This window comes from Gambusia affinis, linkage group LG07 (assembly GCF_019740435.1).
Source record: "Gambusia affinis linkage group LG07, SWU_Gaff_1.0, whole genome shotgun sequence".
Classification (NCBI taxonomy): domain Eukaryota; kingdom Metazoa; phylum Chordata; class Actinopteri; order Cyprinodontiformes; family Poeciliidae; genus Gambusia; species Gambusia affinis.
The window spans coordinates 23,801,658-24,278,638 of record NC_057874.1 but is presented as its reverse complement, the minus strand read 5'-3'; the positions used below and the strand labels follow the sequence as shown (position 1 = coordinate 24,278,638).

The 476,981-nt window shown below is 36.2% G+C and overlaps 12 protein-coding genes and 3 long non-coding RNA genes across 34 annotated transcripts in view; 5 read left to right on the top strand and 10 right to left on the bottom strand.

Moving 5' to 3' along the window:
- igsf21a (immunoglobin superfamily, member 21a) overlaps positions 1-62,083 on the bottom strand; it is a 181,802-nt gene extending 119,719 nt beyond the window's left edge. Inside the window, exons 1-3 of one of the 2 annotated variants that reach the window (XM_044121503.1) lie at positions 61,941-62,083; positions 59,015-59,208; positions 6,749-6,861 (exon numbers count right to left, since the gene is read on the bottom strand). In XM_044121503.1, the coding sequence (XP_043977438.1) occupies positions 6,749-6,861; positions 59,015-59,153 (252 nt within the window). In that variant the 5' untranslated portion in view covers positions 59,154-59,208; positions 61,941-62,083. Of the gene's footprint in view, positions 1-6,748; positions 6,862-59,014; positions 59,466-61,940 lie in introns of those variants that run through there. The other variant, XM_044121504.1, reaches the window with a different exon arrangement.
- A 20,390-nt stretch (positions 62,084-82,473) lies between these two features.
- LOC122834020 lies at positions 82,474-83,572 on the top strand. The gene is made up of 3 exons (XR_006371111.1): positions 82,474-82,563; positions 82,635-82,684; positions 83,283-83,572. It is a non-coding gene; the product is annotated as an uncharacterized LOC122834020 (long non-coding RNA).
- An 81,879-nt stretch (positions 83,573-165,451) lies between these two features.
- Positions 165,452-167,367, top strand: LOC122834002. The gene is made up of 3 exons (XR_006371104.1): positions 165,452-165,542; positions 165,604-165,666; positions 165,946-167,367. It is a non-coding gene; the product is annotated as an uncharacterized LOC122834002 (long non-coding RNA).
- A 40,538-nt stretch (positions 167,368-207,905) lies between these two features.
- On the bottom strand, positions 207,906-330,255 carry arhgef10la (Rho guanine nucleotide exchange factor (GEF) 10-like a). Of its 4 annotated transcripts, none has more exons than XM_044122199.1 (27): positions 329,805-330,255; positions 321,345-321,608; positions 318,135-318,162; positions 308,910-309,049; positions 305,587-305,664; positions 305,360-305,490; positions 304,112-304,207; positions 302,261-302,369; positions 301,156-301,256; positions 299,925-300,002; positions 298,950-299,129; positions 297,053-297,169; positions 289,924-290,016; positions 286,581-286,751; positions 283,584-283,729; positions 281,605-281,777; positions 277,579-277,694; positions 276,186-276,313; positions 261,479-261,579; positions 253,249-253,370; positions 234,346-234,432; positions 228,176-228,390; positions 227,222-227,379; positions 224,552-224,694; positions 215,963-216,134; positions 211,679-211,801; positions 207,906-211,147 (listed from the first exon to the last, which is right to left on the bottom strand). In XM_044122199.1, exons 2-27 carry the CDS (start codon positions 321,604-321,606, stop codon positions 210,597-210,599), a joined length of 3,819 nt encoding a protein of 1,272 aa, XP_043978134.1. In that variant the 5' UTR covers positions 321,607-321,608; positions 329,805-330,255; the 3' UTR covers positions 207,906-210,596. The 4 variants fall into 4 exon arrangements, with proteins under 4 accessions (XP_043978134.1, XP_043978135.1, XP_043978136.1 ...); XM_044122200.1 differs by having other exon boundaries at positions 305,360-305,487; XM_044122201.1 differs by lacking the exon at positions 304,112-304,207 and having other exon boundaries at positions 329,805-330,208.
- Positions 330,256-331,813: 1,558 nt separating this feature from the next.
- chd5 (chromodomain helicase DNA binding protein 5) lies at positions 331,814-377,744 on the bottom strand. 2 transcript variants are annotated; one of them, XM_044122629.1, is made up of 40 exons: positions 377,263-377,744; positions 365,958-366,109; positions 361,221-361,439; positions 359,689-359,807; positions 358,883-359,124; positions 358,577-358,689; positions 358,319-358,442; positions 357,809-357,975; positions 356,809-357,027; positions 355,053-355,259; positions 354,502-354,713; positions 354,046-354,177; positions 353,748-353,856; positions 352,373-352,564; positions 351,965-352,165; positions 351,710-351,847; positions 351,425-351,546; positions 350,570-350,743; positions 350,195-350,336; positions 349,601-349,732; positions 349,330-349,447; positions 349,106-349,230; positions 348,769-349,015; positions 347,414-347,586; positions 346,737-346,911; positions 345,493-345,579; positions 345,278-345,366; positions 344,824-344,957; positions 343,576-343,720; positions 341,596-341,755; positions 341,391-341,470; positions 341,020-341,218; positions 340,840-340,929; positions 340,540-340,683; positions 339,378-339,486; positions 339,045-339,177; positions 338,763-338,958; positions 337,363-337,526; positions 336,072-336,198; positions 331,814-335,705 (listed from the first exon to the last, which is right to left on the bottom strand). In XM_044122629.1, the coding sequence occupies exons 1-40, from the start codon at positions 377,327-377,329 to the stop codon at positions 335,578-335,580; spliced, it is 6,006 nt and encodes a 2,001-aa protein (XP_043978564.1). In that variant the 5' UTR covers positions 377,330-377,744; the 3' UTR covers positions 331,814-335,577. The 2 variants fall into 2 exon arrangements, with proteins under 2 accessions (XP_043978564.1, XP_043978565.1); XM_044122630.1 differs by having other exon boundaries at positions 345,493-345,558.
- Positions 338,850-344,890, top strand: LOC122834310. The gene is made up of 3 exons (XR_006371175.1): positions 338,850-338,907; positions 343,516-343,660; positions 344,853-344,890. It is a non-coding gene; the product is annotated as an uncharacterized LOC122834310 (long non-coding RNA).
- Positions 377,745-378,616: 872 nt separating the features above from the next.
- On the bottom strand, positions 378,617-381,670 carry LOC122834308 (60S ribosomal protein L22-like). Its single transcript, XM_044122628.1, has 4 exons — positions 381,563-381,670; positions 381,132-381,242; positions 380,754-380,878; positions 378,617-378,793 (listed from the first exon to the last, which is right to left on the bottom strand). The coding sequence occupies exons 1-4, from the start codon at positions 381,572-381,574 to the stop codon at positions 378,652-378,654; spliced, it is 390 nt and encodes a 129-aa protein (XP_043978563.1). The 5' UTR covers positions 381,575-381,670; the 3' UTR covers positions 378,617-378,651.
- A 96-nt stretch (positions 381,671-381,766) lies between these two features.
- On the top strand, positions 381,767-398,827 carry LOC122834305 (RING finger protein 207-like). 4 transcript variants are annotated; one of them, XM_044122622.1, is made up of 19 exons: positions 381,767-382,146; positions 382,508-382,698; positions 387,116-387,248; positions 387,479-387,623; positions 387,926-388,007; positions 388,126-388,201; positions 388,459-388,584; positions 389,510-389,556; positions 390,628-390,700; positions 391,010-391,078; positions 391,510-391,578; positions 393,014-393,120; positions 393,990-394,034; positions 395,469-395,646; positions 396,372-396,557; positions 397,074-397,125; positions 397,226-397,343; positions 397,639-397,731; positions 398,033-398,827. In XM_044122622.1, the coding sequence occupies exons 2-19, from the start codon at positions 382,508-382,510 to the stop codon at positions 398,181-398,183; spliced, it is 1,941 nt and encodes a 646-aa protein (XP_043978557.1). In that variant the 5' UTR covers positions 381,767-382,146; the 3' UTR covers positions 398,184-398,827. The 4 variants fall into 4 exon arrangements, with proteins under 4 accessions (XP_043978557.1, XP_043978558.1, XP_043978560.1 ...); XM_044122623.1 differs by having other exon boundaries at positions 381,767-382,197; XM_044122625.1 differs by lacking the exon at positions 393,990-394,034.
- Positions 384,854-386,622, bottom strand: zpr1 (ZPR1 zinc finger). Its single transcript, XM_044122627.1, has one exon. It carries the CDS (start codon positions 386,442-386,444, stop codon positions 385,113-385,115), a length of 1,332 nt encoding a protein of 443 aa, XP_043978562.1. The 5' UTR covers positions 386,445-386,622; the 3' UTR covers positions 384,854-385,112.
- Positions 398,828-400,709: 1,882 nt separating the features above from the next.
- On the bottom strand, positions 400,710-414,603 carry LOC122834303 (angiotensin II receptor-associated protein). The gene is made up of 5 exons (XM_044122618.1): positions 414,036-414,603; positions 413,402-413,436; positions 413,085-413,193; positions 410,913-411,108; positions 400,710-405,726 (listed from the first exon to the last, which is right to left on the bottom strand). The coding sequence occupies exons 1-5, from the start codon at positions 414,060-414,062 to the stop codon at positions 405,602-405,604; spliced, it is 492 nt and encodes a 163-aa protein (XP_043978553.1). The 5' UTR covers positions 414,063-414,603; the 3' UTR covers positions 400,710-405,601.
- A 4,616-nt stretch (positions 414,604-419,219) lies between these two features.
- draxina (dorsal inhibitory axon guidance protein a) lies at positions 419,220-436,805 on the bottom strand. Of its 7 annotated transcripts, none has more exons than XM_044122616.1 (7): positions 436,633-436,805; positions 425,359-425,882; positions 424,298-424,524; positions 421,338-421,452; positions 420,438-420,530; positions 420,146-420,235; positions 419,220-419,411 (listed from the first exon to the last, which is right to left on the bottom strand). In XM_044122616.1, exons 2-7 carry the CDS (start codon positions 425,855-425,857, stop codon positions 419,299-419,301), a joined length of 1,137 nt encoding a protein of 378 aa, XP_043978551.1. In that variant the 5' UTR covers positions 425,858-425,882; positions 436,633-436,805; the 3' UTR covers positions 419,220-419,298. The 7 variants fall into 7 exon arrangements, with proteins under 7 accessions (XP_043978551.1, XP_043978546.1, XP_043978548.1 ...); XM_044122611.1 differs by having other exon boundaries at positions 421,338-421,464; positions 425,359-425,879; positions 436,638-436,794; XM_044122613.1 differs by having other exon boundaries at positions 421,338-421,449; positions 425,359-425,879; positions 436,638-436,792.
- A 4,358-nt stretch (positions 436,806-441,163) lies between these two features.
- Positions 441,164-458,388, bottom strand: pank4 (pantothenate kinase 4 (inactive)). Of its 4 annotated transcripts, XM_044122610.1 has the most exons (20): positions 458,277-458,369; positions 455,744-455,834; positions 454,231-454,313; positions 453,925-454,133; positions 452,863-453,046; positions 451,528-451,620; positions 451,255-451,408; positions 449,751-449,932; positions 449,579-449,660; positions 448,954-449,054; positions 447,237-447,392; positions 446,496-446,608; positions 445,998-446,085; positions 445,590-445,741; positions 444,486-444,541; positions 443,450-443,499; positions 443,184-443,288; positions 442,993-443,093; positions 442,779-442,847; positions 441,164-442,667 (listed from the first exon to the last, which is right to left on the bottom strand). In XM_044122610.1, exons 5-20 carry the CDS (start codon positions 453,025-453,027, stop codon positions 442,445-442,447), a joined length of 1,890 nt encoding a protein of 629 aa, XP_043978545.1. In that variant the 5' UTR covers positions 453,028-453,046; positions 453,925-454,133; positions 454,231-454,313; positions 455,744-455,834; positions 458,277-458,369; the 3' UTR covers positions 441,164-442,444. The 4 variants fall into 4 exon arrangements, with proteins under 4 accessions (XP_043978545.1, XP_043978544.1, XP_043978542.1 ...); XM_044122609.1 differs by lacking the exon at positions 455,744-455,834 and having other exon boundaries at positions 458,277-458,388; XM_044122607.1 differs by lacking the exons at positions 455,744-455,834; positions 458,277-458,369 and adding an exon at positions 454,655-454,812.
- On the top strand, positions 457,834-462,209 carry LOC122834304 (transcription factor HES-5-like). 3 transcript variants are annotated; one of them, XM_044122619.1, is made up of 5 exons: positions 457,860-458,016; positions 458,162-458,318; positions 460,424-460,494; positions 460,684-461,116; positions 461,220-462,209. In XM_044122619.1, exons 4-5 carry the CDS (start codon positions 461,054-461,056, stop codon positions 461,640-461,642), a joined length of 486 nt encoding a protein of 161 aa, XP_043978554.1. In that variant the 5' UTR covers positions 457,860-458,016; positions 458,162-458,318; positions 460,424-460,494; positions 460,684-461,053; the 3' UTR covers positions 461,643-462,209. The 3 variants fall into 3 exon arrangements, with proteins under 3 accessions (XP_043978555.1, XP_043978554.1, XP_043978556.1); XM_044122621.1 differs by having other exon boundaries at positions 460,424-460,594; XM_044122620.1 differs by having other exon boundaries at positions 457,834-458,318.
- A 6,359-nt stretch (positions 462,210-468,568) lies between these two features.
- LOC122834298 (transcription factor HES-5-like) lies at positions 468,569-470,103 on the bottom strand. Its single transcript, XM_044122604.1, has 2 exons — positions 470,005-470,103; positions 468,569-469,895 (listed from the first exon to the last, which is right to left on the bottom strand). The coding sequence occupies exons 1-2, from the start codon at positions 470,065-470,067 to the stop codon at positions 469,470-469,472; spliced, it is 489 nt and encodes a 162-aa protein (XP_043978539.1). The 5' UTR covers positions 470,068-470,103; the 3' UTR covers positions 468,569-469,469.
- A 3,614-nt stretch (positions 470,104-473,717) lies between these two features.
- On the bottom strand, positions 473,718-475,392 carry LOC122834299 (transcription factor HES-5-like). Its single transcript, XM_044122605.1, has 2 exons — positions 475,294-475,392; positions 473,718-475,188 (listed from the first exon to the last, which is right to left on the bottom strand). Exons 1-2 carry the CDS (start codon positions 475,354-475,356, stop codon positions 474,865-474,867), a joined length of 387 nt encoding a protein of 128 aa, XP_043978540.1. The 5' UTR covers positions 475,357-475,392; the 3' UTR covers positions 473,718-474,864.
- Between the last annotated feature and the right edge of the window lie 1,589 nt (positions 475,393-476,981).

The window sequence follows — 476,981 nt, the reverse complement described above, 5'->3', positions numbered from 1 at the left end:
TGCATTCAACTACTCTGAGTGAACACTTTGTAGTTCATTCTAAATGCATTTAGAGTTAGAATGCAAGTGTTCTGAGGTATGTTTTTATCAGCTGTGAACATCTGGAGACCTACCAAAAAAGTTCAAGCTCTGCCATATTGGATAATGGTCATCTGGAAAAAGTGAAGTTTAAGTTTTGCCACAGATTCTGAATTGGATTTACATCTCAACTTTGACAGCAATTCTAACTCATGAATATGAAACATTCTATTGCCATTTTTGAGCTTTTAGATGTACTCCATAGGAAATGATTTAGTATTGAGAGCTCACTTTTGCAAATACTCTTAAGTTTACCAGAATAAATAAGGCTGAATATAAATGTCAGCCAGAGTAAGCAATATATCAGATCTTAGGAAATGTGCATGCAACTTGAAAGCTCACCAACTAAATAATAAAAAAGAAGAATACAAAATAAAAGGTTATTGAATGTAGTTCAAAAATTATTATAGGTCTAAATTGCATTCCTGAACCCATGGTGAAGCATTTAGATAGACAGGAAACCAGATTCACTGATAACCTGAATACACCTCTCTATAAATAAAATCCAGCCCCATATTTCATAATTCAAATTAAATAAGCTGTGAAAATCAAAGAAAACAAATACAACTTACTCAAATAATTTAGAAAAAATTATATATTTTTACAAAAGATAAATTATATATTGTTTTTTTTTTTTTTTCCCAGCAAATTTATATATACAGTTGTGGTACTCCGATAATACAACTCTGGGAGAGTTGTCAAAGCTATCAATTTGTGGAGGCAGATGGCTTCATTAAACCTTGAAAAGCATCCAGAGATTACATAGGCTGACAATTACAATTTATGGCTGTCTTTTCTTATTGCCCTTTCTGGATATTATACGCAATTGATTTTTGTAAAAGGCTGAACATAAATGTCAGCTTCGACATATGTGAAAAGATGTAAACCAACATCAAATATTCGTTCTCTATTACAAGAACTGAAAACATAAAACATAATAGCAGCATAGAGTCTAACATGCCAACTCTGATTAGCATGAAATGGTTGGAGAGATTTTCAGCAGCATGTAAAGAATCACTGTTGCTTGTGTCTCACATGCAGTTTGTGCTTGAAGCCACTGTTTTGTGCTACAACTTCAAATATTTATGACAATCAAGATATTGAAACTCACAGTAGGAAACATTCTAAACATGCTCTGATTCACTTCTCGGTGCATTGATGCCACAAAAACAATTGTCCTTCAAGAGACAGATAAACGATCCTCTGCAGTGAAAGAATGAAGGACTGAAATGTAGAAGTAAACAATTTAGGTAAGCAAGTGAATAAGTAGAGAATGTACACATTTATAATTCAAACAGACGCTGTAAAGACTGACACAACTAGAACATTTCTATGGCATCCACCTAGTTCCAAAACACTGATGAATTGCTGAGGGCGTTAATAGCAAGTTTCACTACAAACATCTGATACAGAGTGTCTACTCCATTTATTTTATATGAAAACAAAAAATATGTATGGAACAAAATTAAACATTTGCAAATTCAATTCTCATATAAAAACTGATACATAATCTTTTTGATTGAGTAGAACAAAAAGCTTATAGTGTGATAGGGCATATTTTTCTTTCTAGTGCTGCTGATATTAAATGCTACCATGTAAAGTCAATTATTAGACCTGACCTCATGAAATAATGAGAGACGTGTCTCGGAGCACAGGATAAAAATACAAGCATGTCAAAATAAATTAAATAAATTGGATAAATGGACAAAGCTAACTCAAGCAAATGCTTGCAGAAAATGGCTCAACTAGCAGGCAGGCTTTTGTTTAATTAGAAAATGTTTTAGGGAAGATACTTTTATTGGTGCAAAAAGGATCCCAGAGGGGTAAAGTCACAGATGAGAGAGATTCTATGGTGGACAGAGTTGAGGGTGGGTTGGGTGAGCAGGAGGGAAGAGCTGGGTAAGCCAGTGATTAAAATTAAACACAGCACATAGGAGCACTCAACAAGCAAGACACCACTTGCTCCTGTGCTGTCAGCTTAGCACACCTGGGTGCCCACTGGGAGAAGTTTCATATGCACGTATTAATTAAAATGACACAAATTAAAACAAGCATGAGATGATTGTGCTTGTCTTTTAGAGGCTGCATCTACCCATGCACTGCCTTTCTAAAACTCTTGTTCCAAAAAGCCATCACATTAGTATCCCACTATCAAATATGCATCATCACTATTTGCAATGACATTAAGCATAGAAGACAGCTTGTTGGCATTACATATCTGTGGTGCTTAATCTGCAGTTCACCAGTTCACCACTCGCTAAAACAGTCATGTGGCCTGTAGTGCAATATCATATAGAGTTGAAAGGTTCTCATTTATTTTCTCTTGAAACATTAGCTACTGAGCTATACCACATCCATTACTGTGGGCTGCTCTCATTCTCCCTCTCTTGTACTTTTCATCTCCATTTCTTATCTTGAGTGAAACAAAGTAAGAGCATCAACAGAGTTTCTATTCATATACTATTATGATCAGAAAGCTTGTAGAAGGCATAAAAAGATAAAAATCTGCTAATGTTATGTTTTTTTTTTTCTTAGTTGAAGCCACATGTGTTTTGTGTCTGTTAAAGTATTGGTGCTTTTACACACATTATATAATCCTACCTACATTAATAAAAAGTAGATTTGCAAATGATACTATTTGTTCACACTAACAACAAGAAAAATAAAGTCATTACATGTGGTACAAAAAAAAATGTCAATATATTAATTTAAATTAAAGTTGTCTTATTTGATATTTAATGTGTTTTTGATATCCAGTCATTAAAATCAGATATGTGTCAGCATGGACCAACTTAAAGCAGAGTACTGGGTGCTTACCAGCAAGGCCGGGAGCCACAGTGTAAGACTATTTACACTGCTATTCCAGCTGGTAAAAGGCTGCTGCAATGTTAGAATAGCATCTTTATGCAGTCAGCAGAAATTTTAACAGAATCTTTTAAACACAATAAATCTCACATCAAAGCATTTAAAATAAATTAAATTGATTACTCTTGGGTCCCAGCAGATGCAAATTTTATCAGACATACCACACCAAGAACTCTGCAACTGTTTTAGTGGAAGAAAAGTCTCCTATATCATCTCCCACATCTGTCATTCTTTGTCAAACATGCATTCCTATGAGTGAACATAGTTACAAACCTGAAAAGCTTGTGGAAATCATTAGCAAAATGTGTGAAAAGAGAGAGCTGTGAAGAAGTCAGGAGAGGGTAAAAGAGGTTGTGCAGTATAGACTGGGAGAAGCTTTCACCTCGACATTTACAAGTGTTTGGATTCTGTGTTTTACTGAGCTTTTTCTTTTGAGTTATTGAATTTTATATCCCCCTTGCATGCAGCTTTGGGGCAGCTGAATTCCTCAATGAAATTAATGTTGAAATAATAATTCCATACACATAATGTAATAAACAATAAAACCAACATACACACACTGGTTTTACAGAACACAAGCATATCATATAATTTTGTTTTTCTTCAACCTTTCTGACATAAACACAGTTTCTTTTTTCTACTTTACTTTTGAGGAAACGGCACATAGTCAGGAATCCAGGTGTTATTCTTTGTACAAAAAAGTATTTTAAAAAATTCAAACTACCTAAAAATGTTTTGTACTGTATTTAATCTGCTATGAGCTATAAAGCTGTGAATTTTCTAAATGTAATTAGTTCACACATTACAGCAAAATAGCACATATTCAGACCTCAATTCAAGATCATGTGGAAATCAAAGATTTGGGTTGTTGATTGTACCAAGTTAGCATGTTGCAGGTTTAACAGAGAATATTTTTAGAAAAAAATAAAACAGAAGATGAACTAAGAGCAAAAAAACCTAGCCAACCATATGATGGGTAAAGATAACAAGATTCTCTGATGTAAAATGCACAAGAACTATTAACCTGGGATTCACTTCAGCAGCTCAAGAGAAAAACATAAATCAATAGTCTTCAATATTTTCAGATAAGACAGAAGTGGAGTCTGAAGACATAGTAAGGTAAGTAAAACATCTGAACTTAAAGCTTGAACGATGAGAAACTGTTTAGCTACTGACTAACCAAAAGTGTAATTTTTTCAATAGACCCAAACTAGCATGGAGGGAAGTCACATTAAAATAAAAATATTCTTCATTAAAGGGATAATTTTTATGTGTGAAGTTTTGGACATACCTACAGAAATTTGAGCAGGTTTTGCTTGAGAAATTTTCAGCAATAATTATAGTTTTAACCTCAGTACATCTTCTGTCACATTAAGTCTGAAAGCTCTATCCTCAAAGAGAATATGTCACACACTTGCACGACAAATGATCATGTTGAAATATTCAGCTTATTCAGCCTTTAATGTGAATTGGTTGAATTTTAAAAACGCAAAGATTCCCCAGGTAAGATCACTCTGCAGTCCATTTGAACAGGATATAAAATGAGGAGTCAACAGTGTTTAGTCAAATAAAAGGCAGAGATTAAAGAAACTTTGGCAGCCAAGTGTGGGTAATTGATTTATAATTCATCAGCAGTTGTGCTGAGCAGCAGACTCCAGAGACATGGGGCAAATCTCTCTTACAACCTCCTTACTTTCCTCATGAGAATACTTAATACAGGAAGCTCAATTCTCAAAGTGGTTGCTTAAAGCACAAATATTCATGGACACTGCAGCAAGCTGACAGAATTTAAGCAAAACAATGCACTATGATGCAGACCCAGCTTGATTAAATGAAATTGTGCATTCCCCTTAACATCATAGATCACTTTCGCTGCTGTGACAAACTGCCATAAATCTCTTTATGTCCTACCTTGAAAGGTCAGCATTTGGAAAGATAAGTACAGATACACTGTTTTATATCACAATCATAAAATAGAGAAAGCAGAGGCAAGTCCAAAGACAAAATTCCTGGCTAAGCAATAACATTCTGCCCATTAGTGAATAGTTTTTTGTTGAGGTTGCAGGAGTGAAACCCTGGTAAATGTCACTGTAGTTTGATGCTGTGCTGTTCTGGCTATCAAACCTGGTGTGAAATAATTACTGGGTAAAGTGCAGAAATGTAAGCTGTAATGATTGCATGAAAGAATGTCAATAATTATACCATGGAAAAGTTTATGTAGGCCAACTGACTGTTTGAGGGATGGAAACATGAACGCAGTAAATGTTTCAACTGTCAAAAGTCAATTTATGTATACAAATAGCCAGTTTATAGAAGGTAATATTCCAATGAAATGTATGCTATAATAGATCGTATCCCTGACAAGCTACACCACAAAACAAATTATATAGTATGAGTATTGATTCTAACAAAACAAATTATATATACGAGTATGGATTTTAACTGCATAGCTTTGGCAAATTAAATTTAAAAGAAAAAAAATCTGTGTCATCATTACTTTATTTTATATTTGTGTCTGTCACCAACATTTGCTTGCCCTGGATATGTTAACATTTTGCAGAAGCCTGGACATCTGTGCATTTGCAGGGGACAGATAATAAATTTGAAAATGCAGTAAAGTGTCTGACATTTTGTACAAAGTCGTTGTAAAGAAATCAAATTTACAGCTTTTTTAAGATGCATTTTTTAAACTATACAATAGAGGAAAACCACCAAGTGGACCAAAGCAAACATACATGTTACAAAGATTGCAAAAATATAAAATAAAAATATAAAATTATGTGTCATTATTTTTTTTAAGAATTGTTAATTTATTAATTAGAATTTTTAGCAAATCACTTTGAGCTAACTGAGCTTTTACATTCAGTCAACTCTCATAAAATCAGCATCTGGAAGAAGTCTGAACCACCCTGTGCATTTAAAGCAGCAGGGATACAATAGTTCAAGAGGGATCAGCAAAGTCACCTTAGCAATACATGTGACTGAGCACTCGCTTGTTTGGGAAACTCATTAATCATTTGTGTGTGATTCAATGGAAAGCAAGATTGCATTTCATAAAAACAGACTGCATCAATGACATTTCAGTGTCTACAATTCATCTGCAATCACACACAATCACATTTATCAGTTTCACTGACAAAGTCTGGAGCAAATATGCATAGCTTTCAAAAATGATTTTAAAGTTTTCTTTTTGAGCCAAAACAAAAGGTTGTAGAAGAATGTGGCAGCAGAAGCATTCTCGACTTTCATATTCAAGAGCTTTTCACTGTCTTGAAGTTTAACAAATGTCCTTTTCCAGGAGTGTAATGTCCAGCAGATATTTTAGGAAATATGTGTTTTGGCACAAATTCACAGCATGCTTGTTTTCTTTTTTTAACAAACTTATATGCTCATAAAGTTTTGTTTCCTCATTCAACCCAAATTTAATTATTAGTGGCACTTGCACAATTGGGATTTAAATGATGGTTGAATCACCAGCTGCGGACAATTAGGAAATGACGGTGATGACCATCAGATGGTGAAATTAAATTCCCAAGGATCATTTTGCTGTGCATCTCTTACAGCTGGCCCAAATAACAGCTTGTTTCCTAAAAACTGTAGCATGACAGGACATGGCTGCTCCCTTAAAACATCCATAAACTCGTGATGTGGCTTCTGTTATTGACTGAATGATCATGCATCGCTGGTTTCCTAATGTCACAATAAGCATGCGAAATAGCTTTTGGTATTGACTGTATGGATGGAATAACAGATACGGATGTTGTAAAGATCATCTAGCGCTTAATGGCTTTGAAAGCATACTCACCCTGTACCAAACAATCTCTCGCAGCCTTCCATCGGTTTTGAAGTTACATTTGAGGGTTACAGTCTCACCGACAACGACAGGAGGCAGTGGCTCTATCGTAACTGTCAAATATCCTGAAAAATACACAAAAGGAATGAAAAAAATTATTAATAAAATTATGCTGCTAAAACATATTGCCAATGTCCTTTTTTAATTCAAAAGCTAATATTTGACTAAGAAAAAAGTATCATTTATAAAGCTGTCAAATTACTTTCAAAGATAAAATTCCTTTTATCTTTGAAATTAAATTCTATCTCATGGAATGTAATTTTCTATGGGAAAATTACATTCATCATCCTTGAGCGAATTGTCCATGCAATCAACACACTTTCCCACATATATCTCAAATTGCTTAGTAAATAGGACGTAAGAAACATTAACTCAAGAAATAAGGTTGTATTTTGCATGACTCCGTCATCATCGTGATTCCAACATCATGCTCAGCTATGCAAAGAAACACAATTATGTCTCATGAAATGTGCTCCAAAGCTTCACACATATTCATCACTCCCAGGCAGTGTATTTCTGTTTTCTTACACAAATATCATGTTCATCTGAATAAACATGGTTGCGTGAAATATTATTTGCTTTAAAGCCATGTTTCTGTTTAAAATGATTTTTTTTTTTTTACCATGGCAGTTCCTGTTTGCATTGTTATGCAATGTAAAATGTTTTCACAAAATTGTTATTGATTAGTTTAACAAATGCAAAATGCAAAATGTAAAAAAAAAAAAAAAGAAATCTCCCAAAATGATCTTGGGTTAAGTGCTTTTGGGTCCCGTTGATGGGAAAATGGGTACCAAATAAATATACTTTTTCTGATCTTAATTAAATTATTTAGGTTTTACATTGAAAGTTGTGGCTAGTTTCCATGAAAATGTTGTTGTAAAAGGTTTGTACAGAAAGCCTGGAGCTACAGAAAATTCCACATTATTTTTACACTAAGATTTTAAATTCCTTAAACTTTATATTCTTCGTGTTTTAATTTTTTTTTTTTTAATTGCATGTTGGAATGGTCACTAACCACTTATTTCACCCCTAACTCATCATAAATTGGCACTAAGCAACAAACCATCTGTTTACTCGTTATAGCAACACTTTTTGACCAGCAGGATACTTTCCATCGTATGATCTAAGAGCAGGTGGCCAGTTTGCCAACACAACCTTTGGAAAATATTTGAGCATTTTTCCACTGTGAAACAGAAGATTTTAATACTGTCCCAAATGTTTTCATACGTCTAACCAGCTTTCATTTTACCAAAACAAAAATAAAGCTAATAGTTTCACTGACTTTGTAAAAAATGCAGCTATTTTAAATGTTGTTGAGAATAATAACCACTAAAGAGTAACTGGCAAAAAGCTACGGGTTAGTTCCATAAATGCTAGAAAGCACTTCCTGGTCGTCAGTAAATAATTACTTATCAGTACTACGTGTTAGAAAAGTTTAACAACATGTTCTCATTTGGGTATATCTCATCTGCCATGCAGACAGTTGGGGGTCACCCAACCTTATTGTGCGAAAAGTAGGGAATGACAAGAAAAATGTTTTCATCAATATCCAAATTACAACTGAACAGGTAAGTAATGGAAATGATAATATAAAACAATCTAATGTATAACTCAAATATTGTTGAGAGAAAATGGACTGTTATAATTTAATCTGGTGCTAAACTAGACTAGACTGGTGTGATTATGGTTTTATGCAAAGACTGTTTTGAAGTACGCAATAAGCAATTGCATTGCATATTAACGAACCACATGTATGATTATCTCTACATATATTTTATTCCCTGCAGGATTGTGGGAGCTGGGTGCCTGGTAATATTCAGAGGGAAAAAGGAAGAGTTCCCCCTCTACATGAAATCACAGTTTGTTTGTTTGTTTGTTTAGGTGAATGGGTCTATCTGTGGTTGCACACACGTCTAACAAAAAATTCACATAAAAACAGTTCAGCTGAAATAGAAACACAACATTCTTGTTGTCAAGTGAAGTTTATTTGTAAAGTACATTTTAGCAACAAAACAGTATAAATTACACTGTATGTACAAAACATAATAAACATACCAAAATGAAACATTGCGATATTGGCAAAATAAAGAGCAGTAAAAAAAATCAATAATTATTAATCAAAGAAAACTCAGCTGGATTTTAGCCTTGATTTAAAGGAACTCAGTGTTTCAACAGTTTTGTAGTTCTCTGGATGTTTTTAGCTTTACCAACTACAGCTTTGTAACAAATCTTCATTAGTCACAGGTTCAAAAATACTTACTTTAGTTTTGTTTTTGTTCAGATAAAGAAAATGGTAGCATATCCGCACACTGCCTTGTTCTATGTACCTGCTTAATGTTAGAATGGGTGTGATGACTGAGGGGCAACAGTCCTAACCACTATACTGCTGTTCAGCTCTGTATAATCAATTATTTAAAAACCAAGCAGAAAAAAACTGAAAATAAATCTAATGGCCAATTCCTCGTGAAGGATACTTTACTGTTTGATCATCAGCAATTTTCAAAATAGCTTACACGTTGTCTGAAACCTGCAGATACGATGTTGTAACCCTAAATATATACAGTTACTATATCTGAAGAAACAGAAGATTAGATCTTGCAAACTGCAGCAGGGGAGTACAAAGGCAATTAACTTGGGATAATAGGTAGACCCGAGAGAAAACAAACATATCCTAAAAGGAATGCTGTCTGAGCAAAAACCTGGTTCAGAAATTTACAAAAACCTTGTTCCGTGTATTTAGTCACATCTGAGTGAGCGAGCATCTGAGCTAACATTTCTAAAGAAAAGCAATCCTTCACGACATGCTTGATACAATTTCACTATTAGATAATATTTTATGTAACAAAACAATTAACAATTTCACTTTTCAGAAAACATCTTCTGAGTAAAACCAAAAGCATGCCACAGAATCCAAGACCACTATATCAACTTCATTAATGTTGCTTTTCCCAAAATTGGCACTGTATGGAAAACACGAGACAATGTGTCATTCTCAAAATTACACACAAGCTGCACACACAGCAACTTGAATAAAACTTATTGTGAATATGTGTCAGCATTGCCAAAGATGAATACACCAGAGATTTTTAAATATGAGAAAATTATACTTTTGATATTGTTTAAGACAAGCAAATCTGGTTGCTCTAATCTAGCATTTAGTGTCAGTAAACTAATGAAAAGCTAGATCCACTTTGTGGTTAATAGGAACAAAAAAAAGAATAAAACTCTTATAGCTACGCAGTAACATTCACATTGATTTATCTATGTACATAAAAGGCAAACAAAAATACATTTATGATGTTTGAAGAAACCACCATTAATCTTGTGTCTTGTAAGATATACACTGTACTGTTTCTGCACCATAAAAATGACACTGGAGCTTAAACCCTACACCAAAATAAACAGCTGTTCACTCCTCTGAATACATCAGAATACAAACAAACCATTTCAGACCATTTTGCTATTTTCTCTCCTGTTCTGACTTTCCCATGAAGACCTTTGACAAGCATCCACTTTTGAAAAGTACTAGTCTCAACAACCAACCTCACTTCACTTTTTCTTTTTCACATTCATCGTTGTTTTTGTTGCACAGATCGATTCTTAATCATTTAAACAATAGATTTATTTACATAATGATTATATGAGCTTTACATTAATTAGCATAATTGCATAAATTAACTTTGTTGCAAATCCAAATTAAAATGAATAAATGTATACTTATACTCAATGTGCTTAAACGATGTAATGTCAGCTATCTAAAACCCGTTTGAGAAGATAATTATGTAATTTTCAGTAAGAATAACACTTTCAATTTTAGTAAAATTCTAATAAGTAATCAGGAGACTGGCTGGAAGCTGGAATTTTTTAAGATATGAGCAGCATCTTAAACAGGTTTGGGGTATCAGCATTAATAGCCAAGCCACAAATCAGCCTGTCTCTCGTGTCCACACACCTAGATATGCTTATTATAAAATCTTAATTTAATCAGACGGCTGAAGACTTCCTCTCTCCAAAGTCAAATTGAATGGATAAACCTTTTCAGAAAATGCATGTCATTAACACAGAGCTGATGTTCTCAGTGAAATCCTCACCACTTGTTATGAATCCAGAAAAGGAGCAGTCGGTTCGATGAATCTCTCTTTGGGAACTATACTGTCATAAGATACATTAGCAAGCCTATGACAAAAAAAGAGAGAAAAAAGGAAATGCCAACTACCCTCCAGGAACATGATTACTCATCAGTGCAAAACTCTGTTTTTGCCTCCAGAGATGGACACAAGTGTTTGGTTAAGTGGTAAAGCATTTATTGCACACTCCAGATGGTGGTTTTCTTCTGTGATTGCAGGAATTAATTTGGGGCAATTTGTTGACTATGTAGCACAGTGTAAAATTATGTATACACAATGACAGAAAAATGCTTCAGAGCCTGTGGTAAAGGAAGAGGATTTTTTGTGAATTACATGGGTTGTACACTTGTGCCAGGGTACTTCAAACCTAAAAGAATCCCTGTAATGAACGGGAACAGATACCGTTTGCACATACACAAACATGAGGATATAATTCACACACATCCAGTATCCATCGAGTACCATCCAAATGACTACATAAATTAGACACATTTTAACTGCCAGTTCTCTTTTGAAGATATTCCAACGAGCAATAAGTCTTGTTATGCTGCATACCCCTATTAAAACATTGGTTAATGTGGGCAATATTCAGGTAGTTCAGAAGTAAGCATAAATTTATGCCAAGTATAGGAAACAACAGTGTGCAAATGTTTTATATAAGTAGTAATTAACATGAGTCAGCTTCCATTCAGCCCTTCCCAAATGGCATCCAAAAAATAAACATTTAATGTACATTTAAGAGCTTTTCAGTTAAGTCGTAGCTATAATTCTTTTTAAATAACAAATATGTTCTTTTTTGTGTTTTCCACACCATAAAAAGCACTTCAAATAAATGTATTTACATAGCACCAATTCACAACAAATGGTCTCGATGCAATGTCCAAAATAATTAAATTCAAATAATGGAATTAAATGCAATGGAATACATTCCAGTTCAATCTTAGTTTTAAAACAATGTAGTCAAATTTAGTTCAGAGAAAGTTTTATTTGATTTATTTGTGGTTTTTTTTGTTTTGTTTTTTTAAATGAATGTGCCATAATACTTATTGTGAGTGCATTATTTAGCCAGGAATGGAAATACTTAAACATAAACCCTGTAAGTAAGCACCTGGGTATAAGCCTTCCCTGTGTGAATCAAACAATCTGCTCAACAAGTATATTATCTTGCCGTCTAAGTCTCACAAAGCACAGCATGACTCTTGCAGAGCAGGTTGAATCAACCATTTTGTGTAACAGTTTCTATGGCAAGGAGGATGAGTTGAGAAAAATGTTTAAGGTGTTGCATCCTTGATCTGTGATAGTTAGCTTCCAGAGAAACTATTTTAAGAGAATACGTCTTTTGTTCTATCAAGGCATGTGAAATCCACGTTCTGTCGAATTTTTCAAATGTATATTGTTAATAAGTACTTTTCTGAATTCTTGAACATCACTAAGTACCCATGCTAGTTTTGACCTGAGATTGTAGTGCATTTAATTGGCTCATATTAGCTAGTTGTGGAAGCAAACAAAGCCTCCAGCTTGTCTTAATCCATCAGAGGCTCTGCTGGAACAACATCTAATGAGGTCTGCAAACTATGCTTTTTGCCATTAATAACAGCAATTTGCCAAACTGCAATGAGAAAAACAAAACATACTCAATGATGGACTGGGTCAAAATTGCACCTGTTATTGTGCTTTGTGATTTATGTTAAAGGCCTACCTTGGCTAAGGTATTGGTGCGGCCTGGGGTATGAGAAAACTGTGCTCTGTGTTTCTCAGCTCTCCTTCTCAACAATGCCTCTAAGCAATGTAAACAAACAAAGCCAATTTTAGCACCCTAACACAAATCTGAACACTATCAGATTCAAAAACATAAAAGATTTGGGGGGATTTTTTTATTTGAAGAACTGAAAGAAAACAGATAGAATTAGCAGAATGTTATTGTTAAGTGAAATTTCAAATCCATAAGGGGACTGTTTCACTACATGAAGCTACTGAATTAAAAAAATATTATTTAGTATTCCATGTGAGACAAAGGCTTAACATGTAAAATCATGCTTTGATCCTAGTAGTGTCAGACATCTTGAAGCTTAAAATGCTTTGATATTGGAAACTTCTCTATTCATAGCATGAAAATTGAGTCAATGCTTTGTTGGTCCCTCATCAAAAAAGTGCAAGGCCAAAGCCAAAGGCTAGCGGTAGAATAGGTTAGCCAGGAATGGAGATACTTAAACATGAACTTGTTTAAGTTCAACAGTTTCACTTTCTTTGTGTCATAATCCTTTCACCTCTTCCACCACACATGAAGGCAACACAGAACAAGTGACTTTAAAAACTGTACTCTGTTTTTTAATCAAAAATAAAAAGGCTGAGAAGCCTTTAGCTACCTGGTATGTATTCAAAGAGGCACTTCCACTGGTCAAAAGGGGGGCCGAGCAAGTCCGTCAAGCATCCGATCAAATTATCAAGAAAAAAAACTAACAAAAAGGACACTTTCCTCAACTCACTTGGTCACAGCTATTTCTTGTAAAAATAAACTGGGAGGAAAAACCATTTTAAACCAGTCCTCCAGTTGGGACAGGCTTTTTTCCAAGAATTTTATCTCAAAAAGCTCTGCTTATATAATAACAGTTGGCAACTGCTACTGTCAGATTGTTGCAAGTTGTGCAGGGCATGATAGAATATTTTTTGTAGATTATAATATCTTTTCACTTTTGTTTGTTTGCCCAACACTCAGGTAATAAAGGTCTTCAGTCTTGTCCAACATAAAGTTGCAGCACCTTTGCAAGTTTATTGTGGAGTTTGACCGTTTTCATCAGTCAAGAGGTTTTTTTATGGTGTGTTTCATTGTTATTGTGTTAAAGAGCTTTTTGATCAGGAAAACACAAAAGAGTTGAGACAGGTGCACAATAAACTGAGAATTATGATGAATGGAAAGAAATCGACAGAAAGAAGATGATGGAATAAGCTGTATCAAAAAGAAAAACAAGCGGATTTTGGAAAAGTCTAAAAATGATTTTCTGCCCTGAACCAAACTTTCATGTTTGAGGCGACATAGGGTGGGTAAATGAGTTAAACCAATTCTTCAGCTTTGGACTCCTCCCCTCACACCAATCCAGTCATCACTGCTTCAACCCATCCTATCTTCAACCCCCACCTGCTTTTCATCCAACAGCTTCACACCTCTCAGCTCTCTGCCACCCCCACTTTCTCTGCATTAGAAGACTCCTTCCCATAATTTACACCTCCAAACACACAGCCTCTCTAATTCCACAACCCCGTCGCTCTCAATACTCCAGGTGAGAAACAAGCTGTGAAAGATCATTGTGTGAAACGCTGCAGGTCCGGATGGCATCAGACCCATGCTCCTGAGGTGCTGCACAGATCAACCGTGTGGTGATATTATATTCATACCCAACATGAGCCTGAAGAAGGGGATGGTACCACAGCTGTAGAAGACCTCCTTTGTGTTCCCGAAGAGTGCATACCCAAAGGGCCTCAGCAGCCACAAACTGGTGGCAGTGAACTCACAGCTGATGAATTCCAGCTCCATGAAACCCATGTGATGGAGAGGCTGGTCTTTAACCATTTTCACCTTCTTTGTTAGATCTGTCTCAGTTCGCCTACCAGCCTGGCATCAGAATAGAAGATGGCGTCATTGACCTCCTTCAAAGGGCTGTGATTTAGATGGAGCCTGGAAGCCTTCCGTTCTGAGATTTCTCCAGTGCTTTTAACACCATCCAAACGGGACTTCTAAAGAGACAGGGTGGAGCTGTCAGAGGTGGACCACCGTCTATCACAGTGGATACTGGAGTACATCACTGGTCTCCCATAATATGTTATAATAAAAGGCTGTGTTAGCAATACAGGGGATCCCAAGAGAACTGTGTGGAAACTGTTCTTCTTCACACAGTGAACTTCTGAATCATTCTCCTACAATGACTAAACACCCCAGGAACTGACACTTGTAAGTAACTTACATACTTGTAGCTTACAAGTATGTAAGTTACTTACATAAATGGACACATGTAGGTAAACGGGAATTCACCTAAAAGAAATACTAAAACACTGATGATCTTTACAGAAAGGGTCGGAATAGATTGAGATGCTCAGGAGTCTAAGCTCTTTTGAATGTGCAGGATTTTTTTTGACTCTGCGGTGGCATCAGCCATCTTGTTGTTTGTTGGAACAGCAGCTTATCTACAGTTGGGAAGAAGTGATTCGATAAGCTCATCAGGAAAACCAGCTCTGTCCTAGGATGTCCCCTCAAACCAGTGGAGGTGCAGGGAGACAGAAAAACACCAGTGAAACTAACATCACTTTCTGGCAGTGCACTCCGTCCTGCCATGCATGTTGCATAACTGGAAAGCTCATTGAGTGACAGACTGCTGCATCGTAGATGCACAAAACAGTTATTATAGATCCTTCCTCCCAGCAGCTGTAAGACTCTATAACCAGTAATGCTCCTCACAAATTCAAAATGTTTACATTGCTGCTATTGTTTGGCCCCTTTGCATATTTTTGTAATTTCTTTTTATATATTTTTTCATTATTTTAGCACAGATATAGAGAGCACAGTTTAAGAATAATAATGATCTTATTCAGTTAGCACATTTTGTTGGATCTGCATAAGCTATTTCTTTTTTTAAAATTTTACATTTGACTTTATTAAAAAAATCTTTCTTATTTCTTTCTTTTTCATTGATCTTTGTGTTCATATGCGGGTTTTCATTTGCCTGTCACTTTGGGGGTTTTAGGAAGAGGGACAAGAAAGCGTGTTTCTGTTCTATTGTTTTATTATTACCACATTTAAGGAGAGGAATTCAATACTCCATTGCCATTTGCTACTTTTCTTCTCGTCACAAAGCAGATTGCATTAAACACCTGCAGACACAAAATCTCCCATCAAATCCAGCATAAGACCTTCTATATGTCACATAGGCCTGTCGCAATAAACAATAAATCAATTAATAGTATGATAAATTAAAACTATCAACGTCATTTTAATTATTGGCTTTATTATCTCTTCCGGCCTTTTTCTCTTTCTGTTGATGACACTGAATAACAAAAAGTGCTCTCCACTGACCCTCCCTTCCTCATTTCCTTAGTGTAATGTCCAGCGCACACTACACCATCTTAGAGCTGTCGGCCCACTGTCGGCCCACTGTCGGCTCATTTTCAAAACCTGAGAGACCACACATTAGCCAACAAACATCCTTGGTATAACGGTTTGATCGGGTTTGATCCTGCCGTGTGGTGTCCAAGAATGGGCACCAAATAATGGCCACAAGTCCAGTTAACCAATTTTAAAACCAGGCATTAATCAATGCTTTACAACAATCTACCTGCAATGCATGTGGCTAGTGTCAGTCCTTACTGAATATAAATCATTATAACCTATTTATGTCACATTAACAAAAAACAGCTGAAAAGTTATCGGGTTTACAATGTTATATATTAGGAATCCGGAATGCTCTATAATCATGACATATCAATACATTATTTTAAACACAATTGAAATTAATTTATTTGATAGTAGAAGAAGAAGAAATACATGTTAAAGATATCAGGCATACATGAATAGAGGGTAATTTTAGTTCGCTGACCAGGATTTTGTTGTTTATAAATTATTTAAAAATTTATGAAGCACCTATTTTCTTGTTTCAATCTGCATAAGGGCCAACATTTTCTGAGAATGTCTTCTCAAGCTATTTTTAAATGTAGACAAACGCTGTAGGAAAAACGTGATGCTATTTTTTTGTGTGAAGCATTTTATTGAGCAAGTCTGTCATGTCTTATCATTTTAAAATTGGAATCATTCACTAATAACATTTAGTGCCAGCGTTGAGCCTTTGCCCCTGGATCCCAAAACAATAACATCAGAAAGCACATACCACACACCAAACATATAAAGAAACATTTTTGTCAATACATGTAATTATAAAAAGAAAATCCATGTAAGAAACTTAACTGAAAGCTTTTAGTTGGAAGTAAATGATTGATTTATACAATCACTCGATTAGTAATTAACATGCTCTCTGAGCTAGACATAATCAGTATTTCTCTGTGTATTAGCCTGATCTTGCATAAAATAAAAATAAAAATCATACTGATTACACCAAGTCATGGGTTAATGCAAAACATTCTCAATGTTAGTACACCTTCAGACACAAACTTAAAATGATATGTGGTGTCACAAAATGCTTAAAATAATATGAAAATGGATGAAAATGAATCTTCATTTGAGCTTCATATGAGCTTCACATTTACAAGATTTCAACAGACTTGAACACCTGTGGGAGATTTTGTGGTTGGTTTGTTACACAGTGCTCTCTACCAACAAATCCAAAACTCCAAATGTGGGAATATGCTTTGGAAGAATGGCTTCATGTCTTCTTAGCAGAGTTTGGAAGACTTGAGCAAACACTGACTAGGCATGTTCAAGCTGTTCTGGAGCACATGGCACCATAATACCAAGCAAAGACACACTGAATGCTGTACACTGTTGTTTTTAGGTTTGTCATCTGTGTCTAAAGCACTTTTAAACATGATAAAAACAAAGTATTTCTATGCCACATGCAGTTGAAACCAGATATTTACATACATTATAGAAAAATGCATAGCCGCTATTATCAAAGTCTTGCATGAAAACAAACTAAACACTTCTGCTTCAAGTTGATTAAGAAAAAAAACTAACTAAAAAAAATATTTCTAAGTATATGTCATACATATTCACTGTACATATATATATATATGTGTGTGTGTGTGTGTGGGTGTGGGTGCGGGTGTGCGTGGGTGTGCATGTGTGTGTTTATTTAAACTTGCTTTGACTGTTTAGAATATTGTTCCCCAAGTCAGGGGCAGTAGACCCAATTGTGTTCTACTCCCACTAAAAGAACTGATATACAGTAATGTAATATAGCTGACCTTTCTGTTCACCTCTGCCCACAAATTGTATACAGAACTGACTTCGGGGCCTTGTGACACTCTCCTGAAGAATAGGGGATTGGAGAACTGCTGTACTTCATAAGATAAAACCATGAAGAAGGAATGTTGTGTGGAAATTCCAAAACCCAGACTTTCTTATCCTTAGCCACTTTGATAATAGTTTGGCACCATGCTTTAGATTAGTGTCTAATGGAAAGACTAATTTGTGTCCAAGCTTCAACTTCCTGGTTGATATCTTGAGATGTTCCTTCATCTCAAGATTTCATTTCCTGATATCATTCTTTCTTCATCTTTATCTTATGAAGTACAGCAGTCTTTCTTGCAGTGACACACTCACACCCTTTCTTTTCACTTCAGATGTTTTCTCAGGTTAAAAGACTCCTGAACTCTTCATTTTCATTCAGATCTCGTCATTATGATCCCACACTTTAATTTCAATTTTATCGAAGCACAGAAAGAACCTCTTCAAAGAAAAAAATCTTATCTGTTTTTTTATGTTGCTTTTGAAGTAATGGCTTCTTCTTTACAGAGTAGCCTTTCAGTCCATACTGGAAGGACACATTTCACATATATAATGACACTCTCTGTCTAGCTTCAGCACGCATCTTCAGAAGATGTTTTGGTTTTGTTTGAAACCACACATCAAAACACATTTATCCCTGGCACACAAAACTCCACTTCCTCCTAAACGAGATGGAGGCTGGATGTTTCAGTGCTGATTATATTGATGTGTAGTTGTTTGAATAGATTAACCTGACACCTTCAGGCTTCTGGAAATTGAACCAAGGGATTAAGCAGACTTGTGGAGGACCAATCTTTGTTTTCTGATTTCTTTTGATTTTTTCCTGATGTCATACAAGGAAGCAATGTATTTGAAGCGTGTGTTGAAATACATTAACAGGTGTGTATCTATTTGACTCAGATGTTGTGAATCACAGGCTTGAACTCCATTTAGATCATAATCTGGAACTTTTAGTCAGACATCAAGGAATCAAAGGTTTATTTTAAGAGTACGTATGCAGTGTAAATTAATATTGGGTTTCAAATGTAACCTGTGTCAGGCTAGCAGCTCTGACAGAAAGTGACGACAAGGAAAAACTCTTAAACTCAGTTAACACATCTTGGGTGGTAATTTGTAAATATAAGCAGGGCTCAGGAAGAGTAACATGGCAGGAGCATCTAGATGACCTGCTGATAATTTATTCTGGCCAAGAACACAATCTGTGCCTGTAGAGAATGTCCTTCTTTGTAAACAGAAAGAAGCTGGTGTGTTTTTCAATCAGAGTGATTTACTGTTTAATGACATGCTTCAGCTTCAAGAGTGTCAGCAGTCGTCCTTTGTAATCCACCGCCCTCCCACATTCCAGTGCTGCTGTGGTGGATAGCAATCACAAGGAACCTTATCAGTGGGTCCTCATTTTAGAGGGCCTTAGGCATCTGGAATTATAATGTCAATGGTGAAGAGAGTTGGACCCAGAAAGGAAATGCAGCCAATCCTCCTACGCAGCTTAGTCAGACAGAGTTATATCTTGGATTTTTAGCTGGCCAACTATGACGGATATTCAGTTCTTTAAAATCTCCTTATCTTTTCTGCCTTTATATGGCCTAAATTAGCACAGGAATGTACAAATGCAACATAAAACTCACAGCTTTTCCTTTTTCATGTATATTGTTGCACAGATTTAGTGATTCTCTGGACCATTTTGGTATTTTAGGAAATAAACAGCAACAAGAAAACAGTTTTTTTCCACAGAAAAAAAAAAAAACATAAAAGGGATCTCTTGGGATTCAGTTGTTATTAGCTGAGACACATAAGGCTTGCATGATAAAGAAAGAAGACCACCATTGCTGAAGCCTGCAAGTGGTCCCTGGATAATAGTTTGAGCACCAAGTTTTATATGGCGATGACATCTGGAAAAATGATACATACAGGAAGGTCTGCTGCATATTATCCAGCCGGGGACGTGTATGTGCAGGGACAAATGTGTCATTAGCTTGTCTGCTTGAGGTGGACATTCTAAATCAATGTGCAAACTAAGTCAAGTAATTTGCTGTAAAGTAAAGAAAATGCTACTCTAACATTCATTGGCTTTAAAGCTGATTTTTATAATGAAATGTATGATATACAATATTTTCTATTTATTACAGTTCCTGTATTGGCATTTTTTTCTTTTTCTTTTTTATGACTGCAGTCACATTGCCATGCATCTTAAAAACATGTGAAAGATACTCAATGAGATGGTGAAAATGTGTGAAGATATGATAAGAAGATTTTAGAACAAGTTCATCCAGTCAATTTCTAAGCCATTTCTGGCCTTAGGCAAATTATTTGCCTTGGTTACAGAAAATAATACACTGATCAAGAAAATTTGCATCATCAGCCATGGTCTGCATTACCCAAAGTGTTTACACCAGAATGCAGTAAAAATTTTGAGGAACAGAAGTATGACGTGGCCTCTAAATCTGGAGTATTCTATGGTACACACAACAGTGAAATCAAAAGAAGATCAGGTTGTTAAACATGGTGTGGATGGACCCATTTTTTTCTTGAATGGTTAAAATCCAATGTAACATGTTGGTTCTCATGGCGACAGTATTTGTATGAATTCTGATTAAGTAAAACAAAAGTAATTAAACAGTGAAGAGTACCTTATTGTGGGAAAGAATGACACTCACAACATAGTTTTTCTGTCTTTGCCAGTTAGATATTTTTACACTGGAAACAATTACATGGACACAATAATAAAATGAGAAGGTCTCAACTGCTACTCCAACAGTTTAAGATGCTCTGGTCTTAGGACTGTGGGGTTTTTTTTATGATGGCAGCAAACAACCGATGGATTAATCAGACTTGTGGAGCTCCAATCTTTTGTTTCCTGATATCTTGCCTGATTTCTTTTTATTTGTCCCTGATGTCATACAAGGAACTGGCTTTTAGAGTCTCTGTCTGTAAATAGGTAAATTTCTGAATTTGCCTGTTAACAAATTTAAATAGTAAACATGCAGACATATAAATACATTGCAATTGGTAGACTGACATAAATATGGATAAATAAAAATATAATGATGGGTGATTGATGATGACTGTACATCACCAAATAAAATTGTCAATGAAATGACATTGGTGTGCAATAAAGTCATGCTCTACTCAAACGGTAACCAAAGGTTTTAAGGCCCCATTTGTTGATAATTTTGTTACCTCTGTGTCTCAGTATTAATCTGGCAAGAGGAGAAGGTGCAATCCAGGGCTTTGAGTTACATCAGAAGTCCTCAAAGGCAAAGTGTGGTTTGTTTATGACTTCAGAGCATAGAAAACTGGTAAAGGGGATAAAAACAGAACTTACATGAAGCTTTATCTGTGCTATGGTAAGGATTAGAGGACTGCCTGCCCACCCCCTGCCTGCACCGCAACCTACTGCTGGTGTGCTTTGTCTCAGCAGATTTTAAACCCCTTCTGTCACTCAAGATGTACTTCATCATTTCAGTAGAATTATGTATAACATTTAGCTGACCAAAATTGCTTTAAAATACACACAATAACATAACATATGCTACAGTTAGTACATCTAATAGGCTATTCATTGGGATAGGAATGTGTTTTATTGTTATTATTATTTTTATTGGAGCTTTTTTATTTGATATTCTGTTAGCAACAAATCAACCTTTACAGTCAGGCAAGAAAGAAATGGACGGGAAAAGACTGAGGCAATCTGACTTACCTGATTAAACAATGTATGTACAGCACAGCCGAAACAGAGCAAGTTGGCCTTTATGTGTAGAGCCTAATTGTTAAGTAAAAATAACAAATAAAGTAACTCCTTAAAGTAAGTTCTCCTGCCATCATCAGAATTATTTATTACAGGGCGGGGAGGATGACCAGACCTGTGCTATAAACTGCCAGAAGAGGAGCCAGCTGTCCCAGCCCACGTTCTTATGTGATCTCTGCTTAGGGAGCAGGCTGCTATTCCAAAGCCTCATCTGAAAACAAATTAAAGAGGATTAGAGGCTGCCACTGCAGCTCCTCTCCTCTCTGTTCTGGGGAATATAGTGCCATCCTGGCCAAAATAATGACCTTCACATTGACTTCCTGTTACACATATAGGTAAACCTCAGCAAACATTGAGGTAATGGCTATAGCATCAATAAAAATGCCAACACAAAAGGGTTTAGTTCCTTATATGCCCAGCTAAATAAATATCTGGCAATAAAGCATTCTTTCTGATCACATTAAATTATAATTTTAAGCACTGATAGGTCAGAGAGTAGTGCTTAAATAAGAATAATGAGACATCAAGATTGATTATATGAAAAGTAGTGCCTTGCTTGATATGCTGTCAGACCTGCCTTGTCTCTTTATACTTTACTAATAAAGATGTAAAGTTGTAAAGATGTCATCAGCACAATTTTATTTTCTATTTTTTTAATTGATCTCAGCTATATACGTGTCAGGCTGCAGGTTAGCATGTAGATGCTCATGTACATGCACTTATTTTTTTTATTTTTGTATAGTAATTTTTTTTCCCCACATTGTGTTTGTGAAAAGCAATTTATAAATAAACTTTACATACAAGACTTTAGCTTTAATTAATATTATCAATCTTAGACATATAAATACTATAAATGTATATAAATCCAGCTGTTAGCACAGCATGCACCAATTATGTGTTCAGTTTCAATAAACACTGTTTATCAAATCTATTTTTGGAACTATTGATTTCAGCCAATGAACTAAACTACCAACATCGTTATGTTACCATTTAGGAAAAATAACTGCCCATCCAAACTAGCATGTTGTTATCCTGATTCCAGTCTGGTGCAATAGACTGACTGTGCCAGCATGTTTGGAAGACTCCTTGCTGAAATAGCTTGTACAGACAGCAAAGGCTTGGTATAAAACAGTCAAGAGGAACAATTAAATGATTTTACAAAGACTGGCTCCACTCCACTCACATTTGTAAGCTGTTTTATTTTCTTTCTCCTTTCTTTACAGCAACATGCATATATATAATTCATAATGCTATAATTGTAGGTACCTATGTTTCCTTGCACTTCTGACTACTGATGGTAAGGACAATCAAATGATTTCCTCTTTTCAACCTGCAGCTATTTCCTTTCTGTAACTTTCTTGTCTTTTTGACAAAACCGGGCCATAAAGTCAGCTGTCAGGGCAGGAACTGTGAGATGAATTTCAGGATCCTCTCATTATAGAAACATTATACATTTTTATTGAGTAAAATAATAAAAGAAGAAGAAGTAATGTGATGTGAGTAAAACAATTTGTTACAATGACAGGCAGGGCTGTTTTATAGTGAGACCCATCAACAAAGATCTCTGATAGGTAATATAACCGATTCTTCAAAAGCGCTCTAGGTAACTTTTTTACTTGATGAAAGGCACTGCATGCTTTAAAGGTGCAGAAATAAACTGGAATGACTACTTTTTCAAAAGTCAACCCTTCCTGTTCTAATGCAAGGAGAGACACAAAGTTTCTCTGAAAGAGCACAAGAAAGAACAAGTTATTTCCCAGAATATAACAGTTTATCTAATCTCACTATCTCATTTATGAATTATTTATGTGTTGTCCTGCATTACATGTATTTGTTTCTTTCGTTTCCCATCTCCAACTTGAACACAATGTATTATACAGAAATAAAAAACCACAAACAAAAATATAGCTGCATTTATAAAAGAAAGTGAGTGAAACACGAGAAAGATCGATATCACTTGTCTTGAACGAGCGGAAGCACAAGGAATTGGTATTCATAGTTGTCCCTCCATTTTGGGTTGCATTTGTTACTTTGCTGCAGCCAACTGCAGCTCTTGCACATGCACATCCCCCCCTCGCTATGTTGTAAAAACGATACTGTGTTAATTGCATGTAGCTGTATTTGAGAAGGAAGGGGATATTAATGCAAGGCTGTATACAGGGATAGATGAATCACATCTGTCAGGTTTAAGCGATCAAAGAAGATGAAGAGTGCATTTATCTGGGTCATTTTAATTCCTGTGTACATAAGCTGAACTGGGTAACATGCTCCATTTAGTGAAATCTGAGGATCTGGGCAACCGTGAACAAACAAAAACATGACTATTTTCATTAAATCAATAGCTAAAATGTCAGGAATTTACATATTTTATAAATTTGATAACTTAATTTTTAGTAACCTGTGATTAATACACTTCCCTGTGGAAATGATAGTAGCAGGACATTATATTAATTTTGTTTGTTGCTGTTCATCCAGTCACATAATAAGTCCATAAAGCCCCAAAAGACCCCCAAACATGTTAAGCAATATTTTGAAATTAACATTAAACTATACCATCAAAATGAATTTTCAATTTATTTTCTTTATTAAACGACATAAATTTTCTTTTGACAAGGAGCAGCACCTTTGCACTAAAAACAAGCATAACAAAAAACATCCCCACTCACTTACATAAGGAAGATGAAGAGCCACTGCTGTTGAAATTTAGCCTTGCAGTGCAGTGCACCATATTACCCAAGATGTAACAAAGCATCCTTTGGGATTGGACAGATTTCAGAAGAAAATATTGCTTTCCCTAGAGACAAAATATAGAGGTGTGAAATACTATGTGTAACCTCTATAAAGGAAAGAAATGTCATTACTTATACACACTCATGCACTAATCTTTTTTTTTTGTTCTTGCAGATACTGAACTGTGTTTTAATTGGATGTTTTTTTCTGATATTTAACCTACTGATTCTGATTTATTTTACTAAGAACTATTAATATATAAAAGAATAGAAAACTGCATGATCTTTGATGAAGGGAATGATTTTGAATTTGTAAAGATTAAAATAAATCTTTTATCATAGCATGTGTCCATGAAAAAGACACACACTTTAAAGCACATGCTGGTAGTTATTTGGTTTCTCAACCAACAATAATAGCAGTCCTTAGTAGGAGATTCCTTTGAAAAAGAAAGACATAGTAATGGTAGTAAAACCTAGCTGTTTTAGACCCAATAATTGTGCAACGATGTGATAAAAAAATGAAGGATAGTCTGACAAGCTCAGACACAACTGCTCCATACCTGGTTGAATATAGCAGTAAAGTGGTTCATATCAAAATTGCTTAAAAGTTTCTAAACAACATCTTCAATAGACAATATTATTTTTGACAGCTCTTTTCACGCCTCTGAGAAGGCAATAATTGTGTGTAGTGAGTGCGATGAGTGAAATTCAACCACAAACGACAGGTAAATGTGTCAGACAGACGGTGGATGCTAAACGCTTGAATACTTCTTCGGTTTACTCTCATTATTTTATTTGACTTCTGTTTGTGCATGCAACTATGTATCTAATTTTTTTTCTGTGTCAAAAATAATTGAATTGGTTGCAAATTGATTGTATTTCAGCTCGGAGAAGATAAAGAGAAGCACTGACATGCACACAAGCAACCATGTTAATTAATAAGGTCAGGAAGGCAGTTTTTTATTTAGGATTTCTGTGTTCTTGTATCTGTCCCTCATTGCTACAACACAGATATCTTTAGCTCATTTTTTTTATATGAATGAATTTCCAAAAATACTTTATAAACATGACTGAAACAGCAGCTCTACTTCCCCTACTTTTTCCTTACATGTTTATTCTTGTTCTAACAATTTTATGGCTTACGCCTTGCAGAGCACACGATTGAGGGATCAGTTAATGTCTGTATCATACTGTGCATCTATGTTTTGTATATTTATTGCAACAGCATCCATGCTGTAAATCTTATACAGGTACTCATAGTAAATGTGGTTGTTTAATCAGAAGCCAGTACTTATGGGAAGAATAGGCTGTTGGGAAAGTGGTGTAGTAAAGGCATAAAGCTAAATGATGGAAATTCCTGCTGTCAACCATTATCCCAGCACCGTGCATCTGTCTCAGTTTTCTGCTTTAGCAAAGCGTTCTAAATAAGGAACATCAGGGACATCCTTGGCAAAACCCTGAACTGGCTCACAAGGTCAGCTATCTCACCTCCACCCAGGGTTATCATCATGGGGAGGTAGTGCAATCAGCTGTGAGCATCTGCACCTAGAAAACCTATGCTCCGGGGGCTCCCACCATCATGCTTCAAACAATTACAAGAACAGGGCCACACCTATGAGAAAGCAAATGTATTACAAAGAAACCCAAACACAAGTCCATGTATCTTTGGCTGCCACAGTGAAAACAGAGATAGTACTGATAAATTTGTATCAAGCATTACAAATTTATCCTAAATCATGTAGATCAAAATCATAATGGAGATGATTATTTTCTCCAGCACTAAGCTTTTCCGTCACATTTGAACATCTATACATTTTTATGTAGGCGTATGTTTACCTTTTATTTATCCACCATATTTAGACATTGCTTAGGAGTTTTTTCACCCTTTAACATAATGAGGTTATCTAAGTTACTGACCTACCAGTAGTCCTAACAAAACATCCTCAAACTGAAAGAAAATGTGATGTGTACATTATTATCTCTTTTAGACTATATGTTTTAAACATGTCAAGGATAAAATAGGGTATTCATTTATATAGATGGGTACAATAATGGTAATAATATCAATATGTCAAACACACAACTTGTTTTCTGCAAGTAAACACTTAAGTTGTTTTCCAGCATTGGCACATATCAGAAAAATATCCATTCAAAGATTTCAGCTTGAATTTTTCGTCATCCTTGAGCCTTGAGCCATAAATCATTCCACAAATACAATGGTCGCTGAAAACTAGGCAGCTGTTATTAACTACTGATTATTCCGTTTCAATGTCTTTTGTCTGAAATATCTAACTTTTTTAAAGGTATTTTTAAGGTACATATTTTACGTATTACTGAACTTATCTTTTCAAAAATTCTCATTATTCATTAATATTCTTTAATATTTTTATTCACTGCAGGTCCACTCTTCCTAGGACAGGTAGTCATTTGTCCCAAATATATATATATATATATATATTGTTGCTCACTGGGTGCAAGCACTTCTCAGTGACTAGTGAGGTTTAATAGATTATTTTGAGAGCTGTCAAGTCCAAGGCCTGTTATAATGTGACAACAGCTCATTGACTTTTAATGGGATGTAATTTAAACTGAAACTCAGTGTTTAGAGGAGCAAAGTGGAAGAAGACAGCAGAGTGATGCCCCCAATTCTGTTAGCTTGATATGTTTCCTTGGGTTTTAAATATGGCGGTCAGAGGTAAAGAACGGAAACACTCAATAGAGCTGTAAATCTCATGAGAACAAGAACAGGGACAACATAAAAAAAGTAGGAACTTGACTTTGTAAAGGAGGAGAGAGGCATCAAAGTCATTCAATACCAAGGAGACAGTTGCATTAAATATCAACTTTCAGCACATGATGACGGAACTGGCAAATACATGCATCAGTCAGCTATAGATATAGCTCATAAGTGTACATGTTGCAATATAGGTTTGTGACTTGTGGATGAGTTTTTTCTGCTTGAATGAGGAGGAAAATGATCAAATCAGTATTTGTGTTAAATAGAAAAGTGCATAGAGCTGCAGAGATGGTATTAAAAAAACAGGAGCGCATTGCCATTGCTTTTTCTGACATTCATAATGCCAAAAGGACACAGGAGCAACCAGTGTCCTCCTCCCCCTGTCGTTTTATGACAAGCTTAGACACGCCACAATCTGGTGGCGCCTAGGTACCATCACTCCAGTCATTATCTTGCAAAACCCATTTCATTTGACCTCTGCAGTTGATGCGCGTTATTCATGACAGGAAGAGCCTCCACCCCGGTGAAGGATACGGAAGAGCTAAAAAGAGCCCCAGTGAGTGAATGACAAACAGACGGTGGAAAACAGAAAGGTATAAAGAAATCAAAGACAGTCAAAGACATAAAAAACACTCAATTAAAGAGACAAAGTGATGAAGAGTTTAACAACTCAGAGGAGAAAGGTTACATGTAGTGAGGGGTACACCTTCATTAAAAAAACTGGTCACCTTCAAAGTAAAATAAAATGACCGCAGTGTGTCCCCACCCCATGGCTAACACCCCTCTTGCTTCCTCATTAGACTGTAAGTGAAGCTCTAATGAGCAGGAAAAAGCCTCAGAGTAGTGGGCATGATGAATAGATGCAAGAGGCCACTTTGCATCCCTATACTAATGCAGAGGCACAGTCTCCATCTTTGTGATCCTCTAAAAAGAGCTTTGTGGTAAGTCCTTCAGGACCAGAGGACCCCAAGAGACCATAATTATATCATTCAAGCAATTAGTTATAAAGATGTTGTCAGGGGTTGGCTATTTTGTTTGGGTGGAAGCTTCAATAGAGAATCATGAAGAAAAAGTATGGCGAGTGAGATATTTATATTCAAAAACAGCAAAAACTACAAGCTGGTTAAATTTCCTACAGTATCTGTATCTAAGAAGCTTTTGTAGATTTGGTTAATATTCTGGGGACTCCTTGCTGGGAGTAGTGAACAATGTAATCCAGCAAATAAATAAAAGATTGTAGTCTTGGAAGCTTATATTATTTAGATTTGCCAACATTTTTCTTTAACTAAGCTGCCAAAATAAAAAGCTTTGAGTTATAACAAGCTTTGCACAATCTACAGCAGGTGTCAAGCTTTTATACAAGAAACATATAGTTCAGAACAAGTTTGCTTTTAAGATTTTGCAGAAGTACAGCTTTTCTCTTTGTTCCATACTGCCCTTTCAGACATATTTTGATGTTATTATCTTCTCTCCAAAACCTCTCTTTAAAGCTACCAGTCAATTGCAGCTTAAACACCAATTCAGAGCCAACTTTTCTGTTGACACTTTTCTGTCAGTGTTTCAGTGCTCTGGCAACTTGATAAAGGTTGAGTGCTTAGCTATTTCAAAAATATAAATAAATATTGCGTTCAATCTGTGATGAAAGATGAACTCAATGAAAAGAGTATGTCTTGTATAGAAGAATTTATATTTGTCCAGCCATTTTATTTAGCCTCAAATCTCCAGAACTTACCTTCATGAATGCATTCAAGTTTTGATCTTGCATTCTGGCAGCGACTGAACTGGCGACACCTCACACGATGTTAACAGCGGCTGATGGCAAGATAACCACAGCTATCAAAATAGCAGCATTGAACACTCTTTGTATTTTTATCAGCTAAAGAAAAGTAAACAAGCATCTTACAGTACCATTTAAGTGATCTGCCACTTGCATACATCAAATAACTGAAACTTTACTTCAAGAAAGATTTATAAATAAGAATTGACTTTTTCACAAGGATTTGAATGCAGTTTGCAACCATGCACTACACAGATTACTGCTTATGTAAGACAATACTTTATCAATTAGTTCCAATTTATTGTTTATTATAAAACAAGTAAATGCAATACTGAGCTATAATGTTTTGTGTTGCATATATCGGTATGAAAGCAAGAAAGTTTTTAAACACATTTTATGGTACATTTTGGCTAACTTAAAAATGTAAATATATATTTTTTAAATCTCAATAAAATATTTTATAGTTGTACTTTCTAGTTTATTGAATGAATAAATATCACAATGATGATAACGGATAGAGTTTGTTTGGTAACCCTGCATTTTATTTCACTGTCTGCTGAAAGAATATTTTAAAGGATAACTGTCTAATAATAATTACACAATAGTATTACTATATTGAATCATTTTAAATTGATTGCTTTCTAGTGATTGTTTTGAAGACCTTGAACATCTGGAAATTCAGCTGATTGTGAACTGTGACTGCACCTAGAATAAATATTGTAGATTTACCAAGGCCTACAAAAACCAGGGGAACAGAGGTTGCTTGAACTCTGTGATGGATTAAGCTGCGTGGTGCTGCTCATGACTCATACAGAGTAATCATCATTTAGAGCAACAGTCCATAGCATATAACAATTGGAAGCTGAAAAATTACTAATAGAGCAAATAGCTGTAGTCAAACAAAGATTTATCAAACATTTCAGTATTACCATCTCATATTACAGATGAACTGATAGAAACCAGGTTGACATTATATTCATAACAGTCAAAGCAGTAATGTGTATTTTATGCTACTTGTCTCTTGTTCAAAGTGTCTGACTAAGTTCATAGAAAGACCATTTGGAACGGGTAAAAACTACCAGTTTCCCTTTCCCAACATTTGAAATGCTATCAAGCCTGCCCTGGCGTGCACTAAGTTTACATTAAATGAACAAATTAATGTAATGAAGGATAACAGATCATTGCAGCATAGCTTACCAACAGCTACTATCCAAAATAGCATATGCAGATCCCATGTTTGCAGATCAGTCAGTTGGAAACAATTATCCAGCCAGTCAGGATTCATTGAAAAACCAATGGCTTTTTCAACACATATCCAGAGGTCTATTACGATAACCTGTTTCTGATGGCACAGAACATAAAGTGAGCAATCTGTAATTCCGGGATACTGCTGGCAAAGCCTTATGTGCCCTCAGTGCATGCAAAGCTTTTCCTATATTTTCAATTCAAGCTGCATTTCAAGGTGTGAATATAAATGTAATGAGAAACAGCAGGGCAGCTATGATAAAACTACATACTTTAAATGCTGTCAATTTGCCACTAAAATTGATTAATTGAGTCATTTGACATGCCTGTTCACTTGCCAAAAAACTGCTTTTTCGTTGTGTCTCCAAGGAAATCACTCTTAAGTAAAGTTAATAGGCTGGAACACTGGAAGTTAGTGATGGGAGACCACACGTAAACGTAAGCAAATCAATCAGACTGTATCCTTTGTCAGAATTGGCTCAGTTCAAAATACATAGACACCGATGCGTTCCATTGTGACAGATGGACCTCAGAGTAGATGTGATAATTCCTATGGGTCAGCACAGTGGTCATATGCCTTATAACCATACTCAGCGACAATCTAGATTGGGTGGCAGTCACAGTGAAGACAGGATGCCAACACAAGCACAAATTCTGCCCTTGTGTGCACTTCATACCTATGTCAGCCGTGACAGCCTCTCCACGTATTTCCTCTAATGAGGAGCCTCAACACCAACGTGTCACACATGGTAGAAAAAGTGAGAACAGTGAAATGCATGGCCTTTTCTGACTTATTTCTTTGAAAACATCACATTTTCCAGTTTTGAAAGTGAGTTTTTGAAGGTTACATGTCAAAAAAAAGTCAGATGTTTTTGAGAAATGCTAAACAATATTTTTGTGTGATACACATAGATAAGACCAAGACAACAATAGATAAACATAATCAATTAAGACTAGGCAGATATTTTTAACAAACGACTGAAATTGTTGTTATTTAATACATGACAGTAGATCTTGTTTATAATATAGCTAATTTTTGTCTTATTTTGCTTCTTAATAATGTGAATTCCTTCGGTGAAACATAAAATGCAAACAGTTACAATCGTGTTTCCTGACAGATTAGCCCCCCACCCAACAGGCTGCCATTTTGGTTCTACTCACTCTAATTTTAGCATCTGCTAACACATTTCTCAAAAAATAGCATAACATTGCTACCAACACAGTAAACAGCAAATTTGTTACAAGAAAATAAACATTCTTACTTATGTAAAAGCACTTTACATAAGGAGGGATGCCTTTATTTATTTATTTTTTCTTTCCAATTTTACTGTTTGCTTTTTACAGTATAAACAGTACAAGTATGAAAAATACATAGGTCTTCTGTAAGCAACAGGAAAATACTATGAATATATGAATACTCACTTGGGGTGTATTTCCAAAGGGGAAAAACCTTGAGAATGAAGGAAATCTTTTTCAAAGGTGTTTCTGAGAAACCCCCTTTTCTTCAATTTGTCCATTTTAAAAGGGAGGGCAGGGAGGTGGTATTGTGGTATTTTCCAGGTACATAGTGCAATTTTATACCACAATCAAGTAACTACGTTACCTTCAGTTGCAATGCAAATGTCATATAGATCTAAAACAACTTAACTATAAATTTAACTTCGCATCATAGCTTTTTCTGACACCTTGAATTTGGCCTCTGTCTCTTTATGAACCTTTCTGACACTCATCCTTCAGCATATCATCACAGCAATGCTTCTCTTACCACTGTTATATATATATATATATATATCTATATATATATATATATATATATATATATATATATATATATATATATATATATATATATATATATATATATATATATACTACTTCAAGAAACCTATGGAGACACCACTTTTAAAACTTCTCATGGTCCAAGATACTCCAACGTTTCCTAACCCTGGTCTTTAAGGCACAACGTCCAGCATGTTTTAGAGGTTTCCATACCTTAACACACCTCATTCAGCTGATTACAATCCAACAAACACTTGTTAATTTGCCATCAATTGAAATCAGCTGGGCTGAAGCAGGGAAACACCTAAAATGTGCAGGACAGCGTACCTTGAGGTCCAGGATTGGGAAGCACTGGTTTAGAGAAAATCAAAGTACAGAAAAGGTGCAATTTCATTCTTAGAGAAACATTGGTCTTCTTGCATTACATGAGGAACAGGAACACTTAAGCCTCAGACTTAGTTCGACAGTTTTTCCACTCATTCTCATTTCATGAGCGAGCCAGAATATGTCATGTCCTGCACCAATTTAATCTGAACACCATGAAGACGACCAACATTTTGTCGACTGATTTTAAGATCATAAGAGTGTAGGGAGTGAAAAATACTTAAGGCTATAATATAACTGTAGCCTCAGCATAATTGAGAGCACAAATTATGCTGTCATCTCTAAATGAGATTGCTCTCAAACTGGTTGCCATCAAATTTTACACATTTGTTGGTGTTAAAAAGTCATCTGCATTATGGGATTGATGACATATTGAGGAAGAGTAGAGATATTTCATCTTATTGGCACCATCCTTCAGAAGAAAATTCTTCAGAAGAGTTATGCCAAATATGAACCGGACTGGTTAAACCTTCAAAGGCTGATTTGAAAAGCACATTTTTCTTTAGTGGCACATGTTCTGCTTCTCCACATGGTGATCTGGTCAACACAATCAAATGCATGCATGAAGTCCTTAAATGCAAGGACCTGTTGTCTCACCAGCTGACAAAGGGTGAAAATTTTATTTCAGCTACCCTGTTATGTTCAAAAACCATCTTCTTCCTCCCTGCTGGGTCTCTCTTTGTGTTTTTAGAGCCCTGATTGAATAATCTTTGAAAACATGATTTTGATGAAAGGAAGCAGGCTAAAGCCGTTGAATTTCTTAGGCTCTCCATTTTCATCTTTCTTGTAGATGACAATAATGATGGCCTTTTTCCATCTTAATGGTACATGCTGATTATTTAAAATTCATTTTTACATTCATCTGTGTTGCTTGTACTCAAAACAAACCATATTTCTAAATAGCTCTGTCACAGTATTGTGTTGTATACTGTAAATAATATAGGGGTATATCTCAGAAATTTATAGTATGACTTCTAATGAGGCTTTTTTGTCAGATTTAAAGTACCTTTAGAAATAAAAACATTAAGCAGGGCAGCTTACATCTAATGTAAAGGGCTCTGTGTTAAATGTGTATTTTCATACTGTAGCTTAATTTTTTGTTACCAGTGCTTATACATTTGCTACAAGTACTTAACAAGAATGGCTTCTGATTTGATTTGTTAAATCACACTCTGTACTTGGCTTGTAGACTTCTTGCTTATGAAATGAATACACCTTTTGACATAGCTGACCACTGGTCTTCATTATCTTACGTACAACATCGACTACCATCTCAGCCTGCATTTTCTAACTTTATTTTTAAAATTGGCTTGAGTTTATGGTTGCCTGCGGTAATCTTTTTAAAAGTCACATTTTTCGGAATTAAAGGCGAGTTTCAAACACGCAACTGATCTTTAATAGGGTGAGAAATTTAACCTTGCTTCAAAACAAACATTTTTGGCACAAGATTCCGATACGTTTGTTTAAAAAAATGTCTCACAGGAAAACTAAAATTCACCCAAATGTGCAGCACATGCCCAAGTTCAGGCACACACCTTCACTCTACAGCTTGCATTATAAATTATGTTTATGCCTTTAGCAATGGGTTCATAACACAGAGATCGTTCGTAGACTACATTGCAGACACTTAACTGTGTGTGTTTGTCTACTGAGGCAAAGGTCGGGATCATAAGCCATGTCTATTTCTATGCCAGATTTAGGGGAAAAAGCATATTTAAAGGTGAAAAGTTTATCATGGGAAATAACTTTTAGGTTTAGACTTATGAATGTGGCTTCTGGTTACTGGCTTCAGCAATTAAGGTTGCAAGTTTGTCTCAGACAATTTTATTCAAGTGGCAACAGCTAGCAAGACACTTCATATCAAATATGTGCTCTCCTTATTATTCTAATGATCACTGTCAATTTTGATGGATTAGTGTATGCATTATCGACCTGAAAATATGAGAGAGAGACAGTCTCAGCATGCTTCACTGAAGGAGCAGTTTGGTTTTATGGGCAAACCCATTAGGCACGTTAATCAGGATAAAAATGTCTATCTCATCTATTTTCAGTGGCTGACCGCAATAATGACTCATTAAACAATGTGTTTCAGAAAAATTCATCTCCATCTTGGCCCAAAGACATTCTGAGATCATTCTTATTATTTTTTGTTCTCCAACATACTGCAGAATCAGATGCAATTTTGAAGACATCTGCCAAGAAAGATGGAGAAAGATTAAACAAATGAAAAACATGTTTTAAAAGGTTAATCTGGAGGTAAGGCTTTGTACTCTATCTCCATACTAATTGTATTTTCTTGGGTATTCATACTGTATCAAGTCATGCACTGTCTCTATTTTAAACTTTGTTATATTTAATTATATTTTTAGACATCTGGTTCAACGGATGATGTGTTTACATGAAAAGAATCCCCCAGGCACATGGGTTGGTTTCACATATACAGTTTTTGTAAACATTTTTCCTTAACCCTTACTTTAATGCCTCATGATATAATGAGAGATTTCTTTTCACATTTTCACGGGGTCTCCTATAATTTTCTCAAGCTGTAGTTGTACCATGGCATCGGTTTTCAATATGAAATTAAGTTATGTGAAAATCAAATAAATATTGTACGAGACTGTAAAAGATTCTAGCAGTAAGATAGCCATAAGAAATAATGCTATGAAAGCACAAGTTTTCTATAAAAATGTAAAATAACATATGTTTGCATTTTTTTCCAAAATGAAATTATTCCTATTATTGTGAAAATAATTCAACATCTAGTTATTGCAATCATATTTAAGGTATCTGAATTATAAAATAAATATCTGCCAAATTTTGTTGTGGTTTTAAAGCAGAGGTCTCAAACTCCAGTCCTCAAGGGCCGCTGTCCTGCAGTTTTTAGATGTGACACAGGTATAAAACACTGGAATGAAATGGCTTAATTACCTCCTCCTTGTGTAGATCAGTTCTCCAGAGCCTTGCTAATGATCTAATTATTCTATTCAAGCATCTAAAAGTGCCTCTGCTGCACTTTTAGATGTGCAGCAGAGGCACATCTAAAAGTTGCAGGACAGCGGCTCTGGAGTTTGAGACCTCTGTTTTAAAGTAAACATGGTTTTTTATTGTGCAAAAACACTGTACATTATAAAAATAAGCTAAATTATGGAAAATCAGGACATATATTTTTAGTCAATTTATTGGCAGCACACAGACTTGAGGAGCATGCTTCCATAGAATGACAGCCACCGCAGTTAGCGAGAGGTTACGCAATTTAAGGTGAGGCTCACATCGCTGCTGCCTCAGCAGCTGCACTTCCAAGCATTTGAATGGGAAAATGCAAAAATTCAGAGATTTTAAAGTAAAAAATAATTAAAATTGATTAAGCTAAATGAAAAATAGGTAACCAAGAGTAATATAAATTACTTTATCATATTATTTTTCCATGATGACATGGAGGCCCTGCGACAGACTGGCGACCTGTCCAGGGTGACCCCGCCTCTCGCCCGGAACGTAGTTGGAGATAGGCACCAGCAACCCTCCCGACCCCTCTAAGGGACAAGGGTGAACAGAAAATGGATTGATGGACATGGAGGCCTCACCTGCCTCCCCTGACCGCATGTTACTGGTTACCATACAATTCTTAGGTGATTATCAGTACCTGTCACAGCCAAGTAGCAGGACATTTTGCCAAAACAATCAACAGGATTTCTGGGAAAGCGATGTCTCTCCATAAGCATGTTTCCGTAGAAACCAGTTTCCAAACCTCATGATGGGTCGTGCCAATTCACTACTATTAGCAATTGCATCCAGGTCAGTTTAAAATGCTTTATATCATAAAAACATCACACAGCCACCAATTATAAAACAAGTAAACTTTCTATTTTGTCAAATGCCACCATTAAAATCATCAAGCAAATACACATCATATATGTTGATCAATGTTCCATTTGATACTTACTAAATCAAGGCTATACATCAACCCTTGATTTAAAACCTTGAAATCAAGGTTTTGCAGTTTTCTGGAAGTTTACACCAGTTTGGAGGAGCATAGAAACTGAATGCTGAAGAATGCTAGCTATTATTATAATGTGTCAACCAATAGCTGGTCAGAAAAAAACTGATGATCTCCTGATTTTAATTTTGCCTTTACTTACAAAATTCAAATGGAAACAGGAAATAAAAAAAACTAAACAAACCACTTGTTTGTACATGTTGTGATTGTAATTGGAGCTGCAAATAATCTATCCTGTTGTTCATAAACATTACCAGGAAAGTTCATTTGTATGTCATATTGTACTGGTCAGCTCCTGTCCATGCCTGGCTAATGGCTGTATTGGCCAGACTCTGTCTCTTTGCACATCATATTACTTGCTCAGTCAGCTGGTTTCCTCTTCGGTAGCTGTATATGTAGGCTTTTTTACTTGATGACAAAGCAGCTATAAATTCACGTTAATCATTTAAGGTTATTCTCATTTTTGCTCAAAAGTGAAGCCAATCCATGAAACAAAATATAAAAATCAAAAAATATTTTTCTCAGAGGCAAGCCAGAGCTTGCACAACCCCATTTTTGAAAGAATAGAATACAAAATTAAAGAATTTTAGCTTTCTGTTTAGGAAAGCTGCAGAAAATTAACAGAGTCTGTCTGAAAAATCAATATAGTCGTTGTGACAGGCAAATTAAAAGCCACTTACATTAGATAATCTAAGATCGAAGATAAAGTTACATAAAAGTAAAAATTCTGGTTGTTGTAGACAATTTTGCATAAAAATAGGCACATATTTTAAACTAAGCAGATTTTATGTCACTACAGTATTTTTATGTAAAGCTTTAGTTTAAATGTAAAATTAGAAGTTTAAAATATAAAGTAATAAAACAACATCTATGAAAATATTAGGACAACACTAAATACTGCTAAATTTAAATCAGTATAAATAATCAGTGGCTAATGACCACAAAGGGCTAAAGGTTGAATCAATAGGTTTGATTCAAACCTATTGATTCTGTAAAGAGTATTGCAATATGATAGTCCCCATTTTCATAGATGTGAGCAAAAAGGAGAAAAGAACATCCAGCAGTATAAGTAAACCACCAGGAAAATGAATAAAGGGAAAAAAATCAAACAGATTCTGTGGTTCCTGCTCATTCACTGCATATCAAAGAGCGGTTGTCAAAAGGTTCTCATGCTTGAATAATGATAGACTTAGTTAATGTAAACTTGACATATAATTTGAAATGATGAGCTAAAAGATTATCAAAGCTACTGTGTTTCAGAGTTGATTGCAGGTCAAAATCTCCTTAGTAAAGAGAAGTTGTAATTAAGTAACAAGCAAAACTGTTCTTAGTAATGTACATGATGCAGAGCTGAGGTGAGAGGTAACACATCTTTCACTTTCAAGTTCTGAGATGGTTTTCTGGTCACAGATCTTTGCTGAAATGTACTGCAAAAGATAGTGTTGTTACATTACCAGTTATTTTATAAATGTATAGACCAAACAAAAAAGATCTGACCTTTGATTGTAGCTGTTTAAGACATTCTCTACAATGCCTGCCCCCTTAAAATAGTTCTGTCTGGTGTGTGAGATATTATACAAAATGTCTTAAAAGGGTTAAAGTGACACCTGCATTCAGGAATATCAAGGCATTTTCTAGCATATGCTTGCTTTTTTGAGAGCATGAAAGCACTGTGGTGCTCTATAAGTACCTTTATTATGTGCTCATTATGCAAAAGTGTGCTCTTCTCACCTTTAATGAATACCATCTTGGCAACAGAGATGGGGAGGACCCACCAATTGATTTTCATTCAGTAGGTGGAGCATACATCAGTTCTGATGGAAATGTCAGCACAATAGATGGTGATCAGTAGATAATTTTTCAAAAGGCACTGATGTCAAATGTTGCATCCATTTGTTTCTATTTTATGCATGGTACTGCCTAATATCTGCTGTACCTATATGTACAATGCAGTTAAACATTTAATTACAATTATGTGTTCATGACCACTAATTAACCTTACATGTTTCAATATACAGGTCCTTCAAACATCTAATGTTTAATTTAGCAACCTACTTCCTTTACTTTATGTTTCATTTACATAGGATAATACTAAATCACCATACAACAATTTAATTCAAACTTTGTTGTTTCAAAAGCAAGAAAAGTTCAAAAGGTTAAGAGTAGAATGATGGTCTATCATAAATCATTTCCTTTTGCCCTTTGACCATAGAACATAAATTAGTTCTATGGCCCTGATAAATAAGAGTTTCTCATGATCCTTTTATGTACAAATATGTTAAATAATTAAACATGGGAAGAGGTATTGATGTGTGTGACCTCATGACAGTTCCAAAACTAGGCTTTGATATTTGTACAGTTAAGGGACAGTAGAGATGTTATGCAAAGATGCTTTGGAAAAGTCCTGTAAATCTCTATTGATTATCCATTTCTCACTGTTGGCTGCAGAGCACTTGGCAAGAAGTTGAGTTTGTCTGGGTGCTGTTCAAAGCAGAAATACATCTTGTGATGGAAGAGAGTTTCAGCTGGGGCAAATCTAAAATGGCAATTTGCCGTGAGGACAGACTACAAATCCAAACAGGAGTGTTTTGGCAAGACAGCACACAGTTCAACCCACATAATTCCAAATAAAACTCGGGTCTTTTAACGCTTTCAACAATGTGAAAAATTAAAAATTAAAAGGTAGTCCATTATTAGATAGCACAATTGTTGATAATTTGAAAGATTTAGGCTCAAAATGTGCTTGGTATTCAAAACTGTTTGACAAGAGCTCTTGTTAACATTAAAATCCAATTAACATAGCCATATGGAAGTGCAGGCATCCCTTTCAGTACACTTCGATCAATAATTTTGATAATATTCAGTTAATTCAAACTCTATGTTCTGTTTTCTCTTTATACTGTCCCTCAGCGACTGAACTGCAAGGGCGTCTACTACTTGCTCAGGTCACTCTGAAGAAGTCCACTCTTCTGAATATCAAGTAGCCTGCCTCTTTGTCACATGCCCTTTTCTTTGTCAGTGACTTCATACATCACAGTGTTGTCTTGGCAGAGCTCTTAGAACATGATCCTTATGTGACCACAGTTTTACAGTCTCTAACTGTACTGTCAGGACAGTGCATGCAATTAAAACCAAACACCTAGATTATGGGTTTTTCAGTCCATTGGATTACAACATAAAAATCTGCTATTAAAATAATGGAATGCTTAATGAAATGTAAATGTAAGACTTTCACTTAAATGTACAAATAAATATAAAAATGTAATTTATGATTAATTTTTATTGAGTAAAAAAGGACGTTTTCTTTTGGGGTTTTTTTTTTACTCCCTAACTGACAACAGCAACACCTTTAAACTGGGAGAAAATAGTGTTTTGCAGTGTGACACCTTGTAAATTGTTTTATAGCCCAGAAATTAAGATAAATTTTTTGCAGCTTCAAATAAAATTTCTAAAAAATACAAATTGGTGTCAGTGGACAGTTAGCATTGCTACCTTGAAGCGGAAGTTTCTGGTTCAAATCTTACTTGGGAGTCTTTTTGAACAGAGTTTGCATGGTATTTCTGTGCATGCCTGTATTCTCGCCAAGTACTCCAACTTCTCTTCACAGTTCAAAACATGCATGTAAGATTATTGGGTCTTTTTAAAATGTCCTTTGGCATGAATGTGTGCTTGCGTGGTGGTGTCCTGTGATGGATTGACCTGTTTTGGGTGCACGCTCACTCTTAGTCAATGACAGCTGGAGACAGATAGATACCATAACCCCTGAAACAACAGATGGATGGATGTCAATTATGCCTGAATGAAAGATATCAGAACCTATGACTGTTCATGTAATTTTTTGTACATTTGACAATGATGCAACTTGTGTGTCATGTTCTGCTGAAACAACCACAGATCTCAGAGAAAAACACTTAATTATAATGTAATTATATACTCCCTACAAAAATATTTTAACAGTCTAATTTAGTTTTTTGACTAATTTCTGTATTTTTGACACATATTTTAAATATTTGGATTTGACATCAAAAGATGAATATTAGATCAACATTAGATTAACATTTTAGTTGTCATTTCCAAATGTTTGAGTCTAAAGCTGATGCAAGGTTCATAATATACTATAAAATAAATTAAACTATTGGAACATGTGACTGAGGTCGTTTTCCAGCAATGTCCTATTACAATAAATGCTAGTGGATGTTTACTACCAGTCAGATTTTACCTGTGCAGACTGCATTTACAGTTAAAAGTGTATCCAATATAAAAACAAAGAGCTGTGTTTTGGTTAAAAATCAATTATGAAGCTGAGAGTAGATGGACAATTAAATAGAAGTGCTGTACAAACACTACCCTTAGCCAGTATAACCATCTGATATGTCCTGAAAAGTAAAGCAAAAAATCTGGAGTACTAAGTAAGAGATAATAAGGCTGACTGAATTTACAGATTAAAAGCAATCAAGCATGGATTTACCTGTTGAAAATAAGATTGATGGTACAAAGTCATAAAAAACAAGCAACAACTAAAAAATTGTGTAGTAAAAGCCTGGAAAAGTATCTCAAAAAATATTTCAAAAGTTAAGTGATGTTCCTGGTTCACAGGGATGGTGAAGTCCTTACAATAATAATAATCAACTCCACACTCAATGGTTTGTATTCAACATTGTATCACAAGGGTGCATATGTAAAAAAAAAAAAGAAAAAAAAAAAGAAACATGCTTCATAGCCATTAGCAAAACACTGCCTAGTTATAGCTTTTTATTATGACTTTTTCATTTTAACTCATTCTTCCAGTCGAGTGTCATTCCTGTCATATACTGCCTTAATCTGTGGTGTTGCCACTCCATGCTGTTGGAATTCTATTATGCAGTTTTTCTTTAGCACTGAGCCCAGTTAATGGCATACATTAAGTGATGTTTCAATAAACTTTTATATCTAGGGTTTTTGTAGTGACCCTATTTCTCCATCCAAAAAAGTCAATGTTCAATGTCATCTTGACACACTGCTGGTGACGGCACTAGTGAAGATGAGCCACATTAAACTCTGTGCATTTTCTCAGTTAGCTCTCCATTGTTTGATGGTTTTTTATTCTTCCTAAAGTCATCACAAAAGCTGTATTTTTGCAAGTTTTCATTATTTACTTTGCAAATAAGTCCATTAAGTGCTTTACTGGATTTTTTTTTTACACTTTTTTTGAGCAAAGCTGTTTCTTTTGAAAAAAGTTTCCAAAACTGGTTTCAAAACAGCTTACTGAATTTGCTGTGACAAACCTAAGCAGTTATTGGTGCCTTGTGGTCTTCCTTCTTATTTCCAAGTTTTGCAGTATTCCATCATTCAAAGGATCCATTGTGGAGATGTGACAGGCCAAAAATGTGTTTGGGTCTTAAGGCATCCTGATGCTCCAGAGGGTTTATTTCAACTCCATGCCTTCCAATAATATTGCTCTACCAAAAATGTGGTTTTCCTTCACAAATACTGCTATTCTCAGAGTTGTGTGTCAGATCCAAATGTCAATAAATACTTAGTGTTGCTTTAAGTTTTTTATATATCTATCTTTTGATGTTAAGCAAATATGTTTAGAGACCATAACAAAGAAAAACAAATCTGACTCGCAATTCTGCAATACCTTTAAGAGGTTAGGGTATCTCCAGAAGTGCAGTGAATCTTTATACATTTAACAAATATTTCCTTTTAGACAATGGTACTTTGCTTTAAATGGCATTATAAATGTACCTTGGAAAGTATGCTGCACTGCTCTCTAATTTAAAATACTATCATTTTTTATTTGAGTTGGACACATTAAAATGCCATACATTTTTCAGGTATGGACACTACTGAGAATATAAAATAAACACTATAATAATTGAACTTGAAAATTTGCAATTTAGTTGGGAAAGTTTTTCCACGTATGCTACAGGAACATAGAAAATAACAATAAGAAAAACTTGAAGAAAAAAAAAAATTCTCAAGGGTAAAATAAAAAAAGTTGCATCAGAATTCACTCCACCCACTAAAGAATGTGGAGGAGGCAATATGGCTGCTGTTTAACAGATCATTTAGAAAGCAAGAGAATAATACATTTCTTTTATTAGAACTCATGTCTTAAGATCTATTAATAGTAATTTTGATGTTAAAAAAATCATTTAGTTTTTTGAAATAGGAATATTTCAATAAACTCTCTTGACAGTAAAAATAATGAATACACCGAACTGACCTATGGAGGCTACATTTGCATAATGAAACACATTTATCAAGTCTCATTCAACCTTAATACATGTGAGTATGGGAGGATGCACACTGCACTAATTACAAGTAAAGTAACATCACATGACAAGCTTAGTTTAGTGTTTTAAATGCTTCTTGACGGCCAATGAATATTGAATATTGGACATGCAGACACTGGGGAAAAATGTACACCCAAGTCATATTCAGACCATTAATGAGTGAGTTAACAGGTCAGAGGGCCCGTGGCAGTGCATGGCAGCCTCCCTCCTGTCACACTGCCCCAGGGCAACTGCGGCTACAATTCAGTAGCTTGCCACCATCAGGGTCTAAATACATGCATGATTGAATGAATGACTAAATGTAGTGTGATCAGGCCATTTACAAATAATCAAGTGTCATTATGTAGTACTATTGTAAATTAGAAATCGCAGTGCAAATTTACGATTTAAAAATGACATAGGGCAACAAAGAACTCACAAGTCTCTTGCTTTAAGAGTCAAGTCCTTTGAGGTCCCAACAGGAACTGGTTCTGGTCAGAATATGGTAGAAAACCAAAAACATTGTGAACTGAGGATCTGAGGGAATCTTGTCACATGTCTATAAATGGAATTTATAGACCTTTAACTTATGAGTTTTTCCATGACTGGTGAAACTCCAGCCACATATCTATAAGCTGCATGAGAATCTATAGAGCAAGGGTGCTCAAGTCCAGTCCTCGAGAGCTACCGTCCTGCAACTTTTAGATGCATCCTTAGTCCAACAGACCAGGATCATCTCTGAACAGACCTGCTAATGGTAGCTCTTGAGGACTGGACTTGAGCACCCCTGCTTTAGAGGCTGAAATTTGGTTGGATTTTTCAGGAGTTGGGCAGGCTTTACATTGTGTTTGGGTTGGAAACTGTCACTCAGATCTTTAGGGGAGCATGTTTTAACAAACACTTCCATTTTGGCTTCATCTTTGTTTTATAAATGCTGTCATGATATTATTTGTGCTGTGTGCTTGTGATTTTTTGAGATTGGGCATTAATAGCTTTAAAGTGTGGCAAGGACCTGATCACCTATAGCTTAAGACCTTTGCTTTTACAGAAGCGGTAGTTATTTTTATTATAACAATAGTGAAAAATAAGATTTATCTGATCTTAATAGAGTAACACATTACTTTTTATTAGATTTCAATTTGTAGGCTTCTTTCATTTATAACCAGATTATCATGTGAATAATATGTAAATTATGTTTTATGTTAAGTTTACACATTATTTTCTGCTTTTTGCTTCAATAGTAGGCCTTATTTCACTGCTTTTTGCTCTGTTTGAGTGTCCTTATTAACTAGTATTATTTTAACCCTCCATCCAATGACTGCTGAATGCAAAACAATGTATTTGTTGCTTCAGGCAGATCTTTTTTTGGCGCAGTATATTTTAATCTTTTTGTCAGCTGGTGCCTTCACTGATGGGTGGAGCTTAAGCAACAGGATTAATATTAACCGCTGTGCCACCACCACCGCTGTGCAGCCTCAGATGGCATTATTAAGGAATATGCATTATGAGGACCCAATACCCCCTATTGATGTGATTTATGTTACATTTTATTTTAGGATTATTACTCTGAACACGAGTAGTTTTGCATAAAGTCCCATCAGAATTAAAAGTAAGAGTAGAAAAGGAATGCAAAAAATAATGCCCAGAAGTCAGAGAGGAATGACAGATGTTGAGCTAAGAATACATTTTAATTCTAAAGTAAAGAATTAATCTTTTCATTGCCCAGAACCTATAAAAAAAGAGAACAATTATGTATAGAACTGCAAGCGGCTGTTTCTGTCTTAGCTGTGATGATGTTGGAAGAGGAATCAAAAGCATTTTAACATTAAACCCTTCGAGCTTGTCTAAAACATTGAGTTCTTCTATGAAAATGAAGATTGTAATAAATTAAATACAGGACATATTATAATTACAGTTATTTCTGACATCAAATACTTCTCATCCGATTACAAAGACATTTTTACAAATTTCTAATTCAGGGATGATGTGCTCAGCAATCCACACATCTTTCCATGCAGCTGCAAAATAAATGGACATTGTACAATTGCAGAGCTTTCTGACAATAACATTTTCAATCTCAGAATGTTACTATGGTATGACAAAACTTTCACTATCTTGTTCACTGTGGCCCTATATTCAGTAAGCTGTGATGACTAATCTTAACATTTCTTACATTCAACTCTCAAAGGAAGAAATCACAAGATATAAAAACTGAGCATATGATAAGGTACTGAAATATATCTGCTGAAATAATGCTAATGGGATTTCATTTAATATCCCCTATTTTGAAAAGGAGGTACCTAAATAAATTGTATGCTGTGAAATTATAATGTTATGTTAGTCAGAAAATGTATAAGGAAGCAATGTAGTTTCCTTTTCTATCACTAGCCCATTCTGCTAAACAGGTTTGATTAAGCACAATTCAGTGTGAATATTGCAGCACAAACTTGGCTGAGTGCTACCTTGACTTTTGCATGTCAGAAAGTAATTATTTTCCACAATCTTTTTCCCTGGATATTTTTAACTTTCATTACATGCCAGATACACAGATTCCCAGCATAATGGCAGACATAATAACAGAGGAGATAAATTAGTTTCTAAGTCTTCTGAGCTTTCTAAATATTGCCTGAAGTTAATCATCCCAAGTCATCACTGCTAAAAGGATTTCATCAAAACAACCTTTATCCAGAGGAAATAGAGCAATAGGATTTAATAAATTTTTCTAAAAGATGTCAAAAAACAAATATATTCTCATTTTTTACTATCGAGGCAAATAACCACCAAGGTATAAAATGCCAGTACAAGTGGAAATCATTTCCACTGTAATCAATAAATCAATAATTAAAACACTAAGAAATAAGTAGTATACAAACAATAAAATGAGTCAGATTATTAATCTATTGTTAAATATCATTGTACATAAATAAAATAGCAAATTTAACATATATGCCATTTGTAGGAAAAAGTATTCTGACTAGGTTACAGTCGGCATTATGTTGCATCACTGTTACTGCCCTGACATCAAGAGCAGCAGTTAGGCTAATGGTATGCCATTTTAGCAGTAAAGGTTGACACTGATGAAACACTTTTCTCTTATACTGCAGTTTCCTTCAGCGAGAGGACTCTGTTCACAGCAATTGTGAGCCTTTTCAACTTGTTCTGCAGACAATGAAGGTCACATTGAATCTGCAAGAAAGTGTGACAACTTTCTTGCTCACTTCAGCCATTTCTGGAAACCGGGGAAACAAATACAACCATATGCATAATGGGAACCTTCAAGTCAAAAAAGCCACATCATGCTTCTAAATAAATGTTGTATGGGTTGTAAAAAACTGTATAAAGCCTGAACAGGAGGCGCATTTTAGGCCAAAATAGCATGATTTTATTACGGTATTAAAAGAAGATGAGTCAAACTTGGTGAGCAGTCATTGAAGTCAATAGATGACATTAGTTGATTCATATATGGTGTCCACTGACCCCTATTGTAGCTTGATAATACTTGCAGACATGCACAGCGAATTTGTAATTCATAAATTGACAACATTTAGATTTTATAAAGTGATAGTTAAAAAAATAGAGTACTTGATTTGGCTTAGAATTTAAAAAAAGACATGTGTGCCAGGTAATACAGCTGGGATATACAAATAGAAATGAGATGATAGCAAAACTCGAAAATAAGAAATAGAAAAATCCATCTAAGTGTGATAAATGAGAGGAGACAGAAGTGTCAACCTCTAGTTAAAGGCCTGCCAGTGCGAGATCTGGAATGCATATGTAACATAACATTAATCAATATTGACATATAGCATCACACAACACAAATTCTGTACAAAATGTTTGGTTTGGACAAAATACTTAAAGTGATAAACAGAAATAAATTAGAAATTGGTAAACATTATAACTACATATAATTTTAACAGGAGGTCTTCCAGTTTAGCAAAAATATTATATCCACTCAGCTTTGTACAGGTAAAGATAAAGGAGAGTTGGGTCTTAAGCATGTCACTAGCTATTGAGCATGAGAAACTGAACAATGAAAGCTATGCAATAACTGGATAAAGGTGAGACATCAGTATTTGCAAATGGCTTGGAATTTCATGCTTACATGCTTCAAAAGACTGCAATCAGAAATGGAAAGACTCACACTTTGGCCTCACATTATGCACTTTTATACACATTAACACCTCCAAGAATAACAGCACCCCAAGAAACTGAAACTGACTAGTCATTACAGCTGCCCCCAGACTGTATTTTACTCCACCTTCCCTGAGAGCAGCAGAGAGTTACCAGGTAGCAGCCAAACGCCACAGTTAAACCAGAGTTAAATTAATGGTGACAGTTTTATAAAGCGAAAATAAATTAGATCATCACAATTCATTCTATATATAAAAAATCTCAACGAAGGAGCAAGCAGCCAAAACATGAGTGTAATCATCCTTAAAGATGAAGTGGCCCGACCATATTAAGCTGCATCTTGGGAAAAGACTGGATAAATAAACATGTAAATCTGTCTATGACACGAACTTCCTATCATTGTGTAGTTTGTGTCATGTTCAAGAGATTAATTCTCTGAGCTTTCATGATAAGTTTTAGGATCAAAGGCTGATAAATGTTATCAGAAACGACAGATGTTTTATGTGGAGGAAAATACTGAGTTCTACTATCTTTTACCCACTGTGAAATGTTACTAATACCTGCTTCAGTAATTTCAGACAGATGTCTTCATATATCTTTCCTCTTTTTTTGGCAAGAGAAAATGTAGGATACTGTCCTCGAGGGAAAAAGTCTCTGAGGCTCATGCAGAGGAATTCAAGATGCATAAAAGGAAATAATCTGTTGTTATAAGACACATAGCCCACACAATCCATCCTTACTCCCATCTGCATAGCATCAGCCCACCAATAGTGACGTCAATGAGCAGATTAGAGTGTGCACCCCCACCCCCTCAACCATCTCTTTCCTTTTTCACGCCTGATCAAGACTTTTCATGATGTTGCATTCACTGACTGAAAGGGTGCTTTGCTCTAGGTTTAACAAAAGAAACAAGTAAATGAGCAATTTGAGAATATTTACACATAAAACAGAATACACCCATATATTAATAAAATAGGGCTCTAAATATAAGTAGGATAAAAAGCTGTTTTTGTTTTTTTTTTTTACTTAAGGTGTCAGTATTGAAAAGATGTATAATGGTGGTGGCTTCCATATCTCTGATGATATTCTTGGTTTTAGTAGGTTCTAAAAATAAATTAAACTCTTTACAAGTAAATTCTGATCTAATGAAAACAAAATGTTATGACGGCATACAATCAACATATCAACCTTTCTATTCACCTATTCACTACATTCTGTTTTTTGCACTGTCATGTCAACTCCCCATATTCTGTACATTTTTCAGATGACCTTGATATACCTATCCTAACTGTGGTAGAAATGACAAACTAATTTTGTTTTCAGCTTGATGTTGCAGTGGCCAAGTAATTTTACTAATGTGCTAAAGCAATCCTGTAGCTATACCAAAAATAAAAATTTGTTAAAGTAATCTTCTATGCACATATAGGTTTAAGCCTTGATGCAATGAACCCTGTATGTCAGGATAAGAATGACATGTCATTTAAAAAAGGGTTCAAAATATTGGAAAAGGTGAAAAAAGACATGGTAATCATGCTTGAATATGATAAACAAAATCATAAGATAAGAATAAAATTCCATGAACTCGCTAGTTTTAGTGCTTCCTAAATTCAAATTTACCAAAGAGGTTATAAAAAGAAATAAATACTTTTGGTAGGGGAACATTTTTCACTACTTGTCAAAACCATTGGTCATAGAAGCTTACAAAAGTGACGGTTATGCTTCGTCTGTGCAGATGTATTGAGAGATGAGCACAGATTTTCTTGCCCCTATTTTTCAAAATCACCAGCTGCTGGTGGAAGTTAGTTACTTCAACCTCCCACAGAATCCAAATATATCAGAAAAGTATATGAAGGTGTACCAGTAGAGTTACTTATGCTGTTTATGCTTCTTTGTCCAAATATTTATTGTCCTCTTTTAATCACACATTTTATAATTTGATCAATTCATAGACTCACTACTTCAGAAAGTAGATTATTTTCAGTTTTATGGAAAAAGTTTTATTTTTTTTGCTATTTCCCTAATTTTACCCCTAAATGCTATAAATATTTTGGGGGTAATATTTAGGGCCTTAATGTGACAACATGAAAGTATGTTTGTCATGGTGGCTCTACTTCAGCGGTATTATTTGTATTGCAGTATATAATAACCGCTAAGCCCTGAAGCTACAAGGTAATAAGTTTTTTTTCCATAAAAACTGCATAGCTTAGCATACTAACTACAACAATTATGGCAGTGGATTTCTGCAATTGTGTCAAAAGAAAAACTACAGTTTAGCTGATACAAAATGTCAGGAATATTAATTTTTACCATCTCAAATAGAAACCAAATAACTGTCAAGCATCAAATTCTCTACATAATATCAGGAATACTTGATGATGTAACAATTCTTGACTGTCATGGTATTGGGACAAATACCTTTGATTTTATTAAAGGCCAACTTTTATTGAAGAAAAATGTATGAGGGTCACTGTAAAAATCATATGTTCATGCCACTAAAAATATAGCCTCATCAGTCAGGGCACTGACAACAATAAAAATAAATATATAAGACACACTTTTGCACTTACAGCTAATTAAAACAAAACACTTTAGATTTGAAAAACATCAATTAAAATAATAAATAAAAAATATTTATAAAATTTTTTATACAGAAATGCAGGCTCAATCAGTATTTTTAATACCTGCTCAAAGGCTGTTATTTTTAAAAGGTGCTTCAAATCCATAAGTCTCATTAGTACACAAAATGTATTGAATGTAATAGAGAGAGAAAGAGAGGGAAAGAGAAAACACACAAGAAAGCAGTATTCTCTGCACCACAATGCAAATAGTGGAGGCCATCTTAGTGTAATGATCAGATCTTTGTGTCCTGTCATGTAACGCAAACAAAAAAAATCATGTTTACATATAGTCACACCCATACCCCTTTTAGTGAGAGTCAGAAAATTTCCTGAATGAGTTGAACGAAACCGTGGAGACAATTTCAGGTTATTCGGATTTCTTTCTTGTCAAAGCTATTTTATTTTTATCATGATTTTCATTTTGCATGCACAACCCTGGCTAAAGTACTTTTACAAAAGCTGTCATTTCTGGGTCACTGACTTGCTCAAGTTTTAATCTGGGTCTTTTATTACATTAAATGGGATTTTAAGGTAAAAATGATCCAGACTAACAGGTGAGAAAAACAGAAGTCACACTTCAATGAAGGTATTGTAGCAGAAGACACATGCAAATAATATTTAGACTGGTTCAAGATTTAAAACATTTGTCCCCCCTTTGTAGGTATTAGGATGCATACAAGTCCTCGTTTAATTGAATAAATATTCAAATTTCTGTCACAGTACATTCAACATGTGTGGGACATCAATCTGAAATAGTGACCTTTACTATCCTGCTTTGGTTCTTTTTCTGTAAATGCAGAATTGTCTGGATAAATGACAAGGTTTAGATACAATTGATACTTCCTCCTGTAAAGCATTCCCCAAATGTGAGAAAATGCACAAGTGAAAAAGAATGAGGAGAAATCAATAAATAAATCAGTTATATCGCACTTGGGGGTTTTAGTATACTTTAGCATAGTCGACCACATGCTTGTCGTATAAGAGCAATATACAAGGATGTATAAGATTACTTATGCAGCCACAATATCTGACCAAAGACACAATAGAAGACTTGAAAAAATGGGTTCTAAATCTGTGGATAATCACTTTATGTAACTCCTGAAAGCTGCAGTGTAATGCAAAGCTTGGTTATTGTTAGATCGTGGCCTAACTACAACCCACACCACAGCGAGTGTCTCTTCCAACATCCGGTGAGTCAGGACCAGTCATCAATAGCAGATTTTCACACTCCACCGGAGGTCAAACGTAGATCCAGGGCTTCTTTAATCTGTCAACATTGTCACGATAAACCATCTGCAAACCAACCTACAGCTCTGCCACGTGAAGCAAGACCTTTTCCTGCATTCCTTAACAGATGGGTTTTAAATAAACTTGCTCTCAAAAATACACAATGTACAAAGAAGAGAAAGCAACTTAAGTGTATATCACATGTGATCTTATCTAAATGCAACAACCAAAAACTTAAAATGAAATTATTCATTCAGATTTCTTTCTTAAAAATGTTATTTGTGGTGCACAGATTGCCGGCTGAATAACAAATGAATCATTCTGTATTTTTAATAAAACAAAGTAGATAAGAGTTTCAAATGTTTGCCTTTATAAAAGAAATGTATACAGTTTCCTAAGTTTTTGGGTCGAACGTTTTCAATTTTGGTCATCTCAAAATAGATTTTAGTCTATTTCCAGCCGTTATGAAAACCTTGCTTACTAGGATAATAAAAAAATGGAAATGAAAAAAAAAAAACATGGCCAATGGAAAAAAAATACTTAACCAAAATCTACGCATGAGATAGATATTAGTTAAATAGAAAGCCGGCTTAATTTTTAAAGAGAAAACTTTCAAAAAGCAGCAATTTTATATCATTTCTTTTCATTTTTGAACACTGCAAATTAAATTTTTGTCTTTAGGAGAATTTTCTAAGGCTCTGTGCAGCAATTTTACTAAATAGAACATCTTATATGCCAGTAATACCATGTTGTAGCAATATAAAACCTGTGTGTGCATATATATATATATATATATATATATATATATATATATATATATATATATATATATATATATATATATAAACACATTTAAAAAAAAATATGACCTTGAACGTTATTGATTGTACAAAGGCATTAGTAAACATGGAGAGGATGATCAGATTGGCATGTTCTGCTTTCACAATTGATTGGCTGCACTTTCAGAAACAGTTCAAATATTTTAAAATCACTGAAACCCCCTTAGCCAAATGTAAGCAGTACAGTCTACTGCATTAAGATAAGTTATGTATATTTTGATCTTTTATAAATAATAATAAAAGTAGGTCTGAGATGCTAATTATTTTTTGCACTCACTATATGAAATGATTAACATCATCTTTTTCACTGGAATACAAAATAATTTCATATGGATATAGTAATTTCACAGTTGAAAACTACATTCATCTTGAATAAAGAATTTTAGCTTGACCACACTACTTCAAATATATTTTTAGACATATTTTTCTTTTGTGCAGAAACTATCTGTCTAAAAAGAAGCAGAAACTCAGGCAAAAAACACTGTTGCGGAGGTAGGTAGCGATAATGATGAAAATACCAACCCCCTCACAAAATACTGACAGCATGTTTTTTGGGGGGATATTGTTCACTATTTCAGTACAAGATCAAAATTTGGCTGAGGACAAATCTTGCCCAAAGAATCAAAACAGTCAAAAAGCCCCATTGTTATTCTGGCTTCTAGAATACAAGGCAATTATGGAGACCCCAAAAAAACGAGCTTCTCTCTCAATATTTCTGGGAATATTTTTTAGTTTCTCAACTGTACACAAATATTTTTTTTTTATTTTAGACAACCACATCTTAAGCACCGACATGCTTAAGATGCATGTAGTCCACACAAATCTTTAAATGTGTCATATATTTCAGCACAGAGGTAACTTCGATGACGAACTAACTGACTGATTAAAAAAGATGTCTTTTATGAAATGTTCATACTACAATTATAGTATTTAATAGAAATGCTTAATAAATAAAAATGTTAGAAAAATCTGGTTGAAAATAGGCTCTCCTACAGCTTACGCAATGCCGAACAGTCAACCTGCTGTCACATGATTTAAGGACGTTCTGGCATACATCATGCTGGTAAGCATATAGGTACCAAAACGGTCAAGGAGAAAACTTCACAGCTTTCTGCAGACAGCCTTCACTGTGGACAACTTTGAAACTTTAAAGTTCCATCCTGGAGCTTTTAGCCATCTCACAATCTTTGTAAGTATTTTGTGAAGGATCATACAAGTGTACCTAAATCCTCATTGTGTATGACAAATGTCACTCAAAAGTATTAGTGTTGCAGAACCAGGATTAGGGAGAAAAATAGTTGAGGCAAAATATCAGTATTGCCATCTAAGCACATTTTTGCATAAAATACACCCACAAACTACGGACCTACCAACCACACATAGCTTTGTGCGAAATAGTTTCACCCACATTAGAATTCAATTTAATTCCGTTTTCAATGGTAAGAGACTGAACATCTTGGCATGGCAAAATGTGCTCAGTTTAATTTGCAATGGTTTCTAAATACATCAGATTTTAATTATTTTGTCCACAGTCTTCTTAAACTGACCCTAAAGATTTTCTGTCAGATTAAGTTGTGGACTCCAGCTAGACCTTTCCAATTTGAATTTATGCTTGGGCTCACTCACTCTGAAGAATGGAATTCCTCTTAATTGTTAGTGTTCTACCTTTCACCTCAAGGTTGAGAGGTCAAAGTGAATGCTACAAGGGACAGTTCATTATTTCCTCCATCATGACAAAACCTCTAATGCCATGCAAGTAAACAGACATCCAGTTGTGAAACTACAGTAAAACATGATGGTGGCAATTTCATAAATTGGTGGTTTCTTTGCATGGAACAAGTGGTTTTGTCATGAAGGAGGAAATACCATATTTTTTTCATTAATACCCTTTGTTGTTTTTGTGCCAGAAATACTTTTACAATTGTGTCCATAAAGTTTACGTTTGGTTTCATTAGACCATAAAACATTCTGCCACAGATATTACTTACAAATCCAACATACACATCACATGGTGTTCTTCAAATGTTTTTTTCTGGGTTAAAAGATCTTCTGTTCAGAAAAATTTATTTGGCACATAAGAATAACAAACAATAACCTTGGATTTAATATAGTGTATTAAAAACCTGCTTATCACATTACACTTTAGAGGGAAAAGGCCCAATCTGTATTCCCACTGAATTTGAGGTCGGGGTATAAGTGGTCACATAAATTTTTAATAGAAGTTTCCTTAGAATATGTGCTGAACATGAAAATGCTAAATGGTAGAGGTGAAACCTATAGTGTCCTAAATGTATGCTATTTTCACTCTGAAAAAAGTCTTCTTGAAATAAGTCTTCTTCTTCCATGTGACATCCAACAAGTGAAAACACCTGAAGGTTTAAATTTGTGTGAATTTTTTGACACGCTGCAAAAATTCTACTTAACCACTTGTTTTGACTCTATTAATATATCTTTTGTAAACAACAAAAACCCAGTGTTTTACTGTTTTCTATTATGATGTTACGTCTAACATATTGTTAACATAGTATAGCTGCATTTTTTGAGGCCAAAACCAATAAATTATTTTCTTAAGGCTTTGTATGAGCGTGAAGTTGCCAGGCAACTACAGACATCAACATGATTTTGTTGTCTTTTGTGAGAGCCAGACAAGCTGTCTTATCCCAATTTTGAAATACAACAAGACACTGGACTGCTATAAATATGTAAAATACTAAACAAGATATAGCAAGAAATCTATTTCAAAGAGACGTGGAAGAGCATGTTAAGCAATATAACTGGCTATGTATGGGAAGACTATTGCAAGTGTGCAAGAGAAGAATTTTATCAGCACAAAGTTACAGATAAACTCAACAAATCAGTCATTACTGTAGTCATTTAAAAATGCAGTGTAAAGACTGCATTATATGATGACAGAGATTTACCCTGAGAAACCAAAGAAAGACTGAGGCGTTAGCTAGCTAGATATCACAAAATAAGTTTTTCTCAATAGACACATGAGAAAGGGTCAATAGACTTTTGATTTAAACAAAATCAAAAGTCGCTGGCCAATCATGTGGGTGGAACTAAATGACACAGAGTTAGGTTGACACACACAGCACAGCAGTAGCAGGCAGAAATGGATAATGACTGTGCAGCTGTTGCCTCTTACTTTAGGCAACAGGTAGACAAGACAGCACAGCGAACATTATTGTTAAGGACCAAAAAAAGGTAGCCATGTGGTTGTATTTTGGCTATTTAAAGTCAGACATAAAAAGTAGTATACACTGCAAATTATGTTGAGCACATGTTCAAAATAAGTTCCATCTGTTTTACCACCTGAACCAGTGGCACCTGCTAGATCACGCACAATGTAAAGCTTTACAATCTGAGACGAGAGCAAGTGCTAAACCACCGCCCCCCCACACCCCCACCCCCCCGTGCCGAAAACAACGTCTGTACAGCATAAAATCTGACCCAGGTCAACGCACAGATTGGCAGCACTGAGACAGCACTCTCCTAATTGGATTTTTTTTTTTTTGAGCTAACATAATGTCTATTTTATTTATTTGATTTTTGTCTTTGAAAGTTGCTGGAGTCTGCACAGAGGATAGAAACAACTCAAGTTTTTTTTTTCCTTTCTCAATATAGACAATTACTATTTTATTGTTTAGAATTTTTCCCTGAAAGCTGCTTTACAATGATTTATTTCAATATGGGTGCACATCACAAACAATATTCTTTACAACGTTTTTAACAAAATCAGAATCTATATTTTGTTTAAATGAACCTTCAAAATGAAATAGGTTTTTAATTTTTTTAAATATCAAAAAATAAAGAAAAAGTGTTTATTAAAACACCATTATTTATTTTTCCTCTGCAGAGAACAAGACCTAGAGCTAATCTCCAACACTATTCTTTACAACACCACAATTTAATTTTACATGACCTTAAATATCAAGCAAATTAGTGTTCTAGGCTATCTGATCCTTATGACAAAAAAAAATAAAATAATACATATTGCACTATTTCAAAGTTTGTTATCCATATTATGATATAACTTTCTAATGGCTGATACTTCTTTTTCTTCTGCCTTCTGCTTAAGAAAAGCTTTAAAGAAAAAACCCTAAAACATTAATATATAAATGAGCAGTAGACTGGTCTCTGCGACTTTGTTTATTACAGAATCAGTGCCAAACGGCATGAGAATTTCTTTTTCAGCTTCAGGATCTGCTTCAGACACTAAATCTCATTTTAAAAAAGGTCAGGAGTCTCAGCATCAATCTTCAGTTCTCTGATCAATTCAGGTCAATTGTGATGGGTTAGGGTTACCTGAATCATCAAGTATCCAAGGCCACATTTCCTAAAATGCTGTTCCAGACAATATTCTTCATTATTGATCCTAATACTATTCACTCAACAAGTAATTCTACATGTCCGCTCAGGACTTGGGGGCACACAAAGTAGGGCTCAGAGAATTTGATCCCTACTCTGACTGTAGGACTCAAATACGGATATGGGGCATTGTACCATAAAAATGTAGAAATTATGCAATATTATGTTAAAGGCACCACACAATTCACTGACTTGATTGAACCCAGCCATTTTATCGTGCTCATCAGTTATTACTAATTGTAAGCTTGTTCTTGTGAAAAAGTTGCCAATATTTGCATAATTAGCTGTATCTGTTTCCAGAGCCTTCTTCTTTTCCTTTTCCTTTACCACACCAATTTTGCGCTTTTTACTTTACATCTTTAAAACAGGACTGAATAAGAACATTGGCATGTGCCAGTGACTTTATGCTCTACGTTGCTTCAGCATGGCCATGGGTTACATTTCTGTTGATGTGGCAAGATTACGTAACCCAGAGCCAGGACTGTACATAAAAAAATATATATATAAAAAAAAGATACAATCGTCACTTGTGGCCCTAACTTCAGACTAGCCCACTGGGAATGTTACCGGTCCACCTGATTAGTTAGCCTCAACATAAATATTTGCTTCTTAAATTTATTCTTTCATTGCTTATTCTTAAAAAAAGCTATATTTAAAAATAGCTATAGAAAGTAGAACTTTTGAGAATTTATTTTCCAAACCTATTTTTTTTATTTCACATCAGCAAAAAAATTGTCAATTTTTGTTCTCCTGTAATGCTTGAAGTTTTTAGTTTCAAATATGCCTGTTTTATTTGCCCAAATAAATTTTGATGACAAGTTCAACTTTTATAAATTATTGTTTAAAATCAAAAATAACCTTCAGATGTCTTCAATTCTCACTCATGTCAATGTTCTACATGACATGAAGTTCTACATGACATATTTCTTAAAAAGAAATATGGAGCAGTATCATCCAACTTTTTAAAATACTGACCCCACCCCTGTAATCATCCAAACTCCAAACAAAAGTTGTCCTCTCCAGATTTGTCTATGTTTTACTAAAATTCTAGAAAAAGAAGTGGATTTGTAAATAACCACAGACTCCTATTAACTAAGAAATATATGAATATTCTGCCTGTCTGATAGACAGTACATGTGTACATCTGTAGCATGACCCCCTCACCATAGAAACATGGCAGTTATTTTACAAAATACAAAGCAAAGCAGAAGTAGCTGCACATTAGCACTGTTACTTTGCAGCAAGAAGGTCCCAGTTTTGAATCAGCCTTTCTGCATAGAGTTATCATGTTCTCTCAGTTTCATGTTCTCCCTCAGGGTACTCCAACTTACTCCCATAGTACAAAAGTATGACTGTTCATTGGTCTCTTTAAACATCTCTAAGATAACTTAGGGAAGTAAGTTAACTTAGTTCCCTAAGTTAAAGTAACTTTAATGACTGATACTCCTTTTTCCCTAAAAACATACACTTAGGGAACTTTATGTGTGTGTGTGGTTGTTGGTCCTGTATGGATTTGTGTTGCGTTGGGACAGATCGGCAAACTGTCCAGGGTGTACCCTGCCTCCCTCCCAATGACTGCTGGAAACAGGCACTTATCACGTATAAACAATAGATGGATAGATGGAAAAAAGTCCAAAGATGAAAAAACGGTAACTGCAAGTAAGATGATAAAACAAATATCAGGGAATTATGAATAATATTTTTTTGATAGATTCATGAGATTAATTAAACATGTATGGCAGTTCAGATAAAGTTGAAGGCGAAGACATTGACCTTGGTTTGATTGAATATTGTTCCAATGTGAAATATTCATACACGAACAGATACTGATTTTAACGTCCATAAAACACAACCCATATAAGAAAACTTTGTGTAAAAACTGCTTTCAATCACATATCATATTAGGAACAAAATAGGCAAAAAAGGAAAAAATCCTAGGTGAAATATTAGGGTGCTTCTGTTGTTAAACAATATGTTGTTATTCCAGACATTATAATACTGCCTCAGTGTTGTCTTATAGTTACACCTGCACATAAATGTCACAGTCACTTAACAGTTTAAGCTGTTTGAAATCACTGTGATTGCATTGTTGAGGTGCACTAATCCTGAATACAGGCATTACACCGCACCTGTGAGCACTTCATTATTCTCTCAGCAAAGAGTCTGATATGTTTGATTTTCAACATTGTATAAAGATCAACTGAACGATTTCCAATACGGATCAGAAGCATCATAAAAACTTCAAAACAAGTGCACACCAACAACAGGTTAACAAATGCTGGCTGCTCTGGTGGTGCTTTTTTTGTAGACAAGAGTGAACTCTCCTCTGAAGTCCTTCAAAGAACACACTGCATTTACACAGCACACTGTATCTGAACTCCACTTGAATTAGAGGAACCCTGACTTTCTTTTTCCTTTTTTTTTTTTTTTAAAAAAAAAGGACAAAGTGCTTCTGAATGCTTGCAGATAAAGCGTCCTCTAAGATGAGTATCGGAATGCAAGGGGCAAGGCGCTTCTGTCAAAAGCCAAAACAGAGCAAACAATTTAAGGGACATGTTTAAATTTCTGACCGCACAGGAAGAAGCTTAGAGCGTTTCATTCTCCTGTCAAAATTAGAGTTTTTATTACTCTGAAAACTATGGCTATTATTTACTACTTTATACCAATTAAAATATAAACGTCGTTTTCCCTCTGATAAAACATACCATCGGCGGTTATGCACACGCGACACAGAAGTACCACTACTCAGCGCACATCGAGCTGAAGGCAGATGCTCATAATGCAGCACTTTAAATGCATTTCAATACAATTACTTTCAAATCTGTTGAGCTAAATCTGGTGTTTACAAGACACATCACTGAGTGTGCTTCTGCATTTATTTCTTTAGTTGCACCATTTTCAAAAGTAGGTGCTGTCATGCGTGCTGGTTGTGATAGTCAGTGCAGATGTATCAAGTCTTGAACATATAATCAGGCCTGCAGCCGCTGCTTTACTTGCGTTTTCTTCAGGCTCATCGACCTCGCTCAACTACAGCCTGAGCTGAATCCGACCATTATTCATTGATTGCGCTCTTTCAACACTCGCTTGGCGCTGATGGCGGGGAAAGTTGGCATGAGGAAAAACGTGGCACCGATCGCCTCCATCCGGCTGTCCGGTTCATAGCCAGTTAGAAGCCATGTTTCACTTGCACATATGAATACCCTCAACTCTTTAGACAGTTTTGCTATTGTTAAAAGCCCAAGCACAGATAGGAGGGACGCAAGAGGCTCCCGCTGTGAGAGAGAGAAAAAGATATGACAGACTTACCGACGGCTAAATCCAGCAGATCTGCGCACAGGAGCAAGCACAACGAGAAGACGGTCATCTTTCCCTTATTTTGCAATAAATCCCAAACTCCATCTGCGTTTACATGCTCTCCTGGTTTCGGCCGTGTAATCCCGAGCATTCCAGAGGTATATGATGGAAAGATGTCCCCAAACTATTCATGATGCAGCTCAAGTCTAAGTGAAGAAATCGGAGAAGTTGATAAAGGATGCAGCATTCAGAGCCAAGAACACCGAACATCAGATTTTAAAAAAATGTCTCACTGCATCCGTTTATAAATAAGCGGAGCGGGGATTTTTTTTCCCCTGTCTGTTCTAAGAGACTAAACAATAGGGAACTGAGCAGAGCCACAAAGCGATAGGCTGTGGAAAAACAGGGGTTTGGATGAAAACGTGTGCCTCTCTCCTCTCCCTCTCTCACTTTCTCTCCTCTCCTCCCGCCCTCCAGACAGGCGCACAGTCATTCCTGATCACTCGTTCTTCTATTTCACACAATTTTCCTTAATCCTCCCCTGGATTCAGACCCTTCTAATTCTGCCCATTAAGCCGATTTATTTCCGTTGGAGGTTTTTCCCCAATAAAAACAACAAATACTAGCCTTATATACTGGTAAACCGCAGCCCTATAGCTGAAATTATAATGACACAGTTGCACACGTAAAGAAGTCCCCAGTTGTGCCCTTGTCATCCCTTGAAAACATTTTCAACGGTTGTTTTATTAATATATTCAAAGAATGTCAAAGGAAAAGCTAAGGTTGAAATATAAAAGGTGATTTAAAACAGGATCACTTGGCTTTATTGCTCTTCGTAAGAGCTATTAAATCGAGTTACCTCAATTTGATCTGCAGTCTCATGTTAAGGTAACCAGTAAGTCACAATAACACAAACCAGAGAGATAAAACAAGCCCCGGGAATGTCTTGTTGAAAGAATATTATGGCTATTAAAACTTATTTAAACTTCATAATTAGCCTATATGTTTAATGGCCCAAATGAGGCTAATGAAGCCTAGTCATCCAGTTTAAATTGGCTGCAGTAATTCCTTTGATTAAAGAAGACCATCCTCAAGCAACAAGGGTGGAGTCCAAGAATTCAATTTCATTCTTAATTTTTAATCTCTTGATATTTTTGCAATATGTTGTAATGCTGTTTATGTCCAGTATTTAAAAAAGATGAAAAGCCTCACCTACACTTTTTAAAATTCAAACATGGTGTGGGTCTACTGTGTTTTCTGGATTATAAAATCAGTGCAGCCATCTTTCCTGAAAGCTTAGAGTTCACATTTTTACCTGCCAGACTTGGCAGGAAATGTGCCTAGACGTGTTTTATTGATCATGGCATCACTTGATTGCCCAACAAACTCATCTGACCTAAACCACATAAACTATGAGGTATTCAAAAAGCACATTTTCCAAGCTTCCACATTACAGAGCATCCAGGCCCTGCGAACTCCCCACTCAATTCCCTCAGATTAACCAGTAGCAATTAGCAAACACCTAGTGAAACTGCACATCTGTGCAATCTACTTCTCAGTGCAATGCTGGTAAAAATGTTGCCAAAAGCAGGATTTTCTTTAAGGAACACAAGTTCTAATTCAAGCCGTTAAATTATGAAGTCAAATTTCTTTAAAAGGGATCCACAATTAGTTGAACATGTTGGCCTAAATATAATTGCCCTAGAAATTAAAACAATGCTGTTTGTAGTACGTAAAAAAAAAATGTAAAATGTAAATGTAAAATGTAATGTAAATGTAAATGTAAAATGTAAAAAAAATAAAATAAAATTTAGATTCTTTGTTATACTTTTCATCCATGGAAGTTGCCACTCTTTCACTTATGCAGTGAATGCTGGGTTGATGACACAGTTGCGTCCGTTCTGTTCTGGAATTTACAGAGTAAGGCTGTAACAATTCCTTGAATGGTTCGATTTTTAAAATTTCTTGAGGAAAACTACCTGCCACGAAACTTCATTAAATTATGTTTTATTATTTTCTGAACTGTGCTCTGGGTGAGTGATTATTTGTGTTGCGCAATACTCTTACTTCGGCGTATGAGTTGTTGATGAACGCGAAGTGCTAGCAGCATAATGTCCAATTTTCAAGTTTGATCCGGTGAATATGGGTGTATTGTATTGAAGTGACAGACTGGCGACGTGTCCAGGATGTACCCCACCTCTCGCCCAGAACGTTGTTGGAGATAGGCACCAGCAACCCTCCCGACCCCTTTATGGGACATGGGTGAACAGAAAATTGATGGATGGATGTATTGAAGTGTGATAATGGCCGGGTTTTTATTCTTTTTCTGGGGATCAATAAGCATCATTAAATTGGCTGGCACGATGCATGGAATATGGCAGCCTTTCACATCCTAAAGCTACCGATTAGTGACTGGTTCAGAGCAAACGGCGGGGAAGAGCGCGGTGGGTGTATGTATACATAAAAGCTATGAATGGTTGTGCAAAGTGAAAGTTCACCTGTTCAATTGACTAAAAATGCAAACAAACTAATCTTCTTATGAAATTGAATATAATTTGAGATTTCTGTATAATCTTTGTCCAGGTTAATTTAAAAAGTTAGCTATTACTGTTACAGGTTAATTTTATAAACGCTAGAAAAGTTATCGTTAGAGATGTTCAAATATAAAAAAAATGGGATGATGTTGATATCCAATAGTAATACTGCTGTTATGGCATTATTTATCAGTATTTTATTTTATCATTTTTTTTATTTGAGTATTATTTTAGTAACATTCGATTACTACCCCGCCCTCGGCTAGTGAGTGAAAAATGCTGGAAGAAACGTCAGACGGGCAACGCTGGAATCTCTTACTGCCGCCGGTAGCGATTGTGAAATCACGGACCTTTAACAGGTTTACTGAAGACTGGGTCAAACACAGAGCACGCCAACTACTTACCGGGTGTCACAGTCCGAGCAGAGGTATGTGTCATTCATTGTTTCATTTATGAAGCAGACGGTGGCAGCACTGCAGCAGCATAAATATCTTCAGTCAACTCTTTCCTCTTCCTCCCTTTGATCCTACTCATCGTCATTACCCCTTGAGATAGCTACATTCCCTTCAATTTCAGGGCGCTCCGGTTCAAATTGAAAAGGTTTAACGTTACTTATCGTCGTTTTCGCTAGACGGAGCATACAAGCGTACATTATTTACCCAGAATGCATTGCAGCATAAACAACATGGCAACGTCTTTGTGACAGTATTTTATTTAAATTTATAAAAACGAAATAGCCTGCAGTATTTTTACTGTATTGTTTTTACATCTAAAATAAATGTTTCTTTAGAAAATTGTTACAACTAATTGTAGAACCCTTTAAGCCATATTTGATATAGCATTTTTATGACAACAGAAGGTAACATAGTACTTTGAGTGTCCTATAAAATGATACCAGATAGCTGGAAAACACATAATACTGTTAAGATTAAATACTCCAATAAAATATGCACATGTATTTTTTTTCTGTCTTTCAGTCATATCTAGTGATTTTGAAGAAAGGGGACTAAAAGTATATTAAAGCCTCTGAGAGCTATCAAAGTTTGACAGGTGCTTCAGGCTATTTCATACTAATAAGCATGACCTTAACAAGGCCAGCCTTTGTATGCGACAGTATTTTTCTCACAATGATGTTGTAGCATCATGAGTCCTTCATGACAGGTTAACAAAAAGCTGTCAAAAGTCTAGGCAATACGTTTTCAAGATGCCAGCCACCAACACATTTTGTCTCTTTTCAAAATACATAAATGCTGATGAATAAAGTCATCAGTTTCCCATTTCCTGGAATGCTGACTCAATATATCAAACTATATTCTTGTATTGATTTGTGCAGCACTGAACTAGGAAGACCTTTACTAATACAGATACTCCAGGAATGTTGTTTCTTTGAATTTAGAGGTATGGTGGTGGTCCAAAGAATTTCTTTTTAAGCCTTAACTGTACAGATCAACATCATGATTTGAATTAAGAGTTTCTCATAAAACAACAAAACAGTGAAATCCCCTCCTAATGTATAAATTTAAGCTCCTGCAGACCGTAAATGTTGTGTTCTCCCGCAATCCTTATCACCACTGATAAGGTATAGAGGATGCTTTCATGGTTAGGGTCTGCAGTGCTAATCTAGCATCACAAATCTCAAGAGGGCACTGTCAACAACAATTTATTAGGGTAACAGAGCTGAACATGTTGCTGCCCATATGGCATCTAACCCTCTAACACAAGGGGATCTGTTTTGCAACAATCCACCCTAACTCGTCATGAATGTACTTTCCTCTTTGCACCATAGGTACAAATCAATAAGTCTTTAACTGTTTTAAGCTTATTTAGAGTCCAAGGAATTCAGAAGAAGAAAACTGACAGTTAACCAAACTGTGAGAGTTAATCGAGCTCCTCTCTTTGTACATTTACTTTTCATTAGGAAGTTGCTGCTTTTGATTATTTTGATACAAAAGCAGGATCTTCCACTCTTCCAAACGTTCATTTATGTGGCCGTTTGTTTAAAATGACCAGGGCACATTAAATTACACCAGTACCCAATTCCATCATGTAATCCATTTTTCTTTGTATTTTAAAGATAAATTTGAAAGACAGAAACACACACACACCCACACATGCCCACACACCCATCCCCACATATATATATATATATATATATATATATATAGAGGTATATATATATATATATATATATATAGAGGTATATATATACCTCTATATATATATCTATATATATATATATATATATATATATATGTGGGGGTGTGTGTGTGTGTATAATCCTAGCTTCAAAGACAGAATAATGCCACAAGAGTGAAGCTCCACTTGAAATAAAAGGCAACAGAACAGATAGGCTTTTAAGAGTTTTTTTATGTCCAATTTCTGAGCAGTCTTCATATGCATCATTAAGTTGTTCCACAGAATGGGTCCTGCCACTGCAAAGGCATGGTCATCCTGTTTTTTTCAGTGACATGCAATGACATCTCAGGTCAAGTAGGCAGCATGGAGTTCTTTTTATAGGATAAAACAAACAAACAAACAAACAAAAAAACTCAACCAAAGAATCATACTTGGAGAATTAGGCACATACTCGACATATTGTTTTCTCATATTGATTTGCCCACATACATCAATTTCAATTAACAGCATCAAACAATATAAAAATGAATGTTGATCCCTAACACTGATTATTAACCGCTGCCACATCTCTTGGAAAAAAGAACAAAAAAGCACAGAGAGAAGGATGGATCCAATATCCAGTCAATAGAAATATAGTCAGTAGACTTGTATGTAAATGTACAATACCTCTTACTCTTATCTGATGCCATTCACATATTTATCTTCTTGATATCAGCTATTGTATACAAATAATCAAAACTAGTACAGTAAGCCGAATCCCAGGCCAACTCTTAGTATGCAAAAATTGGGGCTATTTTAAAGATTGTCATGATATTAAGACAGCACTTCTTACTGTGTTTATAAGAAAAGAACATAAATATGTCAGCCTGATTTTCAACAAATGAAGATTGAGAAAATAATTATAAAATAAGAAGGTGGTGTGAGTAATCAATGTAACAATTTCCTTCAAAATTATCTTTTTTAGGTTTTTGGTTTTTTTAAAGTTCTGAGTTCAAATACTGTTGTGGACTGGGACTGGTGAAGGACATGGTGTCAGGTTTCATCTTTCTAACACCTTCCATGTTGACCCTTCTCTCTAGCAATTCATACTTTGTGAAATGGTATCGTTTGGGATAGAACTTGTGACTCACCTGTCCTAATGGTCCCATTAGTGACCTAATGCCCCTTTTAGTGTGATTGTTCAGAGTATAATTTATAAGCTTTTACCTCCATGCATGTTATAAACCAAAGAAGCCTTTTGGATGGTAGGTTGATCATCTACAAGGAACAAACGAAGTCTACTTTTTGCACTTAGGTTTGCCATGTCTTGTATTACTTAATGTACTGCAATTTCTGACAAACATTTTGTGTGTTTTCAAAGATATTTTTGATGATCAATATTTTCAGCTAAATTTGAGGTCAGAAGGTTTCCTCAACATAACTGTAATTTTTAGCTACCTCCACAGATTTTATATCTAACTTAAGTGGAACTAAACCAACCTAATCTCTCCCTGTCTCCAGCGGGGAGGTGGGGACCTGTCAAGACAAGACTGTCACTTAACATTCAGACTACTTTGACTTTTGTCAAAAGAGTAGTGACAAATCCAGTGGCTTTTTTCTGTTATTGGAGACTTTGGAAACAACATATCAAAGCACCAAATGTTCTACAGTAACTATCCTCAGTGAGCAGCAAGTGTTGTAAGCTCTTCCTTCTTCCTAAGCACTGTAGTCAGTCTCACAGTTGTCCTGCAGCAAACTGCACCTGGAGGAGGACCATTACACCATTTTAAGTCAAATACTGCAGAACTGAACAATATTTATATAAAAATGTCACAATCTGCACAGTAGAATAGAGATAGCACGCTTAATGGCCAATTTATACACTTTAACTGCAAACCAAAGAAGATTTGGAGTTTAGTTAATTTTTAAGGTTGTTACCCTGGTTGGGGCACTTCAAGAAGTATAGATACTACTTATTATCTGAAGAAACCCTTTGTAAGAAATGAAAAGAACACAAGCTAAGAAATGGGTTACTCAGGTAACTTACTAATTTACTAACTGTAATTTTACAAATGACAAGATCTATGGCAAGAATCACTTATGAAGGGATTGCAATTGATATTGCTATCATTTTCTGGAAAACCAAAGGCAAATCAGCAACTGTTGTCTGCCTAGCTATGATTAGTGGCTTATTTTTTTTTTTAAGTTTTGCAATATGAGGTCAGTTGACTAGATATTGATTTAATTAGATACTTGTTGTAGATAAAACACTTGTGAATCCCGCTGATTCACTTGTTCACAAAGTTTGATATATATTAAAGTGAACATATGTTAAATTTAGTAAACCTCAGGCTAATGCAAGATTGGCTGTATTGAAAGTTCATTTGCAATATTAACAGACATATTTTGAAGTAAACTATTAAGCCCTAAAATGATTTAAAACAGAGCTCCAATGATTTGTATAGAAGATTATTTTATACCAGGAATATTGTTCTAAACATCTTTGAAAATTGCAAAGTTGTGTGGATTCAAAGTGGCTCAATTGCTTCCATCTCTTCATTCGGCAGTAATGTTTGTTCTGAGGAGGTGTATACAAGGCTTAAATTGGTCTGTCACTGGGACCATCTAACAAGATGACATGAATCAATTGTGCATGTTGAGCACACAAAACATTGATGTGACCTTTGTGTTTGTTTCTCCTCCAGACAACTGCAAGTAGCAGTGGTGCAATCATGTACGAATTTATGAGGATCTGAAGCTAGACAAGGCTACCTAATCTTAAAGCATTAAGCTGCCAAAAAGATGTTATATGTGAAATTGCAGAAGGAAACAAATAAACAAAGATAGAAACCAAAAGAAAATTCACTTAAGCACCATCCTAAAAGTCAAATTTCCTATCGCACAAGGATTTTTCATATGACTGTTATTTGACAAAATTCTAGACACAAACTTTGCATATTGCACATTGGATGTATGCTTATTTTGTATAAATACTGTAAGTTCTTAAAAATTGCATATCCTATCTTATTTAAACATTTAAAGTAAAGTTAGTTATTGTTAATTTTAATTTTAAATGTCTTTATTTAGCAGACACCTAGGTGCATAATAAATCAGAATATAATTGAAAAGTTAATTTTTTTCAGTACAAAAAGGGGACTTCATTTATTGATGTATTGTTACACCTGTGATGGACTGCTGACCTCTTGAGTGTGTGGATGAATGGATGGATGGACAGATGGACAGACGGATGGATGGATTTATTACAAACATGAGAAATAAATTAGCTGATATGTTTTTAAGGGTATCAGTCTTTAGCTATTGTGTTACTAATAATTTGCAAAAACATTTCATTATCTATGCCCTGCGACAGACTGACGACCTGTCCAGGGTGACCCCGCCTCTCGCCCGGAACGTAGCCGGAGATAGGCAGCAGCGACCCTCCCGACCCCCTTAGGGACAAGGGTGAACAGAAAATGGATGGATGGATGGATGGATGGATTTCATTATCTACTGAAATCTAAAGCCATTTCTTTTGTACAAGTTCCATTAGACTCAATGTACTTTTATAATAAAATGTAATAGTTAATTTAACATTAAGCAAAAATCATTTGTTTAAAAGGTCCTTCAACTTTTTTCCTTTTCAGACTTGCACAAAGCATAATACTTGTATTTCCAATGCACAAAGTAACTCACAAAACTTGCAATAGCAGCAAGTTATTTTCCAATAACTGAAGTTACTGCACAATATGAGTATTTAAAGAAGAAAATATCAATCTCTTCATCCATGCATAAAGGCCTGACTTAAGGCAGATTCTTTTTTGCACTGTATTTTTTGTCTGTCACTTTTTCTTTCAGACTTCTGAGACTCAGCTTTCAGGCTCTTACATGTTGCAAATGCTTATTTTCAAAGAGATTACAACACATATCTGACAGAAGAAGAGTTCCATGGCTATTATACATGGGAAAAATTCCAAAGCCAGCCAGTAGAGAGCACATTGGAGAGTGTCTAAACCATCAGCAGAGATTAGGGTGACTTTTTAAAATGGGACAAAAGTTGGCTTGCGGGGTGACCAGGTTGGAGCCAGCAGTAAACGTGCTTTAGCTGCACAATTTCTCCTCATGTGCAGCACATGTATATAGAAAAAAACTAAAGCATTCATGTCAGTTAACAGTTTTTCCTCAAGCGACTGACCTCACATGACTCACTGAAATGAGAGATACCCTGTAGCAGCTTGTGGCTTTTAATACAGTAATGCCACAGATTACATACAAAGCAGGGTGCACATTATAAAGAAGAGTGGAAAGAGAAGGGTCATGTACAAAATGGTTACTACATTATTACATCTTTTTTTCTCCATTGGCAACTACCCCAATCTATTGTTTTTTTTTTTATTCTTTCTGAGTGGTGTAAAATAAATATAATGTGTAATAAAAACACAAGAGATTTCTTGCTCTCTTTAAATAATGTTTTAAAGAGAGCAAGAGAATGTTTTCTCTTTAAATAAAATGTAGTAGTTTGCTGAGTATAACCTGATAACAAAGTTGTGCCTAAAAAAATAATCTAATTTAATTGAATTAAATTGTATTGCGCCTAAATTTATGAGTTTTATAAACACAAAGTAAGTCAACAAGTTAAAGCATGTTAAAAAAAAAATTGGTTGGCAGCCCAAGACTTCACCAAAATCTGATCAGCAAACCCTGGGGCTACAGCCTTGTGAGGCAAATAAAAAGAGACAACAAGGAATAAATTGATCTTTATTGATTGAGGAAAATATTTATTACAAAAAATTTATTACAACATTTTAGACATTTACAAAGATTGAAAATGTTCTGACAAACTATACTGTTTATCAACAAATCCAAAAATTAATCGTGTGGTTGATAATGGTAGAATAGGTATTATTAAATTACAGTAAACTATGAAAGCCAAAACATCTACAGATTGTTTATATTTTTAAATATCATAAAACACTTATTTGTTTGGTTATATTTCTATTATCCTTTTTATCGCAGCAATTAGGGGTGAGAAAAATTACTCAATATTTTATAAATTGGTATAGGTATGCATAAATATACAGAATGATGTACATTGTTTTAGTCTTGCATATCTAATTCATAATTACTCACTCTCTTTTGAGTTTTTGTTGTGATCTTCAAGAGTCTTTTTACTTATTCAGCACAATTCACAGTCCTTTCTGAACACATCCCACCCATTCTAGTTTGTGGGTAAAGAATAGAATAGACATAACCTTTATTGTCCCTCAGTGGGAGAATTGATGTGTGCAGATTTACAAAAAAGTAAAAACAGAAAAACAGCTGCTTGGAGGAAGGATCTTCAATAACATTCCATTATGTACCAGTCTGATGATGCAGCAGTCAGTCACTAAAGTAACCATACAGTTCTACAAACGGTTCATGCATGGGGTTCTCAGTGTACATGGAATATTGAAACGTGCCTTATTAAGGCAGTTTACTGTTTTAATACTTTAGTGGGAAAACAAGCAAATGATAAAAACATTAGAACATTTTCTGGGATTGGTGTCACTTTAAATTCTTTATCTGGTGCCTTGCAAAAATATTCATACATCATGATCTTTTCCATTTTTTTGCATTGCAACCCCAAACCTGAAAATATTTTATCAGATTTTTTTGCGAAGGATCACACAAACATAACTTGTAGGAAGAAAATTAAGATAAATTGCAAACCCAGCTGCCCACAACACTCAACCAAGTAAAACCAAAATGTTACCATACTATGGTAAGTTTGTTGAGAGAAATTTATCAGGTGATATGTGATACCCTACCAGAATAAGTGCTTCCATTGGCTTTGTGTTGCATTGAATTGCAACTTGTACACTGAACTGTCTCTTTTCAAAGTTAAGTCTGATGTCTTTCATCTTCTGCTTGACAGTAACCATGGATTCCCCTTAAGTGCAGGTCAGCCAGGTTTCCTGGCCAATCAAGTACAGTATCACCATGGTCACTGAACTGCTTTTGATATCTTTGTATGTTTGAGCAGGTGCCAAGTCTGGCTGGAAAATTAAATCTGCATCTCAATCTGTTAGCTGTAGGAAGCCTGATGTGCTCTGAAATATCCTGGTAGAAGACTATTTTGATATAGGACTTCTGGGAACACAGTGATCCAGCTCCAGTAGTTGATGTGACAGAAAAAAATCACTGACTCAAATTATCACTGACTTTGGAAGTGTAACACTGGATTTTAAGCAACATAGAGTCTGTGCCTCTTGCTTGCAGATTCTGGGAACCTTGACTTGCAATGTGACTCCTAAGTGAAACCACTTCAAAATGCAAAATTTACCTTAATCTGAAAAGAAGTTATTGGATGACTAAGCCACAGTCCAATTCTTTTTCTCCACACAGGTAAGACGCTTCCACTGCATTAGCAGGATTCATCTGTGAATAGTAGCTCTTGAGGCACTGACAGTAGCCTGAGTCCACTTCTTGTAAAACTATCTAAAATTCTTGAATGGATTTTGTTTGACAATCGCATTAAGGCTGTAGTTATTCCTAATCTTGGTGCACATTTCTCCACCAATCTTTTGTCTCCACTACTCAACTTTTCAATAATTATGTTTAAATGGGGCTGAACAGTAACACAGTAGGCAGCACTGTTGCCTTGCAGCAGGTCCTGGGTTCAATTCCCAGCCTGGGATTTCGCTGTATGGAGTTTGCATGTTCTCCCTGTGCATGCGTGGGTTCTCTACAGGTCCTCCGGCTTCCTCCCACAGTCCAAAAACATGAATTGGTCATTCTAAATTCTCCTTAAGTGTGAGCGGGTGTCCATGGTTGTTTGTCTTGTCTCTCTCTGTGTCGCTCTGTGATAGACTGGTGAACTGTCCAGGGTGTACCCCACCTCTCGCCTGAAATGTCTCGCTGGAGATAGGCACCAGCACACCTCCCAACCCCACTGGGGACAAGGGTGTAAGAATGAATGGATGTTTAAATGGAGCACTCTCTGAACAAGCAGCTTCTTCAGTAATGAACCTTTGCAGGTTACCCTCCTTGTGAAGGATATAAATGACAATTTTTTTGGACATCTGTCAAGTCAGCAGTTTTCTCCACAATTGTGTACCATATTTATACAGACTGGGAGATCTTTTAGAGGTTTGACAAGCATTTTGAGCTAATTAGCTGATTAGGGTGTCATCACTTCCAAAATATGATCCTCTCACAATATTCTACTTTCCTGAGTCAAAGAAGTTTGGATTGTATGACAGTCATCATTTTCTGAAATTTGTTTTGAGACATACCTATGTATCTATATATGTGTGTGCACTAACGGGATCTTGAATATAATGAATGGGTAATTACCAGGCCTCTTCAAAGCTGAATGACTTGTTGAGAGAATCCATCTATTTGATTCAGGTGTGTTGGAGTAGGGGCGCCTCTAAAAGTTGCAGGACAGTAGCTCTTGAGAATCAAGAGTTGGTCACCCTTGCTCTATATTGTATGCTCTTTGGCTTTTGAGTTTGAGACATTTCAATTTAAAGAGCACTGACCACAGCTGTAGGAGAAGACGCATCACTTCCCAGGGAAGATGGATTGCTTCTTCCTTGGGAACTAATTAGTCAGTGTCTTCTATGGCCCATGTTTAAATGCCAAACCTTGCAGTTTCATGACTGAAGGGGAGATGGCCAAAGAAGGATTACCAAGAACATGCAGATAAATTAGATAATAGTAATGATCTATTATGAAAGCTCTTTGGAGATAACTTGAGTTATCTGTTTTAGGCTATTGGTGGACATCAAATTAATAATCTTACTTTTAGTCATTACTCATTTAAGAGTGTAAGAAAGTAAAGTGAATTTTTGGTCCATTTTTAGACTTCTAAACAGAACATATTGGCATAATAGACAATGCGAATTGCATGCTCACCCATTTTAAGCATTTTAGATACATTTTATGATGTAATCTCTTGCAATGGTCAATAACAAAAGATAGGTATGGTTGAGGCATGCGTAAAGAACATGTTTGAGCTGTAAAGAAGATACTTAAAATTTAATGCACTAGCTACAAGATTTTGATATTGTTTTATATTTTCCCTTTTACATGACAAAGCCCCAGATTTGATGATATATGCACCATAAATGACTTTGTGGCATAGTTAGGTAGGCTGCAGCAATTAATGATAGTGTTTTTCTGACATTCTCCTATTTGATTTCTTTCTAGTGAGTATAAATTTCACACTGTGAGATACAATGGCTAATTGTCTCTATCTTGACATTAAAGGCATTTTATTGCACATTTAGTACATTTTCAATGACATTCAATGTAACACTAAAATAATTCAATTGAAGGCAGAAAAGGGAACGGAACTGCAGAGACAAGAATGGCCATCAAGCTTGAAAATTCACTCATATGCCCTCTTTGAAAACTGTCACTGTGAGTTTACGCATAACTTTCAACAAAATCATACAAATCTACTTGTGGAAGGTTTCTAGTAATGCACCCATTCAAAGACCATTTTTCACTGTGCACCATGGGAGCACAGGGGTAAGCCTTGAGCACTACAGCAATAGAAACCCAGATCTACTTCACCAGGCAAAACCTGAGGTGCAAACTTTGCAAAGAGGCCTTATAAACAATCCAGTTTCAAGCAGTGTTTCCATTAACCATATAAGTGTGCAAATTGAAATGACGAAAATAAATTTGATTAATGGACACAGGCCAATTTTGAAAAAACTCACATTTATCAATAAATTTTTTTTTTGCACTAGCATGTGGTCATTTTTCAGCCATGACAATATAGATGTAGTTTGCAAAACTGTAATGGAACCATGTTTTCGCATGACAAGTAGCGTGATCAACAGTCGGATCTTACTCTTGGTGAAAACAACAAAGAACATGGCAGGAATTGGTAGGAGGATGATAGGTTGTTGTTTTTTCTTGGGAAATATGCAGCTGGCTCCACCAATGAACTTTTATATCCTCCTTGTGGAGGCTATAAATGACAATTTATATCATTTATATCCTGATATAAATGATATATCAGGATATATATCTTTAACTGTGAGACTTACAGTGTCTCACAGTTCATAAAAAGTTGTGTGCCATTCGAAGATGTCAAATTGTGAATGTAGCACTAAAAGTCGAATGTTATTACTGGCAACATCCGATCCAGTTACCAGTAGAAATCATCTGAATAAGATGATTACTACCATCTTATTCAAATAATGCCATCATCTCCATCAGAAGATGATGGATGACCTATGATAAGCTATAATGCCTGGCTGAATTATGAACATATCGCATGTAACTGTTTACATCTGTTGCTACCATGATTTTTATTGACTTATTGCATGAAAAAGGTATTCACATGTGATTTTAAATTAAATTCTTATGTAATGGAAACATTGCAATTGTGAAAATGTATTTCTTTGACATCAGCAGAACATAGACAAGGATTTGCAAATTTGCAGTTTTAGCAAATACTTAAAAAAACATATAATTTTTATAAAAAATTACATACTGCAGCTTTAATGTAGAAACTTGGATTTAATGAAAATATTCTTAATACTCAAATGAGCCTTATTGGAACCCATACTCTAATTTATTGACTATAGACTATGTACATTATACAAGAAGAGAAAGGAGGAGAAAAAAACGTTTATTGTCCCACAGCGAGGAAAGTACTGTGCAACAGCAGCAAGTAACACCTACGGTAATTGAAGCATGTAGATATAAGCATATATATACACTGTTAGACTTTTTATTGTAATTTTACAGTAACTTACTGGCAACACTGTTGCCAGTAAAATTTACTATGAATAATGATACAGTAACTTACTGGCAACAGTGTTGCCAGTAAGTTGCCAACAAAATACTGTAATTACCATTCTACAGTACCTTACTGGCAACAGTGTTGCCAGTAAGGTACTGTAATCACCATTCTACAGTAACTTACTGGCGACTTACTGGCAAACAGTGTTGCCAGTAAGTTACTAATCACCATTCTACAGTAACTTACTGGCAACTTACTGGCAACAGTGTTGCCTGTAAGTTACTGTAATTGACATTCTACAGTACCTTACTGGCAACAGTGTTGCCAGTAGGTTACTGTAATTACCATTCCACAGTACCTTTACTGTCATGATATTTCACAGTTAATGTTTACTGTGAGTGTGCTTTGCAGTTATAACTGCTTTACTGTAAATGCAGTTTATAGCATAAAACTGTAAATGTATTTTATAGTAAAGCTGGTCTACTGTAAACCTGTTTCACAACATAATGTCAGTTTTACTGTAAATTAAAGTTTACATTTTTTAATACAAGAATATTTTACCATAAACCGAAAAGTTTCACAAAAGAAATTTTAGTCCAAGTACTGTGAATAAAAACAGGTATTTATTTTCAGCAGATTTGTTGAAATAAAATCCATTTATATATTCGCAATGTCATAAAGAACAATGTCACAATACAATATAATGTGCTATAAAACAACAAAACCATAGAACACACTACAGGTCATGTCAATATTTTTATGGCACATGTATGTAACATGAACATGTGTGCATCAAGTACCAGCCATAAACTATTAAAGACTGACTTTTAAAAATATATAGAATATACTTCATTTAAAAAACCAGCAGAGGCTGCATTGTCAGAAAACAGTAGCTTAAATGTGCTCTGTTACACAATACATCACAATAACAGTGCAAGTGCGATAATGTACTATATGGTAGGCATTCATATCAATAAATATTGTTATATCAGATGCATTTCCTACATCAGAAGAACTTTTATTCCATTTGTCAAACAAAATCAGTGGGATCCATCTTGTGGAAGCTGAACTGTAAAGAATAAGACAGACGATGTGGGAGGTCATGAGATGGTCAGGAAGTTATCTACATTTTCAAATCGACAGGAAGGCTGACAAATTAAGCTGACTGACAATGTCCAAATGCATAAAATCATTGGCATAAAGCAGCATTAAGTTGATAATTTCTTTAAAAAAAAAATCAATTACACTGAAGTGATAATAGAAGCTGCATAAAGAATGAGCAGGACTGGCTTCACTTCAGGTTTTTGGATTGTTTATGGCAAAAGCAGTCAGTCAGTCTTCACTAATTCAAACGATTGCGTACTGTATTGAGACCCTGCAAATGTCCCCAAGGAGACGATGAAATACAACATGTCATAACAATCTTTTCAGTCATTTTGTTGGTGCTGACGGATTACTGCAAAGGTGTGCTTAATAAACTGAAAACTGCATAATATAAAAAAAAACACCTCAATTAAACGACTACACACTTATACATTTCTGTGATTTAGTAAGAGATGCAGCGACATCCACTTTTTACCACGGACACAGAAAAGATGCAGGCTACTCTAAAGGACTATTGTGTAGGAATCACATGCCATTTATAAATAATCATTAAAATCATATTAAAAAGCCTAAAGTAAAGTCAGAACATGCAAGATAGGAGGAAAAGACAATAAAATAATAAACATTTGGTAAAATGCTTACCTAGTTGGAAGTCCTCCATTCAAATTCAGCGAGTCGTTTGAGGAAGGTGTTGATCCGGGAGTTGACACTGACTACTTTCCTCTTGACAAGACTTCCCGTCTTGCAGATTGTACTGACTTTGGCTGTGCATTTGGTACCAACATCTGGATTGATCCTCACAAAAAATCTTTTAACAGAAATAAAATATATTAATTGTATTTTTTAAAATGAAGACATACAATACAGCAATCAGCTATGGTTCTTCATCATCAGTCAAACTGTCATTAAATTTAATTCATAAATGGCTTGGTGTAAAGTACTTACCGTTGTATCATCTCCAGCGTGGTGGATGCTGACTCCTGATACTCCAGATTGAAGTCATAATATAACCCAAAGAAGACAGCAAGGACGCTGGCAAAGTCATGTAGTTGCTCAGGCTTGAAAAATACCTTCTCCTCCATACTGACCATCCACCGGGTTGCAGACATCAAGCTATTTCCTAAAATAGACAAACCCTTGTCAGGCTAACGCTAGTGAGTAAAAGTACAGACTACCATAACTATTACATACATTGCTACAAAAAATTATAGTGATAGAAAATATTCCTCTTACCAAGCATGATTACCCTTGGTGTTGTAGGTAAGGTCATTTCCATCTCAACAGACATCTTGGTGGAAGATACCTTTGAAACATAAAAGGAAAACTCTTAAATATGAATTACTGGTAGTAATTTATATTTAAAGGCCAGTTCACCCAGATTACAACAGGTTTTGAGAACCTCACCCCAGAGACTAGACTAGACTTTACCCCTACATCCTGCTACCACTCTGAAACAACGGATGTGAATGACAGTTTGTGAGGCTAAATGATTTTTAAAGCATTACATTCCACAAATACAGTATCTGAATGGCTAAGTACAATATGGGTTAACAAAATGTTTGTAATTTGGGTGAATTGATCCCTTTAACAAATTAATTGAACAATTCTGATTTAAGATGTGTGTTTTAAGTTAAGAGTCGATATAAAATTACATCAACCAAGATGAAGATTGAGTCCTCTTTTCTTCTAAATGTTTTATTTTTCTCTGACGGAAGTAGGACATTGCTCTATTCCACAAACCGATAATTAGCTGTGTGTTGATGTTTCTTCACATGAGTACAAAATTCTCTAAATTCTGAAGTACAAATGCTGCAGAATTTACACCTGTACATAGTTGCACCTGTTAGTACTGACTTAACTTTAAATTTGCAAGAGCATGGTTTAAACAGGTGAACAGTCCTTATGGAACCAGGGTTGGAAATTAACTTTTTTGTCCACCTGCCACTGTGGCTGAACCAACTCAAAAAATAACAGAAACCACTTGAATGTTTTCCACCTTTGTCCTCATTTACAGACTCTTATACACTATGTTGGAGATGTAATGGTACTTTAGCAGGCTAACTAGCTGTAGCAAGCTCAAAGTTATAGATTAGGTTAGCTGCTCCTCTACATTTCCAGACTATTTTGTGGCTTCAAATATGTTTGAAGAGCTGTCTTTTTACCTGTTGTCTTGTCTTTTCAAGAGTTGAAACTATGTTAGCACTCAGCAGGACAAAACTGCACAGCCACTTGGAGGGAAAAAGCTTGGGAGTTAAAAAAATCATCTGACAAAAAGAAAAAAAAAGAACAACGTTAGAATTCATCCTTGTTGACCTAGCTAATCTGCACTCTTAACATTTGCAAGGTCATGGTTTAAACAAATGAACAGTTAGATGTATTTTTAAAAAAAGGGGGGGATCAATTATCAGTTAACGTTATATTGTTCGACAAAGGATGTAACAACAATGCTAACAGACACTCAGCACTGAGCTTATCTCAACCCAAAGCTAGTCGCTCGAGGAAGATTTAGCGGCAAAAGCCAAGCTAAAACCTTCGGTAAAATTAGCACCTTAGCTAACGTTAATTCCGAACCAGCTCAAAAAATAACACCATCATATTTTTCTATCTTTCACCTCATGCTAAGTTATAGCATTATAGCATGATGCTATAAGTTACGTTAGCTCCATCTAAAATATACACTGGCTTCAGTTCAAACAGTTTTCTAAGTGTTTTTTTTACCTGTCTTGCGAAGAGCTGAAGCAGTGTGAGCCCACAGCGACAGAGCTGCACTTGCACTTGGACGGAAAAAGCTTCGGAGTTTAAAACAAACGTCATCAGAAAAACGTTGGGCGAAGCCACCCTTGATGACGTAGCTAGATAAACTGCATATTAATGTTAGCTAGGATGTGAAAAAAACAAAAATACATGCTCTCTTTCTGCCTTAAAATATGTTAACCACTAAAGGAGTAAAAATACAGAAACAGAGAACCACGATGAAACATCTATGATGACCGTTGGAAATCAAATAGAATTCTTACATGGCCAGCGCAAAGACATTATTAGTACAGTACCACTACTGTGTAAACAGTAAATTACAACTTCAAAACATACAGTAAGTTACTGTAATGCTATGTACTATACCCATAATGCAATGCAAATTACAGTAACTAATTGTAAAGATGTTTTATGTTAGTTTACTGGGCATTTTGCGGTATTTAGCTGTAAAAAATACAGTAAAGGCTAACAGTGCAAGATATTATAAATACAGTACCACTACTGCAATGTGTAAACAGTAAATTACTGCAACTTCAAAACATACAGTAAGTTACTGTAATACTATGTCCTTTACCCATAATGCAATGCAAATTACAGTAACTAATTGTAAAGATGTTTTATGTTAGTTTTACTGGGCATTTTGCGGTATTTAGCTGTAGAAAATACAGCAAAGGCTAACAGTGTATATATATATATATATATATATATATATTTATATATATATATATATATATATATATATATATATATATACCGTACATATGTATACATACATTCCGCATGTACAACACTTATCTTTTTCATTTAGCTTTTGCGATCCATATTGGTTTATATGTACATATAAGTTATATGTGTGCCAATGTGGGTGGTATACATATAAAATGAAAGAAATGCTTTAATCATCCCCAACTTGCTATCTTGCTATTTGAATAGAATATATGTTCAAAAAGTGAGATGAAACATAACCTTGAGTATTTACTCGGTGCCACTTAGCTTCCTTGCACTCTTCCAGTCTGTTCCTCTCATCTATCTTGCCCTGAGGCCATGCTGATGCTGAAGGTAGCGTATAGAGCCCCAGAGACAGTCATGCTACTTTTTCATTCATTTGTGTTTTATGAACAGATTTCTATAGCCCCCTGCTCACACATTAAGTGGCTGTATGCTGAGCATTCTTCTAAATAGTGTACAGTGTATATGAGGTATGTTACTACTTCTAATCAGAAAATGTTTTTTAAGGAAATACATTTTTATTTAAATGGGGCTTGAGTTTTCTGAAAATGGAAACAGAAGAATTATTTTAATATTGAAATAAAAACATTAATAAAGGCTTCATATGTTCATAACAATTGAAATCACTGTTGAAAATTATTATCATTATGCTAAGCTAGAATTTGTTTCAAGAACAGTTTTTATTTTTTTCTGGCTTTATCATGATGCAGTGATTATTACTGTTAATTCGCAGTCTGAGGGTCCTGGATACAAACCTTGCTTGAGATCTTTTCTAAATCAATCTGGATGTTTTCCCTGTGGTGTGTTTTTTCTCCATGGACTCCTTCCTTGTAGTAAGAACTCATGCATGTGTGGTTCATTAAATTAAAATTTTCTATTGCTTGTGTTAGCATGTCTGTGACTGGATGTTTAAAACATCTCTGCATTGACCATGCAATGGACTAGAGAGGATGTTCTCTACCTCACTATTACTAACTGGAAAAAGGCACCAGTTCCCCCAAGGGCCTTAACAGGACTATCAGGGTAGAACATAGATGAATATGTTTTGTATCTCAAAACAGAATAGCTACTGAAGATCTTTTTTTTCCCTTGCAGGAAAAAACTTTCTTTGCAGATAAACTAACCATTGAAATAGCTTTGAGGAAGTTGTTACATAAGAGAACTGGCATTTGTAGTGTGTGGGTGTGCATGAGCGATTTCATGAAAGTGTGGCATATGCAGGTGTGAAAGCACCCATTTGTGCGTTTAACTGCATATATGCAGACACTCTTTGCAAAAGTATGTGGGTGTGGTATGGATTAGTTCAAGTGAATGCTGCTGTGCACAGTGTAGCTAAATCCTCAAATTGGATTACTTCAAGGTGGGCTCTGAAAAATGAAAGATATCATTTACTTTGTGTTTGTGTACCACCAAGCTTTGCTGTCTTTGATATTCTTCTCTGTTAAAAGTGATACATATATGTACATACAAGAGCAATTGTAATAAAAATAAGTCAGAACACCCTCTTTCAGCATAGGACAAAGTTAAATGTAATCTGATCATTATCAAAGGTTAAAAGCAGAAAAGTTGTTCTCACTAATATAACAAAAATTATGTCAAACTAAAAAAAAAAAAGAATTCAGCAGTAAAGCATGAGCAGATACATACACAGAAAGGAAAAGCTTATCTTCCAATCACAGCAATATCAGTTTGGAAAATCAATAAGCTTCCATCAAGGAGTAAACATTAGAGCTACTCAGTGCATGGCCCAATTACAGCAAAGTTCTGCCTTCTTAAACAGTTTGAACCTCAAAAATATGCAGCAGATAGCTATTCAGAGTATTCTTTAAACATTACATTTTCCAACACAGTGTTGCAGTGGGTTGCACAGCAATCATCTGATGCAAAAGTGACAAAGAATAGGTATTTTTGCAACAAAACATTTACTTTATGCTGCTGTTATGTCTGACAAGTTGGATTCTATTTTAGAAAAATGTATTTTAAATAAGCACAGCTCAAAGAAGCTAATGGATGGATATCACCAATATAATTTCGGCCAGATTATTCAAACTGGGACCACCTTGCTATTATCCTATTGTCTACTGAAGCTGGTGCTACTAATCAAATTCACTTAATCACCAGATTACTAGATGTGTGAGTGCTTCAATTAAGAAATTTTTTTTGACAATTGGCTGGTCTGCAGCATTTGTGTGTGTGTACAACAGTTGCTAAGATACCACCTCCTACGAGGAGATAACAGCATGCTTTATAGCTGAAAAACCCATAAGACTTCTGACCAGGTCTAATGGAGAAATTAGACAAATCACAGCACTGCAAATAAAGTAAAAGAAAACAGAAAATAATTAAAACCTTGCAACACAAAACAGCTATTAATATATTAATATTAATAGCTTAATTAACACATATTAATATATGTTGGTGGAAAGGACATGATTGCCCCAATTTAGGAGGCAATGGTCTTCAGGACTTTGTAATCAGGGAGTCTACAAAGTCCTGAAAATCCTCCATATACCTAATGATTTGAGGGTCAGATGTGTGGCCATATGTCCAACAGCTGAAATATGGCTATAATTGGGTCATGTACGGTGGCCCTGAGGTGCAAACTCTACAGCATTAACAAAGCATAATTACAAATTACAAAAGCACTACAACATTAAGGAAAGCACTACAACATTAACAAAACCACTACAACATTAAGGAAAGCACTACAACATTAACAAAACGTAAAGGGTATGTCCCAGTTGGAGACCTGGGAGATCACTGATTGGACGACAGTGCTTTTGAACCGTAAGTTATCCCTTGAGCAGGTCGGCTCGTTGTTACAATACGTTATAGCGTCTGCCATATTGAAAGTGTCTTATCTACCAGCAAGCTAGTGCAAGTAAATGGACTGAACTTTGGAAAGTGCCGTTATGCAAAGTATTTCAAGTTAATGAATGCCATTGACACAATCTCTTACACATTATTATGTATAGAAATGAAAAAAAACAAAACAAAAGCAAAGGACAATGTTTCAAACTTTTTGATGTGATTATTAAATTTTTTTGGGGCACAATAATTACATCAAAAGCACTGTCGTCTAATCAGCGATCTCTCAGGTCTCCAACTGGGACATACCCTTTCCATTTTGTTAATGTAGTAGTGCTTTCCTTAATGTTGTAGTGGTTCCGTTAATGTTGTAGTGCTTTCGTTAATGTTGTAGTGCTTTTTTAATTTGTAATAGTGCTTCGTTAATGTTGTAGTGCTTTCATTAATGTTGTAATGCTTCCGTTAATGTTGTAGTGGTTGGCACCTCAGGGTCACCGTAATAATGCAATAGAAACAGCAATACCTAAACCACAATGGTTGAATAGAAATGAAATTAAGGTGTTGCAAGGATCCAGTTATAGCTGAAAGAAGTATTCAACCTTTAAAACTCAGTCTGATAATTGGATGCTTCAACTAACTAGAGTTAGCTGAAGTGTGGGTGTAGCCATTTACAATTCGATTAATCCCAGTGGCATGTTGTCAGCATAAATGCGGATATTGGTATGGTCTGTGGAGAAGGACGAGTTCATTATTCTTCCTTTACTTATTTATTTATTTAAAGGCTTGTGAGTCAGCTGTAATGTTCAAAGTAGCAGAGATTATGTTTCAATAATGTCTTACAAAATGGAGTCAATTAGAGCTTTAACTGCCTTCCTCCAGAATCTTGAAGTAGGATGTGACATTTGTCATTTACTCATACTCTAAAAAACAGACTACTGATAAGCAGCTATAGATCAAATTGCAAGCATTTCTTTTATGAAAGAGATATTTTAGTGACTAAACAGCACTGCAAGTTCCTTCAAAGACAAAAAGCCCTCACCAAATAGTAGAATAGAGTTGCGCTTTGATCATATGAGAAGAGCTTAAAATACAAAGGTCTAACTGACCTGAATGTGGAACAATTTTGATAAAGGTGATAAATAAAATGCCTTTGCTTAAAGAGGATTCTGAATCCTGACAACAGTTATGTAAGAACTAACCATGTGATGTGTATATATGAGCAGCATGATTGAGAGCATTCTAGTTGCAGAGCAGAGTAGTTCATGGCCACTGCAAGAACACTTGGAACATTCCCATTACAGACAGATAAACTGTTAGCAATAGTCTCTTGGCTAGTATACCGTAATCTAAAGACGTCCTTTGTCTGTGTTTTTAATGTTTTATTTATCTGTAGGCAGACTATATGATGGTCTATATTATTCTATATTGAAATTAAAAATTATAAATAAATAAATTTCATGTCTTATTCTACAATAAAATTTAAAAAGTAAAAAAGTGAAAAATAAGTTCATAAGTATGTGTAAAAAGTGCTACAAAAATTGTAAAAACTGTGCAATACGCCTTTAATGATAGTATTGTTTGACGGCTTGAACAACCAATAGCTGGCACAGTCTGAATTTACATCAGCCAATAAGCTTGATTATCCCGCCCCTTCCACTGCGGCGCTGACATTTTGTTCTGATTGCGTCAGACACGCTTGAAAGTTCAGAGCTGATGTTTGCTCCTGCTGTTAGCTCGGAAGATCTTGTAAAATTCCATGAAGAATCTTGAAATCGGTAAGAGAAACAAAAACAGCTCTTTTAAAAATCTAATTCAAAATAGTCAATTCGTTTTTATTAAATCCCAGAAAACCTCCGTTGTGGGTGACAGAAGTCTGGAAATCTCTGCATGGCGTCGGTGAGCGATTTACATATGCTCTCTTAGCATTTAGCTCAGTAAATTAACTGAAAAGTGGCGAAAATCCTTAGTAACTGATCAAATTTAATAAAACTAAAGTACAATTGTAAGGTTTTGTATTATTATTGTGTATATTGTATTTTTTAAATGTATTTGCACAATTTTTTTTATTGGTATGTGTTTTAATATTTTACTGATGCTAATTCAGTTCATGGTGCCGTTATTGATGTACTGTGCTTTTCTGTTAGCATTGCTTAGAAACGTTCTTGCTGTTCTGAGTAGGTCAGAGCTAATATGTGCTTCCAATTCAAATTCTGATGTTGGATCATTCTAGTGTTGTACATGTACTTCATTAGCACTTTTAAATTGAATATATATATTACCACATGTAAGCTAATTGTTTTATTTTCACTGTTCTGTTGGAAATATGGAACTGTGATAACTTGAATAATATTGTTATACAACATGGCAAAACTTAAGAAATGATAAAGGATCCCTTTAAATTTTAGTTTTAACCTAATGAATACTAGTATTCTGTATTTTAAGATGCTTTATTCCAGGTCAGGGTTTTTGTTATGGTGCACTCTTTGGCCTGTAGTGCCGCAGAGACCACAAGATCACCCATCCCAGAAGTTGGATGGCGAGCCCCAGCCCAGAGGACCGAGTGAACTGGTAGATGGTGACCCGACTGGTCACTAACAGTGAGACATTGAATGAAGATTTGACTGACACATTGAAAAGATTGAACAAACATTTGACAGATACAATGAAAAGACTAAAAAAATACTGGGTTATTTTATATTTTTATTTTTTTAAAATCTTGCAAATTTTGTTGTAAACCTGGGTCCATAATGTTCCCTGTATTAAATTCTGCTCTTTCCTCATTGACACGGTGTACTTCTCTGTTGTTCACACAGGCTCCCATGAATTCAGAATCTTCTGATCAGGCCCAACATCCCTTGAAAGTGTGTAGTATTGGTATTAGTCATTGAAGTAACTTAACTCACCTGCAGTCTACTATCCAAGATATTTGATAGTTGGTAGCATGTATTGGTTCTCTCCCTGGTTTTACACACCTGGATCAAATGATGGCTAAACTAAAACATACAGGATGCTGGCCCTCAAAGACAAACTTTGGAAAAACCTTACATACTTAGGTATGTAAGATATAGCTGGATTATGACATATTGCTGTAACGTATAGTGAATTTGTCCTCTCTTAATGTTATGAGTTGTGAACACAAAGATTGTGTATTTATTATTTAACCCTCCTTGGTGGATGAGATTTGGACCAAGAATCTAAAGGCTCTTAACATAGCAGGTTGTCAGTGTTGAATCACCTCTTTAATGTTGTAGTAAGGATTGGGACAGTCTGTGCAGAGTGATACTGAGCAACAAGAAAGGGGAACAGAAAATATGCTCCTGCTCCCTTAAATCCAGACCTCAAGGGTTGGTGTTCTGTAACTTCTGGATGTGTCTGCTTCAACACATCTGAGTCCAATAATGAGCTCATTAGTAAGAATCATTTGATTCAGGTGTGTTGGACCAGGGACATGTAAAAGTAGCAGAACACTAATTGTCAAGCTCTGGATTTCAAGTTTGCTGCTCCAGGTTAGTGATTCTCAGTCCTGGTACATGACGATCACTGTCCTTTATGTTTTATTTGCATCCTTGCTCCAGTACACCTGATTCAAATGATTACATTACCTCCTTAGCATGCTGTCTAGTGCATCAGAAGCCTGTTAGTCATGCATTAATTTAAATCGGAAATATGTGAGGAAAAAAAATCTAAAACCTCTGTAGTTGCCAAAATCAAGATTTAGAACCGCTGCTAGGATGTTGGAGGGTTTACTAATTGCTCCTCCTCAGATTCAGGAGGAGCAGTGTGGCTTTTGTCCTGGTTACTGAAGAATGGAGCAGATATATACCTTTAAGAAGATCTTAATAGAAAGATTGATCATTTGTTTATATGTGTTTTGTTAAGACTTAGCGCCGTGTCTCCTGAGACCTTTGGTGGCTTTGCCTCCTACATTTATGCCTGCACCATTTTAGGTATCCTGGCCTCTGTTGGTCAAGTTATTTGGAAATTGTCATTACTGATTACTGAAGAAAGTAATCGAGGTTTTTTACGCAGTTACTTTTCACAGAATGATGCACAACCTGATTATGCAAGAAAACATACCTTTCAGTTTATTCTGTCTATATATTCTGTCATATAAAATTTAATCAAATGAAATGGTTTCTTTTTAAGATGTGATTTGTTTTACTATTAACTTTTAGCACAATGCATCACCAAAAATATAACAAAATGCAACACCTTTTTGAAGAATTTTGTTAAATATGTTAACCTATTCTGTGTAGCCACAATATTTAAAAAATCTCAGTCTTTGTTCTGACTGTATTAATTTGATATGTGTTTTACATATTTGAATATATGTAAAACACAGATAAAATAATTTTAATTAAAATCTCTCATGACTGTACTCCGAATTATTAACATTTTCATCTTTTAACAGTTGGTGAAGCTTAGAGAGGAGAATAATGAGTTTAAAAAATATTTTCACCTGGTTAGCAGGACAGGGACTGTCTGAGGTTTGTCCAGTGGAATTAGATGTGGTAGCTAAATCAGTGAAATTAGTGGGCAGAATCCAGTGGTTTCTGCAGCTTGCTAGGTGCTTGCTCAGATTTTAAGGGGAGTATTTCACTGGAGATAAGTTTTCTTCTCACAAGTGGATGCTTATGTTTTTGTCACAGACAGATACAGCGAGTCAAGCTAATGTCGGTACTTCCAAGCATTAAAAGCTGCATGATCTTGCTGCACTCTTCCACGCTCAGTGTTGTCTGTTACTGCTGACGAAGCAGCATTCATACGTGATTATTGTGAGACACTCGCATATGAAGTCAGTTTTGTAATTCAATTTCTTTGCGGTGAAGTTGTTTGGATACTACCGTGGGACTGTGGGGGTAGGCGGAGATGTGCAACATACGGTAATTACTATAACACAGGAAATATACTGGAAAAGGTGGGAAAGAGGTAAAATACGGTAGTTTCCCAGCCAAAATGGGAGACGTGACAAGTATGAGTTCTCTATTTCAGATAGGGAAAACCAATGCACAAGTATTAAAATATTACTGTAAGGTGGAAAATAAAAAAACTTTAAATTGTCCTGAGATTAAGCATTTAGATATTCCTTAGTGTGCCACTTGCATATCTAAAATGATCTAAAAATATCAAAGGCAGACACGTTTGACATTGAAAAATCTTTTCCAATGTCATCTCTAAAGTTCAACGTGTCATAAATTAGGCTCTAATTATTTTACACAAAGAGAAGTAAAATATTCAAAGTTCCTTCCTCCAAATTTACTTTAAGTAAACATATTTTTCAATGACTTTGTAATTATTCCTTTAGAAAATACTAAATTTTCATAAGCAAATTGCAAATGTTGTCATTATCTCTTTTGTCAGTCTAGTAATGTTTCATACAGCAGAAGGGCATTAACATTGTGGCTCTGCACCATGCAAGCAAAAAGGCTTTGCAAGCATTTAGTTGACAAAAAACTGGAAGCCAATGCTAATGACTGGTGTTATCCAAAAAATGACAATGTATGCATTTGTCAATTAATGTGCCTTTTTTCAGAAGTGGACACTAGTGTGTTGGAGCTACAGCAGAGTTTGAACAGCTGTACCTCATCACAGTCATTAAGTTTTTCCAATATCAGACTGCCAAGCAATGCCTTCTGTATACTGTTGTATTAATGTTGTTTTTCTACTTCTTTTTAAGCACCTACTTCAGTTCCTTCAACTCAGTTTATGCTCCAGTTATTGAAGCTTAGCTTAGCTATTCTGTCCTTCAGATTTTAAACCTACTCCCATCTTCTAATTGTTATTTGCTGTTTGACAGTCTGTAATTCAGGAGGATTTAATTTTAAGGTCTAAAAAAACTAAACACAAACATTCACAGCCAACAAAGCAGCAAATGCCTAAGTACAACTTGATTTGCAAGAGACTTGCACAATAATAGCATAGAGTTCGTTAGCAGAAAATGTGACAGTGTTATAAAAATAACTCAATTAATGGGTCACAAGTGGATTTTACCACTGTGCAAAAGCATGTTAAAAGTTAGCAACAACAGCTTTAAGAAAACTGAAATAACATTTAGTTCATTAAATGTACTCAATTTGACCTTTTATATGCAAGACTAATGCAAAATTGACAAAACTGTGATATTTGTTATTCAGAACACATTGTATTTCTAAGCTGTAAACACAAGAATTTTTCCACTGAGGGACAATACATTTTACTTTTATTCCATTTCTGTTCTAAAACATTGTGTCAATGTTTATTATTCTTCTCACTAGAATTTATTGGGGAAAAAAGTATGAGAGTTGGACTAGTTTCAGTCAATACCAGGAAATTATACTAAGATTGTCTAGATGTGAAGAATACCATTCTGGCATCTGTCACCATTTTAATAAATATGAGATTAAATGTGATCAGTTCATCTGGGGAAAAAATACAACTTTCTTAAAGGGACTTTTTTGGTGACAAATCTGGGATAATCTTTGTAGTATATGTAATAAGTATGCTACAGGAATAATCAAAGTTTTTGAAAAAAGGGAAACAGGTAGCTGTCATCTAATTACATGAAAAAAATAAAACTCAATGCAAATGCTGCAGCGTGGGAAGGTGTGAAAGTGATTCTTCTCAGTTCAGATCCAGCAGACCTTTCTTCGTCATGCATAATTGGGCTCGTTTAGTGATTCTGTTGACTGCAAAATTCAGACACAATAAGACTGATGCAAATGTAAATTATGAAGGGGATTTTAAGAAATGCTTTTTTTCAACTGACTTTCAAAGCAATATGTGCACCCCACTTTGCAAAAATATGTAATTTTGTAATCAAAATAGGAAACTAAGGAACACAACAATAATGAAACTATAATGAAATGATCAAAACAACTCAAGGTCCTAACACTCATAAAAAGATCAAATTTACAGAACAATCATTACAGCCAAAATAAAGAGAAATATAGTAACTTAAGAGATGAAAAAGTGAATGGGGAAAATGGTATTTCAAAAAAAAAAAATGTTTTAATGTGGTGTAAACCCATAATTCAGGCATCCCATGCTTCTGTATGTAAATTTAGACTTCTGTTAATATATTTTTCATAATAAAAAATGTAAGCTGCTCTTTCTTTTCTTTAATTATGAAAATGAATGTAATTTTTTTTAAAAGACAAAAGCACACAATTTTTGCAAATTTCTATTTTTAATGTGAATGAGCATTGTGGAATAAAATGTTTAAGTATTTAATTCAATTCAGGCTTGCAGATGACTTTTCGTCTGCAAGCCTCACAAAGAATCATTAGTCTTGTGCATATTTTGTTCATATTTTCTGGTTTGCCCTTGAACAATTGTTTTGTGTTTGATTGCAGAAGTTGGCCTTTCTGTTTGTAGTTGTATGTCTGCGTGTTGGCCCGATGCCAAAGTGACAACCTGTCCAGGGGAGTATCGTGTCTCTTGTCAGCTGAAATCTGGAGTTATCTTCAATATTACAGCTAAAAAATATTTTAAAATTGAAAAGCTACAACATAATGACAATTTCTTGGCTTGTTTAAGGCCTTAAACAGTTTTGCATATCTGCTCATTGTTTTGCACAAAGAGGAGGGGCAGAATGCACTGACTCAATAGAAGACGTGCCGTGGTTGTTTTTTATTTAAGGTCACCATTTAAAGTAGCTGGTATCTCCATCCATATCATAATTTCTTTTCAGTTAAATGCCTCCCTATTCACTCTGAAATCTGATAGGGTATCTCAAACAGTTCCTGTGTTATAAATTATGAAGATAATTAATGGAAAATACTTGTCAAAGAGCAGCAGGAACCCAGCGTCCACAGTAGTTGACACAGCACCTGCAGCACAAGTCACATAGAAGTAAATATTTACCTCCCATTGCATTTAATTAGCAAGCTTGACAAGCACTGTGCAATTTAAATACTTCACAGGATCAGTTTGAAGGTAAAGTAAGAAAGGAAGGAAGAAAGAAAGGAAAGCAACATTGATCATGACTGTAATTTACTGAAAGCATTTGTGCACTATTTGTTAATTTCAACAAGTTGGTTTTAAGACATGCAAGAAAACTCAAAATCACAATGAATAATTATTAAATCACACTTAGAACTAAAACTCAATCAACTTCTACAGTTGAAATTTTAAACACTTTATGGGGAAACTCTGCTAGATGTATGTAGTGATAATAAATACATGCAAACATTTATTGGTTTGGGATCAGCATCCAATGTTCTCTGATGTGATGTTTGAACTTAGAAGTTAGGATGCAGGGAATTCCTTCTTCATGTAGTGTCACGACGTAAAACAGCAGATAATGTCAGTGCTGCAGAGATTAATCTGCCTCAGCTAAGGGCAGAGATTAAGGCCATCCATGAAAGTGGGACACCGTAGCATCAGAGCTCAGCTAAATGGGACTGAGTTTCACCAGCTGTACTTGAACAGCGCCACATTGTGTGTTAAAGAAAAACTGTACAGTCTGATTTATTTATTTTTTTTTAAGACAATTTATTGCCTTTTGACCATCCTGTTTTCTGTGTGTCAGCAGAAGCTTTGAGTAAGCACTTCTTAAGAACTATCTCATATCCAAAGTGCAGTAATACTTTAGTCATATAAATTCAAAACATGGATTATCATGTGTTCTAAATGGAAATTTTAATAATATTGTTGAGCTTTCTTAATCCATATTAGTTTAGGATGGTGTACATGTTCAGCAAAATTCATCTTCATTTCTACCACTGTTTCCAGTGACTCAAAACTTGTACTACATTTCAGATAATTGCTATAAGGATCATAATCAAGATGCATGTATTAGGAGTGGTTAATGACCAGAGAGCTGGTAAATAATCTGAGCAAAACAAACACTTATACTTCTCATGCTGACTGAAGACACAGGCTTTCATTACACCCTCACATGGAGGAACTAGCAGCCCCTGTGCTGATGTTGTTGGAAAGCACGCAAAGATCAGCCTGTTAATTACAGCGCTAACTGAGGTTAAATCGGCAGCAACTGTCATTAAAGGAGTCAAGCTGCATACCAAACAATTCAAGTGACACAATTATTAAGTCTGGCTGACAAACTGGAAACAGAAATGACTTCAAGCGTTCAGTAAGCTCTTTAATCTTCTCCGTTAGATATTTTAGACTCCAGTCATATGACTTACAGTTAGCTCAATTATAACAAATTCCTTCTAATATTCAAAATTCTCTATTTTCAGTCATAATCAATGCATACTGATTAAGATTGTGTGGTAATTATAGCTTTAAAATTATTCAAATAAATAATTTTCTCTTGAGACCTAAATAGTCTCGAGAACCGTTGCTGAATGTAATGGTCGATATGATATCCCAATATCAATCCGTTACAGATTTTTTTTTTTTCTACACACCCTATTTTGGAACAAATATGTAGTAAGTCTCACTACAAGGGTGTAAATCCCATCTCATTATTGGGGGGGGGACAAAAAACAGGAAAATTTTTTAAGAGCAATTTTGGAGGGATTGGCGAAGTTACAGTGAAATGTAACGTAAGAGATGGCTTAAAAGGTTTTTAAACCACATTCAAGCTGCATGACTAAAAATTACTAGTAATGCACGTCAAACGTGTGTTTTTCTCAGTAAACAAACTAGAGAAGTACAACTAAAATTCAAATGTTTCTATGCAAATTTTGTTCAATCTGACTGATCTCATCTCTGCTACACCTTTACAAACAATTAAGGTTCTAAATAAAAAAGCTTTAATGAGTAACTGCTCTTAATAAAATTCCTCATTAACAGTGATTTATTGAAATGGCTCCCAATACAAGTTACGGGCTATTTAAATAATAACTTAAGTTGCTTTATTTTAAGCCTTTTTTAGTTTTGTCATGTCCTGGGAAACTGAGAACAAGTAGATAGAAATGAATATCTGGGGAACTTAAACATAACATTTAAAGCACCAGGGTTTATATAGAAAAATATTCAGATTTTTATTTTGTGGTTTTAAAGGCCTGTACGTTGGAGACAGTGAGAAATAAAGCCATATCTTTCTTTTTTCTATCTGTTCTCTCTTGTCTTCTCAGCTCTCACACAGAGCTGTCGGCCACTTGCTCAGCCCCTACCTCCCGTTTCAAACTCTTGTAATTAACTTAAAGAATCTCGATATGAATGTTTGCTGCCTCTAACAAAAAAGCTTAAGTCTATGAACGCAGTGTAGCAGGAACCTAAAAATTCATTCTTATTTTTTTCTGAGATAAATGGCAGATTTATATTGCTTTTTGTTTCTTTTATCTTTTCATATTGATATTGTTTAAATGCAAATGTTTCTTCAATGATTTTTTTTTGGGGGGGGGGACAATTCTAGACTTTTCCAAGATTGAGGGGGATCCGGACACCCCTGCCCCCGGGATTTGCGGCGATGTCTCACTACTTCACGTGAGTATAAAAAGTAAGGTCAAGGAGAAAAAGCCAAAGCAACAGCCCCAATAAATGGATGTTCTTGTTTTGAAGAAAACCTATTCAACCAGTGTCAATTAAAAACAAGGTTTATTGACTATGTACAGTCTCTGTTGGATGGAAATGAACAGTCTTCCCCCTTATTTTCTCTCCTCCCTTTGCATTTCAGAAATTAAAACAACCCAACAAAATGATATAACGTGACTGATTTTCAAGGTCAAAAGTAAAAACAAATGAAGAATTAGTTTAAAAAAATTTCATCTTCACTTACAACTCAAATTATAAACCAGAAAAACAGTTGATAAAAAGAGATCATTTTGAAAAAATATAAAATGTGTTTTAAGAAGTTATTGGTGCCCTAAATTCCCTGATTTGCATAAAAAGATTTTTTTTGACACCAATGATAATTTTCTTATTCAATATGTCAGACATAGTATTGTTCAAGATATAATTGTATTTATCCAGTTATTAGCATCTTAAATTATTTAGAATAAAGATACATTGTTCTTATTTATAAAATATATTATACACATTGCTAATTTGACATAATGTTGTGTTGTTAAAACAAATACACAGACAAAATAGGGACTCGGGGCTGACAGTTGTTTGTCCAGGTGGCCCACAATGGTTATAATCCTCATAAATATGTGTGTGCACTGTTATTAAGATGATAAGCATTTAACAAAAAATGCTGAGTTTTATAACTCTTCATGTACTGTTCTAAAGAAATAAAAAACTTGCAATTCAAGAAACAGAACATAAATAGTTCATTTTTCATAAAAACCTTCAAGAAAATTCAAATATATAAAAATTTACTGTTTCAGTTTTAACAAATGGTAATTAGTGTGCTATTATAATTCCTGGTGCTACTCTGTCACTGATCAATTCTGATACTAAATGCCAGACAGAAACTTTACAGTAATCATGTTTTTATTTTTGTTAATTACAAGGTATTGTTGGCATACAATGTACTTAATTTGAGGCATAGTTTATGTCTCTGTTATATGATGGTGTATGATGGATTTGCATCAGGTCTATTTAATCTTTTTTCCTCAGCAGGCTAATGGATGCATGCATAAATTTTAGCAATGTAATGATGTGGCAGTCAATTTGCAACACCCAACTGTAAATGACAACAAAGTTGGGAAAAAACACATTTTGACTAAGTAGTAATGATGACAAAAACATTTGGACCTTATTGATATCACACAGTCACTGCCTCCCTCACTGTTAATGTCTGTCAACTACTCGTTCTTCATACTGTCTGCTTTCACTCTCTCTTTTCTTCCTCCACTCCATATTGATGTTTAACATCTGTTGATGCTATCGAAGTTGAAACAGCCGCAAATATGTAATTTTTGTCCCCACGTTTAGCAGCATTGTCAGCAATTTTCCTTTTTCTCAAACCATTTCTCTTTTGAATTTCTACGTTATATCCTCAGTCTTTAGGCATATTTGGCCTTTGTCTAGCAGTTGACAATGGAGAATTCATCCTCTTGGAATTCATACTACTATTGTTTGAGGTGCAGTTAAACTGCTGTAGTTTTTATTTTAAACAGGCAGTATTAAAGTCAAAAAATAAACTTTTTGAGTTTTACATCATGTTATAATGTTATTCCCTCATCAATAATATACCTGGGGTTCTGCGGTGATTTATTTATTTTTTATTTTTTCATGCATTTTTGAGAAATCCTTTGATCTCCCATGGCAACCAATCACCAGTGCAAACCGTAAAGTTGGACCTAGCTCCACATTTGAGTCGCAGCTCCTCCTCAGAGCTGCAGCCTCAAAGAACAGTCCTCACCTATAGCTGCCCCAGTCAGCTCCTTCAGATTTGCCAGCAGCAAACACCTCGTGGAACTGCAAGAGCTACTTCTCAGTGCAACACTGCTAAATTCAAAATTTTATTAAAAGGTTAATAGAGAAATGCTTTTGTGACTTTCTGAAGGCAGAGTTTCAGAAAGAGCATGAGTTTTTAAAGACACAGAAACCCAATTTCCAGGTGTGAAATCAAGACGAAATTTTTTTATTAGTCACATTTGATAAATACAGTATTTTGATAACTGAAGGTAACATAGTAATTTTATTATGTTATAAAATGGCACCATGTGCTCCATGCTGCCCCTTTAAACAGTAGATGGTACATCATGGAAAATTGACCTGTTTTCAGAAGAAGAGCTGTCCTGAAAGAGTTTTACCTACAAAGATTAGCACATAACCATGGTCGCTGACGGGGTGGGATGATATCTTGGGCCCAAGGTAGAGGGGCTATATACCGTATTTTTCGGACTATAAGCCGCTACTTTTTCCTTACGCTTTGAACCATGTGGCTTATAGCCTGGTGCGGCTTTTCTGTGGATTTTTCTTCAACTCTTTAGTTCCTGCTCTTTAGCAGGAAGTGAATCATTGAAGTCAAAATTGGAATTCAAAGAAGAAAGTGCTGATTTTCATTTAGAACAAGCACATGTTAGCACTAGGCACAACGGAGAAATTTCTTTAAACTCGTAAACCCTCAAACTTTTAAGTTGAGGGCTATTGATTCAAGAATACAGGAAGGAGATAGAGCCACTGCACGTGAGCTTGGTGTGAACGAAACCAAGGTTTGGCATTGCAGACGTAAGGCTGTGCCTTAATAAATCTAGCAGATTTATTAGAACGCTGCCCTCTGCTGCAGAAAACCGAGAGCGGCAGAGATACCAGTGGCTTATAGCCCGGTGCGGCTTATATATGTACGTTTCCAGGTTTTTTGTTTTGTTTTGTTTTTTCAAAAAAATTGTAGGTGCGGCTTATAGTATGGTGTGCTCTGTAGTCCGGAAAATACGGTATGTGGTTTGATTTCTTTGCATGCATGGACTGGATAGGGTTTCTGGTGAGAATTTTATGTTAGCTGTACCTTTTTAGAAATATATTTATGTTGCACACTTTAATGATTAGACAGTGTGTTTTTCGCAGGTTCTTTATTTTCTTTACACTGTTAACACAGACAAGAGCGACAGTGAGCGCCTCCGCTGACCAGCCGTTACTGCACTAAATTGCCGTTGGCTCGCTGAGTCAGGAGTGCTCACCGTGCTCCATGTGCCAACTGGTGGCGAACTGCTGTAACTGCATCCCAGCTCAAGCAGGGGAAGTGCAGCCCAAAGGCACGGTCAAAAGAAGTCTTTAAATAAAGTAAAGTAAAAAAAGGGAGGGGGGTGTAATACTTCTAATGTCCATTCTGTCACATTTACTTAAAATTTTCTGTGGTGTAAAATACTTATTTTACTGGCTGACTATAAATTTAACTGTTTTATCTTAGAAACAGCAAGTACTTAAAAATATGTGCTGGTTTATCAAAACTGTGCTTGCTTGGTTGCTTCGAGAGAGGGAGAGAGACGGAGAGAACCCACAAGCTAGATTTAAACAAGTCATGCTTTCTGCTGAAAAGTCACACTGGTGACTTTATACAATTGAATGACAAGGAAAAGGAGATCATTAAGCACACCAGTGACCAGAGGAGAACAGGCAGAGAGATCTATACCACATCTTGGAGCAGAAACTGTGTCTGTGTAAAAAGATATAAAATTCCTGCAGTGTTATATGCTGGACTGTCTGGCACTTCAGTTATTTGTAGTCATTGCACAACGCAGTCATGCCACACACTAAAAATATGATTAAAAATAATCATATTTCTTTACAGTAAGCCATACGTACAGAAACATTTTAATGGAAAGAGACAAAAAAATTTGAAATAGTTCTTAAATTGTAATGTACCAGTATTTGCTTTCATTGTATGCGAGAATGTTAAATGGTGCATCTTAGATGATTTAACAGAAAACAATTTTTCTGCAGCTTAGTTATAAATATTCTAACACTGCTAGGTGTTGTGCGCATGGTTGCATATCTGTTCAACTGTTACTCTGTTGATTTACAGAATTTGCACATAAATGAGTTAGCTATAGGAGTCCTTGGAAATCTTTTCTGTTTAGAGCATGTTTGCACATTAAGTATTTCTTGTTTTAAGGCAAGATGGGCAATGCATTTTCAATAAGTGTAAAAGCAAAAACAGAACACAGTTGTCTGACTGTGCTTGACAAAATAAGTAATCGCTAATGAGGACATTATCGCAACATGACTATACTTCATGTATTTCCAAAATGGTAGGATCAATCGTTGCTCTTCAATGGCATTTTTTTAAACATCAGTTTAGAAAATGTGCAAAAATAGTGAAAAAAGAAATGCCAAATGTGTGCGTGTGTGTGTAGTCACTGATGTCTCAGAACATGTTTTAACAATGACATGGGGATTTTTATTATTTTGCTAACATGTGCATTTTGCATATTGAGAATTGTGCACCCTGAAAAGTAAGAAGCTATATGACCCCATTTTCATCATTATAAAAGGGATCTGATCTGATTACACGAGAGATTTGCCTCGATATTAGAGTTGTTAGGATTTAGAGTTTGTAGTCCTGAAACGGAGGAATCATGCCCAGGTTCTTTCAGCGTCTTACATTTATGACAGGCAACAAGGATCTTATGACTGGTTACTGATAGATTTGTCTGGTGTTTTTTTGCCCTCCTGTCATTGAATTCCTTGGTTTATTGGCATATTTCACACTTCTACACCTTGCAGTACACAGGTTTTCTGCTCTAGTGGCAACTGTCATGTAAGATTCTAGTGTTTTGACACTGACTCTACTTCTTTTCTCACAGGATATTTATGAACTCCAATGTTGCCATGGTCACTACCCACAGCCCCAACTATCATTATGCTGGTTTAGATACAGGTCAAAGGAAGCAGTCTCAATGTCTAACCTTTAGCACACTATTCAGATGTTGTTTTCTGACAAAGGCAAATGCTAAGCCTTAACATGAGTTAACTAATACATATTCAGTAAGTTAAAAAGTCCAAGCTTATCTTATAATCTTGCATCATGTTACATCCTAGATAATGTTTTATGATTCAAAATGTATGCAAAAACATATAAACATAAGATGCAAATTAAACAAACATACACACACATGTGCACAAGATTGCATCTTATTTTCCTGTCATGTTTTGATGAAACTGACTTGCCTAAACTTTACTCTGTTACAGGTTCACAAAATCACTGTCGGCATCACAGAAAATATTAGTGAAGCCAAGATGAGAAAGCAGCAACTTTGCTGAACCATATTTTCTTTTAGCTTATAAAATATCCCTCTTAAGGAGGAAATTGGTGCTATCTTTTCCAGTATTGTCACAGCTGTAGCAAGTTCAGAAATGACTGTCTGATCTGTTTTTGTCCATTTGAGGTCTTTGCTACAACAATAGTTTAATCTAATCCACAAACATCTCTTTCAGACTGTGCCAAACTGACAAAAAGGGGGAAAAAGCAACAGTTGCTCAAATAACTGTTTGTTACAATGAAAGTATGTAAGATATCACAATTGAGTCGGATAGACTGCAGCAGCATAAGCCCAATCCTTTGAGCTAAGTTCAGAAAACTGACTATAATAGGCTTGTCAAAATTGATCAGCAACAGATTGGAAAGATGTTTCATGACCATATAGACTCTCAGTTTTACCTGTAGCATTTAGATAAGAAATTCAGAACTTGGGGTAAACCGCATAAACGTATGAATCTATCCTGATTTGGTGTGGGAAAGATTTTTTTTCAAAATACCAACTAAGTTTAAAGACGATGAATATAAGTCCATTATTGCATGCCATGTGAGTGCAATGCTTATGGGGCAAAAATACAGCAGATCTGACCCAACACAAGGCACAGCGTGCGCAATCTGCTGGCCCACACACACACACATGCACCCCTACCTATATAGCCTATTTGTTACAAATTAGACTAGATAAATCTGTCTGGAGTTGCTTTTGAACCATAATAAATAAAATACTGACCAACATTTTGATGAGAAATGATGGCACTTGGCAAAATGTAATTTTTACTCATTTCCTCAAATGTTGACTGAGGTGTCTTCTGTGACTCTGTATTTTTGTGTTATGATGTAAAAAACTTTGAATTGCCTTGTTGCTGAAATATGCTATGCAAATAAACTTGATTGATTAACTAAATAATAAAAAATAAAATAAAGCTGACCTATTTGAAGTAAACTCTCCTCCAGCCAGTTTCAAGGCTCAGATCCCGTGTCTGTGACATCCAGTGGAAGAGTAGGTGAAGTGACAGTATTTCATTTCTGTTCTTTTTGGAAAAGACTTTGAGGAGATTTACCTTTTTAAAAGTCAGTTTATACATTTTTAGTTGGTTTCACTGCACAGCCACATTTAGTTAATGAAAAACTAACCACATTTTTGATTAGTATGTGCGTGCACCCACCCCCCAAAATACACACAAATGTACATACAGGATGGTTGACACAAAAATCAAATAATATATATTTTCTGACTCAAAAGAAGACCTAACTTGAACATTTATAGCTTATAAACTGCATTTCTATGAGCACTTTTTAACACAAGACAGGCTTAGAGGCCTGCATTTATATTAAAGAGAATTTATTCTATGTATCTAAAAGAAATCTGTCTTCCAAGTTAGTGGGTGTGACTGGATTCAGGTGCACTAAGTGGTCTGGAAATTAGTGGCCTATAAGTGATGATTTAAACACACAGCAAATAAATATTCATGTATAATTTAAAAAACAACCAAAGGTAATTCAAGCCTAATGTTGGTGTTGACAAAGGTGTTAATTTATAAGCTCTTATGTTAGTAGAGTTTTTCCCAGGATATGGAGTATTTGTTTGGTAGAAACTCATTCAGTTGCTTCCAACTGGAACAGTTAAAGACCTAATTTTAAAACGGTATAGAAAGTAGTATGCCTCCAACATTTAATTTAATAGTAAAGAAAATCCATATGTTTATGCAGTATATTGATCTAAGTTCATATGAACTATCACAGAAACAAAGAAATTAAGAACTCCCCCTCTTTGTGAGTATTTAAGACATGATCCACAACAGTATGATCCATTTTCTGTCTCAAGTGAGCACTACATGTATTTTTTCCTTTGAAGCAGGAGTTTTTAGTTTTTTTTACTTTGCAGTGTATCGCCTCTGTATTGCCTAGCCAGACTTTTATGAGTAATGACCTGTTACATCGGTGATCCCCCTGCAGCTCCAATCACTCAAGAGATGATACAAAGGGAATGTGGTGGGATAAACTAGCCTTGAGCTGTAATTACTCAGGTCTAGTGTCCTGACTGAGCTGATGGGCTCTGCTCACTCCATCCAGAAAACAATGAAACAGAATGGAAAGGACTCCCACTCAAGCAATCAGATCCTGTCATAGTCTGGAATAAAACATTTAAAAGCAAAAGAAAATCAATGAATAACTAATGCTTGACATTCGTCAGAATCTTTTATTAGTTTGTAGCAGTAATATTTGTTTTTGTCAGACATTTCTAAAACAAGAACAATCAATTAGACTGTAACAGTCAACAACATTGTAACTTTTAGAGATCATCAGAATTTATCAAATGATGCATAAGGAAACAGTCACATCTGTTGGTTTTATTGCATTCAATTTCAATTAAGCATAAAAGCATCTTGTTGCAATACACTACAATACAATTATTATGTAACACTTCATGATTTGGTTTTCACATAAAAGTTTAAAACCCAAGTAACATCTTTAGAGACAAGATATCTGCCCACAAGATAAAACACCTTGATATGGTAGTGATATAAAATAAATGTAATAATAATGGTTGTGCTTCTTCTTATTTTTCATTGTTTTTTTTTCAACATAATACGAGTTATCTGAGATCCAGTGACATTTGTGGTACTAACATTAGCACATGGAAATGCTTTGATAAATATAAAAATAATGAATACTTAACATTTTGGTTAAACTCATAAGATGTTGTTTTCCTCTCTTTTTTTAGGAAAAAAACAGATGTTTATCTGTATCTTTTTCAGTGCATAATGCATTTTTTATTTACCACCAGCAAAAATGTATATATTTATTTACTGCTGTGAAAAGTAGAGCAATGAAATTGCAGCATGACTTTATAAATTTTAACACAAACGCTTTGTATTTGCCTTACTGCTGATTACTTTGATTTTCTTCTTTTGTCATTATGCCTATTCTTTTTGTTCTCCATAGACATATTTTTACTGAGAAGACTTTTGTTTGTTATTGCTATTGTGGCATAAAATGTCTAGTTTGCTGAAAATGCACATAACATTGAACTTTCAATAAGTGAAAAGAGCAGTAGAAAGCACTTTTTTATTCTTAGCTCCTTTGTTTGGCATAATCATAGTTTTTTTGTTTTGTCTCTTTGTCAATCATAATTATAACCAAGATAAGGAGCTTCTTTAACAATCAAACTGATGTTTACATTATCTTACCTCTTTCACTGAATAAACTACCAACCACAATTATTACAAATTCAAATGGCATAATTGATTCAGCCACAATGTCACTGAGGTTGTTTAGCATGATGAATAAGAATAACTGAAACTTAATAGTTATATGAAAAATTGTTTGAAAGGTCAAGAAATGAGTTGTAATATCACCTTTTAACTTTCATTGCAGCAACACAAATTAAGAAACTATGAAACTTTGAGATTTAACTGGCTGAAAACACAATAAGGAATAATTTAACTCTCACCTGACTGTAGGTTCCGTACATTGATTTCTTCTTTTCAGTCAGTTCTGTCTCAAAGCCTCTGATAAAATGGGCAGCTTTGGGTCTACTTAGTTTGTAGATGTAGGGTTTTAATGAAAGGAAAAAAATACAGTTTAATATGCAGTACTTGACATGTATACCGATCAATACCGAACAATGTTTATTGTTGACCTTTTCGCATTCTTTAAGCAACATACATGTGTTTGCTTTTGAATTGATTAATCCATCAGCTGAGCTGTGTTACACCTGTAGAGAAATGTGAGACCCACTGTAGACATGACAGAGATATGATGCCCATGATCTGACAGCTTACACACTGTGCCCATCATTCATGTCATTGTTTACTGGTTGTGCTGCTGTCTGTTACACTGCCTGGTGGACAACGTCCTCAAATCAAAGTCACTTTTCCAGTGCAGGTTATTACCTTGAAAGACTATGAAAACTATACAGGATTTATTTTGTACTTGATCTTTCTTTTTATTAAAAAAGTAACTCCCTATTTTTTTATATATATATATTTTTTTTTTTGGAAGGGAGATTTATGACTCCACAGAAATAACACATTTTACGTTCAGTCTAGACTACTTCTAAAATAATACTGGTTCAAAAGCAAGGAGCTCATTGGAGACATCATAATGTCTTTGAAAACAATAGAAGCTGCCAATAGCTCTCCTACTCCCTACTTGAAATGTGAAAACTGATTCTTTTCTTTCAAAATCTTGCTCAACCATCACAGCCAAAGACAAACCTATGTAATGATATGGTTTCATAAAGGCCCATGTGAAGACAAACCACATTTTGTAAACCACAGCCAGTTTATTTCTGTTTTGGATGCTAATAAAACTTATTATATTCTCATTTAAAAATGTTAATATTCATGTAGACACAATCACAAGTAAGATAGCAACCAATATTGGTAATATTTAGTTTATCACTGTTATTCATCTGTTTGCCAGAATATTCTATTTGTGCTCAGCCTTCTGTAGTTGAAGTTAGTGTCATGGGACTGTTTTTTCAAGCTTTGATCAACTTTACTTCAAATTTAATGAGAATTTTGCAGACAGCAAGAGGTTCACAATCAAGGCCAGCGCCCTGTTTAATAGAAATAAAATTTCATGGGTCCTTTCCTTGCCAACAGACATCATTTCCACAAACTCATAGAGAGTTGATGTGGTTCCTATGCTGATGCCTTACATCCAATCATGCAAGTATCTTCAATTCACAGCACAGTTTCCTCTATCTTTAAGCATTGTAAAACAGCAGAGTATTTCAGCTTTGCTGTTGTGGTTTTTTTAGCAATATTACTGCAAATATAATGCATATGAAATGAGCTTGACCTTTACTGAGGTAAACTTATATAATATATACACAGATTAGAAACTTCCTTTTTCGAATGTCATTTGTTTTCTCCTGAGGTTCCTTAAAGTTTATTAAATGACATTCACTGAGGTGTGTCATTATCTCTTTAGAGTCTAGTCTATAAACATTGGATGTTTTATGGTCAGTAATTTAAAAAGGTGGCATTCTCACCTTGAAAAACGGTCATTTTAGTTTGTGTTCCAAAATAATAAAATTTTTTCTTTTGTTTAACAAAGATAGAAAAAAACTGATTCAATTTGCTAATAACATGCAAGATAATGCAAAGCAAAGAAAAAAATGCTTCAGATTCAAAAGCTGATCTCTTTAGCTAATAATTTAGTTTTTAAGGGGCCATCACAAAATCTCAAACTAGGTCCGACAGAAAATTTGGAAGAACATCCAAGAAAGGTGTGTGAGTACAAAGTGGCCTACAAACATAACTTAGTTGAACTAGTACTGCCACATATTGTTAGTTTGGGGGACAAAACCCATGTCATATGGTTTAAGAGTGAACTTTGCTTAATAATACTTTAAAAATACTGTTGCTAGTTTATAAATCACTGAACGGTTTAGCACCACAATACATTAAAGATCTGCTGCTGTTGTATCAACTTTCCAGAACTCTCAGGTCTTCTGGTTCTGGTCTGCTCTGCATCCCCAGAACCAGAACCAAACGAAGAGAAGCGGCATTTAGCATCTATGCACCACAAATCTGGAACAAACTTCCAGAAAACTGTAAAACAGCCGAAACGCTGACTTATTTTAAATCTCGACTAAAAACCCAATTGTTTAGAGTTGTATTTGAAACGTAATCAATTGCAAGTTTGTTGATGGAGTCTGACTTGGTGTTCTGCTTTGATTGTTGATTCTATGTTGCATTGGGTTTGATTTGATGTAAAGCACTTTGAAATGCCTTGCTGCTGAAATGTGCTATACAAATAAAATTTGATTGATTGATTGATAATAATAAGAGGAAAGGAGTAAGTTTCTAATTTAAAAAAATTAAAAACATTCCAACCAGCCACCTTATGTTATATCTGTACCTGCTTATCCATGCAAAGTCATGAGATGTGGTGCATATCTGCAGTGGTCAATGGGCAAAATGTGGGTACATCCTGGACAGAATGCCAGTCCATCATAGGGCAGCACAGAGACCAACATGACAAACATTCATTCTTACAAATACTCACCCCCAAAGACAATTTAAGAAGGTCAATTAAAGTAGCATGTATATTTGTGGATTCTGGGAAGAACACGCGCATGGACCTGGAGAACATGCGTTTGATATTGATATACATATTCACATTTGACCACTGTGGAAAAGCTTTAAAATATTAGTTGTACAGATGGCATGCAAGGCCTCTTGTGAGTCCCATTTGATTTACACTTACAATATCTTTAAGCCATTAATGCCAAATGCAAACATCTTGTGAACGCATCAGCACATTATGATTTATATATGACATTATAATCAATTATATACAAATGGGAATGCATTACCCCAGGATGATTTGTGTCAGTATTTATATGCCAAGAGTAAGGATCAATTTTATCATGTGAAGTAGAAGTCTACAAACTCAGTAGTTCAACTGAAAAAGGATTCTCATAGCTGGGACAACATTAGGAACAGTCCTTTGGCTGAAAAGGAAAAAGTCCATTACTACATTGTTGTTGCTAGTAAATCTGAAGCTTATTTAATATGCAAATCATTTAAATGTTCTCAAAATGTACTTCTAAAACTGAAAATCATAGTATTAAGTTTAGAGGAAAAAAAATTCATAGCACGAATGGAAGTTGATCTTAGGTGGCATAAAGGTTTCCATTTCAATCCTTAGGAGGTTAGCAGATAACCTTCTGTGTGGAGTTTATATGTTCTCCTTAAGCATGTCTTGGTTTTCCCTGGGTACACTATTTTTCTCCAACAATACAAAAACTTGCATATTGAGCTAATTAGGGAAATTCACATCTGAATTTAGGTGTGCGCATGCATGGATGTCTCTCTTGTTTTGCCTGTTTGGCATATGAAGGCCTGGCAACCTGCTCCACACGTATTGACTTCTGGGTTAGACTCCATCCTCTTTCAACCTCTGTGACCACAAAGATGATTAAGCAATATGGAACAGTCTGAGTCTCAAGGCTTCCCAACATTCTTCAATCGGATACTAAAATATGGAGTGTAGTTTCATTCATGAGATTGGTTTTTCCTGGATGCTACTTAGGAGTAAGCCCATCTTGAAAAATGCCAAAGCAATAGAAAACAATAAAAATAATTTACTTGATTTTATTTGTAATCCTTTGAGACTTGTCTGATATTAATGTTCCCCTTAATTAACAAGGTTATTGCACAGCTTGTATGAATCATACTGATGTTGTATTTATAAAACTATAATATAAAAACTGAAGTATTAAAAAACAAAATGCTCTTCTTTTTTTTAAGATTTGCTTCTGTCTATAATTCCAGGAACTCCCCCATGTTTGGGAAAAGTGTTTGGTGTCACAAAACGGCATTTGTAAAAAAAAAAAAAAAAAAATCTCGATTTTTAATAAAGCGTACGGGTTATTGGCAGCTGCCCTTGTCACTCTTCTTCCATATGATGCATAGACTAATCTGGCATACCCTTTCCTACCTGCAAATGTGTTTAGTGAAGGACAGATAAGACCTGTCATATATGAAATCTGTTTTTTCCCTCTACCTCACCCCCACTGGTAATGTACTGACTGATGTTATAGCCACAGCTGATGGTGAGGAATAAATGGGGGGAGGAGGGTAATGGAACATTCAAACCTCACTGCATACCTTGAACTGATTGTGAATTGTACCAAGCATATCTGCAAAAGCATTTTACTCAAGGCTTTTCTGATTTTTACTGCATATTTGGACAATTGGGTGACGTTGTGATAAATGAATACACCATTTTAAAAGGTGCTTAAGTTTAATTGGCTTTGCAAGTCACTAACACAGAATGCATTGCTCTACCTTGTACATTATGGTCTAAACATAACTTATTTCACCATCCATTAACAACTTGCAGCAACTGTTTGATTTTGTTTAAATGATGTTTTGCAAAAACTAAAAACAATAAATCGTAATTTGTTATGGGCTGCTATAAGTTAAAGTGAAAGAAAACCATGTGGAAGGAACTGAAAGAGGAAATATCTATACACTGATACAGTGTAGCTAATTAGGAAATTTTACATCTGATGTAAATTTCAGACGTGAAATACCTAGGAAAGGTAGAAGCATATTTGTAAACCTCTGCTCATTCTGGGGTAATATGTTGAAGAAAATTAATGGAAACTAAAAGTAAGAATAATTTATATTTATTAAGTAATCGATGACAACATTTTTTATCATTGATTTTGTTTCTATATGTATAAATGCAAGTAACAATATTAACAAACTAAGTTCTCCTTTGAAAGCTTTTTTTCCTTTTTTTTTTTCTCAGATATTGACCCATGCAGTCAACAACAGGGTTGTAGAAGGACACTTGGAACTGTAATAATAAACAAACACAAAATACATTTCTCATGAAAGCAATTATTTGAGGAATATATCTCTACTAATTTATATTACTAAAAGTAAACTATACAGAACACAAAGGCAAAGAACAAAAAGCTCTTAAATATTTACCATAACTTGAAAATTTTGTAGCCACTGTGGAACCATGTGGAAGATGTTTGAAATATCAATCATGTTAATGTGTTTCTTGTTTTCTAGTAACTTAGACACAATATTGTGTTTCTTCTGATAAATTAAGGTAGCATTAAACAGACAGCCCTAAGTGGACAAGAAATAATTCTTATTCTTTTATACGTTTAACGCATATTCTTGTAAGGTTTGAAAACCTTACAATACTTACTGATCTATTATTAGTATGAAGCAATTTTTATATCTGAATTCATTCAACAAAGCTATAATTACAAGGCCATATTATTTTATCTTCATGGCCATTGGTCCTATGGTATTTAAAAGAAAGTACAAAACTTCCCAGTGTTCTCAGGTGGCACCAAGAAATGAAATATTTCCTGCTATAGTAGATTTGCCAAATGTCCTTGAGGCAACCAATAGAAGTCATGTTCAACTCATCCTCTGATCTGAAGCTAAACATGTGGTCTAGCAAGAAGGAAGACAGAGTGACAACAAAACCCAGGAGACATTGTCTTGTTTACCTGGAAGAAGGGTGAAAGTATTGATACTTACAAAATAGGTTATTCTTATTTTTATTACAAGGCATAAAAGTTATGATATATCTAAAATCAACTCAAAGATGAACACTTATATTAAAAATGTTAAAATAATTTATGAATATGATTAATATTAAGTATTTTCTTTACCATTATCATTTCATACGGTTGACTTAAAACAAAGAAACAAAACAAAAGCAGCAAAACTAATATCTACAAAATAAATGGAACAACGATTAAATTTTAAGAAAGAATTAATCATCAAAAAAAATATTAAAACTTGAAATAATAAAAGTGATCAATCCAAAAAAAGTCTAATTTTATTTGTATAGCACATTTCAGCAATAAGGCATTTCAAAGTGCTTTACATCATACCAAACAAAAACACAAAGTTATGCAACATAGAATCAACAATCAAAACATTACCTTAAGTCAAGTACCATCGTTAAATTTGTTATTGATTATGTTTCAAATAGAATCCAAAACAAGTGGGTTTTAGTCAAAATTTAAAAGAAATCACTGTTTCAGCTGTTTTACAGTTTTCTGGAAGTTTGTTCCAGATTTGTGGTGCATATAAACTGAATGCTGCTTCTCCTCGTTTGGTTCTGGGGATGCAGAGCAGACCAGAACCAGAACCTGTGGGGTCTGGAAGGTTGATACAACAGCAGCAGATCTTTAATGTATTGTGGTGCTAAGCCGTTCAGTGATTTATAAACTAACAGTATTTTAAAGTCTATTCTTTGAGCTACAGGAAGCCAATGTAGGGAGGTTAGAACTGGGTTTATGTGCTCTATCTTCCTGGTTTTAGTCAGAACGTGAGCAGTGTTCTGGATCAGCAGCAGCTGTATGATTGATTTGTTGGGCAGACCTGTGAAGACGCTGTTGCAGTACTGTAATCATGATAATAAAATTTAGGTGAACCTCATTGGTTTACAGAATCCAGAAAAACAACAACTTTGTTGCCTAAATCTGATTTCTAATATTTAAGTTTGAAGTAGTTTGAAAAGGTGGATAACAGGAATGAAACTTAGATTCTAGTGGATATCTTCACAATGAGCCAATCTGCACTAGAGAGAAGTCCTTTAGAAGTGTAGGAGTGGTGTGCATGATGTCTAGCTCAATGCTGTTTCAACCTTTATGCAAGTGATTGGTAGTTCTGACATCCTTCTCTTGGCTCAACTGACCGTTTAGTCTTAATACAAACAGCTTTCCATGCCTGATGGTTGCTAATCAAGTGATCTTTATGTTCACTTGATTAAGCCTTCATTGCAACGGCTATTATTTTCCTAGATTACTTCTTTGATATGTGAATATGCTACAAACTAATTTCTCATTGGGAACAATAAACGTACCATTACCATTAATCCCTTACTTGTAGAACAAGTTACGTAGTCAGGTAGGTGTCGATTGACCCGTTAGGTGCAGTTTTCAAAATTATTCCTGTTAGGAGATCAGAAAAACTATTTTAGTATCCACAAATACTAAAAGTATTTGTGATTAATATACTTTGTCACTTTATAATGACTGATGCTAGATAATGTTGTCACACTCTCACAAAAACCATTAAATCACTGTTTAACACAAACAATAATAGTGAAGATATTTGCTAAAGCTTCTATCTGAGCCATGTCTGCTTCAATATACGTTTGGAACAACATCATTTTTCTTTGGTGTGTAACTGTTAATATTTGCAGCCCTTATAATACATAAATTCTCATATTTATTTGATGTAAATATGTTTATAAAAGAGACAATAGATTTAATGCTAAAGTACTTTTAAAGCTTGGGGACATTAAGGTTTTCAGTATGGAACAGTAACATTAAAGTAGAAGTGTACTTTGCACAGTTGCAAATATTCACCATTAAAAAGTAAACTTACTGTCTAAAATAAAACAAATAAAATGTTGAAACTTTAAAGCTTTTAAATTTGGTCTCTTCCGGAATTTTTTCTCCAACTGTTCAGTCAGACTCTTTATAACAGCCCTGCAGTCCAAACTGTTGACGTAACAAAAGTAAATTATTGATTATAAACTATTTTTCTTTTTCATGGAACACAGTAGGGAAGAGAGTATTTAGTTTTTAAACCAGGCCCCTCAGCAAGTCAGGATTGTTTTTAATGAAATGCTTTGAAACTAACTTGTAGCACCCCACTCTACATAACTGTCTCGCAGTTACAGCAAACTGCTCCACTCAAATGTTCACATCAAGTGGATCACAAAGGCTTAAATTATACAACGAAAAGAACTACAGTTTCTAAAGTCATTATCCTTCAATTAGGTGACTTAAAAATGAAAGAGATCAGGTCATACTGAAAATATTTCTATTTCACAAAAAAAGTACCTGACTTCTGTAATTAAATAATTAATTGTATGCTGGGGCCAAAACGATTTAAAATTTTGTGTTTCCACATTTACCCTTGCACTTAATTTATGTTTCTAATTGTAAATTTACTCAGCAAGAGCAGGACATTTATTGCATGCACGTGTATTTCACACTGAGATGAGACATTCAGAGCTATTGCTTCTGGACTTCATCATTCCAAACATAAATTTTTACTGGAATTCTGGTGTCTTTATATCTTGCTTGCTTTGGTTGCAGTACATGAACAGATCCTACAGTATAAATTCTTCTTCATGAATTCACTTAGAGTGCAGTGTTTCATTTCATGAGAAATATTTAAAACAATGTTTAATTCATGAGGTTTACGATGTGGAATTCAGAATATGCTCATGAAATCAGATTTCAGCTGGCTTCAGTCCAACAGAAGGGCGTGTGTATCGTATGAGCATTGCTAAACTGCTTGGCAGCTGCATATGTGTATTCACACCGCCAACCTTTCAGCTGTGGCACTGCTGCTGCAGTTGGTTGTTTTTGTCTCTATACATATTAATGCTCTTGTTAATGACCATAACAAGACACCATTTTCCAAATTCTTAGCTGATACGATTAAAACTGCAGAGTTAAAAGTTGGGATAAATATAGAATACTTCTATTGTAGTAAAAAAAAAAAAAAAGAACAAAGACATAATTCCTAATAGCAATAGAAGTTAAAATATGATTTATTTCTCATGTAAACATTTTGGCTCTTAACTTATACATACACAAGAAAAATAAAATAAAACGTGATAAAACTCTTCTAAAATGCACACTCCATGATACTAGTTCTTTTTAGTAGCTTTTTGAATTGTTCTGCACAATTTGGTCTTTCCTCTGGTCTACAGAAAACCACAACCACAATTACAAGGACAATGAGAGAGTGAATACTGTGAAAAGGTGCAAGAAAGGAGAAAACAGTCAACAATGCTTCAAAGGGAAAATTCTAGTCATCGGTTAACTGTAGCTGACTCAAAATGTTTTTATCATCTGTAGAATATGGCTATTTTTAGCAAGCATACAACACAAAGCTGCAATGATTGGCTGCATGTAGAGAGCAGGGTTTGTGTTTGAAAAATGTTAAATACTCCAGCCTAACCTCTCCTTGCTATTGCAAAATGTATGCATTATCAATCCAACTAAAAGGTCACATGCATTGAAAAAGAGCAACAATAAAAGATTTGACACTTTTTCCTTTTTTCCTTGTGATCATTTTAGGTCATCCTTAAAAAAGTGATATTAACTAACTTAGATGGCATGTCTTTTTTTCTGTAATTGATTTTATTTTGAATTATTTTATAACATGAATATTCTGCTAGATAAACTCCTGTAACAATTGTCACAGTAGATGTCAGTAATTTGGTAATGTATTTTACAATGTTGTACTTATTTGTTGACTTAAGTGTTCTACTTATGACAACCCTGAATTGAACAAAAACAGATCCCACTGTATATTTTAGCTTTGACAAACAGAGCACTTCTAAGCTCTAAATTGAAGAGCTAATTTTGCAATTGAATAAATCTAATGATGGATCTGTTTTTAACTAAGCTCTAGGTCTGTACCATCAGCACATGGAGCAACCTTAAAGATATGACCTTTTTACTGTTATTGGCTCTCACTTTGCCGTTGTGGCACATAAATTTCTCCATTGAAGGACAGTAAATATTTATGTTCTATACTCTGTTTTATTTTCTAAAATTAAATAACTTTTTGACAACCAGTATTCGTTTAGGTTGACAAGAGTACAAATGATGCTTTTATTGTTATTACTAGGTGTAATGGTGTGTCAGGAGGTAGCAGTCTGTCCTGTAACCTGAGGGTTGTTGATTCAAATCCCCATCTACGTCCATCTGCTTGTGGTGTTGATTGTATGGCAGATGTATAGTATGTCCCCAGCGCACCTGTGGTTACAATGTAGTTTACCACCATCAATGTGTGAATATGGAAATGACTGAATGTAATGTAAAGTGTCATTGGACTAGATAAAATGCTATAGCATTTATAAATCATTTTCTTGTGAGTGTTTGCTTGTTTTAATGGTAGTTCAACTTTGAGAAGTTTTTGTTATACACATTAATCCAGTCTTCTTTTTACCGATCAATGACTTCTTTGTCAATGGATGCGAGACAAGCCCAGTATTGAACAGATAATTTCCTTGTCTTTGTTGACTACTGCAGGCTGTCTTCTATAACTACCCATCTCCTATGTTCATTCTAACATTAATCCATGGGATTTCAATTGAACTATCTGGGAGGGAAAATGCGACTTTTAAAGACTGATATACCCAAAGATTTCATACTGGAATTACCACAAACAGCTTTTTCCTAACAGCTGTGTATGCTTCACTCATCTACAACAAGTACAATAAGTTCTCTTGAAATCAAAACGACTTCAGAATGATTTAAACACATTTTATTCCCCAATACTGGCACAATAAAATTATTTTAAAAATTCAAATATCAGCAGTAACTGTTTTTAAGTCTATATTGTTGTATAATCCCACTATATTTCTCAAAAATAAAAAGATTCAAATGTTTTGGTGTGGCAAATTCATCACTTTTGAAACCCTTATTGTAGATCTAGAACCCATGTAGCTTTTAATGTAGTTCTTATATTTTAGTTCTATATTAAATAATAGTTTCTTTAAAAAACAATTGTCTAAACTTATGTTTGAGTTGGCCTATTTAAATTTACAGCTATAATTTAACATTACACATTAAGTGAAAGACTGCATCACGGCACTTTGCAACGTTCTTAAAGCTTTAATTCCTTTCAAAGCATTAATAATTTTGACTAACGGCATATTTTCACCCCATGAACCTTTTTTCAGGAATCATAGTTGTTTTGTGGGGCCAATATTACCCTATGGCATTTCTCACACATTTACCAAGGCAAAATTAAATTACAAGGTTAGAAAAGGAAAGAAGATTTTCTCTTTTCATTTACCAAAATGTTTGGACAGAGTTTTATGGAGACGGAGCTCTAAGCATTTCATTTCAGATTGGCCAAATACTTTTCGTTTCATACTTCAGTATTATCAGTTTAACATCTTACATTTTAAGTAAGAGGAAATAAATGAAAATACACACAACCTTAAGATCCTTAACAGGGATTCTTAAGAGACAAAAAGCTCCCACAGCTGTGTGTGTGGGCGTGTGCTTGTGTGGTTTAAACAGCATGGTTCATTAATTATCCGTGAATGTTTAAAACCTGCCATGATTTTGAAATGATTATAATTCAGTTCACATTTTAATACTGACATTATCAAAAGGTTTAAGGCTAAAATTCTTGGCTTTGTTCCGCACCAGAGATGTCTCAGAAGAAATAGGAAGGAAAAAAAATACAGCCAATGTAAATTAAAGCTAGAGTAAAATAGATTACGTGAAAGAATGTTTTGGGTGTCTTTGTGGAAATGCGGTTAGTTAATTTACAAGCCAGACCTATGCAGTGTATGGCAGAATCTTTTCATGCTCCAACTTTGTGCTGAATTGCTTGCTTAGAGGTAATAACCCATAGGCTTTGCACTGTCCATTTTCAAAAGTCCTGCCACAACTAAGAAGATTAATTTTATTAAAAACATTGGCATTCATTTCATCCCTAAAAAAGCAATTATAATCCATATTTGTTATAAAGCAGCTTGGTTTTCTCATGTTTTCATTTAAGTGAGGATTGAAGCTAAATACAAGAATACTATCAAATACAGACTGACAGGTGCCTCCACAAGTTCAGTTAGCATAAAATGGAGGTTATTAAGTTAGATAGTGAAATGTTACGTCCTGCAAGTTTGACTACGTGTCTAAACTTTTCTCAATGTACGAATAATCCACCTAACAGCATAAAAGCTAAATTCCAATTGAAACTAATGCTGCTTTAAAATGCTGCTTTAAAATGCAAACAGTGACATAAAAAATGGGGTTATATATAATATTTCCTTTTGTCTGTTGTAAAGATCAATATTTCCCCACAAAAATATGGTAGTGGATGCATGCTTAAGCTTGAAAGACACATACAAGTAGAAAAGTGTGAAATGATAACCACCCACCACAACAATGTAATTATAGTCCAACTGGGGAGGAGCTGATTGAGTGTGTGCTGTGTTAAAGTAAAAACCAGGGCACCAAGATCATATCTGCAGACTGTATGTAACAAACAGCCCTGGTTGCTGACATCAACTCTGAGGTTCAATCACTCAGAGGTGGTTGGCATGTGCTGTTAAGTCAATCATGGGTTGTGGTGAGCATATTGATTTTCTTGTGGGGACTCACGTATATTAAATCAATCCTCCATTCCACCTTTTTTCATTCATTCTCGAACTCTGCTACTGAGGGCTGCAAATATCAAAGGAATATAGAACTCATTTCTGTTTTATGCAATTCAATATGACCTACATGGGAAAAAACAGTTAGTTCACATTTACAAAAAGAAAAATAAACAATCAATCAATTGAGAGACATAAAACGTCAATATAATTCTCAACATAAGTGCAAATATGTAATAAAGAAAAATAAGCATCAGATAAACTCTTTCTATTTGTCCAAAAAAACAGCAAAGACAGCAAACAGTGATAAGGTATCAAACCAAACCAAACAAGCTCACTCAAAGTGAGCTTTTTTTTTTCTTCTGACCAGGTAAGGTGTCTAAATTTGTAACAGGGTATGACCTTCTGTAACAGCTTCATATGAGACTGCACAGGAACCACAACACAGAGAAACGAAATCGATGAAACCAAAGCCAACAGCTCTTCTGAGGATCAACAAATTGTTGTCAAAGTATACTGTCAGCCTACAATCCATAGGCCGATTTGCTGTATGAGAAAGTCATTACCATCAGAATCTCAGCAGTAACAGCAACTGTATTGTGGAGGGCATGCAAAAAATTCACCTTTTTCCTGCTCAGTGCCTGTAGCAATTGAACCAATCTGAAAGAAACCCCCCACAAATTTGTCAAACAAGTGGAAAACCCACTCTGAGGCATTCATTTGTTTCTTTTCACAACTTTAGCTGTAATTTGAAGTCATTAACTTTAATTGTTGAAGAGGGACATTGTGGATTGGTGATTTCCATTGTTTGTTCTCCTGCCAGGAGTTACAGGCTGGATGACCTAAAATGAATAAGGTTAAAAAAAAAGACAAACAAACAAGAGAAGAAACGACATGAGATACATTGTGTTGTTCTGAGGCCTTTATACTTTTGTGTAGTGCTTCTAATAAATTATTTGAAACAAAATGTATCATGTAGTATATGCAAAATTTCAGACTAATAGTCAGATTCCATATTTATGCTGTGATACACAATATCATGATTTTATATATCAACCATACATCCCCTGAAAGCATCTACTTACACATTTAGAACTGTCTGTGAATGCATGTGTCTCCAACATGTAGCAAACATACACCATACAGAAAGAAGAAATCTTATATTAAACATTATAACATGAGCTGTCATTTGTCAGTATCAAATATTGCATAGTGTTCCATCTGTGATTTTTGCATTTTCAAGCATGGCCAAAATAAAACAAGGTAATATCCCAGGGCATTAGTCAACATATAAAATTTCATATCTTTGTCACAGTTTTGATATATAATATTGTCAAGTCCACCACCGGCAAACCAGGGGGAACAACAAATGCTTAAATCAAAATATTGAATTCTAACGTTTTTTTTCTTTCCAGGTGCTCCTCATGTGGCAAAAAGTGTGTTTTGTTCATCCACTATTGTCTTGCACTCATCCAAGATTAGGTCATAGGTTAAAGGTTTCAGATCAGATGTGTGCCACCTCAAATGACTCCGGTACTTTGAACTCACCCTGAATGAAGGAACCCCTCACCCTATCTGTAAGGCCCCATTTACACAAAGTTGCTCTTCAGGTAACCAATAATATTTTTGTTGCGATCCAGCTGCTTGTTTACCAGTGACTGAAGTCCCTCACGCTAGCACTTTTTGAAACCTGGTTTTACCCCCATGTAGGGGTGTGAAGTACTTTGCAAGTGTGAAACCACACATGTACAGAACACAATGCTGCAGTGTTTATCCTTTGCATTCATGGGCAGATAACAGCAGATTGCTAATAGCATTATACTGTGTTGTGCTACTTAACCTGTTCAGTTAAAGATAATTTCTAAAAAGGAATACATGCATTACATGAGCACTTTGTTCATGGGAGTCAGAGATGGGTTACCGTTTTTCTATGAAGTGGAAGCTTACCTTCCCTTAGTGAAAGCTAAGGGCCAAAATGCATGTGTGTTCAATTACTTACTTGCAATTACAGCACCATATACTCGCCTGGCATGTCAGCTACAGCTGACTCAAGGTGTCTTGGTGTTGCTGTCTAAATGTGGAACTTTATCCCAATCGACATCAGAAAATATCTGGAGTTTTGAGTCCAACCATCAGAAGTTAATTTCATCAAATTGTATGATTTTTTTTTTTTCAATCATGATCTATATACCGGTACTATGACTACAGCATAGGTGAGTGTCTGAAGTAAGACAGACTGAGAAATCAAAAACTTTATTTGGCTTAGTTCTTTCTACATCTTAACAGACTGGAGCACCACCCACAGTACAGCAGTACAGAAGTTCAGTCTGCCTGTCCATCTCAAGTTCCATCCTGCTATCACAAGTCACCTTGATACTTACAGTAATTCCATCTTTTTTTCCTGGTGAGAATCAAGGTCTTACACTTAAAAGAGCAAAGTCTCATCCCAGCTGCTTCACACTCAGCTGTGAACAACTCCAGTGCAGATTGAAGTTTGTGGCCTGAAAAAGCCAGACACATCATGTGTGAAAAAACAAAGATGAAATCCTGAGGTAACAAAGGGTAGACTTGGTGGAGTCCGATGTGCACAGGGAACAAGACTGACACTATGCCAAGAAACACATACAGCTCTTACTTTAGGTGCACAAGGATCAATTAGACACTAAAAGCCACCAAAATACCCTGTTCTCTCACATCACCCCTCACAAAATACATCTCTGGACATAGTCATAAGTCTTTTCAAAGACCATAAACAATTTTAGATTGGCAAAGTGTGAGGTGTCCCTGTCACTTTTGTGAATAAGCACCTGATTAATTGTTGTGCTTTCTCCTTGCAGTTGATTGGCTGGAAGGGGTTTAAAAGGATCAAGCCCCACCCACCAGGACAGAGGGAGTTTGGATGAGCACCTAGATAAAAATAACCAAGCCAAATCAGTGGAAATGGCTCAGGAAATCTAAGGCTACTAATGCAAACTTAAGAGCCAGATGCTAATTAACAGTCTAAAAAGAGGTGTTTGGTAGTAAAATGGTTCAAAATCAGGTTATACCTTGATGAAGTTGTATTTATTTTATGTCCAATCTGTCTGGCAGTGTGAAATAAATTCAGGAGCAGTATTTTGTTATAACTGGAAACTTTTTCATTTTAATGAGATGCAGAAAAAGAAACATTCCTGTTTTAACAAGAAGTGGAATGACAAACGTTCTTGTTCTAACAAAATACTGTTTCCAAATGTATTTTCTATCTGTGATATTCAAATTTTTCCTTTACTGGAAATCATTTCTTGAGACTGAGAATCTCACGAAACATTATTTTTTTCTTTTGAGAACATTGCAGTCCGATACTGAAAACAAATATTCCCCTGCAACTCCATTAGGAGGGGCAAGTTGTTTTTTTTTTTCTTTTTTTTTGGGTACCTGGAGCCAAAGGCGTTTACTTTTGCATCAATTAATCACCAGGCTTAAGACACTGCAACAGTTGGAGCTCAATTTTCTTCCAGCTACATCTTGACATTCACTAATCTGCATGTGGTGCCAGCACCTGAGCTCACCCAACCATCTGCTCATAAACACGTTCTCCCCTGGAAGCTCCAGGATCACAACTAAGGCTGCAAAATAAACAGCAAAATTAAATGATTTTCAGTTATGAGCCATCACTGCATATTTTACACATCCTTAAATTAAATATGCATTATGTTGGTGCTGTTTATAATATTTATTTATTCATTCTGAAAATCTCTATTGAAGATAGAGAATATCAATACATTAACAAAATCTGGAGTGTAATTATAATTTAGAATTTTCTCAAAGTCCTGAATTCTTCCTGTGTATAATTTTACCTATTCTATCTCTTGTTGTATCAATTTTATTGTATTCCTCTCCAAACTATGGCCTGTTATACATTTTGTTGCTTCAAATCTGCATAAATTTACTCAAATAATGTAAGATTCCAACAAGTTATTTTCCAAACATTTATATTAAGAAATTCTGTATTGTTACACCTGCTAATGAACAATTGTATGAACCTAATTTTATTGGTTTTAAATATTTAGTCCTTTAATTCCTTAACTGTCACCCTCAAAACACTTACATTTGATCCGATTGGTCCATGAGGACATTGGTGTCCTCATGACAGTTAAGTGGTTTTAAAGTGGATCAATACAACCAAGAGATTGACTGTATTGAATATAAACCACCATTCTGAGGCCAGCGCCGGCCTTATTTTTCCTTAAATCATTTCTTACCTGTCCTCTGTATAAGTGAAGAATATTTAATGGTTCTTAAGAGTACATAGATTTTGTAGAGTATGACACAGCTCAGTGGTAACAAATAAATTCTTACTTTTTGCTGCATACATTTTTATGGGTAAAGTAAGACTGGAGCACACTATTGGATACATGTTACTCTGGGTTGCAACCACATACAGAGCTAAAATGAATGTAAAATGAATAGATGCATTAGATTTTTTTTCAATATACAGCAGCACACATTTGCATTGAAAACATCCAACTACCGTACATGCATTTTCCAATATGATAAAGTAAATTGTGCATTTCTGACATGAAAAAGAAATTCTTAAAACTGCTGTATTTCTTAATTCAAAATCCAGATATCTGTAAATTTAAGAGTGTCATTCTTGTCATTGTTTTGATGATTAAGGAATTCTGCTAATCAACTCTATACCAACACTTAAAACCTCAGTTTAACGTGATAATCTAATTTTCAGAAAAAAACTGATTTTTGGGTTTAATTTACCTGTGAAATATAATCATCAAATATTTTTCCCTGTGTAATTAAGTCCCTTTCTGAGATGTACTGGTATATTTTCTTATCTGAAAACTGTATTTCTTCTTAAAATCTCAATAAAATACATTGAAGTTTATGGTTGTAAAGTAAAAAAGTACAAGGGATATGAATATTACATTACTACATTTTAAAACGAGCTCTTGTACAAGACAGTCCAGTTTTGATATAACTTCTCTAGCTATAGTGAATTCTGTCTCAAAAATCACCTCTGTGGAACTTGTAAACAAACAAAAAAGCGTGTAGAGACTTTTAAACCCTGACAGTCTACTAAGTATCTTGCATCTCAACTGTCAAACAAATTGCAGTTATTACAGGGTGCCAGCTTTGTTTGTGTGAGGCATGTTGCACATTTCAAGCTCTGCTGGACAAAGGCCCATGACTAGAAAACATGATAGGACATTTTAAGGACCCATTTCTTCTGAAAGCATTGTGACATTGTATAGCTTTCTCCAATTTTAATGCTTATATTTCTTTTTACCGTGCAAGTACTTGATTAGTAAAAAGATGCCTTGTTATAATGCAACTTATTGAAATAAATCTAATATCTAAGCAAACAGACAACAAACACTCCAGACAAATAGACAGATCATGCATTTCATGTAAAAAGTAATCTTTAGTAAACTCTTTATTTAACTTAGCAAAATGAAATAAAATGACATTATGCTTACATAGTACTTTCTTAGAACATTCGAAGACCCTTTACTATGGAATCAGTCATTTCTATTCATGCAAACATTCACACGTTTATGACAGCAAACTACTGGATTGTAGCCACAGCTGCCCAGGTCAGACAGAACCAAGCTGCTAAACAGGCACCATTGACCCCTCTGATCACTACCAGAGGCAAGGTGGTTGAAGAGTCATGCCCAAGGACATAACGACAGAGACAGATGGGGCAAGTAATCTAACTGACAATCCTTCACTTGTAAGACTAACTCCTACCTTCCTCGCCCCCTTTGGCCAACAAACATTTAATTATTACCTGCTACCTAAATATACTTTGATTGTTTAGTTTAAAGAGGGTGTTGAATATTTTCTTTCCTTTTTATTCTATTTGTCCTGTTTAGGTCATCATGGTTAACGTATTACAAACACATAAAAACATTGGATTTTGGCTCTTCAGATTAAAGTCAAATAGAACCTAATTCAATATAAAATATAACCGAAATCAATCCATTACAATCTCATTTTTAGCATTAGCAAAATCTCATTTTGTAAAAAAGTTGTTCACATAAGTTTGGTACTTTGTCTCGAACATGCATGTGGTAATAAAGATGATAGAGATGAGGCAGATGGGACAAACAAGATTTGCTGTTGCTAGTATGTTACTTTCAGAATTATCCTTTGGATTCTAGTCTAATGTTGGAGAAATATAAAACACTGATGCCAGTTCATGCTCTTATCCTATTTATGAAAAGTAAAAAATCATAGCTGCTCAGTGGTGACTTGCTGCTATGTGAAACCTTTGTATTGCTGTCCTTGCAGGTGTCCTTTCTCCACAGTAGCAGGAAAGCTACTGTGTAGAAAGTAGCTGTCCTTTCTGTAGTAGCAGGACAGACATGACCCTGTGGACTTCTCAACTAAATGCTTACAATGAACATCTACCATTTGAAGCAGACTCATGATATTTCAATTTGTCTTTGTACAGTATACACTTTACATCCAGATATGAGGGAAAAATAACAATTTAGCAGGTGTTGACTAAAAGCTTTTTTAAATCAATATTTTGACAAATTTCATTATTATTCCAAGTTAGTACCTTGTTTAACATTAGGGCTTGTTTAAAAGTAAAAACAAGACAGATGAGTTTTCAAATTTGGATTCTATACCTTGCCATTATATGCACAGCATTATTTTCGTTGTCTTATGGTTTGTGTGCTCATGTATTAAGGTAGGCCACTTTCATGATCAAATTCTGGTCCTGTACATCTGGAACAAACCTTGTCATGAAGCCACACAACCTCAAAATGCATGTTAACCACATTTTCAACGTAAAAGCTTTATTTCCCAGGCATATAGTGACAGTTTAAAGCACAGTCAGGATACCTTCACTTGTTATAAAAATGCTGTGTATCTCCAAAATAACTTAAGAAATTTGACTTCACAGTTTAACACCTTTGTCTTTTTAAGAAGCTCCTGCTCTGTCTGACATTCTGCCTTCGGGACATTACCACAACAATACTATTTTATTATGCTGTTTACAACTGTTCTTATGAGCATTAAACTAATAGTTCATATGATTTTCAAACTGTTTAATGGTCAGAAGACTTGCATTTCCACCAGGTGTTTGCAAATTGCTGCTGCCGCTAGTCTAGCAGAGCTGTGTTGGGAAGAGATGGGGGAGGGGTGCATTGTGAAGCGGAAGCACGGTTGGTGATTGCAGCTCCAACGTGGAACTTTGTGGACATAGGCATCCTTTAAGGCTGTCTTTACCTAAATTTTAATCACTGATCTTCTAAAGTGATGGCACTTTTACAACTTGTACAGTGTTATTACATTTTTAAATAAATTTTTTTAAATATAGGCAATTGAACCATTGCATTAAAACAAGGCTGCAAAAGTACAATATCAAAAATACAACATATTTGTCAGTTGTGTTGAGAATAAGTTTTCCATTGCTTTTCCAAATGTGCTATGTCTTTGCTGTCAGTCACACAGTGGTCACATGGGGTGAGGGAGAAGTTTTGCTGTGGTGTATTTTATCTTTTCCTCTGGTGGATGTGACTGGGCTACACTCAAGCTAAAAATGTGAAGAAATGATGTCTTCACTAAATGAAACCTGTTCTCTGGGATATTTCTGCCAAGGAAGCAGAAATGAAATGGATGAAATAGAGTGTGTAAGGGATTGCATGAGGAGGACCACCACTGGCCAATACCATCACAATTTATTAAGGCAACATTTAAATAAACATATAAAGTGAAATTAATATGGTTTTAAAATGAAAAATACAAAAAATATAATCATGTGTATTATGCCTTAAGTGTAGATTGTGTACTTACAGATTGCAGCATCACTATTTAAAAGTGCTCACATAAAATAGATTGCATTGCCAGAACTTTTTGTTCACCCTCCAATCCAAAAAGTCCTAATCCATCTAAGCATTAGACTGTATGTGCACACGTCTGTCATGATATTTCACACTAAGCTGTCAGTAGCAAATCTATTAATCTACTTAATTGTGGAGTGATGTCTGCAGCGTTGACACTTGTTTGTCTAACACATCAATGAACTGCCTAACTCGATTAAGGTAATCATGCAGAAATAAACTGATTTTCTTAAATAAATTTGCAACTATTCTTGTACTGTTCTGCCAAAAGAAACCACCACATTGTATATGTGTATAAAAGAAACTGATTAATGCCTTTTGTCAGTTCATAATAACTCAAAATGACTGATGTGACTAAATGGTTCAAGGGTAAAATCCCAGGAAGCCTCCTCCATTCTGAGCATAGCTCCACCACTTCCTGTTCACCTTGCAGCTTAATTAATTATCACTTTCGTCCTTTGAATAGCCAAAACGCAAACTATATATTTTGAAAGTCTGCTTTTCTATCAGCAACTTTGATTATCAAAGCGATCATGAGACCAGAAATAAAATAACTCTGATTAATAATGAATGCCAAGAGATGCATGCACTCAGAAGAAGAGTCTTCCTAAACTGTGACAGGCTCTGCAGATGCTACTTAACTTCAGAAACAAACTTTCAACATATACTGAAGGTGTGCAGGGAGTGTTTAAAAATGTAGAATCTGCTGCAAAATTCAACAACGGTAGATTTTTCCTTTGTGTTTGAATGAATGGTGTTGAGCAACAAATTTAGCAAATCGTTCTTCTCTTTGATTAAAGAGTCATGGCCTAAAAATCAACCACAAAAGCATTACGCAGCCATTTTTGTCGAGATTGTCAATGACCTATTAATGACCTGTGTGGCTCAGTTGCAACAGCGGTAAAAAAAGTAACATGCTCAAGAGCACGGTGTGCAATTAAAGTTATTTTTTGACTCTATGCCTTTATTTGTGATCCATGACTAAGGTGACAAAATGTTCAATATTCAAAAGCCAATTGACAAAGATAGTATTATATGCATACACAGCTTTTTGGAAAAATACAAGTGTTAGAAATGGATCCCAAGTAGTCCACCTTGCTCTGCAGTTTTAATGAAAGTATCTTCTACAATATCTCAAGACCAGTGTTGTGCATGAACAGGGTTCAAATGTGCAAGTCTGAGTCGAGCTCAGCTTTTCAAGAACTTTGACCAGAACAATGCTACTTTTGTAGTGGAGAATATGAAGATTCCACTGTTCATTTTCAGGTCACTTAATGGTGCTCTGTTGGGGCTGCTTATTTTAAGTGAAAGAACTACCACAATTTCCTCATTGCATATGTTCAGTCTCTTCTGAGTGTGTGAGTTCAGCTTTGTGGGGGCATTTATTGGTAATTTAGGCTTATGTGTCTCCTTATCACTTTAAACTACTTATCAGTTCAGGATATTATTTGAAGGCTCAAGCTCCAATCCTTAAAACTATCTGATTATACTGAGAGTATTTTTTTTTACGCTTTCTTTATGGAAATTTTTGTTATGAATGACAGCTGGAGCAAAGATTTATAGAAAAGCTGGACCTTTGAACTCCTCTCTTCGGTTGTCCTGTGGGCTAGTAACTTAAACAAGAGAGATATGTTAAATTTACATGATGGAAGGTGTTTTCAGTTAATGTACTTATACACAATAAGGCTTTTCTTATAGAGCAACATTGTGGTGAGTTAAGTCCTTATACCCAAATTATGTAGAGACGACATGAATTTATTCAGATTTTCTGGCTGAGGAGTTCATACAGTTTTGTCCAAGGCAACTTCAACTTTAAATATTTTTGCAGTTATAGAATATTAATGTGGGTTTTTAATTGCACAATAATGGCTTAGAGGGCAATAAACCCAAACAAAAATAATGCCAAGTCTTATATACATTGACTTCATTCTTGAAATATGCATAGTAATTTTATTGAATTTAAACATCAGTTTAAAAATGTTGGAACAAGGACAAGATTTTGAGTGAACCCTTTTTGCTACTGATACACCTAAATTTTCCCTTTATGGGACAATAAAAGCTATTTCTTCTATTCTAAAGAGGCCCTGTATTTGGAATAAAACATTTTCCCCCTCACCATCCGGTAAAGTATATCCCACTTGTTAAGTAAATTTCAACTTTTCAACTATTGCACAACATGATTCATTATAAGAAACATTCCAGCAAGTGGTGGTTCAAAAATAAAAAAGGTGAAAGGTTTCATTTGTTTATTTTATTTTTGTCAAGATTTCCAGAAAACAGATTAAGTTTAATTCATGCAAGGATAACTACACTGATTTATTTACATTTCTTATAGTATCCTAATTTGTTTTAAAAGAGGGCTGTCTAATTTTCTCTGCAGGGATTAATCTTAAAAGTCTAGGATAATTTTTTTAAACATAAGCTTTTCAAATATTGACATCCCTTTTTTTTACATTTTGCATGGTGACATTGCTTCTTTACATGCTCATGTGTCACTGTCAAAATCCATTTGGATGTACTGACACTGACAGCACGTCTAGTCTCCCCTGCTGACTTGAGTGCTTTATTGAGCTATGCTCAGTATGGGTCTTGGATCTAAAATGTGAGGCAAGTGTGCACACTAAGCCAACCATGAGTGGCGTAAGCTGTCTTCCTCCAGGATCTCTGTCTCCCTTTATTTCTGCCTCCCTCCCCCCCCTTCTCTCACACTCTTTCTCTCACATTATTTCTCTCTCTCATTTTCTGTTGTTGTGATGAGCCACTGCAGTGGAAAAAGGACTTTGATCCACTGGCTTGACAGCAGCCTGCCAAATTCCTTCTCCCCACGCAAAAATGCACAGATCCTGCCTTCCAGCAGCAAGTCCCACTTATTTGTAATCCCACAGATTACTGTCCCCAGGCTTAAGTGTAATGAGGCACATACATCCAGAAAAAGCATGATATTTCTTTGCTGTAACTTGAAGGTATAGCACAGAGAGTACAGTCTGGTTAGGATTCCATTCACTTGCAAAGTAAAAGTGAAGTGATCCTTTGAACAGTCACTAAAAAGAAATGCAAATCACTTTTCCATTTGCTAGTTTAAAGTGAATAAAGTAGGCTGGATGGTGTCACAAGAGGTTGATGGCAAATCATTTGTCCTAATTTAAAAAATATAACAGAACTAAAAGAAAATGCAAGTCTGTTTCCTGTTATTATAAATGGTTTAAAACAATAATTTTCTAAAAGGCAAAAATACTGTATACTGTTAGCCAGCTCCTTTCCCAAACCAGAGTGCTATTTTAGGGCTTATTTTGTGCTAACCTTAATCAATAGATTAACTTAATGTCAGAAACGAAAAATAATTATAAAATTTGTCACTTTTTGTTTCACTTTCAGCATCCACCTTAGCACCGATTACGATATATAGAAAATCAAAATCAGGTTCTGGCTGAAACATATGAGGTTCTACCTCTGAAGCTGGAAGACTTTTTGGTCTGGTCTCTCATGTTCCTGAGAAAGAGAACATTTTCAGACGGGATGAAAATGTTCCCACATGAGAATCAGAAGTTGTTCGTCCAGTATAAGGTTTACCAAAACCAATAAATCTCCTTATACATATTTCTTTGTGTTGATATCCATTTGCATCCACTCAAGAAAAACCACTAAAAACAGTATTTTTTTAGCATACTTTTTAGAAAGCACAAATATTTTTGATAAAATTCACTTTGGAAATATTTCCTCTTTTTAAATCCTGCTTTTATTTATTTATTCAATATTATTGTACATATTTTGACAAGGAAATGCACCTGTGATCAAGTACGGTACTTTAAAGAAAATAAAAATAATAGTAATAAAAAATATATCAACTTTAAAGAAGGCTTTCATTAACTTGGCATATTGGTACTAAAACAGTTACTGATCTTTAAGATATTATGGATTTTATTTTCTTATGCAAAAATACTTCCTTTTCTTTTGTCAGTAAAATTGAATACAATAAGCTGTGGGAGCCCCATTACAGAATCAATTTCTTTTTTGAGACCTTAAATTATACAGGCCACTGCAAACAATTAAAACGGCTTTCTCAAATGAAGTTGCTGTACATTTAATTAAAAGTGCTTTAATCAAAACAATTAAGTACAAGGTCTTTGACAGCACAACAAAGAAAACACTAAGATGGAGCAAAGAAAGCTCACATTCACTAGAGACTGCTGGAGGTAGATATGGAAATCACATTGAGGGTGACATTTTACAGAAATACAAATTAAAATTCAAATAGCTGGGGACATGTAACACTCTTTTGATGCAGAGAGAAAGGATTAATGTCTAGATAAGAAAAACTGGCATGCATATTAATTTTCCTAAAAACAGGCAAAGATGAACCATTAAAGAAAAAATATAGTTTTCTCCTCCATACATTCTATCTTTCTATCTATCTATCTATCTATCTATCTATCTATCTATCTATCTATCTATCTATCTATCTATCTATCTATCTATCTATCTATCTATCTATCTATCTATCTATCTATCTATCTATCTATCTATCTATCTATCTATCTATCTATCTATCTATCTATCTATCTATCTATCTATCTATCTATCTATCTATCTATCTATCTATCTATCTATCTATCTATCTATCTATCTATCTATCTATCTATCTATCTATCTATCTATCTATCTATCTATCTATCTATCTATCTATCTATCTATCTATCTATCTATCTATCTATCTATCTATCTATCTATCTATCTATCTATCTATCTATCTATCTATCTATCTATCTATCTATCTATCTATCTAATCATTTTTTTCTTATTCTATTTTCTGACTCATTTTTATACATATAAAAAGGCAGGCAAGGAATGGCTGTTCTCTGAAAGCCAAATTCCCTATTTACTTGTACTCTTTTTGTTCTTGACTGGTTTGTACCAACAGTGTGAACTAACTGCAAACAATAACAGCTTTTCATTTGTGGAACTGCATGATCACCTCTTTCAAATTTCTTTTCATGTTTCTAAGCAAGTGCAAAAAGCAGCCTCTCATTCTTTTCTTAAGAGTACAATATTAATCATGTCAGCATGACTTTTGGAGACTGTAGGGAAGTCAGAACTAGTGCCTTTTTTTGTGGAATGTCATGACTGAATAGTAAGACAATTCTTTTCTGTAAAAGTAAAAATGTTCTTTGGGATGCATCTACTTGTCAGAAAGAGCAGATAAAAGGAGCTTAATAAGATTTAGCCTGTATGTCAAACATTCACATGACAGTCAGAAGTTGTTGCCTGTAAATAAAAGTACAAAAAAATAAATAGTCAGTTAGCATTGAACAATTTCTGAGAAAAAAAAAAAAAAAGCATGGGTAGATTTTGGATTAGATGTGGGAAAAAATTTACAAAGCAACACAAGGAACTCCGATCACTCCCTCATCCCCTTTTATTTTATTTTTTACATCCATCTTGTAGGAGAAACCTTTGATTAAAAGAACACATCTCTACCAAAGAAATGTGTTCTTTTTGTTTGCCCCTATATTTGCCCCTACATTTGCTCTCCAAATGCAGGGGCAAATATGCTCACCCAGCAATCTCCACCCCATTACAAATAATGAATTATCACAATAATGTGCACTTTTACGTATTTCTGTTGCTCCATAGTGATATTGTTGTTCTCTTTCAGTAAGAAAATGACATTTTATGCTGACGTCTGTTGCAGGCAAAACATGTCAAAGCGTCTCTTACATTTGAGTCATTTCAAAAGCCAGGAATAATCATAGAAACTCTACAGCAGGATCAAGCAACGTATTAAATATGACTCATGGTGCATTTTGTGATCTAAAAGGTAATTTCTACATTCTGATAGTTCCAAAAACTCAGCGTATTTTGTAGAAGAGTTTGGAAGCATGAAACACTTGAATTTGAGGGGATAGGCAACAAAAGCAAGATTCTTTAATAAAAACTTTCAAAAATGCCTTTTTGTCAATAGCTAATCCATGAGTGCATAACACTATAAGCCTAAAAACAGACTACAAGACTAGAGACCATGTTGAATGCCTTCTGCCACACACGATGCTACTTTGAGTAAAAGAACACATTTCCCCTTTTTTGCTGCCAATGGATTTTTGCATCATATCACAAAACTTAAATCATTCCAGATGTTTTCAACACAACAATATGTACTCCAATTGTCAACCCAGCCACAAAGATTTATGTCCAATAGAGCCCATTTGAGAAGTGGTGGAACAGAAAGCTCCTCATGAATGTTTAGGAGAGAAACACATCCATGCATATACTTGCTATGGTGTTGTTGGTATACAGGAGAACAGCTACAAAATAAATATTAAAGCAACTTTCTTTTCATTTTTCAGCACATGCTGCAATACTGAGACCTGGACAGAAAATCTCATGCAGCCTGAATTTAGAGCGATGTATTAACACACAGGTAAAATGATTGCCATTTAAAGATGTGGAAAGATCCAGCAGTGTGTGTAACGTGTTCATTGGGATTTTTTATTTGTTTTTGCACTTCTTGACCCTCAACCTGTAAGGAGCTGTGATGAAGCTCACGTGATTGATCAACCATCAGGTTTTTTGGTAAAAGAAAAAAATTTCCATCACATTATGATGACCCCAGGCCCCGGGTTTGGTAAATAGGACTGACATTAATAGATACCTTGCTTCAGTATTAGAGCTTTACCGCAGTAACCCATCAGTCAGCTCTCAATCCCGATCTGGATGTGCCCACCGCTTACACCCCATCACACCCATGTGACTGGTGATTTGTTCAGTCCTGTCCATGCAGAGCTGTAGTTATGAAAGCTTCGTCATTTTCTGGCCTGTAGTGAAAGCTAGCTTCTGACCGCTATTAGAACCCCATGCTTTCCATGACCTTATGTCGCCTCTGGAAAATTCAGCTCTCCAAGCTGAGAAGTAGGACTGGACTTTAACCTTGTGAGTTGCAAAAGTTGGCCAGAACAAATTTAAAACTTGCTGAACACTGGCACAAAGAGCAGTTTCACAAAATAAACCACAAACACACCATTACAAATTGCTATACAAGCAGTAGGCTTCAGAAATAAGAGTCTTATTCTTCTTACATAATTGAATAGATGGATTTCTTTTATTTTATTTCACCAAAATCTTCAGCATAAATATAGAGAAGATTTTTTTCTCAATCATGAAAAATTGCTAGGGGCTCATTTTAAATCCTAATATTACACTCTATTGCAATACTACCTGCAGATAAAACCACTAAGGAATCAAACACATTTTTTTAGATGCATTATGTAATTTTTACATGGCAGAATATAGTATATCTCATTATTCTGGGTCAATCTTTAGCTACAATCTTATTTGCACCATTGTTTTTTTTAATGCATAAATATTCTAATGTGCAGAATAAGCAGCCCATGAGTCACAGCGAACATTTTAGTTCACTTGGCTAAGGCGCAGCCTATTAAGAAAGGTGAGGGACAGGCTGTATTAGCAGGAAGCATGATGAGTGTGACCCATCCTCCAGCAGAGACACCAAGCGACAACAAGTACTTGGCAGCAGCCACACACAGATTGACTTGTCTCTGTGGTGGGTGAGATAAGTCTCTGTCACCATTTGACTCACAGTGCCAACACTGGACCATCAAGGTTGTTTTTTTTGTTCTTTTTTTTTTTTACCCCTCACAACATTCACACTGGTTAAAATGCAATCTGTGTGACTTATTATGGTCACTTGCGCAATAACGCAGTATGACCACTAAGTTTTCAGGCCATTTATTTCATGGTGAAATTGCCACAAGGTCGCAGAAATACTAAACTTCTATGTTAGAGCCTTGAGTATACAAGGCCAAGCACTTTAAATCATCTTCTGAAATTGAATTGATTTAACTATTTATTTGACAAGTAAATTTATGAATGGGTACATCAAGGGGTGACTTTGGCTTTTTGGTAGAGTAGTCGTCTTGCGATCGGAAGATTGTAGGTTCGATTCTAGCTTCCTCCTGACACATGTCGATGTGCCTGTGGGCAAGGCACTTAACCCCAAATTGCCTATTGGTCTGCGTATCGGTGTATAAATATGTGTGTGTTTGTGAGTGCGACTGGGTGAATGTGACTCTAGTGTAAAGCCCTTTGGAAAAGCGCTATATAAGTTCAGTCCATTCCATTTATTACCATCAAATTTCATGGGAGTGTCGTTGACCTCAAGAATTTACAAAAGAATCCTTGAAGTGATATCCATATCTTTGACATAACTGGTTCCCTGGTTCAATTTCTCCACCATTTGGATATTGGTAATCTATAAGGCATGACTTAGATATTAAGGTTTTATTTACCATTTGGTTGGAATTAAAAGTTTTTAAAGCACCTAAAATATAACTATTTGACTTATAAAAGACAAACTAGATATAACAAATTATGGCTGAAACCAGAATTTTCCATACACAGAATAAAAAGATACTTTTTTCTCTCTGTCTGAAGTTAAATCAGACTAAACAAGGAGTTAAATTGTAGTCATATTTGATAAATATTTTTACAACTGAAGTTAACAAATTTACTTGATTGTGCTATAAAAATGACACTATGTGTAAAATACAAAATACATAATTCTGCCCCTTTAACTTCAGACAGTGAGAACAAAGAGGTATATGTCTTTTTATTCAATGTATGTTGACGTCTGGTTGCAACTGTGACTGAAAATACAATTAAAGAATATTATACAGATTCACTCATCATTTATTGATTTCTGATAAAAAACAACATTTCTTTTTCCTTACACAAATCATTAGACTTTTCTAAAACTTGACTTTTTATGACAGATAATCTCTGATTTAGCCTTACACAGCGTTAATGAACCCCAGCGTTTTATAACTGTTTCTTCTAAATTGCTATTCAGTTTAAAAACAATATCACCACTGAGAGGTTTAAAAGCATGTTTGATTCCAACATTCATAACCATTAGCATTGAACAGCCAACATATTTAATGGGTTCAGGAGTTTTAATAATGTAAATTTAACCCAAATCAGGTTAAAAGCTTAGTTGCTTTGCTTGTAACGGTAAATGTGCCCCATTTCAATATTTATTTCTGACATCTAATTGAGATCATTTTTGAGGATAGATAGTATTTGCTTTGCAATTTGTTTCATGATTTTTTAAAAATTATTATTTTCTTTGTATATAAATTTTTGGATATTGCTCACAAAAACCAGGACTCAACAAGGACATTCATTTTTATATTCCCCAAGAAACACAAATAATGTGCACAGAGAATGGCAAATGTATTAAAAGTGAACTTTATTTATAAAAATAGCCTTAGGTTCTTCATGCACTGCACCCCGTGTTTGCTTTTCTTTCAGCTGAATTGCAAGACAGAACGATTGCTCAGTAGTTGTATTAATGGAGTCTCCTTACTGCGTGTACTGAGACTGAATTGGAAACCTAATTCAACAAGAAATTAGAACACTTTTAAAATATTCTATCATAGCATAAAAAGATTAAAATAAACAAAATAGTGGAACAAATGCGAGAGTTTTTTTTTTTTTGATGGGTTCTTATGAAAAAAATGCATACTTCACTCTGTTCTTAGAAATTGATGAGTCTGATTTCAATGCTGCAACACTGCAGACTATTTCAAACCATTGTGCAATATAACAGAAATTCTTTCATCATAATGTCTGATTTAGTTTTTTGTCATTTCCTTCAGACGTTCTTGGTGCAGCACCACCACTGGCGAGCGGGTAAACATGTTTTTCAGAGTTTGGATTGTTTGAATTATAAGATTATATGTGAAAGATACACTTATTCAAGTTGTGCTCACTTATTCAAGTTATCTTTTTATACATTTTTATTCACCAATTAGTCCATACAAAACACACAGTGTGAATAACCGAACAGAGATAAAGTTTACAAAAATAACCAAGTAAAGCAACGGCAAACAACAGCAAAAACATTAGAAAAGCCAAGTGATCTGAAAAAATTACAACGGAAATAGATCCAACCACAACTGAATTGCAAATTTTCAAACATTTGAGTGTGGGTTGGGTTGCCATGTTTATTTATTTATTTATTTATTTTTTCTTTTTAGTTATTTCTTGATTACTTTCGTCAAGTTGCCTTTTCATGCTACTTCACAGGGAAATGGTCGGCAAAGGAACAATAACTCCAATGTTAACTCCAGTGTTAAAATTTATCTCCTGTAACTTTTCAGTAACATACTCTTTAATATTTCTGCTACTGCAGTGCTTTACACATATCATGTGTAAAGCACTGCAGTCTCTCAATCCCCATGTGGATTGAGAGACTGTACCTGCAATTTGGTAAAATATTGAAATTGTAGGATGGACAAAAACCTGCTGAACTGTGTTGGACACATCTTTTTCTATTACTGTGATTCAAACTGGAAAAAAAGTTAAAATCATCCGATCTATATCGGATGATTTTACTATAATTAGTAAAATGATTCTACTATAATTAGTAGCCACTGACAACCCTCTCTGCCCTCTTTATTGTTTTTATTGGTTTCTGTGTAGTGTTCCTAATTGTCCAAAACATTTTGTGTTCTAAATTGCTTTTCTGTGGTCTGATTGGCACTCAATAAAAGTTATTTGATGTGTTTCTTGACAATAATTTTGATCAATTCAATTGAAGTGCCAACTTACAACATTTATCAAGGCTCTGGCAAATGAAGTCAATTCAATCCAAAATCATACACACATTCCAATCAATCCAATTGATAGATCCAAATAATGCTTTTACTTAACAAAGGAGGGCTTCAAATCTGCTCCTCATAAGTTACACTTTCCCATCCTATTCAGTTTTGCATTGAGGCAGAAACAAGGGTACAGCTTAATGCACTCAGGAGAAAAAGTCTAAGGAAAGGTGAAAAAAGTGTGCATGAAGATGTTATCAGAGGTGTATCTGAAGGACTGTGTTTGAATTTTGAGTTGGGAAAAAAAATAAAAAATAAAAAAATACACTCATCAAGATATCAGGAAGCGTCTTTCCAAAAGTTAATGGTCCAATTAAAATGTCCATCCCAGTGAGAAATTCCTTTGAAGCCAGGCACTGAACTCCAAATCACAGAGGCTCCTCTACGAGAGAGTGCACTTCAGCATTCATGCCCAGTGTTAAACGATCTCATCTGTTGGGAGTTCCAGTGATGAATGGTAAAAGTAAAGCAGGGATGAGAGGGGAGTTGGGGCTGAATAGCTGTCTTGCATCAATGTAGACCAAAGAGAGAAGAGAGAGTGAGGCCATTACATTTTCTGACATGGTGAGATTGATGTCAGCCTTATTTGCCATCAGATTAGGGGAAGCTAGGCGACGTGTAGCTCACAGCCAGTACATCACATGGGCATAATTAAAAGAAAGAAAACACTGAAAGCTCTTTTGTGGCCAGCTTTACAGCCTAAACAAAAAAGACTTGTAGCAGCTACAACAATGTGAACTGATGTATCTCCTTATGTGACAATGGACACAAATTAGAAATCAAACTAGGCAAAAACGGTACAGACAAAAGGTATTTGTGACATGTGCTTGTACCCCATTACAGTACAGAGCACTCATAAAACTACATGATAAATAACATTAATCAAAATGCCCAACAATGTAGAGTGAAATTAAATATCATATCCCAGATTTATTGAGGTGCTGTTGTGATGCAGGGGTAAAGCACATCTCATATCAGTTAGTCCTTTACGCAGACGTCATTTAATTTAATTTATTTAAAGCTACTTTTGTCACATAAGAAATTCAACCATAAGAAGTATCAACATTTTTGCATTTTCCATTGGTATTTTAAATAATTGTTAAAGAAATAGGCTCCAAGTCTTTTAGGCTAGAAAGTCTCCATGCCATCAACCTAATATTTAGCTTTCTTCAAAGATTCTCTTTCAGGTTTAGCTCAGGAGTCTGGATAGACCACTCTGTAGAGGGTTTCTGCAGGTTTCACAAATGTAGAATTTTCAAATATATTACAAATTAAATTTAAGACCTGTAACACCACACAGACGTGCAAGAGAAATATATATAATATTGAGACATCAATTGTATTACAACAGACATTTTCCCTTTTTCTTTTTGCTACTTCTTTCAAATTGCCCATCTTCAGCCTTGTTACACAGCGTGTCACATTACCACTTCATGTACAGTTTTCTTTTTTCCAAAACTATCCCTACACCAGAGGGACTTTTCTGTTTCTGTAAAAGATTTTTTTACATGTAACAGTTTATTAGGTTCAGCATGTGCAAATTAAAGCTATGGGGGGGGGTTCATAAATTTTGAAAGAGTCAGACCGACTCTTTACATTTCATGGTGACAGCCACTGTTCCAGCTGAATTTGTCTCACTGGGTGGCTGATTAGGCATTCGGGAGGCCAGGGTGAAGGCATATAGACCTATGCTCCCTCTTGGTTTTCTTCTTACTCCACATATTGGAAAGTACAGAATGGCAGTTTTCATTTTACCACAATGAGAGGTTCCTTGCACCCTTCTAATCGTATATACTTCAGATTATGCCTGCCAGCAAAGTCCGGTCTTCACTACTAAACTCTGGTCATCTCAGTTCCTAGCTACTAGGTCCTATTTTTTGTGACAAAGCATTGTATTTTAGTTTTTGATTTAGATATTACACTTATAAAGCAGAAAATGGAAAATAAATCTTGGATTGTTCAAACCAGAATAGTCTTCTCTAAATACAGAAGGACATTACACATGTCTTAGCTGAATAACTAGATATTCTCAATTCATGCAGCTTCCATTTAACCCTTAAATTCCTGTAAGCTTTTAAATACAGCTTCCTCCATTTTATTACTGCAGTCAGTTTACACACTATGCTGACAATCTTTAAAGGCAAGAAAAGCTCTGGCTATAAAATATCTAAGAGAAATTGACTAAACATCCTTTGTTTACTCTTCAGAATATCTTATCATGAAAAGGTAAACACTTGATTTTTGTTTCAAACAAATATTGATACAAGGAAGCCCATTTTAAAGTACGATGCTCATTAAGTTTCATCAGATCCATCTTCAGTCTAATTCAATTCAAATTTATCTTCAACTTGTCCCTGTTTTATCAAGAACTTTGCTGTTTAAAATTATGTTCTACTGAGATGTATTTAGAGGGCTAATCATAAAAACATCGCATGATTGTTTTTATTTTTTGTTTAGGATAACCAAACAATTACAATCTGAGAAAAAGATGAGTTGTGTTTGAATTCAGTTTGTCCACAAAATAAATCTGAAATGTTTTGGGAGAATTGGGAAACTCACAACAGATTAACATTCTAGGCCTAATTGGCTAATTTTGCAATTTGTTATTGGTTTTGGCCAATAACAGTTACGTTTGAAAGAAACACTGCAAAATATAAATTGTCCTGCATGTACTTAGACATGATTTAATTAGACAAAAAATTCAAGGTTCACAGATGACTCCATAACAAAAGCTTATTAGACAGAAGCTCATTTTCTCATTGGAAAATGGAGCAAGAGCTGAGAAATTCAAATACATATTTCTAGCTAAATAAGCCAGAACAAAGCTCACTTTTGTCTACACACATTTCCAGTCATATGTGTTGACAGTTAATGATAGGGATTGGGTTATTGCAGACTAATGTACATGAATAGCCTTTGTTAACATCGTCAGATAGCTGATCAGGTTTGGGAACGATTCTTTTGAAACTGTGAGGCCTGTCTTCTGTCTAATCTTGCACTTTTGAGTGCCAACATTCAAATGGCCATATCTCTTTCTTTTGTGTTTGTGTTTGACAAACACAAAAGAAAGCTTAGAATCTACACTTTTGGAATCTGTAGAGAGGTTTTGTTGTACTACTTGTCACAATTTGATTATCTAAAACAGACAAGTGTTAGAATAAAAAAAAAGAAAATCAGGAGAAGTCTGCAAGGGAACAAATACTTTCTCTGTAGATACAGGTCCCTAAGTGTGCTTTTCCATTTTTTGCAGTTTGCCTTTAATATTAATCCTGATTAATAATTCAAATCAAATAAAATGTATGCTTAAGTGTACCTTTGTTAAATGTTCAATCATAGTTTCTTTTAAGTAATGTCAATTTACCACTTATTTTTGGGTTAGTTTCCCAGAAAGATACTCAACATTATCAATTAGTATGAAGCCAAAACTGATTATTTAAACACTGGTGGAAGTAGAGCAAAGACAGCAGGTGGTTAATGGAAGCTTTCAGATAAATCAATCAGGTCAAGCAGGTTCTGAATGTGATGTCAACACAGCAGAGAAAAGCTACAAATTAGTAAACCTGCAACGTCTAAGAAATTTACTAGTAATGTTAAAGGAACTAAGTAGGTGCTGAATGTTTCAAGAAATCTGAGCAAACACATCAGCAAACATAAGAACATATCACATTAATAGTTTCAGAAAATTAGACCGAAGGAAGAGCAGTGGTGGCAAACAAAATACTGACAGAAGAGAGGAAAAGTTTGCCTTGATTTAAAAGATAAGGTTTCCCTCACTCAACCTTTGCCAAATCCCTCCAATGCTGCTCTTGCAATAAATTATTAACCTCATAGCTTTTTGAAAGCCACAGAGATTTTTGTCGCAACTGTTGCTTGGATTTGTCATCTTTCCAAGGTTGCTCTAGGAATGGACACATTTATTATTCCACTGCCAGTAAATTGGCAAAATTTACTGATTCACAAAGAATGTAAAGCTATCACCTCAGAAACCTGAGTCAAAGCTAGCTGTGTCTTCATGTAAGATAGCTCACTGGAATGTCAAATAAAAAGTCAAATGCTTTGAAGGCATCTTAAAATTTACCAAGGAAGCTGTGGAGGGAAATGTTAAGCACACATCTTTGATGTAATGATTTACTTTATATTGGCTACAGAGTTCTCCACTGAATCAACTGAAGTGACATGATCAATGGGGGGGAAAAAATGTAACTTATTTCAAAATATTGTGCTATTTTCAGTTGTCTTTTGAACAAACTTGCACACACGAGGAGATGGTGAAATGGTGAAATTTCAAGGCTTTGTGGTTTTTGTAGGGCATCCCTGGAACAATGGTCAGTGACCTGCAGTCAGGGGAGGCAACTGAGGCATCACCTGTCATAATGGAAAAATATGATAAAATAATTTATATTGCTATTTTCACCCTGTGGTTTGTACTGTATTTTTTTTTTTATTTAGCCTAACCAATTTTGACTCTTTTTTCTTCAAAATTGCTAAATTTTCTAATTACCTCAAGCGAAGCATGAGGTACTGATTTGACAGTTCTCTTGCCTCATGGCAGGGTGCGCTCATGATCCCAGACATTGTGACTCCACAACCAGTCTCCAACCAGATCAACCAGATCCAGAAGAGCCCTCCTGCTTTTCCTGTAAGGTTCTCCTGGCCAACAAAAAGCAGATGAAAGGCGAGTTGATGGAGCTGAGGAAGAAATTTAAACTACAATTAAAAAAGTCTTAACAAGCCAAATGGAGAATCAAGACATTAGAGGAGGTATGTAAAATTGTTTTCTGCATTCAATTACACTGAACAAAGTAAGTAATTTCCCCATTGAGACATATTATATATTTTTCGACATTGTAAAACAAAATGACATCCTTAAAAGGAACAATTTAGCATTCTTCAGATTATAACACCTTGAAGTAATTTGTATATTCATCATGTTATTAGACAACACTTGGCTCTGTTTTCTGCTAGCTTCTTGCAGGTGCACCTCAATAAATTATGTTCTTGTTAAGTTGAGGTTTTTCAGTGACTCAATTCACAAAGTGAAACTCATTGTATAGATAGATTATCCACAAACAGATGTTTTCTAGCCTTTCTTTCTGTTTGTATGGTTATTTTCTACTTGGGGCTAATAAACATACAACCTTAAAGATTAAAATACTATATTTGACTAAAAAAAAAAACCCTTTTTTTGTAATTTACTTACAATTTATTATTTCTGCTTTCAAAATGTATCCAAATTATCAAATTTATCTAAAATTATATTTTGTGTTGCTATATTAATATTACAATTATTACTACTATTTATAAATGAGTTCTGGGACATCAAATTTTTAAGCAGCTATGCACTTTCAGTTTCCGACACATAACTAACGTGTTATCACATAGCATTCATAAAAGACAAAACAAATTGAAGACAGTTTTTAACTGACAGTATGTGTTTATGTGGATTAGACTAGTCACATTTCCATTTAGCAATATTAAATATAAAAATGTCACATAGATATATAACACAATCTGTTTGTGAAATTTGATATTAAATAAATCAAATTCAGCTAACAAGCAGATTTTTAACCACTCCATTTGGAAAATAGTGCTTTTAGCTAACAGGTTATAAAATGAATTTGAAAACAGATATGCTTATATTAAGATTTGATGACCCAGGATCTTCCAGGATTGACCACTATACACAGCAGAATACTAGTGCAGTTATGTTAAATATCCTATTTAAATGCATAGCCTGCAGTCAATAGAAACTGTATGTTGTTAAAATGAGGTAGGTATGAATACAGAGGCTCTTGGGTGAGCTAAGAAGGTGTATATATGTTTGACTTATGGATAACTTTATCTTTGGTAACTTAATTTACAATGACAATTGCTCTTTCTTTTAACACTTAATAGGTATTTCAACAGAGACAACTGCTCTTCCCCCAATGAAAAGTATCCTTTGGGAGAAGAAGACCAAGGAATATTTGTTATTACAATATGAAAACAGAATGTTTACAGCACTGCAAGAAAGGATGATTACCAGTGATGTCAATTGTAATTAGATTCATTAGATTGATGTACTGTCTGCTGGCAAAATCACTAATGTGTGCATTAATTAAATTCTCACTTATACAGTCTTTGCACAAACATGTTACTTGGCTATGACTGCAGACCGTTTTAACTTTTATAATCACATAGTGTTAGCTACACTCAATGGGGGTCAATAAGTTTAAGAACTACTAATTAAACCTATAAAGTATAGCTAAAGTTTTTCTTTACACCACTGCTTCTCTGTGTGACTTTTGTAAACATATGGTAGACCTACTTATCTGAAAGATTTGTACTGATTTATTTGCCTTTTTGCTGTTAATGTTTTAGTCAACCAAACGTACATCATGTCACAATATAACAAACAATAATTTTATAAACTGATAGAATATATTCAAGTATTAGTTTACCTAAATTCACAGCTGTATCCAATTACCTCCCATATATAAGCTTGTTTTTGGACTAAGGGACTTCTTCTCCTTCAGCACTGAAAAGGTCATAAAGCACTTACAATAGCAACTCTGTCCCTGTGCAGTGACAGAACAACTTCATTGTTGAAGTATTTTGGTATTCATGAATATATTATGCTTACCCACTCTAGCAATACATTCATAATTACATATGTCTAATCCTCACTATCTTTTGCTGAAAGTCTCAGTTCCTGAATTCTTTTGAATAAATTCTTTGAATATGACAGAATGCATGAACAAGGGGGGCTTGGGAAGCAGGTGTTTTGTGATGATGCATGTAAGATTCACATTTGCATTTCAGCTTCTTCAAACATCAGAATGCACTGAAGAGCTGGGATCAGGAAGGCTGCTCTTAACCACCTGCTTGAATGAATTAACTACATCACTTTCTTGGAATAAGATGTGCAATGTCAGCAGAGGCAACATTTCTCAGGCATGAATACTATTTTGTGTTTGAAAATACTTAACTTTGAAAGCAGTACAGTTCTGCCGCTTTTGTACTTAATTTCTTTGCTCATTCTAGTCAAGATGAGTTATTCATAATTTAGCTGTAAGTGCTACTAAACCAGATGTGCATGATAAGACCATTGAGCCTTAATAATACTTTCCTGCTGCTTAATGTACCTCATTTGTGCTAATAGAATGGAAGAATCTGCTTTTATTTACTAAATGAAAACATTTTGGCATTCTCCCCTGCCAAAATTAGAAGCAGCACAAGTGTTTGTCTTGTTGAACAATTTCCTGAAAATTTATTTTTACTAAAACTGACCATGAATAATTTTTTTAAAAAAAGAGATGATTTATGTTTTAACAGCATTAGTATTTAGTTATCCATTTCATGACTATACTTCAAATGCTAGAGGGCCAACTTAATTGAAACAATTGCAACAAAGCAGCCATAGAAATGTCAGGGCCTTAAAAATGTCAAGATATAAAGATTCAATTGAAATGATTATTAGATTACCTATCCATGACTATAACACAACATAATATGGTATTATTTATTGATTTTTGTTTTTATTTTAATATGTTACCAATTACCATTATTAAATATTTATCATTACACATATAAACTTGCTAAAGTGGATTTTAAAATACTGTCAAAACACTAATATATATATATATCTATATATATATATATATATATATATATATATATATATATATATATATATATTCATATATATATATATATATACGTGTGTGTGTGTGTATTTGTTTATTTTTCGTGATGTGTGCCCCCCAAAATTGCTAAAGGGATAATCATTCCAACAAGGTCGAGATCTTTATGTCAGGTTTACTTTACTAACCTATTGGATCAAGGCCTGTGGAGAAGGGTGTAAAGGGCGTTGTACCCTGGGTTAAAGAAGACTTCTGATTTAGGCTTCCTGATGAGTTTGTGTCTCTGCCTCCTATCCTGACTCCATAACAGATGTTCATCATTTGTTTTAGTCAAGTGCCTCTGTTGGAGAAGGTCAGGGAGAGTGAGTGTATCTTGCTTTGCACAAAGTGTGTATCCACTGTGTTACATTTTCCACTGTAGAGACTAATTTCTGCTACCAAACACAGCTTGTCATGTCTGCTTTGCCTCGTTTAGCCACTCCTCACATACATTGTATTAGATCTGTTGCAGTGGTAATGTGACAGTGAGTGCTGGGGACTTTAACCTAACTTGGAATTTAATGAGTTTCTTGACATCCCCTGGGGAAAGAGGGACTTATCAAATGTCTGTAATGAGTTCCTTAATTGAGGAGCACTTGTATCATTCACTGAAAGGAACATGGACAAACGTGTCAGTGCTCCAGCGTAATTTGATAAAAGGATAGGCTAGCACAGTTGAAGGGGCTCAAAACAAGCTTCTAAAAACAAAAACAAATCCAATTCAATGTCCATTGTAGGAGATACATGAGAAAATGGCAGAAGGGAAAATACAATATACTGTAGAGCAGGGGTGTCAAAGTCCAGTCCTCAAGGGCCAGTGTCCTGCAACTTTTAGATGTGCCTCTGCTGCACCACAGCTGAATAGAATAATTAGGACATTAGCAAGGCTTTGGAAAACTTATCTACACAAGGAGGAGGTAATTAAGCCATTTCATTCCAGTGTTTTGTACCTATGGCACATCTAAAAACTGCAGGATTAGGCCCTTGAGGACTGGACTTTGACACCTGTGCTGTAGAGTAATAAGAGTAATAACTATTAGTGACATAAAAACCATGTCACTGAAAAGAAAATGTACGCAGCAGAAACAAACTATTTAAGCCAGTAAGTTTTAAAACGTTGCAACCTTAAGTAGGAAGTGCCAATTTTGGAGGAAGAACTCAGAAAACATCATATCCAAAAAAATCCTTCTCCAAGCTGAACAATAATTTTGTGAGATTTATTGATGGCCAACCAAGCCAGAAGAGATCATTAGATGAAAAACATTGCTGACAAAACAGAAAGAGAAGCCAATTTTTTATTGGTGGATTTAGGGTTGTAAGTCTAAGCTGTAATATGTTCATACAAAATATGCAGAGAAATGTCCATATGTGGATGTGTGTTTATACATCCAGTCCATCTGCATCTTTTACATCTGCATTTTCCACGGATACTGTTGATCATGGTAGAACTACAACTTAAAAATAGAATTGTAACAATGTAAAAAAGAAAATCAGATTTAAAAAAATAACATGGTTGCCCTGTCCTGTCTCTTCATCAAGAGACATGAGAGAGAATATAAGGTTATGCAAGCAAATGACAATAGCAGGGTGGCGGACTGCTTATGCAAGCAAAATACATACAATAGTAAATGTGAAGCCAATCTGTGAAGAACATCCTCATTTTTGATGTAACTATTTTGCAGTTGGCTGCCATCAAACACATGCATCAATCACTTATGACACAGATGTGGACTGTGATGAATAGAGCCCCGAGGAAGATGTGGCGATGGAAATAAGCTTGAGAAACGGCTTGAATGATTGTGACAGCTGAAATGGAAAAAGAGAGAAAAGATAAAGATTTTTTTTCTAGCTGCACTTTCCTTCCTTAAACTTTATTTCACATTTAGCACATTCAATTTTTGGCTGGGAAAAACTCTAAGCTCATATGCAGCAGTGCTACTCACCAATCAGTGTTGCTTTTTTGTCTTAATAGTCGTCATCATTTGCATAATGTCATTTGGATTTAAGATTATTTTATACTGAAAAAGCAATTTCAATGGCTCAGTCATTCTGCTCACTTATGTAGTCATAATGGTCATCCAACTGTGTAATTGGTTCATTTTAAACTGTTAAGGAAGTTAGTTACATGCAACAGAGTAGAGGGGACTATGCTTTAAATATGAACGACATTTGAATACCAAAGAAATATGGCCATCAGTATCCACAACTTCTCTGGGCTGTACACTTAAAATCTGTGCCTAATCCAGATTATGTCAAAATGTCTGTTAAATACGGCACTGAATTCTGGATAATATTTCTGACATAAGCCTGAAATGTTCAGAAATGAACCACAATGACTGTCAAGTGACCTAAATATGAATTTGTTCTAAATTATTCCTCGAGATTTCCTTTCCCTCGTCTTTTATATATTTTATCTCTGTGTCCTTTTAGAATATCTGCTTAGGAGATTAGCAGCCCAGAATCAGTTAGAGTTAACTATGACATGAGAATGACAGTTCATTTAGATGGTGAAAATTGCAAGTGGGATTTCCACAGGAGTGCCACCAAGCTGGGTTAATGCTGTTTGCGATATCCACTGACAGGACGCCTTTTGGGAAAACGCATTTGGGATTTTGACCTTTCATTATGGCAGAGGTCACGGTTCATTTTTTAACGTCAATACTTAAACTTTCAGTATGGCTGCCTTGACGCTTCGAGCTTTTCAAAGCCCCAAAGGGAGGAACAACCATTTATTCCTTCAAGAATGTCCTTCAAGAATGTCTTCTTGAAGGACCATTATTCCATGGTAACCCAAAGTGATGAGTGACGTGAATGACCTTATATTTACTTGAGAATATTATACATTAGGACTATTAATAGGAATTTGATGGCAGGCGTAGTGAAGGGCATGATCAGCCATATGTGGGTTTTTTCAGTGAGAAACTTTTTCTTTTCACAGGTTCACAGCATTGTGACTTTTATGTATCCCCACAAAACTCGATAGTCTTAAAAGTATGTTGCATGCCGAAGGTGCATGTTCTCCATGATTCAGTTGTTTAGCATCCTGGAAGAATGGACAGGTGGCTAAAATGAATCTCACTTACAGACGTGCCGTAATGTTCAAATGTTTTAAACAATCACTTTTGAATCCCTCTGACTTTGACCTTTGTTCTAGGGCAGACACATTTTTTGTAAACTTTCATAGCGTTTTAAGCAAGTTGTTTCAAAGCTTTTTGGAACATTCTTGCTGTCTGATCTGACTACAAGTCTGGATCAATACCGTATATTTCGAAGCATGTAAAACAGATTTGAAAAGTAGAAAAAGGGAAGACATTGCTCAAGAAATTCAGTTCTAAGTTCATTCATGTTTTTAGTTTACCAGCTAAAAATTAGGACCTGAACTTACAATCCCAACATGAATTGTTTATTTTATATCAGTGAGGTAAAATATTCTGAAACAAATTAAATGCTTGACAAGCGCAATATTTGTCATTTGGCATCATCACATATTATCTGCTGTCTTTTCTAAATAGGGTTTCTGGTACTATTTAGTTTTCTCTTATCTGCCCATGTACTTCACTTTAACAGGGCTGAATTCAGAAAAAAAACAGTGTTCCCACTCTCTACCCTCTGTGAATACTTTCTAGTTACACAATATTCAGACAGAGTTTGGCCCCCTTTTACTTCAGGATGGCTTCAATTCTTTATGGCATGCGTTCAACAAGGTGTCGAAAGTACTTTTGTCCATAATGACAGACTCATTTATAGCCTGCATATTAATGAAATAGAACTACTTCCAACTTTATGCCTTGTTCAAGAAGACGGCTTGACGTGATTTGAGCTCTGTGGTACAATGCATTAGGAGATGGGTACACTGTGTTCAAAAGGAATGGTCATCAGAAAAACCCAGGAGGGCATTAGTATTTGAACAAAGCTCAAGTGGTACTAAAAGTCCTAGGAAATGTCCCCCAGACCATTACACAACCACAACACATCTGACACATTGATATAAGTAAGAAGGAATCCATACTTTCATGTGTTTGCCAGAGAAACTGACCATTTGTTACTTCTTATATCTCCTGGATCAGGCAGGATTTTTCAACTATGTTGTCCAATATTGTTAAGGTTGATCTTTTGCTTCTTGTTACCAGCTGACAGTAGTGGCCGTAGAGTAGTATTTTTAAGATGTAGCCTATCTGCCTCAAAAGTCAATATGCTGTGTATTCAAAGATATTAAAATCTATGTCCCTTAGTTGTAACTGGTGGTTAACTGAAAAGCTTTTGGTTTTCTATGAACTCAAACTAGGCTGCCTTTTGTATTCTGATGTCTCAATTCAATTAAAATACTTTGTCACAGAGAGAAATTAAATTAGTCATAATTCATGTTCAAGTATCTCCAAAGAGCCATTGGAGATGGTATTGCTGTAGGAAGGACTGCTGACAGCAGTCAGTCTTGCATCAAATGTGAAGGAGCCTCTGACTTAAGACTTTGTTGCTACTGTATATGGCAATGGCTTTGCTAACATGACACTTTTGCTAACTTTACTGACTAAATATACATAGTTTTTTGTTATTTTAGAATACTTTATGATAAAAGACACCGACATACTTATGTCATAATATTGTTTGATTTGAAACCATCAAAATTACATGTTCAGAGTTTAGAGTTAAAATGCATTTCAAAATAGAAAAAATAATTACGCACGTTAACCATAAAGTTTGGCTTTGTGGCAAAGAAAAAAATAATGCATGTGCAGTGCTAAAACCATCTGCCATTGAAAATATAATACGTTAGAAAAAGAAATTTCACTTGATTGTGGTCCCAACTTGTGTTTCCATTTGCCTGAAAAGTATGTTCATAATTATATATATATTTTAAATAGTTCAAGTCTTTCCATTTAAATAAAATAAAGGAGGAAAATATGAATCAAACTTTTGCTGAGTCTTAACAGAGCAGCTGGTCTGGCAGATATTACCTCTTTTTGTGAGCTGACCACTTCACCACGGCAGATAATAAAACTCAGAAAATTGGATATGGTCACTGAGGGACAAGCGGACTGAGGAAGTCAGAATAACTCATTTGTATGTCATTTACATTTTTCTGTTTCTCCTTAAGGGGCTGGAATTGGCCCCAATAAGAAGATTAAGAGCAAGTGTATTTTGACAAACCATCGGCTTGGGTGGAAGTTATTCACTTTCACGTCAGCTTTAAGACTATGACTTTATCATCAAGCCTAGTGGCTTCGGCTGCAGACTAGGGGATTTAAGGGTATTTTAGACCCAGGATCTTTTAACAGACTAAGTTCTGTGTAATTTCAAGCCTGTGCAAAGACGTGAGCTATGGGTTGGAACAAGTTAGATTACACAGGTTATGAACTACTCATATTTATGTGTAGAACTAAATACATATTTATAATCCTGAAATTATTCATTCCTCTTTCAGATTTAGGCTTGATGAAGTATTTTACCTTAACTAACATGTTTGTAACTGGTAATAGTCCTGACTTGAATCTTATAAGGAATCTCTGTACAGCAAACTAAAGAGTGATGGAAAAAAGTCCTGCCAACAAAAAAAAAAGACAAGAGAGAACAAGAAAAGATCCAAACAAACAAAACAGATTTATTATTATTATTATTATTATTATTATTATTATTGGAATTGATACAGTACAGAGGAAAATCATCACATCAAGGTTGTGAAGAACTACCCGTTCTCCATGCTAAGTTCTTGATGTATGAGGTTGAGGAAGAGTCAGTGAGTTGAATTCATGAATTATATCTATTAATACCAAAATACTCTGGTCCATTTCTCCTGATAGCTCCTAAAGGTAACAGGAGAAAATGGCATTTAAGAACAGTTTGTGATCTCCTTTGTTAGCATCTATCTACGCTATGCCCTAAAGAGGCCTAGAGCGTCATATCCTTTAACGTTAGCATGGAGAGCATTTCCTAACACTTCATTTCCTTTAGCTTTAAATAAAACAAAAAAAAACTGAATTGTTTATTCTCAACATGGTTTTGTCATGAGAAAATTCTCAAAGCATGCAGAACTTTTTCACATTCAATTAAACAACCATGCAGGCAGACTGGAGGAGATTCATCTTTTCGGGAGCAAATGTGCTACTTTTTTATATTCATTTTTTTCTATTAATATGCATTATGTAGTTTTACTTAAATATGTTAGAATTAATTTTAATTATTTTTCTTGACCCTGATTTATTTTAGTGCCCCCCAGCCACTTGGTGGACTACAAGCAGTGTGTGATTCTTGTGAATCACACACGGCGGCACATCTTTCAAATGAGTATAAAATTGAAGTAGTGGATATCAGAACAGACAACATATTTGATTACAACGGAAAAAAAAAAAATCATCAGTCTAGTTGTTAAGCACAAAAAAAGGTGTCAATGTTTGCAGATGTTCGCACAATCATAGAATCAACTACAAATTCTTCTGAATATTAGAAAGTGAGAAAAATGAGAGACTATCTGTAAAAATCCACGCATCCATGAGCATTTTACCAGTACACTGTCATCACATTTAGACATCCTTTTGAACGTGACAAAAATATCACAATAGTGCTGTGCAACTGCAGACAAAAGCCAGAAAAGTTTAGAATGCTTACACCACAATATTACCTGGCAGGGGAGATTTTGCAGCTGAGTTATGTGCCCAGGAGCAGTCAAGGACTGGTCAAACCTGTCATTTGGTTGACAACTGACCCAGGTCCATCATATCCCCTGTGGTCTCTGCAAAGACAATTTTAAGCCACAGGCTTCCTGTCTCTTACCTGGTTTGCAGAATTTCACTATTTTGACAAATACCAGAACTGACTGGTATAGTCCTGACTATACCAGTAATTTGAAAAATTAAGTGGCAGGTGAGAAAAAGATGTACCAATTTACAAGAAAAGTGTATTTGTGAAGTGGAGTAACTATTTAGAGAAAACTATTTAAGCAATTGCAATATGTATTTTTCTTTTTGTTCATGTTTCAGTGTGTTCCTTCTGCTACTTGTTTTTCAAAAGTGCCAATTGACAAAAAGAAAACATTGATTGAAGTTAATTATGTCAGAATAAAGAAACAAATGTGTGATTACTATTGTAGGATGTATATTGATTGGGCTCTTGCAGGTCAACGGAATACCACTGGTTTCATTCGCTATGCAACAGGTGGATCTGGTGGGTTTCCCTCAGTGCACCTACTGTAAGTTGAGGAATACAGACATTTCTTTAGAGTTAATTTATTGAATTTTGTTGTTTTTAGAAATCAAAATTTCACTATAAGATTCATATTCTGTATATTTAGCGATCCAAAGTCTCTTGGGTCACAACTTTGAAAACTGTTTTGAAATTGAGAATTTATTTGCCTATAGCAGGCATACCTCACAAAAAGAGGGGAGAAATTCACCTTCCATGTCATATCTGACTTGCTTTTTTGGTTTTAAATTCTTGGAGTGCATATTATTTTTTTATTGAAATAGTTATATTTTCTTTGATCCTGTATTACATTTGTCACCAACTTTCAGCAGATGGTATTTTATGCATAATACCTATAGTTCTGGTTGTCACATCTATATAAACATTTTTTGCTCTGGCTTTAAACCATTTAAAATATACAGCATACAGGAGACAGAAGACATTCCCCTAAATCTATTAATTAGATTTAGGGGAATTAATGAATCTATTAAGAATTAGTCATGTAAATTAAGGCAGACTGTGTTGATGCGGTGAGCCATAATTTGCTTAAAGAGCCTTTGTGTCTACTCATAATTTAGATGATGTGTAAACTCTGGTGTGCACACATTTAGGATCCAAATTTCCCTCATGAATTTGCCATAATCTGAAGTACTCCTTTTACAAACAGAAAACAAATAACATTTTCAAAACGTCTTGGATGAAATACCAACTAAATATACTGTAGTCAAAAGATAAGTTCAGAGACTGATGAAAACCTCTAAGGGTTCTGTTAAAGTGAATAAATCAAAAATAAAGTTTACCGATCTCTCAAGGTAAATCTGCCTGTTCCTTTTAGTCTATCCCTTGTCATGATGGCGAAGCTCTGATAATCTTTGGAAATCTACTCCACAGTCTGATTTTCTTTCATGTATCATGCATCAAAAAGAAAGCTGTATAATCAGTTTTTCACTTCCTTGTGCATGGAAAATATATCAGCATACACTTGGAGAATGCATAGCTGCTTGTATTAAGAGCTATGCTTTAACTTTCAGAAAAAAGACAAAATCTCATTAATATGATGAGGTTTATGTTTCATCTGTCATCCCCAACAAGGATTAAATGGTCATACATCAGAGGGACAATGATCCTTAGCAAAAGTTGCTTCAGAAGATTATAAGTTCTGTGCTTGGTAGCCTGCAGATGTAATTGGGTGCTTAAAAGTTAATAACTTTTAAATAAAAGTGCTTGTCAGCTTTTTAAAACATCACATGTAATCTGGGACCAGGGCTCCAGACGCTTGCATGCTGATGTGAACTATAGGGATTTAATTAAATGATTTCCCTCCCCTTTCAGTGTATTTAACTTCGGATTTCACATGCATTCCAACTTAATTTCTCAGACGGTATGATTTGAATAGCAACTTTGCATAAACCACTTTGAATTTAATTAAGAAGCGTGATTGTCTGCCAAAATCAACAGATCCTCCAACTCAGAGTTAAACATGTGCTTTGCCAGAAACAAACAAACAAAAAACAAGTTAAAAAAGCCAGACTCGCGGATTACAAAGATTCTTGCTAGTATGTAGGGACGCTAATGAAACATGAATCTTGTAACCTTTGGCATTATGATTTTGTCCTATGTAGTAAATACATAATTACATATTTTAGTACTTGGTACAATGGATATCAGATGCTTTGTAGTGGACCGTGCTGCCAAGGGAGAGGTGCACGTTATGATGACAGAATGCCTTTAGGTTAGCTTTCAGGGAAGAATTATTGATTAATTAAAACCCTGAACAGATTTGAAAACACAGAAACAGGATTATTTTCTTTCTTTTTTTTTTTTTCATTTTCCAAGCATTGCTGTGGGAGCAGAAAAATCACATCCAGGCATTCTCAATCTATGTAAACAGTATTTTTAGAAAGCTGTTCTTAAGTAAAAATATTTACTACTACAAAAATCAAGTATGAATGAAATATGATGAAGATAGAAATTCAGAGTACAAGACAAGAGACTTTAGTAATGCAGGTAAAAAAGATATTTTTTTATATAAGGAGTGCTGGATATCATTTCACTTTGAGCTCTGTGCACATTGGAAGACTTTGCCCCAGAAGACTTGTTAATATACACTTTATAGTGTTCCTCGTTAACCTCTGTGACAAAACCAGGAACAGGCTCAAAAAACAGAACAATGCTGCTCCTAAACAAAACAAGACTGTGCTTTGTTCTGCATTCATCAGCCTGATAAACAGTAATAATCACAGTAATGATGTCTGTTCAAGGGCACTTGAGAGCCAGGGAGGTGGATAAGGGGCACAGGCAGGGGGTTGGAGGACTAGTGTTGTTAATCTGAGACACTATGTGGTGTTAAGAGGAATAGGGACAGCCGTCATGACTGTTCATGCTGTGATAAGACTGCCTTCCTGCTACTGGTTACCCCAGTCTGAGCCCCTGCCCAGCTAGTCTAGGCAAGCTACTCCCCAACAAGGTGAGGGCTTTTGCTTATATGTGATAAGATGCTCATGAGCATCACAGAGTAGCACAGGTATTAGCCTTCCCAAATCATAACAAAGGAATTCAGTGGAAGGGTATGAGGGGATGGAGAGGATAAAGCTAGACTGAAGCCTGCCACTATTCTGGGTGAAAAGATAAGTGGAGCTCAGGCAAGGTGTTTGGAATATGGATTGGATGGCCAGTGGCACTCCTGCTAGACCTGATAAAGAAAATCTCACCATGCAGTCCCATCATTAACCACCCCAAAACACTGGATTACTGGCTGTGTTCATTTGCTGACCTACGAAAAGCATATCTCTCATACTTTTCATAGTATAGATAGTTCACCTATCTATCCACTTTCTAAACCCGCTTATTCATCCAGAGTTGCAGGGATGGAGGGGAGTTTAGGAGGGGCTAAATAAGCTAAATATGTTTTCACTTTCCTGAGATAACTAGGTCTAATTAAGCTAGCTGAATGATTTAGCATTTATGTTTTTATTTTTGTTTATTACTTTGGACTGAGATTGTTATATTAAAAGACCAACAATCAATACAATTTCTAATTTTAAATAGTAAATTAAAACTGTATAATAGATCTATAAAATTTATGACTGTGGTTTTCAAATTATACTTTTGTTGTTGTTTTTGTCTCTTGTTTTTTAATGATCCTTCTCCTTAATTATCTCCTTCTCGTTAAGCATGAATGAGATAAGAAGATACCTGAACAAGCAACACTTGACAAGAGTCAGATTTTTGTGTTGATCTTACATCAGTTCCAACTAAATGAAGAATCATTCACCCATCTGAATGTTACTGTAAATGTCACACATACAGGAAAAATTAAACTACCTTATCAACAAATAAAAAGTAACTATATACAGCAGGGTATTTTAAATCTATTTTAAATGAGCTGCCGCCTAAGTCAGGTTTTTATTTGGGTAACTATACCTAGAAGAGGAAATAGTAATGTCAGTTTTTCCTCCTTATGCAATGAGCATGTTATGTAGTATAGTTAATATTATAATCCAAATGTCATGTCATCAAATTGGTGCACAGAGCTACACATTACTGCAAAAAAGGAACAGTATCAGTCCTGTTATAGTTCCTGAGCTTGTAAAATATATCTTTAAAGTCCATGTTTTAGGTTAGACAAAGTACTTGGTTAAGTTTTGGAAAAGGTTAAAAATGCAGTTTACATAAAACATTAACTTTTTCAATTTTTTTCCCTCTTGACAGAAAGCAGAAAGACATTTTGCCATATTACCTAACATTGAAAGATGTACTGTATTACATCATTATGCACATAAATACTCAATTTGTTTTTTAACATTTTTTCATGGTTTTACAAACGACATATCCTATACGTAGAGATTGCTTTCATTGAAATCCTTAGCACCACAAGAAACATCTGACTGTAAAAGAAATGAACAGATTTCTTTTACTGTTCATTTCTTTTAAAAGAATAAACAGATGTCCTAAACTGATCTGCAGAGTCTAATTACAATGTGCACAGTGGCAAAGATGAACCTGTGTTTGAAGCAAACAGTTTGTGATTGTCGGTACATTAGGTTTTTCTCACTAGACACTTTGTGTTTAAATAAAAGCTGTGAAAGTTTCACCCAGAAAAAAATATGAAAGGAAGGAGATTCTATTCTGTGTGACAGTAAACACCTCTTAAACTTTGAGTTTTAGATGTTGCCTCAGGGTTCTGGCCTCAAACACCTAGTTCATCTAAACTAATAGATGCAAATGTAGCTCTATACATTAACTATAATATTAAATTTATTTGAACACTTTTTTACATAAAGCTCCACCTCAGTTCTTTGCACTATAGTTCAGCTACAAGCCAAATGTAAACAAAATAATGATTCATTAAATATCCTACTTTGTGATGATGATTTCTGTAAGTGCCCCAGTAAACAACTGCCTCGGCCTGCATTGCTGAAACAAGGAAGAAAGTTCTGTTTTGAACTGTGATACTTTGTTCTGTTTTGGCACAAAATGTGAAATTTAAAAGAATATATAATCAAAACTTGTTGCATTGTGCCAGAATATGTCAGTGTTTGAGTGTGCAAATTATAAAATAGGAAAAGATATCAGATTACATGATTTATCGCTAAAGTTGATTTAAATCAGAAAGGTCTGATAGAAATACCAATTTAATAATAGAGACAGTGGGTGTTAAACCTCTCAGTTTACTATTAGAGCTAAACATTAAAAGGGTGGAGTGGGATTGAGGAAAAGAAGACAGGTGTGGTGCAAAAACGACAAAATTTTATCAACAACAGTTACATTGCAGTTATTTTCCCCAGAAAAAAAAATAGACACTACTTCATATTTCACTCTGGTCATATTTGGTCTTAAGAGACCTCGGTGGTGAATGCATCCATCAAGGTCATGAACAGAGTTTCTTATGATTGCTTTATGATAAAAGATTTTGTCCAAGACACGTTTGGAGTGTAATTGTAGCTTCAGGTTTACCTCAGTCATGTTTATGTCAATAATAAAAGGACACACAAACCATAAGCCAAATGTTTGCATTTCCATGTGTCTTGTCTTATTTCTCGCAACCTTGCATTTGGCTTTACCCTCACACTGGCTCCTGTAGATTAATTGTATCAGGTGATTTGCATCTTCTAAACTCCTCTCCCTGCGGATATAGTCCTGTAGATGTTTTGTTGCTGTCAGTGATACAGTTAAGTTCTGGTCTGGTCCCTTTTGGCATATAGTTTTGCACTTTTATTCCCCTTCCTGATTCAGTAGCACATTTGTTTTGTGTTCTGCCGGAGATGGGAGTTAAAGCTCCGTCTCACAGGGTATTCTGCCAGATGTTCCCAGCAGACCCTCACAACAAGTTTGGGCCTGCCAGGTCTGACTGGCTTCCTCTCCCACCAGGTAGTGGTCAGTGGACAGCTCCGCATCTCTCTTCACCTGAGTGTCTAAGACATACTTGGAGAAGGCGGTCAACTATGTTCCTTGGGAGCCCTGTGGGGGGTCCTCAGGGAGTATGGGGTACCGTGCCCTTTGATACGGGCTGTCAGGTCCCTCTATGACCAGTGTCACAGTTTGGTCCGCATTGCCGGCAGTAAGGGAGTCAGGTGAGGGTTGGACTCCACCAGGGCTGCCCTTTGTCACTGATTCTGTTCATTACTTTTATGGACAGAATTTCTAGGCGCAGCCAAGGTGTTGAGGGGATCCGTTTTGGTGGCCTTAGGATTGCATCGCTGCTTTTTGCGGATGATGTGGTCCTATTGGCTCTTCATCAGCCCCTGATTTGAGGCTCTTGATGGAGCGGTTTGCAGAAGAGTGTGAAGCGGTTGGGATGAGGATCAGTGCCTCCAAATCCAAGGCCATGGTCCTGAGCCGGAAAAGGGTAGAGTGCCTTCTCCGGGTCAGGGGGGGTCCTGCCCCAAGTGGAGGAGTTCAAGCGTCTTGGGATCTTGTTCACGAATGAGGGAAGAAGGGAGCAGGAGGTCGAGAGGCGGATTGGCACAGTGTCTGCCATCAAGCAGGTGCTGTACCCGTCCGTCGTGGTGAAGAGAGAGCTAAGCCAAAAAGTGAAGCTCTTGATTTACCAGTGGATCTACGTTCCCACCCTCATCTATGGTCATGAGCTTTGGGTCATGATCAAAATAACGAGATCGCAGATACAAGCGGCCGAAGTGGGTTTTCTCCGTAGGGTTTCTGGACTCTCCCTTAGAGATAGGATTAGAAGCTCAGTCATCCGGGAGGGACTCAGAGTAGAGCCGCTGCTCCTTTACGTCGAGAGGAGCCAGTTGAGGTGGCTCGGGCATCTGGTCAGGATGCCTCCCTGTTGAGGTGTTACAGACATATCCCACTGGGAGGAGCCCCCTTGGGAAGACCCAGGACACGCTGGAGGGATTATGCCTCTCGGCTGGCCTGGGAATGCTTCGGGATTCCCCTGGAGGAGCTGGAAAAAGTGACTGGGGAGAGGGAAGTCTAGGCCTCCCTTCTGAAGCTGCTACCCCCGCGACCCGACCCCGGATAAGTGGAAGAAGATTGATGAATGGATTTGTTTTGTGCATTGTTTCAAAAATCAATTTCTCTTCCCGCAGCATCGTAAGATTTCTTTACCTTTGGTTTCTCCCGATGGCAAATGTTTTGACTGACAAAAAATTCTGCTGGAGAAGAACTTGTGTCAGAATATTGAGTTAAGATGTTTAAATTCAATTACCTCATCAGTCCACTAAGAAATGGAGAATGCTACCAGAAATGTAATTACCTATCAATGTAAAAGCACATAACTTTATTTTTAAAACTTTGTAGAGTACACAAAAATAATTTAAAAACTATATATATATATATATATATACACACACATTATGTTTTTAATTGAGCTTTTGGAAGCAAGATTTATTAAAATATGTAGAAAAAGCTAAAAAGAAGAGGATGTTATGCACATCCATTATTCTCTAAACTGAGCTTTTTTCAGTTTCAGGTTTATTTAAAAGACTTCAGTCTGGGATGTAGTCCACTACTAAAATTAAAGTACTAATAAAAATGTTCTTTAGCAGTCTTCCAAGACAGACGCATTCTGGGAAAATGTATTCTGACTAATTAAGAATTGGCAAGCAATGATGACAAAAATGTCACATAGACACCCAACGGGTTTCACAACACATTTATGAGTTACACACTCACTTATCAAATTAATAATCACTGGTGACTGTCATTTCCAAAGTCTTCACAAAAACTAATTGTTGTCAAAAACATGTTAAAGGAAAACACTTAAATGCGTTCAAAAAAGTTAGAAAATGACAAACCTGTAAAAGTATCATGTAAGGGGAATTGATTCCCCTTTAATTATTTTTCTCAAGATCACACTAAATGTTTTTCATTTAGTTTTCTGTCATGTGTTTCTGTCAGTTTAGAACTGACAGAACTGACAGAAACAGTTTCCCTCATTTGTGAACAAGCCTTTCTTTCTTTTAACTTATTCAGATATCATCAATACGTTGATGTAGAAATGAATGAACAGAACTGAAATTATTATAGATCATATACCTATATTGTGCAGCTGATGATTACTGAGGAATTTATTGCAGTGGCCAAAAATACTTCCCATTCTTTAACACATAATTTACAAACCAACACAATAAAAGAAAGTGGTCAACACAGCAATTTAGTTTATGTGTATGAATGTAGCTCAGTGAACATACAGTTAAGTTGTATGTCTTCTGACTATTTTTACAATTCAGTCTAATTAACTTACAGTATATACAGACTCACAAAAGATAGACAAATCCACATATGATTTTATGCTATGCTGCCCTTCTTGGATAAATAGCAGTCAAGACACACACCAACACCCACACACAGTCCTCTGGACCACCACAGTACTCCAATCTGAACTACCAACTTTAAAGAATCTTGAATGATCACAGATCAATAGTTTCAAGTATACTCAGGGCTCCCTAGAACTACTGTTCAGTCAGCACTTGGCTCTGCTGGATAATGGCTGTAGTAACTCAGCTGACAAAAAGAGTATATACTCAAAATAGACTCCAACACTGAGTGATATACACACTGCAATTCCAAATTAAATCATGTTTATAGAAATTTACAATACAGTCAAGCAAATATGACTTAATACATGTACTAAAAATTATTTTAAAATACAGAATTGAATAGGACTTTGGTATGAGGAAATGAGCATTAAAATGCAGCATGCACGCGAGTACGAAAGTACATAATTATGTTTAAGTGTGTTCTGCTGTCATTTATTTTAGATGCTTGAGTACAGGCAATGTATCCAAATAATATAAACTATTCTGTCAGGCATGCTACACACATGCTCACAAGCATGCTACACACACGCTCACAAGCATGCTACACACACGCTCACAAGCATGCTACACACACGCTCACAAGCATGCTACACACACGCTCACAAGCATGCTACACACACGCTCACAAGCATGCTACATGCCATAGACAATACCAAGAGAAGAATCCATGCCAGCCATGACTCAAACTTAAATACTATAGGAAACAGGTGAGGGGAATAACTGATTAGGAGACGCAGATGACACACATGAGCTAAATTAACAGATGGGACAGAGCTGGAAAATGACTTAGATCAAAATAAAATCTGACATCTGACAGAAAACTAAACACATGAAAAGAAAGAAACCCCACAACACATCTCAAAACGCTGACGCCATGGCATATTCACTGAGAGTGCCTTTTCTCTAATCACAAAATTTTATTAAAGGCTATTTCAAATGCAAGGATGTTTGAGTGCAAGGTTAGAAAATATGCTTTGATATGATAAACACAACTGTATATTAATGACATAAAAAGAAACCATATTTGAACAAGAAAAGCATATGTGTTCAGTACGTTTATTAAATTATTGGTATGTGATTCTGTATACCACTGCTATGCTGTATATACCCAGTTATTCATTACATTAGTTGATACAGGTAATGCCTTTCATGTAGCTGTTAGTGAGATGGAAAGTTTCAGAATCCTTTGGATAAATGCAGACTTTTTAGCTCTTTATTCTATGAGTAAAGATTTGGAAAACCCTGTTACGGCACAGGCAGAGTCACTACTTACTGCTAGCCTGCTGAGATCTATGCTGGCTACATAGAATACTGAGAGAAGGAGACACAATGTATTTAGAGCTTTGGTATCCTATGGTTCTGCCCCGCACCCCTTAAAAAACGGTTAATGGATATCCAAGTAGGGCCAAAAACAATATTATCTCATTCATAGCTTTGTTATCCCATTCTGTTAACTCTAAGAGAGTGACAATCAGATTAAAATTATTTCAGGACAACAAGAAATCTAATAACAACAGATAAGAAGAAGGCGAATGCTTTGTCTGAGTGTTTTATCTTTCCACTTTAATCCATATCGGTGTCTGACTGCAGACAAGTTATCCCAGATTGCCCCCACCTGGGGGTGGCACCCTGCTGAGTTACTTCTCTGGTATTGCTGGGGAACTCCAGGGGGTTCTTTATCACTGTCTCTGCTGTAATAGGGTAAGCAGGATCAGAAAAGAGCAGGGACCCGTTAGGGAGCTGGTTCCTGGAAGGCTTCATGGAAGGCCTGAACCATGAAGCCTTCCATGGTTCAGGCCTTCCATGAAGCCTTCCAGGAACCAGCTCCCTAACTTGCTTTGTTAGAACCTAACCTACAACCCTAATTTAATGCATTTGAGACACATGGGCTTTTGGGGGTGTACTCTGCCCCTGGTGTAGGGCAGTTATGTTACTGGCCTGAGCTTGTGCAGGCACCTAGAGTTGGGGGACATGGTTGGCCAAGTTGGGTGGGAGGGGTTTATGTGCTTTGTATTTCTCCTTGTGCCTCTTTGGGCTGTGGGCCAACCAAGCACAAGTGTGCTCAGCTTGCTCTGGGTGATGTCTAGGGATTGTCTACTAAGAACAACTGCAGCTTTCAAAAGCTGAGGCTACTGTAACCCTGGTGTTCTTGTGTGCTGAAAGATTTTGCCATTCTCAACATTACAATTTCCTCTCATTTTCAGATGACAATGTACTGTACAAACACACACACACATGGTCACATACAAATAATGATGATTAGTACATGTAGACATCTAGCTTTTTCATATGGCATGCCTGGAATGTTAAGCCAGGAAATGTAAATATATATATATATATATATATATATATGTATATATATATATATATATATATATATATATATATATATATATATATATATATATATATATATATATATATATATATATAATATCAGTATTAAAACATGTGGCTGTATTAATAAATTTATTTGTTTTGTGTTAGTCATTACTATCCTTTCAAATTTAAACAATCCTTAAAACAAAACTTTTCATTTTTCATAAGAAATATAAGCCATTTGTGACTAATATTACATGCTAGAAAATAATTTTCTCTCGCTCACTCCAGCTTTGTCTCATGTACCAATAGATCTGGTGAGTTTTTTATTAACTGTGATACATTTGTAGCCTCCTATTTTTGGTGTTATACATATTGTTCATAAGAAAAGGCTTTCGCCAAAGCACCACACATTCTCAAGAAACAACAAGTTTTCAGTCAAGGGATAATATGAAGGACTATATTGCAAGAGGCATTTCCCACAGAGTAGGGAGAGCCAGACATTGCTTGGACTCTAAGGCTTCAATAAGAGCAAGTTTGCATCAGTTAGGAAGTAACATATAGTTGGTGCTGACAGTAGCTACAGGAGGTTGTAGAATTGTTGTTGTACAACAGAATACATTGGAGTGAGTGTTTATTGGTGTAGACTTGAAGATTCTTGCTGCTTATTACATCATACAGATTGCACATGTCAGCAGGCCCCTGAAGGCAGGTCATGCTGTGTGTCTAGAAATAAATTTTCTTACCAGTTATGGAATGACATATCTGCCTTACTATAACTGTGGTCATAACTTTAATGGTGAATAAGGGGAATAACCATCCATATTTTTTTCGGTGTTGTATGCAACATGCCCTGAAGTTTTTAGTATGACCTCCTGAAGGAGGCTTTATTGGATTAGATTGCCATACCATGGGAATGATGCGTGATCAAACACCTATTCTCCTCTGCTATCTTTATTACACAGTCTTTGGGGTGGGGTGGGGGGGGGGGGGGGGTTGTGAATCATAAAGAGCTGTTATGAATCACTTACAAATGGATGTTAAGCCTGCAGTTAGAAATGGACGGTACAATTTGAGTTGGCTGCATCTAATTTGAGTCGTTATGTGGCTATTGTGCTATTACCAGGTCTCTTTCATCAGGTTGTGAACCATTAGTATGATACCGAAAGCTATTGTCTTCATGCAATCTCTAAATGAAGGATTAGATGAACCCTGTGGACTACTTAGCGGGAACTCCGGGGGGCTAATGAACTCACCATCAATGATGCATAAATTAACCAGGCCTCATTCCATGACTCCACATACAGTGCTTGAAATCTTTAAAGGTTGTTTAGAATGCTGTGTTAAACACATCATCTTTTATTTTCAAGACAAGAAGACATCAACTAAATCTGATTAGATAACTTTGTTGTGTTCCAAAGTGCATGCTAATTATTAATGAATAATTATTAGCTTCAGCTTCTGCAGGCTTAAAAAATTAATAGTTCAGTTTAGTTACATTCATCAGCTGGCAACAAACAATTCTACATATATTCTCCATTTAGAAATCACAACCTGTTTCATTTTGTTCAGATTAGCAGGAGAACAGAATCAAGTCACAGACCATTGCAAACCTTTCTGGTCTCTGATGGTGTTGCTACAAACCACACTGTGAGGCAACAGGTCAGGACACACAGGAATGCCTCCATAAATACAAATATAATATATTAAGGCTTCATCATGAAAGAATTATAGTAAAAGAGAATCACATATATTATTTTAGACATTGTGTAAATTTATGGGTTTTTAAGGAACATTTATGTAAGATGTATATAGATGTTGGTATATCATGATTATTTTATTTATCTTAGTGAAATATTAATATCACAGTTTGCATTGTCCTCATGAATAACTCCTCTCCATTTGGTTGTCAGCTTCTGTATTTTGTATTTCTGTGATGGCATTGCAATGACCAGCCGAACTACAAACTGAATGATGTGCTACTTGTTGTACCCTGGTGGGATAATGACAGTTACTTGTTTATCATACATGATTTAAAATGTGGACTTGGGTGTAATGGTGATAATGTCTTCAGGAATTATCCAACTGCTGTAAACATCGTCTAAAGATCTCAAGAGTTCCAGAAATGCTTGGGAATTTTCTAGAGGCTTCTCAGCAGGAAATCAATTTTTCACTGTCTCCACAGGGGAATTTTCTTTGTTAAAGCAGCAATGTAAATACAAACAATGCTGAATTTACTGTTAACATTACGAGTCTTGCGTAAAGGGCATGTACCAAACTGATGGCATTTGTTTCATGCAGCAGTGCATTTTATTTTTAGTTGTAGCTCTCCCCTGACCCAGGGATCTTTCTGGTAATTGGGCAGAGCTACTTTCAAAGAATAAATCCTTGCAAACTAGCAGCTAGAGTTACTAGTGCTACAGCCAATTGTTTGGAGGCTACATGGAACTGGTCTAGGTTTCTTTCACATTGAATGTGGTGGTTTTATTGTCTGTGGCAAGAGTTTATAGTTCCTGCTCTGAAATGGAAGGTAGACCTGATTGTTGATCTTTAAATAGAAGGAAGAGCTGCTTTTATTGTTGATTTTAACTTTAATGCTGATTTGGTGCACAACTATTGTGGTTGACATTTTGTCCATTTTCAAAGATTTTTAATGGCTATTTTAATGGTGACTTTTAGGTCTTGATAGCAGAATTTCTCCATTTATCCACACAATATGTTACAGCAATACGTCAGGATGAAGTGAGAATCCCTACGAGGTCATCTGTTGGAACCTGTCAAACAAGCATGGGTAATCATTTCAGCTCATGTTTTGACAACAGCGTTCTTAATTTGAATTAGAGTTTAAGAACAGTTATTCAAATCCAATGGTCAAGCGTAGCACTTGGGGCACCTAAGTAAAAATAGACAACTTGTTGCTTAATTTGTAAATTTATGCTGTCTGAGGCAATAGACAGAAATGTTATGGTTTTTTTCAGAGTTTAATAGAATATAGGTGTCCCTAAACTATTGTTTGATGTCTGATCAGCCAAATCTGAAAAATTTTATCAATGGAACTAAACTCTGGTGCTCGAGGACCAGTGTCTTGCATAAATGAGATGTTTCCCTGCTTCAACACTCATGGATAAAATGAATGGCTCATTAAACAAGTCTCTGTAGAAATTGTTGACATGATGAGAAGATAATTAAACCATTTGAGTAAGGTGTACTGGAGCAGGGACGTATCTAGAAATTGCACTGCATTAGCCTATAAGTATCAGAATGTGGGACTACTATCTAGCTCTACAATGCAATGTATTTTGTGCCAAGCTGTGCAATGGTCTTTGCACTTCTGTTGTGGCGTGGAAGCTTTAAAAATGATGCAGAAAGACATACTTCCAAAAATGTTTGCATAAAAGCACATACTTGCCCCTTATACCATTATACCAAGTTTTTCTTATACGAGGTGGTTGATTATGTATATATGAATAGTGTCCAAAGTCAGTTCTCAAGAGCGTTATCCTGCATGTTTTAGTTTTTTTCCCCGATTCTTCACACCCTAATCAAGATAGCAGGTCTCTGCAGAAATTCTACATTATGATAAGGTACTAGGACCATTTAAATCAACTGTGTTGGAGCAGAGAAATCTAATACTGGCCTTGGACATTGACCCTTGAGAACTGGAGCTGGAACCCAAGCTCTACTTTCCCTAAAGGCAGGGTACAAATGGCAGGTGTGTCCTCACAGATGAAACTCTGGATGTGTTTAAGAGCAGTAGATTCCCATGAGACAGATGCTAGATGGTAATCAGGCTGTCACTAGTTATTTCCTGCATTCTTTATGGCCCTTACACATTGTTCTCCACCTTTTAAAAAATCTGTACTGCCAGTACTCTCACACCTGCCTGTCTCTAGCCCTCCACCATTGTTGCTATATATCAGGGGTCTCAAACTCAATTTCCCTGGGGGCCGATGGAGGTAGAGTCTGGGTGAGGCTGGGCCGCATCGGGTTTTCCACAAGAAAAGTTCTTACAAAAACATTCCAATGTTATCAAATGTCTTTATTTTTATTTTTTAAACACAAAATAAGATGAAAAAATAAATAAATTAACAATTCATAAGAAAAAAAAATTAATCAGTAATAAATAAATAAAATATAATAATAACACAGCAGCTATAGAAGACTAGATAAACGTAATTATTATAATTCAGATTCAAATGGCTGTATTAACAGTTCTTTAACCTTTAACTTTCTGAACATGAATGGAACATTGAACATAAACTGTTATGAATATAACAGTTTATAAACTGTTTCTTCTGCCTACTTCTAACTGCTAGAGGTCTGGCAGCGCTTCCTCATTTGGCTCCCTAAGTAGAGCTTGAAGATGCTCGTCAGTAAGTCTGGACCTGTACTTGGACTTATTGATGTTCAAGGTAGAGAAGAGCTCAAGTATGTGCTCCCAAAAAGACACATGGTCCGCTTGAACATTCTCTCAAAATTGCCCAAGCTTGTCTGCTTTTCCACTCACCTCCCTGAACTTGGCTTTGAGTTCAGAGTGGCACTGCGGTCAATGAGCTCCATTTGAAGCACTGTAATTGGTAAGTTAGTTCAGCTCCACACACTGAAAAGTGCCAATCATATCAAACTACAGGCAGTGTTGGCATAGTTACTTTGAAAAGTAACTACTCCTTGAAAAAGTAACTTAGTTAGATTACTGACTACTTGATTTGAAAGTAACTAAGTTACACTAAAAGTAACTTTTAGTTACTTTCAGCAGGTGCTGACAACACTCCGCCTCCTGTGAAAATCACATTGAGCTTTGCCAATACTTTTTGTAAGCTATTTTATAATGGTAACATCAACAATGTGTCTCCACTGATAAGGTTGAACTGAAGAGGAGATTGTAGAAAAATAAAAACGTGAGTAGTTTGTGTGGTCCACTGTTGTCTGGAAAACTCTAAGAAGGATTTTAAAGCCCCTGCAGCCTCCTCCTGCAGCTCACAGCTCAGATGGCTGCACAGATTTGCGACACTTATCTTAGTATTAATAATTAGAATTAAGTTGCCATTATAATTATTGGAAACTACGGACACGTTCATTCGTGGCTGTTTTCACGTTTATTGCGTTGTTCATATTGGTCTCGATGTTTGCAGTTTTCTGGGCGGTAATATATTAACTTGACATTAACAAAGACACAGCGGGACGGATCATCCTGGAAATGATGAACAGGAGAGACTGAGTAAAACTACCTTAATGACGGACAAATTCTGGGATTTATTATGAGTCTCTGCTTATTTCCAAGCCCAAATGAGTAACTTCACGTTCAAAAACGAGCCCAAAAAGCGCAATCCGCCACTCATTAAATCGTGCGACTTTAAAAATGAAGCCCAAAGCTTATAATAATCGGACTTGGCGACAGAATCTCAAAATAGTTCAGTTTTCCACCAACAAAATCGCATCTCCTCCATTGTTTACATTTCTGTCGCATAGAGTCGGTCACTCGACAAGACGCAGTAGGAAATACTGATTAAATAACAAAAGAAGATAGTAGCAAAAATGATTTTGATAAGTAACTGTAGTCTGACTACTGGATTTGAAATAGCAACGCGTTAGATTACTCGTTGACGGAAAAAGTGGTCCGGCGTCAGTAACGCATTACAAATTAACGCGTTACTGACATCATTATTCATGAGCCACACTAACATTAAACTTTCATATTAAGGTGGGGGCCACATACTATGGTCCCGAGGGCCGCAGTTGGCCCGCGGGCCGCGAGTCTGAGACCCCTGCTATATATATATATAATTTTTTTTTATTTTTTATAAATTATGGTAAGACAATTATTGCTGTCAAAATAATGATTTTTGGTAGCAAATGGATGGTTATTCCCCTAACAATTAAAGCAAATTATTGTAGCTCCTTTTTTAGTGTATGACCTTTATATCTGACATATTGAGTACAGCAGCCATGAGGTTCAATGCCTCTTGTGACTCTCTCACCAAACAGCCAGATGAACCAGGAAACGGCGTACTTGTTTGAGAATCTATTGTGAAGTCTACCTGTCGCCTCACACAAGCCAAATTTGTTTTGTGGCCCTGGTTGCAGATTCGGAAGAATAGAGTTGAAAGAAAAGCTTTGTGTGTTTGTGTGTCTAGCAAAGCTTCCCCAAATCAGCACATATGTGAATCACAGACTCTTTGTAATAGCTTGCCTCTGTCAAGAAAGAGGATGTACCTGTCAAATCATTTAAATTACTACAGCCATTGTTGAGATGGAAATGCTTGTATCAGCGCTTTGACGTTGTGGAACTTCTAAAGCCTTGAAAATATGCCTCACTGCGTTTTGGTGTCTCTGCAAAGCAGAATTATACTGTGTGAAATGTCTCTGTCCAAACCTGTAGAACTGAATCAAAATCAACACCCTTACGTTGAGCTTGGGTGTGCTTCACAAACCACCCCCTGACTCAAGTGAACACACAAACATTAGCCTACTTCGCATTTTTGTCTGAAAGCAAAATATAGTTGTTTTACATACTAAACACAAAAACACATTGAGCATAGCTTGAGTGTTTCTCTATCTGGAATTACACTCTGAGTGCCTGTTATGTATGTCACATTAATTATTAAATATGGACAAATGTAATCACTTATGTACAAGCAACTCAAAGATAAATTTTCATTATGTGAAAACAGAAGTAAACACTAAATCTTCCTCAATAGTCTGTGTACATTTTTAATAGCCTCTTTCACACACTTGACTGGCGATACCCAATGTTCTTGCGATACAACTCAAGTACTGCTAAATTAATGACCCAACTGGTTAGAGAGTAGAGAGATGCAAACTGGAAAACATTGGCCTTTTGTACTTTCTTGTTGTCATTTACAATCAGGTTTGCATATAATTCCATTTGATTGTTGCATTTTTGTGTTTCTTTCAACATAACTCACATATTGAATCATTGTTAAACCTAATTTAAAAAATTGACTTAAAGAGAAATGCAAATATTTGTCCCCAGTCTTTCCCCTATGGCTGAAATCATCCATTTGTAGTAGATATTATGTGTAAAGTGAAAATTATTTTGCTCACAAATTGTAAATTGACTGAGTTGTTGTGGTATAGTTTTTTTTAGCTATATGGCTAGTTCTCTGCACTAAACTAACAACTAATTGCATTCACTAACTCACACACTAATTCCCAAAGAAGATATTGATATTGCTGTATCGTCTTCTGTGTGGGTTGCCTTTTTAAAGTAAAAATATGACTTTTTTAAAAATAACTGATTGTAAGTAAATTTCTGTTACAAGCCTGTTTGATAGAAATGTTAAAATGTTCTTTAAAAATATGTAAACTATAAAAAATAAATTACGCCCCAACTTTAAAGGGCAAAGTGGAAGGGGGATTATATGCAAAATAAAATTACATTGTTTTACAATGTAATTCCCAGTTTGTTTTTTTCCCAGACTGTTGCTGTGACCTATTTGTGCATATTTGAGAAATCCTTGAATCTCCCATTGTAGCCAGTAGAGGCTCAACTAAACATACAATGATCTGCCTATTTTCACAAAACTCCACCTTAGAGCTTCAGTCCCCAGCCTAACTTTCACCCCACAGTGCACCACTCCCCTGAACCTCCACCACACAGTCATCCAGACTAGTGTTAGCAAGAATGACAAGTATGTGTCTGCTGAACTTTTTATACAATCCACAACACACCTAAGTTGTAAATGTCATTAATCAGTGCAATAAAGGAGTATTGTTGTGTTGTTGTGATGATGTGCTGAATATGGGCGTGTCAGAAAGGGTAGGAGGTTTTTAAAGAGACAGACCACTTTCAAAGTGCCAGAAATGGCTGTGATGCAAAGTTAAATTTCATTTAAATTTTTTTTGTCTTATATATACAGAATTTTATAAAAACTGAAAGCAATATACTTAATTGTGCTAAAAAATGTCACTGTGTATCTGCACACAGGGATAATATGATGCAAATATTCAATTTGCATTTAAACTAAAATCTGTTTTAAAAAGGTGATGTGGGAAAATTGGAGCAGTGGCAGTTTTAGTTTTAGAAACATTAAACATTAAACATGTAATTAAAGTTGCTTTTCTTATTAAGAGCTTTCCTTGTAATCTGATACAATTTCATCATATTTCTTTCAACATATTGCACTCCTAGCAGTTTCACAAATATGCCATGCTGTTATAGCTTTTAAAAAAGGCTGCAGAGGTGCTTGACCATGTTTTTTCAGGAAGTGGTTACTTGAGCTCAAGAGGAACTCCACTACTCAAACCCATCTAATCCATTTGAAGTCATGGAGAGCAGTTAGCAGTTAATGGGTAAAAGCTGTGGTACACAGGATGTGACTAGAAAACACAGAGAGAGACAGGACAAGAAACCATCCAACCTAAAAACAATTACGACAGGCCAGTTAACATAATGTACATGTTTTGGAGGGCACAAAGAAGAAAAAGTATCAATGGTAACTTATTAAACATGTACAGCCTAAATTCACATCCATTCAGGCTTTGGAACCCAGAAATTTGGATTTGGGGTTTCATCAAGGTAATGCCTTTGTTTTGCTTAGTAATGGAATATCAATTGACAAAAAGAATAGCATCACCTAACTGATCCTGTTTGAAGTGTTGCGCTATTCTGTACACATAAAGTACTTTCTGAAAGAGTCCCTGCAGGAGAAACGTATTGCACCATTTTAAAGAAGTGCTGGTGCCAACACTGGGAAAGAGATGTATGAGGCTGTGGACGTTCAATTGATTTTCAGTCAACACATCGCTCACATAGTCTTTTATGTGTTAAATTATTTAAGAACAGCAGCTTCAGGGAAGTGAATTTATATCCTCCCCAAGGAGCAGACAACTTACCTGTGTCACTGAGTATTTTGCATCAGGTATTTCACACATATTCAACTGTATTAGTTAAATGGCTTTTCCCAATTCTCCTTTGCATCCAGGGGTTGATAAAGGGTTTAAAATGGAGCCTCGGGGCACAACATATTATTCACACTGAGAAGGTCTCTATCATTACCACCATGTATTAGTAAATGGTTCATTTCAGCTTCCCACTCCAAGCATCTTCATCAAGGATTAGTGTCATAATCGATTTTGTTTGAGTGCTCTGCAATTCACACTGTGTTTTTAATCCAATCCCCAAGAGATTCTGAACTTTGTCACATCTAATTAGGTCACACGAGTCAGCTAGTCTGAGGCAGCTTTTACAACTTCTTCATTACATGCTAGATAATTGGTGGCCCATTCCTGGATTGAACTATGTCCATACATTTCCAGCACTGGCACAAAGATAGAGCAAAGGCATCCAATGTGTACTTATTGGCATGCTCAGCCTGCAACACATCCAACGTGCTTTGCAGCTGTGAGTAAAACATGCACTGTTAAGACTTTGAATGTTTTTGATTTAATTATGACCCACTTTGCAACTCGAAAAAGATTAGTGTTCTGCCTTTTGATTTCCTTCCCTCTGAGGCTGCCCTGTGTCTCTCCTGGTCCTCTGATGATGACCACCCTGTTCTCCATTTGCAGCTGTAAGATGGACCTGTGGTGCATGTGACATCTGTATCTGCCAATGGATGTGCTAAGCTTGTCAGCTCTGTGGCACTCACCCTGTCAGTCAGACTTGGCTCAAACAGCCTGGGACCACAGCTGTCATAATGATCCAACAATAGAAAAGAACAATCTGCTGATCCTCTCTTTGCCTGACTGAAACTGCTGGTACCTTTCAGACAGTCGTCAGTAGTCTAGACTAGATACAGATGTAACCCTGGTTAAAATAGCCCTCACTATATATAAGCCTTTTAATAAATATAGCTGGATAAATAGTCAATAAATAAATAAAAATACAAAAACTCAATTACAGACATTAGGAATTCTATATTTTATGTTGTGATGTTTTATTTGGTTTAAAAACGTGCAAACCGGAGTTTTATTTTGTCAGCAGTTAAATTGTTAAGTGTGGATAAAATCTCTTATTTTGAAGGGTCACATTGCTGTGTAGCCCATGTGACTAGCTCCAGCTAAGGAATGTTCTCTGGCGCCTTAAGCAGAAGAAAACAAAGAAGAAGCCTACAGAGTTGTACTGTGAAAGAGTTGAAAAGTAAGAAAAATCGACTATCAAAGAGTCTACCCTCTGTCTAAAACCCTTTTTTCCATTTCAGATGAGTTGTTTTTTCAACCTCACTGCGTTCGGGACAGTGTTACATGTTACAGAACTGGACTTGGTGAGTTAAAAAGTGTATTTTTCTTCTAGTAAAGAATGCTATTTGTAAGATATTTTTATTTCATTGAAACGGAAAGGTAAAGTATGTTCTGGTAAAAAAACAAAACAAAAAAACAAAAACAAAACAAAACAAAAAAACTGTGGATGTAACTGAGAAGCGTGCCTTCTCACCCCCCTACCCCCCACATGTTCAGCTGCCAAATCTGCGAGTATATTATTTTATTCATCAGAAACAAAGCTAAATGAACTTTTGTTTTGCTTTGTTGGTTGTTATACCAAGCCTTTAAGGTTCTGCTGGAAAGTTGGACCCGGAAAATCTGAGTCGATTGCTGAATTGGATTTCGTGAGTGAGAAACAAAATGGCGAGCTGTAACCCATGGAGCCCTTTAATTGCGGTCTAGCAGGAGCTACAACCTCTGCTGGGTCTTCTGAACCGGTATGACCTGCCCATGATTTTCTGCTGAAATAGCAGTGGATTCAGAAAAACGAGATTAACCCCTCAGGATCATCAGAGATAAAACACATTAATTTATGAGGTTATTCAGTCTTTTCTGAATTGTTTTACTATTGTATTTTATTGTTTATTTCCCCCCTCAAACCACATTCAATATTCATTGTTGCAGTGTGTAAAATGTGAAAATTTCTGTTGGGTTTAAAATAGAAACAATGAATGGTTAAAACAGGAAATAAAAAACTTACCCTTTTGAAAAAAGTACTAAGTATGTGCATAACGGGCTGCTTATCTGGGCAACAAACGAAGAGCAATAAAACGCAACCTGCAAGTATAATATAAAGCAACAGCCTTTTTAAAAGGTTAGATATAAAATTAAATTAATACAGTTTAAGTTTGATTTCTGTGCAAATGGGAAGCATCTCAGTACAATGGTAAAACATAGCAGCATCCTCTTCTCTTTTGAAATGCAACTATCCTCGGACCTGAGCAACAAAACACAATAATATCGCTAAGTTTCATTCTAAATATATACTGACAAAATTCACTAATCAATTTATAAAAACAACTCCTTTGTTACTAAATATATGTGCCTATGGCATGATTGTGTTTTTACGTGGTTAATGAGATTTCTGTTATTAGTGGACAGCTTCTCAACATTGGGCTTGTAAGATGTAACTTGATGATACCTAACATTAGGTTTAAATTTCAAAACAGGTATTAAATCAAATATTCTGAAAGTAAAGGAAACTACTTTGGATTGAATTCTCTTTTAAATGCAGATTATCTGTTTGTAATATTGCTGTTTCTTTTCTTTCAACAAATAATAAGCTGGCATTTTAAACTTATTTTCTGGTCTGTGGTCATTAATACACCTACACATTTCACTACTCCCATAGCTGAACCTAGCACTGGTCTTATTGTGTGTTCTATAATGTAATATTACCAGATCAATATTTCTAAATTGGGTTGGTAGGCCAGCATTTATTTATTATGAGGTGTGCCTGTTTGTGAAAAGTACTTGTTAGCATATTATTTATGCCATAGTTACATATTAATAACTTAATATGTTATGTTAACATACCATTTACGTTCTCAGTTTGTTTTTTATGTGTCATGTAACGTTAGCATACCGTACAATTGTTCAGCCTGTTGTTGCCTCTATTCTATCTGTATTTTAAATTGCCTTTCAAGATGACATGTCTGTTCTGATGACAGGTGTTGGATTTTATCAAAAAATTTCCCCCAAAAATGCGACTTATACTCCAGTGTGACTTATATGTCTTTTCCTTCTTTATTATGCCTTTTATGGCTGGTGCGACTTGTACTCCGAAGCGACTTATAATCCAGAAAATACGGTAACAATTTTTTTAGTAGTGCAAGTTTCTTAGTTTTAAAATGTAAAACATGTCACAAATTTTAAGATCTATTTTGCAGTTTGAGTCCTAAATGTTCTCTATACAATTTCAGAAGAGACTTTGCAATAGGCTTTGTTCGTTATATAAAATTGACCTCTGTAGTTGATTTTTTTTCTGTCTTTGTTTGATCTTTTGGCATTCAGAAACAACTATAAAAAGGCTCCGTCCATGGCATTCCAGGAGGGTATTTGATATTTAAGAGAGCATATGAATAGCAGAACCTATGATTACAGCTTACAAGAATATCCAATTATATTTAACAAAGGTTGCTCAAGGCTACTGATGTTCTACTGATGTACATACATCCATAGCTTGGAATCTGAGGGGATGAGCTAGATCTGCATAGTATTATATAAAAAAAACTTGACATGAGTATCTATATGAGACACATTTTGTCTGTTTTCAATACAATTACACAACAAAATATGTTCTCATATTTTATTTATGTTCATAGTCTATTGTTTAATTCCACCATAAATTACATCTACTGATGGTTGTATAAGACTTAACTAGTTAATAAATAGTCAACTTAATTAAAGCAAAATGGTCTTTAATTACCAGTAACATAGTGTGTAGTTTATGTACAGAGATTGCTATTTATACTCTCACTGCAGTGGCGGATGTTTTCATTGACTGAGTGGATGTTAAATATACATCCACATTTCATATGAGTCCACATATAAATATATGCATTCTTCTAAACGACAGTGAGATTATGCTATTCATTTTTATCATGTTAGTATTGAGTAAATACAGCAACAACTATAACAATGCTATGTATGTGTTGTTTCATCCTGGTACCAAACGTAGAGTTTAAACAAGGGCATTGTGACGGCAGTGCTGTCATTTGGCAGTGTGGATACAATGCTGTTTGCATTCACAGTGCAGTCTCACTCTCCTTTCTCAATGAATAATGCAAAGCTAGCACGCTAGGTGATAAACTCTCAAGTGTAAATCTACAGACCACATCAGTTCGGTGGTTGTTTTTTGACACTAGATTGTCAGATCGAGACAGTTCATACAAGTCTACAGAGAGACGAAACAGAAAATACTTTATTGTTAATGACTACACAGTAGGTTGTCAATTCTGAGGGGACAAAAAAAGTTTATTCCCTGATTCCAACCTTCTCCTAATGAGTTTATTAAAACAGAGCATTTTTGTTTCCTCTAACAATTTTAGAATAAGAACAAAATATTATTTGTACAACTTTGAAAGATAAACTTTTATAAGTTTGTACCAGTGATTTCAGAAGGTATCATAAAGCACACCACCAGTTGGCAGTTACCTGCACTTCAAAACACTAAATCTTACAGAGCATTTGTGCCTAGTTGATACTGCAAATATCTTAGTAAACTTGAAATTAAACAAAACTAACTTTTCAGTAAGTTATATTAGCTTGTTTTTAGTCAATAATCTCTCTGGAAGAGCGTAAATCTGAACTCATGACATGACCTTCTTACATTGCTCAATCTTAATTGCTCCCTTTCAAATTTCTGGTTAACCTCACTGATTAGTGGCTTTCTTATGACTACACAACTGTTCCGTCCCAGTTACTTACGTGAAAATGCTCTTACGTGGAAAGTAAAAGCATTTCCACGTGCACATTATGCATGTGGAAAAGCTCTTACTGTCACTATTAAACATTCCCCTGAGTTCTACTCTTGTTTTTCTTCAATTTACTGTCACTAAATGTTTACGTGATCACCAATCAAAGACATTCAGGGTTTTATTTCAACCACATTTCTTACTCAAAGACAATGGTTCCCCACTATCCTTCCAGTTTTTAATAATGTGTTGCACTGTTCTCAACCCAATTTTGTCTTTCTGCAATCTCTTTAGATGTTTTCTCTCCCTGATGCATTCCAATGATCTGACCCTCCTTAAACTGACAAACATCTTTTCCAGGAACACAGGATGTCTTTCCATTTCTTGTTTAAGACATAAGAAGCTACTCATTGCATCAACCAGGGTTAAATAGCTTGTTGCCAGCTGGACGGCAGTAGTCCATGCAGTAATGATCCAGGAAGCTCATATCTATTTGCTCAGTTAAATTTTTCTTTGGCTTGCCAGTGCATTTAAAAGCAGAACACATCATTACCTTTTTTCTGATCTAATGGTTGAACATATTCAGTTTAAATAACACATTGTACCTGTTGGGGCACATTCTGCCTTAGTTCATTTGGTCCATATACAGAAAATCTCAAAAACTGATTTCAGTTGTCAGATTCTAATCGAGCTATATTTTGAAGCTGATCATTGGAAAGATAAAAGCAGAGCAAACTAGAACATTACTGTTAAATTACAAAAAATATTTACCATACATAGAGGTGTTTCCTCATTTTTTAATGCTCATTCCCTTAAACTAGTATTACTGCAAACAATGCAAGTGTTGACAGTAATTTGACTTGAAATGTTCCAAACCAGTGCACACTCAACTGATTTCCAACTATCATCACAGCAACACAGAAAGTGGTGAGTTAACTGCAGTGCATTGGTTTCTCATTAAGTCCTGGAGACAGAGAAGGGCTTTACGTGCTGTCTTGTCGAAAGAACAATTAAGCCCTTATGCCACTGCCTACTGTACTCTGTTCCACTAGTTTACATCATTAGAGCTCAAAGGTGCTTCACAGTGCCCATGGGAACTAGCTCACAGGTCCTTACAGCCATCCCACTTATCAAAAGGATTTGAATGTGCTTTGATTGTGCTAAAGCCTATAGAGTACAGTAATTTGAAAAAAAAAGCTCACATTATGCCTTGAAACTTTAAATCATTTGATTGTAAAAAAAAAAAAAAAAAGAAAAGAAAAAGATGCTGGTAGACATTTTAATTTCACTTGATTTGTCTAAATTCTCATGGAAAATACAACGAAAAACCTGCTGTGTATATTTTAAGGCTGTAATTAGTCACAAAAACATCATCATTATATACATTATATGCATTTAATTTACTTAATATACCACATTATGTTATATTATGGCAATTGCTGAACTGACAGTTACATTTAATATTTTACAGTTTGTGGTTTCAGTATTTAAATTTCACTGCATCATAGTTGTTTATCAACATAAAAGTAGTTGTCAATATTCACAATCTTTAGGAAATATTATTTCCTATTCAAATTTAACATAACCCTAGAACACATTTTAAATAAGAAAAACCAATACATTTTGACAACCATTTTATGAAAATATAAAATATTTTATAAGGAAGATAATGAAGGTTAAATTCCCTTGTTGTCAGGCCAGAATCCAGGACTGGATCTAAATTATGTCCCTTTAAACTCTTGGAAACAATTTTCCCTTTTTCCTGTTACCTACCTTCTTTTTAATGTCATTGTTGCTTACATTATTCTTGTTTAAATATATTTTATTTTGAGGATACAATCCCTACATGCTTATTCAAGCTCAATGAAATGTTAAAATGAGATTCAGCAGCAACAACTTGTGCTTTGTCTACGTTTGTTCTCCTCTTGGAGAAAAATACAGGGACAAATCAATTACTTTTGCAAATGCAATACAAATTTGGCTTCATTCAAACCCCTAGTTTTCACAAAACAAACTGACCTTCGTATTAATTGTTCAATAAGTGACGAGCAATACCATCAAACAGCCCGAGTACCGTACTCAAATCAGTTTAAAGTGGGCCCCGGTAGAAATTTTACCGGGTCAATCAGCGAAGAGAAGGAGAAGCTGTGAACAATGACATTGGTTTTCTAAGCTGTTTTAGAATTGTAGTCTGCCTGTAGATTTAGCAACGGCAGCATTGAAAATGATCAAAGCCACTCAGTCTGTGTTAATCACGCTTCCAAATATTGAATTAGTAGCTTGGCACTTCTGTCTTCGCAGTGCAGTGTTTACAGTGCAGGCATTTTCCAGTAAGCTTCATAGCATAGAACTGACGCATTACATACGTCATGGCCAAACATTGGCATTTACATTTAAAACTTAAGCAGAGTACACACCTCAAACAAGCAATTGTTTTTCAATAGCCAAGAGCTCAGAGCCTCTTTACCAATCAAAGCGTAGTATTAGGGGCTGGTTATTACCAGGCCTGTGGTCTTCAGTTCTGCATTCGGGTCCTGAGGAACTCACAAACATGACATTATGATTGCTTATTGACATTGAGTGTGAGTCTATTTAGAGGCCAAGGTAACATTGCGATGGTGTTTTGTGTTTATTAGCTGATTAGGGTGTAGCTTCATGGATTTTAAATATTTAACTTTTTTTTTACAATATTCTAAATTTCTAAGGTCTTCAATTTTGGGTTTTCATTATATGTAACCATAATCACCAAAATAACAAGAAAAAAAGGCTTGATATATTTCACCCTGTGTACTAAATCTGTATTTTTTGAGTTTCACTCTCAAAACTGATTGACAAAAATAGAACTTTTTGACAATTTAATAAATTTTAAAATGTTCCTATATTCTGTTCTACTTGCTTTGTCCTTGTCCACAAAGACCTCGTCTTGAATAAAATAATGTCCCGAGTCCCATCCATCAAAGCTGATCACATTTTTTGCACTCTGGTTTTGTCGTAACTGCAGCAGTCTGCTGCAGGCAGAAAGTTTCTAGGAGGATTTCTGGGTTGAATTAAGATGAGCAAAGTTAAAGAGAAAAAAAATGTTAACACAAAAATGTTAGCTAGACTTAAAAGGTGAGAGTGTTATATGGTAAATGATCCATCCATCCATCCATCCATCCATCCATCCATCCATCCATTTTCTGTTCACCCTTGTCTCTAATGGGGTTAGGAGGGTTGCTGGTGCCTATCTCCAGCTACTTTCCAGGCGAGAGGCAGGGTACACCCTGGACAGGTCGCCAGTCTTTCGCAGGGCAACACAGAGACATACAGGACAAACAACCATTCACACACACACACTCACACCTTGGGAGAATTTAGAGAGACCAATTAACCTGACAGTCATGTTTTTGGACTGTGGGAGGAAGCCGGAGAACCCGGAGAGAACCCATCATGCTCAGTGAGAACATGGAATGGTAAATGATATCATGACATAAATTTCCATCCATCCATTTTCTGAACACCCTTCGTCCCTAATAGGGTCGGGGGGGTTGCTGGTGCCCATTTCCAGCTGCGTCCCGGGCGAGAGGTGGGGTTGTTTGTTACTACGCAATAGCCAGCCTCGCCCTCTCCTCTCAACTCCTCGGGGCTGACTACTGACCAGTTCTCTGTCTAACAGGTCCGGAAAATCTCTTAAGACCAGGGTCTTACCCTGAACAAGATCTTTGAGATAATCTGTTTAAACTGGTGGCGAAAGAAATTCGTCCAGCTCTCACTACCTTCGTCCAGAAGTTATGGCCTTCTTAAGTTAGGAAACGGTCAGCCGAGTAGCCCTCACAACTGCATAGTTTCAATAACCACTTCTGTTAACGGCAGTATTCTTTCTAAAATGTAACGAGTACTTGTTAACGGCTGGATAATCTTTAGTGACTAGGATTAAAATCAAGTCCCAAGGCCATCATCTTAAACTCACCAAAGGAAAGTCTGAAGCCACCACATTACTAGAATCGTGTATACTGGTTTTACTATAAATAGAAGAACTTTGATTCAAATGACTCAATTAATTTCAAGGTCCACAACCTGATTAGAATTTTATATTATATGCGTTTATTAAGCAAGCTTTAGCAGGGTAAATGACAGGCATACAGAATTCACTTGAGATTAACATACAAAGAAAATCAATAAAATTTAGATCAATTTAACTATTTCCTAATAATCTCCCTACACTGTCATCTTTCTATCAAATAAGGCTTTGGGGTGCAGCAAACTCATACTCCTACCCAGATGGAATTGGATCTCGGCAACAGAAGTCCTTGGTTAGAATCCTTCCACTTGTGACCGTGAAAAATTAATCCTTTTTTGGAAATGAAACAAAATGAACTGTCTGTTATATCCAACTAAACAGCCCTTGATCGAATCTTTATCTTTAAAAAGTAAATCCTTCCTCGGAATTGAAATAAGGTGAACTGTCTGTTATATCCAACCGAACAGCTCTTGATCGATCCTGTGACTTTTGTTCAATTCCCCAAGTCTGTGCGATGTATTTTGAGATCGCTGGGTCGAGTGCAGTAGTAAATCAATGAGGAACCAAGGCAGTGGGTCGGTGGATCTTCGCCTTGTTAATCCAGAGTGAGGTGAGTCTCGCTTTCCTTGGTTCCATCGGCGTAATCCTCTGCTGGTCTTCTTGCCGCTCTTGTGTTGAGCCTCAGCTCCGGAGACGAAGAACCTCGTGTTTCTTCAGACTCGTGGCTTTATACCTTTCTTTCTCTCTCTCCATGGGTGTACCAAGACAAGGAACCTCTGCAACCCTTGGTCCCATCCAGGCCCCAACTCTCCACGTGTCTCTTTTTTCCACGTGGGCGGTTGAACTAATGCACTTGTGACACCTGCAACCCGAGATCTGCCATTCACACCTTCACGCCCTTCCTCTGATCTTTCACAGGCAGCTGCATCCTTCCACCATTTCAAGTTCAGAGTACAAATCACATTTATAACTTATTCTACCTCTCCAATTCATCATCTACCAATTCATTATAATATCCATAATTCATCAGTTGTAACTTAACGTGAGCTTACTACAAGTTTTCTGAAAAGAAACTAGGAATAATCCATAATTCTAATTACTTGACATCAAAGTTACAGTTTTAATACATGAGTAAATGTTTACTATAAGCAAACCAACATCAACAAAAGCGTTGCTCTTTAAATCTTATTCAATTACTCACAATATTTAGATAGTCTTTCTTATCTGCAGGCTGGAAACAGAATATTTATTTTTTTAACCTTTAAGTTTACTGTTGAGTATAAATTCCTCTTAAATGATTCATTTTAAAGATAACTTTGTTTATTGTTAATTAAAATCTCCAGCATCTTGACTTGAACTTTTTCTTCTTGACAAATGACATTTCGTTTCTATTTAAAAACTGGAGAATCAGCGGCAGCAAGCACCTTCGCTGACTTCCTGTTGCTGCTCCCTGTTGCAACTGACAGGGACTCAGAGCGCACACGCTCTGACTTCTAACCACTTCCTGTCGCTGCAAAGGGTTATTTCTCCTCCTGTGTAAAACCTCAATTCATTACATTTTAACAACCATAGATTATTTGATTTTAGTTCATCATTATAACTTTTCCTTTCTCTTTATCAATAGAGGGACTACATATCAAGTAAATATAGGGAATACACATTTGATAAACAGCATTAATCAACCTACAAAGCTGCAACAATCTCTTCAGGCCTTTTTATGCTCTGTTTTTCTGCAATGAGCCTGGACAGATCTCATACACACATATCAGATTTCTTGACACCCCCTCCATGAGATCAGACAGTGCTCAGCAGAAATCACACCGTCTTACTCAAAGAAATCAAGACCGTCATCACGGCAAAGAAATAGAATATACTCTTCATGCCAGGATGCAGGAGAAATAGATGGTGTCCTCGCATCCACAAAGTCGTACTCCGTCAAATTCGATGGGTCGTTCGCGCGTCGTTTTCTGGAAAGAATAGAGGTTCTTCTGGGATGTGAAGTTGCAGATTCTTCACCCTCAGTTGTCACAAAGGGCTCAGTGTAGCCATCAAAACTCCACTACTTTTGACACCCCCTCCTTGGAGTTTTAATTTCCCTCATTAGGTGATGAATGTCGAAGAGAACTTGGATCGCTCTGATTCTTTCACCGGAATCTTTGCTAGATGACTGTCGTTTCTTCAGGATGTTGGAAGGAAGGAGGCCTCAAAAAAAAAAATCTCGAATATTCAGTAGAGCAAAGCAAAAAGAATAAGCAGCAATCAGTAGAGCTAAAAGCGGCAGCAAACTTCTGCAACAAAGGGATTTGTCCATGTTCGTAGTCGTTATCCGTAGCGAGGGTCCTTCAGAGGTTTCCGAGTCGTCGTCGTTGTCATCAGAGTCTTCGGGATCTGATGTGTCAGCAGGCAGATTTGGTATTGTAGGCATTCTTTTCAGGCGGACTTCTTCCATTCTGGTTTTGTCGCTCGATGAGTCAGTTGTTCTCCAGGGTCTGCCTCACTTGGTTTTTCGCAGATCTTCTTGAGAGCCTGGTTGGAGGGGGCCAGGTTCCCGCCCTCTCCAAACCGGAGGTTCTGATGGGGCGAAGTAATGCATGCTGTGCCATGGTCTCGACATCTTTACATCGCCATCTCCTACTTTTCCAAAATATTTTTTCCCGTCTAGTCCTCTATTTTTCTGCTGACCTTTGGTCTTGACGACTCGTTCTCCTCTTGCCTGTGTATCCGTTATTTCTGACTTTTCTTCTTCCATGGTAATGTGGAGGTGAGCATCTGCCAGGTACTGGTTTTAATTTTCTTATGAGGTGGCTCCGGTCCAGCACATGACACGGTGGCATAAACCTGCTCATCCGGCACCGTCTTGATTGTTGCTCCAACCGAGTAGATCCCCTTATAAGGGATAACAACCATCCGCACCGACAGTTGAACTTGACGGGTGGTGCTTAAGTCGGAGGGCGTTCTCGCCCTGTGAGCCACACCCCCAGGAACCTGCAGTACTCCATCGCGAAAATTAGACTCTGCCGTTACCCAGAAAAGGGAGGACTTCTCCTTGGGTCTCCCAGCACTACTGCCCCATCCGTCGAGTTCGGTAGTGTAGTAGTATAAGTTCGAAGTGCGAACTCCACTCTCCTTTGGCACGTTTGGTAGGTCTGTTGCTGGGATGGTACAGTCATTGATGACTTCCAGAATCAGATGTGCCCAGGTAGTCAGCTCCCAAGGGCCTGTCCAGCCCCCGTTGACAGCCTGCACTTTGGTGTCATCCGGGAGTAGATTTAACTCTTCGGCAAGGTGACTCAACGGATGCCGGTATACCCGGAAGATCACTGGGGTATGTTGGGTGCCTATTGGTGGGGACGGTACGTGCGTCCGGGAGGGGTCATATGGCCAGGCAGCATAGACAGACGCCCACAAGTCGTCATGGGGCCCCTCTGCTCTTCTCCACACCCCTTCGTCTGTCCCCATTGGCCCTTCTGGGGCGGATGGTCCAGAGAACCAATGGACTGATGGTATGGGGCTCTCATAATTCGATAGTGCATCCTCACCTGCTCTGTAAAAGCGTAGGGAGCTGTAGTATCTCTTTACCTGCCAGCCTTCAGCCTGTCCCGTTGGTGTTACGTTTCCACTCTCAATCTGATCATCACAGACGGAGCAGTAGCACAGTTCTTTTCCGTCCCACATACAATGACATCCTTTTAGTTCCTCCTCCCGCCATCCCCATTGGGCCACTATTGTAAGTCGGGGCAGGTAGCCTATCCTGCAATTCCCGCAGATCATGTTGTTCAAAATGGTGACGGAGATACAGGGAGGAATCCAGTACTCTTGCTGTTGCCTCCTGTCTCCTGGGTTTATCACGGCCCGGTCCTTCCCAGATGGTGGGGAGCCGATCGGCCATTAAACAAACAGGGCAGCAGTTCTTAGCTTCACTCCACGTCAGCATTTCTTTCTCCATTGACAGGATTCCATTTTTGGCCCAATCCAATTTCTTCAGGGCTCTTCCTGCCCAAATCCCTGAAGCTGTTCTTCTGATTACAACCACCCCCTCTACGGTGGCCAGTCCGAGATAGGGTGGAGTGATACATGATTCACTGGCCATTTCACCGGCTTCTGTTTCTCTTTAGTCAGGAACTGGAGGGAGCTGCTCCTTGGATCCAATACTTCTCCAGCATCACTCTGTTCCTATCCATTACTTTCTTGACTATGTCTGTTGTTTCAAACTTGGGTTTCACTGCTGCATTCACAGGCTGATCTCTTCCTCTGACCCACACGCGCTGTCCCACTCGGAATGGCACCGTGGGCGTCAGCCTCTCCTTTTTGTCGCTGGAGCTCCGCCCCACTTCCTTCGTGATGAAGGGCCGTTGGTTGAGCTCCATCGCTGGGGCTGGTCTCTCGGCTCTGCTGCTGTCATCCAGGGCCTGCCCCATTTCCACTGCTTTGGTGATCCAGCTGTTGGTGTTAGCATTCTTAGCTATCCAACATCTCACTAATCCTATGGTGCGTTCCACCACCCGTTGGCCTGGGGGTTATATGGTGGTGAATAAACTCGCCCACCCATATGTCTGGCACCATTGATCAACCTGTGCATTACGGAAACGCTTCCCATTATCCGTCGCAGCTCTTCGGGATTCCCAGGGCACTGCACACGTGCTCCAGCATGCCGACAACACTATTGCCGTTTGCTCTCCGGGCTGCCTTTACAGTCACAAATCCCGACATAGAATCCACCAGCACTAAGAGGAACGTCTCACCTCTTCTTCCTGTGCTCCTGATGGTCAACCCGTCCAATCGCTGCCCTCGGCGACCTGCGTTGTATTGACTAGACACTTCGCAGTCCCTCAGCACGCGTTAGACCTTCTTTACTGGGATCCAAAGCTCTTGCTCCTCCAGCTCCCCACGGGTAGATCGCACGCCTGCATGTTCTGAGGCCTCATGCCCGCTCCGCACGACCTCATCCCCGTACTTCTCTGGGACTCTCCAACCTTTGGGAGTGCTGTCCCACCTCTCGATACCGACAAAGTCCATCTTTCACTATTGGACTTAACAGTCCACTTCTTCATTCCCACGCCAATAAGCTTCCTCTTGCTTATGCGCTCGTTGATGCTCAACTTCGAGTTCCAGCTGCAGCTTTAACTCGGCAATCTTTTTCCACAAGTCCTTATGTGCCACTGGCTTGCCTTTAGCTGTTTCTTTAAAGGCTTGAGCGCAGTAATAGCTGTCTGTTACTAATCCGGCACGTTTAATTCTTCTTTTCACCAACTCCAACAGTCCTTCCAATATTGCTGTCACTTCTCCTACTGGGGTGCTGTCAGGGGCTCTTCCCTCCTGTCGGCTTGTTCTTTTGCGTCTTTGTTCAGGATAAACCCCCAGTAGGCTGTCTTTTCGGACCCTTCCCTTGATCCGTAGATGTAGAGTATCCACTCTGGTTGTTCTGGTTTCTCATGTGTTTCTTGTAGTCGTTTCTTAGTGGGTAGTGCAGGCCCAATTTCCATCTCTGGGTCTAGCAAGATGTCTTCCCCTCTTCCCCACCGTACATTTTGTTGCTGTCGTACTTTCAACAGTCTTAGGTGTCAGTCTCACAGCTGCTTGGATCGCCTTTCTCAAATCTTCCAGGTTCTGTTGATTAGCTTCTGTCCAAACCCATAGTCTCTTTTCTCCTTTCTCTTCATCTTCATTTTCCTTCAGACACTTATACAATGGTCTAGCGTACTTTTGGTAGTTGGGGACATGGTCTCTGACATAGTTACATAATCCTAATATTTTCTGCAATTCATTTTCTGATTGAGGGGGTTGAATATTCATCAGTTTTTCTCTGTATCCCTCTGATAGTCCTAAGTCTGACGTGACCTGGAAACCCAGATAATTCACCTGGAACTGTCCGAATTGGCATTTCTTGAGGTTTAATTTCGGACCTGCCTTAGTGAGGTTTTCGACCACAGTTTGCAGCTTTGCTAAGTGTTCTTCTTCGGTGTCATCAGCAATGAAAACCTCGTCTATGTAGACTGTTGCCCCCACGTCCCCCAGTACCTCCATTACGGCCGACTGGAAAACATTTGGAGAGTTCTTGTATCCCTGGGGCAACCTCTGCCAGACGTAGCTCTTGCCTTTATGAGTAAATGCTGTCTCTTCTACTTTTCCATTGGCAAAATGAACCTTTAGGTGTCCTGCTGTTTCTAGGTCTTTGCGGGTCATAGACACCTCTGCTCCAGTGTCCACTAGATAGGGCACTCCATCCACTTTAGCGTAGATTTCATCCCCCTTCCAGTAGGCATTCTCTAGAATGACCCGCGACCTGGACTCCATTATTTCGTTGGCCTCCCGGTCCCGGCCTTACAGGACTCACGGAGGGCCATTTTCTGTTCTGGGCTCAATTTCTTATAATCCTCATATGACATGAACGGGCCTTTCCTCGGCTGGCTTGAAGGTGTTGGTTGGATGATGTTAGAGAATTTTCGGTATTATCATTTTGTTATTACTTTAGTTCAAATTCAGTCTGTTTAAAGTGTTCTTTTGAATGTCTGTTTATCTTCTGACCTGGAGGACAGGAATGTCTGTTTATCTTCTGACCTGGAGGTCAGGAATGTCTGTTGTTCTTTGCTGATTGATTAGGTTACATGTTTTACGACCTCTGCCCCTTGGCTGTTTTTCTTTGACAATAAAACAGGAGCTCGGGTGGAAGGAGATCAGAACTCTCTCTGAACGGCTTGGAGAAGCTGTTTCGGAGACTTCTCCTTTTGCAAAAGCTTTGTCATAAAATTCATATATACGTTGTCTGTGGTTCTTTATTTAGGTTCAAGGAAAAGTACCTATCATTTTGGTGCCGAAACCCGGGATCTCTCCCTCCCCCGCTGCCAGGCAGAGGAAGACGCGCTGAATCCGTGCACGGCCAGAGTCAACTGGACCTGGAAAGAAAGACCCAGGAAGCAAATTCTTCGCTGGGCCAGCGACGCATGTCCGACTTTGTCTGTCAACGGCGGAGAGACGAGATCCGACTGGACAACCAGACAACTACAGAAACGTAGGTGAATTTTAAAACAAAAGGACGGCGGAGTCCTGCGAGACACAGTCGCTTAAGTTCCGTAACAAAAGGATGTCGGAGTCCTGCTAGAAGCTTAAATTCCGTAATAGGTTTGAGTCCTTGTCAAATATCAGTTTGACTAAATGAAGGTTTGAGTCCTTGTCAAATATCAGTTTGACTAAATGAAGGTTTGAGTCCTTGTCAAATACCAGCTTGACTAAATGAAGGTTTGAGTCCTTGTCAAATACCAGCTTGACTAAATGAAGGTTTGAGTCCTTGTCAAATATCAGTTTGACTAAATGAAGGTTTGAGTCCTTGTCAAATATCGTTTTGACTAAAGAAGTTATAAAAAGGGTTAGAGTCCCAGTTGACTGAGTTTCAACTAAAGGCAAAAGGAACGGCTTTTAGAGCCGCCTTATTTACAGGACGCTCCTTAAGAGTAAGTCCTCACGTAAGATAGGAAGTTTGTAATACTGTTTTGTTATTGCTGTGTTGATATTGGTGTTTTTGTCTGCTGCTTTGTTGATGTGTGTGTATGAAGGAGTGAATGGTGCTTCTCTCTCTGGGAGTAAACCTCTCTGCCTTCGGAATTAGGATCCAAAGTGAAAAACCGCTTGGAAGCTAGGCTCCAAGTAGAAGCCTGTTTTTCAGAAGGCACTGAGCGCTGATTTACAGCACTTTCTCTGAGGAAGCACAAAATACCAAAAATTTTCAAGCTAAAATTGCAAGTGATTTAAATAATGGGAAACACAAATTCTTGTAATTCCTCACTCGCTGAGGGCCTCAACGGAGATGAGAAATACATGCTGTCCAGATTTCATGGTAGCATTGTACACATAAAAAATGGAAAAAAAAAATATAAAATAGATGGGAAGCTGAAAATTGAAATGGCAAACAATTGTGGGAATTCTGGAGAGTAGTGTAGCAAGAAAAAAGGGGATAAAAAAGGCTAAAAAGGAGGATGAGCTAAGGTGTGCTAAACTATGGTTAAAAGCAGCCATAGACCGTAAAGAACAAATTAAAAAGGAGTTCAAAGTTCACAGTGGGATCACTTATGATGGAGGACCAGAAAGCGTATATCAACAACAATTAAAAAACGCTTTAATGTCTAGTTTCCGCCCTGAAATTGAGGGCTGGATTAAAAAACAACATTGGAAAATTCCTGAAGCTTCAGTAAAATTTGATAAACAATTGGAGTAAAGAAAATGATGAGGACTGACTGAAAATTGGTGACTGATGAAATTTTGACTGACCACAAATCTGACTAATTGTTTTGTGTTTTGTGTCTCTGTTTGTGTTACAATTCATGTTGCTGTGAAAGATTGTGTGAAAGAGTTAGAACAAATTTTCGTAAAAGGGCAAATTATAGTCATCTGTCAGGAATTAAACAAAAAATTGGGGAAGATGTGGACAACTTTCGTCTACGATTTGAAAAGGAGTTATGACTTTCCTAAAGAGGGAAGTTTAAGTAAATGAATTTTGACAGGTGCAAAAACAACTTGATGAGAAATTAAATGAAACAATAAAAAAAAGGAAAAAACATTTCTTCTCAGAGAACAATGTTTTATACTGCATAGATTACTGGGTAGCATAATTACAAAAGGTTAAAACACCAACATGGTGCTATGATCCTTTGGCTGTATGTCTGGAGGGGTCAGCGATCAGAGTATGGTACCGACCTGGACTTTATCCAGCCTCATATCTCACTTAAATTCCAAAATGAGAGGAGGGCTGCTCGCTGGCTTCACAGCTTCAGCATTAAGGATCAACAAACTTAAGTAATTCACTGGTCTCTGATAAGATGTTCACTCGACCTAAGTTAATTAAATTAACTTACAGTCTACATTTTAAAATCTAACATGGCAAAGAATATAAAGAGATTACAAGTTTAACATGTTTCATGTTTATATGTGTTCTAAATGATTTAGAATTATAAAATATAAATAATGTTGGGTAATAAGTGGCTAAAACTATAAAATCAAAAGAGAGAAAAGATATACATGAGATATTTAGAAATAAAAAAACACAAAAAGAAAGATAAACCCTCATTGACTCCTATTTGCATCTTTCTTTTTCCTCTGTCTGAGCCTCGCTGCGGTGCATCTGACCTCTGACCTCAACTCGAAGCTGTCCTGCAATGGATCAGATGAAGTCCCTCCCTCATCACCAGCTTCTGACACCGATCAAGAAGACAAAGAAGAGTTCCATCACATCCAGACACTAAAATGCAACTGAACTCTTACAATCTCCGCTGATCTACTCCCTGATATCAGCGTGGAGAAGGAAAAGATAATGTGCTTCAGAGACGAAGACAACAAACTGAACTATTTGATGCTTGTTTCATTTGTGAAATGTTTGGACATTGACAGAGGGACAGTCTGGACAACTCAAGATCCAACACCAGAAACTGCAGAGCGAGTTGAAGGGGGAGAGAGGATTGCACCCCAGCGACGCCAGAACCAAGAGGAGGAGGGAGAAATGGGACAGAAAGGAGACATCAAAAGATAAGTGTATCACACATACTATTGTTATACACTGTTATTGCAATGAAGACTTGCTTTCTTACTAACCCTTTTCACATATTATCTAGCCAGAAAAGAAAGTCTTAGAGGCTTTTATGTTCAATATTAGACAAATTATTTCAGTTTGTCCCAGTAAACTCTGAGTCCTGTACAGCAGGACCACTGCTAAGGATCCTCGTAGGGTCCACGAGCCATAGGTTGGGAAACCTAAAGGGAAAGCAGATACAAAAAGCGAGAAAAGAGACAATTTCTGAAGCACCTAAACCAGAAACTAAGAAGCAAATGATGTCTTTTCTTGGACTTTGTAATTACTGCAGAGCCTGGATTCCACACTATGCTGAAAAAAAAATTCAGGTTTTTCAGGATTTGATTCATAGCACCCCAATGGCTATGACTGACAAAATAACTTGGAATCCAGAAGCTGAAAAAAAGATTTGTTGAATTAAAACAAGCACTAATGCAAGCAACAACTTTGATTCTTCCAAACTATAAAAAAACCTTTGTTCAAACTGTAGACTGCAAGAACGGATTTATGACCTCTGTGTTACTACAAAATCATGGTGATAAGCTGAAACCGTTAGCTTTCTACTCAAAAAGGTAAGATCCAGTAGCACAGTCTTTACCAGATTGTGTGCAAGCAGTCTGTGCGGCAGCGTTAGCAGTAAACATGTCGGCTGACATAGTTTTGTTTCACAAAATGGAGCTGTTAGTTCCACACGCTGTAGATGTTCTACTTTTGCAGAGCAAAATGAATTTGCTCTCACCAGCACGACACCTTTCTTACACGGCGACACTTTTGTCACAACCACACATTATAATAAAACGGTGTACGATTCTGAATCCAGCTACTTTGCTTCCATTACCATGTGATGGAATGCCACACAGCTGCCTAGAAGCTACAGAGCACTTGCAGCTTCCTAGGCCAGATCTACAGGACACCCCATTAGAAATAGGAGAAGTCTGGTTTGTTGATGGGTCATGTTCAAAGGACCCTATGGGTAAAAACCAGACAGGTTATTCTGTTGCTGCTTTGCCGAACGAAATAATAGAAGCAGAAAGAATTTCCAGCACTCACTCTGCACAAGCAGCAGAAGTGATTGCTTTGACAAGGGCATGCGAACTGGCTGAGGACAAGCACCTAACAGTGTACACAGATAGCCAGTATGTTTTCTCTACACTGTTTTATTTTGCTAAACAATGGGAGCGTAGAGGAATGACAACATCTATTGGGAGACCAATAACGCATGCATCTTTGCTTAAAGATCTTTTACAAGCAATACAACTGCCAACTAAACTAGCTGTATGTCAATGCGCAGCTCACACAACAACAAAAGATGAAATTTCAAGTGGGAACAGGCTAGCTAATAAAATTGCTAAAGAAGCTGCAGCAGGGAAGCATGGGAAAGGAGCTTTCTCAGCACAGACTGAAGGAGAACAACAAATGATAGACAAAGCAGTGCTAAAAGACATGCAGGATAACGCACCAAAGGTTGAAATACAAATGTGGATAACTAAGGGTGCGAAAATTAATGATGATAAAATTTTTCAAGTCAATAACAAACCAGTCCTTCCTAAATCTTTATTAAAAGCAGCAGCAATTGTGACACACGGGCAATGCCATGTGTCAACAGGGGGGAATGGAAACTATAATACAACAGCATTTCACAACATATGGTTTAAAATTCATTAAAAAAAAATTCCAGACAATGGGCCTTATGAATTGTTTGGTAATGATTGATGCATTTTCTAAATGGGTTGAAACAGTCTCAGCAAAGCATGTGGATGCTTTAACAGTAGCTAAGGCTATTTGTAAAACTATTATTCCAACACATGGCATCCCACAAACTGTTTATAGTGACAATGGACCACATTTTTAAACAAGGTTATACAAAATATGGCTACTCATTTAGGAATGACATTAAAAAATCATTGTTCGTACCGACCACAAAGTGCCGGCCTCATTGAAAGAGCCAATGGAACTGTAAAAAGCAGATTACGAAAATGCATGGCAGATACTGGCCGGGCCTGGCCTGAATGCTTAGATTTGGTGAAGCTTTATATGAGGATCACCCCGACAGCTGATGGACTAACACCATTTGAAATAATTCATGGAAGACCATATAGATTACTGATGTTTTCTTCAGATTTACAGAAAGCAGATGAGGAGCAAACATTAGCAGATTATGATCAGGACTCTAAGACAGAAAGAGGTGTCAAATGCAAATTTACTGCCCTCTGACTCTGCTCTCCCACAGGAAACCCCTCCCATCAAGCCAGGAGACTGGGTTTATGTCAAAGTCATAAAAAGAAAGAACTGGGCCAGTCCACGGTGGGAGGGACCATTCCAAGTGCTGATCACTGATCACCACACCAATAGCTGTAAAGATTGCTGAAAGACCCAGCTGGATACATCTCAGTCACTGTAAGCTGCAGAGAGTGTTTGATCCCTAAAGTCGGAGTAGAGAGGAAGGAGAGCTTTTTAAAGCTCCCGGGGTAAGCAGGGGGGCTACATTATAGTTGTAGTTCGTCTGGAACCCGGTGAAGAAACGCTAAGATTCTCACTCCTTTAGTTTGGGGGTTCTGACATCCCTGCACGCCGAGCAGCAATGGGGTCTTCACATGCCAGGTGGATCCTCTACTGTGTTGTGACTGCAGCATGTCAACTGTTTTGCAGAGGGAGTGGTCTCACTCTCAACAGGATAAGGAGAGAAGCAGACACATCCTCCCTCCAGTTTCATCCGCATGACTGTGGTGGAAACTGATGAATAGAACCGCTTATGAGGGACATGCTGTGAACTGATACGTGTGTGCGCAGCTGCCGGTTCCATACATAACTCAGGTATACGACCAGGTAACATTGACGACAAACAGATGTGTCTCTATGTTCTAAGCACCATACCACGGCGTATCTCACCCCTAAGAGGAGACAGACCACATGAGGAGGACTATTCAGTTGACCTCCGGATGGGAGAGGCTGTGCAAAGCCTATTTCAATCTTTAAATTGTTCACTCGCAGATGATGTACTTCCTTTTTCATCTTCTCAACAAACTGTATGGAAAATACCAGAGATCATTTCGTTGGCAGGAGCCAAACCAGGATCTCTAGGGAACTGTGTTTATAATAATGGACATGTTGTTCTAGGGACGGTGCCCTGGAACTTGTGTAACACAGTTTACACCTACTGCGAACCGACACAGGATTTCATCACCTGCACAGCCTGCAGGGGTCAAGAGACGACTCCACGCTGCAAAGTCTGGAAGGACAACCCAGACTGTGACAACCTGCTTCAGGAGAGGAGTTTCAACATCACGCATAAGACAAAGAGGAGACAGGAGACAACACTGTGTAGCGACATAGTGCCAGGAGATTATGGCTCCCGGATGTTGGCAGACTGGTACTTCATATGCGGAAATGAAGCGTACATGTTCCTGCCGAAAAATTGGGGAGGACTGTGTGCTGTGGTTCCTTTGATCAACCCGATTGCGTTCATCAGGAAAGCACAGAATGATCTATACACCCGCTCTAAACGAACAGTTACGTCAGAGGTCAAAAGATGGGGAGGCCTCACAACACATACTGGAGTTCCATGGGAATTCCGGATTTGGAGCGGGAGAAAAGAAAAAAAAAAAAAATTCATGCAAAGCCTTTTTCCGTGGGTTGGTCTAGGAGAGATTCGGGACCACGTTGAGATAAACAGGTACGGATTACTGCGACTAATCAACATCACATACCAACTGGCCAATGGCACTATGAAAGAAATGGCTGAACTGAGAAACATGGTTATGCAAAATCGTGTTGTCCTGGACTTCCTCACTGCCCCTCAGGGAGGGGTCTGTAAGATCATTGGCCCAACGTGCTGTATTTATGTGCCTGACGAAACAGGAACTAGAGGAACTATTTCTGACGCTCTATATGAGCTGGAAGATTTAAAACAGTCTTATGAGTCGACTGAAGATGACTTGTTCCAAGTTTCTGACGATTTTCTGAACAATGATGAATTTCTGTAATCAATAAACAGATGACTTCATTTGCTGCATGACTCCTACACCGAAACTGTGAAAACAAGTGGTGTTCTGGATGAAAAAAAAAAAAAAAAAACTGCATTTGATTTTTGCTGTTTCTTTTATTTTTCATTTATTACATTATATTCCATTTATTCATTGTATTTTCTGTTTAGGTTAGAAAAAAAAAAAAAAAATCTTGCATTTATTGGTCTTTTTCTTCTTTTTCTTTTTTCTTTTCTATGCTTAGCTTTTGCATAAAGTTTATACACATAGTAAAATGATAAAAAGGGGGGAATGTTAGAGAATTTTCGGTATTATCATTTTGTTATTACTTTAGTTAAAATTCAGTCTGTTTAAAGTGTTCTTTTGAATGTCTGTTTATCTTCTGACCTGGAGGACAGGAATGTCTGTTTATCTTCTGACCTGGAGGTCAGGAATGTCTGTTGTTCTTTGCTGATTGATTAGGTTACATGTTTTACGACCTCTGACCCTTGGCTGTTTTTCTTTGACAATAAAACAGGAGCTCGGGTGGAAGGAGATCAGAACTCTCTCTGAACGGCTTGGAGAAGCTGTTTCTGAGACTTCTCCTTTTGCAAAAGCTTTGTCATAAAATTCATATATACGTTGTCTGTGGTTCTTTATTTAGGTTCAAGGAAAAGTACCTATCAGATGACTGGTTTTCCCTGTGGTTCTGGTGTTCCTTTTTGGAATGGTCTATTCTGGAAGCTAGCTGGTGGTCTCACACTTGCCTTGTTAGGTGGTTTTGCAGGCTGGCCAGACCCTTTCTTCCGTCTTTCCTCGTAGTACTGCTGCTCCAGGTCAAATCCTTGCACTGCTGTGTCCATCTGGGCGACCGTGGTGCTTCTCACAGGCAGCTTCATGAAGACCAACTCGCCTCTCCGTCCTTTAGTCACCTTACGTAGCACCTTCACCTATCTCGCCGGGGAAACGGTTTGTTTAAGTGTGCGCCAAAGGGGCTCCAACCGGCTTCCCTCGTTGAGTTGTCCTCTGGCTCTCCTGATTTGGGATTTTTCATCATCCATGTCTTCTAACACCAACCTCTCATAGTGGTTCTGTGCAGACTCCGATCCAGTCATCGGTTCCGTAGTCACACTGGTAATCCACAGCTTCTTGGCTCCCTCGTATTTAGTAGCGGACACTACTGTAGGCCAGACATCCTTCAGATATCCTTCGAAGGGTCTTTTGACATCAACCATCTCCGCCTCTTTCTTCTTCCCCCAACGTTGTTCTCCTCGGAGCGGCTTATTTCCAGGTGAAGGTGGCCTCGGGTCGGTGAAGACGCTCTCGTGGTCGCTCTCTTCTTTCTCCACCGCTGGATGATCTTCCTTCCGCTGCTCCTCTCGTTCATCCGAGTCGCTGACGTCCTCAGATTGCGGCTGTCGAAGAGGTTCTCTCTGGCGGGAGTTCAGTGGCTGGATCTTGACTGGTCTCATCAGTCCGTCGTCCTTGTCAGCTTGCCGTTCGTTCTTCATTCTGTATACGTTGAGTTCTTCCAGTCCACTATGTCTTATTTCAAACGTGAACTCTTTGATGTACTTTGCTGCTTGGGGCTCTGCTCCATCCGATGAGGCCCTCCGCTCTAACTTGATAAGCTCCACCATTGTCTCTTTACCCGCCTGAAAAGTACTTGGAGGCGGGTTTGGTTGGATTGCCAGTGGGTATTTCTTAGCCTCTGGCGGGGAGTGCTCGACACGGCGTTGTTCCTCTTTTTCAGCCACCATCTGCACCCCTTGTTCCATCTGGAGTCGGTGCAGACGAGGGTTGACCACCACCACCAATTCCTTGAACCCGAAACGATAACTGTTGGTCTTGGCTATGGTCACCACCCCATTCTCCGCAACTGACTGGGCGGTGTCCCCTGGCAGATGTGGTGGCCTTAGTCCCTGCACGCTCACCACAACTCGTCTCATTCCTTCATTATTGCCAGCCACTAATCCCCGCTCGAGGCCGCGCCAAATCTTCTTCCGGTAGTCTTCAAGATTATCCCCTTTCTTGTACGCTTCGATCGGGACTAGTATCACTGCACCATAGGGAAGATTATATCCATTTACAACGAATACGTTCCCCTTAGTCACAGTGGTTCTGGCAGCTTCCAGCTGCAGTGAGTTTTGATGGTAACTTTCTCCAGCTTTTTGTCTGAGTTCCTCTCGGAACTTCCGGTTGTGAATCTTATACTTGTAGTCGGTGAACACGATCAGTCCATCACCCTCGACATCCCACGGGCTCCCGATGATCTGAAGCACCTTGAGACCGGTCTGCATCCTGACACAGATGGCCTCCGGCGGCAGTGGGGCCAGACTCTGTGACATCCTCCAGATGTCCGACTTCTGGGTCTTTTTCCTTGGTCTGTAGGCTCCCCATTGTTCCTCGTCCGTGTTGTCCCCCGCGTCGTCGGAGCTGCTCTCCTCCTGATGTCGTGGTGGCGCCGATGGTTTCCTCTCCGTGCTGTGAAGCGTCGGGCGAAACTCGGACCGCTGGACTCGACGCGACGACCAGTCGATCGCAGCCGTCTCCATCCCCTCCTCCTCAACCTTCCGCTGGGATGCTCCTTCCGCTTCTTCCAGGCGTGCTGATCGAGGACGTCCTTGGGTTGGTGACGGAGCCGGTCTAGATGGTCCTTCTTCCTCGTCGGCGGTCAGGTCGATGATCAGGTCGATTAAGTCCATGTCCGCTGATCCCAGCTCTCCGACGGGGGTCCCTGTCCTAGTCGGGAAACGGGATGGAGCCTCAGCGACGTCGGAATCCTCCTTCCTCGCAGCCGGGGCTGATGCTGGTCCTCGTTCCTTCTCCTTCTTGTAGGCGTCCAGCCGCTCCAGTTCCTCACGGCATTCAGTATAGTAATTAACTCCTTCAGCACTGGGGTTCACCAGTATCCCGTCTACCCCAGCAGCCAGGGTTGCTGTCTTGACCACGCTGTCGTACTTCTCAGAAGGGCTGTAGATCGTTCTTATGTCGTTGTCCTTTTTCTCCTCAAGCAGGTCAGCAATCCATCTCAGCCAGGCTTTGACCTCACCCTTTTTGCTGACCTTGACCGGACACGAAACTACACTCAACCGAGTGCCATGGTCCCGTTTGGAACAGCTGTAGATGCCTTGGGTGCCCACCAGGAGTTTCATCAACCCCAGTAGATTGTCCCGCTCGAGTGCGTAGTGATGATCATACGCTGGTTTACTTTGGTCCATGTATCGAATCCATCACCAAGCAGCAGCAGCTTCACTGAAGTTCTCTGCAGTTGGGATTCAGAGAGCATAAATTGCTCCCCTCCTCTACTCCATTCGCCTCCCTCGTGGCCAGAGCCACGTCCTTGTCGATTTCCTGGCATCGGTTTAACTCTCGAGCATCCATCTTCTTCTTCAGTATCCATTCTTGTTCTTTGTCTTCGAGTTGCCTATCCTCCAAAGCCTCTCTGAGCGCTATCGAGCAGGGATGGAGCTAGGCTGGGTTGGCTACTGGCTTCACTGTCTGGATCTAGTCATCTATCCTCAGTAGAAGCTTTCCCTCACCTGTACGCCATACAGTTACTGCAAGGGTTGTGACTGACGGCCGATGCCAGTCACCGCTAACTCTTCTCCCTAAGAGCTAGCCACTAAGCGAGCTATTCAGAATCACACATCTGTTTTCACTGACTTAGTACCTGGGGCTCTCCTACTCCGTTGGACTTGAGCCCACCCAGGGACGCCATGTTTGTTACTACGCAATAGCCAGCCTCGCCCTCTCCTCTCAACTCCTCGGGGCTGACTACTGACCAGTTCTCTGTCTAACAGGTCCGGAAATCTCTTAAGACCAGGGTCTTACCCTGAACAAGATCTTTGAGATAATCTGTTTAAACTGGTGGCGAAAGAAATTGATCCAGCTCTCACTACCTTCGTCCAGAAGTTATGGCCTTCTTAAGTTAGGAAACGGTCAGCCGAGTAGCCCTCACAACTGCATAGTTTCAATAACCACTTCTGTTAACGGCAGTATTCTTTCTAAAATGTAACGAGTACTTGTTAACGGCTGGATAATCTTTAGTGACTAGGATTAAAATCAAGTCCCAAGGCCATCATCTTAAACTCACCAAAGGAAAGTCTGAAGCCACCACATTACTAGAATCGTGTATACTGGTTTTACTATAAATAGAAGAACTTTGATTCAAATGACTCAATTAATTTCAAGGTCCACAACCTGATTAGAATTTTATATTATATGCGTTTATTAAGCAAGCTTTAGCAGGGTAAATGACAGGCATACAGAATTCACTTGAGATTAACATACAAAGAAAATCAATAAAATTTAGATCAATTTAACTATTTCCTAATAATCTCCCTACACTGTCATCTTTCTATCAAATAAGGCTTTAGGGTGCAGCAAACTCATACTCCTACCCAGATGGAATTGGATCTCGGCAACAGAAGTCCTTGGTTAGAATCCTTCCACTTGTGACCGTGAAAAATAATCCTTTTTTGGAAATGAAACAAAATGAACTGTCTGTTATATCCAACTGAACAGCTCTTGATCGGAATCTTTATCTTTAAAAAAGTAAATCCTTCCTCGGAATGGAAATAAGGTGAACTGTCTGTTATATCCGAACAGCTCTTGATCGATCCTGTGACTTTTGTTCAATTCCCCAAGTCTGTGCGATGTATTTTGAAATCGCTGGGTCGAGTGCAGAGTAGGTAAATCCAATGAGGAACCGAGGCAGTGGGTCAGTGGATCTTCGCCTTGTTAATCCAGAGTGAGGTGAGTCTCGCTTTCCTTGGTTCCATCGGCGTAATCCTCTGCTGGTCTTTTTGCCGCTCTTGTGTTGAGCCTCAGCTCCGGAGACGAAGAACCTCGTGTTTCTTCAGACTCGTGGCTTTATACCTTTCTTTTCTCTCTCTCCATGGGAGTGTACCAAGACAAGGAACCTCTGCGCACGCAACCCATGGTCCCATCCAGGCCCCAACTCTCCACGTGTCTCTTTTTCCACGTGGGCGGTTGAACTAATGCACTTGTGACACCTGCAACCCGAGATCTGCTCCATTCACACCTCACACCCTTCCTCTGATCTTTCACAGGCAGCTGCATCCTTCCACCATTTCAAGTTCAGAGTACAAATCACATTTAACTTATTCTACCTCTCCAATTCATCATCTACCAATTCATTATAATATCCATAATTCATCAGTTGTAACTTAACGTGAGCTTACTACAAGTTTTCTGAAAAGAAACTAGGAATAATCCATAATTCTAATTACTTGACATCAAAGTTACAGTTTTAATACATGAGTAAATGTTTACTATAAGCAAACCAACATTAACAAAAGCGTTGCTCTTTAAATCTTATTCAATTACTCACAATATTTAGATAGTCTTTCTTATCTGCAGGCTGGAAACAGAATATTAATTTTTTTAACCTTTAAGTTTACTGTTGAGTATAAATTCCTCTTAAATGATTCATTTTAAAGCTAACTTTGTTTATTGTTAACTAAAATCTCCAGCATCTTCTTGACTTAGACTTTTTCTTGACAAATGACATTTCGTTTCTATTTAAAAACTGGAGAATCAGCGGCAGCAAGCACCTTCGCTGACTTCCTGTTGCTGCTCCCTGTTGCAACTGACAGGGACTCAGAGCGCACACGCTCTGACTTCTAACCACTTCCTGTCGCTGCAAAGGGTTATTTCTCCTCCTGTGTAAAACCTCAATTCATTACATTTTAACAACCATAGATTATTTGATTTTAGTTCATCATTATAACTTTTCCTTTCTCTTTATCAATAGAGGGACTACATATCAAGTAAATATAGGGAATACACATTTGATAAACAGCATTAATCAACCTACAAAGCTGCAACAATCTCTTCAGGCCTTTTTATGCTCTGTTTTTCTGCAATGAGCCTGGACAGATCTCATACACACATATCAGATTTCTTGACAGGGTACACCCTGTACAGGTCGCCAGTCTGTCGCAGGACATAAATTTGTTTAAGCTTATTTATCATTTTTTTAAATATCAAGAACTCACTTTGAAATGGTGAACTTGAAATAAGTTTTACCTTTATAAACTGAACTTAGAGCTAGTTTTTTAGAGTCATCTTTCACAATGTTATCTTAGTTACATTCTTAGTTTCCTCAGTAGTTGGGATCAAGACAGTGCTGAAGCTGAAAATGTTAAGTGAACATCAGAGCTTTAAATAAGTCGACTAATGGGAAGTAATTTAAGTTCATTGGTTTTTTTCTGGCCTCATCATCTCCACTACTGTTTGAAATCAGTTTAGAGAATAACAGTGTAAGTGTAACAAAAACAATACATGTACTCTGAAAATAATAAGGAAATGAATTATACAATTCTGTTTTTGTTGTTTTTATGTAAAATACAGGATTGTTTTCACTCATCAATGTGAAAAAAAGTTCCACAATTCTAAACATTAATCAGTGAAAGTGTTTAAAACAGCCCAGTCTGGTCAGTCTTATATGAGGATAACATGTATTGGAAGATTACTTCACTTCAGGATTTACAACATAAGGTAATCATATCAAAGAGTTTAAAGAACATGAAAGAATACTTTTGTACACTGCAAACCTCTTCACCTTATAAGTAAATAAATAATGTTACTCTAATTTGATTAAGTGTTCGTCACCATTTAAAAAACAAATGGCTCCAAAGACTGTTCCTTCAAAACACAGCCCAAAATCAAATTCATATAGATAAGGGACAAGGATTGTGTACTTTACATAAAAATAAATAAATAAATAAATAAATAAATAAATAAATAAATAAATAAATAAATAAATAAATAAATAAAAATCAACTTCTTTAAATTAGGTGATTTGTGTGCCACCTTTTACCTGGTAGGAACTGAGTAAAACCCCACTGCAAAATTTGGAGAGTTGTGTGTGATGCACTTAGCACCGCATTTGCATAAACATGTCATTTCATTAGATGCTCAACAATTTTTACAGCATTGTTCAAAAATACATTATACTGTCTTGGAAACACAAGTTCATGGAATAATCGCTGCACATAAATGGATGTTACAATATGGGGAAAACATGTTTTATATTTCAGTGAAAATTAGAATGGCACTTACATGGAATAGGTAGAACTATGTAGATGTTTTTTTCTGACTGGTCCATTATCTTTTACAGATTATTTTTTTCTACAGATACAAAGACAACTTAAAATATAGAGCGATCACCATCGTAAGGTATGGTTAGTGTGTAATCAAGTAGAGAACTGTCCATAATGGGTTTATATCGAGCAAAATGAGGAACTGATGGAGAAGATTGTAGAGTATCAACATAATTCCTGGAGCTGGAAAAGAGTGATAGTGTGCACAAGGTTTAGTCGACAGGCACCCTACCATAAGCGCAAGTACAAAATGGCGTTTTTTGCAATTATGATTTTTATGGATAGGGCAGGACAGAAATGAAACTCCCGGCAGGACAAGGAGTCTTGAGTTAGTGAGGCTTTTCTACCAGAATGCATTGAATAAATGAGGCAAATTTATTATCAGGACTGAAGATTGCACCTTTCTGAAGTGTTTAGTTTTATTTCCATAATTAAAACAGATCAATGATCTTGAGAAAAATAATAATGATAACAGTGCAGGAAGAGAAAAGAAATGTGAGTTATAAAACCTCCACCCAAATACCAAAGAAAAAATACAAATAATCCAATAGGAACATGTTTTTCAGTTGATCAAAAATTTAGAAAATACTTTCAGAAAAAACTTAAAAACATAAACAACTTCAGAAATATGAATGGGAATTTGGGTAGAATATATACCAATGACAAAGTCACAATCATATTGCATCAGTTAAGTAATTTTAAACTAAATTTGATTTAAAATAATGGATAAAATGCATTGATATAGTCTTCTGAGATTCAAAATCTTGTAAGCAAAAATACAAATTTGAAAAATGTTTAAGGACCTGCAAATTGAGCCTTCTGCTAGAAGCAGAAGTAAAATGATAATCTTATCGAGATGCAGTTAGAAACAAGGTGCTCTTGAAGAATCTATTTTTTATTAGCGTATTGCAATCAGATAGATATATCTATAGTAAAGTGGAAGTAAATATTCTGCTTTGATAAAAAAGACTAATCCTCTTTATTACACTGATATATTTATGCATTTTTCTGCAAATCCAATTCGTATGATGTTTCCACCTTAAGTTTTCATCAACAATAACTCCAAGATATATTGTTGATACATGTGATATTGTATCAGCATTTGATAAAAAATAGTTTCAATAATATTTTTTTGAAACTTGTTCAGAATACAACTTCAAGATACAACTTTTACTAATGAAAATGATGAAATTAGATTTTTAGAATTTAAGATGATTTTTTTAAGCAAATTTTAAGCTCAACCATTGACACCAAAATTAGCATGCTTCAAAGTGGAATCAAAATTTGAATAGGACATGAGCAGAATTGTATCATCAGCAAACATGGTGGGGGAAAGAATATTGGAAACTTTTGATAAATCATTTATATGAATCAGAAATAACTGACAGGGCTCTATCTAGATAATTTATGATGTTTAGTCGAGTTCTTTGTTAGCCGTGTTTCCGATACAGGACTGACAGAAAAACTGAGCTTCAAAAAAAATTATAAACTAATAACATTTGCAATATAAACTTCATCTATTTCAATGAAAAGAGGAAAATATATTAGAATCTACAGGAGCAACCAGTGTCAGCCGACATTTTTATATGCACTATGTAAATGACTATTTTTGCTTGTATTCACTATATGAATGAGAATGTTTGCCAGTCTCACGAAGAAAGCGTTTATTAATATAATATGATCATATTTAAAATTTCAGAAAAAAATGTCAATAATGTGAAAAACAAAATAAGGTGGATTTTTCTGCTATCATCATTTTTGCGTAACTATAATCTTCCTTTGTTTAATGTAGAGTGATAATAGATTAAACATGCTACTGTAATTCAGTTTAAATACTTGTCGAGTATGGATAGAAATGTCACACTGTTTGAGCCGTAAATGTTTAAGGTCTCTAGCCTCTCACTATACTAGTTGTCTAGTAAATCATTGGTCTTGGACCATTTGGACTCTGAAATCTATTTAAGATAATTGCCTATTTCATTTTTCATTGGGTTGAGATACCTATGAATAGGAAGCAGCAAAGCTGTAACTTTCAGAAATTGTCATATTGTATAGAAAGTATTAAATCAGTGGCACCTAAAATAATAAAGAGTTCCCCCAAAAGACAGAAGATAATTTAGTCTGTCTTAAAGAGCTATAGCTGGTAACAACAGGTAACAACCCTCTTGCTAAACTTTGTACAATGTATGATGTAGTTTGACCTTTACATACTATTTGTGCATCTACTCACAACAAGATTTCCCTCTGTTACTTGTGTTGTAGATAGAACAAAAGGCCCCAAGCTTAAATAGACTGAATTGTTTTGCAAACTGATGTCTTAGCTTGGATGTCTGTGGCAGAGTACAAATTATCAGAAAGTAGCACAATGAATGCTTCATTTAAAGTTAATCTAAATACCAAATTGGCAATACTGTAGCAGACATGTGACAAAAACATCCCACAGACTTTGGCAAATACAAGAACACTTCAAGCTGTGACAGCAACATAATCACTTTGTTAACTGTAGCTTTGTGTTTCTGCACCCACATTCGGATGTAGTTTGAGACAGTTTCTGAAAATGATGAGGCAAATAACACCGCAAGTAATTTGTTGTTCCAATGCAAGCATTTCAATGCATTTCTTAGGTAGGATTACTGTTTGCATATTGTGTTAATGTTTTCAAACAAGAGCAAGTAAAACATGTATTTAGTAAATAACTGGGATGAAACTGATGCTGCTTTCATACCTGCCCTGAAGTGCTCAAATGAATTTGTTTTTTGGAACTGATATCCCAGGCGTTTTTGCGTCCTTTGGCAATGTGATCTATGACTTCTTCCATGAATCCATTCAGCTGAACTCGGGCAACACATAGACAACAGACAGAAACAGTCAGCAGTTGAAACTCAGAAACACTTTCCACAAAATAAGCAAAAACACAGCTTGTTCACCATAAATTAAACTTTTTTAATGTACAGTATTTTGTTTTAATTCTCAATTCTCAGTTGTGCAGCTTGTCATTTTGATTGGTTGCAAACTGTAAGATCCTGTTATGCAAATGAATTGCGTGTGAAAATAAATGTCAAATGAAAAAGAATAAAGTACAACAGAGAAGAGTTATCATCTCTTTAAAGATGATTTAAAAGAAAAATGTTTTTTGCTTAACATTACCATGCAGTCAATTAGCAGAAGCAGATTTCAAAGCAAAGCATGTTTCCTTAAAGAACAAATTTTCTTTAGATTCAACTCTTCACAAAAAAATGACTGTCAAGGAAATAAGGCAACATTTTCATTCACATGTGGTGCGTCACCTAAAAATATGAGAATGAGGGGCGTGCTCCCGTGGCGTAGAGGTTAGCGCGCCCCACATTTAGAGGCCTTCAGTCCTCGACGCGGCCGTCACGGGTTCGATTCCCGGACCCGATGACATTTGCCGCATGTCTTCCCCCTTTCCTGTCAGCCTACTATGATAAAAGGGACCCTAGAGCCCACAAAAAGGACCCCCTGGTGGGAAAAAAATAAAAATAAAAATAAATAAATAAATAAATAAAAAATATGAGAATGAAAAAGATCTTATATTGGTGAAACCTTAATGTATTTGTAAAGAGATGGAAAGAGATGGAAAGAGAGAAATCTTGAGATTTTTATTCATGTCAAAACATGAAACAGAAATGACAACAGATAAAAAACAGGAGCAGAAGCACAATTCTATTGTTTTTTTTATTTGTTTTTTTGTACTCTGCTAAGGCAGGTCTAAAAATTAAGGTATACTCGTAAATCAAGTTGCATTCATTTCTGTTACATTATTTCATTTGCGATATTCTGTTTGGTAGGCGTTTAAAATATTTTTCATAAAACATTTTTTATATTATGTATTCAAACTTTGAAAGAAACCTTTGTTCTGAAGTAAAAACACAAAAATCTAGCTTCTGTTAATGGGTATTGCAATCTACCACAAGGCCAAAACAGACACAAAATAAAGACGCATATACACATTTTCTCCTGTCATCAGTTTAGAAACACCAAAATGTGTGTTTTGTGCAAACACAGAAGAATGCCATTAAAGTGACAGAGTTGTGTTTATTTTTCTCTTAGATTCTGTGTTTGCCTTTAACTTTACAAAGCAGATGCTCTGAGTAGACCTACTTGGACTAGTGATACTCAAGACTTTTGGTTTCTGCACAGGCTGTATTAGTTAGGTTGCTCAACTCTGAGTAAAGTCCTGAATTACGTGAATAAAACAGAAATCCTCGTTAATGAAAGGTAGACAATATAATTAACCATGGCAACACAAGGGAATGAGAAGCCTCAAAGTGTGCCTTTCTAACTAATACAATTAGAAATCTTAATGACAACATAAGAAGAATTTTTAAATGTTTAACAAATAGAAGGTAGTGTTAAGTGTGAGGAACATAATTTATATTTTATTTATTACAAATAAAACTCTGAAAAGTGTGGTGTGGATTTATACTGGACTAACCTCGGCAAATACTTAGTAAGTCCTGTTAAAGAGAACAGTTTTCTCCAATTTTTCTACAGCCTCAAGACTGATAGCTATCAAAACTATTATTTTTAATTTTATCACTTTACAAGGGGGATCAAACCATTTTAAATCACTCCGTTTGAGATTTTTTATATATGTCTTCAATTTATTTATATCACAAGAATAAAAGGAAACACAAATGAAAGTTAGTAAACATAGGAAAACTATCAGTTCAGTCATTTGCTCTGTAAAAGCACTAAACCCTGCAACACTACAGAGACAGAAACTTCTATGACACACAATAATCTAGCAAAGAAATGCTCTGCACATTTCTTACACACACGCACGTTACTAGGCAACACACCGATGGCTGACTCCATTGAACAAAGACTTGCATGTAAGTATGTTGTATTACCTGTTTTGATACCTTCCTGTGAGACCTATGCTACATTAAGCCCACCATTATCTGCCTCACCTTTAAACTAAAAGTGATATTTCTTGGAGCCTAAAAAATAAGCAGACAAATGTGAAAGTAAAGTGGAAACAGAAAAAGCTGACAGAACACAGCTAGTTTTCTAAATTGCCAAATAAGTAATAACTACATTCTTTTGAGACTGAAGAATATTTCTCTGATAGTTTTCTTACAGACCTATTATCCACACTTTCTTTCTGTCACAATTATTTCTTAGCTACTTTGCTAATATAAGGAAGAAGCCTTTGGGGAAAAATAGTATGATTGTCAGAAAGGTAATGAATTAAATCTTGGGATTTAAATGCAGACCTAGTTAAAGTATAAAGCTGTTAGCAATAAAGGGCCATTTTAATGGCATTTGGGCCAAAAATAATAAAAGCACAACAGCAAACAACAGGTTCAACAACCGAGGGAAGTGACATTGTCAGATTTTGTTATTTTTTTCTTTTCCCACTTTTCTGACCTGATCTTAATCAGATTGAATTGGTTATTAAAAAAGAAATATTTCATTGATTATTAATACTCATAATTATTGTATGACATATTTTTCTCCTAGTATATTTTTATGAAAGTAAAATAGAAAAATTAAGAATGGCAGTACTTGCTTCTCACTTCAAAATCCTCCTCTACTGATAGTTAAAAACAGTTCCTCCACAGCAATACTACCTCAACATTTGATGAAAGTTATCACCAAGGTTGACACAAAAAGGTTTGAGTCCGGGAGCAGTTACCAACAGAAGACATCTATGTGTGTTGGTGGGACGAGGGAGGACATTTTTACAGCACTGTATCAGGGAAAATCTGACTATTAAGTTTAAAGCCTTCTAAAATAGCATTAAAAGCACAATTAGAAACAATTGTCTGTCACTGCAAAACTCCAAAAATTATTGACACGTCAGCTTTGCATCTGCATTGTTACCAAAAGCCAATAATTACTGTCATTTGCCAGTAAAGACAGTAATTATTTACTGGCAAATCAAATAAAACCACCTTCTTCATACCAACAAAGTAGAATGCTTGATATCAGTAAGTATTACTTAAGATCATATCTATAACTTTGTATTCCAGGACCCATGATTTAAAATATAACATATATGAAGCTTCAATTGCATCATGAGAAATATAGACTGTGAAAATCTGACCATTGACATATTGCTTCCAATACAAATATAAACATTATCCTAACACATTATTTGAGATAAGCCTTCTTTTCTGGTTAGGCAACCAGCAGCTACTATGTCAGAGTGTAAAAGCAGTGTCTGTGTCAGAGAAATGAGAAGATAAAAATAGAGACTGTCAACAGTGGTTACTGTGAATGTCCATTTTATAAAAACTGACAGCTACCTGAGAAAAATGTTCCTCTTTCTTTTGACAAAGCAGCACATTCATTTTTGATACGTACCTGCAAATCATAATGGAGAATTGGTTGGAGTCCATCTGAGCATGTCTTGATAACAGGTATTGCTTTTAGACAAATTTATTAGGTAAATAATGCCACTCTTGTTTATGTATCACAGTACAATTGAAATTAGGTTTATTATTCTTTATATGCTATGTCAAGTAATATAGAGACTACTTCTGCACATTTCTCCCCTCAGAAAAAGTAAAGCAGAACCAAGGAAAGACTGGGAAATGCAGGAGTGTAAAAGTGTGAAAGTGAAAATAACTTCCCCTTCCACAAATCTTATCTGCTATAAGAAAAAGTGCTGAAAAGCTGCTTGCATATATCACCAAATCTAAAAAATAATTACAAAAGTTGTTTGACAAACCCGTAAGTCGTTGGACGAAGATGATGCTGTATTCCAAAGAAGTATCACACAGACAGAGACTCAAAGATGAGATATTGTTTCTGGTGCTGACAATTCAAGCCATATTCTTTACTTCTGGTGAAATGCAACCAGGGTCCTGCTACATTCAGTATATTTTGTTTACCTCTGAAGAGTTCTCTGGCAGGGAACAAAATTCAGCAGGGATCCAAAAATGAGGAAGCCTGGACTTGAATGCAGACACTCTCATTTTTTTTGAATAGTCAGAGAAATGTTAGCATGAAAATGACTTGATTCACTGCAAGACATAAAATGAAATGTTATCCTCTACACAGAGGTCTCACTGGGATAGTCGCAGAAAGTTATAACAGTGTATATATGAACCGAAGGTCTTCCCCTCAGCGCCCCTAATGTTCATAGGAAATAAATTAGAACAAGACAAAAGGGTGTATAGGACAAGTGAAAGTGTATTTTTAAAATAAGACTGTAAATGATGGCATTTTAATTTTGGCCCTGCAAGGTTACATAAATGCATTTATGAAAAACTGCCTATCCATTTTCTAATTACACTTCATCAAGTAAACTGCTTAGTATGGAGTTTGGATCCAGCTTTAAACTGTTGTCTGATATCTTGCCCTAATGCTGAATGAATCATGTCTATGCCATGTCCTGCTGGTGAAAAATGTGGAATGTATTTGATGGGCTGCTGTTCTAAATATTTCAGGATCATTATTTTCATGTTCCAGGATCAACTGACCATCTGGGAATGACACTACAATGCTATAAGAGTCCTCCCAAGTGGTCAGATAATTATTTTCTGAATTAACCAGATGGTGTGATGACATAATAACAATTTCAGTTCACATTATCCAAGATCCCACGATGAGTGAACCAGCTACATGACATAGTGTGAGACTGATGTTATTATCGGGTCCCTGCTTGGATATTTGAGTCACGGCTGTGACAGGACATGGTGCATATGTGCTATATACATGTAAGTGAGGCACTAACACCACTGGCAAATCCAAAAATCAACAGAGGGAATATGTATTCCTTCTTTCCCTGAGAACATCTGGGAATGGCCAAGAATAAGCTGCAGAATGTTGCTGGAAAGAGAAATGTATGGGTTTCAATCCTAGTCCTGTTTCCAACACAATTATTAAATAATTGAAAGAACTTCACCCATTTTGATCCTACAAAATTAAAATAATTTCCCTAAAAAGGAAGTTAGAAAAACTCTTGGGCATCACAGAAATGCCACTGTTTCAAATTAAAATATTTAAAGGCACTTGTACGAACAGAAGACCCTTGAAAAACTGTGTAGAATAATAACTATAAAAACAGACAGTAGGTCATGATCTTGTGCCAACCTCTTACCTTGGGGACAATCTGAATAATGTACAGTGATCAAAGTTTTATCAAACTGTTTCATGATTAAGAACTTTTAAATAAACCAGAAGTATGAGCAACAGCAGGGGCATTGGCAGAGAAAGGCGTGTTTAGAAGAGACCGAAAAAAGTATGCAGCTAAGCTCTGATAAGGCAATAACAAAGCATGTTTCCAAAAAGACTATATACTACACAACAGTGTCCACCGTTTGTAGTTCATTTGAGACCACCTTGATAAGGTGGCCCAAAAAATAAATGTGCTCCAGGGCTTCATAAAGGGTGCGTGCAACAGATGCAATGTGCATTGACGGAGGGTGGTAATGAGACCTGAATCAATCATGTGTGTGCTTTATCTGCATATTCTAGGAATGAAAATATGTTTCTACGTCCTCCTTTGTAAAGCAAGGTTTGTACAGTGCGCTGTTCTTCCTTTATCAATCCAACTGTCATGCCTGTGAAAATGAAAAGCAAAGCAAATATGCCTGCCTTCCAGGAGTTGGCAGATAAAGCAGGGAGACCTTCAAACTGCAACGCTTCAGCCGCTTCAGTTTAGCCTCTACTGAGGCATGCAAATTATACCTGAAATGTAGAGAGAGTGACGCCACAAGCTGCACAGGCACAAAGCTGGGATTTTTGATAATGAAATTGTGCCCAACTCAGGGTTAATTGGCAAGGAATATCTATAGGAAGATTTATGTAATGGAAGTTGTGAAGACCCACAGCTAAAAAACACACATACTTTTACTCTATTGATATGCAAGTCTTGATAGTGGGAACCTTGAGCAGCATTTTGACCTCTCAATTCAACATTTTGCTTCTGGGCAAAGAAGTGCACTGTGGCTGACCCAGGAATAAGGAGCATCTGAGGACAATGTTATTGACAAACCGTCACACTCTCAAACTTTGCTGGAGTATAATGGACCCTTTTAGGAATTGTGTTGTCCTTTTTGTTGGATGTTTTTTTTGCGTATTGGAGACCCATATCATACGTTCTTTGAGCCAAGAGTCTGAGTAAATTAGTGCCTGTGGCAACAGTGCCAGGAAAGTACGCCATGCTTATATTGTACACATCCACAGAGAATGAGAAAAATATCCCAGTGCCAGAAAATGTATTTTTTTTTCTTGATGCCCGTCATTACAACCAAAGAGAAAAAAATCTAATTGAAAAGATGGATATCCAAAAAAAAAGAAATAACATGCCCTTTTCTAAACAAATATGTACTTAACTAGTAAATCAAATGATCTAAATGATGTAATAAAGTATACTCTTCTTATCTTTGTTTTTCCTACTGCTATCAATATTGCAGTGCTATTACACATGTTGACAGAACTGCCAACATTTGTACAAATGTAATTTTAAATTCTGTTTACCATGTCTAACACTACCAACATTTTATGCAATAAAAAGCCAGACTTGTTTTTCTTTTAATTATGGTTCCCTTTGGATATTGTTGAATTTTCTCTGCATATGTATTTTTGGTGTGCACATATAGCACAATCATGAAACCCAGGCAGTGCACATCAGTTGATGCAGGGACCAGGATCATTATATATCTCAATCTATCTTGAGATATTTATACTAACATAAAAAGTTAACAAGAGAGTAAGTTAAATAGACTGCTCTACATGTGAAACAATGTTTCAGGTTTTGACTGTCTACAGGAAGTTGTCCCAAAATTAATGTTTTTATTTAGGAAATCCTTCATATCTCACATTTCCTGGGCAAGCTATATGGTCATTCAGCATTGGGTAGGTCACTTTGGAAGTACAGCTGATTGCAAATAAAAGTTACTCCATTTAAGTTGTAACGTGTGACTATTTAAATTACCTTATCAAACCAACGGTAAATAATTAAATGTTATTTCCAATATATTTGGATCTGTGACAGTGAACGCAGCTCTAAAGGCATGCAGGCAAGTAAAATGAACCAAGTAGACATGCTGGTGATGCTGTCATTTTTTCATCTTTCAAGTGAAAAGTATCTTTCACTTGAAAGGAGCCATTCAAAAGATTATTTAGAAAAAAAGATTATTTAGAATTTAGGGTTTTGCTTTCTAGTTAAAAAAATACTGTATATTGTTTTTTTATTTTGTTTTTAGATGTAAATTTATATTCTATATTTTTAGAAGTCTATTTGCTCTTCTTGCCTGTGACTTTGCTGCTGAATATTTTTATTCTATTCTATAAGTTTATAATTTGTTCAGGTTTGAGATATGATTTTAAAATTAGAAAATATATATGTTGTTGAATACCTGTCTGGAAGGTCTTTGCTTACATGTATGTAGGGGATTGAGGTGTTTTTCTCATACAGCTCCACTTGGAGCCTCTAAATGGTCACGTTGGAAAATGTCTGGACCTATCCAAAATATTTCTCTCCAGAATTGTCATTGAACTATTAAACTTGTAGACATCTATAGCCTTTATTTGATTTCAGAGTCCACATCATTAGTTCAAAAAGATCCAGAAGACGGAGAAAGTGTTACATTTTTGTGTGTTTTAACAACAATGACTACAAACTACTTAGAATTGCAATACAGTTGACTGCTCAGGATAAATAAGTGTCAAAAAGGATGAGGAACTGCGTTTAATTTATTTCCGTTATGTATTTTACTGCTATTTCTATGTGTTTCGGGGGAAAATGTTAAGAGGATTAAAACAGGAACAGTAACTTGTAGAATTTGTTGACATGGACATGAGTTAGTTAATTTTCTGTAAAATATTATCCCTCACTGTTTATGTTCACCAGGAAAAGAACATCTTGAAATTCGTACATTTTCTTTGATTTAATCTAGTCATTTTTCCTTTTTAAATCAGCAGCTTTATATTTCACTGTTTTATAATTTGCAAAAAAACATTTTTTAAACATAAAAAAAAGGTTTCTGCCACATGACTATATATTTATGAGTGATAATACTTTCTCAACACTTTTGGACTAACATCCTCACATAAATCGAACTGCAAATGTTAGTATGCACTTCAAGGTGTACTACCCTTGAATATAAAAGTAGAACAGTTTAGAAAGGGTATTTTAGCCTGTAAACATCTACTCCCCATGAATTTTTAAATTCTAGAACATTCAGATGTGATCTTTTAATCCTGTGAGACTCACACTACTTTGTTCAGCAGAGTTTAATCATAAAACACCATCTCTAAATGTTGCAGTGCAGCTGCCTATTTCCCGATGCTTGATGGACGCGCCCTGTCAGTTGCCAGTCAAGCACACGAGGAGGGGTCCTGGATGCATATGTAACTTACATAGCATTCCATGACGGATTCAGCTGCATTTGGAAATCTATCATTTACCTCTGTCAGCACTGATGTAGATGGCAAAACGGAAATAAATCCAATGTGTTAGCAAAGTTTGCAGTTTCCCTTTTTTTTTAATTTTTTTATTAAGAGAGACTGTCTACAGATTGTCATTTGGGATTGGCCAAGTTGTTTTATTTATTTATTTTTATTTTTTTGGTAGGCAAGACGTTAAAATAACAAAAATACTTTTTAAAGCAACTTTTCCAGCATAGTTTATTTACATGAAGCTACATTATGTTTAAAAGCCTCAGCTGTCTACAATGAGTTCTGTCTGTAATAAACTAAATGTTGCTTAAAACACCTCACCCTCCGTCTGACTCTTCATGTTTAGCCCATAATTTATGGTTTATTTAAGCGTTGACCTTTCATGCTAATTTTCTGTTTGCTTCTGCTGCTGCTTATTTAAACCTATATGTAGTTTCCCCATCCAAAGCCCGTCAAAATGTTTAGGGGTTAGTAGAAAATAGACTTTTAAAATACTGAGAGGTTATGTAGTGCATATTAACATACTGCCTAGCTTTACACAGTACTGTGTGTGGTTGATCTGAGTTGTATGGAGACATCATTGTCACAGTTATAAAGGCAAATGTATAGACAAGATGACCCAAATATGTGGGTTGCATAAGACTACAAAAAACATAAAGACTGTGACAACAAAAAAAAAACCTCAGTAACTTATTTTATAAAAGAAGCAAAAACAATGTTTCCACTAAAACTGAACTTTACATATTTCCAACTAAATGTTACAAATATATGGCAAATATACAATTTTCACCCAGTTTGTTCACTGAGGTCTATTAATTCTAATGTTTCATTATTTACTGTCCAAACGGTTGTGTAAATCTACATAGAAAATTTGAGGTATATTGTCAGTTTACTGTTTGGTCACTTCAGTTTGTAAATGTCTTAATAAGTTTAGCAAATACTTGCACTGGTGTGTACTAAATTAATATATTGTAGAAATGTAATTTCAGTTATAGGTTTTAGAAATTTAGTAATTTTCGAAAAACACTTGTCTAATGAAAAAAGTGTAATATCAATACAAAATTTAAGTTACATCTATCCATTTCTCATTCATGAAAATTTCATAAACAAAATACGCCTCTCTTCCCACTCTTTTGCAGTCTCCAACAGGTTATCTTCTAGGATTGGATAGAATTTAGCTCCATTTATCTTCCAAAACACTCTGAACAGTTTTCTGTTTCCTGCATCCACATGATGCAGCCACCAGTGCATTTCACTGTGGGAATGGTGGATTTAGAGTGCAGAGTAGTGTTAAGGCCTAATCTGGCCAAAGCAACTTCTTTCCCTTGCTTACTATGCTCCCCTTATTGTTGAGGTAAATCCCATAGTACTTTTCCATGCTTATTCTTTTAATTTTTCTTCTTTCTATTTTTCTATAAAGGGCAAATTTGCAAAACGTACAATGAGTATTCTCTACAGGAGCAGTGTGCCTCTGCAGCTCCCCCACAGTAACTATAGCCTCTTGTTGGCTTCTGGCTAGTGCTCCCTTTGTAAAAATTTGTCTGTTTAGGTGGAGGCTATGAGTTTGTGTCTTTCCGTTTTTAGATGATGGATTGAACTGTGCTTTGAGATCTCTAAAGTATGGAATATTGTTTTATAGCCTTTAAACAAGATTCTGCATTGTATCACATATACAGTGATACTGCACTGTATATGTTTAACTTCTCTGCAACTTCCTGATCTGTCTGGTGTGTTCTTTGGTGTTTATGGTGGTGTTTGTTTGCTCACATTATCTAGAAAACCTCAAAGACCCTTTCAGAACTGTTATATTTGGGTGGAATTAAATTGACATAAGGTAACATTGCTCTGCCACCTGAGTGTAACATGACTGTAATGATTAGGAATTTTTGTGTCATCAGCCAAAATTATGGCAAAAAAGGCAGACAAAAAAGAAATTCAAATGAGCCACACATCAGGTCCATGAAGTTATGGGAAACCAGTGAGAAATTGATATTAAAGCCCAAGTTTATGCAGCCAGAGGAATACTGACGAGGGGTACAAAAAGTGTTGTGCCTCCAGCCATTAAGGACTGGACTTCAGGAGGCTGGTATGAGAATGTTAATCTTGCAATGAACTACACTAATATATTTTCACTCAGCAGGAAGAGGAGTGTCACTGTGTGAAAATGTGACATAATATAACATATTGCAAAATGAAAACTGTGAATACATTTGTGAGAGACCAGTGGATGTTCTCCTCCTTTTAATAGTAAAAAAATCTTCCCTTTCAATCATATTTACCGCTGGATTTGTTGACTAGTTTGCCAAACATTTTGCCTTTGTTGCAAAACTGCAATGTGAGAGAATTCACAAACTGTTCAGGGTCAGTAAAGGGGATTAAGTTCAGTTTTTCACCAAGAAAGGTGAGATACTGCATTGTATATGTTTAAGTTTCTTTACTCCAGTTAATAGAAACAAAAGCTATGTTTACCTTCCTCTTGCTTCAGCTGTGTGGAGTGTTTGTGCACAGGGTTTTTGAAGTTGCACACTCAATGTTTTTTGTTTTTTTCTAAATTCCACAGCAAAGCATGAAGAACCACAGAAATTTAAACTTATAGAATTAATGATTGCTTAATCAAGAGGACTGAACAGAGGTGCAACTGGTAACACTGTTGCCTTGCAGCAAGAAGGTCCTGGGTTTGATTCCTGGCCCAGGGTCTTTCTGCATGGAGTTTGCATTTTCATACGACAAATGTTACTACTGTAGGCTTAGAAAACATGTGAAACAGGCAACATGAGACAGATGTTTAACTCCCAGGTTAAATTCACCATTTAATATTTGTATTGACGCTTCACTGCACAAGAAAAATGTGCATCTACATGGGTGACTGATTGTAGCATGTATGGCAATCTCAAACTCTGAACTGTGATGAATGCTTGCTAGTTTTATTATTTTACCTGCCATCTTCAACAGAAACCTTTGCCAAAGGATAAATATCAGTTTAACTTACTAAAGTTAATGATGCCAACAACTAATTAATACAAGAGCATAAAGTTTGCCGGTACAACATGAAATCAGTTCTGTGCTTTACAAAATCAAATATAAGTTTATTTAGTACGATAGCCTGTCCATCTAATAGTACAGTATGTTTGTTCTTATTTCAGTATTCAGTACATAAATATCAACTGTAAGTAAATGCAAATGATATAAATGAGTCAGTTTCCATCAAAATCAAGACCATGGAAAATCCAGTGCAGGGGTAAAAATACTTTAGCACTCAAAATATCAAGAACTATGTCATCAGATGACTCCACCAAGAACATACATTCATCTTTAAAATGTAGGAATATAATCAAAGTACCTTGATAACCAAATGTTAACAGTGCATACCACATAATTATAAAGTTGTATTAGGATTGCTCCTAATATCTCCCGCTCTTCTTCCCAAACAAAAAAAATAAAGCTTGATATAAGCAGTCCCTATGGTGTCAGTAGGCTGAATCCTACATAATCTGGCAATACACATCAACATTGCAGGGAGGTTAGAATTATCTTTCCTTTTAAAGGATTCTGCTTAACTGGGTGTTTAATGTATACAATAGTTATGCAATTAAGGGACAATGTCAAAAAATCTCAATATGACATACATTTAATCTTTCTTCTACATATTTCTTGCTGTTAGTATATAGTATTTTGTTGGAATTTATTTCCAGCTATGAGGGACTTGTTAAATTTATTTACAAATCAAATTTACCTTAGGTGTGGAAGTAAATAAGCCTCTCCTGACTAAAAAAAAAGGAGGGAAAAAAGTCCTATGATGAATTAAGTTGGCAAAGAAAATTGCAATCATCACCATTTCTTAGTTTAATCAAATTTGTTTATAGTTTAATATCTAAGTGCCAGAAAACTTTAAAAACACATTTGAAAGTATGTACCTTCTGCTTCATTCTTAATCAAGGGTTAATATCATGCTACTAGTCTGACAATTCTAACACAATTTACAAGCAAGACTTTTTGAAGGAAAACCTTTTAAAACTTACGCTGTACCACTGAGTTCTTCTCATACCACTTTTGATTCAACATTCTTGCAGTTGTTGGGAGAATACAAGGTCCTTGTATAAGTTCAATAGAGAACCAACAGTACCTTTTATATTTACATTCCTTTTAAAATTATTAATTGCTGTTCTTTAAAAAGGTTTTTAAAATTCTTAACATGTTAACAATAGATTACATAATATTTTAAGTGATCTTAAAACATGAAGGCCGACAAACTACAAAATAGGGAGGTTGTTTTATGTTAGCATAAACATTTATTTAAATAAAAAAAATGATTAGTGGTTGGATTAAATTTGCTTTTGGACCTCTTTATATACTATGTTTCATAACAAACGCAATAGACATGATGCCTATTTGCTAGATGTAAAATTTCACCATATAAATTCACACCAAATCCTCCTTATGATAATAAAAACAGTCGTTGCTTTCTCTCTGTTTTTCAGCTGTCCACAATGTTTCATTCAAGTCTTGTATTGACTTGTAACTTGTGTTTGATATGCAACCTTTGTTTTGGGAAATTAACTGGTTTGTGTGCATATTCGTACTGATTTTCTGGACAGTGAACAAAGAAGCAGAAAAAAAGGCTGTTAATACTAAAGGATGATAATTTGCAAAACTTGGTCATGAATCTTTAAATTCTAGAACAGAAAGGTTTATCAGAGAACTCTATTAAAGAGTAACTTAGCTCCAAAATCAATTGTTGTGAAGTTTGTACTGACATGTCAGACCCAAACAAAAAGATTGACCAGCTGTTCAGAGCAAAACACTTACCATTTCTAAATACTTCACCAATAGAAATTTCATTTTTTTAAAGAAATGCACAGATGATTTTTTCCATACATATTTGGAGGTGTTATTTGTTCACATTGTATGGGATGAAAAAAACTGCAGGCAAGACTAATAAAGTGATGCTAATGTGCTTTGTGATGCAATGTTTGCCTTCAGCTTCCAGCTCTAAGACCGATGGGATCTCTCCCACAGGATCACATATATAACACATCCGCTTCTAACATGGTGGATTCAACAAAGGCTTCCACTCAAAGGCATGCTGTCCATGGACAATCTTATTTGAAGTCCTCTGCAGAAAATAAATGTGGCAGAGCACATGCGGCTTTGATGAGGTTAAAGTGAGGCATATCAGTCTTAACTAAGGCAGGAGGAGAAACCAGATCAGTATGACAGCATGGAACTAATCTGTGGTGACCTCTGCCACCGCTGGTAAGATGACGATATACAATCCTGAACACTTAAAGCATCGTTTTAGACTGATAGTGCCTGTCACAAACAGCATGTCTTGGCTTCCTTTTTACTCAGGGTGATGACAGAATGTCAAGCTCTGTGACAGAGGCAGCGTTTCCTCATACATTCAAATCTGCTAAATTTGTATAGCAGGTGATTCGAGGCAAAGTAGCAGGTGTTGACAAAGACAAATCCTGTTGTGGTTTTTTTCCATATTACACTGTCAGTGGGAGTTGCCATACCATAAGAGTATTTTCTAAAGAGTCTCCACTTGTCCTAGAACCTGTCCCTACTCCTTCCTTCAGTCTACGAAAACCTTTTCCTCCTGATATGACTGCAGCAGATATCACCCTGTCCCTACGCACTGCATCCTTTTCACATGGACGTCCTCGAACCCACATTTCCGGGTCATCGCTGAGTTCGTAGATAGATCCATCCTCCACACTGTGCTCCAAAGACTCTAGGGACGAGTCAGAGGCCTCGTCCCCGTGAGCAGTCAGCGGCCGTCCCGGTAGTCCTGATGTGGAACGCAGCCTGTACTGTAGCAGAACACCCCGTCCTTTTCCTTTCTCTTCTGCTTTGTAGCAACTGGAGGGTTGCAAGGATTCCTGTGAGGAGGAGTCACTTCGGTCTTCACCTCCACAGGCAGAGTCTGGTCCATCCACAACAGAATCTCTCTTGAGTAGATCAGGAGACAAAGTGCTGGTGGTTGCCACAAGAAAGTCCACAGGTCCACAATGAGCATTTAGAGAGATCATTCCCTTTCCTGTGAAAATGAATGCACATTTAGGTTTCATCCATAAAAAAAAACAAAACACTGGGACAATGTGGGCGTCAATCACATGCTCAATAAGAATGTTATGTAAGCTGCATAATGTAGAATAAAAAATGACTTGAACCTCACTTTCCATCATGCCATTAACAGTTTACTAAAATTATTTTTCATAATTTTGTGACTGTTGAAGCAATAACTCTACCCATAGCTTGTGGGGCATTTACATATTATTCAATAAACTCACTTGCAATAAGGTGGCTGGGAAGTGAAGGCTCTGCAAGTGGGGAAGTAACCACCTTATTCACTTGATATGACAAACAAAACACTGCAAAGCAGTTTTTAAATATTCTGCATGCAGAATGATTTGTAGGTCAGCTGCCTGAGAATATTTGCACTGATTCCCACTATCAAATAACAAAAATGTGAAGTGTGACCTCTATAATGGACAGTGCAGAGTAATTTTCCATCAAAAACAGTTTCTTCCCGTCTCTTTTGACCTCAGAAGATGATGTTCAGCCATACCTGTTATTTTGGGGATGCCCTCCAGTTTAGGAACTGGAAGAGTGATGATTAAACCTTGGGCTGTTCCCACCCATAACAACCCTTGGCAAATTAGAAGACTTGTCACTCGCATGTTCTTTTGACCTGTAATGCAGAAAACATAGACAGAAAATTGATTTTTCCTTGTCAGCTATTGTAAGAAATAACACAGCCAAAATTACAGTATGTTCTAGTAAAAGTATGAGAAAAAATACTTATTATTGCCGAGTACGTATATCTAATCTATGAAGTAGTTCCCAAAAAACTTGGAATTATTTTCTTGTTGCCAATCCAGATTCAATCCAACATTCTTGGCGAGACCACAGACATTGCAGACATTTTTTGTTTGAGAACTGTGCAGATCTGAATGGGAGTTTTGTGGTTTCACACACTGCTCTACAGATGTTTGTGTCTGGAAACGTGTCAAACAGGACATGACATGACTGGTAGTGTTGCTCACAGGAGCCAACTGGTCCCGCTGTTGTTCCTCCACTTCTTGCACCATTGATATTACAAAACCCATTGTACTCTGTTTTGTTTGATCATGTTGTCTGCTGAAAATAAACACAAATCATTTTTGTAAAGATAATGAGAATTTTAAGTTGATTAAAAACAATCAGAGAAAGTGGTAGCATTATTAGTAAAAATTGCAATGACAATATCAGTTGCAATATAACTGATATGAAAAAAACATTAAAACTGATTTTCTGAATCATCCAGAAATAGAAATCCTATGGTTCCATGCACTATTCAGATGTGAAACAATTTATTGAATAGAACTAATAAGAGAGATTGCATTCTCATTAGGAAGTTGTCTGTGTGGCAAAAAAGTACTTCAGAAATTGAACCAAACTGGTTCTTTCTTGTGATTTAAGAAATTTATAAACATTAAATTATTATTATTATTATTACATTATTTTATTTTTTTATTTTATTTTTTTTTTTTTATATTTGTATTTGTTCGAATAAACATTCTAAAATTTTCTCATATCCTGAGCTGGACTCAGAAGCTTATACTGATGTTCTCTGTTAACATGACAAATGTTGTAACTCAGAGATATGTTTTTCAAAGTTAACTTTCTTGATTTTGTTATATAGCATTTTAAAAGGAGCAGGATCTATCTTAGCTTCATTTAGTTTTACAGTTCTATATTAATGCCAGCGGAGGAGAAGTGCATTCTTTTCATACAAGAACATTCTTTGTTTCCAGCTAACGCAAGGCAAAAGCAGCCTTGTTAAATGTGGGTCTTATTTTTGAATTCATTCTGTGATTCCAAATGTTTTTATCTACCTCTGTGGCCTAGTTATCATAAGGCCACTTGTCATAACATCCATGGCAACCTTAATTGAATTACACCAACATTTATTTTGACACAACCAAGAGAATGCTCATTTGCATGTGTTCTGTGCTATGCTTCAAATTTGATGCTTTGTACAAAAGGCTCAGTGGTGTCATTAATTAATTTATTATAATGGACAAAGATAAATCATCCAATGCCAAAAACAGATGCTGCATGTGTAAAATAAAACAGAACCCTACCATTAAATATTTAATAGTATTTAGGTTGAGTTTTGTTGTAGGAACAGAGCACAAGGGGAAAAGAAAATCCTTTATTTTAATTTGTCTCCCACCTGCTAGCATTGCTGTATAGTCAACTGGAGCTTAAGGGAGCAAACAATCCTCATGAACACCCACTCTAAAGGTTACCATGAAGTCTGAAGTTAAGTCAGGGGATGTGGGGACTATGCTTTGTCTTTGCAAGAGTGATAAAAAGGGATAATGTAAAATCAGTTGAGATTAAAGAGCTACAGCCAACCTTCCAGCAATGGCCATCCTCCAGTGCTTATAACAATGTACACACTGCAATATCATGAGGGAGTTGGCATTTTTCCTGAAAAGATGCTTGAAAAGATACATGTCTTTCATAGTATGTCATTTAAAATATTTTGGATTTTCTTTCCACCCTAAGAATTGAATTATTAAAAGCATTGGTACATAAAAGATCAGCAGTTTCCTTAGCCTCTGAAAGTTCTCTCTTGTTTACTGCAGCTGGAATTCCCTATTGAGTAGAAATCACATTAGAGTAGAAAGGATTAGGGGGTATATCATTACTGCATGTCCTAGCATAAGTCAAGGAGAAACCTAGGGGAGCTGAGACCCAGTGATGAGGGAAAACTATCAAAATTTCATGTTCCGTTTCTGTGGTTGCAGAGTGTCGAGGGAGCTACTTTTCTCCTGTGAGCTCAACAAATCACAACTTAAGTCAAAGATCCTCCTCTCTTTGTGGACCCTGTAGACATGAGCCTTTTTTTTTTTTTTTTTTGCACCCTGCAACTTCCCCCAGGGCCAAACCTTAAGGCAACCACATTTCCTTACACATACTGCATATTTTAAGGGAGAGGAGTGGAAAATGACCTTTGGGCCAGTCGTTTTTTTCTGGATACCATGATCGTGGAAGTCTGTCCTCCTTTAAATCTCTACTCCAGCACTTAAAAGAAGCACAAAACTTTGAACCAAATGAGAAGATGGTTTTCTTTGAAATACATCCCTGTTGTTGTGCTTTGTTTTTTCAGGCAAAAATCCTCAGTGTGTTGGAGTATCGGATGAAATCCAATATGAAAGGCAAGATGTTGTTATGTTTCGTCCTTAAAAAGGTAAAATGGTTTTCTCATGTGAGACGTAGTTTTTTTTAATGAGTAAAGAACCCAATACCGAAGGGATTGTACCAAAACTTCAGGACTTGAGATTAAAGAGCTCGGTGTATGAACAGGTGGTGATATGTTTATCATAGTTCCTCCATCAAAAAGCAAGTAAAACAGGCATTCGCGCTTGCTGATAAATATTTCATCCACCAGTAAGTAATGAACATTGTGTGTGCACCATCTGAGGAATTCTAAATGGACTGATTGAAACAGCAATGACATGTAAAATGAAGGTGAGAGGATTTGATGGCAGATCAGATAAAGAAACTGGGACAGAAATAGAGTAAAATGAAAACTGTAAAACTGTGGGGTTTCTGGTGGTAGTACACACAGGAAAATTTGATGCAATACCAAAAGAAACAAAACTCAAGAAATATTTATTTCCATTGTAATATAATATTTGAAAAAATAACTTGAGGTAACCCTTCTAGCATGGTCTGTCTCAGTCAAATGTAAACTTTAAGTTCAAATGTAAACTTTTCTCCAGGTTTTGTCAAGGTCTAGTCAAAACAAACTTTTTAACCCCAAAGGTGGCGTTTCACAATCTCCAAAGTATGAGAATAATATGACCTGGCAAACATTTTATGCTTATAAAAATTATTTTCTGGCTGCCTGTTGATACATATCATCCATTGTGTGAATGATAAAATAAATAATTCAGAAAACTTTTAAATATTGACATAACCTATCCTTTTTTTTATATTAACGTTCAATATCAATTGTTGTTGGTAGAAAACGTAAACATGAGCTTATCTGTTATTCAGTAGAACATCACATGTTTTCTTTCAAACAATAGTCATTTGGAAAACAGCCTCAGTTATGAGAGAGTTATATGTAAAACATGCTGATAATTTGTATCAGTGTAACATTCAACAAAGTGTTGAAGAAATTTTTGAAATAGCTTTTTATTGACAGTATATTGTCTCAAGTCTGCTTCAGATTGCTTGATCAGTGTTTCTTGATGTTTGAAATTCACATAAACCAAATTACTTCTCCTTTTTGTTTCTTATTGGATTGTATACTGTGTTATTCTGTTGCTATCTAAAGTTATACCCAACCTATCCTATCTCTCTCCAGAAAACAAGTGGAGGTGGGTGATGGGGTAACATAAACAGATAAAAAGCTGGTTCTTTGAAAGTTTACATCTGACCAACTGAATCGCTTTGTTCTTTTCTGTTTTAATTTTACGACAAATTTAATTCTGGTATTTGAAGCTGACGGAGCAAGGCTGTTTCTGGCTCTTAGTTTCATCTGAATTTTTACATTTGTTGCTTAAATTAAAGTAGGTATAGAACAATACTGGAAATGATCAGAGTAATAATCTCTTTGTCCTGTTGATACATTTTTGCATCCATATACAAACAAAAATAACCCCCCAAAAATGGAAAAAAAAGCAACAAAATTACTAATGTTGGTACTAAGTAAAATAGTTTTAGAACAAAGTATAACATATCAGTAAGAAAACTGTTCATAGCAGAAACCATTGTGTAAGATTTTATGCAACAATGCAATAAATAAATGCCTGAATGCATATAAAGTCGCTGATGCGTGTTGTCTGTTTACCAGTGTTCTGCAGCATTGAACGTGTTGAAATGTTGATTTCCTGCAGAAGCTCCAGTGTTTCTGTATGAAAGAGACGAATGGAGGAGCCCTCTGAGAAGGCCATCCACACTCCTCCACCAGCACAGGCCATATGTGTAACGCTGATCATTGGGTCTGGATGGACTTCAAATTTCTGTAAGAAAAAAATGTATGGATTAACAATTAAAGCGTAAATAATACCCCTGTGAAAGCACAAACTTAACCCTGACAAATTTTAAAAAATTCCAACAAAGTGGGCGGAGCCAAGAGACACTGAAGGACACAGCCAAGTGTGGGGATGAGTGGAGGGGGTTAAGCAGGGCTGTGGTCAGGATGAAAGAATCTGTTGCCAACTTGACACTTCTTCACTATATTTAGCAACTCTCTGAACTCCTCCTTTTTTTCAAAGTAACTACTGACAAATCTTGCAACTTTTTTTGTTATTGGAGACTTTTATGCTGACAATGTATGCAGGCACCAGTCGTTCTGCAGCTCTGCTGCAGCCCTGCTGTGTCCTGAGCGAATGTGAGTCCCTCGCGCTTCCTCAGCACAGCAGTCAGTCATACACAGTCATCCGTTCTCCAGCATACCACCAGTAGTCTGAGCAGAGAAGACCCATTCCACTTCATGCTCACATAGAGAATATATCACACGTGTGGAAAGCTGAAACAATAGTGATCAATGCAGTTCCAACTCCTGATTTGCAACCACAGATGTGTCTGTGTGAGATGTTTTTATGCCCAAATGCGGTACTGTGTGACGTAATGCTTGTGACCAACGGGAAAATTCAACTGCAGTAGTGACCACTGAGATAACTGTAGGTAAGATATTACAGAATTAAACAAATTTACATTGAGTTGTAAAAATTTGCACAGAAGCATTAAGTAAGTACCATTAGGAACAAATTTAGATACTTTATATACAAAAAAAAGTTTATTTAGTTGATTAGTTACTCTTTAAGATGCTTGGTAATCTTTCTTATTGATGCTGAGCTGGGATTTTGAGTAATGCACATTCTTCATCAACAATAGCCAATTTCTACCATTTTAGTCTTTGTAAAACTTAGGAGTCCTGTTAGTTGTATGTCAAGAATTTGTCATACATCAACAAACTTCAATGTTCTTACGGGGGATGACTGCATTTTAATATGAAGTAGAAGCAAAATGACTATATATTAGTTTTGAAAACTGCACAGATTCCATTTATGGAGGATGGACTGAACTCTTTAAGATTGTCAAAGCTTTGAATATTGCTTTAGAATTTACCTCTGCTTCACTGTTTTCCACAACTTTATCCCTTTACGATGCCGTTTTCTCACCAATGTTTTCTTACAAAACTCTGAATTTTTTTTTGTTGAATTTATGTTTTGGTTAAATTGCATATAAATGACTGTATGTTCTAATAAATGGACTTTAGAAGACTTTTTTTCACAAAGGGTTATCACAATAAAATAGGCTAAATACATATGCAAGTCAGACTTTTGCAAATATTTAATTAAAACGAGAAATTCAAAGCCACTTAGATTCCTGCTTTGTTGTTTCTTTATGGTTAGCATATTAAATCCTAGGGAAATACACTAAAGTTTGACAAAAAATTAGAATAGAAAAATGTTCAGAAGAATAATTTTACAATCTACTCTGTACATTCACACAAGAGGAAATATTGATTTCTGCAGACTTAGCTAATGAGTTTAAATATTTCAATCATTATTCTAAATAAACCATTTAAACCCCCTATTTTTAACAGTTTAAAGCATCATTTGTTTATCGGTTGTTAATGTTAACTGATGAGGTCAGCAGAGATCCCCAAATCACATCCATTTGTTGCCATAAACTTGCTTTTGCAAATTAGATCTAAATGTCCTTCCTAATTTTGTAATTTTCAGAGTGCAAGTTCCACAGAGAATGTTTTTTGCACCATTTGTGCAGCTTCTATCTTTTAAAGAGCACAATGTAGCAAGAGTTTTAGGCACACAGTCTTAATGAGTTGTTTGAAATAAATGCAATGAGCCTTATCGTGGCAACACATGCAGCCCCTGCGGTCTTTGGCGTGACAAGGGGTGGTTTGGGCATAATCTTGGAACTCATATCACCGTCAATACACAAGTTGCATAAAACTGGGCAATTACTCAGTTTTGGGGTGGGGGTGACTGAGTGAGGATGAGAATTTACCACCCACCCCAACCCAAGTGCACTGGCAGACAGGGATTACCACCTGTTTGTGAGTCCTTGCCAGTAGGCCTTCCTTTGTTTGAAATTAGGGAAAAGAAGCCTTTGATGTTTTTTCTCTTTTAATTGATGCTCCAGCAGCGGGTGCCTTATATAGCTGGAAAACTATATATAATACATTTCAGTGTTTTTGCAGTGATCAAAAAGTTAAATATTTATAATTAGAAGGTAAATTTTACCCTCAGTAACCCACTTTTAATCAAACAGGACAAGCTTGCACAAAAACAGTGTTCAGAGTTTCATCTTTCTATACATTGCATAGCATAATTATCACATTAATCATTATTAAGCATGGTGTAGCTAACAGCGACTTTCAGCTCATCAATTTCTGACATACTGTGGTTGCAGATTGCCATCTTGCCAACCATATGTCTGAAACCACCTGGAGGGCATTCTGTTAAGTGAAGAACAGTATATCACAGGAGACCAAAGGAGTCCAGAAAAGTAGATCACATAAGAGGCTTTTTTTAAGGCATGTCTTTAATATTTATAGTAAAGTAATATATGCATTTAATCTAGCTTTACACTAAATAGCTGAATTTCCTAAACATTTTATGATATATAGTCACTGTGGACCAAATGTGCTGAATGCCTGCTGATCTGTGTCATATACAGGGATAAGTACAAGTCACAATGTTGCCCCCAACCAACAATCTGGTATTATTCTACTGAATCCAGCAAGATGAGGTAGTCAGTGAAGCTTGACAGTAGTAATGTGCCCTTTTCCACTCAGCTCGGCAGTGTCACTCTAAAGGCAACATCCCTCCTATAGTCCACCTCCAGCGGCGGAAAATAACAGCAGAGCCAGAGTTGCAAACACTACAGCTGGTCTGAACAGCTCATTAGTCCTTCATTACACCAGGCGACAAGGTGTCTTTGTCCTTTTGCCATGAGCAGAATCCACATCTTCACTGTGAGGGCAAGGGAGTGGACAGGGCAGCTGAGTGATAGGTTAAACCAAGAGGAGCAGAAAATAACATAGTGAAGAAAAGAACAAGGGGATGCCAGTAAGTACTGATCAGAGCCTGTAAGCACCATGCATGTCCTTTTACGTTAAGGCATGGTAGAATCCGAGTGAAAGAGACCTCTGCAATGGCCTTTAACACAAAGAGCGGGCTATAAAAAGCAAAAGCGTCAGAGCTATCAGCAGATTCAATCAACCCCTACTGTCTGACTAAATTGTAGATAAAATTTTACTTGATTGGTTAAGATTTTCTTAATTTTCTCTCCAATTAAGCTGTTTCAAAATCCGATTGTCATTCTCAATTCCTGCTCTGATTAAATGTAAATTGGGTTTATAGCTTCTTTTTTTTTTTTTTTTTGCTAATTTACTTACACTTTACAGACTTCTGTTAGAAGTAAAATGGTTTTAAAAAAAACTATTTAAAACTAAGTCAGTTTTATAAGACATGGACCTTGGTAGAGAGAGCGGTTCAGAACATGGCTATAATAGGTTTTGCAAAAAGAAACAAAAAATAATGAGCCAATGCCACAGACAGCTCAGCAACAGAATAGCCCACTGAGACATCATTTTAATATCTCTCTGCCACTTAACTTTCAGCGTTCACCTATGTTCTCTACGAAATATGCAGAAGGGTATAAATCCAGTCACTTTGATTGTGAAAAGAAAAGTGGATGGATTCAGATTTTGTAGTCTTCAAAGGATAATACTGGCCCACAATAGGGGATAGGAAAGAGTTTAAGACATTTAAAAATATTGAAAATGGTCTTACAGCCAAATAAACAGAATTTTGTAGACAAATTTCATTCATTTATATTTTTGTAAAGCTTTGGCCCACCAATGTGAACTTTAGCTGTATGCAAATTTACTTTAGTTATTATAACATAAGAAGTAGGGTTCAAAAACGACATGGGTACTAAGACATAAATATTTTATACTGCGGAAACATGGTTCTTTGAAATTAAGAGCAAAAAACATGGTTAATTAAAATCTGACAATATTTTCACTTTGGACATTATGGAACAATTCAGCCCTCATTGAGAAAGCTATATAATTTAAAATTGCCATTTCCCAGTTAGGTAAAACAGTAAATAAGACAACACTTCATATAAGTGATAATACTCTTTAAAGAAGTATGTACCTTTGATCCAGAAATAATTTTATTATGATTGTGTATCTTAGTGCAACACTTAGACTTATCCTGTATTTTCACATAACAAATACCATTGAATACAGTAACAGATGTGCTGTGTTTCTTTGACTTGTCTTTAAAGCCAAGTATTCAAAAATCTAATTCGGTCCGAAGTGAAATATATTGAAATGTTACTTAAATTACCAGGAAGCTTTAAATTATTTTGGATAACCGGATGAATGACCAAGGGTATTTGCTGACCCTTTTATCGCTAATTAACATGTTGGCTTTTTCTCCGTTAAAATAAAAAGATTTCCCAGATTTGGTCTGAAAGGACGAACTTGTTTATAATCCAGCTGCTTTGGGACTTAATTTATTTCTGTGTACTATAGTATAAATTGATCCTCTTATACATAATTTTCACTTAACCCTGTAACGGGTAGAAAATGTAATGAAATAATGAAGGCTAAAACAAATTTATTAGTGCTATCAAACTTTCTTAGAGTTCTGCTGGTGCCAATTTAGAAACCATAGGAAACTGTCTTGTTCTCCCAGAAACAGTAAAGATTATTTTTAAATAACAACAGATTTAGAATTCAAGACTAGTAACAAGATGCTTGACTGCAGGGTCAGTTGCAGAAAATGAAACAGGGCAGTGGTGTCCACTAGAAAAACAATTGAAAAACAATTTAAAAGTGTAGCAAATTTTACAAAACAATGACAATCCATGTAGAAAAACAACACAACCAAGAATGTGACTGTTTAAACCTGTACTATCTTCTTGGAGGAGCAAACATAATTCTTGTTCAGGTTTTTTACATGCACAGCGGCTCCTGTGCAGCTCATACCCTTGGGTCCACATTAAGGAGTAAGACAAGGTTAGCAAAGAGGTAACTAGAGCTGACCTGCGAAGCTCTCTGGGAGACAACCTGAACCAGAACTGTGCTTTCATTGCGTGGCCAATCAGCTGCTTAAGCATGAGTCTCTAGAGGACAGGGGAAGGGAAGAAGAGGTGATGAACAAAAGGAGACATTTCAAGCTCAGCTCTTTCCTGATTATGTGGATCCTAGAGCAGACTTGGTAAGCAGCTGTCCTTTTAGTGAAAGTCCAGATTTGTCAACTGCTTCTCCTCATTTGCTGCAGCTTACAGCCATGATAATGAGTAATTACACCATATTAGAAAATAAAGGATTGGAAATCAGGACATATTAAAAAAAGTCATGGCTGGTGCTAAAATTAGGCAATTGCGACCTCAGATAAGCAAACATATGGTGTATTTCACTATGTCATTAATTATATAACTAGAACTTTGTTGGGAAAAAACAGAGTAGGAATTACATTCCAATGAACTTAAGGACAACCATTTACAAGCAACAATCTAAATTAATGGCCTTCTGTGAGTTGGTATTAGTACGTATTACCTGTGTTTAGGAATTGTGTCCAATACACTCCATTGAAACACTTTGACCAATCTTATTCCCTATTTAAGCTTCCAGTCTTGGAATGCAAGGACTCTAGACTCCAGATGCTAAATTCAGCGTTATGAATTGTTGCTCTTTGACAAACCTTTTTAAAAGCGTAGGAAGGGAATAACTTTTGCAATTTCTCTGAGTAGCAAGATCACATAAAGTGGTGCATCAAACTTTTGGAAGAATTGCCTTGAATACCTCTGTATTGCCTTGAACATTCTCCATTTGTTAAAGATTCTTCTCATGATGGAAGAATGGACAGTTGATTGGTTGGAAAAAGCTGTGTAAACCTATCTGGTTATTGGACAATAACAAAACTTTTATGATCTTGCTCATCCCAAATCCACATAACATCTTGTCAGGACAAACTTAAATATTCCAAACTAATATCCTATGTAACCCTGCCTTAACTGTTTTTATCATGCTGCTCATTCATTTTTCTTCTTTGGTTTTATTTAACTGATCTTGCAAGAAATACTGAATTTTTATCCTCTAATTCATAAAATTTATAAAACCTTAGAGTTCATACAGAATCGTAAAATAAAATAGGATGCAACAACTCAATTAGAAGGGCTCAACAGAAACCAGACAACCATATAAAGCACTGCATTTAAGAAAGAGGGGGTGTTTTCGTGACCACATGGCAAATACAACACACTGCACACTAACAAATGTCACTCAAAACTTCAGAAATTCTCACAAATCCTGTCTAAATCAAACGTAAGTTATGAGTAAACAAACATGGCCAATGGGTCAGGTAAATAAAAAAAAACAAAATAAAAAAACATCTGCATAATTATTTTGCCATGTCAACCAGGCACTAGAAAGAGATTTTGTAAAATTAACAGTCAAGTTTGACTTAAATAAAATGAGAAATAGTTGTTTTATTTTAGCACATGAAATCTTTTGAAAACTGCATTGTGTACTTAACTCAGGTTATTATTGATTTAACATATGTTTCATAAAACAAAAAAGAAATACAAAAATTTGCAGTGATTTTTACCACACTGAGTAAGTAAGAATGCTTATTACATTTAATTTCCTACTGTGCATTGCTGCATGTTGACAAATACCCAGTTTTAATTTGCACAAGGACACACAGTAAAACATAACCAGACAAACATTTGTTTGGTTGTTGAAGGAAGTTCTCCAAGAATATGCCTCAGATTGTTTGAGATAAGAATTTGAAATGTACATGCTAAAAGATGCTGAGAAAGTGGTCTTTGTTCAAAACAATTTAAAAAATCACATCATTTGGACACATGCAGAAAAACTGCTAGTGATGCAAATGGAGGTTGGTGGGCTTTGCAGGGAGTTCAATTTCACAGAGATGAATCAGCAACTGGACAACTAGACACATTACATGTTAAAAAGAAGATTGTATCTGATCTAGATTATATTCTCCTAAAAATGGACTCAGGATAAAACTGAAAATGAAGTGAAGCTACTGCTTTTTTTTTTTTTTTTGCTTGTTTGATAAATGTTATCAATCCTATCAGTAAAATGTAAATTTATTCAGCCTGCATATACTTAGTACACACGCTGTTTTTTTCTCCAACATAAAACTCAATCTATGTATTCAACTATGTCCAATCACCTGAGACATATAATTAAATGGTAATGGGTTTCAGTTTGGTCTCTCAGTATCATGTTTACCCTGCCCAGAATAATTTGGTTTTATGTCATTCATTATCATAGACCACAGCCAGAAAACTCACACTGCTCTACACTCTTAATGACGTATCAAAAATAGAGAACACCTCGGAGGATAACTGCACAAAAATTGAAATAATGACAGACACAACCGCCAGTTTGACTTTTGGAAAATGATAGTGCAGGGCACTGTATCATCACTCACAGTTCCTGCAATATAACTTATTTGTGTAGGGCTTCTACACATTTTTTTATGCATCTACAAGAGGCCCTGCCTCATTGTCCATGTAGTGGCTCCAGTGGCAGTAAATCTTGATGACATTGCAGATTAGATTGCTGGCTCTCAAAGGTTGTATTCATAAATCTTCCCTGAAATGAAAGAATATTACCTCAAATGTTGCACACAAAAAATGTAAAGATAACATGATGTCTTGTAGGTTCTCGAAAGCTTTAGCAATGTTTTAATTAAAATAATTACAGAATTCTGTTGATAGAATATGTCAGGATTAAGAGAATAATCCATTTCTATTATTTTTGTTTTCAACGTAGTATTTCTGAATTGTTTTTACTTTAAAGGATGTTTTTGCAGTTTAGCAATAAAATGACATTTGAAATAAAAAGTGTACTTTTTGGGAAATTTAATTTCAGAGCAGCTAAAATGCCTTTGCATAGAAAGTGATGGTTACCTTGAAAAGGCAACTTGATTTCTGATTACTCTGTAAAAATGTATCTTAGTTACTTTACTGATTACTGGATAGCAAGTTACTTTATTCCTTGCATTCAACAGCTGCTAACAGCCCCAACAGCCTCAACATAACAATGACGACCTGGGTGAGTAAATCTTCTTTAAGGGCAGCATTTCAGTAATCATATCCGAGTGTGGCTGGTGAAATTGAACTTCATTTTCTAAGAAATTTAAGAAATAAAACTTAATTTGTTATTGATTTTAAAAAATAAGAAGGGTTAAGAGTTGTGTGTGTGTGGGATGGCAGGTAAGAGTTCAAGTTATACAACACTAAGTTCTTTAAGTTCTTTAGGTATTGTGATGTATTTCTCTGTTGAAAATGAGATTTTGTTATGGAAATTTTAACCCACAAACAAGAGTTTTGGAATAATACAGGGGTTTACCTGAGTTGTAAGGGTAGATATTTGTATGACTGTGACAGAGTTCCCACAGCTTGCCCACACAGATTCATCCAGCACCAGCAAAGTCCGAATTGGCTCCGCTCCCAGGCTAACACATATTGGAGATTCAGGGTCCCAGAGGTCATCTGCAAGAACACATAAACCTTTTCATCTGAAAGATTAACAGAAAAGTCGAAAAATTACAGGCTCTTTTTCCAAGGTAGCTAATAAACTACAGAAACAGGCCCTCAGCATTTACACTAACAGTGTCATATGTGAGGCAACTGTGCTTAACTTAAACCACCAGTTTCAGTGAGGTAACTTATCAATGGAAAACAATTAGAACATCAATGAAGAGGGTTCAGTAAAGGTCTTTTTTTATGTTTCTGTAAAATAAGTGATGTGACAGAATATTTGCAGTGGGTTGAACAGAACCATGGTCTTCTATTTGAATTTTCAAAAAGTGACACTGTAAATCATCTCACACTGTGCAGAACAACATTTACTTCTTCACCACCCACATACTAATAAGTAAACTTTAATGTACTCTCCCACTGTGTTATCACCAGCTTCTGTCCCTGTTTGAAAGGAACTTCAGTTCTCAATGTCTCATCAGATCATTTTGCCTTATTGGTGTGAAAGTGAAGCAGACCTTTTTCTTGGAGTCCTAATCACAAGGCCATACCTTGCAGGTAACACAAAAGCCCATTTTAAAGGGGATTACACAAGCCTTTCCATTTCCTGTGCCTTAATGAAGGGAAATTAAAGAGGGGGGTGCATTCAGCCATTTAATTAACATTTTCAGTTGTTTATTTTCCCCTTTCATAGAAGAATAGCTTTACAATACCTTCTGACTTCCACAGGTTAATTGTTTGGCATGTTCTAAAGGTCATTTTCCCACCTTTTCAAAATTCACACTTGCAAATGCGCCTCTGATCCTCTGTTAACCGAAACCTTGACAGCATTTCTCCATCTTGAAGGCCACATTTACACAGTGCCGATTTTCAGTGAAACTGTAGCATTGTTGTTGCGATTCAGATGTGCACTTACATGTCTCCGGTGAACAGAATCTCTGACATTGGCACTTTTTGAAACCAGATCTCAGAGTGGAACTTTTTGTTAACCCCTTCCCCCCCATGGAGGTGTGAAGTACTCCGCAGGTGTGAAAGCAAACATGAGCAGAACACTAGGCTGCAGGGTTTGTTCTACGCATGATAACAACAAAAACAATGGCGGATTGCATTGTGCCACTTAAACCTGTTCAGTTAAATATAACTTCTGACACAGAATATGTATGTGTCACATGAGCACTTGGTTTATCAGAGAGGGGTTACTGCTTTCTAAATGGGGAGGAAGCAAGTGAGATAAAAGCCAAAGATAACAACAACAGATTCAAGGTGTCTTCGCAGTCTCATCTAAATGTGGAACTTTTGACCAATACACATCCAATAATATCAGAGGTTTTCAGACATCGGTCTTGTGTTGATGTACATAAAGACAGTGGATGAGCTTGTCACATAGAGTCAAATTTCTCACCACATTTTTAGTGAAATTTAAAGAAAACTAGCCTACTGTTTGATGGCCATGTCTTGAGAAACTAAAGCTAAAGCAAACCTAAAACAAAGCAGCTATGTTTTAATGTCAAAAACATTTTTTGGTGCAAGTGTCAGGTAACTGTATTTTCTGGTTGTTGCAGACGGTATCATGCTTGACAAGGGCATGAATCTTTAACAGATGTGCCAAATCCACAAACATTCTCTGACACCCTCGGGAGCTCTTCTCCTGTCCTTTATTGTTATATATATCTATAAAGCATGAATAGTAATATTTAATCAGCATGCAGCAGCTTGGTGTAATTAATCATTCTCTCAGCTTGGGAGAAGTGGGGAGCGCAGTAGGCAGACAGGCACGCTGACATACTTTGGCCAGGTAAAAGGAACCCACTGATAGAGCTATTGTGCTCCTGCTGGCTGTGAAGACTGCAAACCTCTGCTGAGATGGTGTTAAGCCCCATTGGCCTTGTGCAACGCCTGACTAAACATGGCATACCATCTACCACATGGTGAAGTGTTACGTTCATATTTGTAGTGGGTGTGAAAAATCCCTCTGAAGGAAAGGGAAAAACATAATGACAAAAGGTAATTTAAAGGCAGCTGTTTTGGCAGCTCAAAAATAATGATTACTTTCTGTGATTTTATTTCCCAAACACCAATATTTATAGGGTAATTAAATAACAAGTTTCCTTGAATATAATAGTTTTTGTGATAGCTATGTGAAGTGTGAAAACTATTATAATAATTATTTCAAGGTTTGAAGAAGATAGCTAAATGGCCCAATCATTAAAACATAAGACACCCAAATCATCTGATGATTCAATATGAATAAATAAACTAGCATAAAAAAAAAATTAAACTAACTTTAAAAATATATATATTGCTTACTTTTTGTATGGTTTTCCAGGGTTGTAAATGTAAGCATTAAAATAAGTTAATATAATCTTTCCAAGATGCCTTTGTTGTTTTTATTGAATTGTTTTGAAATTTTTTACCATTACTAAAAGAATGTTTTTACCTTCAGAGGGACTACACTTAAGATAAGATATTCCCCATAACAGAAAAAAATAAAATAAAACCATTAGTACAGAGAGAGAGAGGGACTAACCAAGAACCTTACCATTGTTATTTCTTCCATAAACCATCACTGTACCATTCCGCAAACCCGCAAACAGGAAGCGAGCAGAGTGCTTCAGGCACAGCACAGGGCAGCCCTCCGGGTTGTGGAGGGTCAATAGGCATTGGGCTGCAGTGTCCGCGCTCCCATAGACCAGAATGCTGAAAGCACAACAGTAGCACAAGCAAACATGATAAATGAGTGTCATTTGAAATGACAGAGTAGCTCGTTTTCATGCAGTTTGATTTAACAGTGCACGAAGCATTTCACATGTGGAACCACTCTGTCTTTTGCTTGCTTTAAATGCCACCTGAACTTTACAGCATCTTATTCTACTCACGATGAAAACTGCATATTGCTGTTTATTTATCTCTGGCAAAATAAAAATCCGCAGCATTGGAGCTGACAGTCTTATGAGACTTGAAATTGTTAATTTGTTTTTCTTTTTAATTTCTTTTTGCATAGATAGATGAGTTTTTTCCCTAGATAGGTTACATTAACTCAAGGATAATGAGTCAGCACAAGTAAACTACCCTGGTTTGTTTTTTTCAGTCACATCTGTGACTAAAAGCACTCCACAATCCCTACTGTTAATTAAAGATACATACAATGGTAACAATGTGTTATCTGGAGGTGAGTGTGCTTTCTGTGAGAAAATCAAAAATCTATTCACTGTTGCTGTGACTGGAGACTGAGATTAAATCTATCCTCTAAACCTTTGATCTCCTCAGTGAGGGCATCAAAAGCTTTATTGGATTTAAAAATGAAACTGATCTTTGCACAAGTGGCAGTATTGATACTTTGCAGGGATATCAACTCTGACTTCTTGTTTTGATGAAATATTGACAAGCAAATCTTTACAATTGAAAATCACATAGGGGCCTGGCAAATGATAGTATCTGATTTTATTTTTTACTGAAAGGCATTTTGTTACATTTTTAAGAATAAAGTGCTTACCGGCCATCATCTAATCCAACACATATGTTGGTACCGGTCCCTGCGGTGGCCTTATGAATGCCCACGTCTTCCTCCTCTGTTGGTGAAGGCGCCTGCACATACTCCAAGCATCGAATCGCAGAATTGATCTGTAGGCTCTTCACAGCCCGTGGGGTAGGCCTGTTGAGGGAAAAAATCTCTATGTGGCCCTGAAAACCTTCGTCTGCACCAGCCACCTGTATGGAACAAAATAAAATCTCATTGAAAAAGGACAAAGACTTAAGCAGGAAATACTGTTTATAAATTTTAATCTTTCATCTCTGTAATATCCTGAAAACTTCAGCTGATCAGATGGATTTGATAAATTACAGAAAACATTTTCTTTGTTTAGCGTTTAGAATGACTCCATTTAATAAGATGATTATATTGAAATTATCGGAATATTTATATTATTTATATTGGTTATAGGAAAAGCCTTGCGGTGCGTTGTTTCTATGTAAACATGGCGTCTTCCACTTTCACTGATTCTCTGCAGTGTATTTCTGACTCGATTAGTGCATCATTTCTACCGGATTTTCACAATATACAATGGACAGAGGAACTAAGAAGTTCATGTCATCTTTTTTGAGATCAAGGTGTTTGAGCCACGCGATGCCTCCAACATTGTGCACGTCACAGTAAAATGCTTTCACTCGATGAGGAAAACGGCAGATCCACACACCCTCTACATCAATATAGCTGTTTACAAAATCACTAATGCCTATTGTTCTTGCAAGGCTGCGTAAGTTGGGCATTCATCGTTTTGTAGGCTACTTTTGAAATCAGTGGGTGATTCCTGTGGTGTAGAAGTTGTATCAGTGCTGCTATTATGCTGTACTTAGTTAACGGGAAGCGTGTGTCTGTGAGACGGCCACACATGTGGTAGCCGTGCTAGAAATAGAATGGGCATCAGCCAATGAAACACGGCCCCTGTGGTAAGATCCATTCAGTTCCCCCTCGCCCCTCTACAAGGGGTGAGAAATGAGAAATTTCTCACCCACTCCTTGACTCCTCACTCATGTGAGGAGTCTTGAAGCTATTTCTGCCAAGAAGCTGTTGTGTGGCTTTTGTCCATCAAAGTAGCTGGATCCGACCAGTCAAGATGCTTGATCGACCTTTAGAGACTGGTGTTATAAATGTTTATTTTGTATTGTGCAACATGGTAAGCTGTCTATTTGTCTAATAATGTTTTTATTTGTTTCCATGTCGTGGACATATTTATGGCTTTTGAGAGCATGACTGTTCCATTGACTTCATGGTTCCAAAGTGAGGAACCTGCAGAATATTCCAAAATCCAGTGGTGAGAAATCAATCAAGAGAAACCAACTCATTTCTGAAAAGAGGTGAAAAAATAACAGATTCTGAGAGCTGCTGGATTACAGTGGTGAAATAAGACTTTGGTATTTCTTAATCTCTTAATTTTTTTCCCCATTTCTAACCATCCCTCCTAATTTAAAACAGATTTTAAAATAATGTATTATTATGAATAAAATGGTAATTTCTTTATCAGATGTGACTCTTTTTCCTTTAAAACATTAGTAAAGTTTTTTTTTTTTTATAATCGGTAAAATTTGTTACTCAGTAGAAAGGTGTAATCAATATTTCAAATACATTTTGTCTGACTGATTGACTAAAGACAATTTTGAAAGTTGATCACCAATGACTGGTTTATTGACATTCATGTATTTTGAAGTTAGAGATATCTTTGTCATTCAGCTATGCAAATATACTTGATGGTATACTTATTACAAAGATTATTCTATTGAAACTGAGAAAATTCAGAAAGCAGTTGTCCTCAGATCATTGTTAAACTGTTTTACATATCTTTAAATTGTGAAGGTCAGAGGAGAACTTGTCTTAGTTTGCAAGTTTCTCAGAAGTCAACAATGGAGGTTTAAAAAAATGTGTGGATCATTGATCCTTTCAGACCTTGTCATCTTTTTATCCCCACACTCTTTCTCATAGCACATTGCATAATATCATCCCAAGAGATCAAACAATCATCTAAACGTCTGCAGTCTTTTTATCACTGAAGAACAGAGAGGGTCTCATAAGTTTCTGAAGAGCTTTGAGTTGCCTGACAATGAGTTTTTTTTTGTTTTTTTTTTGCTGCCTAGATCAAATGTGAGATATATTGCTACAGTCAAGCCAAGATAGAATAAAAATAAAATCATTTTCAATTAACTCAACTGACTTCTTATAAGAAATTATATGAGGTCACGCCATACACTTTCAGATCCTGTTTTCAGGACCAATGAAATTTAATATCAACATAGAGCAGCTGAGAGTCTATGGTGTTTGGTCGCACTTTGGAAAATAATTCACTCATACAGCATCCAAAGATGTCTTTGAGACTTCCAAGAGGAAGAGGGAAGTAAAAATGATACCATACTAAGGAAGACAGCAAGATATTCCCATGAAACTACACCAGTCATAATGAGTGCAAGAGGATCCAACATGTCAGAGTTAGTGGAAATCTAACAAGCCGAGATTTAATTGGGGCTTGACTTCGTATGAACCACTGTTGTATTGGTTTTTACGTTTCCTTTTAATTCCCAGTGCTGAAATAAAATAGGAAAACAGAAGTCATCCAACCTCTCTCTGATTAAATTTCAGTTAAGGTGGCATTGTTGTCATTGCCAAACAATCCCTGTGTTTTGGTTCTAATGTGATTTAAATTGTTATGCCTGTAGGAGGTCAGACAAATATGACTTTCATAGAAAAGAATCCCACCTGCTTGCTGTAAAGACAGCAAGGAATTATTTTCTCTGTATAAATCATAACATGTGAGTGAGACATGGGCTAAATATAGTATTTAGCTTTTCTCTGCAACACTCATCCTTATTTGCATGCAATCATTTGTTTGATTTGTATCAGCACACAGAATCTGGACAGGAGCAATCCTTTGGGCTCTTGAAAATGAGCCAGAACAAATAATGGTCTGTTGCACAGGGTGAAAAGAAGATTGGGAGCACTCATCTTGCAGCAAAGGCTCCCCCCTCCAAAACAGAACAGTTTCAAGTCACTGAAGAACAACAGCCAGAAGCAGTCCAGACTCAGCCAGGCATTTTAACATTCTTTTCTCATATTCATCTAATTTAAGTTGTAAGTATCTGTTGAAAATACTGTGTTCTAGTGACATCATTGGCATTTATATAAAATATCAAACAACTGGAGTTGTGTCCTGCACAACAGTTGTGAAATACAGTTGTGTTCTGCTTTAATCACAAACCTAAATCAGTTAAATGCTCTAGTATCATTGAGCAGACTGTTGCTATGAAACCAGTGAAAAGCAGACAGAATAAAGTGGCTGTGTCTGAATCACTTAATATAAAGTAAAAAACTGAAGGCTAAAAGTTCATTTATTAACCCTGACATGGATGCATCTACGCTTTTCTCTACAGCAAATGTATTCTGGTTGTACACAATAGGAAGCAAAAGGGCAGCATTTGAGGAGATTTTGTTCCCAAGCATGAGAACTACGAGGGTAGAAAAAGTGGGATGGGGAAGGTGAAGGCATTCAGGCAAACATTGCAGTATCAGGCTGATTAGACACAATGTCATTACTCTGATCAAAGCGTGCAGAAATCCCCATAGCCCATCTCACTTTAACATGATTAGTGTCATCCCTTATTTGACAAGGCTGCCAGGGAGGTAGAACCAACTGGGGGCGTGAACATTCAGCCACTAATTATTCATACTGGAACCGCAGGCCTTCACTATTATTATGATTATAATTATTAGAATTATTGCCATTAATATTTTATTTTTGAGGAAAGTGCTTTGTTTATGTTTTGTAACATATTGTTTTAAATAGCTTCTCATGATAGCAAATGCAAAAGAGTCACGTTTAGAAGTCAAAGAGCTGACTAAATGGCTTGAATCATTTCTTTCCAGAACTTCAAACATTACAGATTACTCTAAAGTTTTTTATTCAAAACAAGATCTCTTTTTTTATTTTAAACTTCATTTTCAAAATCTTTTTTAGAAAGATGCTGAACAACTGGGGTGAACATAAAAATTTTCCAGTTTCCAGTTTCCAGTCATCCAACTGCCCTCAGAATGTAGTTATGCTTCTATAACGAAAAAAAGTATCATTATTTATCTCACAGTACTCAATTTTAGTAGGTTTTTGATGTTTTTTTCAAACACCAAAAACATCAAGCCAAACAGGTAAAGATTTCTCTTTCTGTCCTCAGATAAACATGACTTTAGTACATTTCAGAAAACCAAAACATATGTGAATATTTCCCTCTGAAATGACAATATGACAAAGTTCATGCAGGTACCATCTCAAACATTTTTTAAATTATGTGTCAGTAAGTGGAAAATATCAAAATTCTATTGGAGAGGAAAAAATGCTTTGCAAAGGATTATGGAATCAAAATAAAAGTTTTCTAAAAACCTTTATTGAAATGATGCAGTGCCCAATATTTGAATAGTGCTCTGCTTATTTTGAAGTATATTATTACCAGATTTGTGATGAAATCTAGTTGTAGGACATATCAAGATAGTGAAATGCTTAAATATTTCTTGTCAATGTGAAATTTATCTCTCAAAACTAATTTTGGTTAATGCCAGTAATTGACTTTGTTTAGTGAGTTTTATTATGAGCTTCAGATATAAGGTGAGTGCTTTAAGCTTGAGACCCACTTGTATATGTTTTACATTTTGAAACTAGACTTAGCATTTTTATGAAGAAACCATATGCATTGGGTTGATTTAAAATTTAATGGACAGAGAGACAGAAAAGAAAGAAGGAGACACAAGTACACGGATGAAAGATGGATAGAGAGAATACCAGAAAACAACAAAAATCTGCTCCTACACCCACAGAAAGAGAGGAAAAAACAGAATAAAAAATGTTGCGACAACATATGTAACTGTAACTAAAAAAGTGAACACCTTCTATACTATCAGATTTAAAAAGGTGGGGTATCAACATTAGCTTTGCAGACAGATGTCTTTCTGTGTAATGAAACAGCTTTATTTTCAGACATAATCAATCTGTCTTGCAGGTGGATCATTCTGGGTTATTATGACCACACCTGAATCCAAATCTAAGTAAGAAAAGTTTAAAATGATGAGCTCTCATGATGTGGTAAAGATCTGACTTTTCAAGAGTGATCTGTTTAAACTGTAATGGCAAGTAAAATATAATTTGTTGCAAACTAATGTTATTATCATATAAGTAACAAAGCATTTTATCATGTACCTTGTGCGATACCAAATGAATGTTTCTAAAAGAGCATTTACAGAGCTAAAAACAAGCCCAAAATCTTTTTAAGGTTACTCAACTGATTGTAAAGGGTAAGTGGGTATATGCAGATAAGCAGGGTCTGATGAAGCAAAGATCTGATGGTGGGCACAGTAGAAGAAAGCATGGTTTCATCTCATTACTTGATGATTTGAGGGCGTATTCAATGGATTAGTTGTTTACCAAAATATAAAATTGCTGCATATCTACATTATGTAGGACTAAGGTTATACAATATACTTAAAAACGTAGTGTGCAAAGAGCTGCAAAGTCAAAAGGGAAACACAGCTTTGTTATACATTTATGTGGTGGTAAATACTAGAGAATTAAAATGCTGAAAATAAAACAATTTCAGGCAGCAATCAGGAATGGGGCCAAGAATGCTAATGATGTCATTTCCTCATCTGAGTGAATGTCGAATCTCCTTTAGAATGGCACCTCAAATGCAATTAAGTCTGAGACGCAGGGCCTCACTCTCACTCTTGGAGGGCCAACACTTGATTGAACCACCTTTTAGGTCAAAAGAGGTATACCTGATAAATTAACCAGCCTTTCCACTGTGGCCAGGGACAAAAATGGAAACTTTTGAAGAGAAAAAAAGATGTTCTGCTTTGTTTTTTCCACTCTGAAATCTTTTCTTATCCTAGATTGTGTTAAATTCCTGAAAGGTCATGTGTAGTGAAGAGGTAGTGTTTGAGAATGATTTGTCCCACTCATCATAAAATTGTGTGCTGCAGTTGTTTACTACTCACAGCAATATTAAAATCATTTGCAATAGTTTCCAGGGGACAGTTTTTTTTTATTCCCATTTACAGCAATAATATTTAAATAGTAACTGCTGTGAATGGTATGTGCAAGAGTCTGCATTTCTTCATGTGTCACTATCATAACTTACCCAGAGGTAGCCTTGAGGTAAAGAGGTACTTGCTGCAGAAAAGCCCAACAATGCACAGTTAACAGGGTTGTGAAGAGCAGTTTCCAGCTAAAAGAAGAGAAAAAAATATTGTTGTTATGCATGTCTTCAGACAGTAATTCCATTGTCTTTTCAATATATTATTGTAATCCTAGTTACCATGGGGTAAGCTGGTTTGAGAAATTCTGCAACAAAATTATGTATGGGAATCTGTAACTTTTAAGTGTATATGAGATTTTTTTGTTAATTTTTTTCAGAGCAGCCTATAAATAAAAGGACTGAGAGACAGAAAAACCACGCACTATTTGAAGGAGTGCGATTGAATAGCAAGGAGCACATTCAATTGAATTCTATAGAATTTCAAAAGAATTCTATAGAATTTCAAAAGAATTCTATAGAATTTCAAAAGAATTCTATAGAATTTCAATAGAATTTGAAATTCTATTTTCAAATTACTGGGTAGGCTTGTAGCCTACCATCACTGAGTAGGCTTGTAGCCCACTTTCACCATCTCAGGGGATAAAGTAAATGATGTAGACAGATTTTTAGTTTGGATCGTACAGGACCTTTTATCAGCATAAACAAAAAAAGCCAAGGCTGAGGAGCTTAGTTCAAGTCAGTGACTTTTGAAATCTACAGTAGCTTTGTATTTCAGAAGAATATTCATGCTTTTTGAATGAGAGTTAAAAGACAAAATGATTTAGAAGGATAATGTTTTTCAATGGCTACGCGTTTTGGAGGCCAAGTAAATTATGCTAAAATAATTCTACTCATACTAAGAGGACTAAAGCACCTGTTTCCACTTTGTCAAAATCAATGATCTGTCAAATAGATAAAATAAATATACATTGCTTATTTATATTGCACAAATGTTTGCCTGAAATGGAGTGACTGAGGTTGACATTTACAAAATGAAGTGCATGTGTGATAGTACACCAACAACCTCTAACCAGGAGCTCTCTATTTGGGAATGATGATTACTTTGGAATATGACCGCTAAAGGTAGGCCATGTAGCCGATAGAACAAATAATTGTGTGTTGTTGGGGTAATGGAGGCCAGAAGTGGGTGAGTTGCTGAATTCTAGAAGAGGAAGAGAGTAAGTGAGAGAATGAGAATGTGGAGAGCATTGGCGACGAGAGCTCCATGTCTTTAACTGTCGTCCTCTATGGCAGTATGCATCAATCACAGGTAATTTATAGCTGCCCATGGCAAAGACCCTCCCTCTTTTCTCTCCATTTGGGGTTGTTTGTAAACACTAGACAAAAAAAGACACTGGCCAGATCACTGCTCTCCTTACATGCTCTGCAAAGCATTCCTCGTCTTTTTCTGTCTGTGCCCATCCATTCAAATTCATTCCAGAGATGCACAGCTCATCCTCTATCAATCTATCAGTCCTGTGTTCCCAATTCTCCTTCCCATCATTCACACTTTTTTATGCCTGCCCTCTTTCTTTTATCTTTGTCTTTTGTCTCCTGATGCCTCTTTTCCTTTTCAAAAGCTGTGAAATGTTTTTTGATAGGTAATTAAGCAATAACCATAAATGGTGTCCATTTGGAAAAGCCCTGTGGTGAAAGAAAGAGAGCTCTGTAATGGACCAGAGGGACTGAAACTCTATAGCGCATAGTGCTAGCGGTTCACTACTGAATGGATTTTATCAGTCACCTGAGACTGGCAAGCATCGTAGGCCAATCTTCATAGACTTTGATAGCATTGTGTCTGAGTACATTGTACCATTAGTGTTAGAATACTAGAAACGTGTCCATGGTAAATCTGCCCTCTACTGCTTTGTATGGTATTCAAAAGCAGTAATGTAGGATTTCGAGTGAAAAGAGTAAATCTCAGTTTATTTATATTAGAGTACTAATTAGCAGCTTGCAAATGACCCCGTACTTAAGTGTGCATTAAAAGAGGCAAACCATTTTCCACAATGGATGCTTAAATGTAAAGGTGCACAATTATTGAATATATCACCGAGCTACTCAGTCTGTGCGAATGACAAACCTTAAATATTACATGAAAATCTTTTGATTAAAAAATTGGTCGCAATGAATGAAGTATACTATGACCCCACTGCATTAAAAAAGTAGTAATGTCTATAATCAATACAGTGAACTAGTGGTCCACTTACTGGACCTCTTAAAACAACCAATGGAGAGAGCAGGGTGAGCATAACAACAAAGCCTGTAAAATAGTTTCTATCTGTGAATGTGCTAATTATATTGACACTGGCACACGGAAAATGTGGCCCTAAAGCAACGTCCATATTACAGGCACTCCCAAAGCTAATATGGTATCAGTGAGGCCCCATTTAAAAATCAATGACATCCAAGCTTTCTCAAAGTCTTCAGTGGATGTCGGACACACAGCCTGTGTGTCCGTCTGGAAGGCTGTAGGAGTGGAATAGAGAGAGTAAAGAAATCCTCTTGTGTGGGTGCATAATGAGAAGGAAGGGTGATCTTGTAAGCCAGTTGAGGAGATTTGAAGAAGGATTGCAGGGAACATGAGGAAGGAAAGGGAGGAAATCGGCAGGTGAGCCAATTAAAGAAGGATTTGTTAATGTGATGGGAGGGCAAATTTCTAGCTGTTTGTCACCAATGACTCCAAAGAGCATTACTCCCACCTATCATCTCAAGAAGTTGTATTCCATTTACTGGTTTAAGGATATCAGCGCAGAAACATTTACTGTTTGTCTACAAGTTACATTTCAAGTGTAAAGCTTAATCTCCTTCCTGTAGGATGAGAACATTTATTGTCAACATTCCTTATAGATTATGAAGACTTTTTGCCAAGAGATACTGTGGTACACCCCTTGGCACATTATGTCAGCAGAAGCAAGTAGCAATAGTTATTGGTTGTAGTCTAACATGACAGGAAAGAGTTTTAATGATTCATGCTTTTGGCTGTCAGACTGTCAGAGCAGTGCTCCCTTGGTAAATATGGCTTCTCCAAATCCAATTAAGGTTGTTTCAATTCCCAAGGCTACTAAGTTGCACTGTTTTTCCTTAAAGCAATTTCCCCCTGTAAGCACTGTGAAATCTTTTTCTTCTCAATGTGTGGAAGACAGAGATTTGTGACAACTGCTTTCCAAAATACAACAGTGCATTATATTAACTGGAGACTTTTAATGTTATTAATGATGATATGTACGACAACAATTGCATTGTTGGTCTCCACAATTTCTATGTAATAGATATACTTTATTGGAAATAGTGCTCTACAGCCGCTTTGTAAAATATTGCCTTATGTGAAAGTCCTGACCACACACTTTTCTAGGCAATTGTAAAAAAAAAAAAAGTGTATGAGCAAATGCTTCTCACGGCACAGTATAGCCTGATGAAAATCTAATAAAAAAATAATATCTCAATAAACAGTCAGTGAACTACGTGTCGTATACAGGACCCAGGGAAAGAAATTATGCCCGTACTTTTTTCTAATTCCAAAGTCACAGGACCTTCTCCCAATTCCACATACCAACAATCTTTTACACGCACTAAGAAGCACTAATAGAAAACTTCCACTGTTTATTAACTGGTAATTGACTGGTGCAGGAACTCCCTCTCGACTGCAACTCCACCGCCTAAGGCTAGAGGTAGGACAGCCACAAAGTGAACAGCCAGTCAACCTGAAATTATACCCAGACCACTGTTACAGGTAATGGAAACTAAAGAAGCTGAAACAGAAAAAATTGGGCAAAGTTGATCTGCAGGTAATCAAGATGGAAATCTATAATGGACAGTGATGTAGGTTCATTGTTAAAACTGAATGGGTGGTTTCAAAGCTCTAGCAATTACAGGATAAGGGTAAAAAAAAAAAAACAATTAACTGGAATTATTTTTTGAGCAATATACTACTTATTAATGATGCAATGAGACCTAATTATGCAAGACATTTAGCTAAACATGTTCAGAAGAACAAATCACACACATAGAAAAGAAATCTGAATGATTGTAACTGTATTTTTTTCTTAAAGATGTGCTAGATTCACTTTCTTGGCAATGGAGAGTGCTATCTAATATTGACTATATTGATTGCATAGGTGATCAACAGATGACATGAGGGTAAAACTCATTACTAGGATTAATATTATTACTATGCTGACAAAGCTTTCTGTGGCTTCATATGCTTTAGAAGATTGAGACAGATTCTACATGAAAATACAGACTCCCATCATAGTATTGTCATAAGATATCACTCAGAGCAAATTGATATTGATTGAGCCTTCACTGTAAAAGGTTTCTGATTGGTATTTTCTGACTACTATGATACAAAAAAATACCACTCACAACTGTAATAGAAATTCTGGAGGGGTCAAAATTTCAGGTTTTTGTTTAATTTGTCACTTGTCTGTTTTTTTTTTTTTTTTTCCATAAGCAGATGGCTATTTAAAAGAGTGAACCATCTGGGAAGCCTTTGTTAAAAACAGTTTGGAAAAGGGCATGCACTTTCAAACATATTTGGCAGGTAAGTGGATGAGCCATCTGTCTGTCACCATATATTCCAAGCTAGATCCAACCAGTCCGATCAACAGTATGGAGCCTGTTGGTACAATCAAACTCCCGCTGAAGTCAGTAGGGAAAAACTGCATAAACATCTGTTATGTTGAGAAAAGCCATAAGTGTAGTCCTTTTTCAGTTTTCTGTGGGTTAGCTCTGAGATAGTTGACAAAATAAGCATGTATGGGGCTGTTTGTTGACTCACCATATCCAAAATACATGAGTGATTCCGTGGTAATATATTGATAGGACTGGCACATATAAACTAAATACACTCCTAAAACAGTATGATTTAAAAAAAAATCTTTTAAAATGTTAGCAAAGACAAGATATCAAGAAACCACTGTGGGTGTGTAATGGTTTATTTTTATCTCATTTTATTACACTGTACAGCTTGTCACTCTCTGCTTGAAACAACAAATCTTTGCTCTTTTCTCCTTAAGTTTTACCTCTCCCTGACCTTTTCTGCCCTGATTGATCAAGTGATTTGTCAGAAATGGCAGAGTTCCAGACAGCTGCTCTTTGAGGCGCACAGATCTTCCCTTTAGGCAGTTGATATGCAGAAGTATCTCATGTTGCTGTGACTGGCGAAACCAAGGAAAGAGATGTATATATCTATAGATACATACACTGGAATTGTGTCAAGTAACAGACAATATGGAAAAGGAAAAAACAGAGCTTTTGTTGAAAATAAATGGATTTATCACATTAAGGCATTATTTGAGACATACAGGTTGTAGAAACTCCCCTGACCAATCTGAAATTTGACCTAATAGAACAATAGAGGCTCAAATGTTATCAAAAATTAGGACTTTTATAATTTTCCAGTTTAAAGGTCAGGAGCATACTGCCCACTCACAAGAAGAATTGCACTTGCTAAGGATGAAGCCAACTGTGAGAAAGCAAATATGCCCTCAAAGATTGTATTTCTTCAGGAGTGACCTCCTCAAGGTGATACTGGTTTACCATTAACAGGAACTAGTTATAACATAACCCCTGCAAGGTAAAAACAATCTATTCATGTTCATTATTCATTTTCTAAATACGTTAAGTAAAACTGAAAAACAAACTGATCCATTAAACTACAAGAGGACGAGGCGCTCTGTATCCACGTTCATCACAGAAATTTTATAATACATCTTGTTTACCATGATTGCAATACCCAAATTTGGACAAATCGACTCTTATGAAATTTAAAAGATAACACATCTGATCAAATCTAAATAACTCTGGGCAACTTCCTGCCAGTAGATATCATTAACTGCATATGTGACCATATTTCATTACAAGAGAAAATGGGTAGATTATAGATAATTGCGTGCAAACCACAGTTGCCAAAGTGGGTACAAGTCCTCCACATGATGAATATGGATTGTTGCATTGTTGATGAAAAACCTCCCAGAAAAAAGTTATCAAAATGACCATGCTGCAAATGTGACAAATTCTGAAGGTGGAGCTTTCATCTTTTTATGAAACATTCTAATTTCTGACATCAACAATGTCAAAAATGATCAGTCTGTTATAATTTTTGTCAAAAGTTATAAAGTAAATAAAGACAGCATGGAGTAAAATGTCTTAAGTACTTTTGACAGGAATACTGTTTCAAAATCTGAGACTTTAATAAGTAGAAATAATAAAATATTACTTGTCATTCTCAGACCTTTACTCAGCTATTGATATATGTACAGAAGGATCCAAATAATAGGGTCATATTCAATAACTTAAAATATGCATCCCCGCTCATTTGAACCTTTTGAAAATTGACAACCTTTAAGCAGGCATTCAATATACTTTACAATAAGGCTACATTTCTATATTAAAGATTTTTGTTGGTCTGATGTTATGTTCTAGCTTTAAATGTTGTGTTTTCATTTACTATAGGAGAAAATGCACCATAAGTAACAGAAATAGAGGCTTTCAAACAACCATCTGTGGGTAATCTACAGTAATATGGTTTATTTAATGATGACGTTTCTGAAATAAATTGACATTTCAGTGATATTCAAATTTTCTGAATGGGTCTGCAGAGAGCAAGTTGATTATTTGGTCCTTAAACCTATTACCTTTAGTTCTAAAATAGAAGAAAGAGGTATTCCAAGCGTTAAAATTTTTATGAGCTCACTTCTATATTTAGGGTCAATGATAACATGTATACAATTCACCCCCAACCCAATCTCCTTTTTTCAGAGAAGACAAACAGTTAAAGTGATGAGAAATGTTTTAAACTGGCGATACCATCACTAAAGAGAGGCAGTAGTCTCTAGTATCAACTGTCAGCCAAATATAATGTAGTGTTGACTTCCTTTTCCAGGTGGTTTAACAACTGGCTCTTTGATTCATGAGTTCCCAGCTTCTCACAAAATGGCTGCGGCAGACAATTTACCTAAACAAAGACTGGAAGGCTTAATGACATATGAAATCGCAATCAGCTTTAAAATGATTAATGACCACACTGTATAATCCCTTTAAGTATCTAGAGAGTAAGAACAAAAGCTACTTTAGGAATACCAGCAAAAAAGTTAATCTTTAAAAATTCAAAGTACTCTGATTACAAATTAGTTATTTGAGCAATCGTAACAAGTGTGCAATCGTAACCTGGCCATATGGTGACACCAAAATGTTGTTTGCTCATTATCTGTTTTCTAATAAATCTGACTCTCAAATTAACCTAATTTTAAAAGACAACACGATCAAAGTCAAAACTTGCAGTTCATGTAATTTCATGTGCTTCATGACACCCCTTGATTTAAATTCCCTTAGTACCCACAAGCAGAGATCAAAGGGCCAACCACCTGCTGTGCATGCAGGCCTGTATTAAACACAGAGTATTCAAAGTCATTTGAAGACAATAAGATTAAACCATCTGCAAGTAGATGTGTTGATTTTTAACTGTTCTTAGCTCTGGCAAAGGTCCTTTGGAGGTAGTTTGGGCACAAGGCAAAACCATGTGGTTCTCAGCTTAATATTGAAACTAACTCAGGATATCTCTCAGAATTTAATAAGCACTGTCTGAACAGTAACGATTCCCCGTCTCCCCTAGCTATGCCACAGATTATATCAGCAATAAGTTGAATGACGTTGGAGAGTGGTTTTGCATATCTCTGTTCAGAGCCCCAGCTTGACATTGGTAGGACATTATAAACTCATATTCATGACTCGACTGAGATTTCTTCCCCGTGTCCTTCACTGCTGCAAGACTGCCAACAAATGTGATGCAAATTTACTCTGTTACTGTCCCCCATGTTCACACACCCATACACATGCACTTCAAACCCCCACCCTTCGCCCTCTCGACTCCTTTGACCATGTCCATTTGGACTTTGGATGAAAGTGTCCTACCCCTCCATTAATGGTCTGAAAAAGGACTACAGGCCAAAACTTCCCTGTGTAGTTTATCACTTCCAACATCTTCACTTGTATTTTTCCAGAGGCATCTGCACCAAGCAAAGACAAGCATTGTACAAGAGATTTTCGCCATCCTCAAAGACAGAGGCTGACACAATGGTTTGTCATCATGAACACCCATAAAATAAAACCCTGGGCTTGAGATCAAAACCTATCTTCTGTAATCCCTAATATCTGGGCTGTCATGCCAGCTCAATCCCAACCATGCGGTGCTGGAGCTGCTTTTGCCAAAGACGCTGTGCAGATTAAGGAGCACTTCTTGTATTTGAATCTGTCTCTTCTTGGAAACTTGCTTTCTATTTGGCATCAGATTAGAGAATCCCATATCACAAATGTTTCAAAAATGCTAATGGACTTGCTGAAGCATCACATTGGCCAGTTGAGCTCAGTTCTATATTTAGATTTAAATAGATGTTTTTTTTTTTTTTTCATATTTCCAAAAGATGTTAAATTAAATAAAAACAAAACAGAAAACAAAAAGATTTTCCTACATGTCAAACATTTGCAAACATTTTGTTCAAATTTAATCCTACATTCACAAATGATGTAAACAGATTACAAGGCTGATCATACTAAACATTAAATGAAACTGTAAATATAAAATTAAATTTTCTGCAACACTCAAATTATTCAGATACACACACACATATATATGAACAATTTTAGTCACAATGTAACCGTGTAAAGCCAAGATTCAAATGGTTATTAATCAGACTGATATTCTGCAATAATAAAACATACATTTTTAAGGTTAGAGTCCAGTCATCATATGTCTCCATCTTTATCTCTACTAGCAGCTTATCTTTGATGTAAGAGGTGCCTCATGATTATTTTATTGCAATTGTTGTGAAGGAATTATATCTTAAGCTTTGCAGAAAAAAGCTTTGCTGTTGGCTCCCCAGATTTCACATTGTGCATTGAAACCAAGCCACCAGAAAAAGTTATATATTTATTCTCACCCTTAAAGAATATGAGAGTTCAGAGTATTAACTTTCAATTTCAGACTAATTAAAAAGCAGATTTTGGTTTAAATAATAAAAAGAAACTTTTCATAAACTCCAACTAACTTCAGCTCATATTAATTTCAAACAGAGATAATGGAAGTATGCACTGTTCTTTTTTCTGCTGTTTTCTTAGCAAGAAGGAGTAATGGAAAAAACTGGTGTACCATTGATATGTACAAATTTCTAAGAACGCATTCCTGTTGCTTTCTGAAAGATGACCATTACAAAAACATTTTTATTTAATTTATTACACTACAAGTTGATATTTTTAAATAAACACTTGTCAAGTGAGAACAATTTACTATCACTGCAGAATGGAACACGATAGGGTGTCATTGCAACATTACTGCACAATCTGTCATATACTAACTCTTTTTTTATATTAAACAACATAAAATTTGCTTAGCCTTTTTACAACTAACTGTGCTGTAAACCATTGGTTTGCTATGTAGAAGTGAACACAACGGTCCTACTAGCAGGCAGACCAAAACAACTGTACCAAGACCGTTTGGAGGAGGTGGTTTTGTTAGTTTCCAATAAACTCTAAAGCGGTTCATTTATAGTGTGAATCCTAAGTCGATTTGATACAGCTACCAAGTACACGCTGCAGGTTAGAACCATAGTGTAGTAAGTAAGAATTATAGCAAACATAGGCTGCACGTCTGTCTTGCAAAGCATAAAGCTTTATGCAACTTTCAATAAGTCTTCTCCAAATCCATTCTAAGATAATTTCACATTGTGCATTGAAACCAAGCCACCAGAAAAAGTTATATATTAACAAATTCATCAAATGATTTGGAACAAAGTACACAAACAACAAGTGTAAAAATGCCATTAGATTTATTTGGCTGTTTTCTTTAATGGGCCAAAAAGAACAAATATGAGGTGGATTTTAACTGCTACTATGGTATGCCATGTAATTATCCTAAAGCAGATGTAGTAACAAAACATATGTCTATGTTCTTGCAAATTAATTTGATTGCACTGCTGTTTGTAAGACCATCTTTGTCTTCACATGCTAAGGGAAAGTGAAGCCAAGAGCCTTTTGAGAGAGAAGTCCACAAGGGGAGAAAGAGAGATTTGAGTAACTAATCATCTCCCTAACCCTCAAACCTTCTCTCTGCCCCTAAATTTGCTCGCTCCAAAGAATTCTGTTGTAATAAGGGTTAAAAGGCAGCTTTGAGTAAAATCCAAGAATTTGACCATGTGTTTGTGTCTTGTTTTCATTATTTTCCTTCTTTAATCCCTTTGACATTGACCTACTACAACAAAACTAAGCAGCATCTACTGTTGGGGTTGCCAGATGCTTAAAAGTATTAAGAGGAAAAGCTAATTAACAAAGCAAAGACTAAAGAGAGATAACAGCAACAAACTCTCTGATGTGGCACAATTAGAAATAAAAAAAGGATGCAGGGTTTTCTTCCCCTTTTTTTAAACATAAGTAGTTTTTGCCCATCTTCTTCCCCACATGGATGCATAATCACAGGGAAAGAATGTGACCAAATTAGCACATTTAGCAGATCTGCTGGATTTCCCTTTTGGGTAGTTAATTTGTTCCTGCATGCTATCTTGACAAGTACAGAACGAGCAGAAACCCTTGGCAAGAGAAACAGAACTCCACTCTGAGGCATGGTTTCTGTGTCTATGATTCCCTGTAATTAGTATGTTAACTGTCACAGCAACAGATTGGGCCCTTTGCAAATGACCTCACTGCCAGGCAGTGGGTGTGGCTTTTCTTTAAAATTAAAAGATAAGGAAATGTACTGCCCTCTGTTGGAAAGGACAGGAAAAAGAAAAACATTATGAAAGCAAGGACTTATAAATCCAAGATACAAAAGTAACAAAACAAAGGTCATAAGTGCCACTTCCTTACTGTTTTAGTTGCAACAGTAAAACTGGACAAGTGTAGGGATTTGTTCTCAATTTCTAACAGTAGCCACAATAGTATACAAAACAAAAACTAACAGCAAGAACATTTATATTTCTGTTCTGTTCTTTCCATTATTATATAAATAGGTTGTTTGGTTGATTTAAAAATAAGACAATCTCCACATTTGTGCTATAGCACACTTTTAGGCAGTTGCACTACTTATTTCAGCACCCTCATAATTATGCCAATGTCTGCAACTTTTCTACAGTCTTTCAGCAGTATTTAGGCCCATATGGGGAGAAGTCAGCATTCACTTATGATGTCCATATGTCATGATGCTGGTGGTTTCACACTTTGAAGAAAAGAAAAATAAACAAACTGATCAAACAATGATCCAATAGAGATCAGAGTTTTTAGTTAAGTATTTTCTGAATTGTTCTTTTATTCTATTTTCTCAGAAGCAATGGAACTAAATGAAAAGTTTTCCATGGAATCCCTGCAGTTTGTACCATTTAACACGCCAGAATTTACAAAGTAGTGTTCACTGAAATTTCCCCTTCTGAGTTTTTTTATATCTTTTTTCTTTTGTTGCTGCTGACAGAACACCTCACTTTTTGCGAGTGGAGGTGCACAGCCAGCACTTTTCCGCTTCATTCTTCAAAGTACCCATTGACTATCATTTGAGTTCAATAAACCTGGCTACAAATTCTGCTTAGCACTGGCAAAGTACAAAACAAAAGGATTGACCCCTGCACACTTCTAGCACATTAGCTGAGATTTTGGAAACTGTCACAACTGCCTCAGAGTTGTTCTTATCGAATAACAAAGGTTGACTTGTGACCTGACCTCAGCACAGGGTCCTCTTTGATTGGGAATATTAAGCAGTTGGATGCTGTGTGCTGTCACAATCCTCTGTAATTCTGACAGTGACAAGTTTAGTGTGCCAGGAGTTAGGCTTTGCAGAACAGAGCCACTCTTACCAAAAGAGCCCAGTCAGACCAGCCACACAGACAAGTCTGCCCTGATCCAGTTTCATAATCAGAAATATGACTGACCCTTTGTTAAGCATTTCTTATATTCCATGTCCCTCCTTTGAACTCATGGGTTGAGCAGCAGGGATTTGGTATTGTGAAGGGAGAATTATACTTATATTTTCAATAATTCAAGAGCCTTCTTAGAATTTATAAAATATAGGGGCTAACTGATGCTCCTAAATCAGACAAAAACAAGATCTCACAGTGAGATCCATATTGAATGTGTCTTTGCAAATTAAAACTTTAAAAAAAAAAAATTACTTCAGTAGATTAACAAAACATTTAGTGTATTTGTAATTCTATAGTTGCTTCTTTGGCAATATATATCAGCCTCACCTACTTTATAAACATAGTAGCATGGCATCTAAAGTGGCTTGGGCTCTGCAGCCAACCTTTAGGTCAAAAACATGCATTATAAAAATAATTTATGTTCCCACAAAATAAAAAATTAAAAAGAAAACTAACTTTAAGGAATGTCTAATTATCAATACAACATCCAAGGTCTTTGACATGAGATTTTGTTACTGGTGTACAAACAATATTGTATATTTACCTTGTCATCATTGCTAGCAATCACAACACTCAAGTGAAAGCATTTGCTATGTAAATATCCTGAACTCCACTAACTTATGTGAAATGAAAAGAAACCTGATTTCAGAAAAAAGTTACTTGCAGTTCTACATTGTGCTGCTTGTTTCTTCAGTTTGCCAAAACGATATTATGATGGAGTCAGAGAGAGGACTGCTATGCTTGCGTGGAGAGAATGAGCTTTTAATCCATGCTGTGGCATCTATTCTGAACAAATGCACAAAATGGTGATATCTGTTGCTCTGAAAGGTAGCAAACAACCTTCAGGAAGAACAAAGCAAGCAGCATTGCATAAGGTGTCAACCTGATGCCTGTGGCTTAAATAATTAGAATAAAAAACAGTCTTGGGAAGAGGAAATAAATCATCAGAAAGATCTTGCCTGAGGCAAAGGCCACCTTTTCACACTGTCCTTCTCCTTTTTAATCCATATTTCATGACATAGTGTCTCATCTGTGATATGATACGCACACAGCCTTCACACACAGCTCTTTCATTCAGTCTGGATGCAAGAGCTTTAAGACATTATGTGAGTAAATTAGTTATTCCCCAGACAATGCCATAAACGAAGGCATGAGAACAAAATATGTTTCCTAGTGCAAAAAGATGCCACTCAACAAGCTCATTTTCTGTGCATGCAACCACTTTCATGTGATAGTCGAGTGCTCAGTGCCTCTAGCTTATCACTCCATCAGTGGGGAAGATGGATGACACAGCGAGTAAGAAGAGCATAGACAACATTCTCCTGAAGTACCAGCTAGCCAAGTAAACAAGTGCAGATCCCAGTGACCTCGCAGAAAGCAATTTTAACAGATGCTGAGAAAAGTTACAGCTTGTATCAGGATTAATGGATTTCCAAGCTTAATTGCACATTTTTGTTTAAAGAAAAGGAACAAGATGTAAGCATGAAAGATGATGATAATCTGTGGGATCTATCCGGACTAGTGATGTGCATCAGAGTTAGGATGTGATACTCGGAAAACAGACACAATCCTTTCAGAAGGAAAAAAAAATCTAAAATGGATGCAGCACATAATCCTTCCCAGCAGATGAAATTCTGTACTTAAAATTTTACATGTGGAAATTCTCAAATTGCATGAGTTCTGGCCTATCAGCTATTTCTAACCCCATCCTGCATTAATACTTTTTAAACAAACAGCATTTACCAGAGTTAAAGTCTTGCTTTTGGACATAAAATAACCTTTTTAAGACTACAGAAGAAGCTCAGCGTTCTGGTGTGAATTATGTGGCCAAGAGACTCCCGTTCCCTCAGCATAAAATACTGCAAATATAAAGGGTTCATGTTAGTGTGCAAGGAAGCTTGAAACAGGACAGCAACAAAGCACTGATCTTCTTCAGCGCTTTGCTGAATAAGCTGTTTAACAGAAATACTGTGCACAAGAAAATATGTGTGTCCCAGATAAAGACAGGTATGTAATTTAAGCCCCTTAGTTCCCAACGCATTTGGTGATGCCAGTTGGTAAACAGCTTGCTGTGCTGTCAGATTACTGGCTTGCGTAAATACGCCCTGTATTGGTGTGGAGACTTTGAACTAAGAACTTAACATTTTCAGAGTAATGTCTTTCAGCATCTCAAGTATCTGGAGTAAACGACTGATAAAGTCTTTGTAGGGTATTTCATTTAAAAGTTCATCTGATTTTTCACTGATATTTGCTCCCCTTATCTATATCAACCTAAAGAGCCTGTCTGGGTAGAATGTACTTCAAGCATTAATGTACTAAAACTACAGAATCTGGCATTAATTGTTCCACTTAAAAGTGAATTCTCCTGTGTAAAACTCTGTTACCTTTTTGGCTTTAGTATCTTATATTAATCCCTTAACCCAACCACCTCACAGCTCCCAATGGGCAAACTGCCAAACCTGCTCAGTTTCATATTTCAAAAATGGCAGAAAGGCCACTGAAAGAGAGCGTGCCATGACTCCTTAAACATCACAACGTGGTTTGTCTATTAACTAAGATAGAGTTGGATTTTCTGCATGTTTGCGAGTGCTTGTGTTTGTGTGTTAGAGAAAAGGCGGGGGGAGGAAGAGAATGAAAGTGATAAATTGAGAGGAGCCAGTCCTCCCCCGCTGTTCTCACTTCGCAGACTTGTGATAAGGTTTATCTCCGGAGCCTAACGAGTTCGCCCTGTAGCCCTCTCAAGATCCCACTGAGTGGACCTCGGTATACAGAACTGCATGCAGCTAGCAGTGGACTTAGCTCCCTTAGGTGACCTGTGTGTGTGCGCTGTTTCTACTTTGCTTCAGAACTAAATTTTTGCAGGAAATGGCTTCGGCCCCTTTGGCCACATCTCTTTTAATCTGGGATTTCTTTTATGCTTCCTTTTCTTCAACCTTTCTTCTCACTGTAACTCAGACTGCCAAGAGAAGCTGCAAGAGCTGGAGAAAGAGCTGTGGAGTTTTGGCACACAGAGGCATGTGTGTGTCTCAGAGGCAATGGCTGAGGCAAAGATGGAGACACGGAGAGAGAGAGGGGACTGCTGCTGAGTTAAGCCCCTAATCACACTCTGCTCTGCATGAAGGACTTAAAGTCACTCAATTTAATTCTACCTTCTCTTTAGTCAGAAAAGGGAAAGAAAAATGCCTACCTCTTCAGCTTTCTGATAACTAGACTTTATTTGACATGGCCATTCTGTTTATGTATGAAATAGCAAAGTTACAAAGAGCACTCACGCAAATATGGTCTAAAATGTAGGTTCCTTGTCAACATCAAGTTTATGTCCATAGCACATTTAAAAACAACAGTGTTGACCAAAGTGCTTCACAAAGACTAAACTAAAAAAACTGTACAGACACTGCAGCACGAATATCAAGAGGCATCTTGTTCCAGAGTCTGGTGGTTGCAACCGGAAAAGCTTGATCCCCCCCTGTGCTTAAATTTGGCCATCGGCTACACTAACAGCACCTGGCTAGAAGATCTAAAAACTGTTTTTGACTGTAAAAGATAAGGAGAACAGTTAAATTATTAGGTTGCAAACCATTTAAAAATTTAAAAAGTAAGAGAATCTTAACATCAATACGGCAATGGAAAGGCAGCCAGTACAAATCTGCTAAGACTGGATTTGGCAATGCCTTTTAGTACCTGTTAAAAGACAAGCAGACGATACACTAACTGCAGACAATAACTGCTTGCCACTCAAGAAAGGAAAAAGCAACACAAAAGCACCAAGATGCATTAAAATGGTTTTAATTTTTAATTTGCCAAGCTCTTCAGTGGTATGCTCAGGTGCTTCATTTATTTACTATTAGAGCTGGGAATTTCAGAAGATCATCAGAGACTATGATGTCCCCCCGGCTTGAAAGATATTAATTGATTTGGCTCTGCATTCAGTCACATGTAACACCCTTTTGGAAGAACATTTCTGGTTGCCAGTATCTTGTGGGAAAACCCTCTCTACCATGTCAAAACTTGACTTTTTGCTTTTCCAGCTGTGGTTTCACCTGACTTTGCTCAGTTCTCCATATGGCTAGCAGAGTACAGGTTAATGCATAAGTTTTAATCAATGATGGAACATTGATTAACACATTGTGGTTCAGCTGCCATTAAGATAATTGCATTATCACTTTATAACATTCTCCCAAGTAGAAATGGTACTTCAACTTCCCCTTTGAAACTCCATGCCTACAAAAGAGGTCCAAATATTCTCTTTTAGCTCTAAAAATATGTTTAAAATTAACTTTACTGACTCCTACAACCCTTTAAGTATATCCCTTGCTTGCTCTGACCATTTAATCTATTGGAAGCTTTTATGTCTTAACAGTTTGTATTGATCGAAATTCTTCAGGTAGCAACTTGAAGAAATGTTCTTGTGTGACCTTGTAACTCCAATAGTCTATGCATTTTTGAGTGAGACCATCAGTGAGATGGTGCATTTTAGTGGGTTTTGATTGCATTCAATAGGAAGTGAGTGTGTAAAATGGCACTCTATAATCTCTTTTGATGCAATCTCTCACTATAAGAAAAAGAAATCTGTCATAACTGTGGACTAATGGCTTGTTCAGAAGTAGAGCTCATGTCAGTGAAAGTCAAATTGCTTTGACAGATTTATCCAATGTAATCCAATTTGAGGCTCTTTGCCTCATAAACTCTGACAGTTTAGCAATACCAGCGAATCAAAATATGCACATCTACAACACATTTAAACATCTAAGAAACAAGCAGTGATTTGAAATCATTATTTCAATTCATAAACACAGCAAAAATAATCCAGGTGAGAGCTTAATTTGGTTTATCTTTTGTTACATAGATTTATTGGCATCATTGTTGCTCACTTCATTACATTGCTGGTTTCCAGTTAGAGGATTTAATTAGAGTCTCCTAATCTTTCAGTCATCCAGAATATATAAAATGGTTTTCCTTCATAATAAAATAGATTTGTTAGGAAGGTAGAGAGATATTGCCTATGTGTTTGTTCTAACACATAGGCAATATCCATGTGTTAGTATATAGGCATACAACAAAAATAATAAAATGGTGAATTCATCAAGTTACATTAGAGAAGGAAATAATCATCTTGCTTTTACATTTCTGTAACAGCTGTTACTATAGCAAGTTTTGTACTAAGATGCCACATGCAAACACAATGTGTATGTACCAGGACATATAAAACAGAATAATATTTTTTTTTTATTTTTAGTGGCCCTAATCCTCTTCTGTGTAATACCGAGTGGCTAAAAACTGAAAATAAATCTCCATTAGATTACAGCTGTGTGGACACATGCAAGGTTGGTGTCAAAAATCAGAGAACAATAGGCAGACTGGTAAAAGATAACTGAATCGCAAAAGGATCTCAACTTATTGCAATGTAGGTATGCAAAATACATTCTCTGAATGCAATGCATCAAACCTTGACGTAGACTGGCTACATCAGGAAACAACCACCCAACCTGTCACTCCCAATATCTGATGACAGGAAAAAAAAGGCTAAATTTCACACATACTCACCAAAATTTGGATTGCAACAAACTGGAAAAGGTTTCCTGATCAAATAATTCTTCATTTCAGCTGCAACCTTCAAATTTTAGGGTCATAATTTAATGGAAACTGCATTAGAGCTGGGTGTATTGATCTAAATATTGACACTATCAATACCAAGGTGAGTACTGGCATTAAATTGATACTAATATGATGAGATTAATAGCTTTGAATGCAGTTTCTTCCCCACATGTCCAGTAAATTTCTGGAATTTACTCATGCCAGCACATATGCAGGAATGACAATGCCACATATCCAGAGGTTACACTTTTAATTTGAGAGCATAATTTTATACCTTTTTAATGTATTAATATGGCAGAATATGATAATGCTTTTTTGCTGACTAAAGAGGAGAAAGTAGGATTCCTATTTAGGTTACAAGCAGATTACAGTCAAAGACTTAGGTAAAAAGGGAATTATTTTATTTATTTTTTGCTACATTTTGTAACATTGTAGTTGATTAATAAAAAATTAAAAAAAACATGTATTTTACTAAAATCTTTGCCCTGTATTTTATAATCAACTAAGTGAAGTCAGGTCATCAAACTATTCAATGATAATTACATTTCAAGAAAAAAAAAAAAAAAAAAAAAAAAACCTGCACCAAACTCAGACCTAGGAACTTGTAACTATATATTTACATATTTTTTTTCTCTAGAACAATTTACCAAAACAAACTCACACTCGCCCCATCTTAATTTTAGCTGTTGAACTAATCTTGATCAAATTTAAATCAGCATTTTCACAATTTTAAGATTACAATTAACAGACTCTCAGCATGCAATGATTAAAGAAACAGGGGCTTAAATCTACACAACCTGAAGTCTAAAAAATTAAATCCACCACCTGAGATCTAAAGAGCTTCAGGCTTCCAGTGGGTGGCTATTTTTCCCTTTACCCAACAATGAAAAGATAGCTCAGTATGACTCCATGGACAAAAGCCAAGAAAAAAATATTAACAAGCCACAGAAAAGGAAGGTCTTCTTTCACAAAGCGTTTCACAGGTGAACATAAAATGTACCTGGCAAATATTTTATAAATGGACAAAAATTTTGTTGTTTGGAGGTCAAAAGTGTTAGAACTTTGCTTTGGTGAACATGGTAACAAAAGAGACAAAAAATATTTTGAAAATATTTATTCATTCTAAATCTAGCTGAGACATTAGATCTCTAATCCTGGAAATGTTCTTAATGTGATAGAAGGTACTTTGTACCCGTCTTTCTGTGGCTCTGAAATCTGCACCCAGATTTCGGGCCTGATTGCTGGTTTTTAGTAGTAAAATCTGAAGCTGTGCTTTGACTCTAGTTTCTTTATGTCCAAAGATATAACTTCAGTTGATAACTTATACTACAATATAATTTTTAATTACGTATGTTCATTTTGTCATTGCATTGATTTATACAATCTCACTCATTTCAATCAATGGTGATATTTTGCACAAGTTTCATGTGAATTGCAAAAAAGAGAATGAATCAGTGAGTGAGTGCAAATTTACCTTTCTTTCTGTTGACTTGGTAGCAAAGACAGGCATGTGACAGGCAAGCAGTGGACAGGAAAATGGTACTATAGTTTTCCCTTCATCTTCTCCATATAACCAACCTCGGGAATTTTCCTCTCCTGAAACAAGCAAACGAACAAATTCAAGTTTTTTTCCTCTCATCACAAAGACTATGTGTTTATTTCACCAATTCACATTGGCCATATTAGCCAAAAACCTTCTATCGCTGTCATAAGCCAAATAAATAGTCAACCATTTTCAGATGTATGTCAACTATGTTGTTAGTATTTGAAAATAATCACATCACTTTCTCGTTGCTGGACATGTTAACCTGCATTTTATCCACACTGAAAGAATGTCCCAATTTTTGTTTGATAATTCAACCTATCTCAGACTGGATGTCTGCTCACTACAAAGTTTCAACCTCACATATACTTTGCCGCTCAACACGCATTTCACAGAAGCCCCTCTTCAGTGCACATTTATCATCGTATAATTAACTCTTTTTATTTATTCATTCCAAGTCCTGCAAATGACATGAAAATATATTTTGCATGCGAGTCAGAAAATTACCTGGAAGCAGGAAAATTTTGATTTACAGCAATTCTAAGCCATGTAGTTAAATAAATGTTAAATAAATTATTTTTAAGTACAGATGAGATGTTCCAACAGTCTCTGAGAAACCATCCACCAAGACACAAAAAGATTTGAGGTCACATATACAAAAGGTTAGTGAATTAAGTCCTAAAACATTCTCTAGACATGTGGGCGGTCATAATCATATGCCACACAGGGTCTACATGGGTTAATTGAGGGCAAACTGCAGCCGAAGTGACACCAAGGCCTGTAGATTCTTTTACCGCAGAGTAATTATCAACTTTCTTCATTAGCTTTAATAAACTTCTGTTCAGATGTACTGGCTATGTGTGTTGAATCTGTCAGAGTACACACAAAGAGAAGCTTTGAAATAAACTCCAAATGAATATAAATTAATATTCATCTTTACTGTACTGCAAGGAGAAAGGGAAAAGTGAAATAAATAATAAACACAGACTTTAACTGCAAAATAATACAGTTGAATATGGACACCACCCACTATTTCGCAAGTGTAGGCAAGGATTTGCAAATTCATTTCTATTATTTATATGTATAAACATAATAAATCAATCAAATACTGCTGCTAGATATATTTCTCTAAGAAGTGTTTATCTTTAGGTGTATCTGTTTCATAAAATTGCATTGTTCCACACTTGCAGGTTTAAGGTTAATGTTTTCTGACAGCTAATTTTCCATCAATTGAACAGATACTTCATTTATTAATTTTACTTGTTGTAATAGCTGAGTTACAATACTGTAACTCATGTTTATTGTTGGATTAATCACTGATATAGTGCGTGTGCTTGTGTATGTATAATGCAGTTGGCAGATATGTTATTATCCAAGCAGCCAGCCAACTTTAATCACTCTAATTGCACAAGTCTAACTAAAAATAAACACAGTGAGTTTTATTCCTTGAATGCAGATCGTCTAGTAGGTCATTCTCAAATATCAACCATTAAAGAAAATATGCAAAATGTAAAAAAATACAATTAATTGCAATAAAAGTTGAAGTCAGTGCAAAAATGTTGAAATTTTCTATTTACATATGGCACGTATTTCAAACATCTTTAATACATTTAAAACGCCGATATCAAGAAAGATTTGAGGCTGGTAACAAGGTGCAAACAAAAAAGACAAAAATGTTAAACTGAATGAAAGGTTGTATAGAAAGGGAAGCCTAGATACTCTTCACTCCTCACTTATAACTGAAAAAGAATGTAACTCTGATCTTCGTTAAAGAAATGAACCAACAAGAAGGAAGCAATAAATCCATGCCTACAGTAGTCACATCAAATGCGATGAAAGAAGGTCTGCATCTTTTTTGTGTTTTGTAGACTTCTGTACAAAATGTGAAATTTAAAATTGGTGTTTACATTATTCTGGTCAATTAGAGTAAATATGTTTCATAAATCATGATAAATGTTTGTTCTAGAAACTAAAGCGTTAGATCTACAGAATCCCAGCATATCTTAAAAAGGTGGTGGGAATGAACACTTACAGGGAAGACTTAGTCTCTCAGTTTTGTTATTCCAATCATGCCTTTGTTTCAAGTCTTTTGCTGATTAATTTGATTAATTTGCAGGGCATGGTGCTATATCAGCCCTGGTGACACAAAGGGCAAAGATATAGCCTAATTAAATACAGCAGCGCAATTGATATTTCTCATGGATTAATGCAAGTGTGGGATCTGTTAATTAAATCTGAGATAATGTTTACTCATCATAAACATTTTGCATGTTTGAGCACAGCGAGATACGGAGATAATCTTTGCAGTCTGACAGATTAATTTCAGAGCTAACAGAAATAATTCCAGTGGAGGAGTTTAGAGCTGACTTTCTTCTATATTTGGAATATAGGTGTTCAAACGAACATATTTTACGTTCCTAATAACGTAGACAAAATAAATAGACAAAGTTAACACATTAGGTGTGGCTCGTTTTATTTAATAGAGACAGAATGTAAATATGTGTGCTGATAAATTAAATCTACTTGATCACCCATGCAGCAGGTCATCTTTTATTCCTTTTCTTCATCTCCTGTCCAGTCAACATCGGCATGGCATAGGCTCACAGTGGATCAAGAAGGTGTGCCCAAATGTGTGTTAGTTCCTCTAAACCACACTCCACTCATACTGATACACAAGAAAAGAAAAAAAAAAAAAACTGTTCTTCACTCTTAGCAATGTAACCGCAGGCAACGGCCTCCTGCTCGGTCTTTCTACCCTACAGCGGGACTGAGGGACTGATTGCTTGTCTCAATCATCCTTTTAGTCCTACTCCCCCTGTCACCAACCACCTCTTCCTACTCTCCACATGTTCACGCAGACACACAAAACACATAATCATGCACACCCTCAACATCCCCCTCTCCTTGCCCTCGTTCATTCTTCTCATTCTGTCTCCTGCGCCTCAGCAACAATCTCTCATGATTTGACGGGCTCTTCTTCTTGTGAGAGCCATCAAAGTGTGATGCTTTAACCCTTTCTGAAAGAGCTGAGTCTGAATGGTAGAAAACAATTAATTCTGCACTGAGAAAGCCCATTAATTAGGCAATGCTTTTGGCCATTTCATAAAAACCCTTCAGAAACAGCAGGGCCACTCAGATAGACTTAAAGAATGCAGTAGCACACCAGGTTTCTAATAGGCCCAGCGGGTCCTGGCAAAGAAGCACTATGGTGTAATTCTCACTTTCTATTTCAAGGCTTTATAACTACTGTGCAGGCCTTCATAAAGTGACACATGTTGTTTACGGGAGAAGCATAACATTAGCCTTGCCTTCTATATCACATTGCGTAAATCCTCCATCCACTAACAAGGCCTGTTATAGGCCTAACTAATAATCCAGAATGCATAAATGCCATTAAAAGCTAACGATATTCACAGATGTGGTAGAGAGAACTCTTCCAAATCTGGATGAGCGTTGTAGGCTATGTTCCCTCTAATTGGAGGTAACAGGATAAACACTAGTGTGGAGATGGGTCAGGAGAAAATTAGTTTTGCGATATTTAATTACTCACTAAATCATGCATGATAACATTTGCCGCTTGTGTTGTCCAATATTCAGGGACATTCCAGAGCAAGACAGCCATTTCAGACTAAACAACACCATGGTTCGGTGAGTTTAAAATGCTGATTCAACTGTCGGTCTCCCTTTGAACAGAGGACAGACCTGCCTGTGACTCCAACAACGAGGGAGCCCCTGTGACGCTACACCATCCGTGAAATTAAATCAACAACTCCTTCACTGTAATTACCTTTGGTAGATTGGGATGGCAAAGTGTTGGTGTAAAACAATTAAGATGTAATTGTCATCCTGACCAGGTTGGTGGTGATATCGATTCCCAAGAAAGTTAATAAAACCCACGTCGCCACCCACTTCTATTTGATTTGTTTTTTCTAAGTGATTGATAAAGCAGTAGTTCCTCTAAGAGCCAAAATGGCGGTTTATTCATAAACAACTGTGTGATTAAGGCCTACTCATTCTGAATTTTCTACTACATTAAATTAGTTTTCTCACAATTTTTTCCAAACTAGAATAATGCAATTTTAATTGCACCTGTAAAGCATTAATTACATAATAAAAATAACATTGTAAGTCATAATTATTATGTTACTTTGTAAAGTGAACTGATCAAAAGCTGGGAATTAATATACATCAAAATATCTGATATATCAAAAGAACCAGAACATTTGTGTGTAAATGTCAAATTAAAAGGCAATTAGAATGTATTTAAAATCAATGTCAGAGTTTATTTGAGACTCAGATATATAAACATTGTTAAGTGTCTCCCTAAGCCTAAAGCACATGATGTTTTAAGAATTTAAAATTTAGATTTTAAGTGCTAGTATCTATTAAGACCTACAAGGGAGAAAATAACAACCTCAAAAGGGAAAGATAAGAAAGCTGAGATGATCAGCTTCCAGCACCAAACCGTCATGACACAATTGAAAATGAGTGCCTTAGTCTGTTGGTGAGAAATTGTTGGGTTTTGACTCTAACAGAACTCGTCTTTGCCAAAGGTCATTCTGATCAAGTACAAATTCATGACTGACTGAGCAAAAACTGAACTGATATTTTAAAACACAATAATATTAACAGTGCAAACATTTTAAAGAACGGACTTTGTACAATTAGGTAATTTTATCTAAATATTTGAACCCTTTCTTACCCAAAGACAAAACTGTGTTTTCTGCTGCCTGATTTATGCTCAGGAAATTTTGGTAAATAATTCCAGTAGCCTGTGTGTTATATAATTCTGCATAATAATTACTTATATATTTGAATAAATATATAAATAATGTTTATTCATATTTAAGCAGGTGGGCAATCTAAATGATATTCAATGGACACTTGAATATTACAGAATTGAATGTGTAATGTTGTTCTTATACAATCAATATAAAGAATTACTTAGCACTGAAAAGTTTTTATTTTCAGTGGCATGGCTGCTTAGCAATAATATGCAAGTAAGTTCTACTTTTCAAAAAAGGAAAAAAAAAAAAAAGAGAAGAGGGAGTTTGCAATAATGTGCCCAGCATCTGAGAAGTAGAACAACCAAGTCTCATGAGTCATGCAAAACAAAAAATATTCCAAGTACAGTTCTTTATAAATAAATAATGTTACTCTGACATGGAAACATGAATTTAGCTAAACTCTCAGACATAAAGGGAACAATCCTTTAAAACAATGGCACAAATTTAGAGACATGCTGTCAATCACTGAGAGAAAAGATGAATTCCATCCCAGGCTCTCTGTGATTTCCTTGATTTCCTTGCCATAACTCTACAATGTTGGTGCATTTTACTGTACTATGCTAATGCATTTTTAATGAAATCTTGTATTTATTGTTGTAGTAGAGAATCAGATTCACTTGCTCTGTCTAAATGTGTCAACCTCATATGTGTCAGTGGAAAACACACACATGCAAAAATATATATATATATATATATATGTATATATATATATATATATATATATATATATATATATATATATATATATATATATATATATATATATATATAAATAAATGGTAGCAAAAGTTATCAGAAAGCTCTCAAATACATTGAGGGCCATGTTGGGAAACCACTTGTGTAAAACAAGCACTGGAAGAACACAAGCAATAGGATTTCATGACAAATGCAGACAGCCGCTTAAGTAAATAAATACAATAGCAAAGAGCTGCATTTAGCAATTTTATCTAATGTGCTGACTGCCAGTGTGTTTTCCACAACCAAAAAAATGCAATAAAGAAATAAAATTCAATCCATGTTTGTTATTCTCTGTTGAAGTGAACACCAAATAAACCTTGCTTACTGAATTAATTCAGACTCACTGAGTTGAAAGGCAAATTTTACATCATACCTTTCTTTCTTTCTTACCATGCAAATTTGTATTTACCAAATTTGTATTTTTTAGCCCAAAAAAATATTGATATAACACATATGTTTCTTCTTAGAGATAAATACGGATAATTTTCTGTATCTTGCCTTGAATATCACTAGTGTCCACACAGCTGCCAAATGGGGGGAAGCTGCATGCAGTAACTATGCAGCTTTCCTCATCAGTACGCCTGCTGTGTTGCTGATAAAGGTGTGAGGAACAGGGAAAGGCTGGCGATGCTGCGCTTCACTGCAGCCCCAGCCTCCTCTGCTCCTCAACTGACGTCTTTGATGTCACTCTGTCAAGCGCAATTGGAGTGTCTACAGATACGCCACATGCCCCATACACCTCTATACCCCAAACTGTGACAGGTGGGCCTGCAGTACAGTCAAGGAATCTGGTGTGTGTGTTATATATTTATTGTTACATAGACCTTTCAAATACTCTTAAAACAAACCACCAGGAAAATCTCTGCTAAACACAACACCTTTTAGACTTACGGTTGACCTGTTATCCCAACTTGTTTGACTCAATCATTGAGAAGACTATAAAGTACCTTGTTTATGAATGTAGCATGTTACTTCTTTTAAAAAAAATGTTTCAAGCTAATTAAATGGAAAAGACACACACCAGGAGAATTAAATTAGATTATATGCTGCTTTATCATATATTTTATTCCGAGATTACTAGCATGTCCAACAATTATACTCAAGAGCAGTATTTATCCAATGTATTGTTATTCTTGTAGTAGTAAGACTAAACAAAAGCCATTCAAGTAGTGAGTAACTGTTTGATCATAACACCTGATTTCATTCAAATGAATTATTTGAGAACACAATGTAATCAAACAGATAAAAATATAAAGCTTTCTTTTAATTGTGATACTTTAGAGATTGAGAAAAAAATTAAAAACTAATATCATTACAAAAAACAACTAATTCAGATCGAAGAACTCACTACCCACCTCTGCTTCTACTACCAACTGAACCAGAGTCTAGAAAGTAAACAAAGTCATGTAAAAAGGAAAACAAATCTAAGGAATAACACTATAAACTACATACAAAAAGTAGATATTCAGAATAAATACAGGCATCTTTCAATTGACATACACAGGAACTGTTTTGTGTTTTTAGCAGCAAAGCTACATCCAATTTCAATATACACAACCTACTAATAATCCAAGTAACCTGTTTGGTATTAAATCCTATAAGAAAGTATGCATATAATTAGTCTAAGATAATTAGCTGTTCTTCCATGCAAAAATGCTTTCATATAGCCACTCACAACAAACAGAAGCCCTTTAAAACTGAGGCAATGTAGAGAACCTGAGCTGCATGGTTAATTTATTCATTGGTGAACAAGAGAATCAAATGAGCAGAAATAAGTTTGGGAGAACTTAAATATGCATTGCATAAAGCATAGTTGACATAGAAGTATGTGAAGAAGGAACTGAGATGCTGAGTAGATTAAATATGCATGCAGCAATAGACAAACATACATAAATGCAGTGCTGTCTATATTACCTGTACTATCTGTTTGTAATAACTGGATCACAGTAAACATTACTGAACTCCTGATGAGCACATTGTGAACTGCATGGTCAGACTTGTTTCAGCAAGGTAAGGGTTAGAGGACAGAGGTTAGGAAGAGATAAAAAATGAAACAGGTCTTATGCTCCCTGCTGAGACAGGTCTGGGGATTTGCTTGTTGTTATTTTGCCAGTGGTGAAGGTTGACCGCTGACAGGTCTCCATAACAAAATGTTCAGAAAGGAATTTCAAAACAGGGCTCACCAGTGAATGTGAAGAAATGCAGAAGTGCAAGAACTTTTACAATACAACTTTTTCAGTAATTTCAAGTCCTTTTGTTCTTTGGTGGAATTTGGCTTCATAATAAGTATGTTTTTTTTATTTTTTTTTTATTTAAAAAAATCCACATGGAGCTTTGGAAAATAAATAATTAATAATGTTATCTATTTTTTAGTTTTCCTCAGCACATAACCTTTCAGTGACCTAGTTAGGGTTTTTATTTTATCCCTGATTACATAAATTGCAACAGAAGTTGTGCATTTCACTAACATAGCGTGAAGAAAACAGTGATAATGTATCCAAGCATTTGGTGAACACACTGTCGGTGCTTTCATTGCATTGCATCATCCTATTTAAGAAGAAATGACACAGTGATCTTCTTAGTGAGTGTGTTGATGTGGATGTGTGTGTGAGTCTGTAAGTATGTCGTGTGCTTACTTAGTGCAATCTTGGCCAAGTGCAGTCGGTTGACCCAGGAGATCTTACTAAGAGGGTTGGGGGTGTTGAAGACCACCATGAAACTAACTGGTCGGCCAGACCTAAAGAAAAGACACACATGCACAGACAAACACAGACTCAGACCGAGATGCATGCACAAATAGATCAATATACAACTAGAGTTACAATGGGTCAACTTATGTTGAGTTCTATGTATGCTTTATTTCAAGGTTTATCTCTACCAAAACCAGAAAAGTACAGAATTAGATTTTGATGCGACTTTAATAAACTAAATCCAAAGACATCGGATTAGAGAAAGGAAGACTTGAATAGAGTACATAGTGTTTCATTTCATGGATTTCAAGATTTTATGCCAGAGCAGCTTTTTCCTTGAAGAACTACAGTCATTCACCTCAGTGTACAGCCACTCTATGCTTTCAGCCTCCACATAAATATTCAAAGCATGCTCTGATGATCGCATAGCCTGGTCACAGTAAATCGCTTATAGGTGGGCACAAGCACTCAAAGAAGAAAAAAAAAAGCCACTAATGTGTGGGCTTTGCTGGCACAACCAGTGGAAGGCTCTGATCAGTTACAGCCTTTTGGAGCCAAATCAAGCTTTGGCACAGTTGGAGACCAGAGCTCAGATGTGTGAAAGAAAGAACAAAAGCAGAACTAAAGAATTTCAAAATGATAGAGACTCCACAACTAATGAAGTCTTTGAAATGAACCTCACCAAAGCACATTTACACACATTTACAATTAAATGTGATTGTTATACCTAGAAAGTCATTTTGCTCAAATCTTTTGAATTAGAATTTTTCTTAAGCAAAAGTTATTTTTAACCTTACAGAGACTTTCAGAGACAAGACAAGAGCATAGACACTGAAAACATAATTAGAAGTGAATGAGTTTATGGTTTTGTGATATGATACATGAATAAATAAACATTTACTGTGAAACTGGGTCACTATTTGAATCCATTACAAATTTTCTTGATTAAAAATAACTGCATTTTCCAACCCTCACAAGAGGTCAAAGCAAGGAATTGAGGAGACCGTCTCTTAATAAAACATGTAGGGTTCAATATTTTTCAACTCAAGGTCAACATGCCCTTGAGGATGAATCAAAACATCCCTAGTATGCATAGTCAAATAATTAGTGAGTTGTCCATAACTAAAAATTATTTAAAGGGTACAGATTACAATTATATGAAAGATGGACAATTTAATGCTTTAGGAGAAGAACAAACATTATATAATGCTTTAAAACATGCAACAAAAAACTCAGATGAGGGTGTAGGTGATATGTTAGTGTATCCCATTTACCATATTTTGATTAAGGTGCCTTTCAAACTGTAGGCAGCAAGAATTTGATACTCAGAACACATTGTTTAAAGGAATGAATACATACCATCTTGATAAATCTTGATCTAATATAGTCGTTGATTTTATGTGAGTAAAACTTTTAAATTTACTTAAGAAATTCATATTGTGTCATACACAACTGCTAATTTATTTATTTTTTATTGTTCACAGCCATTTACCATTGTTAAAAATTTTAAAATAGCCCTTTGTTTTTACATAACTTTAAATTTGTTTGCTCACGGCCTTTTAGCATACCAAAATCTTACATTAGTAAAATTATTTGAATTTTGCCTCAGTCACTGTAAGGTAATTTAGATGTGAAATATGTGGTAAACAAATACATTTATTTTCTTAAAAAAGGGATGATAATATGGTTTTGCTTTGCAGCTACAAAACAAAAGAAATGATCAAATGAAGACAAATGAGCCATAGAAAAACCACAGGCTATTCATATCTGTATCTGAACAAGATGTCAAACAATGACTTACAACTCAAACTACCCAACAAAAGCAGCAGAGAGCAGGTGAAGGTTGTTCTTCACAGCTCCACTCTGAAGTCTAGCTATCCATTGGCTCTCAGCAAGAAAATGCAATAATATCAGTAGGAAAATGGCAGGAAAATTACTGTTTAGGTGGTGTTAATGTCTTCAAATAAGATATTAAAGTCTTAATATTTTCAAATGTCCTGCCAACTACATTTTCTAACTCCAAAACATAGTAGGCCACTGGATCTCTGCCCTAGTGCTCCAATACCCTGACTTTACAAGTCTTCTGGGAGAAAACACAGTTTTGAATGTCAGCATATTATGTTGATTCTAAGAAAAGTGAGTAAGTAAATAAAAATATCTACAAACTTTACTTTTTTATCTATGCATATTACTCACACAAATAACAGAAAGGATGTTGACACAACTTTGTGTGCCTTGGGAGATGGCATGGTTGAAGAGTCTTACAACTGCTGGTTGGAAGGAAGATTATGATGCTCCTTTGTGCTTTTAAAATGCAACAGGTCACCCGTTCTGCAAAAGTGTAATGCATGGGGTGAGCGACAATGTCCAAGAAGGATGCTATTTTTGCAAGAGTTCTCCTTACTCCCACTACCTGTGATAGATTTAGGGGGTATACTATGGCAGATTGACACCCAAATTCTTATAAGACTTTTATCATCATGTCAGGTCCCTGGAGGCTCAACAGTGTCAGTATAGTGAGTCACCAGTTACTACTAGCTTCTTAATTTTTACTAGATTGATCTGGAGGTGGTTCTGCTGGTACCAGTTCACCTAGTCCTGTGTCCACTCTGCACTGTAAATCATCCTCACTATGAACTATGGCAGAATCATCTGAAGATGGTGAGTCTGTACTATTGGGGGTAGAACTCTACGAGTACCCACTCTGCAAACCAACATGTTGAACACACCGTTTTGCATCCTCGTACTTTGGGACACCAGTGAGGCAGTTTAGTATCCACTGACAGATTATGTTCCACTCCTTAGGAAAATGTACCTGTTTTCAGTGCAGGAGAGGCATCCTCCAATCTGAAGTCAGACTGGCAGACAAATTGGTGGATGTTTTTGCTATCATACTACAAAGAAGGTCTTTCATAGCTCCAGGCTCATATTAAACTTGTGTTCCATAATGCCACAAAGTTGATATGTACAGCACCTCAGGACACTATGCAGATGCCATCTGGACCTGCAGCTTCTCACACCTTGATCTTTACAGCTTGTACCTCTTATTTAGAGCTGTGAAGGAGCGGTTGTGGAGTGGGGCTCTGTGTTTTGGAGATGTAGCATTGTGGGTGACTAAGAGCTGAGAGGTGTGAAAGGTTAAAGCAGACAGATGCTGAAAAGGCAGGGGCTGCAGCAGGGATGGCTGGGCTGGAGAATGGGAAGTTTTCTGATTAGACCTTTTAAAGAACTGATTCAGATCATTCACTCATCTTTCATAACACATGGACATGAAATCAATTTCTGGCTCATTCATTGCTTCATCCTAACAACTACTAGCATAGTCCCCTTACCAGTGAATCCTTGGTAGCTAAGTGTCAAGAGTTTCCCCATCTATCTTACACAGCAAAAGCTCCTCTTCTTGTCACTCTCTGTCATTCTGTTGACCCAAAGAAATGAAAACATCCATAGTTAAGAGTCTCTCTGTTATTAGTATGGTTCACCACATTTCAGTCAGAATCCAGCTGATTTCCCGGCAGTTCCTCTGATGACAGGTAAGCGTCACTAGATCAACCAGCTTGTTTTACACTTCCCATGACGAACAAAATAACAGGCCTGAACCTTATTCTCCCGCTGAAACACCCAGAGTCAGCATGGGTCCTGTGTCTCTTTATCTTCAGCTCATGGGTAACATCGAAGGCTTGTGGGGAATCGGCACAGCTGCGGCACAGAAAGCTAACAGCTGATCCCTGGTATAAACATTGTAGCTGTTCTTGTGGCTCCCTGAACACAAGTGCAGCTGAGAGAAAAATGAAACATGAGATTGTCCAAAAAACCATCAGCTCCGTTGTGGGTCCAAACAAAGGTGGAGAAAAACAAAACACACATACACATAAAAGCTCAGGTCTAATATGGGAGCTGTTTTAGAGACTGCCGGCTCTAACTACACCATAATGAAATTTTTAAAAAGATCCAAACAAGTCTGTGACTGGAATTGGAGACACATACAAATATGTCTAAATACAACAGAATGCCATTATAATTATTTTTTTTAAAAAGAAATTAACTTTCAGAGCATTAATGTTATTTAATTTCTATGTTATGGCCTGCATTTACATATGGACTTCAGAAGCAAGCTCTGTATTACTGGCCTATAGCTGCCAAGATCTGTTGACAATTTCTCACTAAAGGAGAGTAAGCCACAAAAAACATACATTAATGAAGCTTCCTGTTGAGTTGAGTCTCGGGAATAAAATACATATTTTCAGCAATGGTCCACAAATAACAGACATAGCTTAAGATCAATACAAAGCAAACCCCATTAAAGAGTTTGGGAGATATTAACAAGAAGTGACCTGAAGTAAACTTTTCAAAGTTAAATTATAGATGTTTTCTTTCTTTTTCAAAATTCCTTTTGGTGATATTCCTGTTATGTGAGTTGGGGATAGGAGGTGTCAGATAATACAATTTTTTTATGGGAAGGGACTGCAAGAGTGGACCACAGCAATCACCCAGAACAAGAGTCTACGCATAATAATGACAATGATTTGAGACAGCATAGCTTCCTGACTGCTCTCCATGAACACCTAGCAGCACAAATTAATTTACTGCTAAATGATGGAACCCACAAAAAGCTATGTATCCCAGGCAAACAGTCTGATCATGAAGCACCCTCCAAAAAAAGAGCAATGGTATCCAACTAAGGGTGAATCACTTCCTTCTGTGCAACATAGAAATTACTGTCAGACATCAAAGCAGCCAGGTTGAGTGGGCACATGGCTCATTACCTGACTGGAACCCATAACGGAATTGGCAGGAACACCAGAGGTGTCCATCACCTCCAGGGCAGTCACTCAACATTATAAGAACAGAGATTCTACCAAATACATGTGTCCACTTTGACACTTGGCTGTCTTAGTCACCTGCTTAGTCCATTTTTTTTTAGCTTGTATTGTCTTTATCTTTAGTTTTTTCTTTCCCCCATTTCTGCTGACCTAAAATAAGATTCTACTGTAAGTCTAGAGGGAGATTAGAATTACAACCCCCAAATTAGGAGGAACTCAAAGCCTAGACATTCAGAAAAGCTTGTTTTGTCTTAATTTATCCAGCTTTCTCATAACTAGAAGTATTTTCCCTGATCGAGGTTGTGCTGTCCTTTTTAAAGCATTGAGCAGCTATCAAAAGAAATAGCCTTTTCCTAGTTACCTGTGAATTCTACACCAATTCTGCTGTTATTAGAAGAGGAAGAAAAGAAAAGGAAGACGAGAATGTGTGAAAAAGGTGGATGCAGGGACAGACGCACACCAGGAAAGCCAATTTCTCTCTTAAGCATTATTAAGAGGTAATTGAGTAGAGTAGTGAACAAAATCAGAAATTCTGTTTCTGCCATACCTAGTAGTGCTTTGTCCAAACCATTTAAAAAATGCATATAGCGAGAAGGAAAGGGACATATGCAAAATGGGAACAAAGCAAAGACATATCTGACATGTTGAAAAAGTTGAATTTTCTCACTGAGGTGTTACTCAGTTACTCATTCTTAAACATAGCATGTGCAATTTGCCAAAGAAAGAGGGAGAGACAAGGTGTGAAAAGTTTTATTCTTTTCACTTATCTTGATTCTTTAGGTAGTACTTCATGCACACACAACATCAAACATGCCATACTGAGAGCAGTTTCCATTTCTCTCCACTGCCCAGTGACTGACAGCCGCAGTGCAGGTGTGCTGCGCGTCCAGAATAGAGAACGAGCTCACGCGTGTCGGCAGAGGGGACACCAGGAGAACTGGGGGTGTAAGGAGAGTCAAAAGGGGAATAGGACTGAGCGAAAGCAGAGCAAAGTGAGGAGCAAAGGGAGAAGATGACCCAGTGATTTAAGGGGGCAGGTCAGCTGTGACAGTAATGCACAAGAACGGGACAAATGCAGATGTGAGTGTTAGTGGCACTTCACCTTCATCCTCCTGAAACCCAATATGTCGGATAGAAACTCGGATTTGCAGTTGAGAAAACTTAAGGGACACTACATTTATTTCTAAATTTGTAAAATGCTAAAACTGTTGCAACCTCTGTCACTATTTTGTTAGTCTTAACTCATTGTATTATGTCTAACCAAAATCATTGCATGCAGAAAAAAGACAAAGTGAGACAATATTTTGCTTTTGCTATTTACAAAGGTTTATCAATTTTCAGTCAGACAAAAAAGCCTGTACCAGTATATTTACAGGGCAAGGTTCCATCTGAATTAATTCTAAAAGGCTGCAGAAATTAATACAATATTAATACTCAAGCACATTAATTAATACAATATTAATACTCAAGCACAGTTATTTTGGGGTTCATCTCCATGATTGGGAATACAACAAAGCCCGTATTTGAAAGTAACTAATTGGATCTGCTATGATGACTTTGGCTTAAAATAATAAACATGAAAAAACAAATCATGATTTGTTGTATTAATTAGCATTTTTCAACCTGAAGCACAATATGTTTTGTATCCCAACTGTCTCACTGCATACTTGAAAAGATATTTGGAAAAGGTAAAATGAATCTAAGAAAATAATTTCAGTGTATTATTAAAAACAATTACCTGTTGTCGCTGTCCTGTAACAGCCAGATAACCTTCAACCAACACAATAAACAAACCCTTACAAGCTAATAAAGCAATATATAGAACAACAAAAATATATTTTCAATTGAAAAATAGCCTCCAACAAAATAATTTCAAATGAAATCTTATTGATGATGTTACTGTGCATTCCTGACTAAGGTAATAATGACCATCTCCCAACATCGCTGGTACTTTCCTTGTGCATGCCAGTGTAAGATGATGATTATTCTAAGAAATACTCTCTGGCCACAGAAGCTTAACTTAGGACCGGGAAGAAGGATTTTCCCATAACCCTTACAAATCTCACAAGCATACAGCAAGTCCATAAGGCAAAACTCTCTAGAATAAATTTAGGTGAGAATAATATCTTTCCCATGGTGTCTATATTTATAATAAAAACTAGTTAAGAATAAAAATGCAGAAATCTACATCAAATATATTTGAAGAGTGAAGAAAATAAATGATACATCTTTGGACGAGGTTATCAAAGCCAAGCACTTAAAACAGGCATCTCTGATGATTTTGAGTAAGGAAGCCACAATGACAAGATAAAAGTCGTCATATCTTGAAGGAGCACAAAATTTTGACAAGATTATGTCATGCTTATGTTTGTACTTAAATGGTAAGGTTTTACATTTTTTGAGAAAAGTTAAAGATCACAATTTTTACATAGCAACCCCCAATAATTATTTAATTATTTACAGCACTTTACTCTCATTTTCATAATTAATGTAGCATTAGAACAATTAATAAACATATAACACTGATCAAATGTTACCAGAAGAGAAACAGAATTGTGACTAAAAAATACATTTCAGGAATTGAATTTGAGTGCCAAGCTAGTACCATCAAAAATGGTTGGAATGATGCTGAGTAAAGACAATGTGTAACCACAGTTACACATTGTTGTTCGCCTCCAAGTGTGATTGCGTCAACATGTAGGAATGTGAAAAGAAAAAAAAAATAGAAGAAGAAAACAAATTATCAAGCTGTCCCTGGACAAACAAAGATTAGTGGAGGATGCGGGGTGGAGGGTAGTGGAATCAAATTCTACATTTACCACCCCCCAAAAAACATAAAAAGAAAAAATCTTGTATAGAATGACAAATAGAAAACAGAATGTGTTTAATATGCCCATTATGCATTATTTTGTAGGATGTTACAGATGTTGTGGAAAAAGCCTTATAAAGTAATACAATATATGTTAGTATTTCCAGTTTACAAACAGTGAACTGGAAATACTAAGTCAAGCTTTGGTTTCATACACAGCTATTGTTATTGTTTTTATTTTGCTATGCCATATATTTTTGATGAACTCTGCCTGCTGTTTAATTCAAAGGGTGAACTTCTGCGAGCCACATGCACAAAGTCAAACATCCCCTTCTTGCTTTTGGAGGAGGGCAATTACATATTTATATTTGAATGAATAGTAAGTAATTTTTTGTTTACTGTGATTAGCTGCAGATATTTTCTTCACTTTGATAGGCAATCACATCTACATGTTTGACTAAGTGTTCCTTTTTTGCCTTGATTAGCCCTGATTGGTATTAAATGTGAACACCTTTGACAATTACCTTTATGCAATTATTCACTCCTCTGTTCGTTATGTGTAAATTGCACTCAGACTAACACTGTTTCAGTTCAAGCTCAGATATTTTTTCAAACCATGCAAAGCATTGTGGGATGATTTGGGCTCGATGTATCAGATTCAGGATTACAAACATACACTGGCTCGAAAATAGCTGTAGCTCCCACTGACAGGCACTCTCCTTGGTGCTGAAATGTAAAATCTGTATTGCCTAGCAGTCACAATTGTAAGAAGATTCCCTCTAGGCAAATCTAACAGCCAATTGTGTATTATTATGTATGGGAGGGTGAAGCCAACAGCCTTTAAGATGTGATTCATAATCTTTACATTACCACACTAATTAATTTATTCATTTGAAGTAGCAAAATTAACACCCAGGCTCTAATATTTTGGTGTTTTAACAATCTTAGTCAAAAACACTGTAAATAGCAATATTATGAGCCACAAGGATTGCTGCGGTTGACTCCATCAGCAGAAAACAGCTATGTTTTCAATACTTTAGCATTTTGCTTATAATCAGAGGCAGACACAATGGACATAAGAAAAGGGAGCAGCCAGGTAACCTGAGAAGATTGAGTACACTATTAGTGTGTAGAACTGCACAGGATTCCATTAACCTAAGCAGGTTACATAGCTTACTCAAGACCAAGACCCTGAGTACTGAAAAACAAAACATTTTGTCCCCACCAGTGTCCACCAAACATCTCTCTGTGTGTATACTCATCTTTCCACTTTGCTAATCTCACTCGTTTACATACACAACCAACATAAGTGATTGAAGCAAGCATCACTTCTAAAATAACTCCACAAAACTTGATACCCCTGCAAAACAGATTCTCTGAGCATCTGTTCCTATCTCTGCATGGCTACAAACAAACACTCAAATTTGTTTGCTGTCAAAGAACATCGCTTATTTTTTATTTTTTTTTTGTCATTATAAAACAAGCACAACCAAAATGATTTTAACTACCACCCAAGCTTATAAAAATACCCTGCTATTTTATTAACCATATTGCCACGTTTAATAAATTGTACAATTTGGTACAATTTATTAAACATTTTCTGATTGGCTGAAACGTCCGAGAATACAGCTTCTGTATTGCTATATGGTCCTTTGCTTCATATAAAAACAAAATATTCTGCAATCTTTAGTTTGCAGAATCTTTAGTTTATTTTTCTATCTACTAATGTTCTGACAATTGGATGCATTTTATGTGTTTACTACACACTATTGCAGGTAATGTAAAATTACAATTAAAGTTATTCAATTTAGATTTTTACTCAAACACCCTAAATTAATTTTGGTTGTGTTTATATTTATCCAGACAACACAATATTAAAAAGTATTTTGCATTTACTTTTTTTAAAACTGGTAAACGTTAATGTGTCCTACTTCAAATAAAATCTATCCATAAGCATCACACATTCAATGGGGTCAGAATCAACCATGTTCTGTTGTGAAAATGTACACTGTTTGTACAGTTACAGTTCAAAGCAAGCTCTTTCAAAATGGCAATTAAACCACGGAAGAACTCTATTATCCGTAGATTATCCATAGTTTTCTATCTGTGTATAATCTTTGTGCAGTTTTGACAGTTCTACAGATCTTATCAAGAGAAAGCAATTTAACTGTAACTGATGACTGATCAATGCAACATCTTTATACTCTTTCACACAAATATGAATGTTTGAAATATATATATATATATATATATATATATATATATATATATATATATATATATATATATATATATATATATATATATGTGTGTGTATTATAACTGCTTTTGCCTCAGAAATGCTACATAAACTTGTGTATTTTCCTTAGAATCAACAAACTACTCTCACATGCAAATGGTTTGTAAGGAGTCAGAGTGAGACTTGTCTATCTGGATGAGTCAGGCAGTAAGAATGACTTGGGTAAGTATCAGTCTTCTAAGTATGAACGGATTTGTTGCCCTTGCAATGGTAAGTCATCTGCAAATAATACACTCTTTTTAAGCAAAAATGAAAGGTTCCCTTATGAACAGTCTGTTCTTGGAGATGGTTGGCAAAGAAATAAGAAAATCAACAAACATTTAGTTTAACTATAAAATTTGAACTCTATATCTGCTGCATGCCACAGCATGGTCCCCATATCAGGGCCTTTGGTTGCTCCTGCATATGCACCTAAAGTGGATGTTAATGAACTGCTGTCACACGTAGGAGGGTGCCTTTGAGGCACCAGTCAGGATTCTCTCCACGTACTCGTCTGTTTGCAGTGTGGAGGCTGTGATGTGCTGCCTGACTGCAGAGACTCGCTCCTGGGCAGACAGGAGGGGACCAACTCAGTACAGGGGGTTCCTGCTGTGGTACCACTCTCTCACCAGCAGAGAAAAGGCACAACACCAAATGAAGCATGTGGATGTATGTTTCTTAATGTGTGCTACTTTTATTGAAACATATGCTTGCTTAAGTGCATTTGCATTTGTCACCAGGAAACTTGTGTGAAGATGTGTAACTCGCAAACACAGATGCTGGAAGTAATGTTGCACAAAGCTGATTAATTGTCAAATTAGTAGCAAAAGGAAGCAGGAAGAGAAAAAAAGTCTAACTTTTTCATAAACATGTTTATGAATGTGTTGGTGCATTTGTGTTTGTGGAAGAATCTCAGCAGACAGAGTCTGGCCAGTACTGTTCCCTGCAATCTGCCACTATTGCACCCTGGGTAGTGTCAAAATGATTTGAGCACCCGCTGTGCCACCTGTCACCCTGTGCCCCTAGGCTCATGGTGGTCCAACCGTCCAACACCGAGGCCCAACCTCAATTAGATTGCTATCACACAACCAAAATTTTACCCCTTTTGCCTTCAGGATATTCATCTCTCTTGCTCCCCAAATCCCAGGACCATTTCCTTGCATGATTTAAGCCCAGGTCTTGGTCTACATTAGTGTTTTTAATTCCCTGCATGTTTTAGGTGTTCCCCTTCTACTGCACCCAACTTGAATAAGTGGGTGATTAAAAGGCTTCTACAGCACTTGATGACATGCAGGAGCTAGTGGAATCATTTGAATCAGGTGTACTGGAGCAGAGACATGTCTAAAACATGCAGGAGAGTGGACCCTGAGGACCGGAATTGAGAAACCCTGGTCTACATCATCTAAATCTTAAAGACAAATATATAGCAGGCACCTATGCATGAGGTAGGAAATCTCTTTGACAATGTATTTTCTGACAACATTATCGCAAGAGTTCAGCATATAGGTTACCTCTTTAAGGGGAATTTGGGGGCTCTGTTGTAAGCATGACATCTGGCTCCACCAAACATCTGAGTAAGCAGATTGGCCCTGCAGGCCTGGGGTGACAGCCGATGAGGAAACTGGGAGATGTGGGAGAACTGATCTGAGCTGCTACTCTGCTCAAGCTGTCACTTTAACTTGGCTTGGCACAGTTTGATTCTCCCTGGCTCTGAAGCATTAGGCCCTCTACTTTGACTGCCACTGCCCTGCCGGCACCAAGCCAAGTCTTTCATGGAGGGGGTCGCTCATCACTTTCACTCTCTTTCTTCCTCTCCTCGTTCTGCTTATTCTGTCTCTGCGGGGCTTCAGTTTCTTTATCACAATCTTTCTCTTTCTGTCCCCCCCTGCCTGTTTCTTATCCAATTCCCAACAGAAGCCACAAAATTGGATCCATTATAATCTGCCATTATTTGCTATTCCCAGCAGCTCCTGTGTAACACTCTAAGCTACTCATACACTCTCTTCTTGCCATCTTTGTTGTTCTCTAAGTAGGTGTTCAGTCCTTCAGTAATCATGCCACCCACATAAATTCACCTCCATATTTTAAACTTCATGTATGACAGTGAAGCCACTTCAAGAGTCTGTTTGATTACACATGTGAAAGTGAGATAAATGAATACTGCTTCTCTGATTAAACCCATGATCCTCCCTACCGCCAACATTTAAATTCTAAATGCAGAATGACTTTGGTTGTATCAGCGATACTGACAAGGTCAAAGGGAAAAATGTTGTACATTTGCCATTGTTGCTGTACCCACAAGCTTTCAATCCACAAGGTATTTCTGTTTTTACTTCATTGCATTTTGGTTAATTATACAGCTTTCATGGAGTTTGAGGCATAGAGAAAACTACATTTTATAGAGGATATAAAAAAATGTATTTCCACAAAAATGCAGAGACTGTAAAAAAAGAACACAAAGAGAGGTTTAACGCTAAATGACAGAAACACTGTTCTGCAAAATACAGCAGTATATTACAAAACAGTGCAAAAAGAATAAAATAGAAATGTGTTGGTTTACTTTCCCTTCGACATTTAGTATTTACTATCTCTGGATCTGTATGGTTGGATGAATCACTGCACAGGTCACAATACTCCAGTTTACAGTTAATGGAGATTGAAACTAAAGTATATAATGAAATTACTGATTCAGTCACAAACCAAAATTTAACTAACTTAAAAGAAAACCATGCATATCCCTTAACAGAGCTTTTGATTCTTTGACCATCTAAGCCTTAATCTCCCAAAAAAGCAGACAGTAAAGCCCTTATGAACTCTTTCTTTATTAGTGGCTATATAAACTCCCTCACACATTTTAAAGTGTAAACTTAAACTGGGAAACCCTGAGACTGAGAGATCAGTTCCTAACCAGAAAATGTATCATAGATTTTCATCATGAATTGTAGGTAGTCCAAGCTATGCAAAAAGTTCTAGTGAAGCAGAGTGAATCCAATAAATTATACAAACAGAACATTTTGTGACTTTTTTTTATTTATTTATGCACACATTTAAAAAATATATATTCTAGTTAAGCAATTATCCCCTCAAGACAGAGCAAACCGTTCTCATATTTAATTTGCAGAAATGCAAAGGTGTTCCAATGATCCTCGGTAATAGGAGATACCATATGTCACCTCAGTTCCTTTAATGGAAAGTGAGAAAATGATTTTACACAAGCTGTCCTTCTGAATCCAGAAAAAAAAAAAATGTTGTAGAATCCCAAAAAAAAATTAAGCAGCGTTTTTTCTTTCTATAATAGTTAAACATCCAATTCTAAAATATGCAAATACAACATTTTTCTGTTCTACTTCATATTTTATTCAACCTTCATTTTAAAATAATCATCAATAAAGAGACTAAAATTAAAGAAAAATTTAAGTTTCATATTAGGTTACAAAAATTTTAAAAAATAATGATCTGGAGAAAGACCCGGTGTCTCTCCCGTCGACTACTAGAGATAGGCATCAGCACCTCTGGTAATCCCACAAGGAATAAGTGTGTTGAAGAATGAGTGAATGAATGAATGAATGAATGAATGAATGAATGAATGAATGAATGAATGAATGAATGAATGGATGGATGGATGGATGGATGGATGGATGGATGGATGGATGGATGGATGGAAGTTTAACTTGCAGGTTCTAACAGGTTGCCAACTTCCTTTGATTCACTGCTGCATGTTTCTTAATGTTTGTTGTTTTTATTTTCTTGGAAACTATCATTGACTGTTATGAAAGGCACTTCTAAGTAAAATGTGTAATTGTTTTTAAAGTTATGCTCTAACTTAGTAGGACTGTTTTCCCATCATCTATGACCATCCTCCAAAAAGACTGCATAGTGTTGTCACCACTATATTTCACAATGAAGATGGTGGTTACAATGAAGGGTGATTTGGAGGTGTATGTAGGACAAAAAGTGCAATTTTAGCCTCATCTGGCCTAATTCCTTTATTTTTGTACTGCTTTGTGATGGGCCATCACATACAATTCCAATAAAACACACTAAGGTTTGTACTGAAGAAGTCAGAATAGTTTTGGAAGACCCTGTAGTAAGTCAGTATCAACATAGTTATGGATTGAGTGAAATAGTTGAGAGTACTTGAAAACACACACACAAACACACAAAAACTTGCTGAAATGCTTTTTAAGAACACTTGTTTATTTGAATTGGCCTCCAACCTGTGTCATCCACAGAAACAACACAGAGAAAAGGAACAAATATTTAAAGAACCACTGTGCAATTTTGTATGTCAAACTAAATATCATATCTAACTTAAGATCTGTGTTTCACAGACACACCTCTAAGATTGCCCTGAATAATAAACTTTTTTGTGCCTTTGCTGTACTAGATGTGTCGGAATACTGTACATATTAAAAAATTATTAAACTATATTATATTTTATATTCCATGAGATTCTATTTTAAATCTGTGCTATATAAACACAGATTCTTATTTTCACCATTCATTATCATAATGTAATTTTAATGTATTATCTGAAATAAAATAAAACTGGACTATTCCTTTGTTAGTCTGGTATAAATGCCATTAAAATAATATCAAAATGAAAAACCTTCTAGCAAACTACCACAACGGGGACACCATTTTGTGTTGTCTCAAAATTTATTGTCATGTTTTCTTATTCCCAAGCATGCCATTAGCTGCACGTTTCAATTAGAGCTTTACCTTATGTGAAATTCTACTCACTTGTCTGGCCTGCCAGGCACCTGCAGGCGTAAGCGACACTTGTTAGCACACTGGATTTGTTCTTCTTTGATGCGGATAAGCCTCTGCAGAGCCAGACACCAGTCCTGGGACACGGTGGTGTTTAGGTTCTTTGAAAGAAAGACACACATATTTAAAACTGGCTGATTCTAATCTATGGCATGCACGGGTCATCAAGCACACAGCACAAATCATGCACATAAAAACCAAAGGTCCATCCTATAGCAGCTCACAGTCCTAAGGTATGTTTTTTCTTTTCTTTTTTTTTTTTGATAAACCTGCAGTGCATTATTTGAACCAATTTTCTTCAGATAATAAACTGTGCAATCTTGTTCATTCACTCAAATATAACTCTGAATTTATTTCAGTTCTGACATCCATTTTATAGTAAAGCCTGGACCCTCAAGTCAAACAGAATGAAATCAATTTTCTGCAGCAAATGAGCTGTGTAGAAGTATTTTGTCTATTTAATTTTTTTCAACAGACAGTAATATAACTAGGTGGAAAGGAATACCAGCCATTAAGTGCCATACCAGCATCACTTCTCCTGAGAACATTGTGCTCATTAAGCCCGGAGAAGCAAAGGTACAACCATTAGCCAGTGAAACTCGGGTGATTACTGGAGTCTACCTCCCTGGTTGTGTTACTGTATGTAGCATGTAGTGCCCTAAATGTGCTACCAGAAAATTATAAGGAAGGCTACTGATTTGTATAGTAGAGGACGGTGTTGATGGTTTCTTTTGTATCAGAGAGAACATCTCATTCCCACCCTTGTGGTACTATTCTAGTGCAGGGGAGAAAGATGGAAGATTATGTGCTTCTGCAAATTAATCATTTGAAAAAGTAGTTTTATTTTAATAACATCTTAAAAATATTTTCTTTATTTTTTTTCAGGTGAAAAAGCTGAAAAATGTTTCCCTCTCTTTGTAGAATTCCTACCTCTTGGATGTTCAACCTTTAACTGTTTAAGTATCATAATGGGTTCTCTGTTTTTCCTCTTCTAGTTTTGAGAAGTTCCAAAGGTTTTGTAATTCTATGAATCAAACATTTTTAATTTATCATCTTTTGAAACTTGATCACAAATAACATGATGTTAAAAGCACTCTTGGCATAGGTTAAATTAATTCTTCAGCACCAGTCTCTCTGTGAGCGTTTTTCTCAAAGACCAAAAATAGTAGCATACACGTTCTGAACAACCTAGCCTGTGCAGTGATGTGATGCATGTGAACAGAACAAACTATGTTTTGGTGATCTCAACAGTTTCAGCTTAAGCAAAAAACACAATACATCTGAGACTTTTCCATTTGGCTTTCTTTTTTTTCTTTTTGGGAGGAGGGGGGAGAGATTAACTGCAATATGTAGGTTCAAGACGCACCTGGTATATTCCCTGTAGTGTGCCCACAAGCAGAGTAACCTCTTCCACAACTGAAAGGTCATGTTGAAGTTCCTGCAGCTCCTGGTACAACCGTGGAGGGCCCAAGAGAGCTTTACCTGGGAGATGGGCACAACAAAGTTAGGGTATAAGCATCAGATTGCATAATGCAGCACATGCTGAGAGTCACAGTCTCAGTACACAGTAATAAAATGCAACTATTTAGTCAGTTTTATTGAGCCAATAACGACTTCAACTCACAAACAGGTAAATGTTGTTATTCTTATGCTGTAGAGTTCATTTACGTTACGCTTCAAGTTTGATATCAGTTGATTTGCACTAATATTCATTTGTCTAATCAAGTATACCAGTACTTTATAAAGCTTTTCTACTCCAAATTGTTAGTTAATTTGTTCTTTTAAGTTCCAGTATTTAATAGTTTTTGTTAAATATACTTGTCTTGAGCAGATGTCATGTTACTATTATAATAGTGCACAGACACCAAATTAGAGCATGTCTATCAGTTTGCATTTAATGCTATTTTATGAGTAAAGCCACTAAATATACAGCTTGGTCAAAATTGTTGCTGTTTTCTACATTGTGCTGACATGCAGAACACTTGTTAGCAATTATATTAATCATTTGAATGTTGTGATTACAGATGAAGGTTTTGCCTCTGATTACAGAGAAAGGGGATTAATCATTCATAAAAATTTGCATTTTTGTTGGGATTTGAGAATAGCTCAAAAGGTATTGAAAAAAATTATAATTCTCATTGAAGCACAACTTAGGAGACACACCCTGTCACATCAATTAAAAACTTTTGGCACTCTAAAAAGTAGAAATATATGATCCCTTTCTGGTCGCAGTTTCATTAGTTTAAAATATGGAAAAAATATATATGATTAGGAATTACTTGTCAAATATTGTCTGCATTTAAAATGAATCCCTTTGAATAAAGAAACTTGTACATTTATTTTTTTTAAAGAGAGGCACTGTGCATTTTCCAGGCAATTTATAGCACAGTCAAGTAGCTATGTTACTGTTAGTTAATGTAAAAATGCTGTATATCTACATATAATTTAAAAGAAATTTGACTTCCCATTTTGATGTCTTAAAATTGGCGTCGGTCTCTTAAAGGAGCTAATATTCTTTCAGACACTCCACTTTAGCACATCATCATAAACAATGTTTGTCCATTATGCCGTTTACAACCATTCTTAGTAGTGTTGTAAAGCAGCGTTGAGAAGTACTTTGTATGATAAGCTCAACAAATGCACAGTTCCACCACGTGTTTTCTAGTTACTGCTGCCCCTAGTCTGAAGGAGCTGCACCTCTGTGAGGCAGAAGCTCTGATATGCAATAAAGAATTAAGTTATTCATACCACTGAAAATGTTATATCATTTTCACCAATATATGTTTGTCCTCTTAAGACAAAGACATAAATATTAGTATTATACCATTACATATCCACACATTTTACTTGTCCATCCAGTTGTATTTGAATTTTTATTCATTTGTAAGATTAGACCCTACAAGGCCATTTTTACTAGTCTCCAATTTTTCTTTGCATGTAGATTAAAAAGTAAAAGCTCAAGGTCAAATTGTTCCATCAACAGGAAAAGGAAGGCATTGTCTGACAGAACAAATACAGGTGCAGGAGGTGAAGTTGCTTTGGTTCAAAGTCTAGTGGGCACTAATAAAAGAGTTTCAGTGCATAGAAGAATCGATCACCATTATTTGTTGAACTACAGAGAGTGAATTTATGAGTAAAGAAAAAAAAATAGATGGAGAAACTGTTATTTGGGGCTATGATGCCCTTTGCTGGCCAAAGAGAATGCAGGTGCCTCATTAGACGCAAAATTCAGCATCGATTTGAGGTCCGCAGGCTTCAAAGTCTTTCTCTCCCAGTACCAGGAATCAATACCCACGTCTCCTCCTGTCTGCCGTCCCCCGTCCCAGCTCCCCTGGCCCACATTTCTCCGGCAGCAAGCTCTGTGAGAGTTGCCTAATTAAATTCTGCAGGTAGATTTTGCTCCAAAGCAGCCCTTGCACTGTCTCCGCTGCCACATAATAAAGTAGCAGGAGAGGCAAGTAGATTGGCGAGTTTAGTGAGGCGTGCTCATCCGAGGGGACCTGCAGCTGTTTTGCTATTCGCGTGCATAAACGGAGTGAGAGCAGAGCCATAAGAGAGACTATGGGAGAGGGAAATGGGGAAGGGTGGGCTGGTGTTATTCATCTAAAGAGTGCCATTGTAGCTTTGGGGGTTTAATAGGATCTTTGACACTGGCACACAGTGACATCTGTCATCTACGCAAGCAAATCAATAGGTGAGACATCTGAATATAAAGGGGTAGTGCTGTGTGCTGAAAGAACAATGTCAGAGCATTGTCTTCTTCAAAGGGATTGCCTGGACCTTTGTGCAGGTTCCCCTGGTCTTTCCGGGCCTGTTTTTGGCTACAGCCCAAGAGGTGAATGTGCTGAGTTGTAATCCAACATAATCCAGTTGGTGAGGCAGGATATGGTTTATACACTAAGACATGACTATCCTCGCTGGCCATAAGGCACATCATTCACTGGTGTGGAAGGCCTGAGCCCAGAGGAGTCTGTCCTCACACTCATCCACTGTGCCATTGCTGCTAGCTAGTGGCTTTAAAGACAAAGCAGCTTCAATGCTTATGTCAAAAACCTTGTCTGATCTCCAGCCAAACCCTCAGTTACACCACTGATGGAAAAGAAAAAACAGCATTTCTGACAGGGGGTCATACAGGAAGCAGGAATAAAAGCTGTGAAAGGGGGTAAGTCAGTGTAAGAGAATAAACACCTGGAACAACTGGCTTTCAGGGAAAACACATTAACATTGTTTGGCTCTCCATGTGTTGGGGGATACAGACAAGAAGCCCAACAGCAGAATAAAGACACAGGATGATGGAAGGTTTGAGGGAGAAAGACAAACCCGCCTGCAGTCTATTTATTTATTTTTTCTAGAAAGATATGTCTGTGGGGTGGAAGGTGAAAAATGATTTTCACCTTCCATGATTAAGTTACGCTAAGACATGTCAACAAGACACTATGCTGAATTACATCACATGGTATGTAAATACATGGTATTGCACATCCAATTGAAAATTTGGCAACTGGTGAAAATGGCTTTGGGACAGACACAACCCCAAAAGGGTTATAAAAAAGAAAAAAGGAAAAAAGAAGGATTCCAACACCATCCAATATTTTAGAGTTAGAGAAACTTGCAGAAGGCTGCACTGAGAGCTAATCCTAAATGATCCTAAAACCTAGCAGAAAAGCTGTGAGGATATGAGTATAAACTACCTGAACAAAAGACAAGAAAAACTAAATCCAGAGAGAATATAAACCAGCTCTCAAAAGAGTAGGTGCTTACTGAGTGTGACACAAGGAGCACTGAAGAAGGCACCATTAATATTTAAGTCATGGAGCGGCAACTTTACAAAGTGTGCTGCATTACATCCCTATAAGGCTTTGTATCTTCCTTTTCCCATGGCACATTTATCAGCGATCTTGTCAAGCTTGGTACACATCGGAGTATTGTGAGAAGTGGTGGGAGAACTACTGTTTCAACCACAGATTCGTATCTGCCGCTACCGGCTCTCTAATTGGTCCTAGAAAGGCAAGGAATAATCTCGACGGATTGATGACTCCTCTTCAGACATGTTTGTGGTTTATCAGAGACTGAAATGAGACCGTGAGGATGATGCAGCTTGGGGCTCCCTTCCCCAGTATCACTCTCCAAGATAAAACACCGCAGACACACAGGAACAAGTGACCATCATCACTATCCCCCTCACAAACACATCCTCAATCAGAGAGACAAGCAGCATGACTGCATCTCCACCCCTCCATCTCCTCTCTCCACTTGAGAACAGGAACAGATTAGCCTTGCTGACTCAGAGAAAGAGGCTGAGACTAACAGTCAGTTTAAAGTGATGAGATTAACCAGAGGGTGAAGCATAGGGAAATATTGCAGCGGCACAAGTTCACATATTTGTTTTTACCTGAATTACAGGCCCCACTTGGCCTCTTAGTCCCACTCTGCTGAAACAAGGTGTCTTTGCTTTGAGAGTTCTCCTGGCCAACCTCTACTACTTGCACATGCTGAAGGGGGGCGCTCCACTTCATGGTATACTTGGGGCCAACAGGAACAAGGCTGCTAATATCCGGAGGTCCTCTGTAGGAAATAATTACAAAATTAGTTTAAACAGTCAGGAAATTTTAAAACAAAGTGAGGCAACTACCAGAATGACTACTAGGATATTCAGATAAGAAATAAAAAAGGGATTTACACACAATTGATACCAGAAATGTACACACACTGGTAAAAAGAAATAAAAAGACTATTTTCTTTTTTTTTCTGATATAAAATCAGACTAAAAAAATTCTGGTTTTGGTCAGTTAGGATTTTTGAGTTTTTATGTGATGATGGCTTTACAAGCTTCAAATAGGTTAATTCACATTTCATTTGAACTGAGGCACACCTGTGGCCCAGAGATAAAATGCTTGTGGTTTGAAATCTGAGTGTCAACCCCTCAACAACAGAAAAGGGTTTATGAAAAAGTGCTAAAATTGAAAGGACAGTGCCATTATCCTAACAAAGGCCACTTAGCACAGTGGAAGCTTTTACTCAGAAAGTACCATAAAAATTCAGATAAAAGTTTGCAAAAACAATCTTTTATTTTGGATACATGTTGTCTGATGGATGAGACTAATATTGAAGTATATAGTCATTTTGAAAATCATTACACAACAAAGGAGGAGGTTTGTAAGGCCAAGGACACCAACTTGATTGTGAAGTCCAAAGGTGGCAACATTGTGTTTTGTGGATGTTTTTTACTTTGTTGAGTCAGGTATACTGCACAGAATGGAATTCATCATAAGGAAAGAACATTATGTATAAATACCAAAGAAATCAGCAAGTAGGTCAAAACCTAGTCACAAATGGGTCTTTCAAATGAAAGGTTCTATGCATACCGCCAGATTAATTATGAAATAACTTAAGGTCAATGCTTATGACTATCAAAAAGTCTCATTCTCATTAAAAAAAAGTCATTTATGGCAGATCCGTAAAGAAAGGGGCTGAATTCCAACAAATTGTTAGAAGCTTGGGGAAGAGTACCCAAACAACTTAAGTACTGCTTAAAAGCAAGTCAAACAAATACTAACCATCTGACTTTGAAGAAGATGATATTAAATATTTGATTCTATCATTATCATGTCATTATATTTATTCTTTGACTTAGATTGCAGGAAAAATATATTGATATACAGCATTACGCAGTGAATATAAACATCTAGTTAACTTTATATTATCACTTATTGTTTTTTTAAATAGTACCTTTAGTGGAATTCATTTTTATTTGTTATTTACTCTGGATGTGAATTAACATTGCTATCATTTTTGTGAAGTTTCTAATGGGCATACTTTGTAAGCCTCTGCATACTGGTGTTGAAATAAAACATAAAATAATAATATCCTTTGGGGGCTGCACAAGATGGCTTTAAGTAACATCCTTGACAGGGACTTCGCTAAAATAAAAAAATAAAGAAAAAACTTTCCTTGTTTACTACTTGCGTAAGAGACAGGAAGAGAGAGATATGATCAATGGTGCTGACAAGAAAGATAAATTGGAAATAAACTAAAAACGTTTTATGTCAGTAATCTGGGACTCCTCAAGCTGTTGTTAGGGATTCTACCATTTGTTTAATGCTGATAAAGCTCCTGCAACTTCAGATAGTGTTCAAAAGCCCTTGCAGTCTTTTCTCTTTACTGTGTAGTTCGCCAAATTATCTTTGCAAAACCTCAGGCATCACATAGGAGCCCTTTTTAATCAAATATGTATTTCTCCAAAATGTGTACTTTCCTAAGCTCAACTTTAAAAAAATGTTCATCTAATTCTAGATGAACATTTCTAGACATTACCTCACATTAGCAAACTATTTCTGAATTTATTCAATATGCTCAATAACAAGGACTTACTTGACATTTATGTTGGCACAGATGAGCACATCATCAAAAAGGAAGACCTTCCTCTCCTTCGACTTCAGTACTTGTCCCCGCTCACCATACACAGTCTCAATAAGTGTTTCACAAAGGACCAGTGACCTCTGCTCTGAGTTCAGTTGCTGAAAGGGACACAACAATCAGATCAAAGGCAGATGAGACAGTATCACAAAGCTCCAATCCTCTGGAGCACAGTGCCTAGAGGACAGAAAAGTCAAAAGAAACCATATCTCATCTGGGATTAGAAACACATTCATTGTGCTGAAGGTCACAGAACATGCATGCATGCATATGCACAGTTACATGTCAACAGCACTGTTCATTCAGTAAACCTTGTTTAAAAAAAGATTGCACGTTTCCCTTGAAAGACTTTCCCGTAATGTATTTGCACAGTAGTTTAGAAAAAACCTAAGACAAATTTACATCTTATGAGCTTCTCAATTTGTTTGAAATGCTTGCAATTTTCTAAATAAGTGCTTACAAAACACCCTTTGGAACATTTTTAAAAATTATTTTGTATATGGCATTTTGTCAACTTAAGTACAAACACAGTCAGAAATCACATTGGCTTATGAGCACTGGGACACAATCCTTTCTGCCACAATAACAGAACTACTACAAAAACATATAAATACAGGCAAAGTTTGTTGCATGAGTAAATTCATTCATAAATTTACTTAGAACATTTTATAACAGATGCAGTTATTGAAAACTGCACATACTATTTACGTCACCCACACATATGTTAAGCAAAGAAGAACAGCTAAAGGCTTTTTTAATCACTTTGGTTCAACTTTGCTTTGAAGTTGAACCAAAGCAAAGGTTTGGTCAGATCAGATTAGAGGGATGAAGTTATAAAAGCCATTCACACTTAAGATAACTCAAGGTGTCTTAGGAGAAAACAAAAGGTATGGAAGTTTAAAAGATGCTTAACAATAATTACTATGATTTTAGTAAAAAACCAAGAGATGTTTAAAAAATGATGGAAAAATGCTAAAACAACATTTTACAGTTTAGTTGCAGTAAACAAAGCAGGGATTTAAAAGTTCCAGCAGTTTCACCGGGTCTCAGGCATGAGGAAAAATAAATCCTGCTTTACCTTTTAAAGTTCTTGTCCTGAAAGTAATAACAACCGGATAAATCTACATGATATATACATTACAAGGAACTCTATCCACTGCATAATGAACTAATAAGATTTTAAAATCTAACGTTTTACAAACCTCTGACTGAACCTAACCTCATCACTTCAAAACCAAGCAGCAGATTCCGCAGCGACAATTTTTTTATCCAAGATAAAATCAGAACACTATGTGTGAAAAGGTAAAGCACACCGCAGGTCTTAAAAGCTTCAGTACCAATACCTCACAGTACTTTGAGAATTACATGCAACTGTAACTGTCTTTCAATTAGTGTGCAAGAATTTACTGAAACATTATTTCAGTTTATTGAATTTAGTTAATTCTACATAGCTCGCTTGAGGTCTCTCTCAGCATTTTAATCAGATTGTGGTCACAATGTGGTTTTTTTAACATTAAAGTTCCATGACTTGTTAATCAAGTTTTTTTGAGCAGTAACGCTCATCTACAGCTTTATCTCTGAAGTCCTATGGAAGCAGAAAGAGGGGATTTTGAGTTTCCGTGTCACAGCTTTACCAATTTGGCTTTTTTTGGATGACTTTTTGGAGTCTGTTGTGTGCTTTTGTGCACCTGAGGTTGATTTAAATAATCTGGCAAAGACCAGTGTACTGCTCACACATATGGCTTCCTACAACCCTGGGGGCTAAGCACAGTCTTTCTCTCATCATATCCCATTTTTATTCAAGACACAATATCAGGCTCATCAAGTTTTATTTAAAAATGGAAGCCAGATTCTGATAATTTGTTTCACAAAATATTTCTGCCAAATTAAACTGATTTTATCTCACAGAAATTACAAAATAATTTATTAGTTAAGATAAGGTGATCTGTCATATCATTAAAACTCTATCCAGCTTCTCTAACAGATGGAATATGCTGCTATGATTTTTATTTTTGGTCTTCTCAGTATCAGTAGCCTCAAATGACACTGAATGGCTGTTTGTATTATGATGTGACTGCATGTGTTACTGGGTGAAAATGAATTCTGTGTCTCTGCTTAGGCAGCTGCCTCTGGGACCCGACCCCAGATAAGCAGAAGATAATTGATGGATGGATGTGATTTCTTACTTAAATATTTATGCTTCCTACTCTGGTACACCAGATCCTTTGCGACAAAAGGAAACATTTTTCATTGAAGGTTTACAGGAACAACTTAGAGTACTATCTTTATATTGGAATTCTGCCATGTCAATGCTGTAAATGCAAGGAGAGGAGACTGGGTGAATCAACTCATATACAAGTCCTGAAAAGCAATGGATGATACAGAAATATGAAATAAGAAAGGAAGAGAAGAAGGGTTTAAAAAAGAAAAAAATGGAAAGAGGACAGCATCGTAACACTCAAGGAGAAGAACAGAAGTGTATACTAAGTGGAGTAAACGAGTAAACAGAGAGTTGGGGGAATGCAGAGCAAAGAGTGAGACCGACAGGGTGAAAAAGATAGCTCTCTTACAGTTTCCAATTAAATGTCTCATTTACCCGCTAATTCTTCTTATTCACAGCAGCATTTGTTCAGATTTGCAGCAGCAGGACTGCAATTTTAGTGTGTAATGGAGAAGCAATGCCTCTACCTTTGCATGTGGTACTGTTTAGGGATGATAATGGCCACCGTTTCTGTGAGATGATTTCTCTAAATATAAATGCCACCAAAAATTAATGCTTTGGAAAGCGATACAAGTAATGTGCTATATATTAGTTAAATGTCCAGGTGTTTGGCTTCCAGTGATAACAAAACAGATGAGCTGTAGGGCTCAGAGGCTGGCTCGCAGCTGATTACATTGGAGAAAATGTGTGTGAGTGTTCACGTGCACGTTCAGGTGTGTGCATCCAGTCACCTTACTGAGCAGGCGATCACTGATGCTGCGGGCGAGTTGTTGAGTCTCTGCAATCTGGTCAGCTACTCGTTTCTGTTCATTCAGCTTCTCAGCCAACGTTTCCAGCTCTGTCAGTGCGAGCTGCAGGGGAAGACGATCCACGTGGCCCTTTGGTGTATTCTTAAGCATGTCCTAAAAAAGTCAGAGAGGAAAGCAGCTGTTCAGTTCCACTTATGCTCAGATACTTTTATACTTTCTCCATTTTTAGTTAGCTTTGCAAGAAATACGCAGTTCCAGAAAGTCCAATTAAGTACATTTTAAGGATTTGTTCCATGGAATGTTTTATATTAAAACTGTTGATGAACTTTTTTTATTATTTTTATTCTGAACTGCAGTTGTACATAAATGTCCGGGCATCATCTTCAGGGGATTGGATGTTAAAAAAAAAAAAAAAAAAATCCATCCACTTTATTTGTTTAACAACAAAAATGCAACATGACAACTTAAGAATCATGTAAATCAGAGATGCCCAAAGTCAGTCCAACAACCTTTTCAGCATGTCAATGTTCTTTTAAGGCCTTCTAACAAGCCAGGTGTGTTAAACCAGGGAGAGAACTAAAACATGCAGCATTTGGCCCTTCAGGACCGACATTGGGCACCCCTGATGTAAATGTACCAGATTTAGCCAGAGAGGCCAATTTCCATCTGTGGTCCATTACAAGTTGGTAACATAAAGCAAGTTTAAAATGTTAAATTGGATGATTAGATCAGTTACAGAATATCGTATAAAAAGTTATACGAGTGAAAATTCAAAACATGTTCAATATGGAACAGGTACTAATTTCCATAACGCTTACCGATTTAATGGGTAATGACTCATGAACTTCTGTTTCAGCATTATATTCCAAGACTGAGCTGCCATGCAAATACTAGTTTTACGCACTTGTAAAATTTAAGTTTGACCTTTGGTATAATATTACAAAGCTTGCTCAGAGAGTTCTTCTGTTTTTGTCGTGAAGTCCTCCCTGGTTGTGTTCAAATGTTCACACCGTAGTTCATGTTAAACTGAACCATGACATTCATATATTTCAGGGAAGCCTCATTAGTGAAATAATTTATGTTCTAAAATGTATACATTTTTAAAATGCTTTTTAGAAGCATTTTTTTCTTTTTTTAAAGCTGTGGGGATCTGTGTTACAACTGAATACTGATGATCTTGAACAGACTTTGTTTTCTCTGCCACCATGTCATCTGAATCTCAACGTGTATTCACAGACATTGAAAAAAGTCATGAATACGGTTTACTGAAAAGCAAACATGTGCTCCACAACCAGCCACAGATCTTAATCATTACAGCTGACAGTTCTGCTGCAGCCCGCTCCTTATTTGTTGCAAGCAATTACACAAAGTCATCATCAGCATGTAGCAAATAACCTGAGGTGGACAAACATCAGAAAGGGCTTTAAAAATTACAAACTAAAAAGCTGTCTGCATTGCATACAAGGTGGTAGTAACTGTTTTATGAGTCACACCTGGTGTCATTTTCACCTTATTTCTGGTGGCTCTTCAGTAGGGTTGGTTAAATTAGCTCCTCCTGCTGTGTTTGTGGCAGCTGCAGTAAAGTGGTTTGTTTTGGTACCTAATCATATGTAGTGAGCTATATTTTTTGAAGTAATCTGTTTACAGTTTAGCCTAATTTCTTCTTTTTCGTTTTACAATAATCCTGAACGTTGAGCATTTTTCAACATTTCCAGACATGACTGCTTGTTGCATTGTTTGCAGCTACACCTTTAATTAGATGAAGAATAACCTGTGACCTCAGCTGTAATCAATCTATTGTTTTGCCATCAATAAGGAATCAAGATGAATGTAGCATAATTTAATTGGCACTGAGAGCCCAGGTGTGCTCTTTTTACATTTAAACTAGATTATCTGAAGCACACAAAAGAAGAAATTCTTCCCATACTTAGTGCTCTGTCTACAACATGCCACCTTGCCTTTTGAAAAGGATTATCATTTCTACTGAAAGCTCATTGGGAATGACTTTATAAATAACTAGTCACCAAATTAAATCCTTCAATGATTTGTAATATTTAGTGTAGTCCCAATATTTCTCACCCTGCCTGAAGGCTCAACTCACAACAGAAAACTACCACTTAAGTCTTTAAGAGGACATTTGTTTCTTGTTTGACAATTTTTAGACAATAGAGACACATCAGTTGTAGATTAACCCTTTGGATACAATGACTGGAGTCTTGTTCCTCTGCACCAGTTTCTTCATTTATGCTTTTACAAACTTGTAAATCGACCTTACCATTTATGTGGATGCAGGTTTCTGATGAGCTAAATAAAAAAAGGAAATCAAACTCTTGAACTGGATGGGAATGCATAAAACTGAACCCAGTGATTTGAGAAAAACAGTAGATATTCTTATAAATACAAGCATATCTTTATGCTTATCTCTATCTATGATTTTAGTTTAATGAATGTGCCTGAATGGGCAAAATTGTTTTAAGTAATGCTGTCATTTTATACAAAGTCCTTCTGTCCATCTTTTTATATGCATCTGTATTCTACAGGACACTTCACTTCTGGTAACAGAATAGGCAACAGTATTCTGCCTGGTGATAATTTCTTTACAAAATTGTAATATTTAGGTCAAATGCACTCCCAGTTTCTGACTATGGATGTCAAACTTTCCAAAAGAGTTTCTTAACCAACTCATAATCACTCTCAGCATCAGAGGATTTAGGTATTGTGGGAAGTTTTGAAGAGATCAGAGCATATTCATATGGTGAATAAAAACTGAATGTTTTATGACTTGCATATCTCTATTTGTCCTGCAACTATGACCCGATGAAAAGCTTGTTCTTTTCTTGATAAGCAGCTCAGATGTACCTTGTTGCCTTCAGATTTACTTCTGTGTAATGTATGATTAAATAGATACACTTCATCTTTGGAGTATTGAGTTTCAGCTGGAAGAAAATGCCTGATTCGTATTCATAACTTATCTTTTGAATTCATAGATAATCAATGCCTACTGAGGGATGAAATGAGCTGCTGCAGATACAGCAAGTCAAGCTCAAATCCAAATCTTGCCTCAAAATAGAAAAAGGAAAGTCAGCATATAAATCCACGAGAGGGATGATGGTGGTTGCCTGCTACCTTTAAAGCTCCACCTCTGTGGATGTTGTAAAAAAGGAACTGATATACAACTTGTTGTCTACTTAAGTAAAATACTATAATCAATTCACTACCGTTGCAGATTTCAATTTTGACCATATCTCCCACTACCCACCATAAAAACAGAACTCCAGTGGGATTTATTGTATCAAAAAAAAAAAGAATGAAAAATGTCTTCTACCTGCAAGAGGAGAATGAACTGGGGGAATCGCTGAATGGGCTTCACCATCAGTCCATACAGAGTTATCCGGTCCACACTGGAGGCCTGTTTCCTCTGAAACCAAAAGAAAAGAAAAAAAATGAGAAAATGCAACAGGTAGTTAGAAACACATAATATTAAAGGAAGATTTAAAAGAAAATGTTCAAAGAGTAGTTTGTTTTATTTTTCCTCCATAGACCTTGTGTAGGTGTACAAGTGGATGAAATAAGTACAAAGGTCAGGGGCTGTGTCATATGTGGGAGTTCAAAAGATTACTTTTGTTTTGAGTTACTTATATTTCATAGATTACTGTAAGGCAAGGAGTTGTAGACAGAGCACTAAGTATGGGAATAATTTCCTCTTTTGTGTGCTTCAGATAAACTAGTTTAAATGTAAAAAGCATGCAAGGTACATGTAAGGTAATAATTTTAATGTACAGATATGGCAGCACAATAGACCTTGTGTAGGTGACAAGGACAGAAGATAATAATAACGATCTCATGCTTATACAAATATCTGACATTCAAATTAAGTATACTGACTTATTTTTAAGTGGTTGTAATTATGTATTGTGTTATACATGAGTTATCTATAATAGAAAAAAACATTTACCCTTGGACCTGGTATCTAGATATGGCAAGGTTCTAAAAAAGTATGGTTTCAAAACTAATGTAAGGGTCTTACTGCGGTCAGAGAACATGCTGATGTTTTCACACACTGCTTGGCTTACAGGATGAAATGGCACTGGCCTTCCAACAAGCTGTCAAGGTCTTTGTGACTTTAGGTTTGTATTTAACTTTATTTTGGAAGTTCATATTGATTTATATTCTGCTCTCTTGTTTCCTTTTCTCCAGTTTCCACAGTTCAACAGCAGTTACTCGTCTTCCCTCACAGCTGCACCTGGTTTTTAATTAATCACCTGCTCCATGTTCAGTGAACAACTCTCCAGCTGAAAAGTCTTTCAATTAAAAGGTTCTTGGTCAAATCACCCTGCTAATGCCACCTGCCTGTTTCCTTATGTTCGTCTTGTGTATCATTTGGGATTCCTTATCGACCTCCATTTTTGTATTTTTTATTTTTATTTACTTTATTTCAGCCTCCTCCCCTCTACATTTGGGTCATTCTCTTTTCCTCATTATTTGAGATAAGTGTTATGTTAGTCCTGCTTTCCCTAAACCATATAAAGGATGTAGCCCTTACCAGCACAGTTCTAGTCTTAGAGGTAACAAAAGATAAATATTTAGTCCAGGTAATAAAATAATGTTATAATGTACTTTCAACCATCAGCAGAAATAATGGCTTCTTCCTGTTAAACATTTCCGTTTAAAAAATTTCTTCCAATGATATATCTTCTACAGCTTATCTGAGACCTGGTCATTGGGGCAACAGCTTAAGTAGAGTCTCCCTGACCTCCTTCCCTCTCATTACCTTTTTGATCCCATCTGGGGAGGATTCAGAGTTGTTCCCAAGACGGCAAAGAGATTTAATCTCTGCCGCAAGGTCTAGTTCTAACCTGAGACCTACTAGCAGTGAGACATGCCCTAAACACTTTCCTAGGAAGTTATCCAGAATGCATGCTTACCAACAAAGGCATGGTCATAGCCCTACAGGATAGGATGTGTTAAATGTATTTATTTTGTAAAAAGAAGAGTTGACAAGAATAGGATTTATCACTATTGTCTCACAGTTTGATTCTGAGCTGAGGTCTCCCTCCAGATATGGTCTCCTCCCACAATTCAAGAACATTAGATAAAGCTGTGAGTACATGGCTGTTTGCCAGCTTATTGGCCCTGTGATACACAGGCAATCTGTCTGGGATGTACTTTACCTCTTGGAACAATTATTTCTATTATTTAAAAAATAAAATAGAACATTATTTATAATAATATTCTAATATGTTTTATGTACACTTTGGAACATGTACATACTTACAAAGAAATATAAATATTGAATACATTTCTACTAATCTTAATGGCAGTTTTCAAGTTCCAGTATAGTTGAACATCACTATCTTTTTGGAGATCTGTTTTTTATAAAGTAGCATGAGAGTATCAAGCTAATTTAGTACGTTATTAATTAATAAACTGTGGTAGAAAGCCTGGAGGTCACTAATAAGACCACTTATAGCTTTCTAATTTTAGTTTTAAACAGTATTAACTTAAGGTAAGGGTTCTTCAATTTCTATACTATGACTGTCTATATGTTTCATGTTGAGAAATATTTCCAAACTGCTAAATTTGTCTATTATTTTGAGTGAAGGAAAGAAAATAGAAGTCCATCTTCAGCTAGCTGGCCAACAATGTGCAGCAACAGGTGGAAGAGGGAAAGCCTTGTGTTTCTTAACTTAAGGCAGTGGTTCTAAGTTAATACTATTTTAACATTATTAGAAATTATTGGAATAGGTAGTTGACTGATAAATGATGAATCAATCAATCAATCAATCTAATCAAACAATGCTTTTGATTCAGGCATGCATTTCAGTTTGGCCTGGTTATTACTAATTTCAGTATAGTAAATGAGAAAAAAAATCATCCAAGGTTGTAAAATATGATATCCATCCATTCATCCATTATCTATTCACCCTTTGTCCCTAATGGGGTCAGGAGGGTTGCTGGTGCCTATCCCCAGCTAACGTTCCGGGCGAGAGGCAGGGTTCACCCTGGACAGGTCGCCAGTCTGTCGCAGTAAAATATGATATGGACAGGTTTAATAATCATTGTTGGCTGTTCAATGTTCAAATTCACAATTAATAGAAAGGCATTATTCTCAGTTCCCATTAGGTTATTTTTTAACAAACCTTCCCTCTACTGCCAGGGCGAGGCCAAAGTTGCACCATGTTCCTCTTTAGAACTTGATTAACTGTCTAAAACAAAGTGCAAATAACTGCTTGAGGACAGTGCAAGTAACAGGCATTCCCAGTGGTCAAAAGCTATCCAATCAAGAAATCACAGGTCATACTATGAAGACAGAAATTGCAAAAGTTTCATCAGATTGAGCTAATGTTCGGTGACTGAGCACACAAACTGTTTTTCCCAGGTAACCTCGTAAGCAAAGATGGCCTCTGAGTGGACTCAGTGAAACATTGCAGGAGCACTGAGTAAAAACGTTTTCTCTATGGCTTTCCATCTTTTTAGATGAAAAACATTGGAGTGGTGTCAAGAAGAGATATTGACCATCACTATCTGTTCTTTAGAGGGCATTTATGTATTGCACAGTCAAGCTTTCCTAACGGAGACAGAATCTAAAATCCAGGCTGGTGCCTCACATGAAAACAAGAGCAGAATGAACTTACCAGATAACTTGAAATATCATCTAAATTTTGTTAGTCATTACTAAACCCTTACTGCGCAATAAGTAAGAGCAAAATGGCTAGAGTAACCTGGCAGTGTAAGTCTTTAATGAATGCTTTTAAAACGAATGAACGATCGAAAGTGCTACATAACAGTTCGATGACTCTTGGAAAGACGTTTTATTTTTAAACATGGCTACTGAGCAAAAGAACTAAAAGAAAAGGAGCACTGAGCTAACCTTGACACTTTCTTTTCAGAGTCTAAGTAACTAGTATAAAATGTCTGTTTTTGCAATTTTGAAGTAAAGAAAAGAAACAGATTCAGAGGAAATACATATATCTGAATGCTTTATGTTAATTAGCTTGGTATAGCTTTACAATTGGTGACACACAAAAGTCCCACAAAGAGGTTTTCTTATGGTCCTTGAATTACTCAAGGATAAATATAAACAAAAATGTCTGTCTGGCTCAAAAAGGTTGTGTCTGTTTTGGATTTGAAAGACGAAAACAACTTTTGTATAGAGAATAAAATAGTCAATTTAAAATAGTGAAATAGTTAAAGCATTGCAAGCTATCCAAAAGACAAGTACTAACTCATATTTACAGAAGAGGATTAGAGCCACCGGGGAAAAAAATAAAAAATCTGACTTTCTGACTTTATTCTCAGAATTCTTTTTTTTTTTTTTTTCGGTGTCCCTAATCCTCTTCCGCACATAAACAAAGAATATGAACACTTCTTTTTACCAAGTCCTCAAAAAACTGAATAGCATAAGCTACAAATAAAATGTAAGTGGCCCCATCCTAACAGAATGTGGTAACATCACCTAAAAGGTATGTAGAAATCCCTTTTACACATAGAGTTTTACGACTGGAATATGTGACATTTGCATGGCACTTTATTTCTCCATAATGTAAACTGCCATAGTTTTTTATAGCTTCAACTAGGCAAAAAGACATTGGTGGCTGCCAGGAAAGGCTCTTGAGTCAGCGCTGGGGAAACTCTGAGAAAGTTCAAAGTAGAGGTCTTCGGGGGAATGGAGCATAAAGTGAAGAGATTACACTGAATATGATTATAACCCAGTCAAAGTGGGTCATAATCATATTCACTGTGGCTGGATCACAGAGCCCTTCTGCAATGTAACAAATCTTGGACTTGCGTGACAGTATGTTTGATACCAGTTCTGTCGCAAAATGATATCCATCCTCTACAGTGAGCCACTGAGAGAATAACTGTTGTGTCTCATACACTAGGAAGTGATCTAAAAAAGTTTAATTGTTTTTTTAATCAGAGTAAAGTAGCAACTCTTTGACCTCAATATTTTAAAAATAATCAGTTTGAGAAATATTTTTTATTGTTTGGGCAGGATATGGATATAACAATTTTGTTGCATTTCATCATTTGTTTTAAACAGCAGCATTCAGCTTCTACACATCACAAATCTGGAACAAACTCCCAGAAAACTGCAAAACAGCCAAAACACTGAGTGTCTTTTATATCTCAACTACATACTCACTTGTTTAGAGTTGCTTTTGAAAGATAGTCAATGAAATATTAATCAACATTTTGATATGTAGCGATGGCACTTGACAATTGTTGACTGTGTGTTCTACAATTTTGTATTTGTGTGTATGTTTTTATGATGTAAAGCACTTTGAACTGCCTTGTTGCTGAAATGTGCTTTACAAATTTGACTGACTGACTGACAGACAGACATATCTGTGGTCATACTGTGTTTTGTAAGGAAAAAAAAAAACTGGCACCAAAAATATAGAAAATTATTAGAAAATGCCTTTATAGCCACATCCACTTTCCTCTTAAATTCTTAAAGTGAATCAGATTAAGCTCCATTAGCTGAGTTTTTGTAACAATACACACAATCTGTATCAAAAATAAGTTTTTCCAATGACAGTAAATGTATGTATTGTAAAGGTGTTTGAATTCCTATATAATGGATGGCAGAATTAGTTAACATCTATGAAAATAAATAATAATTAAAACTGAAATAATAAGTTTCTACCCACAAAGCAAAATGCTAGCCATGATACATTGTACAAATGTAAAATGCTTATAAAATGGATTTCTGATCATGTCATTGACCTTACGGAATAAATTTACATTTGTTACCAGGCAACCTGAGAGTACTACAAGAAGCGTTGGCATTTACCCGCAAAATATTCCACTGATGGCATGTCCCTTAAATGCTAATTTGAGGTTAAAAAAAAAGACAACACCTATAGTACCAGTTATGCTTTTGGGCACCTCAACCCACTGAACCCAGAGAATTTAAAATGGGTAAGATGTCAATAGTGGAAAAAAAAAACAGTAAAACACCAGCAAATTCTTTCAATTCTATATGATGGGTAGTGACTGTTTAAATTAATGTGATTTGAAAAGTTTGATCTATTACAGTATATCTCAATAGAACAATACAATGGCACTCTTGTTCATACCTTAAGTCAGTTTTTAAATCAGTCTGCATTTATCGTGCATGTCATATACAGTACAAAACTGTCCCAAGAAACTTTTTTTCATGTTTTAATAAAGTAAAATTGCCTTTTGCTTTGGAAATTTTTTTGATAGATTAATGCTGTACATTCACAAAAATATTGCTTAGCTTTCATGGGTTAATTTTAAGCTATTTTTAAGACTATGACACAACAACAACAAAAGCATCAATATATTTTTTGCTTTCCATATTGTGATTCTATTTTTATTCATTTAAGATGTTTGTAGGTTAAAATGACCCGATAACTAACATTTCATTTCTCTAATAGAAAGTGAAATCTAAAGGTCTTTTAACATTTTGTTTATCGTGTCTGTAGTCTGTGACTATACATATTACAAGTAATACACATATAAGGTAACTGTTATTGTCAGCATGCTTTAAAAGACATCTGAATTCCATGTTTTCAAGGCAAACCTGGGTAAATATAGACCTTTTCACAAGAAGAAAATAACAGTTATACATGACCATATTTTGATTTTCATTTCCAAAAGAAACTAGAATAAGTCAGTTTTTATAAAGCGAATACTTTCAGGCATTTTGGATGAAAGCTTAATGCCAGATTTTAAATTCCTTCCGACAGGGCTGTCAGATGCCCAGCATTATCAGCTGTGTAGTTCTGTCAAAACACAAAACAACTAATTTCTTTTTTGCTCAGAAATAAACCTAGTGCAAATCAAAGAAACACAGTGATAAAATACTTTTAATAAGAAGTTAGGTTCAATATTGGTTAAAAACAAATTGTGGGAAAACACAGTAATCCTAAAGATCACACTGCTAAAGTAGTTGCTCTATTGAAATGTGCAAAATTGTAGCTTTTAGCACAATGCCACTTACTGGACTGAATGTGGATCTTAATTTAAAATGTTTTCATCCAAAAGAAAGTCTTTATGACACTGACAAGTGGACACTTGGGTAATGTTTATACTAAAATTCTCACAATGATCTCAAAGTTTAAAATGGTCTTCTGAGTGTATCCTGTGCCTATAGCTCTATGGTAATTCCTTGGTATAAATAACATGGCCTACATATGTTTGATCATGGTTGGATGAATGCCATTAGGGAGAAATGTAAACTTTTTCATGTGACTCTTCATTAAGCTTGTATAAATGGGATTTTCCTGAATTTTATAGATGTATCACCTATCTGTTAAACTTAACATTGAGCTGTAGGCTACTGCTTGAAAAGCTTAGATCTTGATATTGATTCTCTAACTCTGGGGCTTGAAAAAAAGCTAAACAGAAACTAAAAATATAAACTGGATATTTGACAAAAATTATGTAGAAATTCAATATAGTGCAACAAGAAATATATTCACCTTCAGAAATTCCAAGAATGCCGGTTTGGACATGCATGCCTTTTTGATGAGAGCCATTGCATTGGTGAAGTTGTTCACATAATCACTGTACACATCCAGCACCATGGACTTGGAAAACTGTAAAAGAAAAGAGAATATGATTAATAAAAATATATATAGTAAATATCTTACGGCACCAGAATCATTGTTTAGATTGGCAACATGTATAGTTTTCTAATAACATGCAGAGTCATATAATTTCCTCTGACTTGTATATCCTTGGCAAAAACAGGCCATAAGATGAAAATAAATTATTTGTTTTTCATCCTATTTGTTGAAACGGTAAACAAATATCCCTCCCGATCCATTTAGTATGGTGCACAAAGAAGAATGAGGTGGAAGATTGTGTGGGCGTGCAGCTGCGTGTGACTGTTCTGTGGTAAATATCTATTCTCCTTCCACAATTACACCTACGCCAGGCGGCTGATAGCGACAATATGAGGAGTAATGGGAAATTGGCAAATCAGATGATGGAATTAACCCTCTTTTCTCTAAGTTTCCCTTAGGACCTTGCTGGCTCAGATATTACTGCAGACTCTGCAGGTAGAAGTAAAAAAAGAAGGAGCCCAAGCTGGGCTGTATACTGTCCTAGCACTTCCACTGTCAACTGGGTTTCATTAGATAAACAGTAGGTCTTAGAATATCAATGGAACAACACAATAACACCCAGCAAAGAAAATAATAAAACAACTCCTTCTAATAGACAAATAATGAGCAAACCATATGGATGAACACACACTGCAGAGGCTTGAGCACTGCAAAAAATTGTGACAACATATATCCCTGAGACCATTTGATGCAGTGGAGATATTTATCATGCTTGTAATTGATTTTGTTTGGGGTAAACTATGTCTGTTTGCTCATCATTACTGAGCTAACAGAGACGTAGCAATGAGACCCAATAGAATACAATAGGGGAACTATGACAGATTCTCCCCAGAATAAAGACTGATGTAATTTACAGCCAAATATCCAAAGGCCTTTATCGACATTTACAGCTGTTATTTTTTCCCCTGAGTGTCTTGCAATAAATTAGGCTAAATTAATCCTCTGTTTGGTCACTTAGCATAACCAAAATTATTTGCTATAAACCAGAATGATGAGCAACATAAGGGTATGTGACTTTGGTCAGATACCTTGGTTTTAGGTATTTTTCCACAATTTTTATTGTTATTAAAATTTTTCTTACAATAGTTCAGCTGCTATTTTGGCCCAATCCTTCTGACATAGCTCTTTTAAATGACTCAGATTTCTAGGTCACCTTCTGTCCACACACCTTTTCAGCTCTGCAAGCAAATTTCCTTTGATACCACCTACAAAGCAATGACTTTGTTGTTCTTGAGCCACCTTGTAACTAATCTGATTTGATACCAAGGTTCACAGTTCACTTAAAAGACCCTTTTATGATCAAGCTATAACTTTCTGACAGATGTCTTGAGATGTTTCTTCAGTGTTTACACATATTATTCTTTCATCCTAAGGCCATCGTGATGTATCAGTCCAAACTGCAGCAAAGCTCCCACATTAAAAATATAATATATTTTCTATCAGATGTAACGGTGGTCTTTATGTCCAAATACATTTTATTTTATCAAACCACAGAAAGTGTTTCTAAAAAAATAAGGTCTTTTTCTTCTTGGACACTTATAAACTAAAATCTTGCTTCTTATGGGTTTTTTGGAGAAAAGGCTTTTTCCTTGCTGGGTGTCCTTTTAGCCCTTCTCTACTTTGATGTCAGATTGTGAAAGAAAAAATTGTGTCTTTTTTTGCACAGTATATGTACATATTTGGCATCATCTGTACCAACGCATTGGTCAAGATGTGAAGGAACAGTGTGGTTTCTGTAATGTACACTGACCGAGGCAACAAACAAGTCCCCGATTTTCTCACTGCTGTCCCACTCTGCCACACGGGAAGCCAGCGCAATCTGGAACATGGAGTGACACTGTGTGATCTCTCTGATTCGGTGGAAAATGGGCCGGATCTTCCTTGGACTCAGTATGCGCGGCTCTGCCTCCATCAATGGTCTGTGGTACTCCTGGTGAGAATGAGGAAGAAAATTGTAATCATAGATTGATAGGCATAAGCATTTTTGGCCAGCCACTTCTTCAAAATTTAGAGCCAGAATAGTAATGGAAGCAAAAACATCGGTTGACAGTCTTTCACAGAAGGGAAAAGTGTTGATCTCCTCATGAAATTTCTTTAACTATAATTTAAAAGCAGACACAAGGAACATCAGAAAGCAGCACCAGAAACCATTCAATTATATTGTGGTGTTGTACAGTAGTGAACATTTCAAATTGTTCAAGATGTCTTTTGTATCCAAATCATATCATGTGTCTGGGAACAGTGCATTTTCATTACTACTTGGCTGCTCTATTTGAATCACACAGAAAAAAGTTTTAAAAGCAATGAACTTCACAAAAGAACATGAACATTAATGCCAACCCCTAACAAAGGCAGGACATTCTATCTTGACAATGAAAGGTTTTATTGCACACAAAGCAACCATTGATTGTAGTTAATTCTATTTCACTAGGCTTTTTTTATTTTTTAGTGATGATGAGATAAGAGGTCTCCTTTTCCTTTTTATCAAGGGAGATTAAAGAGGAGCGACTGCACCCCCATCGTGCAAACCTGACAGGCTCTCTTTCTCTGCATCAGCATGAAGCCCCCTCCAAAAAAGGATAGGCATTTTATCAAGATTATTTATGCACAGACACCTTCATAATTTGATGAATATCTCTGCTTCTCTTTTCAATGTAATTCACAGTGGCTAAACTGTGAAGATATTGCATGTGGCAGGAGAGGACAGGAGGACTAAACAGCTCACCTGCAAGATCCTCCTGAGAGATTCCAGGTAGCTCCGCTCGCTCTGAATGATGGAGCCAAGGATATGGCGCCTGACAACCTGCGTGGACAACAGATCAGTCAGGAGCTCAGATTCTAACAGGACATGATTGGGCTGCGGTGTGTGGCATGCTTTCAGTTAAGCACGGCACCGGTTGATGGATTACACCATAATCATGCGTTAGTCACAGGAGAAAAAGAATCGGAGGAGTCGGTCTGTTTGAACAAACTGAATCACTGGAGGTGCTGTGACATGAAAGCAGCTGTACTAGTTGTGTTAAAACACACTGCTTTTACAAACAAGATCAGGAGTTTAAAGCAAACAGATATTAAAAATACTGAATAACAAATGACTTCTTTAAAAGCCTGAAGCATAATCCTAAGGCTACTGAGTACTGAATTGGTTTACAGGCGTGCATACACCATTAAAAGCTATTGTCATAGAGCACATTTTGATGAGTCTCTCAACTCTTGTGCTTGTGTGTTACAAGCGTGTGTAGAAAGAACTGTCATATTAACCTCTACCTGGGAGTCCCACTTTTCATCTGGGTTTTTTTTGTGCTTTAATTGTACAGAATGTTCCTTATGGTGTTTTTAAGCAAACATATAATAACTAGTACAGAGTTTGTGGAGTTTATGGGTGGAGACTCAATTTTTGGATGAGTATGAGAGATAGAAAGTCCTGATCAAGACTGCCTCTATGATTCAATTTATCTTTGGAAGAACAATAATGTGTATCAAATACAGTAAACATGTAGACTATACAACAAGACATTGTTAAAAAGACAATGTTAAGAAAAATGGACAGGACACTTCATGTAAGTAGCATCAGAACAATAAATTGATTTTCTTCATCCTTTTTTTTTTTGTTTTGAACAAGCAATCATGTGAGCAGGTTGTATACTCTTTCTGGAAACCGATTAAGCTGAACAAAATAAAGAGAGGTTTGAGTCTAGTTTGTTTTTAGACTTGGCTTTGTACCAACACTACTTGTGTTTGGGTGCAAATAAACCCTTTCACTACTTTCACCACATGTTGGAAAGTCCTATTTTCAATTTACCAAAGTGACAAGCCTCGCCCGAACAATACACTCTACGAAACATTGCACATTTTACTATTCTTTAGCTTTTCTAGTCGAAGTACTAGCTTCTAAGCTGTTAACAAGTGTAGCTGTTATAGATTTTTATGGATGATGGGGTTGCTGTCAGCTGCACCTGGTGGTTGGTCAACCCTTCTGGCATGGGGCTCAGCTGCGGGGGAGGATGCTTCACTTCTGACACAGCCACATCCAGGTATCCAGCATCATCCTCCTCCTCTGCAGATTTCAGAAATGAAAAAAAAAATTTCAGATTGTTGCTGTGTCTGAGTAATGTGTGCATGGGCGTGTTTGTGTGTAACGGAGAATGTGACAAGGACGAAGAATAACAGAAAGGCAGCCTTCAGATCTTAGAGCAGCTGGAGACACGGTGACACGCTAAGTTTATTACTTCTAAAATATGAAGAAACTTCTGAACTCTCTGAAGAATAAAAAGGGAGAGAGTAGAAAAAATGTGAGATAGAGAGAGAAAGAGCGAAGTAAAGAACAGGCAAAGGAAGAAAATTCAGGGCAATACTGTATGTAGGAGTAAAACAGGCACAAAAGCAATCCAACACATTCTTATCTCTGCAATGGCACAACGGCATACAACAGTGAAAATCCTCAATTCACCCATAGCCATTAAGATACAGCAGAAGGTTTCATTTGTCCTTTAAAATTATAACAGAGGATTTTTGGATGAAACATACAAAGCGATTAAGATTTCAGGCGATCAATACCTAAAAATAGCAGCACTGTCCTTCCTATCCTTTGTGTGATGACTTAAAGATGTGTTCCTGGCATGAGTCTGCCATCTATCTTAATGATGCTGCTATCCATTCATTGATGCGGATCTATCTGTACTGTAAGGTTCCTGAAACACAAGCTCCATAATACCACATGGGATGTTTTCTCTCTTGCACACCCAAAACTTTTCTCACCCACACCCCCACCCCATCTTACTTGAAATTGCAAAAGCTTGTCTTTTTCATTTATTTTAAATATAATCAGTAAGATCTCTTCTTCCACAGTACTTTCATGTTTGCCTCAAGGGATTTCTACCCCAACCATCTTAGATACTCCTATTCGGCTTGGCGAAGCTGGATTTTTACCCAAGTAAACTGTCTTTTATGTTATAAAAGCTCCAATGAATTTTAAAGCATCTACAGATTCCTTTATAAATTACACAACATTCTATAGTCATAACTCAAGAGCAGCAAAGTTTTAAAAATTTCCTCAATTACCCATTTGATCTTTTCTCTGCAGGAATGACACTTTTCTCATGACGGCTATTTTGGTCCTCTCAAGTCCATCCTTCGTTCCGGTTCTTGCTGCCCTCATGAGCTGCTGAACCTGGTTGCGTGGAGCACACAGAGACAACAAAGGAGCATCAGAGCTGGAGGGAAGTGCCATGTTGCGGTGGCTTGATAACCTACGGTGCTCCTCCAGAGAGAGACAGAGAGAAGTGGCGCTCAGCAGGCTCATCATGAGCCTCACCATCTGCGACTCCCCCGTGAGTCGCTGTACGGCTTTCTAATCAGAGAGCCTGTGAGCATATCATGGAAAGATTATGGTAAGAGAGGGAGATCCACATCAGCTGCCTTGCTCAGTGTGGGAAAAATTCAGCTGACCACAAACTCCACCCTGAGCATCGCAAAGGCCATGCAACCAGACTCCACAGACCAAGAATACACTCAGGGGAGTAGTATTTTTAAATGATACTAGTTCGAGAAAGTAGGTCAGAAAGTGGCAGTAAGTTGCACTGATGTTTATGGAGGCAAACACGCAGACTATTATTAAATAATTAATGAGTTTCATGAATTTGTCTCGATATTAAACAAGGCAGGGAAACATAAAAAGGGAGCCTAACAGGCCAATCAATAGTCTCAAAGCAAAGTCACAGAGCAGAGGAAGAGCTAAGAAGGATGGCACAGCGAGCCAATTAAGTCATTGTGTCAGCTGAGCATAACAGATTGCATTTATCAGCTCTGGGTGATCATCAATCCTGTAGTTAAACACGTAGCAGAGGGAGTTGAGTTCCGCTATAAAATTATGCGACACAAAGTGGGCTTCGAAAGTGTACACACCCCAATTAAAATTACAGCCTTTTGAGACTTAAAAAAAAGAAATGTAATCCACATTTGGTGTGACATATGTTGTGTATAATTAAAACAAGAAAATCTAATAAATGGGTTATTTGAGAAACTATATGAAAAGAAGAGCTGCAACCTGCTGTCATAAATGTTTACACCTTAAAACTAACAACCTTGGAAAATTCTCCAAAACTACCAGACTGAAACATGTCTTCTTCCAAGTCTTCATCTAAACATCCACAAAATTTCAGTTCAAACCTGTTCTGTTCTCAGGAATTGGAAAGCTTTACATTTTCTCTCGTGAAATCATTCTTTTGCTAACTTGGGTATATGTCTGGACTCTAATAGATATCTGAAGGTCTTAGGTAAAAAAAAAAAATTACTGACATTTTTCACTATTCAGAATTTTATGCAATTTAACAAATAACAAATTTCCACTCCTAAGAATAATGATGCTACCACCACTACACACAATGTTCCATTTGTAATGAGCAGTCCTGTTTCTGTGCCAAACATACCAAACCTTTGTTTCTTTCAGACAAACTGTCCTGTGGAGATTTTAGCCAGATCAAGATGTCCCCTTTGATATATAAGCATTCTGTTTTAATAAAGTCCTTCTTTGTTCAGATGTATGAAGAACACATGAGATTGTTGTCACTTGCAGAACAGTCTGAATATCTGCTGTTTTTTTCACTGTTGCTTTTTCTTCACTGAAACTGATGAAAGGTCTTTTCACAGAAAGAAAGAATGCTGAACTGAGTTTCAGAGTACTTGCAATTTTGCAGTCAGATTATTTAACCTAGTTTAATTATTACTGTTCAGTATATTTTCCCCTTATAGATTTACTTGTTTTTCATTTGCGTTGTATAGAACATGTATCACACTGAAGGTAAAAAAATCTTGGTAATTGTTCAGGGCAGTGTCAGTATTTTTAACTCTCAAAAACCTGGTATGCATTTTTTAGGCCCATTGTAACTCTTCCGTTGCTGCTTGGGGTTATACCTTGATGTCATAGTTGTGCTTTCCAGACAGCCTCATAGCCAGTTCACGTTTGGTCCTGGCGCACCGTTCCCTCAGCCGATGCACTTCAGGTGAGAGCTACAGGAGGTTTGGATGGGGACAGGTGGGGCACAGGTGCATGGAGTGTTAAGCCACAAAAGCCAAAGGGAAGAGGAAAGCAAGAAAAAGAAACCAGAAGAGGAAATGGATGCAAAGTGATCAAGGGGAATGAAAAGCTGAGAAACACTGGGAATTAATCACAAGTGCAGAGAGTGAAAGCTCGGAGCACTGCTTTGGTCAAAGGCGTCGTGTCTAATGGTTGCTGATTTATGTAGGGTTCAGAGTGGCTGCAAGCAGTTTGGAGCAAATATTAACTAAACAAACTTTACTGCAGCTCTCCCAGGTTTCTTAAACAAGAACTTCAGCTTCACCGGGTGAAAAATTAATTGGGCGAAACTAATTAAAAACAATGTGTTTCTGATGAAGGCTGCTGGACTCTAATAGTTGAACTTTTTTTCATTAATTGTAAAATCCAGCACACCTGAATTCTTCCTTTTGTTCAGCGGTCTGAGACAAACCTGCCAACAGCACGGTGAGGGGATTTTTCACACCACACCTCACTGTAATTACCAAGCAACTCATTTTCCCCGTCCCACATCAAGAAGAATTTTTGTTACCTCTGGCCTCATTTGTTTTTCAAATTATAAGTTCAACTCTGTATCCTCTTAGATTACAGTAGAGTATTATCCATGCACAAACACCTTCAATGTTCAGGTTTGAAAAGCAAGTATAAATTTATACATTAGTAATGACTCAACTACAGATTTTCCATATGCCTGCAGTGATGAAGCCACATTTAAAGCTTCTGGAGCATAAAGAAAATGCAGCACAATGTCAATGTGCACACAGTGCCATCATGTGGAAGCGGCACACTGTGGAGCATCACAGTGATTACCAGCAGTCTTGGCAGAAAAGAGGCAAGGGAATCTGTGGCTTTTCAAACAGAAATGCCTCATGTTTACTTTCATCTCACAATGCTCGCATAAAACTTGACAGCCTTTTATGCATTTTTCATGTCCTTTACCGCTTCCTTCCACTTCTATACATTAATAAAGAGCACTGCAAAAGAGAGGCAGCAAATGAAATATTCTCCTTGATATTGTTTTAAGTGCTGAAAAACCAACCTAAACAACCTGGCCTGTCTAGATGTCATATACACAGATATCAGGAATGATGTGACATGGGGTATACCTTGCTCCTTGCTGGCAGCTTGGCGTCGTTATCAGATTGCTCATCATAGCTCTCAAACTCACTGGAGCTCCACCCGTTGTTTGCCTCCAAAGGACCACTCTCTCTTTGGACATCTTCATAGATCATGTCTGCTGAACACACAAACACACACAGCAGGTCAGGGGCTGCAGGTTGGAGGTCATGAGAGAGCAAACATTTGAGACAAACACAATTCTGCAGCCGCCGACCTTCATCAGGGGAGAGAGGTTCCTCGCTGGGAACGTCATCATAGATCACCTCTAACGAAGCCTCTGGTGCACCTGCTTCTGTATCAGCCGCACAGACAGACAAAAAAACAGAAGAAAAAAAGTTTCATCAAGTTGCACAAACACATGAGTTTTGCTTTTTAGCTTCAATCGTTTTGCAGTGGCATTCTAGGGCTTTCTGTTGATAGATCAAAATGTTATTGCTCTCAAGAGGAAAAACATAAAGACATTCACATGCAGTTTTTCTCTTGTGTGAATATTTTGAAGCAGAACAAAATATATTTGCTTTTGCTAGAAAAAAACTTAGACCTATGAATGCACTCACTGGCCACTTAGATACACCTTGCTAGTACCCGCTTTCATTTTTAGCGGTATAGATTTAATAAGCTGTCAGAAATATTCCTCAGAGATCATCTATGCAGTTGCTGCAGATTTGTCAGGTCAGCTACACATCCACGATTCAAGGCTCCCATTTCACCACGTTCCAAAACTGCTTTATTTAACTGATAGCTGGTGATTGTGGAGCCCACTGGAGTACAGTGTGGAACATATTTTATTGTTTTGTTCAAGTTCAAGATCTTATGAGCTTCATAAGAGTGTTATATGGTTATAACGAGACAGACATCCACAGGTAGGCTGCAGTGTTTAAGCAGTGCAACCTAAAGCTACGGAGCCTATAGTGTCCCAGGAAGCAATTACCAACAGCATTATTGCAACAACAGCAGCTCGAGTCACTGATTCAATGCAGAGTGGATTTATTCATTCATGTTGTTTACATCCAATTCTGAGCTTTCCAAACTGAATGTTGCAGCTAGACTCAACTGACGAGGCAGATTTTTTCCAGTCTGTTTTGCCCAATTTTGGTGAATCCATTCAAACCGTAGCTTCAATTTCCTGCTTTCAAATTAAAGGAGTGGCAGCTACTATGATTTGTTGCTTTCTGCGCCTAGGTTTAAACTGAATGAGGTTAAACTCAGTTTAAATTTAAACGTATGCATTTAAATGCATTCTGTTGTGACCCTAGTTAAAATACAACACAGTCAACTTCAGTTTATAATATATTAAAATATTTTTAAGGAATTCCAACTGATTGCATTGAGTCATTGACGTTGCGCTAAGATCCAGTATAGAGAAGGGATGTAGAAAAAGCAAAGTCTGGTTTCAGGTACTGAAGGTAGGTAGCTATTTTGTTCAAGCTACTGCCGCCTTATTATCATCTCAAAGCAATCTGCACATTCTGCTCTGAAAATTTACACGAACAAAGCATTTTTCATCTGTATAATGGCCACACAATGGACATTTTATCTTTCCTGGACCATTTCTGTAAGCCAAAGAGATAGATATGCCTGGAATTCCCAGTAGATCAGATGTTTAAGAAAAATATGATTAAAATCTGTCAAGTCCCAAAATCACACATCATTCAAAGTCACTTAAATCACTTTTTTCCCCCATTCTGATTCTGTGTACTTCAACTTGTCATCCCCACGTCTAGAGGCCTAAATGTGTTGAGTTGTTGCAACATGATTGGCTGATTTACTATTTGTTTTAACAAGCATTTGAATAGGTGTACCTAATTAAGTGGCCAGTCGCTTTATTTAAAGGTTCTTGTCCTTAGGGAGATCAAGCACATCTCTTGTGGATGCTGCTCTAACGACTTTGTCCACGTGACTTAACACGATTGTATCCAGCTTGTTTGAGCTATTGACCCATTCCATCTCCATGCCTGGCAGGATTTGTCATTAACTGCTTTGAGAGTGTTTCAGCCTAATTTACCTCAGTGAGCTTTATTGATTTGGTTTTAAACCCTGATTTGTCTACACACTCTTCTAAGCTCTGAACAGCAACAATCACCGTTTTTAATTAATCTTACTGGAGACGTGCTTTCTTATTGTGGATTATTCAGACTAAAATTCTAAAGGACCTTGAAGAAACCCTTGGGGAAGAAAAATGTATATTAATACTGTTTTTGTTTTTTCATAATTGAAAAAAATATATTTCTTTTCATACACTTCTGCCTAGTTGTGCAATCAGAAAGGTGTCAGCAGAAAGAGGAAAGCAACTGAATCTAGGAGGCCCAGAAATCCTACTGGTCCCTTGAGGAACATCGCTTGTTCCTTCAAGTTTTGTGAGGAGAAAGTTCTTTGCTGTGCTTGCATAGTTTATTCAGCTTTATATGGCAGCACAGTAACACTAGGTTGACATACTCCATCATTATAAATATAATGAATTGTTCTAAATATAAAAGAGAGAAGCATTTACAAATCAATGTCAGAACATCCCAATCTCGTGTCGTGACCACATTAAAGGACTGAAGGCAAATGATTGCTTCTTCAAACAGGAATCACTTCATTATTCATAATGAACCATATAAAGTATATTTGATCAATGTGAAAAACTCTGACAGCATGTAGAACCAATTTGCACAAGCTGGCAAGTTATTATTATGCAAAATGCATTCTGGACTCTGATGTTTAAAGACTAAAATTACAAAGCTGCAAGTATAAAAACATTAATACAAGAGAAATATTTCTCATTAGATTTTACCCTGTGTTAAGTTAGTTTGCTTTTCCCTTTTTTTGCTTCATAAATATAGATGTCAGAAAGAAAAGTTTTATATAATTCTGAATTTTCAACTACTTTGTATGAGAAGTCCTGTGTATGAAAATCATCAGAGGAGGACGACATTAAAAAATGTTGCGCAGTATTGCTCCTTTGCATCTCTCATTTCTAAGCCGCTTTCAAATAACAGCAGCCCTGCTGACTGAGTCAAAATCCAAAAGCAATTTTCCCCATGGAAATGGATCTCTATTGATCCTCAACCTGAATTAATTGGATTCATGTCATGTCTGCACAGAAATCAAATCCCAACAGAACACAGTCGTGTTTGAGTCATTGTTTGCTTTGCTGATGAGTATTCCTTTACATCAGAGTATATGATATTCATGTTTTTTGTTTTTTTTTCATTGGAGCAATCAATAAGTTACACACTAACCCAGGATGTATAATGTGGTATTGTTGCCACCTTTGATCAAAGTTGGACCATGCAATGTGTATTGCCAACTGGTGCACAATTTTCCCTGCCAGATTCTATATGGTGTGGCCACAGTATTGTTTACGCATCTCTGGAGGTCCAATTGGTTTTCCATCAAATCTGTCCACAGTGTGAACACTATAATACATGAGTGGAATGAGCCTGAATCCCAGGGCAAGCTTACAGTAGGCTTAATCTTTCTGGCCTGATATTAAACCCTTTAACTGCAATATAAGGTACATCAGTTCAGTGTCAGTATAATTTTGTTTGGTACCTTCAGAGATGTCCCTCGAGTCAGAGCTTTCCTGAACGGTTTCTTTGCTGCGATCTCCTGAATCAGACGGCGGCATCACAGGAAGCTCCTCTCCCAAACAACGATCTGATGCGCTGAGCTCGGCTGCTGCTGCTGAGATCCTGGAAGGTACCCAAACATTAGCACAGTTAAACCAACACTGAGTGCTGCGTGCCTCATTACAAGTTAATTTCACAGAGAGGAAGGGGAGGCTAAGTGCTTGTTGATGGGGGTCAAATAGTTGTTTGCAATCCAAGCATGTAAAAGCATACTCCCTAAAGTCTTACGGAACCCGTATTGCTACTTGCAAATGATAAAGATGTCTTTAAGAGGATCTATTTTTGTTCAGTGGAAATAAGACCATATTTCTAACCCTTTGTTGGAAACTGGCCATTTTTTTCTCCACAACAGCCTTTCTGCTTTGTTCCTTTTATCTTTTAGTATTGTAGAAGGAAATAAAACATGACATCTGGCAAAAAATACAAACATGGCCACTGCAGCTTTTGGCACCAGTTCATGATGTGCAGTTTTAACATTATAGTACGCAAGTTATCTACTATATATAAAACTGAATGTTTCTGGACTATATAATCCCATAAATATTGAGGTGTTTATTTTAACTCCACAAAAAAATAAAAAAATAAATCAGATCAAGCGTTAAAATGCTTATTTTTTTTTCCTATTTTTCTCTCAGTTATCATGGGGTTTCATTTGAAAGGCAGTAATTTCCATTTGGGAGTTTTATAAACACTTTTAGGGAAAATACCATTCTATGTGCCAAACTCTGTTATCTTTTGTGTTTTTCATAGATTTGATCAGAAAAGTTGAAATAAGCTGTACTTTAGCAACACTGCCAGTACAGATGTTCTTAAACAAAAAAAGAAGTACTTTGCAAACTTCTTAAATAACTGAACAATATACATCAGTAAACCAGGTTAACAATTAAAAAGGAGAAAAAGAAAATCCTTGAAAACAATGAGATACTGACCAAAGACAATGACCAAAAGACTATTGAAATACTAGTACTAAGAATAGCCCAAGAGATGGTGTGTAAATAGTCTCATGGAAAGGTTACACTTAAATTAACTTGTTCCGGTTGCTGTCAAATAATTATCTGTCATGGCAGCAGTTTGCTTTTTAACTGCTGTTATTTTGAATGAAGCAGACTGCATAACATCACAGGGGAAAATCTTGTTGACACAGCAATCACTGTGCCTGTGTTTGCACTGCCAGTGAGTTTTCATCCTCCCCCACATGACTGATAATATGACAACATCCAGCGTATGGAAGAGACCCGTCTAAACTAATTAATTCTGCCCCTCTTTGCAACATCAGAACAACACCTGCAGCAGCAGAATTGGAAAACAAAGATAAAGACTTATGAGGTAAACATCTACTTAGAAGTGCCATAATTTGGAACACAGCAAAAAACTTTGCATACTTTTCATTTTGGGATCAGAACAAAAAGCATACCTCAAACTGATAGAAAAAAAGAATATGCACAAGAATTAATTATAAAATCTGTTTTGTTTTTCTCTTTGTTTTTTGGCCAAACTCTGGTCATTTTAAAAATAAGCTTTAATTTCATAGATATATATTATAATGTAGATTAGAGCTCTGGAAGAACACAAAATGTGTAGTTTTTCTGATTTCACATTTAGCATCTGTTTCTATGTACAACACAAACAACATTTTTTCAATTATCCAAGAAAAAAAAAATTATATCATTTTATGCTAATCTTGGTTTAAACTCTATATTCTATGTTGTCGCATGTGTGGGAAGATGATAATGCCATTGGCACAAAAGCGAGATGCATTTTCATTCATTGATTTCATGTGTACAGCATGCTGTCCACCAGTGTCAGAGTTCAAAAGATCACCTAATCAGTACTTTATTAAACAGACTGATGTGTTCTTATGTTTGGATTCAACAAGCGCTGTCAAATGGAACAGCAATGATGCATGCAGAGACACTGATTAACAAAAATTTCTTAATGTTTTCAGAAGTTCTACAGTACAACATTGACATCTTTATACATTAAAGCAATTCTCACTATGCGTTTACCATCTCCTCATACCTAAATATAGATGTAATGCTCTGCCAGCAAATCACATGAGAGGCAGTGATAGCAGTCATTTAATGTTGCAGTGGTGTCAAGCTTCCATAGAGAGCTCAGTATTACCCTGGTGCAGAAAAATTCATCTCCATCTAAATGATAAGACTCATCTCCGCCATTGCAAAAAACAAAAAAGAACCATTTGCCAGCACAAGTCTGGCGATAAACTGATCTCCTGTCATTAAAATTGCCTGTGTGGAAAAAGAGAACAATGCTGATACACAAATCCTCTGGTTGACTGCACACATTCACATCAGGTTTGAGTGATTTTAGCAGCTTCGCCATCGATCCGGGTGTATATTTGCGCACGCCTTCCCAACTTATCTGAGCCTACAACTTGTAGTGAGTCATGTAGCTCAAGGAGAGGAGGGAGGGGAAATCATTTTTTAATGCAAATGACACAGCCCAGGGAAGAGCACAGCCTTCAGTGGGAGCTGTTTGAATGCAAATCTCACACTTCCATCTGTTTCCATTCCCTTCATGAAGAACACCGGGGCTTTACCTGTTTTAGCGCCCCCTCCTGGGAATAGCTGTTTCTGTAAAAGTGCACAAGCAATGTGCTGACCGTATTAGAGCTCTGTTTGTTCTCGGGTCATAAATCTGCTCCATAAACATCTGCCGCCCCTTCTTATTGAACCGTTTCCACAATGCACACAGCTCCACTGCTAAACATCGTCAAGACATGACAAATTCCATTTACTTAGCACCCGGGATATTTATTTTTGCTGCACCTTATCATACTCCTAAAGCATTTGCAGTTTTGCTTATACATTTTAGCTTTAAAAGTTCTACTAACTAAGGCAGCAAGGTTAAATGTTAAATAAAGGAGCTGTGAAAAAAGATTTCTGTGAAGCACTAAAGATGAGTTTGCTTGCAAAAAGAAATTATTTTTGTGAAAAAATAAAGCTTGAATAAAAACCTATAACTTCTGCTCTACAAGGTCAAACAAGTGAAAGACAGCTGCAGTGGTGGAATATTTTTATGGTTTCTTTAGTCTTCATCTCACAGCTGGGTTCAGTGTGTTTATTGAAAACAAAATAAAAACAATATAAAAAGCGACGCCAAAGGAATCAGACATTGGCACATATACAAATCTCACAGTTGGATAAAGCTTCCTTGAGCCAATAAGTAACTAAGTTGCTACCTTTGCAAATTCAAAAGAAAATCCCATATTTCTGTAATGGGGGGAAAAAAATATCCCAAAAGAAATTTTGGCAGTATTGTTCTAAAACTGCTGACAGATCTTGGGAGTGTGCTGACAGACTTAACACCTAGATTGTGGAAAGTGCTATTGATAGGTCTCCTTTAAAAGGCCACTCTATTGAAAAACCAAAGTGGAAATGTGCACTCAGCAGAAATCTCCCTGTGTGAGGAATTACCAAGACCTCATGGTGGCTTTATTACATGCACAAGCACACATTTGAGCACACACATATCCAGCCATTCAGAGATTTGAATATACACTCAGCAGAAATATCCACACACATCGACAGGTTAACACCTGCATAAAAATACAGTCCTTTCAGCACAGGAAAGACCAAAAACACAAACCCTGAAGTCAGCTATGAGTAGAGGTTTCTGAGCACACTTCCTCTGAGCATAGTCAGGGAGTGGGGCGGGGGAGGCATAATCAAAATAATGTAATTTAGGGCCCCTGCATGTTTTCATCAAATTGCCCCTAAAAACTGCAGAGCAATAAATTTAATAAGATTTATGCTGTGAGGCTTTTTTTTCTTGATCTCTTAGCTTGATCAAAATAAGTAAACATACATAGCATATAAAGCACAGTGTAAAAAGAGAGTCTTCATGACTAGAATTTATTTATTTATTTTAAGTTTGTTTATATTGTTTTACGTGGGCTGATATGATTCAGTTTGCTTGGGGCAATCAAATATAAAAGCTCCTTAAGTTCAAGACAAAATGTTCTTTAGAAAGAGAGCATCAGTCAGTCAGCTCCAGGGCTGCTGTTCTTTAGGTGACTTTGACTGCTGACCCCTTTGTCTCCTCCCCCCACAGAGCCAGGAAGGTAAGAAGCCTGTTCCCTTTTAAGAATCAATAAACTATCACATGATCATTTACTGCGCTTCTATGGCTGGAAGCTAACAACCTTTTATAACAGTTTTTGCTTCGTTTTTTTCATAACAAGGTGATATGAAGTAATGTTATATGTGAGGTAATTTTAGAGCAGTTATACATCTTTTTAGCCAGTAGACCAGGGGTGCCCAAAGTCGGTCCTCGAGGGCCAGCATCCTGCATGTTTTAGTTCTTTCTCTGGTGGTAGTAACAATCTTTTCAGCATGTCAGTGTTCTTCTTAGGCTGTCCAATTTGCCATCACTGGATCCAGGTGCGTTAAACCAGGGAGAGAACTAAAACATACAGCATGCCGGCCCGCTAGGACTGACTTTGGGCACCCCTGCAGTAGACAGACAGATTTAATTCTTTGGAGAAAATCTATTTTTAATTGGGAAAAAAGTTCAAACGGTCTATTTTCTTTCTAAATAAAAAAAAAAAAAAGTATTTGGATAGGGAATGACAAAGATAGCACTTTGTTCAGGACACCACTGAGACTTACAAAATAATATGTGTTATAACGGTAATGCTGTGTATACATTCCTAAAGTTTAATATTTCAACTGTGTATTTCAAAATTATTCAGACCACTCTGAAATATTTCTCACATCTTCTCTTAAAAACCATTAATGGTTTTGTTTTTGAGAGACCAGAAAAATATGTTTATACTTCGTTTAATATTTTCTTTAACTTGTTTTCATTTGTACCCACTACACTCTGGTTAGTATAACTGAAGTAATATTTCAGGAAAGACTTAAATTTAATGTACATTCAGTCTAATTTTGAACTATTTTCCAAACAGCAATGGCTAAAAATATCAATCTGACGATGTCAAGTCAGATCAGAAAACATTTAACTATTAATTTTTGTTAAAAGTCGCTTGTTTACATCCACCCAGTCTGTGTACAGTCTAGGAAGGGACAGACAAGCTGAAACATTAAATACAGTACAGACCATTTATAGTTCATTTCCAACTATAAATGGAAATGAAGCATAAGGTGCCAGCAACAGTTAAAACCAAGCCTCAACATTGTGGTGTACGAAGCATACATTTACAACAAAGAAATATGAATTAAGGAAATACACCAAACAGCAACTCAGAGTTGGTTACTACTAGCTTTCAAAAGTTCATCTGCAGATGTGAAACTCTAAAAGACCTGAGGCTGGTATTGCAGCAATAGCTGGTAATGAGTAGTATCGGCTCAATGAGGCTTAACGTGTGCAGACTTCCCTACCCAGATTTATGTGTAAAAAGACTTTGAAAAACAATTATTGCTTTCCTTTCCACTTCACAATTGTGCTCTGCTACAAAAAATAAAATCCTAATCAATTGTCTTGGCATTTTGGTTATAGCATGACAAAATTTTAATAAGTCTAAAAGGCATGTTAGAGTATGTGTGAATGCATCTGCGTGTGGGATATGGATAAGACAGATGCTGAATATGGACACAAGAGTAAGGTGATACTCCCACAAATATTTAGATATAAAAACAGTGAGTAAGAGTTGAAATAATGTAATATTTTAGATGTTGCATAAGACTGACAGAATGTTTACTGCTATTATTACACCTTTCTGAGTATCTTGGCAAGATTGGATTTGACATCACAAATAAATGCTTAACTTATCAGTATTGTATGCATCATACCTAAATCATCAGAAAATCTGTTCTCAGAGCTACAGATTACTGCAGTTACGTTATGCTTTATGGCACTGTATTTTGACACATCTGCTTCTTAATCGTACTGCCGGTGTTTTCAGCTTAAAGGGTTGATTAGCCCTTCTCTCAGTTTGCAGGCAGCCAGAAATGTGCTTTGAATTACACAACAAAACACACCTTGCAGCGGTGCTCATAGGAGGCTGATGGAGCCGTCACTCATACTGTCAAAAACGCAGCCATGAAAGGATTTCTAATCAGCCAAAGACCCTGTTTTGAACCTGTGAGGTTTGCACTTTGTGTGGGCTTTTAAGCGATCTTTAACGACCTAAATATGATAAAGACTGATGGAATTTTATTCATACAGCTCAAAGCACTGACGAGTAGAACTCTAAAAAGAAAACTGTTCCTTCTAGACAGAATGTCCCAGTTTATAACCTGCTTGCACATCACTGTCAAGATTTCAGTATGCAGTGGTATTAAAATGTACCCACTGCACAGAATGACATGCAAAATGGATGTATTAACATAAATGTCCAAATGCATTTAATTTAGTTTTCAACTGAGTGTGTACTGTATTACTTTGGGGGGAAAAATTCTCTGGACATTTTTACTATATTTCTCCCAAATTGTAAAATTGTCATCTATTTAAGCAGATAAATCCATGAAACTTCTGATGTGAAAGACCTTTAAAATATATATAAATAAAACATGGACTGCAGAACTAGTATAGGTATAGGGCCCATGAGCAGCCTAACAATGAGCACCATTCACACAGAAAATAAAGAGACAGTAGACTGTCAACAGCTACGTTTTGTCCTAAAGAGCCAAGTTGCTTCAATGTAGCCAATCAAAAGGACCAAATAAGTCTAGAGATGCAACAAGCAGGGTTTTCTTGATCCATGACAATTTAAAATTTTCTTTGAGGTGTGACCTGCTAATTCAGATCTTGAATTAACAGGCCATACTATGCAGGGCTGGATTTAGGAGGGCTTGAGCCACGGTGTGGGCCCTACCCTTTTATTTTTATTTCAATAACTAAAGCACATACGAGAGAAAACTGTCTTGCAGGTTGTGGTAGTTAACAAAGTGTAATAAAATTACACATTAAAACATTTGTCCAAATCATACAATGTTTTTTTTCTCTCTCTCTTTGCTTTTCTAGTCATATTTAAATGTTTCAGATCAAACAGACTTCAATTTCAGTCAAAGACAACTGGCATAAAAGGTAATATTTGGAAGTTATGTTTGCTATAGAGGAGAAATAGCTATTTAAACCAACCTACCTGTGTGGAAATATAATGCTTGTATTGCTAAGTAAATTATTGATTTACTTAGAATAACTAATTGTTTTGGCTCAGTTTCACCAGCAACACCCAGAACCTGTCAACATTGAGGTTAAAACAAATTATCCTCCAATCAAAAGAAATGAATATGACAGGTCATAAATTAAGTCATTAACAATAATCAGTCTAGAAAAAAAGGTTGTAGAACCATTTATAAAGACCTTTTAACTACCAAAGAGGATTATGTAGAAATGACAATAACATGGAACAGCAGTGAACTTTCCGAGTAATGACCAGCCTACAAAAATGATTTCAAAAAGGAAACAACAACACACTTATTCATTCTGCTGTCAACTAGAAAATCCTGAAGGAGAATGTACAACCATCAGTTTGTGACTTCATCCTCAAGGACACTTGGGTTACGTAGATGGATACTGATCTAAAGCAGAGCAAATCCACCAATGGCTTAAAAGCAGTAATAAAAAAAAGTCTTCGAGTGACCTTGTCATAGTCTGACTTAAGTCTGACTCTTACAACAGATCTAATATGCATTAAAAATCCTTTATTGTGACTAAATTCATAGTTACATATGAAGTAAGACAAGTTTTTTAAAAAACCGTCTTACACAATTGTACTGACTTGCATTTACGGGTACTGTATACAGGGCCAGATTTAGGAGGGTGTGGATCCCTGGGCTTGAGCCATGGTATATATATATATATATATATATATATATATATATATATATATTATATATATGTATATATATATATATATATATATATATATATGGGAATTTGGTGGGGTTTCAACAACGCCACCAAAATCCTCTTCGCCATTGATAAAAGTAAGGCATTCTGACCTTATTCATTCATAAAAAGTCTTTCAGGACCTTCAAAACACTGGGGCCCTGGGCTGGAGCCTCGGTAAGCCTGTGCTAAAGTCCAGGCTTGACTGTATGTTTGTTTAAATGCACTTTGAAGTCAGAGCTTTCCTTTGCACATTAACATTGTGCATTAGTGTGTTTTAAATTTGATTGACTGCAGTCTTGTCCCCATTTCTAAGACAGATTTCTTCCATGGGAGACAAATCAATTATCTCATCTTATCTTATCATGATCAGTGAAGGCCTCTTTCCCAAGCAGTTTAACATTACTGCTTACAATTTTCCTTACAAGTAAACTTTTTTAAAAAGAAGAAAATGTAGAAAATGACAAATACTCCCTGTATAGTATTGATGATGCAGTATGTACAGCCTCCAACTAAATTCAATCAGTAGGCAGTGGACTACTTAATCTTACTGCTGCTGCCTTATTATCAGCAGACACTGGCTACTCTGTGCACTTTGTAGTTTTCTGTGCTTTTCAGAAGGGCTTTGACCTTAATAGTTTATATGGACAGCTGTTTATGTTGGTAAGATGCAACTCGGACTGTTGTGGTCACAGGGTCATCAGCACCATCACCAATAAATGCAACACCGGCAAAAAATAAGGCTACATCCAGACATGCACTGAATGTTAAACTTGTTTGTTACTGAACCAAAAAGTGTTTCTGCTTGGCTTGTCTTCTAGAAAAAACTAAAATAAGATTTTAGAGTGACACTAGATGTTTTTGGAATTCATTTGATAATAATGAAGAGCAGTGGTGTATTGTTTTATAAACTCTTGACTAACCTTAATGTTTTAATTATGTGTCATCTGTTGTATTGCATCTTTGTCAATTTTATTTTCTGTGGCCAATGAATTAAAACACAGTTGAACTGATTAACCTTCACGCTTCATAAACATAAGTAAAGCTGATCTTTAATACTGCATGCAATATCACACAATCCTGTGATTTCCCCCAAAAATTCCATTACAGCATCAGTCACTTTGTACATGACATACTATCTGGCAGTTAAATACTGTAGCATAACATCATAGTGTCTCCCACCCACTGTGGGCTGTTTAGAAAGAGGGGGAGCATGACATTATCTCTGGAATACTGACATAAGAGTGTTGTGCTGCCGTATCAAGTTACGTTTATGCACCACCCTTTAGTTGTTTTCTCCATGATGCAATAAAAGTCAAATGCAACTTACTCGTTTGGTGACTCAGCGGCTGGAACATCTACAATAAAAAAAAAAGAAAGAAACATCAGCAACCATGAGACAAACTATAACCAATAAATGAATCATAGGGCAAGCTTTTTGTAAATATATATATTTTTAATATCAAAACATTGTAGGTCCAAATATGTGATTAATCTTGAACTAATATTATGATAAGAGAAAAAAAATCTGTTTTGGGAGTTATCCAAGTATGAAGTTGATTTACAGCTTTTGCATTAGAGCCCTGACTTTGTCTGGTTGTTGAGCACTCCCGCTGCAAATGTTGAACATAAAAGGTTTTGTTCAACAAATGCTCTCATCGATTTCTGTTGGATCCAATCAAGTAAACTCATGTCATCTGATGAGGTGGTGATCGGAATTCCAGCCACTCTCACTCCTAGGTTGTATAACAGGCCTCCGAAACACATTATTATCATCGCACAGAACTCCCCCATGCATCTCAGCAGCCCACTTAACGGATTACCACACATAGATGTGGTAGAAAAGCATTTTAATTAAGCCCTAATCGCTTCACTTTGTCCAACAGAACCTCTTCAAGACCTAAATCCCCTGCTTTATCTGGCCGTGTAATTAGCAGCACCTGTTTGGCACCATTTTCCATGTGGTAAATATATCATACTTACACATAACTTCATCCAATTAAGGGGAAAGTTAGCTCTTCCCTCTAATGCTGACTGCCTCAGGCAGCAATCAAATCCAATTAAGTGGAGCTTAAAACCACATAAAATGCATTCATTACTACAGAAAATCAATCATGTTACATAAAAATTATTAGTTCTACATTTCTAAGCAAATTTATCCAACATGATCTACAGCACTGATGCAATGTATGTGCTTATTTATCCTGTTCATAAACAGTTAAATGGCACGGTAGAAGTTAAATGGATGGACTTGTGGGTTTTGGCTAATTACAACTATAACTTTCTTGTCTCAAAATGATTTACACTTCTGAAGACTAGACAATGTTTAATTAACTGTGGAACTCCTTCTCAAGTGGAGGGAAATTATATAGTGGATTTTTTTCCACCTTTATGCATAATTGAGTCGCATTTTTCCCCTCCACTTCACATTTATTTTTAATCCTCTTTTGCAGCTAACAGAGGTGGAGGTCATCTTTGATAACTTAAGGACCCTGAAAAAACTCTTTGTCCACCAATACAGATTTTTTTTATGAACTCTCCTGAGTTAATCTCCAGTGAAAATTCTTCATATTTCTATTTGGTAGCTATTTATTTTTCCTGACCCATGATCAATTTCCAGCCTTAATCAAAAATTAAGTTGTGTGAAAACTTGATTTCAGAATATATCAAATGATTATTATGCAACATTTTTGATTCTTAATGAGGTCATAATAAATAAATAATGTGTCATTATCATTATCAGTACCATTACTGCTAGTGTACTAAACACTAGCAATACTGATTCCTAAGGAAGTGAATACATAATGTACACATATAATCTTAATGTAAAACTCTTAGATTGGAAATCAGTCAAGTTTCAGAAGTTTTGAGTTGTATTATTACTGAGGTCACAGAACACACTTCAGCTTAAGTTTATGTTACTATGTCATTACTAGATCAACAGTTAAATAATATTATGCTCAATGTAATAAACATGTTTTTAAAACATCCCAATTTACTTCTGCAAAAAATAAACAATGAAGAATTTCTTTACAAATATGATAGAATGTTGTAAATGTCTCAGACGTAAATATTAATGACTATTTAAAATCATAAATTCTTAATTAAAAGAAACAATCAGAATTAATAAGTATATTTTAACCCATTTTGAAAGTGAAAAAATACTTTGAGAATAGTGCAGCGATTCAAAGTTTTCAACTTCTAACCCACAAGACATGTATAAGTGTACATTCAGCACTTAAAGGGCCAATGGAAAAGACAGAAAAGTCCAAAAAGCTCATTATACTACTATACTACATTATACTCATATACTATAGATGTAATTTTGACAGTTTATGTTACTAAAATGATGGAATTAATATGTTAATACCCATCCTGTAATTTAAAGATATTTCTAAAGATTTTCTCAAAGCTCCATATTTAGTGCAGCATGACTCTTGCAGAGTCCCCAAGCCAATGGGAACCATGACTGTGGTGTAAAGTTCATACACACGTTAATACATAAATTATTGTAATGTAATTTGCATTTTCAGAAAATTAATCCTTACATTGAGACAAATTTGGCAAACACAAAATCTTTAATGGGGATCCAAGGTGCTGATTGAGACATTTCTAATTAGCTCACAGAAGCTTATTTTGTCTGACATGGGCTGTATCAGATGGTACAATAAAATCATTTGTGCAGTTCTTTTCTATTGTCTTTTTTTTGTTGTTATTTTCAAGCTCCACTATTATATTTTATTTGCAACCATCATCTTAGTAATGTAAAGCTAAACATTAGAAACATTAAATGAGGTGCCTTTTTTTAGTGTGTAAATGAAATTTGAAGAGAACATGTTGGTATGCATTTTCTGTCTTCTTTTATTATTTAGTCTTGGCACCGTTTGTTTACCTTGGTTAGTATAGCTGAATCTGAGGTAAACAGATTTACTGACAAGGAATGAAAATGGGGCCGACACATCAATGCTGAACAACAAGCTAAGAAAAAACATAACAAAATGGATACACTCTGCAACATCACATGTAATTTCTATCTGCAAATGTAATTATGTCTTTTTTAATTTTTGTCTTTTACTTTTTACAAACAATAGATGCATGTTGTGTAAAATTCAAAACCCAAAGGAGATTAAGTAATAGCTTTGCAGTGCAGATTAATTCAATAGTTTTTTTAACTATTTTAAGTACAATGAACCAAACTCGGAAACTTCTTCATGAGGTGATAAAATAACTTCTGTCATGTAAAAATTGTATTTTATTTTGCAAAGTTAGATTTAAATGTTAATTACCTTCTTTGGTGACTGTAAATCCTACGAGACCTGATAAAGACTTGTCGTATTGTGTGTGTAAAAGACCTTATCATTGAGACTAGCATGCACCATCAGCTACTTGTGCAGGTTCAGCAACTAACTTTTAAGATGAACCATACTGAAAAAGATTTATAATCCACTGCTACAGCAGACTAAGCATTTAATCATCTCTAAGAATGAGTAGTGAAGATTTATTTAACTTCAGTTTAAATAGAAGTCTAAAAATGAGTTACCAGTGACGGGAATTGAAGCCACAATGCTCTCTGGTCCAGCAGGAGGTGGATGTTTAAAAAGCTCTGTGCAGTCTGCAGCTACAGCACCTGATGCCTCGTTGTCATTTTTTGGCACACATACAGGTGTAATACATTCCGAGGTGACGTCTTCCTGAGGTTTTTCCTCATCTGTGCTGTCATCAAACATAAATTCTTCCCCTTGCTCTTCATCATCCTCCTCTTCACCATCTTTAGTTGGTTGGTGAGATATCGTAGACGACATTACTGCAGAGAGAGTCAATATCAAGTATGTTAAAAATTAGTTAGCAGTTAAATTAGTTAACATTAGATCTTTTTTCTTTTTAACCCCTCCAGGGGGTCTTTCGTGGGCTCTAGTTTCCCTCATGACTGTAGGCTGACAAGAAAGGGGGGGAGAAAGGGGTGAAACGTTGGGAGATGTTGCTTTATTTATGAAGTAAAGTGTGACAAGCACTAATAAAAGAAAAAAAAAAGTTGCAATTTGATGAAGGAGTTTTAAACAAAGCAGAAAATTAAGGGAATTATTCTAGGATGTGAAATCATTTCTGCTGAGCTTACAGCTCAAAATAAAGTGCAAAGAATGAATATTTATGTGCAAAATGTGTATATCAAATATATCGGCATGAATTTCAGTCATAAATATTTGGTACTTTAAAATCCGAATTAGCTGTGATTTGAATTTTGTAAACTTAAAAACAAAATGGTTCAGACTTGTATTTTTGTGCATCCATAAGGAGCATATTTATACAATATCAACCTATTTTGGAAGAAGAAAAAGTATTTTCTGTACATACAAACATTTATATACTGCTCTTTCAGTTGTTTCTTTTTTTAAATATCTCATAAAATTTATATTTAATGTCTGTAAGCTGTTAGCATGTGAAACCTAAGTCAAATTCCTTGCTTGCGTATACAGACATGGCCAATAAATCTGATTTCTCAAGGAGAAAAAAATATTAAGACCTCATTATAACCTGCAACCTGCAGATTCACCTAATGTGAATTAACATGGAGACATAAATCATGTGACCATAGCTCACATTTGTGTTATTTAAGGCACAGTAAAAAGGTAAATAGTCTGGAAGACTGGAATGTGCTCTTATCTCTGTAAACATGCCAAAGCTGCTTAACTAAATAGCCACATAAAAAATAGAGATAAAAAAAAAATCTCTGTACAGAAGAGCACTGAACCGAAATGTACTTTTAGCACTATTATCTACTATTAATAAAAGCTCCTTCAGTTCATGCAGAACTGACTGTTAAAAAAAAACTTTTCAAAGAGAATATATAAACGACTTATTATTAAAAAGTAGTAAAAGCAATTTATATTTCAAGCAAATGCAGAGAAATAAGTTATGAATTGAAATTCAAGCACAGTAGTAACATATAGACATTTGAGAAACTGGGTGCTTAATTACAAAGTCAAGAAAAAGCACTGCTATAGATTAATTAAGATATTCCCAACAACCAGCACAAGTTCTCCAAAGTTGTAGACCCCAATTACCTTGGAGGGAGATTTTATCTTATCAGTGAAAACATGCCCCAAAACTTCCTTGATGTTTTGGTAATTCAGTTTAGCTATGATGAAGATGTATTAACCAAGATTCAACATCAAGTTGTTTATGTTCTCGGATGTAGGATGGCATTTTTGGGCTATTTAAGCCTGGGTTATTTAATGAGATATCTGATTGTACAATTTCTTTTAGCACCAGAGCCACATCACAAACATTCAACGGAGTCACTCCCAAAGTGGGGAGCCAGCACTGCCTCTGACTGTTATTTTAATTAAGAGGGACAGAAGAATTAAAGAAAAACAAAGTAACTAAAACAAAATCATTATTTGGGGTGAGGAATGCTTTTGTTAATAGTATTAATAGACAGTTATGTCTGCAGAATAGATCCATGTAAAAACTGAAGGGCCCCATCTGTGAACATTTTTTGTTTTATCTACACATTTATTTTTGGAATACCTATTTGGAGACAATTTGAAAATTAATATCTAATGTTAATTTGTTGTCCTTCTGATTATCTAAAAAAAAGAACTCAAAAGTTTTATGATAGTAATAAGCAATATTTGAAAAAAAAATAAATAGAAAAATGGAAATCTTGCTTGAGAAAAAGACAATAGGGGGACACTGCATTAACAAGTGGGGTTGCTCGACCGAAGTCTACACACTTAAGTGATTCTTTTGTGGGGCCATTTTACATTTTTCCACTTTTTCATATTTTGCATATTCTTTTTCAGTTCTCTTTTCTCAGTCCTAACATGCTGCTACTAGTATAAACTTAGACCCTGAGGGATGAACAGAGGCAACACTGATTCAGATGTACTGGGTTTTAGCAGCAAAACAAGTTTTCCCTAACCCAGCTGCTGGAAGCCAGGATCGTAACTCAAAATTTGAAATTCCAGTTTAATAAACTGCACTATACCACTTTAAAAACAGTCATTTCAAAACAATCCATGTTTTGCCAACATTTCCTTTTCAAAGATAGAGAATTCATATGAGAAAGTAACTTCTGCGCTGAAATAGAAACATAAGCGAGAAAATGCCTTTTGTTTGTTTTATGGGTGGAGGTGGCATTTTTAAGATGAGCAATTCATTGAGAAATCACTCATTTGTGTACAACTCCAGGAGACCACTACAGCCTTTGGACCATTTTTCTTCCTCTGCACCACAAACAAAGCTATGTTGTTTATCCCCACTCACTGGTCAAAATAACAATGATCCTTTTGTGGCTGGAAAACTTCTATTCTGTTCTCAGAATTCATTGTTTCCGCATTTATCAGAGCAGTACAGATTAGCAACAGGTCATTTTGGGTGGCCATTGAGTGTTATGGCTAATGCAGAAAGTAACTTTTGGTCGGAAAGTCTTACTTTTTTATTCAAAAACCAGCAATGCGAAGTTTAATTCAATTCAAAGCTACTATCCTCAGATTAAAGCTATGCCGACTGAGCAACCATTCTCAATTGAGATGGAGTGAGCAAAACAAACGGACAATCTCGGGGTTGTAAAAAGCTGGTATCTTGAATTAAAGTTCTACCGGCTAATAGAAATCTGCAACCTTGAAGTTTTGCTTCCAGTAAGTAAAAACGACAGGTATCTTTTCTTTTTTTTTTTCTTTTAAGCATATAAGTATTTGGACAGCACATCAAAAAGATTGCTGCTTAGAAAAATAAAGAGCCCCAAGAGTGGAGTTGTGTGAAAGCTATTCTTATAGGGAAAATAAGACACATCACAGCATAGAGATGAAACTACTCATACACACCCTGTCTCTGACCTACATAGAACAAAGAAAATTCCCTCAATGTGTTTTCAGTAATGAGTGGGGAGATGTCAATTATATGCATTGGTATAGATATTGCTTATATTTACATGGGTAATGTATGGCCCTCTAGGACATTCGTATGCAGTGTAATTCAATACCATCTTGCTTTCTGTAAGATATTTCTCTGATTTGCATACAAAAGTACTTGGTACTCCTCCACCTTCTTTCCATCCAGCCTTTGATAACAGTGGTGCATCTGTTCAGTACTTGGCAGCTGATTTATGTTGTCCAAGTCCTTCTCAGCTCCCTGTTGTATTCAACTCTATTTTAACAAGTAGCAATCCTAGGAAATCTTTTTTATTATTATAAGCTTTACAACACAAACAACTTATAAAAAGTAAGTTCTATTTGAAGCCCCGAATGATTTGCAAATTTGCTGTGCTCTTTTGTAGCTCTTACAACAGTTTCACAAAGAAAGTTTAACCAATAGAAAACATTTCCAAGAAGGACTAGTATGAAACAGACGGGTATATGGATAGACAACTGCAGACAACAGCAGGTGGTAAGGACTAAAAAAACAGCATTGCAAAACCTAACAGAAAGTTACTGCAAGAAGAACGCTTTAAGGTATTCCTTTTGAGAAAGTGGCACACAAACACTCCATGACAGACCACTGACAACAAAATGTACCAGGAAGAAGCAATTGTGCCTCCGGCTCTACTTCCTTCTTCAGCATCCCTGCAGACTTCCTATCAAGAGATTCTGATGTTACTTGGCCAATTTACAAACTGCAAACAGCTACTTGAGAACAGATGGAATGTCTTTTTTTCGCTGTCAAAAAGCATGACAATCTAAGTGGGAGGCTGTTCACAGGCATTTGTGGATTTCATGGATTCGTTTCAACACAAAGCTACCCTAGTGATAATTTTTTTGAACACAAAGATCTATAACTCTATGGAATAGATCTTACAGATGGTGCAGTTATTTTATGCTTAACATTAATTAAATTTCAGATTGCCAGCTGACATTTTAAATGCCGTAATGATCTGCACACACTGCGTTATGGGGTTATTGACATGCCTTGGAGACCCTTTACTCTTTTTTTTTCTCAGGTTTACTTTCATTTTGACAACTTTCAAGACATGTAAGAATATATTATGCATTCAGGAGTCAGTTTGGCCTTCATTTGCCCTCTGCTGAAGAGAGTAGCGTCAGTCCACAACAGCAGTGTGATGCTGAAGAAATCCCATTAATCAAGGACACAGTGAGAATAACCTCTACCTCCTATCTGCCAGCTGTTCTCATCTCACAACGGTGAACTGAACGTATTTTTGAGCTGTACTGTTCACATACTGAACAGAGACAAGAACACACCTCTGTCAACCAAATTATTTTATTCATCATGGAATGCACAAAAGGCTGAAAGTTTAAAAAAATAAATAAATAAATAAAAAACAATTGTGGTGCAGGATCCTTAAATTTGCTTGTATATGTGGAGGTTCTAAATCCAAAACAGATGTTAGATGACAAGATTTATGGATTTAGGAAAATAGTCTTATTCCTGTTTTGTATCTACATTTTAAATGGCATTTTGTTAAACTGGCACTCAAACAATAATTCATTTTAAATATGTCTATAATAATAATTAAAAAAAAACAACAAGAATTACTCTCTCAACAAGTCTATAAACTTAACCTCTCAAATCAAGTCTCAATATGAAAAAGTATCATCATTCCACAATGTCTTGTGTTGGATAATCTCCAAAAATTATTCTACCGTGAATACACTATGCAAAGGTTAAGATGCTAAGGTGAAATCTTGTGTTTCGTCTGCATATTTGTCTGAGCTGACATCACTTATTATATTAGCAAATCCATCAACATGTATTTTAGATACTGCACAAACCGAAGTGCTTATGGATGATTCCCTTTATTGATTTCCACAATGTTTTATCCCTAAGGAAGTTGTAATTAAACCACTGTTTAAAGGCCTCGACTGCATCTTAATATTCTTACCATTATCCTTTTTCCAAACTCCCATTTATACAAAAAACAGTAGATATGTTCTTATTTACAGGATTAAAGGTTTTGGAAAGCATTATGATAATTCAAGCTTCACAGAACAGACACAGCTAAATAAAAAGCTCACCAAAGAGCTACTGACTGCATAAGAGAAAGGTCTCAGATCATTCAACAATATTGAACAAAAATGTTTCTGCAAGTTTATCTGAGACTACTGATATTTTGGGAATAGCTCTTAAGTGATTTATTTTCTTATTAAGGAGATAAGTCTTTTCAAGTTTTTTTTTACAAATGTTACTCATGGAGTTCCTCGGGGTTCATTTAGGGTTACTTTAATGGTCAGGTGATGACACACTGCTTTATATGTCTAAGTTCATCTAACTTTTGTCATTTGCTAAAATACAAGCTTGTGCAAAGGAGATGAAAACCTGAATGTTCTATTTAGAAAATTCTAAATATATATATTTTTATGTTTTATAAAATTCTGAAACAAAACAGAAAGAAAATTGACAGCTCTATAAGTGTTCATTTGGGTTTACATTGGAATACAGTGACAATCATTTTGAAAAAAAAAGATTATAAAATGTGTCTTAAATTATTGCTTTCTCTCATGAGAAATATGTTTATCAGCTTACTTAGCATGTGAAGTAGAGTTGGTTCCCGAGCCAGTTTCTGCTTGGCTATGTTCCAGAATAAATTTTACTGGAAGGCCTGTGACTTTACGCAGACTGGCAACAGTTGTGACTTGCATATAGCTAAATAAGAACAATTAAAAAGAAAATCTTATAAAAAATATTAAGAGCAGTTAGTTTATACCTAATCTTTGATAGTGCCTTTATTATAATTTTAGGTATTGGGTTATCTTTACACGTTTGAGCTTAGGGTAACAAAAATATAATTCATAGTGTCAGCACAAAATAATTACACATTTTTACTCCCTAAAACTTTAGCTACAGCCAGTTTTTTTTATTTTTCCCTTTACCAGATGTGGTGGTAACTTGGAAGTGCGTACAAATCCAAAAACCACCTGTTACCACCAACGGCCTTTGTTGAAAATTTTGATTTTTAGAACATAGAAGGCCACGACACCAGACTGAAGCTGACATTTTGAGCAGAAACAAGTAGGAACCCTGTGCAAACAAATCCTGCTGCTGTGGGTGACCACCAAATAGTTGATCGCCAAATAAAAATGCCAAAATTACCAGAAAGACAGAAATTGTACAGGATTGCTGCTGAATACATTTGCATGGACCACATTATTGTTTACAATATATTTGTATGTACAAGATCCATGTTTCCAGTCAGATTTATTTATAAATCACATTTAGAAACAAGAAATAATTACTAGATTTCAAACAGTTTATTTTTTGTATGGAAACATCTTTTATTTGTCCTTTAGTAGTAAACTTTGTTTGTATCAACAGCAGGCTGAGCGACAAATGGAAGCACACAGTGGCTGGCAGACTAAAGATAAGCAATTATAATAGAATAAAAATAATTACAGGACTGAATCAAGAGGTATGTACTTCAACGAAAGGCATTAATAATTATATTAATTGCTATGTTGTTCATTGTTTTCCCAATCAGAAAAGTTACACACTTTTCTAAACAAAGGCTGAATAGTCTTCTACTTATTGTATTTGCCTGAATCAAGAAAGTTACAATATTATCATCTTGCAATAAAGTTGTATTTTCTTTGCCCTCTTAAATAAAAAGAACAATGTAGCTTCAAAAAATCTTGAGGTATCAAAAATGCCATTGAGAATCAAGTATTTTTCTAGATTTTTCAGTTAATGGAAAACAAGGTAAACTGCTTTTTTTTTTTTAAAGCCCCAGTCAAATCAGATAATATGTATAAAACAATATGCCAGTGAAAAAAAGGCTGTTGATCTTCAGAAGAGTTCATGCATCAATGCAACAACAAAAAATCTTCCTCCAATTGTGTGGAAATCTAGAATGGAAACTAACAGAGCACAACTATAGGTAATGTGTGCTGCATCTGACTGGATCTTGGATTGTGTTATTTGAAGAGATTACAGGAAAAACTGATTTGTGCTTGAATGAAGTGGTGTGAGCTTAACAGGAAATTACTTTAGATAAACATCAAGAAGCATCCTTAAATTCCCTCCACAAGGTTAATGATCAGACATTCTCAGATGACTGTTATGGGCTTGTTGTACATTACACCACTGAACATGTGGAAGGCGTGTCACCACTATCAAATGACTCATTGTGCAGTTGGGCATCAAGGCCTTGTAAATGATGGCGTGAGAGCAAGTTTTATCTATTGAAAGAACATGGCTGTCATGTGACAGAAGTCTTTGTAATAATTACAACCTATGTATGCTTGGATTGTGGCTGTTTGTTGGGAGTCATGGACTGTTACTAAGGGAGAAAAGTCCTGAGAGTTTCTTACATCCGGAAAAGAAGGCTGGAACAGTGCTTTAGCCTCAAAATGCAAATTTCTTTGGTCTGAACACACAGACTGTGTCAGAGGTCCCTTCGCTCCCTCCCTCTCACCCCTCAGCTCCCTGAATCCCCCCACTCTTATTCTACTGAACGGCAGCATGAAATCCATCCTGGGAGGGGCTTTTGTACTCCGGGAAGCAACCGTCAAAACTGGAATGGTGTAGGCCGGACCACGGCCAGAGGATCTCTTTTTACGGCTTGAGGGACAAGAAGAGCTGTGTGGTGAAGCTGAAAAACAGCCGGCCATAGGTGTGGATTTTAGATGAGCTCAAAATCCCTCACTCATCCTGCCTGGAGTCTGTCACAGAAATTGTGGCTATCATAACAAGGCCTCCTGCTCTGTATCCCTGCCGGCTCTCTGAGGCAGGCCTAAGGTTTAATTGTCCATGATGTTGTGTACTTTGCTAAAGGGCTTCAGTTTATCGGCCATTCCCATCCTCTGCTCTCCTCCTCCACATTTTCTTGTGCTCTCAGCTGCCCGTATAGCTGTCAGGCTGCAACACAGACAGGCACAAACCAGCACACCCACCCCCAACTCCACTCCATCAATAGCCCCATTTGGACAAAGCTGCTGTCTTTGCAACATGCTAAACGAGCTGACAGAGGAAGGAAAGCCAGAGGAAGGACAGAATGAGGTACATAAACAGGCAGTGTTTCAAGGAAATAAGTAAATACACATCTCACCTTCTTGACAGCAACAGTAGACTATGTCTTCCAAGAAGCTTCAGGCACTCCTTGGTGACCCTTTAATCCTGAAAACATCCCATAAACAGTCAGCTGTTACCACAACACACTCATCTTTACAGTGTCCTTTGAGGGCTGTGAGTGGCTGAACACAGATTTGAATTCTCCTGTGCTGTTTACTTTCCCACAACTTCTCCCCGGCACCGTGTGCACAAGCTGCTCTAGATGAGGTAACCTTCTTAGCTCCCACCCCTTTCTGCCGCTTCCTCTTTCGCCTGTCTGGTTCTGTTCTACACTAAATCTGTCCTCTCTCAGACTTATTTTTTTTTTACAAACCCCCCACCCTATGCCCCTTAGTCCATGTAGTTCCAATCTGTCCTTTCTTCAGTTGTTTCCCTCCTCCCACTTCACAAACCCCTGCTGCTATCCACAGAGCAGCACAAAGAAGGGCAAGGGATCTCAGTCACAGCTAGCCAATAGGAGACATGCAAGGCCATGCAACTGGCCAGTAAGAATGCAAAAGCAAGGAGTTTGAACCAATTGCGAGATAAAGTGGGATGGACATATGGAATTAGAGGCAATGCTGTTTTTCAGAACTTCCTGTGTAGGGTAAATGTGCTCATTGACAATGCTAGAGTAAGTTATTTTAATTTCCAGCTAATGATTGAGATTTTTCTCCATTGGTTTTGTGTGAGTAAATCTTTGATGAGAGAATTAAATGTGCTTTATTTAGCTAGAAAGTACAAAGTAGAAAAGCTTTTATTTCTTTATTATCCCCAAGAGACAATTTGATTTACAGCTGGCAATAATATGAGCATTAAAAAAACATAAACAACTAAATTCCAACTGCTCATAGGTTATAAGTTTCAGGGGTTATCACTGGAATAACGTCCCTTTTAACATTGAACACCTTGGCAGGATATTTTTAATTCTAATTGAAAAAACTCAAACTTCCTCTTCAATTAATAGTATAAGTCAGCCATCTGATTTATTTTTTCCAGTCTTTTTGGAAATTCCCAAGCAGTGACATCAGATGACAGAAAATGCAAAAACAAGTTCAAGAAATCAAGATTAATTAGGGTTTTGTAAAAATTATATTAACATTTAAATTACAAATCTGGACACAAGAATGCTTGTGGTACTGATATTTTTGATGTTTGCTTAGCATAATTATTTATATGGAGAATTTTTTTTTCTGTCCTATAGAAAGTACACCTAGCTCCATGCTCCCATGTTTAATTGTGTCTATTTCCTCACAAAAGTGTGGCTGCTGTTCAGTGTTCCAATAACAGCTATGAACTTTTTGTTTTACTTTGCCATTAAAGATTAGATGTGTGTGTGTGTGTGTTTTTGAAACAGAAAACACACTCACAAGCTCAGTTATACATGTTTCGAGATCAAGACTTCGCCTCTGGTCACAATCTTCTTCCTATTAAAGGCAGATATTCTTCTCCCCTGTTGCTACATGTTTGCTAAAGAGGAGGAATTGCTTAAACAACGACAAATGCAATTGGTTGAGTTAAATAGATAATGTTTTACTATTTGTATTTAATATTAATCTAATGGCATATTTAATTGGTTTGGAATGAATGTACTGTTTTTTGTCTGAATTTGGACAGATTTGAATTCTATATACTCTATTGAAAAAAACTTTAATCTTAACTGATTTATATTTGATGTATAATGGTGCAAAATATATCAATTTCATCCTATGAAATACTAGGGAACTGTTGGAGGAGCAGCAGAAAACCAGTATTCCTGAAAGTAAGCTTCAAATATGTGTATGTGTGTGGATTTTAAGATGTTTTGTTTCTCAACTGTATTTCTGCTGTGAAGAATAATTGCAGCCCTACAAGGCTTAAAGCAATAGATAAAACCACCAGGGAAACAAGGTAATGTGTGAAGTTTAGTCTGAATTTTTTATTGCTTTAATTAAATGAAAAGTCCTTCTCAGTTCAAGCTCAATTATTTATGTACATGCCTTTACATTTGTCTGCCGGAAAAACTCTAAAGCAAGAAATGATCACACACTGAGCCGTCTTGTCCAGAGTATTTACTAAAACACATTGAACAAATACACAGAATACAAATAAAAAGATGACAATTTCACTTTTTGATTCAATTGCCATACAGCACAATTATCCATAACCATAACACTGCTTGGAGCTCATTGTCTGTAAAGACATGCTGCCACCCCTGGAAAGTGAACCGTCAGACGCTTCACATGCTGTGCATTTACTGCAACAAAGGTGCCTTTTATCAAGGTCTTTTATTAGCTTTTAAAGCCATCATAATAAGGAATACATACATTGTTTGTTAACATCTTTATATTAGACTGAAGCCTTTTAAACGGACAGTACATTCATACTGACTTCAGTTTGATTGCATTTCATTGAAATATTGTGTTTGATGTCACCACTCCAGAGGAAAAAGACTTAAATTTGATTGAGGAGCACATGTCGTGCACATAACAGTTCTATGGCAACACAATTCAGTGGACATTCATGTTTTTTTTCTTCATTTTTTTTTTACAAATAGAAAAAGAAATCTATATGATACGAGCTTCATTCTGAAAAATCGTTCAAGTATTTACAAGTTCTGAGGTCCTATCTGTTAATAGCCTAATACATGTCATGGTCAAGTATTTGATGGAATGAGCAAAAACACAAATGACAACAATAAGCACTTAGAAACATTCCACAGAAACTGATTTGATGCATTTCCAGATACATCCTATGACGGTGTCAAAATTATAATGTCTGCAAAATTAATTGAGTTTCCAGCCAAAGCAAATTGAGAGACATTTGGGTAAGGATGCTGAAGGTATACAATCTGACTGAAGAAAGAAAACCAAACATCCTCAGGCAATTATGAAATTTACCAATCGAGGATTAAAAATACTTGGGATCAAGTTCATATAACAATGTTTTTACTGGTAGAAAACCATTTAAGTTAAGAATTAGTGACAGAAATAAAGATATACACTGCACATTGGAAAAGGAGAAAAAAAGACAAACACAATGTTGTATAAAAGTATTTGCCCTCATACAGCTTTCTTCAATGTTAGGGTTTTTCAAATTTGTAAGACTGGAATTCAGCAACACAAAAAAATCACCATACATATTTTTTATACTTACAAATTTTGAGCTTAAACTGCAGAGAAGACTTTTTGGAGGTTAGTGATTTCATCATCTATGGAGCAAAATGGTACAAAACAACAAACACATAGGTTTGAAGTGCCACCAAAACAAGGCCAAAGAACAGCAATATGGCTGAAATATTTTTCTTTAATTCTACAATGTAAAGACAAAATTGATATGCAATTGAAAAACAAAAATATCAATCAATTCATTTCACATCTAGCTTAAAATGTAATTTTAAACATCAAAGATGCTTCCTGCAGTCTTGAGAGTAGAAGAAGATTCATTATCACCCATTTTATAACAGCATGGCTTCAGACTCCAAGATTTTGTGTCCTAAAGTGGCCTGCATGAATCCAGCCTTAGATGAAGTCTGATCACTTTCAATTATGAAACTACAGCAAACAAGAATCTTCATTAAAAATGCTCTAACAGTGTTGGCAAAAGAAACTTTCATGAAGTGGTTTTGTAATATCAGTCAGACCAATGTTTCTTTGGTTCAACAGTGGTGCCCCCAGATGGTGGCCACAGGGGCCTTGGCCACCCTGGAAAATTTCTTGCCACCCCACTGACAGTTTAATAAGTTATACTCAAGTCAAAAAAGGGCAAACAGACATCTTCTTCTATCAATGCATAAATGTAAAATGCAATAAATAAATACATAAATGAGTTAAATAAATCTAGGCAAATATTTTGGGGGCGCCACTGTGGTTCAACCAGGGTAGTTCCAATTTATTTGGGGTTCATTTCTGGATTTTTTGGCTGGATTTTTTAGCCCACCGTCTTTAACAGTACCACAGATTTTCTGTTACAGTATTCATTCTTAATTTTATTTTAGGCCACACTGCAGAGTACAGGGCAAGTTCAATGTTGTATTCACAAGCAACCACAGAAAAAAGCCAACTATTCTGTAATCTAGTTACAATTAAACATATACCCAGCTCAGACAAATTCAGCAGATAATTTATGGAAGTGTTGAAACTATGAAGGTGTCTTTCTTGTTATGTATTTAATTGGTGCAAAATATCCAATATGAATTCAGATTTTTCTTGGTTTCTCAGGTAAGCAAGGGTCCCTAAGCAGCTGCAAGGGCTAATATATTCAGTTTAGAATAAAATCAGTAACAAAAATCACTGTCTTCTGTTAAATCCAATGCTCCAAACACATTTTATGAGTCAAATAAAAGGATAGCAACACAAACAGAACAAACAGTAAAAACAAACAAACAAAAAGCTGCACAGAGTAACAATGTGCAACCCTGGTCCTTTAAAATTGAAATGAGAACACATGTAACTTTAGACTGTGGCACCATCTCTTTTACAATCTGTGCCTCAGCAGAGAAAAGACACTGCATCAAAGAGTGGGTTATTCCCTTGTAATGGCATCAAGTAAGTTTATGCATCTGTTTTTATTACAACTTAAATAGAGGCATACAAAAACTCAGATCCTAACGTGAGCTGAATGTGACAATGAGACATAAGCAGGTATTTTTGTTAAAAAGGGAAGAAGGAAAGTTCTTGGACATAAAAGAGAAAATGAAACTTGTTAGTTCTTACTCTCACATGGTCTGAAGAGAGAGGCCTAGCAAAAAAGTTCCAGTTTATGGTACCACTGTGGTTTATGTGGGTGTAGCGCTACAAGCAACACTAACATTCAAACAAAAAGTCACAAACTGTTTCCAGTACAAAACAATTTAAAATTAAAAATCTTCTGTAACTTACATTTTTTGGCTGGATTTTTATGAATAATGCTTAGACCTGAACATCTGTTTTAGCAGTTGTTGTTATTTTCACTTTCATCAGACCTTTGTGATGTAAAATAAATTCCAGTCTCCTAATATGTACAGCAGAAGATGCCACCCTTGAAAGGTGATGCAGCTAGATGTAGCGACATGTTCAGCAAGAACTACTTTCTCAACGTTACCAGCAGGTGGCAGTCTTCATAGGATTCAGATAAACCGTTTTGCAAAAGCATACAGTACATGGTAAAGGTTTTGATTTCCTCAATCACCAATATTCTATAACATAAAGGATAGAAACACATGTTTGTGTACAGTAACTTTGAAGATACTGATGTTCGAAAACTATCGACTCAAACGACAACTGAATTTCACTCCTCTTCACATAGAACAAGCTTCAGAGCAGCACAGTCACAGTGTAAAGGGGTTGGCAAATCCAGAAAAGCAAGGGGTTGCAAGCAGATTTACAAAGTCACAGCTTGCAAAAATTAAATAAATAAAACTTACATTAAAAGATAAAGACGAGCTCCAATAAAGAGCATCTGACTCTTGACTTGATTGAGTTTTACTTTATAGTGCAGACCTTCCAAAGTCTTCTTCTATAAAAACTGCTTAATCTTCCCTCCTGATTCTCAGTTTTTCTACAAATAAAGCAAACACCTACTGAAACACCTCTATAGGATCCTTGAAAGATAAAAGTGCAACTTTTTTGATAGATACATGTATACGGATGAAAAAGTTAATTGCCTTATCCGCTCATAGCCGAGCTTCAGTTAGCAGATTATGAGATAGAAGGGAAAAAATGAAGGATGTAGCATAAGACAAGGGCAGCAGTCATCCATTCAGATTCCATCCCTGGGAGTTTCTGACCTCAGGTCAATTGTACAGAACTGGTCTAGTCCTCAATACAGATGACATCACTTGCTTTGCCTGACTTGAGTTCAGGCGTGGCCCCGTCTCTGAATGAGTCAAGTGATTTCTTGTCCAAATGGCTTGTAGGAGGTGGGGGGCCATTAGATGACACTGGGGAAGGAAATACTTCAATCTTTAGTTACTTGCATTTAGAATTTAAAAAGACATCTTCAGCACAAAGAGTACAAAAATAGCTTGGTTGCATTTATCCATTGGATTTCTTGTTTAAACTGTAGAAACTTCTGGGCACAAAAGTCAGACCCAGCAATATATCAGATGGACAAAAATGCCAATACAATATAGATACTGAGAAGTGAGAAACAGTAATGTTTTGCATTTATGACACTTTTCTACTCTGTTAAAATGATTGCTTTCAACATCTGTTTCTCTATATTTCACAGTGAATTAGTCTGCATTGCTTGTTGCAACAGCTATTGCACTATGTCACTATGAGTTACAGCGAGTGTTGCCTGTTACCGCTGACGTAAGGTCCAAGGGGCATCTGGCTGTAGTTGACCATAGGCTGTCCGCCTGGTCCTCTGAATCCCCCACCAAAACCGCTGCTGTACATCTGGGAGCAGCCAAAGCCTCCCTGGCTAAAAGGCTGAAAAAACAAAACAAAAGAAAAATGGATTATCTCGCTGTAAGCTGCAAGGTTATATGAATGATTTATCAGAGAAAAACAAGAGGTCAATCATCTTTGCATGTTGAAGCTGCAAGTACACAGTATGAATAACTGCATCTCATCAATGTTACCAAAACTGTATTTTTCTTCCAGATAAATTGACTTTCTGAAGGAGGAATGCACATTAATAAAAACTGCTAATAAGGTGTGTCAAAACAACGAAGAGAAAAATGGCAACAAAACAGCAATGTCAGACAAAACAAGCTTTTAGTCCTACTTTACAAAATAACCCGTTAAACAACAGTGAATCAAAACAAACACTTAAACTCTATTAATCCTGAGGGAGAAAAATGTTGAGCTTGGTGATGAAAGAAAACCATATGAGTGGATTTTTTAAATTCCCTTTTTGTCATAAGATGAAGGATGTGCTCAAACTTTGGTTTTGTTCAACACTTTAGTTTTTTGTGTTGGTTTGAGCTCTGATTTGAGTTGTAGTTCCTGTCATATTTTGGTAACATGGTTTCTGTATTGCACTGTGTTCTATTAACTTCTTGTTTTCTCCATAACATGTGTTCTTGAGTGATAGTGATTTTTGACATTGGACCATAAAGCCACCTCAGAGGAAACTCTTCAGCAGCTGTTCCATATTCATTTAGCAATTGCACTTATTCTCACTCAACACCCCATGCTCCTGTTTTTACCCTGTCTGGTACTGATTCACTTTGTATAAGCTTTGGAGTCTTTATTCCTTAAAACTAATTAATTAATTTGAATTAATTAATCATGTCAATTTTAACACATTAAAATGTTAAAATTAAATAGCTTTTTTGTTCGATTTTTTTTTTACATAATGCTATTTTTGTTTACGTATAATTTTTAGGTTCTCTAGTAATGGCTCTGATTAACCTTTAGTATTGTTGCTGGCTTGTTTTTATTTTTATTTTTTTAATGGCTGGGATTTAGAAAATACATGTTAGTATTATTTTTATTTATGAAGCTGCTTTGACACTGTTGTTTCTATTCTATCTATTTGGAGTATATTAGAGTATTTAATTATTAAGGGAGGCCAAGAAAGGTTGACAATAGGAAGCAGTATCCTTTTTCAAAGTAATCGGACTATTTTCTTTCAAATCATCATCTCACCTGCTGTGGTGGAGGATCGCTGCCTCTGCTGGTGAGGCGGCTCAGGATGCTCCTTTCCGACATTTGCAAACGTGCCGACACTGGTGGGATTCTGGACAGCATGTTGGGAAGTCGTGTCACATCTGCTTTCATGTCACTCAGAAGTTCCTCTAGCTGGTTCAGCACTGCAGCAGCATGAAAATACATAGTAAGCTTTTTTGTAATTGAGCCCCTTCTTACTTATCTCTCTGATATTTAAGTCCACAGAGGAAAGGTTCAGTTCAGAACTGATGTCACCTAGTCCAAAATCTGAACCTAAATCCTGTGGTGACAGAGCATTCTATGAAGCAGGCACTAGAATCTTGAATAGTCTGCCGTTAAATATTAAATCTGCACAAAAACTGGAAATTTTTAAATCTCTACTGAAAGCGCATGTTTGGCTTTTACAAATGTTCACCTAGACATTTTAATTTTTAGTTACTCTTTTTATTCTCCTATTGTTTTTTATTATTATTGTAAAATGTACTTCATTTCCACTATAGTCAGGCATTTGTGTCATGGTGTGTAAAGCACTCTGTAAGTGAGTGAGTTGTTTTTAAAGTCCAAATAAGTAAACTTGACCTTGCCTTTGGCCAGTGGGAAGTGTGGTTATTTAAGTAGATGAAAAAAAGTCAGGCAGAAAGATGAATACTAAATCTTAGAAAAACATTATTCAATCTTTAGGTCCATAAAAAAACAATTAATTGTTTTACACAAACTTTTAAACCATAAACCACCAAGAACTGAAAGTTCCATAAAACAGGCACATCCAATCAGCACCATGCAAGTATATTATTTTTCTGTCAGATAAACCCATTAGTGCCATAGACACATAATTTTCAAACAAAAATGCTTTAATGCCTCACTTTGATTAAGTGTTTGGCCTCTCCCTAAAATTTCATCCCATTAATCACTGTGAGCCTTTTTCTATGCTGAGTCAAAGTAACATGAAGTGAAACCACTGTGTGAAACAGGATCTTTGCTGCCCGCCTGTTTGGGCTTTTTTTTTAGAGAACAGAGATATGGAAACATCTGTGTGGACTTCCTTTGCCAGCCTATTTTTCTGTCTGTCTGGATGGAAAAAATTAACCTTTGTTATTAGTGTGAAATCAGCTCATTTTGAGTATTTTAATCCACTGTCCACATTTTTACACAAAAACAATGACAAAAACAGTTTCAAATGGACTCAAAATGCGTTTCACTTGTTGTCAATAAGTAGGTGGTTCAATTGTTAAATGATTAGGCTTTCAAATCTAAGAAAGATAAACATATTTTTATGTAATTCTGCCTCCCAAAAAATATACAGCACTTGTTTACTTCATCAGTTTTCTAAAGAGCTCCTGAGTCACCAGTGTTGCTCTTTTTGGAGTGGAACCACACACCTTTGTGAAGCACAGCATTGGCGGGCTTGTTCCCAGCCAGAGACTCTTTGGAGAGGTGTTGGTGGGACTCGGCCAAACATTCCACCTCAGCAAAGCGCGTGTTGAGAGCCATGGCAGGGTGACTAGGGTCCTGGGTCATGTTGAGGTAAGCTGCCCGTCGCAATTGCTCCTCTATCACCAATGCCTGTTCCAAAAGCTGCAGAGAGAAAAACGGAGCACATAAAGACAAGAAAAACCTTTGAAAAGTTTAGATTCTCTTTTTAAATAAAGGCTGTAAACTGCCTTAAAGCGTCGTGCCAGGAACTTGTTCTTCATCTCCAAGTAGTTCCCCTTGTGCATCTCTGTTTTGAATGGCTCATTCAGAATAGCATAACGGGGGTCATTCTGAATGTCTTGCCAGCGAGCATAGCCATGTCTGATAGAAAGTCCCAGTCAAGAAAAATACACAGGAACATTTCAAATAAAAACAAGTTCATGGCTGAGTAGAAAAACCTGCATATCACTCATAACAATCTGAAAATATCAGCCTTCTTCCAAGGCAGCTCCTTCCTGTCATAGGTAATTATGTTACTTTGCAAGATGCAGAGCTTTCGGCTCTGACATGCGAAAGGATACGTTACGATGCCAGCAAGCAGCCAGTAGTCATGGCGACGATGCCAGATGTCATGCATTTTTCCAGACGAAAGAGCCGCTCGCTCCTCGGTTTGCCACAGGGTGTGCAACTCTGACAGCATGCCAGTAAAAACAGACATTTTCTTTCAGACAAAAACAAACAAAGATTCAAACTGCTCACATCACTGGAAAAAAATCTAGACTTAAAAGAGGATTAATATGAAACCAATGTTTCTTCAGCATATCATTAAAATGAAAACCTCAGTTGAACATTAAGATGTAAAACTGGGGCATGTAGAGAAAATCAGGAAATATTTAGTCAAAGAAAGTGATGTAAATTGTCTTGACTTTCAAAAGCAACATAACATAATGGGAGAGATTTTTAATGTGTAGCATAGAAAAAAAAAGACTTTTAACACATCAATATTGAACACCAATAGTTCACTAGCTCCCTAATAAATCCTCCAACCTCCGAACCTAATAAGTGCCGTCAGTGTTATTCAAAACAATGTAATTGTAAAATAAAGAATTATCCTTGTATTTTGCATTACCTACCACCTGATGCATTGTTCTGCTGTTGAGTGTAAAACATACTAAGCTTCGTACGTTCTCCCATCTATTAAAATGTCCTTGTTTAAGCATGGTCAGTACAAAAGTGACACAAACTGCAAACGTAAGAGATGGCCAGCATTTAGCAAATGTAGAGTCAGTTTTATTGTGGAAAGACGTTTGATTCAGAAAACCAAATGAGCGCTAAGATTTGCTAGCTGGTGGTTTCTGCACCACAAATTTATCCAGCCATTTTAAATATACATTCAGATTTATTTCCTACTATAGAAGGAGTGACAGGTATATTAATAGTTGCATATGATGTTTTAGTAAAAATTTGGGCAAACTTGTTAAATAAAGAAATCCTATTTATTGTTAGTTGTGACTGTTATTTTTTTTACTTATATAAAAATTACCAAATTATTTGACAGTGTAATCAATATTTTATTAGATTGTTGAAGTAAAATGTACTGTTGGAGTTGTGTTTATTTTTATAAATAAAATCCAACATTTAAATATATAGTTTTTTTAGGGGAAGATTCAACACAGTCAAGAAAACCCAAATCTGCAGACATTTTTTACATCATGCTTGACACAGTCTCATTCAATTTCTTACCCGTAAAACCTCCATCTGCGATATTAAACATGAACTTGGCTTTGAATCCATTTTTGTCCTCTCTTCTGCTCTCATCCAGCTCATCCAGAGTGTCTTTGTCTCCGTTCAATCGACCCTCTAATGCATCGTCACTCTTCACATCATCTGTGACAGTTATATAAAAGACAGAATGTTTTCATAAGAGATATCCATATAATGTGACTACATGCACTACAAACAGACAGTTGTTTCCTAGAGGAGCCCTGCTTTTGTGTCTTTTGTACTTGCTTTATTTGAGAATTCATCTCACACACTGTGTACCTGGCTTATTTTCTTTGTCTTCAGTTTTTTCCCGAGGAGAACCAGCCTCTCCTTTTTCAGAGGACTTCTCGGCTTCTTTGCAGGGGTCCGCTGAGGATATAAGAAACAAAAGATTAAACATACAAAGCACAGCCTTGGCAGATGAATAATTTCGCAGTGCATGAATCATGCACCACTCACTCTTAGGTGAGGTATGACTAGATGGCAGCTCTGCTGGCTTGAAAGCAGACTCTTTTGGGTAGGCAGGTGGCTCGGCCTTTGTCATGGGGGATTTGGTTGTGTTCCTCTCATCTCCTGTTTTCTCTTCTGAGGTTGCCTTCGTCTCGTCACTGTCAACAGCCTTCTCAGGTACAGATGCTAGCTCTGCACAGGGAGCTTGCTGTGGGGGCAATAGATGCAACAGAAGGGGAATAAGGACAGTTGGCAGAGGGCAGACACAACTTCAAAGGTGCTTTGGAGTGAAAGAACAAGGTCCATAGGATGTTAAGAATTGTGATGACTTTTAAGAATATAGACAATATAGCAGAAGAGTGGGCAAAAAGAAGACTTACTTCCTGCTCAGATAGTTTCTTTCCATCTGTCTCTGTAGTCTCCTTGTCTTCAACATTTCGTACCAAAGACTCAGCTTTCTCTACAGCCCCCCCAAAAAAATCACAACATAGCTTTTTGTCTTATAGTTTTGTTCTGTGTATAAGAACCGCAATCACACAGTCAAAGAAAAATAAAACATGAACACTGTAGAGACTCTGTTCCAACCTGGTGGGACGGGGGTGCTGGGCTGTGTAGCAACAGGGCTGGCTGGCACTGGGGTGTTGGGATCTGAAGACACACTTTCAGTCAGTTTCTTCAGTTCCAATCCAATGGGAATCAGATCTGGAGAGCTCAGCTTCCCATTTACATGTTCAAACTCCTGCACCTAAAGTTAAAAAAATAATAACAATAATAACATTGCCTTAACGGTGATAATGAAAATCCGACAGTTCCAAGGGATGCCCTACTTTCTTCAAGTGAGGGATTAGGAGGAACTCCACTGAGTCCTACAGAATCACTGGTTTAATTTTGCCTGTAGACAGCTGCACCAGCCCTTCCTGAGTTCAAACCTACCCAGCAATAATTTTCTGTTACGAACATTCAAATAACATTTTTAGGAAGATTATCCTTATCTGGTGAGCTGAAAAAATCTGCATATTTACCAAACACCAAAGGCTTCTACCACAGATATCAGAAAGTGCAGATGGCATGCTCAGCCTAGGAAATGTCAGCTGTGGCTCTTCAGTACTTTTGCTTTACAGCAGTAAGCATAATTTATTTTAACGTTCATGCATGCAGTTACTGAAGCAACACATTTTAGAAAGTTCTGCACTCACTGTGACTGCAGAATTCTTGCGTCATTCCTCATGTTTTGATATTTTGCCTTCGTGGTCCCAGACCTTTTTAACATTACTTTAAAGTGGTCTTGATTGGTATTTTATCAGGCTTTTTGTTTGTCTTTTGAAGTTTTGTTTTGGCTACAGTCACGCATGCATGTTTAGTACTTGTCAGTTGTAAAAGGGATGTTTTTTTGTTAATTGTGATATCACTCAATGTCTTCTAACATCTTTTGACTATGACAGAAGTATTAAACAATGCCATGTAATTGTATCTCTGAGGTTCCTACCGGTAGTCAGATCATTGTTGGGAATTTTCAAAGAGTATTCTGTTCCACTCTTAGACATATCATAATTCTATATTGCACTACCGGCATGCCTAGATAGGGGAATGGATCCAAACATTGTAAAAAAAATAGCTGAAGTCAAAGGAAATATTTTTGAAAGGTTGGAGAAGCACTGATGAAAAACACATTAAAAGATTACAAAACAATCTGTTTGGCTCCTTGGAAGCTATTGCAAGTTAAAAAATTTACAATATATATATATATATATATATATATATATATATATCACAAATACATTCAGGCTAACCTTTTGTTCAACTCTATAATTGAAAAAAAGAAAATTGATTAAAAACTGAAAAGTTTCTTCTTTTTAGATAGGACATAAGATCATCAACATCTTCACTAATCTCTGAAGTTAAAATCCCTGCCACTGACGCTAATCAGTTGTAACTAAGCTAAAAAATATGAATAAATAAAAATAATTTGCCAGCTGTTAAATACAAAAAACAGACCAAAAAGCATAATTTCTAATATAAACTAAAATAAAACTAATTTTCACTGCACTGATGAAAAGAAAACATTTTTCAGCAACAATTCCACATAACAAAATTGCAAAATTACAATTCTGAACTTCAAAAAAAATAATAATAAATGCAGTTAATAATCAACAATTTAATTTATCAAATACAATTAGTCAGTCAAAGATTATTTGTAAGTTTTTCTGTACCTGAGATGCAATCATTAAATAATATTTACAGAAGTAATTAATTTAGAGGTGAAGGCAGCGCAGATTACGTTGGTGGTTCAAATAAGAATATTACTTGTCTGAAGAAAAAGTAGTAGAAAAACTGTGTTTACCAGGACTTAATCTACAAAGCTATGCCCGTCTCTCAAGTGTGAACACGGCAAACAAAACTAACATCTTTCTTGCAGGGGAGAGTTTATACCCGAGCAACCATTTTTTTTCTCTGTGTATTTTCTTCTGCGTAGATATGCTGACCTACTTTCTCCTAATCCCACAGTGTTCCAACACAGGACTTGGTGTTCTAAGGAGAAGATTTCTGGGGTTTAACAACCAGTACCTTTTTCCTGACAAGCGACATGACTCCGATCCTGGTGAGAACATGCTGTCGAGACAGGCCTTCACGGGGGACTCCATCCGCAAAGGTCTCCGCTCCGTCTGCACCTGGCTCACATAAATGTCTCATAAACAGAGACACATAAGCCCTGGTACACAGAGACACACACTTCAACTGTTAGCGGCAAGAGAGATAGCTACACAAACAGGTGGAATAGTTACAAAAAGCTGAGGATGTAGCAGGAGATGTAGCGTTGGAATAAGAAATAATAAGCGGAAGAGTAAATAAGAAGCTTGAGACCATGTCAATGCTACCTCTAGAGTCAAGAAATTCAACTAGATTTTATTCTAATTTCAGAAAATTCCACATTTTGATGCGTAATGACAGTATTTGTAAAAATATGTTTGAATTGTTAAATGTGTGTTCAATGACTTTTTATGTATTTTGTGGTTTTATGATGTGAAACTCTTTGAACTGCCTTGTTGCTGAGATGTGCTACATATTTTTAAAAATTCCTTGAAATTAGTTACATGAAAGAATCATTTTAAAAAGCTCACTAAGTTAAGTTGTTTATTTTGAATTACTACCTACAATACTGAAAATGCATACATTTAGAGTCTAAAAAGATTTTATATTCTTTAGAATATAGATTAAACACACAGATTGGACGGGGTCTATGTAAGCAGCAACTTTCAAGCATTGCCACAAATGTTCAGTTGGATTTAGGTTGGGGTTTTGATTTAAAGTTTAAAATCAAAGTCTTGATTTTAAAAGTTTGTGTTGGTCTGTTACATAAAACTCCCACAAAAAAGATTGATTTTACTGCCATTATTTTTGATTGACATGTTTTATTTTGTATTATTTATATTTTTTGTTATTACAACTCTTATTTTGAAAGGTTAAAGTAGTGGAATCCAGCATGTTGCTAGGGAACCAAAGAAAAAGAAGACGCTGTATGAAAGCGTAACTTTCACAAGTGGCTGTAAAGGGTCATTTAAGTTTAAGAATTTATTTAATTATTTAATTACAATTGAAGGTTGTGATTTCAACATGATGTGTATATTCTAATGTGTAAGAACGCTTTTCCAGATATTATACATATAGCCATACAAGCACTGCATCACTGCTGCAAACAGTTGTAGTAACATTTACTAAATGACAAACTCAATATAAACTTGAATTCAGCAGTAAAGGAAAAACATGCAGTGAAAATAATGTCACAGAAAAATACAAACAATTCTAGGGCATCACCTAAACTCGCGCTCACTCTTCCCTCTAAGGTCCCGGACCAGCCAGTGTGAGTTGAAAGCATCCTGAGGAGGCATGCCCCAGCGCATGATGGCATTGAGGAAAGCTTTCCTCTGGCGAGTGTTGAACCCAAGGACCTTGAGATGGCGATAAGGAGAAAATGGTGTAAACACATATTGGACGGAAAAAGAGGCAAGGCATGGAGCCAGAAAGTCAGGAGAGCAGCCAGAGTTAGAGATATCGTCCCATACACACAGAGATAGCCTGACCTTTATAACATGGTATGATATAGCACACTGCTTTATGTTACTGTGACTGTTTCATTCTCAGTGAAGAGGGAACTGATAAATCCTGAGGAGCTTTTTAAAAGTCTCTGACTCCAAAAAAGCCAATAATTCAACGGAAATGACTGAAATTCTGGATCAGAGCACAAATCAAAAGGGAACTAAAGAAATACCTCTATACTGCCTCCAACACGTGCCAGTAAGGGGGGTAGAGGTTTGTCTTTCTCATTCTTAAGTTGTCGACGAGATTGCCTGCGTCCACCTACAAATGATCAAAGTTAAAAAGCTGTATTCATATGCTTACAGATTTAGCAATAATGTGAAAGATGCAGTGTTTCTAAGGGAGGGTAAGCAGAAAAAAAGCTGAAAAGTTTGTGTAGCTGCTTACCTTCGGGCCTCTCTTCAAAGTCTTCGTCCTCATCTTCGGACCCCACGGAATACTCCGATTGATTGTCTGAAAGATCATCCTGCCATTCTGAGCAACACATCAAAGAAAAACAGTACATTGCGTTCGCTTCTGTTGGTGGCCACCTGAGGGCGCCATGGCACTGCAGATTACTACAGACCACTAGTACAGCTGGGCATACATGCACACAGCACATCTGTAGAAAACTTACTTTAACTCAGACAGCATCTTTGCGGCAGCTGATTTTGCAAGTTGCACTCAAAAAGATCTACAGGAACAATTGGAATTTTTTGAGAAAACACTAAATTCTGGGGTTTATTTTATTATTATTGTATAAGACAAGACAATAGTTCCAAATTGTGCCATAATTCTATTAGACTTGGAATTTAGCCTAAAAGCCTCACCTCGGTTGTGCTCCTCTAAAATATCATCATCTTTATGAGGTGTAAAAGGGTCAAATTCACACACCCAGTCTTAATCTTTATAATGAGCTAATAAAGACTTCTTAAAACAGTAACAAATGTATGAATGCAGCTTTGAGACTGCAAATAAAGAAGAGTTTTCTGTGCCTGCAGAGGGGTTTTAAGGGGCTATCAAGCAGCATGAACTGACTTGAATTGGTAGCAAAACAATAAAATCCAATGGAAAACATGATTCTTCCTGTCACTCAAATTAGGAAATGGTTTTTCTGCTTAGATCTCAAACTCAGATATTCTTTGGATAATAATAAAATAAAAATCAGATTTTTTTTTTATTTACTTTTTTTGTTTTTGTAGAAAAAAATAAACATTGCAATAGTTAAAATACTTAACTCCAACATTTAATTGTTCAAATTCTATTCAGGCAAACATATCTGTTGCACCAACTGAAAATAAAACATTTATCAGCTGGATGGACTTATACTCCCTCTAGAGGCAGGAAGAAAATTTGTAAAAGGACATGGTGAATATCTTCAGACAAGATGAAAACATCAGCCCACTAGCATTACCCAGTGCTTTTCAATATGTTAGAATAATCATTCTGATGAGGCTTGTTTGTCAGATTAAAATACTTTATAAAAGTAACCTTTAACAGGTATTAAACATGCTTTTTTACATTGTACTACCAGAAAATAGTTTTCTACATTTTAAGAAGTTAACATATTTTAGCAGAGGCTTACAACCACATCTGACAGGCATGTGCCTTATGACATATGGTTTTGTGTGTTTTCAGCTGGCACAGCCTACCTTGGTCCTCCTGAGTCGCGTCATTGTAGTTGACCTGTTTCCGAATGCGTTTGCCTTTTCCCAGATTTCGGGCCAGGTCCTCCTGCTGCTGCTCATAATGATGGCGGAGGAGCTTTTCCCAATAGTCTGGGTCCACATTCTCCTCTTGCTTGATGATTTCTCGCTCTACCTCCTCCTGATCATGGATGGACGCAAACATCAGCAAAGCAAATTAAAAGATGGCCACAAAGTTGAATTCAAACAAGAATTTTCTGTGTGTGTGTTGCTAGGAATCCTGGATTTGTTGTTTTAATATGTAATTATAATTATGCAAACTGAAGAGTAAGTTAGCCTGTTTGCCCCTTTAAAAGCATATAAAATAATTCCTTTACCAACAACTGCTGATTATATTTTTTGCTGCAGTTACATATTTTATAGTGTTAATAAAGAATCTTAAGTCAACATTTATTCTGCCATATCATCATCAAATACTGCAAGATGCTCCAGATGACATAATACTTTTACAGAAACATTTATACATAAAGATGACAGAACATCTTTAACACAAAGTTTTGCTTTGTCTTAATCTACTGAACTTAATGGCTAAAGCATAACACTGTACTACTGAAACTTTTTCATGGTCTTCCAAAGATTCCCAGCAGGTATTCTGAGGATGAGGACTTAAATTAGGTGCTTACCTCTTCATCTTCTTCTTTCACCACATACTGTGCCACCTTGAACGAGCTCAGGTACTCATTCATGTTCTGTATCTCTGTGTCCTCTGTGGCATCTTGGCTGCGGTCCAGTAGCTTTGAAATGGCATCGTCATCGTAGTGAATGACGTTGCCCTCCTCACCATCTTTGTTATCTCCTGGCAAGGGGAAAGTGTTCATTAGTTGTAAAAGGGGTTATTCTAAATGAGACAAAAATGTATCAACTATGTTTCAAACTTTTAAAAGACTTTTTATTGTGTTCTCTAGATTTATTGATTTATGGAGATTTATTTACTTTGGTATGTCTACACATAAAAAATCCAGTTTCTCATCTAAGGTGTTTTGTATCAGGGTCAAGTGTCAGGTGCTGTTTTATAAAATGTTTTCACTTGGCAAAAGTTCTGATGATTATGTAAATTGTCTACCTAAATACAGGTTTACTAAAAAGCATTTACGGTAAGTAGATAAAGAAAAATATAAGTATTGCTAAAATTTATCACTTGAACAAAATAAGTGTATTTCAGTTTACATTTTCGTGAACTATTGTTGCCCCCAAAAGTGACATTACCTACATAAAATTTGCTATGCTATTGTTTAAATGAAAATACAAGCAAAGTTATGAGAAAGAACCTTGAGGAAAAACTGCAATAACTGGGTGAAATAAATGTGCAAATCCTTAAACTGACTGTAGAAGATGCTTTTGTTTTTCATTGTAGTTTTCAGTCATCTTGAGTTTGCGCCTTCTATCAATTATAGTGAAACTGGTTAACCTAAAATTAAGTGGAACTGTCTGAGTAGTTGTTTTTTTCATGCATTTGCTCATTTGCATTGTGAGTTCAATAAACATATAATTCAACAGAAGATTGATTTCATGGGAGGAAAAGTAAGATTTTGGACTAGTCTTGTTATAGTTAAGAGGCAAACATAGCTAAAAAGGTCTTTGAGCAAAAGATGTTTTCCCACTTATGATACATTTAGAAAGGTGTGGCAAAACAGAAAAAACAAATACTAAGTCATATAGTTGGATGCTTAAAGGCTCCTAACATAGAAGACTAAATATTGAAGTTGAGGCAATTGCATTTTGGTTCACTTTTTTCTTTTTTTAGTTATTTGATAAAATTGTGGAATACTAATCTCAAATTCTATATGGAAAACAATTAAAGTGATTTATCATTTTTTTACTCCATGAAAATATTTTTAGTTTAACAAGTGCGGATACCTGTGTGCCACTTATCACCATACACAGTCCTTCATAGTTTCTGAAACTTTAAGGACTCTGAAACCAAAAAATGTGTCTGACTTCACAAATAGGAATGTAGGTAGTAGAAAAACACAAGTACCCATGGTTCGTGCTGCTTCCATCTCATCCTTAAAAAGTTCCTCAGTTCCAAACTTGAGGATGTCATCCAGTTCTTGTTTGGACATGGAGCCAGTTTTGGAGCCCAGGCCGGGCCTCACCACCAGGTGAGTTAACATCATTTTTCTCTTTGCCACTTGAGTGATTCTCTCCTCCACAGATCCCCGAGTCACAAAACGATAGATCATCACCTTCTTGTTTTGGCCAATTCGGTGGGCTCTGCTAAAAGCCTGGAGTAATTAAAAGGATTTATTAAAACTGAGGAACACAGTTATCCACTAAACGCATGCAAGAATGTGCAGGTTGTGAGACAGCCATACTTGGATGTCATTGTGTGGATTCCAGTCAGAGTCATAGATGATGACGGTGTCTGCACTAGCCAAATTGATGCCGAGACCTCCGGCTCGCGTTGAAAGCAAAAAGCAGAACTGCTGTGCCCCTGGAGCTGTTACGCAAAACAAAGTAGAGAGTACCTTCATTTTCAGGAGAGTGTAACCAAGTGGCACATAGCTGAGGAAAATGCTTGACTAGAGAAAAATCCCACCATTGAAACGATCAATTGCTTCCTGCCGTAAGCCTCCAGTAATCCCCCCATCAATACGTTCATATTTATAGCCTTCAAACTCCAGGAAATCCTCAAGCAGATCCAACATCTTTGTCATCTGTGGATAAGATCAACTTAAATCAAATAAAACCGTATTCTGAAAAACCTTTATCTGGTTTGTCAAGCGGATTTGTAAAACTACTGCCGAAAGGTAGCCAGCCACTGAATGTCATGGTCTCCTGCCAAATCACATTATTTACTTGACTGTTACCTGAGAGAAAATAAGAACTCTGTGTCCTTCATCTTTGAGTTTCTTCAGCATTTTTTGAAGCAGCGTTAGTTTTCCTGAAGACTTCACCAGCAGGTTGCCATCATAAGAACCGTTAGGCAAAACAGGAGCCTCCTACAATATGAACCCAGCATCAGTCGGTAAACGCAGAGTTTTATGAATATAATCAGTATTAAAAACAATTTGTAAATACAACTGATAATGCATTTTTAAAGCGACAGTATTATGTAAAATAAATTTTTTGAGCTGTATATCATACTATGTTATTACTCTGTCCAATTCTCCTAAGAACGGCTGTAAACGGCACAATGAGATTTATTGCTATGATGACGTGCTAAAGGCAGAGTGGCCAAAAGAGAAGAAGCTTCTTAAAGAGACAGAGGTCCAATTTCAAGGCCTCAAATTACAAAGTTGGGTTTCTTTTAAGTTATGTTTGATATACAGAGAGGATTTTTAGAGCAACTAAAGGTAACATTGTTACTTGATTGTGCTATAAAATTGTACTATGTGCCTGAAAACGACAAGAAAAACAGGTTTTGGCTAGAAAAAAGTCTATTTGAAGGTTAGGTGGCTTACCACAGCAGCAACAGGGAACAGGTAGGGGTGGTTACAGCACTTCTTCAGGTCCATCATAATGTTGAGCAGGGACACCTGGTTTCCTCCCCCTTTGGAGTTCAGAGCCTCAAAATTTCGTGTCAAAATAAACTTGTAATATTTCCTGCAAGGTGTCAGATATTGATTAGATTTGAAAATTAGCAAAACAAAATAAAGGTGCTTTACTTCTGGCTGCTAGACGCTTCTTTTAGATGAAAATGTCCGCCATGGCGTATAATAAAGTTTTGTCTTATCTCTTATCTTATCTAATATCACTTGCTTCAAATGTTTATATTATTTAGAGGGAACTGAAATTTGGTAGGCTTCATCATAAAATCTGTTGTCTAAAATGCTTACTTCTGCATGGGGCTGAGCTCCACTCTGACAATGAGCTCTGTCTTCGCCGGCATGTTCTTGAAGACGTCAGCTTTCAGCCGCCTGAGCATGTGAGGCCCAAGGAGGTCATGGAGCTTCTTGATCTGGTCCTCTTTAGAGATATCTGCAAACTCCTCAAGGAAGCCTTCCAGGTTGCTGAAGAGATCAGAGGTCACATGAATGTACAAGAGTTAAAATAATTAAAATATAAATATATTTTTCAACATCCTATCCAGTGACACTGGAGATCGACACCAGGTTCCCACCCAATCCGGCAAGCATAAACCAGATCAGATAATGGATAGATGAATGAATGAATGGATATTTCAACAACCCTACATTTGATCAACACAAGATCCGTCTTTTTTTTCTCATCCCAATTTCATTGAAGCAATAACACAAGTGTACAGTTGATGAATTGTTGTGCAGTTGCATCAGATTTACTTGCATAAACACAACATATAGCTGTTGTGTTTATGCAACAATTACTTTACACTCCAACGGTCTAGCCAGTGGTGAGAAGTGCACACTTAAGACACACTTAAACAAAACACATTGCATTAATTTCATTTAATGCAGTGTGCATTAAATGAAATTAAAAGAAAAACAATATAATGTAATGTTGTTGATTATATGGGGCAACACAGTATGATGATATTCTACCTGTGTGTTGAAATATTTGACTCATGAATGGTTTTAACAATTGACATGCAGTCTGTGTGGAAGCCAAAATCAAAGTCACGATTTTCCATAAATGCTACATAGATGTCATGTCTTTGCATTCAAACTGGTTTAAAGATGGTTAAGCAGATAATGGCTGGAAGAGACAGGTCTTACTTGAAGCGGTCTGGGGTGAGGAAGTTAAGTAGATGGAAAAGCTCCTCCAGGTTGTTCTGCAGAGGAGTACCAGTGAGCAGCAGCTTGTAGTAGATCTTATACCCGTTAAGAATCCTGAAAAACTAAGCAAGACACATGAAGTGAGATGGTTAACCTCAATTGTCCTTTCACAAAATCTCTGTCTAAAGTATTTTCTCTTGTTAAGCCGTAATTAATTAATGAATTTCTGCTGTTTTTGCTTTCAGTACAAAGAACGGAAGGTACCTAATCATCTAGCTTCCTTACCTTTGATTGGTTGTTCTTCAGTCTGTGAGCCTCATCTACAACCAGGCAGGCCCAGGTGATGGAGCCAAGAATGGCTTGATCTATAGTGATCAGCTCGTAAGATGTCAGCAGCACATGAAACTTAATAGGAGAGTCTTTCTGCAAGAAGCAATGAAAAAAATCCTCAACTAGTTAACATGCAGACATTATGAAACATTTATCATGCACAATTTCATTTATTCCAACCCAATTCTGTCAGAGCGTGAGGTACAGCACCTTCATCCGGAAGACCTTCCGTCCAGATTTTATTGCGCTGTCTTCCAAGGTGAATTCATTCTCTCTGATAATTGCCCTGCTGTCTTTGTCTCCGGTGTAAGTCACCACATAGAAATCTGGAGCCCACATCTCAAATTCTCTCTCCCAATTGATGATAGTAGACAGAGGTGCACTCACCAAGAAAGGGCCCTTGGAATGGCCCTGACAGATAGAAAAAAGACATGAGTAAGCCACTCTTGCAGTGCTCCAGAGAAAAAAGGAAACCAGGTTTTATCTTTTCTTTTTCTCACTGTCCAAATTGATTAGATCCAAGCACATATTACCATTTATATTACGAGGACCAGTATCACTATCATGCCTATTTCGTTTTGATTGGAATATGAGCTTGATAAAAAGAGACAATCTTACCTCCTTATACAGTGAGTAGAGAAAGACTATTGTCTGAACTGTTTTTCCGAGGCCCATTTCATCTGCCAGGATGGTATCTGTTCCCTGAGCCCAGGAAAATCGTAACCAATTCAGACCTTCCAGCTGGTATGGGTGCAGCGTTCCCCCTGTGGCATTAATATACCAGGGCTGGTGCTCAAATTTGATGGTTGGCTGGTGGTGTGAAAATATAATTGTGACTTGTGGAACTGACATATGCTAACAAAACTGGCATCCTTGGTATAATGTCTAGCAAAAGTATTTTTAAACTTCTTCCTTAAACTTTTTTAAGTTTTGTCATGTTACAAGCATCAACTTCAATGTATATTAGAATTTATTTGTTGGTATTTTGTTGACTAGATCACACAAAGAAGCACAAAACTGTATATGAAGGTAAAAGGTAGCTTACAATTTTTTGTTCAACTACCATACTATATAAAATTAATTGTCATTCAGCTCCATTTAAATGGCCACCTTAACCTAAAGATCAGCTCAACTAATTGCCTTCAGAAGTCACTGAATTATTCAATAGCGACCAGTTTTATACAAATACCTGTAATCATGAAAGCCAAAGAGGTTTACTAAAGAATATTAGAAGAAAAAATCTGCATTATGAAGACAAAGAGAAAGACCAGACAGGTCAATAATAAAGTAGTGGAGATTTTTAAAGCAGGATTAAGTAATAACACAACATTTCAAGCTTTGGAGATCTCATGAAGTACTGTTTAAATGGAACTGACTAGAAAATAACTATAAACCAACCATTACATGGCCCACATATAAACCGACAGGCTGGCCAAGGACAGCATTTATTTAGAGAAGAGGCCAAGAGAGCAATTTTATCTGTGGAGGAGTTGTGAAGATCCAGAGGCTGTAGACGGAGAATCTGTCAATGGAACAGATAATAGTTGTGCACTATAGCATAAGGAAGCCTTTTAGAAAGCTTGCCATTAGACAAGCAAGAGACTCAGCAAACACATGGAAGAAAGTGCTCTGATCAGAGGAGACCAAAAATAAATATCTTTGACCGACGTTCAAAACGCCTTATATCACAGAAAACTAACACTTCACATTCCAACTGTGACACATGGTAGAGGCAGAACTGTATAATGGAGATGCTTTTCTGTAGAACGAATAACTAAAGGAGGTTGATATAGTTTCTGATGTAACTGGAGCAAAAGATTTTTCAGCAAACAGTAGAGCTGAATACATATAAACTGTGTGCACTTTTGCTTCCATCAAACAAGTATGGGCTGCTTTGTGTTGGTGTATCCCATAAATTGACATGGGTGTAACATGACAAAATGTGAACAAGTTACAAAATACTTTTGCAAAGCACTTTGTATGTACTACTTACATCTATAATGGGGGCATCAGGAGGGACTTCCCTTTTTGGATAATTCTCCTTTAGTTTCTTCCCTTTTCTTACCACAAGAGGGCGTTGGTCCTCTCCTAAAATTTGCTCTCTGTAAAATAAATACAGCAACAATCTCCTGAGCAAAATGCCTTATATGGGATAACACAAGTTAAGTTGTGATTCGCTAACAAGGAGCAAAAGACTTAAAGATATAAGTATCTGTGTGAGCAGCAACTGTCTTTGCCATTTCTGACATTTTTCTAGCTAGGAAAATTATTCCAAAACATGGGTAACTCACCTGTGGTCCCAGTAAAAAGCTTTGTGGATCTCATACTCTGGGACGTCAAAATCATCTGCCTCCCAAGTGCATTGATCATAGGGTAAGTCTCTCCACTTGATTAGGTAATGCACATCACCATCTTTATCAAAACTAAAAAAGAGCAAGCATAGACAAAAATTTAAAAAGTCCAGACTTTTTTGGTAGAGTATCTCTCTCTTAAAGTATGTCTTGTGAATGTTTAATACAGTGGATTATGGGGAAACTGTAAAAATAACTTAAAATGATAAACTATATTTTGTGTGTTTTAAAACAACAGGATGTTTATATTACGCATACAGAATGACTTCCATATAATGATAGAAAAGGAAAGCAAGTCAACCTTAATTGCAGTTCCTTTCAGTTCCAGGCCTGTGAGATGTGTGGCATTTTAGGAAAAATAATGAAGTGAGAATGACTTTAGCTCTGAGCAGCCACCTGTGGTTGAGTATCCGGTGGATAACCATCCACTCTGGTTTAATGCCGTAGCGGTAAAAGCGCTCCTCCATTGCAGCATACTGGGGGTCTTTGCTCTTCCTCTTCTCATTGTTGAGCTCCTCCTCTCCTGAGCCGTAATCGTATGGCGGGGGCTCGTCCATGTCGTTCTTCCGCTGGTAGTTTCGATACATGACTGTGTGGTACAACTCTAACTGAAGAGCCACAAATAAAAAAAACTATATAAAAAGAATATTCCTGCTATAAAATATTTTTTTACTTTAAAAAGTCCTAATATTACTCATCATCAGTTTTGGAAGTTTTTTAATTATTTAAAAAGAAAAGAAAAATGTTGTAAACCAAACAGTAGTTGCATTGTTTTGTGTTTTTGATCTTCAAACAATAACTATATACTTCTTAAAAGCCAAAGTGCTGAGACTTTTTTGCAAAATACTCTCCTAAATCTTCTTGTGCATCCCATGTTTATCACAGAGGGCACATAGTTATTGATGCCAAATGTTGAGTTGAAACTGGCCTCACTCCTGGCATCTCACCTGCAGTTCGCTGACCCAGGAACAGTGCCAGTATGAAAGGCCAGCCCACTTTACAAAGAATTCCCTCTCTGGGTGCCCCTTGAGCGGGGGCTTGGTCAGTGGGTCAATTGGCTTGCCATCAGGGCCTGCGGGTGGCTCAGCTGGCAGCGGTGGTTCTCCCCACATCCAGTGGAGAATCTTCTGCACTTTACCTTTGAGAGGAGGGCACTGAGAGAAAACAGTTTAAATGAAATTCTCAAAAGAAATTCCAAAATGTACAGTTAAAGCCAGATATTTACAGTTGCTGTATCCATTTGCCCCTCACTGCCTGACATTAAATCACACTGAATGTTCCCTTTTTAGGTTAGTTTTACCAAGATTATTATTGGGAATTGAGTTGTTTTGCTGTAAGAGGCACTGGAGCACTTCATAAAATAGAGAAGAAATAATATGATGTATTATTTAAATAGAGCACAGGCATAAAGAGAGAGGGTAGAGAAGTATAAGATATTCTAGAAGATAGGCAGGGTCCGTTTTGGTAACCTCCTAAAGATATCTTCATGAAGTTAAAGCTTGGGTTCAAGTTATTCTCCCAAATGAACGATTACTCCAAGCAAAGAGTTACAAAGTGGGTTAAGGACAACAAAGTCAAGGTTTTGAAGTGGCGATCACAACGCCCTCATGTCATTACCATGGGACGTTTGTGTGTGGAGTTGAAAAGGTGCATGGAAGTAATACAATCTACACTCTTGATTTAGTTATTCAGATTCGAGCAGAACAAATAGATCAAAATTCTAAACGTTTGACAGTCCAAAATGTAATTCAACTAAATACTAAAGAAATATAAAATTACATATGATCATGTTCACTATTCTGGCATGTAGTAAATAGAAATCAATCTGGTAATATTAAACAGACATCAGAAGACATTTAATTTGATCTACTGTTCAAAAAGCGATGAAAGAAAAAGTTCTGTATTTATTTTACAATGTATTTGCACATCTGTTTTCAACTGCTTCTGAACTAATTTGTCAAAAAGAAATTACCATAAAATAAACCAAAAAAATTTAGAAACATTTTTAAAACAAATCAAAGTTAACCCTTTTATGCATGAATTATGATCCTTTGTGTCAGAATGTTTTGTCCATTTTTTTATTTTCTTGAGGCATAAAAAAGGCAGGAAAAAAAATTTGTAAAAAAAAAAGTTTTTTTGGTTTTTTTTAGGTGATCAATTGTAATTTTCTCCAAATACAAAGTTTTTGTTTGAAAAATACATCAGTAGTATTGTTTTTTAGAGGTTATCTGAAGTCACAATATTTTTTTTTACCTGCAAGAGTCGTCTACAGAAGGAGGGACAAGGTCGGTTGGCATGCTTTTTTGTCTGTTGGCCATATTGGATTTAACAAAATAATTTCTTGCATTTGCATTGATGGCCAGTAATTGATAGTGTATTTTATGATGCATTAGTGTCCACTTCAGTGGTTTGTGTGCATTTATAACAAACATAAAAATCCACAAGAAGCACAAGAAAATGGCTTTTAGATAACTGTCCACTGTAGTGACCACTATGCATGAAATGGTTAAAATATAACAAATAGAAATTTCAGAGCAGTGCATGCATTCTGCTTTGACAAAATCAAACAACAGAATAGGTTTACACTAAATGTGCATTTGCAAAAGTTTAAGATAAATTGGCATAATTTTAAATGGCAAGTTTATTGTTATTTAATTTGCTCCAAGTGATAAGTTATGGTGTACATAATGTAAAGGAACTCACCATGCAGCGAGGACACAACCACTCCCCGTTTGGGATCTCAGGTAGAGGTGGATTGAGGCAATGGATGTGGTAGGATGATGGACAGGTGTCACAACAAAGAAGTTCCCCTCCATCCTTGCAAACTCTGCAGAACTCCATATGGTCATCCTCTTCCTCACCTGCTGGCTCCTCCTCCTCTTCTTCTTCATCTTTGGCCTCCCATTGTATTCCCTCCTTCTCCTGACCATCACAAAAGTCAATAACTTAAAAAAATTATGAAAGGCACTTTGAGGACAATCTGTAGGAATTTATATATTATTAAGAGCACAGCGGAAAAGCAGTTTGAGCATTAAACTTTCTCTGAAAGAGTAATTTTACTCCAAATTATTTCCATTTATTTAATCAAAAAGTAGAGCAGCAGCAGCAGCCTCAGGTAAAAACCTACAGCCCCCTCCATGCTTTTCAGCATGCTTGGTAAAGATGTGTAAAACTAGTTTTCAGAATGTATAATTGCATGTATTACAAAGAAAAAGATCAGGCCCATAGCATCACTTACAAAGAAAACGAGCACACAAAAGACAAAGCAGCACACTTTATGTCTTAATTGTGGTATTCTAAAGTATAGAAAACAGATCAATAGTTCCATCACAATTATAAAATTCACTATGATAACATTTTTAATTATATTTTTGGGTTCATAAGTCAAAATTATGATTTGAATCTCATAAACATAACTAATGATTTCACAAATATGAGTTTTAGAGTGGAAATGATGATCTTTACTCTCATAATCCTGAACTACATTATAATTTTAACATTGTATTTCATAAATGTGACTTTGAATATGACAATTCTGAGTGTATGTAGGCAATAGAAAGGTGAAATCTATTTTTTTTGGAAGATGACACCACAAGTATTTTGCTATACATGGCTTTTTAATGTTGATGTTAAGCAGAATCTTGATTAATTGTCATGTTCCTACTGAAATATTGTGTTAATTTGAAATAATGGCTCTACTTACACAGTGTGGGCAGCTCCATTTTCCCTCAGGTGCCTTTTCCAGCTCGGGGTCCAGACAGACAAGGTGGTAGGCTCTTGGACAAGTGTCACAGAGGATAATTTCTCCTCCCTGCTGGCAAACCTCACAGTAGTCCTGGTGGTCAGTCTCATAGCCATCGCCGTCCTCCTCTGCCATATTTAAAGGAATAATTGAAACAATATGAGTAGGTCTAACATATAGAGAGTCGTAGTGTCTTGATTCTCAACCAGCTATATGCAGAATACCACAGGAAAAAAAAAAATCATATAATCTTGAACACCTACAGTAAATGGACAAACTCCATATGTATAGGAGGACCAAAGGCTGGATAAAAGCCTAATAAGTTTTTCCGCAATAATTAAAGCTTTAAAATAGCACATTTTAATTACCTCATTACAGAAAATCAAACAGTCTGGTTCGGTAGGGATTTCAGTTAAATTTTGGAGGGGAAAATAAACCACAGTGATCTGAAAGAGTGAATTGTAAACATACTTTTCCTTTTTTTCCGCCCACGTCGGGCCTTTTTCTTTGTGGCCCCAGAGGTATCAGAAAGCACAGAGGCACTGTGGATACTGATGTCATCAAAGTCTGACTCCTCCAGAAAGTCCTCCTCGCTCTGGAAAATCAAGCGCATCAAAATACACAAACTAAAGAGCTTGGAGCAACACAAGTCTGCTTACTTTTATTTAAAGGGAAAATGTTGGGTTTAGAAGTTGAAAAGGTGAACACAAGGTAAAAAAAAACACGTACAGAGGATGCTTTCTTCTTCTTCCCACTTTGACCAGTTTTTGATTTGGTCTTCTTCGGCTTCGGTTTCTTCTTCACTTCTTTTAAGGTCTTGCTTTTCTTTCTTACTCCTGGCCCTAAGGCAGACAAACATACAGTATACTGCCATGAAAATGTATCTGACCCCTTATGCATTCATTAGGCTTTAGCTTCTTTTATTATACTTGAATGTAATTTTAATATCAACAATAACATAAGTCAATATAAAGTAGAAATAGGGTTGTTGTAAAGTGTGACACATGATAAGTGTCACACTTCAGAAGGTCTTACCTTTTCCTTCTTTGGTTTTGGCTTTTTTTAACGTGCCCTGCTGAGAGCTCAGCTGGCTGCTGCTGACAGATGTTGGCTGAGCTACAGTAACCGTTTCCACTGCAGCGGCCACCGCAGCGGCCACAGCAGTGGCAGATGCCCCTTTGAACGGGTTGTTGGCACTGAACTCACGCCACTTGGCTCCCAACACTGTCATCATCTTTGACATGGGAATCTTCGGATTCTTCTTGGCAATGAGGGGCCTGAGCGTAACAACAGGGAGAGGAGACAACAACAACAGCTTTATTATGTCACATTTCATTTCAGCTGGTGTAATTTCCTTCTTTCTCAGCACTGGAGGGAACTGGGTCCTGATTTACTGACACCCCACTGCCCTTTAAGTTTTATTTTCAATTCCTTGGTTTGAGTTTGTCACGTGTTAGATTTGTCGGGCAAGCGCTTGAGGTTTGGCAGGCTGGCCTGTAAAAGATAGTGGGTCAGAGCACTGAGTCCCAAAGCCTCCTGGCTGTCACAGGCATCCAACGAGCAGCTGACTACACACAGGGGGCACCGCAGGAGCTCATGCTCCACTTTGTCAGAGCAGAGGCTTAGTCGAGCCAGACAGCCCCAGGTGAGACAGACTCTTTATAACAACAGCCGAGCTTTCCAGCTCAAACAAAAAGAGCAGTGTTAGCTTGTCAAGCTGCACTCTGGTCTAACTGAGAAGTGTTGTGGAAGGCTGGGAACTCTGTCAAACAATTGGAACTGAAAGAAAACAAAGCAGTTTAATAAAGACAAAAATAATACAAAAGAATGTAGATGCTTGCCTGAGGAACTGGCTGAAAGCCTTGTAATTGGTGATTGTTTTGTAGTCCTCCTCCGTGAACCCATACTGAACATCCTCAAGACCCCATTCTTGCATCAGCTGGCTGGAGGATTTGGGTTCCTAGTGGAGCAAAGACAAGAAGCACAATGCGTTTATTACTAAAAAACACAAAATAATTTTATTTGAAGTCTTTACTTTCCTGGAGATGATCTATGTGGTCTGATTTCAGTGCAATTAGTCTTCTGCTTTGAAAAACACGTACAGAGGATGCTTTCTTCTTCTATTATCACTGTTAGATAATAGAATGGTTTGGAGAACCGTAGATCCAATAAGATATTGTACTATACGTCTTTAAAAAAGACGATGTGCAGATATATTTGCAAATGGATGGAAATGCAAAGGGATCTTATAAGATGAAGAACAAATTGTAAGAAAAATATTTAGACAAAATGCAATGTCAATTTAGACAATAGTGAAATATTCCAGTAACAAATATGCAATAACAAAGATGAAAATACTTTTTAAAATCTTATGTAAAATGGAAAAATTGTCATTACCTTCTAAAATAGCTAAAATTACACAAGGCCACATCATACTGAGTGCTTTGTAAAAGAAGGAGTTTTGAGTGCTGTTGAAGAGAGAGTTAATTCGTTCATAAAGAAGATTGCAGTAGATTATGGGTATGGACAGGGATTTTAAGGAAGTCTCAAAATAATTTTACCATAAGTCAACCTTTTTACTGTCTGTTAAAATTGTCCAGTTCTGGAAACCCAAGTAAGTGTCCTAATCTTTCAGATAACTGTAGCTTTATTAAAAATGTACATTTACTGTCATTGAAATCTGATGTAGGGCTGCACAGTGGCACAGTTGGTAGAGCTGTTGCCTTGCAGCAAGAAGGTCCTGGGTTCGATTCCCGGCCGGGGGTCTTTCTGCATGGAGTTTGCATGTTCTCCCTGTGCATGCGTGGGTTCTCCCCGGGTTCTCCGGCTTCCTCCCAAAGTCCAAAAACATGATTGTCAGGTTAATTGGGCTCTCTAAATTCTCCCTAGGTGTGAGTGTGTGTGTGCATGGTTGTTTGTCCTGTGTGTCTCTGTGATGCCCTGCGACAGACTGGCGACCTGTCCAGGGTGAACCCCGCCTCTCGCCCGGAACGTTAGTTGGGGATAGGCACCAGCAACCCTCCCGACCCCATTAGGGACAAAGGGTGAATAGAAAATTGATGGATAGATGGATGGATGAAATCTGATGTGTCTATTTGTTTATTGTTGCCTCTCATCCAACACTAAACATGCAGTCACTTTTTTTAATTTAAAAAAATAAACTGAAGTCAGAAGAGGGAGTTTACACAGGAGGTTCCACTTATTCTGAAGTATGTCATGTTCTGTCAGCCATATTTGTACAAAATACCTTTAAGTTTGTCGACTAAAATGTATATCAAGGATAAACTATTAGGACTGAGAATATTATAGATTTATAGGCATGAAATAGAAAATGCTATCTACTTGAACATTAGACTTGTTACTGTAGACTTACTTTCATGTTACCATCATCATCGTCATCATCGTTGTCATCCTCATCTCTCTTCTTCTTCCTGGGCTTCCTTTCTTTTTTCTCCCTGGGTTTTTTCTTTTTTTTTTTGGTAGGGCCATATGCACTGCTTTCGCTCTCAGACCCAATTTCTGGCCGTTCACGTTCTTCCTCTATCTCTGAAATCTCCTCGAGATCACTGTCAAGTCTTGGCTGCATTCCTCCCTAGGGTACAGTCAAAGACACAAAATATGCTTAAATACATACACTTCATAGGTTTATTACATCTAATTCTACAGATAACAGCAATATTTATATATATATATATATATATATATATATATATATATATATATATATATATATATATATATATATATATATATATGTCCATATATATATGGATAGATATAGCTACATATATATATTGGCATATATCTATCTATCTATCTATCTATCTATCTATCTATCTATCTATCTATCTATCTATCTATCTATCTATCTATCTATCTATCTATCTATCTATCTATCTATCTATCTATCTATCTATATGTGTGTGTGCGTGTGTGTTACAGAATTACCTCTTTGCTTATCAAACTCCAATATACTTAGTGTGACATCTGAAAACAGTTACTTGCATAAATATATAATATATAATAATAGTAATAATAACTAAGCGGTTTTGCACATTGGTACACACCAGTGACACAAACACAAAGACACTCACTGTCCTGCTGAGGCATATTCCATCTCAAAATGTTTACAGATCCAGTGTCAGAATACAAATCACAATAATTTCTGCATGATTATTGCGCGGTCAATCAAAAAAGGCACATGTCACTACAGAAAATAATAAATTCATTGGTTATCTATGGGTGCTACAGTCAAACTCAAATAATTACGCTTAAATACAATAAGACTGAACTCATTTCTCTTATCTTAATCTAGACAGATCCCAATCTAGATTGTTTTATGTTGTTATTTTGTAATAAGAAGCTTAGATATAAATGCTTTGAGGAATGAAATCGTTATTTCAGAGAGAACATTCTCTCTTTATACCACCACCACTTCTGAACAAGTTTATCACTTTATGTGTTAATGCCACAGTTTTTTTTATTGTACTGATGCTTGAATGATGTTACTTGTTGAAGGTGACTTTGGAGAAATATTATGTCTATCTTAAAAAGAAGTCCAGCGTGCCACACATTTCATAATATAACAGCTCTACTGTATGTGAATCCACATTAACAATTAAAACAGGATTCATAAGTTCTGCTGCATGTATTTTGCATCCTCTTAAAGAGCTGACTATTAATTGAAACCAGGAAACAGAACACCTTTTGCTATGCTGCTAATCAAAAACTCAGCTGTGCCCTGCCTGTTTAATTTGGGACATCTGGAAGGCTATATGGGCTTAACAGTTAACAGGTGTTGTTTGTGTGATCAAGAGAGTGGGAAATTCACTGGAGGTTCCTTATGCTGTGCGCATGTGAAAAAGTGAATGCTGTTTCTCTCCTTGTTTGTGTCAAACCATATTAATTATTTTTATTTTATGGGCTGCAGACGTGTCCAAAATTTGCAATTAGTTTGCAGACGTGTCATTTTAATATTCCGTTTTGCAATGTTTTGCAGTTGCATGGAATGTATGACAAAACAACATGCCTTACTGAACATGTGCGTCCACTAGAAGTGGAGTAAAACGAGTGCACAGAGGCTTTGTGCAGTTTGCTGCCTGTTGCTCTGCAGGCCTGCCTGGCTCCATGGAGAGACTTGCAGGCGTTTTGCTCTGTAGCGCAGTGGTAAGGCTCACGTTGCTGCAGCGCCCGCCAACCCTACCAGCAGCCTGGCTGTGTTGCCATGGTGACCGAATCTGAGCAGTGTCTGGTTCTCTCTCTTTCTTTCTAGATTTTGCCCCCCTCATCCCCCCACTACTTCTCTTCATCTTCTTCCCACTTTCTCTTCTTCACATCTTATAGTTCTCCTCCCTCACCCCATCCACTCCTTTAAATTCTCTCTCAGTCTATATACTAACTTCTCCCTGGTTCTTTTCCTCCCTCACTCTTCTTTTTTTCTATCACACAACTGATCCACCCCCCACACCCCACCACCACCACCAAGCACACACAAACTCACAAACACACACTCCATCACAGTGGCAGCCAATGGAACGGCGCCATCCAATCAGACACGTTTGCATAACGAGCTTGTTATGCAGAGGCCTGTGGTTGCGAAGCCCGTGCTTCAGCACCCGTCTAGACAAATCTCATTTATGCATAAAAAGATGGAGAGAGAGAGCGAGTGAGAGAAGAAAGAGCAAATTGAAGATTGTGGATGGGGGATGGGGGTGGAGATGGAGGTGGAAGTGGAGGAGGAAAAAGCAAAGAAGCAGAATTGCCACTGTGAGCAGCCACAAGGACAAGCTGGAACTGGAACTGCAACAACCTGGTGGTGGCCCAGAGTTCAATGTTAAATACATATCATAGATGAAAAGATGATTCTCTGGCACAGAAGTAAAGTGGCTACCTCTACTTTCAAAGGGTGAGAAAATCAGATAAGTGCTGATAAGATAATCAAATTAGCAGGTTTCCCTTAATGCTGCTGCCCCGGGGGAACTGGAGCGGATGCTGTGGTAAATATCAAATAAATGAAGATGTAGATTTTTTAAAATCAAATCTAGCTCAATAAGAATTTATTACAATATCACTGCTGTGAGGGGTTTTTAGGGTTGTAAAACAATGGCCACCTCTTTTCTTCCATGAAATCAGAGCAGCTCTTTGTTGACTCACAATCCAAGAGAAAAAAGTAAAACCAGAAACCCTAATTTTCCTGTATTTGTTCTTTTCCTTGCAGATGAGAAAAGGGGAAGCAAATATACTGCGGCTCTCTCGAGCTTTTATTCCTCCCACCAGCAGCCCTAACCTCAGACTGGGATATGCCACTGACAGTTTCTGACCCCAATTGACTTTTAGACCCTGTCTGACACCAACCTTTGGGGAGCGATTGGAGGAGAATTACAGTGGTAGCAACCGCTACCACTGTAGCGGTTGCTACCAAAGACAGAGAGAGAGAGAAAGCAGGAAACAAAGACTGAAAGAAAAAAAAACAAAGAAAGAGAGAAAGATAATTGTGAAAAAGAGGCGAATACCAGAGTGTGTTCCATGGAGGTTAGAACAGAGAGAGTCAGAGGGAGTCTGCCCTCCTCATTAGCCCAGTGAGACCCAGCAGAGCTCAGAGTTTCCCATAAAGAGCCAAAGGGCCGGGTGGCAGCCTGACCAGTCAAGCTCCTCGCAGCGCTGCTGGCAGCTCCAGCTCAACACTGGGGAACTTCCTGGCCATGACACTGGTGCTGTGAATGCCACTGCCAATGCAGGGGCAGAAAACACTGAGATTACACTGAATTACTGTAATTACTGAGGTTTTGTGTTTAGAAAACCAAGGAGGCTCAAGACAACTTGTTTAGATCCTGACTTATGTACAGTGCATAATTAAGGCAGTTAATTATTACTCTTTGTAATGTCGAACATTTCATCAGTCTTTTTGGCATTTTTATTGGTAAACCCATATGTGGTGTGCTGTGAGAAAATGACAGTTTTCCTAACTGAGTTAGCCAAGGTGGAAGACTGCTGCACAAAAACGCCTGTGGGGTGTTCACAGTAGGTTGTTAGCTATCTTCTTCTGGAGATCTACATAATAGAGGTACAGCTAGACACTGCTGCTAGGGTGATGTTGCAAATATATTTTTAAGGTAAAGTTATATTTTTGAGCTACTGGAAACTAGCAATCACTTAAAAAGAGATAATGATGAATGAGTAAACAGAGGAATTATCAAGATGAAGCTCTGGAACAAGAGGACAACACTACTGGCTCCTATTATTTCATATCTGATTAGTCTTTGTTATTGTTGCTGTCATAGTGACTTCTAAGGTCTTCTAAGACCAAATGTGAGCAGGATTTGTGATGTAATTGTAGCAGATTTGTTTCTGGAGTATTCAATACTCCTGATGAGTTGCTGTTACATTCAGGAGAATGTGTGCAATGCTTTAAACTTTGATCTCCTGATGTAATTGTTGTTTCCTACTCCATCCTAAATATCACACATACAGAAAAACATAATATTATGATAAACACTATAGGAATTGACATGAAAACCTCACCCTTCATCCTTATTCTGTAAATAGATAATGTCTCCAGATAGTCTGTGTTATCTGTCTACTTTTTAGACCAATGTTCTCTCTGACTTGTTAGCATTAAGAAGGCTGCTGGCTTATGCAGCATCTTCATTGTAGAATAGGTTATTGTAAGGACAAGGTAATACTGTTAAAATTTTATATAATTCTGAATAAGCCTTGATGTCAAATCACCTCTGTCAAAGCTCAACCAGGACTACAGTTGCTATATTGGCTGAAACTCCGTCACTTTGACCCCAAAGCCCCAGCCTTAAGCACCAGCACCACAGGCACAAATCCACACTCTAAACTGGCACTTGGCGCCCACAGCTTACACTGGCAGTAACAGTGACTCTGCTGCCAACCTCCCCTAGCCTTGTAACAGTCCACTGCTTCTCATTTCGATTACAGAGGCAGTCCAGCAGCCAAACCAGAACTCTGATCCAATTGCAAAAGCATCAAAACTGTGATAGCGTGAGAATCAAAGAATGAGGCCGCACAGCTTGAGCCAGAATTCCTGGCAAACCTTTGTGTTTGGGGTGATGACAGACGAGGCTGTGTGTGAACAAGATCTTACCTCTTTTTTCCTCTTCTTAACTTTGGGTATTTTCCCCTCTTTTATCTTTTTGGGCTTTTTCTTCTTCTGCTTTTTGAGGGAGTCTTCATCAGAGAAGAAGCTTGCAAGGGCCGTGAGGGGAACAGTGTTGCGCTCAGTTTCATCATCTTCGTCTGGACACAGAGAAAAATATGTTCGTGTTCATACTTAATAAAATATGCCATATAAACTGAAATAGTTTTTGTTAATAGTTATTTTTAATTTTCCTCAAAAAAAAAGACATGAAAGAGAGACTAAAAAGAAAAATATTTGTGGAAGTAAGGACTGAAAGAAATTAAATACAAACAACTTAAAGATTCACTGTGAGGTTTACATACACTTATCATAGGTATCAATGTTATATTAATGCTGTTAAAAATATCTGGACTATTATATTTTAGGGTGGAATATATGTTCAAGAAAAATTTTGTATTTTTGAAAACAAGAATTGGGTTCATAAGTTTGAGTCTGTGAAAAAACACCAAGTCATTTCAATGAACTTCTTCACTTCTGCCAAGAACTGATCAAATTTCCAGTTATAATTAAGCTGGAGGTTTAACTATGGTTTAGTGATATTGGTGTGGCCGAGGTGTAACTTGCTAAAGGAATTTTAAAAATTATTAATTTAGACACCTTATGGATTCATGGAAATAATCTATTTCACCCACTTGGTGCTCTTAAAAACAGAAAAAAAAGCTACATATTGATTGGAGAAACAACGAAACGTGTATTGTTAGATTTAGCTCAATTTGTATTTGATGCCAGCACCACATATAAAGAAGTGTTTGAAAGCTGAGAAGAATTTGTTGCAGTAATCAATATTAATTGTTTTCTCATTCTAGCTTGATATTAACAAATATGACAGCCAACTTGTGTGATTTATCATCTTGTGTCACAGCCATTTCTGTGGTGGCAATTTATAGCTACTTTGTATGCATCAGAAAAAAATAAGTAAACAGTCGCATACAAATTTTCTGCACTATCCTAAAGATACTGATTAAAAAACTGTTTGAAAAGTGTCAGACTGGTGGATATCTGTCAAATTGTCTGAAGGAAATTTAGATCAGGACCTTAGATTGTTCTGACTTATGCAGCTCAGTGAATCTTGAGAAGAGAGACAAAACAGGTCCTATGGATAAAGCACAAGTTGTTCGTCACAACCATTATGTGTCAACACCATAACTGACAATTTACAAAACTTTGATGACATTTTGTGAATCAAACGCTTAATATTAGTATACTGTAAAGATTTCATGGACCTGATGAGCTACCATACAGCCTCCTTCAGAGTAACATTATATAAATTGAGGTAGTTTGGCATTTTGTCAACGCCGTCAGAGTTCATGACTGACAGTATGACTCTTTCAGTGATAGTGTTGACAAATCTCACTTAAATGTGCAGTTAATTAATTTTAATGTATTTTACATAAAAGGGGTTACTTTACGTGTATCAAGTATTTCTTTTCATTCACTAATTTGTCACCACCTCCAGTTCTGCGTCAACTCTTTATGTTGTTTTTTGTTTTAAATAATATTTCTTTTGTTTCTTGAGAAGCATTTGTCTGTAAAACTGAGTAAAAATATCACTAATAGGGTCATTTAAAAAAAATTTATATTTATTTTTGTCAGATGTTGATGACAAAGTTCTAGGTCAGGTCCATTACAAAAGTAATTTTCAAAAAAATGTTGCAAGTGGGAGCCTGCACCTTAGTATCTTTACACTTCTAAAATGTTATATGTCATATTGGCATACAAAGGATTGAGGAATATTTTTTTTAAAAATTGGGACAATTTAAACCCATTTTGCCCCACTTCTCAAGAATGACTAATAAAATACCTGACCCTAAGATTTGAGTTACAAAGTAAATGTAGTATTTTATTTTGAAACACCAACAGTTTTTAAAAACTGTGTTGTTTGAAATAGGTACACATTTCACAAACTGAAAACCAGGTTTTGCTTTTGTTTTTTTGTTGTTGTTGTTTTTTGGAATTTTTTGGAGAGTTTCAAAGCTGAAGTTAGAAAAATTGTAAGAAAAGAAAAAAAAAAGAATACTTGTCCTGATGCCAGTGATACAAGCTCTTTCACAAGTTCTCCTTTAAATCCACTCCATTTTCAAGGTATTGATTACCCTCTGTCAGGACAAGATGTTCTAGGACAAAGTGCTACTGAGAATTAAATGACCAGCACCATTCATGGCAATAAGTCTTTTGCTATGCTGCAGCATGCACTGTAAGGAGTAACTATGGATAACATATCAGCAAGTTGCCATTTACACATACATTGTGCATTGGCAAGCTATACATTTAAATTTTTATGCAAAAGAATACAGAATACGGCAAAATGTAAAAAGTACTGGTACCCTATTTCATAGCTCTAGATTATGCCTAAAGAAATCCACCAGTTGTCTTTGAAAGTCACTAATCAAGTCAACTTGTGAGGAATTTAATCTCAAAACTGAGGATGTTTGGAACAACAAATAAGCTTGACTGATTGATTGACCTATTGACTGACTGACTAATTGACTGATTGACATTGCATCATTCCGTCATTAAGAATAGAAAAATGTACAGTACAACATCAGATCTGCTATTACATGGCAATCTGCCACACAGAAAGGTCTGGCAGGGAGGGTATTAATTGTAGAAAGCTTCTAAGAGGTCCCTGGTTAGTCTGATAGAGCTGCAGAGATCCACAGCTCATTTTAGGGAATCTGTTGAAAACATAACAATTAGTCATCTATAACCTCGGCCTGTCAATGGCCATGTAATCCTGTTTGGACAAATTAGAAGTCTCACTTGTCAAAATGTTTGCCACAAGTCAGAAAAAGGTACTAAGGACAATATCTCTAGACACAACCAGAGCTACAACAGGATAGTTTAAATCAAAACAAAATGTGTAATGGGCTTGACACACAGGGAGCGATGAACGACAGTGAAAGGCAAAAGTTTACTGCCATTGGAGTGAACTCAACATAGAGATGTGAGTGTGACAGCAACAAAAGGTGAATATTTCTTGTGTTGACCCATCAGAGCACCATGTGAGCACATCTAAAGCACTTTGAAATGCCTTGCTGCTGAAATGTGCTATACAAATAAAGTTTGATTGATTGATTGATTGATCTACATGCACAAGCATGTTACACGCACAAATTTCACTGGTTGCTTGGCTGGAGTAAGGCAAGCGACATTCACCTTCACGCAAATTCCATAGGTAAGGAGAGTGAGTGACATTGCCTTCTGTGTCGAGTCTTTAAGAAATGCAAAGTCACAGTTCTTAGTTAAACTGAGGATTTGTAAAAATACTTATAGACTGTGTGTAGACACTCAGAAAGTGTGCAAAATTTTGAGTCAGGCTAAAGTTAAATTCAGCAACTTAATCTACAAAAGTGATCCTAAGCCTGCTGGCAATTTGATAATTTGTTGTTTCAAATAAAATTGTAAAGTTTTTTTTCCTTCGGTCAAATTGTGTTCAAATAAAGTGGCTTTCTAAAGAGGTGTGACACATATAAATGTGTTTCAAAAAAAGAATCATGTTTGTTTTAAATAGGCAGAACATTGTTTCAACTCAGTAACGGTTTTCATTTCTGACATCTTCCATTTTAAAACCTGAATCTTTTAATGAGCTTGCTTTTTTCCAAGGTTTCATTATTCTATCTAGTGTTGAACCAAATAGCACTGTATCATTTTTTTCTATTATTATTATTTATTTATTTATTTATTACATTGGAAAACACACTTCATTAAAATATACAATTATTCTGTTTGAAATAAACCTGATGAATCAATATCAAACCAGCAGGGCATTTGGCACAATAAGTCTCATATTCACACATCACTGAGTGTGGATCAACTTTAATCATCAAAACACAAATAAATGGAGTGCTCGCCTGCCGGTAAATGGTAACTCCCAGGAGGACCACTGAGGTACACAGTGCATGTCTTCTGCTTGCTGGGACTAAAGCGACTGGCTGCGGGTTGTCAGCTGTACAGTCTAACAGCTGCTGTGAACAAACGTGCTGACTGCTGAGCGCAGCAGACTTCAGTGATGCCAGAGCGGGTTACAGAGGAGTAAGTAAGGGAGACAGACATCCCCAAACAACACATCAGATTCACATGGGATGTAACTGCCCTGTGCAGTTTGAGCAGATCTAATTCCTATTCTGAGTCTTTTCCTGTCTGTCTCTTTTGGTCCATCTATCTGCATGTCTTCCTTCTTTCTATGTCTTACACTGACAGACCGGAAGGCATCAAGTATGCAGCACATGTATCTAAGTCAATCAGCCGACACTAGCCCTGCAGTCTACCACTCCCCTGGGTAGCAGGAGTGTGAGACTGGGGAGGAGGGATTCCTGTGTAGTAGGCATACAAACCTCAACAACCACTTATCTGCTACTTAGCAAAGCTAGCAGGAGGTACTCTATAAGTCCAGTACTTTGATTTTAAAGCTTTAATCAGAGGCTATGTCAAACCCATTGTGCTATCTTGGGATAGTCAGATTAAATTTTCTCCAAAACTCTACTGGTAACTTATGTGATCAATGTCTCCAGATAACATTTAAAGGTGAAACGTTAACCGGAATGGATAGAGGTGTCTACAACTCTCCTGTACACCTCTGCTAGACACACATGTTTCTTTTTTCTTAATATTTCTCACATTCAAAGGACAACCTGCAGTGCACGTATTCAGTTTCTCAAACAGGGAGCTCTTTTATGTCTCAGATGCGTGCTCGGTGCCTGCCAGGCAAGACATGATGGAAACACAGCAAGCCTTACATCTCTCTTAGATGCACAGTTGATGACATGGCTCAGACGTTGTAAGGTGACAGCTTTGAATTACGCTGTGTTCATTACATAGTGCTAAAATCCAGAAACTTTTTAAACTGTACTTGCAGTGACAGAATAATGAATGAATGGCTGACCATAAATCACTGATTCAGTATGCCAATATATGTCACACCACTCCTGGATCACTCCAGTGTGCTACAAATAGGAAACTTGGACAACAATCAGCAAACAAATCTGAAAAATAGGACTGTAACAGACAGACAAAATGCTGCATTGTAAACGGATTCTCAATTTTAGTGGTGGCATTTGCATGGAACTGTCGAATATTGATATGTCAAAAAAGTTTGTCATCTTCAACTGGTTTCTTGAGCATGTCAATGAGTTCACTCTACCCCAATGGCTTCCATAGTAACCAAATTTTAATCCAATAATGGAGCTTTGGGATGTTGTGGAATGGAAGATCATGCATCATGGATGTGCAGCTGACAATTATATACAATTATATAAACATAATTAAGAGGAATGTTTGCAATATTTTCTGGCATCTAACCAAGTACTACAGAGTCTATCAAATAACGCACCCAGCTAGTGTATGTCTTTCTTGTTAAAGATCTAAATTTCCCAACTTGGTCAAACCAGTTTGTTTGTTTTTTTATTTGATTGCCTCAGAAGTTTATTCTACCTTAGATATGGTTAGGATAACATCAACTTTACCTTTATCTGCCATGTGAAGTTTTGAGTTTAACATTCATGGTATAGTTATCTTAGAAAGCACATGTACCTGCATGTGTGTGCAATTGCTTTAGTTGTAGTGGTTTCCAAGATAATGAAAGAGAAATGCTGTTCCTTGCTGTTTTATGTACTAAGATTACAGTTTTTCATGGGATTTACACAATTTATAGAAAATGATCTAGCATAGCAGTGAACGTACTGACGTTTGAATTGAGTAAGTCTTTAAATATTCTCTTACTCTGGATCAGTAGGTTACACAATCCTGAGGAAAACAGCTGACTAGACATATGTGCAGAAGACAGTCATTGACAAGGAGGATAAGCCACGAAAGGTCATTGCCTGAAGAAGCTGGTTGTTCACAGAGTCCTGTACCCAATCACACTGACAAAAAATTGAGTGGAAGGAAGAAAGATGGTAGGAAAAAGTACACCAGCAAAAGGGACAACAGCAGTCTTGAGAAAATTGTCAAGGAAAATCCATTCCAGAAGAGCCACCACACAGCATTCAAAACATGTGCTACAAATGTCACATTTCATATCAAAACACTCTTTCCATCTACCAGGAAATGTTAAAGCACTTCATGTTTCGCTCTGCTGAAAAGCTGTATGGAAACAATGATTTTATTTTCCAGCAGGACTTGGCACCTAAACACACTGGCAAAAGTACCAAAAGCTGGTTCTATGACAATGGTGTTCCTACCAAAGAGGGGAGATGAGCTGAAGGCAGCTATCAAAGCAATCTGGGCTTCCAATGCACCTACGCAGTGCCAAAGACTGATTGCAGAACAAGACTTCTGAAATTATATTCTCTGGGCAGATTAGTCTAAAACTGAATTATCTTTACACAAAGACATTAGAATGGTTAAACCTAAACCAAATACAACATTAAAAGAAGTAAACCTCATGCCAGCTGTGAAGCATATACTTGGAGCTTCTCCTACTTGATTGGGAACTTTGTTATCAAGCAAATACACATGTACCAAATAAAAAGACCAATGAATGTAGCTAATGGTCCGTGAAGGCCCTGGAAGGAAAGCTGTGACAAAAAAATGTTTTGTTGATTGTACCAGGCTGTGCCAGGTGTTGGAAGAAGATGAGGTTGCTCAGTCACATTCCCAAGGGAAATCTGGCATCGGTTTCAGTTAGGAAGATGACTAAAACTCTACTTGCCAAACCGACTGTCTGTAAAAATTTTAATTGAATAATAGAAACATTTCTGACCTTCCTCCAAGGACTTGGCTGGCATACTGACCCATTCAAAAAGAGGTTCACATGCAAATCCTAAGTGAAGAAGTAGAAACGAACTGGAAATAACATTATTTCCTTTTCTGTTGGCCCTAATGCACAATCATCTACGGCAATTTATGCTGCTCAGAATTCCTGCTCCATAAAAATCTAAAAAGTAAAGATTTTCTTTCCTTATGGATGACTGCAGGATTCAAAAATACAAACATGCTATTAAAAACTAAAGTGCTCATGCTGATGGAAGGACGAAGGCAATAAGAAACAATGTGATCTAAATTCAACGAGTCCTGTAAAGAACAGAAAAAAACAATACTGAAACAAGGTACTGCTAATCTGCAAATGAACACGCACACCAAAAAGATTCTCTTATTCTTAGGCTATGTGCATGCACAGCATGAAGAAAAATTGTGTCAACCTTCACAGTGAGTGATCCAAAAATAGACCCTTATCCAACCGAGGATTACATTTGCAGGCACACAAAAGCCCATGGTAATCTTTTAATTTTAGTAAAGAACAAAGCAATTAAAGCAGAAAACATAACAAAACAGCCTGTGACAGTGTAAGCTTCTCGAGCAACACAAAGGGACTGAGGCCAACCCATGAGCTGTGATAAATGCAGACTTGATGAGACAGCATCTACGGTTATGAAGTCCCTCAAAGACAGACTCCCAAACTGTTGTGTTTTAATTGAAAGAATGCCTCTTTAAGAAAGTGCTGAGCTTATGACACAGAGCGTAATCTTTGTTATTTGACCAAAGTTAATTGTCTTTTGCATGTATTACCAAGAAAATAACAAATTTGTAATATCATATAACATTATAGTCATATGATATTACATATATGTTATATTCTTGGTACTTTCTGGACAAAATAGTTCTATGTCAATATAAAGACAGTGCAATCAATATGAATCACATACAACATACACTGTGGTATATGTTGTATGTGTGTCCTTAGACAGCCAAAAACGTGCAAAAATAATGACATTGAGCCAGGACTTAAAATTTTTAACTAATGTGCCAAAAATTTTTCTTTATCAAATTGTATCCTTGCTTGGATATCTTCTGGCTTACAATAGGCAAGTACATATTTATTTTTAAATGCATGTTTAATAAACAATTGGGTCATTTTGTTCTCTCTCAAGGTACGCCTGCAAGTCAGAAGTGATATAATTATTATTTTTTTCTTTTCTTATTATCATTTTTTCTCTTCATCATTACACGCTTATAAAGATGCCATTTGTCAATGATTGAGGCATTCATAAATTTTTTAATAATCCATCCATCCTCTGTTTACCCAGGATTGGATTAAGAGGGGAGCAGCTACAGATGGAAACACATACATCCATCTGCCGTGTATTCATCTTATACTGGGGGACATCAAAGCATTCTAATGATGGAAGATTTAATCTTGGTAGATCTGCTCCAGGTTCTGCTCCCAGTGGAAAGCCACCAACTGCAGGCTTCATGATCAGATGCTCAAACCACCTCAACTGACTTCTTCCAGTGCAGAGTAACACTGGCTAGACTCAGCTCCCTCTTCATGACACTGTCTATAAGGCTTGCATTTTAAAACATATTACAATCAGTTTTAGATATTTATGGGCATATACACATGGAGGTGGATGCTCTTTTGCCCAATATTAATGTGGTACAATATTTAAAAAATAGACTTTAATTCATTGCTTCTCTCAAATTAAGTTTTAGTTGATAAGAGATACAGTATTTCAAGTCTATTTGACCTTGAGTCTGTAACAATAATGACAGGAGTCATTGTGCACAGATATTTCTTTGAATTTTTCATTTGTAGTTTTTGCTTTTCACTCAGTCTGTTATAGACACAACCTTTCAACACAGTGATCTGAGATAGAAGCAGGAGAAGAAGATTTATTATTTAAGCATTGTCTCAAGATTCAAACAAATAGATGCTCATAGCAGAATGAAATAAAATGGTGAAACATCACTGGTTTGAGCTGAGCTAAATTAGGTAGTTTGATCAACTTAATCAAGAGAAGCAGAATTCAGCTTACGTAACTGAAGTTATTATTTTTGGACCTAAAGACGAACAACCTAGAGTCAGTGCACAGCTTCAGTTATTACAACTAAAAACCAGCGATCAGGCCCAAAACCTGGGAGTAGTGATGGACTCTGTCCTGAACATTCAGAGCCACATAAAGACAGTTACAAAGTCGGCCTTCTATCACCTGAAGAACATTTCCAGGATTAAAGGACTAATGTCTCAGCCAGATCTAGAGAAACTCATCCATGCGTTTATCTTCAGCCGCATTGATTATTGCAACAATGTCTTCACAGGTCTGTCCAACAAATCAATCAAACAGCTGCAGCTGATCCAGAATGCTGCTGCTCGCGTTCTCACTAAAACTAGGAAGATAGAGCACATAACACCAGTTTTAAAGTCCCTCCACTGGCTACCGGTAGAAGAATAGACTACTCAAAGAATAGACTTTAAAATACTGTTGCTAGTTTATAAATCACTGAATGGTTTAGCACCACAATACATTAAAGATCTGCTGCTGTTGTATCAACCTTCCAGACCTCTCAGGTCTTCTGGTTCTGGTCTGCTCTGCATCTCCAGAACCAGAACCAAACGAGGAAAAGTGGCATTTAGCATCTATGCACCACAAATCTGGAACAAATTTCCAGAAAACTGTAAAACAGCCGAAACGCTGACTTCCTATATATCTTAACTAAAAACCCACTTGTTTAGAGTTGTATTTGAAATGTAATCAATTGCAGATTTATTGACGGAATCTGTTCTGTTTTCATTGTTGATTCTATGTTGCATTGTGTTTTTGTATTTGATTTGATGTAAAGCACTTTGAAATGGCTTGCTGCTGAAATGTGCTATACAAATAAATTTTGATTGATTGATTGATTGATTGATTGATTGATTGATTGATTGATTGATTGATTGATTGATTGATTGATTGATTGATTGATTGATTGATTACGTGCATGACAAATCTGGAACAAACTCATAGAAAACAGCTAAACAGCTGAAACACAGAGTTTGTTTAAATAAAGGGTAAAAATTCCACCTGCTTAGAGTTGCTTTTGACCCATAATAACCAAAACATGGACCCACATATTTGATGTGTATTGATGATTCTAATGATGAAACTTGGCAGAATAATGTCTGGTATTAGTTTCCCAATTGATGACTGTGTGATGTGATGCCTTTATGTTTTCATGACGTAAAGCACTTTGAATCGCCTTGTTGCTGAAATGTGCTACGTAAATAAACCTGATTGATTTCCATGGTACACGGAAAATATAAACATATAAACAAAAGCATATTAAGAGAACTTAATTGATTTGACTTAAAAATAGCAAACCAATTATTACTATTAATGCAGCTAAATAATGTTACTAAAACATAATTGCTATTCTAATTTCAATGCCCCTAACTATATCACTCCATTATTGCAAGACCATAAACAATAAAGGAATATTCTAAAGAAATAAAAATAAAACAAATATTTCCAAAGACCTCAATTAAATTTTGAGAAAAAACTGTGGTGGTTTTTAACCAAGCTTTCTGGTAGTGTAGTGCACAGCAACAGCAAAGAACAATTTAAGCTTAGCACCCCCATATGCCACTATTTAGCTCTTGCCCTAAAAACTATTACAGTATTTGTTTTTAGAACAAAAGACCACTGAGTAGTTGAGATTTGCTGCAAGAATAAACGGTATCATGAACCACAAAACTAAAAAAAAGAAGAAAAAAGTTGCATCATCATACCGCAAAGTATTAATTTAGCAAAAACAGAAAATACAGCAGGAATCTGTCTTCAATGCAGCTTTGTGGCAACTAGGCAGAGCTGCAGCTGAATAATTTAGATTGGACGTAATTTAGGTTAATGCACGACCCAAAGCTAACTGTGCTGGTGACATTGTCATGAGTGCGCAAAGCAACAGAACAAGCTGTTTATTGTAGCCCACACGTGGCTTTTACACCTCTGCGGTCATGCAGAGCCGACAGAAATAAATAAAGAAATAAAGTTGGATCATAGTCGGCGGCGCATCTTCAACAAACCCGACCAGGATGGCGTCTCTGCAGCCAATTTCTATTCGAAGGCACTGATGACAAAATCAGCACAAATAAAACTGACTGCAGCGACAATAAACCGCTCCCAGGACACAACTTGTGTGTGTTTTTCTAATTATTTTAAAGAGCGGAAAGCTTTTTACTTCTTAACGCATGTAGCTTGTGAAAGCTACAACAGCTCGGAAAAAAACAAAGCTGGATTTCTATGGTACCCCCAAAGCAAGCTGGATGTTTAGGGACAGCCGGAGGCAAATCCAAAAACACCACCTTCAACACACCGGGTCGTAAAAGAGGAAGGGAAAAAAAAGGAATGACTCTGCTTATTGCACCGCTCCACTCTTCCTCCTCCTCCTCCTCCCTTTGGTCTCAGGAACGCAGGACAAGCCCTTTTCCCCGCATTCAAGGCGTAGCGGCGCAAAAATAATGTGAAGGACACCCCGCCTCCCCCCGTTCCCTCACCTGGCATATCGTCTTCAAAATCCATGTCGTCCTGTCCCTCGTCTTCATTACTCAGCGACCCCGGCATCTTTATCTCATAGCCCCCAAACCCCTTTTAGGCTGGGAATACTGAAAGTTAACCCTCCAGACGCCGCAGCACAGCCTCTTTCTTCACCCAAAAAGAACTCGCTCAGTGTTTTTTTTTTTTTCCTTTTTTAAGTCTTGCAGTCAAAACAGGCTTTTTTTCTCCAGGCTAAAAAAAAATAAAATACAAAAATGAACATTTATATTCTTTTCCCTACAGATCTATATCCAGGTCTTCCAGTCTGAAAAATAAGAAAGACAAAAATGGAACACACATGCCCAGATTGTGACGTCTGGTCTGTTGCCATGACGATGCATCCCATAGTTTCTCCACAACTAGTTAGTCATACTCTCCTAGTTACTACTTTAACTAGTATTGTGGGGGGAAAAAAACAACACGGAGCATCTCCTTATGCGGCTAATACCAGCGCCTGTCTGCTGCACGCTTCTGCTTACAAGTCCGGGAAATTCAGAGAAAAACTTCTGCAGCTTTCTGCCACAGCTGCTTCACACATCACTCACAGCCGTAGCTTTAAATGTACAAAAAGAGCCAAGTAGAAAATCACAGACATTGATGAACGGTTGTGTTTTAGTACGTCTATAGGCTACTGAAAAAATATTCAACTTCAAAAAGGTTTCTGTAGCAAATAAAATCAAAGCTGTTTTGTGTCCCGATTTCCGGTCGTTCGTTGTCAATCGGTACTGCAGGTGCACAGCAGTACATCCCACTACGGGAGCCTAGTTTCACGTTTACCTAACTTATCAAACTACAAAAAATAAAAAATAAATAAGTGGAGACATTTTACAGTGATATTAGTTATCACTATTACTATTATAAAGTATCAGGGTTTTTTTGGCCTTAAGCAAGCCAAAATAAGTCATCAAAAAGACTTAACTTTGACAAGTACATTTATATGCAAACTGTAAAACAATGACAGATGTTTTAGTTATCAGATTTGTGAACTTTCCCAGTAGGGTTTTCTGAATATTTTCAAGGTTCAGATAGATTGGCAAGAGCATGTTCCTACTATTCATCAGTCATGGAACAACATATAAAAATTCTTAAACTAAAACCCCATAAATTAATGAAGTTGGAATGTAGCTTTCTTGAGATCACTTTGTTTGAATTTCTGTCATTTTTGTTGTATAGCTTATTGCACCCGTTTTACAAAGTTTGGACTTCTGTGGTTGCCAACATTTTGCAGAGATTTCTAATCTTGAAGGGACTTTGCAAAATAAAAAGCTACAAAAAAGAAACAATGCAATCTGAAAAAAATTCTGGACACATTTCTTTTGTCTGGTGATATTTTATTAGAGATATTTGGTTTAATCTTCTTCCTCCTCTTCCTCGTCCTGGTTGATTTGGAAGTAGCGCAGCTCGTAACTCTCCTTGGTGTTCGCCACAACCCGCAACCAATCCCTGAGGTTGTTCTTTTTTAGATACTTCTTGGTGAGATATTTCAAGTACCTAAAAGACAGAAACACATGACTGAGTTTGAGGTCAATTTAATGCATAAGATAAACTCAATGCAACATTATTGTATTTATTGCGATCTTGTTTTAACAGTATAAGATCTGAATGAATCACAAAAGCAATTTATTGTCCTTATAGCTGGATCAATAAGTTTTGTTTTTCCCTTCAGGTTATTTAGTTTAAGTCAAGGTTAGTTGCAATATTTCTGATTGACTTCTTTCAGATACAATGTAGAATGCTCTATTTAAGAAATGGCGCTACAGTCGCCCTCTGGTGGCAATGTCGTGAAAGCTTTGTGCATATCGTTCCTTTTGAAAAAAGAAACAATATAAACCTAAAAAGTAATCCTAACGTTTAAGTAATTGGACATTAATACAAGTCTGACAAATGTCAAAACTTCCAGGTTTAATTGTAAAAACTCACAGTATTTATATGAAAGAGTAACTGACTAGCAAAGGTTCTTTTAAAAACTTGATGACTATATTTTGTGCCAATTTAAAAAGCGCTTCTCAATGCAGGTTGAGAACTGTGAAGATGTATTAAGTGATTTACCATAAACCACCACCCTCCCGTAACCTGCTTGTTCCTCAAGCAGGTTTTATTGGTGTTCATTTTGAACACCAATAAAAAGCTGATTTTTAGCAAACACAGTAAAGTAACAAATCTCATGCTCATTTTTAAACCATTTACAGGAGTGAAATAAAACAAAAGACCAATCCTTAAGTTATTTCCTCTCCTATGGAACCTCAAGGTTCTGTCAATAAAGAGGACACCTAATTTAGTCAAAGAATAAGCTAAAACTTTCCTTCTTAAAGAAGTTTATATTTAAAGTGTAGTAGGATCTGCCGAGCTATTTCTGCAGTTAAGGTGCTAAAGGCTGAGGCTGATTGAAGACACTTACCACCTTTTCTAACTCTGCTATTTTCTCCTACTACTTTCCACTGATGATTCATCTGTAGTTATAGTTGTCAATAACTTAGCTGTCTCTCTGTTTTTCCTCTTCAAAGAAGTTACACTCAGCCTAGTTATTATGTTCAGCAGTCAAACTTTACTTGAGTGACATCGGCTGAATTATTGCAGTCAATAGCTTTGTGTTGTTTTTTATAGATGATAAACCTGTCTGTTTAACCTTGAGACAGGATGGAATTTTACTCCTGTTAAAGGAGAGTTCTTCTTTTCACTGTTAGGATATGCATGCTCAGCATGAAGTAAAGTTAACATCAACGCAGTCCAGCAACCACTAGCTGCATTTCCTTTACAAACGTGAACAAAACTTTGTCTATATTCGACTAATGTAAAAAAAAAACAAAAAACAAAAAACACAAACTCGCAATTGTGGTGCTTCCGTTAAACAAAAAACGCAATTAAAACACACATGACTGGGGTGCTGTGGTGGCGCAGGGGAAAAGCACGACCCATGTATTGAGGCTTTAGTCCTCGTGGCGGAGGTCGCAAGTACAATTCCCGGCCTGCCGATATTTGCCGCATGTCTTTCCCCTCTCTCATTACCCTGTTTCCTGTCGAACTACTTTCAAATAAAGGCCACTAGAGCCCACAAAATCTTTAAAAAAACAACAACACACGACCAAGTTTGTTCATGCAATAAGTCATTAAAAAAGCCTTCCGAGCCATCCTCCTCCATCTACTTCCTTTCTTCTTCTTTGTAGTTTGCATGTTGACCATGTCACTCATGTTATGTGAATAAGGTGTTTCCATTCCACTAAGCAATTAATCAAAAACATTTGCAACCATATATTAACTGTAAAAGATAAATGCTTAGGCAAAGCATTCAACATGGCATATCTTTGATGTTACACACAACTATTTATCTTCAGTTGTCAAATATTTTATATCCTTCCACCACCTAAATACAACAACCGTCTAGATTGTGATGGTAAAGCACCGTTTGTCTGTTCACTTCTGCAGCACAACAGTGATTTGATGCATTTTATACCTTTTTGAGAAGGGAACCTCTGAGTTCACGGCAATTTTACTCTTGCTCCTCTCGATGGAGACCACTCCTCCACCAAGGTTTCCAGCTTTGCCGTTCACCTTAATACGCTCCTGCAAGAACTTCTCCTGCATGCAATGAGGACAAAGGAAGTAGAAAGGATCAGAAGTCAGTAAAAATAAGCCTTTAAGGGGTAGAAATATTAATAAAACAACAAACTTTTTTTCCTATTGCCCCTGAAAAGAGATGCGTTTTTCCCTTCAGTGAAAACAGAAGGGTATAGTAATATCACATTGGGTTTGATCCAAATTACGTTGGCATATACGATCCAGCACACAGGTGTTACAAACAGGTTATTGGAGTGTAAATGGAAGTACTCACAAAGTTGGCAGCATCCATGATGCCGTCCTCCACGGGATGAGTGCAGTCCAGAGTGAACTTCAGGGTCTGCTTCTTCCTCTTTCCACCCGGTTTCCTGGCCACCAGCTTCTTCTACAATAGAAACACAAACGCATATGTTTGTGTTAAACTCTTGTACCTTGTGTCGGCAAATGGTAAAGTAAAAGCGTTTGGGGTTTTTTTCTTTTCTTTGGATACATTCTTATCGACTTGTTACGCTAACAACTGCTAACATTAGCTGTACCACTCATTGCAGCGTAATCTCAAGATTAAACATTAATTAAAGCTAATAAAAAGGCTCAAACAGTTAAAATATCTGCAGCATGTTAGTCCGACTACAAAGACATATATGGATAATAAAGGGAGAGAAAGACATGTTCTCTCTGCACACTTTTTACGGGACTACTACTCACTATTGGAGCCATGGCTGACACGCTCAACTAAAAGGAAGGAGCTGCGGCCGCGCAGGAAGTAAAATACCTCCCTGCTAAATCGATTGAATCACGTTATCTGAAGTTGATTAAGTAAACCTCTCACACGATGAAATAATGTTTTCAAATAAAATTACAAGTTCCGAATTTGCTGCTGGGTCACATTTTTATTTGTCAGAAATACACAAAACTGTTTATTGTATTTGAGTGCATTCTTATGAATATAAGATAATATATGAGTAATAGAAGAAAGACAGCATGTTTTTATCTGATATTTTGTCGAACATTATTGATTTTGGAATCAAAAAAATATATTTGTTTAGTCTCATTTCACTCTTCTGCAGCACTAAGTGCAATGTCAGAATAGTTTTGTAATCTGGACAACTGCACTCAGACAGCAGTAAGAATATTAAATGTCCCTTTTGAACTGTGGCAACATTGGGGGGCTGGCACGAGGTGTGAGTTGTCAGCTGCCTGATGGACAGACCCCATCAGCCGACTATTGAAGAGTTTCTGCATTGCTGTCATTCCTGCTGGGGGTAGCTGATAGCAAGCACCACTGAAAGGTAAGACAGTGGCTCTCTGTTCTTTCTGCAGACAAGCCTGCTACATTTACAGTAAGTCTTGTCTTGATTTTGTTGGCAGTAACTCTGGTGTTTTGAATATTTTATGTAGTTTCCAAATCTCTGTTCATTTAACACATGGTTGAGTGGTAAGAGTAAAAAGTTGTGCATGTTTACTTCAACTAATTTCCAGCTTGTTGTATCTATGTGCTAGCTATGTCTGTCAGCTTAGCCTCTCTTAAAATGACTGAAATATTTGGACTGTTATTTAACACCACAGCACATATGTTTTATTTCAAGTGATGAAGTGATTTAAGCCGTCCTATTCTCTTTGTTTGTCATTATTCACCTGTTCTGTCTTCAGATGGCAGGAGGGATCTTCTCCAACGTGGGCAACCTGTTTGAGGTGGACTGTGCTAACGTCCATCCCCTGGTGTGTCACTTGTGCCAGGAGCAGTATAAGTCCCCATGTTTACTGGACTGCTACCATATCTTCTGCGCCCGCTGCCTACGAGGTCGGACCAATGACTGCCGCCTCAGCTGCCCCCTCTGTGGGTAAGAGATGAAACTTTGCAGTTGGTCGTGCTCAGTTTAGATTATGAGACTTGTACTGCATACCTAATCCACAATGTGACATATGATGGTAAACCACAAATCCTTAAATAAAGTGAAAACATTGAGTCCCAGGTCAAGAAGAGATGTTTTTGGTTGTCTATAGACACATTTCTTTGGCAGTACAACCTCTGATAAGTTTCATTGGACCTTAAATCAATAGCTTCATACCTATTGATCAAAAGGTTCAAAGGTACCTATTGATTTAAGGTATGAACAGTTTTACCTTCAGGCATAAAGAGGCTCCCAACAAATTATGTTATTATTTAGAGACTATTGTGACCTAAATCATGTCCAGGTTTGGGTAGGTCAGAGTGGCTGAAGCAGCTGCAGGGTCACCCCCCTCTCTTATTTAGCTTTTGGCTCCAACACTGAAAGGGGCTAAAAGTTCCATTAAGCCTGGTCACATAGTTAACAAAGCATTCTGGTATTTGGCAGCAGTGCCATCAGCTTAGGATAATCAAAAGGAGTCACATGATACCACAGCAACCTGTTTCATTCCTTGTATAGGGAGAAATTGTGGTACACAGTCACCTTCAGGTCAGTCGTATCATTTTTCTCTGACAGAAGCGATTGTCAATATTAGATCAGACTGGCAAGATTGTTTTATATTGAAAAACTGGAATCACATTTCAAAATAGCAGATATAGATCTGAACAAAAAACAATTTTAGTCTAAAAAAAAAAAATTTAACACGTGAAAGTTCAGCCACATCAAACTCTTATTCAAATAGCCTTCCTGGGGAAACTGTAGATGGATAGTTACACTTTTTTCCTACCTATGTGATGTTATATTCCAGGACAACACATTTCATTGTTGTGGATTTGTTGTTTGAGATGCTAATTGTTGAATTTTCACCTGTGTAGAATTAGTCAGCACAAGCCCAAGTAATATCAACAGAAGATATGTTGTCCATACAACATAGAAGTATCAGTATGTTAGGAACAACAACCCCACAGGCATCAAATCACCGTGCCCTGTTTTTTGTTGCCAGCTTCTATTTTCATCTTTTTTTCTGCCACAACAGCTGCACACTCAAGAGCCATGTAATCTAGCAATTCACTTCTCTATTAGTAGAAGCCCAGTAATGAAAACGAGATAAAACATGTTCAGCAGAGTGTTGGGAACAATTGCACCAGTGTAACTGAATCAAAATGAAGCAAATTTTGGACCATTTCAATTTAATAAGAGTGGTTAATGTGACGAAAAATAGATACATTAGCTGGAAAATCCAATTATAACATAATGTTAGGTCCTTTGGTGCTTACTGGTCTTGCTTTAAACAAGGTTTTTGATTCTCCAGTTTTTCCAGATATAAGTATTTAATTACATTTTCAGGTAGAACTGCATTATCTAAGAAAAACATGACAAATAATGTGATATTGACTGCAATTATGCTTAATTTTCTAAACTATTATTTTCCATTATTGCCTCTATCACTTTCCTGAGTAACTCAGGTGGACATTGAATAGTTAAAGTCCCTCTGCCTGGCTAAAGACATTAGTAGGCAACCACAGTTTTAATAAAATGAGGCAACCAAATTTTGCATCTAATCATGCTTTGGCAATAGCAAACATTTGTATTATGATGCAGTCTACACATCTTGTACAGCTCTATTTTTAATGCACAAATTCTTGCTCTGGGAAAAAATAAGCTTGCTTTCTAGCAGCAAAAGCTTTTATTTTTACTTCCAATATTTTTATATTTTACATTTATGAATGGCTGCAATAACTTACAAGGTTAAGAAAACTTCCAGCTATTCCATAAACCTTCCCAAGTAACTCACACTTAAAGTGTTTAACATAAAAAACCTATTCAGTGCATTGTACATGCTGGCTATCAGAAGCAAATATGTAAAGAAAATGAGCATTTAAATTTTATTCTAGATGTAAACCTTTATATTAATCATAATTGTCTGCCAAACATGAACAGAGCCAGCATCACATCAATTTAATTAATGTTATTTAGATTAAGGCACACTCTGGGGTGCGTAAAAAGATTAATTTGTGTCACAGTGTGCGGTCTTCTGAAAGCTAAATATTATTTGAATTCACAGTAAAATAGCGCCATCTTCTGGAATGCCACAGGAATGCACAGCTTTGAGTTGACATTTATTCTTTATTAACCACAAGCATTTGTGTTTTTACAAATCAGGTCTTCTTTATATGAACTATTTAATTACTACACATTTCAACAACTTAGAATTGTTTAAGTTTAAAATAAGGCTTTTTGAAAATAATAATTCACCCAGTTTTTAAAATAAAACATGAAAATGAGAGAAAACATAGATGCAGTGTAACACTGGATCTGTGCAGACATTTTCCAATTATCAGTTCATTCCAGCATTTGAGTTCAGTTCAGTTTTCTTCTTGATAATTTTCAGTCTTCATGTCATTTAGGCCCAACTCTTCATTCTGATCGAATGTGCGAGTGTACTTCTCCACAGTCATCTCAGGGTCCGCCTCCGGAGCGTACACATTCTGCATGTAGCTGTTCCCAGCTGAATCGTCCAGGACGACGTGCACTTTCATTTCTCCTGCCAGGATCTTCTCTATCTTCTCCCCAAACTCCTTTAGCTTCTCCACCCGGTCAGTGGAGCTACTGTCGCCACAGATGAAGGGGTTTTTGGAGACAATCAGGTCCTTAATGTCTTTCAATAGCCCCTCCAGCGTGGTGAACTTCCCACCCAGAGCTGCCATTCCCAGCTCAAACTCCAGCTCCGGGATGAGGACAGAGCAGGTCTCTGACTTGAGCACATCTCTGGTCATGTCTGAAGCGTCAGTGACATGCAGCGTGATCCTGGTGCCAAGCGGCTCCGTAGCTCCACCGGATTTGACCTCGTTGGTCCGGTGGCCACAGCTGTCACAGTTGGTGGCCATGATGATGACCTCCTTGAAGTGGGGGATCTGGACCAGCTTCATATTGGTGGAGGCGGGTGCGTTGCACTCCGGGCAGTTTGTAGGGAACACCAGGACCTCTCCTTTCATAGCTTCCAGGTCGTTCCCTGAATGCTCCTCCACCTGGTCATCATCAGGCCGTATTCCCAGCTGCTCGTCCTGCTGGGCGGTCCTCTTGAACCGGGTCACTGTCAGAGCCTCGTCCTTTTGAGGCGCCAGAGGATTTTCCACAAAACTGTTCCCCGATGTATCCTCAATCACCAGCGTGAATTCGTGTTCAACATCTTTAAGCTTCTTCAGCTTCTGGATGAACTCGTCTATTTTCTCCGCCATTTGTGGTTCGGCAGCCCGCCTGGCAGGCTGGTCCTGCTCCAGCCCGGTAACAGCTCGGTCCAATAACCCCTCAATTGTAGATAGCGAACCTTTCTGGGTAAAAGGAGGTATTTCGAAATCCAGCTCAGGGATCTTGGTGACCGCACAGTCCGTCTTCACAACCTCCCTGTTCAAGTCCTGCTTTGTTTTGACTTTGAGCGTGTAACATACCCCCTGGTCCTGGATTCGGCCCGCAGACTGGATCTCGGTGTTGGACCAGCTGCAGTGAGCACAGCTGAAGGAGCTGACGATGATTTCTTTGAAGAAGGGGATTTTAGTGAGGAGCATGCGGGTCGTGCCGTTTTGGTAGCAGTTCATACATAAGCTCTCTATCTCGGTGGGCTGCCACTCATCGTCGTCCGCACTAATGTCCCTAAAAATGTTCCCACCGCGAACATTTTCCTCGGAAATAAAAGACATCTTAAACGCCGGATATAATCCTATCACAGTGAAAACTTACACGCTGTCATTTACTGGTCGAAGATTTCAGTTGCCAGAACTTTCTAGAAGGCACACCGTTGAGAACACTCTTGAGCGACTTCCGGATTGTCTTATTCGGTGAACATCTCATTTCGGAAGTCTCTGCTGCCCCCATCAGTATTGTTTTGAAACTGCTCCACAATGAAACTGCTCCACAATGAACAACTTCCTTTTTAATTTTTTTGTAAAACTAACACAGCTTTGTAGATTTTCATCTTTATATGATTTTTATAGAGTATCCATTTTCTTTTCATTTATTTAATTTTCAAGTGGTTTGTTCATATCAAGGAAAGTTTTATTGCTTTTGTCATACAAAATGCATTCCCTAAATTATTGTTTTTAATTTGACTTTGACTTTTCAGTTTTTAAAAACCACCAAAAGATGAATATAATGTCTGAATTGTCTTGATGAATATCCATCCAATGAGAATTATTAGAAATTCTTACTCCATTGGTTTTGCATTCAAATTAACTGTGCTGTCAGAAAAACATTAAAAATAAATTCGTATACACTGAAAATGAATAATGTAAAAAAAAAAAAACTTTCCAATGAATGACTTTTTCTTTTTCTGTTAAGAGTTATAAGATGTATGACTATTTGCTTTCTCTAGATACCATTCAATGATTAAAGGAAATAATGCCCTCCCACCAGAGGACCGTCTGCTGAAGTTCCTTGTGGACAACAACGCAGATGTTGAGGAGACGGTGCTTTGTGCCAACTGTGACCAAGAAAGTAACAAAAAGGTACAGCATTTTGTTTGCATCAGTTCATGAACATTAAGACAAAAGCCAAAAAAAAATTTGTTTGCAGTTTTGTTGTAATTGAAAAAGTTTAGATTATTACAGAAAATTACCTGGTTCTTAGATATTTTATTTGTAACATTTAGTCATGTTCTCCTAATGAGATTTGAACTTTAATCTCTTAATATGAATTATTATTTATTTAAATTTTTTGCCTTCTCATGTGTACACAGGACACAGGTCTGATGTACTACTGTAACACTTGCAGCCAGCCACTTTGTACCACCTGCCGAGAACTGACACACAAGGCCAGAATGTTTTCCCACCACGAGATTGTGTTGTTGGCCAAACGCACCAAAGCCAAACACAGAAAATGCTGTGAGTGCCACCTGTAATTTACTCCACAGTAATTATAGACTAACAAGCCAGAAAGCTGTGCACCCTCCTGGGCTCTGGATAGATTTCCTGCTCCATATTAATCATATTCTCGGGCAAAATGGTTGGTTATTTTTTAAAGTGTTCCCAAACTTGTTGTTTAAATGTGTTACAACAAATGTCTGTCAGTGTAAAAGTAAATTAAGAGCTTTGTTCACAAAAAGCATTTTTATTGAGAGCCCTGCAATTTCTTACAAATCTTGAGTTTTGTCCATGCAGTAGTTAAAACAGGTTTCTCTCTGCAGCTCTCCATGAGGAGCCCTACATCCTTTTCTCAACAGAGAATAAGTCAATGCTTTGCATCAAATGTTTCAGAGACATGCAAGTGTGAGTAAATTCATACTATAATTGTTATACTTTTGTTCCTCTATTGTGAATTGGCGCAGGCAGTTTTGTTTTGTTTTGTTTTGTTTTGTTTTGTTTTGAATTGACTACCTTTTTGCAGGGAGAGTCGAACTCACTGCATCGACATTGAAACAGCTTATGCACAGGGTTGTGAGATGTTGGACCAGGCTGTGCTGGTGAGCAACTCATGTCTGTTCTCTTACAAATTTATTATGCAGACAGCAATATGCTGTATTGTGAAATACTTCAACTTTCAACAGTTGTAATAAAATGTCATGTCTGAAGTGGCTCGGTAGCTCCTTCAGGCTAATTTCAAAATAAATTAATGAAATTAATTTCCATTAATTAATTTATTTTTTTTATATAAGTGATTTTTATGAAGATTAGATTACCTTCATTAACTGTTCACAGTGACCTTGCCTTTTAACTGCAGGTGGTGAAGGAGCTGCAGACCTCAACCGGAGAAGCAATCCATCTGCTGAGGGCAATGATCGGGGAAGTGCGTCTGAATGTGGAGGAAGAAGAAAGTGCAATCTGTAGTCTGTTCAACAGTTTGCAGGTCTATTTCTTTATATTGTTCTTCCCTTTATTGTTCTCCTCTTTGTTTCCTGAAACTATCAATATAAACTCTATTTATGTATTTTCTGATCAATTATATTAATGGTATCCTGGCATACATATTTGGGGGGTGGGAGGGTATATATTTATAGAAATCACAAAATATTTGTTTTAATATTGCAAAATCTGAAATCAGCTGAGTTGAGAAAAAGACCTAAATAAAAAATATGACACAAAACAGTTTTGAAGCAGCTTAACAACTTGGTTTTGTAAATAAAACCACAAAAGATTAAAAAACATGATAAATTGATAGAAGTCCTTGAGTAACTTTGGGAAAATTAATACCTGAATAATTTTACGGTACATTTTCCCTTTTATTTTGAAGTAACATGACTCGACTACAGTTTCTAGCTATGCTACCTTCTTGTTAAAAACAATGTTTCTTTCACCATTGTTTTTTTTAAGTCATGAGGTTGAGTGAACATCCTCTTAAAATACACATCCTACTTGAATCTTCCTAACATGATAACTACCCATGGTCCAAAGGTAATAAGAGGCAAAACTGCTCCCTCTTTTCAGATGTAAATCCTATTCCAGTTTTTTTCTGTGGACATAATAACTTGCACAGTGATTTCTCATCTTTCTTCAAAACACAAGATTCAAATATGCCATAATTTTAGTCATTACAATTGCTATGGCCTCCATCTGGCTCCATTAGCGCTACTTGGCCACTGGATGTCTCTATTAATCTAAATGTTAGAAAACACAGCTTTTTTTAACAATCCAACAGAGCAGAGAACTTCACTGTACAATTTAAGCCATTTTCTTTCACATTCTTGATAATTTATTAGGTACTGCAGAGCTCAAGGCCATTGTCACATCATTGTGAGGATAATGGGGGATTTTTTTCTCTTCTCATTTGACAGGAAATGCTAGCAGAGAGGAAAAAGACTCTGCTGAAAGCAGCTCAGAGGTAAAATAAATATCTGTAGAGAAGAGCATTGTCTAAATATGTGTCCATTTTTTGCCACAATTGTGTATCAAAGTGATATTGTATTACTCTCAGGAGTTGAGTTGAGTTTCTGTTTTTTTATTGTTACACTTTGTTGTAATGACTTCAAAGGTGATGAATAGCACCCTGTTTTCCCCAGAATAATCTGCTCAGCATCAAACATATTTTCCTGGATAATTTCCATGTTTAATAAATGGAACACTGAGTTAAAATCACTTCTGTAGAAATATGCTGTAATTTTAAAAATAATATTTAGAACTTGTGTGAAGATAATAACTGAAAATAAAGCTACATGAAGGGTATTTTTACTTATTAAATGCTAAAGTTTAATAAACCAACTATGGCAGGAAATCTGAGGCAGCCTGCAGGGATTATAGTTTGTGTTTCCTCATTTCAGGCAATTTGACAAAAAATATTACCTACATTATGCCAGATAGCGTTAGGCATTACATTATGAAAACATAACTTCTAAACTGCAATAAAGACTCATTTAAAGTTTGAATGAATGTTCTTTAAAGTTTAAATCTGACTAGTTCAATAGGTTAGATAACTTTTTAATATATAATTGGATTTATTACTCAAACATACTGATATCAGGTGCTTTATGTGTCCTGGCCATTCTTTAAAGTCTGCAAATTGTCATCTCTAATGAGTGGATCCAAAGCATAATCTTAAAAGTAACACCACCAGGAATTTGTTGTTTATTGAATGCCTTGTGAGTAAGTGTGTGTGGCTGAATGAAAACAATTTTTAGATCCAGCAAAGTGCATCTCTGTCTAAATCCATCTCATGCTCTCTCTATTGCCTGGAAGCCATCCAGTGGTTTATGTTCCCAGAAGGATGGTTAAGGCTATTTATGTCACGCTTTGTGTATCTGCATCTGTGTGTTTGTTACAAGAGAAGACAGATAGATTAACTCCTGGAAATACTGAGTGTGTTGTTTGTGGTTGCACCTCCTGAGCTGAATCCTCTGTGTACTGTGGCATGCACAAGTTTAAAGGTGTTGTCTTACATACTTGTTCATGTTTGCAGTCAGCATGAGGAGAAGGAGAAAGCATTAAAGGAGCAACTGTCTCACCTCACTGCTCTACTTCCAACACTTCAGGTGAGGATAAGATCACAACTTGATTCCAATGATGATGTCAAAATTTTTGGAATAAGTTGGAAAGGCAACTTATCATTTACTTTGGATGGGGAATCGATACAGAAATATGACACAAATCAGAATTTAGTAAAAGTAAGCAAACACTTGTTAGGCTGACTTTTAATAACTCAAACAGATAATGACGCTGGAAACTAGAGCTAGATGTCCAAGGCCTTGAGTTATTATTTATGGAAACGTTCTTTCTTTTGCAGTGGCCCTTTAATTTCTGTAGAATTTACTACGTTTTGTTCCTTCTTCTGATGTTTTTAGGTCCATCTGGTCACCTGCTCAGCCTTTCTCAGCTCAGCCAACAAATATGAGTTTCTGGATATGGGATATGTAAGTATTGTGATTAACAGCTGAAGTGGTTATTATTGCACTTCATCAGAACAATGCAAAATGTAAAAATGTAGCAACACACCAATACAAGTCATAATGAGCTATGTATAATTATGTAAAATTCAAAAAAATTATACAGAAAACAGAGAAGTTCAAAACAACAATGACTTGAAGAAATAGAAAACAGACTAAGAAAATGAGAAAAGACAAAAAGATAGATACAGTGCTTTGCTTTAATAAATGACATTTGCTTTCTCAGCAAACAACTCTGAAAACAAAAAGTTTACAGTCTTTTCAAAGAAGTTTTATTGGCAAGAGAAAGGTTACTGTATTTGTTGGATTGAATTGGCTTTTAAAAGGAGGCTGTCCATAACTCCTCATTGAGGTGAAGCAGGTCACTGAATCAAACCCGGATGTTTTTGCTTGCACAGCAACTCATGGAGAGGCTGAAGAGGATTGCAAAACTCCCTCATCGACTTCGGCCAGTGCAAAGCAGCAAAGTGAGTACAAGGCACTTATCAAGAGCTAAAATACAGTGAAAATGCTGGCACACTGACTTTTTAAACAATTTGGTATTTGTCTCCTTAACAATGCAGTTTGACCTTTTTTTCTTTTTAGCTCAGCCCCACTGAAATGCCAACCAACTAATATAAGGTGTAGATTCAATTAGAATTTTGTGTGTGCTAAATGTGTGTGCAATTTTTTTTTTCAGGTTTGAAAACTTAAAATAGACATTTGTAATGATGGGTTTTGCTTAGGGCCAAAATGCAGACAGGATTAAGATGCGATCACTTTGGGGAGGACCAAAACACAAACAGCTGTAACTTATGCCAGCATGATGCATGCACTTAGAGGAAGCCCATCCATACATATAGATTATAAAATACAGCCAAAAGGGATAGTTGCACATCCTCAAAGATGAAAGCATTTTGTAAAATGTAGATTGTGCGGGAAAATACCGACTGCTGACATCCTCTGTCATGTGGCATGTGTGCACACAGCCACAGAGCTAAAAAAAAAACCTAAGAAATTTTTTTTATAAACTGAGCAAAATTAAAACAGTGTGATGGTCCAGAAGTGTTTCTTTTATTAGTTTCATACATTTTAAATGTAACCTATGTTTATATGTATATATATATATATATATATATATATATATATATATATATATATATATATATATATATATATATATATGTCAAAAGGTTGCATTATTCTACACATTCTTAAAATCTAAGGCATTGATTATTGATTGAAAATCACCTTGCTGGTGGAATTCCACCTTTCAGATTTTCTGAAAGTCTTAGAACTTCCAGAACAAAGACCGGGTTCATCAGGTCGGGACCTGGAGTTATCAGATTTTCTGAAAGTCTTAGAACTTCCAGAACAAAGACCGGGTTCATCAGGTCGGGACCTGGAGTTATGAAAATGAAAAAGTTCAGCCACTTTCTCATTCAACTTTTATCTGTGTTTTACTATGAAACAAAGTCAACTGTGACTTTGTGCAAAAATAAAGCTTGCATCTGCTTTTAATTAGTGTAATTTGAGTTGTGAATCCAGTGCAAAAAGAAAGCAAGTGGTGCAAGCAAAATTGAAAGAAAAAAAATTAGGGACATTGAACACTTCCATGAACAAATTACGGAAAATATAGCAATTTTGTTTTGCCAAACTAATTTCAAACTGTGAAAAACACAATGTTTTCTATTACATTACGCAAAAAATATGTGCCCTGAGCTGTGAGGTATTGTTTTCTGTCAATAATAGACATTGTTTCTAAACTATAGAATTTAATAAAACCTTTCATGCTTCCCACATTGCTCTGCAATTGAAATATTGTCATTTTCTGTTGCTATGTGTTAATTTTTGGCATTTTCCTGTTCTTTTGGAAGCATTTGTTGTGACTAACTAACTTATTTTGACTTTGTGCTTGTTTAGATCAATACTGAGTATAGGAGTGAGTTTGCTCATTGTCTGGAGCCTCTGCTCCAGATGGTATCCCGCCGTCCTCCTTCTGTTGCTGGTTCCACAAGTGTTGCAACAAGGTAATATCTTCTCCCTTAAATCCTTTTGCAGTGTTTTCATCTGCCAATTGTCTGCATAGCAGTTTGTGTCATTGGCATCTTTTAGGTTCTTTCAAGAAAGACAATAATCTGGGCAGAAAATTCACACATGTAAAGCTTCCAAGTTTACAATCCCCAAATGGTTCGCAAGTGCAGATGCAGCGGAAAGGAGGCGCCATGCTGAATCCCGCTATGCCAGTTATTTTGTCTGCCTCTCTGTAAGCTTTGTACTCTGATATGTTTGCGTAATTCACCTTGTTAAATGGGGGCCTTGATTGGGAGAGCATTCCCAAATTAGAAAGCTGTGGACTTGTTGTGACCAGACAACGTTCAGGTGATGAATGGATGTATGGTTGCATCAATAGATCATGGACAGAGATTATTTAAAACATACTGATACTTTACGGCTCAGATGTTCATTTAAAAAATTCTTGAAATCAAAAGTCGGTAAAACCTGCTCCTTGTTTTTGTGCCCATCGCAGACAAACACAAATACGTTTTCCACATCAGTGTCTCTTAACTATTCACAGGTCCTTAAGCCTATCCTCTAATGCCAGCATACTGACGTTTCTCCAACGTGTTTAACGCCCCGCAAGTGCAAGACCCAAACTTGACAGGGATTGGTGTTTGGCCGCCTGAGACTATTTTTATCATAATTTCACAGAACTGTCTAGGATTCAGCTGCAGGTTGGCACTCAAGAGCTGTTGGACTGTTGATGTCACAGCTTTAGCACAGGAAAGGTTTTAAATTGGCGTCACCGCTGTGAGGACATAGTCTGGGTGTGTGGGGGATGACTTGTGTGACAGTGAGAGGAGGATATATGTTTTAAACAGGTCTGTCACTGCATTAGTTCCGGACAGGGAAACCGGAGGCACATGAGCCTAATGGATTGGAGGTAAATACTTGTTTATTTTATCACTTTTTGATTATTTGAACTAATGATCTGCATGACAAGCGACACATAAACATCTCATCAATACACATTTGGCAAGATAATAGTTAAAGAATGAAACAGAGATTTGTTTGAGTTTGTTTTGAGGGCATAATCTCATCATGGATCAAATCTTTCCTTTCCACTCACCACTTTTTTGATTAACTTGCAAATGCAATGAATAGATGATAGAATTGACAGATGAAAGGGGGAATGGATTTTCCTTAGTATGTGGCAGTTTAACTACTACGCTGCAGCCTTCTGCCTTCTCATAAATACTTTTTTGAAGGGTTTTGCCTCTGTCCTTTATGCATTTAAAATTCATATCTTAAAGCATGTTCCCCACAGATAGCAATGCTTGATGCAAACCAGACGGGTTGATGATGAAAAGCCTGCTTGCTGACTGTATTTTTGTCATAATTTCCCTCTAAAGATCAGGGAAGTGCTGCAAGCTGGTTCATTTTAGTAACTGATGCCGCTTTACTGCTGTTATAATTTTCATCTGTAATAAAACCAGGATCCTCTATGGATATTAAATATAAAACAGAAGCACTTACGTCCAGCTATTGCAGATAAGCTTCTTTCAACGTTAATAGTCACTGTGAAAGTGTTGAAGCCAGACCTGAATTTGCCATTCTTATAGCTGCAAGTTGTTTGGAATCTGGGTGATATTGACATTTTATTACAAAACTGAAACATTGCAAACCAGTTTATGAAAATGAGATGCCAATTTTTGCTTGCAATCTTTTAAACATAAACATTTAGAAGATTGTGAGGAAATGGCCAGCAAGTAAGCTGACATGGAGCCCAAGAAAACTACAAAGTTTTCACGTCAGATCTTAGAATCTGCATAGCCGCCTGTGTACTCTGGTCTCTGTGTTTCTGGTGAAATCAGAAGTGATACTGCATAGTTAGCACCAGGTAGCTGTTTCATTTTTTTTTAGTTTTGCAGTACTTTAATATTTTTTTACTCTCCATTTGGACTGTGTGATTATTTATTTTTAATCGTAGATTCACTGTTTTTTGAAGGGTGTACTTGGATTCTCAAAATCTGATATTATGTCAGTGGCCTAACACCACAATCTTACAAATATTGGTATAACTAGTATTCATCGCAATGCCTGAGACAACCCACTGTTACCTTTCAACCTAACTTAAAAGCTTCCTATTGAGACAAGACTGAAAATGTAAAAATGCAACAAAGCTTTGTGACTTATTGACTGAACAAGATGATATGATGTTGCTTCACTGAAGTTGACAGAATAAGGGAGGCTTGATATCATAGATCAAATTGCACTTTTATTTAAATAAGAGGTGCTCAAATGCACATTACAGAACCAAAGTAAATATTTAAATGAGAAGTGAGGGCCTGTACTGGGTGTTATGTGCTCTCTGCAGACTCCAGTCCCCTCTCTCGTTACCCTGCCACTCTCCGTCTCTCAGTGAGATGCCGGTGGGCTCGGTGTTTGGGCGAAAGCCGACATCTCACAGGAATATTTGCACTAAGGTCCTCCTGGCTGAGGGCAGGGAAACCCCCTTCACTGAGCACTGCCGCAACTACGAGAATGCCTACCGGGTGAGTGAAGAGTGTGAACTCAAATCTCAAAAGAAAACAAACTAAAGCTGGATTTAAAAAATGTCCTGCTTCAGGACCTGGTCAATTTACACCAAGATTACAACATGAACTCTGCTCTAATCCCAAAATTTTGCAAAAGAATATCCAGCTATCAGTTTACAGATTTAAGCTCTAGTAAGTTTGGCTTGTACAGCTGAACTGTGATTGGAAGCACACCAGCCAATTGTGTGTTTCTGATTTCTTATTCTTAGATAAAAGTAACATTCTGAAGATTCCTTCTCAGTTTGTTTTCCAGAAGCCAATTCTGTGTTGTGAAACAAGAAATTTAAGCATAATGTTCAATATTGAGACAATGTTGTCAGCAGTGTTGTCAAAGATTTGTGTCACAAGCAGAAAGAAAAAATGTTTTGATTGTGACAGCTGCTATTGTGGTCTGAGAACTCTTGTATAATACATTTTTTGGGGAAAATGCAACACTGCACTTCATTTCAAAAATACTTTAGTTATCTTAAAAGGAAGCTAAATGAACACATTAATCAAAAATGCTGACTTTTTAAAAAATCTGGGATCAAATAAGAGTCAGTATAAAATCAGCAACTTTAATTCCTTAAACTTTTGAAACAGTAGCAAAGTTTTCATAGTCAGACGCACCAAACAGAAGGCTTTTCATTCACCATGTTAAGGGAATGTTTTGTACCTGTGTCTGTGTGTGTCTGTGTTTCTAGACTCTGCAGACAGATATTCAGAATCTGAAGGACCAGGTCCAGGAGATGCACAGAGACCTGACCAAGCACCATTCCATCATCAACACAGATAAAATGGGAGAGATTTTGGACAGATCCCTGAATATTGACAATCAGATTGCTGCTCAGTACTCCACTGTGGAAACCATGAGAGTTATGTTTGAAGAGGTGAGTATGGAAAGACCGGAGCTTTAAGGGAGTTTGAACTTTGTTCTTATGGCATTGACATTTCAAAAATGTTAAATGCACACACTTTGCTGAATTCCTGTTGTTATCCCTGAAATAATATTTAATGATTTTTTTATTTTAATATTAAATTAAATTGTAAGGGAACCCACACAACAGAAACTTGAAAAGATCCCCATTTGCATGGGCTCTATTTACAGAATAATGAAACTGAAAAATAACTAAATTGTCAGAACTCATGTTTCTATAAAAAATGTTTTGTTAAATAAATTGTTTAAATTGGTAATAAAATCTTTTAAAGTACCAGATTCCAGTCATGGACAAGGTTGAAACTTATTACTACAAAGTTGTGAAAATTATTTCTATTTAAAATATAAATGGTAGAACTTTTGTTTGACTTTAATGTGTTTCTTCCCTTCCCATTATGTTTGCCAACCATGCCAGTTGTTTCCAATACACAACAAATCCATTAATGTAAATTTGTTCTTTTCTTCACAGATCTGGGATGAAACTTTGCAGATGGTGAATAACGAGCAGGAGATCTATGAAGGTTTTTGTCCATCAGTGACAACACAAATCCACATTTGTCCCTAATTACTTCTCTTCCTTTTGTTGTGTAAAACCTGCCTTAATTCTTCTCTGAACTTTAGCTCAGCTTCATGACCTGATGCAGCTGAAACAGGAGAACTCTTACTTAACCACTATCGCCAGACAGATCAGCCCTTACATCCTGTCAATCGCTAAAGTCAAAGAGAGGCTCGAGCCCAGGTGCAGTAAACGTTGTTACTATGCTCATTATGTCACAATGACTGGATGTTTTTACCAACATTTATTTTGTTGAAAAATAAAGTTTATAAATAAATAACATAAGTTAGTTACTTTATATATATATTTTATCTCTAATTTTTGCATTGCATTGCTTCTGGTTTATAGTCAATCCAACAAATTGTTTATTTCTGCATGTTGCATTGATTTAAGGTTTCACCAGTCTTAGTTTGTTTTACAGTGAGGTGTAGAATAAATGATCTGTTGACTATGTATAAATGTATTGATTTATTTTTAGGTTTCAGGAGCCTAAGGAGCATCTTGATGATCGCACTGAAACGATGCTGAAAATCTATGAGGACAGCACAGTGCCAAAGGACAGTCAAGACAGGTTCTGAACTAAACTTGTTGGAGATGTAGTTTTGTAAATTTGCAGAGACAAAAATTTTTCTACTTTGTAAAGTGATTTCTTTCAAATAAAAAGATAAAGTAGATATATTGAAAGAAAAGTTAGACATTTTTTGGGTTCTTTGAACCAATTATTTGAACTGGACTTGTTTTAATTTTATATTTGGTATTTAGCTTTTAAATGATTATTTAAAGTATGGATTATTGAGAATATTGTGCATGGTGGGATTTTAAGTAATTATTTATAATATGTTTTTTTGGTTTTTTTTTTTTTTTTTTGTCAGCGACAACCAGAGTTATGTCACAGATCAAGACAGAAACAAGAACAGCCGCAACCTGATTCTGGAGCCAGCAGAGATTTCTGTGAAGAGCATTCGAGCCGGCAGGCAGCGGGGCCCTGTGGAGACGTCCAGCAAAAATGACATTCCTTTGTAAACACCATGTCATTTCTTTTCTGACCCGGGTCCCTTCTCCAGTGGAACAGCATGCCTTAATTCAGCCATAACAAGCCCAGGATGGTATATGATGTCCTTGCCTGCTGACATGTAGAGCAATACATGACATTTTCTCTGCACCAAGCTGTCAACAGCTCCAAGGTGAGCTCTTGAATTGACACTAACTGGATATACGTGAAAGCAGGAAACTTACAGTTGTTTGACTCCAATGTTGACAATCGTCTTTGTTCATCGAGAGCAAAGATGACTGCACTGCAGAAAATTACTTTATTTAGAGTAATGAACCACCTTATTGAAAGAGAGAGAGAGATAGAGACTAAAATCTGACCTCTCAGTATTATGTTTTTTATGTTGTATTTCTAAAATGTTAACAATGTGAAAAGTACAGTTGTATGGGTTTGCTTTTTGCACAATGTATTCATTGCATAAGTCACTTTTATGATGGGTTGTGATAAATCACATATGACAGGTCAGTTTAATTTCCTCTAAAGACTGTTGGATAACCTGTGACTGCCATTATTGCAAATGAAAATGTATGTTGATTGTGGCATATTTGAATGCATATTAAACATTTGAATCATGCCCTGCATCCTTCAAAATAAAGCAACTTGTTGACACTTTCTGGCATGCAGTTGCTACATGGAAAAGGTTAATAGTGCAACTGAAAACGTTACACACAAATAGAACAAGATTCTTTAGCAGTTTTATTTTTTTTCCCCCCACATCATTTTTACCTTCTATCATCCTGCTGGTCAAGTTATCACAGTATTCTGTGTGAAATCTATTTGATCTCCCTCTCACGTGTTTCACACATCTTGGTGTTTGGATGATGCATCAGCAGTCTTAAATAAAATGTAGCCCCATTTCGTTGTGCATGTTTTGGATTTCTGCTTGTTCAACACAAATGGATTCAAATGATGCATCTTTAAAAGGCTACTGCAGAACTAGCACTGTTTTCAAATTCACACGCCAAACACTATATTTTGCAATATACTATATAGAGAGCTCTCTTTTTGTTCCAGTATCTAAAATATCAACTCTGACATCTTACCAACTTTATAGTGTGCCAGAAAATTGCTACATAGTACAGCAATTGTTTTGTACAGTGATTTTTTGATCCATTAATCAATTGTTTTCCACAGATAACCGCAACAAATCTAGGATGGAACAACAGACATCTATCTCCCCAATGACATCATCATCCAGCCTGTTTGGGGTGACCCCCGGGAGTTCCTTAACTATAGACCCTCCAGATTGCCAGTGCTAATTTGGTTCCTTGTCAAATGACATCAATGCCAATTTGACCCTGATTTTTAGCCCTTTATATTGCCATATAGTCATTAACAAACATACCCATAAACAAAGAAACATGCTAAAATCGTTTAAATGTTTTTGTAAATTAAGGAGATAAATGATAAATTGACCAAATTGTCTTATCTCCATTCTAAATTCTGGAAACAGCATTTTCCCTCGTTGTTCCACCGATTGTGGTGTATATATACCAGCATTTGCACTGCTAACACATCTGCACCTTAGCACAAAACAGTAATTCAAGGTGAAATTTCTCCACAGCTGCCAGGGGCACAGAAAGCTAAGGTGGCCCCTATCCTCGGTGCAGGTACATATGGATAATAATGAGGAAGTAGACTGATGGCCTCAGCAAACAGAAGGATAAGGCTATTTACATTGCACAGGCTGTGTAAAAGTGGGTTTGTTCACTTCCCTGGAAATATTGGGGTCACACTGGCCTTAAGGAACAGCAGTGCTCTGCAGAGGAGTCAGAGGTGCAGATTCATTAAAAATACATTTGTGACAGCGGAGTAACAAATGGCTGTGCTTGTGCTCTGGTCCTTTACTCCCTCCCCATGGTCATTCATCATGTGCACTCATCGAACTACTAGCCTCATGTTGGCGGTTCATTATTCTCCCCTTCTCTAAGTCTCTCCTTCCTCACCCACTGTGTGCAGGGGCAGAAACAAAAACCATGAAAGCTGTTTCACTCCTCAGAAAGATTTATTTTGAAAGGCATTCACAGTGCATGGCTCTCATTTCTGTAACAGCTGGACAAAAACTGCCCAATTCTCTTTGAAAAACAGGTAGTGGAAGAGACACTGCCCAGCCATGATGAAAAAAAAGTAGTAGAGAATAATAAGAATATAAGGGGGAAATAAAAGTTTGATGAGGTGCACGCAAAAATTGGGTCACTGAAAGCATAAAAGTGAAGCTCTGAAATGAATACAAATACAGCAAATTAAGAAAAAACTGCAACTGTTATATAATTATAATGGCAATATAAATATGCTGAATAAAGAATTCTAATTACCCTTACGATTTTTTGGCTGGTGATAGTTGTATTTTTAGATCTTTTTATATTTGATCAGTTAAATGAATCTTTTACATACTATAAAATAAGATCCATTCCAGAAAGCATTGTTCTGGGTTCTGAATCACATTTATTAAACCTGTGTTTAGTGACTTGTGGGTCGTTAAAAAAGGCAGTGAATTCAGTGGTAACAGCTCACAGTACAATTAGTATGAGGTCTTTAAAAATCAGTTTGCATAAATTGTTAAATTAAGAGAAAATATCCAGTTAGCGGTGGAATAAAACTGTTTTCTCAGCAGAAGCTTGTTTTCCTGAATGGGGCCAGGTAACTTCCAACTGGCTCTTTTTCTCAGTCCAAAATTAAAAAGCAAGGCCAATACATTAATGAGTTGATTTTCAAAGAGCAATTTCTTGTTTGTGTGTTAAAAGACAATCAGTGGCCAATTCATTAGGCACACCTTACTGGCATCTGGTTGGATCCTCTTTTCCCAACTGCCTAAAATCTTTGCGATTTAAATTCGACAAGCTGTTGGAAACATTTCTCAGAGATTTTTGTCAGTGATAGTGTCACAATTGAAGCTATTGTTTTTGCTATATGTCCATCATATCCAGCAGGGCCTCTGAGAGGAGTATGGAAACCAATACAGCATAATAAGCTCATTGTTGTATTCAAGAAACTCATTTGAGATGCTCCAATGGTTCATGTTATTCAAGTTTGTGGTCTTTTTTTTTTTTTTTTTTTTTTTTTACAAGAATTAAAAGCTAACTTTTGTCAGAAGTTAAATAAATATGATTTTATGAAACAGCTGGTTGAATTTACCAATACACAATACCTGTTAAAGGTTTTAAACAGCTAAATTTGTCATGGAATGACACCAGGGTCTTCAAATTCAAGTTATACAAATGCATGTTTTGTGTTGAGAAAATTTTACTATTCAGAATAACTGAAATAGTTAACTATTTCATATTTTAAAGCTGTCTTCTCTCTGCCTCAACTAAAAAAGAAAAGCTTTGATAGACTATAAGTCTGTTTCTTTTTGTTTACTTTGTTTCTTCATGTTTGCTAGCAAATAAAACATATCTGTTCCTCCCAAACAAAGCTGTTGACCTCCCTCTTCCCTGGAAATTGAAGACTAAAGAGTTAGTTTGAATCACTTTTGATGCCATTAGTGCTGATGGCAGATGACCCAGGGTTTGGCGTGAAAAAGGTCAAGGGTTGGATGTGTCCTCTTTGGGAAAATCGAGATGCTTCTGGCATAAAAATGTAATCACCAAATCAATTTCACATGTGAACATTTTTTCTCCATCTTTGTGAGTCCTAAGCAAGACTGCTTCTTGTGATAAACCATGCAACTGAAGGAGTAACTTTGCCTCTCTATAGATCAAAATCTTATAATCTGCCCGAAATATTCTTCTTTCTTTGACCTTGAAACAACTTTTAAAAACAAACATTAAAAAGAAAAGTGACAGCCATTTTGTATAAACCCTGGAGCTGCTCTTAGTGTTGCATTTTCACAATAATCATTTCTGGCTACACTTTCAAATATGTCTAAAAGTCTTTTGCCGTATTTGGATTCATGAGACGTATTAATTTATTTATAATATTTAAATATGCAGCAGTATCTTGGGAGCTTCATGCTTCACTTTTTTTTTTTTTTTTTACCAAGTTTTTATTTTAGAATCAAAAACAGCAGTGGATAAGACTGCTGACGGGACAATGGGGGCCATAAATTGTGAATTAGACTGAGATACTGATAGTTGTTCCAATCAGTTTGAAAATAATAAAGCAGAAGAATATGACAAGTAACTTGGGGAAAACTGTCTATAAGGTGAACAATTATCTACTATTATTTTGAAGTGTCACAGTCAAGCCACTTGGTTCATATGTGATGGATTTTCTTTGCCAACACCGAAAATATAATAAAATTTAGGGAAAAATAAAAATTACATTAAGAGACACACTTATGAACATGTGTGTCCTAGTTGTGTGTAGAAAGTTGGCATACCTGAAGCCAATTCCATCATTCTCTCAACCCTCTCCAGAGATCAGATGACTAATGCAATAACAAATCTGACAAATTGAGTTCCTATTGCTGCACTGAGTGAATGTGCCCTTGACTCAGAGGAATCACAGGTGTGAGCCTGAGGAGGTGTCAGAGCTGTGCACATATGCATGCATGCTCAAGAGAGGCAGCCCAGCAGCTCCTTATTAATCAACAGCTTGTTGAGCTGCTGCCTGTACCTTCACTCCCCCCTGTTCCCTCTCTGCTCCTGTCCACCTTCAACCCCCGCCTTCTCTCCTCAGTGCTGCTTCAGAGCCACAGCATCAATCTTTACACAAATGAGTCATTAACATCGGCTGCCTATTAATTACACAATAGAAAAGAGAGGAACTCAAATGGCCTCTTGCAGTGTAGTTGTTTCAAAAGAAAGATAGCAATATTTGCTTTACAGGTAATTGTAATTGTGGAACTCAGCTTCTGATAGCATCAGATTAAACATCCAGTAAAGTTGTGCCATCAACTGTTATGTTTATTGATGCTTGTAGAATATTCTGGTTATGATGGGAATATTAGTTACAATAAAATAAAATAATAAAAAAATTAGGTTTTTCAATAATCTAGTTTCATATCACCTGATTCAAACCACAAAATTTATGAACTACAGTGAAGAGGAACATAATGGATACCAGAGTCAATTTTAGATGAAGACTAAAGCTGTTATTAAAGCAACTAAGCTAAATGAAACTAAACTCCTATTTTTCTGTCACACATTTTTGACATCTGCGGAAGTTTTGTGGCTTTACTCTTATGCAGGTGAGTTAGTAAATGTAAAACAGAAGGAGAACAAAGTGTGCGTTTGTTACTTATAGAGCTGTTGAGGACTGGCACTCCATACTTTGTCCTCCATTCATTCTTCCCCAGGAGGCCCACAAGGCAGAGCAATTTACAAACAGGTGACAAGATTCTTGCCAATAAACCTAGATTGTTTCCATACCTAATACAGAAAGTCAAGAAAATACATCTTTGGGGTAACGTTACAGTCGATGGACACTGAATCTTGTAATCTATTGAGGAATTCTTACTTTTTTTTTAGAGGTGTGATGAATGTGAAGTTGCATCGTTGGTCAAATCTTCACATTCAAATTCTGTGAACAATAAATTCATGCTTCTTATAATTCCCATCAGTATCGCCATTATTTCTATGCTAGCTGTGTGAGCTTCACAATAGCTTTGAAAAGAAAATTACTTCAGAGGGAAGGTGTTCTAGTTCTCGTAGGAGACACAATAGAGTGAGAAAAGCATTTACCACAACAAAAACACACCGATAAATGTGCTGTCTGGCAGTATAAATAAAAAGGCAAACAACAAAAAGGTTTCTGAGAGCAGCAGGGTGAGGAAAAACAGAAATGCGACAAAGAAAAAAATGAGTTAAGCATTTGCCAGGATGTAACTTGCTTCAGTCAGAAAATACCAACTGTGACTAAACTCCAAAGAGAGATCAAAATCACAACAGCTGAAAATCCATTTGAGACAATATATATCGTACTTCGTTATTTATCTTTTCAATGAAAACTGCTAATTTTTTTTATTTTGATAAATCAAAATAAACTAAAAACAATATGATCAATTTTAAGCAAAATATTCAGTCAGAGCACAATGTTAAAGAATCCAGCAGGTACATTTTGTTCAGATTGCTCTGTAAATTACAGACTAAACATTGCCATGTTATAAAATGAACTAGTGCCTTAAAGATTTCTTCTGTTTTTCTCTCATAATAACACTTTAATATTTTGTAATTCCATTTAAGGGAATTAGTATCCAAATAAACTTGGTTCAAAATGTATAAAAACCTGAAGTAGGCCGAAAGATTTCAAACAATATTGCTGACATCCATCTGTCTGGTAATAAAATCATTTTTAAGGTTTCGCATAGAAAACCACATCAAAAGCAATGATCCACAAATTGAGAAAGCATTGCGTGGGGTAAAACTGCATATAGAAGTTAACAAGTGCGCTAAATATTTGTGTGCTTAGATATGGTTGAAATGTGATAAAATGTATGTTCACACCGATACTGCAGTTACTGTATACAAATATGTTAAAAAGGCATGACCCAGTTTATCCGAGGACTGACAGTTTCACACACCTAAAACATGATCAGCAGAGTTACAGCATCCCCATTCTGAGGCATATGTCAGGTTTTTAACATGAAAACCTCTGACAGAAATGAAAACTGAAAAAAAAAATTAAAAAAAATTCCAATCCACAGTGCATGAAACACACTTTTATACGAAAAAAAATATTTTTCCTTGAGCATCAGTCTATATGACACCATTTATTATTTGTGGGGAAATTCACATAACCCATATGCATATGTGAGATACTCCACAGTATGTGGTCTGCAAGTAATTGGTATTCTAAGATGAAGTGCCATTTTATGAAACTATTTTGAAAGCAGGTTAGATACCCTTCACTTTTAAGGGTCTTGTTGAAAGGTCAACAAGACCGTTAATGAGTCAGCTTGGTTTTTAAAATGAATAATTGTGCTAGAACCATCATACCAACGATATTTCGTAATTTATACAATAGGCATAATTCTGTGTTTTCTCATTAACTAAACACACAAAAGTGTACTCATCTATATGGAAACTTATTTCATTATTGGCTATCATGTCTCGAATGTACATAAAGAAAAAAAGCCAACAAAAAAAGAGTCTGTACACCTATATATCTTTTGTTTTTGACATGTTTAAGCTTCAGAAAAGTTTTGACAAGTCAAAAACTTATTTTTCCACACTGTTCTGCTAAAAGAATCAGAGACCTGCTTCTAAGCATTACTGTAAACCATGGCTTGTCGTCTGATTATATTCTTCTGTGGCACTGAATCAGGAATCTTTCAGAACCTCAGCTTAAAATGTAACAGGCATATTTCACTATAAAACCGAGATTATTTCAATTGGCTTAGCTGAGTGACCCCACAATGCTATTTTAAACTGATTTTAAATGACTTTATAACTCTGCATATAAAAAGTGAGAAACAAAAACAGAGTGCATTTTTAATCATGTACTTTTCTCAATAAGTGCCAGCTCCTGGTTTGGTGTCCTTAGCCTGGTTGAAGGAATTTGTTGGACTTGAAGATTCATCCTGCTGGTCGATGGACTGATAGGCATCTCTATTTCGAGTTACAGTAGGGAAACCTGCAGAGAAACATCAGAAACGTTCAACACCAACTTACATTGTGAAATGCAACATTTTTAATCAGACCTTGAAGCCATACAGCTTTTTGAACGCCATGCATATTTTACTGATTTTTTTTCTCGTTAAAAACCCCCCAAAAAACAAGCTGTCGTAGGAATGTTAGTCAGGCACAGATTCATCCCATATTCTCAATTTATCCCTCCTTTCAGAACTGTTTGATAAAAGTGTGTACTGCAGTTATTTTGAGAAAGGTAACCACTTCAGTAAGCTGTGGCCTGAGATTTTGTATTGTAGTGTGTCTCTAGCAAGTCTTATAATTTGGTTTTTAGTGGAAGCAGCTTCACAGGTTCTTTATATCAGATGTTAACATGCTTTACAGTTACTTCTGGAAAGGCACATGATTTTATGACGCTTTGCAACCAAAAGCATTACCTCACCACGACCAGAATATCAATGATGTTTCTGTGAAGGTTCAAAATACTGTATATAAGCAAGACTAACCATGACAAACTTGCACATTTAAATACTAATTAAATAAGAAGTTGTTGTTTTTTTTTTATTTCAGAGGGATACTATAGAGTAAGAAGACTGGAAATACATATCATGTGAATAAAATATTTTTATATATAAATTAGACCTCCGCTAACTTTATTTCTGTCCTATTTTGGAAAGTGCAACATCATTGTGCACCGATTTAAATACGCCAAGATAAATGAGGTATCTGGAGACTGGAATTTCAGATAATAGATGCACAACATGCAAACTTGAATACATGATGAACAACAAATAAAAAAAAGAAAAATACAGCATGCAAACCTCAAGGCATGCAAGTATGGGACGTTAATGAGGAGCTACTGATGATGAAAATTTACTAAACTAGACTCACAGAAATACATGACTGCATAGTTAAGCACAAAGAGTCCAAGTAGCAGTATTAAAATTCAAAAGAAAAGCAACAAGTTAAACAAAAGGAAAACCCTGCACTTTTCTTTTGTGACCTTGATCAGGTGAGAAAAGAATAAAAAATTACATTTATTGCAAAGAGTTTCACGAAATTGTTGTGAAAAAATATAAAACAATTTTTGGAAATATAAAGTCTCTTGTGTCCTGTCAGTCTATTAGTTATCTTACTTCTTGGGTGAAAGGATATGGAATAGGATGATTTGGAAAGAGAAATGGAAGAAAAGGAAGAAGCCGGGGCTCAGTAGTGGCGGCCAAAAAAGGCACTGTCTGAACTGTCCGTAGTGCACCGACTGTCCACAGAGGTCTCTAAGTCTGAGAGAGAAGAAATCAGTGGCAAAAAGATGTGAGAGAAGACATAGATGATGAAAACATGCTAAAAACAAACTGGTGTAACAGAGAAACAAATAACATGCAAGAAAACAAAACAGCTAAATTCAAGTTGACAAACTACAAAATAGATCTGAAGAAATTAAATTTACAAAGCTAGATGTAAGATTTTACAGATTTCCCCCCCTCTATTACTGACTGATGTTTAAAAAAGAATGCATGTAGGGATGTGCTGTGGTGGCGCAGGGGTTAAACACAACCCACATAAGGAGGCCTTAGTCCTCGACACGGCCATCGCAGGTTCGATTCCCAGCCTGGTCAACTTTGCTGTATGTCTTCCCTCTTCTCTCGTTATCCACTTTCCTTAACCATCAAATAAAGGCCACTAGAGCCAATAAAACCTTTAAATAAATAAAATAATGAATGTTTCAACAGAGAGGTTATTTTTTTCTCTTTGTGCGACTGTTTTTTTCTAGAGATAAAATAAGCATTTGAGTGTGTTAGCCAGTCGGAAATACTGGTAAAAATAAAAATCTGAGCTTCAATGTACTGCAAAGACAATATGCATGAGAAGGACAACATAGATGATCAGGCTAATTTATAATAAATGGGTCCTTGGAAGTAGATGCACATAAAGCTTCTCTGTATTTCAGTTCATTAAAAATAAATTGACTTAAAGTGGTGGTCTGTCTTGAAGTGTGAGTTAATAAATCTCCAAACTCCTTATAGGCAAAAAAAAAAAAAAGAAAAAAACCAAGGACGCCGTCTCCTCCCGCTTAATATAAGGAGGCATTTATAATGTGGGTGTATGTGAGAAAACGCCACCAGTTTTTTATGGTTTTTAAATTCTTCAATTGGAAGATAGACATTTTATTTCACAGCGAGTTTCTGACTGACTCAAAGCAGGACATTAAATTACTTACAAAGTAAACAAGTCATTGGGTTGTTAAAATCTTAGAGACAGAAGTATGTCTTAGGCATCAAAAAATGTTTTTCTAGAGAATTCAAAACCTAGAAAATCCATTCTAATCTGTCTGAGCCAACCTGCTATTTCTACTGCCTTAAATTCTGGACAACACGTGCGTTTGCTAAAAACATGATAGCTGCAGAATGATCAAGGAACATCAGGCTCATTCTCACATCAAAACTCTATAACAGGAGATAACTTTAAGAAGAGAAAAAAAATACATCAAAACATCCATCTGCAGTAGCCCCTCTAGAAATTTAATCCTTGGAGGGTTGCAGGAGGTCTGGTGTCTATCTCCATTAGTTATTGGTTCAGAGGTGGGGCATACACACCGGACAGGTCACCAGTTCAGAGGGCAATGTAGAGCTATGCAGGGCAGACAAACACACAGACACACATCTACCAACTAGCGCCAGAGATTTAGCATATTACTGGGAGAAAACCACAGTACGTGCTGAGATGCACATGCAGAGAAAACATTCAAACTCCACAGAAAGAAAAAATAAATAAATAATCTAGCTGAGATCTTAACTCTGGCCCTTCTTTCTCCACAGGTAACAAAACCTGGCAGTGTTGGCACCTGATGGATAACACATTTCAAAGGGAAGACCTTTCACAGCAGTACAATCCAAAGACAAATTAAGACGTGTAATATTACCATAGCTCCCCAGTAAGCATAACGGTACTGAACTGAATGACGTGAAGTCCAGACATATGCCTTTAGAACATTAATGTGCAATAAAACACACCCCTAAGTAGACAAGTTGATGCTGAATACTATTGTAGTGATGATACAACTCTATAGTGTCATTTTGCTGATAAATTTAGCAGCACATCATATTATTAATAATAATGGTCATAATATAAACTGACAGGGCAAATTAAATAATTTGAATTATGAGGTTAGTGTATACTGTCAATATGGAATAAAATTTAATTTAAGAATACAGAAGATTCAACACCTCACACAACAGAAAAACAATTCATTTTCTGTAGCACAATCAAATCAGTTGATTTCAAGACTGTGAGCAGCTTACAATCTTTTTCCTCTGCAAGTAACATTAAATATTTTTGCTCTGATTCTGTGCTGGCTCCTCTCTCTGATGGGAAACATTAACAGCAATCGGTTTCATAATCACAATGTAAAAATTACCCTTAAATTTATTTCAACAATTATTTTTAATCACATCTGAGCAGCAAAAACATTTAGTGTACAAGCTACTTTGTTGGGAACCCTAAAATCCATGACTCAACAAAATGTGTTCTTGAGAATACCTTTTTAAATCTCGTTTATGTATTTATACAAAATAAAGAAAAAAGCAGAAACCTAAAAACTTATCACGAATGATTATGCAAATGGAATCAACTTTTAAGAAATTCTCACTTTCAAAGGTTTAACAATATTGTTTTGGTACAAGGACTTTTTAAATTATTCAAAGCACTTTACCCTATGAGTCACTGTAATCCCATCTTGCAGCACTTTTAGGCTGTAAACACAAAGCTAATTTTCGCTCATAAAACCATTCACACACTAATGACACATTCATTATCTTGCTGAAATAAACTTTATCACTGAATGGATAAAGATCCTTTATACCTTCCTAATAAACTGTCACCCCGCTTCCCTACACAGCCCTTATGTGTTTGGTTAGAGCAGAAAATGGACCCTTTTATTGGACCGTCAGTTTGAGACCAAATTAGTGACAGTTAAAATTTTTTGAATTTATTAAGAAATAAAAAGATGAACTTAATGTGCAATCAAAATTCAGAGATCGCTGACAGCCCAATTCAGTAATCCATTTCCCATCACCCCATTGTCTGGTTTCCGGCAGTAGTGTAAAGCCCACAATGCAATCAGACAGCAATTAAAGTACTCGCAGTCAGAGAGTAACATTAGATGCTTTCATCAGTCACAACAAAGTCTAATGAGTGTTCCCTGCTGTGCAAAGTAAAACCATAAAGAGACCAGATTCATCAATATTCAATTATCTCTCCCAGAGCAAAGAGATATGTTTCATCAACTGCCGTTTTGAATTGCATTGAAAAACAATTAGTGCCACAACCCCGACCTCCTGGTTTGTTCTTTTATTACCATTTTTTTTCTGTTCTACTTCTCATAATGGAAAGCATGAAAGCACTCCAGTCAGGAAAGATTAAATATTTTATCCATAAATAAATAAAACTACTAGAGATATGTGAAAAGATAAATATTTCCAAGGGTTTCCATACACAGCATGACTTACTGAGTTGTAAAATAAAACAGCTCATTGCTGAATGGTTAAGACTAACAAACCAATGGCTCCAAGTAATGGATCAGAAAAATGTGTCTTCCGTCTCACCAGCAGTTACTCATCTGTTTCATTGTCAGAAAAAAGGAGACCAATTAACTCTACACTCCTAATGACACAAATATTTTTCTGTGAATCAGGACTGAGCTATTTTTGTTCAGAATATATATAGTTAATTCCACCTTCTGTGATGGATTAGCATGTTTGTCCATGAAGTACACTCCCATGTTCAAAGTGCCTCAGATTTATGAGCAACTCGTGGGGAAGGGGCTTTTGGCCGAGTCGAGCTGCAGCTCGGCTATCTCAGTGCAAAGAAAAAAGGTCATGTGACTGTAATAATAAGTAAGATGTGGACTCATTTACAGGTTGTTTGAAACAAAGTTTTCCCAGAGAGCGGTTTTCAATTGAACAGAGCAAAAGTAAATGAATAAAAAAAAAAAAAAAAAAAAAGGTAAAATGGTGAATAAAAAAGGTAAAATGGTATTAGAAGAGTTAGAGTTGTTTAAAATTGGAACCACTACAAAAACTATGAATATGTTTAGAAGCATTTAAAATTCTGTTATTGTCAAATGGTTTCTCATTTTTCATTCTCAAAAGTCTGTTAGCTCATTCAATCAGCATATTTAACTTTGTTTCTTACCAAAGTTGACATTGTAATCTCCTCCTCGTTCACGGTACATTTGGTAGACAAAGAAACAAGAAACAGGTTTAAGCAGCAGGTTGAGGATAGCCATGCCTGCGGAAAAGCTCCTTTCGGCCACAAACTCCATCCGTGGATAAAAGATCCCAAAATGGACAATGTCGGTCAGTATTGTGACAGCCATTCCCATAAGAAACTATAATAACAGGATGAAAAAAAGAGAATAGAACAGGTTAATGGAGTAGCTCTTCAAAGGTTCTCAAAATAACTGAAAACACAAAGCCAGGAGTGCCATGTTCTGATCAGTCAAGCCAAGATACAGGAGTGTTTGAACAACATGAGCAGTCCACTTATGAATGAGACTAGAATTAAATTTTGGATAACAGTAAGGTGCTTTGTGGTAAGCCTTGTGTTTAAAGATGATGGAGCTATTTGGTTCTGAAATTGCAAATTCATCCTACCTTTTTTCCCTCCCAGAATAACAGAGATTAGAATCAAAATTAGGCCACAAAACTAATTTTATCAGGATTCTCAGGAAAAAAAAATATTTACAGATTTGAATCAGTATAGAAAACAAAAATTTTGGAAATTGTTTTTCTAAAATTGTTTTGGAAAAAAAGTGTTGCTTCCCTCCCAAGTGTAATAGCATAATATATTTTCAAAATTGTATAATGTATTCGTGTCAATTTGCTTCAGACATTTTTTAAATTAAAAACTGTATATATAAAGTTCAGTTAAGCACATTTAAGCAACTAAGCAGTTCAAAATGTTTTAATCCATAAAAGCATAATACAAACCAGTTATGAAACAAGCAAAAAAACAATTAAATTTAATTATATTTTGTACAAAAATACATCAAATTTTCTGATCATTGTTCAAGTTATTTTAAATCAAAGGTAGATCTAAACAGTTGGGGTTTTCGCCTTGCTTCAAAGGTACTTGTGTTGACCATTTTGCAGTTTCCAGATTAGTGGAACATAGAAACTGAATGATAATAAATATATTTAATGTATTTTGGTGCTAAGCAGTTCAGTAATTTGTAAACCAACATAAGCATCTTAATGTCTTTTCTCTGAGCTACAGAGAGTCCCTATACTCTCTGTAGAACTTTAAAACTAGGGTGGCATGCTCTATTTTCCAAGTCTTGGTGAATAAATTAAAAATAAGCTTAATTCTTGATTAAATAAATAATAGCCTATCACATTTGGTTGATTCTGAATGAAATCAGCTAAAACAGGGAATGAAGTATTAGCCTTCAACCACTGTAAAGAATGTCTTCACTTTTCTACAAACTCAGCAATCCTCACTTTAAATAAAGAAAACCCTTAAAGTAGCATTTCAAAAGACAAGAAATTAATAACTGGCTGTCTGATTAAATAAATGACCTTGACTTTGTAGAATAAGGGCTTGGGTTAAAAGTTTCTTGCTAATCAGTTTTCCTTCTTAAAGATGCATTCAGGGTACAACTTTTCCATAGATCCATTTCACTTGCAAAAAATGTTTCAAAGGGTTTGCTAAGAGTTCACCGAATTAAAACTTTGCCACATCAAGGTGAGAAAGACTTTTCTTGGTTTTAGTAACCTAAAACCCAACAGAGACAGACTTTGAATGTAGCTTTAATCAATGAGATTGTTACATTTCAGATTTTATTTCTGATTCATTCACAGTCATTTTTGTTTTGAACAGCTTAGGTAAAATAATGGGAAAACTATTCCCTTTGTTAGAAAATAAATATCTTCTGCTTGAAATGTACTTAAACTAATGCAGCTAAGTTTGTAGAATAAATGCTACATTTGTTCTAGTTCCACAGAGATTTATGAATTATTTGTCTTTTTAGTTACATAATTGTCAACAAAACAACAACAGAGAAAGTATAAACTGTGAAGAGGCAACATAAGGTATGAGGACAGAGTTATAACTTATTAGTTTAAAAAGAAAACCAAAATCAAAAGTTCAACAAGAGAACATTAGAAGAATATTTTCTCCTTGAGTTGTACTGAATTGGAAATGATCCAACATTCAAAGAGAAGGGAAGGATATTTTTTCAAAGAAATATTCATAGAACCCCTGAGCATCCACCGGTTAGTTTGGATATGCAGGATCTATTGTTAGACTTCAGCATGTGTCACATGATAGTAAGACAGCTTTTAGAAGAAAAAAAAAACAAGTCACCATGAGAACAGCATCAATGGAGTCCCTCTGTGCAATCGCCCACACTCCAACTGCTAAAACACTGAAGTTCCCCCATGCATAAGATGAGGTAAGGAAGGTTATGCTGCCCCTGAAACAATAGACTATTTTAAAAATATACAATTCACAAAAGATTCTCATTTGACATACTTTCCAGGAGTTATTTATACACAAATAAGTGTGGTATGTGTAAGAGTTAGGCTAAGACAAGAGAGAAAGTGTGTATATGTGTGCTCAGACGAGAGAAATTCCTCAGATGTATGACATAAAAAAAAAAGAGCTCAAGAGCTCACACTCACCACACAGTGAGCAACCAGTGTGCCAGCACTATTGCCTGGAACAGAGAAGAACATCCTAAATATTTTTCCCTTTTTTAGGCATTCGGGTTATTTCAAAAATATTTAAGAAGGAAGAAAACAACACATAAATTGAGAATAAAAGAAAAATTACATGCAGGCTTTTTTCAGGTACGATAAGCAGGAAATTCCACAACTAAATGGGAAGTGTGTGATCAGTTGAATCTGAATGGGTTCAAAGATATTGCTTTCACATGTTTAATCTTCTTGGACAGAATAAGAAAAAAAAAAAAAAGAGAGACGAGATTAGAATTTCTGATCTTGAAAGCTTTATTTTTGTCAGTCTTTTTCTGTTAAGACTTGTGTCAATGCAAAACACAAGGAAGTGTCAAAATTGACTACATATTTGCCAACTGTGAGAATCTACAATACATTTATCCTCAACATGATTCTAGTCTGTCACGATTTTAGTCTGTCCCTAGCCCCGTGTTTCTTAATCAGCGGAAGTTGTTTGCTACACAGTGGAATTATCTATGAGAACGATGACACATAAATTTAACGTTAGTCGTTACTTAAAACTAGCCCAAACACAACCTTATTTATCAAATAAACCAGTGACAACAATTGACAAACTCACCTTTAAGTTTATTGCAGGGATTTCCATAATAATGTTGAGGGTTTTTTTTATCAAAAGCAGCACCTCCCCACTTTATCGTTCAGTGTTTCAACTTGTTGAAAGGCCACATGAAAAATGCTGCAGTTGTTCCTCTTTCTCAAAGTTCTGTGTAAACTCCTCCTCCGCTTTAACTGAACTTACAAACACAAACCATGTGACAGCAGCCTGACTGCTTCCCATGTGATCCCCTCCTCCTGCTGCTTCCACTACAGATCTCAGGAGAATCCACTTCAGTCACAGCTCCACTTCTGCCTCTTAAAGAGGTTTGCCATGATTGATCAGGAATCTAGCATGTCTGTTTCCCAATTAAAATGGCAAATAGCAACATGTATGGTTCTTTGCTATGCAATGCTTTAGATTACAATTTTTGACAGCTCCTGTACCTCAGAACATGACAATATTCAAACTAAATATTGGTTTAATGTATATATATATAAATCTTTTTTTTTTTTTTTTTTTTTTTTTTTTTTTTTATACAAAGTCTGGTGTAATCTTGCTGTTTAACTGCAATTTGAAGGAAATTAAATGCAGAAAGCAAAACACTAGAGGGGTGTTTATACCAATGACTGTAATCGCTAATGTGGTTCAGGTTTGCTAATTAGGTGGTAAAACCTGGCGTGAAAGCAAATCAGGAACCAACTCAGCTGAATATACCACAGTTGATATCTACAAAATGCAACAGGAAACAAAACTACTTTAATGGCTCAAGCCAAGCTGTCTTTTAAAATGCAGATAAATAATTTGAACCCATTTGTAGTGCAAAAAATTAAGTAAACCAAGCAAATGTTTTTTATTGAAATTTAAAGTTATAAATCAACACCAAGTGGCACATATGTGGGGAAGGAAAGGAAAAGATGCATGGTTTTAAACATTCCCCAAGGTCTAAGACATATTTCTAGATACAAACAATTCTGAAGCTGAATCATCACAATATCTGACTTCAAAATATTGATATTACAAATAACTTTTTGGAATGCCATAATTGCTAATTAATATAAATTCCTAGTGTCATGAGTTGACATTTTGCATGCCGTATGTAGCTTGTTGGATCATGCCTCTTTGCAGCATATGCTGTCATCTGACAGAAATTAAATATGCTAAAGGTTGCAGAGTAATTGAAGAACAGATGAGAAAGATAGGAAGGAAACATGGATTTATTGCAACTCCTTTTACCATTTCAATATTTACAACATATCCTTGAATGATGATCTAACATTTGTTACCCTGGAAAGTGCTTTAGTCTAAATCATTCCATTGTGACTCTGGCTGTACTATATGTTAAGAGTTGCATTCAGATGGAAATGGAACTTCCTCTCTGGTCTCAACTAAATTTCTGCCTCTTCAGGCTTTTCTGATAGCATTACCTTGTGCTCAAATGCATGTGTCTTCCATCAACTCTGTCCCTGTTGAACAAAAACATCTTCAAAGAATTTCCAAAACATGATGGTCCCAGTTTTAGGACTGGCAAACAAATAGTTATCCAGTCAGCAAAATTTCCCACTTGATTGGTGGATCTCTGCGACTGATCCAGTTATATAGAGTCTTGTGGCTGCTGGTTAATTGCTTAGATTAACACCTATGTGTTGGTAGGCTTGTAGGCTTGCCATATTCTTTCCATTTTTGTATGATGAACTGATCAATATTTGTGAGTTATTTAAATCTTGGGAAATAGGTTTTCCAACATAACTATGCTTCCCTTTGGTAATTGTAAAAAACAAGGGGAACAATGCATGGCTTTTATTTTCTTTAAATACACAGTACATCTGAAAAGTGTGGCATGTTAATGTATTAAGGTTTATGAAAGAACAAACAGCATGAAGATCAAAACACACCAAAAAGGTTAGCTGTGTTGAAACTTAAAGAATAATGAATGAACAGTCAAATAATCATCTCAGTCTCTTGGATTGACAAATGAGTGAACCAAAAGTCCAATGTTGAGTCTAGAAAAAAAACTGTTGTTTTCAAACAAAATGGCAAAGTCAAGACCTAGGTTTTAAAAACCATCCCAAAAGCAATCCTTAGCAATCCTTAGATGATAGTTCTAGTTTGAAGTTACTGGCAAAATATTATTGGACAAAAAATCACATATATCAACATGAAGTCCTAAATTACATTACAATAATTAAATGTTTTGTTGTGGAAGAGTAAATGCAAATTTATACCAAGTTCTTCATTTTCTTGATGAAACTGGTGATTCTTTTCTTGGTACTAGTAGTACATTCAGCATTGCCAGAATTCAGGTCTGGATAACATCTGTTATGGAGTTTGAATTGATATAAAATGTACTCTTCACGGCTTTCATTAAAACATCAAATCCTTTGTGAGCAACTTTTTTCCTCTTCAGATTTTAGCAGGCTCCCAAATGTACTGCACTGAAACACTAAATCTCCAGACAAACTGAGTTTTTTTGTTGAATATATTTATATATATATCCTTTTGAATACAGGATATACTCTGGCTCTCTGTGTTTTTCTTCATAGTGCTTTACTGGCATATATTCATTCAACACATCCACTGCATTGTTTAAAGTGTTATGGGTGACACAAAAGTCATGTTAAAGTTAGATTAATGGAGCAGCAGCATCTGGAAGTAGACACATTCACATAAATCAGACATAAATACAGTTTTAAAGCATCTCTAAAAAGGTTCATTCCTTAGGAGTAAAAGTCTGCAGTGACAATAGAAATGTCTTCAACTATGAAAAAGTTAAGATTAAATTAAATTGGTTTTGTAAAGTCAAGCACACCATAGTTGATTTTTGTTTCCAGATTTTTACTTTTCCTGTGAGATAAAGACTAACCATGAATATTCAAAGGGTTTTCATCTCTTGAAGGACAGCTATAATACTTAATTCTGTGAGCTAAATTAAGATTATGGCTGTTTATCTCTGCTGAAAGTAAGAAATGCATATTGGTTTAAATTTAATATTCTCTACAACTGCACTGCCAAAAACGTATGCATCTGTGTAACTGGCATATTTTAAAATAAATTGCCACATAGTAATATGCAAACAGTAACATTTTCCCTTTTGAGTGCTAATTGACGAAAATGATCAACCCTGGACCTTAACATAAATTATGTGGGGATCAGCAGCAGACCTTTAAAATGCTAATGTAATATGCACTTCTGCTGACCTTATTCTGTAGTTTTAATCAGTCCTGCTGCCTCTGCCCTGTTTACCTAAACAGAGTTGATCTTTTGTGTGCAGCAAGCGAGGCAGATGGTCTCTGCACCGTCCTTTGTGACCTCGGGGCAAGAGTCACCTCTGAAACCATTTGACACCTCATAACTCTTGCTGCTGACCACAACAAAAGAGTTGTTGTGGACAATTCTTGCAAAATTAACTTACACGTAAAATTACATTTAAGATTTAACTCATTGTGCTGAATGAGTGACGCCTTTTTTGTTGAGTTTTAAAGTGTAATGTTGATACAGAGGATATTTTGCTTATGTAAAATCTTTAACATTAGTCATATTTTTTACTTGATTTGTTACCCTTATTGAAAGAAATGTAAGTTATAATGAAAAGTTTTATTTTGAATTCTTTTTTACAATTTAACCTCAAGGTCATCACCTTAAGCTGGAAAACAATGGTTTAGAGTAACTGTTCAAATAAGTACATTTCAAATATGATTAAAAGTTTGTCTACTGCAGATAATTACCCCACCAAGGTTTACTTAAGAATCTCTTGAATTTACTCCAACAATTTGACTGTTGTTATGTTTAAGGTGACTGTTCTAAGATGCTTCAAAGTCTATAGTTTTCTGACTCAGTTTTTCAACAGTATAATGAAGTATTACTCCTAAATGAACAATTTTTACCTTTTGTCAGTATGTCAAAGTATTTTACAGTGATTTCATTTTCTTTTCATTGAACTATATAATATATATTAAACTGCTAATATTTGCAATAATCTCAAGTCACTCAGATTTTCATGGAAGACTTATGGAAGGGAACACAATTAGTAGTTGAACCAAATGAATCAGATCCCTTTTAAAGGATTGAACAAAGATATAAAAGGTACAACAGTTACATTCATCTAATAAAACAGTGGCATTTTTAAATCCACTTTGGGACTGACATATATAATATTACAGTGAATAAAATGATAATTTTGAGAGCCTCAATTTGATGTGCAATCTTAGCAGTAGTACTTCCGTTCAGTTCAATTATGTAACGAGAACTTTTTAAATATGAAAATCCAGATTTGTTTTTTCCAATTTGCATATGTGGCTGATACTGAAGAAATTCTGATTGGGAGAAATTTTTTTAAATCCATTGTCACAACATAGGAAACGATACATTACACACAGTTTATTAGCAACTGTTTAATTATGAAAAGGGAAAAACAGAAATTATAGACAAATATATGCAAATACAGAATAAATACAAAACAAATATTAGGACATGGATGACATTAGACTGAAAAGTATAACAGTAACATTGTATATTCAAGTACCATTAGGAAACTTTGAGTTGTGGCATCATTTTTAAGAATGTTCTTGGGATTTAGATCAGTCTTATATTCATCTATCAGAGCAATTGAAATAGTATTTATGACTAACATGGTGAATGTACTCAACATGCTGGTCATAAGCTAAAAAACAAATCCAGATTTATAAAACGTATTCCAGATGCTTATTGGATTCAAAGTAATCCAACTTGCAGATGTTAAACTCTAAATAAATTAATCCAGTATTATAAAGACATTTCAAGAGGTAAGTCAATTGAATTCAGTATAGGATTGTTGTTAAAATTAAAAACAAACTCAAAATTTGCATGACAGACAACATCAAAGTCAATCAACATCTAAAAGCTGTGACAATTACTACAATAACTTGGTGAATCAGATTGAATTTGATCAATCAAATGACATGAAAACAGCAACACATTTTCAAACAACCAGAAAATGGTTGTTTGTAGAAACCTTTTTAAAATAATTTTTTAGAGTAAAACCAGGTGCTTAAAGATGTTGACTTGCTGGGACAGGGCACACGGATTATCCCATAATGAAACATTAAAGGATTTTTAATTAGCTGCTACTTTGATATAAAAACCCAGATATTTTTGTCCAATCAGCTAACATTTGCAGATAGATTTGATTTAAAAAAAACACACAGCAAGGTTTTGCCTTTAAGCACTTAGTTCTTTAGAAGTATCATGGCTGTCCTGTTTTATTGATGTAGTCACATGTTTCTTCTCCATGCTTATTCCTCTCTCATCTTCATATGGTGATGAAGCCTCCGTGGTCATTGCTGACTGACTCTGGGACGACACACCGGCCCCTCCTCCTGGTTACACGTCTCTTCCGATGAAATTTAGCATAACAACGAAATCCTGAAAGATATATTCATAAAGCACCTTTGCTCAAATCTAAATTAGCCAAATGTAAGATTACAGAAACATTGTGAGGAAACGTTCAGTATTCATGAAAGTTGAGGAGCTCCTCATAGGTTTTCTGTCTAGCCCAAGAAAACACAGAGAGCTGGACAAGCAATGATGGATGCACACACTGCAATTTGCAATATAACATAACTATTTAACCAAACATGCATGTTTTGTACTCTGCAGATACCCCGGCTTCCTCTCAAAGAACCAATGCATACACATGGGGAACAAACAAGCTCTGTGCAGTAAGACCCATGGCTGGGATTCAAACCCCAGGACCTTGGATGAAGTTGGATAAAATATCTGAAAACCCACATATTGTGCCCCAATCTACAGAAATTCAAGAACTGATAGAAACTGAACTTTGACAAATAGGAAAGAGTTATACAGCAGGCTCTGGGACTGTAGGAAATCATAGTGACAGCCCTCATTCACAAATGGAAAAAAAAAGAGTAATTAAAAAAAAAAATCTTTGAATAGAAGAACCAAAGAAATCTGAGTAATTGACTCATGTTTATTTTAAAAGTAAACCATTCTAGTCAGTAGCTGTAATTCTGTTTCACTGAATAATTTAGCATGTTTGAGGTAACTTTAGTCCAATTCTTTAGGAATTATTCATAATAAAATTAAGTCAACAATTCAAAACAATCAAAATCACATCTACTGTGACTGGATCTACTTACCTTCCTCACACATGCAATCATCGTAACATTTGTTGTTCAGGCCCCTGTTGTGAGGTTTGCACTCATGTTGTCTCAGGTCACAACAGGAACCTGATGCACAAGAAATACATAAATTATAACCTGAAAATTAATACACAGACAGTTTGAATTGCTAGTAGCATTTTTGGTGTTATGAAAAGGGTGATCTAAAAGATGTTTATTTTGGAGTGATGAAATAATTTATTGAGTTAAGATATGTATGAATTAAATAATCAAATTCTATCTAATTAAGGAGTTATTTGTTCACACTGACCTGGAAGACAGTCCAGATGGTGGTCACATGGCTCAATTGCATCCACATCTGCTGTCAAATTTCCACTGCTGAGGTTTTTACTCCGTCTCTTGTCTGCAGGACAATCATTTCAACACAGATTTATTTTAAACAAAAATGATCAAAGAGGTTGTAACTATGGCAACTATCTTTTCTTCACAGTTTTCTTCTTGGTTTTTAAAATTTATTTTCATGGTTTTAACAAGACATAATTCACCTGTCTTCTAGGCTGTTGTACTCTGAAACAATTATGATAATAAGATATCATAATTGTTTCTCCCAAATCTGTAATAGAGGTTTTCAGTTTTTTAACTGAATTACCTTAAGAAGAATTTGTCTTTCTTCTTCTTGATTAAGAGGACATGTTCCTTTTAAAGTCAGATAATTGTTTTCATGGCAATTATGCTGTATATTCTGTATAACATGCATGTTTGGTTAACCATTGAATTCCATTGGAATTCAATGGTTTAGATTTTAAAAACTTCTCTTTTGACTTTTAGAGTTCTGGCACCCCATAAATCTAACTGAAATTAGATTCTTCAATTAAGTGACTTTTCCAAAACTGAACTGCAAAGCTTTGATTTCACAACAAAACTGCACTACAAACCATCACCAAACCCTTAAACTCTGTGCTTATAACGGGAAAATAATGTGACAATTCTGTTCACATAATTGATTATTAAAGCTGTACAATCTATGCCTATTGAAAAACCCATGTGTGTTTTAGCCCTACTACAATAACTAAAAATAAATAATTGTATTAAAAATCTATTATAAAAAATTGTACAGTGATATAGACCAGGAGGTTGTTTTTTTAATCAGACAGATTTTCCCCGTCAATTAAAATCTTTAATAAACCTGCATTACAGTGACATTATGAACCTTTCTTTCTGGAAGATGGCCAGGAATCCACAGGCTTCATATCTTCATAATCCGTCCAGTCAAAGAGCGTCATGTCCAATGTTGGCATCACCTCTCCTTGACCTTGTCCAGTCTTCTGAAAGTCAAACTTAAATTGAAACTGCAAAGTCACAGTATTTTCAGTCATTTCAGAGGAATGATTATCATTAAGTCTCACATGGATTTTGTGCAAAAAAAACAACAACAAACAAATAACATGCAGATGAACAAGTAATTGAATCTTCTTTTCAATTAAAATCTGGAACTACAATATAAAGTTGATACAGTGAGTGGTGTAACACATTAGAGACAGTTTCTTCAGTCTTTATCCAGCAGCAATAAATTAAGAAAGTTTGCAGGTAAATACATTGTTCTTATTGCAACATCTTTGTTGTGTCCAGCACCAGTGAAGCATCAGTGATTCATAAACTACCCTGAAAGGACAACAGAGACAACAGCCAAGCTTCACAAAATAATTGATTGGTAGCAGAGAAAATGTCTGCCTTCAGACCAGCATACAAATAAACTTTACACTGCTTCTGTGTTTTAAATACACCATTTAGAGACTGAAGCTTACAGATCATTAACCACAAATGCATACTTCATTTGTTTTTATTATAGAACAGCAGATACTAATTCTGGCATTTAGTGCTTCAGGAACAGAGCTTGTGTGCTTTGTAACATTTACAAAACACTAGATGATCGTGAAGGATTAAAAAATACATTATGCCCCCATTAGGTCTCCAGTTTTAAAAGCAATATCTCAGATTAGAAATTAATGATCTCTCTTTCACCTTGCTGTTTGAATTTTTTTAATCTTCGGCCTGAGTCATGTGTTTATTTAAGTGGAAGTGCTTTAAAATTTAAATATTCTTTCTTTAATTAAATAATAATGTTCAGATGCAAAATTTCTGTCACTTTATCAAAACAAATCCCCACAGTTATTTCCTGAGCTGTTCTATTTTGCAATAAAAGCCATGAAAAAATATTTCCAGATTCAATTCCTTCATGGAAAAAAATTGCCTCACAGTGTAATTCAGTCAGCAGGACTTTGAGATGTTTCAAATGAAATACTTTAAACAATAACCCCCTGGTGAAACAAGATCCATACTTTTCTTCAGCCTCTGGAAATAGACTGTTGGAAATATCAATTAGTTTAATAGCAGGAGGTACCTGTTTCTGCACAGAAGCTCTTTAAACCTTGAATAAAAAGTGGATTAAGTGCAAATTGAAAAATCTTGCTTCTGGCTCACACATTTTTTTTTATTCTTTCATAGTACAAAAATATTTAATGACTCTTTTTTTTTTTTTTTTTTAGAAAAAGGTATTTTCTTGGATGTCAGTGCACAGCACCTGTTTCAAGACATTAAACCTTGTGAATTCTTATGTGGTTCAATGGATTTTCTAAAGTTTAGTAATGTCCTTGTAATCTTTTCCAGCCTAACAGATTTTTTTATTATTATTTTGGTTCTTATCTGCTCTTGGTTTTTCTATAAATTGAGAAATGATGGGTTTTATTGGCAATCTTGTACCCTTCATGTAGCCCTCTACAAACGGCCTTTCTGTAAGAAGAAAGAAATTGTTGAAAGAATCTCACAATTATAAATTCTGCAATAAACAGTGTAGGGTACACAGAAGACATGTGGTCAGATGAGATTATACTGCAAATTCAACTATTAGGCCATATAAAATAATCTATGTTGAGAAAAACTAACAGACACAACATTTCCATGATGAAACATGGTAGTGGCAGCATCATGAATGCAGCCGACACTGAGAGATTGGTTGATAGGAAAGTTGATGAAGTTGAATACAGAGCAATATTCAAAGAAACTACAAAAATCTCTAACGGTATCAATTCTCCAGACTTACAACTGGAGAATTGTAAGTCTTCCAACAAGACAATGCAAAGCACATTAAAATTGCCAAGTAGAAGAATAGATGTAAATACAAATGACAACTTATAGCAAGACTTGAAACACACTATCTATTTAACCTCATTGAGCTAATTTGTGATGAAAAACTAACAACCATTTTTGGATCCTGGATGCGCAAAGTTATGGAGACATATTGCAAAAGATTTGCAGCAATGCTTTCAAGAATGTGGTTCTACAAAGCATTGAGTCCAGAGGGGACATGCAAGTAAGACACTTTACTTTTTTTTTTACACTACTCCGTGTGTGTCTCTCACATAAAATTTCAATAAAGTAGATTGAAGTTTGTGTTTGTATGTTTAAGGGTGAGTAAAAACCTTTGCAAGGTACTATGAAAAAATTAAAATATTGGGTAGTTGGATTTCTACAGAGATCTGAAGAAGAAATGGGGCTTATCAGGTGGCTCTTTGTGTTATGTTGTGCGTCATCACTTTCAAGAGTTATGCTGTATAGTTGATAAAGTCCTAGTTTTGTAATTTAATTGGTTCTCAGAAATCAATTTTCTCTTTTACACTTCACCCAAAGAGGGGCGCATAATTAGCTTCATGCCCAGAAATGGACAGATCTTATTGAAAACATGTATGTCTCATTCTGGGTGGATGTGACAGGTGGTCAATGTCGGCCTCTGCACCCTGCAGTTTCTCCAGAACACAAGCCCATAATAGAAGAAAAAAGCCAGAATCATGGTGACACATGGACAAAAAGGTGCTCACAGAAAACATGCTCTTGAACTCAGAGACCCAGCAGTCTGCTACTATTACAATGAATATGGTCATACCTCTCAAACACACTACAACTAAGAGCCAGAGAGGCTGGATTGCTGGAGGACATTTTTCACCAGCAGCGTTCAGTTTCACAATTTCTTTTCTAAGATGAGCTAAGAGGTTTGGAGCAGCATAACTGCAGCAATGGGGTCCCATTTTCATTCCATTTCCCTGGCACACTGGAGTCACACTGAGATACAGGAGACACAGCCTTTAATAAGCACTCCAGTTTTGTTGAGGTTACCTGGGGTTTGGCAGGGCCAGGGGGACGCGTTGGGGGATGCTCGTTCGTCGCTGTGGTAACCATGGAGGAGTCAGAGTCAAAGAGGCTGTCAATGGGGGAGGGGGGTTCACTGGGTGGGGTCACGCCAAGGAAGGGGGAGGTAGATGGTGAGGATGAAGAAGGGGGAGGATCCTCGAATTGGTCTCTGTCCTTGAACACAGAGCTGGCCTCAGGCCCTGAGGGAAACCCTGACAAGATGGAAAAACTGTTGTTTTGTTTTGAATCTGAACAAAATCTACAAGACCATACTCAGATCGCTTTGTTTTTCATAACAATTCCTATTTTATTTTGCCATGCTTTTTTTCATACAGCTGTTGTTTTTAAAAATATTTCCTCTTGAACATTATTATTGCTGATCATACCAAAATCATGCATACATTTAAGGTCCAAATTATTCATACACTAGGCAGATTTAGGTTTAATGAAAACCTTTCCTGTTTCTTTAGGTTGGAAATAATCTTAATGTTTTATAAAAGCCAGTCATGACTTCAATGTAGTAGCAAATTTATGGAGGAAGATATAAAAATGCTGCACGACAAACAAATCAAAGTTTCAGAATTCTGAGTAAACGAAACAATTTTCTTTGAAATTAAAAATCCGAAATGTCACTAATTGAAATGTTTTTCTGTCTTTTTAATCTGTTATAGCATCACCAATTTGTATTAGGCACATTTCATAATAAACTCCATGGATCTATTGGTTTCCTTTAAAGAACTTTACTAACAAAGCTCCACACAGCTCTTTTGTTTGAGTAAAGGTGAATTAAATGATAATGAGGACAAATACCTTTTGTGACGTAGATTATTAGACCTTTAATTATAATAGAGTTTACCTTTTCTGTGACATTTTAGGCTATAAAGGCTCTGCAGCTTGTGATAACATTAAAATTAAACATATTTTATTTGAGATTTATAGCAATGTATAGCAATAATAGTGTTAAGTTTTGTTGTTGGTCCAGAACTGAAAATGGTTCAACTCAAAGTTCTGTTTAAACACTTGACCTGACCTTGTGCAAATCTCACCTTTTTTGTGTCGCACCTTGTCTCGTCGACTCCCTTGCTTCTTGTTCTCAAAAAGGTGCCTGTGTCCATTCCCGTGGCCTCTTCCCTTGCGTGTTCCTACTTGCTGGTTTTCCTGGTTCTTGCTTTCCTGGTTCTGGGATGAGCTCTTTGCATTCTGTCGAGCTCTGTCCCTGCTTGGGCCCATTTCAACTCTTACTGGGTTCAGGCCCTCCAGGCCCGTCTCCTCATCATCAAGCCTGGGCAAAGGATGCAGGCTCCGGTGAGAGGGGATTCCAGCTTCGCCTTTAGCGTAGCGGCTCCTCTGGCTGCCGTGCCCCCTGCTATCCCTGCCATAGCTTTGGCTCTGCAGAACTTGACCAGGGTACTGTAGGGCATTACTGCTACCTGCTGAGCTTTGTGCCTTTCTCCTTTTGCCATGTGGAGCAGCAGGATCAGCACCTTGTGACAGAGCCAGGATGGTAAACAGGAACACCAGCAGCACACTCCAGTGGAGTGCCATTTTCTCTCCAACACGGTGCCACCTGCTGAGAGATAAAAACACATCTAAGTACTGCTCATTTTCTATTTTTTTATTAAATGTAAATTACCTAGAAGTTCTTAAACACAAGCAGACTCCATCCTGTTTACACTTTTACTGAGTTTCCAATGGTGTTTGCTTTTAGTAATTTGTTTTCACTTTTATATAGAGTTTAGTCGTTTTTAGCCATAAAAACATACTTAAATATGATTAGACAACCATAATTTTATTTTTCATGTCAAGAACATAGATGAGTAAAAATTTTTAGTTAAGCTTTTGTGCTTCATGTTCGGCATCTTGTTTTTTTTTTCGGAACAAATGGAGCATCTGCAGCCGGGCATTTTGTATTGCCAGTTCATCGGTTTGCACTGATTAACAAAAGGTTTTGCATCTGCTTTTACAACCAACAATTTTGTCTTTTTTTTTTTTTTTTTTTTTTTTTTTACAGAAAAGGAAATTTATTTCATGACACCAATATGAGTTAGAGGTGGTCTGAAGTTGACTTGGTTTGCTGAAAGGTGCTAATGTGTCAAATTGAATAAGAAGCAATTAGACCAAACAGCAATCAGGTTTAAAATAAATGGAAATAGGGTGTAATTTAAAGTCTAAGAATATTATACAATTAAATGTGAAATAAAACAAACAATAAAAAATACAATAAAGAAAATAGACTTGCATGCAATACTTTGAGTCCTCATTATTTGTTTATGGGTACAAAATTGAGAAAGGAACAGCAACTGTAGCAGTAGTGGTATTAGTAGTATTTCATTAAGCTTGCAAGGATTAACTTTAATTTAAATTTTAAGAATTTTACAGAAAGACTGGAAATCAACTGAATTTATTCCTTTCAGCTCATTCAGCCCAGACCAACAGTTCTAGAGATTATGGTTTTTAGTCGTGACCATTTTCAAAAATTTATTTGGCATTTTAATTGTGTAACCTAATTTTAATTGTTGTGTAACTCTTGCTGTCTCTTGGTCAGGACTCCTCTGAAAAAAGTTGGTTTTCAATCTCAACGGGACTTTACTGGTTGAACAATAAAAAATCTGTTCCTCTTTTTCACAATGTTTCTTATATTTTCATTCCTGTGCCTTCATACATAACTCAAAATAAGACACTGCACTGCGCACATCTTTAATCACTGTCTATTCAGTGGTCTCAGGAGCCCTACAGCTGCACCTTTCTTTATGAAAGTCAACATATTTGCGAGATGTGACTGAACTGAAATACGAGGCTCAGTATATCTACATTATTGGTGTGTCACTGCAACCAAATGTGAATAAAATATGTGAAGAACAAAGCAGTGAAGTGGAACATTTATTCTTTCTTATCACTGCCTCGAGGCCCAATACCTTATAGGACAATACAGTAAAAATATTTTTTAGCTTACATTCTTATTTAACATCAGTAGGCAGTTACTTGCATCTTCAGTGGCATATTTAAATTTAATTTAGCTTATTAAACTTTGATCATGTTAATGCAAAGCATAACTATGTTAAATCCAATACAATACAAAAGGTACTATACAAAAATGAAATATAATGTGTACCTAACTCTTTGCCTTCATGATTTAATGTACTAAAAATTACATGTTTAAGACTGTGGAAGAACCAGTAGGAAAGCTACAAAGATTTAGAGTAGTACATGAAATAAAAATAATAAAGCATGTTTAATTCCAGAATGTATTTTACATTGCTTGACTGTATAGCTTTCCATTTATTGAGCTAGTTTATGACAGTTTATACAATAAAAACTTACTTAAAAACAATCACGGCACGATCTTAATTGCTTTAAACTGATCCCTGTTTGCATTCAATGCTCCACAAAAACACATGCTCCACAGATAACAAGCGAAGCATGATATGTTATTATTATTTCATGATTACAGTGAATGAAAACATTTCAGATTACAATATCAAATCAGACCAACATTTTTAATACATTAACATGGGCTTAATGAAATAATGTTTAATACTTGCTTAAAGACTATTAAAAAAAAAAACATTTTAAAAAAATCTTTAAAAAGAGCCTCAATCGAATTAATTTTATAATTTGTTTAGCATGACTGTAAATAAGAAATAACTGCGTAGCTTCCTAATGGGACTTTTATTAATATGACATATCGATTATTGCCTCCTCAGATTATTGTATTGTATTGTTGATTATTGTATGTTCTCATCATTATTCCCAGCACCACACAACAGGCACAGAAGTGGTTTTCCTCCTTAGTAAAACTCAAGATGACATTGTTAAAAATTGTTTGTTTTGTCCTCTTCTTAAACTGATACAATCCATCGCTGCAGACAGTACACACAGCTGTTATGGTGTTTGCAGCAGGCGGGTCTCTTGTGTTAAAACACAAACTGCGGTGCAGGGTATACAGAAAATCAATGAGCAAGAAGTATTGAGCTGTTAGTGATGGTGAGTGTGTGCTCTCTCTGAGCCTGTAAGGCTGAGTTGTGAGGGGGGCTGGGGCCTGATGAGGTCTTTGGTCTTTCATCACACTAAGTTGAGAAAGGCACACCATTGGTACACATGGGACATTTAAGGGTTTCTAGAAATAACAAAATAGAATGGTCTGCTTTGTGTGAGGTGTGTGGGGGGGGACATATGCGTGTGCGCGCGCGTGTGTGTGTGCTCATAAATTGGGCAGAGGATAGTGCTGATGTCAGGGGAAATTTGCAGTGCGAGTGCAAGTATCACCCATGGGATTTAAAGCTGGAGTATGTCAATGGACCTCTGGGAGTTCAACCAGCTGGACTCTTTGAAAACTAGTGCATGTGGCTCTTCACTGGGGTGAGATCTTTATCTCAAAGTATGCCTTTGGGGTCTCAAAGGTCAGGGTTATCAGCTGTGTGACATAGTAAGAGTTTAGCTAGACCGGGAATCTGTTTGTTTGACATATGAAGTGTTGCTGATGTTGAGTACTTAACCCTGTAAGACCAAAAGAGGAATACAGTTGACAAATAAACTAAAAAATGGACAGAAAATGGCTTAAACATGTATATTCTCATGTAACTGTTTGACTTTTTAAGCACATTTAAGTGAGACTGGTCTGGAATTGATTGATTATTTTTATGACTGTTAGAAAAAAAGTTTAACAATTTTAAAATAATTTAAAATTTATTTTTCATCAACTTCTCTAGTAAAAATATTACATTTTATACTTTTTCTACATTTTGGTCCCATGATAGTATTAGTTGCAGACAGAATTCATTGGAAATTTCTTTAAAATTTTTTATTGTGTCTTTTTTTCTGACCAGCATCTTTACTCCAAAGTTACATCCTAATACATTTACTTCAGATGCGAGTAACAAACGAGCTCCCTGGAAAAATAATCCAAAAATTTACCAAGTGAAAATATGTTTGATTGCAGCAGGTAGACAAATATTACAGGAATAACAGTTTTGTATATGAGGGATGTAGCACCATTATCCGTGGATGAGGAACCAACCAAATTTATAAAAAAACAAAAAACAAATATGAAAACTTGAAGCTAATATTTACAAACAGTGTACTGTTCTTTAAATGTTAGTATTCTGGAACAATTAGCAGTAAAGGAAAATAATGCACCAGCAAAGTCAACACTTTTGGAAACAAAAAACAAGCAAGTAAAATACATTTTTACACAAATCAATGAGATTTTTTAATCTAAATAATTCTGTCAAATTATGAAATGTTTCTGATTTGTTGCAAATATTTTCATATTATTATAAATTAATGCAAAATTGCCATTTACCTATAACACTAATTGTAAAGAATCATCCTATTAAGGCAGAGACAGTCACCATGTGGAAAGCTGAGAGGTTCAAATGTCGTTCTCTGCATGCAAACATGATTTCTTTACAATATGATCTTTGATTCTTTGTCTGCATCTCCACAGGAGGCAGAAGAAGCTGCAGGAGAAAGTCTGAATCTAAGTATAATTTTTACCTTGAGAACCTAATTTTCTTTTCTTGTTAGTCTGTTTTAATTGCTTAATCACAACTCACAGTTTAATTGTTTTTAGATAGCAAACAAATTTAAGTGGTTTTGGTTGAAAAATAAAAGCGCAAATCTAGCCTTGCACTGTCTTGCATGCTAATGACCAAATGCCAAAGTGATTAGTTAGGGGAGACGCATATCCAATAGCTAAAACAGATCAATACCTTATCCTGAACTGTGTGTCTGCTGCCTGTACATTATCATTGACAGCTCTGTGGCAAACCTACCTGTAATTATATTCATAGAGGGAACAAAATGTCACACAAATACAGGATGGTTGAAGATCCCTGTTAGTAAAACCTCACAACGCATGTGATGATGCTTAGCAAATTTTTAAAGAGCGTCCTGCTGGTGTCATACTGTAGTACTTCGGACTACAAACATTATTGTGACAAGTTACAAAAGCTCCATAATGTATTTCCTAAAACTCTTCTGGAAACAACAAAAAATGCAAGCTGTTTTGAAATAATTCAAGGTTGAGAACAATCATAAATGTTAGAAAACAACATTCCAATTTATGTTAAATATAAAATTGGAGCAATATAGGTGTTTGAATATAAATGAAATAAGCACATAATGGCAGCTTTTACTGCATTATTAGTTGCCACGTGATTCCTTTTTTGTATGGCATCGTGATATCAAAATCCCACTTTTTACTGGTACTAAAAAGGCAGATGTGTGTGCAGACAAAGAAATTAAATATTCAACACCAACGAAATTCATGTATTGAATCCTTCTCATTAGTCAAAAGGAATCAAAGCTATATGGGAAAATATATTTTCATCCAAGGAAAAGTACTGTGGAAAAACTGCTAGTGTTTTGCCTATTTTTCAAAAGAAAAATCCTCAATAGGATGTCTGAAAAACTATTTAAAACAAGATTTTATGACTTGAAACACAGCATTGCAAAGAAATGTTGGCTTTCAGCCCACAATTAACATGTTTTACCCCAACTGTGTCTTTTAGATAAGAAAAAGAAAAGCAAAATAAATAAATAAATAAAAATATTATAGTGGAACCAGATAGTGGGAGCATTTTGTTTTTTTGTTATGCAAAACTCACTGGCTCCATTTTCACAAATGAGAGCAAAAATGGTCTTTTCAGAAGTATTTATTCTCAACCTGACAAAGATAGTTCTTTTTTATCTTTTGAGTGGAAGAAATCAATGGATAAATACTCTGTTTGCAGAAACAAGCGCACAACAACATGACGCTTCTAAGAAACCAATTTTTCAGAAAAAAATAAAATAAGAGAAAATGTGATGCTTACGTAGGAACAGAAGGCCTCCCCATCAAATCTGAGGCCTGAATAGAGCTGTCAACTGAAAGGGAAAGCGACTGACTATCTCAGGGCAGCAGCGCCCTGTTTCCCTCTCGCAGACTTTCATGTGCTACTAAACAGGTGGCCCTTTGACGAGACGCGGGGTGATGGTAATAATGGTGCACTCTGGGTGGCATTCTGGGTTTCAAGCGCGGCATCTAGTGTGTAATAAACAACCACAGCCTCCTGCTGGTGCTGTGTATTAAAACAAGCCTAGTGAAGCACAGCAGGACAAGCATCTGCACCGAGGTGATGGGATGCCACAAACTGGTGGCCTGACAGGTTTCTTTATCAACTTTCCCAGAGGGGAAAAACTACCACTCGAATGGCAACCACGATACCAAAAGGAGCTATCAATAAAACATTTAAAGAATCACCTCGGACTTCTTATCAAAATAACTTAATATTCTGTCTAAATCATAATCTATATAGAGGGATTCAAAATTATGTTTGCCAGATTTTTTTAATGCAGGCACCCTTTCGCTGAATATTAGCTGTTTAAATCAGCTACTTCTCAAAGTGCTGCAAAAAGATAATTTTAATCTCTGTATGACACAATGCAATCTTTTTGTTTTCTTTGAAAAAGATAAACAATGACACACAGGTGGATTTTATAATAAAAAATGAGTAGTAGTAGCACTAATATGTTTTCTTGGTGACTTTAACTAAATTGCAGTCTTATTAGCTTTGTTTCCATACATAGAAATATTTGTGATAAAACTGAGCTAAGTTTCAATACTTTTGCATTAGGGGTGCACCAATTGTAGTTTTCTGACCGTTCTCAGATGATCAATCTTTAAAAAGCCTGACCTACTGATTCCAATTTTGTCTGATGCCCATTTTTCGTAAATGTCATCGAATATAGCAAGAAAGTTGCCGAGTTGGCTGAGTGGACTTAGTATTATTATCTGTAAACGTGCAAACATGACCTGGTGGGCTATCAGTCAAACCTCTATCTCACTGAAGAAGAGGACATTGGTTGATATTTAGACCTTTGCTGAGGTAGATAATGTCAGGGAATAAGATTGGCTTCACATGTAAGTATCGGCCAATTGTCAAGCTCCCAAAATTAAAGAAATCGTCACCAATAAATCAGCTGGGTGATAAATCGGTGCACCTCTAATTTGCATGAAAACAATCACATCTACATCAAAGAGTTACACAATTTTAACCTTAACTAAAGATTTCAAAAACATTCAATATCAGACTTTCAAAAAACACACTCACTCCAGAATATGTCTATCTAAACTGGCCATTTATGTAAGACTGTAGGTTTGTAATTCTTACCTTCATGAAAAACTTTACTTACTTCCTTAAATCTATTTACCATACCTTGCTTTCATGCATACATGACATCATTTAAAAAAAAATACAGTTAAACATCTGGCCATCGCAGGTATAGCTGTATTACTTAAGAAAAAAAAAATTATTAAAAACTCAATTTAAAAAAAGCACACAACAAATTTTTTAATTGAACAATCATAGACTTGTATAAAATATTTATGTCTAACATTCACTCCAAAATATGCTAATTTAATCGTTTGTCAAACTCTTTCAAGGCGCTTGTTTGACACATTTTACATTAGATAAAGCCGCGGCAAAACCTAGCCTGATTTTTCTTTTGACTCAATGAAACATCAAAATCCTCACAAAATAAAAGCATATCTGCCCTCCTGCTACTGCTTTTAAACAATGTAAATTTAAATATATATGGAAATACAAATGGTGCGGTTTGATGGATGACATTCACCCCACATGAAATGTACCCTAAGGCGTCATGTAATATAAGGCCAGTTCTAGATTTTGTGTATTTAACAAAGAAAAAAATCATAGTTGCAGTTAATAATCAAATAATTCTTGTTGGTTTTTCTCACTAATACATGGATTCTTTCCTTTACCAATAAGCAGAATAAATTGATACTTTTATAAAATTAAACATAATTTAATTTTACTTTAAAAGTATACTTTCCCCCATCATGTAAAAAATTAAATTTTTAAAAAAAAAGTTAAAATGAAAAAAAACAAAAAAAAACAAACAAAAGTAGTAGCATTTTTGTGATGCTCATATGATCCAAAATTTATATTAAAATGAAAAATTCAGTTGTCGATGAATCAGTGTATCTTCTGTGAAGGTGAGATTACAGCTGTGATTTTTACAGCATGGGAGTAATAACTATTTACATCTTGACAGATGAAAAAAATCCTAAAATAAACATGACACAATTCACACAAATTTGATCTCTCTGAGACTCAGACTGAATTCTTGATCTGAATCTCTGCTTCTGACCGTCTGATACTGAATGTTTAAACTCGGCACTAGGCTGAAAGGAAAGATGTGAGCTCCAATATAAAATGCAATAAAATCTTAAAATCAATTCTATATTTTTCGGAAGCCAGAGCAGGAAGGCCGAAATTGAGCTGTAATAGTTTACATTTGTAGAAAACACAATTTATATGTATGAGCGTGAGTGGTGGGAGCTTTCATAAGCACAGCACATGGCGTGAGATGGCCACCCGGGAGACATGAATTAAAGTAGAGTGTGTAAGTGTAAAATGATTGGTAATCTTGCAACAAATTGCAAAGCGGGCCCTATTGGAGTGCTGGATGATTAAGCTCTGATGAGATCAGAGACCTCTCTCCAGTCTGTGATCAACTGGTCAGTCCCTTAAGCAACGCTGTGCTCCAGTGACAGACTCGTTATAAAAATATACTTAACAGAGCCTGAACCCGGATCCGTGGCAGAGACAGAGAAGGTTGGAAAAAGAGAAGTAACGGGGCGGAACGGGAGGCGACCCTGGTATTAAACTGCTGCATGTGTGCATCTTTCAGCTTCACCTGCTGTGACACCAAACCTCGAGGAGCCATCTGCTCCCGTTGTTTTATCTCTCAGAGGAACCAGCAGGGCCATAAGGATCCAGCAAACAAAGACTCCAGAAACAGGCTGTTCAAGGAGAGCCGTCATGTTACACAGAGACACCTTTACACTGTTTTTTTCTATATATGTGCAATGACTTAAATTTAAAATTAAGTATATTTTCTTGATAAAATACGATCAACTCAAAAGCCAGCTCTTTTCCAGTCTTTTGAGCTATGCATAATTTGCTATTAAAGCAGTCTGTCAAAAAGAAACCACAGGTCACAATGTGGGTGTATGGCTTCAAACTAACAAAAAAAAAATCCCCTTCAAGCTGCATGGATCACTTAAAAAGGACTTAACATATAATAAGAGGGAAAATCTAAAATTAACTGCAGTAATCACAAGGAAAAATTCATGCTGAAAACACAAACAGGCTTTGCTCTGCATAATGCAATATCACTGTGAAATTAAGTAATAATGAAGCATGTTTGATTCATAAACACTTACCTCTACATCTCTTTTCTTGGCTATAATATGTCTATTTGGTGCAGCATGGGTGATCAGAAATATCACCTCAATAAAACTGGAACAAAATACTGAGATAGTTAATGGCACTGCTCAGTAAACAAGTCTGCCAAGCTGCAGCTAACGCCATAAAACTTCATTTCCTCAGGGACCAATTCCACTGACTTCAGCACAATAAAACTGCTTTGTCTGTCAAATCCTCCACAGTCTTTGGTGGGATTCACACATTGACTGGAGGGGATTTCTGTAGCTCATAGGTGTGGAAAGCGAAGGCCATTGGAAGCAGTGATTTAAAAAAAAAATAAATAAAAAAAGAGCCATAAGGAAAGTCCATCTGTCAGCAACAGAAGATGAGCAGAGAGCAGGGAAGACACAAAACAATTAGGTGGTAATTTGATTGCAGGTACAACAGAGGCAGGATGAAACCAGAACATTGCCTCCGAAGCGGAGCAACAGCAACAACATCTTGTGAAAACTCGTGCCAGTGCAGCAACACTTTAACTCTCCTTAAATCACTGCATGCACACAACTCACAGCAGGGAGACCTCCTCTGACACCCACACAGAGGCATGTTCCAGAAATGTTGCGAGACACAAGCAACACTAAGAAACAAAACAAGAGACAACCCACTGAGAGAAGTGAGAACGAGAGAGACAAATGGAAGGGAGAGGAGAAGAGGGTGAGAAACTGGGAGGAAAATGAGAAAATGAGATGCAACACAGAAAGAGTAGAGATGGTAAAGAAATAGAAATTGAGGGTTTATCTCATTTAAGTAAAGTGTCTTAGACACCAATTTATTTATAGCAGGAAGGAACACCAACTGAGTCAACTCAAACACAACAAAGCTTTGGCTGCTTCAACCACCAACAAAATTTGTTTCTTCTGCTGACCCCTGAAATGTGGACACCTGTGTCTGTATGTGGACATTCCACGTGGGAACAGTTTGACCCTCCAGCAGGGGGGAAACGCTCCTGTTTGGACAATATCAAGTGAAGCATGCAAACTAATTATATGAACCCCAAATTTTCTCTACCCCTCGGCTTCACCTCCACCTCCTTTTCATGGAGTGAGCAGCGTTTGCTGGCCTGCCAGTGTTGAGGGATCAAACAGATGCAGCCACATTTGGCAGCACTCAACACAAGTTGTGAAGCATTGGTGCATGAGAAGAATGGACGATGAACAATAATCTCACTCAGGATGAAACGTAGCAGGGGTGCAGCTCGTGCTGAGACCAAAGGCAAAATTCTGAAACAATTTGTGAGATGGAAATAGTTTGAAATCACTGAAATAAGAAGGCTAGAAATAACATTTAAAAATTTCTTGATAATACTTTCCAGAAACATTTTTATTGACCCTCTCAAAAAAGAGATTTTAGTGACAAACTTCTTCATTTTCAGAAAAATAACTCAGAAAAATGATACAGCTTGAAACATAATGTCAGAGTGTCCTTGGGTGATTTCACATGTTCATCTTTCTGAACTGATATTCAGAGTTTCTGTTCACTCAACATTTAAACAGGATTTTACTATTATTATTATTATTATTATTATTATTATTATTATTATTATTATTATTATTATTATTATGGCTTGCTGAATAAATTCCTATGAACTCAGTCAATTTTTGCAATAAATTTGTCACAATTGTTCCATCTTTCACTCACACACTGCAACACTCTTTGGTGTGGAGGACCAACAAAAAACTGTGAAAAAGAGATAAGCTTTCCAATTCTTCATGATTTTTTATGAAATTCCTCCAACATTTCTTTGTTTTTTGGAAAAGCTACTACTTGAGCCACCTAAGCTTGGTAGTGTGAATCCAAATCGGATGGGTTTGCAAATCTTGATTAAGTTACTCTCTTCAAGTCAAACAGGTTTTTTTGGGGGGGTTTTATCGGGGGAGCTCAGTGGACAAATTTCCATGAATAAAGTGACATGCCACTGTAAACTCGCTCGAGCGTCTAAAAAACGCTTCAAAGCCTGAAAAAAGCTGCTCATTTACATTATAATATGCAAGGTAAAAATATTAACGTAAAATCTAAACACAACGCTTGTGTTGAGATTGTTCTTACTTTACGTTGGTTTGTAGTTTTCCTTTGATTTCGTCTCGGATTTAAGCGGCAGTTGGGTCATAAGGCTTCAGGTGGGACAGAAACGCCGCGCAGCAGCAGAAGCAGAAACAGAAGCAACAACCCGGTGGTCCGCTCTCCAAGATGATGTGCCGAGCATCCGGACACTCTCCTCCCACTTATGGAAGAGAAAAGACGCCAGATCGGGGTGCGCGCTCACGTTTGCGCGTCCGCGGAAGGACTGAATGTGTCTCTGAGAAGAAGCCTGTGATTGCAATGACGAAATTGGAGAAATAAGAAGGGAAAGATTAGATTAAAAATGCCACAAAAACATGCACACATAAAAAAAATAAAATAAAATAAAATAAAAAAAAAAAGAATATTTTTTTTATTTTCTGTGCTAACCTGAATATAAAGCATTACAAATGCATTTAGTAATATATATATATATATATAAGTACATTTGTATTATGCACACACCTCAGATTTCAACTACAGAAGCTCTATTTCCAGATCAATTCACATTATATTAAGTTTTTTTTTGTCGTATTAAATATCTCTCAATGATCCCAAGGTCTTGCCTGCTCATGGTCCAGCTCCAACTATAGAAAACATGATAAATAACAAACTTAAGTTTTTGCTTTTATTGATGTTTCTTACAATTCTTAATTGAAATCTTAAAATAAATGTTCAAATTCTGAGATATACGACTTGGTTGTCCAAAGTCAGTCCTCAAAGGCCAGTATCCTGCATGATGTCTCCCTGGTTCAACACAGCTGGATCAAATGGTAGCTTGTTAGCAGCTCTCAGCAGGACATTGACATGCTGAGGAGGAGGAAGTAACTATCACCAGGGAGAGACTGCAACATGCAGGATGCCGACCCCTGAGGACTCACTTTGAACACCCCTGATATACAACAATGAATCATAATGTGAAAATGGAAATAATTCATCCCTTAGATTCTTTTTAAGGGTCAATTGTTTTATGCATATATGAAATGCACCCTTTCTTAATATCATCCTACATTTCATGTCTTAAAAGAACTGTACCTTTTCACCATAGATTTTTTTTTTTGTGTGTGTGTGTTTTGGTGTTTTTTTAGTAAACATTCATTTTTGGTTTCTTACCTCCAATATTGGACAGTCCTCTGATAATTATGTGATCGTCTTGATCATTTATATTGAATGTCTTCAACAAAGGACTGAAACTTGGACAAAGCATCAGTCATCCAAATTGTGCTTGTCTTTTGAAGAACAGAATGTTGCTAGTCAGCCCAAACAACTGCATAAAAATTCATTGAACAGCCTGCAATCAAAACGTTTGCCATAAGAAGAGATCAATGTATTGCTGTTGAACTTAATTTGTAACAAATACATTTATCTATAATTATTGGAATAGCTTAGAATAGTGGACGAAGCTAAATTTGTTGGTCAAATAATTTTCTGTTTCAACCAAGCACTTCAGACACTTTGCACCGATATGAAAATAATCACATAGTAGATGTGCATGCCAGAATCTATGGGTGCATCTGAATGAGTAATAAATGTTTTCAAAGTCAGTAATCAGAGAGAAAATGTGAGAAATACTTCTACTGATATTCAGTAGAGAGTAAGGGTTTTCTACAATAGATATTCTCTGCAGTTAAACCCGGTCACTAAATCTTTCATAGGCTGCTTCTCCTCAAGAAGAGCTGCAGAGACTCCAACCACACTCAATCTGAATTTACACCCTGAGACTTTTGTGTCCTGGCAGAGTTAATGCTGTGTATTTGCCAAATAATTGTGCATAAATCACTTTTGGGAATCGAATGACATTTAGAAATTTAGTAGGGTGCTGTTTTGCTGGTGACAAAATGAGCTTGTTAGCTTTATGGGAACAAGTGGAAAAGCTTTGTAGGCATGTAATCTGAATGCAAACAACAATGACATAGAAATTGGTTGCAACCAAAGAAGACTGAGGGAGCCTGTTGAAGAAGATAAGATAGATTTATAATCCCATGAATATAAGTCTGTGGGTTTAGTTATCATCACTTCAAACACTTAGGTTCTTATTCTTGGGTTCTTTTTTTAGGCATGTGCTTATGAGCTGCCTCAAACTTTGCTGTGAGATGAGGAAATTGGTTTTTAACTTGAAGTTCAGAATACCACCTATATTTCTTATTTAAAACAACTGTGCAAAATTGTCAGCTATACAGAAAAAAAGATGACATTTAAAGAGGAACTCCTGCCGAGTGTGTGACTTCCCTGAGACAAAATGATTTTTTAGAGATCATTATGGGAGTCAGTGACACATTCGCAGACCAGACCTGTCTTTGTGAGAACATGTTGTCACACGTCTGTATTTAGCTGTGATATCAGCTCTCAAACAGTAACATAAGTCTTTCCACTTTCTCTTCTCTGCAAAAGCAAAAAAAAAAAAAAAAAAAAAAAAAAGTTGTTAGTTTTCTCAATAATTTCCTGTCATGGAAACTTGAAACTTGAAAAGTGTTTTTTAGAGGCTGTATGATAACGTTTTTATTTTTTTTATTTTATATGTTTTTAATAAAACTTCATATTAAAACTGGATCAGAATTTGTGCAGAGGATGTTATTTTTGCTTTCACTATTGTCAAGATAGCTAATAAGTGTGTAGTTGCAGAATTATTGTATCTCTGTCATCTACATCCCACCTCCTGGAATCAAAGCAACAATATCTGCTAAGATTGTAAAGCCATGAAATTAGAATAATTTAAGTGGTCTATTTATTTCTGTAAATGTTTTTGTGTAAAACACTGTCTTAGATATAAGGACCATTAAGAACCATTTTCATTTGATAAAAAATTCTAAATGAAGTATATTTTTAATGTAATAATACCCCTTTAAAATTTTGTTATATTTCAGCTACTAACCTTAACACAAAACTGGGAGGGGGATTTTTATGATAGACAAAGATAAAATTAAGGCCGGCCCAAGACAGAAGCAAACTAAGCGACTGCTCATATATTCTGGTCGACCTGTCATTGTTTCCATTACTTTTCCACTGCAAAGTACAGTTTTTGCTTGTTTGTTGTCTTTCTGTCCTTGCTGAAAATACAAATAAAACACATAAACTACCAGCCTTACATTTCATGCAGTGTACTTAAATATGCGAATTCAACTAAATACACAGGCAAGGTGTCCAGTAAAACTAAGTTTTAAAAACAATGCCTAATTTTCATTTGACTTCATAACTGTGCTCTATTTTGTGTTGATATATCACACACAAACAAAACACACTGATATTATAAACTGCTCAAGAAATACACAACAGATGTATTATATTTACGTATACATTTATAAGTAAAGTTGATTCACACTGTATTGTTTAGGGGGACTCAATCAATTAAAGTTAATTGTATTGTTCATGAAAGCATCAAAAGCTTCAGCTGCAGTGTGCTAAAATCACATCTAAAAAAAGTCCTTTGAAATCTTTGTTTACAGTAACTGCCATAATTAATGTTATGCAAACAGTTGCAGTCAATGCTGCACTGTTTTCTCAGGCCCTGTGGCATTTGTGTGTTTTGGGCCCTGTCTATAATTAGAAGGTCACAGAAACATGCAGAGACTGGTCTGTTTCACTACAGCTACATTTCCATTGAAATTGTCTTTGTGACTTGACAGAAAACATATCAAACTGTTAGCACAGCTGACATAAGTTATAAATATGAATGTTAATGTAATATCTTGATTTACCATCCTTTCCCTTCATAAAGATTGAACTGCCAAGAAGATCATTTAATCGGAACTCATTTACAATCTTGGGTTGAGCTGACTATTAATGTCCAAAATTTGTATTTTCATAACTTACCTATTAAAACCTCTGTGCACCTCTGTGGATACCCTTGATCTAAAAAAAAAAACAGATTAGATGATAAATTTTTGAATTAATAGTTATTAAATCTTGAATGTAAAATCACATGATAGTATCCATTTGAATCAAAGATTATTTTGTTAGTTTTAAAATGATCACTTGAAGTATGCATTGAAATATTTGGAGCTTTGCCACACGTCTGGCAGTCACACTGGGGCATAACAAAACTTGTAAAACTACAATACAGTTGTGTTGTGTTAGTAACCTATTGCCTGGAGATCCACTCATAATTGGGTAAAGGCAGCATTGTTTCTGTCCAAGCAGAAATATATGTATGAATGAATATATAATACACTAGTAATGAAACAGTTAGTGGAACCTAAACAAGGGAAGACTGTTTTTAAGCAGATTTCACAAAAATAGGGCCAATGGGGTATTAATAGGATCTGGTGGAGTGCAATTTTAGTAGTCAAAAAGATAAATGCAAGGAAAAGCAGGAGGACCCCTTGCTGAGGCAGCTCATGCAATATCAGCTCGGAGCTCCCCAGCAGGCGCCAAGCACTTCATACCAGAGTGTCGAGTTTTGATTCTGCCAGGAGCAAGTTCGCTTTTTTAATAAGGGGGCAGCTCATCTTATTTCTCCCCAGACACATCCACAAATAGAAATGAACACACAGGCACATGGGAAAAAAAGCACACGCTAAAATCGATGTTTTCGCAATTTAATTAAAACTGATTGTCAGAAGAATAATACTCAAAATCTGTGCTTTGTGTGGCTAAGTGAAGAGATACAGCTGGATTTTATATAATATGTATATATTTACACATACACTCACACTTGTATATCACATATGTACAAAAGAAGAAATAAAGCATTGAAACACGGGTCCAAAAGTTTTTGTGGAGATATTTCCACATTGATGCTTTTCTAATCTATTTACACCTCAAATCATACCTTTTTAAAAATAAAGTTATGCACCCACTAACTTCACTACCACAATATCGACCAGGTGCTGCAGTATTATTGCATCAAACTCTGATTATTTGTTTTTTGAAATAAATGGAATATAGAGTGTATTCTAGCATGCCAGTGAACTGCTGAAAATAAATGACATTTTCTCACTATTGAGATGCTCACAGAACGCTTAACCTGAATTATGCAGTGTTAATTTTGACACCAGGCACCTTGGGAAGGATATGATCAAGATAAATATCTACACTGTAGAATACTGCCACCCAGTGGAGGAAACCATGCCGGTGCCTTTAATTACAGTGGTAAAGTGCAGCTTCTTCCCCACTTTGATGAAATATTTTCTGACTCTTAGCCTCTAAACAAATGTCAGAGACAATACTCCATTCCTTAATCTCCAATTAATTGCTGGCAGTCAAATAGTGATTTGTTTTCTTTCCTTAATGTGCAACAAACATGAGCTGGACCAAAAGCAGTTAAACTTGCAACAAGAATGAAACAATCTGAGTAAAAGATGTTTGTATCATATCAAGCTTAAGGCACATTAAATACATTTCATGGCATCAATAAAGTGTGCTACATGGATAAGAAATGTTAATGATCCAACTGCTCGTTTCCGTGGCTATCTACGCAACAAACAGAGGCTTCTACTCTTTTTTCCTTTTCAACAGAGGTTTCAGAATACGTTTTAACTTCTGCAACAGTTTTCTAAACACAGAGTTTTGATTTCTCAGGCGACGAGTGAGATGAACCGGCAGTGATGACTGAACACACAGCTAGACAGAAACTTGGGATGGGGAAGAGGGAGAACCCCTGGAGTTCATGAAACAGTAAAACCAAAAATGCAAGGAAAAAATAAAAAAAAACTTCTATAAATGATCACCCTTAAAAACAAATGCTCATCAAATTAGAATTTACAATCCCAGTCATTACATTCGGTGATCCAGTCAAACTGTACTAGTTGATTAACTACTGTGTTTAATTTAAACTTCTTTGTGGCGTCAGAGCTGAAGCCTCCTACTGGGGTTTTCCGGCTGGAACCTCGTATTTAAAAACCACACTGAAGAGTTTTCCTCCCAGTCGGTCGGCCAACCACGAGTTCTTGATGACAGCCATCTTGAGGCTCTCACAGCTGAGCATGGCATAGTAGTTGGTGTGGATGGCTCGACCCATTCCCTCGATGACCACCAAGTCGGTCTGCCGCTCCCTCACCAACATCGCCAGCACCTTGTCCAGGCGGCTGAGGAACCACAGAGGAATCAGTTTTGAAATTATGACTTTACTGTCATGAGGAAGTCTCCAGTTTTTTTTATTAAATGGGATATTTGCAGCATTAATACTATCCACCCACCTCAGATCCAAACAGGGAGAACTGGAACCATTCTGGACTAATGTCAGCCTGTCCTCCCTCAGGGCAGAGCTACACAGAAAAAAAAATAATCCACAACTCACTGTTTTTCCAGCAGCTTTTAGAATCAATGCATTTATAAAATACTGAACAGACTTTCTATGCAATTCATAAGTCATGTAATGCATAAAATAATTAATCCTGAAATCACTCGTACTCAATCACAGGATCCATTGCTGCGATTCTTTCAGTCAGAATCTGAAGTTCGCTGTTTGTTACATCATTTAAAGCTGGACCGGAATTACTAGCTAACACAACCTGTAATGTGAACACATATTAGGTATTACAAATTGTAAGACAGATTTTATGAAATGTAGAACTTCTGTCATTATGTCTTCACTGTCTCACCTCTGTTCCCCGAGAGAGAAGTTCTCTGACAAAAGGCATCACCCCTAAAATGATGTCTACTCCACTGTTATCCACAAAAAATAAGGCACACCGATGAGGAGGACCCTGCAACAGAGAACCAGCATAAACTGCATTGAAGGATTAATTACAAAGGGTATGTAACACAAAAAACATCTGTCAAGGAGAGTTGTGACATTTGTTGAGTTTCCAGTTGGAGAAGCTCAAATGAACTATGCTTTAACTAGCAGGCAGTAGAAATGTCTGACCTTTAATCTCTCGAGCCACTGATCAAAAGAATCAACGAGCCATGGCCGATCTGAGGAAAAACAAAAAATAAATCAGTTTGAGTGAAAAAAAGACTTTTGTTGAGGTATTTTTTCCTACCAGTTTGAAGTAAGAATAGGGAAAATATTCCTATATGATAAATGTAGATAGTGGATAGAAAAGCACAGACATAGAGGGATTTAAAAGCTGTTTTGAAAGCCTGTTGCATTAAGCAAATGAAGGTTTACATCTGTCAGTAGGCTTCGGTTTGGTTATGTGTGTAAAAGAAGACAAGCAAAACTAATTACAAAAGCCATAATCATTTTCCCCTTTGCATTTATGCTGTTATGTATTCCCAGGCACGTAGTGCCATTTTATGGCACAATCAAGTTACTATGTTACTTTCAGTTGTTATAAAAATGCTGCACATATCAAAGATGACTTAAAAAACTCTAATTTGTAATTTTATGCCTTGAAATTGACTTCTGTCTCTGTGAGAACCTCCTGCTCTTTCTGACACTCTTCCTTCAGCAAATCATCCCAACAATCTCTCATCATCACAACGCTTTCTTGTGCTCCAAGAAACCGTTGGATTACAGTCCAATGCTTTCTTCAGAGTGTTGGACTGAAAAGGTTTGTATTTTAAGCAAACACTAACCATGTGCTCTGGTCAGATGATAAAACAATTTGACCTACATTGGTAAAATGTCCCCCAACATACAGTCTGGTTTTCTACATTTACATCCATATTTATAAGTTTGTGGTTAATAGCTGACAAAAGGTTAAAAATTTAAAACGTTTGAAAGACACTAGCCAACTGGACTATAAGCTACGGATGTTTAATTTCTTCTTGCTCAAAAGCACACAAAGTATTATCTACTCCAGATAAGAGATTAACAGAGAGGTTCACTGAACCCAATTACAAACTAAAAATGGATGTTAAATATTTTTTGATTCATGGATAAATGCTGAAACTGTAATATTATGCAGTTTTTGTTCCTAATTAACAGACAGAATTAAACAGAAACTTCCAGATACCTTCTAATCGTCGCTTAGCTTCTTCAAATCCAAACTCGGGGTTAGATTCCAGGACCCTGTATGTATAAAAACAAAAGTATGAGAAAATTGTTTGAAACAAACTTAAGAATGATTCTAATGGATCACGGTATTCCGATAAAAAAAATGCAAAGATCCAAATAAAATAAAAAAGGATCAGGACTGAACTCCATTCAGTCAAAACATTGTAGATTACAACACCAAAAAGAGGAGAAAAGTTTGTTTGAAAATTTGTCATGGTCATAGAGTATCACTAACTGCTTAGTTTCATTCCTATTTTAAAATATTTGGAGGTTAACAAAGTATGAGTTGACTAAAGCTGAGAACACACTATGTGATTTATTTTTTGTTTGTTTTAAAGTTCCAAAATTTTAAAAGGAGTTTTACATTTGATTGCCAATCAGAAAAAGTCTGCATTAGTCTGTGATTGTAGGGGACGGTTGGTCAATCAAGTTGGGACAATAAGAAGAGGATGGAAAGATTGAATTCTTCAAGTAAGTGGCTGAGATATCCGACTCATTTCCGTCAAAGCCAAAACATATTGAAAAATTTTTGAGCAGAATTTTTTTGAGTTTGAACTAATTCCTGATTCAATTTCTTAAAAAACTATTTGCTATTTGTAAAATGGTATCTGCTCATTTTGCCAATGTTTTATATGCCAGTGTTTCTTTTTTAAATAACTGTACAAACTTTTGTTCCTATCTAAATGCTACAATTTTATCTAAGATGTAAAACATTTTTTTGAGTAAATCCTTTGATTTAAGAAATTAATTTGTAGTATAAATTATATCATGAACTTTAAATCTCAGGGTTTACACTATAGTTCAAAATGTTCAGCTTGCTGTAGTTGGTTTGGTAAATCCTGTACTCCGTGACCCCATAGCAGGTGAAGTTGCAAAACGTATGATCACCAATCTTTCAATAGGGAAAGAAAAATATGTTAGTATAAACTCCACTTTTTAAAATCTATAAACAGTGTGAGAGCTGTGTAAACCATCTTCAGGATAAGCTACAATAAATGTTGAAACAAATTAATAGATGAAAAAAAAACAATCTCAAACTATGTATTTTATTTAGTAACCTTACTCTGACACGGCCTTGGCTCCCCAGTCAAAAACATTCCCTGCCAAGACGCCCCTAACCAGAGCAAACTGTCTGTCCTCCCAGCTCAGCTCCTCCAAGGACTTCACTGCGTTCTGGTAGTACTTGAGAGCAATGTCGTTTTCCCTTTCCTTAATCTGAAATGGAACACAATGTGACATTGCGGTTATTACATTAAACCAGTAACAGGCTTAAGTAAGTCATACTTACAACTGCAAGAAAAGGATTAGACTACGACAGTGCTTTATTTAATTTTAACATGTGGAAATCATTTGTGTCACTTTAAGACTGTAGAAGACAAAATGAGTGACAGTATGGATCAGTGAGCACCATACTAGTGTAGAGCACAAACATAACAGGGAGAGTAACAGATTTGACAGGTTTCACTCAGACCTTAGAGTAGGGATCAGGAAAGTTGAACTCGTTTAAACAGTGTTCCCTCGTGTCTAACAGACTTCTGACAGTGAGGGATCCATAAGCACTAGGTGAGAAGAGAAGCACTCTACATTAGCCAAAGAAAAACGTACACAGACAACAGAGTTGGGACGGAAACACATCTTTCTTGCAGACTTCTATTATTTGCAACAGATGGAATTTATAGAAACTGAAACTCTAAGTTTGACATCAATAATTTTTTTTCCCAAATCACATACCCAGACACTAAGCATAAACAAACTAAGTTACAACTAATGCACACTTACTTAGCACAGCTCACTCCTAAAACTGAAATAATAGATAGAATTAATATTAAAAATTCCTTGGAAATGAGGAGGCAGTAAAAGGAAGTATGAAGACATGAAGCTAATGCAGACAATGAGAAGGTTTTTAGTTTAGATTTATAGGCAACCTCTGGGTTAAGCTGAAGCAGACAGGACATACAAGAGTCCTTACAATGGCTGATGGCGCAGAGTTTGAAGTTTGTGTAGATACTTCTGACGAAACTTCTCTGCTCGCTCAACTGCCTCCGGTATGTCCGGCTGGCTCGCTACAGCTCTCTTCACCACCTGCTCCGAGAAAGAAGAGCAGCCTTCAGCTCTGTTCACAATCTGGCTGGACTACATTTACAACTTTCACATGGCGAACGTACGGAAGAGGATTAGGCCATGGGAGAAAAAAAGTTTGAATTCTGACTTTAATCTAATTCTGTGTCAAGCTATGACAAAACTCAAATAAATAGCCAAACATTCTTAGGTGTAAATTAACTATGTTGCTAGTATGTGAAAAAAATGACATAAGTTTCTTCCTTGTTATAAGATTTGTAAAATTATGCCTTGGAGGGAATATGCTAGAAGACACACAGACATGCTTCTGCGTGTTTGATCCACTCAAAATGAAAATTAATGAATTATCAACAGTTGAGATGGTTGAGATTGGTGTTAATAAATAACTCAAAACATAAAATCTATAAGATAACCTAGCTGCAAAAGTTAAACTCTTCTTAAATGGCTTGGAGAGAGTAATCTTAACATACAAATTAAAGTTGACAGAAGCAAAGGAAAACTCTAAATTCAGCTGCTTGAAAAAATAAAACATAGATCTGACTGTAATAGTTCATGTATTTTTAAAAATTGATTTTGAAAGTATTTCTGCAACTGTTCACAAGTTTGTCTGAATTAATTTCAGTTATCTTACCCCATCTAAAGCTTCTTCAAAGCAGTATAGCCAGTATTCCCGGGCATGAGCGTCCTCTGTGAGGTCAACTGTGTCGGGAATGTAGGAGGAAGGATCCTGGAGCAGAGGCAAATTCACCAGCTGTCTATCCAGACGGTCCATCTCTAACATGTCAAACTGGAAACAAAGTGATATAAATCAACACATACTTTAAGTTTTGTTCAAAAACCAAAAAAACAACAAACTTTTGAACTGTTGAAAATCACCATCCCTCAGCACACCTACATAAGAAATAAGTTGAAAGTACTTCTTGCATGACTGGCAGTTTTTCTAATGCAAGTAATTTTCCTCCATTTTGATACAAAGAAGGTTTAAGAAGCGACAAGTCAAGAAGAAGCAGGGAGTTACAGCAAAATTTAATCCCAAAAGCCACTAATAAGACAATTCTCCCAGCTAAGCCATGAATCTCTGCAACTTTTCCAAAGTTACCACAAGCCTCTAGGTTGCCACTTTCATCAATGCTCTCCCTAACTGGCCAGTCAGGTTAGGCTTCTAAGTTGTGCCATAATGCTGTCATTTTCAGATTATGGATAGAGGATAAATTGTGCCATACTACTGTCACTTTCAGATTATGGATAGAACTGTGTGTGATGCTCAAAGCCCAATTCTACTTATGTAAAATCTCACACCTGATCTGTCTGATGTTTTCCTTGGTCTTTGTGATGTTTGTTCATCTGTTTTCTCTAGTAAATTTCTCAGATTATGAGTGTCTATAGTAAGACTGAATTACACATAGGTGGACTATCTACTAATGAGGTGATTTAAGGGCAATGATTGTACTTATTACATTTGATTGTATTTCTATTTGATTGTATTTAAGAAAATAAAAAAAGAACTAAATACAAATGGAAGTCATACTTTTCAGAAAGGTAATTTAAAGGCTTTTAAAACCAATATAAAATCATTTTACCTCTACTTTATACTTACTATTTTATGTCCTTCAATCACACACTATCTCAAAAAAGCATATCAAGATCTATGGCTATAAATGTTCAAGAGGCATGGATACTTTTGCAATGTACTGCATGCAACCTCTTCTGAACTGCATGAAAAACAACTGATCTAAAATATCATCTGTGATGAATTTATTCCTAAATGGATGCAAAAACATTCCTAGGGCAGCTAAGAGTAAAGGGAATATTAATTTCTATTTTTCTACAGAAGCCTAAAGCGTCGAAGCACCACATTAGGAGATGAGAAAGCACAGTACACACTGTTATTGACCACTAGAAACCACAAACAAGTCATTTTAAATCATCTGGTCAGAAAATACTTTGGTTAGAAACAAATTAGAAGCAGGTGATTTAGAGCTAAGCAGCCTTACGTCAAATAAAGCAAACATGGTTTTTGTCACTGCTTGAGAGTCAAGCTTCAAGCTATGTAACAAAGAACTGTGACCAGAAACAGTATGTCATTAAAGAAACCAAAACACATGAAGCAGGAGGAGATACTTACGGGAAACTGAAGGAAAGAGTTAGGTGAACAGAAGAATGAATGGAAAGGAAATGGATGATTATCAGACCCAAATTGTGGCTTTGTATTATTACAATGATTATGGTTTTAAATTTAAAATTTTTTTCAAAAACGTGAAAATTATATTGAAAAAAAAATAAACCTCCTGCAGAAAGAAAATGGATGCTTTTGTGTGATAAATAGCCCAAAGGATCATATGACTTACTGTTCCACTGCGAGCACGCTGCATTGGATTCATGTCAGGAGAGACACTCATCAAACCAGAGCTTCCTGCATAGTTTTCACCCCAACTGTACTGGTTTGGATCTAAAGAAGAAAAACAACCTCATAATTACGTACAAGCGTCACTGTATTCCAACCATTAACATGTCAATGACATTGTAATAACATAATTTTTGATATTTTTAATGTGGTAAAACAAAAAGGTATAAAATCTAATGACACTATTTAGTTAAATCAAGTCACATCAGCTGCAGGTTTGACATTGAAACAGGGGTTCAGTCATTTCTCTCCTCTGATAATGATGCAATCCCTGAAACTGGAATATGAGAATGGTTGCAACAGCACTAGCAGTTTCTGGGTTTGTAAAATGTGTCACTTAATTTTTTTCTGTGATTTGTATTGCTATTTATGCTGGCTAAACATAGTCTTATGATATCACTGCAATGTTAACATTTCTGCATGGCAAGCTGTAAAATAGCAAGATTTTCCTCAGCACCTCCACCGCCCTACATTGCTGTGTAGAACTTCAAGCTCTTACAAGTTTCAATTTAGCTCTTTTTTTGTACTGCGTCCTGATGGCAGAATATACCAGACTAATATGTCCTTACTATCTTCCTCTGCTCCTTTGAGAAAAGCTCCAATGGCTCCAAGATAGCCTTCATGTCTCAAAAACAAAGCCTGAACTTCACCCTGCAATAACAGAACATGAGGGGGCTCAACATATGACCAACACATATAGCAGATGACAGAATTTGTGTCATAAAAGTAAATAAATCTTACCTTTGTAAAGAAATTGATGCTATATGTTATTGTGTGCATGGTGACAGGGTGTCCTCTGATAAAGAAGCCTCCAAAGTACACTCGGGACAGGTTGTGGAGTTTGGCGTACAGACAGGCTAGCTGTCCAATATCGTTGCTGATCATATGGAGTAAACTCTTGGCCATGTCTTCGTTAGAGAACTCTACAATTCAAAAACAAATTATATGAGAAAACAGTCTTCTATATGAGGAAAACTATAGTCCCCTGCAAATGTAGTCGTATCACTTATGACTGTCACGTTACAACCACACATTTTAATACTGTGCTCCATGAGGTGTTTAAAGTTTGAGATACTGCTTTATAGCCTAACCTTGCTTTAAACTTTGCTACAGTTGTGCTCCTTGACTGTTTGCTCTGTTTCTTTGCCTTCATGATGCTCTTTGTTCATTACTGTTCTCTCACAAACTAGATAACTTCTGAAGGCCGTTGTCTTCATTAAATATTAATTAGGGGTATTAGACTAAATGGCATGGGACAGAAATGCACATTACATTTTTCATAATGTTTTTTTTTATTTTTTTTTATGGAAATCATGTATATTTTCCTTTCCCAATTACAAACCTACATTACTTTAGTGTTGGGGGAAAAATTAAAACCTAGATGATTTTGTCACAGATTAAATGTGTAAAAGAAGTAAATAAATCTTATGAAAATATATTAGACAAAGATAATCTCAGGCAAAACGAAATCCAGGATCTTCGAAAATCCTGGTTTGCTTTTTCACAGCACTTGTACTCAGCCCTTGAATAAAAAAAAAAATTCTCTAAGTCAGTGTTGTTTTGACAAAAAAAAAAAAAAAAAAAAAAAACTTTAAAAGGGGATGCACTGAGAAAGTTCTGCAAGCCAAAAAGGGATTTGAATCTCTATTAATAATATTGGAATTCAGAATAAAGATGAATAAACTACAACAGCAGTTGCTCAACAGCAGCAAAGGGTTAGCTTTGCTGCTGTTTTATTTCCTAACATTTGAAATATCAGCACTGGGTGAAAGGCAATAATTTTCATTCTTCATTATGATGAAATGAACCCTGTGTTAATGAAATAACATAATGTACATAATGCATTTAAATAACGTAATTATGTGTGTTTTAGCATTTTAACACAATATGTTTAAAAAGGTTGTAGCTACTGAGTTATATCTTTAAAGATCTCTCTTAACTTTCACTGATGGTGGTTAAAATTGAATTTGGTTGTATTGAAATCTGGAAATGTGCAGGTCATTAGAAAACAGAAACCAAAATTTTCACTAAAAATTATGTTAATGTTTTTAAGAAGCTAATACACAACACTGTAGCTGCTATCAATTAAAATTGACAGTCCTTTTAAAAAATGGTCCACACTGTATTTAGTTTTGTAAGATCAATAAACTGAATATCCAAAATAATAATAATTCTTGCAGTCATCCGGAAAATGATGTATGCTCAAAATATATTTCAACATGACATCCGTTTGTCTGTGCATCACCTTTGTCAGCTGTTGCAGACTTCCCAAAACTACTTGCTATTAGATCTCCAGTCAACCCCAAACATGCGTAAGATCCTCCATAGATGTCTTTGACAAGCATATCGACGCTCGAATGCTGTCCCTTAGAGGCCAACTGTAGTAACTCATCAAATCTCTGCACAAGAGAAAGATAAATGTATTATAGGAGACTCGAGGTAACTGAAATGCACTGAGATGGCAGCACAATAAATAAAATGAAATAAAACAACAACTACAGAACTTTATTAGAGATACCTTTGTCTTGGTGAGCAATGCTCCAAGGCCCCAGAATGTCCCACCACCTATTGAGCTTCCACCTATTCGCTCAAATTTGTCCTCTGATTCAACCTGTCAAAAAAATACACAAAGATGTGCATAAGAGGTTAAATATGTCAAAATATGCAACATTTTCATTTAAAAGCTTTCCTACATCTTCAAATGCATCTTAAAGAAAAGTTTTCAGATTTCTGTGTAGTTTCAATCACCTGAAATCAATCTATTTCTGAAGGAAGAAACATTCATAAACTTTATTCATGTTATTTAAGACTATAAAGCCATGGGGATCAACAAAATATTGGTCCTGGCTTGAACTGTAACATATACCATATGTACATTAAGATATGCCAGTCAATCATTAAACATAAAATAAAAAACATAGTCAGCTTTAAGTCAAAGTTTTCTCTTTTTAGCTCAGATGCTCAACATACAGCATTTACTAGGGGATGCAGTTGAAACTATAGAACATTTGAACAGCAGTGTTATTTATGTAGGATGGAAGCAGTGAATGTTCACTGCCTGGCAGGATTTACCAGCTATGACATGTTCTTGTCTGTTTTTCTTTTGTGTTTGCATGCGTCAGTTTACTTTCCACCTCTAAGCAACTTAGCCTCTGCTTTCCATTTTTATTGCAGCAAGTTCATGTCAACTGTTTGTCTTTTGTCATACAATATGCATTTGTAGAGGCATAATGGAAAACGCATCCAGTCTGGTCAATCTGTGCACAGCAGATTGAGATGCAAATAAGATAAGAGAAAGTCCTTCCACGAATAGACTGCTTAGTAGCAAGATGTGAACACAAACAACTGCAATTTTAAACAGGCATATTTTCCCCCTTATTTTCTTATGTACATGCCATTCTCAAAATTCATTCTCACATACAGTCTGACTATGTGTGAGCAATTTGAGAAAAGAAACTAGCAAAATTCTCATCTCTGGAGGAGCAAAACAGGAATGCACATACAGATATAAGGCTTACAGCTGAAGGTGGTTCTTCAAAGTAATGACTTAAAGGGGGAAAATGCAAATGCATGCAACACTTTCAGCTTTTTACTTGTAAAAACTTTCTGCTTCATAACTTTGCATGACTTTGTGTTGGTCTACAACATTAAATCTACTGAAGTGAATGGTAGAAAGAACAGTAAATATGAACAAATTTATTTTTGTGAAGAGGTGTAAATACAGTATCTTGACCTTCTAAGGTAGGTAATTGACAATATTTAATTAGTAGTTTGTTCACAAATGGAAATGAAAATACGGCCAAAAGCTCATATTTATACATAAGTTACATAAATTCAAATTCTCTATAATTACCTTGACTATCGAGACCCCTGAGCCGATGTTCACAAGCAGGTAGGGGAAGATGTCAGGATTAGTGGTCTGAAAGCGGAACTCTGAGTCAGCATGTTTGGCATAAACGAAAGCCTCATGAGGGATGTTCTTCAGCACAAAATTACAGCCCTTGATGAGACAGGTCATCTCATCCTCTTTGTCCACTCTGCCACAGTGCAACACACAAACAAATATAAGATGATCTCATCGCTGTTAATTATCACCAGAAATCAAATTTTCCTACAGTGCTGCTAAAAGGACAAAAATTTCAAATGAAAAGCAGATTTACATCATAGCTATACAGGCAGATTATAAAAATAAATATCATCTGAACTTTTAAACTTCTACATATGCAGCTTCTAGAACAGTTGGGCTTTTTAATTTAATCCGTTTTATTAGTTGGCAAATTAACTCTCACAGCAGCAGAAATTATAAAGAGAAATAAAATGCTACTACACTATCAAAACTTATATTCTTAAAAACAGAAATACAAAAAGCCCATTCCACAACACAAACTCATATTAGATTGTCTGCATCAGTTACAGTGAGAACTGTTGTTTATTACAGTGTTTTATGTTTTATGGAACATGCATGTTCTTTCACTTTGAACATGCAGGCTTTCCAGTTCAGTGTTGCTGGAGTATTACTATCAGCAAATCCGTTTGTTCTCTAATGACTCAATCCATAGCTACACAACTTCTAGACTGTGTCAAAATCTGTTTTTTATTTCATGCCGCAGGTAAAAGTAAAACTGCCATTGGTAACATAATCCATGTCCCCTACTATAGTAAACGTCACACTCACAGTTTATCAAACAGTGTTTGGTTTACTTGAAGAGAGGTAGATTTCTTTTTAAATCAATAGTCTACGCATTTAAGCAACTATTAATTCGATTGGGAGCAAGTTCTTCATTAACTCAGACAAGGTCAGAACTTCATTAAAGAGAAAAACAAATTAGTATAATGTAGCAACTGTCTTAACTTCTAACCTTTACACATAGTCTTGTGAAATGAACATTTTTCTAACATACTTTCGTATACTCACTTGAGCCCAAGTTTCCTTTCTATTAGCTCTTTAAACTTGTGGGCCCCTCCACCTGTAGCTTTAATGACTTTGGTCTCGGTGTTGACCAGGTGGTCTTTGATAAAGTCCAAGCACGTCTCAATGTAGGCATTTTCAAACTTGATAAAGTGCAGGCGAGCTGTGACCTCTTCCTGTACTGCTATTTCATACAGCTTGTCGCCTGCTGCTTCCTGCGATTAAAGAAAGAATGATAAGTATTGAGAATTTCAAAAAGAAGAAACTCCAGAGGCCCCCCACAGACTTTTGTTCATTTATTTACAACCGTACCTTTGTGCTGTGGTCGAAGGATCGTACTTTGGCCACCTTGTGTTGAACAGTAGAGTAGTAAGCAAGCTTAGTCAGAGATCCACCTGTTAATATAAACACATAAGCAGTAAACAATAGAAACCATGAGCTAATGTGAAAATGACAAAACCAGTAACAGTTCACCAAGTTGTGGTGGTTAAAACATCCGTTTAAACAAAAACAAACGTTATCCATAAAACCCCTCTGAGACCTTTTTCCGGAGAAATTACGCTACATCTGACACAGATAAGACATTCGAGTCTCTTTTAAGAAGCTACAATTCTATTTGTTTTGATTACTTTTATCTAAGTCATGTGTTGCAGCAGCCTGCCCTAAATGAGAGGATTAGCTACATCCCTGCAAAAGTTATTAATGTCTCCAGAAGAGGTATAAAGTTTCCGATTACCTATGTCTATGGCAAAGCGCTTTGCATTCTCCATATTACGAAAAATTTCATCCGGTGGAAGGGTAATGCTTTTATCCATGGTGTGACTACTTGTGCTGCTGTCAACTCGACCACATTCCGCCATGGTCGGCTATGATATGACGCTGCATACGTGCCGTACGTACACTCCTCACAGGAACCAATCAGCTTGCACGCAAAATAAAAGAGGCGTGAGCGTAGTGGGGCTGCCTTTCATTTTAAGACAGTCAATGAAACTATGCTTGTAGGTAGTTTTCTCTAACAAACATAGTTTTATCCCATAGTCGTATCTTTCAAGATTTTTAAGATATATATATGAAAGTATTGGATTTTTACTTTGTTAAAAATCCACAGTAAAAGTCCAAAGTTTAATAATAATAATTTTACATATCTGTATAATCTTCTCTTTCTTGTTCCAGACGTTGCAATAATTTGTTCATAATAAAAAACAAATACATAAAAAAAACTGTGGTGACATCTCTATATCTGCTGTCAAATATATAATCTTTGTTTTTATATAAAAAAATAACACGTTACAATGTGTCTTTGTTGTTTTTTATTTACACCATGATAAAATATATCAAGTAATTGACAAACTCTTTGTGAAAGATCAACTTAATAGTGGAAACATATTGTTCTTTCATTTTGTTGAAAAAATATGCTCCAAACATTTTCTTCACCGATGCCAAATACTGATCACTAATGGTTAAAAACAAGTAGCCTACATTAACAAAGATGAAAAAAAGACACAAAAATTGTGACATTGTCCCAACCCACATATGTTACCTGCAGTTTGTGTGTGTATGTTTGTTTTCCTTTTGTTTTTTTAAAAGAATATTTTCTTTAAAAAAACTGTATTCTTAGATTCTCGGTTAGAATATGATTTTGTGACCTCACAAAGTAAGAAAGTATTATTTCAAGAAGAAAATAATTTTAACTCAGAAATAAAAATGTCAGAGTGACAACATGATGCATATTATATTATATTCTTAATGTAAGTGAAGTGAAGACATCTATATCTGATTATATTTTCAAACCAATATGGTTTTGTCTTTATTTATAGGTATTTACCAAGCTCTCCAGAGGGCGCCCTTGTCTGTATTGTTGTTGGTTTGGATTGCGGTGCTCAGAGGGGAAAATCCCTTTCAGGTTCAGGGGAAACCTGCAACATTTTGTAATAATTTAGTTGCCTTTTCTGGTTCTGTGCGTTAGCTCTTTGCTTTATCTAGCTTGGAAACACGGTTCTGTTTGTGGGTCCTGGACTCAGGAGAGGCTTATGGTGCCGCTGATTTGCTCTTAGCATAATTTCCACCAGATGTTTTATGAGCTGCAGCAACAAAAACAAAACAATACATGAATATGTTAGTTGGCACTATAAGAAGAATAGTTGTCTTACTTCTAACGTTATATTTACCTTGTTTAGAATCGGAAGCCCTTGAGAGTCGCTCACTCCTGGAGTTATTGTAGGTGTCATGGATCCAGTGACGTGCAGTGAGGTTCGTAGTTGGTGAGGCACTGACTTAATCATAATCAGATTTACAAATATAGACCCCCTGCATGTTATTGTTTACATAAGGAAATTTCGCGCATGTGGACAACGCTGGAAGGTAAAAAGACAATTATTTTACATGTCATGCACAGCCGCGCTGCCGCCGTAGAATAAGTCCGCTAACTCAATCAAACTTGGACATGTAGGGATTATTAATTTCGTGCTGTGCTCCACAGCAAAGGAAAAAACCGTTAAAGTACAACTCAAAACCACTTCTTTGTCGCCTTCCGTATCAGTACCGCCACGCGCAGGGTTGTTGCCATAGCAACCGACAACGCCACAAAAAACCCCACTCAAATATTTTCCACACGAAAAGCAGAACATTCACTCTGTTGCAGTAGTATGGTTTTATGCTTAATGTTTATTTTCTGATTATTAATAAGTGATTGCTGTGGTAAGAGGAGAAAACTATAAATATATTGCACTTGACTTTACTGTATGGCTAGCTCGTTGTTACTTTATCTGCCTTCCTCACCTCGAATCTGTTCTCTGCCGTTTATGATCGCTCCTCAGCACACGAAACACGTTACACACATAGTTGGTGACAAAAACACTGTACATTATATATATAAGCTAAATTATGGAAAATCAGTTTATATATTAAGTGTTTTTAACCATTTTATTGGCGACGCACAGACAGGAGGAGCATGCTCTCATCGAATGGCAGCCACAGCAGTTAGCGAGAGGTTGCGCAATCCCAGGAGCTCTCTGTTGCCTCACCGGCTGCGCTTCCGAGTAGTTCAATTGGAAAAATCTACAATTCAACGATTTTGAAGAAGAAATTTATTAAACTAAATGAAAAATAAATACTTTGTAGTACAAACCACAGGGTGAAAATAGCAATTAAAATTATTTTATCATTGTATATAATTTTTCCATGATTGGAAAAATCATCCCCTGACCGCACGTCACTGCATGGATCCCTGGTCTATTAAAGTTTCTGTAAAGAAGAGATGATGTATTTCGCTCCATTCCTTCCTATTTATAGTTGAATATCTCCATCCGAAAATGAGAGTGTTAATCTGTGCAAAGTTTCTCACAGTTTCAGCCTATTAGAGAGCCTTACGAGACAATAGGCAGTAACAGTCTATGTGCTGTTATTCTGCTTGATGGGACAATAGTTGGGTCTCAGGGGAACAGGTGGATGACTAAGGGGGCAGGAGCAGGGACTTTAATGGCGCTTTGTGTGAATGTGGGAAACTGATGACCCTGGAGAGTTAGCAGATCTGCTGACTGTTCCTGGGAACAATCACTTTGTGCACACAGTCACTATGCATATGAAAAATAAATGTCACAATGATAAGCAATATTGAATTGGAATAGGAAATATTAGTTTATAATCTAAATTTATCAATATAGACCTGAATAAAATATAAATTTTTCAGAGTCAGTATTACTGACTCCAGTAATACTATTACTGGAGTCAGAAATTATTGATGTGCTAATCAATGTATTTAAAAAAAAGTATAAATGCTGTAACTTCGGTTAAAATCACAAGAAAATCTAGTTAATTTAATAGTTCATAAATAGTTTTCAAAATATTATAAGTCACAAAAGATGTTTTTTTTTTATCTTGCGTAAAAATGCGGGTTATTTCACTCATGTTTGCTTGAGACTTGTATCTAAAAAAATGTGTGAGGACGGGACCTACGTGAGGCAGGTGAAAGGTCACTTTAGCCTGTTTGATTCAAGTGCTAGAAGGAGACTGAAAGAGATAAGCCAAGGGGAACTGGGCATGAAATACCCGTTGATGCAGAATTTACGTTTTTGTTTTGGACTGCTTAACCTTCGATGAGTGAGTACTTGTCAAGGATTTCTTGACAATAAAATGCTGGAAGTGCATCAGTGATACTAAACGCGAGTTAGCATTTAGCATTTTCGAGCTACTGCTATACGTTACCCTTAGCCAGCTATGCTAAACAGAGACTTTTATCACACAGTGGACAGAGTGAAGCTTCCTGTACTTTTCTGCTGTGGATTGAATGGTCGAGTTTTGCCAGTGTACTCCATGTAGCCGATGAAGAAGCAAATTCCAACTCAGCTGTTGAGTGTTACCTGGTGGTCACGAACAAGACCGCATCCATCCTTCCGGGATTTGTGAGTAAACTAATGCAGTATTTCCCAATTCCAGTCCTCGGGGCCCCCTGCTCTGCATGTTTTAGATGTGCCTCTACCAGAACAGCTGATTCAAATGATTGCATGACATCTTCTGCAGCCACCAAGTACTACAGGACCCTGTTAATCACCCAAAGATTCAATCCAGGTGTGTGGCAGAAGGGAAACACCTAAAACATGCAGGCAGGGGGGCCCGAGGACTGGAATTGGGAAACACTGAACTAAAGCATGTACATTACTTCTATGATTGTTAAGTAAAGCGACCGTTTGTATTGAGTTACAACAACCACAAGCTATACTATCAGGTTTGCAACAAGTTTGCTTATTTCAGTGAAATATCTGACAATATAAATGGTGAAGGTTGCCTGACTGTAATATTCTGTGTTCTTATTTTTAGTTTGGATTAATTCTCCTTGATATCTTACTTGTGTTGGAACACACCCCAAATCTTATTAATTCACATTATGTCATAATGTATTTTATTTAAAACATTTTACTTTTGATGTTGAACTTGGGTTTTGATGTTTTTTAATTCTCTCTTTCCTTTTTTTTATTTTAGTAAATGTTAGTGTGTTCTTGTTTTAAGGTAAAATACACAACAACCCTAAACCATCTGCTGTAGAATAAAAGGACTGAATGTAGTTTAGAATAAATACACATTGGCCTTACAGTTCATAGTTTTATAGAATGGAAAGTAATATGCAGTGGCTCAAGAAAATCTGGGTTCCAGCATAGTTATATTATGTTTACAATAGATTCAAAGGCTTTTTAAATAACATAAAAATAGGTTTTTGTCAGACTGTTCAACAAAAATGTTTACAGACCATGTTATAAAGGAGCCTTTCAAGGAGCCTTGAAATGTTGCCATCCATTAGTGAAAATACATATAAAAAAGACTTTATAGCTCAATAATGACTCTTACACAGAGTGGAAATGAAGTTGGCAAAAGTTACAAAGTTGGCAGCAACGAGAAAAAGTGAGAAAATAGAAACAGTGGTGAAAGACGCTTTCCTCTGAAGTGTGCCAACTCCCCTTGGAGAATAGTCAGGTGCTGGTGGGGCTGAGGATGCTAATCATGCTGAACTGTGACTCTGCTCCTCACAGCTTTCCCATACTTGCTCCATTCAAGGAGCTCCCGCTCAACAATGGACATGTGCCTTGTTAAATGCTAATTCTTCCTCACACAAGCAGCTCCTGGCTCATCCCCCAGGGTAATGTTTGTTGTTTAGGGAGCCCTTTCAATGAGGACGAGAGAATGACAGAAATAAACATAAATATTTTGACTATAGTGTAACAAGTACTTTATAATGAGGCAACAAGCAAGAATATTAAACTCTTAAGTTTCATGGTTTTGTGAGATTAGGTCCAGACTTCTGAGCAACTAATGTTTTTCTCAAGGTAACACAAAATTATTATTATATTATTTACAGACGAGGAAATGAAACTCTTTATTTGTGAGTTGTTCTAAAAAGTATAAATCAAAGAGACAAAAGAATGTTTTTGTCTCTTTCTGTTAAGTGTCTGGGAAATTTATAAAGAAGCATTTTCAAACAAATGTGGTTGAATAACACATCCTGCAAATTGAAATAAAATAAATCTTCACCTTTGGCTAATATATATATAGATTTAATCTTATAATTTTGGATATTCAAGAAGACAATTTTTCAAAACTAACAAAAATATCTTCATGATGGTGATGCTACAAGACCTAAGTAAGTATATTCCCAGCCTTGCTGAGTAAAATATGTAACCCTTTACGATTCACCAGTAAATAATTCATCCCCCCCTTTCACAGACATCTTTGTCTAGTCGGCATCTATTGTCCCACAGGGGCTCTGTGAGTGAGTTTTCTCTGGTTTCCCACACTCTGTCCATTTACTACGCTCAAGAACAAAAGAAGTGTGTCTGGTTGCGCATCACATTAATTATGGAGTCAGTTTACGAGTTTTGTCCTTCTTCCTCTGAATAGAAATTCCTGTCATCCAGACTCGTCACTACCAAGCTTTTGTAAAATGTCTATGAGGAATGCAGACATCCTAAGGATTAATGAACATTCAAAAGCTCTTTTCCCTTTTTCTTATATTCAGATTGTTCCCACTGAATTCCTGGGAGTTATTTTGATGGATGGATGAAAAGGAACAATTTCTGGACTGTCCATGTGAGCAGAAATGTCCCAAAAATATTTTGAAAAATAATTTCTCATTTGTGACTGATAAAGTCATGATGCACAATACTCTGCTAAGGAGAGTATATATGCTGTAAGACATTCAACGGAAAAAACAAACATTTCTGTTAAAAGAATGTACAGATTATAATCAACAAAATGTGATCTACTTTTCCTTGTCAGTTTCGGCTGAGTGCGATGGGACGATGAGCGTGTGCTCAGTCAAAGTCATTGATCCCAGCAACAAGAAGCAGCTCTCCACACACTCTGGGGTCACCACTTTCCCAGATTCAAACAGCGCTTTGTACGTTCTCCCCCTTCAGTGCTCCTTTGGCTCCCCTGAGATCAAACTATTATCCTCAAGGCAATAATACCATTCAGCGTTTTGCATCCTTTTTTGTTTCATTGCTTCCTCTGATTGGCCAAGACTGTGAGAAACTCTGGGCAAAGCAAGACCCACACATTCATATGTAGATGTGTGGCTATATAAAGGAGGGCTGCAGCCAGCAGAGATCAGATTCTCTCTACTGAGACCTAGCACGGAGATCCAACAATGGCACCTTCAATCCCTGCAGCAGTTGCCAACTCACAGGAGCATCTGACTCTGAACCACAAGGTAAATATAAAAATCCTGAAAAAATAAATATCTTTTATGAACATTAGTGACATTTGCTGCATGCAGATTAAGTTCACTAATGAGTTTGTCCTCATTTCTGCAGCTGAGAAAGCCTCTGGTGGAAAAGTTGCGCAGAGAGCGAATCAACAGCAGCATCGAGCAACTCAAGTCTCTCCTGGGTCCAGAGTTCCTCAAACAGCAACCAGACTCCAAGCTGGAGAAAGCAGACATCCTTGAGATGACAGTTTGCTTCCTGAGACGGCTTCAGCAGCAGCAGCAGCAGCATCCACATTTGGATGCAAGAGCTACTGATCAGGGCTACTCCAGATGTTTCCAAGAGGTGGTGCACTTCCTGTCCAAAGATGATCTGAAGACGCAGTCCCAAAGAAGACTGCTGAACCACATGAACAAGCTGCAGTCGTCCTCTGAGAGGAACCTGAAAGACAATTTTCTTATGAACTCCACAATCCAGGCCTCCATTAAGAAAAAGAGCCCAGCCAACAGCTCCCTCTGGAGGCCATGGTAAAAATGTAGGACTTACACCCTGGAATTTAATGTTTCTGTACTTTTACTCACTTTTGCTTTTCTTATATCTAAGAGTTATTGCCTGTATCAAGGTGTTTTGTATTGCCTTTTGTAAAGGCTAGAAAATGATTTTTCTTCAATAAGAAGTTCTGTTATTTTGTTTATGAAACAGTGACAAACGTGTAAGTTCATAGTCTAATTCTGTGATGTAAAGAACATTATTCTCAATGTAAATACTCATATAATGTTGGCAGCGATGACAACAATGTATGTTTGTATGATTTGTTCCATTTTGGGGACAGTTTTATGTACATGTTTTAACATGTTTCAGATTTATATGTGTTTTCCACATTTTCTTCTGATTGATCTGGCCTCATTGGTTTTAAAAAATCTTAATTTCATGCTTTTTCTGTTAAGCAGATGAGATTCAAGACAAATGTGCTGCTTTATAACTCTGTGAGTGACAGCACCCATACCTTCAAGGAAGGAATCAATATTTGGAAAATCTCTCACAATGAATGTTTCTCTTCGAACCAAGTGATGCGCAATAAAACAATCAGAAAAACAACATTTGCTTGACTCATTTTTAACACACTTTGTTTGACTTTGTTTGAAATCAAGAATATTTAGCTTTGAAGGCTTTGGTTTATAAAAAAGAAGGGAAAAATCTTTGTAAGTCAAATGCCTCAGTTGTAACAGTAATAAAGTCTGACTGTTGTATAATAAGTAATTAGCAAATAATAATATGAAGTACAATAAGCCAGAGGACAGATTATGTTATCAATGTTTCAACAACATTGATAACAGAAACAGAAATTGAATAAGTCCATTTGTTCTAATTCTATAACTAATGGGCTTTTCTTGATTACATTATATTTTACATCATTAACTTTAAGTTTAAAAACTTAAAGTTAATGATGCTCATTAGTAAAGTGCTTTGGTTTTGATTAACAGAAAGCAGGCTGATGGGTAAATAAAATGACATCCTCTTTCATATTTTATTAAAATATTCAGAATCAAATTTGAATAAAACATTTTATGCAAATTAAAAAATGTAAACATATTTTAGTCCACCATCCAAATGTCAAAAAGAAAAAGGAAAAAAAAAAGTGTCAAAATTTGATACCGTTACTTAGTGCCCCTTATTCTGATATATAATAATGCCTCCAGCAACTATACCATGTTCAAAGTCATTACTTGGATTTGGTTCATTATTAGTAAAAAAAAAAAAAAGATGCAGTTATGAAATATAGGCCTTTAAGTGACTTGAAAAGTTTTTTCTTTAATTATGTTTAGTTTATGCCAAGGCATTTTTCCTTTTTTCAGCTTTGAAAGCATTAATTGGATGCAATATTTCTACATTTTAAGCTTTTAAAAATGTTTAAGTTAGAAAATATCTGAACATAAAGTAGGAAACAAAGATTAAATTTATGTCTTACATAATGTGTAATAGTATGGAGTTTATGGCTATAAAATCCACTTAACATTTATTTGTAGGTATTCAGTCTTGTGGTTTAATTACTATATCATGCTGACATGTTATCACAACTCAAACAGTGCTATCCCACAACAAATGTGGTCTAATAGGCACCACACTTAACCTTTTATATAAACTCAATCCAAAAGTGAGAGGCATGTGTTTGTGTCTTTGTGGTAACAACAGTTTTTGGCAATTTCCTTTAAGTGGTGGCAAATGTTAGGAAAATGTAGGGAAATTTGTTTGTGAAATTATTGTGCCCTTGGAAAAACGTTCAAAAACCTGACTTCCATTGCCAAAACGTTTTTGGTGAAGGAAGTGTAATGATCTGGGTTGGTATATTTGCCACAAGGCTTTTCATCATTGAGGGCAATTAGAATGATGAGAGAAATCAAGATGAAAAACCCCTTTTATCCACTCCCTGGCACCAACTCTGCAATATCAGTACTCATCCTTGCAAATAATGTTTTTATTAGACTACCTCAAGAATTTGTGATTAAGTAGATGGAATAATCTGTTGGAAATCTTGACCTCAACTAGAACACTTGTGAGATCAGCTTGGGCTTGCTCTTCAATTCAGTGAGCCGAATGTTGGTTAACCAAGCTAATGTCTATCATTCAATTCATGAAAAAAAATACAAATAATTCAAATGTAATTGCTTATAGTACATTTGAATCCAGTTATAATTCAAAAGTTTTTAACCAGTTGGTAGTATCTCAAAGTGTTTGATAACTAAAAAATGGGTTTAATTTAAAAGGGTCTGATTGAAAACATGCCACAATACAAGACTTTAATATTTAGATATTTATTTACCTGAAATATGCAACAACACAAAAACTTAAAATCCACTTTGGATGAATACAAACAAAAATGAATAAAACAAAAATATGCATACACAGCATACAAGAAAAATTGAATCCCTTTTCAGAAGAAAGGTTGGCTTTTAAGGATATCACACACACACAATACCTTGAAACAAGGCAGAAATATACAGGCAGTGTGTTGTCACACAGTGTTTAACTAGTCGGTATTTTCACAGTAGTCAGTTAAAATGGCACCATTCAGCAGTGTTACAATGTGCTCAAGTTGAACAGATAAAAAAATATCCTAATGAGATAAAAATGTTTAACAAAAAGAAAGTAATCATTGCATAGATAAGAGACCAGACGTCTCTAATAAATCTCAAATAGCAGCACAACATCAGTAAGTTGTTGGATATTACACAATTGCTTCACTGTGACTTTATATCCAAAAATCTTATTCTGGCAACAGTTTAAACTACCAAAAAATCCAATGATAAAAGATGAGACCGTTTTTTTGCCATTAACATCTTAACCTGTTCTACAAAATTCCTGAAACGTCCATACTTAATCTCTTTTGTGACAATTCTTTCAGCTGAGTAGAATCTTATTACAAATATGTCTTTTTTGAAACTGCAAAATTGCGGTACATGAAAATGAACCAGCTTCAGTCCAGTTTTGATGATATTCTGTAGTCCATTCTTGTTAATAGCACAGTGGAGTCACATCATCCTCTGCATCGGGAAACAGACGTAAAATGTCTCTGGAGTACTTGGAATAGCCATTGAGAGATAGCAGGGCCTTCCTCAGGGTCAGGAAGGACTTTGTTTTCTCCAAGATTTCTGAAATAGGAAATCCGTTCTGCAGGTGGGCCTCAATAAGAGCCTTCAGCTTCTCCACTCCTGTGCAGCATTTCCTCTCCAGCGAGTGAAGCTTGCATCTGAGAGAAACAAAGTTACATTTTAATTAGGATTTTCATCAGTTTAAGAAAATGACCTTTGCAAAATAAAGGTGAAAAACCCATGTTTAACTGAACATTTGCAGGTTATAGAAAGTAAGTTTGTCTAACCTGAAGAGTTCCTCCTTCATGGTGTCCTGAAGAGCGAGGTCTGTGTAAAGAGCCATGTTCAAAGCTAGTTTCTTCTGTTGGGAAGTTCTTCAGTTGTCTGCAAAGGTTCAGATGATCGCTATGATTTCCTCTGCTTCTCTGCTCTGCATTTATGCTGCTGATCTGATGCTCTCTCTGCTGCTTGGCCAATCAGAAGCTTCATAGCTCCAGACAATAGACTGAATTTAATGGCTGTCATGGAGAACAGGTGGGATGCTTTATCTGCATGCCACTCATCAGAAAGGTCAGTGGGAAAGTGTTTTCCATGAGAGTGACACGGGAAAATGTAGTTTCCTTCAGTGATTTTTAAACCTGGACTTTGATCTTTAAACAAAAAACACAAACACTATATAAAAAAACAAGTAAGAAGTAAAATTGTTTGGATGAGAACCAGGCAAACCAGTTAAGTGTAGAAGTGATTAACAAATTGTAGAAATGATATATACATAGAAAAAATAAACTTTTTGAATAATCAAATCTTATTGAAGTGAGGCATAGCATTTCTCAAACTTTTTTCTTTTTAATGAAAAAAACATAGGCCGCATATTGAGTTGCTGTTTCAGTTTTTATGTATTATTTTCCCATTGAGCTTCCCAGCAGTGAACTGAAGCCAAAGCAGATGGTTTGTTCGTGGAGTGGCCTCTTATGCCCTCCTTGCCTGAGAACGGCTCCTCATGCTTTGTTGGCACCAGACACACTTCCATTGTGTGTGTGGCTGAGCGGGCCGCATACAGAAATGTGGGAAGCCGTGTGTCGCAGCAGCTCCCAGCAGCAGTGAAAGAGGAGGGCGTGTGACTGGGGCACAGCCAGCCTTGTGCAGGCAGCCATGCTGGCTCAGAAGAGGGAAAATAGGAAACCTGAGTGAACCTTTGTGTAGATAGCACTGCAGTACACAAACAAATGGGAGAAAGGATTAGTATGAAGGCAAACCCACATTAGGATGGCAGTTTCAAGTGATTTTGTGTTAAAATTATGAAAGAATAGTTAAAAAGAAGCCATTTATTAGCTAACTTGAATGGTTAGCTAAGACCAAAATTGCACACAATTATTATCAGTAGTAGTATTAATATCAAGAGACAGTGTCCCAAGAACTGTACTGCATAAACATGGATCAGACAAGTTAGATGTATTGTTGTTTATTTTTATTATTCAGGTATAGTCATCTCTTATATTTTCCCAAAATTTCAAACTTTTTAAAACTTGTATTTTTTTTATTTGGAAAAAACACTCCAATATTCAATCTTTACAATGTTTAATGCTGCTGATGTTTGTTAAGAGTGACCCTTGCCTTCTGCCTGTGGCCTAGTAGGAAGGCTGAATTCCCATGAGGAAGAAGTTACAGAAAGATCAGTTTATTTTTAGACTTATTTTAAAATAAAACTAATACAATCCAGTTATGTATAAAAAAAATGCTGTCCTCTTGGGGAAGTTGCATCAAGAGTCTTTGAATGTATACAAGGATTATGATCTGATTTTGGATAACTCTTCTATCGTAACTTTTAAGATCATATTAATATATGATGACTTTTATAGGGCTATGGTTAATGGATACTTTCCTTTATTGATGTTGGTTAGAAGTACTGAGTTCAGATCAAAGGTTCTGACCAGAACTTTGGCAGCTGTTTGAGAAACTCTGAACCTAGAGTATCAATAGATGCTAATTGCTGCTCTTGATTTGTTCCTGCAGAGTAAAGTATTCAGTTGTCAGAAAGGATGGATATGTTACTACAAAATTAACAGAATAAATAACATCTTACAATTTGTCAATCTAACTTTTTGGTTCAGAGTGAGGTGCTTTTTGAAAACGGCTGTTGTGATTGTAATTGTCATGCTAGATCTGTGCAGTAGAGGTCTCAACAGTGAGATCCTGATCCCTTCTGAATTCATTTCTCCGACTTACAGTCCAACATCTCATTTAGAAATGTGGGTCTCGGCTTTCATGAAGGTTCCCACAGTTTCACCCAATCACAGAGCCGAATGAGACAATATGGCGTGTGTGGCAGCAACACGCTGTCATCATTGCCTGAGGCTTTATGTTTAGGTCTCAGGGGAGCAGATGGAGCTGACACACAAAGCGCTGTGTGAATGTGGGAAGGTGGTGACCCTGTAGAGAGAGCTTATCTGCTGGCTAATGCTGGGATCAATTACTTGAACTGAGCACACGCCCTTCATCCCAGCTCACACGTGGTGGGCTAATTTTTACGACAAAGTTTTCAGGTAAATTTCAGGTACATTTTCAGGTAAATTCAATGAAATAAACCTTAATTTAAATAGGCTGATATAATTTTATTAGACTTCTGATTGAAGCAAAAATAATTAAAAAAAAAAGGATTACAAAATGTTTTAACATGGTTATTTATTGGTTATATCTCACAGAAATTTTTTTTCTTTATCTCTGTCAAAGAATACAGTTTTAAACTATTTTTGCTTTAAAATCTTAGGTTTTTTTTTTTTCAGATTTTTAATAAATGTTTTGAGTTGTTATTTTTTCTGGGGCCTACATGCTGTTATCTCACGGCACGTGCCCTCCTTTCCATGTGAGTAACAAGCTGGTCTCAGTTTCCCACACTAATTCCCTGCTCTATGATCATCAAACCACAAAGGGGCAGCCTGTGACAGATGCTGGTTCTGTTTTCCTGAAGAAACTGGATTACATCACCAGCCATGCAGGAGGGAAGTAGTGCAATTGGCTGGCTCAGAAATGAAGCAACATTTGAAATGGTGAAATAAAGTATATAACAAAGTACAGCTAAGCAAATCTATCACTGTCAATACAAAATTTTTGGTCTTAACAGAGTTAATGTTTTTACTGGTTACCAAAATTAATGTAGATAAAAATTGCTTTCATACTGATTTTTGATGGATGATGTAGATTGTAAGAATGATTGACTTGAGTACATTAAACTAGTTTATAGTATCTTACTTTGAGACTAAAACTGAATTATTTTTGGATGCTTATGATTATAGGTGTAAAAAGTTAAGGTCCATATAAAAATGACAAAATCAGATGTCAAAATCCTCAACTTTTGTGCTCTGGAAAGCCACAATTTAATGAGTAGATGATATGAATAAACTATCATTTTTCTAACCAAGGAATTTTATTTAAAAATTTCCACAGTTTTGCATTTTGGATTTTACCCTCATTGCTGTTCAGATATCCCAGCAGCCCTCCACCCAAAGACTCTGTTTATTAGAAATGAATATGCTGATCACAGCATATTGCTGCGTCAGGTATCAACAATGAATCTAAATATTGTATAAGGAAATCTGTGACACTAGCAATGCATTAAAAGAAACTCTTTAATTACATACTATAAATTCATATGATGTCAGCAAAAATCCTAATGTGTTACCATTCATTCTACTTTATATGTTTAATCTTTATGCTTCTCATTTATCTCCTTAAGATTAGGACATTTTAGCTGGATATTGATAAGTTGTTCCTGCAAGTGAAATTTAACAGTGGGCAAATTAAAGAAATGAAATATTAAAACACAGGTGTATTATTTTCTACAGGTGATCTCATAAAATGAGAGAAAACTTTTCATCTGGTAGTATTTGTTTATTCAACAAGGCACCATGAACAATTTGAATTGTTAAAGCTCCAACTAGTGATGATACATCAACAACAAAATGTAGGCTTAAACAAAATTCTGAACTCAGAGAAGTAAATGAACATCTGTCCTTACAAAAGACAAAGTACATTGTTTCATATGAAACTCAGTCTGTATAAGGAGTAGAAAGTATGGTTGTAATCAACCAAATAAACATCAAAAGCTGACCTTAAAACAGATCATAGCCATCATTATTACAACAAATGCAGTTGTTTTCTTTATGTAAATACTGTCACAAATAAACTGTGACTGTTAAGCAAATCTTTTGTAAAACAAAAAGCAGACTATTTATACAAATAAAAATGAGGTAGATACTTGAGGATACATGATCAAGATGATCAATTGTGATTCCCCAAAAGTAATACATATTACTGATGAAAACTTGTAATCAAAATTCCAAAATTAAGAAAACATTTTTTAAAACAAAAGTACAAATGTTTCAATCATATAACAGATTGTAAAGAAAGAATAGTGTTGCACTCCTTCCAAATAATTCCAAAAAAAGGACATATAAACTGTAGAACATGATTATGAATGATCAAAACATAATCAGTGCTACCGGGATTCCTATTACTACATTTTCACTAGTGCAGTTATAGAAATTTTATACAAAAAATGCATAAAAATATGTTTGTCTTTTGTAAATCAAAGACAATGCTTTTGCCATTTTCATTGGAAATGTAATATTGGAAAATAGACACATTTACAAAATATGTAGCATGTTCTGTTTAAACAGAAATAATTTGATTTCAAAAAAGAATTTAGTCCAGTATTTTTTAGACCAATATGGTCTAAGTTTCTCTTGTGGGAACTCCGTCCTGTAGGCGTCTACCATGGCCTCCAGAGGAGGCTGTGGAGCGGATTCTTGTCTTTACTGACGCTGCCTTGCTCTGTTGAGCTCTGAGGAGAGAAGTCTGCTTTTCTCAAGTTCTTCTTGGAGAAAGACTGCATCATGCTGAAATGCTTCAGGAGTCTTCTTTGGGACTGTGTCTTCACTTCATCTTTGGACAGGAAGTGCACAGCCTCTTGAACACATCTGGAATACCCCAGCTCAACAGCCCCTGAGTCCACATCTGGATGCTGCTTCTGCAGTTGCCTCAGGAAGCAAACAGTCATCTCCAGGATGTCTGCTTTCTCCAACTTGGAGTCTGGCTGCTGTTTGAGGAACTCTGCACCCAGCAGAAGAGATTTGAGCTGTTCAATACTGCTGTTGATTCGCTCTCTGCGTAGTTTCTCCACTTGAGGTTTTCTGAGCTGCAGGAACAAAATAAAATTGTTATTAAAAACATTCTGCTGTGTAACATTTCTAACAAAATTCACAAACTCTCTTGAAGGATCACCAATATAAGAGCTTTATATTTACCTTGTGGTTCAGTATCAGATGCTCCTGAGAGCTGGTCATTGCTACAGTGATTGCTGGTGCCATGGTTGGATCTCTGTGCTGTAGAGGTCTCTGTAGAGAGAATCTGATCTCTGCTGGCTTCATCCCTCGTATTTATAGTCCCAGACCTCCATTTGAATGTGTGGGTCTTGGTTTAGTTGGAGTTTCCCACAGTCTGAACCAATCAGAGAGCTCTGCAGGACAATAAGGCAACATGCTCCCATTATTGCTCTAGGGACAATGGTTAGATTTCAGAGGGAGCAGGTGGAACACACTCAAAGAGCTCTGTCTGAATGTGGGAAAGTGGCGACCCTGCAGAGGGAGCAGAGGGGCTCCCTGATGCTGAGATCAATACCTCTCACTGAGCACACGCTGATGAGCCCAACATGCATCTGGACGAATAATGCTTTTAATGTAGTGTGCACTTTAAATGTAAAAAAAAAAAAAAAAAAAGTTATAATGATTTTTTTAGCAAAATATATGTTTGTTATAAATTACATTCATGACAAATAAATTAAAAACAGAACATTTTACCTGATTGTAAACTTGAAACTGCACTGTCAAATTTGCAAAGAGTTAAAAAACATTTGATCAGAAACAACAATGTCATTTTGAGAAAAGAAAGTGAGTCATAAATAGTACTTTGAAAAGAATTTCATAGTTCTGCCAGAACATTTCTTTCTTGTATTCAGAAATGAATAGTTACGTAGAAAATTTATTTTCCTCTAATTAATATATAGAACTTGAAATCTATAAATATCATTAGGATTTTTTTTGACCAAAAATGTTTATTAGATGTTTATTAGAATTTGATTCAAAAGTTTGTTCACAGAGATGCTACCATCCAGATACAGACAACTTATTTGACACGTGCCTAGCAGGCTGTGTCAAGGGCAGGTTGATGTGAGATTCCTACACTGACTGCCTGTTTTGTGCAGCACAAAAGGATTTCTTGAGACAGATGCTAGCTGTGTGTTGCTATAACAACAAAATGTTACATCACCAACCATCTGGAGGGAAAGAATTGTATTGGTCGGCTTTAGAAATGTGTAAAATATAAATTACTTTTCAAAACTCTTAAAATGGCAAAAAAAAATATTTGAAGCTGGAAAACTTTTAATTGATATATTTAACGAATTAGTGAAAAAAAGAGCATTTGCCAATTACACCTCGTATTTCTGTTCAGCTTTTAAAAACGTTTTTACAATTTCACATTTGCTGGATAATAAATATGCCCAGATCTTCATCACTATCTGTATTGCAGCATATTAAGAAAACATATTTTACTGTCTAAATTAGTTTATCAGATCTATATTAACATATTTTACATGGCAAAAATGTTAAAAGCTGGTAGCATTAATTGTGACAGGAAGAGTGGAACAACATCACTTGCTTAAGGGACATGTTCCCATTTAACTTCCATCTCTTCAGGCCAAAGGTCAGGGTCTGTTGTCCCTGAGGGGCTATGTGAGTAGGTTTATTCTGGTTTCCCACACTATGTCCTTTCACTACTTCCACTACGTGTGCCCATCTGAGACATGTCATTAACCTCCTGTCATCAAAAAATGTTAGTGATGTTGCTGTTTTAGTTTATACAGAGCATGCATTTCTGAATAGGCCCCAGATTTGTAAGTTATTTATACATAAAACTATTTTTGTTAATTAGATAAAATGACCGTCATGTCAAAAGAAGGTTCATTTGTTCTTTGGAAGTCATTGCCACACAAAATGAATGGATATCACAACTATCCCAATGCATGAATTCATTTCATTTTTGGAAGGTACCACATGCAATATTGAACTTCAATCAAATAATATAGCAAGTAAAGAAATCTTCAATAATCTCGCATGATCCCCTGATCTCGCTAGACCCTCTTCAGAGGGAGATGAATCTGACTAAATTGAATCACGTTGTCTCAACTTGAATACATGTTATTCAAGTTGAGACAAAAAAACCGACTGTCTCGACTGTGTTTTTGTTTGTTTGTTTTTTTGTGTCAAATTTATTTATTATTTTTAGACAATACAGAACACCAATGAGTGATACTGATAATGACTGTGAAAGTGAAGCTGAGTTGGCGAGTAGTATAATTTGAAGCATTTTAGTTGCCATAGTTGGATCTCTGTGCTGTGTGTTCTCTATAGAGAGAATCTGATCGCTACTTCCTTCATCCCTCCTATTTACAGTCCCACATCTTCATATAAATATGTAGGTTTTGGTCAGTATGAATTTTCTCACAGTCTGAACCAATCAGATGGCACTGGGTGACAACAGCAGCATACTTCTTTTCATTTATTGAGGATAGTTGTTGGATCTCAAGGGAGCAGATGGAGACCTGAAGGTCTCAGGTCTCAATAACAGAAATAATACAGAAAAACACTTGAAGCTCCTTAACTGTGGTGAAGTGATGAAGCTCCACATAAAGAACATTTAATTTTTATGCCCAATAGTCATCTAGACATAATGGGAGAGAGAACAATCAGTTTCCATGGAAGAAAAAAGATAATTATATTAGTCATTCATAAATCTCTTTGATATTGCATAGCATATACAAAAAGCAAACATAAGAAAATAATTTTGTGATATTACTTGTACTGTCAATATATTTTTCATTAGAAAAACGTTGAAAAACTGCAAACGAATTTGCAGGTATCCAGATGCAGACGGCACGTGGCTTAGAGGCTGTGTGAGGAGAAGTTTGATGGGAGGTTCCCACACTTCCTTCCCATGCTGTGGTTAGTGGAGCACAAAGGGATTTCTGAAACAGATGCTGGCTATCTGTTGCTATAGAAACGGTGTTACATCACCAACCATCTGGAGGGAAATTACTCTATTGGCTGGCTATAGGAATGTGTCTAATTTAAAATTCTATGAAAAATATAGCTTTGTCATATTTATTGATTGTAACAATTCAGAATCACTGATGATGGAGTATTATCAATTAGTGATTTCCAGATAGACAGCTGCTTGCTGAAGTTTGCCAGAGCTGGCTGGGTAATCACTTCTGCTGCTGTGTGAATGGTTCTCATTCAGCTCCAGAGTATTTTCTTATGTCTTTTTGATAAACAGAAAGATAGACTTCCCTCTCTAGACTGAAAATATGAACCGTGGCATTAACAGCATGATATGGACAATGGAGTCTATGACTCCTGGGGGCAGAAAATAGAGGAGCATATTTAATTTCCCTCACAAACTCTGCTGTTATTTAGATTGAATATCGGCATTTATGAATAAAATGTAATCAATGCCAGTTTCTGTGGAAAGGATGACTTTCAATTTGTATGTGTAACAATTTCCTCATTTCAAAATGAGGAAAGCTTTTAAAAAGCTTTTACTATTGCTCTGTTTAAGAAGAAAGCAACCATGAATGAAAAATTATAATTACAATAACAGTTACATGTGTTTAAGTTTGGGCATCAACATGTGAAACAAGTTGTCTAAAAATGAAAGTTGGGGAACCTTCAGTGACTGCACTGTGGGAATCAAATTAATTATTTGAATGTAATCTGATTATCTGCAGTATTAACTCTCACTCAGTAGTTTTCTTGAATGAGATTATTCTGATTTCTCACATTCAGTCCATGCATTGGTTTTACTGAGGAAAGTATACAAATGTTTCTCATCGTGTATTTAACATTCTTCATCACCATAATGTATACATAAAGTTGTCAGAAATGCAACAGAAACACCATTATTGAGGATTTGGTTGTGTTTATTACCTCAAACACTTGAAGTTGTGAGACTCCATACAAATCTGATGAAACATCAAACATCAACTTGTAGATTTCTACAAGACAGTGTACTCAGAGAGAGTAAAGGAACAACATCTTTATAAAAGATAACAACTTGAAGAATTCACTGTTCTTTTTGCAAACATTGTGTAAAAAACGCTCTACACTTTAAAAAGAGAAGATAGACATCTTTTTTCTGACCTAAACTGATCACATGGGTCTTTAAAGCCACTATTTGATGAAGCAAATATTACCAGCACAAAGCTGTTCAACATAAAACACAGTTAAAAAATAAACTGATCTTAAAATAGATCATGTTGATGTAATCCCACAATGTGATAACAAAATGTTCAGAAAAAGAACATTTTTGATATCTGATCAAATATGATCAAAGTGTCTACTGTATCAACCACAGGAAAGAAAGTACAATTCATAAAATTGTGTCATCATTACACTTTTAAGAAATAAAGTATTGACATTAGGAGTTTAGAAAATATCTGTTTGATGTAATCAAAGAGATTAAAAGTCAAATAGGAAACCTGTCCTTCAAGAGAACATTTCATCGCTGCAATAAACAGAAATTAAACTACAGCAGGTTTTACCTTAGTATTATAGTCAAATAACATTGGCAACAAGAATTAGTTCATGCAATATGCACCAAAGCTCTTCATGTTATTTCCTAGGAATATTACATCTTGCACTGAAAGAAAATGAATCACGAGGCTTCATATACTGAAGCACTTCTTCTTCACAAACAGAAGATCATGTTCTTAAAATTTCACAATTTAATTCAGTAATCTTGACCAATATGGTATTGTTACTGTACAGAACTTGATAAATGTTATCAATATTATTATTTACCCTCAGGTACAGCAAAAACAGATTGCAAATCAATCTATGAAATTTTATACAACATGCATAAGATTATTTTTTCTTCTCAGCACAATAGATGCTGAAGCAATTTCTGCTGGAAATATAATAAAAAATGCAATAAAATGTACATACATAATAAAAACTCTGTTTAAACAGAAGAAAAAAAACTCCTCTCCGTTTCTAAGAATAGTCATATTTGACCAACTTGATTTAGTAGCATCTACAATCAGTAGGTTTCTACCAAGGTCTCCATAGAACTTCACAACCTGGATCCTTGTCTGTGGTGCTCTGAACTGTGGAGCTCAGAGAGATTTCAGCCTTGGTTAGGTTGTCATCAAAACAAGCCGTAGTGCTTTTAAGACGGTTCAGCTGTCGTCTCTGTTGCTGATTCTGCTGCAGCAGCTGGGTCAGGAAGCAAACTGTCATCTCCAAGATGTCTGCTTTCTCCAGCTTGGACTCTGGCTGCTGTTTGAGGAACTCTGGACCCAGGAGAGACTTGAGCTGCTCGATGCTGCTGTTGATTCGCTCTCTGCGTAACTTTTCCACCAAAGGCTTTCTGAGCTGTAGAAAGAATAAATAAGTCATTAATAAACCGATCATGGAATGAAATGTTGCTGTTAGTAGAAAAAGCTAATTAATAGCAGGTTTTCTGAGCATCTAATTTACCTTGTGGTTCAGAGTCAGATGCTCCTGAGAGTTGGTCATCACTGCAGTGATTGTAGGTGCCATTATTTGGTGTTGATGCTGTGGAGGTCTCTGAAGAGAGAATCTGATCTCTGCTGGCTGCAGCGCTCCTATTTATAGTCCCAGATCTCCATATCAATGTGTGGGTCTCTCTCTGGTTGAGCTTTCCCACAGTCTGAGCCAATCAGATCTTCTAGACAAACAATGGGCATGTGGGGCACTAACATGCTGTTGTTAATGCCTGCAGGGATAATTGTTAGATTTGAGAAGGAGCAGGTGGAGCAGACTCACAGCACTTTGTGTCAATGTGGGAATGTAGTGACCCTGGAAGCTGATATGCTCCCAAAGGTGGAGATCAGTGGAGCTAGAATAACAGCACACTTTTAAATTTAACATTTCCAAACTGAAACAAAACAGCTTTCAGACTCAGAGAAAATAAACATTGATTTGTTAAAACTAAAAATAATATACAAAGTAATAAACGTTTCTTTTTCTTTATTGTAAAATAATTCACGTTTTTAGTTTTGTAGCAGAATTACACGAGAAGGAGGAATCCTATGTAGCGTCATTAATAATTTAGCATGGCAGAAATCATTAAAGATACAATTCATGTCAATTAACATGCTGAGGTCCAGATGCAGCTGAGTTTTGGCACGTGCCCTTTTTGAGCAGCAGTGTAATTATTAACCGACACGTGCCTTGTCGCCAGTGTGAGTAGCATGTCGAGCTGAGTTTCCCACACTGAGTGTCTGCTGTGATTAGAGAATCACAAAAGGCACGTCTGTGACAGGTGGTAGCTCTTAGACACAGAGCATTACATCACCAACCATCTGGAGGGAGAAGCACCCATTGATGGCTTTGACAATTTGTATTAGCCAAATTCAAGTAAGAACTCTGTACTAGACTGTACAAACTTTTTGATAAATTTAAGCACTGTAATTATCTCAAATTGTTACCCCATGATCAAAATTGTAGACAGCCTGAAAAAATTTAGTCTGGTTCCACTTCTAAACAATGGAACAGTCTTGAATGTTTCAATTCAAGACAAGGTCTTGAATTGTGTCAAATCCCTCAGGAGAACTAGTAATTTGCTACAAGTGCATCTCATTCACCTACATTATTAGTATCCGGAGTTAGTTGTATTACTTTGCAGCATTTTCAACACGCATTTTATTTTTGTGATCTGTTGTAATATGTAGATGTGTTGATTTGTTTTAATTTTTTACATGTTTCTGAAACTTTACCTGAATGTAAGTAGCCATAGAAACGTGTCCCACTTTTTTAAATTGTAAAGATGAGGGTAATGTAAACGGACCAACTGGAGATTTTCACAACTGTTTGAATTTAAGTTGGTTAATTTGGACATAAAATGTGATTTCACATTCTTTTTCCTTAAAGGAAAGGAAATTTGGAAAGAATAAGAATATTTTGTCCGTATATATATATAATGTAAATATAAATATAAAAAATCTATTAAAATATTTTTTTTATTTATATTGTCAATAACAATATGAAGCGTACTTCTTTGTACAATCAATTTAAATATAAACAAGTGTATAAAAAATTTGCTTACATAAAATCCAACATAAGCTCTAAGTAAATCAGAGTTTAAGAACGTTTCATTCTAAAGATGCTAGAGAATTTAAGTGGGCAGTGATATGCAACTTTCT

Coding starts and splice junctions, on each gene's coding strand:
- LOC122834308 (XM_044122628.1), bottom strand. Junction 380,879..381,131: donor TCATGGATGCTGCCAACTTT/GTGAGTACTTCC, acceptor CATTGCATGCAG/GAGAAGTTCTTGCAGGAGCG. Junction 378,794..380,753: donor GAGGTTCCCTTCTCAAAAAG/GTATAAAATGCA, acceptor TCTGTCTTTTAG/GTACTTGAAATATCTCACCA.
- LOC122834305 (XM_044122622.1), top strand. CDS start 382,508: ATGGCAGGAGGGATCTTCTCCAACGTGGGCAACCTGTTTGAGGTGGAC. Junction 391,579..393,013: donor GGCCAGTGCAAAGCAGCAAA/GTGAGTACAAGG, acceptor GTGCTTGTTTAG/ATCAATACTGAGTATAGGAG. Junction 397,126..397,225: donor CGAGCAGGAGATCTATGAAG/GTTTTTGTCCAT, acceptor TCTGAACTTTAG/CTCAGCTTCATGACCTGATG.
- LOC122834303 (XM_044122618.1), bottom strand. CDS start 414,062: ATGGAAATCCCTGCAATAAACTTAAAG. Junction 413,194..413,401: donor CACTGGTTGCTCACTGTGTG/GTGAGTGTGAGC, acceptor CTATTGTTTCAG/GGGCAGCATAACCTTCCTTA. Junction 405,727..410,912: donor AGATTACAATGTCAACTTTG/GTAAGAAACAAA, acceptor GTTTCTCTGCAG/GTTTCCCTACTGTAACTCGA.
- LOC122834298 (XM_044122604.1), bottom strand. CDS start 470,067: ATGGCACCAGCAATCACTGTAGCAATGACCAGCTCTCAGGAGCATCTG. Junction 469,896..470,004: donor ATCTGATACTGAACCACAAG/GTAAATATAAAG, acceptor TTGTTCCTGCAG/CTCAGAAAACCTCAAGTGGA.
- zpr1 (XM_044122627.1), bottom strand. CDS start 386,444: ATGTCTTTTATTTCCGAGGAAAATGTTCGCGGTGGGAACATTTTTAGG.
- chd5 (XM_044122629.1), bottom strand. CDS start 377,329: ATGCCGGGGTCGCTGAGTAATGAAGACGAGGGACAGGACGACATGGAT. Junction 349,448..349,600: donor GAGTTCTTATTTTCTCTCAG/GTAACAGTCAAG, acceptor TCTTATCCACAG/ATGACAAAGATGTTGGATCT. Junction 339,487..340,539: donor CGCAGATGGAGGTTTTACGG/GTAAGAAATTGA, acceptor GCATGCTGTCAG/AGTTGCACACCCTGTGGCAA.
- arhgef10la (XM_044122199.1), bottom strand. CDS start 321,606: ATGTCGTCTACGATATCTCACCAACCAACTAAAGATGGTGAAGAGGAG. Junction 290,017..297,052: donor CATTCTTGGAATTTCTGAAG/GTGAATATATTT, acceptor TTTTGGTTTCAG/AGGAAACAGGCCTCCAGTGT. Junction 234,433..253,248: donor CCAAGTCAACAGAAAGAAAG/GTAAATTTGCAC, acceptor CTCTTCTTTTAG/CTGGAAACTGCTCTTCACAA.
- LOC122834299 (XM_044122605.1), bottom strand. CDS start 475,356: ATGGCACCTACAATCACTGCAGTGATGACCAACTCTCAGGAGCATCTG. Junction 475,189..475,293: donor ATCTGACTCTGAACCACAAG/GTAAATTAGATG, acceptor TTCTTTCTACAG/CTCAGAAAGCCTTTGGTGGA.
- pank4 (XM_044122606.1), bottom strand. CDS start 454,778: ATGGCGGAATGTGGTCGAGTTGACAGCAGCACAAGTAGTCACACCATG. Junction 447,393..448,953: donor AGCGTGCTCGCAGTGGAACA/GTAAGTCATATG, acceptor CTTTGTTTCCAG/TTTGACATGTTAGAGATGGA. Junction 443,094..443,183: donor TTCTCTCTCGGGGAACAGAG/GTGAGACAGTGA, acceptor TTCACATTACAG/GTTGTGTTAGCTAGTAATTC.
- draxina (XM_044122611.1), bottom strand. CDS start 436,693: ATGACCCAACTGCCGCTTAAATCCGAGACGAAATCAAAGGAAAACTAC. Junction 420,531..421,337: donor GCCATCTTCCAGAAAGAAAG/GTTCATAATGTC, acceptor ATTGTCCTGCAG/ACAAGAGACGGAGTAAAAAC. Junction 420,236..420,437: donor CCATCTGGACTGTCTTCCAG/GTCAGTGTGAAC, acceptor CTTGTGCATCAG/GTTCCTGTTGTGACCTGAGA.
- LOC122834304 (XM_044122620.1), top strand. CDS start 461,054: ATGGCACCTTCAATCCCTGCAGCAGTTGCCAACTCACAGGAGCATCTG. Junction 461,117..461,219: donor ATCTGACTCTGAACCACAAG/GTAAATATAAAA, acceptor TCATTTCTGCAG/CTGAGAAAGCCTCTGGTGGA.